The 551,835-nt window shown below is 50.6% G+C and overlaps 20 protein-coding genes, 3 long non-coding RNA genes, 33 other non-coding genes and 2 pseudogenes across 82 annotated transcripts; 18 read left to right on the forward strand and 40 right to left on the reverse strand.

Moving 5' to 3' along the window:
- Window positions 1-17,256: 17,256 nt before the first annotated feature.
- On the forward strand, window positions 17,257-54,154 carry Spg7 (SPG7 matrix AAA peptidase subunit, paraplegin). Of its 3 annotated transcripts, XM_048437497.3 has the most exons (18): window positions 17,257-17,467; window positions 19,755-19,857; window positions 23,776-23,865; window positions 25,840-25,878; window positions 27,390-27,631; window positions 30,777-30,916; window positions 31,778-31,880; window positions 34,127-34,252; window positions 34,650-34,812; window positions 35,303-35,476; window positions 40,943-41,067; window positions 42,412-42,514; window positions 43,919-44,029; window positions 47,003-47,118; window positions 49,035-49,191; window positions 50,199-50,365; window positions 50,893-50,970; window positions 53,784-54,154. In XM_048437497.3, exons 1-18 carry the CDS (start codon window positions 17,285-17,287, stop codon window positions 53,946-53,948), a joined length of 2,385 nt encoding a protein of 794 aa, XP_048293454.1. In that variant the 5' UTR covers window positions 17,257-17,284; the 3' UTR covers window positions 53,949-54,154. The 3 variants fall into 3 exon arrangements, with proteins under 3 accessions (XP_048293454.1, XP_048293455.1, XP_085537989.1); XM_048437498.3 differs by lacking the exon at window positions 25,840-25,878; XM_085681863.2 differs by lacking the exons at window positions 17,257-17,467; window positions 19,755-19,857; window positions 23,776-23,865; window positions 25,840-25,878 and adding an exon at window positions 25,487-25,581.
- A 4,780-nt stretch (window positions 54,155-58,934) lies between these two features.
- Window positions 58,935-61,152, forward strand: Rpl13 (ribosomal protein L13). Its single transcript, XM_048437503.3, has 6 exons — window positions 58,935-58,959; window positions 59,176-59,285; window positions 59,372-59,513; window positions 59,710-59,883; window positions 60,222-60,278; window positions 60,952-61,152. The coding sequence occupies exons 2-6, from the start codon at window positions 59,182-59,184 to the stop codon at window positions 61,108-61,110; spliced, it is 636 nt and encodes a 211-aa protein (XP_048293460.2). The 5' UTR covers window positions 58,935-58,959; window positions 59,176-59,181; the 3' UTR covers window positions 61,111-61,152.
- Window positions 59,569-59,654, forward strand: LOC125402654 (small nucleolar RNA MBII-202). Its single transcript, XR_007232695.1, has one exon. It is a non-coding gene; the product is annotated as a small nucleolar RNA MBII-202 (small nucleolar RNA).
- Window positions 61,153-71,452: 10,300 nt separating the features above from the next.
- On the forward strand, window positions 71,453-89,410 carry Cpne7 (copine 7). Its single transcript, XM_048437504.3, has 15 exons — window positions 71,453-71,767; window positions 73,660-73,842; window positions 77,560-77,634; window positions 77,818-77,892; window positions 78,668-78,751; window positions 79,370-79,459; window positions 79,702-79,800; window positions 80,431-80,517; window positions 80,785-80,844; window positions 81,638-81,771; window positions 82,541-82,595; window positions 83,044-83,095; window positions 83,163-83,296; window positions 87,945-88,181; window positions 88,788-89,410. Exons 1-15 carry the CDS (start codon window positions 71,600-71,602, stop codon window positions 88,926-88,928), a joined length of 1,674 nt encoding a protein of 557 aa, XP_048293461.1. The 5' UTR covers window positions 71,453-71,599; the 3' UTR covers window positions 88,929-89,410.
- A 6,657-nt stretch (window positions 89,411-96,067) lies between these two features.
- LOC125402625 (sulfotransferase 2A1-like) lies at window positions 96,068-113,516 on the reverse strand. 2 transcript variants are annotated; one of them, XM_048437507.3, is made up of 7 exons: window positions 113,360-113,516; window positions 112,607-112,767; window positions 105,331-105,545; window positions 103,750-103,876; window positions 103,506-103,600; window positions 98,118-98,298; window positions 96,068-96,287 (listed from the first exon to the last, which is right to left on the reverse strand). In XM_048437507.3, exons 2-7 carry the CDS (start codon window positions 112,746-112,748, stop codon window positions 96,172-96,174), a joined length of 876 nt encoding a protein of 291 aa, XP_048293464.3. In that variant the 5' UTR covers window positions 112,749-112,767; window positions 113,360-113,516; the 3' UTR covers window positions 96,068-96,171. The 2 variants fall into 2 exon arrangements, with proteins under 2 accessions (XP_048293464.3, XP_085537991.2); XM_085681865.2 differs by lacking the exon at window positions 113,360-113,516 and adding an exon at window positions 112,934-113,331.
- LOC125402627 (large ribosomal subunit protein eL32 pseudogene) lies at window positions 99,293-99,779 on the forward strand (annotated as a pseudogene).
- A 16,289-nt stretch (window positions 113,517-129,805) lies between the features above and the next one.
- Dpep1 (dipeptidase 1) lies at window positions 129,806-143,496 on the forward strand. The gene is made up of 11 exons (XM_048437509.3): window positions 129,806-129,955; window positions 137,349-137,506; window positions 141,047-141,179; window positions 141,392-141,524; window positions 141,636-141,786; window positions 141,958-142,027; window positions 142,270-142,446; window positions 142,529-142,613; window positions 142,690-142,765; window positions 142,950-143,085; window positions 143,162-143,496. Exons 2-11 carry the CDS (start codon window positions 137,403-137,405, stop codon window positions 143,327-143,329), a joined length of 1,233 nt encoding a protein of 410 aa, XP_048293466.3. The 5' UTR covers window positions 129,806-129,955; window positions 137,349-137,402; the 3' UTR covers window positions 143,330-143,496.
- A 2,056-nt stretch (window positions 143,497-145,552) lies between these two features.
- On the reverse strand, window positions 145,553-153,857 carry Chmp1a (charged multivesicular body protein 1A). Its single transcript, XM_048437510.3, has 7 exons — window positions 153,718-153,857; window positions 151,179-151,198; window positions 150,017-150,094; window positions 149,036-149,182; window positions 148,543-148,671; window positions 147,701-147,888; window positions 145,553-147,061 (listed from the first exon to the last, which is right to left on the reverse strand). Exons 1-7 carry the CDS (start codon window positions 153,722-153,724, stop codon window positions 147,040-147,042), a joined length of 591 nt encoding a protein of 196 aa, XP_048293467.1. The 5' UTR covers window positions 153,725-153,857; the 3' UTR covers window positions 145,553-147,039.
- Window positions 153,858-153,899: 42 nt separating this feature from the next.
- Window positions 153,900-165,358, forward strand: Spata33 (spermatogenesis associated 33). The gene is made up of 3 exons (XM_048437511.3): window positions 153,900-154,031; window positions 154,118-154,285; window positions 164,567-165,358. Exons 1-3 carry the CDS (start codon window positions 153,995-153,997, stop codon window positions 164,776-164,778), a joined length of 417 nt encoding a protein of 138 aa, XP_048293468.1. The 5' UTR covers window positions 153,900-153,994; the 3' UTR covers window positions 164,779-165,358.
- Window positions 165,359-166,770: 1,412 nt separating this feature from the next.
- Cdk10 (cyclin dependent kinase 10) lies at window positions 166,771-174,194 on the forward strand. 6 transcript variants are annotated; one of them, XM_048437524.3, is made up of 13 exons: window positions 166,771-166,866; window positions 168,513-168,585; window positions 169,212-169,283; window positions 169,720-169,822; window positions 169,952-170,033; window positions 170,587-170,744; window positions 171,298-171,350; window positions 171,534-171,603; window positions 172,189-172,248; window positions 172,516-172,639; window positions 172,714-172,853; window positions 173,227-173,279; window positions 173,499-174,194. In XM_048437524.3, exons 3-13 carry the CDS (start codon window positions 169,265-169,267, stop codon window positions 173,594-173,596), a joined length of 960 nt encoding a protein of 319 aa, XP_048293481.1. In that variant the 5' UTR covers window positions 166,771-166,866; window positions 168,513-168,585; window positions 169,212-169,264; the 3' UTR covers window positions 173,597-174,194. The 6 variants fall into 6 exon arrangements, with proteins under 6 accessions (XP_048293481.1, XP_048293477.1, XP_048293480.1 ...); XM_048437520.3 differs by having other exon boundaries at window positions 166,780-166,904; XM_048437523.3 differs by having other exon boundaries at window positions 166,780-166,904; window positions 170,677-170,744.
- On the reverse strand, window positions 174,195-178,322 carry Spata2l (spermatogenesis associated 2 like). The gene is given in 3 exon segments (XM_087900551.1): window positions 174,195-175,211; window positions 175,213-176,154; window positions 177,596-178,322. Coding segments are annotated over 3 exon segments (1,284 nt in total). The 5' UTR covers window positions 177,899-178,322; the 3' UTR covers window positions 174,195-175,172.
- Window positions 178,323-178,438: 116 nt separating this feature from the next.
- Window positions 178,439-180,088, forward strand: LOC148118549 (uncharacterized). The gene is made up of 3 exons (XR_015736019.1): window positions 178,439-178,589; window positions 179,653-179,819; window positions 179,986-180,088. It is a non-coding gene; the product is annotated as an uncharacterized LOC148118549 (long non-coding RNA).
- A 5,590-nt stretch (window positions 180,089-185,678) lies between these two features.
- Window positions 185,679-197,488, reverse strand: Vps9d1 (VPS9 domain containing 1). 6 transcript variants are annotated; one of them, XM_085681868.2, is made up of 15 exons: window positions 197,339-197,488; window positions 195,739-195,814; window positions 194,215-194,304; window positions 193,965-194,127; window positions 192,112-192,223; window positions 191,961-192,023; window positions 191,490-191,542; window positions 191,303-191,390; window positions 191,054-191,139; window positions 190,060-190,544; window positions 189,246-189,375; window positions 188,784-188,989; window positions 188,402-188,498; window positions 187,007-187,114; window positions 185,679-186,511 (listed from the first exon to the last, which is right to left on the reverse strand). In XM_085681868.2, exons 1-15 carry the CDS (start codon window positions 197,435-197,437, stop codon window positions 186,418-186,420), a joined length of 1,950 nt encoding a protein of 649 aa, XP_085537994.1. In that variant the 5' UTR covers window positions 197,438-197,488; the 3' UTR covers window positions 185,679-186,417. The 6 variants fall into 6 exon arrangements, 5 of the variants coding, with proteins under 5 accessions (XP_085537994.1, XP_085537992.2, XP_085537995.1 ...); XM_085681866.2 differs by having other exon boundaries at window positions 194,215-194,307; XM_085681869.2 differs by having other exon boundaries at window positions 187,007-187,111; window positions 197,339-197,487.
- Window positions 197,489-197,576: 88 nt separating this feature from the next.
- Window positions 197,577-215,337, forward strand: Znf276 (zinc finger protein 276). The gene is made up of 12 exons (XM_048437533.3): window positions 197,577-198,240; window positions 199,152-199,455; window positions 199,719-199,765; window positions 199,854-200,300; window positions 201,738-201,816; window positions 202,958-203,041; window positions 209,641-209,751; window positions 209,820-209,895; window positions 210,216-210,333; window positions 212,233-212,332; window positions 212,404-212,722; window positions 214,462-215,337. The coding sequence occupies exons 1-11, from the start codon at window positions 198,024-198,026 to the stop codon at window positions 212,672-212,674; spliced, it is 1,854 nt and encodes a 617-aa protein (XP_048293490.1). The 5' UTR covers window positions 197,577-198,023; the 3' UTR covers window positions 212,675-212,722; window positions 214,462-215,337.
- Fanca (FA complementation group A) lies at window positions 211,063-263,604 on the reverse strand. Of its 4 annotated transcripts, none has more exons than XM_087900549.1 (43): window positions 263,492-263,604; window positions 263,048-263,157; window positions 261,836-261,929; window positions 261,218-261,351; window positions 261,011-261,106; window positions 259,351-259,424; window positions 257,776-257,888; window positions 256,435-256,514; window positions 255,813-255,846; window positions 254,508-254,571; window positions 253,865-253,977; window positions 253,401-253,477; window positions 253,036-253,177; window positions 252,565-252,698; window positions 248,695-248,805; window positions 246,544-246,639; window positions 246,401-246,460; window positions 244,283-244,371; window positions 242,922-242,982; window positions 242,792-242,841; window positions 239,306-239,382; window positions 235,613-235,726; window positions 233,871-234,007; window positions 233,100-233,170; window positions 232,781-232,877; window positions 232,462-232,649; window positions 230,722-230,818; window positions 228,290-228,466; window positions 226,958-227,031; window positions 225,144-225,272; window positions 222,511-222,595; window positions 219,662-219,834; window positions 218,813-218,918; window positions 218,682-218,741; window positions 218,465-218,569; window positions 217,540-217,652; window positions 216,509-216,644; window positions 214,968-215,030; window positions 214,505-214,610; window positions 213,902-213,974; window positions 213,565-213,733; window positions 213,379-213,471; window positions 211,063-211,249 (listed from the first exon to the last, which is right to left on the reverse strand). In XM_087900549.1, the coding sequence occupies exons 1-43, from the start codon at window positions 263,568-263,570 to the stop codon at window positions 211,220-211,222; spliced, it is 4,284 nt and encodes a 1,427-aa protein (XP_087756675.1). In that variant the 5' UTR covers window positions 263,571-263,604; the 3' UTR covers window positions 211,063-211,219. The 4 variants fall into 4 exon arrangements, 3 of the variants coding, with proteins under 3 accessions (XP_087756675.1, XP_048293483.3, XP_087756676.1); XM_048437526.3 differs by lacking the exon at window positions 211,063-211,249 and adding an exon at window positions 212,006-213,196; XR_015736018.1 differs by lacking the exons at window positions 211,063-211,249; window positions 213,379-213,471; window positions 213,565-213,733; window positions 213,902-213,974 and having other exon boundaries at window positions 214,538-214,610; window positions 216,509-216,627.
- LOC146890199 (uncharacterized) lies at window positions 228,241-233,268 on the forward strand. Its single transcript, XR_014999086.2, has 3 exons — window positions 228,241-228,376; window positions 229,131-229,248; window positions 231,515-233,268. It is a non-coding gene; the product is annotated as an uncharacterized LOC146890199 (long non-coding RNA).
- Window positions 263,605-274,117: 10,513 nt separating the features above from the next.
- Window positions 274,118-277,429, reverse strand: LOC148118550 (uncharacterized). Its single transcript, XR_015736020.1, has 2 exons — window positions 276,267-277,429; window positions 274,118-275,310 (listed from the first exon to the last, which is right to left on the reverse strand). It is a non-coding gene; the product is annotated as an uncharacterized LOC148118550 (long non-coding RNA).
- A 276-nt stretch (window positions 277,430-277,705) lies between these two features.
- Window positions 277,706-313,274, forward strand: Spire2 (spire type actin nucleation factor 2). Of its 2 annotated transcripts, none has more exons than XM_085681871.2 (15): window positions 277,706-277,989; window positions 292,726-292,769; window positions 298,839-299,195; window positions 301,251-301,331; window positions 301,443-301,607; window positions 302,400-302,486; window positions 302,824-302,965; window positions 304,069-304,238; window positions 304,914-305,100; window positions 306,036-306,151; window positions 308,985-309,119; window positions 309,291-309,358; window positions 310,379-310,406; window positions 312,398-312,513; window positions 312,928-313,274. In XM_085681871.2, exons 1-15 carry the CDS (start codon window positions 277,728-277,730, stop codon window positions 313,148-313,150), a joined length of 2,181 nt encoding a protein of 726 aa, XP_085537997.2. In that variant the 5' UTR covers window positions 277,706-277,727; the 3' UTR covers window positions 313,151-313,274. The 2 variants fall into 2 exon arrangements, with proteins under 2 accessions (XP_085537997.2, XP_085537998.2); XM_085681872.2 differs by having other exon boundaries at window positions 277,708-277,989; window positions 302,824-302,947.
- Window positions 313,275-316,809: 3,535 nt separating this feature from the next.
- Tcf25 (TCF25 ribosome quality control complex subunit) lies at window positions 316,810-347,618 on the forward strand. 9 transcript variants are annotated; one of them, XM_087900559.1, is made up of 20 exons: window positions 316,812-317,264; window positions 324,323-324,484; window positions 325,471-325,545; window positions 326,289-326,407; window positions 327,234-327,299; window positions 332,040-332,122; window positions 333,220-333,350; window positions 334,323-334,422; window positions 335,156-335,249; window positions 336,451-336,543; window positions 336,672-336,777; window positions 339,633-339,792; window positions 340,862-341,021; window positions 341,590-341,748; window positions 342,889-342,979; window positions 343,663-343,742; window positions 344,546-344,618; window positions 346,667-346,700; window positions 346,869-346,889; window positions 346,993-347,618. In XM_087900559.1, the coding sequence occupies exons 1-18, from the start codon at window positions 317,073-317,075 to the stop codon at window positions 346,685-346,687; spliced, it is 1,965 nt and encodes a 654-aa protein (XP_087756685.1). In that variant the 5' UTR covers window positions 316,812-317,072; the 3' UTR covers window positions 346,688-346,700; window positions 346,869-346,889; window positions 346,993-347,618. The 9 variants fall into 9 exon arrangements, with proteins under 9 accessions (XP_085538000.2, XP_087756685.1, XP_087756684.1 ...); XM_087900558.1 differs by having other exon boundaries at window positions 346,996-347,618; XM_085681875.2 differs by lacking the exon at window positions 346,869-346,889.
- Window positions 347,619-350,600: 2,982 nt separating this feature from the next.
- Window positions 350,601-354,208, forward strand: Mc1r (melanocortin 1 receptor). Its single transcript, XM_048437544.3, has one exon. It carries the CDS (start codon window positions 351,069-351,071, stop codon window positions 352,020-352,022), a length of 954 nt encoding a protein of 317 aa, XP_048293501.1. The 5' UTR covers window positions 350,601-351,068; the 3' UTR covers window positions 352,023-354,208.
- Window positions 354,209-354,995: 787 nt separating this feature from the next.
- On the forward strand, window positions 354,996-363,117 carry Tubb3 (tubulin beta 3 class III). Its single transcript, XM_048437542.3, has 4 exons — window positions 354,996-355,149; window positions 359,928-360,036; window positions 360,430-360,540; window positions 361,688-363,117. Exons 1-4 carry the CDS (start codon window positions 355,093-355,095, stop codon window positions 362,761-362,763), a joined length of 1,353 nt encoding a protein of 450 aa, XP_048293499.1. The 5' UTR covers window positions 354,996-355,092; the 3' UTR covers window positions 362,764-363,117.
- Window positions 363,118-371,651: 8,534 nt separating this feature from the next.
- LOC148118551 (small ribosomal subunit protein uS13-like) lies at window positions 371,652-374,581 on the reverse strand (annotated as a pseudogene).
- Def8 (differentially expressed in FDCP 8 homolog) lies at window positions 373,793-394,478 on the forward strand. Of its 2 annotated transcripts, XR_015736021.1 has the most exons (14): window positions 373,793-373,912; window positions 376,448-376,651; window positions 378,546-378,679; window positions 380,176-380,273; window positions 383,655-383,804; window positions 385,119-385,260; window positions 386,316-386,480; window positions 387,804-387,931; window positions 388,144-388,257; window positions 389,562-389,642; window positions 390,878-391,018; window positions 391,175-391,284; window positions 392,668-392,946; window positions 393,948-394,478. XR_015736021.1 is itself a non-coding variant. In XM_087900561.1 (13 exons), exons 2-13 carry the CDS (start codon window positions 376,644-376,646, stop codon window positions 392,768-392,770), a joined length of 1,374 nt encoding a protein of 457 aa, XP_087756687.1. In that variant the 5' UTR covers window positions 373,793-373,912; window positions 376,448-376,643; the 3' UTR covers window positions 392,771-394,478. The 2 variants fall into 2 exon arrangements, 1 of the variants encoding a protein (XP_087756687.1); XM_087900561.1 differs by having other exon boundaries at window positions 392,668-394,478.
- Window positions 394,479-400,457: 5,979 nt separating this feature from the next.
- On the forward strand, window positions 400,458-424,037 carry LOC125402646 (mitochondrial inner membrane m-AAA protease component AFG3L1). Its single transcript, XM_087900560.1, has 17 exons — window positions 400,458-400,637; window positions 404,245-404,320; window positions 404,974-405,048; window positions 406,005-406,099; window positions 407,152-407,301; window positions 408,758-408,826; window positions 410,056-410,180; window positions 410,857-411,127; window positions 412,523-412,660; window positions 412,877-413,030; window positions 413,877-413,984; window positions 414,924-415,049; window positions 419,418-419,528; window positions 420,040-420,155; window positions 421,416-421,616; window positions 421,693-421,887; window positions 421,998-424,037. The coding sequence occupies exons 1-17, from the start codon at window positions 400,500-400,502 to the stop codon at window positions 422,214-422,216; spliced, it is 2,367 nt and encodes a 788-aa protein (XP_087756686.1). The 5' UTR covers window positions 400,458-400,499; the 3' UTR covers window positions 422,217-424,037.
- Window positions 424,038-425,859: 1,822 nt separating this feature from the next.
- Dbndd1 (dysbindin domain containing 1) lies at window positions 425,860-436,993 on the reverse strand. The gene is made up of 4 exons (XM_048437558.3): window positions 436,812-436,993; window positions 430,977-431,126; window positions 430,026-430,166; window positions 425,860-427,015 (listed from the first exon to the last, which is right to left on the reverse strand). Exons 1-4 carry the CDS (start codon window positions 436,900-436,902, stop codon window positions 426,858-426,860), a joined length of 540 nt encoding a protein of 179 aa, XP_048293515.2. The 5' UTR covers window positions 436,903-436,993; the 3' UTR covers window positions 425,860-426,857.
- Window positions 436,994-441,553: 4,560 nt separating this feature from the next.
- Drc4 (dynein regulatory complex subunit 4) lies at window positions 441,554-459,475 on the forward strand. The gene is made up of 11 exons (XM_048437555.3): window positions 441,554-441,683; window positions 443,218-443,304; window positions 447,731-447,928; window positions 448,967-449,173; window positions 450,291-450,345; window positions 451,233-451,438; window positions 452,380-452,547; window positions 452,941-453,027; window positions 454,530-454,739; window positions 456,169-456,234; window positions 459,163-459,475. The coding sequence occupies exons 1-11, from the start codon at window positions 441,681-441,683 to the stop codon at window positions 459,310-459,312; spliced, it is 1,437 nt and encodes a 478-aa protein (XP_048293512.3). The 5' UTR covers window positions 441,554-441,680; the 3' UTR covers window positions 459,313-459,475.
- A 3,057-nt stretch (window positions 459,476-462,532) lies between these two features.
- On the reverse strand, window positions 462,533-462,651 carry LOC148118552 (5S ribosomal RNA). Its single transcript, XR_015736068.1, has one exon. It is a non-coding gene; the product is annotated as a 5S ribosomal RNA (ribosomal RNA).
- A 2,647-nt stretch (window positions 462,652-465,298) lies between these two features.
- Window positions 465,299-465,417, reverse strand: LOC148118553 (5S ribosomal RNA). Its single transcript, XR_015736079.1, has one exon. It is a non-coding gene; the product is annotated as a 5S ribosomal RNA (ribosomal RNA).
- A 2,663-nt stretch (window positions 465,418-468,080) lies between these two features.
- LOC148118554 (5S ribosomal RNA) lies at window positions 468,081-468,199 on the reverse strand. The gene has a single exon (XR_015736080.1). It is a non-coding gene; the product is annotated as a 5S ribosomal RNA (ribosomal RNA).
- A 2,678-nt stretch (window positions 468,200-470,877) lies between these two features.
- Window positions 470,878-470,996, reverse strand: LOC148118555 (5S ribosomal RNA). The gene has a single exon (XR_015736081.1). It is a non-coding gene; the product is annotated as a 5S ribosomal RNA (ribosomal RNA).
- Window positions 470,997-473,641: 2,645 nt separating this feature from the next.
- On the reverse strand, window positions 473,642-473,760 carry LOC148118556 (5S ribosomal RNA). Its single transcript, XR_015736082.1, has one exon. It is a non-coding gene; the product is annotated as a 5S ribosomal RNA (ribosomal RNA).
- Window positions 473,761-476,412: 2,652 nt separating this feature from the next.
- Window positions 476,413-476,531, reverse strand: LOC148118557 (5S ribosomal RNA). The gene has a single exon (XR_015736066.1). It is a non-coding gene; the product is annotated as a 5S ribosomal RNA (ribosomal RNA).
- Window positions 476,532-479,206: 2,675 nt separating this feature from the next.
- LOC148118558 (5S ribosomal RNA) lies at window positions 479,207-479,325 on the reverse strand. Its single transcript, XR_015736083.1, has one exon. It is a non-coding gene; the product is annotated as a 5S ribosomal RNA (ribosomal RNA).
- A 2,684-nt stretch (window positions 479,326-482,009) lies between these two features.
- Window positions 482,010-482,128, reverse strand: LOC148118559 (5S ribosomal RNA). Its single transcript, XR_015736084.1, has one exon. It is a non-coding gene; the product is annotated as a 5S ribosomal RNA (ribosomal RNA).
- A 2,795-nt stretch (window positions 482,129-484,923) lies between these two features.
- Window positions 484,924-485,042, reverse strand: LOC148118560 (5S ribosomal RNA). The gene has a single exon (XR_015736085.1). It is a non-coding gene; the product is annotated as a 5S ribosomal RNA (ribosomal RNA).
- Window positions 485,043-487,897: 2,855 nt separating this feature from the next.
- On the reverse strand, window positions 487,898-488,016 carry LOC148118561 (5S ribosomal RNA). Its single transcript, XR_015736086.1, has one exon. It is a non-coding gene; the product is annotated as a 5S ribosomal RNA (ribosomal RNA).
- A 2,723-nt stretch (window positions 488,017-490,739) lies between these two features.
- LOC148118562 (5S ribosomal RNA) lies at window positions 490,740-490,858 on the reverse strand. Its single transcript, XR_015736087.1, has one exon. It is a non-coding gene; the product is annotated as a 5S ribosomal RNA (ribosomal RNA).
- Window positions 490,859-493,548: 2,690 nt separating this feature from the next.
- Window positions 493,549-493,667, reverse strand: LOC148118563 (5S ribosomal RNA). The gene has a single exon (XR_015736088.1). It is a non-coding gene; the product is annotated as a 5S ribosomal RNA (ribosomal RNA).
- Window positions 493,668-496,354: 2,687 nt separating this feature from the next.
- On the reverse strand, window positions 496,355-496,473 carry LOC148118564 (5S ribosomal RNA). The gene has a single exon (XR_015736089.1). It is a non-coding gene; the product is annotated as a 5S ribosomal RNA (ribosomal RNA).
- A 2,571-nt stretch (window positions 496,474-499,044) lies between these two features.
- On the reverse strand, window positions 499,045-499,163 carry LOC148118565 (5S ribosomal RNA). The gene has a single exon (XR_015736090.1). It is a non-coding gene; the product is annotated as a 5S ribosomal RNA (ribosomal RNA).
- Window positions 499,164-501,814: 2,651 nt separating this feature from the next.
- On the reverse strand, window positions 501,815-501,933 carry LOC148118566 (5S ribosomal RNA). The gene has a single exon (XR_015736067.1). It is a non-coding gene; the product is annotated as a 5S ribosomal RNA (ribosomal RNA).
- A 2,678-nt stretch (window positions 501,934-504,611) lies between these two features.
- LOC148118567 (5S ribosomal RNA) lies at window positions 504,612-504,730 on the reverse strand. The gene has a single exon (XR_015736091.1). It is a non-coding gene; the product is annotated as a 5S ribosomal RNA (ribosomal RNA).
- Window positions 504,731-507,495: 2,765 nt separating this feature from the next.
- On the reverse strand, window positions 507,496-507,614 carry LOC148118568 (5S ribosomal RNA). The gene has a single exon (XR_015736092.1). It is a non-coding gene; the product is annotated as a 5S ribosomal RNA (ribosomal RNA).
- A 2,861-nt stretch (window positions 507,615-510,475) lies between these two features.
- On the reverse strand, window positions 510,476-510,594 carry LOC148118569 (5S ribosomal RNA). Its single transcript, XR_015736093.1, has one exon. It is a non-coding gene; the product is annotated as a 5S ribosomal RNA (ribosomal RNA).
- A 2,833-nt stretch (window positions 510,595-513,427) lies between these two features.
- LOC148118570 (5S ribosomal RNA) lies at window positions 513,428-513,546 on the reverse strand. Its single transcript, XR_015736095.1, has one exon. It is a non-coding gene; the product is annotated as a 5S ribosomal RNA (ribosomal RNA).
- Window positions 513,547-516,264: 2,718 nt separating this feature from the next.
- Window positions 516,265-516,383, reverse strand: LOC148118571 (5S ribosomal RNA). The gene has a single exon (XR_015736096.1). It is a non-coding gene; the product is annotated as a 5S ribosomal RNA (ribosomal RNA).
- A 2,782-nt stretch (window positions 516,384-519,165) lies between these two features.
- On the reverse strand, window positions 519,166-519,284 carry LOC148118572 (5S ribosomal RNA). Its single transcript, XR_015736097.1, has one exon. It is a non-coding gene; the product is annotated as a 5S ribosomal RNA (ribosomal RNA).
- Window positions 519,285-521,882: 2,598 nt separating this feature from the next.
- LOC148118573 (5S ribosomal RNA) lies at window positions 521,883-522,001 on the reverse strand. Its single transcript, XR_015736098.1, has one exon. It is a non-coding gene; the product is annotated as a 5S ribosomal RNA (ribosomal RNA).
- A 2,599-nt stretch (window positions 522,002-524,600) lies between these two features.
- LOC148118574 (5S ribosomal RNA) lies at window positions 524,601-524,719 on the reverse strand. The gene has a single exon (XR_015736099.1). It is a non-coding gene; the product is annotated as a 5S ribosomal RNA (ribosomal RNA).
- Window positions 524,720-527,338: 2,619 nt separating this feature from the next.
- Window positions 527,339-527,457, reverse strand: LOC148118575 (5S ribosomal RNA). The gene has a single exon (XR_015736100.1). It is a non-coding gene; the product is annotated as a 5S ribosomal RNA (ribosomal RNA).
- A 2,627-nt stretch (window positions 527,458-530,084) lies between these two features.
- On the reverse strand, window positions 530,085-530,203 carry LOC148118576 (5S ribosomal RNA). Its single transcript, XR_015736101.1, has one exon. It is a non-coding gene; the product is annotated as a 5S ribosomal RNA (ribosomal RNA).
- A 2,599-nt stretch (window positions 530,204-532,802) lies between these two features.
- On the reverse strand, window positions 532,803-532,921 carry LOC148118577 (5S ribosomal RNA). The gene has a single exon (XR_015736102.1). It is a non-coding gene; the product is annotated as a 5S ribosomal RNA (ribosomal RNA).
- Window positions 532,922-535,559: 2,638 nt separating this feature from the next.
- Window positions 535,560-535,678, reverse strand: LOC148118578 (5S ribosomal RNA). The gene has a single exon (XR_015736103.1). It is a non-coding gene; the product is annotated as a 5S ribosomal RNA (ribosomal RNA).
- A 2,589-nt stretch (window positions 535,679-538,267) lies between these two features.
- Window positions 538,268-538,386, reverse strand: LOC148118579 (5S ribosomal RNA). The gene has a single exon (XR_015736104.1). It is a non-coding gene; the product is annotated as a 5S ribosomal RNA (ribosomal RNA).
- A 2,645-nt stretch (window positions 538,387-541,031) lies between these two features.
- On the reverse strand, window positions 541,032-541,150 carry LOC148118580 (5S ribosomal RNA). The gene has a single exon (XR_015736106.1). It is a non-coding gene; the product is annotated as a 5S ribosomal RNA (ribosomal RNA).
- Window positions 541,151-543,780: 2,630 nt separating this feature from the next.
- LOC148118581 (5S ribosomal RNA) lies at window positions 543,781-543,899 on the reverse strand. The gene has a single exon (XR_015736107.1). It is a non-coding gene; the product is annotated as a 5S ribosomal RNA (ribosomal RNA).
- A 2,642-nt stretch (window positions 543,900-546,541) lies between these two features.
- Window positions 546,542-546,661, reverse strand: LOC148118582 (5S ribosomal RNA). Its single transcript, XR_015736069.1, has one exon. It is a non-coding gene; the product is annotated as a 5S ribosomal RNA (ribosomal RNA).
- A 2,602-nt stretch (window positions 546,662-549,263) lies between these two features.
- LOC148118583 (5S ribosomal RNA) lies at window positions 549,264-549,381 on the reverse strand. The gene has a single exon (XR_015736070.1). It is a non-coding gene; the product is annotated as a 5S ribosomal RNA (ribosomal RNA).
- Window positions 549,382-551,835: the final 2,454 nt, after the last annotated feature.

Genomic DNA, 551,835 nt, shown 5'->3' on the forward strand with positions numbered 1-551,835 from the left:
GCGAGGGGATGGGTCTTACGCTACGAGGTCCGACGATTGGCCTTCCTCGGGGCCGGAAGTGCCGAGAATGCGGTCTGGAAACAAGGTTGTTGTCGAAGGAGCCGGAAGGGTAGGTGTGCGCTGGACTGGCGGCCGTTGTGTTGCATCACGCGGTCTCAGGTCACCGGCGAGTCCGTGCGAGCTTCGAGAAGACGTGGCTTCAGCCGACCGGAGGAGGAACGCAGCTCAGGCCCCCGCCCGCGTTCTTGGCCAGCGCTTCCCTCTGAGTACCGATAGCCACGTGAGCGACCGGAATGTGGTGAGCTCCGGACGCTGCCCGTTGGTTTCCTTAGACCCCCGCTCTTCGACCGCCTCCCTCCCCCAGCGCAAGAAATTTCACCGCGAAGGTTCGTAGAACCGAGGGAAGATGACGAACTTCAGGCTGCGAAGTCGCATAGTCTTGTGCATTGCTGTTTTAGTGTACAGAACGCGAAAAGAAAAGTTTAATGGTGATTTGTGTAGTAGATTTGGTTTGCAAACTAGCTGAGGATTCGGAACCCGGTTTAATCCCAATGCTGCCGTGGCTGAGGCAGCTCAAGGTTTCTTGTTGGGTACATTTCAAATTCAAGAGCAGTCTGAGCTACATGAGACATTGTCTCAAAGTACATAAACTAGTCGGGTATGATGGTGTACGCCTTTAATTCCGGCACACAGGAGACAAAGGCAGGCTGGATCTTTGAGTTCCAGGCCAGCTAGTGCTACACAGTGAGACCCTGTTTCAAAACATAATGTACCAAGAAATCAAGGTTGGAGAGATGGCTCACTTACTGGCCTTCCAGAGAGCCAGGGTTTGTTTCTCAGCACCCACCTCGGACAGTTTCACAAATACCTGTTAATTCCAGCTCCAGAGGATCTCTCCTCTTCTGACTTCTCAAGAGTTTACGTATGTGTGTCATATTCACACATGCAGAATACACGTTGAGTAAATCCTTATTGAAAAGTAATTGGAGGCTGAAGAAATAACTCATGAGTTAAAGAGCATTGGTACTCTTCCAGAGGATCCAGGTTCTAGTCCCAGCATCCATAACTCCACTTCTAGAGGATTCAACAGACATGCACTGTAAAAATCTACCCAAGAAAATGTATAAATAACCAAACCTCCAGTCAGTCCCTGTCCTACTTAAGTGCATCTGTGCACTCTAAACCGGAAAGGCTAAGTGGCCAACATCAATATTTATGCTTATTTGTTTGTTTGGGGGCTTTAGGTTTTTTTTGGTTTTGTTTTTAAGACAGGGTTTCTCTGTGTATCCCTGGCTGCCCTTGCAATAGCTCTCTAGACTATTTGATTTGTTTTTTGCTTTTCTGTATTTTACTGAACTCTTAAAACAATGTGTAAACATGCCAGATGGTGGTGATGCAAGCCTTTAATGGCAGCACTAGGGAGGCAGAGACAGGAGGTGTGAGTTCAAGGCCAACCTGGTCTAAAGAGTGAGTTCCAGGACAGGCACCAAAAGCTACAGAGAAACCCTGTCTTGCAAAAAAGAAAAAAAAATGTAAAAAAAGTCTTTATAGAACACAAATTATGAAATCATAGAATTGCAAATTCCAAAGTATATGGAACCTTGAAGTTGACCTTTCCCCTTTTGCAACATATGTAGAGTTTCGAGAATGTTCTATGATAAAAGATGTTCTGTTCAAAATCCCAGCTTTGTGTTAAGTATCTGTAATTGTAACCATGGACACTTTGTTTTTCAAACCTTCAGTTATTTTCCTGGGTAAAATGGGAACAACTGGTGCCAATTTCATAAGAACAGGAGGAAAGGAGGATGTGAAACTGTGAAGCACACGAGTACCTGCACAAAATAAATGCTTGTATTGGCGTGTGTATATTATGTGGGAGGGGAATCGGGACCACTTTGTGGAATTGGTTCTCCTTTGACCTTTATGTGGTTTCAGGGCTCACAGACTTACACTTCACCTACTGTGTCATCTTCCCAGCCCATAATGGTTTCTCAGATTTTTTTGTTTTTTTAGGAAAGGGGGTTAGAGCCGGGCTGTGGTGGTGCCTGGCTTTAATCCCAGCACTCAGGCAGAGTCAAATAGATCTCTGTGACCTTGAAACCAGCCTGATCTATAGAGTGAGTTCCAGGACAGCCAACACTGTTATATAGAGAAATCTCGTCTTGGAAAAACAAACGAAGAGAGTGTTAGAGAGATGACTCATTGGTTAAGAGTACTTTCTGCTCTTCTAGGAGACCCAGGTTCAGTTCCCAGCACCTACACAGTGGGTCACAACAGTCCGTAACTCCAGATCCAACACCTACTTAAGCCTCATTGGACACCAGGAATGCACATGGTGCACAGACATGCATACAGAGAAAACACCCATACACATAAAACTTTTTTAAAATTTAAAGAAAGTGGATCTGGAGTCAGGCAATGTAGTGCACACCATGATTCTAGCATTTGGAGACAGAAGAATCAGGAGCTCAAAACCAGCCTCAGCTACCTGAAACACTATCTCAAAAGAAAACTAAAAAAAAAAAAACTGGAGAAATAGCTCAGTTGATAGTGTGCTTGCCTATGTTGCATAAACCCATGTGTTGATGGGGCAGGAGAGATGGCTCAGGAGATAAGGGCGCTGACTGCTGTTCTAGAGGACCCTGGTTTAGTTCCTGACACCCACATGTCAGCTAACAACTGTACTGTCTGTAACTCCAAGATGTGACACCTTCACACAGGCAGTCATGCATGCAAAGCAGCAATGCACGTAAAATTAATAAAATTATTACCCAAAAAAGCCTGTTGACGTTTACACTTCTGTTTGATGGTACTTAAAGGCAAGCCTTTGGGAGAAGTTAATTAGATACATAATGAAAGCAGGCAAGGGTCTTCCTGTTTTTTGTTTTTGAAGTAGGGTCTCCTCCATAATTCAGACTCTCTAGAGCAGTGTTTCTTAACCTTCCTGATGCTGCGACCTTTTAATACAGTTCCTCATGTGACTCCAGCCATAAAATTATTTTCATTGCTACTTCATAACTAATTTTGCTGCTGTTATGAATTGTAATGTAAATACGTGTTTTTCCGCTAGGCAACCCCCTGTGATCTCTCCCTGCTCAGGGATTATAACCCACTAGTTGAGAAACACTGCTCTTGTTAGTCCAAGCTCATGAGTCTCCTTGATTATGGGAGTGCATTACTATGGCCAGTTGTGATCAAATCTCTTTTGAGTGAAGTTAGTATCCTTAAGAAAGGAGCCTGAAGAGTTGAGAGATGGCTCAGTGGTTAAGAGCACTTGCTGCTCTTACAGAGGACTGAGGTTGGGTTCCCAGCACCCACATCAAGTAACTCACAAGGACCTGTAACTCGATCTCTAGATCTGACACCTTACTAAAAGAAAAAATTAAAAAGCCTGTGGGAGCTTACACATGACTGCCACGTGAGAACCAGCTGTCCAGCATCACACTCTTTAACCTTAGCTCAAAAGCAAGTCTGACAACCTGATACTAATCCCTGCATTCCACAAGATGAAAGAAAATAACCTGTACACATGCCTTGGCACTCACACACATACAATGAAAAAATGTTATTTAAAAGCTAAAAGGAGTCGGGCTTGATGGTGCTATACCTTTAATCCCACTACTTGAGAAGTAGAGGCAGACACACACACGAGAAAAATTCAATTTTATAACTTTTTTCTAAAGGATTGCTAATTTGATATTTGTGCTTCTGACCACATGTTAGAGTTAATTGGAGGAGTTGAGCAAAGTTTGGGATCTGTGCTGCCACTGAGACTGTTCAGCCACATCATTGTACTGAACAAAGTCCAAATTAGCGTGTATCATAATGGTAGGAAGAGGCCTGGGATTTGAAAGACTTGGAACTAAGGAGACACTAAAATGTCTCACAAGAGGAAGCTAAATATATATAAGTATTTTAGATACGATACTTTTGAGTGAGACATGCTGTCAAAATTAATTTCTCATGGTTCTCTTCCTGTTTAATGGGAGCTCCCCTTCTGTTGCTCTGCACTGCCACTGTCCTGAAGTAAGGGAGACACAGTGGCTGAGTTCCTACTGCAGCGCGCCACCTGTACTGAATACACGGGAACTGTTGGTATAAATCTCTTGAAGGACCCCACGGCACTCCTGTGTTTACCTTAAAGCCTTTTCTTCCTCATCTGGCTCCTTGTGCTGCTTCAAGAGCCTCTTGTAGCCTGATACAGCACCTGCAGCACCTCCCCCAGGCCCTAATCCTAAACCCCAAATTCCCATTTTTTTTAAACCAGGTGAGGGTGAGAACTTGGACTCCTCCAAGTGGGAGAGCGCTGCTGTTGGAGAGTGAAGGTGGAGAAGGGTCAGGTAGTAAACAACTCCCACTATCTCTGTTCCCTGGGACAAAGTCAGTTGTTCATTAACCTAAGTCAGTTGTGGCTGCAGAGAGCATATTCTGTGAGGGTAGGAGTGACAGCTGAGTCAGGCCCCCGTGTCAGGGAATGGCAGACCACGCCTTCCCAGGGAAAAAAGCTTGTGCACGCTTAATTCTATCCCTTTGCAGAGGCACCGACCTCAGGCCCACGACCATTTAGACTGAGAGAGATTCCCTCTTGGCCCGTCTTGAATTTCTGGACACTGCTTCCCCTGTGCTTCCTCATCCACACAAGTGGCAAAGTACAAGGAGCAGGCCATGTTCTGGAACTTTCCCTCCCTGCTATCTCCACTGTGACCCTGTGGCAAGCTGACAGCCTCAGCCCTTGCCGAGCCCCAGCTCACCAGCATTCTTAGCATTAGAGTCAGGAACAGAAGCTCATTACACAATAAATGATTACAGGTTTTGCTCCCCAGCTCCCACAATACTGTGGCACATTGCCCTCCCGTACCACAAGGGGAGGAGTTGCGGAATAAAGCAAGACTCAACTCAGGCGAAGCCTACTAGCACCAAACCATGCCCCAGCACTTAAAACTATACCCCTTGTTTTTCTGTATCCCTATCAGTTTGAGGAGACCCCCCCCAAAGATATGTTTTTGTTATTCTTCAGGTTATGTGGGACCAGGCAGTGGTGGCACACGTCTTTAATCCCAGCTCTCAGGAGGCAGAGGCGGACAGATCTCTCAGTTCCAGGACAGCCAGGGCTTACACAGAGAAATCCCAAATCAAAAAATAAAGAAGCGAAGCAGCAGTGGCACATGCCTTTAATCCCAACACTAGAGAGGCAGATGCAGGTGGGTCTATATGAGTTCAAGGCCAGCCAAGAACACATCAAGTTCCAGGACAGGTTCCAAAAGTACACAGAGGAGAAACCCTGTCTACATAAAAATATGTTGTGGCCAGGTATTGTGGTGCATACCTTTAGTCCCACTAAGTAGGTAGAGACAGGCAGATCTCTGAGTTCCAGGCCAGCCTGGTCTACATAGTGACTTCCAAATTAGCTGAAACTACACAGACACTGTCTCAAAGTGGGGAGACTGGAGAGATGGCTCAGTGCTCTTCCAGAGGACTTAGGCTTGGTTCCCAGCATCTACACTGTGACTTAAAACTAACTCCAGTCCCAGGGCATCTAAAGCCCTCTTCTGGCCTCTGAGCACATTATGTACACACATGCTGCATAGACATACATGCAGGTAAAAACATATACACACGTTGTGCATGGTGTATGTGAACTATTAAGCTCAAGCAATCCTGTCTCCGTCGCCAAGTAGCTGGAACTACAGGCATGAACAAATGTACCCCAATTTTGATAATAGTTTTTGTTCCCCATTTTTTTTTGTTTATTTGTTTTGTTTTTGTTTTTCAAGATGGTTTCTTTGGTAACCTTGGCTGTCCTAGAACTAGCTCTGTAGACCAGGCTGGCCTCAAACTCAGAACTCTTCCTGCCTCTACCTCCAGAGTGCTGGGATTAAAGGCATAGGCTACCACCCTCTGGCATTGTTCCCCAGTTTTTCCTGTGGTAAAATACAGTGTTGGGGCAGACTGGAGAGATGGCCCAGTGGTTAAGAGCACTGGCTACTCTTCCAGAGTTCTTGAGTTGAATTCCCAAGCAACCACATGGTAGCTCACAATGAGATCTGGTGACATCTGGTGCTCTCTTCTGACCTGCATGCATGCAGGCAGAACACTGTATATATAATAAAATAAAAATCTTTTAAAAAATACAATGCTGGCTGACGGTTGGCCTGTCATAGTGACCCGCTTCTTTAATTCCAGCACTCAGGATATAGGCAGTGGCTCTCTGGGAGTTTGAGACAGGCCTGATCTATGTAGAGAGTTCCAGGCCAACCAGGGCTGCACAGTGAGACCCTGTCTGAAAAAACAATAACTAAGGAAATAACTTGGTACTTGCCTAGTAGCGCCCAGCTACTCAGAGGCTGCGTCGGGAGGATCACACCTCATCTACCCAGTACTGTTGGTGGGGAGTGGAAAGTAAGATAAAATTTACTATCTTAACCTTTATATTTGTGGTGGGAGGGGTGTTTTTGTTTTTTGTTTTTAGAAACAGGGTTTCTTTGTGTATCCCTGGCCATTCTGAACTCACTCTGAAGACCAGACTGGCGTCCACCTGAAAGATCTGCCTGTCTCTGCCTCTCAAGTGCTGGGATTAAAGGCACAGGCCACCACCACTAGGCTGTGGTTTAAGTTTTGATGACTAAATCATCTTCTGATCAGAGGTTCCTGCTTCAGGAGAATAATGTGATCTCTGCATGGATAAGTACTTCAGTCCTCCCCACCCCAAGTGCCAGTGTAGGTGCTCTGTAAACCTCATCTATGGGACTCGATAGAGTTTGTCTGTTCTGGTTATGTATAGGTAACTTCATATAGGATTGCCTGAGAACCCAAATAACAAATAACACATTAAATGAAACAAAACAGGAAGGGGTTTAGGAGTGTGGCTCAGTACTTGTCATGGGGAAGCCCAGGGTTCATCCTAAAACCACAAAGCAAAACCCTGCCATGGAGCATATGCTGAAGTCAGGACCACTTTGTTCAGTTGGTTTTCTCCTTCTGTCTTGACGTAGCTTCCAGGGATCAGACCATCCCGCTTATGCAGCAAGCGCTTTACCTGCTGAACTATTTTGAAGTATTCCCTGGAACTCTTTTTAAAAATAAAGGATTTATGGGGGCAACAGCCATCTGTAACCCCAGGTCCAATGGATCTGATGCCCTCTTCAGGCTTCTATGGGCATCAGGCATACATGCAGGCAAAACACCCGTATGCATAAAATAAAAGTGAATAAATCTACTTATTTGTGTGTGTGTGTGAAAGAGTGTATGTGCACATGTGTATCTGTGATGACCCCTGCTCCCGTGGATATAAGAAGTCAGAAGAGCTGTATGGTAGCTGCGTACACTTGTTCCCGGCACTCGGGACAGAAGTCAGGTGGACTTCTGTGAGTTCAAGGCCAGTCTGGTCTACAGATCTTGTTCCAGGACACACGAGGTTACACAAAGAAATCCTGTCCCAATTAATTAAAAAAAAAAAAACCATCAGTCTGGTTATTCCTGAGAGAAGGTCTTTCCCTGAAGATGTGTTTTCTCAGCTACCTAGAAATCAGAAAGACCCAGAAATTCTGACTCCCTCTGCCTCGCTGAAGTGCTAGAATTACCTGGGCAGTAGTGGTGCACTCCAGAGGTAGAGGCAAGTGGATCTTTATGAGTTCTAGGTCACCCTGGTCTAGAGAGCAAGTTTCAGGACTGCCAAGGCTGCACAGAGAAACACACTGTCTCAGGGGGGGAAAAGTCACACAGCTGGAAGCCACTGCATACCGCTGTCCTTCCGCACCAGCCCCACTGAGCAAGTGCCCCAAAGCCTACCCTGGTGCTCACCCTCATTGCACACAGCTACTAGTTCAAGAGTGGCCTGGGCTGGCTTTGTTTCCTAGAGTTGCAGAATGGAAAGGGGCAGCCCAGCAGCGGTACCAACACAGAGACACCAGTCTCCCCGATCCTGTGGAAAGCCAGCTCTTCTCTACTTGCTTTTCTTAGGCCAGGGGGCAACTTTCCCTCCATGTTACAACACCCTTTTGTCTACTGGTCCACCACTGGTCTTTCTTAAGTCTATTCATGAAGCAGCCAAAATCATACATTTAAAACCGACTTTGATGCCCAGCTTAGTGACTCTTATCTATAATTTTAGCACATGGGAAGCTGACATAAGATGATCTGAGTTGCCAAGGCCAGTTTGGGCCTAGTAAATTCCAGGCCAGACTGCCTTCCATACTGAGACCCTATTTGGGGAAAAAATATATATATATTATATATATATATATATATTATATATATAAACATGTAATATATTATATATAATATATTATATAAATATATAAATATTTATATTTAATAATATTAATAATAATAATTAATTATATTAATTATTTATAATTAAATAATAATATTTAATAAATATATATAAATATATTATATATATATATATATTAGGGGTTAAAAAAATGGCTGTTGCTGAGGACCTGAGATCAGTTCCCAGCACTCACATCAGGCAGCTTACAACCGTCTAAAACTTCCGCTGCAGAGGATCTGACAGCTATGGCCTCCACAGATAACTGCATTCTCCTGCACACACACTCATACATAAACATCTACATAATTTAAAATAATAAAAATAAGTCTAAAATTAAATAAATAAAAAATAGAAAGTTTTAGGCTGATGATCTTGGCTGACTAGCATACACAAAGCCCTGGGCTCAATCCCCAGCACTGCATAAACTGGGCATGACCCAGTGGTCTTGTAATCACAGTACTTGGGAGGAAGAGGCAAAGTCACACATTCAAGATCATCCTTGACTACATAGCCAGTTTAAAAGAAACATAGGCTACCACCTCAAAAAAAAAAAGATACATTATATATAGTTTACAGCATATAAGTTACCCCATGTATGTGTGTGCCTGCACTTCGGACAGTATCCAGGAGTCAATGAACACTAAGTACTTGCTGTACAACCGAGGTCTACCACGGCCCAAACATTTTTCATTTTGCTGTACAACTAAGGTCTACCACAACCCCCACATTGTTCACTTATGTGTGCATGTATATACATACCCTAGTGGAGGTCAGCTGACAACTTGCAGGGCTTGGTTCTCTCTTTCCACCAGATGAAGCCCAGGAATCAACTCAGGCTTGGCAGCAAAGCTGCTTTACACACCAAGTCATCTCATTTTGCTGACCTCACTCGGAGACAAGGTCTCAGTACCTCATGCTGGCCTCTGGAGTGGATGACCTTGAACTTCTGTCCTGCGGCCTTTCTGTCCTCAGTGTTGGGATTACACATGTGGGCCACCACTACCAGTAATATAGACTACTAGAAATTGAACCAGGGTCTTCTGCATGCTAAGCAAGCACTCTATCAACCGAGCTAAAACCCCTCCCTGCCCACACATTTTAAAATCTTTCCTTCTCTCTGAAGTCTTTTCTGACACCCATGTCTTGGCCTTCATCTTTGGAATCACCTGCCGTCTTCCAAGTAACTAAACTTTGCTAACTCTGCTTATTTTTCCTTCCTCCCTCGGGAGAATGGAGGTTACTAAGGATAGGAACTGTCAGTTTTTTCTCCAGTGTCCCTAGAAGTGTACTGTCTGTCAAAGAGTAGTCCTTAAGTAAATCTCTCTTAAAACCATCTGCATATTGTCTCTCATCCTCCTTTCCTCTACAAATCTGTCATTCCCTATAATCACCAAGTCCCCCAAAATCAGCCTCAGAATTCACAACTACTACTTCCTCCTGCGTCTTTAATCTTTACTTGGAGACTAGCAGAAGTTCTGGGTATCTCCCATCCTACCACCTCTTAAGCCCTTGCTTTTGGCCTGCATTTCAAAGTACCGGACGGGGCCAGTGGTCTCCTGAAGACAGGTTCTGGAAATTCCCAGTGGGCGGGACAACAGCAAGCCTAATGGCAGACAAGGTTGGGGTGTGGCATACACACTCACTAATCATAAATCCAAAGTTCAAGTGTGGCTTATAGGAAACCCTACAACAGGGTTGACTTCCCCTTGATTTGCTGAAAACCTGTAGTGACCAAAACAAGGGGGAATTGAATAAGCTGGCCAGTAACAAGCTATAACCTTGATCACAAGGTCCAAAGGCCTACGACTTTTACCCTGCAGGAAGACAAGTGTTGCCATACCACAAGCATACAACAGCTCTACTTATGATTGTATATGGGTTATGTAGTAATGAGATATGTAGTAATGGCTGTATATCAGATACAAAGCCCCTCTTCACTGAAAACCACCTGAAAGACCACACACAATCATACCTTTTACGGCTTCAAATATCTTACTCCACCTATTGAGTGCTCCTAGACTAAAGAAATACCAAAGTAGATACTCAGACATACAGGCTGTGCTTTGGACACTCAGAGATGATCTTTCTTTGCTAGTAGCTGACCCATCGCCAGCAGCACTGGGGAAGGATACCAGGCACGTGGCCAATATTGATCTCTCAATGGGCAGTGAACTCAGACGTGGAAATTTCAGTTTAGACAAACAACAAACTTAAACTTGGTGCACACCTGTAATCCTAGCATCCAGGAAGCTGAAATAGGAGGACCAACAGTTTGAGATCAACCTGTACTACACGGTAAGACCTAGTTTCAAAACAAAACAATAAAGTGTCAGGGATGGTGGTGGTTACCTGTATTCCCAGCACTAAGAATACAGGAAGATTGCTTCAACTATATAGTAGATCCTGTCTCCTCAGAGAAAGGGACAGGGCAGAGAGAAAGGGGTTTTTTGTTTGGTCGTTTTTGTTTGGTTTGATTTGTTTTGTTTTTTCCAGACAGGATTTCTCTGTGGAGCCCTGGCTGTCCTGGAACTAGCTCTGTAGACAGGCTGGCCTCAAACTCAGATCTGCCTGCCTCTGACTCCCAAGTGCAGGGATTATAGGTGTGCGCCTACATCGGCCAGCTGAGAAATTGATTCTTAAGACAATCTTTAGCTAAAAAAACAAAGTCTCCCCAAAGACAGACATATGAATTTCACAGATAATGAGTATATATTCAAACAAGCTGAAAAATTCAGGTGATATACTAATACTAAGCAAGTATGTAGTTTCAATCTGTCTGACTTTGCTTTATAGACTGAACTCTGCGACTTAGTAACTGTGGGTACAATGATCAAACTATGTCATAGTTCAAGGGCTTCTGGGGCCAGGGTGTATGAGAAGGCAACCATGCCTTAAAAAAATATCAGGCATGGTGGTACACTCCTTTAATCCCAACACTCAGGAGGCAGAGGCAGGAGGCTCTCTGAGAGTTCCAGGACATACAGGGTTACGGAGGGAGGGAGTGGAGGGAGAGAATACAAGTCTCAAAAAATAAAAGTCTACAAGGTAGGCTTGGACCTAGAGCTGGAGCAACTGGAGTCAGGGTAAGGACCCCTAAGACGCACTGACTCAAGCAGGAAGGAGTTCACCAGACATCGCCTCTCTCAGGCACCGGAGAACAAAACAGTAAAGGGAAGCCATGCCAAAGTGCTCTTCCAGTGCACAGAGTCTGACCAGGCTCAGGCAGGCAATGAGGAAGGACAAGCAAGTAAACAGAAGTTAAGAAGCACAGAAATAATAAAGGTGAAGGAAATAGTCTTGGAGATGGTAAAGTCAACATTCTTACATTAGGCAGACTAGTCTAAAGTGCAGCTTGAGAATGGAGCAAAGTGTGGGGAGAGATACTGTGAAAGGAGAGAATTAAGGCCCAAAAGTTATCCTCTGAACTACACACACACACTTGCATGTGCACACATACAGTGATAAATAAAACATAATTTTAAAAAGGAGAGTCAATAATCTTTTTCCCAGGCACTTATTTCTCACAACGTCTTAGTAATAACTACTAGTGTAAATGGCTTTCTGGTTCACAAGTTGTTTTCACATGCATTTATTGCATTTTATCTTTATAAATACCGTGTGGGAAATCCAAGGTTAACATTAGCCTGGCTTTGCAGATAATTATTATGCCCATTTACTGATGAGAAAATTGAGGCTTAGATGTTAATAACTTGCTCAGGGCTATTAGCTGACAGGCTCCAGTGACTGCTTTCTTGACATCTTCTGGTGGTGGTGATGACTCAGTAGTCAGGTAGAGGCCAGACAGCAACGTGGGTCCTCTGTCTGCAAGAGCCACAGGTGATCTTCACTGCTGAGCCATCTCTCCAGGCCCGTCATCTGGTGTTCGTATTCAGGCATCTGTTCTGGCCTGACCTTGGTGTCCTGACAGGATGTGTCCTCAGATGCAGTCACTAAGAGCACTCCCTGTGCACACTCGCTATGTTTCCTTTTAAAAGGCGGGCCTTGCCCACCTCCCAGTGCTCTCTCTGTCTCTGTCTCTCTCGGGCCACTCTTGTCCCCAGGAACCCATCTCTGCCTCCTTCTCTTCTTCCCTTTCTCTGCCCTCTCTTCTGCTTCTTCTCTCCTCTTCCAATAAAACTCCCATGTGAGTCCTGTTGTATGGCGTGACTCCTTTCCAGACGATTTTATTATTTATTTATTTATCCATTCATTCATTCATTCATTCATTCATATGTTTATATTTTGGTTTTTCAAGACAGGGTTTCTCTGTAGCTTTGGAGCCTGGCCTGGAACTAGCTCTTATAGACCAGGCTGGCCTCAAACTCACAAAGACCCACGTTCTTCTATCTACCTCCCGAGTGCTGGGATTAAAGGCCTGCGCCACCACCACCCGGCTTTCCAGCCAATTTTAAATAAATGATAACATCTGGTATTTTAAGAAAGTTTAGCGGAGGAAGAACAGCAAGAGAACTCAGCTGGTGAAAGCTGGTTCCTTAAATTTGATTCCTGGGACTCATATGGTAAAGGAGAAAACTGACTCTCAAGAGTTATTCTCTGACCCCTTCACAGGCACTGTGGTCTGCGCATATGTGTGTGTGCACATATACACACAAAATGTAAATGTAATGAAACCATATATTGCTGAGTGTGGTGGTGCACAACTTTAATCCCAGCACTCAAGAGACGGAGGCAGGTGGATCTCTGTAAGTTTGAGGATATTCTGGTCTACTTAGCAATTCTAGGACATAGAGACCCTGCCTCAAAAAAAATCAAAAACAAAAACAAAAAACAAAAACTTGGCAGTGGTGGCGCACACCTTTAATCCCAGCACTCAGGAGGCAGAAACAGGTGAGTCTCTGTGAGTTTGAGAGTTTGAGGCCAATCTGGTCGACAAAGTGAGTTCCAGGACAGGCTCCAAAACTGCAGCAACCCTGTCTTGAAAAACCAAAACAAACAAACAAACAAACAAAAAACAGGAAAGTAACCAGTAGTAAAAATAAGAAAATAAGTGATAGTTTTTAGCCTAGGGGCTACTCTGCACAACCAACAGAACATTTACCCAGCCGTAAGAAGCGCTGCTAATAAGCACTAGCTACTAGAGAGCTGGGCTAGTCTGTAGGACATTTGATACTTCCCTAGGAGTAAAGAAAGGGACAAGAACTCACCTGTGACCTCGTAGACTGTACACACAGGGTGGAATGCGAGCCAGGTCCCTGTGCTTCCTTTCAGTGTTGGTCCTCTCCTTCTACCTTTACTTGTTATTCTTGTCCTTAAATGATTTTAGGAATACGGGTATTTTCCCTGTATATATGTCTGTGCACCATGTGTGTGCCTGGTGCTAACAGAGGCCAGAAGACAACATCATATGCCCTGGAACTAGAGTTACAGTTGAGAACTGCCATACGACTGCTGATAATTGAACCCTGGTCATCGGAACTAACAGCCAGTACTCTTACCCTCCGAGCCATCTCTCCAGCCCCATGTCTTCCACCTTGTTTTTTGAGGCAGGATCTCTCTTCTCTCTCTCAAGACAGGGTTTCTGTATAACTTTGGTTGTCCTGGAACTCACTCTGCAGACCAGACTGGCCTTCAACTTACAGAGATTCACCTGCCTCTGTCTCCTGAATGAGTGCTGGGATAAAAGGCAGGCATGCGCCACCACAGCCCCACGCAGGATCTCTCTTGTTTCTGCCACTGAGATGCCTACTCCAGGCTAGCTGACCCATAAGCATCTGGGCTTCTAGACTTCCAGGAAGCCTTATTTCCAGATGATTCTGCTGCCTCCACCTTCTGTCGTGGGGTAGGAATGCTACAATGACAGGTGTATACCACTGAGTGTGGGGGTTCACATTCTGGAGATTGAGTCTGGGAGGTAAGGCTTGCCCGTCAAGCACTTCACTCACTGAGCCGTTCCCTAACCTATGTTTGTTTTTAAACTTTTATAAGTAAATTAGAGACATTCTTTACTTCAAAGGATGGAGAGATGGCTCAGGAGTTAGGAGCACCAACTGCCACATGGCAGCTCACAACCGTCTGTAACTCCATTCCCAGGGGATCTGATGTCCTGTTCCAGCCTCCTAAGGCACCAGGCACAAACTAGGTGCACATGCAGGCAAAACATCTATACATATAAAATAATCAAAACATTTATAGTGCCTGAGAGATGGTTCTACTATCATATTGTTGCTTTTGCAGAGGACCCAGGTTAGATTATCACCGCCTGCATAATGGTTCACAATCATCTATAAGTCTAGTTCCAGGGGATCCAATGCCATTTTCTGACCTCTGAAGGCACCAGACATGCACATATATGTTCCACTTACATGCATGCAGGTAAAATACTCATATACATAATGTAAAATTAATTGATTGTAATTCACTTTTGCATGGTACAGTGGTACATGCCTTTTATCTTTTGTTTTATTTTTCTTTTCTTTTTTTCCAAGACAGTGTTTCTCTGTTTAGTCCTAGACCTGGCTGTTTTGGAACTCACTTTATAGACCAGGCTAGCCCCACTCTCACAGAGATCTACCTGCCTCTGCCTCCCAAGTGTTGGGATTAAAGGCATGTGACACTACCACCCAGCTGGTGCATGCCTTTTATCTGGCACTCAGGACACAGAAGCAGGGAGATCTCTGTGAATTTGAGACCAGCTAGGGCTACAGAGTAAGATAATTTTTATTTTTTAATGTTCTACTTCAGAGAGTTGTGAACATTAAGTTTGAGTGTGTGATATGGAACCAGGCACTAGTCAGCACTAAGAATGTTGTTTTATTTAATATTATAGACTAGAGAGTACAGAAAAAGTACAGTGTGGAACAAAGCTCACGGCAGGGTCACTTCTGAGGCACGTGCATTTATTAAGCTATCAGGCACTAGACTAGGGCAGACAGATGCACAGCTCTGGTAGCCCTTCCTCTGCTATACAGAGTGGACAGTAGTCACCCTGTCCAGGCTGTCCCACCCTGTCCTGTACCTGGGTGGGTATGAATAGACTGTGAAAGCCCAGTGGTCTGAGGGCTGGGACGAGGGGTACCACATCAATGGGAATGACGGTAATCGATAAGGTCCTACATTTGATCACAACACAGTCCACAGAAACAAAACATATTAGTAACTGCCTACTGCTAAGGGATTTGGGGAGATGGGGAGTGGACTATTAATGACTACAAATGAGGGAGAAAGGTAGGAAGAACCTTTGCAGGGATTATAAACAATATTCCTAAATTATGTCTCTGTCTCTCGTGTGTGTGTGTGTGTGTGTGTGTGTGTGTAGACCAAAAAAAGTTCATCAGATCCCTAAGGAGCTGAGCTTTCTGACACAGATGATAGGAATCAAACTCAGGTCCTTTGAAAAAAACAATATAGCTCTTCAACACTGAACAATCTCTCCAGTGTCTGTCTCTATTTCCCTCCCTTCTCCTCCTCCCCTCCTCTCTATTTTGAGACAGGTTTTCAAGTAGGTAGCCCAGGGTGGTCTTACAACACAGCCAATGAAATTAAGCTCTTGAATTCTTGGTTCTCCTGACTCTACCTCCTAAACTCTGGGGTTACACACCCAGTTTCACTTTTAATACAATCTCATTTCCTGTGAGTAGCAATATGGACTTCTGTGTTGCTGCTTAGGCGTTATATAAGCCTGGCTGAGAGCCATGGTCACGAGGGTTGGAAATTACTTCCAGCAGTGAGTCAGCCCAGGAGAAAACAAGTAAGCTAGTATGAGAAGACAGTTATCTATATGAATTCATCATCTTAAAAATTTCTTTTTAAATGTAGATGGGTATTTGTCTGTATGTATGTCTATGTACCACACGGGTACCTGGTACTCAGGCCAGAAAAGGGTTTCTCCAAGGACTGGAGTTACAGATGGTTTTGTGCCACTATGTGGGTGTGGGGTATTGATCTGGAATCCTCTGGAAGAAGAACCGGTGCTCTTAACTGCTGACTAACTTTTCAGCCCCATCTACATTAATCTAAAGATGTATAGAATATTCCACCCTGCTTGAGTCACAAAGAGCTTAGTATTTTCCTTTCAAAAATATCTTCCTCATCTGTCCTTCCTGCAGCAGTTTGATTTCGTTCTTAGGTTCCCAAGATGAATGGACAACAATCATCTATGACCATTAACCCTTGGTGACCTTGAGTCTGTTCTTTAGCCCTCTCCAGACCAGTGACCGACTAGTCTACATTTGATTAGTCCACGTCTGACTTTAAGAGCTCCTCTTCTTCTTTCTTAAGATGGGGAGCGCAGTTTTCCTACTCTGTAGCTGTTGCACTGTGGTCTCACATATCGTGGCCCTCCATCCAACAATATCCTCAGGACCTCTGAGGTTAAGGAAAAACTGAATCTAATGGCTCTTTCTTGGCAGGCCGGCACTCAGGAGGCTGGGCTTGAGGATCTGGGGTTTGAGGCCAGACTGGGCAGCACAGTGAACATTGTATTAAAAATAATTAGGGCTGGAGAGATGTCTCAGCAGTTAAGAGCACTAGCTGCATTTCCAGAGGACCCAGGTTCAATTCCCAGCACTCACATGGTGGCTCACAGCCATCTATAGTGCCCTCTTCCACCATAAAGACATACATGCAGATAGAGCACTCATGTACATAAAAGAAATAAAATCTTTAAAATAATAAATAAGGACAGAAAGTGGCCAACAGGAACCAAATCACACCCCTAAAGAAAGGCGATGTGAAAACCAAATTCTGTATTCACTTGCCAAGCACTGGAAACAGCAGCTTGAACTGGAAATAAAACAGAGGAGAGAAAAATACAGGATAACCAGAGCTTGTCTCCTCCGGAACCCACAGGCTCCCGGCTGCTTTGCGCTGCGCACCCTGCTGACACGGGAGGTTTAGAAGCTAACCTTGCAGGGGACCGGAAAGTTCTGACCGCGCAGGCGCCGCGAGGGGTCACAACTTTCGCTACGGCGCAAGCGCTGGGAGGAGGCTGCCCTCCAAACCTGAACGTTAGGGCGGCCGGAGCCCCACTGCGCAGGCGCCGCGTTCGGCACCATGGCGGCGGCGTTGCTGCTATTGCGGGCGCTCCGCCACAGCCCGGAGCCTGGGTCCAGGCGCTTATGGGGTCTACTCTCGGCCAGAGGCCCAGGCCTCTCGTCCGGGGCTGGGAGCAGGCGACCATATACGGTCCGCGGGACTCCGGTTGGCACTGCTGCGGCTGAAGGCCAAGCGCCGCAGGTAACCCGCTCCGAACCTAGCGGTGGCGGCGAGTGTCGCCGGTCTCCGCGGACCGGATGTTGCCGGTCTCCGCGGGCCGGATGTGCGCGTGCACCTTCCTTTTCGGCAAGGCCTCTGCTAGGCCTGCCCGGCTGCGTGGTGTGGGAGGAGGGCTGTTGTGGGCTTCCCCGGACGTGAGGCACAGCCTCGGGTGGTTCTTCTACCCCGTGTGTGTGTATGTGTGTCCCTGGTGATTTAAAATTGAGCCCAGTTTCTTTCCTTCCTTTTGGTTTTTGAGGCAGGATTTCTTGCATCCTGGAACTCATTATGTAGTCAAAGCAGCTCCTAAATTCTTGATCCTTTTGCCCGCACCTTCAGGAACGCTGGGGTTATAGGTATGGATGATTTCACCAGTGTCTGACGTTAGTGCTAGAATTGGCTCAACTGAACCAGTTCCATTAGGATGAATTTCAGCGCTTTCGGAAAAGTGATTGTTACTTAGAACAGTAGGATGCTTTTTGCACGAATGAAATCCAGCTAACTACAGAAGGAGTGTAGTTTGTCATTGATAGGCACTTCCTGAGTTCTGAATGGGAAGGCAGTACTTCATTCAAGCCTCATCTCAACGTGATGAGGTTTTGATATTTTAAAACTTTCAAATAGTCACATTTCAGGGCAATGTCAATATTACAGATAAATATGCGCTTGAACTCTGATACCTGGTTCACCACCTTTTTGATGCTAGTATGTTTGGCAGCTCTCTTCAGGTGGTAGGTCAGATCCAGAGCAGACATTGGGAATGGATAACTTTTCAGGAGGCCATGCCAGTGAGCCTTCTTCCTGTTCATCTCTGGGATGATCACCCACATCTTGACAGTGCCAGTGGATGCAAAGACGATGTTCTGGGCACCTCCATTGCCATCATGCTGACTTCCCAGGGAGGCCATGTAGTAGTAGTGATGACATGGATTGTGGGTATGAGTCGTTCAGGACATCAAAGTTGACATAGATGGCCCTGGCCACCAGGGCTAAGCAGTGGTGCAGGAGGCATTGTTGATGCTTTTTTGTTTGTTTGTTTTTGAGACAGGTTTTCTCTGTGTAGCCCTGACTGTCCTGGAGCAAGTTTTTTTTTTTGTTTTTGTTTGTTTTCTAATAAGGTTTATTTATTTGCTATGTATACAGTGTTCTGCAAGAAGAGGGCACCAGATCTCATTACAGATGGTTATGAGTCACCATGTGGTTGCTGGAAATTGAACTGGGACTTTTGGAAGAGTAGGCAGTGCTTTTACCTCTGAGCCATCTCCCCGGCCCCCCAGAACTCATTCTTTAGTCCAGGCTGGCCTCAAACTCAGAGATCCACCTGACTCTACCTTCCAAGTGCTGGGATTGAAAGCGTGTGTCATTGCTACCCGGCTTGTCGATGCTCTTGAGTTGTAGTTCATATCCATCACAAAGATGGTAGGGTAACTTCAGCCCAGGGGCAAAGATGTTGACCTTTTGGCTTCCCCTGTCAAGTGGGACTAGCCTTCTCCATGGCAGTGAAGGAATGGTAGACTTCACAGTATACTCACCAGTCTGACCCATTTGGTGTTGGTGGGAGTATGACTACTGGAGGATGGAGATAGCCTTCCCTTGATAACAGGATTCCAATTCTTAGCCTTCACTGTACTGTACTGTGAATCAAAAAAATGTTAAATTGGATTGTTGATCTTAGCATTTAAAGGTTGGTGGGTCATGGTGGTGCATGCCTTTACTCACAGTGCTCCGGAGCAGAAGCAGGTGGACATCTATGAGTTCAGGGCCAGCTTGATCTACATGTTGTGTTCCATGCTAGGCCAGCCAGGGCTACATGTAAGACCCCGTCTTGTAGGGGGGAAAGAGCATAAAAGACTAAGCCAATCTGGAGCATACCTATAATGCTATATTTGGGAGGCAGAGATGGAAGGTCAGGATTTTAAAGCCATCCTCAGCTACAAACTTATTTGGGGCCAGCCTGAACTATACGAGGCAGTTAAAAACAACAAAACCAAAGACGAAACAGGGTCTCTGGGTTGGTGGCGCATGTTTGTAATCCCAGCACTTGGGAGACTGGTGCAGAAGGATCACTGAGTTTGAGGACAGACTGTGTCACAGTGCTGGGATTATAGGCATCTACCACTGCATGTACTTTTATGGGCTACTGGGGATCAAGCTCATAGCTTTCTGCCTGCTTTGCAAGGACTACCAACTGGTCCATTCCCCAACCCTGTGTTGTTTTGGTATGTGGTCTTAGTGTTACCTCAGTCTTTTTTTTTTTTTTTTTTTACAGAATTTGCTATTTCGAATACTGACCCCTAGCTTTGGAAGTATTAGCGGATTGTTACCGAAACAACATATAGTGCCAAATGCAATAAGACCATGGCAGCTTTCAGGTGTGTATATATGCATTGCATGTGTCCCTAGTGATGGACACAGATTTTACTGTAGTCCTATTAGATATAATGGAAGAGGAGCATGGTCTAATATGCTTGTAATCCCAGCACTAAAACGGGGAGGGGGGGCTGCCAGTTGGAGACTAGCCAGAATTAGCTAGTGAAACCCTGTCCAAATAAAAGAAAAAAAGAGTTTGGGTTGCTGAAAACACAGTACTTACTGTAGTGAGAAGTAGAGCAAGCAGTGTTCAGTAGAGTAGCCTAGGAGAAACTCTGCTGACCTACGTGTGCAGCAAAATCTGCCAGCTCAGTCTGTATAGATATACTGTGATCAAATCTAAGGATGTAGTCTCCTTGGCAAGGGACAAGTGACCATTAGGAGAATGTTGCTAGTTTGATATTGCCCAGAAAACTAAGAACAACCACCATAAAAGCCCTGAACTTCTGACCTTTTTAGTGCTGAGATTACAGGTGTGTGCCACTGTGTCTGGTTTTATGTGATGATAGGGATTGGACTCAGAACTTTGTGCTTGGCAGGCAAATACTCCACCAACTAAACTATTCTTATTCCAACCTTTGGTTCTTTCTGTTGTGAGCCTGTTAGTCTTTGGATAATCTGAAATGATGTTCATAAATAGATTGGATACTTTGTCATCCTGCCTTTACCTTGCCAGTCGTAGAGTATAGAATATGCCACTACTCACCTGGGTTTTTGTTTTGTTTGTTTGTCTGTCTGTTTTTGTCTTTGTGAGACAAGGTATTAATCTGTAGTCCAGGCTGGCCTTGAACTCATAATCCTGTGTTCACCTTCCAAGTGTTGGGATTACAGTATATGCTGCCAGGCCTAGACCTGTTTTTGCTTGTGTTTTGTTTAGCAACTGTGTGTGTGTGTGTGTGTGTGTGTGTGTGTGTGTGTGTGTGTGTGTGTGTGCGCAAACAGGGGTAACCCCTGTGGATCTCTCCTTCTGCCATGTGGGTCCTAGGAATCAAACTGAAGTCATCAAGCTTGGCAAGTACCTTCACCCACTTAGCTATCTTAATTAGCCCTCATTTTAAAATTGAAGTGGTGGAGACTGGTGGGGTGACTCAGCAGGTAAGAACATTAATTACGTTTTCAGAGGACCCAGGTTTGGTTCCCAGAACCCACATGGCAGCTCACAGCCATCTAATGTCTATTCCAGAGGCTCCAGCCCCTCCTGATCTTTACTAGCACAGCACAAATGGTACACAGATATGCACGTGCACAGAGATGCACATGTGGGAAAACGCCCACACACATATAATAAAAATGAATAAAGCATGAAGTGAAAGTTGTGTTTCATTGTTTTTTATTTTTGGTGTTTTTTTTTTCTCTTTGAGATGGGGTTTCTCTGTGTAGCCCTGGCTGACCTAGAACTTTCTTTGCAAAACAGCTTGACCTCAAACTCAGATCCTGCCTCTAGCTCCCAAGTGCTGGGGTTAAAATCTAACAGTGTCTCTGCTTTAGTTCAGGAGGACATTCAGGGTTGGTGCCAGAATTTTGCTCCTTTCTTGCCTAGTTGGACTAGGGAACAGTGGAATGCTTGGATCCTAATTCGAAGGAAGCAACCTGTGTTGGCACTGGGCTCATTTGCTTGAGTTTCATTTGAATATCTTCCCGGGTTCAGTGACTCTGAGATAAGCATGAACAGCATCAGTGTACCCCAGCCACACAAAAATTCAATACCGAGTTCTAATGGAAATAAGTATAGTTCTGCTTTTGCACCTGTTAATATTTTTATGGAGAAAATTAGACTCGGGGCTGGAGCTGTGGCTCATAGTTTAAAAATACCCCTCTTCCAGAGGAATTGAGTTCAGTTCCCAACATCCACATCAGGTAGCTCACAACCATCTGTAACTCTGTGTTCTGAATTCCATGGAATCTGGCACCTGGTTTCCGCAAGGCATGCATGTGTTACATATACATACAGGTAGACAAAACACCTATATAGATAAAAATTTTGTCTTTTTAAAATTAATTTTTAATTTTTTGTTCATTTATTATTATTTATTTATTTTGGTTTTTCAAGACAGGGTTTCTGTGTAGCCATAGCTGTCCTGGAACTCACTCTGTAGACCAGGCTGGCCTCGAACTCACAGAGATCCACCTGCCTCTGCCTCTGAAGTGCTGGGATTAAAGGTATGCATCACCACCACCCAGTTTATTCATTTATTTTGAAATAGGGAGAGTTTCTCTGTACCATCTCTGGCTGTCCTGGAACTTAATTTGTAGACCAGGCTGGCCCCAAATTGAGAGATCTGAGTGCTAAAGGTGTGTGCCAATACACCTGGCTAAATTATGATACACATACATATATTTATATGCATATAAAAGGTCATTTTTCTCCTCCATCTGTTGAGACTTTGGGCAAGACCAAGCCTTTCCTGTGCAGCCTAATGCCAACCTAGGCCTGGCATTGACGACTGGTAGCCACAGTTGCCGAACCATTTGGGTCATTCCACTGCTTAAATTCACTTAAAACAGATTGAAATTGATCTCTAGTAAGATTGTGTCTTTTTTTTGGGGGGGGGGGTTTGGTTTTTTTGATACAGGGTTTCGCTGTAGTTTTAGAGCCTGTCCTGGAACCAGCTCTTGTAGACCAAGTTGGCCTCGAACTCAGAGAGATCTGCCTGCCTCTGCCTCCCGAGTGCTGGGATTAAAGGTATGCGCCACCACCGCCCGGCCACTCGTGTCATTTTCAAACTCACTTGTTTAACACCTTTTTTTTCTTGGTGACTTTAGGGATTAAACCCAGCATGTGTTCTGCCACTGAGCTGTATCCTCTAGTTCTGTATTCTCTCACATTAACCAGTTAAAAAATTATTTTGTTGGGGCTGGAGAGATGGCTCAGAGGTTAAGAGCACTGACTGCTCTTCCAGAGGTCCTGAGTTCAATTCCCAGCAACCACATGGTGGCTCACAACCATCTGTAATGAGATCTGGTTCCCTCTTCTGGCCTGGAGGGACACATGGAGGCTGAACATTGTGTACATAATAAATAAATAAATCTTTAAAAAAAAACTATTTTTTCCCTTAAAACTGTTTAAAAAAAATTATTTTGTTTTTGTTTTCTTTTGGAGATGTCTCATGTAGTTTAGGCTTATGTACAACACTTTGTAACCAAGGTAGCATTAAATTCAAGGTGATCCTTCTGCCTTCTGAGTGCTAGTATTACAGGCATGAGCTACTGTACCTGATTAGCCAATTTGTTGCTTTATTTAAAAATATTTTTTAGATTTATTTGTTTTATGTGTATAAGTGTTTTGCCTGAATGTTTGTGTGTGTGCCGCAGGTATTCCTACCACCTGAGCATTCAGAAGAGGGTGTTGGATCCCTGAAACTGAAATTCTGGATGGTTGTGAACAGCTGTGTGGGTGCTGGGAACTGAACCCAGGTCTTCTGCAAGAGCAACAAGTGCTCTTAGTTGCTGAGCTATCTCCAATCCAATATTACTTTTTTAAAAATGAAAAACTTTTTCAGTGTGTGTTTGTGTGTGTGTGTGTGTGTGTGTGTGTGTGTGTGTGTGTGTGTGTGCATGAATCCGGATACCCACAGAGGCCAGAAAGAGGATGTTAGTGTTGGATTATCTAGAGCTGTAGTTATAGGTAGATGGCTGTGAACTGCCAAACCTGGAATCCTCTCGCAAGAGAAGTATGTTCCAGCCACTAGCTATCAGGTATTAGGTAGTACAGATTTGTCTTTATACATTAATGGTTCATTATTCTCTCATCAGCAGATACTGTAGTATACATAGAAGGAAGTGCTGTAATGCCTCTGATTCAGCAGTTCTCAGGGCACAGGTTCCAAATGGTTTCTGTTGTGATGGGGTTTTTTGTGGACACACTGCCTTCTTGTATGTCTCTTGTAGCTGCAAACTTAATTCTTTTCTTTTTATTATAGATAGTACTTACTATTTTAGCACCTCACGGATGAAACAGAAGAATAAGGACAATAATAAACCCAAAGGCAAGGCCCCTGAAGATGATGAAGGTACATTTGCCTGATGTTTGAAGTACCTGTCCCTCTTGTGCCTCCTTGTATACTCTCCTCTTAGTAGGGTGAGACTGGAAAGGCACAGTTGATTGCCTCTTCCTGTGAAAACTGCCCTACTTCTGTGATTGCCGAGTCCTTTGTTCTCTCATAGATGTCTCTGTGGACACGTGTGTCCCTCTGTCACATTCAGGAATGTCTGAAGGTAGACAGAGTTTCTGTGTCTCTGCACAGAAAGGGTAAATCCTAAATTCTGGGAGCGGGGACTGTGGTGAACCAGCCTGATGCACATTAGTTAGTGTTCCCACTGTTCCTGAGTGTGTGAAGCCAGCTAGCAGATGAGTGAGGAGAGGGCACAGGAGTGGGACAGGTTTGCAGTGGAAGGATCACCACCATTTACAAGCTAGTTCTGCCTATTCCAGTTCATAGCCACACTTGGGGAGACTAAGAATGCCCTCATATCTTCCTCACCTTGCTGGAATTAGGACTCATTCAGGAGTATAAAACATGTAGAAAATTAGTGTTCGAACTGAACTTCTAGAGTTTATTAAGTTTCTTAGCTAGAAGCTGTTTGTTTGTTTTCTGTAAGGCTTTTAGAGCCAATAATGTTGGAAATTGTTTATCCTTAGATATAGTATGTGCTTAGCATTGTACTACGTGGTTTTCATACATTGTCCCATTTAATTCTGTTCTCAAAATAGAGCAAATTTTAAATGAATTAAGTGTATTTTCTTACTTATTTTGTTTGTGTGAAACTGTCTCACTTGGACCAGGCTGGCTTTAAATTGTATCAGTACTCTTGCTTCTCTCTCCTGAGTGAATGCTGGTGTTATGGGCATGCGCCGTCACGCTCACCTATGGCATTAAGTCTGAAAGGCATAACTGGGTCTGGGAGGTGGGTCAGTGAGCAAAGCACCTGTTTTTTGTGCAGGTGTGAGGAGTCTGGGTCCACAGCTCCCATGTAAACGCCAAGCAGTCTGGCAGCCTGTCTGTAAATCTCATCACCGGGGAGCACAGATAGGGAATCCTGGCTCAAGCTGACTGGCTGGACTGGTTGAATCACCAAGCTCTGGTTCAAGTAGAAGATCTTATCTCAGTATATAGGATGGAGAACAATCAAGGAAGTCACCTGACTGGCCTCCACATGCACACCTACCCACACATGTGCACTCATACTTACACACTCAATCACACACATAGTTTTTTTTGTTTGTTTTTAAGCAAAACTAAGAAGACTTAGAACATACAAGTGAACATTTCACATCTTGAGGTAGAAAAGACTTCTCTTCTTCCTTCTCTGTTTTTTGACATAAAGTATCATGTAGCCCAGACTGCCCTAGAACTCACTGTGTATCTGAGGCTTCCTTGAACTGATCCTCCTGCCTCAGCTTCCCAAGTGCTGGGTTTATAAATGTGTGTTTCTGCTTCTGGCTTGGCTGGATAATTTTTGTTTGTTTGTTTTGCTTGTTTATTTGTTTTTGTTGTTTGTCTTATTCTGTAGCCCTGGCTGACCATTGCCTCAGGCCCTCAAGTATTGGGATTATTATAAATCTTTATGCCTAGTTTTTTTTAATTTTTACTTTATTTTATTTTAGACAGGGTTTCTCTGTGTAACCTCCCTGGCTGTCCTGGAACTGAGTACCTTGAATTGAAGACCAGGTTGGCCTTGAATTCACAGACTTCTGCCTGTCTCTGCTGTCTCTGCTGGGATTAAAGGTGTGCGCCACCACCACCTGGCTAGAAAATGAATTTTTGATCACATTTTCGGGCAGGGACTGGAGAGATGGCCAGTGGTTAAGGGCACTTACTGCTCTTGCAGGGGACCTTGGTCATTTCTCAGCATCTCACAACCATCTAGGCTGTCCTCTCGTTCTAGGTGCTCTGCTCGCCTCTTCTGGCCTCCATGGGCTCCTGCATGCATGAGATGCACATGAATTTGCGCACACACAATAAATAGATTTCAAAATTTTTCAGGCTATCTCCTAAAGAGAATGCCTCCATTGTTTCTGCAAGGTGAGACTTGTCCAGGTTTCTCTGCAGGTCAGCAGTGGTCACAACGAATGATGTGGGTCTAGAACTAGCTACATGGTGCTCACAGCAGGAAGGATTTCTGAGCCTGGGAACCTGGTGACTCTTCCCTTGGAATTCAGTAGCAGCGTGACCTATTTAGCAATTCACAGCCCCCCCCCCCCACTCCCTGGAAGAATTTTGGCAACAAAGCTTGCTATTAGTCTTCTATGTTGCTGACTGGTGGATGTACCATGTGATAGCTTTGATGGAGGTTCATGCCTTAAGCAATTTGGAGACAGTGTGACATCAGTTACTCCGGCAGGAAAAAAAAAAAAACTTTGCTGTGAACTTTCTGAGCTGGTATATTATTCAGCCCAAAGACATGCAAGAAATATGTAGGAAGAAATGCCAGTTTCTAGTCCATCTCAGGGTTAGGGTTCACTCTTGTCTCTGGTGATGGGATCATGGGAATAAATGAGGGACAATATGATATTCTTAGGGCCTAGGGTATGAATTATATTTATTGGTTTTTGACTTTTTGAAATTGAGAGAGAAATGCTCTCAAATTTTTAGCCCAGGCTAGACCTGAACTTTCAACTTTCTTGCCGAAGCCTCCCAAAGTGCTAGAATTACAGTTATTACAGATATACAACATAATTCTTGCCCAACCCCCTAACACAAGACAAGGGTTGTATATGCTCAGGCTGTTTTTGTGTATAGATGTTTTGTCTACATATGTGTCTATGTACCACATGTGTGCCTAGTGTCCTGGGTCTAAAGTTCTATACTGCTGTGAGTCTCCAGTGGGTGCTGGGAATTGAACGCAGGTCTTGTGGAAGAACAGTCAATGCTCCTAACAGCTGGGCTATCTTCCCGCCCAGTCCTACACTCCTAAGCAGTTTCTGAACTCACTGTGTAGCAGAGGACGATGTTCCGTCTCCACCAATCCTCAGACTGCACACTCCAGTGAATTCCTGTCTCTTCTCCTTTATATTCCTCTCATTGCCCAGCCGTATCACTCCTATCTCCACCTACTTTGTGCTGGGATTAAAGGTGTCTGACTCCCAAACACTGGGATTAAAGTTGTGAGCCACCACCACCTGGATCTGTTTCTGGAATGTCATCCTTTTGGTCTGAAGACTTGGTAGAGGTAAAAGGTCTCTCTAGTGATTGGCTACTTTGCTTTTCTGATCTTCAGGTTGAACCCCAATATCTGTCTCTGGGTTTTTATTATTTGTGCTAAGGGAATGGGAGGATGGGGAGAGGCTGCAGCCAGGATGTAAAATAAATAGATAAATAAAAAAATTAAATTTTTTTTAAAAAGGATGTGCACCCATGCAGGTCTAGGATAGCACTAGAAAAACAGGCAGAAACTTGGGATTCATTAGGACACAGATCCTGCCCCTCCTTTGCTGAGCATTCCTAAGGAGAGAGATAGAAGTGAGACCCTGCTCATGTGAGAATGTGCCTGGGCTTACTCCTGATGTGCCTGATTCTTCCTGTGTTCTCTTCAGAGGAGAGGAGAAGAAAAGAGCGGGAAGACCAGATGTATCGTGAGAGGCTGCGCACCTTATTCATCATTGCTGTTGTGATGAGTCTGCTGAACTCCCTCAGTACCAGTGGAGGCAGTATTTCCTGGGCCGACTTTGTCAATGAGATGCTGGCTAAAGGCGAGGTGCAGCGTGTGCAGGTGGTACCCGAAAGTGATGTGGTGGAAGTCTATCTGCATCCTGGAGCCGTGGTGTTTGGGCGGCCTGTGAGTTGGGGTGAAGGCCTTGGGGAGATTGAGAAGGTTGGAAGTATCCCTTTTTTAATCAATCCTTCAATCCTGGACTTGCCTGGCTGTCTTTAACAAGATGTGTATAGAGATGCAGGGTTTGAGCAGTGCTTGTTAAGGTGGAGCTGAGGGAAGGTAGTCAGAGAGCTCTTGACAGGAGAGAGCTCTGATGGCAGACGTGTCAGAGTGAAAGAGGTGAAGATCAGTGATAATTGATTCTGAACAGTATCTCCTTGGTGTGAGAGGATGAGGAGCTGTGACCACTGCAGCCAGAAGTTGTGCTGAACCAGCCTGGGTATGTGCAGAGCTCGCCTGACGTCCGAAGGGAGGGTTTTTGTTTCCGGTCACGAAGGTTTGGGAGCACTAAGGTGGCAGGGAGTTACTGTAAACAGTTTGCAGCAAAGCTCTTAAGTGAACGGTTGGCAGGGATGGATGTAGAAATAGGTGATGCACAATTAGTCTGGGGCCTGCTGACACCACAGACCGGTCTACCCTGTGAGGGATATAACATAAATGCAAGTTAGTGAAGGGCTGGAGCTCAGAGAGGACAAAGAGGGATTGTACTCACACCAAGCTGGGAGCTCTGGAAGAATGCATAGGACGGGGCAGGGGCAGGGGAGGGTTCAGATTTGGTGGAGGGCTCAAGGTCAGAGAACAGGGACCTGCCCCACCCCCAGGGCGAGAGTACTCAGTGTCTTACAGTTGAACCTGTGGAGACTGGCCTCAGAGGACTGCCAGTATGATGATGAGTCCTATCCTGCTCTGCTTCAGTTCTTAGAGTCTCTCTTATTTCTCCCCCAGTGTAATATACCATTACGGAGTCCTAGAGACTCACCTGTCTCTGCCTCCCAAGTTCTGGGATTGAAGGTGTATGTTATCATACTCAGTCAATGGACCCTGAATTTTTGTCTTTTAGATTGTTCTCCTGTTTTATTCGAAGTTGGGTGGCAGGAGAGTGTAACTCTGAGAGGCCACCTGGCTGCTCTCCCCTACTCCAAGTAACCATACCAGGCTGTAGGCACAGTCTCTTTGCAGGCTATACTGACTGGAATGAACCTATTCTTCCAGTGTAGTGTATTTTCTCTCAACAGGCCTGTTCTGTACCCCAAAAGGACACCATGAGATTCCTCTTACGTGGATGTGGGTGGCATAAGTGTCATCTGGTCCAGCAAGTTCTATTAGATCGGTTCTATGGTGATAATTTGTAAGAACTGAGGCCATGGGATCAACACACATTGTCAAACAACAAAAGCTCAATCCATCTAACCATAAAAATGAAGGCATGACACAAGAAGCACCTCCCCGAAATGCCTACCTACCCCCAGACAGCTGCCTACCTACCTCAGCACAGGTGCACAGAGAAGCACCTCCCCCAGACACCTGCCTACCTACCTCAGCACAGGTGCACAGAGAAGCACCTCCCCCAGACAGCTGCCTACCTCAGCACAGGTGCACAGAGAAGCACCTCCCCCAGACAGCTGCCTACCTACCTCAGCACAGGTGCACAGAGAAGCACCTCCCCCAGACAGCTGCCTACCTCAGCACAGGTGCACAGAGAAGCACCTCCCCCAGACAGCTGCCTACCTCAGCACAGGTGCACAGAGAAGCACCTCCCCCAGACAGCTGCCTACCTACCTCAGCACAGGTGCACAGAGAAGCACCTCCCCCAGACAGCTGCCTACCTCAGCACAGGTGCACAGAGAAGCACCTCCCCCAGACACCTGCCTACCTACCTCAGCACAGGTGCACAGAGAAGTACCTCCCCCAGACACCTGCCTACCTACATCAGCACAGGTGCACAGAGAAGCACCTCCCCCAGACAGCTGCCTACCTACCTCAGCACAGGTGCACAGAGAAGCACCTCCCCCAGACACCTGCCTACCTCAGCAAAGGTGCACAGAGAAGCACCTCCCCCAGACAGCTGCCTACCTACCTCAGCACAGGTGCACAGAGAAGCACCTCCCCCAGACAGCTGCCTACCTACCTCAGCACAGGTGCACAGAGAAGCACCTCCCCCAGACAGCTGCCTACCTCAGCACAGGTGCACAGAGAAGCACCTCCCCCAGACAGCTGCCTACCTACCTCAGCACAGGTGCACAGAGAAGCACCTCCCCCAGACAGCTGCCTACCTCAGCACAGGTGCACAGAGAAGCACCTCCCCCAGACACCTGCCTACCTCAGCACAGATGCACAGAGAAGCACCTCCCCCAGACACCTGCCTACCTCAGCACAGGTGCACAGAGAAGCACCTCCCCCAGACAGCTGCCTACCTCAGCACAGATGCACAGAAGCTCAGGCTTTGCAGAGGGACCTGGGTGAGGTTGGTGCAGAAGGTCCTGGCCACAGCAGAGAATGTAGGTTTTGAATTGACTTCTGAAATAAGATAACTTTGCGCTGGAGACTGGCATAATAAAGAGGTCATTTCAACCCTTTTCCCCCTATGCAGGTTGGTGAAGCTATTTGGCGTGATGTATTGGGAAAGCTCAGAGCAGACATCTAGGATTAGTAAATCCTGAAAGTAACTTGTGGGTGCTTCATCTAATGTGCAAAGGGAGGAAATGTAAATTATGGTTGAAATACTTAATTGCCTCCTTACTGTCAACTCCACCAAGATACACCGAGCCATGACACGTTGAAGACTTCTCTGAAACTATAGGGCTGAGCCACCCATCATCCATCATTGGTTCAAGTTAAATCCAGGAATGTCTTAGAATTTGAGCTCCCAATAATGTAATGGGGTAATATATGGGAAGTGACAAAAGTGACATGAGCCCTGGGCAGGATGGACGGTTCCTTCAGAGGAAATTAGAATCCAAGGCCAACCTGAGTTATACAGCAAGACTACTGTATCCAAACTAGAGACCCATACTGGCCATGGGGATATTTGTGACCTCCTGGTGGTGAGTCCCGCATGCCAGGGTAAAATTTTACTTAGTACAAAGCATTTCCATCAGAAAGGGCATCTCCTGAGATGGTCATTCTAGGCTGGGCTTGAGGAAACTAGAATTTTTAGGCATGAAGTACTGTCTACAGCGTACTCTTCGAAGCCCTGGGTCACATAGGGTGCCAGCTCTCAGTGCTGACCTTTCACTCTCTCCTTGCCCGCTCTTCATTTTGCCCTCAGCGGCTGGCCTTGATGTACCGGATGCAGGTTGCAAATATCGACAAATTTGAAGAGAAGCTTCGAGCAGCTGAAGATGAACTGAACATTGAAAGCAAGGACCGGATTCCCGTTTCCTATAAGCGAACAGGATTCTTTGGAAAGTATGTTGGTTGTCTGTGGACTTGACTTTGTAGTGTGAGCCACACTGAACAGACAGCAAATCCTGAGTTGACTACTGGATCCCTGTGGGAAGGTCCCATGAGTGTGCGAGTAGAGAGGCTGTAGATGTGGACGTGCAGATCCCTAGAGCATTCGTTCACTTTGTTTAGTTGTCTGTGATAGTTCTTAATTAGACGCACCAAGCTTGCTGTTTTCTGTAAAGGAAAATGGAACAGAGGGAATAGGAAGGGTCACAGTCAGTAGAAATTCTTCAGTGGCATCTTAGCACTGTTTGGTATATTGTGAGGGACCATGGAACCCACAGACATTGCTCGGCCAAGAGTGGTGATGAAGCCAGCATCTAAAGAGAAGGTTACTGTGAGTTTGAAACCTGGGATGCAGAAGCCGGCATCTAGCAGGTATTCCTTTGACAATGACTTGATAGCTTCACAGCCCAGATGCTAAAACCTCCCACCCTGTGACTGATCTGGTTTTATTGTCAAGTGACAGGGAGGTATGGGGCAGGTCATGGGTGGTCGGTCCTCTTCTTCCTTCTCAAATAGAGAGCCTAATCCAGAGTTTAATTTTGTTAAGTTTTGTTTGTTTACTAGTTGAAAATGACAATATAATATTAGCCATAGAAAAACCTGCTTTTGCTGGGCATTGTCATAAGACAGGCTAAGTAAGCCTTTGTACACGCAGTATAAACACTTGAAAAGCTTTGTGGTAACAGTGGGACAGGTGACCATGTCTGCACAATTGTTTACCTTCTGCCTTGTCCTCTGAGCTAGAGGTCCCAGCTTTGTTCATCAGTTTCCCTGACAATGACTTCATCCCTATAACTGCCTTTCCTTCTTACCCAGTGCCCTCTACGCCCTGGGGATGACAGCAGTGGGCTTGGCCATCCTGTGGTATATTTTCAGACTGACTGGGATGACAGGAAGGGAAGGCGGATTCAGTGCTTTCGTAAGTTGTCTGTATGTGAGAACTTGAATCCTTCTCTATAGCCTATAGAAAAGTCCTCAGAGAGCCGGATGGTGGTGGCACACAATTTAATCCCAGCACTTGGGAGGCAGAGACAGGCGGATCTCTGTGAGTTTGAGGTCAGTGTGGTCTACAAGAGCTAGTTCCGGGACAGGCTCCAAAGCTACAGAGAAACCCTGTCTCGAAAAACAAAACAAAAAAAAAAACCCAAAAAACGAAAAACAAAACAAAGAAAAAAAGAAAGAAAGAAAGAAAGAAAAGAAAAGTCCTCAGGGGAAATGGGAAAATGAGCTTTTTACAGTATCTATGATGAACAGCCTGTCTTGTCAGTGTTGCTGAAAGCCCATTTCCGGACATGGGAGCCACTGAGCCCCACTGTGTATAGGGAACTGTGTTCTGTCTGTAACCCACCCCCCGTCTGTTTGCCTTTTTTTTTTTTCAAAGTTCCATGTTAGCTTGGAGTGGTACTCTTCTTTTTTCTATTATTGGCTAATAAAGAAACATTAAAAATTCCTTAAAGAGCAGCCACAATAGAGGAAAGCTCCCCTTCTACTCTTTTTTTTTTTTTAATCTTTTTGTTGTGCATTGTGTTTTGCCTGTGTAACGGGGTCAGATCCCCTGGAACTGTAGTTGCAGACAGTCGTGAGCTGCCATGTGGGCGCTGGGAATTGAACCCAGGTCCTCCAGAACAATCAGTACTCTTAAGTGCTGAACTATCTCTCTAGCCCCTCTCTCCCATCCTGTTCTTGGGATATTTCTTAGGAAATGTGCTTCCCTCCCATGGCTTCTCCATCCCTCAGCATAGACTGGGATGTAGGCAGCTTCCTTTCTACCCCTGGGAGTGTCGCTCTGTTTTCACTGAGAATGCAGCTTATTTCTGTCTCCTTAGCTAAAGAAGACTTTTTCTTCTGCCGTGGTGTTGGTGATTAACCCCAGAGCCTGTACTTGCTAGGCGAGTAGGTGAGCTCTCTACCACTGAGCTATGCTCCTTACCCTGAGGAGAAGTTGTGGTTGTCTTTTCCCTTTTCCTTTTATTTTTGGATCTCACTATGCAACTATGCAGCCTTGGTTGGCCTGATACTCTGTGTGGACCAGGCTAACATGGAACCTAGAGGGGTAGACCTGCCTCTGCTCTGAAAGCTGGGATTAAAGGTATGAGTTACCATGCCCAAAAAGAGTGTTGCTTTTATTTTGTTTTATTTTTTGTTTTTGAGACAGGGTTTCTCTGTGTAGCCCTGGCTGTCCTGGAACTTGCTTTGTAGACCACACTGGCCTCAAACTCAAAGATCTGCTTGCCTCTGCCTCCCTAGTGCTGGGATTAAAGGTGTGTGTTGCCACCACCTGGCTCCAAAGAGAGTTTTATATTTTTACTTAGCTATTTAAACTTTATTTTTATTTTTGTGTATGGGTGTTTTGCCTGCATGTGTGTGTACCCTGTGCATGCAGTGCCCACAGTGGCTGGCAGAGTGTTGAATCTCCTGGAACTCAAGTTATAGAAGGTTGTCTCTATGTGGGTGACCCTCTGTAAGAACAAGTGCTCTTATCCGCTGAAACATCTCTCCAGTTCTATTTTTTGTTTCTTTGTTTTTGTTTTATTTCGTTTCATTTTCGAGGTAAGGTTTCTCTGTGTATCTTTGGAGCCTGTCCTGGAACCTCGCTCTATAGACCTGGCTGGCCTTAAACTCGTAGAGATCCACCTGCCTCTGCCTCCTGAGTGCTGGGATTATTCAGGTGTGTGCCACCACCACCCAGCCTCCAGTTCTATTTTTTTTTCTGACATGAATTGTTAGATTATGGGGATGGAGAGCTGGCTCAGAGGTTAAGAGCACTGGCTGTTCTTCCAGAGGTCCTGAGTACAATTCCCAGCAACCACATGGTGGCTCACAACCATCTGTAATGAGATTTAATGCCCTCTTCTGGCCTGCAGGCACACACGCAGGCAGGACATTGTATACATAATATATAAATCTTTAAAAATATTTTGTTAGATTGCTTTCTTCCTAATATAAACAACACAAATCAAAGATTCCCCTTGTATGTTTGAAATGGTCTGTGATCTCCATTGTCATGGAGGGAGTAGGCTGATAGCTGGTCCCCCTGGGCTGTGAGAGGAAGCAGCTCCACCGAGGATGGAGATACATTTTTGTGTTAGATCAGGCAGATAGTAGTTACTGCTTCCCTGTTTTGCTAGAGATGCACACCTTCCTGCCCTGACTCTTTTTGCACAGAATCAGCTTAAAATGGCACGTTTCACCATCGTGGATGGGAAGACAGGGAAAGGAGTCAGCTTCCAAGATGTGGCAGGAATGCATGAAGCCAAACTGGAAGTCCGAGAGTTTGTGGATTATCTGAAGGTGAGAGTCATGTGTTAAGGCCATTAAAGACGGGGGTAGGTGGTGACATCTCTCCAAGAAGGAAGGTGGGATGAGCAGACACTAAGACTGGAGCTTGCTCCATGAGCTAGATGTGATTTGTTAAGGGCACCACTCTCAGCGTACAGGTACGATGTTCTGTACCTGGGAAACCAACAGCATTGCCCAGTATGCAGCTGGCCATCACAGGAGGAGAGTGTAATCGTGCACTTCAGCTAGACCATCTTTTCTTTTGGAGCTGAAAGCCTATGAAACTTTGTTTTCTGGACCCCTGAGAGTGTAGCTGATTCACGACTGTCATAGTTTCTCTTCATATGAGTCACTTAAACTTCTCCATGAAAGGCTGAGTACTTAGTGTCACATGTCTTTTCCTCACTAGAGCCCAGAACGCTTCCTTCAGCTTGGTGCCAAGGTTCCAAAGGGTGCCCTATTGCTGGGACCTCCTGGTTGTGGGAAGACGCTGTTGGCCAAGGCAGTAGCCACGGAGGCTCAAGTGCCCTTTTTAGCAATGGCTGGCTCAGAGTTTGTGGAGGTCATTGGAGGTAGGTATGGGCTGGAAGTAAGGGCAGGTTTATTGGCCTAGTGCCTGGGATGACTTTTTACATAACCCTCCCTAATATGGGAGGCTGAGTGGAACAGAGAAGGACAAACATAGCCCAAGTTCAAATAATCTTTGGTCCAAGCCAGGTAGAGGTGGCACACACCTTTAATTCCAGCACTGAGAAGCAGATGCAGGTGGATCTCTGAGTCTGAGGCCAGCCTGGTTTACAGAGTGAGTTCCAGGATATCCAGGGCTACACAGAAACCCTGTCTTCAAAACGAAACAAAAAACAAACAAAAGCTTTGACCCACATCCACTTGGTAGTTGTGGGTTGGAAGTCCTGGATGGTAAGATGGCACTTCTGGTTCATCTGCAGAGAGTGACCTGTTAGATATAGGCATCTTTGGTGGAAGATTTTGCCTAGCCGTAACCCAAAAATAGGATTTGATTTCCTTCATCTGCCTATCTTCTGACACTCTGTGTCCCCTCAGGCCTGGGAGCTGCCCGTGTGCGAAGCCTCTTCAAGGAAGCCCGAGCCCGAGCCCCTTGCATAGTGTACATTGATGAGATCGATGCTGTGGGGAAGAAGCGGTCCACCTCCATGTCTGGCTTCTCCAACACAGAGGAAGAGCAGACCCTCAACCAGCTCCTGGTCGAGATGGACGGTCAGTGCCAAGCATGCCTTACCATACACTGTACACCAGAGGAGACTGACCCTGTCAGAGTGACGGCCTTCAGGGCAGATGAACCTGGTGACATTTTTTTGTTCTAACTTCTGGAATATCACTGATAGGGGTATTATTTTTTTTCTTTAGCCACTGTTACTTATTGTTCACTCCTGCCCTAGTGAGAACATTATGCAGAGAATAGTTTAGATGTTGACATCTAACAGCAAAGTCAGCTTAAGAATTGTCCATCTCTTTGCTACCTTTAACAAACGCCACTTTCACAAGCCAGGCAATAGTGGTACATGCCTTTAATCTGAGCACTTGGGAGGCAGAGATGGGAATCTTTGTGAGTTTGGGACCAGCCCGATCTACAGAATGAGTTCCAGGACAGGCTCTAAGCTCTAAAGCTACAGAGAAACCCTGTCTCAAATAAACCAAAAGAAAGCCGGGCAGTGGTAGCACATACCTTTAATCCCAGCACTCGGGAGGCAGTGGCAGGTGGATCTCTGTGAGTTTAAGGCCAGCCTAGTCTACAAAGGGGTAACCCTCCTTGCAGGACAGTTATGTTAAAGACATCTTTCGGGGGGACTGTGATGTGTGTTTTTGCTTTTTTGAGACAGGGTTTCTCTGTGTAATAGCCGTGACCGTCCTGGATCTTACTTTGTAGACCAGGCTGACCTCAAACTCACAGAGTCTGCCTGCCTTTGCCTCCTGAGTGCTGGAATGAAAGGCCCACACCCCCACATCTGGCTTGTGTGTTTTGTGTGTGTGTGTGTATGTGTGTGTGTGTGTGTGTGTGTGTGTGTGTATGATGTACTCTTAAGGCCAGGTGAGTCATTTATTTTGGGAGGAACAGTTCAATAGCATGATCCTCAAGTCAGTCAGAGTTGCACATCACATCCGTGGTTGAGAGCGATGGAAGAGGACAAATGATGTTTCCCTTCGGCCTTCATACACAGGTCCATGCTTGCGCCTCCATGCACATGCATATGGTTGCACTCCTCACACACAGAGGTATGTGAGAGTTCAACTCCTAGCTATTGTGATGTCAGAGGGGCTGGTGCATCCTGGAAGTTATTTCATGAACTGTAAAATTGCTACAGGTTTAAAAATCAAAGGATAGGCTGGTGCTGATGACGCACACCTTTAATCCTAGCACTCTAGAGGCAGATCTTTGTGAGTTCAAGGCTAGCTTGGTCTACAGAGCAAGTCCTAGCACAACTAGGGCAATACAGAGAAATCCTGTCTTGAAAAAACTTAAAAAAAAAAATCAAAGGATACTTCAGGCAGTGGTGGTGCACAACTTTAATCCCAGCACTTAGGAGCCAGAGGCAGGCACATCTCTGTGAGTTTGAGGCCAACCTGGTCTACAGAGCAAGTTCTAGGACAGCTAGGACTACATAGAGAAACCCTGGCTCAAAAAAACCTAAATCAATCAGTCAATCAGTGGATAGTTCTAACAATGAAGAGAACAGGCATTCTGTTGTTAAGATGCTGTGAGAATGGCTACAGCAGAGCTGCCCACAGCCCTGCCTTTTGTGGCCCTTTTGTTGTCCAGTTGTCTGTCTGCACATAAGCACAGAGCCCGTGGCAGGAGCAACACTACCCCAGCAGCTGCTTTGCACACTGACAGCAAGTGCTCAGGGTCCAGTTCCCGGAGCACTAAATGCCTTGGGAGGTGTGGCTGGAGCAGTTCCCTGCTGAGGGCAGGGGACTGCCAGAGACTCTCTCGATTCTTTCAGATCAGGCCTTGGTACCTGACATGATGGGCTTTCTTGTCTCAGCTATGGCTCTATGATTTATAAAGTGAGGTTGAACACATATCCCTCATCCTTCTGAACGTTGACCAGGCATTCTTAATCATGAAGGAGACTCCAATAAACCCTTCTCCTGTAGGCCTCTTGCCCCCTCAAAGATATATTTAATTTAAATGGGGGCTTAAATGGATTTCATAACCTTACTATTGAACTAGAAAAGAAAATCTGTTAACCAGTGTGTTACCTCACACAGCTTGACGACAGAGACCATCTTTTTCAAGAGATCTGAGTCTACTAGAAAGCATGACATTTTTCTGAGCTGAATTTCTCTGAACTACCATAAAAATAGCTGTTTGTCCCCCAGGGTTGGCTGAGGAACTGGTTGCTTGTCAACTTGGCCCAGCACTAACAAGTCTCTTTGTGTCCTCACAGCTGTGTACACTGGCTCCTTCAGATGCTCTGAGACTAGTCTTTGTTGTCTCTTCAGGAAGAGCACCTTCTGTTCATTGACGTGCAGAGGAGCCAGTTGAGCGGATGTGGTGCTTGCTGGTCGTGGGAAAACTCCCCAGGGAATGAGAAATCCTAGACACAGAGGCCTAAGCACAGGTGCCGTGGGCATTTCTGGGACTATAAAGCTATACAAGAGAGCCTGAGGCACGTGCCTAAGCCACCCACCTGCTTACCAAGTCACTTGGCTGTACGTGTATTCTTAAGAAAAGGACTTTTTGGAGGGGGGCGCTTTTGAGACAGGGTTTCTCTGTGTAAAAATCCTGGCTATCCTGGAACTCTCCCCGTAGACCAGGCTGGCCTCAAACTCACAGACATCTGCCTGCCTCTGCCTCTCCAGTGCAGGGTTTAAAGGTGTGCATTACCACCACTACCCGGAGAAAGAACTTCTTAACGTGGAGTGTTCTGTTGTGGTATATGTTGTACAAGTTTTTATTGGGGGAAACACAAATAGAGAATGTGAATGCTAATTCCACATAGGAGTCATTTGAAGATCCTAACAGGGCCAAGCATGGTGGTGGTTCACACTCTTAATTCCAGTACTTGGGAGGCAAAGGCAGGTGGATTTCTGTGAGTTTAAGGCCAGCCTGGTTGTAGCAAGTTTCAGGCTAGCCAGAACTACATAGTTTCTCTGGACAGCCTGTACCCACAGACCAAAAGTTAGAAGAGAACACTTGAGTGAGAGTCTGCTCTGTCTGGGGACTGGCTACTTTGTTGGTGCTGTGTGATAATAAATGGCCTGTTATTCTATGCTGATGTTGTCAGGGTATGGCCAACTTCTCTTTATTTATTTATTTATTTATTTTTGTTTTATTTTTTTCGAGATAGGTTGCTCTGTAGTTTCTGAGCCTGTCCTGAAACTAGCACTTGTAGACCAGGCTGGCCTCGAACTCACAGAGATCTGCCTATCTCTGTCTTCCAATTGCTGGGATTAAAGGCATGTGCCACCACTGCCTGGCTGGCCAGCTTCTCTTATATAGAACAGGTGGCTCCTGGAATCCACTCCTCACATCTCTGTTGTGACATCGACCAGCTACCCAGCTCATGTGTCTGTTCCCCATCCTTCTCCCACACAGAGCTTTTCCCCGGCCTAGCTGGTTTGAGAGCCTTAGGGGATTCTTCCGCCTCCAATCCCCATAGGATTGATAGGATTATAGAAGCTTTGCTATGCGGCTGGCTTTTGCATGAGTTCTGAGAATTCAGACTCAGGTCCTCATCCTACATAGCAATTTTTTTTCCCCCTAACTGAGCCATCTTTCCAGTCCTGTTGTCATTTTTTGTTTTGTTTGTATTAGTTGGTTTTTAGGGCTAGGGGTGCAAAGTCTTACTGTGTAGCCTTAGCTGGCCTGGATATCATAGAGATTCATTTGCCTCTACCTCCAAATGCAGGGATTAAAGGCATGTGTCATCATGCTCAGTTTTTTGTTTGTTTGTTTGTTTGTTTTAAGATTTATTCACTCGGGGCTGGAGAGATGGCTCAGTGGTTAAGAGCATTGCCTGCTCTTCCAAAGATTCTGGGTTCAATTCCCAGCAACCACATATTGGCTCATAACCATCTGTAATGAGGTCTGGTGCCCTCTTCTGGCCTTCAGGCATACACACAGACAGAATATTGTATACATATTAATAAATAAATATTAAAAAAAAAGATTTATTCACTCATGTGCTGGGTGGTAGTGTCACACACCTTTGTTCAGGAGGCAGACACAGATGGATCTCTATGAGTTCGAGGCCAGCCTGGTCTACAGAGCGAATTGCAGGACAGGCTTCAAGGCTACAGAGAAACCCAATCTTGAAAAACCAAAAAATAAGTAATTTTAAAAAAATATTTATTAATTATGTGTACAGTGTTATATATGCTTGTGTGCCTGCAGGCCAGAAGAGGGCGCCAGTTCATGTGAGCCACCATGTGGTTACTGAGAATTGAACTCAGGACCTCTGGAAGAACAGCCAGTGCTCTTAACTGCTGAGCCATCTCTCTGGTCCCTTGTTGTGGTTTTGAAGCAGGGCCTCTTGTGGTCTACACTGGCTTTGAGCCCCCTGTGTAATTCAGAATGACTTTGAACTTCTGAGCCTCTCATCGCTCTCTAAAGTGATGAGGATGCAGATATGTGCCATCTACCTGGCTCCTTAATTTATTTTTTATTTTGAGATAAACTCTCACTAGTTGCCCAAGATGGCCTTGAACTTGGCCATCCAGTCTCAGGCTTCCAAATATCTGGGTACAGATATTTGGCACACTTTTGTATATAATCTATATAATTTCAGAATTCCAGGGCACCTGGGCAGAGGCAGTCAAGAAGCATGAGCATGCTGGGTGTGATGGAGCACACCCATAATTCCAGTACTCAGGACGCAAAGACAGGCAGATCTCTCTGAATTGAAGGACAGTTTCATCTATACAGCAAGTGTCCAACCAGCCAGGGCTACTGAGATTGATAGTCTCATCAAAACAAGCAAAAGAATTCTGAGCATGAAGCCAGGAGGTCTCTGGCAGAATGTTTTGTGTGGCTCTCCCTTAGCGGCCACATCTCTTGCTCTCTGTGTCATTATTGCTCTACCAAATACTCAGGTATCCAGAGGAACCTTGGGGCTGTGACAGAAGGCAGTGTCTATGGTGCTTCTTTGAGTCTAAACTCATTTTTAAAAATCAGCATTGTTTTTAGGCATCTGCTTAGCTTTGGCAAGGTGACCAAAGACCTCCTGGAATTAGACTTATAGATGGCTATGAGCCACCTGATGTGAGTCCTCTGCAAGAGTGGCCCTGGTTTTAACCACTGAATCCTCTCTCCAGCCCTACTTTTAATATCCTGGACAAGAACCCTCATACCTAAACCCAAGTGTTAAAGTGTTTAGGCACCACACAGGAAGGGTGGTGGCAGCTCAGCAAGAACTGTGACTCCTGGGATGAGAATGTACTACTCCCTTGCAGGGATGTTACCTGCATCTCCAGGGCGTCTTTGGGCAGTTCTGCCTCCACATATGGCCAAGGGAAAGTGCTGTGGTTGAAGAACAAGCAGCTTCACACTTTTGGCATGACTTTGAAAGCCATTGGGAAGGTGTCCCCACCTCATCACCTTGTTGGGAAGGAATCTGGTGGCCTTTACTTTTCCCTGCCAAGGTGAAGGGGGTGGAGAAAAGCCATTTTGTTGAAATCCTCCACTCCAAAGGCCGCTCACTGTCTGCTCTGTTCTCCCAGGAATGGGCACTACAGACCATGTCATCGTCTTGGCATCCACAAATCGTGCTGATGTTTTGGACAATGCTCTCATGAGGCCTGGGCGACTTGATAGGCATGTCTTCATTGATCTTCCCACTCTGCAGGTCAGAACTACTGGGAAGGAGGGGCAGCTAGCTTTTGCATAGCAGTTCTTGTGGTCTGGGCACAGCCTTCCTTCCCTGGGAAGCTCTAGTTTTGTAGTTGTCTTTGTTCTTTCTCCAGGGCTTGGGCTTGGTGTGACATTACTATGGCCATTGGGGCCCAAGTATGTGGCCATGGCCCCTCTAGGAGCCATGAAAATACACAATGTTTTTTTGTAGTTATTTTGTTTTGGTTTTTGTGACAGAGTCTTGCTATGTATCCCAGGCTGGCCTTGAGCTTATGATCCTCCGGCCCTCCAGTTTCAAATTCTTCTCTCTCTCTCTTTTTTTTTTTTTTTTTTTTTTGTTGTTGTTGTTGTTTTTTCGAGACAGGGTTTCTCTGTAGCTTTGGAGCCTGTCCTGGAACTAGCTCTTGTCGACCAGGCTGGCCTCGAACTCACAGTGATCCTCCTGCCTCTGCCTCCTGAGTGCTAGGATTAAAGGCGTGCGCCACCGCCTGGCATCAGCTTCAACTTTTTGAATGCTGGGCTCACAGGCCTAGAAATGGGACTTGCTCAGTGTTTACTCACTGCTCTTTCCTAGTTCCACAGTGAGCATAAGTTTCCCCAGTGTGTCCTGTCTGTCCTGTCTTCATCCCTACCTGTATGGAGTTGACTGCACTCGCCTAGGTTCAGGTGGTTTTTTGGTTTTTTGGTTTTTCTTTTTTGAGACAGGGTTTCTCATGTTGCCCTGGCTATCTTGGAACTCTCTCTGCAGACCAGGCCGGCCTCAAACTTAGAGATTCATTTGCCTCCCAAGTGCTAGGACTAAAGGTGCAAGCCACCACTGTCTGGCTTAGGTTGAGTTTTATAGTAAATTCTCTCAAGTCAAAATGAGGATATTTCTCCTTTCCATCTTGAATTCTATGAGGTCTTGGGGTTTTTCATCCTTCCCTCTTAGATTTATTTATTTGTGCATTTTTATGTATATGAGAGTTTATCTGGATGAATGCATGTGCACCATGTGTGTGCCTAGTGCCAGAGGAGGTCAAAAGAGAGTATCAGATCCCTTGGGTCCCTAGCAACTAAAGTTTCAAATGTTTTTGAACCATGATGTGGCTACTAGGAACCCAACCCAGTTCCTCTGAAAGAGCAACAAGTGTTCCTAACCTCTGAGCCATTTTCTCCAGCTTCTCATCATCTTGCCTCTTTAAATTGGTTTCCAAAACCACGGGTATGACTGAGAATGTCAGTCATGTAGAAGCCAGTGTCCTATGACACCACCAGTTTCATTCATGGAGCTCATGGAAGAAGGGTTCATCTTGTTAGCAAGTGTGATGAATTCAGCCGTGTCCCCCATCTGTGACAGGAGCGGCGGGAGATTTTCGAGCAGCACTTGAAAGGCCTGAAGTTGACCCAGCCCAGCAGTTTCTACTCCCAGCGACTGGCAGAGCTGACGCCAGGATTCAGTGGTACGACCTTGACCCCAGTACACGTGGTCATAATGGAGCATCCACCTCCCAGTCCAAGTGCCATCCCTGTTCTGAGTCACTAATCAGGCCTGGGTGAGATCAAGTGTGAATGTAAGCAGCAGAGGGATAGAACAGTGGGCTGTCTTCCTCCCGGATGGTGGAAGCAACAGCAGAAGTGTTGTGTTGCTCACCCGCCTTCACAGGCAGCCCTGTGGTGTCTCCACTACAGTAGCAGTCAGCATTGTGATGGCCCCAGAGCTTCTGTCAACAACTGCGAGACAGTCTGCCTGTGTCTCCTGTGTTGCCTCTACATAGAGAACACCTTCTAGTTTAGACTGTCCCACGAGGCTTCCTCCACACAGACCCCATGGGATTTCCAATGAAGTAGAAATTACAACTCGGTGCCTTCAGGGCGGCACCCGCCTTTAATCCCAGCTCTCAGGAGGCAGAGGCAGGTGGATCTCTGTGAGTTCAAGGACAGCCAGGGCTACACAGAAAAACTCTGTCTCAGAGAGAGAGAGAGAGAGAGAGAGAGAGAGAGAGAGAAAGAGAGAGAGAGAGAGAAATCACAGTTAGGTTTCCTTTCTGTATAGCTCCCATTTTAAAGGTACATTTTAAATTACCCTGAAAGCCAGGCTGCTGGCTTATGCTTATTATTGTTACTTTTCAGAATTCATTTTTATTTCATGTGCACTGGCATCTACGCTATAAGCTTAAGCACTTGAGAGGCTGAGACATAAAAACTGCTGTGAGTTTAAGGACAGACTAGGCTATAGCATGAGATCCTGTCTCTAAAAATAAAAACAAAATTTCTCTTAGACTACTTTCTTCTTTTTTGATTATGCTTCAGCTTTTAATAGAATTTGTACACATGAGAGCCCTTCATTCTTATTCTTTTGTTCACATTAGAAATGTCAGGTGCCATAAAACAGCCCAGAAGCAGACAAGAAAGGGCTGCAAGATCCCGAGTAGCATGACATTGTAGTGCTGCCTGTTCCCCTGCCTCGCTCCCTCCTGCCTCCCTCCCTCCTGCCACAGTTCACCGCTGGTGACATTTATTTCCTTCCTCTCCCCTCCCTTTTCCTATTCTTCTCCCTCCTTCCCATCTCCCTTCCTTTCCTTTTACCCTTACTCCCTTCCTCCTTTCCTTTTTGTTCCTTTCTCTGTTGTGTTGCGATAGAGTTCCATTATGTAGACTATGCTTGCCTAGAACTTGTAGTCCTCTTGCCTCAGCCTCCCCAGTAATAGAATCATAGACCTATGCCCCCACTTCTGGCTTTTTCCATTTTTGTTTTTCTTCATTAAAAGCTGAGTCTCCCTCCTTCCTTCTTTTTCCTTTTTCTAAATGCTGACAGGGAAGAGCCAGCCCCACCCCCCATCCCTGCCTGTGGTTTGTGTTGACAGGCGCCGACATCGCCAACATCTGCAATGAGGCTGCCCTGCATGCTGCACGGGAGGGGCACACATCTGTCCACACGTTCAACTTTGAGTATGCGGTGGAGCGTGTCATTGCCGGTATGAAGACACACCCCTTGTTAAGGCTTGCTAGGGCCAACACTTTCAGACAACCAGTCAGAAGTTGTCTGTACCAGACAATATGGGGGTTGGGTAGGGGGAAGTAGGCCCAGGTTCTGTCATTACATCAGTAGCAAGGAATTGTTACTTTTCTTCCATTTGAGATATTGTAAATTTATATTGAGATATTGTAAATTTATCAAAGAACAGACCTACTCCTCAGGCAAATATAAAAACATCTTCAAGTCCAATATGCTGGCACACATATTTGTAATACCAATATTTGGGAGGTTGAAGATCTGGAGTTTAAAATCATCCAAGTCTACATCTAAGCCATCCTGTACTACATGAGATACTATCTCAAAAAACTGGGGAGATGGGAGGGCAAGGCCAGGCATAATGACGCACACCTTTAATCTAAGCGTTCAGGAGGCAGAAGCAGGAGGATCTCTGAGTTTGAGGCCAGTTTGGTCTACAACTTGGTGAGTTCCACAAAAGCCAGGGTTATGTAGAGAGACTATATCTCAAAACAAAACAAAACAAAAAAGAAAACAACAACACCTCCAAAAATAAGTTCACTGTACTCCCCTCTGTGGCATTGATTATCCTAGGTACCATGAAGTGACTGAGGGCCCACCTCAGACCAGATGAGGCACAGCCAGCCAAGTATGGTGTAGGATAGAGGCTGCTGACCTCAAAGGCCACCTGCAGGGTCTGTAGGAGGAATAAATCTGCCACTGACTCTCATTTTTATAAAACTAGTGACTCTGGTGATTAACAAGGTAGGAGCCTCATTTTCCATCAAGAGGATGGGGTGCTGTTTGTTAAGTTTTGGTTGGTATATGTTTTCTTTGAGATGGGATCTCATTATATAGCCTTGGCTGGCCTTAAAATCACAGAGATCTGCCTACCTCAGCCTCCCAAGTGCTGGAATTAAAAGCATGAATCATAGTGCCCAGTGAACAAGAGTGCTTTGCAATGGTGCTTAACCAAAAGCATCTTTTCTTTTTTTCTTTTTGAGACAGGGTTTCTATGTAGTCCTGGAGCTCTCTAAGTGGACTAGGATGGCCTTGAACTCATAGATCTTTCTGGCTCTGACTCCAGAGAGCTGGAATCAAAGTGTGCACCACCGTGCCTAACTCATTTTGGCATCTTGAATAGCATGTGCTGGAACCTCCTACTCAATTTCTGTGAACCATGAGTACATCAGACACAGTGGCAGCAGATCGTTCAGCTGGAGGTGGTTGTGAGTGTCAAGTACAGGACCCTAGGCCCTACTGGAAAACCAGGTTCCCTCAGAGCCAAGACAGAGGTTCACTCTCAGTATTCAGACCCAAGACAGTTGGTGTTTAATGGACCTGCCGGTTCTCATTCCCTCATCCCTGTGTTGATGTCAGCTTCCATCAGAAAATAAAAACCTTAGAGAAAACATACTTCTACTTAATTTTTTAATTTTTTTGTTGTTCGTTTGTTTTTCAAGACAGGGTTTCTCTGTGTAGCTTTGGTGCCTGTCCTGGAACTTGCTCTGTAGACCAGGCTGGTCTCGAACTCACAGAGATCCACCTTCTTCATCTTCCTGAGTGCTGGGATTAAAGGCATGCGTCACCCCTGCCCAGCTACATACTTTTACTTTTTTATTTATATTTTTGAGAGAGGGTTTCACTATGTAGACCAGGCTGGACTGGAACTCACAGAAATCTGCCTGCCTCTGGAACTCCTAAGTGCTGGTATTAAAGGTGTGCATCACTGTGCCTGGCCAAAACATTCTTTAGAAAAAGATATAGGCAGCTTCCATTCTGTTCTCTACTGACTGTTATGAAGAAATCATAACTAGGTAGTGACAGCTCTGTTTGTCCTTCCCTCAGGAACTTCCTGCTTCCAGAGGCCCAGCCTTGGGAACCTGTGGCATTTGTCCTATCTTAGTTAGGGTTTCTATTGCTGTGAAGAGACACCATGACCATGGCAATTCTTATAAAAGAAAACATTTAATTGAGATGGCAGCTTACAGTTCAGAGGTTCAGTCCATTATCATCATGGTGGGGAGCATGGCTGTGTGCAGGCATACAGGATGCTGGCTACATCTTGATCAGAAGGCAGTAGGAAGTGGACTGTCACTCTCGGCAGGATCTTGAGCATATATGAGACCTCAAAGCCCACCTTAGCAATGACATACTTCCTCCAACAAGACACCTGCTCTAAGTAGGCCACATCTCCTAGTAGTACCATTCCCTTTGGGGGCCATTTTCTTTTCAAACCTAAACATTAACTTGATGTCAGGTGTGGTGGCACCTGATGGCCTGGGCAACATAGTGAGACCCTGTCTCAAAAAGCAGCAACAGCAACAGCGAAAAGATATACAGAATGGGAACTTAATGTTCGAAAAGTTTGGGATGGTAAATGACCAGAAGCTAAGCAGGGAGGGTTAAGTAGACGTGCCCCTGAGGTGTGAAGCCCTCATCTCATGGAGGGAAGGAGGAAGCAGAACACTGCAGCAGAGGCAGCTGCTGCTGGAATTCTGACGGGGCCTCCTCATCCTGTCAGTGACAAAGTCAGAAGTCACTCATGGCATAGGGAGGGACGCACTGAAGATGAAGACTGTCCTAGTTCCTAACGAACTGCTTTGATAGCCCTGGGTGGTGGCACACACCTTTAATCCTGGCACTCGGGAAGCAAAGGCAGGTGTATCTTTGAATTTGAGGCCAGTCTGGTTTACAGATCAAGTTTTAGGACAGCCAGGGCTACACAGAGAAACCCTGTCTCCCAAATCCATAATAAGAAAAGAAAGAAAGAACTGTTTTGATGGTTCCCAAGAAACACTCCACTCCACCTCTTCCCAGGGTTCCCTGGAGTTTGGCTGTCAAGAGGGATGTCTGTGTGAAGTGTCAGCAGAGCTACATAAGTGCCAAGCAAGAAGACAGTGCCCAGAAGGTACCCATCATATTGTTCCTGAACTTGGTTCTTGTCTTCTTTCAGGAACTGCTAAAAAGAGTAAGATCCTTTCCAAGGAGGAGCAGAGGGTGGTTGCCTTCCATGAGTCTGGCCATGCCTTGGTTGGTTGGCTGCTAGAGCACACAGAAGCTGTAATGAAGGTGGGTTGTGATGAAGGGTTGGTAGGCGATCTGAACTCATCTGGTCTGGGAAACACCACGTGTGTTTCTGTTATGTGAAAGAAATTTTATCACCAACTTGGCATGACTCTGGCTGTAGCCCTAGCAGCAACTAGGAGAGAGAGACTGGAGTGGGTCCCAAACCTTAGTTACCAGGCATGAGGAGAAAGTTTCCTAGGTCCAGGTCCTCTGTCTCTGACCATTTGGGCTTCATGGCAGAGAGGTGAACTTGTTTCTGCTCAGAACGGCAAATGTTTCTTTGAGATAGTTTCCAGAAATCATGTAGACTATGCATAGAGACCCTTGAGGAATCCAGGGGTATGGGACAAGAGATGTGGCATTCAGCTTACCCTGTAGGGAGGCCTGGGTAGTTCTGACAAGTAGCAAAGATTCCATAGGGGCTGGTGACACTACTGTTCCCACTCCCGCAGTTCAGGATGAGGCAGTGCAGCAGACACGGACTACCTGTATGTGCACCCTTGCTCAGTTCTGCTGCTGTTTTCAGAGCTAACAGCACATTGTCCGGTCTCTTTGAAGTAGATTGGAGCAGCCCCTCTGTGTTCCTGGGATTGGCAGGTTAATGCCTACCTGCTACCCCATGGCATATTTGGCTGTCACTAATCTGGGGACTAGGCCCAGCTTGAGGCAGGCTGGGCACTAATGAACTCAGTAGCAAAATAAATACTGTTTCAAAACTCCAAACAAATGCCAAACTCAAAATTTCTTTTTGCTCTCAAAATTGTTACTTGATCTTTATGGCTGCAAGCATGGCTGTGTTCTGTGAAGGAACCTGTGGCTGTCACTGTGATCCTGATGGATTGTGAGCACAGTTTTTTCTTATTGTAGACATTAAATCATCTTCTAAGAAAATTTCTTGCCAGACATTGGTGGTGTGCGCCTTTAATCCCAGTACTCGGGTAGCAGAAGCAGGTGGATCTCTGTAAGTTTGAGGCCAGCCTGGTTTACAGAGTGAGTTCCTGGACAGCCAGGGCAATGGAGAATCCCTGTCTCAAAAGATAAAACAAAAAAAATTTCTTTTTACTGGGTGGTGGTGGCCTGCCGTACCTTTACAACCTGTCTCAAAAAACAAAACAAAAAAAAATTTTTTCTTTCTATTTTATGTGTGGGTATTTTGGCTACATGTATGTCAGTATACCACATGTGTGCCTAGTTCTCATGGAAGCCAATAGTGGCCATTGGATCATCTTGAACCAGAGTTACAGGTGATTGTGAACCACCATGTGGGTGCTGGGAATCAACCTCGGAATCCTATGGACAGTCAATGCTCTAAATACTGAGCCATCTCTCCAGCCCCCATCTTTTTTTCTTTCTGGCAGTTCTGGGGATCCAACCCAGGATGGCACATGGAGAACAAGCTCTTTACCACTGATTGTAGTCATGGCCCTGACTTTGAAAGTTAATGCTAGCTTCTACCTGGGTCTCACAGGCAGCTGGGCCTGCATAGACCTGTCCCATACACTTTTCTTTGTCATACAGCAGCTTCTTCTTGGCCTGCTGGAGAAGTAATCCTACCTCTTCCTCAGATGTATGGCATTGTGGGAGGAGAAGGCAAGGGTAGGATGGCCTCCCTTCCTTGGGTACATTCCAGAGTTTCCCATGGATCAGTGCCGACTGGCATGTGAGGTGAAGTTTGCCCTTACACCTTGGGATTGCTTCTAAGAGACCTGTCATGTTGACTTGCTATGCACACAGTGCTACTGATGAACACACTACACAGAAACTCCTGTTTCCATGAGCTGCTTCTGCAGTGTGAGGATTCTCTTAAGAATGTGACGTAGAGACTAGCCTGAGTGGCTACTTGGCAACCTGATGATGTTTTAGGTGGCTCCTGTCACCCTTTGAGCTCACTTGCTCCCTGCTCTGTTGGTGTTCTGCAGGTCTCCATAGCACCTCGAACAAACGCTGCTCTGGGCTTCTCTCAGATGCTCCCTCGGGACCAGTACCTCTTCACCAAGGAACAGCTGTTTGAGCGGATGTGCATGGCTCTAGGTGGTCGTGCGGCTGAGGCCATCTCATTCAGCAGGGTTACCTCTGGTGAGGAGCGAGCCTTAGGGTTTGTCTTGTCAAAGTCCTCTGTCTAATGCCTGCTTCCTTCTGCTCAGTGCACTTGACAGGGTGGGACTGGTGGAAGATGTGTGCCGTGCAGATGGAGTCTGAACCAGAGGAGACCTGGAATGAAGCAAAAGTCTTACTTTAAGATACTTATTGTAAACTGGGTGATGGTGGCGCATGCCTTTAATTCCAGCACTCGGGTGGCAAAGGCAGGCAGATCTCTGTGAGTCAGAGGCCAGCCTGGTCTACATAGCAAGGGCTGTTACAGAGAAATCCTGTCTTGGGAAAAAAAAAAAAAAACAAATAAAAAGATACTTATTTTAAAACTTTCACATAAACAGACTGTAAATACATTTGCTTGGTTAATTGCTGGTCATGGCTACATAGAACTGGATATTAGAGCATTTGCAGAAAGGTAATGGGGGTCTCAGGGACATTGTGCCTCAAATGTGACAGGCTTCCCTAGTACAGACCTGGCCATACACTAGAGTATGTCACTGATGTAAGGCAGGCCAGTGTCCTGAGTAGTTAAGTTTTTTCCTTTAGGAAGCAGTAATGAGCCAGTAAAATGGCTCAGCAGGTAAAGGGTCTTGCTGTCAAGTCTGCTGTTTGGACATCAGTCCCTAGAATCCATGTTGTGAGATAAGGGAACCAACTCTGGCAAGTTCTTCTGGTATTTGCCTGTGTATGTGCACACACATATAAAAAAAAATGTAATTTGGGCTGAAGAGATGGCTCAGCCATTACAGGCTAGGCTCACAACTAAAAATATAAGAGTTCGATTCCCAGCACCCATGGCTGTCTCTCCAGCCACTGTAAAAAAAAAAAAAAAAAAAAAAATGAAGTACTGCGTCCCAGTTAGTGTCTTGCTATGGAAGTTGTAAGCATAGTGTTGTGGGACATTTGGTGCTGCTTGGGCTGTGACAGTCTGAGGTCAGGTGCTCCTCTGTACATACACTCTTCAGAATACCTCTCTTTCTGGATTCCAGGGGCCCAGGACGACTTGAAGAAGGTTACCCGCATTGCCTACTCCATGGTGAAACAGTTTGGGATGGCACCTAGCATTGGGCCCGTCTCCTTTCCTGAGGCACAAGAGGGCCTCATGGGCATTGGACGGCGTCCCTTCAGCCAGGGCCTTCAGCAGCTGATGGACCATGTGAGTGGGCACAGACCTCACTGCCCATGGTGGAGAAGAATCTGGGTGTCTCCCCTGCAAGAGCCTGTTAGCGCCCTCAAATGAGCCTAATGTGAAGGCCTAATGTGACTGGTTTTGTTCTGAACTCTGACCTGTTAAGTGTGTTCTTTTGGCTGAGGACCTAGATGGCTCCAAATAAAGCTAGGTTTGGAACTGGGAAAAATGTCTATTATAAGGATACCAAGTGGTAGAGCAGTGCACATGATCCTTGTAGCTCGCAAGCTGGGCCAGCATGGCACCTGGGTCTGCTCAGGGCCAGTCGTGAGCAGCAGCTGTGGGTTGTCCAGTTGCTCTCTTGAGGGTGAGGGTGGCTGGTGGGTGTGCATCCCTTAGACAGAGTGAGAACAGAAGACAGTGCTGCTGTGTGTTGTGAAGGATGGGCCTGCTCCTGAGCCACGTTTTCTAACCTTGGTGTTAGAGCTGGCTGTCAGTGAGTCTGTGGACAATGCTCCTTACCTCTCTCGTGACAGACTTCTCTTCCTTTACAGGAAGCAAAACTGCTGGTGGCTAAAGCCTACAGACACACTGAGAAGGTGCTGCTAGACAACCTGGACAAGCTGCAGGCGGTGAGGGCATGTGGGCCCAGGCATCCCCAAAGCGTCTCTGGAGCCTAGAAGTGTAGGGGACAGTGTGCTCAATACTGATACCCCCTATGCAGCTAGAATGCGTTTCCCCGTCTTCTCACTACAGTCCCGTCAAGCCAGTGCATTCAGAGGAGAGTTTCTTCTGCCCTCGTGCACAGGTTATACAGACGAGCAGTATCAACATTGAATTGTAGGAGGTTTCCAGCACTTAAACTTTTTCTCCAGGGAAAAAAATAGCTATTTTTCAATTTATTTTTAATTATGTGTGTGTGCTTGTGTATGTGTGTAAGTATCTGCACTTGAGTGCAAGTGACCACAAAGGCCAGAGGAAGGAGCTGGACCCGCAAGTGGTCGTGAGCTACCTGAGCAGAGTGCTGGGAGAGGAGTTTGGCTCCTCTGCTTCTCTTCTCCACCTTCTTCTTTCGTGGGCTCTTCGTTTGTTTTTGAGACAGGGTCTCTGTGTAGTCCTGGCTATCGTAACTCACTGTGTAGACCAGGCTGGCCTCAAACTCTCAGAGCTCTCCATGCCTCTGCCTCCCGAGTGTTAGAATTAAGGTGTGTGCCACTATGCACACCCAGTGTATGCTCTTTACCACCAAGACGTCTCTCCAGCCCTCCCTCAAATGTTTTCAAAGATCTTTTTTTCATTTTAGAATAGATTTCGATTCAGAAAACTATACCTATGTAGTACAGCGTTCCTTAGTCACCAGGTGTGTGCCCTGCAGTCACCATCTCCTCGGTACCGGGCATCCTCACCCCAGCAGCCCAGCACTGACACTGAGAACTGAGCCCTTAGTGGATTCACACTTGCTCACCTTCCCAGCGGCCCGGATCCCACCGGACACACAGTCACTACATCTTATATTCCTCCTTCCTCTGACAGTCTCTCAAACCTCTGTCCTAAGGATAGCACAAGACTGCGGGTCCTGCGGGATTGTCTGGTATTGTAGTGTGGGCAGTCAATTTTGAAAAGGGAAGAAGGCTCCAGAGGTGAGGACACTGTGTTCCTAGGTTAGTTATGATGGCTTCTACCCAGAAGGCAGTGGAAATGATAGTTCTTGGTGCCACATGCAGACAGACAAGAGTTGGTGTGGGTAGTTATTTCTAGCCTTTTGCTTCCATAAAATGAGGCACCTGAGCCAAGCATTGTTGCTACAGGCTTGTTGATACAGGCCTGTCATCCCAGCTCTCTGGAGGCAGAAGCACAAGAATAGTTGAGTTCATGACCAGCGTAGCCTACAGAGTGACATCTTGCTTCCAAAAACTAAAAAAAAAAAAAAAAAAAAAAAAAAAAAAGCCAGGCGTGGTGGCACACACCTTTAATCCCAACACTCAGGAGCTATGGAGGCAGGCAGATCTCTCTGAGTTCATGTTCAACCTGGTCTATAAAGCAAGTTCCAGAACAGCCAGAGTTGTTACACCAATAAAACCCTGTCTCAAAAAAAAAGTTTCAGACCTTCAGAGTATTGGTCCTACGGCAGTGCAGTACCTGCTGAAGTAACCTCTGATTAGTAAGGAGCCAGTGTTACTGTACAGAACTTCAACTTGCTGTACTGGAGGGGTAGGGGTTGGAAAGACCACCAGTGGGTACCCACTGACCGCAGAATGGAGCTGCCTCTATTTGGACTGAACTACAGTGAATAGGTTTTAGTCTAGTGACAGACGACAGCAAAGGAGAACTGTGCCTCTTCCAGTACAGCTACAGACATCACCCCGGGGCCTAGATGTCTAAAGCCCAGCATCACCAAAAACAAAAGGAAAATGGGGAAGAGTTTTCTTTTAAATATTGGGTTTTTTTTTTAAAGATTTACTTGTTTAATATCTGTGCATGTACCCGAGTGTATATATGTGCACCACAAATGTGCAGGAACTTGTGAAGGTCAGAAGAGGTCATTGCTTTCTTGGAATTAGAGTTATAGGTAATTGAAAGCTGCCATGTAGGTGCTGGGAACCAAACCCAGATCCTCTGTATGAGTAGCAAGCACCACCTTTAGCCTCTGAGTTGTTTTGTTTTTGTTGTTGAAATAGAGTCTCACTATGTAGCCCTTGCTGACCTGGAACTAGGGAGACCTCAAACTCATAAACCATATTTTCCCTTTGTCTCTAGGGTTAAAGAAGTGTTCCACCATATGCAGCTATTGGGAAGAGTTTCTTAACCAGCAAAATGTAACAGGATATGGCCACAGACACAGGACCTTTAGGATAAAAATATTTTCTGGGCCAGGCATGGTAGCATATGCTTGTAATCCTGGCATTCAAGAACTTGAGACAAACATAGTAAGCTTGAAGTCAGCCTGAGTTTATATATATATATCTGTCTGGAAATATAATGTGATGATGAAGATGATGATGATGTTCATGTTTGTATCCAGAGGAGCAGAAATCCCTCCCCAGCTGTGTCAGTCGGTGCCTAGCTCCACAAATTCCAAGCACGAGGCTCTGTATTTAGCTCCCCCGCCTGCCTCTCCCAGACACATATACCTTGTTTGGTGAAGGAAATTGCACTTGCCAGAAATAAGCAGAGGTTTTGAAAGGAAATAGAAAAATTAATGAGGCTGGCAGCTGACAGCTCACTTTTAGGGTAAAGACAGGGAGCAATTCTTTGCCTTAACTGCCTTTGCGCCTGTGTCTCTCTGGGAAGGCGACCTTTCTGAGGCACCCTGCTCACAGATTAGCCCTCCTGCTCTCCTAGGACACAGAGACGTTCTGTGGGATGGGTCTCCGTCTCTGACGTCTGCCCTCCAAGGCTCTTGTCTTGTCCAGGCCACTCACACTGCCGTGTTTGTTCTTTCTAGCTGGCGAATGCCCTTCTGGAAAAGGAAGTGATAAACTATGAGGACATTGAGGCCCTCATTGGCCCACCACCCCACGGGCCAAAGAAAATGATCGCACCACAGAAATGGATTGATGCTGAAAAGGAGAAACAAGCCTCAGGGGAGGAGGAGGGTCCGGCTCCCTAGCCCCCACCTCCAAGACCCAGCTCCACTTTCCTCGACTGCACCTGCAGTTAACTCAAAACTTGTCGGCCAGCTGCCATCAGCCTCCGAGAGTCTTTTCACCTGAAACTTGAATCTCTGCCTCTGTCAGCTCTCTCTGGTTTCTGATGAAGACTTCTGATATCTATTTATTGATTCAGGATTAGTAAATCGTTGGCAGAGACAACTGACCTTCCATATGTATTGCTTTCCTTGTGGGGCGTGTGCATGTTTGAGTCCCTGGGCTTCAGGTGCCGGTCTCCATGATCTGAAGGTGGCCCACAGTTGGACTGAATGATCTCGTTTGTGTCCTGGGTGCCCTCAGAATGCTAATAGGATCTGAGATGAAAGACCCTCTGAGCTGACTGTCCGCATCACAGTGCACACTCATTGGGTGTGGGGGGTTGGGAACAGTCACTGTTGGAAGATGCAGATACTGCCACCTACTGCCTTGTGCACCAGTAAATGGAGTCTCCCCTGTCTGATCCTTCTTATGTAGAGTGCCTTAGCTTCCACCACCAAAATTGATGCCTTTCCCACTTTGTGGTAGAGAATCGACATTTGAGCTGTGTAGCCATGAGCCTTGTTTCCCTTCATACCTTGAGCCCTTCAGTGGTAAGACAGGCCCTTTGCGTAGGATCTGAACTCAAACCATGTGGGGTGAGCCACAGGTGCTTGCTGGCTCATAGTTCCTGCCTGTGACGCCTCCACCCTTCCTGTGCAGGGGCATTTGGAGCATGGGTTACAGTGACTTCCTGTCAGAGCAAATTGTTGTTACTGCTCAGCACTCTGCACCCGAGGATGCTGCTGAACGGTAGGAAGCAGTAGCAGGACCGCCAGCAGCATTTGGGGGCAGCTCAAGGGGTTTGTAAGAACATTTTAAGTTTGATCTGATTCTAATTCTTACCGAAGAGTAGTGCATAATTAGGTTTCCTATTTCTCTAAGCGGTGTCTTAAGCAGGCATGATGACCTGAGTTCCATCGCTGGACTCAGTCCTTTGACCAGTCCATGCCCAGATTCATATACACAAATAAGTATGCCAGGCTTGGACGTACTTGGAGGCAGATACCGGCAGATTTTGATGAATTTTGAGCTCAGTCTAGTAACCTACAGCGTTCATACCAACCAGAACTACGTAGTGAGACCCTATCTCTAAAATAAAATGAATGAAAATAAGCAAATGTAAAAATTGTTATCCACTGAAACAGTCCCATCTACCTATCTCTATGTTTTTTTTGTTTTGTTTTGTTTTTTGAGACAAGATTTCTGTGTAGCTTTGGAGCCTATCCTGGAACTCACTCTATAGGCCAGGCTGACCATGAACTCACAGAGATCCACCTGCCTCTGCCTCCCTAGTGCTGGGATTAAAGGCTTAATTTATGATAAATGTTTTACCTGAACGTATATATATATATGTGCCACATGCAGTGCTTGGTACCCATGGATGTCGAAGAGGCACCTGGTCCCCTGGAACTGCAGCTATGAATAGCTGGTGAGCGCCCCTAGCCACTCAGCCATCTCTCCAGCCCCCCCCCTTTTTTTTTTTTTTTTTTGCCAGGTCTGGATTATGTAGCCCTGGCTGGCATCAAACTTGTAATGATCCTCCTGTTTCTGCCTTCTGATTGCTGGGATTATGGGTGTGTACCACCAAATCCAGCCAGAAACACTATGCCACTCTGATATTTTTTAAAAAATCAGAATTGGGGACTGGAGAGGGATGGCTCAATGGTTAAGAGTGTTTACTGCTTTTTTTTTTCCCTTTCTTTTGAGACAGGGTTTCTCTATAACTCTGACTGTCCTGGAACTTGCTTGCTCTGCAGACCAGGCTGATGTGAACTCACAGAGATCTGCCTGCCTGTGCCTTCTGAGTTCTGGGATTAATTAAAAGCCTGGTGTGTTTACTGGTTTTGCAGAACCCAGGATTTTTTTTTAATATTTATTTTATTTTTTATGTATACAATATTCTGTCTGTGTGTATGCCTGGTGGCCAGAAGAGGGCACCAGACTTCATTACAGATGGTTGTGAGCCACCATGTGGCTGCCGGGAATTGAACTCAGGACCTTTGGAAGAACAGGCAATGCTCTTAACCTCTGAGCCATCTCTCCAGCCCCCAGAACCCAGGATTTGATTCCCAGGATGCATATGGCAGCTCACAATTGCCTATCTAACTCTAGTTCTGAGGGATCCAGTGCCCTCATCTGGTCTCTGCGGGCTCCTGAAACATGTGGTGCACATAACTCACAGGCTTACACACATATTAAATTAGTAATCTTTAAAAATCAAAAGAGAGGGGTTAGAGAGATGGTTCAGCGGTTAAGAGCACTCTCTGGCCGTTCTTCCAGATGTCCTGAGTTCAATTCCGAGCAACCACATGGTGGCTCATAACCATTCGAGATCTGGTGCCCTCTTCTAGCCGGCAGAACGCTAGATACATAAAATAAGTCTTTTTTAAAAAATCAAAAAAGGCCAGGTGGTGGTAGCGCACATCTCTAATCCCAGTGCAGCGCTCCAGAGGCAGAGGCAAGCGGATCTCTGTGAATTCGAGGTCAAGCCTGGTCTATAAGAGCTAGTTCCAGGATAGGCTCCAAAGCTACAGAGAAACCCTGTCTCAAAAACAAACAAACCAAAAAACAAATCAAAAAAGAATTAAAGTTACGTGATTAAAGGAGTCCCAGATTATGAATACCAAGAAAGTTTATTATTGAATCAGGCTGGATTTTCCTGATGCTCCCAAAATACATAAGTTTCAGTAAGCACTGGACGGGAAGGAGCTACTTGAACAGCTTGCTTTGGAATGAGCATGTCACAGCAATAACAAGCTGAGGCTAGTGATGCAAGAGATTGCAATCCTGTACAGAGCACGCCTCTCCTGCAAGGGTGCCATCCAACAAGCCCGTGGGTAGGATTGCGTTTGTGGAGTTCTCTGCCCAGGAGAACGGGAGCTAGACCTTGAAAACACTGCTTCACTTCTGTGTCCACCTCGGTTTCATGCAGCAGAGGAAACTTAAGGGCACGGCTGCACTTCCTTTCAGCTAACTTGGTTCTAAGCCATGTTTCCGTTTCAGACTCCTAACAGCCCAAGCAGCGCTGGAGCTGGAACGCAGCTGCAGGTCTAGGTTAATGGCAGTCACCTGAGTCTGATTGTCCAGAAAGAGAAGATGGTGGTGGAGATGGAAACATCGCCGAGATTAGAGAGAGCCAGGTACTTGGCAGTAACAGAAACGGGTCTGAGAAAACATGCAAGGGGACTTTCATTCAAAGAAATGAGTACCGTGGATCAAGGCATTCATTCAGCAAATACTTCTCTGGGCAGGGATGATGGCTCAGGAAAGGAACTTGCTGCCAGCCTTTAAGGTGTGAGTAGCCCCTGGCTGTAACCATGGCTGTAACTGACCATTGGCCAGTCAGTCTTGCTGAACTGGGAAGTTCTAGGTTCAATGAGAGACCCTGTCCAAAAATAAGGTGGAGGGCATCTCCAGCATCAACTTCTGGCCTCCACACCCACATACTGAGGATCAAGCCTAGAGTCTCAATCATTATAATATAGTCTGTTGTATAACAGGCGAGTTTTCTGCACTCAATTGCATCCTCAGTCCTCTTTTCATTATATTTTCTATGCGTTTGAGCACACCAGGGTACCCAGAGGGCGCTCACCAGACAGCCTGGGGAATTCAGTTCTCTCCTTCCACCATGTGGGTGGGTCCCAGGAGTCCCGCTGAGCCATCCTGTCAGACATTTTTTTTTTTTTTTGAAAGATGGTCTCACTAAGTCGCTCCAGAAAGCACTGAAATTGCTAATGTCCTGCCTGTTTCTAGAATTACAGGTCCATGACATCAGGCCCAACATTTTTAAAACTCATAGCTCTCTTAACTATGGATCCATTTCTACAGTTCCTATGATGTAAATTTCATCAGGATGAAACCTTTTAATTAAGGGTGGGGAGTTGCAAAAGACAGTTATTAGCATACAGATGCAGGATAGGTATATATGCCTTGGCTGCTTCATGGTTCGTTGCCGCTGCCATTGTCTGGACAAACGCAATATATGGATATGGTCACAGTCAATCCCGAGGAGTTAAGTCTGGGGTAAAGGGCTTATCTAAATAAATGGGGAGCTGGAGAGACGGCTAAGCAGTTACTAAGTAGTTACGGCTAAGCAGTTACAAGTTACTGCTTGTTCTTCCAGTTCAGTTCAGTCCCAGCAGCCATATGGCAACTCACAACTGTCGGTAACTCCAGTCCCGGAGATTCGACGCGCTCTCCCGGTCTCCCTGAACGCTGCACGTACGTGATGCAGACGTAAGTCACTGAAACACTCATATCCATAAAGTAAAAAATAAAAATCTCAAAAAAAAAAATACGGGAATGGTGGTGTACGCCTGTAATCTTAGCTCCGAGGAAGAGAAGCGTGAGTTCTAGGCAAGCCTGGAGAACAGAGAGAGACCACAGCTCTTAAAAGAAGAATAAAGAGCCGGGCGGTGGTGGTGCACATGCCTTTAATCCCAGCAATCAGGAGATAGAGGCAGGCGGATCTCTGTGAGTTCAGACTGGTCTACAAGAGCTAGTTCCAGGACAGGCTCCGAAGCTACAGAGAAACTCTGACTCGGAAAGAGAGAGAGAGAGAGAGAGAGAGAGAGAGAGAGAGAGAGAGAGAGAGAGAGGAGTTCCTGAGTGGGTGGGTAAAAAACATCGAACCCAGGAAGGAGTTTTAGGACTTTAATTCGCGGGTCTTTTGAATTTTCCTATCTGGGCGCCTCCGACGCAGAGGGCAGAGGAAAAAGCTCCGCAAGGTTGGAAACCAGCAAAGAGACAGTAGCCACACATCTAGTGAGGCGCCGGGCCGCCGGCGGGCGGGTCCGTATGACGCCAGTTCCTCCTCTCCTTGTTCTGATTGGTTAGAGGGCGCCGGTGCTTGGGATTGGCCGGACTCTCGACAACCCCAGGGTGCTTTGCGGCGCTCGGTCCTTTCCGCTCGGCCATTCCCCTGCACGGGAGGTGAGTGCCTACTGCCAGGCAGCCACCATCGCGTCGCATCGGGCTCCATCGGGCTCCCTTCGGGGTCATCGGCGAGGAGAAGCTGCCCATGCAGCTATGGAGGAGCCGAGGCGCCGACGGCATGGGGCTGGAGCCCGGGCAGGGGCGGGAGAACTCGGGGCGGGAGCTCGGGACTCTGGCCTTCATCCGCCGCCCTCCTCTCCCTCGCGGCCTTAGGCAGCCATGGCGCCCAGCCGGAATGGCATGATCTTGAAGCCCCACTTCCACAAGGACTGGCAGCAGCGAGTGGACACTTGGTTCAACCAGCCGGCGCGCAAAATCCGCAGGTGCGGGCGCGGGCCTCGCGCGTTCCCGGGGCGGGGGCCGCGGTGCCGCGTGCGGAGCAGAGGTAACGCTTGTGTTTTTCCCTCAGACGCAAGGCCCGGCAAGCGAAAGCGCGCCGCATTGCCCCGCGCCCCGCGTCCGGGCCCATCAGGCCTATCGTGAGGTGTCCCACAGTTCGCTACCACACCAAGGTCCGAGCTGGCCGGGGCTTCAGCTTGGAGGAACTCAGGGTGAGTGAGGCCGGCGGGGTCTCTGCGTTCGGCGCTCGTGGTGGGCTCGGTGCAATGATGACATTCTCCGGAATCGCTGTACTGTCTTGATGAAAGTACTTTTGAACCCTTTTCCATCTGAGGGCACCGAGCTCTCTCGGCAGGGGCAGCAGGGGAGGGCCTTCGAGGCGGTTCACCCACTTCCGTTTCTGGGCAGGTGGCTGGAATCCATAAGAAAGTGGCTCGCACCATAGGCATCTCTGTGGACCCAAGGAGGCGAAACAAGTCCACCGAGTCCCTGCAGGCCAACGTGCAGCGCCTGAAGGAGTACCGCTCCAAGCTCATCCTTTTCCCCAGGAAGCCTTCTGCTCCAAGGAAGGGAGATAGTTCGGTGAGTACTCGGGTCTTCGTGATATGGTTCAGCGTAGGTGAGTCTGTGGATCCAGCTCAGCTGAGGTGGTAGCCGTGCAGAGATGAGGGGATTGGCACAAACGGGGAAATGAGCATTGTGGACATAATGTATTTTAGTGTAGAGAAATGTAAGGAGATTTAACAGGAATCGACGGGTGTCTGTCTGGTGTGGGCTTCCTTAAAGTGGGATAAGATGAAGGTGGATTTGTTCGAGCAGGACCCCCCCCATGGGGTCCTTAAAAGCAAAAGCACACCCATGGCAAGTGTGAAAGGCAGTGGAAAGAAGCTGGACTCAACGTTTCTTGTTCTTAAAAACAGGCTGAAGAACTTAAATTGGCCACTCAGCTAACAGGACCTGTGATGCCCATCCGGAATGTAAGTGAACACTTAACATGGGCATGTCTGAGGGGAGCGTGGAATATCCCTGTTACTGAGGTGAAATGCCCTGATCAAAGTCAATTTTGGGTCACATTTTTACGCTGTGGTCTGTCATTGACGGAAGTCCGGGCAGGAGCCTGTAGTAAATAGCCGAGACCTTGGTGAGGAGTGCTGATAGAACCAGGAACGCCATTCCCAGTGGCCTGGGCCCTCCTCACTCTTGAGACCCAGCTGGCCTCAAGCTCAGATCCACCTGCCTCTGTCTCCCTAGTCCTGGGATTAAAGGTGTGCTCCACCACTGCCCAGCTTTACTGCCCAATCTTTTGGGGACATTTTCCCATTGAGGCTCCCTCTGTGATCGCTTTTGTTTGTATCAACTTGGCATAAAACTAGCCAAACCATGTTCTTTCTAAAGTCAATGGTTCTAGTTATTTTCTGAGGTAGGGTCTATGTGTGTAAGCCAAAACTGGTGTAGACCTTGCTTTTGTCTTAAGATGGCTTAAACTAGGATCCTCTTACCTCAGACTTCCGAGTACTATGGTCATTTCTTGATCCCAGAGTGTGGTTCCATGTGTGCCCAAACCCTCTGTTGCTCCTCCTGAGAGTTGAGGTAACGTCATAGTTCTGTGGACAGGTTGCAATCTGAGCCACCTCGACTTCTGTCTTCCAGGTTTATAAAAAAGAGAAAGCCAGAGTCATCACGGAAGAAGAGAAGAACTTCAAGGCTTTTGCCAGTCTTCGCATGGCCCGGGCCAATGCCCGGCTCTTTGGCATCCGAGCAAAGAGGGCAAAGGAAGCTGCAGAACAAGATGTTGAAAAGAAAAAGTAATGTGCTTTTGGAATATTATAATAAATTTTCCATAAAGCAAAAGCTGGGCTTTTGTGCACTTTTTTTTTTTCAATCTTAAGTGCGTTGGTATTTGCCTGAGGAGGCTGAATACCCTGTAACTGGAGTTACAGACAGCGGTGAGCTGCTGCTAGGTCCTCTGGAAGAGCAGCCAATATTGTTAATTTCTAGCCATCTCTCCAGTCTCCCCCACATCATTTTTTGGGGGAACAATGGCTTGTGTTTTATCAGCTCTTTTGGATTAGAAGGTATTTTCAATAGATATGGTCTCCATTGTGTCACTGATTGTTGTATTTTATCATCATGAGTTTTGGTTAGCCACAGAAGAGGCTAACACCAGCTATTAACACCAGCTGTTGATCTCAGGGCATCTCGCATGGTGGGCACTGCAACCCTATAAGTTTCTGGGTTTTTTTCAAAGCAGTTTTTTTGCATTAACGTGTCAGGCCTTGGGGTCTCCACAGTCTGCTATGTCAATAGGTGCAGTGTGCTCACCTCCATTAGTCCTGTGAAAGGCTGGCATCTGGATGTTGTAGCTTGCCCTTTTCCTGGTTCAAGGTGCTTGCCATCTGTTTTGATGCTGTGGTGTCTTGTGAACCCTATTCTGACCTGCTTGGTGTAGTTCTTTGGGTGTCTGAGGCACTCTTATACGTACAAACACCAGGGAGAGCCCTGGAGACAGATTAGGGTCTTGCACAGACAGCGTTGACCAAGTGCCTGCCTTGTTCGCTTGTTCATTTGAAGCAGTGAACCTAACGCTGGCGGCTGCACCTTAGAACAAGCCATTCCACATTTGAGGGCTTGGGTGTTCTGGAAGGGTCCTGGACACCCACCTCGCTGGAAACAGAAGATCAGTGGGCGACTAGCATTAGGTTTGTTAACCCTAAGTGGGAAGTAACATTCCCTCATAATTAAAAGATGGAGACTTACAACTGGCAGGTTCTCATCAATACTCTGAGTGACCATAAGGGGGCAGAAGTCCCTCTTTACATATTTGGAAAAGTTGTAAGATTTCTTTTGGACCTTGATAATTGAGAGTATTAGGCCTTCTTTGTATGTGTGTTCACTGTATAAATCTAGTGTCTGAGGTTAAAAAGTTGCAAGCTGCCATCTGGGTAATGGGAATCAAACTCGGGTCCTCTAAGAACAAGTCACCCACCAGGCCATTTCCAGCCTGAGGAGAACTTAGTAAAGAGCAGAGTGCAGTTGAGCATCCTTTCATTTTTACAGATCAGCTCTGGTACCATGGGAGTTGAGAGCCATTTAGATTATTTAAAAATTACACAGTTTGGGCTGGAGAGGTGGCTCAGAGGTTAAGAGCACTGACTGCTCTTCCAAAGGTCCTGAGTTCAATTCCCAGCAACCACATGATGGCTCACAACCATCTGTAATGAGATCTGATGCCCTCTAATTGGCCTATAGGATATATGTAGGCACAATACTGTATACATAATAAATAAATAAATAAATCTTTAAAAAAAAATTACACAGTTCTCTAAAGTTGCTCCCATCCCCCCCCCTCTTTTTAAAGACAGTCTTACTTGAGCCTAGCTTTCCTGGAACTTGCTATGTGGACTAGGCTGGCCTCAAACTCAGACCCACCTGCCTCTGGTTCCCTTCGGTTTTAAAAGTGTTTTTAATCTCATCAGGCAGTGATGGCGCACACCTTTGATTCCCCCTTAGGAGGCAGAGATGGGAGGATCCCTGTGAGTTATGTAGGTAGCCCTGAGAGCTGAAGACTCAGGCTTGCCATTGCCTCCCAAATTTGGAGTAGGTGTGTGTGCCACACTCCTCGCATCCATTTCTACATACCTGCATATGCCTTCCGGAGTCTATGGGCACCATGGACTGAGTTGCTGTAAGCTACTGCATGGGTGCTGGGAACCACTGGTCCTCTGCAAAAGGATCTGTTTGAATGAACAGGCCTGTTGAGGGACGTAATAAACGGAGACTAGGTTGTCAAGGAGGTGCATCAGATTCCCCGGAAAGTAGTTAAAGGCTCTTGTGAAGATTGGCTCAGTGGTGTAAAGTGCTAGCTACTCTTGAAGAGGACCAGAATTCAATTTCTAGCACCCATACAGTTAACAACCGTCTACAACTCTAGTTCCAGGGGATATGGAGCTGTGGCCTGGCCTATACAAGCAGGACGATCTCATGTGCACAGACATGTAGACAAAACACACACATAAATACATCTGTGAACTCTCAACCTTGGATGCTGAATCAAACCCAGGTCTTCTGTAAGAGCAAGTGCTTTTAACCTCTGGGCCATTCCTCTACTCCCTTTTCCTTGTTTTGATACAGGATTTTTTTGTTGTTGCTTTTTTAAAATTTATATTATGTACACAGTGGTCAGCCTCCAAGTATGCCTGCAGGCCAGAAGAGGGCACCAACTCATTACATATGGTTGTGAGCCACCGTGTAGTTGTTGAGAATTGAACTCAGGACCTCTGGAAGAGCAGTCAGTGCTCTTAACCTCTGCACCATCTCTCCAGACCCTCAATACAGGGTTTTATCATGTAACCTATAAAGAGTGGCCTGGAGTTCATTGTGGCCTTGAACCCTCATTATTGCTGCCTCAGCAGCACAGGCGTGTACTGTGGCTCCCCTTTGGCTCTTCTGCAGTAGTTTCAAGCTTGGAGGAGGTAGAGAAAGCCCCGCTGGTAAAGTGCCTGTAAGAGAACCTGAAATCATTTCCCAGAAGCCACATGGAAAGCCAGAGTGTGGTGATGCAGCCTTGTAACTGATGACCTGAGCTTGGTTCTAGGTCCCTCAGGACGCAGGAAAGGAACTGGTTCCTGCAAGTTGTCCCCACACATGCAAATACATCCGTACACAGAAACCAAGTGTAAGTGATCTCTTGATTTAAAAAATAATGGGGCTGTCAGAGGAGCTAGGTAACAAGGAGGACCCTAAGAGGGACGCATGGATCTCCCTGGGAAGAGGAATAGATGAAATGTCCTGGTAAACTGGGGGTACGGGGTACAGAGGAAGGGTTGGAGTGTGGGAATATGAGGGACCAGGATGGTCGAGTTTGGGGTGGGACGGAGGGGGGAGAACAATAAAAGAGATATCTTGATAGAGGGGGCCATTATGGAATTAGGAAGAAACCTGATGCCGGGGAAACTCCCAGGAACCCACAAGGATGACCCCAACTAAGATTCCTAGCAACAACTGGTCTTCCCCTGCAATCAGGTTGGTGACTACTCTGATTGTGATCATAGAGCCTTCATCCAGTAACTGGTGGGAGCAGATACAGAAATCCACAGCCAAACAATGACTAAGTTCCGGGAGTCCAGCTGAAGAGGGGGAGGAGGGATTATTTGAGCAAGGGCGGTGGTCAAGATCATGATGGGGAAACCCACAGAGACAGCTGACCTGAACTGTGGGAGCTCATGGACTCCGGACCAACAGATAGGGAGCCTGCATGGGACCGACCTAGGCCCTCTGCATCTAGGTGACAGTTGTTTGCTTGGTCTTTTGTGGGGCCCCTAGCAATGGGACAAGGACCTGTCTCTGACCCATGAGCTGTCTCTTTGGAACTTATTCCCTATGGTGGGATGCCTTGCCCAGCCTTGATGCAAGGGGAAGGAGCTTGGTCCTGTCTCAACTTGATTTACCATGCTTTGTTGATTGCCATGGGAGGCCTTACCCCTTCTGAATGGGGACAGAGGAGGAGGAGGAGGAATGAATGGGAGGGGGTAGAAAAGAGGTGGGGGAAGGGAACAGGAGGAGAAGAGGGAGGGGAAACTGTGGTTGGTATGTAAAATAAATGATTAATTAATTAAAAAATAATAGGGCTAATGAGATGGCTCAGAGGTTAAGAGCACTGGCTGCTCTTCCAGAGGTCCTGAGTTCAATCCCCAGCAACCACATGGTGACTCACAACCATCTGTAATGAGATCTGCTGGGATACATGCTGGGATATCTGCTGGGATATATGTTTACAGAACACTGTAAACATAATAAATCTTTAAAAATAAAAAAAAACATATGGGCTGGAGGTAAGGATGAGGGACTGGGAGGAGGAGAAGGAGGGGAAAACTGCAGTTGGGATGTAATATATGAGAGAAAAATAAAATAAAACACAGACACACACATAGGTCTAACAGTGTGGTAGCACACACCTTTGTTACTAAGACTCAGAAGGAAGAGGTAGGCAGTTCTCTGAATTTGAGACAAACCTTGTCTATATATGAGTTCTAGGACAGCCTTGTTTATGTAGTGAGACTTTGTATCAAATTTTAAAAACAGTCTATTTATTGGTGAAGCAAAGGATGTAACATGGGTGGGCAACACTGTATTCCAAATCCTAGGAATTACTTCTGTCTGTCCTGAAATGGGTTCATGTAAAAAAAAATTCCACCACGAAAATCTGGGAAGAGGAGAAAAAAAAACTAGGTTATTGATGAAAAGGACCCAAAAAGAGAGGAGAGAAGCATCCAGACATCACTCTAGGACAGCTCTTGCTAAGAATATCATCAAAGCTCCAGACAGGTCAAGAGACCAAAATCAGCATGTCCGTTACCTAGAGCCCACCTGAGTGTGCAGCCCCATGGACTTTGTTCCTGCCTGCCACTTTGGCCCACACTGGTGGCCATTGCCACCTCAGCACCAGTCTCTCTTGGTCTCCTTGCTTTTGCCCAGTGGTCTTAGCTTTGTGAGGGCCCTTCTGCAGACGAGTCCTGCCAAGTGGCTTCTGGTGAGACATAGCAATGACCAACTGCTGCCTGGGGCTCCCTCTCTTCCTTTTCCTCCTCTTCTCTCTCCCTCCTTCCCTCCTCTATCCTCTCTCTCCTTCCTCTTCTCTCTCAGGTCTTCTCCCTCTTCTGTCCTTTTTCTCCTCATCTAGCTCAATCTCTACGCCTTCTCTCCCTTCCCTGACCTTCCCCTTTTCATCTTAGATTACATACTTTAGGGAAGCCAACCTGACCACCAGAGGGATCCTGGTCAGGTCCAGTCCAGTTCCTCCAAGTCCAGTGTCTGAAGCACCCAGTGACTTCAGCAGTAGGATCTTACCTTCAAGTTCTGGGAGGCAACCTAGAGCAACTGCAGTCACCTGTATTATTCTGGGGAGTCTTCGACTCCTCTGAGTAACACCCGGGGAGGCTTCTGGATCTTTTGTTAGTCTTGGCATCTTGTAGGAGCATTATAGGCTAAGGAAACATCATGGCGCAGCAGGCAGAGGGATTGTACCAGTCAGAGAACAGAACATCTGCTGTGAGATAGTGTCGTCTACAACATTGTCACCTAGACAAGATACGCCCAGTGACAACACCAGTTAACAGGCCGGTGTGGATTGTGCCAATTTTCTCCAGGGACAAGACCCCAGATAGACTATCCCATTCCAAGCAGTCAGCCCTAAACACATATACATACAAGCAACACGAAACGGACTCTGCAGGCTGTGTGTGTGTGTGTGTGTGTGTGTGTGTGCGTGTGAGTGTGTAACAATAATAATTTAAAAAAACCTGGCTGGTGACACACTCCTTTAATCCCAACAATCAGGAAGTAGGTGGATCTTTGTGAGTTTGAGGTCATTCTGGTCTACAGAGTGAGTTCTAGAACAGCCAGGGCTAGTTGCAGGGTAAGAGTCAGGGAGGGATGTAAATACAGTATTCATGTACGAAATTCTCTCTCTTTTTCTCTGTTTTTTTTTTTTTGCTTTGTTTGTTTTTTGTTTTTGTTGTTTTTTGTTTGTTTGTTTGTTTGTTTTGGTTTTTCAAGACAACTTTCTCGGAGATCTGCCTGCCTCTGCCTCCAAAGTACTGGGATTAAAAAAGTGTGCATCACCACCGCCCAGTTCATGGATGAAAGTCTCAAAAAAAATCAATAAAATAAATAATACTACTGATACTTACCTAAAACACTGGGAAAAATCACATAAGAGTTTTGGAGAGATAGGTCAGTAGTTGAGGGCACTGTTGTTCTTGCAGAAGACCTGGGTTTGGTTCTCAGCACCAACATGGCCGTGGGTTTTACTAACCGCCTGCAACTTGGTCCGTGATATTTGGCACCCTCTCTTGGCCTCCAAGGGCAGCAGGCACACTTTGCACATACATACAGGCTAAATACTCAAGCACATAAAATAAACACATAAAACATATGTTCTGTTATATTGTTTCCTATAGTTTGCAATTATATCTGAGTTAAAAGAAAAATAGTATTTATTTTATTTAATTTTTAAAATTTATTTTACATGTATCGGTATTTTGCGTGCATGTGTATCTGTGCGCTACATAGGAGAGCTCGAGGAGGCCAGAGAGAGCATCGGATACCCTGGGAGTGGAGGTACCAATGGCTGTGTGTCCTCTAGATGAGGTCTCCTGAGCTGTCTCTTCAGCCTTACAGAGGACCTGGGTTCAGTCCCCAGCACCCACATGGTGGCTCACACCTGTTTGTGACTCCAGTTCTAGGGAGTCTATATACTTTTCCGGCGTCCGAGGACACTAGACATAAATGGGGCACATACATATACACAAGCCGGCAAACGCTCACACACATAAAATTTTAAAATATTTTTAAAAAGAAAACCCTTAGGCATGGTGGTGCACACATTTAATTCCAGCACTTGGTAGGCCAAGGCTATAAAGAGTCATAACACAAAACAAAATAAAAAGAACAAAATTTCCTTTACAAAAATCAACCAACCAAACAAAGCCCCAGGAACTAATGAAACATTTTTGCCTTTAAAAACCCAGAGGGATAAATATAAAATGATAATGGTGTTTATGTCTGGGTGCTCAATTTAAAATGTTTTTTTTTCTTTTGCTCGGTTATCAGTGTTTTAATATTTCAGCACTGACATGTGTTATTTCCTGTATGGTAATAACAAAATATACTTGAAGGGAGATCTCATTTCCTGTGTCTGGCTTGGAGAAACACCCGAGGCAGCAGAAGCTAGGAACAGAAGGAATTCATTGCTACCTAGTGCTGGAAAGCAGGGCGTGTTTCATCCTCCCGGGTCCTTGGGCTGTTGACCTGGCGCTGAGGCAGGGACACTGGCCCAAGCATCAAGTAGACCAGGGCTGCAAGAACACCAGCTTGTCACCCATAGTTTCTGTCTGTTTTTCTTTTAGAGCAGTCAGGGTCACCAGGAGCCAGCAAATACCAAGCTAGTTTCCAGGAGGTTGATTAAAACCTTTGGTCTAGGATTTCAGCTCCCAAGCTCCTTGAGTCTCCTGTCCTTTCTCTGACTGACCCTCTGTCACTTGTCCCAGAGCTGTGCTTTTGTGAGGGAAATGTTCAACCAGACTCAGGGTGAAGCACTGAACCCTCCAGACAGGCAGGTGACTTTGAACTAGTTCCTGAACATATTGCTGTTTTTTCAAGTCTATTTATTTATTTATTTTGTTTTTCGAGACAGGATTTTTCTATAGCTTTGAAGCCTGTCCTGGAACTAGCTCTTATAGACCAGGCTGGCCTTGAACTTGAAGATCCGCCTGCCTCTGCCTCCCGAGTGCTGACATTAAAGGCATGTGCCACCACCGCCCGGCCTGGATAGTTTATTGTATTTTTAATTATATGTATATAAAAAAAAATCTGTGTCTCTGTGTGGATATATGCATGTGAGTGATGGTGCCTGAGAAGGCCAGAGGCATCAGACACCCGTGGATGGAGTAACAGGTGGATGAGCCCCCTGACATGGGTGCTTGGAATTGAACTCAGGTCCGCTGTAAGAGCAGTATGTGCTTTTAACTGTTGAGCTATTTCTCCAGCCCCTTGAACCTTTTTTGTTTGTTTGTTTTAAGACAAGGTCTTAGGTAGCCTTGTGTGGTGATATTTTCTTTATGCTATAACAAATGAAGCCTGCCTGAGGATCAGAGTGTGGAGTTAGCCATAGAGGCCAGGCAGCGGTGGCACATACTTTTAATCCCAGCACCTTGGGGAGGCAGAGGCAGGTGGACCTCTGTGAGTTCAAGGTCACTCTGGGCTAGATTGACCCAGTCTCAAAGAGAAACAGAGTGAGGCGGTGGTGGCTCACATCTTCAATCCCAGTACTTGGGAGTCCCATGCCTTTAATCCCAGCATTTGGCAGGTGGAGACAGGAGAGTATGGCTGGGCAGAGAGAGGAATATAAGGTGGGAGGAGACAGGTGCTCAAGGCATTCAGTCTGAGGACTTGAGACGGGATACTCCATTTGGTCTGAGGGTTTCGTAGTGACGGGCTGCTCTGCTTCTCTGATCTTTCAGCTTTCACCGCCCCCCCCCCCAGCTGACTCCTGGCTTTTATGATTAAGACGATTAGAATTCATGCTACAGCCTTGGCCGCCCTGGGACTCACTATGTAGACCAGGCTGGCCTCGAACTTAAAGACATCCCCCTGCCTCTGCCTCCTGAGTGCTGGGATTAAAGGTGTGTGCCCCCACCACCCAGTTGGCTCCTCCTTTTTTAAATGAGCTTTTTCTTTGTAAAGTCATCCCCCCTTGCGTGTGTGCCTGTGTGTCTATGTGTGTCTGCGTGTGCATGTACACATAGAGTTCAATTCTCTCCTCCCACGTGGGCTGCAGAAGGTTGTCAGGCTTGGTAGCGAGCACTTTGGCCTGCACTGAGCCATCTGTCTCATCGTGCTAATGTGCTAAACTCTTTGATGCTTCTTGCTTTAAGATGGAATGGTTGGACCTGTCCACAGCTTAGTGTTGTAGGAATTACAGAGCAGCCTCCCGAACACAGGGGTGGAGGCAAGAAGTCTGGCTGGGACCTGGGAACTTCCCAAGGGCCAGCAACCCTCAGATCCTGCTGGAGAGAGCAGAGGCTCTGCTGGCATTGCTGGTCCTTTGAGAGGGCTGGGTATCTATTCGGGGTTCTTGGCTTGGGTTTTTCTCTCTCTTTTTTGGTTTTTTTTTTTTTTTTTTTTGGTTATTTTTAGAGATAGGGTTTCTCTGTAGCTTTGGAGCCTGTCCTGTAGACCAGGCTGGCCTCGAACTCATAGAGATCCGCCTGCCTCTGCTCCCGAGTGCTGAGATTAAAGGCATGTGCTACCACTGCCCAGTGGGTTTCTCATTCTTTTTGCTCAGGTTCCATGCTGAGAGGTCAAGAGGTCGAGGGTCTGACCCAGCATGGTGGGTGCCGAGGGAACCAGGCTCCCGGAGGACTATGGGTCCCTGTGAACAGAAAGCCACCATCACGATCCCATAAACAATTGGTGGGCTAAGGGTGGAATCTCCCTGGAAGACAAAAGGCTGAGAGGACTCAACAGGGGAGAGTCCTGCGTGGGGCCAGGTGGAGCAGGGTGACACAGAGCCGCTGGGGAGGCTGGAGGGGAGTAGATGGGTTTCCAGGTAGTGGAGGTTAGGTTCCAGAGTCCCGTATGCTCAGCCCAGAAATTCCTTGACTAATGGGATACGTATGCCCCAGGTGCCAAGTTGATGGAGGAGACATTGCCCCCCCCCCGCCATTTTGTCAGTTTCCCACCTAGCCGAAGGCTACTGCTGCTTCCTCCCACATCCTCCTCCCTGTACATCTACCACCACCCTGTACATCCCTGTCTTGGTATTAACACCTTTTGACCCCAGAATCTTCTGGAGTCCTGTTTGTTGACGCTTAACATGGCCCCACTCCGCTCCTACAGGCACCCATACCCTACCCTGGACTCGAGATCTCCTGCCATCTTCACCTCGGTCTCCTGGTCTCCTTTACCCTCCTCCTCCCGTGACTGTTGGTCAGGTCTCTGCCCTATATTTAGGCAGAAGTTGGCAAAGAGAATGAATGGGCTGGGAGGTGGTTTCTGTCGTAGCCAACACCTCCTCTTCCAGTACCTTTCTCTGGAGAGGAGAGGGAGGATACCAGAGAGAGGGGGAATTAATCTTCCTTTCCATCTGGGGGTGATGGCGGACGCGCCAGGTAAGAGTGCTGGGCGAGAACACTCCTAGGCCCTCTCTGACCCCCAGTCATAGATTTTCTACCCTGAACCTACATATTCTGAGAAATAGGGACACCCTTCCTGCTGCCAGCTTGCACCTAGCAAACAGTGAGCTCCCACTAAGTTGCTCACTGATTCAGGTAACAATCCTAGGAGGAGTGCGGAGCTTTGGTGCAACCCTGGGGTGGGTTGTGCCTCTCTCCGAGACTGTCTGGACCCAAACCCGGTGCCTAGGTTTCAGCAGTGTGGAGCCTCCAGACCCGAATGAACCCTATAGGGACACCACAATCCCAGAGCTTGCGTGTAACTCAGAACCCTATCTCTCAGCTCTGGTGCGGGGATCGAAACCCAGCTCCTAGGGGGCGGCTCTCCGGGTTGTCTGCTCTCTGCTTAGTCCCTGTGCTTTTCTCCTATGGCCCCACCCCGGCCCCGCCCCTTCGCGGTCCCCTCCATCCCTTCCCCGCTGCATCGCCGCCCTACAGCCCCAACGCTGTGGCGGCCGCCCGAGACACGTGTGCCCGTGCCCGGCGGGTGTGCGGGGGAGCGCGGCCACGCCTGGCCCGGCCACCATTTCTCCGGCACCCACCGGTTCGAGTGCAGAGCCTGAAGCATGAGCGGGGACTCGGAGCGCGCCGTGGCCCCGGGGGTGGTGCCTGCACCCTGCGCCTCGAAGGTGGAGCTGCGGCTGAGCTGCCGGCACCTGCTGGACCGGGACCCGCTGACCAAGTCCGACCCCAGCGTGGTTCTGCTGCAGCAGGCACAGGGCCAGTGGCTACAGGTAGGGCGGCCAGCGTCCTGGAGCTGGGCATCTGAAGATCTAAGTGTGAATTGGGATTTGGGGTGCTGGCAAGGGTGTCCCCAAACTGGGACTACTAGGGCAAAAGAAGAGATGTCCACCTGCTGTGAGAAGGGCGGGGCAACAAGGGAGCAGCAGCTGAAAGGGATCTTGGTGGAAAGTGCTCAGAAGTGCAGCAGAGGGTCTCAGGCTGGGACTGTAGAGCTAGAACGAAGTGCCCAGGCTAGACAATTGAGCTCAGAAGGGAGTGCGGCTCAGAAACGGGGGGGGGGGGGATGTACAATGCCTGAGGCAGGTATAGGGGCTATTTAAGGTCACAGGGTCTCCCCTCTATTGGCTACAATGCGCTTCTCACCCATGAAACAGAGATACCTTAAGTAGGGTGGCCAGTGGTGTTAAGGCTGTTCGCTAGACCTCGCTGGTTGGGTAGAATGGAGCTGGGCAGGGCTGGACAGCGACTCCATTTTTCAGATTCAAGTCGCCCAGCCCTGTCACCTGTCTCCTCACTGGTTAGGAGAAATTACAAATTATATGCAAGCGGCTATCCTTGTGAGCAGCAAGCCCCTCCCCACTCCTTAATGCCCCCTGCCGACTCAGATGTGAGTGCCTGCCATCAGCATGGGGTTTTTCCACTGGACACCCATAAACCCAGGGTAGCCAGTATCTTCAGGGAAGGATGCTTCCCCGAAGTCTCTAGCTTTCATTAGACCTCGGCTCTTAGTTCTGGGCCAGGGTCAGGGATTTTGCCCATGTTCTGTGTTGCACAAAACCCTTTCTCACCAGTGGGGTACTGGCTTTACCTCAGGACTGAGAAACTAATAGGCACAAAAGACCTGAGCCTGTTAGAGTGCCCCCCAACATCAGCTCCGGGGCACCCCTTGGCTGTGACAGTCATGTACAGGAAGCAGGGGAGAAGAGCCAGAGAAGATGTTAGACAGACCCTGTGACTATTGTGGAGATAGCCAGGGAGCCTAGGGTGTGCAGAAGACTCAAGCAGTGCAAGGGGAGACATTCTGGGGTGGTACCTCACTTAACGCCCGTTCCGCATGTTTACTCTGGCGTCTCAGGGTATTTTTTAGGCTCTGGGGCTGAGACATCTTGTGGTTCACTGACCTTGAAGATTAAGGGCCTGCCCCAAACCATGTGTTTAAATTCCTAGAAGGTATTGGTATTGGGGGGCTTCTGCTACTCCAGGCTATTTAAGGGCCATCTTGTGAACTAGGTCCTCCCATACCATTTTGTTGCTTGGTCTGCTTGCTGCCTGGTGCATGCATTTCTGGGAAGGGCCCATGCAGACCCTTGTTTTGTAAGCAGAAGGCTCCATGGTGAGGGGATTTGATAGTCTGTTCGCTGAAGTTTTCCATTGGTATATGTATTGGAGGAGGGCGTGGAACTCAGTGAGAGAGGCTGGTGAACCCAAGTCCCTCCAACAGGGACATCTCTTTGCCACTCAGCTGAGTGCTGGGGAAAGGTCCCTGCATTGGGTTTGCCCTGCCCAGGGCTGGAATCTGATTCTGTCCCTGACATCTTGGTCCTTGGGCAGAACTCTGCTGGTCTCTGAGCCTCAGTTTTACCATCTGTAATGTAATGTAGGGATAGGCAGGCAGTAGTGGGCACGGGATGAGAAGATACGGTAGCCTGTGACTGGCTGGGAAAAGGATGTTCCTTTATCCAAGGCATAGAAGTGCCACTGGTCACTGGAGTGAGCCTTCTGGGCCCGCAGCCCTCTGTACACAGGTGGGAGATGGGCCCATTCAGTGGAAAACAGGCTTGGAATGGCACGGATGCGTGGGAAGGGAGGTGGCAGGAGCCCAGGTAGATCTGTGGGGCGGTCCCACCTGCAGGATTGGCTCACAGGACGAGGCTTGTTGCAGGTGGACAGAACTGAGGTGGTGAAGAGCAGCCTGCATCCCGTGTTCTCCAAGGTCTTCACTATCGACTACTACTTCGAGGAGGTGCAGAAGCTACGATTTGAGGTGTACGACACCCACGGGCCCAGTGGGCTGAGTTGCCAAGATGACGACTTCCTAGGTGGCATGGAGTGTACCTTGGGGCAAGTGAGTACCCATTACCTTGGGAGGGAGGACCTTAGGAGTAGCTGCTAGGGCAGCGGTGCCCTCTATGCAGGGATTCTGCAGGGATGAGCTTCTGGCCCTGCCCACCTCTGCTCCTCTTGAAAAGGACTTGTTTGTTTGAGACAGCCCAGGCTGACTTTGAAGTTGAGACCCTCCTGCCTCAGACTGCTGGGTCCTGCTGTTACAGAGTGCTTCGGCATGTCCTCTTTTTCTTATGAGTTGTGTTGTTTGTCTTAGACAGTCTCACTGTGTAGTCCTGGCTGCTCCACCTGGCTCTGTCTCCCAAGTGCTGGCATTAAAGGTGTGTGCTACCAACCCTGGCCCTTTACCAACTTTTAACAATTTATTTATTTTATGTGTATGGCCGTTTTGCATGCTGCTATGTCTATGTACCATGTTCCTCCCATGTCCTTGGAGATCAGAAGTGGGTGTCAGAGCCTCTGGAAGCAGAGTTGCAGACAGTTGTGAGCCTTTATGTGGGTGCTGGGAGCCAAATCTGGGTCTTCTGCAAGAGCAGCAAGTATTCTCAAGTGCTAAGCCATCTCTCCTAGAATTTTTGTCTGTTTATAAAGGAATGTGTATACATGGTGTGTGTGTGTGTGTGTGTGTATGTGTGTGTGTGTGTGTGTGTATGTGTAAACAGGATGTCATACAGCTCAGGTTGGGCTTGAACACCCTGTGTAGCCTAGGATGACATTGAATTTCTGATCCTCTTGTTCCCATTTCTCCAGCACTGAAATTATAAACACGCAACTCCATATCAGTTTTAGTAATTTTGAACTGGTTATATGCTCCTGTTTCCAGCAGGCCTGTTCTGGCATGTCTCCTTCCAGCCCCTGGCCAGTCCTGTCATTGGGTCTTTGTACCCATTTCAGAGAAGTGTTGTCGCATGAGTGATCATACAATATTTCCCTTAAAGATAGCTAGGTAGGGACGTACCTCATTCTGTAGAGTGCTTGCCTATCGTAGGTTTTATGTCTCCAATACCACAGAAAAAGTAGAGGTGAGAGTCAGAAAGTTAAGGTTGCCAGGCAGTCTTGGTGCGAATTTTTAATCCCAGCACTCAGGAGCCAGAAGCAGGTGGATCTGTGAGTTCAAAAGCAGCCTGCTCTACATAGTGAGTTCCAGCCAGGGCTACATAAAGAGATCCTGTCTCAAAAAAAAAATTTAAAGTCATCTTCAGTTATGTGGTGAATTTGAAGCCAACTTAGATTATATGAGACTGGAGAGAGCGAGAAAGAGAGAGAGAGAGACAGAGAGACAGAGAGACAGAGAGAGAGAGAGAGCACCTGGGAAAATGCCTCACTTGGTAAGAGCTCTTGTTGCACAAGTCTGAGGACTTGAGTTCAAATCTCCAGCACCCACAAGCTTTGAGGGGTGGAGGCAGGAAAGTCATTAGAGCTTGCTGACCACCAATCTAACTCCAGGTTAGGTGAGAGACTCTGTCTCAAGAGAATAAGGCAGAGCGTGACGGACAGGACACCTGATATCCTCCTCTGGCCTTCACGCACACATATGTGCACACACATCCACTCCCTCCCATGTATGGTAGTGTATGCCGGAGATTCTAACATTGGGGAGCTGAAGGCAGTGGGGTCAGGAGTTCACAGCCATCATCAGACAGGTCTCAAACAACACCAGTCTGAGCTGTTTGAGATCTTGCCTCAGTACAGGAAGGAAAGGAGGGAGGGAGGGAGGGAGGGAGAGAGGGAGGGAGGGAGGGAGGGAGGGAGGGAGGGAGGGAGAAAGTAAGAAAACCACAGCTGTAGTGACTCCCGCCTATAATCTCAGCCCTCAACAGGCTGAGGAAGGAAGATTACCACCAGTTCCACATCAGCCTGGGCAGCATAGTAAGACCCATCTTAAAAATCTCTTCATCTCTCCCCTCCCTCCCTTCCCTCTCCCCCCTCTCTCCCTTCCCCTTCACCCTCCCCCCCTCTCCCTCCCTCTCTCCTCATCCCCTGCCTCCCCAAACCACTCACCTCACCTTACACACTGTTCTGCAACTTGCTTTTTTCTCTTCGTGCCTCCTTCTGCACCAGCGCCTGAGCCTGATGCACTGCTCAGTGGCAGTGGTTGCAAGAACCGTTTGAGGTTCTGGATTCTAGTTCCCACAAGGTGGGCAAAGTCTTCATATTTTTCCTGCAGCTGGGGTTAAGGGGAGTAGTGTATGAGGCTATCCTGCCCAGGGGACTCCGCTGGCAGCCTGAAGCCACTGTCCTTGCCTTTTCTCCTCTGTTGTCCATGTGACAAGCACTTTACTGCTACCAGTTACTGTGTGTATGCCCTGGGCCGTGTGCCACCCTCTGCTCAACTTGCCACAGGATGTCCTTTACATTAAGGAATTGTTGTAGACAACACAATGAGGGCCCTGAGATGGACAGTTTCGCGTAACTGTCTCCTGACTAGATGGCCATTTCTCTCACTCTGCAGGCTGCCTTTTTCTGCCAGTGCCCTGGCTGTTTCCTATGTGCTAACCCCATGGGATGTTCTGGGTGTCTGATTCTCCATCCCAACATCATGTGTGTGACTCATCCCTGCCACTGCCTGGTCAGAGCTCATTCTCTTTAGATCTTTTTGCCATCCCCTTTTACATAACAAAGACTGAGATGAAGTGGGGGCACAATTCCTCCCAGGTTTCTATGGAAGGTGGCACAGTCATAGATACCTCCAACACATGCACACATGCGCCACAGTGCAGGCGGGACTGAGCGACAGGAGCCTAGATAGGTATGCATGGCCACATGTGGATAGATACATACAGCTTTCGCATGGGCACATGTGGATGGATACATAAAGATTCTGCACTTGAGCTCATCTTTGGGCACTGAAGTCAGCGTGGCTACCTGTCAGGTTCCACAGACTCTAGCTCCTTTTACCATCACTCCTTGGTCTCCACCAACCACTAGCAAATGTGAGGCAGGCAGCTCTGCTGGGGGTCAAGGTGGTACCTACCTGGTACACAGAGCCATCCCGGCCTTCACACACAGAGCCGCTGGTTTCTCCGGGGAGACATGAAGGGCTGTTATTCAGACCAGAGCCTGCTGCCCAAGAGGGTTTCCTCAATCTTGCCTCTCAGGTTCTGTTCCCTGCTGGACAGGTGATACGCTGTGTGAAGGCATCATTCAGTTAGGGGTGCGTGCTCCAGGGTGAGCTATCTAGTCAGTGGGACAGGAGAGGAGGGGAGGCCAAGCTGGGAGATGAATTCTCTAGGAACTGAGCACTGGGGTTCACATCTGAATGGCCCTCTCTGAACAGGCACCTGTGCAGAAAAGTCAAATGTGCTCCTTCTGCCACCCCAGGGCCACTCTGACTTGTTTGGGACAGTCGGGATCCAGGTGGGGCTCAGAGCTATTCAGCCAGCCACTTACAAGGGTTCTCATTCCCAGACCAAAGAATAGAATCAGGCCAGCTGTATAGTGAGGTCCTGACTGAGGGTGGATGCCCTAGTGAATCTGCTTTTGGTGCCCTGCACATATGATAACTGTGTGATGTGTGTACCCCACAGGCAGGTGATAAGTTGGCCCGGGCGTGGTAGAAATGAGAGACAGCACACAGATGCCAAGTAGAACTTTCTGACATCAACAGGAAGGGCTGCTGGAACCCAGGGGATGGTGGGGATCCAGTGATAGTAGAAGTAAGATCCTACGGGGGTTGAGGACCATCCTCTTCCTCCTGTATTCCTTCCTTGGTTTCCAGATTGTGGCCCAGAAGAAAATGACGCGCCCGTTGCTGTTGAGATTCGGCAGAAATGCTGGCAAATCCACTATCACGGTGAGACCCAGAGCTGAGATCTTCCCTGCCCACAAGGCTTAGGGGAGGGGTGTCTTGGAAGGACTGTAGCTGTGGAGCTGCTAGGAGAGACCAGAGTCCCTCAGGGCGAGTGGCAGCTGAGGGAAGAGGGTGAGACCCATGACCTGATGACCTGGAGCCCACGATCCCATGTGACACACTCAGGTGATCGCCGAGGACATCTCCGGGAACAATGGCTATGTGGAACTCTCCTTCCAGGCCAGGAAACTGGATGACAAGGTGAGGCTAGGATCCACTGCATGTTGGGCTCTGAGCCCCCTGCAGACTGACTCATGGTGAAAACCTAGTTCCTGCTCAGCACGGGCCTCTACACTTCAGAAACAAGTGCTGTGATTGAGGGCTGTGTGTGGGGCCGTTGGCATGCTGCTGCCACCGCGCTCATTGCTAACTGTTGCATTTTACAACCGTCACTGTCATCACCCTCACCCTCCCAGCCACAAACACATGCGCTCTGCCGGATGGGCAGAAAGCCTCGCTCTGCATCGCAGCATGGCACGTGATCACCGAGCTACCTCTGGCAGAGTGCATGTTTAACGACGGGGAGTGAGACCCAGGGAGGACAGTGAGGTCACTGTCGTGAACTGGGACTGAGCCTGCTTCATAGGTTCTTCTCCTGCGGTGGGAACTGACCCTGAATAGGCCCCCCCCCCGTCCCTTCTGAGATATTTAAACTGGGACCAGCAAGGGTGGGTGGTGTGAACAAGTGTTTAGACACCAGGCAGCAGGAGCGAAGGAGAGCAGGGTGGGGGCTGTGCACACACACACCTGGGGCCATGGTGGGTGCATCAGAAGTCAGCGAGGGCTCCAGATAGTGAGTTCTTATCTCTGTGGGCTCTCGGGGAGCAGTAGCAGCTTATTTTATGCCTGGGGAAATTGAGTCGGTGTGTGTGTGTGTGTGAAACAATGAGCTGCAAAGGACGAAGCCGGCATCCAGCCAAAGCTGGCATCCAGCCAAAGCCGGCTAGCCCCCTGGCCAGCCCATCCTTTGCTCCAGGACCTCTTCAGCAAGTCGGACCCCTTCCTAGAGTTGTATCGGGTCAACGACGATGGGAGCGAGCAGCTGGTGTACAGGACCGAGGTGAGGCGCCCACTGCCTGATGACAGAGGGGCTTCAGGGGTCAGATGGAGTGACCTGAAAAGGGCCCAGCGACCTCTCGGGGGGCGGGGGGGACAGAGGGTGACCATGTGACCGTGGCGTCTTTACATCTTACTCTCTTTCGATGGATGGAACAGCTGGGTGGACTTGGCTCTCTGTCCGCCCAAATTTAGCGTGGCAGCAATGTTGTCCCCGGTCCTATTTTTAGGCGTACCTGCTTCCTCCTGCCGGGAAACAGGATTTTAGTGAGAGCGGGGAGAGAGTTTCCTTTTGAGACAAATTAATTTGAGTGAAGAGAATCTATTTAAGGAGAAAACAGCTGAGTGGCGGGAGTGGGGCAGAAGCTATTAGGGTCAGGGGTGGAGGGAGCGGAGAGCGGGTAGGTCTAGGCAACACCCAGTCCAGTTTGGAGCCTGAATTGAACCTAGCGATACCCATCGTTTCCTTGGGGCCGGGTACATGCTGCCAGTCAAGCGCCCCTTCGTAGAAGTTTTAGGTCAGGACGCTGAGAATCCTGTACCCTGGCTAAAGGACCCCAGGATTCCCTGGGCCCTAGCTCCCTTGGGGTTCCCACCCAAGTCAGTCTTTTCTGGTCCACAGGTAGTGAAGAATAACCTTAACCCAGTGTGGGAGCCCTTCAAGGTGTCCCTGAATTCACTCTGCAGCTGCGAGGAGACACGGCCTCTGAAGGTGGGGATGCAGTAGTGGACAGAACCGGAAGTGGGGTCAGGGTTAGAGTGGGCGGGGAGTAGGGACCACAGCTCGTGGGGAGGTGTCCAGTTCCTCCAGAGCCACGGAGGCCTGGAAGAGTTAGGACTTATAGCGTAAGGGGAGACCAAGGAGGGAGGTGATAAGTGACAGCTTGGCCAGGGCTGGAAGGGCCGCAGGTCTTCTGAGGAAGGAACAGCCACTGAGAGGCCTGGGCTTCCCAGTGCCTGGTCTGGGACTATGACTCCCGAGGAAAGCACGACTTCATCGGAGACTTCACCACCACCTTCGCAGAGATGCAGAAGGCCTTTGAGGAGGAGCAGGTGAGTTGCTGGCCCGTCTCAGGCCACAGGTTCTGACTCGTTCTAGTGGGTCTCTGGGAGGCTAGTTATTCTACCCCACCCCAGAGAAGACATGCTGGTGACAAAGAGCAGTGCCACCCACCACGGGACCAGAACAGGGCCTGCAAGCAAGTGACCGTGTGAGCAACCATGTCCATTTGTGTGTCGAGGTGGGAGGGGCACCCTTCCTGGGCCCTGCCTAGCCCTCTGTAGCTGGGTGGGTGTGGTGGGAGAGTTGCCTTGAGCTCCTTCTTGGGCCCTGGGGTCCCTCAGGAAGATCTACAGGCTCAGAATATGACTGACCATGGTGCCAAGGCTGCAGTGTGTGCAGGGTCTAACCTGGGCCCCTATGTCACTCCTAGTCTCATCTGCATGGCTCCTCTCTGTTCCTTTATGTGCCTGACTGCTCCCCTGTGGGATGGATATGTCCCCACAGAGGCCATTCCTGACCCCCATGGTCAGGGGCCTTGTGCGCACTGTTGGATATGGTCTTGTGGAGTGTCAGGTCTCCAGCAGCGCTGGGACTTCCAGGGTCTCCTGGCCCCTCTGTGGGAGGGGCCTGGATACTGCTGCTCTGGGTGGAGTTTCTGCCTGTCCCTGTCCCTGTCCCAGGCCCAGTGGGACTGTGTGAATGCCAAGTACAAACAGAAGAAGCGCAATTACAAGAATTCTGGGGTGGTGGTCCTGGCAGACCTGAAGGTGAGCCTCGGTCCTGCCCTCGGTCCCTAGGGAGATGGGTTGGTGGGATTAGCTTGTCCATGTTGTCAGGTGATTCTCAGAGGTACAGCTCTGAGGTCCTGAAATGCCCAGGGAGGTTGAGGGAGGAGGAAGATGCTTCTACAGACTATAGTGCCTAGGGGAGAGATGCCAAGTAGGCTCCCTCCCCCAGTGACACAGGCCTGCTCTTCTGTGAGTCGGGTGGGGTGATGAATCATGGGTGGTTTTGCCAATGGCATTGCCTGGAAGCTCCACAGGGTCCACTCCTTCCTGGATTACATCATGGGTGGCTGCCAGATACATTGCACGGTGAGTCTATGGGCCTTGTCTTCCATGCTGCCCCCAGTCAATGGGGCAGGACCACTGCCCAGCCCCTGAACCCCAGTCCATGTACAGACAGTGAAAATATATTTGTGTCTTCATTTCCCTATGTCTTCCCCTTTATGATGATCAGGAATAGGAGGCAGGAGTTTAGGACCAGCCCTGGGCCACCCTCCCATGGCAGCATCCAGGGCTTAACTTCTACAAAATTATAGGGACAGGAGAAAAACAAACAAGAAACCTGAAGGAGGAAAACAGGAGTGAGCACTCGGCTAAAAGGACTGCAGAGTCCGGCTGGCTTAGCCTTGAGCAGGCTACAGACGGTAGCAGGCTGGACAGAAGGTCTAGGGGAGCCCATCACAGACTCTGCTGTGTTTATACACAGCTCTGCTGGGCTGCTGAACAGAACCACACCCAAAGTGGCCTTGAGGATGGTGAGGTAAAAGGCCAGAGGGGACTAGACCAAGACAGGACCATAGCAGTTGAGGAGAGTGTTTCCATGTCTTTCGGAGGGGAGTTTAGCTCAGAGATTCTCCCAGAGGAGAGGGTCGATGCTATCCTGGAATTCCAAGAGTGAGACTTAGGGTTTTCAGGGTCTTGGTAGTCCCCTTCATCTCCTGGGGGCTAGTGAGTAACTCCAGTGAACAGTCAACCTTGCAAAGAGCTGGGGAAACCGAGGCCCTAGGCTCTTGACATCAAGCTGCTCCCGGGTCCCCTTTGCCTGTCCAGGGGAGGAGGGAGTGCAGGTGTGCAATGATGCTCATCATCCTGGCCCTTGCAGGTAGCCATCGACTTCACAGCCTCCAACGGTGACCCAAGGAACAGCTGCTCCCTCCACCACATCAACCCTTACCAGCCCAACGAGTACCTGAGAGCCCTGGTGGCAGTGGGCGAGGTCTGCCAGGATTACGACAGGTGGGACCCCACCTACCTCTCCACCTCTCTGGGCCAGGTTGGGCTTGGGGGCTTTTCTGAAGTGGCACCATCTGTAATTAACACATGATGTGCCAGAGAGGTCAGCTCGAGCAAGAGTGGGAACATCTTTGCAGCAAACCAGTGGAGGCACACAGTAAACCTACCAGACAGCCATCTCAACCGAGCCTGGCAGGGGGTACCTTCAGGGGATGCGGGGTGTGTGTGTGTGTGTGTGTGTGTGTGTGTAATGTGTTAGTCTCTAACATGGCCACACACCCCTTCACTGTGACACAAACCTGGAGATTGATTGGAGACCGTTTTATAGAGCAGAAAATACACTCACGGAGATTGGGGTGACTGGCTAGGCAGAGGCTAAGTGCCAATCCAGGCAGCCTGGGCTCTGAGATTCTCGCCATGACCCAGATCCCCACCCTGAGCGCCCTGTCCATGGAGCCCTCCTTTTCTGTGGGAGAGAGCAGAGTCCATGACCTTCACCATCTCAGGCCAGGAAGACTCCTAAGTGGGTTCTTCAGGCCTGGTGGGAAGAACCCGGGGTCAGTTCCCAGCCTTCTACTGTCAACTCTACACTTTCCTGCCTGTGCTCATGATGGTCTTTCAGTTCAGTGCCTCAGTGTCCTCTATGTGGCATGCCTATGTTTGCTATTCCTGGCCCAGCAAGGCCCAGGCCTCCTAGTCTCTGTCCAGTGTTGACTTTGATCCCCTGTGGGGGCCAGGTTCCTGGAGTTACCAGCTTCATCTTCTTTCCCAGTGACAAACGATTTTCTGCCTTGGGATTTGGAGCCCGGATCCCTCCCAAGTATGAGGTAAGAGGGCCCTGGGCTGGGGCCCTACCCCTACTCAGAAGCAGGGGTTTTCTGGGTACAAGAACCCTGGCTGCCACCATCCCCTTTTGGGATGGGGATGGAGAGAGAGGAGACTCTGGCCTGTGGACCAGCGAGATGACTGAAGGACTACAGGTGTGACCCATGCTCCTATCAGAAAGACCCAGTGACAGTTCAGCTGCTTACGTAAAAAAAGATGGTAGGAGAGGGGATTTATTGGTTAAAGTACCTTCGAATATGTTGTTACTGTTGGGTCCAGGTGCTAAAGTAATTGCTCGACATTAGTCTGTCTGTCTGTCTGCCTCCTTGGCTTCCTCTCTTCATGGAGATCTCCTCACATGGGCCCCAAGAGCTACAAACCAACTTCTCCCAGTAAGTGGGAATCAAGTGGATTCTGGGAAGGTCCTGGCTGACTCTTGTCCCCACCCAGGTGTCCCATGACTTTGCCATCAATTTCAACCCTGAGGACGACGAATGTGAAGGTAGGAGCTGGCGGCTGCTTTGGCGGAGAGGTACATGGGGCCGGGCTCACTCCTCTCTCCCCTACAGGAATCCAGGGCGTGGTCGAGGCCTACCAGAACTGCCTGCCTAAGGTCCAGCTCTACGGCCCCACCAACGTGGCACCCATCATCTCCAAGGTGGCCCGCATGGCAGCAGCTGAAGAGCGCACAGGGGAAGCCTCTGTAGGTGACTGGGGACAGGGGCTGCATGTGTCCAGCTGTGGAACCCGCTAGCTGTGTGTGTAGTAGTGGCTAAGAGCCAGGGAAGCAGTTCTCTGGACACAGTCCAGTGCAAAGCCAGCCAGGCAGTATGGCACGGGATGAGGGAAGAGCTCAGCTCCTCAGCTGTGGCTCTCTCAAAGCCCTGGGCAGAGGACTGAATTAATCACTTCAAAGTCAGCCCTCAACTGGCTGGAACCGACACTGGTTTACCTCAGTTTCCCCTGCCTCCTGTTCCCTTGCACCAGACCACAGGTCTCTTTTCTTTTAGGCGCTCTCAGTGTGTGTGTGTCGCATTTTGCTTAGGATCGTGTTCTGCTCTTTAGAGCACGCTGTGTATCCCTGAGACTCAGCTGGCTTGCTGCTTTCTTTTAATTTTTCATTTTGAAAAAGAAAGCCCTATTTACAAGCGAGCAGACTAGCACACGATTTCTGGTCCTCCACGGGCTCTGTTTACCAGTTTGTCCCTCTCTTCCTTCCGTTCTCCCTCCCCCTTGCCTGGTCCCTTTGATCCTCTCCTCCTTCCCAGCCGCTCCTGCCTCCATCCCTTCTGTGTGTGTATGTTCTAAGTGTCCTGAACCATTTGAGAGACTGTATCCTGATGTTACTTCCTCCTTACAGATCCACGTTGCCCATGTCTTCAGGGTGGGCCCTATGTATATCACATGTGTGGCAGGGCAAAGAAGGCAGTCCCTCCTGCTATCTAACCCTTCTAGGTCCACATTCTCGTCTGCTCCTTACCTTCCCCAGGTGTGGTCTGACTTGGGATCTTGCTCAGTTTTGCTTGCTCCCTTTATCTTGACTTCCATAGACTCCATCAGGACCCTTCAGACTCCACCTTGAAACCCCACACTCTAGTCATGAGCAGTCCTGCTGCCCGGCTGCATTCTGAGCAGGGGGAGGGTGTGGAGGCCACACCTAATCTTTGGGTGGGGACTGTTGCACACCCCAGGCAGGGGCGCCCTCTCCACTCCAGGTCTGGGAAGAAGGGGCTCCCACAGGTATCATCCAGGGTTCTATTCAGGAGCTGTCCAGAGTGGATGTGGGGACCCTGGGCAGTATGTCTTCTGATCAGGGTTCCCCTTCTTTTACAATAACTTTTATGCTTTTTGCTTTCCTTGGAAACAACTTCTTTTAAAAGTTGAGGTCTCAAGCCAGCCGGTGGTGGCACACACCTTTAATGCCAGCACTCAGAAGGCAAAGGGGGAGGAATGAGTTCAAGGCCAGCCTGGTCTACAGAGTGAGTTCCAGGACAGCCACGGCTATGCAGAGAAAACCTGTCTGTAAAAACCAAACCAAGCCAAAACAAAACAACAAGAGAGTTGGGGTCTCATCATGTTTTCCAAACGTAAGGAAATTACGATGTGAGGCTGGCGAGAGGTGCTTGCCCTGCAAGTCTGCTGAACGCCATGGCCTTCATCCCCAGAATCCACCTGGAGGGGAGGGGCAAGCCAGAGCTGTCCCTGACTTCAGCATACATGTGCATCACTTGTGATAACCTATTTTTTTAAATTTTAAAACATAGGAAATCACAAAATGACTCTTGTGAATCCATCTCCTGCTCAACAAATGCCCTATTTGTCTTCCCTGAGTTAATTTTTCTCATTCTTGAGTTAATTTCAGACTTGGCGAGAAGTCGCAATAACACGAAGGACTCTCTTGCACCCTTTCCCAGGGCTGCTTTGTGTCGTAGGTGCTCTGTTTCACTTTGGTAAAAATTTGGTTTAACTATTTTGTTGTGATAAATTACACACAACCGCAAACGTGTGATTGTAATTATCTTAACCAGCCAATTAAGATAGTGATTCCAACCTGTGGGTCACAACCTCATTGGGGTGCAATGACCCTGGCCCAGGGGGTTGCCTAAGACCCTCGGAAAACAAGGCATTTACATTATGATTCTTTTTTGTTTGTTTTTCAAGACAGGCTTTCTCTGTAGTTTTGGAGCCTGCCCTGGAACTAGCTCTTGTAGAGACCAGGCTGGCCTCGAACTAATAGAGATCCACCTGCCTCTGCCTCCCAAGTGCTGGCATTAAAGGCGTGCATTGCCGCTGCCCAGCTTATATTATGATTCTTAGCAGAAGCAAAATTGCATTTATGAAATAGCAACAAGAATGAATGGCTGGAGGTCACCACAACATGAAGAACTGTAATAAAGGGTCGAGACGTTAGGGAGATTGAGAAGCACTGAGCTAAGATTTTTGAGGACATTCACGCATTCTGTAAATACCCTGATTTCAACATTTCTTTTCTTAACATCACAGGGTAATTCTGTACCTGCTTGCTTTAGTGCTTTCATTTACGCTAATTGTCCTCTGTTAAATACTGAAAGATGCTCTTAAAAATCTCAGTTCTATTCACACATACATGCGTGCACATATATGTTTGAGACAAAGTCTTGTTATTTAATTCGGGCTTGCCTTAAACTTGCAATTCTGCCACCTCAACTCCCCAAGAGCTGCAATTACAGTCAGATTTAGTTTCCATTTGTTTCTTTGAGACAAATCTTGCTACGTAGCCCTGGCTAGTCCAGGGCTTTCTATAGAGACCAGGCTGGCTTCAGACTTGCAGCAAATCCCCTTACCTCTGCCTCCTGAGTGCTGAGATCAGGTGTGTGCCACAGTGCTGGCTCATTTTTGGTGAATTCTTTCGGAGCAGATTGTAACTCTGATCCTCAGATATCAGCAGATATGAGAACACCTTCCTATATGACCGAGATCACCCTCTTACGACCACAGTATGAGCATCACCTTCAGGAAGTTTATTTCTATTAGTTGTTGGGGCGTTGAGCCCAGTCTTTGCACAGCAGGCAGACACTTCATTGCCAGGCTAGGAAAGTTTTGTTTTGTTTTTAGGGGTGCTCATTTTCTTTGTTCATTTGTTTTGAGACAGGCCCTCACTCTATAACCCAGACTGGTCTGGAACTCACTATGTAGCCTAGGCTAGCCTTGAACTTGCAGCAGGTTTCCTGCCTCAGCCTCTTGAGCGCTAGAATTACAAATGTGAGCCAGCACCACACATTGTTTGTTTGCTTCTTTCTTTCCCTCTGTGTAGCTCTGTTGTCCCAGAACTCACTTTGTAAACCAGGCTGGCCTCAAACTCAGAGATCCACCTGCCTCACATATTTTTTTCTTTTATAGCTTCTAATTTTTTAAACTTAAGAGTTTTACCTAAATGCAAGTCTTTGCACCAAGTGTGTGCCTGGTGCACAGAGGTCAGAGGGCATCAGATCCTCTGAAACTGAAGTCATAGATGGTTGTGAACCTCTATGCGAATGCTGAGAATGAGCCCATGTCCTCTGGAAGAGCGGCCTGTGCTCTTAACTGATGAACCATCTCTCTAATCCTAGTTGTCTAGGTTTTTAAACATTTTTGTAATGTTTTTGTATATGTTTGAATGTTTTGTCTGCATGTATGTCTGTGCACCACGTGCTCACAGAGGCTAGAAGAAGGATGTAGAATCCGCTGGAACTGGAGTTATAGATGGTTGTGAGCCCCTGCGTGGGTGCTGAGAATCAAACCCAGGTTCTCTGTATGAGAAGTCAGTGCTCTTAACCACGAAGTCATCTCTCCAGTTCTGTCATCCAAGTTTTTAAGAAAATGATTGTGGGGTTTGTTTGTTTGTTTGTTTGTTTGGTATTTTGAGACAGGGTTTCTCTGGATAGCCCTGGCGGTTGTTTGCTTTTTTTAAAAATTTTTTTAATGATTTATTTATGTTTTTATTTTATGTGCATTGGTGTGAAGGTGTCAAATCCCCTGGAACTGGATTTTCAGACAGTTGTGAGCTGCCATGTGGGTCTTGGGAATTGAACCCGGATCCTCTGGAAGAGCAGTCAGTGCTCTTAACCGCTAAGCCATCTCTCCAGCCCCTGTTGTTTGCTTTTTTAAGACAGGGTCTCTATATGTACTCTTTTTTTTAAACATATTTTATTTATTTATTTTGTATACAATATTCTGTCTGTGTGTATGCCTGCAGGCCAGAAGAGGGCACCAGACCCCATTACAGAGGGTTGTGAGCCGCCATGTGGCTGCTGAGAATTGAACTCAGGACCTTTGGAAGAGCAGGAAGTGCTCTTAACCTCTGAGCCATCTCTCCAGCCCCCTCTATATGTACTCTTGACTGGCCTGGAATTCAGAGATGCCTTCCTTGCTTCCCTAGTGCTGGGATTAAAGGCATTCACCATTACACCTGGCTGGGTTTTGTAGTCTTGACAAAAAGGATGGACTTCTATTTGAAACAAGTCCCGCTCTTGTCCTTCTTGAAGCATGGGATGGGCATCCTGGTGTCAGGGTGTTGGCGCCCTCTATAATCAGGAGTCGTTCTGTGGCGTGAGATTGGGCTCAGGCCCTGCTTTGGTGGCCTTGTCTGTAAAGAGGATTCTGCAGTGCCCCTCCTGGAGTCACTGGCCATTTGGCGATGATGGCTGGAGCGCTGAACTTCACTCTGCGTAGGGCCGATCCGAATTTATCTTTAGGATCGTGTTGAGTATTCTGTGTGCTTCAGCTGAAAACCCTGGGCACTGAGGGGGCTCCTCTTCGTGGGGGGTGGAACTGGCTATGTGACTCGGAGAAGACCCAGAGACCAGCACCCCGCTTCTCCCCTTTGCCTTCAGCAATACTATATACTGCTGATCCTCACGGACGGTGTGGTAACTGACATGTCAGACACGCGAGAGGCCATTGTCCGCGCCTCCCACCTGCCCATGTCCGTCATCATCGTTGGGGTGGGCAACGCAGACTTCACTGATATGCAGATTCTAGACGGGGATGACGGAGTCCTGCGCTCCCCACGCGGTGAGCCTGCACTCCGCGACATCGTTCAGTTTGTGCCCTTCCGTGAGCTCAAGAATGTAAGTGGCTGGAAGGGGGATGGTATGGAGGGCAGGGTCCTGGGGGTGGTACCCGCTGCCCCATGCATACATGACTCCTGCTCAGGACACGGCCCCACCCTGGTTGTGTCCAGCTAAAGAGCAGCCCCTGGGGATGGTTTCCTAGTCAGTCTTTTTCTCCACCCTAATTAGTGCCTGAGCAGTGAGCTTCTGACGCCAAAATCCATGACACAGAGAGAGTAGTAGGGGTTTGTGGACCTGGCACACAGCTCCCCATGCCCACAGTTAAAAATCACATGGGTCTCTCCTACATGCACATTGCAAGTGTTCCTGAGGGTTGATACCTGGCTCCACTACACTTGTGCCACTTCCTTGTGTGCTGGGAGAAATGAATGGATGGGGATCCCAGCACAGACGTCCTGGGCACGTGTGGGCACCATCAGGTGTTGCTAGAACACTCTAGGGGCTGGGTGGTAGCATTTTCAATCTGTGTCTTTAGTAGAAGCTCAACTGACTTCCAAGCCACATGTCCCTTAAGTAGATTTGAGTCCTGGGACTGTGACCCAGAAAGGGGAGGATGAGGATATAGAAGGCCCCCAGAGGTAACCATACTGTCTCTGAACCCAGGCGTCCCCTGCGGCACTGGCCAAGTGCGTGTTGGCCGAGGTGCCCAAGCAGGTGGTTGAGTACTACAGCCACAAGGAACTGCCTCCGCGCAGCCTCGGTGGTGTTCAAACCGGAGGGGCCGGTCCCAGCTCAGCACCATGAGGGTGCCAGGCGAGGGGGCTCTGAGCCACATGTCCATCCGCAGCACCTCCTGAGCCCCCAGAGACCCCCAGGCCCCAGCCCTACTCCTGTGTTCTGCTGGTCTGGTCGGTGGCCTACTCCCCAAGATGAAGAAATCCTCATGGAGTAACAGAAATCAGCAGCTCCCCTGTGCCTGCGCCTCCTTGCACCCAACAGGCATGGAGCAGGGTTTGCTGAGAGAACTGGAGGGGCCCTGACGGCCCAGCTATGGAGTGCCTCCCTGGGCAAAGGGGTAGTGGAAATGGAGATTTGTCATTGATCCTGTGGGGAGAGGCAGCACCCCAACCCTTGAGGACACCTAGGTCTGGGCACCTTGTCCCCATAGATTTCTCTGTCCTGTGTGGTGACACTCCCACCTGTGCGCATACCTGAGAGACCCTACAGGAGCCTACAGGGTCTGTGGGAGGTGGCTTTGGGTGTAATAAATTATCCCGTCATCCTCACCTCCTTGTGCCTTTCTTGCTTGAGGGGATCTGGTGGAACTGTCCCTGACCCCAGGCTCATCAGGTCACCCACAACAGTAGGGATTGTGGGCCTCCCAGTCAACATCTCCTGATGTGTTGGGAGGGGAGAGCAGCCCTGAGTGACTTTGGCTGGCACTCAGGATTCTCCATGTGCCACAAGCTGTTGGCTGAGGGCAGCTTCCACCTGTCTGAGTGGGGGTGGATTTCTAATTGAGATTTCCTCTCAATTATCTTGTCTGAGAAAAACAAATTGTCCCAATCCTGAATCAGACCCACCCACCTATCAATCTCCCTATCCACTCTGGGGTTATTTTTAGCTACTGATTCATCTCCTGTTAAGCCCAGATAATAGGCATCACCATGGTAACCTGGCTACGATTCTGAAAGGGCTAGTGGATTGTGGTCTCTTGGGGGACAGAAAGGACACCAGATAAATATATTATCCATGGATATTTGGGTAAGTAGAGCCCCAGCAGGGTGGGGAGACTGTGGGTCTAGGGTGCTACCCCTGGTCTGACCCAGTCCCCACAGAGCAAGAGCCTGACAGTTCTAGAAATCTTGCCCGAGTTCTTTGGTGAAGCCAAGAGGCCTGGAATCCTAGCAGCAGGTGGCAGAGGATGTGGGAGGATATTATGCATGTAGAAGAGTCAGTGTAGTGGGCTCTGGATGGCTGCTGGCCGGAGAGGTGAGGAAGGGCCAGTCCTTCTGAGCGTCAGCCTTTCTAGAGAAGTATCACTTCTCAGGTCACAAAGCGAGGAGGAGGTGAGTGTCCTTCAACACTGGAGGAACTTGAGAGAGGGTGCCAGGCTCTGGCTCCGCAAAGAACCCAAGACTCAGACGGGTGGAGGGACTTGCTTTGCAAAGCTCCTGTTTACACGCCTTTTACTACATGAAAAGTACGCGCCGTATGATTTTTGTAATCCAAAGGCGCTTGCGTGAAACGAACCCCCGAGAAGGCAGCCAGAATGTGTTCCCAGATGTTCTGAATCTCCCTACTTAAAGTGGAGCCTCGGTCTTGAGCATCCAGCATGGGAATTGACTCTAGGGCCTTGGGTGAATCGGTCAAACTAGGAGTCCTCAAGTGGTCAAGAGCCCCGCAGCCCGCCCCACTGGGCCCTACCCTGAATGGATCCAGCATGCTGTGGTCCAGCTGCTCCTCTGCAGACTTGAAGGCGTCTGCTTGTCAAGCTGACTAGCTCTAGCTTTTAACAGCGTTTGACCGGATGCCTCTCCACCTGAGGTGGTACTGATCCTTGCTCTTTGACATAGATGAGCAAGGCTTCTTAACAGGGCTTTGAGTTTATTCCACTGAGAGGTGGGCTTACATTCCATCTTTTTGAACTTGGGAGGACTTGGGGTCCAATGTAGCTTAAGTGCTAAGTGGTCCTAGCACTCCGCAGAGGCGGTGGATTTCTGTAAGTTCAAGGCCAGGCTGGTCTATATTTCTGTAAATTCTTGTCAGCATAGCTACATAGTCTGAAAAAAACAAAACAAATACTGGGTGGTGGTGGTGCGTGCCATTAATTCCAGCAGAGGCAGGCAGATCTCTGTGAGTTCAAGTCCCACCTCGTCTACAGAGCGAATTCCAGAACAGTCAGAACTACATAGAGAAACCCTGTCTCAAAAACCTCCCCCACCTCCCACAGTCTGCTCAGTTGAGATGTTAGCTCTAAGGGGCTACCAGGCCAGGAACAGACCATGGCCTGTGTCATGAGAATAAAGCCCCTGGCCCAATTGGCTCCTATCCTGCAGTAGCTACATGGCTAAATGGGCAAATGGCCTCAGGGTGTTCATTGTGGTCCCCCTTCCCCCAGCCAGCTAAGACTCAGCCCTATCTGATGTCATTGCTGGCAGAGGAAAGGCCTGAGGCAGAGCCATGCAGCTGGTCAGGCAAGACTACTGACTTATAGAACTGATTGAGAAGACCCATCCATGTTCCTTATGCTCTGAGCCCCATGCTTCAGCACGACCCGTCTTGCCCTCTGACATAACATATAAAGTAGGAGGCTGGATGTGTGATGTTCAGTCTGGCATGGGGTACCAGTATCTTCCTCTGAAGGAATGGCCAGTCAAAGCCCCATCCTTTGTGTTCTACATGGCTCCCACCTCAGTCTGTCCCCTCCTCTAGAGCCCGCCGGGCATCAGGGGCCAAGCTCTGCCTTGTTGAATTGCAGCCCATTCTCTTCCTTATCCATGCTAGGCTAGGCAGGATGGAGGGGGTGGGAAGGACTAGCCCCATCAATGCTGTTCTTTCTCCTGCTGCCGAGAGGAAGTGCGGGCAGGAACCTGTGACTAAGTGCTGGTAATTGGTGTGGGGGCTGCAGAGCCGGCAGACAAGCCCCACGCAGCCTGGCCAATCACATAAGAGCTGTGAGTGAAGCTGTTGTTCCCTTCGCCACCTGCCGCCCCTCGCCTGTCCTTCTGCTGGTGGACCCCCTCACTGGTGGGCAGTCAGCTGGCCTTGGGGGTGTGTCCTCTCTGCTCCCTCTTCTCTCCCTTTTACCTCTCTTTCCCCTCCTCCTCTCACCAGATTTCAGCCGCCTGCACACTGTAGTGTATTCTTTCTTTCTCAGTACTCAAAGCTTTTGCTTAAACAACGCCGTGTGGAATGCTCACACCAACACCACATCGTGGCCTACTGTGAGTGCATTTCATGGAAGGGGAGCTGAATTCAGAGCTGCTTCCGAGAAGTGAAGCAAGTTAGCCAAGAAAACACAGCAGATTCTTGAGCTGGGCCTTCCATGCTGACTCACAGGCTGCAAAGCCCAGACTCTAGGTTACGTGTATTTAGGCACGTATCTGTGCGCATGCAAATATACATGTGTGTGTGTTGTTTTACCATGTGTCTGAGTGTGCATGTGTGCATTTGGGAAGGGCCCCAGTCTTTAGCTGCTTTGCTCTTGAAGCCTCTTTGCAAGACTCTCCCAGTCACACTTGGGTTGGTCTACTCTGTGGGGTTTTATCCCAACAAAAGCTCCCGGATATAGAGAGGAGCGTATTATTTGCAGGGTCTAGGTGAAACTTCTCTCTCTCTTGAACAGGTGTGTCAATTGACCTCAATTTGCAGATGGGCACCGGGGCTTGAAGGCCAGTGCAAGAGAGAGCTATACCCCTCACCACAAGGTTGAAAACTGGGGTGTTAGTTGAGTGTGTGGAGTTCGCCATGGATAGCCTCAACCCCCCATTTTACAACTAAAGACAGACTCTTAGCCACAGAGGTAGGGTAAGCAGACAGCTGTTTGGGGCACTAGGAGTTTCATTACCTTTTGGGCTGGCTGGCTATGCTGTGGGGTGGGCACACTGATGACCGGGGCTAATGTACTAAATCCTCCTAGAGCCCCTATATTGAACATAATATCCCCGAGACACAGCCCTGGGATAGGGAAAGTGAGGAAAGAGGCCAACTGACTTGCTTGGACTCTGTCTTTGAGGGCATCTATTTTAGCAATCAAGACGAGACTCAGGGGCAGTATGCTAAGACACCTCCAGAGCCAGCTAGCCTCTTCTAAGTGCCTCTCTCTCAGCCAGGGCCACACTATGACCTTGGCCAGGCCTGAGGACTAGACCTCAAAGCAATCCTTGGTGAGATTTCAGGCTGATAGGTGCCAAGAAGATCTCAGTCATCATGTGGAGGGAAGAGGGATATGCTGGTCTCTCTCTACTCATGCAATTTCTCCTTCCTCCCAAGACCATGAGTGGTCCAGGCTCCTAGCACCCAAAGGAGAGTCTGACACAAGGTCATCGTGTCCTTCGAGACTCCATCTCATTCCTCATTCCAGCCTACATTACCAAGACAATCTGCCCTTACTGGCTCAGCATCATCCTAAGTCCCTGCTTGCCTGTCCCAAAAAGGTCATGGATCCATCCTGGATCACTAACTATTGCTGTGGCCCGAGGCATGTGCCTGTGCCTTTTTGTGGTCTGGCAGCACCTCCTGATGCTACTACCACTTCCCTAACTGATCATGAGGTGCAGCAACTGTTTTGTTGGGCTTCGAACCTTATACAGATGGAATCGTGGTGCATTTGGTTCTCGTCTCACCGTCCCGGAGGGTCCAGCATCTCTAGCACTCATTCGACTGTGGGCAGGTTCCTCTCTCATGGCATCTGTGTTGCGCCTCTTTTTCTAACTCCTGAAGATGTCTTGGACATCCCTACACTCAGTTTTATCAGGCTGACCTGCTGGCCAGAAGGTGAACACAGTTCCTTCAGGAGAGGCACCTTTCTAGGGGCAGATCTCATCCCAAACACTTGCTATGCATAGTGTTTTCAACTCAGCCCTTCAAAGCATGCGGCAAACCCTGGGACCTGACTTGCATTTCTTTCTCTGGTGCTAAGATATAGTGCTTATAGTCCACACGGGCTTTTGTTGTTTTGAGACAAGGTCTCACCACATAGCATTGGGTGGCCTGGAACTCTCTACCGAAACTAAGATGACTTTGAACTCCCAGAGATCCACCTGCGTCTATTTCCCAAGTACTAAGATGAAAGGCACGCCCACCACAATGGGGTGGGGTTTTTTTTTTGGTTTTGTTTTTTTGTTTTGAGTCAGAAACTTATTTATATAGGTCATTTACTATGCAGCCAAAGATGACCTGTGACTTCTGATTCTCCTGTCTCCACCTTCTGAGCGCTGGGATTACAGATATGCACCATCATGTTGGGTTTTATGAGTGTTGAAGATCAAATTCAGGGTTTTGTGCATAAAAGGCAAACACTTCACCAACTGAGCTACATCCCCAGCTCATGCACTCTTTTTGGAAAATCACTTGTTGTCATAAGAACTCCATGTTCTAACAGTCTTCTCTGTGAACACCCCACAGCACAGGGTGAGAGAAATGCTAGTTCCGTCCTTGTCTGGGTGGAGATACATAGATATTTGCTGCTCAAACCCACAAACTTCTGTTGTTCCCGTTGTTTAAAGATTTATCTATTTATTTTTTTGTATGTGAGTGCTCTATCTGCATGGATGCCTGAAAACCAGAAGAGGGCATCAGATCCCACTATAGATGGCTGTGAGACACCATGCAGTTGCTGGGAATTGAACTCAGGACCTCTTGAAGAGTAGCCAGTGTTCTTAACTGCCGAACCATCTATTCAGCCCCCTATTGTTTGTTCGTTTGTTCGTTCCTTCGTTACTTCCTTCCTTTCTTTTTTTCTTTTTTCTTTTCTTTTTCTTTTTTTTTTTTTTTTTTTGAGACAGGGTATCACTATGTGTCTTTGTCTGGCCTGGAACTCACTATGTAGACCCGGCTTGCCTTGAACTCACAGCAGATCAATCTGTCTGGGCTTTCTGAATGCAGGGATTAAAGACGTGTGAACACCCAGAAGTTCCCCTCTGCAGGCAGTCCCTGTTCTGTATGCCTGATGCCCCACCCCCGGGTGCCTCTTATCCATGGACATTGGAGTTTAGCCATTCTGGCCTCTTAGCTGGACTGGTAAGCCTCATGCGGATCTGCATCTAAGTTTTCACCCAAGAAAACAGAAAAGCAGGGCTTGTTTCTTCCCTGCCTCTCCCAGGGCAGGCTCCATGTTGCCTCTGCATTTCATTTCCAGGGTACCCTTCTTCTCAACTCTCTTGGTGGCTCCTGGTCTGAGGTAGGCAAGCTGGGCTTGGCTTTTGACACCAAGGCTCTGAGGGGGCCCTGCCTCAGGCCTGGTACCTTCCTGCTTGTGGGCCATCTTTGGGGTTGAGCACTGGGCACAAATGCCACAATGTCTAGGATTCAGATTCTTGGCATCTGGATGCCTAGTGTTCCATACTGGGACAGGCAGAGGGGTGCCGTATCCAGTTCTGCACTCAGACCCCGACTCACTCGTGTGGTCTTATGGCTCCTGTTGGCTGAACTGATGCCTGTCGCAGGAAAAGAACACCATCATGTTGCCATGTCCTACAAGAAAACAGGGACCCTTCCCAATAGCTGTTCCAAGGCCAAGGGTCTAGAGGGGGTTGTTCTCATTGGGGTACGTGAGCAGACAGCTGGTAGAACTGGCTCTAAGGGAAAATAGGACGGAGCTCTGAATCAACCTGTACTAGAGCCAGCTACTTGGACCAGAGCACGCCTTGGCTCTAAACCAGGACTGACTCTTTGTCACATTGCCATCAGAGTATTCCACAGAGTGCAGGCAGATGGGCAGCACACTGGCACAGGGAGGACTAGAAGGGATTTTGCTGGCTCCACTTGAGCCCAGTTCTGTCCAGAGCTGCCAACCCTTCTTCCTTTCCAGAGCAGAAGCTTGCTGCTGTGAACATGTGGTTGGGATGGCAGCCATACAGGTAGGCAGCCCACATATTCTGGGAGACCCAGTGAGTGGGCAGAGACCTTTCCCATTACTTGGGTTGGTTGGTGTTTGTTCCCAATACTTACTTTGAGTTCTCTGGTTTAGATTTGGTCTCCTAGGGAACCCCATAGGCACTTCCCTGTTGTCTACATCTCTACTCTTGCTCTCTGAAAGAATGATCCTAGGCTATAAGGTCTAGGGAGGTCACGTCTGGGGGTTCAGAAGAAAACTTTAGGATGGCAGCCCAGTAAACACCAAAGCTCTAGAGAAAAAGGTGGGTCCCGAGGGTGTACATCCCCCTTCTCTCTTGAGTCCCAGGGTGAAGGGTATAAAGTACACAGATCCAGACTGGAGCTGGGGTAGTCTGCACAGCATGGACCTGAGCTTTTATTGCTAGATCAGGGGCATAGCACAGTAGGAGGAGAGGTCCGTGCAAATAGGCCAGATGGGTCAGAAGAGTCAGTCCATGGTCCAGGGGAGGCAGAGACCAGAGTCACCCATCTTGGAGTGGTAGACAGCATTGAACTTCTTGTCCAGTTCAGGAGTAAAGTGTTCCTTCCAGTCCCCCACAACACCTGGCGGAGTAAGGGCAGATGGCATGAGTCAGACAGGGAGAGAAGACATCAAGAATACACCACAAGCCAACCGCTGAGAGTCTGACCACTGTTTCTCCATCCCTTACACTTAGGACTATGTCCTGTAGGGGGCGTGTGCACCTCCCACCTGACACCTGGGAACATGACTTGATTTGGAAGTGGGTTAAGAGCGGATAAGAGTGGCCTAACCTAGTGACAGGTGTCATCATCAAGTGTGGGAGTAGAGTCGCAAGTGACATAACCAGAAACTGGGAGCATTGGAGCCATAGGAGTAAAAGAGGCAGGACGGGGCCTCCGGAGGGAGCATGGCCCAAGAACGCCTTGTTCTGGTCTCCAGGGCTGTGTGAGAACTCCTAGTCTGTAAGCTTTGGGTGGCAGCCAAGGGATGTTGATGTGGGATTCCCCTATGTATGCTGTGAATACCATTGGTGAATAAAGAAACTGCCTTGGCCTGTTGATAGGGCAGAACTTAGGAAGGCAGGGAAAACTAAACTGAATGCTGGGAAAAAGGAGGAGTGAAGGAGAAACCATGGAGCCACCGGAGACAGACACGCCAAAACTCTGCTGGTAGGCCATGACCTTGTGGTGATGCACAATTTACTGGAGATGGGTTAAATAAAGATGTAAGAGTCAGCCAATAAGAAGCTAGAGCTAATGGGCTAAGCAGCGATTTAAATAATATGGTTTCTGTGTGATTATTTTGGGTCTCAGCTGCTGAGCAGTTGGCCACCTTATAACAGGGTGTGGTCATGAGCACTCACAGCTGCCCCATCCTGAAGTCACATTTAGTTGGGAGCTGGAGGCCAGTGCCTGGGTTCATGTGCACCTTTAAGATCTGCCCTAAGGATTTGTCTTGTTGGAGACTGTGAGGACAGCTCTAATTCTTCTAACTGTTAAGAAAGGCAAGAGGTCGGAGGCCGGAGAGATGACTCAATTGTTAAGAACACTAATTGCTCTTCTGAAGGACCCAGGTTCAATTCCTAGCACCCACATATCAGCTCATAACTGCCTCTAATGCCAGCTCCAGATAATCAGACACCCTCACAGAGATGTACATGCAGGCAGAATACAAAATAAATAAATAAATAAATAAATAAATAAATAAATAAATAAATTTTTAAAAAGGCAAGAGTTTCTGGTGCACCCAGGGGTTTTATCAGGAACAATAGCAAGGTATACTTTTAGTTGCCATGGGGACCCCACAGACACCTCCTTCTTTCTACAGCCAAGCATCCCACAGATACTCAGGCAGATAAAGACATTTTCCAGAACCCACTCTTCAGAACTGGTTGGGTGGGGCTTGACTCAGGCAATGCTAGAATTCGTTGCCCATTATAATAGTGAAGGTCAGTTTCTTTTGGACGAGTTCTCAGAGATGGAGTTGAGGCACTTTCTGAGAGGTTTCCAGAAAGTTGGGTGGCTCTGGGAGGAGAGGTCTGAGACAGAACTGTAGCCTGAGGCCAAAAAGAGACACCTGTGAAGGTGCCCCAGAGGAGAATGGCAGGGGGCGGGACTGTCCTCAGCATCACTAATGCTGCGGAGACACGAGGAAGGCCATGGAAAGCAAGTTGACAGGGTAGACTTGGGGGCTGTCATCAGGTACAAAAAGACAGGAGGACAGGCACAATGGTGCACACCTTTAATCCCTGCACTCAGGAGGCAGACGCATAAGGATCTCTGTGAGCTCGAGGCCAGCCTGGTCTACAGGTCAGCCAAGACAACATAGGGACCTCGTCTTAAAAAACAAAACAAACGAACAAAAGATGAGTGTTGACTGGTCCCAGAATGGAGCCTGGGAAAGAGGCCTACCTTTCCTCAGGAACTTGCCCTTGCTATGGTCCATGATCTCCTTGGACAAAAGGCTGTAGTTGACCATGTTGCTCTGACTCATGAAGGAGAAGCTGCAGTGCTCCAGTATGACATCTTCCTCTTCTGGCTGCAGGCAGCGCCCCAGGAATTCACTTATCTTCCGGATGGTACGGCGGGGTTCCTGGACCCAGAAAGAGAGTCAACCCAGAGGAATGGACACATAGTTACGACATTAAAATAATACAAGTAGGGACTAGAGAAAGTAGGTTAAGAATGAGTACATACTGCTCTTGCAAAGGTCCCAAATTCAGTCTCCAGCACCCACACCAAGCAATTCGCAGCTGCCTGTAACTGTCACGCCAAGGGGTCCAATGCACAAGTATCCACATAGATACACATAGAAGCACATATTTAAAAATAAAAGTTATAAACCGGGCTTAGTGGCTCGTGCCTTTAATCCCAGCACTCAGCAGGCAGAGTCAGGTGGATCTCTGTGAGTTCGCGCCAGACTGGTCTATAGAATGAGTTAGTTCCAGGACACCCAGAGCTACATAGAGAGACCCTGTCTCAATACCCCCCAGGTATATATTAAAAATTTGTACAAGTAATTAGAAATGTGAACAACCATATTCAATTCAGTATTATCTGTTAAAGGAAGTAGCTCAGAACAGCATAAAATCCAACCAAGAAGGGGATTTATTTTAGCTATGTCTATATCATGGAATATTTTATTGCCATTAAGAATGCAAGGGGGGCTGGAGAGGTGTTTCAGCACTTCAGAGAACTTGTTTTTGCAGAGAAACTAGGCTCAATTCCCCGTACACCCACAGCAATTCACAGCTGTCTGTAACTCCAGTTCTAGGAGATCTGACATCTTCTTCTGACCTCTGAGGGCACTAGGATTGTGTGTGGTGCACAGACATACATGTGGGTAAAACATTTAGACACATAAAAAATAAGGTTAATAAATCTGAAGAAAATAAAAAAAAGACACATAAAAAATAAGGTTAATAAATCTGAAGAAAATTTAAAAAAGGACTACATTGGGATCTGGCTGTGGTGGTGTATGTTGTCTTTAATCCCTCCATGGGGAAGGGAAAGATAAGTAGGTCTCTGTGAGTTCAAGGCTAGCCTGGTCTACACAGCAAGTTCTAGGTCAGCAAGAACTACACAGAGAAACCCTGCCTCAAAAAACTAACTAACGCTTCGTCCTCGGCGCTGTCTGCGAGGTAGCTGCCATCTCCTCTGTGGCATCATGGCTGCCCTGCGGCCTCTGGTGAAGCCCAAGATCGTCAAAAAGAGGACCAAGAAGTTCATCCAGCACCAGGCAGATGGATATGTCAAAATTAAGTGAAACTGGTGGAAACCCAGAGGTATTGACGACAGGGTGCGGAGAAGATTCAAGGGCCAGATCCTGATGCCCAGCATTGGTTACAGGAGCAACAAGAAAACCAAGCAGATGCTGCCTAGCGGCTTCCGGAAGTTTCTGGTCCACAGCGTCAAGGAGCTGGAGGAGCTGCTGATGTGCACAAATCTTACTGTGCTGTGACTGCTCACAACGTTTCCTCCAAGAACCGAAAAGCCATCGTAGAAAGAGCAGCACAGCTGGCCATCGGGGTCACCAATCCCAACGCCAGGCTACGCAGGGAAGAGAATGAGTAGATGGCGTGTTTTATTTGTGTTTAAATAAAACCACAAAAACTGCAAAAAAAAATCCAAAAAATAAAACAAAAGGACTGGAGAGATGGCTCAGCGGTTAAGAGCATTGCCTGCTCTTCCAAAGGTTCTGAGTTCAATTCCCAGCAACCACATGGTGGCTCACAACCATCTGTAATGAAGCCTGGTGTCCTCTTCTGGCCTGCAGACAGAATACTGTATACATAATAAACAAATAAAGAAATATTTTTAAAAAATTAAACAAAAAAACTAATGATACGTGTGTATATGAAAGCATATACATACATATACATAGACATATATGTCTACATACAAACACACATACATATGCACATGGGAATGTGTGCTTTGGTTGGCAGAGCTGGGGAGGTGGAGTTGCTAAGGCCATTCTGGAGCCCAGAGGATTGTGGGTGGGTCCCCACCATCAGATTCTTAACGTGTTATACTGTTGGATTTTGGTTTGGCTTTGATTTAATTGTGACTATGGTTTTGATTCCTCCCTCTTTGAGATGCTTTGAACTTTGAAAGTGATTTTGGATGTTTTGAAGAGACATGGATGTTTGAGCTTTTAAGGTGAATCTTTAAAGACTAGGACTTTTAAGATGGAATGTGTATGTGCCCACTGGGACTGGGCTCTCCCACTCTGCACTTTGACGGGTTGTGGTTTTCTGTGATAGTGACTAGCTACTGCAAAGAGACATTTCCTTGAAGGGGTGAGGACTACACTTATCTGTGGGGGTGAGGAGCATACATTCAAGCAGTATGACTGCAGCAAGGAAAGTGTCTCTAGGAGTGTATGGGATGCAGTAACAATGAAAGAAAAGGCCATGCATCTGAAGGAGAACAAAGGGAGGGCTTTATGGAAGTGTGATTAAGGGGGGGGAGGAAGTGAGGGAGAAATATTGTGATTATAATCTCAATAAAACTATAAAAATTTATTCTTTAAAAAATTTTAAAAAATGGCAAGATGGTGGTGGTGTCTTTAATCCCAGCACTTGGGGGCAGAAGCAGGTAGATCTCTGAGTTTGAGGCCAGCCTGGTCTACAGAGTGAGTTCCAGGACAGTCAGGGTTACACAGAGGAACTCTCTCTCTCTCTCTCTCTCTCTCTCTCTCTCTTGAAAACAAAGTTTTCAAGGCTGGCCTTAAACTCACAGAGATTCACCTGCTTCTGCCTCCACCTTCTGAGTGCTGGGATTAAAGGTGTGTATCACCACAGCCCAGTAAGAAACCCTGTCTTGAAAACCAAAATAGATAGATGATAGATAGATAGATAGATAGATAGATAGATAGATAGATAGATAGATAGATAGATAAATGGGTTGTTTTATATTGTGATTTGCTATTACTATGAGATGTTTTGGATACATAAGAAAGGAAAGGTTGCCGGGCGGTGGTGGCGCACGCCTTTAATCCCAGCACTCTGGAGGTAGAGGCAGAGGCAGGTGGATCTCTGTGAGTTCGAGGCCAGTCTGGTCTACAAGAGCTAGTTCCAGGACAGGCTCCAAAGCCAGCCACAGAGAAACCCTGTCTCGAAAAACCAAAAAAAAAAAAAAAAAAAAAAAAAAAAAGAAAAAAAAAGAAAGAAAGAAAGAAAGAAAGGAAAGGTTATTGTTTAACAGCGTTGTTGTGTCAAGTTAACTAGGGGTCAATTGTCCTTGTGGCTTCTGTTAACTTGATGCAAACCTCGACTTGTCTGGGAAGAGGGAATGTTGAGGAAGTTCCTTCATAAGATTGACCTGCAGACTAAACAGTATTTTCTTGATTAATGACTGATGTGGGCAAGCCCAGCCCATTGTGGGACACAGAAATCAAAGCCCAAAGAGACACAACAGGGGATTCCAGGCCAAGATGTCTGGTCTCAGCCCCTGTCAGATGCTGTGGCCAAGTGTGGTCCAACCAGGTCCATACCACCAATTGCCGAGGATTAGAAGCAGGGTATAAAAATCTTGAAAACTCTAACCTCAAGTATTAATATATTTTTGTGTTTAGGGCACATTGTATTTGGCACCCAGAGATGTCACATCTTTAAAGAATTTGATCAAGAAAAGCCTTGAAGATCAAGCTTTACTTTTTGCAGCAAAACTCATTCACTTGGAAAGGCCTAAACATCTACTGATGTGAATCTATTTATGGTCGTCTTTGTTCTGCGGTGTGTGGAGGGGGGCGAATGTGTACAGTTTCTAGGACCCAACAGAGCTTGGATTCCCAAAAATCCCTAAGCACACGCAGTCTCAACAGCTGGAGCCGGAGCTGCCGGCGTCTGAAAGGTCAGCCTTGTGGATATAATTTAAAACATACTGCAAAGAAGTGGATTTCATCTTGTTATTCTGAGTTAAAAATCTTGCTGTTTACACATAATATTGGAACAGCTCAGGGAACTCAAGGTTCTCCAGCATCACGCATCAAATTTGCTGGCTGTGCCAGGGTGGGCTGAGTAATCAGGCCTGTCTGTTCCAGTAGAAAGCACAGGGGCTGCTTGCAGGAGCTTATCTGAATTTTCAAATGCAGTCAAATATGAATCAAAAATTACTCTGATGGATAAACACAAAAATAACATCAATAGATGAAAAGTATAACTTAAGGCAACGTGTGGGGACCAAAAGGGACCAATTCTTCTACCACACGGGTTTCAGGGACTGAGCCAGTCCAACAAAAGCCTTTATTCACTGAGTCATCTCTCTGGTCCTTAATTTTTTTATTCAGTCTCTCTGTCTCTCTCCCTCTCTCCCTCCCTCTCCCTCTCTCTCTCTTTTTCTCTCTCTCTGTGCGTGCACGTGTACAAAGGCTAAAGGAAAATCTCAAGTGCTTTTCCTTAGAGAAATCTGTCTTGTTTTTTGAGAAAAGGTCTATCACTGACTTTTTTGTTGTTGTTGTTGTTTTGTTTTGTTTTGTTTTTCGAGACAGGGTTTCTCTGTGGCTTTGGAGCCTGTACTGGAACTAGTTCTCTAGACCAGGCTGACCTCTGCCTCCCGAGTGCTGGGATTAATGGTGTGCACCACTACTGCCCGGCTATCACTGACTCTCAACTCACCAAACAGACCAGGCTGCCGGCCCAGTGAACCGTAGGGATCTGATTGTCTCTCTCTCTCCCAGGGTGTATCCCCAACCCTGACTTTTTGATGTGGGTTCTGGGGATCAAGCACATGTCCTCACACGCATTCCATGAGCACTTTCCTGACTTAGCTGTTTCTCCAGATCCACAATCTTAAAGTTCTAAATGTACATTACAACTTCTTGAAACTCAGGCTGGAGAGATGTCTCCGAAGTTAAGAACACTTATTGCTCTTGTAGAGGACCTGGGTTCGATTCCCAGCACCCATATGGTGCTACATGTTACATGGTGCTAGATGCTGCAACTGTCTATTAACACCAGTTCCAGGGATTCAGTGTCCTCTTCTGACCTCCTTGGGTACCAGGCACACACTTGGTACCAGACACACATGAAGATGAACACTCATACACTTAAGATAAAAATTAAAAATTGCTTGAATCTCCTACCAACCAGGCTCACAATGGCCGTTACTTTGGGGAAGCTGGAGAGTGTCTGAATCAGAAGCAGTCAGAAATTCTGAAAGCACAATATCGTTGGTAGACCTGCCTTAGGAAAACAAGCTTCACAGAATGTTCTGGAAGAGCTGAGGATGCCAGGGCTTTGACTGAGGCAGACATGGCTGTAGGTGACCTGTTGGATATGTGGAAGGGGTGCCCACCTGGTGCAGCTCCTCATAGGTGACAAAAAGCAAATTTAGGTCCTTCTGGAGGCCCAGCCACCCCTTCACGTGGTCAAACCAGGAGCCGAAGAAGCCTGACGAAGAAAGAAGCAGAGATGGTGCTGCAGTCCCAGCGGCACGTGGCTGGGACCCAGGAGGAGCAGGGTGACCTCAGAGGTGGCTGGAACAAGACGCAAAGCTGCCCGCCAGCTCTCACAGAGCCCCCTCAGTCCCCGAGACCCACCTGTGCCCTCAAGAAACTCATCCACAAAGTCTTCGAAGGAGCTGGGGTCGGGCAGGAAGCTGGCTAGTCGGTGGAAGTGGTAGAAGGAAACAAGGGTGTCCTTGGGGTTCCGTGCCATGTACACCACCTGGCGGACAGAGTCCTGGTTCTCAGTGCTCTGAGGCTCAAGACTTCCCCAGCTGCCGTGACCTGAAGTAGCTGAGCCCTGGACTCTGACTCCAGTCTAGAAGTGTGGGTGGGAAGAGTTGCACAGTGCTGACCTGGACTCCCCCAAAATGTAGTGATGAGTGGATGCCAGGCATGGCCACTGAGCTGCAGTAGGATGAATCCTGTATGGCTAGTGAATGGGTAGCCCCTAGGGGCAGCTTTTGGTCTCTTTCCTTTCCTTTCCTTTCCTTTCCTTTCCTTTCCTTTCCTTTCCTTTCCTTTCCTTTCCTTTCCTTTCCTTTCCTTTCCTTTCCTTTCCTTTCCTTTCCTTTCCTTTCCTTTCCTCTACCCTCCCCTCCCGCTCCCCTCCCCTCCCCTCCCCTCCCGTTCCCCTCCCCTCCCCTCCCCTCCCCTCCCATCCCTTCCCCTCTCGTCCCCTCCCCTCCCCTCCTGTCCCCTCCCCTCCCCTCCCGTCCCCTCCCCTTCTCTCCCCCCCCTTCCTCCCTCCTTCCTTCCTTCCTTCCTTCCTTCCTTTTTTGGTCTATCAAGACAGGGTTTCTCTGTAGCTTTGGAGCCTGCCCTAGAACTTGCTCTGAGGCTAGTCTCGAACTCACAGGAATCTATTTGTCTCCACCTCCCGAGTACTGGTATTAAAGGCATGTGCCACCATCGCCCAGCTGGTTTCTTCCTTCCTTTTCTTTTCTTTTCTTTCTCTCTTTCTTTCTTTCTTTCTTTCTCTCTTTCTTTCTTTCTTTTTTTTTTTTTTTGAGACAAGGTTTCTCTGTGTATCAACCCTAGCTGTCTTAGAACTAGCTCTTATAGACCGGGTTGGCCTCGGACTCACAGAGATCCACCTGCCTCTGCCTCCCAAGTGCTGGGATTAAAGGTGTGCATCACTACCATCCAGCTGGTTTCTTTATTGTTACATTTAAATTTTTTTGTCTTGCAGGGGGCATTGTTATTCACCCTCTCAGGTTCCAGGCATCTGATGGCCACCATCACCCTACAGGGTAAGTGGTCCTTGCCTATCAAAGTTCCGCCAATCTCCAGGTCTCCTGGACCTGTGTCTGCAAGACCTACTGGAGTTTCATCAGCTACCCCCGCCACCAAGGTAGGAAGGGACCTCTCTTCCCCAGAGTCAACCACTAACTAGTGAAGATGGAGGATTCTGACATTCACTACAGCTGAACAATGAACCTACCCGACCCACCCCATCCTCCCCATCTGGCTTGGCTATTCTACTAGCCTGGCAGAAGCTTCCTGCCTCTAATCCAGCATCCGGTCTGATGCTTATTCTACCCTCCTACATTCCATGTCCTTCACCCCAGGACTTGAAAGTGAACTAAATCCTTTGGACTCTTTTGACCCCCAAAGCCTGACTCCACCTTGGCTCTTGCGCAAACTCTGAGGTACGTGAAGGCACCTGTCTCCTACCTTGGCTTTGGACTTCATCAGGGCTGGGGCCAGGAGTTTGGCAGACAGGTGGGAGGTGAACAGACGAGGCCAGGAACTTCTAAGCTCAGGAAAGAGTTTGCTAAAGGAGACTTGCTCTATCCAAGGCATGCGGGACCAGTTGGGGAGGTGGTAGATAGGCCACAGGTGGCCCTCACAGAAAATAAGGCTCAGCACTTGCTGCATCCATGTGGTACCTGCAGGACAAGGGGTAGGGAGCAGGAGTGGGGCAGGTAATGGGGGTGTGGCTACTTCTGCCTAAGACATTCCAGTTTTTCTTTTTTCCCCTCAGAGTAACAGATGAATTAGGTGCTTTGTTAACAGTGTAATCAGGACGGCAAGGGTTCTGAGGCAAGCCTAGTTCCCACTCTCACTGTTGTACCTTCCACAGACCACAGACCCCAAACCTGGCCAGCTGAGTCTCTGCCACTATAACGTGGTCCTTATTGCTATTTGAGACCCTAATCAATGTGTTTATTTGTTTTTTGAGACAGGGTCTCACTGTGTAGCTCTGGCTGTCCTGGTACTCACTAGGTAGACGAGGCTGGCTTTGAACTCACAGCGTTCTACCCGCCTCGGCCTCCTGAGTGCTGGAATTAAAGGCTTGCACCACCACTACCTGGCCTTTAGTATAGTTTTTATTGTCTTTATTTCTGCTAACATTCTGTGCTTGTAGGAGTATTCCAGTCCTCTGCCACAACTAGGTAACTTTAATTTAGGGGTTTTCTAAAGAGCTTGGGCCTTTTCCCCTTCTGTCTTCTCCCTTCCTCCCTTTCCTGGGGTCCTTTAGGTGGAACCCAGGGCTACTTATGAATTAAGCAAGTACTCTACCATTGCCAAACTCCAAACTCCAGCTCCTTTCTCTTTTCTTTCTATGCTTTCACTACAAAATTGCCTGCTGTGGCAATGAAGGCTTTTCCTAGCATGCACCTAAAATCTCTTCCACACATCTCACTTTTTTTTTTTTTTTTTTTTTTTTTTTTTTTTTTTTTTTTTTGGTATCAGTTTCTGTCTTCCAGCCTTAGCTTGTCACTAAAAAGCATGTTTGGGGTTGGGGATAGGCTCAAGGGCAGATCACTGGCCTAGCATCATGAAACCCTAGGTTTCAGTCCTTGTTCCATAGAAGCAAAGAAGGAAAGAAAGAAAGAGAAAAGAAAAAGGTATGCTTTGGAAAAAAAAATCAGAATCCTGGAACTGGAGAAATAGCCCAGTAGTTAAGAGCACTGGCTGCTTAAAGCATCCTGCTTTCAGAGGATGCGGATTTGATTCTCAGAACCCATATGGAAGCTCACACCTGTTTGTAATTCCAATTCCAGGCCTGTGACAACCTCTTTTAGCCTCTGCAGGCACCAGGCATGCATGCATCATAAAGACAAACATGCAGACAAAGTACCCCATACATAAAAAAATCACAAATAAACTTTTTTTTAGTTCAGAAAAAAAAGAAAATCAGTTGTCCTCATGCCCCCACAGTAGCAACTTCGAGGCGAAAGAGCAGAGAAAGCCCTACCATAGCAGGGACTGAGACCAAGAGGAAGGAATGTGGAAAGGCTTTGTGGGAAGTGTTCCCGCCTCTGTGAAGACAGGGGGTGGACTGGGCAGATGGAGAATCCTCTGTCCTTAGACAGGATGTCTTGACAAAATAAATAGACCAGTTCTTCCACGCTAATCTGCAAATCAAAAACAATTCCAATAAAAATACCCTCAGGTTTCCACTGAGTTAGACAAATTGATGCTGATTATACTGAAAAGAAACCCATGGCAGCCAGGCTCGAGAACAAGAGTGGCTCCCACAGGAAGCCCAGTAAGACACACAAGGAAGGTCGGGAAAGCTAAGTTCAGAGCTACGGTCCAGCACAACCCCTCTGTGTCAACAGATAGCTGTCTGGTAAAACGCGACAGGAGATCTTCACACCACACAGGAATAAACCAAGTGTGAACATTGCAAACAAACAGGCAGTGTCCTCTTTCACTGTTGTTGTTTCTGAGATAGGGTCTCACTTTGTAGCTCTAGCTGTTCTGGAACTCACTATGTAGACCGGATGTGACTCAAACGCAGAGAGATCCACATGCCCCACCACGCCCAGTGGCAAATTCCTTTATAATGTTCATACAGTGGCCGTTTCTAAAGTACAACCAAAATAATATCGAGCCGGGCAGTGGTGGCACATGCCTTTACTCCCAGCACTCAGGAGGCAGAGACAGGCTAATCTTTGTGAGTTCAAGGCCAACCTGGTCGACAGAGTGAGTTCCAGGACTGGTTCCATAGTTACTGAGAAACCCTGCCTTGAAAAAAAAAACTGCTCTGTAACAGAGGTTATGGGAACACATTCTCCCAGCCTTACATTTTTTTCTTTCATAAAATTTATTATAAAAATGCCTTGGATCGGGGCATGGTAGCACATGCCATTGATTCTAGCAGAGGCCAGGGATATCTGAGTTCTAGGCCAGCCTGGTCTACACACAGGAAGTTTCAGTACAGCCATAGCAGCACAGAGAGACTCTCTCTCAAAATAAACAAATAAATAAAACCTTAAATAAGACATCACACATCAAGATTAATTACAGCATTCTGCCATCAGCCGTTTCTTTTCTCTTTTTTTGGGGGGGTGGTTCAGTTCGAGACAGGGTTTCTCTGTGTAACAGCCCCGACTGTCCTGGAACTCACTCTGTAAAACAGGTTGGCCTCAAAATCAGAGATTTAACTGCCTCTGCCTCACAAGTGCTGGGATTAACGGTGTGCACCACAGCACCCAGAGAGCAGCCATTTCTTCCACCTATTTAGAGTCTGTTTTCTCGCTGTGTCTCATCTGGCCCCAGGCTGGGGACTGCTGCTTGCTCCCCAGGCCCACCAGGGCTGCTCTGTCCCTTTGTTCTGGGAGCAGTGGAGCCATCCTGACGCCGTCCATGGGACACTCACCACCAAGCACAGGACCTGTACAACTTCAGTGCCTTTTCCACGTTGCCTCAAGGTTGGCCTCACTCTGTGGTAAAGCAAAACCAGCTTGAATTTCTTTACCTTCCTCACAATTTCACGTTGTTTTTTTTTTTTTTTCATAAACCTTCGCAACCTAAGATGATCTTGTCTTTTCCTCATTAGGTTGAAAACTTGTACGTTTTCAGGGAAGAAAGCCCTCTTCGGCCTCTTTGTCTGCATGGGACAGCATCGTTGCTCACGTCCTTTGGGACTGAGGGCAACTTGAACACAAGCATTGGATTCTGCAGCTATGGATTTGATAACTGGGAACTTCGCTAAGAGATCAATGGGACCAGTTCCATATACATCATAGGTACACTGGACAATCCACATTCTAGGCTGGAAGAAGCAGACAGCGTGAGGCTTTTACCACACAATTTAAGACAGTAGTTAGTGATTTCTAGACTCTTCCCTTTAATATTTTTAGACCACTACTGAGTATGATCTCGTTTGCAATCACAAATAATGGGGAAATGACCTGACTGTATTGAGGAGATCGGAGACATGGATGTAAAAGGTGTCGTTGAAAGGGTCTGGAATCATAGAGAAGCTGGGCAGGAGTGGCTTTCAGAGAAGGCTGGCATTCCCACCTTCCTGCCTTGCGGCACATTTGTGTCACCATCCATTGTTTTCATGAAGACAGGCAGAGCTTCGCAGCTGGCTCTGTGCCCTCTGGAGCAGGAAGGTATGAGTGTTCCTGAGGGCTAGGTGTTGTCTCATTGTGCAGAGCCAGTCAGCCTCTGGGAGCCTGGGGTACACAAGCAGCTCCTATGTTGATCAGGAGTAGACACAAAAGCAGGTTTTCTGAGAAGGGTGAGAGAGACACACAGGGCCCCCTGTGCTCTGACAAAGCAAGACCCGATTCTGAGCAGTTGAATGTCCGCTCAGTAACCTGCTCAGGCCTCCATGTACTCCAAACGGCAAGGGACTTGTACTGGTATGGTGCTAAGTGTAGCGTGTGATTCTGGACACAGAGGCAGTGGTCAAGCGTCTTCCTCGACCCCCTGGTATAGCTGCTGTAGCAAATGACCACCAGCTGGACTGGTGAGATGGCCCAATGGTGAAGAGCCTTGCCAGCAAGCCTGATAAACTCCCGTGGGAACTGAAAGACTCAGACATTTTTGAGGCATCTCAGCATAACTGCCCCTCCTCCCCTGGGAACCAGGAACCTGATAATCACCCACACGTGCACTGGAGCTTTGGGTACTTTCCCAGGTATTTTTCCGAATAGACCCAGTGCCTGGAACTGGGGCAAAACAACCTGAAGATGTTCCTCCTTGCTCAACCAACCCAGCAATCTCCATAGCAATGATCAATCATAGTTAGCTGATCATTAAACGAGCCTCTCACAATAGTTGACAAACAACTCCTGGACTCCCCCTTTGCTTCTGCGTTTTTTTCCTTTAAAAGTAGCCTGTAACAGCCACTCAGGGTCCTTCACCTCCCGAGGCTGAGGAACCCTGACCACCAGCCAATTAAAATTCCTCTTGCTTTTGCAACAACTGCAGCGTGAATGGGGCGACTCCTCCTCAGTAACTGGACTTTAAGGTCCAACATTTGGTGCATTGGCTGGGAATCGGGACGCCCCCAGATCCATTCTGTACCCAGTTGGAGGTAAGAATGAGCTCGTCTTAATGTTTGTCTGTTTGTCTGTTTCTGTCACTGTGATTTATGTTTGTCAGTAATTTGAAAAATTGTACCTACGTGGTGGAAAGAGAAGACCGACTCTTGAAAGCTGTCATCTGACCTCCATACAGGCTCTGTGCCGCAGTGTGTGCTTGGACACATCACATTACACACACACACAAATAAATAAATGTAACAACCAATCACCACACAAATGACTTTCAACAATGCAACTCATACTCTGTTTCTGGAATCTGGGTGCTAGCAGAGCTGGCAGCTGAGGCCATGTTTCCTTGTGACCATTCCTTTCCCAGCTTCTTGGGGCTACCATATTCCTTCCACGCTGTCTCTCCCAACTCCAAAAGCAGCACTGCAGCCTCTCCACACCTCCCGTCTGCCCCCGCTTCTGTCATCACATCTCCTTTCCAGTCTCTGAGCCTTATGCTCCACTCTGGGATGAGAGTGACGCTCACCGCACCGTGGCATGGGACCTCCTCAGTATGGATGCTGCTGCTGTGACTCCATCAAGCAAGGCAGAGGAGTGACATGAGGCCAAAAGAGTTTCAGCTGGTTTATGAAGTTCAGAGATTGTTCTGGTAAATACGGTGTGTTTTTCTTTTGTTTTTTCAAGACAGGTTTTTCTCTGTATAGCCCTGACTGTCCTGGAACTCACTCTGTAGACTAAGCTGGACTTGAACTCACAGAGATCCACCTGCCTTTGCCTCTTGAGTGCTGGGATTAAGGGCGTGCACCACCACTGCCCAGCTTATTTGTTTTTTGTGTAGCTCTGTGTAGCTCTGACTGGTATGTAGACCAGGCTAGCCTTGAATTCACAGAGATCTGCCATCCTCTGCCAGCAGAATTCTGGGATTAAAGGTATGTAACACCACACTTGGCTCACTACCATTTTTTAACTGAATGTTCCAGAACATTCAAACCTTGGTAATGGTCTTTTCAAAAAGCCAATCTGTTCTTCTCTGTTAAGAATGTAACTAAAACATAGGGTGGTAGTGGCGCACGCCTTTACTCCCAGTACTCGGGAGGCAGAGACAGGTGACTATCTGTGAGTTCGAGGGCACCCTGGTCTACAGAGCAAGTTCTAGGACAGCCAGGATTGTTACACAGAGAAACCCTGTCTAGAAAACAAAAACAACAAAACAAAAAACGTCACTTAGGTCCTCACCTACATCAAGCAAACACACTCCACCGAGCTGTGACTTTCTGTACTTCAGACATTTGTAAGGCGCGTAGGCCGCGGGCAAAAAGGAGGGTGTTCTGGGGAGCTGTGCAGGGTCTTCTCCCCTCAAGCAGTCACCCTGTTCTGGGGTTCCCTTCAGAGATATCCAATCCTAGGCTCCTAGAAGGGAATGGGAGGCCACAGGGCCCTCCCTTAGCTTCCCTAGCTTTCAGAATGGGGAGGAAGGTTACCACCACCTTTTCCCAAGTCAGACAGAGCCAGTTTAAACAAATGCAAGCCAGGAAAGGCTCTTCAGAGCAGTTGTGGCCCTTTCCTCCCACCTGCCTGCAGGGCCACCGACGTCTCTTGCCAACTACAGACCAGGCCCTGCTCTATCGGGATCTGCTCACATGGTTATTGAGGGATGACCCCTCCCCACCCATGCCCCCACACAGGGACACTGACCCTCTGGATCCAGGACCCACCCAGGCAGGACTTAGGGCCCATAGCTCTGCTGCCCTCTCCTGCAGGAGGCTAGAGAGAGAGCTGTAGGCACAGCCTAATGGGTCCCAGCCCATCCACTGCATTCCTTCTCGAGGGCAGCCCGACCCACAGACCAGGTCCCTGGGTGGGTAGGTGTGGTGAGATGTGAAGGGAGGGAGGGCTCTGATCCAGGGAGTGGCGGGGGGGGGAGTGGGGGAGGGAACAAGGTGGCTGCAAAGTAGGACAGTTATGTGTGATGGATGGGATGCAGGTCTTGTGTAAGAGGAAGAGGAGGCAGGAATGTGAAGTGTAGGAGGGACAGCTGGCCCTATCTGCTGAACTGTTTGCTCATCCAGTGGCCCTGGTGACCAAGTCACAGGAGGCAGATCTTACTCTTAATAGGCATTGTGGCCCCAAGAGACAAAGGCAAGCTCGACCCCTGATTGGAATCCTTACCTTGGGTGCCTATTCTATGGATTCAAGAGGGAGAGGACGGTCGTGCAGAGTCTTGCAGAACCATGCTGGCACCCCAGCCACATTGGATGAAGGGAAAGCAGGCATCGTTCTGTGATTAGAGGGTTCCTGTCCCCACGTCCACACACTTCAGTGGGGCGACAGACACCATTCACCTCAGCATGGCTCAGGGCAAGGCAAAGCTTGTCCCCAAAAGACCGCGTGCCTAAGAGCACCCCAGATAGAGCCAGGTGCACACACCCCACATCATGGCCAGCATCTTCCCACAGGCTCAAGAACATGTTCACGCAAGTGTAGCAAGACCAGAGAAGTTGGTGGGACCCCGACAATGGTATGCGGGAGGCTGCTGGTGCTCAGGAAAAGGACACCCTACAGCTCACACCAGAATCACAGGAGACGGGGTGATGATGGGGATGTAGGGGTCTAAGAAAGGGAACGAGGGAGGTCCTGTGGGTGGAAGGTCACACTGATGTCCCTTCCCTGCATTGCTCATGCTCCTTGGCCCAGTCCCCGTCTCTCACCTGACTTGGGGAATGTCACCAAGAGGACGTCTGTGTCCTGGAACTGGAAAGCACAGGCCGCTTTCAGGGACTCCAGAGTGTGAATGAACCCTGGGAAGCGGATGCCTTCGAAGATTTCAGTGGTGTTCATGCGTTCACTCATGCTGATGCTGGGAGTGGGGCTGGAGGTGAAGGAGTCTGTTATCCAGGGCCCAAGCTCTTCCCAGCAGGCACAAATCAGTCTGCTGTTCCATCACTAAAATGTGGAGCTAGGTCCATACAAGGTGGCTGCTGGTGTCATTCTCAGGCACCTTTGTAGGGCCATCTCAGAACCTTGGTCAGAATTACCTGATGTCTGGGCCAAGGAAGGACTCAGTCCTCTCCGGGAGTACAGATCTTTGTGCTCTGGCCTTGGGCTGGCAGTAGCATCTGTTTGACCTTCAGAGTGTGGCCCTTGGCTCAGCAGAATTCTGCCTTGGCCTCCAGCTCTTGGCCACTTGTATGCAGGGCTGAGGCTCAGCAGCAAACTTGTGGGCTTGGTGACATGTTATGAATATCCTTGTGGGCTTGGGAGCTGCTTGTCTCACTCCCAGAGGCCTCAAAGCAGTAGTGGGAACTGTGTCCTGAAGCCCTATCTAGCAGAGAGACGGTTCCCACCCTTCAGTCTTCCCACACAGCTGCCCTGCTTGGGTTGACAAGAATGCTTCTGCTAAATCCTGGAGCAGCCTCTGACACTATCCCCATCTCCCGTGGCCCCTAGGGATCCCCACTCACCACAAAGTCCTTCTCTGTGAGCCGTGCCTCGCTGTCTGCAAGCAGCCCAGCCCTAAAAAAAACGTGGCTCAGGCTCTAGTTGGGCAGCTCCAAAGAGGCTCCACCCTCGAGTTGCAGGCCCTGGGACAGACGACTGCGGGGTGCCCCGCCCCCAACCAGAGTTTGAGGGACTTGGAAGAGCACTCCCATAGGCAAGCAACAAATGGATAATCTTCAGGACAGAGGATCTGAGCAGACTAAAGTACAATTTAATAAGTGACTGGGGAAGACACAATTTTTCTGTTTCAAAAATGCTCCCCTGTGGAGGCGCTGGCCAGGAGGGGCCCCGGAGCAGACAGTGCAGCATCCCTTTCTCTGTATTCTGACAACACAAGAGGGCAGCTTTCTTTGCCTCCCTAGAAACCATGCTGTTTGTATAAGTTTGACATTTGTGGTGAGTAGTAGTTCATCACAAAGTGATCAGCGTGCTAACAAAGTACGTCCAGCAAGACGTTTTCATCTCCGGCACTGCCAGGACCCTCCGCTGGCCTCACTGGCTCGCTAAGCAGCTGCCAAGAAGCACAGAACTTTAATGACTACACTGCTGCTTGCAACAACCAATGTTCTGGAGATTTGTATACAACCGAATAAAACTTTTTTGCTTAGGGTGTTTGTTTTTTGGTTTGGTTGGTTTGGGTTTTTTGTTTTGCTTTGACCCATGATGCCGCAGTGCAGCACCTGGGCTCCAACCCCTTTGCCTTGCCTGTCCTTTAAAGGGTAGCTCCAGCCCCTGGTCCTTCTTTTCAGATTTTCCCAGGGAGACATCAGCTCACCATCTCAAACCCAGACAATAGCCAAGATCTCCACAGGTTCAGCTAACCTGATTCCACTAATTCACACCCCACATGATTCCCACAGGAAGGGCTGGGACAGACAACAGTTCAGGAGTCCTAATAACTCCCTGCGGGCCTCTCCACAGAAGCCTGTGTCCTTCCCATCATCCTCCCTCATTTCATCTGTGCCAGTGACTATCACTCGGTTGGTTCCCCTATGTGTTCTTTATGACCTTCATCTGCGTCATTGTATATTCAGACAGTTCCTCTACACGGCTGTGCTCTGTTCCATTGTTTAGATATTTGTTCAACTGTTCCCTGTGTGGGGGCTGGAGAGATGGCTCAGAGATTAAGAGCACTGCCTGCTCTTCCAAAGGTCCTGAGTTCAATTCCCGGCAACCACATGGTGGCTCACAACCATCTGTATAGAGGTCTGGTGCCCTCTTCTGGCCTACAGACATACACACAGACAGAATATTGTATACAAAATAAATAAATAATAACACACAAAAAAACCTGTTCCCTGTGTGTTGAGGGACGTAAGGACTGTTTCCAGCTTAATGAGGTTTTTGTTTGTTTGTTTTGTTTTGTTTTTCGAGACAGGGTTTCTCTGTAGCTTTGAAGCCTGTTCTGAAACTAGCTCTTGTAGACCAGGTTGGCCTTGAACTCACAGAGATCCACCTGCCTTTGCCTCCTGAGTGCTGGGATTAAAGGAGCATGCCACCATCGCCTGGCCCAGTTTAATGACTTTTTTGAGATGTAATTCATATAGTGGGCTGGGGATGTAGCTCAGTTGGAAGAGGGCTTGCCTAGGATTCATGAACCCTAGATTGAATCCCTGGCATTGTATATACATGGTGATAACATGCCTGTAATCCCAGCACTCAGCAGGTAGAAAGAATAAAAAAATTAAGGTCCTCAACTATCTAGTGAATTTGAGATCAGCTTGGGCTACATGAGACCTGTCTCAGAAGGGGTGGGTACTAGAGAGAAGAGTCAGCAGTTAATGGTACTTTGTACTCTTCATTTTATTCCCCCAAGGCAGGGTTTCTCTGTAGCTTTGAAACCTGTTCTGGCACTAGCTCTTGAAGACCAGGCTGGCCTCTAACTCACAGAGATCCGCCTGTCTCTGCCTCCTGAATGCTGGGATTAAAGGCGTGCGCCACCATCCTCCCAGCTCACTTTGCACTCTTGAAGAGGACCTGTGTGGAGGACTGCAACCACATTCTCCATCACAAGGTGGCGCTGGCATCCGGTTTCACTGCCAGGTGAACAAGATAACACACATGTGCTTGGTAACTTCCGACTGCTGTCCCTGCCTACTCCCGAGGCATCATCTGGGATAATGGGCAGCGGACCAATCCAAGAGTGACACGCCCGAAGCGAGGACTGTTTCCTATATAAGGGATGGGTTCCCTCATTCTGGGTCTCCACCATGTAAGCTTATGCTCTCTCTCTCAAGATGCATTAAAGCTTTTCTGCAGAAGGATGCTAAGTGTCCCGCGTCGTTCTTGTGGGCGAGACGGTAGCGCGGGATATCTGGTGCCGAAACCCGAGACGCCGGGGAACCCTGACCACTGCTCGCACCGCCGGAGACCCCTTGGACACAAGGAGGATTCAGAACTACAGGTCTGTTTGCTCAGAGAGGTATGACTATTCCTGGACTTTTCGATTTTGGGCTTGACTTGTTTCCGCATTGGGAAGGTTTCGTAGAGGCCTTGGTACTTCTTTTAGCAGTTCTCTTATTTCTCGTCAGGAATTGCTTAGAAGATAAATCCTGCCAGGCGGTTGTTGCAGAGGGACGAAATGTATTGGAGGAAGTCCAGGATAGCATATCAGAAACTGAGCGTAGTGAGAGGTTGGGCGCGCGCAAGAAAAGGACAGTCCCAGATAAGAAAAAAGGATCCCCCGGTGGTTCTAAGAAAATAAGAATGGGGGAGAAGACTGACCTACAAGGTCAAAAGCTTTCCGATACCAACAATAAGAAAAAAGGAAAAAACAGCAGTTTATATCCTCTGCAGGAGCTCGAAGCTCTGCAAATTGAAAGTGACCATGAAAGTGAGCACAAAAGTTCTGGCTCGGGAGAAGAGGTAGAAGAACTAGATATAGAGGAGGAGGCAGAATTAGAAGAAGAAGCGGCTAGATATGAGAGGGAAAGATATCCCCATAATGGGGCACGGTCTTCCAGCGGTAGGGCCATGAGGTCATCTCAAACGGCCCATCCGCCTCCTTATGAGCCGCGCCCTCCCCCAACTGCCCCTCCGGGGCCTCCTTATGAGGAACACCTTGGGCCAAAGACTTTTTCATTTATCCCTGACAAGGTCAAGAAAAAGTTACACCTGGCCTTCCCCGTTTACGAAGCGGAGAACGGGCGGGTACATGCACCTATGGAGTACAACCAAATAAAAGAGTTAACAGAGTCAGTCAAAAAACATAAAATGACTACTAATTTTACCTTAGCCCAATTGGACAGGTTGGCCTTGACTGCCATGACTCCGGCTGACTGGGAGATAGTTACAAAAGCGTCGCTCGTCAGCATGGGTCAATATTTGGAATGGAAAGCCCTGTGGCATGAGGTGACCCAGGAACAGGTCAGAGATAACGCTCAGGCCTTAACTCCAGAACAACAACAATGGACCTTTGACCTCCTGACCTCCTGACCTTTGCCACTGCCCAGACAAACTATCCTTATGGTGCCTACCGCCAGGTAGTCGATACAACTATAAGAGCATGGAAAGCCTTGTCAAAAAAGGGAGAAGGAGCACTCCGCTCACCAAGATTATACAAGGGACTCAGGAGCCTTTTTCAGATTTCGTGGCAAGAATGACTGAGGCAGCAGGACGCATTTTTGGCGATACTGATATGGCCACGCCACTCATTGAGCAGCTCATTTTTGAGCAAGCTACGCAGGAGTGCCGTGCCGCCATAGCCCCTAGGAAAAATAAAGGGTTACAGGACTGGCTCAGGGTCTGTAGAGAACTAGGAGGACCCCTGACGAATGCAGGTTTGGCTGCAGCCATCATGCAGTCACAAAAAATGCCCTTTTAAAGGGCCAGACACTCAAATCTTATCTACTTAAACAAAAAGGGGGAATAATGAAGGAGTTGCCCCCAACGCCAAGAGTGGCCATTGCCATGGCTCTGTTCACTATAAATTTTTTAAATTTGGATGATAATGGCCAGAATGCGGCAACACGACATTGTTCGGATCCGCAATGGCCCAAGGATTTGGTTAAATGGAAAGATGTGCTTTCTAATGAATGGAAAGGCCCGGATCCCATTCTATTGAGATCCAGGGGAGCTGTTTGTGTGTTCCCACAGGATCAGGAAAACCCATTCTGAGTGCCAGAGAGACTGACCCGAACAGTGAAAAATGACCCACAACATGCGGACTCGCCTGAAGATTTGGCTTCTGTTCCCCCTGCCATTTTGCGGATGGATGACAATAGTTATGATGGAGCAGCGATGGGGGATACTCTCAGCCTTCCCAAAGCCGACACCAGTCAGCCATAGAATGGCGGTGTTTCCTCGTTTTTTTACAACCAATAAGACTCTGGGGCTCCCCTACCTTCCTAGAGATGATTTATAAGCTTAGCCAAAGGATTCCAGTCCTGGATTGTGTCCTTCATCTCCTACTTCAAAGAATGGGTGGGGGTGGGAATGTTTGGAGCAGCCCTATGCTGTGGAATAATGTTTCTCCTCTGGATGGTCTGCTGACTCAAATCCCAAAGTCATAGGGACAAAGTGGTTATTGCACAAGCGCTGGCTGCCCTGGAACAGGGAACCTCTATTGATGTGTGGCTATCTATGTTGAAGCAGTAAGGTTTATGCCAACCAGCTCCTGCACCCCTAGGACAATGGTCCATTGCACAGGGTGGAGTGCTTGGCTTAGCTAGCCCTGAAGGTTGTCGAGCTGAAGAGCATCGCACAGAGAATGGCCCTCTCTGAGAGATATGTCGCCCTGTGTAAGGGTTTCCTGCCCCATATTCCCTTTCCCAGAAAAATGGCAGAGGACAGGCTGGATAAGTTCCAGGTGTCATGAACCTAGGGACAAATTCCATGCAAGCCCATTATAATGTTTCCACTTTGGGAAATGCGACCTCTATCTTTGCCTTCTGAGGGAGTTGCCTTTCTGCAAAGAAGTAAAAAAGGGGGAGATGTGGAGGGCCACAACCACATTCTCCATCACAAGATGGCGCTGGCATCCGGTTTCACCGCCAGGTGAACAAGATAACGCACATGTGCTTGGTAACTTTCCACTGCTGTCCCTGCCTACTCCCGAGGCATCATCTGGGATAATGGGCAGCGGACCAATCCAAGAGTGACACGCCCGAAGCGAGGACTGTTTCCTATATAAGGGATGGGTTCCCTCATTCTGGGTCTCCGCCATGTTAGCTTATGCTCTCTCTCTCTCAAGACACATTAAAGCTTTTCTGCAAAAGAATCCTAAATGTCCCGCGTCGTTCTTGCGGGCGAGACGGTAGCGCGGGACAGACCTGGATTCAGTTGTTTAGTTCCTAGCACCCAAATGGTGGCTCACAACTATCTGTCACTCCAGTCCCGGGATTTTGATGGCTAGGACATTCTTCTGGCCATCTGAGATACTGCACCCACATGGCACAAATTCATACACGCAGACAAAACACTCACACACATAAATTAAAATTAATTTAAAAGATTTAATTCATGTAACTTCCATTATAGAATGAATATTTGTATTCCAACCCCCAACTTCATATGCTAAAATCTATATCCTCAATATGATGGTACCAAGAGGTGGACCTTTGGGAGGCAGTAAGGATGAAGCCTCCTTGTATTAGTCGTGAATGGGATTAGTGTATTTGTTTGCTTGCTTGTTTATTCTCTACCTTTACTTAGTTGTTTGTTTGTTTGTGTTTTGAGACAGGGTCTCCCTATGTAGCCCTAAATTCAAGCTCCTCCTACCCAGCCTTCGAAGTGCCAGGATTACAGGTGTGCACAATCAAGTCATGTATTAGTGCCCTTTTAAGACACACAAGACCTGCTGTTCCCTATGCGAGGAACAAGGGAAGGAAGTCATTTATAAACCAAGAAGTGGGTCTTCTAGATCTTCTAGATGACCTAGATCTTGACATGCTCAGCCTTGAGAACTGCAAACAATAACTGGGTGTAATGTTGCAAGCCTGTAATCTTAGCACACCGGAGTGGAGGAAGGCGGGCTGCAAGTTCAAGTTTCCTCCTGAGTTACAAAGGAAGCTTGAGGCCAGCCTAGGTGACGAAAGACCCTGTGTCAAAGCAGGAGCTAGAGAGACAACTTAGCAGTCAAGAGCACTTGTTCTTGGAGAGGACCAGGGTTTTAGCTCCCAGCACCCACACGGTGGCTCACAGCCATCTTTAACCCCAGTTCTGGAGTATCTGATACCCTCTCTGGCATCTGAGGGCACCAGGCATGCACGTGAAACACATACACATGTGCAGGCAAAACACTCATTCACATAATAAAATAAATGGACCTTTCATGTTAAGAACATGACATACATGTATGAAAATGTCATAATGATGTATAGTTAGTATATGCACTAGAAACACGAAGAAAAGAAAAACTGAAAAGTAAGCACACCACTCTGCTACGGCAGTTTGTTAGAGCTGCTCATGGTCATCAAGACAGAAGTCTTGCCCGGTGACACAGGTGACACAGGCCTTTAATCCCAGCACTCAGGAGGCAGAGGCAGGCAGATCTCTGTGAGTTGGAGGTCAGCCTGGTCTACAAGAGCTAGTACCAGGACTGGCTCCAAAGCAACACAGAGAAACCCTGTCTCGAAAACAAACAAAACAACAAAAAAGAATAAAAAATTAAAAAAGAAACAAGTAAAAATATTCATTTACTATGTATACAGTGCTCTGCCTGCATGCACGCCTGCACACCGGAAGAGGGCGTGAGATCTTATTAGAGATGGATGTGAGCCACTGTGTGGTTGCTGGGATGGAACTCGGTACCCACCTCTGAAAGAGCAGCAAATGCTCTTATCCTGTGAGCTATCTCTTCAGCCCTAATTAAATATTAAAAGTAAGAGACAGAAAGTGTACACTGGGAAGCAGAGACAAGAGGACCATGAGTTCAAACCCAAAATGGGCTACCTAGTAAGACCCTGGTGTATTTTTTTTATTTGTCATAGAGAGACAAGGAGTCTATGTAGTCCTGTTTTGGAACTCACTTTATAGACTAGGCTGGCCTTGGTCTCAAAGAGATCTTCTTGCCTCTGCTATCTAAATGCTGGTATTAAAGGCATGCACCACCATGTGTGAGCTAAGACCCTATTTAAAAACAAAGAGTTGTAGAAATGATCTATGAGCTTTCTAGACTTGCTGTGAGGAGAGTCTTACCTCCTGTAGTCAAGGGCAGACATTGCTAAAGTGAAACCCAGAGTCTCCCACTGTGAGTGGGAAACAAAAACGGGGTCCTGTACTAAGCGGGGAACATACAGAAAGACTCGGGTAAGCTGGGGTCTCTGGGCTGCTATATTGTGATTCTTCCTTAGAAGTGAAGGGCAGGTCTTTCCCCTGCCAGCGGAAATGACCTTTAATTGGACTTTTCACTGCTGTGGCCGAACACCCAAGAGAAACAACCCCAGGAAAGGAAGATTCACTTCAGTATCGGGAATTTCATTTAATCATAGTGGGTGGGTATGGAAGAACAGGGTGGCTCACACCATGACAGCCAGGACACACACACACAACACACACATACATACAAGCATGCACATGCACACACATGCGAGCACACACGTGCACATGTAGCATGAATAATAAAAACCCAGAGACAGATATTGAGGTTTAGCCTGAAGATCAGAAAAGCAAAGCAGTCAGTCACTAGAGAGATCTTTTACCTCTACCAAATCTTCAGACTGAAAGGGCGAGATCCCACCTCCATGAATCCTCAGACTCCACACTCCACTGAGTTCCTGTCTCTTCCCCTTCACATTCTTCTCTATACCCATTCATATCACTCCTATCTCCACCTCCCTAGTGCTGAGATTAAAGGTGTGGGCCACCACTCCCTGGCTGTATGGCTGACTAGTGTGGCTGCTTTGCCGTCTGATCTTCAGGCAAGCTTTATTTATTAAAACACAAATAACATCCCACTATATGCACACACACCCACATGGGGTGAGGGGCTGCTGGCCTCGACTACCTGATCTAGTGAATATTCTTCTTTTTTTTCCCCTTTTTCACCCAAGTTGTCAGTCTAAGGGATGTGCTGCCCACCTTCGGGCTGTGTTTCTCTACTTAGTCTTCTCTATAACGAAGCTTCAGACCCAGAAAGAGACAAAAGAGGCCACAAGCAGTCACATCATATTCTTGAGGAACCACCGAGTATGGATAAAACAATAACCCACTTTGGAAAACAGCAGATCTGCCTTGGTTTGGGAGGAAAGCCCTCAGGTGTGAGGACATTGGAATGACAGTGTGTAATCGTCACATGAGTCCCCGTCTCTACCGTCAGGGACGGCCCAGCAGGCCTCCTGGACTGCACAGGACTTTGAGAGAGTCTAATTACTCTTAGAGTCTGAGGCGCTCCGGGTGCTGATTGGCCTGGGAAGGACAGGCAAGTAGGGGAGAATCGGGCGGGCATGGGTAGTCATAAAGGAATCCCTGGTTGGGGCCTCCAGCTCTTCATCACAGAAGGATTTCCAGAATCATAATATGCACATCGGGCCATTTGGGGTAACTCATGCTTGCTCAAGAGCAACGCCTTAAGGGCAACGGGCCTGTGCTCCTGGACACTGTAACTAACGCCTGTGACCTCGGATGAGCAGTCACACCACTGGGACTTTATCCTTCAGACATAGTAGCAGGTGTGTGAGGGATGAAGGTTCGCTCAGGCAACACCCTAGGTGGGCCTGGCAGTGACATGAAACTTTAACCATTCAGGAGGCTGAGGCAGGGGGGTCTTAGAAAGTTTGATTCTAGCCTGGGCTACAGAGTGAGACCTTGTCTCAGAAAACAGACAAACAATAGACAAGCAAAAATCCCAACACAAAATTCTAAACGGAAGGGCCCCTGAGAAGAGGACGATTGTCTCTTGGCAGTCGGCTCCCTGATCGCTACAGCTGATGGTCCCCCACTCTGCTGGGGGCAGTCCCTTTTCTCCGTCTGCTGGACATGTTGCTCCTACTAGGGCAATAATGAAGTCTTGTCATTAACACGTGCATATCAGCTTCTGTATGAATCTGTACATGTGTCTTTTTTTTTTTCTTCCCGAGACACAGTTTCTCTATGTAGCCCTCTCCTGGAACTCACTCTGTAGACCAGGCTGACTTTGAACTCACTGTCTCTCGAGTGCTGGGATTAAAGATGTGCACCACCATCTCCCGGCTCTGCATGTGTGTCTTAAATACTCCTGTATGTACATTGTATTTGAACAGCTAGTATGTTTACTACAAAGAATAAGGAAGGCTTGCCTGTCATAATATGGCTGTGTCCAAGAGCTAACTTGCCACGTTCAACTGGCAGACTAAGGCTCCTGCACCCTTAGAGGGAAATACCATGTGCCTTGCCATCTGAGAGGCCCCCTCAAGGATGCCCACAGGAAATGTGGAAGCTAATGAAAGTGGCTCCACCCTGGGGAGAGGACTGGTATTCTGGGAGCATAGGGGCTCAGAAAGGAGGGGATAGCAAAGAAAGCATTCCAGTATCAAGTCCCCTCCTCCCTGTCTCTTCTTACCCCTCCTCCCCAGTAAATGAACACAGGGCAGAAATGGGGCTAGGAGAGGTCTGGGAGGAAAGGCAGGTGGTGGGGTGGAGCCAGCACCTAAGTGACTGGGGAGCTGCCCAGGCTAGGAGGGCCTTTCTGGGACAAACCTGTATATTGCTGGGGTGAGTGGGCTGGGGATCAGAGGACGGGTGGGGACCCAACGGGCACTGAGTTGTCCCTGCCAGCAGGACAGTGCTGGAGTCTAGAAACGACTGTGCAGGGAAGGGTTAGCCACTGGATATGGAGGTGGGAGTGCTGTCTCGGTGATAACCCTTCCAGTTTGGTTGACTTTCCGTCTCGGTGAGTCCTCTGCTCGCCTTTCAGCTCCGGCTTCTTTCTCACCCCTCTGCTGTCCTCTTTGCCTCTTTGTGTTCCTTCCTGGAGACTCTTTAGCCTGTCCCTTTGTTCCCAAAGCCTTCCCGGGAACAGGTGAGGGCCAGGTGCTAGTCCTACTCCTGTTCTGGAATTTTCCTCATGCTTCTCTCCCTTCTTACCCGTCTGAAGGCAGGCCCTCATCCTGCCGCTACAGCTTCTGCATAAGGAGATGCCTGTTGGATGTAAGGGTGTTTGAGAGAACTATCGGCTTTAGTGGAGCAGGGACTGTGTTCACTCTCTGAGCCCGGAATGTTCTGTCCTCCTGGCAGCAGAATGCCCGAAACAGTGGTGACACAAAACAGCATGAGAACATTCAGAGAACATGCTTTGTATGGGATGTAAAGGCATGCCCTCTGCCATGTCTTCTTTCCGTATGCCAAGCCTAAACACTTAGGCTCTGAGGCTTGCAGCTATCTGGGCTGGTTCTGGTGCAGATCGCGTCTCTGGGTACCTCTGTCTGATCACGCGCTTCATTCTTCTTCGGGCCCACTCACTTAAGGCAGGCTTTAGTTCCAGTACTCGGAAAACAGAGGCAGGTGGATCTCTGTGAACTCAAGGCCAGTTTGGTCCACAGAGCGAGCGAGTTCCAGGCCAGTCAGGGTTACGTAGCCCTATCTCAGAGACCACAGAAAGAACTCATTCACATAGTGGTAATTGTACAGAATGAGGGGCCAGAGGTCAGTGGAGGAGCGCATACCTAGCCTGTGTAGGGCCCCAGAATGACAACACAGCATGCCTACCTCACAAGCCCTGATGATTATTCTTAGATTTGACTGGAATTTCTTTGTTTCTTTTTTTCTTTTCGTTTGTTCCCTAAACAATCTCTCTACGCAGCACTGGTTGCTCTGAAACTCACAAAGATCTGCCTGTCTTTGCCTTTGGAGTGCTAGGATTAAAAGTGTGGCCTGACATGCTCAACTTTAAATTTTCTCTTAAATCCTCCCCCACCCCCAAGCAGTCATATTATTTTTTTTTCACCTTTGGTCATTTAATCACCTCTTTTCTTTAGATGCTAAAGGAAAGGAGGAGTCATGGTTCCATACCATCACAGAACATTTTTTTCTAGAGAAAAATAAGATCTCACTCAGGTCCATACTGGTCTTGGGGCAGATCCTGCTGAGGTGCCGTCGCCACATGACTTCATGTAATAGAGAATCTTCAGTGTAAAGCAGGTTAGGACATCTTCCCCGAGATGGGATGAACTGCTGCCCGTGGCGTTGGACACCCGTGGCTTGGCCTCCTAGTCAGGAAAGGCATCAGGACATTTCCCTAACATTCAAATCCACCCTGTCATGCTTTCTTTGGGCTTCACGAGATTTTCTCTCCATAAGGGAAGTAGTTCTCACTGAGGGATCTCAGTGGGTCCTCGGTCAGCGTCAGGTCAGCTCTGAGGGACAGGAATGCAGTAGGAGTTCCCTGAGTGCTGGTCAGCATGATAGATGGATGCTCACCGTACTACCCCATGGGAAGGCAGAAGCAGTAATGGAGGCCCTTTTAACAGGCGGGTTTTCAGTTTGTTGTGAGCCAGGTGGAAGGTCGGCTTTACAAGGAGTTAGGGCTTTTCCTATTGGGTCCCCTTCTACCTCACACAGTCCTGAGAATTTTAAGGTCAGATCAACCACAGTGGCCCAGACAAGAGTTCAGAGCCCATGGGACAACGTGCCAGAGTATGACTCATGGGTCCTACTCCTATGGCTTTCATTCCTGGGTTTGCAGAGTTAGGCAAGAGGAATAACATCACAGCTACCTCCCAGGGAGAAAGAATGTAAATTAAGAAATGGGGCCTCGGAGAGAGGGAGCAGTGGAAAGTAGCGATGGCACCAAGCACTTGGCAGTCCTCTCAGGTCCTCAGAGTTTGCCATGAGCATTGAGGAACAGTTTTCCTGGGTCACATGACCTCCTAGGTTTCCATTTGTCTTTCAGTCCCCAGGGGAAGCAGGCGGGGGACACGGCCAGCAGAGGGCAGCAGCTGCAGTAACCTGGAGGACGTGTGTGGTGACGGGCAGGGGCACCGGCTGTGTGGGTAGGCGGGTCTCCATGTCTGGAGTCCCAGACTGAGCACGAGCCGCTTCGTAGGGCGCTTCCCTGAGACTGGCCTAAGCCTGGCCTCGCTCCCAGTGTTCACCAGCCGCAGGCTCTCAGACAGGAAGTTAAGGCCTGAGGAGTTTACGGAATGTTCTTTCAACCTAGCGGGTCCCTCCTCCCCGTTTCACAGTGCAGCATCCTGCAGCCCACACAGGAGCCCCTCCTCTGTCCTGTTCTCTGCCCCGACTTTGACTTTGTTTTTCTGGCACGCAGTGTGGGAGGCAGGGCTTCTGAGGTCATGGTCAAGGATTTATCAAGAAATTTGCTGACGAAGCGGCGAAGGCGGCAACAGATAGCCTGGCCTTGGACCCACCCCACCCAGGCAGAAAGTTTAGAGTAGTCTTCGCCACAATCTTTAACAGTCTGTTCCAAAATAACCAATAGGGCTTACCCAGAGCCCTGGCAAGGTGTGTGGACTTCAAGCTCACCTGCGGATGTTGTGTGCGCTTAGATGCCACGTGAGCTTCATTGCAATGGGAGGCACCTCAGTATCCTCACCGGAACCGGGCTCAGAAGCTGAAAGAATGGCCAGTAGTAGTTACAAGGTGCAGCCCGGAGCCACAGAAGATGCGCCATCCTGGGAACGAACCACTCTCCTCCCGCCAGAGGCTCCAGCTGCCTCAGAACCAACTGAACTCCCAAGCATGGAGGTGGATCCTAGGCAAACATGGAGGTCAAATGTGGAGGTAGCAATGGGGCCAGAATGGCTCCACGGGCTCTGGAAAGACTGAGTCTGCACTCTACGCCTTGACCCTTCATAATTCCCTCTTGGCGGAACACACCAGAATGAACAAATTAGACCTCTGAGGTCATGGACTTCTCCCTAGAGGAAGGAGCAAACAAGAAGCCAACCCTGAGCGACCTGCAGCTGCTGGGGTGGGGGTGGGGGGCTAGGAAGCACGAGAAGGTGCCAGAAGGTGTCGAGAGAGGCTGGCCCGGGGGAAGCCTGCAGAGGCCCTGGGCTGGATGCAAAAGTCCTGTAGCCTTGAGCATTCCTGGAGGGCCACAAAGACGGAGTGGAGGCTGGGCCGTGGTGGCGCACACCTTTAATCCCAGCACTGGGGACCTTTAATCCCAGCACTGGGGAGGCAGAGGTCAGGCGGATCTCTGTGAGTTCGAGGCCAGCCTGGTGTACAAGAGCTAGTTTTAGGACAGGCTCCAAAGCTACAGAGAAACCCTGTCTCCAAAAACAAAAAACAACAAAACAAAACAAACAAAAGATAGGGTGGAGCAGAGAGTGAGTGGTGTTGAAGCTGAGGTCACTTCGCACATCAAGAAAGGTCCCCTAAGGGTCTTCTCTGTGGGGATGGGGCCTCGGAGTGGTCTTTAAGCTAGGCGAAAAAAACGGCATACCACTGTACTGAGAACAGGTATTAGTGGGGCCTGCAGGAGGTGAGACGTGAGAGCAGTCTCCTCTGGCCAGGTTTCCTGAAGGACGCTTGTGTGAGACAAGATCTCCAGAGAAACAGAGCCGACAGAGGTGTGGGCGGCGTGTGGAGATTCATTACTGAGACGTGGCTCCACAGCTAGCAAGCAGGAGGCCAGAACGCCGGAGTCCAAGCTCCAGCTGATGCCAGTGCCAGGCGAAGATTCCCCTACATGGATAGCAGCTGGAGGAGCATGCTTGCACGGGGGAACCGCACGGTCCATCCAGGCCCACCTACCTGGGATTACGAGTTTCATCTAGAAATATCTTGAGCCACTCCGAGAGAAAGTGACCTGCTCTGGAATCCTGAGGGCCAGCCACTCTGACGTAAAACTAACCATCCTATGGTGAGGAGACACTTCAGAGATTCAGAAGGTCTGCTGGAGCAAGCAGGAAGAGGGCAGGCCGTGATGACACAAGATGGGGCAATGCATTGAGCTGAAAATGCTCTCTGTCTCCAGCCAGAGGTGCTCAAGACACAGCTGGGCCTGGGAACAGGGGCTAGGCTCTGGGATACTCTAGAGAATGGGGCAGTCATAAGAGCAAAGATGGACTCTGAGACAGGCAAGGTCATCCAGGCAGCTAGCGGACCAACGGACTGACGGACTGACGTAAGGCTATCTGTTAGGGGCAACAGCAGGTAGGGGGAGGTCATGAGACACAGTCTCAGAGGAGGGATATGGCAGGGCTCACCTGCAGAGTATTATAGAGTAAGCCAGTGGAGATACTAGCTATGAGGAACTACTCTCTGCCTCTGTGGGAGGGAGAGGCAGGCTCTTAACAGATGTATACATGCCTGGGGAATATGGTTAGAAAAGTTCAAAGTCAAGAACTGGGGCAGGAGGTCCCCAGTGAACATTATATAGTTCTCAGACTCCGTGGCACAGATTGTGTGGATTCTGAGTATCAGGCCTGTGGAAGGGCCCTGGGGGTGCTGAGTTGCTGACCCTGGAGCCCCCTGAGAACCTAAAACACAGGAACCCCTGGGGGTTGATGATAGCACCTGAGGTTTGTAATCCAAGTGGTACCCAAGGACAGCTTGGAGAAGGCCAGGCTGAAAACCATCAGGACAGTGACGGTTTTACCAAGGAAGCAAAGCACATTGAGTGGTGGAACCCAAGGGATTGAGAGGTCTCCAGGAAGTGAGGCTAAGACCTATACATAGAAGCAAAGGTCCTGGGAAGCAATAGTAAGCTCTGGCCATTGTCAACCCAGCTAGAGGGAAGAACTGGGGGGTGAGGTAGCAGGGCATTTGGGGTCTGTAAGAGGCCTCTTCTTAGCTAGGGTTGGGGAACAACTGCTTGTTATTACAATTAAAAGTCATGGGGCTGAAGAGATGGTTCACAGGTTCATAAATCCTGAGTTCTATTCCCAAAAACCACCTGGTGGCTCGCAACCATCTGTAATGAGATCTGGTGCCCTCTTCTGGCCTGCAAGCATACATGCAGGCAGAACACTGTATACATAACAAATAGATAAATCTTTTTTTTAAAAAAAAAAAGTCAAAATAGGGTGTGGTAGAAAGGGAACAAAGAGTTATATTCATAAAGGGACCCCCCCACCCTGGGAATTGGTCTGTGAAGAACCAAGAAAGCTAAGCCTGAAGATGTGAGCCAAGTTGGTTTAACAGCATGCTAAGATGTTTTCTCTTCAGGGACTTTCAGAACGATTAATGAGCTTCCCAGGGGTACCAGCAGGAATTCGGGGGCCAGGCACCATCATCCTTTCTGAGTCCCAGTCCCGTGTCTGCCCAGCTCCTAACTGTGCAAGGAGACAGACCCCAAGCAGAAATAGGGTACTTGGGGACTTGACCCGACAACTCCTAAATGAACTCAAGATTCAGGAGGCATCTGGGAACCCTAGGTATCCAGAGTCAGCAGGGACCCCCAAAGCTATCCAAATGTGGGGTAGATCCATTTGCTGGGTCCTTATTCAGAGCCCTCATCTCCTCCAGGACAGGGACTCTCTCAGCCTCTTCTCCCTGATCCTGGTCCACCCCTGTTCCAGGAGTGGGGTCTCTGCACTGGGTAGCTAAGGTGGAGTTAATGGGCTCCAGAGGGCGAGGGAGAGCAGGATATGGTTTGTCCCTGTCTGTGTCCCACTCCTTCTCCACATCCCTTCACCTAGAGTGGGGAGGTCGCCAGTCTGTTCTCAGGCTCCTCCACTGTTCCGTCCCCTTCCGAGACCTGTGCACTGGATAAACAGGTTGTCCTCATCTACAGACGGAATGGCCAGGGCTCTGAGAGGGATCAGCTCACATGCAATTACACAGCCAGGCCAGAGGGTGGGCCCGAGCAGGAGCTCCTACGATACCCCTCCCCCTCGGGTGGAGCTGGCTTCCGCCCATCTTCCAGAGCTCACCAGGGATGTCCTGCCCTCGGCCACCACAGAATCTTGGAGCCACGCTGAATCCCAGGCTCCAGCTCACCACACGTCACCAGACCCTCCCACACTTTCCAAAGGCCTGTAGTTCTGCCAGAGGACATTCCAATCTGAGGTTGCTTCTGGTTCTCCTTAAGAGGAGGATGGAGAAAAATTAACCCTCCTCATTTGAATAAAGGATCCAGAGCCCATCAGGGCTGTCCCCAGCACAGCTGGTTCATTCCTAGATTGGGGAAGCAGCTCTCCCAACTGGGAAGCACAGGTCATTCTTACTTCCATGATGAGGGGAATGATAAGGGATCAGAAGATGGAGGAAAATCAAACATGTGGCTCCAAATCCCAAGAATATGGAGCTCAGCAATATGAGCCCAAGAGTGCACACACACGGCCCAGACTCTGGCTTCTTAACTCAGTTAACCTGAAGCGGAACCTAGTTAACCCGGTACATAACTCAGAGAGCTTGATGCTGAAGCCACGGCCTCTGAGGTGGAGGGCCCCAAAGGCATGTCACCCTCCCAGATTTTTGACCCAGAGACCCGGATCCCACCGGATGTTCTTCGTCACTGAGGGCTTGCGTGCCTGTCGGAGACAAGGAGCAGCTGACATGTGTGAGGCATTAGCCCTGTCTGCTCTCCTTGGCACATTGTGAAGCCCTGGGGAGTTTCCCTTTTAAAGAGGTGGCCCTTCAAAGCTGGAGGACTCGGGAGCAGGCTGGATGTCTCTCTGGGTTTCAACCACAGGAGTGAAGCGACTTTGGACCCCTTTAACCTGCGTGTGCTCCTGGTGAGTGTCGGGGTGCTGGGGAGTAGACCTGGGTAGAGGCCAAGCAATAATGAGGTACAGAAAGTCTTTTCCATTTCTGGGTAGAAAGCATCCCGTGAGCAGGGGAGAGTGAGGACAGAGAGTAGCGTCTATACGTCCAGGGAATGACATCATGCCACAGCTCGAAGGGAGAGGGTCTGCAAGGCTGAGGACTTTCAGGCAATGGACAGAGGGGGCTCATGAGCCCCAGGCAGAAGAGCAAAAGGCATGGATGCCCAGCGTGGCACGGGGGAGGGAGAAGCAGCAACTAAAAGCAGGACCTTTTTAGATGTGGCTAGAGCGTTGGGGTGATAAGAAAGAGAACCTTGTGGGGTGCTCACCAGGAGCGGTACAGGACTCCTGGGCAGGATGAGGAGAGATACGAAGAATTCACCATCCCGAGGACAACCTGGGGGTGACAGCAGTGAAGGCTATTCTTCAGGTGGCCTGAGATACCACAGGACAAGGCCCCTGGGGAGGGGGTAGAGGTCACGGTAAGGGCTTGGCTGTTGAAGCTGAAGATTCAGCGGTCTGGGGGACAACTCTCTTCAGATATGGGGGACATGTCTGTGTGAATACAGGGGTATCTGCGGAAGTCAGCCTGGTATGCAGCTGGGAGATAGGCTAGTCTGCCGGGCCATCAGTGACCTAATGACATCCTCTGGGAAAAGGACATAGGGATAGATGACATGCGGGTCCCCACTCCACATGCAGCCTTCTGTCTAAGGATTTGCGTATATGCTCGTTTAACATGCGTGGGAAAGTTCACACATGTTTTCATAAGCTTGTCCACACACCTGGAACGGCTTGTTAGGGGTGTGCCCAAGTGTCTCTTATCTATGATAGTCTGTGACAATGTGTGGGACCTGGCCGACCTGTGTTTGCGATGATACCTCTGCACAGAGAGTAACCTTCAAATGTGGATATATGTGCCCACGCGCGTGTTTGCTGCAGATGGTGTTCATGAAGGAGCACACTTGCAACGTGTAGATTTACAGACGTGAGTGGAGTGTGTCTGTGTTTTTGCTGTGTGGGGGCGTTGCCCATGCGTGTGTGGTTCAGATGTCTCTGTGTTTGGATGTGCTCTGTGACCTGTGTTTATTGGAGGACGTGGCAGATCTGAGGTCGTGTGCTGCCCTGCAGTTGTCTCTTCCACCCCGTGGCCGGCGGCACGATCAGGGTCAAGTTAGCACATTTGGGTCTCAGATGGCAAGAGAAGCTTAGCAGTAGCTTCCTAAGGCTCCACATCACAACGTGGCTTGGTTTAAGGAACTTGGTATAACACGCTCTGGCTAGTAATTCTTTCCGGGGTCTTCAGTGTCAGCACTTAGTCACACTGGGCCCCTTGGTATGGTAACCCTGCCCAATGGAGCACATTTTCTGGGTTGGGAAATGGTTCACTGTTGCTCTCTGTGGCATTTTCTCTCGCTCTGATTGGAATTGAATAGCTATTGTGTGTTTATTTCACTGTGATCCTTCTGCTTTTGGTAAGAGCATGTTTTTCTTTGTTTGTTTTTCGAAACAGGGTTTCTCTGTAGCTTTGATACCCATCATGTAACTAGCTCTAGTAGACCAGGCTGGCCTTGAACTCAGAGATCTAACTATCTCTGCCTCCAGAGTGCTGGGATTAAAGGCGTGTGCCACCACCACCTGGCTAAAAGCACTTTTTTTTTTTCTACTGAATAGCACTGATAAAAGGGTGTGGTTCAAGGCCAACTGTCAGTTTGAAAGTAAACTTGACACAATCCCAGAGAATTTAGACAACAATGCCGAAACTAAGAGAGACTTACAGAGATATAATCTTGTGGGAAGTAGAAACTAGAAAAATACAAGATCTCCTGAGTAATTGGGAGCATGGGGACCTTGTGGGAGGATTGAAGTGGGAAGGGGAGAGGCAAGGAGGGGAGCAGAGAAAAATGTAGAGCTCAATAAATATCAATAAAAAAAAGAAATTAAAACTGTTTACAGAAGTACAAAAAAAATAAAAAGAAAGAAAATTTGAGACACGGACTGGGTGCAGATCTCTTGAGATGAGATCACCAAGGCAGGTAGAATGCAGTGTCTGAACACACACGTACAATGCACACACACACACACACACAGAGAGAGAGAGAGAGAGAGAGAGAAAGCAAATAAAAATTTAAAAAGAGCTGGATGATCCAAAGAAGAAAGAAGCCATTTGGTTTCTGGCCTGCTACCGTCTGTACCTCAAGTCTGTCAGCTGACCCCTCAGTGGAGCCTGTGTCAATGTCACATGGTAAAAAGTACAGCCTGGGAGGTCTTGGCACAGCCATACCAGGGGCATACAGATCTGTCACAGTCAGGAACCTGAACTAGAACTGACCGACTCCAAAGCGAGTGCCCCTAATGCCGGTACCCATCTCCCAGTTGTTTTCCTGTGGTGTGGAATTGAACCAAACACACCCCGGGTCCTGGCTCTTTCCATGGTGAAGCATCTAGGTCAGTCAAGACTGTGAGGTTACCGGAGACCCTGTCATGCACGACATTCAGCCCACTGAAAGAAATAACAACTGAGAACAGAAGCACTACCATGTGAGACTTAGCTTGTCATCCCAGCTCTTGGGAGACTAAGATTCGTGATCACTGAGAGTTCAAGGCCAGCCTAGGCTGCAGAATGGGATTCTGTTTTAAAAACAACAAACACTAAACTTAAACAGAACAATGACAACAAAAGTCATCCCAACCAAGTCAAGACGGAAACATGGTGGCAGCCCCTCCTCCCACTGAATACTCTAGGAGGTGTCAGCAGGGGGTGTGTGTCCTGTTCTTAACCATCAAGAGGAAGGAAGGGAAAAAAATAAGGAAGAATCTGCAATACCAGAAGAGCAGAAAGGGCTGGTCAGAAGGCAAAGGTCTCAGCACACTGGGAAGGAGAGGCGGAGGGGAAGAACTCCTGAAGTGTTGAAAGGGAGCCCTGTGGGGTGATAAGAGCTGAAGGGAGGTTCCCCAACCCAGCAAAGATGTGGCAGAGATAAGGCCTTGGAGTCAGCTGACAGTGAGAGTCTGGAAATGCCTGAGGTGGAGAGAGAGAGAGAGAGAGAGAGAGAGAGAGAGAGAGAGAGAGAGATACAGAGAGGGAGACAGACAGAAAGAACAGCCAAGGAAGGAGAAAAACCATTAAGAGACACTCCTGAAACAGAAATCTTCCAGAACCGTTTGGGGCCAGCCTGGTTTACAAGTGCTAGTTCCAGAACAGGCTCCAAAGCAACACAGAGAAACCCTGTCTCGAAAAATCTAAATAAATAAATAAATAAATAAAGGAATCTCCAGAACAGAACCAGGGCAGCTTTTCTTGTCAGCGTTTCTGGTTCTCTTTACGGCCCTGTTGCTGCAGTGGGCCCTTTTGTTGCATTTAAGCCTAAATTGAGAAAGAGCCCCTCACACAGTCCAGCCCAGCAACTTTGCTGTTGCTCTAGCCTTCAACATCAAGTAGGGAGCAACAGGGATCGCCAGCTGGCCATGGGAATGCTATCAACGCAACGGAAGAGAGTCCAGAAAACAGCAAAATGGAGGCTGGAGTTCATTCAGTCAACCAAAGGGGACAAAAGAAAATAGTGTTGCTACAGACGGATGTGGCTTTCATAACCAGAGCAGAATGCCAAGGGAAAGAACAAGAAGGCAGTCTTGGGAAGTTGGACATACAACTTCTGAAATCAAACATGAAAACAAAGAGAGAAAATCACCTAAGGGCATAAAAAAAGAAGCATACACATACATATGCTCTCATATGAAACAGGGCAGGGCGGAGGAGTATGAACCCAGGTAGGTTGGAGGATAGAAAGTTCAAGGCCAGCCTAGACACCACCTCAGAATGAAGAGTAGGGCGTGGGGAGGTAGTTCAGCACGTAAAATATTTGCCCCGTAAGCATGAGTACCTCTAATTGATCCCTGGCACTCACGTAAAATGCTTTCTGGGAGAAGCACAGACAGGCGGGTCACTGGAGCTCACTGGAGCCAACCTAGTGGAATCAATAAACCCCAGGTCCCAGTGAGGGACCATGTCTCAAAAAGCCTATTCCCGAGGAACAATGCCAAAGGCTGACCTCTGGTTTAGTATACACGAAGCTAGGGTTCAACTTCACCTACTCCAAAAACAAAACGGTCTAGCCTGTGGGTGACAATGCTTGCATACATGTGTGTTCCTGCATACACACAAGCACACATCCACCAACACATAGACACACCCACAAGAAAAGTGACAGAGAAGGCTGGGAGGGTCAGTAGGGGCAAACAAGAACAAAGTGTAACACTTTTGTCTGAATAAGTCCATAAAAGGGCGCTAGGAATGTATCTCAATTGGGAGAGTCCTTTTCTAGCGTGCATGAAGCTTTAGGGCTCTATTCCCAGTGCCTCATAAACCAGGTGCCCTGGGACACACCTGTAATCCCACGCTGGGCAGTCAGAGACCAGAAGATCCTAAAGTCAAGGTCACTCTCAGTTAATGAGTTGGAGGGCATGTGAGACCCTGTCTTAAAAAAAAAAAGAAAAGAAAAGAAAGAAAGACTCAAAAGCGTGTCGCTCATTGAGAAAGCACAGGACTGTCAGGCTGAAGAGATGGCAATGCCCAGAGAAAAAGCACATCTTCTACAAAGAACTAGAATAATAGATTATTATTATTATCTATGTATCAGCTGACCCGATGTTGTTCCTAGCAACAGTTCAAGTGAGACAGACCGCAGAGCCTTCAGGCTCATGGGGAAATGATTTACGCCCCAGAACTGCACACCCAACAAAACTGTTGACCTGGTGTGAACGCTGAATAGACACAATGCAGGCTTGGAAAAGCTCAGAGATGCAGCCCCTACACACCCGCTGCCAGAGAATGTTGCGAGGGCTTGTCCTAATCAAGTCAGAGGCTAAGCCAAAGAGGAGGCCCCGTGGAAGTACAGATGCTGTATGGAAGCCACAGGCTCCAGCTGCCAGCCAGGAATCCCGGAGGAAGCGAAGTCAGATGCTGGCGTCTGGAGGAAAGGGGGAGAGCTGGGAGCTGAGGGGAGGCTGCCGTATCAGGAGACTGTAAACTGTGAGAATGAGAATGGCAGCAGTGGGAGGACATGGGACAATGAGAAGTTCCGAATAACAGTTTTAAAGACAAGGTCTTACTCTATAGCCTATACTAGAATCAAATTTGCCATCCTCTTGGCTCAGCCTCCCGGGTATAGTATTACAGATATTATAGATGGGCAATGCAATGTCTAGTTTGATTAAAAAGACCCTCCTTTAAAAAAAAAAAGCCTCAGTGGTGCTCAACATGTGGGTTGAGACCCAGAGGTCTCATAACAGATATTCATAAAATAGCAAATTATAGGTATGAAGTATCATCAAAAATAATTTTATGGTTGGGGGTCATCACTGCGTGAAGAACTAGACTGAATGGTTGTAGCGTTAGGTTGAGGACCACTCTCTAACTTTTTCTACTAATAAGGAAGTTAACACAATGACCTCAGTTTCAAAAAAGCTGAGGCTGAAATATCTGACCAACTCATAAAATTCTGAAGGGACCAAGAGTGTAGGAACCCAGGATCTGAACCGGAAGTCCGCGAGGCCACACCGTTTTGTTTTTGTGTTTTCAGCACCTGAAGCTGAACCCTAGCGCTGTATATTCTAGGCAAATGCTGTACCACTGAGCAGCATCCCCCAGCTCGACTAGGGCTTTTAAACCAATACAGGGATGACAGGAGAAAACTTAAAAGTTAGTTTTTAGCAATCCAGGATGGGTGCGGTGACATACTTGTATAATCCTGGCACTTGGGTGAGGGGTGCTGGACACTGAGTCCAGCTGAGTCCAAGGCCAAGCCAGGCAATCAACGCCTTTGATGATGTCAGCACTCAGGAGGCAGACTTCAGAGGCACTCAGAGACAGAACTCTGAGTTCAAGGCCAGCCTGCTCTACAGAGTGACTTCCAGGCCAGCCGGGACTACACAAACCCTGTCTTAAAAACTAAACAAGAACAAAAAGAATTCAGTGCGGGTGTTGGTGACATGAGACCCTGTCTCCACAACAACAGATTGGAACTCACACGTGGGAAGAAGTACATAGTCAAGAACCAAGCAGGTCTAATCAGAGGGTTCGGCCCTTCCTGGGAAGCATCGTAGACAAAGAGATGCCCTCAGGTTTGGAGACCCAGGGCTCAGACAGCATTCCCACAGTGGCCCAGGGGAGGGCTTGCCAGACTCATTCAGTGAGGATGCAGACCTGACAACAGTATTTCAGGAGATTTTACCCAAGAAAGAATTGCAGACAAGAAAAACACCACAAAAGAAAACAAGAACGGAGGACAAAGGAATCCACGGAGTACTGTTCCTAAAGGGAGGTGGCGGACCATGGTTTAGGCACTCAGGATTCTGTAAGGCACGTGGGGTTATGTAAGACCAGTAAACCAGGAGAGAAAATGCCTCAAAGGGGTGACAGGAAGATGAACACGCCAAGCGTAGGGGTTCAAGAAGGGACAATAAAATGAGAAACATAGTGAAGGCATCGGGGTGTGGTGGGGCATGGCTGTAATCTCAGCCTTAAAACACAGGCACAGATCACTGTGCAAGCCCAGGCAACTATGGCAGCTATCAAAGTAGGCAGTCCCCATGCCCCTCTTGTCTGCCACGGGTCAGGGAGTAGCTTGTGTATGGACACCTAGGATGTTTCATACCACAGAGGTACACAGAGAGTGAGTGGCACTTTTTGTATAGGGTCCTGGTATTAAGGATTCTTGGGACCTCTTTGCCGAGAGACCATAGGAGTTGGGAAGAAGACATAAATATGGCTCTTCTCCAATGGTGAGGTACATTTAAAGCTGCTACTTGACCCAGTCTCCCCAGCAACCATTTGAGTTGCTGTCAATAAGAGGGAAAGAGAGGCCCAGAGGCCCAGGCACCTGACAAAGAAATGACCTTTCTTCTCAGGGTCAGGAGGAAAGAAAGCACCAGGTATTGCCTGGAGTTGAGTAGGCACCAGGAGGACCCTTTCTGGATGCTGTAACCCTGGCCGGTCAGAATTTGGGCACTTTCAATGAACTGGGCCCCATAGGGCAGGTCTGCATAAAGGTAGCAGGAGTAGATGTGCCAGCAAGCTAGATAACAAAGAAACTCTTGTACTAGCCCCTTTGGGACCCCTCTCCAGGTCTGGATCCCCGGTATCTTTCTATGCCTCTATCTAGCCAATACAGCAACAGCCAGTGTGGGATCATCTGTGCTATCTATCCTGAAAGGGAATGGAGTGGTTACTCATTGAACACTGGGAGTTATAAACAGGACTCTCAGTCTTAATTACCTGGACCAAAGGCCTCTGTTCTTTCTCCTGACAGGCACAGCAGCTTCATCTGGCTCTTAGACAGGTTTTTTTTTTCCCTGTGTATAGGCCAGAACAGAGTTGCCAAGGCAGTTGTGGAAGCAGATCCCTGGGGGCCTTGCAATGTCAATCATCTGGTGGTTCTGGTCTCTACTGGCCATCTGTGCATCCGACACATTCCGGGAGAAGGCAGTGGAAATCATGAAGAACACACCAGTCATCGATGGGTGAGTAGCTATCTATTGAAGTGCCTGCAAGGGCCAGAAGCTTCCAGACCTCTGCTAGGAGACTCAGTTTCCCCTCTGTACCATGGTTCTTATCTTCTTCTGGCCTCAGCTCTTTGATGGAGAATCTTAGGACCTGGAAGGTTTCAGCAAAAGAGGGCAAGAAAGGAAGGAGGTAGCATCCCAGCGCCTGGCTCCCAGGGCTCCCAAAGCTCAGAGTTTGGTTGCATCTGTGGAATTCCGAGGTCTCCCAATTCTCTAGTCATATGTCTGAGGAAGAGTTCCAAGTCCCCTACCTGGATCTCAGCTGAAAAGTTGAGGTGTAGGCGGCTTTACCCCAAGAAGTGTTGGACCCTGAAGTCCAATCACGGAAGAGAAATTGCCCCAAGAGACCACTCTCACACCACAGTTGTTGTAAAAGCAAGAGGATTTAATTAATTCTGTCATGACAGAGTCACTCAGCATTCAAGCCAAGGACCCCGAACAGCTGGTACAGGCTACGTTTAAAGTAAAAAAGCCACAGAAACAAGAGGGGAGCAACATCTGTGAGTCATCCTAACCGTATCTGAGGAACTGAGTCAATATCCCCTGACCAAGGCTGAAAAACTGAGTCAATATTTGTGGGTTATCTTGCCCCAATTTCAATAACTGAGTTCTATATGGAGAACATCCACAAAAACAGGGAGATGGAAAATTCCCAACACTGCAGTATGTGCATGTGTAGTTGTTAGGTCCTTGGTTCCCAGGGGAGGGAGGAGCACTACTGCTGGGAGGCCTCAGAAATAGCCTCGGAGTTGTCAGAAGTGGCTTCAGAGTTATCCTAGAGTTTTACAGAAGGTCCTCTTGAGCATCCTTCTGACTCTCCCCCATCTCGTGCCCAACTAAGAGTCAAATACCTTAGTGCCTTGCTTGTTCCTTTGTGGAGAACACAGTGCATGGGGGGAGGGTGTCTCGTACGTCCAGCTCACACTGCCTGATCCCTCTGACCTTGCTAAAATACTGGAAGACCTTTGCCAGCTCCTTCCCACCCTTTCTCTCCTGGCCGAAGCAAGGCCAGTCTTCCAGCTGTCTCGTCTGCCTGCTGCTGCTGGCCAATCTGTCTCTCACTGGGTTATCGTGGAAGTCTCTACTGGACCTCCTGCCAGCACCCTCAATCCCCGAGGCTTATGCAGCTTTGCACAGCAGTTTGACCTGGCAGAGGTGGCTCTGTTCCCTCAGAAGACAGGAGTCTTGTGGTCCTATTTTGTCTTCCCAAAGAGGGTGGAGGGAGAATGAGAACAAGTATCGCAGAGGGCTCCTGAGGCATGTAGGACTCCATTCAAGTGCTTCACCCCTCCCCAGTACCCACAAGGAAGATGAGTTTCTTAGATAGATTGTAAAGTGTCCTCAGGCAAAAGATTAAAGTCCATTTCCTGGAGCCTATCTAGCCTTGCCTCAGAGAGCTGCCAAGGTTGGCTTGGCTGGCCCATACCCATTCATTTACCCATTCAGTTAGTGTATCGTGGTAGATCTGTGCAAAGGGTGGGGTAAGAGGGATGAAGCTAGTCCTGTCCATTCCTGGATGTCTTCTGGGTGTGAGTTCACATACAGGGTCGGAAACTTGTGTGTCCCTTTGCTGGGGGGTGACTTGGGTACCAGTCCTAGAGAGGGGCGCATCCTCCGAGCTTTCCAAAGGAGCGTCCTGGACTGACTAGCTTTGGAGAAGTCATTACTGGGAGTGGATGGGGTCAGGGGGAAGGAGAACTGATAGGCAGGTGACCTGGTACATGGACTCAACAAACCTGAGGCAACTGTCATATAATGTGGGTGTACGTACTTCTGGTTGTGACTCCAGCACTTGGGGAGGCTGAGGCCAAAGGGTCACTCACTGCAGGCTTAAGGCCAAGGCCAGATTGGATTTTATGACACCCTCATGCTTCATAACAGAAGGACCCTATTTAAAAACACAAATAAAGGCGGTGATGGCACACACCTCCAGCACTCAGGAGGCAGAGGCAGGCAGATCTCTGTGAGTTCGAGGTCAGCCAACTACAGAGTGAGCTCCAAGACAGGCTCCAAAGCTACAGGGAAACAAGGGTCTCAAAAAATAAAACAACAACAAAAAAAACAAAACAAAAAAAGTAAAAACAAAAACAAGCAGAAAGCGTAGTTGTAGGAAAAAAGAACTGGGATTGGGATCGGAGATGGAAAGAGCCAGAGGCGGGGAAGGAGGACAGGCTCTGCTCACCTTACAGGAGCCTCGAGGGCCCAGCCCAGCCCAGCCCAGGCCACAGCCACAGGACTGACAGCACACTGCGGGTGCCTTCTCTGCATCCATGCATGGAAATCAGTGCGGTGCAGATCTGTGGCAAGCATTCTGCTGGGCCTGAGCCTGCCTCCACTGCTCCTGGGCAACTCAGGCTCCGTAGTAGCATGGGCAGAGGTGACAAAAAGCCCTTGTACTAGCTCGGGAGCTAGCTGCTGGCCCCGTCCTTCCTCCATGAAAGCACTGGCTTCCTTGAGACTCCTAGGAACTCAGAGGATCAAAACTCTTTGGGGTCAGAGATGAGCTGGCCATAGACGAGCTGGGGTTTGCCGTAGGAATAGAGACAAGGATGAGCCAGAATCCTACAAGTGATGTCTCACTCCCCAGAAGGATGGGGCCAGGCTACTCCTTATGTGTCCTGGCTTTCCCTGTAAGGGGCAAACTTTTTTTTTTTTTTTTTTTTTTTTTGGTTTTTCAGGACAGGACTTCACTGTAGCTTTGGAGCCTGTCCTGGAACTGCTCTTTTTTTTTAAAAAAAAAATTTATTTATTATGTATACAATATTCTGTCTGTGTGTATGCCCGCAGGCCAGAAGAAGGCACCAGACCCCATTACAGATGGTTGTGAGCCACCGTGTGGTTGCTGGGAATTGAACTCAGGACCTTTGGAAGAGCGGGCAATGCTCTTAACCACTGAGCCATCTCTCCAGCCCCAGGAACTATCCGCCTGCCTCTGCAAGGGGCAAACTTAATCTTTGAAAATGTCATCTTCCAGCTGGGCGGTGGTGGCTCATGCCTTTAATTCCAGCACTCGGGAGGCAGAGGCAGGCAGATTGGATCTTTGCAAGTTCGAGGCCAGCTTGGTCTACAAGAGCTAGTTCCGGGACAGGCACCAAAGCTACAGAGAAACCCTGTCTCAAAAAAAAAAAAAAAAAAGAAAGAAAGAAAAGAAAGAAAATGTCATCTTTCTATAAGGTGCCTGCTCCTGCATTGGTTCCCAGCCTTCTGGCCCAGGTGATTTTGCAGCATAGCAGGGGTATACCCTCTCGTTGTGCTGGGTGGGTAGGTGGGGGGGCCTCAGAAGGCCGGCCTAGCAATACTCAGCTCATGGTCTCTTGACCTGGAGGGCAATTAGGAATTTCACCCATGTGCAGGTGTGTTCAATTCAGAGGCATTCCACCTCAGAGGCCTGCTTGTTAGTCTTGAAGTGTAGGATTTTGAACTGGAGAAGGGCAGTCTGCAAACCAGTTGGTTCCGAATTCTTAATCCACCTTGGACCCCCCTCCCCGTTCCCTCCAGGCACAACGACTTACCTTGGCAACTCCTGAAGTTGTTCAACAACAGGCTGAATGACTCAAAGGCCGACTTGAACACACTGACCGAAACACACACCAACATCCCCAAGCTGAAGAATGGCTTTGTAGGGGGGCAGGTACATCCTCTGGGGTCTCCCCTATATTCCCTGTGGGCCTGCCTTAAAGAAGCATGCCTCCTGGGCACCTGGGCCCCAGGTCTTGGAAGGGTACACCTGTCTGAACCAGCCCCCAGTGCTTCCGAAAGAGCAGGAGAACAGACCCATGTATACACTGGGGTGGACTCAGAAATCAGTGGTCTGGACTATCCACTATTCCCCTTGGCCCCCAGTTCTGGTCCGCGTACTTGCCTTGTGACACCCAAAACAAAGACGCTGTGAAGAGGATATTGGAACAGATGGACGTCATACACCGCATGTGCCAACGATATCCTGAGACCTTCTTGTGTGTCACCAGCAGTTCAGGTAGTGTCCCATCAAGGCGCTAACGTCCCTCTGCCAGGCTCGGTCTTCAGTAGAGGGTGGAACTTTGAATCCTGAATGTTTAGTGCCAACCCTCTCCTTGGTTCTCTGTAGGTATCCGACAGGCTTTCAGCGAGGGGAAAGTGGCCAGTCTGATTGGTGTAGAAGGTGGCCACTTAATCGACAGCAGCCTGGGCGTCCTGCGGGCACTCTACCATCTGGGTATGCGGTATCTGACCCTCACCCACAACTGCAACACACCCTGGTAAGGGGTCCTACTGGGAAGCCCCTGGGATGTGGTCAGAAGAGAAAACCAAGCGAGACCTCTGTCATGCCTAGAACTCTCCTGAGCTCCAGGCCAGGCCTTGTCGGCTAGGCAGGTGAGGGCGACACTTCTCTCTGCCCCCTGGAAAAACACACATGTGTTTCTCTTCAGGTCCGACAACTGGATGGTGGACAAGGGAGATGACAAGGCTGAGAGCAAGGGACTGTCAGTCTTTGGGAAGGTGAGGGGGAAGTGTCACGCCTCAGTGGACTTTGGTGTCCTCCTCAGTCACATGGAGCTAACAGTCCTTGTTTCTGGGGTTGAGTCTGTCGGAACCCCTGAGCGTTCAAAATGCTGAGTCTTGAGTACCCCACAATCTCTAGCCACTAAAGGGTTAATTCACACCCATCTAGCGCTGTCTCTCCCATGCCCCAAGTTCCCAGTGTCTGTGAGATGTACCCAATCCTGTCCCCTCTCCCCCAGAGAGTGCTGAAGGAGATGAACCGCCTGGGTGTCATGATTGACTTGTCTCATGTGTCCGTGGCGACCATGAAGGATGCTTTGGAGTATTCCAAGGCCCCGGTCATCTTCAGCCACTCCTCGGCTTACAGCCTGTGTGATCACAGGCGGAATGTACCTGATGATGTCCTCCAGCTGGTGGTAAGGCATTCGAGGAGGGAAGGGGAGCCCCTTGTCTGCTGTGGGTCCTCTCCAACCTTCACCCCCACCCCTCTCTGAGCAGAAGAGCAAAAGGAGTCTGGTGATGGTGAACTTCTACAGTTACTTTGTGGCCTGCTCAAAGGATGCCACCCTGTCCCAAGTGGCTGGTAAGTGGACAGGACCACACAGTGACCAAGTGGGGGAGGAGCCTCGCTTAGGACCCACACCTGCTACTCCCTACAGACCACCTGGACTACATCAAGAAGGTGGCAGGCGCTGAGGCTGTGGGCCTTGGAGGGGACTATGATGGCGTTACAGAGTAAGAGTGACATCTTGTTTTCTGATGGAGTTATGATCCTACTGATGTGTGCTGATGGGGCAGGGGAGGGAGAGTGTCCTTAGTACAGTCAGTGCAGTGCATTTTGCTGTAAGCCTGCTCTTCTGGCCTTCGTATGCCTGGAGTGTACTGTCTACAATGCCTGGGACTCTCGGTCTTGGTGTAGGCTTCCTAAGGGACTGGAGGATGTTTCCAAGTACCCGGATCTGATAGCGGAGCTTCTCAGGAGGAACTGGACAGAGACGGAAGTCAGAGGTGTACTATCTGAAAACCTGCTGCGGGTCTTCTCTGAAGTGGAGCGGGTGAGAGAAAGGGGTCATTTGGGTTTCCTGCCCTTTGCCCACGCAGGCAGGCTGGCTAACTTGGGTCTGTCTCCAGGCAAGCAATATCTTGCAAGTTCCAGAGGAAGAGCCTATCCAACTGAATGAGCTGGGTGGATCCTGCAGGACAGACTATGGCTACTCACAAGCCCCCAGCATCCACCTCCAGATAGGGGCTCTGCTGGCCTTCCTGGTTCCCTTGCTCTTCAGTCTCAATCTTCTGTGACATCCTAAGGACCAGAACCTCTTTCAGTGCTCTCAGAGCTCAGGGAAGACTAGACAACCCAAGAGCCCATGTTGTCCATGCAAAAACATCCTCTCCCAAACAAGCAGTGTGCTAACCTGGGGACAGTTCAAGACACATGCACGCAATAAACGCCATGATCCCTTTAAGTGCAGAGTATGTATGTTGTCAGCACCCCAGCCCTGGGAAGGACTTTCGAGCATCTAGAGAGCAGATTTTGAGAATGGTCCCCGTGTGAACAGGGACATGGGAACAGGAACAGCTGAGTTCTTGGAGGGGAGGCCTAGAAGGAACTCGGATGTCTGCAAAATGTCTCATACGGGCATTGGCGAGTTCAAAAAAAAAAAAAAATGGTCCAGGTTCCACTGACTACCTCCTCCCCCCAGCACTAACACATGTACATAACACCCCTACAACATGTACCCATGTGCACACAGTCACTCAGAAGCACATATATATCACACATGGGACATGTACTCTGACACATACCATATGAGAGTCACACATAAACCCATGTTTATCTGGGTTCTGTAGTGCTGGGAAGGGAGCCAGGAGCCTTGGAGAGCAGGATTCAGATGAGATGGGTACCTGGACTCTCCAAGGCTCTCACACAGCCAACAGCAGGTCTTTCCAGAGTCACAGAGACAGAGGTGGTCTCGCATGTGTCACCTAGCATAACTGATAGCAAAGCAGGGGATCAGGCCTTCCGATGAGGACATTCAAGGATGAGTCCATGAGTGAATAACCTTGTGAGCAGCGGCATGGAGCAGTCCTGCTGAGTGCCCAAGGACTCCTTTCTGGTCCATACTGCTGAGATACTCCTCATGGACACGGGCAAGGACTTCTTTGTCGAGAGCCTGTACCTACCTGCTGAGAGGTATCCACGAAGGGTGAAGGATGTCACTGCCTGAGTATCTGAAGCCCATGGACATATATCTCTGTCCCTTGAAGATCTACCTTCCCTGAAAAAGAGCTAGGGAGACGATAACCACAGCCCATAGGGCTGACCACAGGGCCATCCACCTGGCTTTAAAGGTTTAGCTTTTTGAAATAAGCTCTCCTATATGATGGTCCTCCGACTCACTGTGCAACCACGGGATGATCTTGAACTTCTGAATCTCCTGCTTTCACCTCGCAAGTGCTTCAGTTACAGGTACAGACCACCTCACTTGGTTTATATAGTGCTGAGGACCACACCTGGGACTTGGTGCATGCTAGGCAAACATGGTACCACCTGTCCCCAGCCTCCGGTTGACTTCTAGAATCCTCCATGTGCCAGTCTACCGAGGAATGCAATGATAGGGGCCTGCCCACACCCAAGTCTGTAGATGTTAGCACCGAACGAGAGTTGGTCGTGTCTCTGTCTGTCACACCATGTTCCACCAAGCAGCATCCTTCTAGTCTGGTCTAAATGTCTTGGGGAACATCTGTGGCTACGTAGGATCAATGCAGAGGGGGAAATGCTTAGTGCAGGGTTCTGTGCCCATTATCGGGCCATAGCTATGGGAAAGGTCCCCCTGGTGTATTTCCGATGTATTACACCGCATTTTGTCAGCTGGAAAGTAAAATCAGAGATCCTGATCTAAAATAATCCTAGACCCAAGTATAATGCTACATATTATACATTATATATATGCATTATACATATACTGTAATGTATACATAAGAAACATTACAAAGTATACAAGTATAGTGTTATAGACCCATAACTCTGGCTCTCAAGGGGCTGAGTCAAGATCTGGAGCTTGAGATCAGCCCAGGCTACAGGGCAAGACTCTAACCAGTTCCTAAGCACGGTTCCTCTCTAAAATGAACCAGGGGTGACTGGATGCCAAGGCAGAGAAGCCAAAAGGAGCCTGTCAGCCCTGCAGGGAAGGGGAAGCTGGGAAGCAGGATGTGCTGAGACCCAAGACAGGTTCAAGGGGCTCAGAAGCCAAAAGGAAGCCTCTCAAACAATAACCTTTCTATCAGTAGTTTAAAATAAATCTTAAACTTGATTCTGATTCCAATATTACACTACTACGTGTGGCCTGAGAATCTTCATCCACCCATGCCTCCCCTCTGCCCCTGGAACCAGGCCTCCAGGGACAACATCCCCCTCCCCATTTCTGAATTCATCCTGAGGTGGGGCACTGGATAATCCACATAGGGTCTAACCCACAGTTCATCAACCCCACCCAGGACATCCAAGTAAATCTTGAGAAATTCTCCAACAATCAATTTATTTATTTACAACAGCATTTTAAAGGCAGATACACCCATCTGGATGAACCCAGCCCAGCATCTCAAAATCTACTAGTGTTCCAAAAATCCTGCCGCCTCCAGGATTCAGGGAGCGCACAAGTTGTTCCGAGAGATTGCAGCTACTCTCAACACCTGCCAGGCAGGTTGATTTCAGGAAGCCTGCGTGGCCCATGGTTAGACTGTACCTTGGTCCCCACACCCAACACAAGCTTTGTAATGTGGAACACCGAGGACCCCGAAATGCACAACAGAAAGAAACAAACAGCAAGTCCAGGTGAGGTATCCAAGCTTGAGTGTAATCCTGCAGGCAGTACTGCCCTGCTCAGCCTGTGACGAGGGCTGGACAAACACACCCCATCTGCTGTGTGCTTTCCACTTTGGCAAAGGAACAAAATCACCAGGAGGTTTAAGTACAGGAGTAAACTTCAAGAGAGAGAAAATACAGCAGCGGCCTGTGCACGCAGCCTAGGGCCGCCCCAGGCTTTCTCACTGCCCTCTCCCTGCCAGCTTCCCACTGCAAAAGGGTGTAGAAGAGCTGACAGCAGCCAGAAGTGACTTTGCCAGTTTCCCTTGTCAGCCACCCTGACTTTCCCCTGGAGAAGGCAGAAGGGCAGCAGCCTGTATGTAAAAGAACAGAAGAGTCAGGCGACCTCACATTCCAGAGTGAACAGCTTTAAAAGGCTGTGATTTGGAGGCCTGGCGCCATCACACAGACCGTGCAGCCCAAGTGCCCCCAAGCCCCTCCAGAGGCAGCTGCTGAGGAAGGGTAAGCATCTCTCAGGAGGGGAAACCTGGACTTGAGACTGGATGACAGTTCTGTGGGCTGGGAAGGGAACTGAGAGACAGAAAGTCCTGGCCGACTCAGCCAGCTGGCAGTGGCAGCCAAGGAACAAACTCAGTCCTGGAATCTTGGAGGAGAGGGACCACCTGTAAGGGCCCCAGCCAGTGTTGGTGGGAATGGGCATCTCTGGTACAAAAAAGGCCACAAGAATCTACTCGGGGTTGTCACTCAACAGGATTTCCTGTCTGCAGAGGTCAGGGAGAGGCTCCCAGGAACTGCCTGGCAAAGGACTGGCTCTGATCCTCACTGGCCACAGCAAGCAGCAGGTGTGTGTTCACTGGAAACTGAAGGCCCTGAAGCACTGGGCTGAAGTCCACACATCTGCTGGACAAACCCTGTCAACTCCACATAGGCAGAGGACAACACAGAGCTTGCCATCTTCCAGCTGTGGCCCACAGAGTCACAAGAGTCACCCACACACTTGTGCAAATTCAGTATCAGGCAGAAGCCCACTGCCCAACCTAAGGCTCAGTTCTAAGGCGCCCAGCCTGGCAGATTGGAAAAGAGCCAAGGCAGCTATAAAGGGTTGGAGAAAGTTGAGTGCAGAGTGGGGCAGAAGCCTCCAGTGCATCATAGGAGAAGGGAAGCAACACCTGCCGAGGGCATGCTAATTCCTCAGGGCAGCCAACCTGGAAAACAACAAAAAGGATTCTGGTAAGAAAGGCAAAGACATGGCAGGCAGTGATGGTGCTGTACACCTTTAATCCCAGCATTTGGGAGGCAGAGGCAGATGGATCTCTGTGAGTTTCAAGACCAACCTGGTCTACAGAGTGAGTTCCAGGACAGACAGAGCTACACAGAGAATCCCTGTCTAATAAAAAAAAGGGGGGGGGGGTGACAAAGGGCAGAGGTACTTGAAAACTTGGAATTGAAATACTGTGTACAAGCTCTAGACATGAACCCAGAAGTAAGGTTTTCAAAGTTGTCCTGGGATAATGTGTAGGAAGATGCCAGAGATAGCTACACACTGTGACAATCTCAGGAAGGGCACACAACTCCATTCTACAGTGAGCTGTGTATAGATAAATCTGTAATCACACATCTGGTACCAACTGCTGGCTACAGGGGACTGACTGTAACATTCTGATGCAAGGGGGAACTGTCCAAGCTGAGACAGGAGTCTTCCCTCTGCCTTCCCAACAGTCCCATCAAATATGATGTGAGTCTTTGTGTGATTGGGTTCCAGACCACAAAGTGCTTAGGGTCCCCAACATGGCCCCAAGACAAGACACTAGAGCAAATATAACATTCACCGAGGCAGGTCCTACCTTCGAGACAGCTGGTCCTCCTGGCTGCGCACAGAGCTCTCGCCCACAGCAGAGGCACCCTCTGGAAGCTGGCTGAGCTGGTCTAAGACCTCTAGGCCATTTTCCTCAGCAATCTGCACAATGAGGCTGTCGACCTGCTCCTGAGGTGTGGTCAGCGTGGTGGCAGAGCTCATAGAATCCTCCATTACCTGAGGAGAGGTTCATTTTGGGCAGTATGGCCATAGCACCATGATGCACACTGCAACTGCTTTGTGGTAGACATGTGTGGTGTACACATGCATACATGTATGTGCTCATGTGAAGGCCAGAAGCTAACATCAACTGTCTTCTCAATACTGTGTCCTATAAGGTGTCTCACGGAACCTAGTGTTCACTGTTTTAGCCAGGTTGGTTGGTTGGCAAAGCCGGTGATTTCATCTGTCTTTGGTCCCAGCACTAAGACCCCTACACACTCAGCTTTCATGTGGTTGCCAAGAACCCAAACTTATGCCCTCAGGTTTGCACAAGTAACACTTCACCTGCTGAGCCATCTCCCTAACCCCCATTGTGGTTCTTGCTCACTCCCCCACCTACTCCCACACACACTGCTTGCTTCTCACAGGGTTCTCACTAGGAAGATGTTCCTGGCTCCCTTGGACCTTCCTGTTCCATATCCAGGCAGTCCCGCCTCTGGTTTCACCTGGTTCTGTGACCCTTCCGTATTTCTGTGTGCTTGTCTATACCATGTGTGCCTCCCCAGAAAGGGCAGTGTCTCATCCCCTTCCTTCTCCAAGTCCTTCCTATGTCCAGCACAGTTCAGCCACCCTAACCCACTGTCCAGCTATACTGCAATGGCCACCTACCGACGTGTGTACGTCCAGGTTCTGCACCTGCTGCTCAAACCTGTCCATCACTGCAGACACCTTTTGAAGATCCATGGCACTCAGCGCCTTGTCCAGAGCTTTGGTCACCTGTGCCATATTCTTGGTCACCTGGGATAGAAGAGAATTAGGAACAAAGACAGAGTTAAAAGATAGTTTAGGGCTGCAAACTGGGGGCAGGTTATCAGGACTTTCTGATGGGAACCCAGGGTCTCAGCACAGTCATTGAATGCAGCTGATGACACAGTGGAGTTCTATAAGTCTCTCTACTTTGCAGGGCATCTCTGCCGTGAAACAAAGTGGCCCATGTAACTCCAAGTCTATGGTGGGATGATGTTATGGAACCCAGGCTTTCCTAAGACCTTTCTGTGTGCAGTACTCCTCGATACCTAGGCTCATTGCTGGTTCAGCTTCCCTCTGCTCACTGTACCCTACAACACATGCTGGCCACATGGCACCATGGTCAAGCACTTACCCCCTTCATGGTCACAGCTGTCTGTACCTTGGATGCTACTGCATCCACACGGGACGCCATCCGGAGCCAGTTTACACCTTCATTTTTCTTGCGGATTGCATTTTCAGCATATACGCGGGCACACTCCACATTTTTCTGCTGAAGGGCCTAAGATTCATAGGGAAATGTTCATGGAGGACAACTCGTAAGTAAGCGTGTGTATCTCTCCAGGGTAAGGTAGTGTAGGCAACCTTCTGCTTTCCCCAGGTATAAACCTCAGAAATGTGCGAGCAATAGCCATAGCCTTGCAGCTACTCTGCCTTGAAGCAACACTAAAGAGCTGCACAGGATTTAGCTGAAGGTTTGCTCTGAGGACAGTCATGCTACTTCACCTTCTGCTCTGTCTATCTTTAGGCAGAAGGCCACTTCCTGCAAACACCCCAGTGAACTTACTCCCTGCCCAACCTTTGTAGCCCCACCCACAGTATCAATGCCTCTGCCCAGGTCCCGATTCTCCCGTCCTATAGGAAAGAAAGTCATTTGAAAATGATGACACTGGAGCAGGGACAGCTAGAATGCTACAAATTGGAGGAGGAAGGAAGGAGTGGAGTCCACATAGATGTTCTACACTGGACACCACTGTGGGAGGGGAGGAGGAGGGCTACTGCCCTTCCCTCAGGCTCGCCTGTCTCAGGTATGAAAGTCAGTGCATCAATACTCTGAAATCAGCGAGGTAAATCACAATGTAGGAAGTGTCTTGCACAAAAAGAAGACATTACAGCAACACAAAGGGAAACAAAGCTGGCTGTGGTGCTTCCCACCTGAAATCCTACCAATTACAAGGTTGAAGTAGGAACATTTCAAGTTTGATTTTAACTGGGACACAGAGTAAGTTCCAGATCAACCTGGGCCACAGTACTCAATCTCAAAAATAACATAAATGAAGTAAAATAAAATAAAGGGAATTGGGGAAGAAGAACCCAAACCAGAAAGGTTACACACCTTCTTCACTTTGGCCTGCTCAGCCTTGGAGTCCTTCTCTGCCTTTTTGGCCAGTTTCTCTAGCTGCTTCGCTGTGAACTGAGTGGAAAGAACGACATCCTGAGATTCGCAGGTGGATCTCACCCTTTAGGCCCTGCTCCCTGTACCTCCTGCCTCTGCCCATCCTTTACCCAGGGATGAGGCACAAAGCATCAAAACCTAAGTCCTGATGACTCCTGTGGGCTGTGGGAGACTTTAATAGCATCAGGAAAGAACACCCCCCGCCCAGTGAGCCAGGAGGCGGCTACAGTGGGCATCCTAAAATGTCCATCATCTAAGAACACCCCAACCCATATTCTCTTCTAGAGCGGAAGGCCGGCAAGGAAACTCTCACCAATCACCAATGCTGCCCCTGCTTATGAAAGACTTTGAACTCACAGAGAGTTCACCTGGGAATCTTCTCCAGGCTATCCAAGTAGTGAATCTTGAACGCTATCTTTATAGAATTCTGCATATACAGCTTCCTCAGTCCTTTGCCAACAAGAGAAAATGTCATACCCACCCCTGCAGCCACATATTCCAAGTGCTGGAGACCAGGTCCTGGCACTAGTAAACTAGCCTGAACACTGACCCCCTTTACGGGTCAGACCACTACCCGACAGCCTCAGTGTGACAGAGGAGCAGAGCCAGGTTCAGCAGCTCTGTAACCTCACTCGTGCCCAGACCTTTGGAGTCAGGAAGAAAATAAACAGGATAAAGTTAAACCTGATCATCGTCTGTAAGGCATTTAAAAGTGGCAGAAACATGCCATGGATTATTAGTTATATCCAAGGATCTCCCCGGTCGGGGGCACATTCAGTTGCCTATAACACTCTCCAAGTGTGTTTAAATTTCAGCGTGTGGTTTTAAATGCTTAGTAAAACACCAAGGCGTGTGCTTATCACCCCAGTTGTGTTTCTTACAGATAACACACTCAGTCTTCACGGACAAGTCTAAGTGATCTATTTCTACTTAGCCAAAATCAAAGAATGACCATGGCTCTGGGCAGCAGTCTGAGCCCTGTAGGGCAGTCATTCAACTATGATAATCTGCCCATGACTCTGGGTGTCTGGGTTCCAAGCGCTGCTGTAATTCTTTCCTTGTTTGCTAGGACAGGACTGAAGAATGGTGGTCTTGTACAAACCTTCAACTGGAACAGGGTATCTGCAAAGACAGAAAAAAAATACATTTAAAAAAATGTAGCAAGTAGCACATCTATCAAGCAAGCGGACTCAGTGAGATCCTTGCAGATGCCAGGAGCTGGCCCACAGGAGACAGACACGGATGGGATTTGCCTGGGTCATTTGGAAGGCCCAGCAATGGGGTCAGAAAGTAGAACCGTGTTAGACAGGGGCTCCAAACCAACAAAGACCCTCACTAAACTTGTTTTCGGGAACACAAGAATGTTACCAGCCTATCTCAAAATGCAGCTCTTGTCCATGGTCAGAATGGAGATGGTGGCTTACATTTCTTTCAGCTTTACAAAAGACACATGGGATTCTTTGCCTTTACTACTAAACTTAGTCTTCGCACTTAACAGCTGTTCTTTTTAATGACTTTATTTGTTTTTTAAAAAAGATGTATCTACTTTTGAGTGCTCTATCTGCATGTACAACTTTCTGCCAGAAGAGGGCATCAGATGCCACTATAGATGGTTGTGAGCCACTATAGGTTGCTAGCAATTGAACTCAGGACCTCTGCAAGAGCAGCCAGCGCTCTTAGGGCTGAACCATCTCTCCAGCCCGCAGCAGTTGGTTTGGTATTTCCTTTCTTTAATCGTACCAGAGACAAATAGATAAAACTGGTAAGGTAGTAAGCCTTAGGTCATCCTTTCTTCCTTCCTTCCTTTCTTTTTTCGAAACAGGGTTTCTCTGTGGCTTTGGAGCCTGTCCTGGAACTAGCTCTTGTAGACCAGGCTGGTCTCAAACTCACAGAGACCCATCTTACTCTGCTTCCCGAGTGCTGGGATTAAAGGCATGCCCAACACTGTCCAGTGACAAATGTTATTTCTAAGCCACAGCATCAGGCCCAGCCCATTGTCCCTTTGCCCATAGTAAGCCAAGGAGGGAATTTAAATGTATTTTTAAAAATTAATTGCTAAGCAAGTCTGCTATTAATTCACAAACTTGAGACAGGTAAACACAATTTCTTGTTTATTTATTTTTGACGTTTTGAGACAGGATTTCACCTCACACTCCCTAGGCAGTCAAAAGTGGGGATCCTTCTGTCTCTAGCGCCTAAGAGCTGGCATTGCAGTTGTGAGCCACTCTACAGAATGCTGTGGTATTTGATTCCTGAAACGGTTTACCCTACTGGTCCAAAATAAGGCACTGATGGTATGTAAATGCAAAACAAGGCCCAGCAGAGACCTGCCTGGGCATAGTGAACTGTGCACCTACCCACCTGCCAGCACTCAGTGCAGGCACTAGCTATGGCCAGAGCTGCCACAGTTGACTGGTACTCTCAGAAACAGAGTCGCCTGGCACGGTGACAGGAGGAACAGTGTCTCCCAGGCGTGGCACAGCTCTCTCACCAGCTTTAGCACCCTGGCCAAATCTCTCCCATCTCAACCTGTATTTTCATCTCGACTCTAGTGGGACTGGAGAAACCTGATGTGAGCTTCAGGAAAGTTCCCTCACCCGAGCACAGTGAACTGTGATGCAAAAATTCTTTTTTGCTGAGACACCGGGGCGCTACCTCTTCTGTCCAAGGAACAGAGTAAAGAATTCTTATGTGTTTCCTCCACGACAATCACACAGCTTGCTGCGTTTCACAAACAGTTGGCTGTTCACAGCTTCATTGCCAGCACCGGGGAGGCAGAAACAAGCAAATCTCTGAGTTCAAGGCCAATCTGGTACTTGCAGTCACGTGCAGGCCAGCCAAGGCAACATAGGGAGACCCTGTCTCATACAAACACAAACTCTATCACACCAGCCCATAAAACCTGCAACGTCCACTCAGGAGTTCTTCAGAAGTCTAGAGGTCAGAACACTGACAGACGGAAATGAGTCATACTTCTGGGTGACTCCCCCCACCGTTACAGGGTAAGGGGAGAACAGGACATGCAGCGCCTATAAAATGGAGCTACTAGGACGGAACCCACACCCTACCGCTTGGTACTTGAAGTCCTTTGTATCTGAATTATTCCTATTTCTCGGGGTACTACTTAGGGGTCAAAATAGGCAACCAGCACCTTTTCTGGTCCCTGGACATTACAGGGTCCCCAAGGCAGGAACAAAACAAACAGGGAGGATGGCTAGAAGGGCCTGGATCTGAGGTCATTTGGATAAAATTTGGGGTTGGGGTCCAGGCCTGGAGAGATCTGGGTAAGGAACGAGATCCAGGGGTAGTTACTGGCTGGGGTCTGGTGTCAAGAACCCGAGGTAGCTCCTGTTGGTCTGAGGGATGGAAGCCCAGGAGAGGGTTTCAGCTAGGATGTAAAGGCTCAGGAACCGAAACCGGTTCTGGTCGATATGCCGGAGTCGGGCCCAGTCCTAATCGGTGTTTGGACCTAAGGCAAGAGGCGGGTCCTGGTCGGGATGTAGGGTCGAGACAAGTGGGTCCCAGGCCCAGGGGCGGGGTCTGGGGCTGAGGCCGGGGACACGTCCTCTTGGGTAATGGGGCTGAGGCCGGGGTGTCCGCAGAATCCCGCTCCGAACCCAAAGTAGGTGACGGCCCCTTACCGTCCATGGCCAGTCAGGTTGTGAACCCCTCGGGGCGGCGAAGGGGACGAGATCTTACGGACCAGTTGTGCCCGGGAGGACTTCCGGGGTCGCTTGCGTTTCCGGTCGCGCGGCCGGCTCTCGCGAGAAGACGGCGCCGGTCCTTGGGTGGGGCTTTGGCACGTCTTCTACGGCACGCGGTTGCCATGGTAATGAACGCCCAAAGGGGCGTGTTGGTTTGTGAGTCGCTAGGGTTACTGGGCCTCAAGACCCCCTGGCCGGGGCGGCGGGGTCACCTATGGGCCAGTCCAAAAGCAAACCCAAAGAGAAGACAGGTAAAGGGCGCCGCCTGGTGGCCAGGCCCGCCCTCCGAGCAGGCATCCTTGGGTTGTAGGTCTAACTGATTATCCGTGTGTTTCAGATGAGGAGCAAAAGACGGTCCCTACCAATTTTGTTGCAAAATCTAAGGAGAAAGTAATGGTAACGGAGTCCAAGCAGCTTGACATGGAAGCCTTAAATCAACCTGCCGACACCCTGCTGTTAGCGGCAGGGACATCCAAGCACTCAAGGCCTTCCTCTTCCTCTGAAGGTAGGAGACCCGAGGAGACCCACCACGTCAAGGCATCTGGGATGGGGCCCATTTCTAAGACGCTAATGATAACAGGATTCTTGGTGCAGTCAGGTAAACAAGAGCACAGCTAAGCTTGTTAGCCTGAGTCCATTCTAGGCAAGAACAGGGATTTCAAGGGCATTTAATGTATACAGAGACCGTTTCAGAAGGAAAAAGAAAAATTAAGAAGAATTTTTTTGAATGATCCATACAATGGCCCCCAGGAGGGTTGGGTGACCTCTGGTTCCACTGTGATCCCTTCAATATGTTACAGCTTGGAGCAGAACATTGGGTAATTGCCCAGGCTGGAGTGTGACTCCTGAGGAGGGTTTGGTCTCCCTCAGCCTGGCACAAAGGTGGGAGGGCTTATGAGGACAAAAGGATCATGGCTGGGACAAAAGTGTTTCTTTTCATACAGACCCAAGCATAGCATTTGGCAGATACCAGGAAGTGAGTTTGCTGTCAATTTCACTTTACCTTGTAGCAAACAGTTTGGCGTTTTTATTGGTTTTATAGCTGAACAATGTGACCACACCTTCAGTGTGGAATTGGTGGCAATGAGACCACAAAACCAGGACAAAGCCTAAATACAGATTGTTGGAGGTAGATCTGTTAAGTGTTTAAGGCAAGGAAGGTATTAGGAACTGTATGCTCTGGGGAGGTCTTTTTGCTTCCAGAATGAAGGCCAGGGTGAAAAACAGAACACTAGGGGGACCGACCCCACGCTCCTTGCTGGGAACCAGAGAAGAAGCAGTGGCCATAGATATTCAGAAAGATTGAAGGTAGAAAGCGTAGAACCTACGCTCTGATGAAATGCAGGAGAAGATGGGCTGGGTCAAGAGTTAGGTGAGAGAGGACCGGCCTGGCCCGGGCAGGAACAGTGCTTGGTGGTTCAGACAGAGGTACCACGGGACCTTTGAATGCTACACAGCTGTAGGCAGTTTGGAATTCAGGTGCTGGGACTGAAAGAAGTCTGACTTTGAAACTTAGGAACCCTTCATAGAAGGGCTACAGCAAAGGCTGCACGCCTAGGTGGAGGTTTAAGAGATGCCTGCCCCTCACGGTGCTTTTAGCTAAGTACAGAAAAGCCAACTAAACAAGATTTTATCACCAAGTGGTTCGATGTCCTGCCAAAGAAGGATCAGAGATGGCATCCGCCATGTTTACTCATCAGCATGGCTTTGGCGCCAAAGACCCTTCATGTTCCAGTGTGCCATCTTCGGTGTCAAGAATGGCTTCCTTCACGGTGCTGCAGGTACCGTAGGCACACAAGATTACACTGACTCTTAAGAGAGACTTTGAACCTTGCTTTGCTTTTGGCAGGGAAGTTTTTCTGAGGTAGGCTTCAGCTCCCCAGCCTCTTTAAGACGAGTTCAGCTCTGCAAATTATGAAGTGCTGGAAGAGAGGTAAGGGATCAGAATAGACAAGCTTGGCCAACAAGGAACTATGCGTTTGGAAGCCACCAGTGACACCTGTCACACAGCGTCACCTCTGGAGGAAAAGCAGGTGGCCATGAAGGAAAGATGACAGAGCAAGCTCAACAGTCACAAGGAACAAGCCACTCATCCATGCGACCCTGGAGGAACCCTCAAAACATGATGTCAGATGTAAATGTCCATAAACGTGATGACTTCCTTTCTATGAGATGCCTTGAACTCACCATGGTCGTTTTGCTTCGGCTCCCCAGGTCCTGGAGTTCCAGGCATGAGCTGTCGTGTCCATTTGGAAATGATTGTAAAAAACTGTCAGCAAGGTTGGGCATGGGGTTGTAGTGAGAGCTACTCAGGAAACTGAGGCAGGAGGATCATGGAAGCCCAGACCTGGGTAGGATTGTGAAAGTCTGCGTTTTCAAAAAGGGGGAGGACTAAGGATATTGCTCAGTTGGTAGAGTGTCTACCATGCCCAAAGCACCTGGCTTCCTTCCCCTGTACTACAGACAAGCAGGTGTGGTAGCAAGTGCATGTAATCTAACAAGGCAGGAGGAGCCTTGAGTTCAAGGGGATCTGTCATAACATGGAGTGTTCAAGTCCACCCTGGTCTATATGATATTTTGTGCCAAAATAAATATGGGGCTGGAGCATTGACTCAGCAGTGAAGAACACGTCTGCTCTTGCAAGGAGACTTAAGCTCAGCTCCCAACACCCATTTGTAACTCAAATTTGAGGGGAGCTGATGCTTTCTTCTTACTTCTGTGAGCACCAGATATGCACACGGTACACATACATACATGCACATGGCACACATGCATACATTCAGACAAAACACAAAGCAAAACTGACACATGATTGTCTGACTCTGAGGCTCTGAGAAGAACCGTCACTAGGCATCCTGGTGTCTGTGCCCTTGTAGCCCGGTTTGGACCTTTGAGTGAACATTAGGTATTATAGGGTCTGGCCTTTGAGGCCTCACAGCCCGTTGCTGCTAGCAGCACCTGCGTGCCAGTTAAGTCTTCAGAGGACACAGCCCAGAAAGCACCACTGCACCTACTTCTGGGGCCACAAGTGGGAACTGTCTAGGCAAGCCTGTCCTGAGTTCCTGACCCATGACAGTGAGAAAGTGGTTGTTGTGAGCTGCTGAGGTTTGGACTGAGATTTGAGCTGCTGTTGTTTTACAGCAGTAGTGGTCAGACCAAGGGGTACACGATGGAGTCAAGAAGCCTGGCTCTCAGCTATAGAGCACTCACTGTAAAATTTAAAAAGAAAAGGAGGGGATTGTCATGAACAAATGGCAATTTGTAGATCTGAGCTAGGTCATCTTAGGAGTCCGTTTGGATATCAGATAATAATAATAATAAAGAATTGATTCTGGGGCTGGAGAGATGGCTCAGTGGTTAAGAGCATCGCCTGCTCTTCCAAAGGTTCTGAGTTCAATTCCCGGCAACCACATGGTGGCTCACAACCATCTGAAATGAGGTGCCTTCTTCTGGCCTGCAGAATATTGTATACATAATAAATAAATAAATATTTTAAAAAAATAATTGATTCTGAACTGGAGTATAGCTCAGTGGCAGAGCAGTTGCCTAGCATGCTGAAGGCCCTGGGTTCCATCTCCAGCACCATTAAAATCAAAACCAAAATATGGTGAGGAGAAAGTGGCAACCCCAAAAGTTCACCTCCTGTGACGTGACTGCTACTGTCTTCAGAATGCTGTCCAGATGACAAAATTATAAGATGGAGAACTGACTTGGTTGCCAGGTGTTGGGGTAAAAGAGCAAGGTGTGACCCAGAGGACATCAGGAGGGAGCCTCTGTGGCAGAAGAGTCCTGCGTCCTGTCAGATGGAGCTTTACACGTGCATGGATGAGCATATGTCTATATTCTCGCAAAATCAAGGTCAGTTCTGGTGTTGAACTGTAATAACATGAGATGCTGCCATGGGAGAAACTGGGCAAAGGGAGCATGGGACCAGTTCTTGCTGCTTCTGCAACTATCTGAATATATGAATATTTTAAAAAAATAAAAGAATAAAAAAAGTTATAATTCTAATTATTATAGTCCGGTATAAGAAATGCATACGGATTATAGAAAATAGGGAGAATACATGGAGTGGGAGGGGGTAAGTGCACAATAACACTGACACTAAACACCAGCAGAAAAGGGCAGGGTTATACAAGTTACACCAGGAGAATTGACACGTTAGAGATGTGAGTGCAAACTCCTGCTGTAGAAAGGTTATTTCCACATGAGTAAGCGGGAATATAACATGTAGGGCTTGGGAGAAGCTGAGAGATGGCTCAGCAGTTGAGAGCACTTCCAGAGAATCCCAGCATCCGTATGACAGCTCACAGCTGGCTGTCTCTAACTCCAGTTCAAGGGAATCCCTGGAACTTGTCTGGCTTCTGCAGACACTGCACTGGCAAAATAACCATACACATAAAATGTTTAAAATTTTTAAGTGGGGGTGGGATAGAACTTGGTAGTGCATTTTTAATCTTGACACTCAGGAAGCAGAGGCAGGTGGATCATTGTGAGTTTTGGCCAGGCTGGTTGGTGTAAATAGTGAGTTCCAGGCCAGCTACATAGTGAGGACTTGTATTGGAAAACCAAAAAAGAAAAAAGAAAAAAAAGTAGAAGCGCGTATGTAAATCAGTTAGTAGAATGCTTGTCCTGGGATCCATCGCCAGGACCATACAAATCTTTCCTGGTGCTGCGTGCTTGTAATCCCAGCACTTGGGCAGTAGAAATATGAGGATCATAAGTTCAACGAATTGAATTTTATTTCTCCATGAGGAGCATCATTCTAAGCCTCGAAAGAAAGAAAGGCATCACTAAATGATATTGAAGAATATGTCCACACTTTAACAACATCCACTCAAGATAGGCGTGGTGGTACAACACCTGTAATCTCAGCAATTAGGAGGCTGAGACAGGAGAAATCTTTTCGAGTTCCAGGCCATCTGTGACTAGAGAGACCCTGTCTCAAACAAAACAAAATGCACACGTAAAAATACACACATACCATTAAAAAAATCTCTCCAAACATTATAAACATTATAAACACTATAAAACTCAAACCAAAGAGGGAAAAATCATTTGCAGCCAGGTTTAGTGGCTCTTGCCTGTAATCCCAACAGTCAAGAGGCTGACACAGACAGATCTCAAGCTTGCCATCAACCCAGGCCACATAATGAGACTCTGTGTCAAAAAAAGTTAAAAGCACTAGGCAGTGATGGTACACACCTTTAATCACAGCCCTGGGGAGGCAGAGGCAGGCAGATCTCTGAGTTAGAGGCCAGCCTGGTCTACAGAGTGAGCTCCAGTATTTCCAGGACTATACAGAGAAACGCTGTCCCGAGGAAAAAAAAGTTAAAGGCAGCATATATTAGAGGTCAGAGTCACATCTCAAATGTCAGATCAACTACTCTGAGAAACTGTAGAAGTACCTGTCTGTCTTTGTTTGTTTGTTTGTTTATTATTTATTAAAATGCATAAAATAAATTTATTATGCAGTATTCTATCTGTATGCTTGCATGGCAGAAAAGGGCACCCGTTCTCATTACAGATGGTTGTGAGCCACCATGCAGTGGCTGGGAATTGAACTCAGGACATTTGGAAGAGCAGTCAGTACTCTTAACCTCTGAGCCATCTCTTCAGTCCTGTTTGTTTTTCCAAGACAGTGCTTCTCTATAGCCCTGGCTGTTCTGGAACTCTCTCTGTAGATCAGGTTGGCCTCAAATTCAGAGATTCACCTGCCTCTGCCTCCTGAGTGCTGAAATTAAAGGTGCATGCCACCTCAATAGGCTAGAAGTACCCATCTTTCTTGAAGGTAGTATGACAGTGTGGCTCAACCTCCAAATCCCTGTCCTCCATTGAACAACCGTGCGTGATCTCTCCTGGAATAGGGTAGAACTTGTCCAAAAGAAAGGGTGCCATTGCTATGATCAAGTTTTTAGTTGACCTTAACTTAATCAGAATAGAGATTATCTGGGTATATCCAACCTAATTACAGAAGCCCTCAGAAATCACAGAGGTGGAGAAAATGGGTAGAGGGCTTGGTACTAGCCTGAGCACCTGAGCTCAATCCTGGAACCCCAAGGGGGAAGGAAGAGAAGCAACAGCTAAAGTTGTGTCTGACCTCTACACCTGCACCATTACACATGTGCTCCCCCATACATACGTGCACACAAAATAAAAATACAATTTAAAATGTTTCTAAAAAGTCTAAAATGTAGCCGGGACGGTGGTAGCGCACGCATGTCTTTAATCCCAGCACTCAGGAGGCTGAGGCAGGTGGATCTCTGTGAGTTTGAGGTCAGCCTGGTCTACAAGAGCTAGTTCCAGGACAGGCTCCAAAGCCACAGAGAAACCCTGTCTCAAAACCCTCCCCCTCCCCCCAAAAAAGTCTAAAATGTGATAGTGCATACCTGTGATTCCTGCATTCTAGGTGCTAAAGCAGGACGAGCCCCATGAGTTTGAAGCCAGATAAAGATAAATAGCAGAACCTATTCCATACCCCCCCCACACACAATTACAGACAGAGATTGTGGGCCTCTGGAAGCCCAGCACTGACCATACTATCAGGGGAAATGGGGCTTCAGTATTGGAGCCACAAATAACCCTTACCCTAATCAAATCATGGAATGTAGACTCAGGCTCTAAGCAGAATCCTAGCCACGCTGTGCCTGACTTCCTGGGGCACCAAGACTGAAGGACTGTAGGAATGGGCACTGATAAAAACCACCAACTTTGAAGTAATTTTTATGCAGTAATAAAGTAGCTCAGGATGGCACTGTGGTATGACCAGCACCAGAGAGACACACTGAGGACTTCCAGGCAAGATGGTGCAAGCCTGTAATCCCAATAACAAAGGCAGGAAGATTGTTCAAGGCCAAGTTCTAGGCAAGTTATTGCTACGTAGTAAGACTGTCTCAAAAAGTTAAACAGTGCAGGTACCATATAGCAAGAACCTTAAATCAAGTGTTTTGTCTATATTCCCGGCTTTCAGGAGGTGGAGCAAGAGAGGCTTGAGTTCTAGACAGCCTGGGCGACATGGTTAAGACCTTGTCTCCAAAACTAGATAGAACAGATAACCCTAGGAGACACACTTCTGGACATGTCTGTGAGAAGGTTTCTAGATAAGGTTAACTAAATAAGACTCAGTATCCATGTGATTGGCTGCACTGAGTGCATGACTGTCTCCTCTTCTGGTAGCCATACCTGCAGACTTGATGGGCTGTATCCCTTCTTAAACTAGGAGACAAAATACACCACTCCCTTAAGCTGTTGTCAGGCATTAGTCATAGCAAATGAGAAAGAAGTAACACAAACGAGAGAGAGAGAGAGAGAGAGAGAGAGAGAGAGAGAGAGAGAGAGAGAACAAAAAGATAAAATCAGAAATAAACTATGTGCAACCAATGGAGTTGGTCACACAAAGGATGGGAACCGCAGATAGGCGTAGGGCCCAGGGCTGTGTGTTCAGCACAGAAGGCGGCCGAAAGAACATCCTCTGCTCCACGGATGGTGCAGGAATGTGAACTCTGGAAGCACAAGAAGCAAGCATGTATTTAGACCTACATATATTGGTTTTGTTTATTTATTTCCTGAATTATTTTTTATCGAAAATGTTTTTCGACAACAATATCTTCTGATTATGGCTTCCCCTCCCCTAACTCCTCCCAGATCCTCCTCACTTTCCCACTCACCCAAATCTACACCCTTTCTTTCTCTTCTCATTAAGATACAAACAGGTATCTAGACAATAATAAAATAGGTAAGATAAATACAAGCAAACCATAATAAGACAAAACAAACAAGAAAAAGAGCCAAAGAAAAAGTTAAAGAAACAAATAAACTGGGCGATGGTGGTGCATGCCTTTAATCCCAGCACTCTGGGAGGCAGAGGCAGGCAGATCTCTGCGAGTTCGAGGCCAGCCTGGTCTACAAGAGCTAGTTCCAGGACTGCTAGGGCTGTTACACAGAGAAACCCTGTCTGCAAAAGACCAAAAAAAAAAAAAAAAAAAAAAAAAAGAAGAAGAAGAAGAAGAAGAAAGAAAACACACAGAAATCTCATAAAAACATAAAAACACCAAACTGGAACCACCATAGTATGAACACAAAGGAATTGTAGGCTTTTGTTGTTGCTGTTGTTAGGTTGTTGTTGTCTGTTTAAAAACTACCTTGAGGACTGGAGAGATGGCTCAACGGTTAAGAGCACTGCCTGCTCTTCCAAAGGTCCTGAGTTTAATTCCCAGCAACCACATGGTGGTTCTGTAATGACGTCTAGTGCCCTCTTCTGTCCTGCACGCATACACGCACACAGAATACTGTATACAAATAAATAAATAAACAAACAAACAAATAAATAAATGCTACCCTGACAAAGCATTATGAGACAGCCAACCTCCAAAAACGCCGCTGGGTCCATTTTGTGTTGACCTTCTATTGCTGGGCGTGGGACCTGACCTTATGAGTGGTTTGTATTTCCAGTGAGACTCCATTGGAGAAAGCTAGTTTCTCACTTGCAAGCGGTTATCCGTTGGAGAGAGCGTCTGGGTTAAGGATGTAGCCTGTGTCTCCTTCCCCTCTCAGCCCTGGGGCCCCATCAAGCTCAGACCTGTGCTGGCCTTGTGCATGCTGCCACGTTCTCTGTGAACCCATCTGTTCATTGCTCTCTTTGTGCTTAGAAGGCCTTGTTTCTTTGGTCTTCTCCAGCCTTGCTGAACCCTTTCAATCTTTTTGCCTTCTTTTTTGCGAGGTTCCCTGAGTCCTGCGAAAAGGAAATTGACAGAGACATTCCATTTAGGACTGAGTGTTGCAAGGTCTCTCACTCTCCGCACATTGTCCAGCTGGGGATCTCAGTCCCCATCTACTGTAGGAGGAAGCTTCCCTAATCACTGAGTAAGATACTGATCAATGAGTATAGCAGAATTGGTAAGAATAATTTTACTGCTGTGTTCCTTTAGGAGAACAGTAGTATTTGGCCCTACATTCCAGTCCCTAGATTCCTGGCCAATTCAGTCTCATGGTCTTGGTCACCTAAGCAGTGTCAACGAGGAGCTCCATCTCATGGACTGAGCCTTAAATCCAATCAGATACTGGCTGGTTAGTCCCTCAAGCTTTGGGCTGCTGTTGCGCTCGCTTATTTTACATGCAGGTCACCATTGTTGATGGAAGAGTTTGTAGCTGGGTTGGTGTTTACCTGTCTCCTTTAGTAGTGTGCAGAGTGCCGTCCTGTGCTATGAGCAGGATAATAGGAATGAAGGCTCCAGGTAGGCACCAGCCTGACTACTCCATGTCCAATGATATTGATTGATTGATTGATGCAGGGTATTACTATGTTCCCCTGGCTGGCCTGGAATTCTCTATTTAGACCAGGGTGTCCTTGAATTCACAGAGCTCCTCTTGCCTCTGCCCCCCAGGTACTGGGATTAAAGCTACCACACCCAGCTGGTTTTATTTATCTGTTTGTGTGGTGGGAGTTGAGGGTTGAAACCAGGGCCTCATTTTTTGTGCTAAGTATGCATTGTACCAGTGAATATTTTGATCTCACTCTGTATCCCTGGATGTCCTGGAACTCTCTATGTAGACCAAGATGGCCTTGTACTGACAGAGATCTGCCTGCCTCTGCCTCCTCCAGTTCTTGGAATAAAGGTGTGCATCACCATGCCTGGCTCAACTTTGTTTGTTCATTTATTTATTTGTTTGTTTTTTATTTATTTGGTTTTGAGACAGGGTTTCTCTGTGTAACAGTTCTAACTGTCCTGGAACTCACTCTGTAGACCAGGCTGGCCCCAAACTCACAGAGTTCTGTCTGCCTTTACCTTCAGAGTGCTGGGATTAAAAGCGTGTGCCCGCCACCGTCAGGCCTGTTTGTGTTCTTAACATACATATTCTGTGGCCCTTCGGGGTGTACGTACTTCCTGTAACCTCAACAAGTGTGTGAAAATGTGGACAATATCAGCAATGCCTGTTTCTAGGACATTTTGATTCATAAAGTTCTGAACAGAAAGATTTTCCAAATTGGAATTCTTTGGAGACTAGGCACCCGAACCCTCTAACTTGAGAGGCAGATTCACTTCTGATCAAGCAACTCAGTGGGGAGAGGGTGGCAGGCTCGGACAGTAAATCTGGAGGTCCTGAAGGTCTGACTAGCATGTGTGTTGGGAATAGCCGGCTGCGCAGTGGTAGTCATCGGGCGGCAGCTCACACTGACTCAGGCGGGCATTTAAAGTCCTCTCTGTTCATTTCCTCATGGAGGTGTGTGGTGGAAGCATTTGGAAGTTAGTAAATGACATGTTCCCAAGTCTGGGGACAAGGCCAGTATTAGAAGTATCTGTTGTTAGGCGGTGGTGGCACACGCCTTTAATCCCAGTACTCGGTAGGCAGACACAGGTGGATCTCTGTGAGTTCGAGGACAATCTGGTATACAGATCGAGTTTTGGGACAGAGAAACCCTGTCTAGAAAAAAAAAATGACTGTTAATTTCAAGAATAGAGAGGCCTCAGGGTTGGTGGGATCCTAGTTTGTCTGTATTAAAGACTCAAAAGAATGTAGTGGCCTGTACTCAACACCCCGGAGGTATTCAGCTCCTGAAATGTACTCTCCTCTATCTCTTCCTGCATGAGTCTCCCAGTACTCACAGCTGCCCTTCCAGGCTGTCAGTCTGGTTGAGTGGTGGAACCGAGCCATCAGGCAGTTGGTTTTGTTTTTCCCACTGGCCATGAATCTGTTTCCCTTACTGGGAGCTAAGACAGGCCTTATCTTCATTGTGGAAGATGTTTCCACACACCCACTAAATGGATGGATGTTTTCTTCCCTCTAGACAAACCTGATACAAAACAAAAGTCGAACAAGAAGAGAAGTGTCATTCCACAGATCATCATCACCCAAGCCTCGAATGAGACGCTAATGAGCTACGGCCTCGATGAAAGTGAAGAACAGAGAACCATTCATGAACAGGCTGACTGGGGCCCTTACTACCGACACAGGAACCCCAGCACAATAGCAGCCTATGACAGACACAACACAGAATAAATGAGAGCTCCCGGGAGCTGTGATTGTTTCCTGTGATCTGAGTGTCAGCTAGGCTGACAGAAGGGCCACCCTTCCCTGTGTTGACACTGAATGCCCTTCTCTGGTCCTTGAGGTTCTGTCTCAGCGCCTATTTGAGTTTCCTCAAAGTCCTCAGCATCTTAATGGGGAGAGGGTGGCTGGCTCAGAGAGTAAATGACATGCCCCCCCCCCCCCGCCAAGTCTGCAGTAAAGGCTAGTCTGAGATCTGTTAAGTTCAAGAGCAGAGAGGCCTCGGCTGGTGGGACACTAGCTTGACTGTCTGTACTGAAGACTCAAAAAAAAAAAAATGTAGTGTGTCCTTGAACTGAGCAGGGCAGCAGGATACTTAGGATTTTGGCAATAGCCTGTGAATGCTGTCTTGTTTTTCTGGCCCATGGACGAAGGAACTTTATAGAGAAGGGCCACTAGGAATCCAAACATGTGCCATCTTTTCAGTTGACTCCTCCCTAGCAAACTTCAGGTCAGGCTGTATCTTGAGAGAATGCACCTACCAGCCTCTTTTCTTATATGTGGCCTAGTAAAAGTGTATTTTCTTCATTAATTGCCATATTGTTTGGGCTTTCTTTGTAGGCTAACAAAACCAGAAATAGTGATATGCCTACCAGGATTACAAACACAACCTTCTCCTGTACTAGGGCGAGGGGATCTGTCGCCTATTACACATGCCAACAGTTTCTAATACATACATGAGACCAGTTACTGTATAAAATATGTAGACTACACTAGCTAGCACATACTTGCAGGCCTGACAATATAGATCTTCATATAAATAACCTAAGTGACTTTGGAAAACGATTTGTGTGTGTGGTGCTGAGGAGTGAACCTAGGACCTCACACGGTGCTAGGCAGATGCTCTCCTATTGAGCTGCATTCCCAGCGTGGTTGTTTTCTGAGACAGGGTTAGGGTCTCACATCCAATCCAGTCTGGACTGGAACTCACTATGTAGTCCTGGTCAGTCTTGAGACAGCAATCCTCCTGTCTCAGTCTCCCGACTGCTGAGATTTCAGGTTTGTGACAACATGCCCAGAGAAAAACAATTTTCAAAGTGGCAGAGATCTCACTTTTAAAAAAATACATTAGAGACTGGCTACTGAAAGTCTTCTTTTGTTTTGAGATAACCAGGCTATGCAACTTGTTCTAGTTTGGAACTCAGAATCTTCTGGCCTCTGCTTCCAGAGTGTTCCTATTACTGGAATTACTGGCATATGCCCCTGCGTCCAAACACACACTACAGCATTGACCTAAGTACAGTGCCCACATGGGCCTGAGCTCTGGGCCCTGAGAAGCAGGAACATTCGCTTTCCTAATCTATACAAACCTCCGCAAGGGGTTAGAGACAATGGTGTTCAGAGCTAAGCAGCCTCACGGAACCTCTTGGGCTGGCATTGCTCGCCAGTGGCCATTACAACTATTCCTTCCCAGCGGTCTCCCAAACCACGCAACTCTTCCTCAACCCAGGAAGGCAAATGTGGAGTCGAAAGAAAGAACAGGAAAGCAGCTCTTTATTTCCTTGTGGATGGATGATATGGCTCTTCCTGCGCAAGACTTCTTCTGTCTTGTCCTTAGCTAGTGATGGGACAAGGTTGACCTCAGGAAGGGCTGGGTTCCCACAGAGCCAGTTTTCGGGCAATGTACCGAACCCCTGTGAAAAAGCATAGTTCTTTTGCAGTGGTCTCCTCAAAGAGCAGAAAGCATTGCTGATCTGCCGGAACTGGTCTCACTTAAGTGGGAAAGCATTTTCTTCCGGCTGATCAGAACCAGAGTCTTCTGCAAGCTTGGCCAGGGATGTACTTTGAGCAACTTTGCGGGGTCCTGTCTGCACCTAACGCTGCAAAGGGGGCGGAACCTCTGTGCCATGAGCAGACCCAGACTGGACAACCTCTAGGGAATGCTTAGGTGATGGTTCTAGAACAAACCGGAAGTGCCTTGTACGCCTGCGCCGATGGGCGGTTTGCGCCTGCGCACTGGAAGTGGGCGGTGGAGCGGCACGGGCTTCGGCATGGCGGAGGTGGACCTAGAGTCGGATCAGATCCGACTGAAGTGCATCCGTAAGGAAGGTTTCTTCACCGTGCCTCCAGAACACAGGGTGCGACGGGGTGCCACTCGGGCGGCGCTGTGGCAGGGCCAGACTGGAGCGCTCTGAGACTCACTGTCGCCTTAAAGTTTGAGGCTCCGGCATCGGAGGAATGTCAGTCCCAGAGCTGGCTGCGGCGTGTGCAGAAATCCACAGCCGAGCTGCTGGGGACGGGGGCACACGGGTGGGATCCGACGGAGTGCGAACTCGGATGAGGCGGCGGGGTGGGGCGTGAAGTTTTTGCGGGAGAGAAGAATGGGGCGTTCCAGTGGCACCTGCAGCCCGGAGTTGTCACCATGCTTACCGGTCTGCTTTACCCACACTCGGTGTGTGATGGGGAAGGTGAACCTTAGGAGCGCTGCTTTGGGCTCAGGTAGACTGTTGGTAGGAAGAGGTTTGCAGCAGCCCGCGTATGTTTTAGCTTCTTGTTTGTGGTTTGCAAGGCCAAGGCACATGAACTTAAGAGCTTCAGAGCACTGTGCTGGAAGCTGAGGTTGCGAAATCCCCTAAAGGGGGAGAATATGCACAATAGTGTACAATAATTGGCTCCTCAAGACAAAAATGTCAAGTATGCGTGGTGGCTTATACTTGTAATCCCAGTACTCAGGAGACTGAGGCAGGATGATCACCCCAAGTTGGAGGGCGGCCTGGGCTACAGAAGTGAGACCGCAAAAACGAGCAAAGATAAAAAATAATGGCGATTTCGGAGAAAAGAAGAATATTCCATAAGAGATTTGTAGAAGGGTTGACATTTGGTTTGGACCAGGAGTGGATCATGGAAAAGCACCAACTATCACAAGTGAACAAAACCCAGGGCTGTTAAGAGAAGGGAAGCCAGGTCAGGCATGGGGGCTCACATCTTTAATCCCTGCACTCGGGAGGTGGAGGCAGGTGGATCTCTGTGAGTTTGAGGCCAGCCTGGTTTACAGAATTGTTAGACAAAGAAACCCTGTTTCAAAAGAGAGAGAAGAGCTTGGTGGGGGCGGGGTGGCAAAGCCACCTGGGAACTGGAATGACAGAATCCTAACACTAATGAGATCTATAACCAAGAAATGCTTAATTACCCCACCTACAAAGGCAGTGCACTGTGAGATGTATTAGGTTACAGAATCCCTGCTAAGACCCCAGAATACCATGACTCAAGCAAGCTATTTCTCTGACCCCTAAAATTCTAGAGGCAGCTGTTTCTCATAGCTCCCTAGTCTGTTTCGTTGCTCTACCTGACCCCCATCCTCATCCTCATCCCAGCCTGCGAAAGGAAATAGGTCAGCTAGCTTCCATTGATCTGGAGGTCCCTTCTCAGATCTCACAAATGAGACCCCTGGTTCCCTCTGCACAGAGGTGTTTGTGTACGTGGCTTGTGGCCATTTGTTACTCGGCAGCAGACGTCTGGAACCCTGGGTTGGAGGGAGTCATTAGGCCACCTTCAGCATTTCAAAGTGGTTCCAGTGTCTGTCATTCTTCCCCTCTGCTCATCAGGAAATTCCAAGTGTGTGGTCGCTTTCTTTTTGGTGAGCAAGAGGCAAGCAAGCTTGTCAGTGCCAGACATGGGGGAGATTCGTCATCGCTCGTGCTAGTTAGCTTCCAGATCCCCACACTGGCTACTGCTCTCTCTTTCAGCTGGGAAGATGCCGGAGCGTTAAGGAGTTTGAGAAGCTGAACCGAATTGGCGAGGGCACCTATGGCATTGTGTGTGAGTGGTCAAGACAAGGAGTGTGTAGGCACAGCTGTGTTGGGAAGGGAAGGCTCACACTCTGTACTCCAAAGCTTGCTCCCAGACTTTAATTCCCGGTGTGATTTACACCATGACTGGATAAACATAAGCATCAGGTTGTTAATGTCAGCAATCCAGATATGTGAGGGAGGAGTGGAAATAACTGACCAATAAAATGTATAGCTTGTGAAAGCTCCTTGTGGCTCCCTGGGTGTGAGAGTCGTTTTGCCTAGCACCAGTTAACAAAACTCTGTAAGCCATTATCATGTACAGTAAGTGTTTCCCCTTAGATAGAGTACTTTAACTGCCCTTACAGTTAGCACAAGAGAACACAAATCAGTGGGCTGCGTGAGAAAGAGAAGCCCAGGAGAGATCCTTACCCGCTGAGTTACTGGGGGCCAGCTTCCAGCTCAGAGCTAAACTGGAAACACCCGCCCCTCAGGGCACCAGTGAGGATCCCCAAGCTCAGATCTTTTTGAAGGAAGGGCTGAGTGTTGCTGGGCATTCGGTTGTCAGAGAAGAAAAGAAGCCCAGGAAACCGCGTGGCAGGATGGGCTGGGGGAGAGGTTGAGGTAGACTCCATTACACATGTGCTTCTGTTTCAGATCGGGCCCGGGATACCCAGACGGATGAAATCGTTGCCCTGAAGAAAGTGCGGATGGACAAAGAAAAGGATGGTGAGCCGGGAGCAGGGTGCAGAAGCCCCTCCCTGGGGCATTACTGCAGGAGGGAGGAGGAAAGCCCTGGTTACCTGCGGTTTCTCAGGACTGAACTCTTCTGAGGGTATGTGCAGAGCAGTTAAGGGGCTGGCCTGGCCTGTCACTGCCCCACCTATCACTGCAGCCGGAGCTTGAGCTCCTCAGCCCTGCCAGACTTTTCCTTCCTGAGCTAACTGTAAATTTGGACATTCTCTCCAAGCCATTTTGCCCTGTCCTCTGGTGAGTTCACTGTCACCCTCCACAAAGACCGGTACCCCTGCCCTTTGGCCTTGCATCCCCAATGAATGCTGGAGTAAGAACGGTGTTGGTATCACTAATTTCCACCTGGAGGGGACAGTGTTTATGGGGTCCCAGGTGTGGTGGAGTCGAGTTCACCGAGCCCCTTTGGTTACAGGCATTCCCATCAGCAGCTTGCGTGAGATCACATTGCTCTTGCGTCTCCGCCATCCAAATATTGTAGAGCTGAAGGAGGTGGTTGTGGGCAACCACCTGGAGAGGTGTGTGGTTTCCTGAGGCTGTCCTACCCCAAGGGTCCCTCTCATGGGGTTGGCCTTTCTCCAGCAGGCACAGAGCTCTGTACCCACTAGGGAGGAAACATAAGGTGGCATGTGTTTTCTCTCTTCTAGCATCTTCCTGGTGATGGGCTACTGTGAGCAAGATCTGGCCAGCCTGTTGGAAAATATGCCAACACCATTCTCCGAGGCCCAGGTGTGTCAGGGAGGTGTTTCACAGGTCCTGCTTGGTGGGTAGCCATATTGAATGTGACAGTTCACAGCATCTAGGGCCTTCAGGAGTTGAAGTTCACCTGTGGTGTACTGTGGGCGCTTGGGGACCCAGGTCTTCTCAGTTCACATGTCAGGCTACTGGAAAGGAAAAGGGGACCGGAGAAATAGCTCAGAGGGTAGAAAAACGTGCCTTTGTGCATACAAGCGTGAGGACCAGAGTTTGGATCCCTTACACCCATATAAATAAATGTTAGGTGGGCATGGCAGCCTGCCTATAATCCCCGCATAACGGAGGTAGTATAGTAGAGACAGGATTTCCAGGCAAGCTGGCTAGCTAGACCAGCTAAATTTGGCCAGCCCTGGGTTCAAATAAGAGATGCTGCTTCAGTATATAAGGTAGAAAGCAACTGATGAAGACACTTGACGTCAACCTCCTGTGTTCACACACAGGCACGCACACCCACACGTATACAAACGTGTGTCACATGCTCATACATATACAAATAAATGCATTGCAGTACTGTCTTACTGTGCAGGACATAGCAACAGCCATACTCCTGAGGCTGCTGGTGACTGCTAGGCAGTGTATCAAAGCTCTCCTTCCTGTGCTTCTGAACCTCCTCCAGGTGAAGTGCATCGTGCTCCAAGTGCTCCGTGGCCTTCAGTACCTGCACAGGAACTTCATCATCCACAGGTGGGCAGGGACGACCAGGAGGAAGGTGTGCTGGAGGTGTCTGAGGAGTGGGAGGGAAAGGGCCAGGAATAGCTTTGGCTTCCCACAGTGCCTCATTCTGAATAGCTTTAGGAGAGGAGCAAACACCCAGTAGAAATTCTCTGACTGATCCCAGGCAAGGATCTTGGGTCAAACAAGCCTGAGCAGCCCTCATATTTCTGGGAAATAGAAGGTGGGTGGGTAGATAGGAGAACAGCAGCCAGAAGCCTTCAGCAGAGAGAGAGCACCTACCTACAGTGAGTCTTAGGCCAGGAGCTGGCCGTCAGTAGAGGGAACTGTGAGGCTCAAAGCCCATTTGTTTGGAGCAGCAGCAGGTGTGGAGACCTGGCCTCTACTTCTTGCTTAGTTACTGAGGTTGCCGGCCTCCCAGTAGCCAGTCCCGTACTACTACCCACCCTCTCGATCTTAGAAGACCTCGGTTTGATGCCAGGACAGTATGTCGGGCTGTGGTGACAGCACGGTTGACCTTTGGAACCCACTTTCTCGGAAAACTAATGCTTTCTCTCTTACCCAGGGACCTGAAGGTGTCCAACTTGCTCATGACAGATAAGGGCTGTGTAAAGACAGGTGGGTGCTGGGTGCTGCCCCCACATATGTGGGAGTGGGTTTCTTTGAGCATGCCTGTAGGGGTAGGGGATGTCAGTGTAGAAGCCAGAGACGGCATGTCTGTCTTCCTAGCCCCCGGCCGTCTTAGATAACAACTTGTCTGTCCTGGCTGAGTGATACTCTCTGTCTCCTCTCGTACTGCAGCGGATTTTGGCCTGGCCCGGGCCTATGGTGTTCCAGTAAAGCCGATGACTCCCAAGGTTGTTACCCTCTGGTGAGTTCCTTTTGAACTGTGGTGGCCCGTATGAGTGGGTATGCCTTCCATGGGGCCCTTTGCAGTTGAGGCAGATGCTGCAAAAGGGCCTTACACACCTTCTATCTCCACACTGGGGAGGCAGAGGCAGCAAATCTCTGAGTTGAGGCCAACCTGGTCTACAGAATGAGTTCCAGGACATCCAGGGCTAAACAGAGAAACCTTGTCTCGAAAAACGACAACAAAAAACCCAAACAAAGAAATGCTGTCCTACACTAAAACAGCTCCAGACAGCCTGGCTCTGTCTCTCTGTCTCAGAAAGGGAAGGGTAGCTTCTGTAGTTGTTTCTAGGGCAGAATGGGGTTGTGGCAAAGGGCAGGACACTGTCGTCCCTCACATTCTCATCAGGACACTTAGCTTCCGACCAAAAGCAAACTGATGGTCTTCTGATTCTGATAATACAGACACGGGGGCATTCCAGCTTAGGGTAGAGGTTAATCCGGGCTAGGAGTAGTGACCCTACCGCTCAGGCCACCGGGGACCCTGAGGGAGCTCAGACTGAAGGAGAGGCGCTGACCAGAGATAAAATGAGGCCTTTGTCTGCAGGTACCGAGCCCCAGAGCTGCTGCTTGGAACGACTACCCAGACTACCAGCATTGACATGTGGTAGGAGTGGTTTCTGCTCCTGGGTCCTCAAGTGACCTGGCCCTGGAGGTCAGCCCTGGGACAGGGGGAGCAGGATTGGTGCTGTGTGGTGAGCCTGACCTTGGGACCTAAGGGGAGCATGCCAGCATAGCCGGAGTGCTCACTGGCTCTGGCACCGAGGGTCTCACCAGGCAGCGTTTGCAGACCTGGTGGGAGAGCCTTATGGCCGCTTGCCTCCTTCACGAGTCCGTGGACATGGGGCTAAGCAGAGATTGGCTGCTTCTGCAGGGCTGTTGGCTGCATCCTGGCAGAGCTGCTGGCCCATAAGCCCCTTCTCCCTGGCACTTCTGAGATCCACCAGATCGACTTGATTGTACAGCTGCTGGGGACACCGAGTGAGAATATCTGGCCGGTGGGTATTACGGACAACTCTCCATTCCCATCTCTGCCTGGTGGCGCTGTAGCTCCAGCCCCTGCCTCTTACAGGGCTTCTCCAAGCTGCCGCTAGCCGGCCAATACAGTTTGAGGAAACAGCCCTACAACAATCTCAAGCACAAGTTCCCGTGGCTCTCAGAGGCCGGACTTCGTCTGCTTAATTTCCTCTTCATGTATGACCCTAAGAAAAGGTACAGACCTTTCCTGTAGGCAGCTTAGGAGGAGAGGGCCCTGGCTTCAGGAAACCCAGATCCTTAATTTATGTTTTATGGTGTGGGGCGTGGGAAACTATTGCCTTACATATGTTAGGCAAGCACTCTAGCACTGAGCCATCTTAATTCAACAAACCTCTTAAAGATGGTTTCTCACAACACAGACTGTAGATGTGCCGTAAGTGCCAGGTGTCCACTTTGAGTGACTTAGGACTTAGAGCCATTCTGAGCTGCCTGGCAGTTTCTAGGCCTCCAGCCCCCATTTGTCAGAGGTGGAATTGGGCTGTTGAGCCTGGCTGTGTTTTGAGTGAAATAGGCCTCTCTGAAGCCAAAGGTTACTGTCATTGTTCAGGGCAACCGCGGGGGACTGTCTGGAGAGCTCCTACTTCAAAGAGAAGCCCTTACGTGAGTTCTGCAGACCTCCTTTTTGGGGGGTTGACAGAAAGCCCTGTCTGTCCATATTGGCTGGGTTCCCAATGCAGGTTTGTGTGGGTGGAATGTGGGCAGACTCCACAGGGGAGAAAGAAGGAAGCAGATGGAAGGTTAGTCCCATCTAGATCTGGAGCATGCCCCACCAGGAACTGCTTCTTCAAGCCAACACTGAAACTATCCCTTCTCATGCAGCTTGCGAGCCGGAACTCATGCCCACCTTCCCCCACCACCGCAATAAGCGCGCTGCCCCAGCTGCCACTGAGGGGCAGAGCAAACGATGCAAGCCCTGACAGTGGGTCCGGCCATCCCTACACACCCTCATGGATCATCAGGCAGCAGACTGGGAGGGCCCACCAGGCCAAGATGCCTTTGTCCCCTCCAGCTAACATCCTTTCTTCAGCTGACTCCTCCCTGCTATCCTCTGCCCGGATGCAAGTAGATTATGAACTGGGATGTTGCTGAGTGGGGATGCCCAGCATAGACTGGGCTGCTGTAGCACCATCTGGTGGCCTGTTAACTCCTGGCAGCCTTGTCTGTCAGTGAGGACATGCTTCTGGGGAGGCAGTGCTAGAGCTGAGAGGCCCAAAGGCCCAAATCAGTATAATGTTAAACTGGAGCTAGGCATTAGCCTGGAATGAGCAGGCCCAGGAGACCATACTGTTCCTGCTTGGTCACTAGGAGCTGCCCAGGACAGGCTATAGTGGCCCTGGGCAGGGATGGTGGAGCTTCAGGTGGGAAGGAGGCAGAAAGCATTGGTTGGGACCACGATAGAACGCTTTTAAGACTGTCAGAATGAGAGCCCTTGGTGATGTCCCCAGCACTGATGCCCACGGAGAGAACTGGTGGGCTCCTTTTCCAGGGGTGGAGAGATAAAAAGCTTTTCCAATAGACAGTTTCACAATCCTTTAATGTACTCTGGGGTTTTGATCCATGCAGCATGGACAGTGTCCTCTGAGGGGCTGGGAGTGAGGAGTAGGAACAGCCGTGGCCAAGGGGTGTCAGTAGAGGAGGTGTTCAGAGCAGCAATGCTGTGCCCGGGCTTCCATGGGGTTGATGCAAGCCCAGCCCTTCATCATGACTGTCCTGTGGGTTATTGGTGTAGGGAGCCCAGTGACGGGCCCTGGGCTATCGCCAAGGGAAAAGAGGGTATAACTTCTTTCTTCCTGGTTATCTGTGTGCCTTCAAGGAGCTACATGGGGCAGTGAGATGCTTTTTGGCAGTAACCCAAGGGGTGGCCTGTATATGTTCACCCCCTCTTTGGCTGGTAGACAGTTGGTTGCTGAGAACCTTTTCTGCTGGATGTGGGGTGGGGGGTAAGAGCTTCTCCTGGTGCCCGGTTTTTGCAGGGCTCCTTACTAACAGCAGGGGTTAGCAGGGGGCCTCTCAGCTAAGTGACTTATGCCCTGTCAGAGCCTCCCACACGGCCCAATCTAACTTATGGAGTCTACAGGCTCTTGAACAAGCTCCTGGGTAAGATTTCTCAGCACACGGAGAAAGGGACGACATATCCTGAACCATAGCCTGCAGGGAGCAGGTAGAGAGCAGGGTGGGGTCCTTCTTGGAGTGAGTTTGGGTACTGTAATATGGGCATCCTGGACTTCTCTACCCAGCACATCTGGGCATAAGGATAGGAACAAGAGGGAAGATCTTGTTGATTCAGCTCAGGGCCTGCTGTAGACAGGACTGAAACACGGCACATCAGTGAGGAGGGGCCTGATACAGCCCCAGGCAAGAACATTCCAACTATAGGTACTGAACTCCCCTGGGCAATAGGAGGGCCTGGGCAGCTACTGGCCTAGGCCCTTTCCCAAAAGAAGCACCATGGAAACTATCTCCCCAAACTCTGGTCTTGGGGTCCATCTGGGCCTAGGGATGGGCCGCAGGACTGTCATAGATCAGGGTATCCATCCACCTGTGCTCGTTGCAGCCACAGGCGTCTCTGGTTGTCACCCAGAAGTATGCGCAGTGAATGACTTGGGCGGCAGGCTGATAGGGCCGTGCAGTGGGTAGCGTGTAACTGGCGGCAGGTGTCACAGCAGAGGGTGGGCAGGTTACCAGGGCTCAAGCAGCTGTGTGCCTGGTAGCTTAGAGGCTCAACCGCAGGCCCATAGGCTGAGGCTGGTGCTCCTTCTGCCTGCCTGTGTCGGGGGCTGGCCTGCCCTGGGCTCCCAGGGGCATCGGGGGTAGCTAAGTCCCCCGAGCGACTCAGCTCACGGCGCAGAGAGAGGAAGGAGAAAGCAGAGGGTTCTGGCTCCAGCTCCTCTTCCAGGGCCCCATATGGTGGGCTGCTGGCCCGATGCAGGTCATCAGCTGGAGACTCCCAGGGCTGGCCCCCAGAACCCCACAGTTTGGCACTCTGCTCCCAGAGTGGTGGCCTATATGTCAGTTCCATAGGGGGTGAGTCCAGCCCCGGAGAGGGCTCACCATACAGACTGGCCTCTGAGCTCTCGTCTTCCTGCAGGTCCTGATACAGGTCCACTGGGGCTCCATAAGACGCAGGTGTGCCCCTGGGGGGCAGGGGTGGTGGCTCCTCATCCTGAGCCAGCCGCTGCTGCAGCCAGGCCACACAGGAGGCAACATCCCCACTAGCCCGTCGTGCTCGGAGCAGCTCCTCAGCCGGAAGCACACTTGTGCCCAGCTGGGTCAGCACCTCACTTAGGATCTCACACTCCAGCCGAAGAGCAAAGCAGCCTAGGGCCACCTGAACCAGCTGGCAGGCAGGGGGTGGGGTGGTCACCATTAGGCGGTGGTTGTCCCTGCGCACGTAGCCCATCTTCTGGAAGCTTCGGGTCAGGAGCTCCTCAGAGAGTACACCCTTCAGCACATGCACATAGCCCCCTGAGAAGGTCTGTAAGGGAGGGGCTTGGTCAGGGATACAGCCGACGTGGTCCACTTCAGAAGTTTGTTCACCTCCATTGATGTTCTCATCTGTCTGGAGTGAGCTTGGACCCCCACCCCCACCCGCAGGAGAGAACCTAAAGCCTTGTGTATGCTGAGCAAACACTGCCGCTGAGCCACATCCCTAGCCCTTTAGCGCTCTCTCTCTCTCTCTCTCTCTCTCTCTCTCTCTCTCTCTCTCTCTCTCTCTCTCTCCTCTCTCCTCTCTCCTCTCTAACAGCTAGACCCTGAACTCACATCCTGCTGCCTCAGCCTACAGGAATGTTCCACCACACCCAGTTGTCAGGTAGCCTCTCAAACTCTTCTGTCCCTCATTTTTGTCAGCCTCCCCGCTGTGAATCAGGGAGAGCTCTCAGACCAGGCGTTTTGTTCTCACTCCCCTTGCTGTGTAGTATTCCAGAGTCTATGTGCAGCTGGGGGAGAGAACCAGGCTAACAGATGGAAATGTGCTTTCGAGAGCAAAGCATCAGGAAAACTTTGGATCTTTTCCAAATGTGGAAGTCTACAGCTCTAGGCATCCTTGGAGCCCTTCCCTGCATGGACCCTTTAAGAAGAGGTCGTGGACACATAAGGTGTGCTGGCCACAATATCCTTCTTAGGGCTTTGCACCTTGACTGTTCTCGTGGCCTCTTACAAGGAAAGGGGCATAGTGGGAGCAGGTAACTTAGCTAAAACCCCACAATGAGGAGACTCAGCCTCACCAGCTCCATCCTAGAACTAGCCTATTTCAAGGCCAAGTTTGCCTGCCTTCGTCCTCAAAGGACTGGTGGGTGGGCCTCTAGTCTGAAAGGATGAATGAGAAGTTCCAAGATCTCAGGTGACCCTGTCACCAGCAGCAGCTGATGGGGTAGGAAGAGAAAGGGGTGTGGAGGGGGAGACGCTGCCATGACAACCAGTGGAGGTTTACCTCGCCCACGTGCTCACTGACGTCATTGCCTTCCCACTCAAAATTAGCTCAGAGCAGCCCTGCCCCCTCTTGGTGGTCCATCAGCTGACTGAAGAAACAGGTCAGCCCTGGACCTGGTCACCTAACCTGGACCCAGGGAGGAACAAAGTCCATGCTCTAGTCACAGGCCTGCTGCTCTCTTCCTAGTCTTAGCGGCTTCCATTGAACAGATCAGTCCACATCCTTGAGGAGTTAGGATGACCACAGGACATCAAGTACCTCCCTCACCCTCCCACCCACGGCTATCCTAAAATTTCCATAGCAACCAGGACAGTGAGGCTACTTTGAGGACAGCGATGTGAGTTTCAGAGGTGAATGGCTGCCTGATAGGCTTGCATCCCAATACGCCCACAGCTCCTCAGCACGGAACTTTCCCCTGTAGAGGAACTGCAGCCCCCAACAGCCTGGACAAGGAAGGGAGTGGAGGAACATCACCAAACCATACCTTAATGGTGGTGAACTCCTTTCTCCAGGGCAGCAGGTACAGGTGCACGGCGGCCAGCTCCAGGAGTTCGAAGGCGCGGGCCAGATCGCGTAGGGCAGGGGCCAGGTCAGCACGGCCCCACAGGCCGTCAGTGAATAGCGCCAGCGCATCGTCCTGTAGCGCCCCGTGCAGGTCAAAGTCCTCCACCAGGATCTGCCAGAGAACCGCGCGCAGCGAGGGGTCGCCGCAGACATCCGCGCGGCCCCGCCGCAGCTCGCGCTCCAGGCACAGGCGATAGTCCTCTGACAGCGAGCTGCTGCCCATCCTGACCGTGCGCGGGACGAGGTGTCAAACTAGAGACCATGTCGCCTCAGCTATGCGACTCCCATGCCCGCACCCAGCAACCCCGGGGCCCCCTCCAACCTGGAAACAGAGCCCTTGCCAGCTTAGCGAGTCTCGGAATCCATGGACCCCTTCGACCAGGAGACGTGGATGCCGACAGCTGGGTGACCAGGACATCTCTAGCTTCCCCTCCCCAGGAAACCTTCAGCCCGGCTTGCTGAGTGCCCTCGTGTTAACAGCACCCTCCTCCAGAGGATACCCGCTCCCGCCAGCTGAGCCTCTGGCCACCAGAGCCCCTTTCCCACTGACCGACCATACTGTAGATCCCGTGGGCGGCGGTGCTACCTGCTAGTCCCCAGCGGTCCCAGAGAGCTCCACTTGGGCCGGGGTCTAGCGTCTCGCTTCTGCGGAGAGAGCCCGCCCCTTGGCCTTGGTCGTGACGTCGGGGGGCGAGGCTGGGATCGGGTGCCACCCTTTTGGCTAAGTGGGCCGGTGGTGGTGTGGGCGTGGCTTGGCCGAAGCAGGGGGTGGCCCGCCTTGGCCGCTCACCTTTTGAGGTAGGTCCTCTGAAATTCAGTCTCCAAGTCCCTAGTCTTTCTACTAGTCCGAGGTCGTTAATCACCTAGTTCCGGGCCGGGGGAGTGGTTACGACACACCGGGTGTGAGCAGCCAGGTAAGTTGCTCTTACCCACTGAGCAATCCTCCACCACCCCCAGTTTTAAATTGCACTTAAATACATATCTTTGAGTTCCTTTGGTCCATGATCCACCAGCCAAGTCAGACCCCGCCTTGCCGGTATTTGGCTATTTTTGCTAGTTGGCTTGAGGAACCGGAATCCAGCCTGCTCCTCAACCCGGTGAGGTTCCACTGGGTATATCTTAGTGACCTGTGTTATATGTACACCAGGTCACCAGACCTAGGCCAAGTTTGATAAAATAGAACCCAGCATGGGGAAGGTGTCTACTTTCCTGTAAAATTCCTCAGATTCGAAGGACTTTGAAAATGACATTAAGCAGGCAGCTCTCCTCAGACACCGTGCTGGCCATCACTGTGCTTTTTGCTGTGATTAAAGGTGTGCGCCACCACTACCTGGCCATTGGTTGGCTTTTAAGGTTGTTCAACCCACAGTGGCATTGTTTAACTCCCTTGACCCCATCATAAAGTTTCCACGCCTGTCTTGTTTCAAGACACCCCTGGACCCCAACACTGTATGCTGAGAGAGCTAGCAGCAAAACAGAGAGGCCTTGGGGGCTGGGGCTCAGCAGTAGAGCAATTGCCTAGTATGTGCAAGGCTCTAGGTTCAACCTCTAGCATTGCAAAGAACAAGCAGAAACTCTGTTAAACTAATGGTGAGGCCTTGTAGCGGGCTAATGTCCACCTGCCAGTGCGCTTTCTTCCACCTGTAACTAAGAGGTTATTCTGGATTAGGATGAGCCCTAAACTGATAATATTGATGTTCTCACAAGAAGAGTTTTATATATCGAAAGCTCTGTGAAGATGGAGCAAAGATGGGCTACAGCTCCAAGCAAGGAATTCTGAAAGCCTGTAGGAGCTGGTGGAGGCAGGAAGGAGCCTCCGCTGGTGTTCTTATGGGAGGGGCAGTCCTGATGGCGGCATAGATTCGCGGCCTTCCGAGTTGTGCTGGTACATTTCCACTGTTGTAAGACCCCTCCCCATTCTGTGGTGGTTTGTTAGGCCAGTCACACAATACTCTTATGTCGTTCTGACCTCTTTAGGTCCCTATTCACCGTGGGCGTTGACCTAAGACGTCGTCCAACCGACTCAGCCTCTTGTCACCAATTACAGCCACAGTTGATGACAGGGGTGGGTAGAGCTCTCCTTATGGACCTTATCTACATCGGAAGATGCGGGAACGATACAAACGGCTTATGTGTTTGAGCCAGTAAGTTTGGGTTGTTTGTTTTGCATCCATTGCTACTTCCCTTTCTTGCTCTCCCCGAGCGAACAGTGCCGCTCCATGTCCTCTGTGCTCTTCACATCCTTTGTGAACCTTGGTTTTACCTCGACAGATTTGCTAAATCAAGGCCGTTCATACTTATCTTGCCTAGGACTGTAAGCTGGCTTCTGCTTGGCTCATCCACAGCTGGCTCTTCCCTACACCATCATGTACCGCACTGGCCCGTGTCTGAAGATTTTCCTCAATCCAATGCAGGTGTAGTTGTTATTATTTTTGACTTTCTTTTATACTGGTTAGTATTTTTTTTTCTCCTCTAAAGAGTTTTTCTGGATAGCTCAGCTGGCCTAGAACTTGAGATTCTCTGGCTTCTGCCTCTGGAGTGCAGGGGTCAACCTGGTGTGGCCATGAGGAACTAAGTCAGGGTCAGAGCAAGATTGAGGCTGTTTAGTTTTAGTGAGAGCAATCAGGGTTTTCATACCTTTATCAGAAACAGAATACAATGGCAATTGCCCGTACAAATATGGGTGTAGTTGCCAGGATACAATGAAGTTTACAAGCTATGCAGGGTACACTAGATTAATGTCTAAGACCAGTTGTTCTGCCAAGCTTCCATCCTTCCTTGATTAGTAATGTAACATACAGCAAAACAAACACAAAGTGGCCTGAACCCTTAACTGCCTGAAGGAGCACAACAGTCTCTCAGGAACTGGAAGGCACATTGTGCCCCCCAGAGCCGTGGACTCTAACCTGAAAACCTATGACACATGTGTCTCAAGGCAGTTAGGCCAGGCCAATTCCATGATTCCCTGCAATTTCCTCTTTTTTATTTTTTTGGTTTCTTTTTATTTTTTAATTTAGGGCATGCAAGTCAATCTGTAAAGCAGACATGGGGTACCAAATCAATTTTCAGTCACGTATAACCAGCAAAAAACTTCCTAGTGACATTCCTATGGACCATAGTTTAGAAGTCCCATTAAAGACAGAAAGATAATGACCAAAAATCTTTTCCAAGTTTTGTGTAGCAGTGAAAGAGGATAATTTATCTAGCTTTGAATGTTGAATTGTTAATATTTCATCATACAAGGCATGAGCATCAATACTTAAATTATGACTGTCTCTGCTCAGGTAGCAATATGATTATCAGTGTAGGCACCCATTGACATAAACAGGAAAGTTATTCTCTTCCCAGATAACAAAGAGAAGCACAGGAAGATCAGGTCCATAAGCCTAATATGTCTCAGCAGGAGCAGATGCATTTAACAGAGACAGCACAGCAAACACAGCAGTTCTGCAGTCACACCCTTCCCCTGAGATTTGGCCATGTTTTCCCCCAGTCACTGGTTTCTTCATCTGAGTCATTGTTGGTAGGAAGATTTTGTTCTGCACTGCTTGGAATTTCCATCATCCTGTTCTCTTCCTCTCTTCAGGCATAGCCTCTGCAGATGTTTTGGAACCTCCTTGTCCATCTTAGGTTGTCTTCTAGGTATCCACAGTAGGCATTGCTCTCTCTCTCTCTCTCTCTCTCTCTCTCTCTCTCTCTCTCTCTCTCTCTCTCCCCCATCAGGCAATTGGCTGCCTGCAAAAAAAGAAAAGCAAAATCTGTGTAGCCCTGGCTATCCTGGAACTCACTCTGTAGACCATGCTGGTCTCAAATTCACAGAGATCCTCCTGCCTCTTCCTCCCGAGTGCTGGGAATAAAGATGTGCACCCCCACTTCCCAGCGAGAAATAAAACCTTGATATGGCTTGTCAGGCTCCTTTCAATTTTAGAAGTTCCTCTGTCTTTCTTCCAGGACCTGGTAACTTATTCCACCCCTGTTAAACCAAGGCATTGATTTGTCCATAAGCCTCAGGAGGAGATGTGATCTGTGGTTGAGCATCGCTATACATGCCTTCTCTGGCTAACATTTTAAAAGCTATGGGCACATCATTTTGTTGATTTCTAGAATCTTGGTCCTGACATCTTTCTGAATAATCGGTCTTCCACAGTAAATATTCACTCCCAGTGAGACAAGGCTTTGCTAAGATCCTCCGGTCAGAGGGAAGAAAAGCTTCCCCAGAAACAGAATCCAGGAGAGACAATGGAAAAGGAGAGCCATTGGTCCACACTGAGCACAAGCTTGCCTAAGATCCCTAAGAGTCTCACATGAAATGGGCGTACAATTTCTAAAAGAGAAAATCCTTCCCTGCCTTTTCCCTTCTCCTGGGCTAAAACAAAGGCTGGGAGACTTGCACCACAACTTCAAAGGAGTTAATTCTCTTATGCAGGGTAAGAAGCCTTCCCAACAACCTCAGAAAGAAATGGAGCAAGGCAGCGGGTGGGGGTTGGGGGTGACACATTTCCAGGCTATCAGAACTGCACTTGACAGGTAGGTTTTAGGAACAGAGGAAACTGGAGCTGTAGGTGGGGGAGCAAAATCAGCACAAGGAGGAGGAAAACCCTCAACCTCGTCACAGAGAGAGAGAGAGAGAGAGAGAGAGAGAGAGAGAGAGAGAGAGAGAGAGATATTAGATAATTTATCTTGTTTGCTTGTTTTTCGAGACAGGCTTTCTCTGTGTAACAGTCCTGGCTGACCTGGAACTCACTCTGTAAACCAGGCTGGCCTCAAATTCACAGAGATCCGCCTGCTTCTGTCTCCCAAGTGCTGGAATTAAAGGCATGTCCACTACTGCCTGGCTAGATAATATGTCTCTTTATGTTCTAATTTTCCTATTGCTAGTGTTAGCTCTGCCTTTTTGTGATCATTTTCGTTTTTAATTTTAACTGTGCCATTTTTATCTATTACTGATTTTATTTCTTCCTAAAGCTGAAAGATATACCTAGGATTTTTTTTTTCTGGTTCCCTTGCATCCAACTCTCCCTTAATTGCTGTTCCTAATGGGGACCAAGTTTTGGGATTCAGAGTTCCCTCTTCAGGGAAAGAAGCTGAAGTTCACTAACTGATAGTGTCTCACTTTAACTCTTTCCACCAGCAACAACGGTGCAGAATTTCTGCAAACAAATGTTGCTCCTTTGACTCTGACTGTCCCATCTTCTTACCTCCAATGAATGCTCCTGCCTTTTTATACTTGTGTGCACACTATTCTCATGAGTTCCTCCTTGCCTTTTTTCCCCTTTTCCTTAAATCCCCATATTTCTGAGGTCTGCTCCTGGCGCCACCTATAGGCGCCCACGCCTACAGGTATTTTTCTTTTCCTTTATGCATAACCTAATATTAGTTGTTACTGTTTTGTAATTTTTAGTTTGGGCTATTTCTTGTTACCATATAGGATTTTCAGTAGCAAAATTGCTATTCACTCCTGCTCTATGGAGGAACAATGGCTTAGAAATGCTGAAGTAGTAACTCAAAGATATACTTTTTTTTTTCTTCAGCCACAGCATGCAAGCTCTGTTGAGAGCCGGGCCTCTTTCTAAGCTGGTACTCCACCAGGACAAAGCCAGGTTTAGTTAGATCTTGAAGCCCAATGGTAAGAAGCATGAGGAATTCAAGGTGTCCCGGTCAGACACCTCCCAAGCACTGCTGATACAAGAAAGAAAGTTGGACCTCAAGGTCCAGCTATGGAGCTCAACACCGTGCCAAGGAAAGCAAAATTTATGGTGGGCAATGTATGACAATTTGTGTTCCAGTTCAGCTGGAATCTTTCCAGAAAACCCAGGCCAGCTGGTGTGTGAGCTGGAGGAAAAACTCAGTGGGAAGCTTCAGTGCTGAGAGAACTCAGCCTAAAGCAACCTGAGAAAGCTGTGCCTAGAATAAGCAAATGCCTCAGAAGGCATAAGGTGATCCTTGAAGCCTTGGTCTTCACAAGTGACACTGTGGGCAGCAGAAACTGGGTGACACCTGGCTCATTACGATTCCTGTGGGAGGCTGGGGCTGTGGATTAGTTAGAGAGAGCCTGCCTAGCATGGACAAGCCTGGCTTCCACTTTCAGCGTTACATAAAACCCACATGGTAGCAAATCCCTGGGGCTCATCAATTGGGAGGTAGAGGCTGAAAAATCAGAAATTTAAGGTTGTCCTTTGTATAAAGCAAGCTAGAGGCTCTCCTGGGATACATGAGATTGTCTTTTTTTTAATATTTATTTATTTATTATATATACAATAGTCTTTCTGTGTGTATGTCTGCAGGCCAGAAGAGGGCACCAGACCTCATTACAGATGGTTGTGAGCCACCATGTGGTTGCTGGGAATTGAACTCAGGACCTTTGGAAGAGCAGGCAATGCTCTTAACCTCTGAGCCATCTCTCCAGCCCCGAGATTGTCTTTTTAAAAAAGGTTCATTTGCACAAAGACTGTCAGAACAATAGAACATTGGCCGAAATGTTTTCTGACTTGTCTATAAGAAATTTAGAAGCAAAGTTAATTTTGAATTCTGAGTTTCAGTTGTAAACAAAAATGACTCTTAACACACATACACATGCACTCACGCACACACACACGCCACCTGAACACAGATCTGCCTCCTTTTAGTGCCATGGTAGGCTGAACGGCACTGTTTAGTTCTCCCGGGGTTGTGCTGCGATATAGTCTGATTTGATCCCAGTCCAGCAGGTGCTCTGAGCACCAGGATGTACTTAACACAACCCACTGGTCATGATTCTGTGCAGTGGGGCTTTGAAACTGATGTCACTGTCCAAGCCAAGGCCTGCAGCAGGTACATTAACATATCATAAGGCTCCACGGTTACCTGGTATTAGTGTCCAAAGTCTGTATACGTCACAGGAGCATGAGCCTCTACCCAAGTCAGTGCCAAGAACCCAAGTCAGACAACACACAAGTTCTTGTTTGTTTGAACCTTTATTTTTTTATGTGTATGGGTGTTCTGTCTGCATGTAGGGAGTACTGATGGGAACATTGGAGTCCCTAAAACTAGAGTTACAGATGGTTGTGAACTGCTGTGTGGGTGCTGGGAACTGAAACCTGGTCCTTTAACTGCTGCTGCCTTAACTGCTGAGACAAAGTCTGTGCCTTACCAGCAGCTGGGCATGAGGTTCAAATCTTCCAATGTGAGAAAGCAAAAGTTGGCACTGGCCTGTCTATTCCTGATGCCAGTGGGAAGAAGCTGCTAGGGGCTTCTGGCCCATTCATATTCTTCTTTCATAGGTCAACTGCTCCAGGAACTGGATTGCCCTGCACAGGTCAACCTGGGTTCACCATCTGCATTTGGTGTCATGGTCCCTGGATAGACTAGAATCAGTCTACCAGGCTCAGAGAGGGATGTCACCTGTTTCTTTGTGGGGGCAAAAGAAGTCATTACCTGCAGGTTTGGAACACGAGTGTCCAATAAATGCCCAATAAATAAGCTACAAACTAGCCTTTCCCCAAGAATCTCCAACAATCCCACTCCCACTTCTGGTGGGCTGGGACTGGAACCTCCCCTCAATGTCCTGCCACCTGCCTCCTTGCAGCAACCCCAGTTTCCTGGGTGGGGCAGCTTGCTTTCCTGGAAGTTGATGTCTGTGCTTGGATGCCTCATTCTCTTAGGGCATCTCTGTGTCCCTACGTGTGGGAGTATAACCACTACATGACATCCCTCTGTTAGAGTAAGATAAAGATCCTCGAGACACCTTCAGGGGACTGCTGTAGGCTCAGAACTACAGTAGTGACTGGACCCTAGCCTCCTGATGATCCCCTGCAGAGATCTGCTAGCTTAGAGAATGGTGTCCGCACTTTCCTTGCTGGGGACAGCCCTGGGAAGATACCGCTTCTGTGCAGAGGGTCTGGGGGTGGGCTGTGGTGCCTCATTACCATATGTCATCTGTGATCTCAGGGAGGCTGGTAGAGAGAGGGTGTCTGTGATGCCCAAATCCTGCCTGCCCCGTGGGTCAATGAACCAGTCACATGGACTTAGATGGAGTGACTTCTTTATTTTAGGCTGAGTTGGTAGCCATTTGGGAGCATATAACAGTCAGGGTGCTGACCCTTGGACTCTGACATTGGAGAGGCTGTATAAACTATGTGTTGGCCAGTGTCCTAAATGTTCACTGTTCCCAACCAAGGTAACCCCAGGACAGGATGTCCTGACCTCGGTAGGAGAGAGGCTCATATCCCAGGCATGGGCCAGCAAAAGCGAGCAGGGCAGTCACTGCCTGATGAACAGCCTCACACCACCTACACCCAGTCCTCTGGGGTAAGGGTAAAGCTCTTGTTACTGACAAGACACTAGCTCACACAAACTTTGGCTGTTTCAGGAAATTAAAAGGGGATAAAACCAGACTGCCCTGAAGAGGCTCCCACTGCCCATTTCTGTGTTGATGCCCCAGTAGGGGCTTCTTAGTGTCCATGAGACCAGGCCAGCGCCATCCGGGTTTACTGAAGGTCCATCAGGGTTGCAGGCTCCCCAAGGAACAGCAGCTACAGATTTCTCCTATGGGGTCTGAGAGGCAGGCCCAGGACAGGACAGCTTGACTCTGACAGCCATGCCCTGCTGAAGAAGAGGCACTACCCAGGCCTCCAGGATAGATGTATGGTTAGGAAGGTGGACAAGAGTGGTAGAGTGCCGCCACAGCAGGCTGGGCCCAGACCAGACATCTAGTACAGCTGTGGACGTCCTGTGGCTCATTTCTTCTGGGAGGTCCAGCCACCACTACTTGTCCAGTCGTCCCCGGGACAGAAGTTCCACATAGCTCAGGGCACTCTGCAACGATGTCAGGCAGTACCCTTCTTCTCCAATTAAGTACCTATGTGGGAGTGGGAAAAGAGACATGTGTCACCTGGAGGGGACAGATGTACAGCCTAGTCCTCTGGAGGGCAATATAGTCCCTATATGCTTGGACAGTGATGTGGCCACAGCTAAGGCTAGGGAGCTGGGTCAGGGGAGGCCTTTCCGCACTGTCAATCCTGGCCTGTTATGGCCCTGCAGTGTACACTGTTCCCAGGCAGATGCTACGCAGGGGATAACCTTCACCTCCTGTCTCGGGTCTTCTGAAGGCCATGGAACATGCTCACGAGTGCCCTGTGCACAGGTGGATCTCAGAGAGCTGTCCAAAAGTAGTGGCAGGCCTTCAGGCCTCCTTTGCAGCTCCCACAGCCGATCATTGCCACTGCTTCAGGTCTGGAGGTATGGTTCCCTTGTCCCCCTTGCCCAGCTCTTCCCACACCTGAGGACACCCTTCTCCACCCTGGGGAGTGCATGTCTGTCTCCTAATCACCCACTACCTGGGGCTCCTTCCTACCCTTCATGAATGAATTCCTCCAGGGCAGCACACTCTGACACCAGTTGGGGGAGGCCACTTCTCAGCACCACGAAGGACAGGATGGGCAGCAGGTCATCAGCACCACTGCTGGGCAAAGGCAAGGAGGGCAGTGGGCCTAGGACCTAGGGACACTCGCCTTGGCTTTCTGGCCAGAAATTGACTACAATTCCTGTATTCCCACCCCCCAAACAGCACAGGAGACATCCTGGCCCCAATACCAGGATCAGTGGAGGGACACACTACAGCCTCTTCTGATTTCCTAGTTGGCTGTGGTCTCACATGCTTTTAGGAGTGAGGAGCAAATGGTGAGACTGAACAAGAATCACCTCTGCAGTAGGCCCTTTCGGCCCACCTCAGGAGATGTCTCGGTATACTAGTTAGGGTACACATAAGAGCTTCTTGGAAGAGCATGGGGAACAAGAAGCAAAGAGGCAATTGGAACCTGAGGCTATGGCTTGTGTCTGACTACTTTCCCGTGGGTCAGGGAGGCTCCCCACACCACCTGTACCTGCTCAGTGTCCTGCCACCTACAGGGACAAGATTGCCCCCATTGGGGGTAGCTTGGACCAAGGCTGTGATTGGCAAACATTTAGCCTGGGAGCTCTTTTATAAAATGGGTAACAAGGGCAGGGAAGGCAGGCTCTGTGGTGAGGATGGAATAGCAACCTTAGAGAGGGAGAGAAGTATCTGCCCTTCTTTTCCTTGGGTTGAGCTCCTCATGGGTGACCTCATAGTTGATTCTGATATTTACTTGTGGGACCCCAGGTGCAGGCCAGGGTAACAGTCCCTTGGTCTGTAATGGTTGGTGTCAAGGCCGATCCTGGTCCTTGGGACAAGGTGTGGCAAAGGTCAAAGCTCATGTAAGAAGTGACTCTAGGCCAGAGGATGCAGTTACGGCTGCACTGAGCAGAGTTGAAGGCAGGCTCAAGCATCCCAGAACCCACGGCTGTGTGGCATGAGTGGGAAGAACCTGCCCCATCTTGGATGTGCTAGATTGGTGCAGGAAAGGGGCTTCACTTTGAAAGTGCTCCTTCCCTGCCCCCTCTAAGTACACACCTGGGGACCAGGCAGGCCCTTCTCAAAGAGCAGCTCTTGGTCTCACCAGACTAACCAGGGTTCAGGATCCCTCGGCCTAGTCAGCGGGCACTGCAAGAGCCACCCGTCCAGATGGATGGAAGCACATGGTTGAGGGGTTGGTGCCCTTTTTCTTGCCCTGTCTCAGCCCGGGGTCTCTGGCAGGAATGAGCTTTATTCTGTGATAATACCATCTGGGGCTGCTGAGGGAAGCAGGGCCACCAGGGTCCTCTTTGGTCACTCACAGGGCAGGAACATAAACTAGTACACCTCCAGGGAGTGTCCCCATTCTGGACTCACATGGCAGCAGCAGGGGGCTGGGACCCAGCCTCAGGCCTGGCCTCTTGGGCACGGCAGTAGTCTTCCGCACAGATGCAGATGACCCGAAGAGTCCGCACTGTGGTACAGAAAAATGGCTTCAGTGGGGTGTGATGTGGTGGTAGGTGAAAGAGGAGGATTTAGCAAGGGCAGGAAGACTTGAAAGGCTTGGTGTGAGGGAGACTACGCTGTTTCCTATATCAAGGGGTCTCCTGGTATTGCCCAATCTCTCCTGATAATGCAGGACTGGAGAAAGCTGAAGGTCACTGCCCGTATTTGCCTAGTGACGGGCCTGTAGGCTAGCAGGGAAGGTACAGCCCCATCTTCCACCTCTCAAACCTCTGGGCCCCTCAGATCCCCGCACCGATGCACTCCAGCTTCTTCTGGGGGCAGCTCTCCAAGACTAGCAGCCCCAGTTCCTGGGCCGCAGTGCAGTAGGGGTAGGTGGAGGCTTGAGCCTCAGGGACACGTGGGAGGAGCTTGGCAGGGATGCCAAGGGCTGTAGGGGATGCATTCCTGTACAGCTCCATGCTCCTGTTCACAGCAGCCTCCTGGGTACGGTACACAGTCCTAAAGCAGAGAGGCCAGGCTCAGTCACCATGGAGACACTGTTCCAGAGACAAGTAGGGTTGTGGCTGAGGATCTCTGGAGCTCAGTCCTATGAGGGCTGCTCAGGTATTTGAACAAACGGTCCCTAAACAGGGAGGTGGGTAAAACACCTACAAACTTTTAACACCCGAGGAGAGCCTCAGGATCAGACAGGCCACTGAGACACTGGGGTGGAGACTCCAGCTCATGGGGATGGGGAGCTGGCTGGAGGCAGTACCTGTAGAGGGCTAGCAGCAGGGGCCACAGTGGGGAGAAGAAAGGCTCCTCGATGCAGGCCAGGCAGCGGTCTTTGGAGGTGGCTGTATTCAGGCTTTCGAAGGCCAAAAGAGTCAGCGAGAGCAGTCTATCTGCCAGAAACAGAGTTGGGAATATGGAAATGTGCTATTACCTGCCCCTACCTCTCTAGAAGCTCCAAGTTCAGAGTCAAGATGCCCTGCTCCCCAGATCCAGGTCCTGTGCAACTGAGCTGTAGCATCCAGGCTTGCTGGGGTTGTTCCACTTGGTTATTCTACTTGTTCAGCCTCCCATACCCATCCCTCATCTATCCTATGGGGCATATGGCCTGGGGCTGGGTCTTAGCTCTTCTTTCTTGGGGCTGACTTGGTCACACACAGCTCCCATGTAGCTAAAGAGTTTGCTGAAGAGGGGATGATGGCTCCTTTCTGAAAAGGACTGGCTCCCAAGTCTACAGGAATACCAGGAACTTTAGAGTACTGAGTAAGACCCCAGGCTGTTGAGCCTTCCTCACTGGTTCATAGATGTCTAGAAGCCTTGGGCAGGCATGGCCAGGTCACCTTGTGATCTAAGGCTGTGATAGACACCACTTCTCTGTCTCCCATACCAGCCCCACCCACTACCTGAGGGACTGGGGTGGGCTAGGGCCTGCTCTTATGGGCTGAATGCTTGCTCCTATGACACTTCCATAGGACATAGAGTGGACATAGGTCTTTGCTGTCCAGGGCAGCAAGTTGCACTTGAGGGCAGGTAGATGCAACTGGAGCGGCTCCTGGGTTGGTGCCCTGAATGCTCACCGATAGCATTGTGAATGTCCTTCACTGTGCTCTTCAGGCATTCCAGCAAGGGCTCTCTCTTTGCTCCCGGAGTCTGTGGCTCAGATATAGCCACAAACTGCTCCAGGTCCTCGAAGGAGCTGTCTTTGTCTGGCAAGTGGGATGAAGCCTCTACCAGGGGTGAGGAAGGCCCTGCTGGGCTGCCATCTGCCTCTCTGTCCAGAGAGCCTGAGTGGAGTGTGGGGACAGAAGGTGTGGAAGGAGGTCCATCCAGAGGTCTTGGGGCCACACTGGGTTCTGAAGGCGACAACATGCAGTAGAGGCTCTGGGAGGATCGAAGTCGCCGGCTCCCAGGAGGCAGTAGGCCATTGGCTTCTGGAGGTAGGGAGCAGCAGCCTGGCGCAGGCGCAGCACTGATAGCGGCCCGGCTCACAATAGGGTACAGTGCACTGTATACTGCACACTGGAGCTTCTTCAGGAGCTGGGAGATTGGGTGGTCAGGAAGGCTGCAAGGAGAGAGTGGGAAGGATGCATTTGGGCCCTGAAGAGTCTACCCAGGTGGGCACTTTCTATACCCGCCCATTTTCCTCATCTCCAGCAAACAAGTGAGTACCATAGCAGCCACCCTCAAAGCCAAGCAGGGCCTCAATTTACTTTTTAGCCTTAAGCTTAGAAATCTGAGTTCAATTCCTATGAAATGACATCAGTCACCTGGGCGTTATGCCCTCATCTGTGGCATCACCTGTACAAAGACTGCCACACTATGAAAGATTTCAGAGAGGTAACTAACTTCTCTGCTATTTCCTATTAGTGAATATCCTGTGATCCATCCAATCTAGAGAAGCGAATGGAAGTTGACAAAAACCTATCAGCACAAAAGGCCCTTCTGCAGGAGCCCCTCACCCCCCCCAGGTCTCCATAGCCTAGCCTTTCTAACTAATCTCCTTTCTTTCTAACTCTTTCTCCATTATCTAGCAGGAAGAACCACAGGCTGGGGGATGGGTTCTATGAATACCTGAGCAAGTGGGAGACCAGGCTGGTTACTACTGACAGGTCCCCTGGGCTCCGCTTAAGCTTGGCTCTCCAGTGCTTTGGCCAGTCCTGCAGGACAGAGGACCTTGGAGGAAAGCACAGTCGGATCTCCACAATGGGATGCCCTGCAAGGACTGTGTGGGGTTGCCCTGGGGTGTGGGAAGGAACCGACTCCTATAGGCCCATGTGATCCCAATTCTGCCATTCCTCTGCATGGACCAATGGTACTCACATGGTCTTGCTCATATTCCAGGATGGCAGCATAGAGGGCTCGCTGTTCCCGCTCCTCTGGGGTCAGAGCAACTTGACTGCAGAACCTCCTGAGGAGGAAGACAAGCTGGGAACAGGGATGGACCTATGGGCTCAGGAAGCCCTTTCCAGGCCTCCCAGAATGCCTATGAGACAGGAAGGGGATGCACCTGTTGGCTGCCTCCTGAAGGCGCAGGCGGCGCTCCTCCATCTTCCGCTGGAGCTGGGGTAACAGAGTCAAGGGGCCAGTAGTGTCTGACCTGAGTGGGCCTCCACCCTTGCCCTGTGCCTCACCCACTCCATACTCCTACAATACCCTTGATGTCCCAAGGGTCCAGGTAGGTAAGGCTACCTCTGCCCTCTAGAGATGAGTCCAGTACTGGACAAGGCCAGGAGAACAGTCATTAGTTCAAGAAGGGGCTGTTTCCGGAAAGGCAGACTCGAAGGTGGAGAGCAGTAGTGCTGGGGAGGCCAGGAACGCAAAGCCTAAGGAGGTCCTCGGGAGCAGTGTAGGGTTAATCTCCCTCACTGCTGGGAAGGCTCACAGTCCCACACTTACCTGGCACCTGGCTCCTTCTCCCTACTCTGCCCCTTCTCCACCCTCAGCTCAAGACCTCACTCTCATCTCTCCTTAAGGATGCCGTCTCCTCTCTTGCTTTGGCGATCACCAGATTCTCCATCATCTGCCGCTGTAGAGACAGGGTCTAAGGAAAGGAGGAGGAAATAAATCCCAGTTCCTCAGTGTCCTGATCCTTCCCTGAGCAGCCCAGCTCCTCTCTGGGACTTGCTCACCAATGATGTCTTCTGCATGGCCTGGCTGGGGTCCAGTCGAGCCATCCGGGCTTCATATGTGGCCCTCAGCTTCTGGTTCTGTAAGGAGGCCTTTTCCAGTGGCGTTAGCTCCCTAAAAACAGTGACAAGCTGCTGTCCATGCACAGGAAGTCCAGGAATGTTCTAGTGACCTGAGCAACCATCCTCACACCCCTCTTGACCTTGTTCTAAGACCAAGATGAAAAAAATGATGATGAAGCAGGAAGAAATGCAGGGGGGAGGGTCGGGGGCAAGCTAGAGATCTGTTGCCCAAACAGGGGTGTTGGTAATGCTAGAACTCAGGGCTTCTCAAGAGAAGCAGGACATTCGGATTTTTATGAAAATCAGTTATATCTGTGGCAATAACATGGAACTCCCGGAAGTTACTACAGGGTTCCCAACAGCAAGATTCATTTGCAACCCACCGAAGGGAGAGCTGTGTCTATTCAGTAAGAAACTGTAGCAGTCACACACCTCCCTGCTCTCAGCGTTAGCTGACAAAAAGTGTGGAGGAGACTGAGGAGAAAGACTCCATTCTGAAGCTGACATCTGTATCCACCCCAGGGATGAAGCTGCACACAAAGAAAGGTGGGGCCTGAGGAACCTGGCAGGTAAAGGTACCTCTGGGACACGTGGTAAGAGGGGCCTGATTCATGCATGTTGGGTTCACCGAGTTTCTGCATCTGTGGCTTGGTATCTTTCATTAGTGTAGAAAATTCTCTGCTGTTTTATCTTCAAACAATGCCCCCCCACCCCATTATCTTTCTTTTCTTTCAGGAACTTAAAAAAAACATGCTAGGCCTTCTGTCTTTCCTATTTTATGTCTTGTTCCTGTGACATCTGGATTTTATCTTGGCTTATTTTTTTCTCTCTTCATCTGTATCTCTACTCTGTTAATACAAACCTGTACACATTTATTTATTTATTCGTTACTTTTTTAGAGGCAGTTTCTCTGTATAGCCTTGACTGTTCTGGAACTTACTCTGTAGTCCAGGCTGGTCTTGAACTCACAGAGATTCGTCTGCTTCTGTCTTCTGAGTGCTGGGATTAAAGGCATAGGCATGTGCTATCACAGCCTTTTAAGGCAGGCCCTGACCTCATGATTTTCCTCCCTTCACCTTCCAAGTTCTGGGATTACAGGCATATGCTACCTCCCCTGGCCAGGCTAGCCACAAATTCAATAGGGTAGACTTGAACCTGTGATCTCCTGATTCCATCTCTTGAGTACTGGGACAACAGGCAGTAATAGGAATCAAATTCAGGGTTTCATGTATGCTAGGGAAACACTCTACCATGAAGTTACATTCTCAACTATCTAGTATTTATTTATTATTATTATTATTTTGTTTTTATGTATATGGGTCTTTTGCCTACGTGTATGTGTACCTTTTACCATGTGTGTGCCTGGTGCTCAAGGAGGCAAGAAGAGGGCGTCAGATACTGTAACTAGGTTTGTTTTTGTTTTTCTTTTCTGTTTGTTTGTTTTTTGCTGGTTCTGACTTTAGAGTTTCTTGTTCAGGTGCTTTCAAACTTGGTTTTGTATTTCTAAGCAAAGTTCTCAGGGTTGTTTGAACCGTGCCTGATAACCATCTGAAATCTTCCCAGGTCTGTTCTGCAACTATTATCTCATCATTTCAGTTTCTGTGTGGCTATCTTTGTTTGCCACTAACTTTTGAAGGATGAATTTGCATCCTAATGGAATTTGCATCTGCTTCTGTCAGGCAAGGGTATGTCTACTCTGGGAGCCACTTTAACTAAGGACCCCAAGGGACGCTCACTCTGCTCAGCTTCCAACCCCATCCACGTTAGCACAACTCCCATCCTGACAATCTTACTTCTTAGAGTTCTGTGACTCTGCCACCTGCAGCTTCTGGAAGATCTCAGGAGGCAGGAACGGGGAGAGTTTCCCTCCTTCGTCTGAACACACTCTGCGGTGTCGACTGGTAGGCAAGGGCATGGAAGGAGCCACAGGTACAGCTGGCTTCAGGCATATTCTCCCTGCAAGCCATGTAGAGAACCCTGGTCAGCAGGCTAGGGATCATCCCACAAAGCTGGTACCAAGAGCCCCCTTCTTTGAGTACCCACCAAGTTTGGTAGCTGTTGACTGGGCCCGTTCCAGACACTGTTCAGCTAGCTTCAGCATCTTTGAGGTCTCAGGGAGAACTGTTTCCCCACCTTCTAGGGAAGGGACACGGGGCTGGTTATGACTCATATCCTTAGTAAGAACAAGGAACTGTAAGTTAGGCAGTTCACCCTTATTCATTTCATCATAGTTCAAGACGGTATACCCACATGATTGGCAGTCAAGCGCCAGACTGACTCTTGCTTGCCTTCTGGAAATGGCCATGTAGCACTCATGGCTACTGAACAGAGATACGAGTTCTACAGACTCTCCTGGCCCACCACCTACTGGCTGCCTGTACCAGACTGACCCTCCTGCGGGTGTTGCCATGAGCACTTCCACCCTTCCACCCCTGACCCTTAGGTATCTGCGCTGCTCCCTTCCCTCCAAGGGCCTGCTTCTACCAGTAGGTGCATCTTTTCCTTATACTTTGCCAAGACTGCCCAGCTCCTGGACCCAATCTCCTGTTCCCCCTTACAACAAGCTCCTCATAAACTCCATCTTCTCCTCATTCCACCTCCATCTCAGCATCCAGATTTCCCTATATTGTCCTTACGCAGCAGCCCTAGTTTGTCAAAGACAGCAAGTCATTCAATTTTTTACCCCCTCTGGGACATTACTCCCTTAAGGTTCCTCCTGCTAGTCCAGATGCCGCAATCTTTGACGTGTCAGACTCAGCTGAACTCGCTTGTCCTCCACGAGCTCTCCCTAACTGTGTTCCTATGTCTAGAGCGTTGCTTGTATCTCAGACTTTATATGCTCACAATGGAATTCTCTAGTTTTTTAAAATTTGAGACCGGGTCTCATGTAGCCCAGGCTGGCCTCAAACTCCCTATGTAGCTGAGGATGACCTTGAACTCCTGAATCTCCTCAAGGCTAAGATTTCAAACTTGCACTACCACGTTAGTTTATTCAGTGCCAGGGACCAACTGCAGGGCTTCATGTAGGCTAGGAAAGCATGCTCTACTAACCAAACTAGATCCCCTGCCCCACAGTGCAACTCACGATTTCTCCCCTGACACATAAGGTTGCCCATCCTCTGCTTGGAACATCCCTTCATGCTGGCAACTCACCATCAACCCTATCGGGTCTGGTTGGTTTCTGCTTCAAGATACATCCAAAGTCTCTACTCCTCCCAAAGCTGGGTAGAGCTTTGGGAGGTTCCCAAAATTCCACTTCCAGCCAATACGTACAAAGCACTGCTGTAACTATTTCTCTTGGGCTTTCAATGTACTTCTGCTGGTAATGCCCCCACTTCTCTGCAGCTCTCTCTTCACTGCCTTGAGGCCGTGTCTTGACTCAATCCATGATCTATCTCCTAACCCGTAATACTGCTCTCCAGTGCCACCATGTTCCACTATGATATTCTATACTAATGATAATGACCAGGCTGGAAGGAAGCAGGAGACCTCCAGCTCTGGGGACCATCAAGGGTTAAGATGTCCACAACGTTGCCATCACGAGAAGAAGCAAGTCCGCAAGCATACCTGTAGTGTTTTCCACGTCTTCCAGCAACGCCTGGGAGATGTAGTGGATGCTTCTCAGGTATTCCATGTATGCCTCCTGTGTCAGGGAAGAGAATGGCAGGGGTCAGAGGGAAGTGCCTACGTCATGCCTGCCAGGTGGATGGAGGAAACAGGATCAAGAGCACCTGTTCATTTTTCTAATGTTTCTTTTTTTTAAAGATTTAGTTATTTATTATGCATACAATGGTCTGCCTGCATGTGTCCCTGCAGACAGAAGTTGGCACCAGATCTTATTACCAGTGGTTGTGAGCCACCATATGGTTGCTGGGAATTGAACTCAAGACCTTTGGAAGAGCAGTCAATGTTCTTAACCATTAAGTCATCTCTCCAGCCCACGGCCTGCTCATTTTTGAGAGACTTCTAGACTTCAGTGATGGTCCATCTAGGAAGAGACAGTACCCCCACTGTCTAGACTTGAAGAAGAAAAAAAACCATTTCTTTCTGAGAACAAAATCAGGAATTTCTTCTGACGACTTCTGCACTAGAGAGTTCCCAGCTGGCCACATCTCTCCTTTCACAACCTTGCTCTGCAGCACCTGTAGGAACGGGGCTTCAGTCCTGAGGCCTGGTAAAGCAGCCTCAGCAGAGATACCGTTTTCCACTCTATACAGCAAAGTCCCCTTCCTTGTAACTCAAAGACCAGTAGTCTTTCCATGTCTTATGAAAAATATTTCCTGAAAGTCTAAGGAGAGAATTGGGCTCGTCTCTCAATCTTACTTTCTGGCTTAGGCTGTGAGAAACAACGTTCTCCGGACTCCAGAGCTGCAGGTATTAACTGTGTGACCCTCCTCTGCCCTGAGCTCTGTGAAGCCCAGGACAGAATGCACTCTGGTATGTATGGGTTTTGCTTTATCCATTGTCAAATTACCCGTCTTTCATTAACTCAACACTTCAGATTAGGATAAAATGGATTTCAGGCAGGATTTTGGTCTTGTGGGGAGCACCTGATGCCCGAGAAAACCAACTTGGGGAACTGGACTAACACTGATTATTCCTCTCCAAAGGTAGCTCAGGGTGGCCTGGCCGGCTCTTCCACCTGGTTGTCATCCTTTTAATTAGCATTCATTCTCAGTGACAGGCCACACCCCTTCTGTGCCTGCGTTTCTTTACAAATGACCTTTGAAAGCAGCTGCAAACAGACAGCAGCATAATGAATGAGCCAACAGCCAGTCTTTTCTAGATTAAGTATACACAGCCTCTGTCAAGAATACACACACACACACACACACACACACACACACACACACACACTCACACACACACACACACACACAAACACACACACCGTCTGTCATCTTGCTTCACAGGTCCTTTGCAAAGAGAACCTCGGCTGGCTCTATTTCACCGACTCATTGAACAAATAAACCGGAGACCAAATGCTATTTGAACTGTCCGAGGTGTCCGCAGAGCGCCCGCAGCCGCCCCGCCGAGAGCCTCCGGGTGGGGTCCCAGAGCTGTCGCGCGCGTCGGAAGCGCGATCCCCCCCGCCCCCCACGCCCGCCCTCGCCCACCGCGGACCAGGTGCCTCCTGGAGCTGCCGCCGCGCCCCTCCCAGCCTCACCCGGGGCCGGTTGCCGGTGTCTAGCTCGATGGCCCTGTTGGCCAGTTTCATGGCGCTTTGCAGTGGCTTCGCCGCGCCGTCCCCGGCCGCAGCGGCCATGGCGCCGGGCGGGGGAGGCCGCGGCAACAGGGGCGGGGCCGGCGCCTCCAAACCGGAACGTGGAGTGTGTAGCCGAGGGAGTTGCGGGAACTGCGCACTGCCGGAAGGGACCGAGACACACTTCCGTCTGCCCCGCCCCGCAGACCTAGGTTTAGGGATTAGAAGGGGCCGGGTGGGTCTTGTCAGCTATTCCGGGCGAATTTGCTCTGCGTCTCGGCCAGAAGATTGGTGGGAGGAACGTCGTTTTGCGGTTTTCTGTTATGTGCCAAAGCCCGAGCCTCAGTCCGTGGCAGTTCACCCTCCCGGCTGCCCCTCCTTTTATGGGCCTGTCGCGAGTTCAGAGCGACCCTAAGAACTCTGGGTTCTCGACACAACAGCGGCCACCGTCGCTCCCGAGCCGCTCCTCACTTCGCTCCACCCCTCGCTTCGCCCCGCTCGGATCGCGGTGAACCGAGCGGAGCCGAGTAGCCGGGCGGAGGGCAGCCGAAAGGTACTGAGTAAGTGGAGTCAAGTTCAGTCAAGCAGAACCCAGCGGGCCGAGCCACACCGGATAGCACGGAGCAGGGAGCAAGTGGCGGCCGCCACCATGAAGCGGGACCGGCTCGGCCGCTTCCTGTCGCCTGGCACGGCTCGGCAGCGCGGGAGTTCGGGCGGCAGCTGTGGAAGCGGTCGGAGTCGGGGTCGCCCTTCTCGCACCGGCGGAGCGAGCGCGGACGGGGCGGCGACTTTGGCGGCGGCGCAGCTCAGTTGGGGCTCGACGCGCTCTTGCGGGGACACAGGCGAGGACGGTACAGACGAGGCAGGTGGGTTCCGGGCGTCTGGCCTCTGGCCGTTATGTGAGCCTAGTGATTCTGAAAGCAAACCTAGTTCCGGAGGGCCCGGACCCTCTGTCTTCTACTGCAGCGACTTTTGGCCGGACAGCCGATCTTTTCCCCTGGGTCGCTGCTATTTAGCGCTTAAGATTTGAAGTCAGACCGGTGTGAGCTTCAAGTCAGCTAGCTCATCGTGCTGTGTACTGCTAGGGTAATTGCTTACTTCTCTGAACCCCAGTTTCTTTTTGGTTAAGAGAGACCCACGACCTGTGGTGGGAACTAAGTTAAAATTAACTACTCGTTCCCTGTCTGGCTGAGAGTTTGTGTATAAGCCGCAGCTGGTTAGGGTAACAGCATCAGGTTTGCGTAGTGTTCATCAACCATTTGAGAATGACTTTCCTATGCGTGCTGTCCTTTAATTCTTCTAAGGACAGGCAACAAGGTGGCATTGCCCACATTATGCAGACAGGACACCCATGGGTGAACAGTAAGTCAGTTTCTTGGGGCGCAGCTGGGACACATTTTCAGGATCAGGATGTGTGCACAAAGGTTTAGTTACGTCTTCACTGGAGGCACCTGCAGTTCTTTGAGAGGAGTTGGGCACAGTGGCATATGCCTGGCATCCCAGCCCTTGGAAGGCTGAGGGAGAGGATTATGAGCTCTAGCCTGGGCTATACAGTGAGACCCACACCACCACCTCAAAAAATATTTGAAAGATTTCTTGATAGTATTCCTCCAAAAGTCGAATGTTCAGTGAGGAAGGCCAGCTCCTGAGCTTGCTGTTAGTGTTTAGGAAGCCCCTGGAGGGCATGTCTCTGCTCTAGGTGCCGGGAAGCTAGTGGGAAGTGTGTCTCTCACATTGTAAGTCCCTTCCTTACTGTCACATTTGCTTCTTTGCTCAGGAGCAGGCCGAACTCTTGCCATGGGGCACTGTCGCCTCTGCCATGGGAAGTTTTCCTCACGGAGCCTCCGCAGTATCTCTGACAGAGTGCCTGGGGAGACCTCAGAGAGACTGTCCCCAGGGGAACGTGTCTTCATTAGGGACTTCCAGCGTCTGCTGGGCGTTGCTGTGCACCAGGACCCAGCCCTGCCTCAGTTTGTCTGCAAGAACTGCTACACCCAGTTCTATCAGTGCCACAGCCTGCTCAGGTCCTTCTTACAGAGAGTCAATGTCTCCCCAGCGGGCCAGCGGAAGCCTTACACAAAGTAGGCTCTTGTTGGATTTCTTGGGACCTTCAGGGGTCATCATCCTGTATCCTGGGTGTTGACTTGTGGGGTGGACAGAAGCCAGTGTAAGACTCTGATGGTGCCACAGTGAGGTGCTGTGGTGGCAAGGTTTGCAGAGATCTGAGGGTGATGCTCATCACCCTCATCATCAGAAGAGAGGGACAGGGCCGCTAGTGGAGGGGTCCTGGGGAGATTGGTGACCTTGAGAGGCTCCTAAACATGGCCACACCAATGCTTTGCAGGTTTGGTGTTCAGCCTCCCACAGTGGCAGAGGAGGGAGCATGCATGGGTGAGTGCTGTTGGTGCCAGGGTGGGCATTCCAGGTTGGGCCTCATGTTAGCCACCGTGAGACTGACATCTCTGTTGATTCTCCCCAGCTGATCTGATCACCTCGAGCCCTCGGTGTCTGCACAGCTTGGTGGGCTGGGTACACGAACACGCAGCCAACTGTGTGTCTCTGCCCAGCCTCCAGAGGACACTGTCCTCTGAGTACTGTGGCATCATCCAGGCTGTGTGGGGCTGCGACCAGGGCCATGACTTCACCATGGACACAGACTCCAGCTGCAGAGCTCTCTTTTTGGACAGTGCATTAGCAGTGAAGTGGGCTTGGGGCAAGGAGGTATCACCACGGCTGGCTCAGAACTCAGAGATAAACCCCACTGGAGTTGCCTCTCAGCTCTGCCGGGCCAGAGAAACCCAAGTTGGATCTGAGACCAAGACACTGCCCAGTGTGGATGTGGCCCTGCTGCCCTCACATGGAGACTCTGTGGGACCTGGGATAGTCTCCTATACTCAGCCAAACTTGGTTCCCAGTGAGGCCCCAGGTAAGTAGCACCTGTGGCTTAAGCTCAAGCAGGATTCAGTATACTGACCAAGGTTGTCTTCAGCAGAAAGTGGATGTCTGTACTATTTGAGGGGAGGTCAGGGTCTAGCAGAGGAAGCTGGTGGGAGAAGATGGGACTCCAGTCTCAGTGCTTTCCCATAAGAATTGTGGCTATTCCAATACCTAAGAGTTGGCTGGTCTACCAGCCTGTCTTGACATCTTGTTTCTTCACAAGCAGGCATCTGATTCAACAGTTTCTGTAATGACATGTTCTGGTCTTTCTTTAAGCCTGTTCTTAGACCACAGGGTACTGGTTGTTCTTGTAGGCTGAGGGGACTGAGAGAGAAGAATGGGGTTATTGTCTGCAAGACATGGAGGCAGACAATGAGGCTGCTGCTTTACCATAGTGTGGGCCAGTGTGGTAACTTCTTCTACTGACTGGCTCTTCTGTGGGGCTTGAGCCCCACCCACCTGTGCTGTGGGTTGAGTGCAGCTGTTCCTAGGCATCATGTTGGGGAGAGTTGGGGTCAGTTTTCTGCCTGCCTCTTGCCTTCGTATGCTAGTTTTCATGGCCACTTATGGGTGCTCAGCTGGTTCCCACCTGCAAATCCCCATTGGGCTCTTTAAAATCCCAGGAGGGTTGCCAGGCATAGTGGTGCACATCTCTAATCCCAGCACTTAGGAAGGCAGAGGCAGGCAGATCACTGTCAGTTTGAGGCCAGCCAGGCCTACATAAAGAGTTCCAGGACAGAACCAAGGCTACATAGAGAGACCCTGTCTCCAAAAAAAAAAAAAAAGGAGAAGGCTTAAGGACGGCTTAGTGGTTAAGAACACACATGCTGTTCTTGCAGAAGACCTTGGTTTAGTTTCCAGCACCCACGTGGTGGCTCATCAGCATCTATAACTCCAGTTCCAGGGGATCTGAGGCCTTCTTCTGGCCTCTGCTGGTATCAGCATGTACACAGGCAAAACAGTCTTATACATTAAAAAAAAAAAAAAGAAAATTAAGAATTCAGGTACCCACGTGGTTCAGCTAGAAATAAAACAGAGATGGATTCAAGGCAAGGACCTAGGAGGATGTCATAGACATCCTAGAATATGGTATCTTAGAATGCTTGGCTTTATAAAGTGTATGTACACCTCTTTTGATAACAGTAGACTTTCAAATGCTGTAAACTATCCAGAGTGGGCTGTTCTCACCTAGAACAATGACCCGAATCTGAAGAGTCAGCTTGCTGATATGCTGCCTCCTGTTTCTTTGGACAGAGACCAGCATAGTGAGTTGGGGGAGGGGCAGTGAGCATGGAGGAAATGAGGCCGGGGCCTTCTGACCCTAGTAAGGAAGGCTGTGTTCTTAGACAGGGGCATTGCCTTCTTACACGTGAGGCCCTTTCTGCGCTCAGTGTTAGTAACCAGAGCCTGTTTTTTTGTTTTCCAGGGCAACTGGGTGAGAAGCAGGTTCCATCTTCAACCTCGGATGATCGGGTAAAAGACGAGTTCAGTGACCTTTCTGAGGGGTGAGAGAAGAGTGGGTTTAAAAAGCCTAAAATTTCTCCTTCAAAATTTAGACTCAGCCTCCCTAGAGCTGCTACCCTTGGTTGGCATGTTTGCCTTCCCTCCTCAGAGGTGGGGAGGAGAGCAGTGGCCAAGGGAGTTTGTTCTGAGGCCTCTGGCTCCTGGCTTGGCTTTCTGGTCCCAGAGGCACCCAGATGAAACATACTGCAAGAGCAAACACAGTTCCTGTTCTAACCCAAAGCATTCTGGGATCGCCTCCTTTAAACTGCTCCAGGGTGGCCCTTCACTGCTATCAGTCTGCTTCCTCTTTAAAGGCCTTAGTTTTGTGCCAGCTCCAGGTGTCACGAGAACAGAGGATGCTAGACTCAGGCCCTTAGGGACAGTGATGTTGAGACCTGGAGCAGAAGCTCTGTGTATGGTGAGGAGAGGCTAGGCCTCCCTTGGAAGGGGCGTATCAGGGTCTGTTTGCTTTGGGTTGAGAACCACTCAGTTAGTGTTTATCCCCTTCTGTTCTGCCCGGTGGCTTAGACTGGGGTGTATATGCACCATCATCCAAATAGGGAGGGACAAACTGAATTTTGCTTCAACTTCTGTGAGGACCCAGGGGTATTCCTGGGCTGTTAGACTGTCTGTAGCCTCAGGCCTAAACTCATCTAGATAGCTGGTAGCCGTGGGGGAACACTGAGGGCTTGTTAGACTGACTGCTGCTGCTCAACAGAGGCCAGTGATTCATCTTTTAGGGTGAAGGTCATAAACCATTTGTTGTTGTGAACTTTGAAATGGCTAATAGTGTTCCTGTGTTCACAGTTGATGGGCAAACAGTTACTTTCTGAATCTGCCTTTAAACCTTCCCACTCCCCAGGCTGTAAATAAATGAGCTGTTTCAGGGTTTGGGGTCCTGGTATTTAGGAAAGAGTGACTTCCAGGGAGGGAGGATTGCTAGCCTGTTTGGTTTCATTGACTCTGGCTTGTCCTTCCTGTTAGGACATAGATTGAGGAATTGGGGTATTTTAGATTTTTTAAGACATGTTCAGAAGCGAAGCATGGGTTGTGGGGTCTGTAGCTCCTAAAGACAGAAGATGGTATTGGGTTTGTTGTCCACCCAGGTCAGTGCTTTGCTGAAAGCTCTCTCATCTTTCCTAGAGACTTCCTGAGTGAAGATGAGAACGACAAGAAGCAAAACCCACAGTCCTCGGACGAGTCCTTTGAGCCCTACCCAGAAAAGAAGTAAGCGTAAAGCCCTGTGAGAGCGTATGATGTCTAGTGATGGGTAGAGGCAGTCACGAGTGTTTCAGAATGGGACATGGGGCCATACTTCCTGCTGGCCTCAGTCAATCCCCTCCTGTTTTTCCTTTGGCCCCATCTCCCACGTCCAGTTAGCATGGGGGCTTCTTTTTCTCTTTTTATTACACTTATTTATTTGTGTGTGTGCATATGTTCCACATGGTGAGGTCAGGAGACTACTTCTACCAGCTCTAGAGCTCAAACTCAGGTTGTCAGGCTTGGTAGCAAGTGCCTTTCACCTGGGGAGGTGTCAGTGGTATCTGAACGAATCAGGAGGTCTGTTTGAAAGGCTGGGTGAGCAACTGAATATGATGGCCTTCTCCTTGATTTTGGTCACTCTTTCTGGTGGTTTGGGGACCTGGTCTAAGTGTGTATTACAAGGTGGCAGGCAGCTCTGTTGATAAGACACAGCCCATTGTAGGGAGTACCTTAGTGGTCCTTTTCTAGTCCTGCTCCTAGTGAGTGAGTCCCTTAGCATCTTTCTGGCCCTACTCTAGCTATTCCTTTAGCTCCCTGGATCATGCCTCTTCTGAAGTCCAGGAACTCAGCCTTGTGACCATTCTCAAGTTGGCCCTTGTCTCTGATTTCTTTGGCCAGGCAGACATTGTCCATTCTTTGTTAAGCCTCTTGTGTGACTTTGCTTTGCTTCCCCCTTTCTTTCTCCTAACAAGGAGAGACAGAGCTAGATTTTACCTGGGTCTCTTTCCTCTTTTTCCTCTTAGCCCTGCGCAAGAATACCCGCATACCCCGTAGCTAGATAGTGATTGCCTCATTGCCACAGTGCTCTGAGCATTTCACAGCTCAGAGTGGAAATCCAAAGAGCAACTCTGGGCACCACAGTATCAGCCAAGAAAACCCTATGAAAAGATTGAGGATTGAGAATTTCTTGGTTTTTTGTTTTGTTTTTTTTTTTTTTTTTTTTTTTTTTTTGCTTGTTTGTTTTTAATGTAAGTTCCAATATTCTTTGTGGAAAGAGAAAGAAATAAAAGTACAGCAGGAGACATGGAGAGATCAGAACCTGAGAAAGGGTTCCTTGTGGCAGCCCTGCCTGCACTCTGGTCATGTTCCCTAGACAGCTCTCTGTCTTGTGAGGCCTGCTGAGGCTTGGTATTGTTTTTTCAGTGTCCTCTACTTTGAGCCACTTTTGTAGGTAGTTAGGAGGGTTGGTGAATTTCATTTTTGGAAGGTGGGGGAAGTGGTTGTTATGCTGAGCTCCTGTTGCTGAGATGTGAACAGCGTGCTCCACTGTGTACTTGTCTCACTAAGACTTGAGGTGAAGGTAATCGGCTTTGGGTGGGACACATGAGATACATTTTAAGACACCCTTAGAAAAATGAACTATTTTAGTGGGAACTGTACTTTTCCTGAATGCTTCTTTGATTGCAGACATTATAGTGCAGCTCAGCTGGGGATTTTTTTCCCCCCGAGATAGTCTGTGTAGCTCTGACTATCCTGGAACTTGCTCTGTAGACCAGGATGACCTTAAAATCAGAGATTCACTTGCTTCTGCCTCGTGAGTACTGGGATTAAAGGCATGCACTACTACTGCCTGGCTTCAGCTATGGGTTTTAAAAATAGCTTTTTATGTGTATATGTGTGTGCCTGAGTTCTTGTATGTGTACTAGTCATATGCAGGAGACCGTGGAGGTCAAGGGGGGCATCAGATCTGGAGCTGTCATTACACAGACTGTTGTAAGCTGCTGTGTAAGTGCTATGAACTAAACCTGCATCCTCTATGAGAGCATCCAGTGCTCAGAAACTTCCAAGCCACCTCTCCAGCCCCACAGCAGAGGACTTTTGAGGACAGGGTGTCGAGATACCTTTGGTCTGTGTGCCTACTCACATATTTGCCTCCTCAGCCTTTCCTCTTAGCCTTTAGAGTTCTGACTGGCAAGGTACTCATTCTGAGTAAATAACAGAGTTTCAGGCATGGACTGGTCAGAGCACTGTGGTTCAAAGCAGAGGACACCTGAGCTTAGACAGGGCAGTCAGATAGAATTGGAAGTATTTACCTATGAAACTTATGGCACAGACTCTAAAGTAGCCTAATGCACCAGGGAGTTACTGCCAGCAAAGGCCATCCCACTCAGCCAGGAGATAGGACATAGGTGTGGCGGGGGACATTGGACAGTTATCAGACAGGAAGAGGCAGAATAGCCTGTATGTTGTAGGCTAATGGTTTTGTGTGTGTGTGTGTGTGTGTGTGTGTGTGTGTTTTGTTTGAGATCCTATCTTACTATCTATAGCTCTGGCTGATCCAGAATTTCCTATGTAGCCCATACTGGGCTCAGACTCACTGTGTAACTCAAGCAGGACTTGAAATTCTGACCCTCTGTCCCAGCTTCCTGAGAGCTGTGGCATGTGCCGTCCTATGGGGTTACTTAGTTGTTTTGTTTTGTTTTTTGGGTTTTTGTTGTTGTTGTTGTTTTGAGATAGGGTTTGATATATTCCAGGCTGGTCTTGAACTCTATCGTAGTTGATGGTGACCTTGAACCAACCATACTGACTCAGGTGCTGAAATGGAATTTCACTATGTATTCCTGGCAGATCAGGATGAGTGTTGGGAGTAAAGTGTGTACCATTATGCTTGGCTTTAATTCTTAAAAATCAACTGCTTTATTTTTTAAAAGATTTATTTAGTTTTATGTGTCTGGCTGTTTTGCATGCATGCATATCTGTATGCCGAGTGAACAGTGCCTTCAGAGATTTGAAGAGGGTATTGGATCCCTGGGACCAGACTTAGATGGAGGTGAGCTGCCATGTGGGTACTGGAAATCAAACCTGAGTCCTCTGCAAAAGCAACAAGTATCTCAGCCACAGGGCTATCTCTAATACTAGGACAGCTTAGACTACATGAGATCCTGCCACAAGCACTAACAAAAACCTTGTTTGGCTCTTCATTGTCTCTAAAAGTTCTATGGTAAATTTCAGTTGGGTCTTTCTATTTCTGCCTTCCCAAAAAAGGTCACTTGTATTTTTATTTATTTATTTTTGCCATCTTGGAGATTGAGCCTAGGGCCTTGCATATGGTCAGTAAGCAATGCACTGCACTGCTCAACCTCCTCTTTTTTTTTTTTTTGTTGTTGTTGTTGTTGCTGTTTTTCAAGACAGGGTTTCTCTGTAGCTTTGGAGCCTGTCCTGGATCTCGCTCTGTAGACTGGGCTGTCCTCGAACTCACAGAGATCCACCTGTCTCTGTCTCCCACGTGCTGGTATTAAAGGCCTGTGTTACCACCGCCGGGTTTTTTTTTTTTTTTAAGTTTTTGAGTAAGGGTCTTGCTTTTATTTGTTTGTTATTCAAGACAGGGTTTCTCTGTGTAACATCCCAAGCTGTACTGGAACTCACTCTGTAGATCAGGCTGGCCTAGAATTTAGAGATCCACCTGCCTTTGCTTCCTGAGTCCTGGGATGCAGGGTGTGTGCTTCTTTGCTCAGGCAAACTTTGAATTTGTAATCCTCCTGCCTTATCCTCCTGGATTGGAATTATGAATATGTGTTACTACAGCCAACTTCCATTTTGATTTTGGCAGGGATTTTAGTGAATCTGTTGATTGCTTGGATAGACTGTATTACCATTGTATTAGGGTTCTGTAAAGGAATAACATGATATATACTGAAAGAAGATAGATTAGATTAGTTTACATGGTACAGTCTGAGTCATCCAACAATGGCTGTCTTAAACTGAAGAGGCCAAGAGCTGAGTGGCTGCCCAGTCCTTGAGGATAGGCGCCTCAGTAGTCCTAACCTGATGTCAAGGCCTGGAAGATTCCTGGATAGCCACTGTTGTTCAGTTCATCTTGAAGCCCGAAGAAGCTGGGTTCTAGTATCAGCAAAGGAACACAGCAGCAGTACTAGAATAGATTAACTTGCTACCCACGTTAGGTGGGTTTTCCCACTTCAAATAACCTCATCAGGAAAATCCCTCACAGATGTGCCCTTTTGATCCCAGATCTTAGCAAGCTGACAACCAAACTTTTTTTTTTTCGAGACAGGGTTTCTGTGTAGCCCTGGCTCACCTAGAACTTGCACTGTAGAGACTAGGATGGCCTCAAACTCAGATTCACCTGCCTCTGCCTTCTGAGCGCTGGGATTAAAGGTTTGTGCCACCACTGCTGGACAGTCATGGCCGTGTGTGTGTGTGTGTGTGTAAGAGAGAGAGAGAGAGAGAGAGAGAGAGAGAGAGAGAGAGAGAGAGAGAGAGAGAGTGTCTTGGTATGTCATAGGCTAGCCTTGAGCTCATGATCCTTCTGTTTCTGTCTCCTGAGATACTGTGATTATAGGTAAGAGACACCATATCCCTTACATATATTAGTTCGTAGCCCTGGTTGTCCTGGAACTCACTCTAGACCAGGCTGGCCCTCAAATTAGTTCTTATCCATAAATACAAAGTAGTCTTTCCACTTATTGTCTTTAAGTGTTATACAATTTTTAGCATATAAATCTTTCACTTTCTCCAGCCATTTTTTTTCCCCCAAGACAAGGTTTCTCTGCATAGTCCTGGCTGTCCTAGAACTCACTCTTTTTATTTTATTTTATTTATTTATTATGTATACAACATTCTGTCTGCATGTAAGCCTGCAGGCCAGAAGAGGGCACCAGACCTCATTACAGATGGTTGTGATCCACCATGTGGTTGCTGGGAATTGAACTCAGGACCTTTGGAAGAGCAGGCAATGCTCTTAACCTCTGAGCCATCTCTCCAGCCCCCTAGAACTCACTCTTTAGATCAGGCCGGCCTCAAACTCAGAGCTCTCTCTGCCTCTGCCTCTGCCTCTGCCTCTGCCTCTGCCTCTGCCTCTGCCTCTGCCTCTGCCTCTGCCTCTGCCTCTGCCTCTGCCTCTGCCTCTGCCTCCTGAGTGCTGGGATTAAAGGTGTGCATCACTTGGCTCTCTGGTCAGTTTTATTCCTAAGTATCTCATTCTTTCTAGGGCACGCAGAACCCCAGAAGCATAGGGCTAGATCTAAGTCTAAAGTACTCCCAATAAATAAATACTAACTCCCTGGGCTTTTCACAGAAAGCTAAGTGCACTACTGAACTGTTTCACCACACAGTTTTCTCTTTTTAAACCTTTGTATTTATTCATATATGTATTTTAAAAAATATTTATTTATTATGTATACAATATTCTGTCTGTGCGTATGCCTGCAGGCCAGAAAAGGGCACCAGACCCCTTTACAGATGGTTGTGAGCCACCATGTGGTTGCTGGGAATTGAACTCAGGACCTTTGGAAGAGCAGGCAATGCTCTTAACCTCTGAGCCATCTCTCCAGCCCTCATATATGTATTTTTATTTTATTTTTTCAAGACAAGATTTCTAGGTAGCCCTGGCTGTCCTGAAACTCACTTAGTAGACCAGGCTGGCCTCAAATTCAAAGATCCACCTGCCTCTGCCTCCTGAGTGCTGGAATAAGGGTTTGAGCCACCATATCTGGCACACCACCTATTTTTAAATGGGGTCTCATTAAGTTGCAGGTTAGCCTTTACTTTGTGATTCTCTTGCCTCAGCCTCTTGGATGGGTAAGATTTCAGGCCTGCAGGACCTGATTTAGCTTCTGTTATTGATTAAAAATATATATTTTGGGTCTGGAGAGATCGCTTAGCAGTCAAGTGTACTTGTCACTTTTGTAGAGGACATACATGCAGCCAAATACCCATGCACATAAAATAAAATTAAAAAAACACATTTGATGATGGGTCAAATTTAGGACCTTGTACATATTGGACAACTGTTTTACAATTGAGCTACACTTCCCACACAGAAAATTGGTGAGTTTCTTAATGTTTGCTTGTTTAGAGATGAGGCTTTCAGGTCTTTTCTGAGCTGTACTCAAATTTTCAGGCTCAAGCAGCTTAGATGTCAGGAGGTATGCACCACCATGCTGGACTTTGTCTTGTTTTTTGAGACAGGGTTTCTCTGTGTAGCCCTAGCTTCCTGGAACTCACTCTGTAGACCAGGCTGGCCTTAAACCCAGAGATCTGCCTGCCTCTGCCTAGTGAGTGCTGGGGTTAAAGGTGTGTGTCACCACTGCCTGGTCTATCGCTTTTGATGCTTTTGAACAGGAGTTGTCTTCTTAGTTTCCTTTCTGAACTATTTGTTGTGAGTGTAGGAAATACAGTTTGGGACTGGAGATATACCCTAGGTGCTGAGTGCCTGACAGAATCTAAAGTCCAGTGGTAATGCTGACCCCCTTTCTAACATGAGATTATCTGGTAAAATGACTGACATTTAGAATTTTTTACCATTCCCCACATTTCCATCTCTTGAGTTTTTAGCACACAGGACTTTAATTCTGAAATTACATTATGAAATAGTATGTGTGCTCCAATGCTATCCTCTGTTCTGCATACCATCCCAAGGTAACTGCCTCATCTCAGACTTCTAACCCTCCCAGAGTTGTGCCGACTGTGGTGCTAATGATAGATGAGGCCCTAGTTTGCAGAGGCAGCTAAGGCAGGAAAGCTTGAAGAAAACTGGACATGCAGGAAGAATCATCTGCAGATAGAGATAAACATCACTAGACTGTTTTCTTTACCCCTTCTAGGGTCTCTGGTAAGAAGAGTGAAAGCAAAGAAGCCAAGAAACCCGAAGAGCCCAAAATCAGAAAGAAGCCTGGGCCCAAGCCTGGGTGGAAGAAAAAGCTCCGATGTGAGAGGTAAGCAGGCTGCAGTGTGGGGCATTTGCATATTAGGTCAGAGCCTCCACATGTGCTTTGCCTTACAGGGAGGAGCTGCCCACCATCTATAAGTGTCCTTACCAGGGCTGCACAGCTGTGTACCGTGGGGCTGATGGCATGAAGGTAAGGAATGGGCATCACCTTCAGTCAGGGCTGCTTTCAGGTCTGGGTGTGCTTGACTGAGTTGTCCCGTGTGTTAACATGAACCTGCTGGAGGCACCAGGTATTTGTGCAAACTTCTCAAGGGTTCACACAATTCTAGTGGATGTGGAATCAGCCCCTTGCTGTAAGACACTGGCTTAAAGGAGCCAGTGCTATAGGGCAGGAAGTAATTGGCTCCTTCCAGTAGGTCTTTCAACTGCTGAGACCTTGACACAGGCTCTGTTGGGAGGCAGGACGTGCCCAGGTTAAACACCAGGGTCTCTTGTCCCTTCTTCCTCTAGAAGCACATTAAGGAGCACCATGAGGAGGTCCGGGAAAGGCCCTGCCCACATCCTGGCTGCAACAAGGTCTTCATGATCGACCGATACCTGCAGCGACATGTGAAGCTCATCCACACAGGTACCTGCCTCAGGCTGTGCCTTGTGAACTCGGGTTTGGTGTCAGTGGATCCCAGGTGCCCAGCCAGAGGGACATACCCACTAGAAGCAGGTAGTGACCAAGTGGGTCACAGAGCTTGCTATCAGGTGCTTCTATATCACATGGGTATTCTGAATCAGTATACAAGTTGGAGTCCTGTCTACTGAATTCATGATGGTGGCAGGTTTTTTTGCTTTTTCCTCCTGCAAGGTCTGAGCAACTTTTCAGGATTGATAACACAGAAACCCTGGTACTCTTCTGTGAATTCACCACCTTTAAAAATTAACACTAGAGTACCAGGTGGTGGTGGTGCGCGCCTTTGGGATACCAGCACTTGGGAGGCAGAGGCAGGTGGATCTCCAGGTTCAAGGGCAGCCTATTCTACATAGGGTTTCAAGATAGTCAGGGCAATATACAGAAACCCTGTCTCAAAAAAAAAAAAAAATCAAACCAAACCAACAAAAAAACTAGAGCTGACTGGAGTTTATCTCTGTAGGACCCATATGGCAGAAGAACCGACTCTTACAAACTGCCCTCTGACCTCCACACACTTGCCACACCACTCCCAAATTAAAAATGCAGAAAAAAATTATCTCTTGCATTCATTCATTATATGAATTAATATATCCATTCATTCATGCATACATGAATATGCATATGAATATGCATTCATTCATACATTTTTCTGAGGTTTACAAATGACAAAAATCCTTTTTTATATCAGCATTTTATTGTTGGATTATATGATTGGTTTTATGATGAAATCCAGCTGTATGTCAGTTTTCTAATCTCTACTTCTTGGTAAGCATTTGGGCACATGTCTCCTGATAGAATAACTTCCTTTGGTCTAGATCTTCAAGCCATCTAGTCAGTCAGTAGTGGACACAGCAGCAGCTTTCTAAAGAGGTGAAACATTATAGACTAGTTCAGCTTAGAGGTCATAGGTATGTTATAGCTGTGTAGGCAGCATGGGCTGGAACAAGTAGAATTAGAATTAGTGCATAGTACTGGTATGGCCATAGTTGAAAAAAGAAAAAGTACTTCGGCACATGACATGCATGTAGAGGTCGGAAGACACTTTGTAGAAACCAGTTCTCTCTCTTTTTTTTTTGAGACAGTCTGATGTAGTTCAGGCTGGCCTCAAATGTGATATGTAACAGAGGATGACCTTGTTGAGCACTGAGATTACAGCTGTGTGATATGGCTAAGTTTTTGTTCAAGAGCTTAAGAAGATGATTTTCAGAGTGTACTGAACCACTTTACTTCCACCAGTGATCTTATGCCCACTGTTTGTCTTTATTTTGGCACGACTTCTAGAGAGCTCCTTCTCTAGAGGGGTGTGCCCCCAAAGGCCGTCTGTTTTACTTTGGAAAAGGAGTTTCAGGCTGGATATGATGGTGCACATATTTCTTCATGCATTCTCTATGTAGGCCACCAGGGCTAACATAGTGAGATCTTGTCTCAAAAACAAGACTTTAAATCCCACTTGGAAGGTACAGGCGAATCTCTGTGACTTCAAGGTCAGCCTGGTCTACAGAGCAAGCTCCAGGATAGCCAAGGCTATACAGAGAAACCCTCTCTCAAAAGACAAAGAAAAAACAAACAAGCTTCAAAGTCACACAATTTGTGTGGGGGAAAATTTAGCCATGTAACAGTGTTTTAAGAAATTTATCTTTATTAATGAACTGCCTTGTATTAGAAACATTTATTATTAGTGGAGTTCTTTGTATCATAATTGTCTTTCATTTTAAATAATGTTGGGTTCTCAAAGGTCCTTACTTAGGCACACCTTTGTGTTTTATATAAAGCATTAATAACTGTCACTCATCTTGGAGATTTGGGTATTTGAGACAAGTGCTCATCACCCCTCTGGTCTTGCAGAAGTACGTAATTACATCTGTGATGAATGTGGGCAGACCTTCAAGCAGCGGAAGCACCTTCTTGTCCACCAGATGCGTCACTCTGGAGCCAAGCCACTGCAGTAAGTGTGGGCTGGGCACTTCCTATGACTGGGACAAGGCACAGCTTACCTCACCTGCCTCTGCCCCCCAGGTGTGAGGTCTGTGGGTTCCAGTGCAGGCAGCGAGCATCCCTCAAGTACCACATGACCAAACATAAAGCAGAGACTGAGCTGGACTTCGCCTGTGACCAGTGCGGCCGGAGGTTTGAAAAGGCCCACAACCTCAACGTGCATATGTCCATGGTACATCCTCTGACCCAGACCCAGGACAAAGCCCTGACTTTGGAAGCAGAGCCCCCACCTGGGCCCCTGAGCCTCTCTGGGACTATGGAGGGTCAAGCTGTGAAGCCTGAGCCTACCTGAGAACTACAGGTGGAATACTGGACATGTTGAGCTGCTTGAACTCAGCAGGTGTGATGTGAGGTTTAAAGACATTAATGTCCCTCATTTCTCTGCTGGCATAGTTCTGCTTGCTCTTTGGACCCCATGCTGCACTCCACCTCACATATCCAGTAGCTGTATGTTGGAGGGCACCTCATTCAGGATGAGGGAGGTGGGCTTGGTGTGTACTTCAATCTACTATGGTACCAGCAGTTTATTTTCCTATGGACACTGAGCAAAATTTAAGGCCAGACACAAATTATGAATAATTAATTTTTTTCCTAACTAGAGCAATCAAGGAGATTTGTAATCTACTTTCTAGTGTAACAAGAGCTCCATGTTATGCTTGCAATAAATTATTCACAAAGGTGCTGGTTGGTGCACTGAGAAAGGTAGTCAGAACAGATGAGGCTCCTGGTAGAGATCAAAGCTGGGGCCAGCCTGCCGCCTTTGCAGGAGGACGTTGCTCATCTCAGGGTCATAGTCTTCTCGGCCAGCCAACAGCTATGAGAAAATACATTGCTCAGTGCCCACAGCCTCCCAGGAGAGCCTGAGTAAGTTGTTTGCAGATAAAGTGCTGGGAGCCACTTGAGACAGTAGTTCCGCAGCACAGACCCTCAGGCTGGCAGCACAGCTCAAGTGCCATCATTGTGAAACCAGCTCAAGAATATCTCTGGGTTTGTTACCTCTCTCATGTTGGAGAAGCGCTGCTTTGGGCACTGAGGTATTAGCTGCAGCAGAAAAGTGCGTGCTTCCGTTATCAGTTGTACAGGGCTACCCTAGGACAGAGAGGCACACTGAATTGGTACTAGCGCAGCTCACCTGCTGTTCCTAAGGAATAAATAGCTGCCTCACAGGCTGGGGGACCTTACTTGGAGCAAGGAGTGGTCTTGGAGCTTTAAGCGTTTGCTGGCCTGAGGTAACATAGTCCTGGTTTCCCCGTCCACAAAGAGCTGCATCAGCTTGAGGTACATGTCGACAGCGACATACAGGAAAGCCTCCTCCTTGATGATGGCGTCTTCACTGAAGTAGGAGAGAAGACTGCAGGTAAAGGCAAAATGAGAAAGGACTTGAAGCTACTGGAGGTAAGTCGCAGTTAGCACAGACTGTAGACTTATTTGTTGATCAAAGTGACAAGTGACTTTTGCTTTTTCTTTGACCACGCCAGGCACCCAGGCTGGGCTTACTCACCGACTAGCAGGTAGTTACCTGTAGAAGGCCAATGGTAGCAGCCTGGTGTGCTGATCTGGGGCCAAGTGGAGGAGGTGCCCCAGCTCGGCATCTGTAAAATCGAGGCGTTCAGTCAGTTCTCTAGTGGTGTGGGATGACTCCACGATGCCATGAGTTGTTCTGTCTAGCTGTGGTGACGGCCAGGGGCTTATGACCTATGCTGAGGACACCTGTGAGAACTGCTGGGAAAGAGGGTCTTTTTCCCTTGGTCTGGGAAAATGGGGGTGATATGCTCATACAGGAGAACAGAGACGGGGTTGAACAAGTACCCTCCAACTGCTTCCCCTACAGTGTGCCTAGGGGTAGACCATTCCAAACCGGCAACATTGTGGACCTTTGAGGATCCCAATTGACTCTTCTTTTGCTTTAAAAAAGTCTGTCCTGACTTAATACCCCAAATGAACTAAGGTTTATAAACTCAGTTAAACCCCATGAAAGTTGACCCTAAGGCTTGTTCTTGGCTGTCTGAAAGCTGCTTCTGAAGGGTGACATAGCTTTTGTGGTAGCTCATCAATTCATGTCTGTCTCCTCTTGGGTAGAGCCAGCTTTCCCACACTGTTCAAGGGACACATGGCTTCTCACCTGTCTCTGTCAACTGGAAGAGCACCAGCCAGGAAACCTTCCTTCTTCCCAAGTACATGAGGACCTCGGCACAGATGTCCATGGCTTTCCGATACCCAGCAGTGTCCTGTGAGCCACAGAAGAACCCTCAGGAGAGCTGAGTAGATGGAGAGCTAACTTTAGTGCAGGGTGGGCAAGAGCTGCTGTGTTCATGCGGATTTGGGGTTCAAACCTCACCGTGAATGGGGTGGTTCCATTTTACCCTCGAAAGTCTAAACCTGGTGACACAACCTAAGCAGAGGCATGTCTTGGGCTTTCTAGATGGAGATGTCATTGGAGCAAGACATCAAAAGATCAAACAAGAGCCTGAAAAGCCCAGAGATATGAACTGAAGTCTACGTGGGCCCGGAACTTATTACCTTGTGCTCCTGCCTAGCCCAGGGTTGAGGGGAAAATGCGTCCTCAGCTAGTAGGTGTGACTTACCTGTTGGGACAGGTAGGACGAGAGTAGGCTCATCAAGGAAAAGAAGAGGAGGGAGATGAGCAGCTAGGAGGGAAAGAGGCACCACATGAAAGTCACACCCTGACACGCTAGGCTAAGTGAGACCCTGGCTAGAGCTCAAAGCCTGTAAGTGGCTCTCAGGAAGGGGAAAATTCTAATTCACTGTTTTCACTATTTTTGGAGACAGAGTCTCACTGTGAAGTCCAGGCTAGCCTCAAATTCATTCCGACAGTCTTCCTGTCTCAGCCTTCCAAGTGGCTGTGATTGCTAGTATGAACCTCCATTCCAGGCTTTCTATTGTTTAGAAGCTTACATCAGAATAAATTATGGCTTATATGGTCACTTAAAACAATTTTTACTACATTTATTTTGTGTGTGTGTGTATGCATGCAGAAGTCAATTCTTCCTACCATAGGGCTCTGAAGCCATTAATATTACTGCGTGTTCCCCCCCCCCCCCCAGGGTTTCTCTGTAGTTTTGGAGCCTGTTCTGGAACTAGCTCTTGTTGACTAGGGATGGCCTTGAACTCACAGAGATCCACCTGCCTCTGCGTCCCAAGTGCTGGGATTAAAGGCGTACACCACCACCGCCCAGCAACATTACTTCTAATAATTCAAAAGCAATAGAAAAATGGGCTTGGGAGAATCCTTTTAGGGTTTCTATATTATAGTGAAACATTTGGCTTTACTACTGATCTAGTTTAGTTAGGTTGGCATATAAATCATGAATCAGCAGAGGTCCTGCGTTTAGGAGTGAAGGGGTGTACAACATGGCTTACTTCCCAGCTTCCTCCTTAGATGCTGGTTCCTGTTTTCTCATATTCCCCAACAAATCTTGTCCTACACATGCCTGAGTTTCCTTAGAGGTCACATGAGTGCTGTAGAGGGCACTAGGTAGTGAGGGCTCAGTGCCCAAGTCCTGCCTGTCCCTTCACTTAGAAGGTGGAGCAATTCCTCCTTGTACTTGTGCAGAGCATAGCTCCAGCCAGTCCTCACCGGGTGCCTCTGAGTTGCACTCTTGTAAGTGCCCTGCAGCACAAGCCACCGTTGTGGCAATGGGTATCTGGGAGGTGCAGGCGCTGGCTGGTGGCTTTATACTAGGTTGAAGTGCAGGCAGAAACAAGCTTGACGGGGCTGAGGAGGTGGCTCAGTGGGTGAGAGCACTGGCTGCTCTTCCAGGAGACATGGTTCAATCCCCAGCACCCACATGGCAGCTCACAACTGTCTGTAACTCCACTTCCAGGTGATCTGACACCCTCACACAGACATACATGGAGGCAAAACCAATACAGATAAAAACCCCACAAGCTTGACATAAACACTTCCAAAAAGAAATGTATAGCACTTTACCAATAAACTTGAGATGCTTAATGAAAACAAACTCAGCTAACAGTTTGACTCTGAAATGGTGACAACTCCAAACGTATTATTTTTCTTGGAAAAGGAAAGCCAATGGGCATATCACTTAAAGAAGTAATGAAAAATAAGCTCACTAGAAGAAAGGTATCAAATTCTGTGTCTCACCTCCTTCCTCTCGCAGTCTAGCCTTTTCAGATGTGCCCTGACATTTTCCGTCCTAACTTCTCTAGTTGCAAAGTGCAGGGCAGCAGCTGAGATCCAGGCCGGGCTGGGTGCTGGGGAAGCTGAACCAGAGAGGAGACTGACACACACAAAGAAACATCACTGCAGAGGTTGAAATCGTATTCACCTAATCGTCATGCTGCTGGCTACCAAATAGCTTTGAGTTTAACAAAAGGGGCTTTCCTTTTAAACACGATGCAGGGGGCCCCAGAGTCACCACAAATACAATTTGTGTCAAGTGTCTGTCTCCTCAGGGAGGATCTGATAGGTTGAGGCCAGCCTTGTTCATAAGGCAGGTGATATACAGCATTCTGAGGGGAAACCGGCTTAGTCCTGTCCACCTCATAATGAGATACAGGGGTCTAAGAGCTTCGAAGGAAGAGGCATAGTACCACCGGTCTCTCAGTATTGGTTGTTTATGTAGGCCTGTGGCTGGGCTAGCCCATCGGAGTCTACTTTATGATTAGCGTGATATCTTACTTTCCATCAGGGTAAGTTTGGCAGATGCACTCATGCCGTACAGCGAAGGAATTAAAGGAATAATTGTGTTAACTTGTTTGCTAAACAAGTTGTGGAGTACTCCCGACAGAGGCAGCTACCAGGAGGAAGTCCTTGATAAAGATTAATGTCTTGCTGCAGCCCTCTAAGACCTCCCGAGATGCCACAGGGAGCCTGATGGTCTTTATGAGGACAGGCCAGCCAGGGCTGCAAGAAATCTGACTCTCAGGTGATCTGCTTCTGCCCTATCCTGTTCCCTCAATGCTGCCTGCCTTGACCCTCTGGGGCACTCTGTGCTAAATAAAGACAACAGGATCCAGGGCCAGGATGTAGAAGGCTGAGCTAGGAGACCTGATGAGAGCAGCTTCCTCAGGCAAGCCAGTCAGCTCAGCCTGCTGCTCCCCTTTCACTCGGGATCGATGACGTAGCCTGGTCGAAGGAGCGGCTGGGCTCCCTGTGACACTGCTTCTGCTTACCTGCTAGCAAACTCCCGGGCCTCCTGTAGTCTCTGCAGCTCCCACGGCAGTGTGCCCTGGTAACATTTCTTCCACCGACTACACAGCACTGGCTCCAGGCTTGACCACCACAGCTATGGGAAGTGAAGGATCACCAAGAAACAGAAGTTGTCATATGAGAGATCTGCTGCCAGCATCCAGACATCTAATTGCCAGTCAGCTAGGAGCTCCAAAGAGCTCCACACAGCTCATGCTGTCCGGTTGTATAACTTCTTTCTTTTGGTGGTGGTGGTGGTGGGGAATGGGGGATGTTTGATTTTTAGAGACAGGGTTTTCCTATGTAGCCTTGGCTGTCCTGGAACTCACTATGTAGACCAGGCTGACCTAGAACTCAAGAGGTCCACCTGCCTCTGCCTCCCGAGTGCTGGGATTAAAGGCGTAAACCACACTGCCCAGCTTAAATATATTCTAATATGTATGAACGTTTTCCCTGCATGTATGCATTACATACTGACACAAGCTTTGTGCCTGCAGAGGTCAGAAACTGTTAGATCCCCTGGAATATGAATGGTGACCCACCATGTAGGTGCTGGGAATCAAGCCTGGATCCTCTGGAAAGGCAGACGGTGCTTTTAGCTGCTGAGTCGTTGCTCCAGCCCTTCACGCTACTTTACTTCTCAAATATCTTGTGAATCCTAACTACCAGGAAGGGATACTGAACCCTGGAAATCTAACAAGACAAGGGAGTGTGCGAAGTCTCAATAGGAAAGGTGCTTGTTGTGAATCTGATGACCTGAGTTCGGTCCTAGGCTGCTTGCTATACAGTGGGAAGGAAGGACTGACCCCACAGCTGCTCTCCGACCACTGTGCATGCCTACATACAGAGACTGGTGTGGGGGAAGAGATAAAGAAATGCAATTTTAAAAACCCAACACACCAGACCTACCAGGGCTGAGGTCAGAATAATGGGACATTTGGTCTGGCACTCTGTCAGAGTCGAGTTGGCCACCAATGCTGGGTCTTCACTTCGAAAACACACATTAAGGAGCCCCTGTAGCAAGAACACACGGAAACTCAGCAGTTTCCCAACCCAGGTGCCCATGGGAACGCTAGCCCCGAAGGAACCACCTAGGCAACCAGAGTTCCATCACATAAGAGATTACCCTGAAGAAGTGCATGGTAATATCATGGGTCAGGACACTGCCATGGCAACACGAGTTTCTCTGTAAAACAGTTCAAAGTAAGCATAAAACCAACACAGGTAGAAAGGCCAGCCCAGAGTGTTTTCACATACCAACTCAGAGTTGACCAGGTTAAAGAACTCCTCACAGTTGGGGGACACAGGTTGTCTGGTCTGGGGGTTGCCCATAAGAACTGATGGAGGCAGGTGGAGGAGAAGCCTTGGGAAGAAGGGGGACATCATGGTAAAGACAGACAACAAAGAAACAGTGTCCTGTCCCTGGCTCAACCTTGTTAGACAGTACTTTCCAGATCGAGTGATGCTATTGGAACCACAGCCCTGGTTTCCAGCTCCCATTGTTCTCGCCTTGAAGTGTTCTACATACAAAGCTGTCTTTGTCCCCAGCATTTAATTCCTGCTTAGTCACTGCAGATACCCCAAATATGCTTCAAAAAATATAAATAAATAAAATTTCAACAACATGTAGATGGATGCAATCTTTTTTTTTTTTTTTGGTTTTTCAAGACAGAGTTTCTCCGTAGCTTTGGAGCCTGTCCTGAAGTAGCTCTTGTAGACCAGGCTGGCCTTGAATTCACAGAGATCCGCCTGCCTATGCCTGGGATTAAAGTGCTGGGATTAAAGGCATGAGCCACGACCACCAGGCTGGATGCAATCCTTAACTGGAGGATTCTATTATAAAGAAATGCACTTTAAAAAAATGTGCATTTAAAACAGCAGCAACAACAAAGTGTTCTTTATAGTACACCCCTTTAGCAAAGGAATTCTAGAGTCTGAGCAGAAAGACTTGAGTCCAAAGCACCTTTTACATTGTCACACCTGTTCCTACAGGAGCCACTGAGATGCTCAAACCTTTGCAAGCTTGGGGTAGATATAATACAAGCAATGAGCAGAGGAAGCTAAAGACAAACACTGGCCCATGAGAGATGCTGCGATGTCTGTTACCGTTTGCATACGAGCAGCTCTCGCTGTCTCCTAAGGCTAGTAGCCGTGCTGTGCCCCTTTGCCAGAGCGTGGAGCCGTCTTCTGAATACCCGGAAGAGAATGTGACTCTGAGAAGTTGAACAGCCATAGGAGGCAGAAGAGCCTTGATCCAACTCCAGGTCCACAGCCATTTCCTGGAAAAGAGACCCAGACACACTTCCATCCTCTATCTTTGAGCTGTCCCCAAACATGAATCAGGGCCGAAGAGTTCTCAGGGCTCACTATGGACCTTAGTTGGGGACTCAGAGAGATGAGCTTGGGAGGGTTATCTCCACAGGAACGGGGAGTGAGGACGGACAAGAACACAGCTTCCCCATGTGAAGACCGCTTTTAGTCAGATCTGGCAGCTCAACAACTAGGAGACGAAGGCAAGGAGACTACACGTTCAGGCCTGGCTGAGAGCACTTGCCTAGGGTGTACAAGGCTCTACGTTCAAGACCCAGTACCACAGAAACAAGACAGTTTTTAAATTGTAAGAATAAAGAGTGCAAGGAATACCAATCACACTTCACACAGATTTACCTGTGGCCAGCATTCTGCCCTTATGTTACTCTCTGCAACACACATATGTATGTAGACAGACATGCAGGAATGAGCTGAAGGTGGATTTTTTTGCCCTCCCAGCCCTTTGCATGCATTCTTTAAGGCTGGAGCCAGCAGTCTCTCGTGGCCCATCACCACCCTACCAGCACAGCACGGCTGTACTTCTGCCTGCTCCCAGTGCAGAGTCCAGCACAGCACGGCTGTACTTCTGCCTGCTCCCACTGCAGAGTCCAGGCTAGTGTCAGGTCAACATTTTGCTGTCACAGCTGAGGCCCCTGTATTCTCAAACATTTCCAAATACTTTTCTTTAAAAACATATTGTTCAAGAGAATAAATGTGACTTTTTTAAGCACCAAAGGATGATCCATGTGCCCCAAATAAATGTGAATTCTACTTTGGGCCTATACTTGGATCTTGTACATTATTCTTTTAAAAACAAGATGGCAAATGCAGGAATAGGACTGATTTCCTGTCTAACCTGGAAGCCTGGTTTCGCCGGATCTCTCTCCTGCATCCTCAGCATCCAAGCTCGGACCACTCTGAGCACTCCCATCAACAACACTGTCTGCCTTGTGGATATGCTACTACTGGATGCTTTCATAGTGTGCCACCAAGGCTGCTGTTTGTCACTCGGGAAGACAAGGTGGCAGAGGAAGCAGCTACTTCTTTTAAGGAGGAATGTGAGAGGGAACCAGGTAGGCCTGAGGAGTCAAGGAAGAGGCCCTGTTGCTGGGGAGGAATGGGGAGAGACCCAACACATGACACCAGGTAATGTCTGATGCCCGTGTGGAGGTGTATCCTGTCTACTTTGCAGAAATAATATGCTTGGCACCTGTTACAACCTGTTGTGTGACCCTGAAAACCACATCCAGGCGAGGTATCTCTGGGAAAGATGGATGGGGAGGACAACGGTCGAGATAAAGCGCCTGGTGCTTTGGATCTCTTCTTCTGTAGGATGTTCTTCCTGTCAAGTGATTTCCTCAGTACTTACCACCGACAGATCTCTTTAGTGGCCCATGTTGCTGAAGCCAAACCCTTGAAGAACCATTTGGATCTGAAATATCCCCTAAAGGCCAGGTTGCCCCACCCCACGTCCCAAGGCACCAGTGTTCAGAAGTGAGTGCCTCAGGAGGGCTCTGACCCCACCCACTGTTGGAGACATTCCTAAGGGGGCCACGGGGGAAGAGGCTGAACATGTAGGAGGTAGGGCCTGGTTAGGTCATTAGGAACCGACTGAAGAATCTACCCAGTCGCTTGCTCTCTGCTTCTTGGATGCTACAAGGTAAGCAGCTTTAGTCTACTGCACCCTCCCTGATGTGACGTGCTGACGTGCCACAGGACCATAGCAGTGAAGGCAAGTGACTGAAATCAGGAGGCAAGCCTTTGCTCCTTTAATTTTTCCAGTTATCGTTGCCACAGCAACAGAGGACTGGCATGTGTGCTCCTGTGGTACTGAATGGAATTGGTCCCCATAAGCTCACAGGGAGTGGCACTATTAGGAGTTGTAGCCTTGTTGGAGGAAGTGTGTCACTGATGGGTTCTGAGGTCTCTCTCCTATGCTCAAAATACACCCAGTGTCCGGTTGCCTTCAGATAAAGATACAGGACTCTCAGCTCCTTCTCCAGCACCATGTCGGCTTGCATGCGCCATGTCCTACCATGATGACAATGGACTAAACCTCTAAACTATAAGCCATCCCAATTAGATGCTTTCCTTTATAAGAGTTGCTGTGGCTATGTGTTTCTTCAGAGTCATAGCATCCCTAACTAAGACAGCTCCCAAGGGCAGTCGGGCATGTAGGATTTGGAGGCAGACATGAACTGGGACCAGGCACACTGTGTGGAACATCAGTACAACGCCGCTGCATTCTCCCACTCGTCCTGGGACCCCATGAAAACACCATGTGCTCTTTTCCTCGGCTAAATGGGAGCTTGTTAGGGTCACTTCTCAGAGCCTGCGGTTCCGCTGAAGAAGCAGTAATAAAGAAGCAGAAGGTTGTGCAGTGACAGCCGCTTTGCTATCTAAGTTGGTATATTCCAAAGCCTGGAGACAGTTTTGGCACTGCAGCTGTGTGCCTGGGTTTTGAGGTGCTCACCTGTGGACTAAATTCAGAATACACTGTTGCTCTAGGTCTTAGCCATGGTGTGGATAACGCAAGTTTCCACTCTGTCCTGTTGCATTAGTCACCATTATGCAAATTGGTCATACTTAGCTGAGGACAGGTTTGCTGCAGCAAACACTCTGAGCTCTGTTGTCTTCTAACTCACCTGTAGCCTGGAAAGAATATCCTCATTTCCTGTGCGGCCACCAAGAACCAAATCAGAGTCGGGTAAGTGAGTATAACTCCTCGAACTGAAACAAAACAAAAGCCTGCTCAGGACTGCCTGGCGGTCCTCACTTGATGCTCATTCCCGGTCCTGCCCCCACACTGGGGCGTCTGCACATAACCGACAACATGAAACAATCCACAAAAACTCAACAAAATCAAAGCAACAGCAGTCAAAAATAGCAAGTACAAAGAATGGCAGGGACATGCATAGAATTCCAGCACTCAAGAGGCAGAGACGGGTGGATCTCTTTGAGTTCAAGGCCAACCTGGTCTGCAGAGCGAGTGGCTGAGCAGGCTCCAAAGTTACGCAGAGAAATCCTGTCTACAGAAACACCAAAAACCAAACAAACAAAAAGAAGAGGCAGAGAGAGGCAGATCTCTGAGTTTGAGGTCTGGTCTAAAGAGTGAGTTCCTGAATAGCCAGGGCTGTTACACAGAGAAACCCTGTCTCTAAAAAAAACAAAAATAAAAGAATCTCTGCAGCAAATAATTGAGTTTGTTGAATCAATGTAGAGAACTCAGTTATATTTCTATACATTATCCATGAATAACTTAAAAAATAAGGCAATAATTCTACTTACAGTCACACTGAAAGGAATAAAATACCAAGGCAGGTGGATCTCTGGGAGTTCAAGATCAGTCTGGACTACATACCAAGTTTCAGGCCAGACAGAGCTACTGAGTGAGACCCTGTCTCAAGACAAACAAAAATAAAATACTTAGTAATAAATTCAGCAAATATAGACGTACCATGAAAACCTAAAATACTGTTAAAAGAAGTTAAAACCTAAGCCAATGAAATGTCATCCTGTCACCATGGACAGGAAAAATAGTACTGGTCAGATGGCATCATTACCCAAGGTGGTAGCGAGATCTAATGCAGTTCCTATCAGGATCCCAGATGGTTTTGCAAAAATTGAAACACTGATTCAAAAATTCAAATGAAATCACAAAGGACCCAGAATAGACAAAGCAATCTTTAAAAAGAGCAATGTTGGAAGAATCACACTTCCAAATTTCAAGACTCCAGTACAGAACAGCACACTGAGACAGCAGACAGAAGCAGGGACCAGAAAGAGTCTTTTGAAATGGCTGACCTTTGACAAGGACACCAAGGGCATCCCATGGGGAAAGTACAGTCTCCTCAACAAAGATGTCAAAGAATGGCAACCCCACCCCACACGTAAAGTAAGTAAAAACCTGAGTGTAAGAACTAAGAACAAAACGAATGAATCAGACTTCACCAAATTTGCTTTTGTGTATTAGTGAACACTATCAAGAGGGGAAAAGACTTGAGGGGTCATGCGAAAACATGCACAAGTCATCTGTGTGCTGAGTGTCTACGGTACATAAAGAACTACAGCTCAATACGACAGCCCAGCTTAAAAGGGAGTGGGGTGTATTCAGAGGCAAGGCACTTTCCTAGCCTGTGTGGGGCCCTGGGTTTGATCTCTAATGGCACAAAAGACAGCTGGGGCGGGGGAGGGGCAGGGAACGGATTCTAGTAAGTATTTCTCTAATTGATCCACGATCACATGAAAAAACAAAAAGCAGTCGGGCTGTGGTGGTGTGCGCCTTTAATCCCAGCTCTGTGAGATCAAGATCATTCTGGTCGACAGAGCGAGATCCAGGACTGACTCCATAGCTACTGAGAAACCCTGTCTCAAAAAACAAAAACTCAGAAAGCTCAAATAAAAACTACAGTGAAACAGTCTTCATGCCCTTAGCACGGCTATGACTGCCATCAGAAAGCAGTGTTGGTAATGGTGCAGAGAGAGAATTCTCTACTGCAGGTAGCTATAAAATGGCAGAACTAGGTTGTGAAAACATTTTGAAAGAAAAAAAAACTTATTATCCCACAAGTCCACTCCTATGCATATGCTCAAGAAAACAATAGCTCAGGGCTGCACAAAAACCTATAGACAAATGTTTGTAGCAATGTTATTCACAATAGTCAAACAGCAGAAACCCAAATGTCCAATAGAAGAATGGATTGAAAAGATGATATATATTGTTCAATGGCATTGTTCAGCCATAAGGAATAAAATATTACATGGATGAACCTTGAAAACTTTTGCTCGGTGAAATAAGTCAGGGAACAGAGCACATATAATTGTGTTTCTATGAAATGCCCAGAACAGGCAGTTCCACAGGCAGGAGGTAGACTGGTGGCTGCCACGGGCTGGAGAGTGAGCAGCCCATTCACTGGCAGGAGCCTGATATAGCATCTGTCTGCTGCAGAGCTGCTCTCAGCAGCTGAAGGGGACGACTTCCCCTTCTCTCGGCTGTGCCTCACACAACGAACACTCCAAGCCTCAGGAGGCTGAGGTGGGACCGAGTGCTATGTCTGTTGTCTACTGAATGAGATCGTGTCTGAAAGAATTTCTTGCAGTGCTGTGGTGCCGATGTATGAACACCATGCAGACGACACACTGGGTCTATATGACCTGTGCTGTGACGCTGACGTATGAACACCACACAGAAGATGGCACACCGCGAGCTTATACGAGTTGTACCGATTTGTGCTGTTACTAGCACAGAGCAGGAGGTTCTGAGGACTTTGTGGCTGACCTTTGGTAGAAGTCCATCAGCTCGCTGACAAGGACAGTGAACGCCCCTTCCAGGTCTCCATCACAGCCTCCCAAAGCAGATGGTGCTGGGAAGAAGTGTTCATAGATTGCCCACTGGTGGAAATCATGCCTGTAACAGTTGAACACCCAGGTCAATTCGGAGGAACATGTTATAACCAGGGGTTCTTAACATCCTGAGGTGGGCTCCATAAGAGGAACACAAGCGGGGCATGGTAGTACATGACTTTAATCCCAGCACTTTGGGACTGCAATCTAGCAGAAACAGGCCAATCTCTGAGTTTGAGGCCAGCCTGGTCTACAGAGTGAGTACAGCTAGGGCTGTACACAGAGAAACCCTGTGTCAACACCCTCCCCCACTAAAAGAGAGGAGCACCCAGTTCCGGTGACTGTGCAAAGTGGTACTAGCACCGGCAGCCTGAGAACTCGGTGAGGCTTCACTGTCTGCAAGGCAAGTCTGCTGTGGGGAAAGCCACCCTGAGGGGCAATGCTATCACCGCAGCCTAGGCAGGGTGGCAATCCTGCAGGTGAGTGCCGACTCTATCAGTGAACCCAGTAATGGAGCAGGCAGCTACACCAGTGTGGACTGAGTCATCTGGTGGTCTGAACCACGGCCAGCCTAACAGAGAAAACAGCGGAGAATCCATACTGTAGACTGTAGAGCGTGGTACTACCTGTGCCGAAGGGAAGGGTCTCAAGGACATGGTGGCTGTGGTCCACTAAGAGGAAACAGCCACATACAATGAGGTATCCCACACCACAAAGAACAGGTGAGGGAGATGGAGGGCCAGCACTTTGTCCATGTGGGCAAGATCTGCACAGAATCTACTTGAGTGTCCGGTGTGTGATTAACGCAGGAAGGACAGCAGGAAGTGATTACCAGTGGAGTTTTTGCCTTGCAATGTAAGGCCTTTGTTTCTATCTCCAATCTCCAGCTGTGCATAGGGTGGCTGAGGAGGAGGATCCCTAAAACACGTCTAAATACAGTCTCAAGGTGACAGTAACCCCATGGGTTAAAAAGCGAGGTCGTAGAGGCTGGAGCAATGGCTCAGCTGTTGGGAGCACTAGCTCCTCCTGCAAAGGGCCCAGATTCTTTTCCTGGCACTGACATGGCAGCTAACATCCACCCGGAATTTCAGTTCCAAAGAATATGCCATCTTCTTCTGGCTTCGGCAGACACCAGGCACATACATGTACACTCATAAACATAAATAAGTCATTTTTTTTTAAAAGTGAGGTTATAATGAGGCCTCAAATAAACAAAAAGCCCCGTCATGATGCTCAGTTCCCGGTGCTCACGTCAAGGCTCTCTTTGGAGCCTGCTCTCCCATATACCCGTCCTGACTCGGAGCAAACAGCCTGCTCTCCCATATACCCATCCTGACTCACAACAAACAGCCTGCTCTGTTGTCCCAGTATGGTCGCTTGCTCTTACAGGACTACCTTGTAGCCTCAGACCGTTCATCATGTCTACCTGTGGTTTTACCAAAGCACACAGAATATACATACTCTCTCAACATGGGCCCTGGTGGGTGTAGGATCCCTGCAGAGACCTCGTCTCTCATCTGTACAGAGGTGCTTTATAGATAGGCATGTCTGTCATTTTGTAACCTCAGGCTCTGGGACATTTTAGAAATGTCTGGCACGTGGTAGAAACTCAATGTTTTTTCAATAAAGAAACAACTGACAAAAGCTGTGCCCCAACATGGCCCAGGTAACCTGAACATCACAGTTAAGAAGGCTATATAAAACCAGATGGTGGCAATGTTTCAGGGGCCAGCTCCCCTGAGCTCTTACCTTTCTGTATCTGAGAGAATATCAACTTCAGGTTGAATTTCCAATTCCAGTTGCACCCAGTCTCTGTAAGTCAACTGAGTGAGAGGAACGTTCAGAGCAGGGAGGACAAAAGACAAAGCTCACACTGCTTTATAAGCCTTTGTCATTTTAGCTCAGAACCAGATCTGTGCTCCGCACTGCACGGAAATGGAGCCGATGCACCATGGGAACTGTGTATAAACTGTGAATAGGAAACTAAACTATTGAAACCAGCACAGCTTTGTTTGAGACAGGGTCTTACTCCGTACCTAGGGCAGGCCTAGAACTTACTACGGATGGCCACAGACTTGTGGCCATCCTCCTGCTTCAATTCCCCGAGCGCTGAGATTACACGCATGGGTTTTCTAACTGACATACTTACTACCTACTTTTAATCAATTAACCTGTTCCTGGCTAAATTATTATGTGTAAGAACAGAAATTATTTTATAGGCCAGGAGTTGGGGGAACAAACCTTGGTATAAACTGGGCATTTAATCTCAGCACTCAAGGCAGAGGCAGGTGGAGTTCTGTGAGCTTGAGGCCAGGCTGGTCTACTACAGAGGTCTACTACATGTTCCAGACCAGCCAGGGCTACATGAGACCCTGCCAAAAACAAAACAAAACAAAACAAAACAAAACAAAAAAAACCAGTTCCCCTCCCCCTGCCAAACCTTGATGTACCAATCTGCTTTAAATATTCATGGCATCTTCCACGCTCCCAGACAGGGTTTCTCTGTATTCATGGCATCTTATATTTTTTTTCTTATGAAAATTTTTAGAGCATTCTCGCATACCAGTGTGCCCTAATCTCAAAATCTCACTTTGCATAAAAAACCCACACAACAGACCATCTTTCCACACATTCCCACTTGGACAAAATTCAAGGTGGACAGACACAATGTAACCAGGAAGCAAGACTGCAAATGTCCTAAGACATGACAGGGGCCTCTGCAGAGCTGATGACATGTCCCCAAGTCAGTGCAAATCATGCCAGGTTCCCGTGGACGGGTAAGAGGTAAAGGTGGCATGGAGACACCAAGGCTCCACAACAGAACTGCTGGGCACAGTGCCTGCCGGGAGAAACCAAGCACAGCAAGGTCTTTCTGCAGTGTCCCTTACAGCTTCAGTCACTGCAGTGAAGGTTTCAAGTCAACCAAGTACTGCTCTGGACTCTCAGAGACACAGAACCCTCTTACACACACGCCCAGAGACACAGGTTTCTTCCACTCCCCCAATCCCAGCACACACACACACGCATGCGCACATAGATGCAGCCAGGACATGTGACATAGTGTAAGACATGGAGACCTACATAAAATTCCTTCTCCTTCAAGAGCTCCTGGAAGCTGCTCCATCTCCACAGAGAGAGTGCGGCACTCTGCCAGTCTGCAGGAGGAAGGTCAGAGGGTCTCCAGGAGAGGGAGGCTGTGTGCTCCGGAGGACAAGGTGTTCTGGCCTCTGAGAACACTCTTAACATAATGAACTGAAACTGAAACAGACAGGGACAAGTTCACAGCGAGAAGGACACAATCACAAGGACACACCCAGAGAACCCACCAGACCTGTCTGTCACCGTCTAGGGGACCCCCAGTCCTGGCATACCAGTATTTCAGTGAGCCAGGGAGGAGGACATGGGGAGGCAAGGCTTGGGGGCTTCCTAGGCCCCAGCGTTTCTGGTGAAATTTAGGGTGGGTGTTTTGTTGAGAGGAGAGGCTCTTGGGTATACCTAAACCGCATGACCAAAGCAGAGTGCTGGATCTATATGCTGCCCTCCAGGGGCTAGCCCTACAGCAGTGAGAGGTCTGGCGCCCCTAGTGTGGCCAGTACTAGTGTGTATTCATTTAAAACCACACCAGCTGGACCAGAAAAATGTCTCATCAATGACACATTACCAGCATTTCTTGTGTATGAGGGCTATGGGTAGGATTCTCAGCCCCTATTTAACAAGAACTTGGCTATTCAAGTGCCTAGCCTTTGCCCAAAAACATTCTGGATATCCAAATCTCCAGACAGGTCCTAGGATGAGGGTCCTCAAAGCATGGATGTAGTCTAGATTACACGAATGTGTCAGTTCTGATTTTATTTATCTGGACAGGGCCTGTAAGTATAGACTTTTCAAAAGCTTCCCTGATGACTTTTATCATTTTATTTAGAGATAGGGTCTCACGAAGTCCCGGCTGGCTTCAGCCCTACTACATAGCCAAGAATGACCCTGAAGTTTTGCTCCTCAACTCCTTTTGATCTTCAATTCCTCAGTGTCGGGATTACATGGTATGTCACATCTGGCTTTATATGGCGCTGGGGATCAAACTTCGGGCTTTTTGTTAGGCAAGCACTCGACTAACTGAACTACACCATCAGTCCTATTTCTTAAGATTTTCATTTTTATTCTGTGTGTGTTTGTGCAAGTGCCCACAGAGGCCAGAAGGGTACGCTGGATTCCTTAGAACTGGAGTTATAGAAGGCATTTGTAGGTGCTAGAATCCAACTGCCAGTCCTTATGATGGAGCGGCAAGTGCTCTTAACCACTAATCTATCTTTCCAACCCCCATTTATATATACACACACGCATTTATTTATCTCATGTATGTGTGGAAAAAGGCATGTGTGCAGGTCAGAGTTGGTTCTCTCCTTCCAACATACAGGTTTCAGGGACTGGACTCAGTTCTCCACACTTGGCAGCAAGCATCTTAACGCACTGAGTCATTATCTCATCCGCCTCGCCCTGCCTTTTTTATTTTACTATTTTTTTGAGATCAGATTTCTCTACGTAACCAAAGTTGGCCTCACACTCACAACCTGGGGCTGGAGGGATGGCTTAGTGGTTAAGGTTGCTTGCTGCTGTATTTTTCTTTGTTTTTTTTGGGAACAGGGTTTCTCTGTGTAGCCCTGGCTGTCCTGGAACTCACTCTGTAGACAGACTGTCCTCAAACTCAAGAGCTCCACAAGCCTGTGCCTCCCGAGTGCTGGGATTAGAGGTGTGCATCATTATGCACGGCTATTTCTGCACTATCCTAAGAACCAAAGTACAACTCCTAGCACCCATGTTGGGTGCTTCACAACTGCCTGTAACTCCAGCTCAGAAAGCTCTGAAGCCCTCTTCTGGCCTAACCTGTACTCCCCACCCTCATACAATTAAAAATAAATCTTGACAACAACAAATGAACAAAAAAAAAACTTTCACAAATCCTCCTGCTTCAGCATTACAATGATGCTTCTTCTTTTATTTCTAATATGAAGTCTACAGTCAAGATCTAATAGTTCATATACAAGAGGTGCTCATCAAAAATTCTAGGAGGTAGGGCACTTGCTTAGTACATGTGAAACCCTAAGTTTGACCCCAGAACTAAAAAAACAAAACAAAAAAATCAACCAGCCAGCCAAACAAACCTCACAAAACAAAACCATACAGAGGGATAACTGTGGCTTAGGGGGAAAAAAAACTTTTTTAATTTAAAAAAAAATAATAAATTCTTATCCTTTAACTTACCTTGGGATAAACATCACTACCTATTCAAAGGAGTAGCAGCATGTGCTTAATAGCTGTCATCTCAGCCCCAATTTCTCGCAGAAAGAGATGCAATAGCAGTATTCAGCATGAAAAGCCCCCCACCAAGCAGACAGTCAGGTTGTTCTATCTAGAGACAGTCTGATACATCGGGCACCCATGTACCGAGATAAACACAAGGGAGCTGCAGAAGCCAGAGACCCTCAGATCAAAACGCAGGAATCTGAAACACGTACCCTTTTGATCAGGCCTGGAGATAAACAGTTCTGCAGGGCAGCATGGGGCTGTGCCGAGAACTTGCACAAACAGTAAGAAATCGCTGCTGTACAGAACCTGTGAAGGAGGAAAAGGAAACCGACTTCAGTGTGTTCTAAACTATATGACCTGAGCAACACTCCTTCCTTTCAAGAACGGGTGGACCACCAGGGTTTCAGGCTGTGTCTCCTGAGAGGGGAGATGCTGCCTCCAAAAGCTCACATTCACAATGAAGGCAGAGAAAAGACACACACAGCATGTGAGCAAAGGCGTAGCCACTGGATCTGTGTGAAGAGCCACACCAAGACACGGGAGGAGCGAAGCACACACTGCCTGGCTCCGGGCGCAGGCTGGGCTCTGGCGCAGGCACCTCTAGCTCAGGGGAGCGTCACTGGTGTTATCCTGTGAAAGTCTCATGAACGACAGAAGGACACGCTCCACTATGTGTGAGTACAGCATCTGCCTCACATGTGACTCTGGCTACTAGGAGACGTGACCAACCGGTTACAACACTGCGTGCAGAAGCAAAGAGGACGTGGAACAGAGGATGCCTGACCTTGGGAAAAGGACTTTCTTGGGGGATCAGACAACCCTAGAATATGGCAGCTTCTTGTTGCCTTAGTTTATACAAACAGCTAGAGCTTAAAAGTGACCAGAGACCAGGCCAGACAAACAGCACTGTGAACCTGGGTAGACCTTAGGAATTTATCAATCTTTTTAAAATTAATTTATTTCATTTTATCTTATGTGTATTTGTGTTTTGCTTGCATGCAGGTCTGTGTGAGGGTGTCGGATCCCCTGGAACTGGAGTTACAGACACATGTGAGCTGCCATGTGGGTTCTGGAAATTGAACCCAGGTCCTTTGTTAGGGCAGCCAGAGTTCTTACATGCGGAGCCATCTCTCCAGTCTTGGAATTTATAAATCTTGATTATCAAATACACCTTACTCATCAAGCATATGTTACTTATCTAAGCTTTCTAGCCATTTGGTGTTTACCTGTGTGGGAAGAGGCAGAGTTACCATGCTGTATGGTTCCATGGTAGCGGGGATTTTTCCCAAAGAATTATTTTGTTTAGAGAGGTTACAGTTCTATACATTTTCATCCTTCAAAGCACACACACACACAAACTTTCCCAAGATAGCCAAACAGCCTCCACCTTAGGAGAGCAAGGATATCCTCTGCCACGGACGGCTTAACGATGTGGAAAGACGGTTATGGGAGTGTTGATACTAGCAACAACTTTCGACTTCAGCAGTGCCCTAAAGCACGCATAAATACCTACTAGGTAAAACAAAAGCCTAGACTATTACGGGATAACTTGTGGCTGACTAGTTTTGTACTATAGACTGAACCCCAGGGCCTCATTCAAGCTCAGCACACGCCCCATCCCTGGTCTCTCATAAGTTTTTTAAATTTTTGGTGATTTTATTTTTCTTTTATGTGTGTGGATGTTTTACCTGCAAAGATGGCTGTGCACTACGCATGTGCAATGCCCATAGAGGCCAGAAGAGGGATTCAGAGTCTCTAGAATTGGACTTGGAAAAGGTTGTGATGCCATGTGGGTGCTGGACTACAATCTGGATCGGCTAGAAGAGCAGTCAACGCTCTAAACCACTGGGCCATCTCCAGACACATGGTCTCTCATAATTTTACTCGCTGAATATTTGAAACTTTTCAAGAGGGGAAAATAGCTGCTAAGGAACTCAGGAACGGCTTACTTCATGCAGAAGAGCAGAGATTCCCTCGTGCGGCAGGTGAGGAGGCTGTTCAGAAACTCAGGGACACAAAGGCTGCTGGCAGGAGCAAGAACACCTGAATCCACCTCTGGAAGCATGGACCTGGACTCGCCCAGATGGACGGCAAGGGCAGCCAACCCCAGGACATGAGGGGCACTCAGGCTTGGGCCCTGAAATAGGGAAAAGGTGAACGATAGTCTGTCCCTTGCTAGAAGGCTCAAAACTCACTGAGAGGCAGAGGCTAGCATCAGCCGAGGCTCACAGCAGCGTGAGAAGCGGCCTGCAGGATGTGGGTGCCTACCTGGTGGTAGAGCAGCTGGCAGAGCCGACTAAGCACTGCAGGGAAAACCATGTGTCCACAAAGGATCCTCACGAAAAGGACAGCCCAGGGGCTCTGCCTACAAAGACACAGAACAAGTCACCGTTTGGCCATAGCCCTGTACATTCCTTCCACGCCCAGTCCAGGCATGGAGGTCTGTGAAAGGCCCAGGGTTCTCCCAAACAGTGACCTTTGTGTGACACAGACCATCAGTCTCCAATGCAGTCCCTACCCGACAAACCTCAGCCCAGCCATCCACTCTTGGAACAGAGCTTGTCCTGCTCTGTCTCAGCACCCTTACCTCTCCGGGGGCACAAAGCTAGAGGCTGCCATTAGGTTCTGACAGAAGGCCGTGAGCAGGAGATCCACAACCTAGGAAGGGAAGGGACGCATCACTGTGAGGCTCTGGCCTCCTACACCTAGACTGACAGGAAGCACCATAATAAAGGCTGCGCTTAGCTTTTCATTTACTTTGTGTTGTGACTATGTGTGCGCGGAGGCCAGAGGACAGCTCTCAGGGGAAAGCTCTCCGCTACCACGTCATGGGAAGCAGGAACAAATTCAAGTTGTCGGGCTTGCGTTGAGAAAGGGAGCTACAAGGGCAAGTTGGCACCCAATCCCTGGACTGAACCGGTATAAGTGGAGCACACAGCTAGAAACTGGAAAGTGCCTAGTGTGACGATAGGTAAGCCTTGACTGTAAAGGCCAAAAGAGTAAATATTATGGGCTGTGGGATTAAAACTTTGCCACATGGCTTCTTTAAAATAAAAAGGCAAGTTGGTGGAACATGCTTGTAATCCCCTCAACTTGGGATATGGAGACAGGGAGATCAGAAATTCAAGTCCAGCCTCAGCGACAAAGATTAAGGCCAACTGGGCTACGTGAGACCCTGTCTCAAAAAAACTTCTAAAACAGTAAGAGCATCTTTAGCCACAAACAACAGGTGAGGGAGTAAGGGGGGCTGGTCAACTGTGGCATAGCCAGTGCCTGTGTGCTCAACTCCTGACTGCACGCCTTTTATATACTCTAAAGGGGCGGGGCCACGGCAGGGTCCTAAGCCTCACAGACATACCGCCTGGTCCTGTCTCTGGAGTGTGGGGTTAAGCACATTGAGCTGAATCTTCGATCTCCGGGGGCTGCTGTCATCGCTACTGTGACCCAAAGCGGCACTTAGTCTTTCAGAAATCACAGCCACCTGAGCAGACATAACTGCAAAGAGAGAAGCCGGTTCCATCAGGAGCAAGGCTGGGAAGAAGCAGTAGGAAGAGGGGCGGGCAGGGCCTTGCAGGACGCTAGGTAGCACTGGCCACACAGTTACACCCCATTGTGGAGCCTCCTCAGAACAGAAGGAGGAATGGCCACATGGCAGTAGCCATTGCCTCTCTAAGGTGTGATGCTTCTACCTTCATAGACTGAAGACATCCAGGGTCACTGCAAAGGCCTCAGTGATTCACTCAAGCATGCAAACCCCTGTTGCTTTGTCAGAGCTGACCTAACACCCATTAGTCCTTGACTTAAGCCCTGGGACTCTTCCTCGTGCTCCACAAATGGTACAGTCTGAGCTGATGTAGTGGTGAATGCCTATAAACTCCAGCACTGGGAGTCTGAGGCAGGAAGACCATCTGAGCTCTGAGATTAAGGCCAGCACGGACAACAGAGCAGGCGCCAATATGCATACGCACACAGAAAGCCATACACGGCACCACGTTTTACACAAGCGGCCTAGGAAGTTGTGCTTTGACATCTATATACCCGGCCCGAACGACTGTGTCAAGAATCCACAGCCTTGGCAGAGCTGCGGCAACGCACAAGTTGGCTAATGCCTCTTAGCGTCTACAAAAACCAATCCACAGTAAAGTCAAATCTATTATGCATAAAAATAGATTTTGGGTTTGGATGTGGGTCGTCACACAATGAAGGATTCAGGTTGGGGTTTTTTTCCCCAATTATTTTTAATTATGTGTATTAATGTGTGCTCTGTGTGGGTAATGTACATGTGAGTGATGGCCCCTGTTGGAGCACCTGAAGGGGGACTTACAGTTAAGTTACCTGATATGGGTATTGGGAACCAAAGCCAGGTCCTCTGCTTAACTGCTGAGCCACCTGTCCAGCCCCAATTCAGAAGGTTTTTTGTTGTTGCTTATTGATTTGTGATATTTTGTTTAATTGTTTGTTTTGTTTGGAGGCAGGGTTTCTCTGTGTAGCCCTGGCTGTCCTGGAACTCACTCTGTAGACCAGGCTGGCCTTGAACCCACAGAGATCCACACCTGCCTCTGCCTCCAGAGTGCTGGGATTAAAGGTGTGAGCCACCACTGTCAGCTTTGTTTTTTGTTTTTAACAGCAATAGAAACGAGACTAGCACACGCAGTAGAAACTGTGGGGAATCTACTCTAAATTGTCCATCCATTAAAAAACACCTGGAAGCCCTGCAAGTCTGTCACTGATGTCCAGGGCTGCTGCCAGGGCTTTGATGTCCCGCAGATGGACGCTCTGAACTCAGTGTTTCACAAACTGCTCAGAAGCAGAAAACAGAGAGAACTCCAGGTGCTTGATGTTGTACACGTAGACAGTAAGAATCTGTGCTTAGGAACTTCAGTTTCCTTCCTCCTGATCCTCTGTCTTATCGGGGTACAAAAAAGATGAGCCACCCCCCAGCCAGGGGTGTGATGGTACAGTGAGGCTGTCCCCATCATCTGAATCCTCTAGTCTGTGGGCAGGTTCATCTGGCAAATGACGGGCCAGCCCCTGTCACCATGGCTACATCATGCACACAGAGCCCAAACCCTCCACTGCACACAGCCCACCCCTTCTTACCATCGTACTGGGTGGGGTCCGTCATTAAAGCTCTGAGCTCTTCAAGTGCTGCCGTGAGCAGGCCCAGGGGCTGTTCAGCACGGTCAGGCTCGGGCCTTTTTCCTGGGGTGGCATCTGAACCAGGGAAGGACATTAAAACTTAGGTCAAAAGGTAATCACATTCAGTGGAATTGTTTATTATAAACAGAAAAACCTCACACACTTGGGAAATGCTGATGTGCACTGCTTTGTGCCACAGCACTCGGTCCCTGGGAGGCTTTCTCTCTGATGCTGGATGCTACATAGAAGATCAAAAACAACACGGCACTGGGTGTGATTCCTGGCAACATACTTTTTGTTACTGTTTTTTCTTTTTCTTTCTTTTCTTTTTTTTCTTTCTTTTTTGTTTTTTGAGACAGGGTTTCTTTGTGTAGCTATGGAGCCTCTGTAGACCAGGCTGGTCTCAGACTCACAGAGATCCTCCTGCCTCTGCCTCCTGAGAGTTGGTATTAAAGGAGTACATGGCCCAACACAACATACATTTTAAAAAGAAATCATAAACAAGTTTAAGGAGGGAGAGAGAGACAGAGACAGAGACAGAGAGAGAGAGAGACAGAGAGACAGAGAGAAAGCCTAGAGACAGCTCAGGGATTAAGAGCACTGCCTGCTCTCCCAGAGAAACCGAGCTTGAGTCTCAGCAACCTCCCTGTGGCTCACAACCATCTGCAGCTCCAGTCTCGGGGAATCTGATGCCCTCTTCTGGCTTCTGAGGGCACCAGACACATGTGATACACAGACATGCATATGGTTAAAACATCTATACACAGAAAATAAAATAATAAAAAAAAGGTTAAAAAATAAAAACAAATTTATGCTAGATGTGGTAGTGCATGCCTGTAGTCCTAACAATCGGGTCGGGGGAACAGTGAGGAAGCAGAGGCAGGGTAAGTTTGAGGTTAGACTACTGGTCGGCAAGGTAGGTTCCAGGCCAGCCAATGGCATACAGGGAGCCTTTCCCAGAAACACCCTCTCCCTCAAAAAACCTATCATTTTAAAAAAAAAAAAGTACACAGTCAATAAACACAGGAAAACCTGTTTACTATCTTTAGTCAACATAGAAATGAAACAACAAAACCACTCCGAGATTCCATATCACCCTAGTCAAAACAGCAATTGCTGTGCTGGAGAGCTGGCTCCGCAGTTAACAGCACTGGCTGCTGTTGCAGAGGACCTGGGTTCAGTTCCTGGCATCCACATGGAGGCTTACAACCATCTGTAACTCCAGTTCCAGGAAGATTTGGCAGGCACCAGGCACACATTGTGTACATCCATACATGTAGGCAAAACACCCATGCACATAAAGTAGAATAAACTGTTTTTTAGAAGGCTATTGTGAAAAAAATAAACAGTGGCCAGGCGGTGGTGGCGCACGCCTTTAATCCCTGCACTCGGGAGGCAGAGGCAGGAGGATCTCTGCGAGTTCGAGGCCAGCCTGGTCTACAAAGCAAGTTCCAGGAGACCCAGGGCTACACAGATAAACCATCTCAAAACAACCAAAAAATAAAAATAAATAAAATAAACAACAAAGAGGAAAGGAACCCTTATTCACTGTTAGTGGAAATGTGAAATCAGCATGGGTTCCTTAAAAGTAAAGCAGAACTGCACACAGGGCACAGTCCAGCTGCACCCCTAGATATCCACCCAAAGGAATAAACGCCCATTGTTTTACTGTGGCACTCACAGGAGCCAAACTATGGGATCAGAGCAGATAGTCATCAATGGATGGATGAATAAAGAAACAATAGCGCTTTTGTCTATAATGAATAAAATCTTGTCATTTGCAAGAAAATGGATGGAACCAGAGATCACTATGCTAATCAAAAGAACCCAGGCTCAGACAAATAACCCAGTGTAGCGGCCTGCGCCTATAATCTTAGCACTCAGGATCAAGGGCAGCATAGGCTCCACTGGACTCTGCCTTAAAAACAAAACAGAGGCTGCAGAGACTGGCTCAGTGGTAACTGTGCCTGCTGCCAAGCCTCATAACCCAAATTTGACCTCAGGGGCTCACAAGGGAGGCAGAAAAGAAAGAACCACAACTTGTCCTTTGACCTACCTATGTGACTGGGACACGCAAAGCCATAGCATGGGACCCCCACTCCCACGCGCCAATAAATGTAATTTGAAAAGACAAATATCTTCTTTCAGACATGGCATCAAGATTTAAAGAAAATGCATTAAAGTAAAAAGAAGGGGACCAATGGTAGAGGGGTGGACAGGAGAGTAATTAGGAGTGATACACGAAAGTACATTACATATGCATAAGAAAGCCACAATGAAACCCTGCTATTTTGTATAATTGATATAGATTAATAAAAAACAAACAGCATTTGTGATTATTCAGTTGGTAGAATGCTTGCCCAACATGCACAAAGCCCTGGGCTCGATGCCAGTACTACACATAAAACTGGGTATGGTTACACATGGCAGTAACCTCGGAACTTGGCAGGTGGAGGCAGGAGGTCAAAAGCTCAAGGTCATTCTCAGCTACACAGAGAGTTCAAGCCTAGCCAAGAATACAAGAGACCCTGTTTAAGTAATTAATAAATAATTGAAAATCTGAAGACAAAACAACAGCAGCTTCTGAAGCAGACTGAAGATCACGCTAGCTGCCAGAGATACTTGGCATTGAAGAATGGGGCGGATAGAGCATGCTAGCCACACACTGCAGGGACAGCGACTCACTGATTACAGCTTCCTAGAGCCAACGAGATCTACCACTGTTCTCATAGTAACAAAGATCCCCAGCCCAGGGGATCCTCAGCCTTGGTCAGATGGCTCAGTGGTTCATCTACCCAACAGTGTTAGTTGCTGGGTTTGATTCCTAGAACCTACATGGTGACTCACAACAGTCAGCAACTCCAGTTCTGGGAGGTCTGACCCCTCTTCTGGCCTCTACAGACACCAGGGGAACACATGATACAGATGTACACACAGGCAAGAACACCCTCACACATAAAATAAAATCAAAAATCAAAAATCAAAAAACAAAAGAAAAAACTCTGCAACCCATTCTAAACCAAATAGTCCAGTTAGAAAATAATCATTCCTGGGGCTGGAGAGATGAGTCAGCGGTTAAGAGCATTGCCTGCTCTTCCAAAGGTCCTGAGTTCAATTCCCAGCAACCACATGGTGGCTCACAACCATCTGTAATGAGGTCTGGTGCCCTCTGCTGGCCTGCAGGCATACACACAGACAGAATATTGTATACATAATAAATAAATAATTATTTAAAAGAAAAGAAAAGAAAATCATTCCTGACTGTGCTACATGTGAAGATAATGATCATACCTGACCGTACTATGCTGCAGGTCTTTAGCTACATGTGAAGATAATGATCATACGTGACCGCGCTATATAGCATGCAGCTATGCTGCAGACCTTGAGCAACATGTGAAAAGATACCAAGTACAGAAGCAGGTTTCTACCTTGTGCTTCTCAGGAGATAGGAAGGTGCTGTCAAGGCCTCCAGGACAATAACTGGGAGACGCTAACACACTGTTTGGTGCCCAGGTGCCAGGGTCAGGCAGTGTCACTGGCCTCCTGCACCTGGGAGAGTAAAAGCTGACCACCGAGGATGCCGACACAGGTGCTGGTGACAGATACAGCACAGAAGCGGAAAGCACAGGAACAGAAGGTGACCAGGAGCCTTACCTTCAGGCTGCTTCTCCTCAGCGGTGGCACAGGCTTGGCAGTAGGCATCGTATAACGATGAGGGAATCTTCTCTGCTCTAGGTAAAAAGAAAGCAATGTCCACATCAATTGTGAGCATTTAGGTTCCTAATTCCAAAGCCATTACACCACTGTATATTGTTTTGCTTTGTTTGTTTTGGTTTTTCTTTTTTCTTTTTTTTTTCCTGTTTTTTTTTGAGACAGGGTTCTTCTGTAGCTTTGAAGCCTATCCAGGAACTCTCTCTGTAGATCAGGCTGGCCTCGAACTCACGGAGATCCGTCTGCCTCTGCCTCCTGAGTGCTAGGATTAAAGGCATGAGCCATCACCACCCAGTATCACCAGTATATATTATATTGTTTTGTATTTTATTCCTTTTTTCCAGTGCTGGATATTAAACCGACTATGCAAACACTTTACCAAAGAGGTACACATCTAGCCATTATTAGTTTTAGAAGAAATCAAATCACATTTATGATTCTAAAAGTATTTATATAGATTCAGGTGGTACCTACAATTTTATACCATGTCATGGATTAGTAATAAATAGTGAGTGCTAATTTTAAAATTAGTCTGTGTGGTTCATCTCCAGATAGCCTCTCTAATAATGATTCTGGCCTGTCGGCTGGGTTTTTACTTTGGAGCACAGCCTCCAGTCTGAATTTTGCCAATTTCAGACAGTCGGGCCTGAGGTGGCCGCACAGCACATGAGAGTATTTGTGCCGAACTCTTCCGAACGCATTCCCAGTGTCACTCCAGAGCTGTGTGTTACACGGCGGGATGTCTGGGAAGGTGTCAGTCCTGGCCGTGCTGCCAGGAGGCTGTTGCCAATGCCACTGCAAACACACAGGCAGCCCCAGTTCCCCTCAGCACCTCTACCTTCCTATGAAAACATACTGTTGTGAATGAGGCTCAGCCAGGACGAGAAGTGAAGCTCAGCGGTAGAGCAGCTACCTGGTGTGTGCAGGGCCCTGGGTTCTATCTCCAGTACCACAAGAAAAAAGAATGTAAAACAACTAGATGAAATAGAAATTTTTTTTGGTTGTTTTGTTTTGATGAGAAAATGTTTCACTGTGTAGCCCTGGCTGACCTGGAACCTGTTATTCAGACCACGCTATCCTTAAACTTAGAGGACTCTACTTCCTGCCTCTACTATAGCAAGGATCAGATGCACCTCCAGGCACAGCCTGAAATAAAAGTTACATGCAAACCAAAAAGAAGGAAGGAAGGGAGGGAGAAAGGGGGAGAGAGAGAGGGAGGGAGAAACAGAGGGAGGGAAAGAGAGAGAGAAAGTAAGGGAGGGAGAGGAAGGGAAAGTGGGAGGGAGAGACAGAGGAAGAGAGGGTGGGAGAGAGAGAAGGAGGAAAGAAGAAACGAAGGAAGGGAGGGATGGAGGAAGAGAGAGGAAGGAAGGGAGGAAGGAAGGGAGGAAGGGAGGGAGAAATAAAAGGGATAAAACAGCCGATGAACAGTCATTCACAAAACTGAGGCCGTAGCCAAAGTCCGATACTGTGCAAACACCAACAGACATGTTTTCAGCACACTCTGCCGAACTTCAGCGGAGCAGAATCTCTGATTCAACAAATAGCTCCGGCAAATGGAAAGAAGTTACCCAACTCGTTCCACAAGATGCTAAAAGCTGCCAAGGTACACAGAGAGAACTACAGAGAGACATAAAGCCCATTTTGTATAATAGCTACATTAAATTCAGTTCTAGCCAGACATGGCAGCACATGCTATTAATCCCAATCCTTAGGAGGCAGAGGTAGGGAGGTTAGCCTGGGCTACGCAGTAAGACCTGTCTCAGAACAAATAAAACCAGCTGTAGCAGTGCAAACCTGTAATCTCTGCACTCGGAGGCAGAAGCAGGAGAAGCAGGAGCTCAGCCTTAGCTGCTTACCAAGTTAAGTGTGGGCTACAGGAGACTGTTTCAAAAGACAGCAACAGACGGGCAGCTGTGGGCTTTGGTAAACATACAGAACCCTATACATTTGTGTGTTATCCTTCCACAGAGGCCATGCTAATCTCTCCCGTACCATTCCAACTGTAGTGTACAGCCAGATGAAGTAAATTATCATGTATACTGTTTAATTAAGCGTCTTAAAGTGACCTCTATTGTTCTATGTATTTGAATTTTTTCCATTATTTAAACTTGTTATTTGACAAATTCACACACGTACATAATGTACACTGACTGCTCTCACCCCCAGCTCAACATCTACCTCCCTATCATCCTATCTATAAATCCCTTCCTCCTGCTACGTCTGTTTGTAGAGTTTTAGGACCCGCTGAATTTAACCAGCATTCCCTCAGGGCTTTGTGGGCTCAGCATTGGGTGCACAGCTGAAGACAATGTTCTCCATCTTCCAGAAACTATCAATAACCCTCAGTTCAGCAGAAAGGAATACGCTCCATGACCCGCTGCTGACAGGGCCTGTTTTGTCTTAGGTGGACTGTGGCAGGCACTTGATTACAGAGTCTAACTGATCGCACCTCACAACCCTTTGCCTTATTTTCTGGGTCTAAATATTCTTTTTTTAAAAAAAGATTTATTTATTATGTATATAGTGTTCTGGCACCAAATCTCATTATAGATTGTGAGCTAGCATATGGTTGCTGGGAACTGAACTCAGGACCCCTGGAAGAGCAGTCAGTGCTCTTAACCTCTGAGCCATCTCTCCAGCCCTGGTTCTACATATTCTAAGGCTCAGGAAACACTGGAAAAAAGGGCAGCAAGCATATGAAATATTTTATATAAAAAGTAAAAGCCATGGGGCAGCTCACAATCCAGTTCAAGGGATCTGACACCTTCACACCAATGTACATAAAATAAAATAAATTATTTAAAAAAAATTAAAAAATACATAAATAAAGGTGAGGATAGGTGGTGGTGGTTGGCGCACACCTTTAATCAGAGACAGACGGTTCTCTGAGTTTGAGGTCACCATGATCTGCAGAGTGAGTTTCAGGACAGCCAGGTTACAAAGTAACCCTGTCTCAAATAAACCCTAAATAAACAAACAAATGCCAGTGTGATGGCACATGCTTTAATCCCAGCACTCAGGGGGCAGAGACAAGCATATGTCTGAGTTCCAGAGCTACTTGGTGATACCTTATTTCAAATAAATAAATAAAGATGATAATACATAAATAAAAAAGAATCTCAGGGAGTTTGTTTTGTTTGTTTGGCTTTTCGAGACAGGGTTTCGATGTGTAGTCCTGGCTGTCCTGGAACTTGCTCTGTAGATTAGACTAGCCTCAAACTCAGAGATCCATCTGCCTCTGAGTGCTGGGATCAAAGGTGTTTGGCACTACCGCAAACCTTGAGTCAATATCTTATGAATAAAACATACGTGTAGTAAATTTATCTACAAAAGAACTCAAATTCTTTGCCCTACCAAAACCCATTGGGAAAGAAATTAAAACAAGGCAAACCCACTGGAGCAGCCTCGGTGCAAGCTCTTGCTCACCTCTTCAGAGTCTCGATAAAGGCTGCCCGGGAATCAGGAACCTCAGGGAGCTGTGGAAAGGGCAGTCATGTGAGCAGCAGGCAGGGAACACTTCTCGCAGAGTGTGCGTAGGAGAGGAGCGTACACTCACCACTCTTGGCGTGAGCAGGGCTGGGAGGAAGCGCGACAGGTAGTAGGACCTCCTGAATATGCTGTGGACAGAAAGGCGATAACGAGGAACGCAGGAGAGAGGCGTCTCCCACCAAGCCGCTCACAGCCCAGGGGACAGTGCTCATTTCACGGCTTCATTTTTTTTTTTTTTTTTGAGACAGAGTTTCCCTGTGTAACAGTCCCAGCTGTCCTGGAACTAGCTCTTGGACACCAGGCTGGCCTTGAATTCACAGGGATTCGCCTGCCTCTGGGATTAAAGGCGCACACGCACCACCACCATCACTGCCTGGCCTCATTTTTTAAAGACAGAGTCTGAGGCAGCCCTAGTTGGCCTCAATCTCACTATGTAGCAAAACCCCGAACTCCTGTTTTACCTGCCTCCATCCCTCAGGTGCTGAGATCACAGGTGGGTGCCACCAGGCCAGGCTGGACAATCATATTCATCATGTGGGTTTTGTTTTGTTTTGCTTTTAAGGCGGCATCTCACTGTATATCTCTGACTGGTCTGAAACTCATAGAGATCTGCTTGTCTATGCCTCCGCAGTGCTGGGATTAAAGGTGCGAACTACCACACCTGGGTTTGATCATGTTTTTAAGTCTTTTTTTTTCTTTCACTGTTCTAAGATGTTTCTCGCAAAGGCACACTGTGATATCAATGAGCCTATGGTCCATGAGATCTGGACCATGTTTACTCTCCCCAGGGCTGGCCATGGAACACAGGTTAATCTAAGGATATGAGGGGTTGCAATGAGGCCACCATGAGCTTTCTGCTTGGAAGTGATCTCAAAACTCCATGAGTTGGGCTCAGTTCACCAATATTGATAATGTTCAGGAATCACAAAAAATTCAATAAAGCTACTAAACTCCCTAGGATGGCTCCACATTGGTCACCTCGGAAGCACTAACTAAAAATCTGTTCCTAAACTCTGGGTCAATAATCCTTCATTCCCACACGTTTCAGATAGGTACCATCTATTGCTCTTTTCAGAGACTGAGGGTACCATATGCTGTCACAGAAGTGAACAGAGGCTTGACATGGTGGAACATGCGCTTAACCTTAGCACCCAAGAGACAGACGTAGGCAGCGAGTTCGAAGCCAGCCTGGTCTACACAGAGAGTTTCAGAACAGCCAAGGCTGCACAATGAAACTCTGTCTCAAAACAAAACCACAGACCCACTCACGCTCTATGCTGCCTCGAGACCTCACTTTTGACACAGCATCCACACTGACTCCTGTCTCCTGTGTCAGACAGGCTCAGGAGTCCCAGCATGCTAATGGCATCACGGCCATGTCTGGACATGCTGTAGCCAGCAGGTGTTTCTACAGCAGCCACTTCCTACCTGGCCTCCAGGACAGGCATTGGGATCTTCCCGGTCTGTTCAAACACCACGATGGCCTTCTCGACGTCCTGCATGGCTTGTCTCTGAGGCTAGTTCACACAGAGAGGGAATGAGAAAGAATGAAGACTCGGAAGCAAGGGAGCAAGCATACCAGCCCGGCACCACCGCTGCCCCTTGCTGCCATTAGTTTCTGGCTATCTTAGAGGTAATAAGTGAGATGGGCACTGTACAGCCTGGAGCAGCCGCACACCCCAGGGCCTGCTGTGGGCGCTCACATGGGCCCCGGGGTCAGCTCAGCTCCGGAAGCCAGTGCCACTTCCCTAACTCTGTCTAGGACGAGCCCCTTCTCTACCTCTCCTCTGCCGCTCTTCCAGAGAAGGAGACGGCAGAAAGCTTTGAGGTGGGCCAGAACAGAGACTTCACTTCGAGATTTCAAAAAATTTATGAAAAGTCAAAGCTAGCTATGGTGGCAAATGCCTGTGATCCAAGTACACTGAGTCTGAAGTAGTTTAGAGCCAGCCTGAAACACATGAGCCTGTCACAAAGAAAATGGGGATGGCCGGGCGATGGTGGCGCACGCCTTTAATCCCAGCACTCAGGAGGCAGAGGCAGGAGGATCTCTGTGAGTTCAAGGACAGCCTGGTCTATAAGAGCTAGTTCCAGGACAGGCTCCAAAGCTACAGAGAAACCCTGTCTCGAAAAACAAAACAAACAAACAAAAAACAAAAACAAAAAAGAAAAGAAAATTGGGATGGGAGAAACAGAGAGAAGCAAAATGGTTCAGTGGGTGACGTCTGCCACGCAGGCCTGTGAATCCTAGAGACCTTGGATCCGCATGAAGGAGAAAACACTCCACAAGTTGCCCTCTGACCTCCCCACATACTCATGACAATCCCTCTGACAATATCATAAAAAATAAAAATGGGCAGCAAACAAAAATTAGATAAATAAAATTAGTGAAAACCCACGTAAACTAAAAAATCCTGAGGAGAGGGCTGGAGAGATGGTTTAGAAGTTAAGAGTACAGGCTGATCTGTTCTTCCAGAGGTCTTGAGTTCAATTCCCAGCAACGGCATGGTGGCTCACAACCATCTGTAATGAGATCAGTTGCCCTCTTCTGGTGTGCAGGTATATGCACAGGCAGAACACTGTATACATAATAAATAAATCTTAAAAAAAAATCCTGAGGAGAATCCACTGTGGCACAGGCCTGTCTTTAAACATGGCCACTCTCCTCTGCTAGTGTAGTCTACAAAGACTCCAATCAACAGTAGAGACAAAATGCTTTCAGGAAAACAGGCAGCCCAGCTTCACCGGAGATGATGGAACCAAGTAGAGGATTCTGGAGGCCAAATCACTCAAGACAAAAGACAAGCAAACCAAAGACTGTGGGCCAACCAAATCCATGTTCATTACTGTGGTGGAATTTTTGGGTTTTTTTTTTGTTGTTGTTTTGGGCTTTTTTTGTTTTTATGAGACAGGGTTTCTCTGTGTAGCTTTGGAGCCTGTCCTGGCACTCACTCTGTAGACCAGGCTGGCCTCAAACTCAGAGATCCGCCTGCCTCTGCCTCCCTAGTGCTGGGATTAAAGGTATGAGCCACCACTGCCTAGCTGTGGAATATTATTTAAACTGTGTACAGGTGTGTTACATCTGTTTATACTTCAGACTATTATTTAAACTGTGTACAGGTGTGTTACATCTGTTTATGCTGTGCTTGTTTCACCTTGCCTGCCTAAGGCACCTGATTGATCTAATAGAGTTGAATGGCCTAGGCAGAGAAAGGATGGGTGGGGCTGGCAGGCAGAGAGAATAAATAGGAGGAGAAATGAAGGCTCGAAAGGAATGACAGAGGAGAAGAAAAAGGGAGGAGAGAATGAGGGAGACGCCCAAGGCCAGCCAGGCAACAGACATAAGAAATGAAAGAAAAATATACAGAAGGAAAGAAAAGAAAAAATCCCTGAGTCCAAAGGTAAATAAAGAGAAACAGGCTAATTTAAGTTAAAAGAGCTAGCCAGAAATGAGCCTAAGCTAGGCTGAGCGTTCAAAAATAAAGATGAATCCGTGTCATGATCTGGGAACTAGTTGGTGCCTAAAAGCAAAAGCCTGGTACACATTACCTCAGGAACATCCCCAGAGGAGGACAGATCCTCGTAGAGTCCCAGGTTCTCTACGGAAACCTTCGAAGGGGAAAAACAACATGTGACTACAAAGACACACACTGGGTACTCCCGGGCAGGGCTAGAGCAGGGGGCAGACCTGCCTTGAGGTCAACAAGCCTCGTCTTGGCCAACGAGATGTAGTCTGTAAGGAGGGAGTGGTACTTGCTCGGGACCAGTGGTGGATGGAAAATGTGCACCTACAAGAGAACACAGTGCAGCAATATCAGGCCACGGGGATATCCTAGAGCTTCTCACCGGGACATTAGCAGCAAACAACCATGAATACAGTGACAATAAGAGATGGCCGCTAGCAGGCACAAGACACTTAACTTTTTGAAACCAAAGCCCACAAGAAGATGGGTGTGGTAACACACCTGTGATCCCAGCACTCAGTAGGCAATGGCAAAGACTATGTCAAGTTCAAGGCCAGCCTGGTCTACATAGCAGGTAGTTAGAGGTATAGTTACTAGGCTAGTTAAAGGTATACAGTGATACTGTCTCAAACAAACCCACAGGAGAAGGCTGCCCTTTAACAGGGAGAAAATTAAACTGATCACGGATGCCAGGTTTAAAGTCCTGAGTCCAGGGAGAGCCATACCTGCCATGCTCAACAACAACCTGCAAGTTCAAAAGGCAGGAAGGAAGAGAACTTGCTAAAGAAGAGGAAACAGCTAGAATTTGCTTGCAGGTCTGCACAAATGACTTCACGTTCCTTCTATCTTTGGTTAGACTCAGAGAGGAGGAAAGACTCTGTGTCCAGACTTCTCGCTTCTCAGCGCTGGAGTCTGGGAGACTTGGAGGAGCTCAGGACAGATACTTCAACAGCAGGCACATGCGTGGCAGGGTGGTGGTGGTTATCACAGCTCTATTATCTACACTGGCACATGCCAGTCTTAAAAATGGTTAGCTTGGCCACAAACAATAGTGCACAAGAAAGACAGGGGTCTAATTCGGGGCAAGGGGACAGGTTCAGTTCTAGTTCCCCAGGATGACTGGAGTCTGTCATTCCCTTTGCTCACATATCCCCATTAAGTTTGGAATGTAAATCAAACTTCTTAGTGAAAACAGCAATAGAGCTTCCAGTACTGAGCCCCCAAATAAGTGGGGGTGGGGGATGGAGATAGCTGATAAAAGGAAAAATATTACCAGCAAGTCTTCCTTCCTTTCTCCATTGAGACAGTATTTCACTGTTCCTCAAGATGGATTTGAACTTCTGGGTTCCTGGAGTCTCATGCCCAGGCTCTTGAATAGCTGAGACTATATACACTGTGCCTAGCTTCAGACTTTTTGGGAATTTGAGACAGGGTCTTGCTTTGGGGCCCCGACTGGCCTGGCCTAGAATTTATAATTCTCCTGCCTTAGCCTCCCAAATGCTGGGTCTACAGGACTGTGCCATTATCCTGGCCTCAAGATTTGCTTGTCTTCTTCTTTTGAGACAGTGTCTCACAAAGTAGTCCTGGTTGTCCCAGAACCTCTGTTGAACAAACCTCCCTCAAACTGACAGTGACCTTACTTGTGCCCCCCAAATGCTGAGATGATAGTGGCCACCACCACAGCTTGTTACAAGTACTCCAACAGTGGACTTACACAATGCCTTCTTTAAAAAAGAAAACAAAGTAAAAATCTGGAAGAAATGATCATTGTAAGTTTGGAGATCTCTCTATCCAGAATTTTTTTTTTTTTTGGAAAATTTAATAGTAGGGCTGCTTTGTCTGCATGTATGTCAGCCCATCATGTGTGTGCCTGGTGCCTGCAAAAGCCAGAAGGGAGCATTAGATCCTCTAGGAACTGGAGTTATGGCCAGCTGTGAACAGCTATGTGGGTGCTAGGAATTGAACCCAGGTCTTCTGGAAAGATAATGAGTGTTCTTAACTGCTGAGCCATCTGTCCAGTACCCAGAAATTCAAATACCATAAAACCATTATCAGTCTATTAAAGTAAAAACTGACCCTCCTACACTCACTTCCCCAAACATCTTTCCAGACCCCCTTGGACCTGCTCATCCTTCTGAGAGCCTATACGGCAGGTACTTTATTGCACACTGATTGAATACACTCGCTTCTCCTGAGGAAGATGTGTGGGTGCTACTAGGTACCTGTGCTGGTTCACTGTACACCAATGCTGGGCATCACCTGAACTGTTGGAGGGCAGAAACCGGTTCTGGCTCAGTATGATCTGCAGGAAGCTGGGTGACCCTTACATATGGGACACCATGAGCAGAATGCCTCAGGATGCAGTTGTTGGCACCTTACCTGCATGTACCGAGGGGGTTCCCAGGGCACAAGGTCAGACAGGAACTTGAAGAGGAAGACCAGGGCCTTCTTGTTGCAGCTATGGTAGCCAAGTGAGCTCCCAAAGGATTCCTGCAGAGAGAGATCACATCGGGTACTGCTCAGGAGGTGCCCACCCTGTGGGCCGTGCTGTCTAAAAAGAGCCCGGTAGCTATGGTTGCCCCAAAGAGAAGACTGCTGCTGAAATAAAGAAAAGTAACTTTGGTTCAGACTTAAAACTGTGACAGATGGCCAAGTTTATCAGAGAAGCTACGACTGCTGTGGAAATAATAATAGTATCTCCGGACAGAATGTGGGGGCTTGGGTCTCTAATTCCAGAACTCTGGAGGCTGAGACAGGAAGATTGTTACTGGGATACACAGTGAGTTCCAGGCCAGACTGTACTAAGAATGAGACCCTGTCTCAAGACAACAAACAAAAAGAACAAAATAGAAGTACAGATATAGATAGCTCAGTAGGTAGAGCGTTTGTCAAGCATGCACAGTGGCCCGAGTTCAATCCCCAGTAACCCTTTGAAAAACAGGTGAGGCGGTGCAAGCCTGGACTCCAGTACTCTGGAGATGGAGGAGGAAGGAGAAGGGAAGTTTATCCTCAACAATATAGTGAGTTTGAGGCCAGCCTGGGTTACGTGAGATCCTGTCCCAAAAACAGTTAACAAAAGAAACAAAAATAGTAAGATTAGAACCCTGTGACTATCAGGAGCACAATCTCTCCACCAAGCTAAGGCTCTCAACATATATGTTCATTTCATCAGCTGAGACTCTGCTGAACACATTAATTTCTGTCTCCAAACTCACCAAAATCAGAAATATCATTACAAGATAGGCAGCCAAGGAAAAAGGCTCAAAGTGCTGCCTCCTGACCCTGACCAAAGACACTGAGTCACAGAACAAGGGTCGAGCCTGAGGCAGCCCCGTTACCTATAGATGCTGGGATAGGATAGGTCTGAGGCACATGGTGAGGGAGCAGAGACTTTAAGTCAATCATAATGCTGAGTTTGTCACACAAGATCTTGCAAAGAGAATGTCCACATGTGAAAACTGCCAACCCCACCCCAAACCACACAAACTCCTGCTATGCTGGCCATGAGCGATGCATGTTTGGGACCAAACCTTGAACGGCAAGTGCACTGAAGCCTTGCAATGGTTTTGGGGAAGCACACATGTTGTAAAGATCAGACAATTCCTTTTCATGTTAGACTGCAAACACTAAGCACCATTCAGCCAGGTGGTGGCAGCGTACGTCTTTAATCCCGGCACTTGGGAGGCAGAGGCAGACAGACCTCTGAGTTCCAGGCCAGCCTGGTCTACAGAGTGAGTTCCAAGACAGCCAGGACTACACAGAGAAACCCTGTCTTGAAAAACAAAACAACAACAACAACAAAAAAAAAAAAACCAAACAACAGAACTAGACACCATTCCACAAGAAAGGGAATTGCTGATAATGCCATGCTAGTTTCTGGGGCCGAGAAAAGCAGCTCAGAGACATAGACGACCTGCAAAGTCAAGGGAAGCAGCTCAGCAGCCCTGGATCCAGACTCAAAGCTGAGTCTGCCAGGGGCTGCATGGTACAATGACAATGTCAGCAACCAAATACATACACAACATTAATAGGGTTTTGTTGTTTTGTGTTTTGTTTTGGTGTATGTGTGTGACAAGGTCTCACACCTGGTTAACCTGGAATTCACTAGGTAGCTTCAAACTCAGAGATCCACCTACCTCTGTCACTTGGGCGCTGGGATTAAAGACAAATGCCATCACACCGCGACTTACATTAATTTTTTAAAAAAAAAATTTATTTATGTATTTTATGTATATGGGTGCTTTGTCTGTGTGCATGTCTACACATCAGAATGACATCAGATCCCATTACAGATTATGAGCCACTATGTGGGTGTTGGGACTTGAACTCGGGACCTCTGGAAGAGCACCCAGCACTCTTAACGGATGAGCCATTTTTCCAGTCCCACATTGATAGTTTTAAATATATATGTATAGATTAAGAGCCAAGCAACATGGTTGACACCAACTTAAAAAACAACAGATCAGGACAGGTGAGATGGCTCAGTGGGTAAGAGCATTTGAACACAGGACTGACAACCTGAGTTCAACTCTCAGATCACACAATGTGGCAGGAAGGCGTCGGATCTCAGTCCGAGAATAGATTCGGTTGTGACCCTGGCCTTTAACGGCTGAGCCAAGACTAAGGCTTTAATCCCAGCACTCAGGAGGCAAAGACAGGTGAATCTCTGTGAGTTTGAGGCCAGCCTGGTCTACAAAGTGAACTCCAAGACAGACTCCAAAGCTACAGAGCAGGCTTCAAAACTACAGAGAAACCCTGTCTCGAAAACCTTCCCCTCCCACCTCCCCCCCCCCCAAAAATTAGTGGACTCATGTGAAAATTGTGAGGGCTTATGAGAATACTCCAAAAAAACAAGACAAGAATTTTTGCGACATTAGTTTCTTCAGCAGCATGGAATTGTTCTTGGAATGTGCACTCATGTTCCTCCCAGGCATAGCAGACAAGAGTGGGCTTACTTTAAATAATTCATTACAACTGGCATTTGTTATCTGTTTATATGACTCTACGGATAAACATGTTTTTGCCTTGTCCACGTTTTGCAGCTTGTCCTTGTGGTTATACAGAGCCTTACTCCCGTGACTTCTTAACCCTCAAGGGTAAATTCTGTCTAAAGCTCTGAGTAAAGTTAGCTATTGTATTAAGATTTCACTCCACTTCATTTTCAGGCTCCACCCTTCCAAGTCTAACTGCCTCAAAAGTGGCAAACAGACCCCTGAGAGCCGTGATCTGACCTCCAGGCATGCACACATCATGGCAAGGTTTTTCTCTCTCTCTCTCTCTCTCTCTCTCTCTCTCTTATACACACACACACACACACACACACACACACACTCACACAGAAATAAAATTAATTTAAACATAGCATGGTGGTACATGCCTTTAATCCCAGCACTCTCCAGAGGCATAGAGAGCCAGATCTCTGAGAGTTGGAGGTTAGTCTGTTCTCTATAGTGAGCTTCAGGCTAGGCAAAGTTACAGAGAGACCTTGTCTCAAAATAATAATAATAATAATTATTATTATTTGCTAATAAATAATAATAATTAAATAAACAAATGGTTAATTTAGGGCTGGCAAGATGCCTCAGGAGCTAAGTGTTTGCTGTGCAAACTTGACAACCTGAGTTTGATTCCTGGAACCCATGGTGGAAAGCATCTGCATTCTTACACACACACACACACACACACACACACACACACCACACCCTGGCCTAAACCTGTACTCATACCAGCTGGCCAAGGACCTCGCTCCATACTTTACCTTGGGAGCACAGACTCAGCAGGCCTGGGATGACCTGAGATCCGTACTTTCAAAGTCCTCCCAAGGTTAAGACTGATTGCTCTCAGGTTCAGGAGCACAGTACAGACAAAAACACGGGGATGCAGCCAAAAGCAGAAGAGGGGGAATGGGGATCACGCAAGGAAGAGGCGCATGTCTCCGAACTTTCATGGGAGAAAGAGGCACAGTGTACTTGACACAGAGAAACAGTCACTGCTTCTACTCTGCTGAACAGTTTCCCATCTTAGAAAGTTTCAGAAAAAGAGAGTCCAACAAACAGGTGATCCCTCCAGGACGAATGCAGAGCCTCTGGGCTGTGAGCAGAGCATAGCAGAAAACTTCTAGGGCCTGTCTTGACCAAGATCATCAAACTAACCCCTCTATCACTGAGAACACAGCACGGGATGCCAAGGGCCCTCCCCTCAGCCCTCTGGAATGCCAGTTTGTCACAACCCACTTCCCCAGTGACTCACCTTGAACCAGTCTGCATAGGATGGGAACACAAAGGGGCCTTCCAGAGTAGCCTGACGCACAACCAGGAATGCAGTGACCATGCTGTCCAGGTGGTAGCTCTCAAAGGCATGGGCCATCAAAGAGGCCACCCAGTCTGTGAGATTATGACATCGTCAGAAAGAAGGCAGGTGAGGGCAGCTCAGCCTACTCACAAGATTCGAGTATCTTGAGCTGGAGGGATGTACACACCCAAACACAAGCTTTAGATGGCCAGTCAAGCCCATGCTGGATACAAACTGCCTCAGACTCACAGAAGTAGCACTAACATCAACAGACAGACAGACAGACAGACAAAGGTTCTAATAAGTCTTAAGTAAGTGAAGGGCATCACTAATGTGTTAAGCCTCTACTCATTGGGATTCAACTGACATTAGCATGCAAATCACACATACGTGTGCTCAAGGCATCATGGGGCTCCCAGGAACACATACCTTTAAAAAGCTGCTGTGCCTCGGGAAAGCAGACAACCAGTGTAGACAGACAGGAGAGCACATACTGCCAGTTCACCTCCTGCGTCTCCAGGACTTCCTGCAAACGACCAACTGACTCCTCTGGACCCAGCATCACCAAGACCTGAAACAACAGCCCTAGTTCCTTCAGATGGGCAACCGGCCCCTCTGCTCGCTCTCTCTAGCACATCCACTCCAGCATCGGACAAGTGCAGACTCAGGGAGGAGCCTCAACAGTGGCCGTCGTATTTCTCCTCTCTGTAGTGGTCAGCACTGGCTGGAAGCATCCTCATCTGAGAAAGGGCTCTGCCTAAAATCCCAATGCAGGGAGCAGACCCCACACTCACCCTGCAGTACAGAGTGGTGAGCTCGTGACAAGTCTTTGCAAAGCTCCACTCCTTCTGCAGTTGAATGGCGTCAGACACTGTGGAGGAAAAACAAGACTTCAAGTCAGAATCTACTACAAAACAAAAACAACCAAACAAAAACCCCTGATTTTTGAAAGTTTTGATGTGAAAAAACAATCCTGTTTTAATTTTTTTTTCCGACTATTGCTGACACTGTCATTTCCTTTGTTAACTGAGGTCACCCTTCAGTATAAGAAGAACTTTGGTTCCAGACAACAAGGCTGTTGGGCTCTGGGGTAAACTGTCATTATCTCAAGGGGTCTTAAAGTGCTCTATTTAACCCACAGGGCTCAGAGCCACAAATCTACCTAAGAATCACTGGTATCTCTATCAGAGTTTCCCCAAAGTATAGGGAAGAGACCCCAGAGTGTGCAGGGGACTGCAGACACAGAATGGTGACCTACCTTTCAGCACGGGTTTGTGAGTCAGAATCTGGGTTAGAGTGTGGCTGAAGAACCTCTTCTGAGAATCCACTGCGATCATACCACAGCATACATGTCCAGAGTATGCACTCAGCCTACAAAGAGCATAAGGGGGAAAGCACGGCCCCTCGCCTGGAGTACCCGCCTTCAAGCCAGGGAGGCACCTTCTCCACCAGGCCACACAGTCACAGGTAGCAAATGAACGCAGGGATATGTAGTTTCAACAAGAGAGAGGAGAATTATCTGAGGGTGTCAACTGTCCAGAAGCAGGCAGGAGGTTAGATACAGGTTAGGAAGGTTGGTGCTGCATACCAAAGCTGAAGACAGACACGTGGAGGGGGGGGGTCACACTGGGAAAAGTATGACAGAAAAGAGGGGCTGAAGGGTCCCACACCCTAGAGATCTGGAGGCTAAACAGGATTCACAAAAAGAAGGGCTCCCTTGCCCCATCTCAGAGAAGGCTGGACAGACCTCCCGGTGCTTTGGCAACAATCTCCCCCAAAGCTGTCAATCGGCAGATAGTACCCAGCTGGCTACTGCTACCGTTGCCGCATTGAAGAAGCCATACTTCCCAGGGAAGCAAGCATACAGTTCACATGAATGATAGCAGGTCTCGCAGACATACCAGCCCCTCGCTGTCTGGTAAGCCGAAGTCACCTGTGGACCAACGTCCAGGGTATCAAGTGCAACTGACAACAGAACACAGGACAGAAAACAAGCTTCAGCCCCATGGCCTGTCCTGTGTCACCCCAAGCACTCTCAGACAGCAGATCAATTTCTGCCATGGGTATCTGAAGGTACAGAATCTCCTCCATGACACCAAGCACCTAAGTGCCACCAGACACTGAGATCTGCAAGCTTAAAGTTCAGGAGAACATGCAGCATGTAAATGCTGTAGGTGGTGCTACGAATTGAACATGCCACGTTAGTATTCTGCAAACGTGGGGCCAGGAAAGAGCTCAGCAGTTAAAAGCACTGGCTGCTCTTCAGAGAACCCAGGTTTAGTTCCCAGCACCCGCATGGCAGTTTATAACTGTCTGTAACTCCACTTGCAGAGGAAGCAATACCCTGCTCTGGCCTCTGTAAGCACTAGCTAGGAACACACGCTGCATAGAGATATATGCAGGCAGAATACCCATATGGTGTGGGAAGTCCTTCCGTCTATGTTTTGCTTTTATTGGTTAATGAATAAATCTGTTTCGGCCAGTGGCTTAGCAGAATAGAGCTAGGTGGGAAAACTAAACTGAATGCTGGGAGAAAGAAGGCAGAGTTAGTGAGAAGCCATGTGCTGTCACCATTGGGGACAGACACCTGCCCTGGAGCCTGCTGAAACTTTGCTGGTAGGCCATGACCTCATGGTGATGCACAGATTAATGAAGATGGGTTAGTTTAGAATATAAAAGTATGACAGAAATATGCTTAAGCTACTGGCCAAACAGTGTTTTAATTAAAGCAATTTTGTGTAATTATTCCGGGTCTGGGTAGCCGGGAATGAACAAGCAGCGTTCCCCAACACCCATATATATATAAAATAATAAGGATAATAATTGAAAAAGTTAGCTGGGCAATGTGTTGCATGCCTTTAATCCCAGGACTCAGAAGACAAACGTAGATTGATCTCTGTGAGTTTGAGGCCAGCCTAATCTACACAGAGAGTTTCAGGCCAGTCAGAGCTACAAAGTCAGACCCTGTCTCAAAATAAATAAATAAATCATTAATCAAAAAATAAATTAAACGTGGGGTCATGAGGAAGAACTGAGAGCCAGAGCAAAAGAAAGAAGGGCATTCACACTACATATATGACATAAACAGGGCCTCTGGAGGCAGTGAAGCAGAGGTGGGTAGCTTCAAATGGAAAGACTGGAACCTGCGAGAAAGGCTCTTAAGCAAATTAGTCAGTTATAGCCTGGGGCTGGGCACAGAAACTTACAAGTCAGCATTCTCTGCAGGACGTCAATAGCAACCTGCCAACAGAAAGGAAATTCTCTCAGGAATTTTCAAGCAGTCTCGTGCTGGCAACACACAAGAGAATGTCTTGTTAGCTTGAAGCAAAATAAGAAAGTGCCTGAAAGATATTCTTCCCTTGGAACCCTTCCCATTCTTGGGAGTTTCTTCATTCCCTTGAGTGTGTGTGTGTGTGTGTGTGTGTGTGTGTGAGAGAGAGAGAGAGAGAGAAAGAGAGAGAGAGAGAGAAGTGAAGGCAGGCAGGCAGATGAGCAGATTATCTTTAAAGAGAGACAAGTCTTTGTCGCAGCATGAGGCAAAGCTGAGTGGTGGTGTAGTCAGAATTCATTCCAACACACTTGGGAGGTGGAATTAGGAAGATCCGACGTTCAAGATTAAGCTGGGTGTGGTGGTGGCGTATGCCCCTGATCCCAGCACTCAGGAGACAGAGGCAGGAGGATCACTGAGTTTGAGGCCAGCCTGGTTTACATAGTGAGTTCATGGATAGTCAGGGTTATGCAGAGTAACCCTGTCTTGAAAAAACAAACAACCATCCCCCCTCGCCAAAAAAAGTCTAATTCTCTTCCAGTCTTGTTTTTCTTTCCTACCCGGGACATCTTTTCAGACTGCACAAGTCTTGGCTCTGAGCTTTGTGGAAATGCGCTTGAAACCAACAGCTGCACAAAACCTGCGAGATTAAAAACAAAATAAAAAGCGCAGAGTAACTTATAAGCATGATGGTCTCCAAACAGCAGTGACTCACAGACACCCCACCGCCAGGGAGTACATGTGGGCACAGACCAGGGAACTGCTCTCAAGCAGAGCACCTAGCCCTAGGTGAACTCCCACGGCTGCCACTGCCCAGGTGACTGAAGCACAAGCCTTTGTCCAGCTACTTAAAAAAGTCACGTTTATGATAAGGATTTCTCTTCTCAGATTTTATTTCTATTTTATGTGCATGAGTGCTTTGCCTGCACTGACATCAGCACACCAGGCGAGCTCAATGCCCACAGAGGCCAAAAGAGGAGGATGTCGGACGTCCTGGACTGGACCTACTGATGTTGTGAACGGCCATAGGAGGACTGGGAATCAAACCCAGGTTCTCTGGAAGAACAACTAACCACTGAGCCAACTCTCCAGTCCAGGACGGTGAGTTTCAGGCCAGTCTAGCTGTCTACCATCAACTCAAGGACCCGGAAAATGCTTTTTTTTTTGCTTTGATACTGGCGTCTTGCTAAATTGCCTACATCAGCTTCAACCTCAGTTCCACCAACCCAGCCGTGGTAGCTGGAATTGAACTCTAAACCACCATCCAACAGAAGCATCACATTCTGAGAAATGAGAAAAACAAAACTGATTCATAATTTTATATTTGGAATGGTGTTGAAAGAGGGATCTCACTGTGTAGCCTTGGCTGTCCTAAAGCTCCCTATATGTGCCAGGTTGGCTTTGATCTCATAGAGATCTGCCTGCCTCTGCTTCTGGAGTGCTGGGATGAAAGAAATGAGCCACCACACCTGGCTGATCCAAAATTTTAAAGATCAGAATAAAGAAGCCTGGCCGGGCAGTAAGCAGGTATATGTCTGATTTTCAGTTCAGCCTGTTCTACATAACAAGTTCCAGGCCAGCTAGAGCTATGCAGTAAGCCCTGTCTCAAAAAACAAAGAAACCCACAAGCTGCCTGTACAGAGCAAATGTTTCTCATCTTTGAATTGGTGTTACGTCTCTGGGACTGCTGGCAGTACAATCTATCACTTAGACAGCAAAAGGAGCTGGGGATACCCAAGGGAAAAACCCAACTCCTGCCACTCAGGAAAACAGACGTCCATGGTTGACCTGGTGAGTTTATCTCAGGCTAGGCCCTAGGCCCACAGGAACGGAAAGACTGCTTTAGACCCCAGGGTCAAGAAGGAGAATTGTTCCCAGGAACCCGCCTGCTATGAACATACCAGAAAGCATGGCTTTAGTGGCGTCAGAGGGTGGGCTTGGCATTTCTATCTGTTCACACAGAGCACAGAGGTTCCTGAAGAGCCACGTGGTCATGGCCTGCATGTCAGGATGGCTGAGGACACAAAAAAACCACGGTTGGAAATATTGGCTGGTAAGAATGATGCTATGTAGCTGTCGAAGGAGAAAGACGTCAGAACCTCACCCGTAAGCCACAGCCTCGTGGCTATACACAGATTAATAGAAGTGGGTTAATTTAAGATGTAAGAGCTAACAAAAATAAATAAATGGAATTAAAAAGTAGCTCAGTGGGGGCTGGAGAGATGGCTCAGAGGTTAAGAGCATTGCCTGCTCTTCCAAAGGTTCTGAGTTCAATTCCCAGCAACCACATGGTGGCTCACAACCATCTGAAATGAGGCCTGGTGCCCTCTTCTGGACTGAAGAAAGAATACTGTATACATAATAAGCAAATAAATAAATATATAAAAAAAAAGTAGCTCAGTGACAATGAAATAATCACTAACAGGTTCATCCCCTATCCTGTCCCCCAAAACAACAACAACAACAACAACAAAAATGCTTTGCTGATAGAGAATCTATTTTGAACGTTTTCAACCCTTTTACGTTTATTCTAACTACTGTTAGGACCTGCACTTTCTGCTCTAGTTCAGAAATTCTGTGTACTTGTTTGTTTTTCCTCTTTCTTTTAGAAACAGGGTCTTATAAAGCCCAGACTACATGCACTTTGTAGCTGGGGTTGGCCTTGAACTCTGATCACAATAAATGTTCTCTAAACAAAAGGATACATCAGGGCTGGAGAGATGGCTCAGTGGTTAAAAGCACTGGCTGCTTTTCCAGAGGTCCTGAGTTCAATTCCCAGCAACCACATGGTGGCTCACAACCATCAATAATAGGATCTGATGCCCTCTTCTGGCCTGCAGGTATACACCAGAGCACTCATACATAAAAATTACAAATGAACAACAACAAAAAGAACATGTAATCAGGCCGGTTGGCTTGGTGAGTGAAGACACTTAGCCCCCCACACACATACCAAATCCACATGGTGGAAGGAGAAACTGACTCTTCCTCCGACAGCCACACATGTGCCATGGCAAATACACTTCCCACCCCACAATAAAGAAAACAATTAAATTTTAAAACAGCCTAAAAATATAGCTATTTAACAAAAGAAAGGCCATGTGATATTAAGAGATACACAGCGACTAATGAACTACGGTTGTCGGACTTTCTTTTGGGACCGCCAGCTCCCAAATAAAGACCCGGAGACATCTTATTAATTATGAAATCTTGGGGCCCAACTAGCTCTTATAACTTAAATTAACCCACTTATATTAACCTACATTCTGTCATGTGGCTCGTTAACTCTCCTCCATAATGTACATCCAACTTCCTATAGTCCTGCTGGTGAATCTCGCACACTTAGATTTCAACCCTGAGTTCCCCTCTCTCACCAGAAGCCCCTCCCATTCTCTCCTGCCAAGCTACTGGCTCTTTATTAAGGCAAAGCAGCTACACGTCTTTACAGTTTGTTCAAATATCCCACAACAAACTACCTTTGAAGAAGCTCTTGTAGGCTCACAACATGGTGCACATGGAGACTCCACACAGCTTCAAGCAACAAAGAGTTCTGAAAAATACAACAGCATTACTTCAACATGTGCATCTTCCTACAATGAGCTCAGGTTATGTTCATTTGCCTACTGGGAAAAGACAGCGTCACAGTATGGCCTAAAGGACTCATGTCACAGGTTCCCATACGAACAGCATTAAAGTTCCTTATTGTCCTGCATGGCTTTTCCTCTGCCACCTGACAGCTCTGATCTCCTCCCAGTAAGTCATTTCCAACCCTTTCAACACACTGTGCCCTACACATTCTAACTCATAAGCTGGAAACTGTCATCTGATCTCTAACATGCTATGGCTCAAGAGCACACTCATACAAATACATGGACAGTAATGATTCAATTTTTTTTTTTTTTCGAGACAGGGTTTCTCTGTAGCTTTGGAGCCTGTCCTGGAACTAGCTCTTGTAGCCCAGACTGGTCTTGAACTCTCAGAGATCCGCCTGCCTCTGCCTCCCGAGTGCTGGGATGAAAGGCATGTGCCACCACCGCCCGGTAGATTAAAATATTTTTGATGTTTCAAGTAGAGCTTACTAACATAATTAATTGGGTCTCATATAGTCCAGACTGATCTGGAACTTACTATGCAGCCAGGGATGACCTCATCTACGCCCCAAGCACTAGGATTAGAGGCATGTACCCCTATGTCCAGTTTATGAGGAGCTGGGGGTTTAATTCAGTGCCTCATACATGCTAGATAAAAGCTCTACCATCTGAGCTACATCCCTAGCTCTTATTAGTGTAGTTTAAAAATATATATTCTCTTGACCAGGCCGTGCTGGCGCACGTCTTTAATCCCAGAACTCGGAAGGCAGAGGCAGGTGAATCCCTGTGAGTTTGAGGCCAGCCTGGTCTACAAGAGCTAGTTCCAGGACAGTTAGGACTGTTACACAGGGAAACCCTGTCTCAAAAAAACTAAAAAATGAAACAACAACAACATATATATGTTCTCAGGGCTGGAGAAATGGCTCAGTGGTTACAAGAACTGCCTACTCTTCCAAAGGTCTTGAGTACAATTCCCAGCAACCACATGGAGATTTACAACCATCCGTAGTGAGATATGGTGCCCTCTTCCAGCCTGCAGGTATACATGCAGGCAGAACACTGTATACTGTATACATAATAAATAAATAAATAAATAAGTCTTTTTAAAAAGAAGTGTACGTTCTCTTGAAGAACCTTTGTAATAGTATACCCAAGAGAATAACACCGACTTCCTAGGTATACTATGCTCTGTTCTATCTCTTTGGTGGGAGATAGGGTCTCACTATGCAGCTCTGGCTGTGCTGGAACTCTCTACGTAGAGCAGACTGGCTGTGAACTCAGAGATCCTCCTGCCTGTATTTTTCACGGGTTGGGGTTACAGGTAGCTGTGTACCCTATTCTAATAAATACCGCTAATGAAGGGTAGAAACTGACACACAATACTGAAGCACTACTTCCACTCTCAGGAGCACCGGATGAACCCTCCTTCCAAGCTCTTTAATTAGTGAGATGTTTGGCCACATTCCTAAGGAAACTCATAGACCCAAACCAACAGAACACTGCTTTAAAAAAAAAAAAATCCCAAGTGAAAGAGCTTCAAATTTACCTGCACTTTCCATAATTCCTGGCAGAAGGTGAGACAGGAGAACATACTGTGCGCCAACAGATGCTGAGCGATGTCTAACAGGGAAGACAGCTTCTTCTAAACACAGATAAAAAAGGCAAATTATCGCAAAACAATACTAAAGAAGTATGTTATTTTCCCAAAGAGCTTAAAAGGGACAAGTCCTCATTTAAGGGGCTGGTCTCTCACTCTTTGCTCCGAGCTGAGCAGCACAGGGTGGCTGGGCTCCACGCAGACCTGATGCACACTGCAAGCGAACACTCTGGCAGACAGTAACCCCACAGGAACTCCCAGCCTCGAGGCTTGATCCCGAAAAGCAGAACCTTAAAAAACAAAACAAAGCAATGGCTTTCCCTCCCAGCCCAAGGAAACTTTAAGAAAGACTTAAGTTGAAAATGGTTATTAAGTTGTAGCATCGTGACCCTAAGGGGGAAGAATAGATAAGAAGGGAAAAAACAAGAGACACAAAATGAAGATGATTCCAGGGCCAAATTGGCAGCTCTCAATACAATTAGAGGCAACCGCAGAACCCAAAGTCATACACATATGTATGCATCACGTACCACAATGGAGACATTCCATTGCAACAAATAGAGAAAACTAACTTTTTTTTTTTTAAAGATTTATTTATTATGCACTCAGTGTTCTGTCTGCATGGCAGCCTGGTCTACAGAGCTAGTTCTTGAACAGGTTCCAAAGCTACAGAGAAACCCTGTCATGGAAAACCAACCAACCAACCAACCAAACAAACAAACAAAAACAAAAAGAAGAAAAAAAAAAGAAAGAAAGAAAGCCATGGTAACTTACGTATGAAGGACCTGGAGTGATCAGAGGCAGCTGAAGCACTGTCACAATCAATCAGTTTGCTGAGACACAATTTTTTACACTGTGGATCTTCTACCTACAAACCGAAACATAAAGAACTATACTTTCACAGTCCCAGCTGTGTGTAGTGTGCATAGTGGGCACCCCCAAGTTTCCTTTTATTTGTTTTGGTTTGTTTTGTTTTTAAATTCGTTTTTGTATGTTCATGTGTCTGTGTGTCTTAGAACTTCTGTTGCTGTGATAAAAAACACCATGACCAAAAGCAACCCGGAGAGAAAAAGGCTTATTTCAGTTTACAACTTGTAGTCCATCTTTCTGGGCAGTGGTGGTGCGCACTCCCAGCACTCGGGAGGCAGGGGCAGGTGGATCTCTATGGGTTCAAAGCTAGTCTGGTCTACAGAGTTCCAAGACAGCCATGGAGGATGCTGCTTACTGGCTTACTCACCGTGGCCTGCTCAGCCTGCTCTCTTATAGACTCCAGGACCACCAGCCCAGGAGAGGCACCACCCACATCAAGAAAATGCAGCACACAGGCTTGCCCACAGGCAAATGAGGTAGGGGAGTCCTAACGTGAGATTAACTTCCCAGAAGACTCTAGCTTGGGTTGAGTTGGCAGAAAACCAGCCAGCACAGTGTACCTGCTTGTGTGTATGGGTCCCAGTCTGTGCAGTGTCAGCAGAAGGTGTCAGATCCCCTGGAACTAGTTACAGATGGCTCTGAGCCCCCTGACACGGGTTCTGGGAACTAAACTCAGATCCTCTGTAAGAACAGCATGATGCGTTACAGTTCGAGAGAGAGCACTTGTGCTTGCAAAGGTTTGACCCTCCGCCCCCACACGGTGGCTCCCAACCATCCAGTTCCAATAACTCCAGTTCCAGGGGATCTGATGCCTTCTTTTGACTTCTGAGGGCATACATGTGGTTCATACATACATGTAGGTAAAACACTCACACACATAAAACAAAAACAGAAAACAGTATGTGCTGAGCCATCTTTCCAGCTGGCTCAAGTTCTTTTACTCCTTTCAGGAATTATTACATTTACTACCCAACTGCTTAAATCTCCAAAGACATAAAGTACACTCAACTCTCTTCTCACCTCGTTTGCATTTACCAGTTATTCGCCAGGTACACAGGCTTATAAGGATAAAAAAGATTACAGTCTGGCTGGGCTCCAATGCCAGCTTCCTCTTACCTCTAGTAAAAGGTCACTCATGTTCTGGTGGTATCTCAGGAGTTGCAGAGCGGAATTCTTTAATTTCTGTTCCCTTTCAGGATTATATTTTTGCTTCTTGACTCTGCCCGCTAAAGAGATTAAAAATAATTTTTTTTTCCCAAAAGATTTTAGCGCAACGTACACAAGGTGACACCCTGAGCGTAGGCCCTGGGAGAGCTGCCCAAGATCAGGACGGTCACCTGCCGCTACCACAAGCAAACAGCTGGGATCAGAAAGCCTGGAGCCCAATGCTGCTTTAAGAGCAGCGGACTTGGGGCTCTGCTGACTCGAATTCTGCAGGTCGCAGGGCTGCGCCACGTTGGACCTGAAGGGGCAGCCAGTGGAGAATGGACCCAGGAGAATGGAGGCCTGCAGTGGGCGCTGACAAAGTGGAAGTTGGAAGGTAGTGGTGGCGGGACCTACCCAGCAGCTCGGTCCAAGACTTTCGGACACCCAGGGGTCCATCGCGAGCAGCAGCAGCACATCCCGGGGTACCCGACATAGTGACTGGTACGTCGGCACTGGAGCCCGCGCTGTTTTCCAATTCGCGACGGCCGGGCGCTAGCGCTCATTGGCTAGAAGCACACTCGACCACGCCCCTTGAGGGCGGAACCTGGCTCTGCGGCCATCTTGGTTGTGGCACAGCTCGTTCGGGAAGCGGAGTAGGCAGATTCTTGCTGCAGCCTTGGTGCAATGCCACGGCGCATGACAACTAGGGGGAGAGTGGCGCAGAATTTGGAGCTAGAGTGGGCAGTGCGAATTGACTACAGCTGATGGAGTGGTTTCAGACTAGGTGAGGATAATAGCCCAGGCCTGGGAAGATGCTAAAAATCTCTTACCTGCTTTGCTCAAAAAAATACCTTCGGATCAACCCCCAATACCGGGCTGTGCTGATTTGACTCTGACTGTAGGAAAACTAATCGTAGGAGTGGTTGGGATGCTGGGATGTGACTTTCAAAGGTTGGAGGAGAACTGAGCTGTTATCCCTCCCCGCTAAGCATTCAAAGTACCCACGAAGGAGAACCAGCCATAGAATGCTATCGTTCCCCTTTCTCCCTTTGCAAAACGCACCTGACACGCTTAGGGGTTTCCTTGGGAAAGACGAGGGGTTCTACTTTATGTGTGCACTTGGAATGTGAGATGAAGTACGGAGTACGTGAGCTGGAGGCGCCCCACATCCCTTGATGGATATCAGCTGGCATAGGACGCCTCAAGTCTCCACAGGTGGTTCCCCATTCGGGTAAAACATTCACACACTTCCTAGGACTAATCACAAAGAACTGAGGTGGGCAGATTCCCACCACTCACAACCACTTTTAAAGGCCTGGTTGCTCCAGATTCCTGGAGTACAACTGACCATAAGGGAGGGAGGGGGAGAAAAGGCAAAGAAGAAACTGAGAAACTGAGAATGTGAAGGGAAGCCACTTCAATACTAGTTCACTCCTCCCGACTAGAGTAAGCACACACAATGCACAAAGTCAATGCAAAATTCATTTCATACACACATTCTCTCTCTCTCTCTCTCTCTCTCTCTCTCTCTCTCTCTCTCTCTCTCTCCTTTCAGACAGGGTTTCTCTGTAGCTTTGGAGCCTGTCTTGGAACTAGCTCTTGTAGACCAAGCCACCACCGCCTAACTGCAACACACTTTCAATTAAACCTTACTATTTCTCAAAAAAAACAAAAACAAAAAAAAAATCTTACTACTTTTTACTTCTTCCTCCTCCAGCAAAATTATTAATGGGTGGCAGAATAAAAACAGAAAGAGTGAACCGGCCGAGGGTGGCTCATGCCTTTGATCAGGCGGCAGAGACAGGCGATCTCTGTGAGTTTGAGGCTAGCCTGGTCTGGTCTGCAGAGGGAGTTCCAAGACAGGCTCCAAAGCTATCGAGAAACCCTATCTTGAAAAACCAAAAAAGAAAAAAACAAAAACAGAAAGAGTGGTCATTACTTGCACTACAGTAACATAACTGTGCTTGATTTTCAGCACTATTCCAGGCATACACTCAGACTCTTAACTGGAAAACAGGACACTGAAGACAAGCTTGAAATGGCCATGATCACCTAGGTTGTGACTTAAAATTCTGTAAGCTGGAATTGAGTCAGCAGAGGGAGGAGCCATTATCAGAGCTGAGTGGAGGGGACAAAGACTAACCAAAGTTTTCTAAGAATCAGATTTATCAGCCTCCATGACCAGAAGGTGGTACTGCTGTTTTGGTAGCCAGAGTCACTTTACATGTCAAAGAGAGCTTCTAACTCGAAAGACAGGAAACTGAATAGCACCAATATAGGAAAAAAGAAAAATTTCAACAAAACTCATTGCTAAGTTCAGGCTTCCTTGCAGTTCAGGATCAAATGGGTAGAGTGTGGGGCAGGGCCACACTGAATCCAGCAGAGTGCCTTACCACTCTCCTCAGCTTCAGAAGATTTACCTGTACTTCCATCACTGGCCACAAGGTGGACTCTCCACCAACACAAATCGAACCTCGAAATCCAGCCTGCACTCACTGTTCTCTGCCTGGAAGTGCTGTCGTTTATTTCAACACAAAAGGGCCATTTTCCTCCATTATGAAAGAGATGATCTGCTTGACCAGACAATGAGTACCAGAAAAAGTAATAGCCGGCCCCAAATCACACCAACAGACCATCACCACTAATACTTATTATGAGTTTTCAAGCCTTCATTGCAAAGATTCTTCTTTTAATTGCTGCTTTATAATCTGATTTCCAACAAGTACAGTGGCACAGGTTAGGGATTCCAACTGCTCTGGAAACTGAGGCAAGAGGATCATTCCCACCCAGGAGTTTGGGGTAGCCTAGGCAACATAGCAAGACTCCCATCTCAAAAACAGTGCCAGAGAGCAACTGAGGGGGAGACTGACTGGAGAAGACACCCAGTGTTGGGGGTGGACTCCACCCCCACGTGCACACAAATGTTCCCTACATAAGCAGGAACACACACACACACAAATAAACGACCTGCATGCTTTATCCATGGTCATTCATACCTTTCCCGTCATGATTGCAGCAATTCGCCTACATTCATTTCTTACAGTTCTGCGGTGATTTCCACAGGCTCCTTAACAGCGCCGCTGCTGGGTCTGTTCGTTCCCTTTTATTTTCTCTTAGATTTTTGTTTTGTTTTGAAAGATTTTGTTTTGTTTTTTGAGACAGTGTTACAGTCCTGATTGTTCTGGAATTCACTTTGTAGACCAGGCTGGCCTTGAACTCACAGAGATCTCCCTGCCTCTGCGAGTGCTGGGATCAAAGGCATGCACCACCACCACCTGGCTGAAAGATTTATTTTTATTTGTATGGCTGTGTGTTTGTGGGAAGGTGTGCCGCATACATGGGAGCCTGCAGAGGCCAGAACAGGTTGTTAAACCCATTGGGGCTGGAGCTACAGGTAGCTGTAGGCATCTGACATAGGTGTTAGGAACTGAACTCTTCTGGGAGATTGTCAAGTGTTTTTAACCAATGACAAATCTCTCCAGTCTGTGCTTTCTTTAATTTTTTGAGGAGACAAAGTCTCAGACAGCCCAGCCTGGCCTCAAACCCACTCTGTAGCTGAGGATGACTTTGAACTTCTAGTCCTGTTTCTACTTCACAAGAATCTTGGGAATAGTCATTGCAGATATAAACAAAGGCTCTCAAGAGCATTCTGGGTTACTGAGAGACTCCTAGACCCAACAGCAAGGGTCAGGAGACAGACTAAAAGATGACACAGAAGAGACAAGGACCCAAGCATGAAGACAGATTTAAGACCAGACGTAGCTCATGCCTGTAATATCACCACCTGGGAAGCAGAGGCAGGAAGATTGCTATGAGTTCGAGGTCAGCCTAGATGACAGTATGAGACCATCTTAAATGAACAAAGAGAGGTGGGGAAAAGGAAATATATTGGAGTGAGGAAGTCTCAAAGAAATACTCTGAGCCACCATGCAGAAGCAAAGGGCAGAATTACTTCGTGGTGCCTGTAGAGGGAGCTCCAGCCCATCTACACTTTGGCTTCTGGATTCCAGAACTGTTAAGGATGGTACACTGTAAGGATAGTCCCAGAGGCAAAGGCTGATGCTGGTGGATGGGAGCTCTGTGAATTTGAGGTTAGCCTGTTCTACATAGTGAGTTCTAGGACAATCAGGGACACATATTGTAACCCTATCTCAATAAACAGAACAAAAAAAGAATGAATTTCCGCTACTTAAGCCCCATGGTCACTTGTGGTCGTTTGCTCTGGTAGCTACAGGAAACTCCTGCACTTATCACTGCTTCTGTATCACCATTCTCAGCATCAGCATAGTGATATCAGTATGGAATTTACTCTGATGTAGTGGATACCCTGAAGAATACCAGGAACCTCTGTATATGGGTCAAAGGTGGAAGGAGCTGTCCTGGCAGAGAGAGAACTCTATTGTAAAGGGCCAGAGAGTAAGTAAATACTTTAACCTTGTGGTCCATGTTGTGTTTATCACAGTTACCCAACTTGCTATAGTAGCTTAAAGCAATCACAAATATGTCACAAATGAATGTAGCTGTGTGCCAATAAAACTTGATTTACACCGGGTGATGGTAGTGCATGCATTGAATCCCAGAATAGTAAATTCTCTGTAAGTTCCCAGAGTAGATCTCTGTGAGTTCAAGGTCAGCCTGGTTTACAGGGTAAATAAGCTTACAGGACAGCCAGGGATGCACAGAGAAAACCAGTCTCGAAAAACAAAAACAAAACAAAATAAAAACAAAAAACCCTTGATTTACAAAAGGAGTGAGGGGTCCAAAATGTGACCCATGTGGCACAGTTTTCCAGGCTCTGTTCTCTCGAAAGATCCTTGTACCAAGGGAGAGGAAAAGACTGGGTGTGATGACTTATTCTCACAACGCAGTAATTAGGAGGGTGAGTAAAAAGAACTGCAGTGAGCTCCATTCCAGACTGAACTACAGGGTAAAACCCATCTCAAGAAAAGAAAAAAAAAGAGGAAATCTAGATTGTATTCCAGCCTTGCCATACTTGTCAAATAAAGAATATATGCTACCTGTCTACAGGGATACAATGAAATAGTATCAACAAAATTACTGTTACCATTTTGTAAGTATGAGCGAAACGGTGAGAGCTATGTGCATGCTTGGTTCATTCCTCTTAATGCCATGAGCTGTCCTGGGCCTGATGACCAAGCAGTAAAAAGATTAACAACAACAAACTAGGCAAAAATCCCTGCCTTTGTGGGCTATGTGGTCTAGTGAGAGAGAATCATAAGTAAGTAAAATATAGCATATCAAATGATGCATGGTGCTGTGAGAGATATAAAGAACAGCAAATTAGGGCCAGGCTGGGGCGCAACAGAATGTTAGCCTAGCATGCATGAGGCCTTAGGTTCCATCCACAGTACTACAAACAAACAAATAAACAAACAAATATTATAAGATACACAGGGAGGAGCTGGAGAGATGCCTCAGAGATTAAGAGCATGGCTGCTCTTCCAGAGGTCCTGAGTTCAGTTCCCAGCAACCACACAATGGCTCACAATCATCTGTAATGAGATCTGGCACCCTGACCTGCAGGCATACATGCAGACAAAACACTGTATACATAGTAAGTAAATCTTTGAAAAAAAAAAAAAGATTCACAAGGAGGAGGTGGGAAGAGAAGGGAGAGAGGGAAAAGTAGGGGCCACCAGGGTCTTTTTAAGTATTGTGAAAACCTTGGCTTTCATTCAGGGGTTTCTTGAAAGGGATCACTGGATCGCTGGACCTGAACTGGGATCTGTGCTAAAAACACACTGAGGTGTTTGGGACGGACATGGAGCAAGTCAGGTGCTTCTGATGATCAGATAAGTTTGTATTTGAAAGCTGATCTTCCAGGTAAGAAAAATTCTAGTTTTGACCCTGAGCCCAGGTCAACGATGGTGATGCCAGGAATTGGAGAAGAGAGCTGGTAGCTTTGAACGGCAAGAGCAAGAGTGGACGAATACCAACACCGAACCGTGGTACTACCAACACCAAATGTGGCCATGGGAGTCGCACACATTCCCAATCACTGTCATCCTTCACTCTCGTTTTAAAAGAGATGAGGGGGGCTGGAGAAATGGCTCAGCAGTTAGGAGCTCTGGATGCTCATCCAGAGGACGAGTTTCCATTCTCAATCCCCACATGACTAGCTAACAACAGTCTATAACTCCAGTCCCAGGGTATTCATTGTTCTCTTCTGGCAACCTAGGAGCACACAGTGCACTTATGCTGGCATACACAATAAATAAAAGCCGGGTTAGTGGTGCATGCCTTTGATTACAGCATTTGAAGGTAGAAGCAAGCAGATCTCTGTGAGTTCAAGGCCAGTCTGGCCTATAAAGCAAGATCCAGGTCAGCTATAGTTACATAGCGAGACCCTGTCGAAAAACTGAAAAAAAGAAAGAAATATTAAAGCAACAATAAGACTTTTTTTTTTTTTTTTTGGTTTTTGAGACAGGGTTTTGAGACAAGACTGGGCCTTCGACTAAGAGATCTTCTGCCTGCATCTGCCTCCCGAGTGCTGGGATTAGAGGCATGTATGTGCCAGTACCACATGACTAATAAAGCTAAAATATTAATCTGCTCTTCACTCTAACAAGCAAACCACACATCAAGCCATTTTATAGCTATCCAAGATTCACAAGGGTTTTAATTTTTATTTATTATTATTGTTGTTGTTATGTATGTGCATGAGAGAGAGGAGACAGAGACACAGGGTGTGAAAGTGCTGGGGTGTGTGCACGCCATGGTATGTATATATATATATATATATATATATATATATAGGTTAGAAGACAACTTCCTGGTGTTCTCTCCTTTCCCTATAATTATGGGGATCATCAGGTTTGGGCAACAAATCCTTTACTTGCTGAGCCATTGTCCTGGCCTGTTTTTGTTTGCTGTTTTATTTTTGGTTTTGGTGTGCGTGTGAGAGGCCTCAGTGCATAGTCCTGGCTGACCTGGAACTCTATCTGTAGAACAGGCTAATCTTGAATTCTCCTTGAAGTCTCAGAGACATAACTGCCTCTGCCTTCAAGTGCTGGGCTTAAAGGTGTGCACCACCACTCCCAACCCATTTTGCTTTTGAGACAAGGTCTCACTACTGAGCTCATGTCAGTATAAGGGCTGTCCCCTCGCAGTTGCCCACTAAGTGCTGAGACAGTGTGAGCTCCTACATCTGGCAGATTCAAAAGTCTGATCCTCTTCTCTATCAAGAGGGCTAAGGAAAACAGATACCTTCAAATATTACAGATGTGTGCTGAAGTGGAGACAGCCTCTTTGGAGGGCAGTTTGACTGTTTTAAGTTCCTATGCTGAAGTGGGAAGTAGATCAAATGTAGAATACTGGCTGGATGGAACTGAGCTTAATTCCTAGGAATGCAAGAAAATTATACATTTGTATGCTTTTTCATCCATGGAAACGATTCTTTTTAATTTTTTTAGATTTGTTTTTTATTTTATGTGCATGAGTGTTTTACCTGCCTGTGTGTATGCGCACTATGTGCACACCTGGTGCCCTGGAGAGAGCACTCAGTCCCCTGGAACTGGAGTTATGGGTGGTTGTGGGCTACCATGTGGGTGCTGGAAACCGAACCCAAGTCCTCTGAAAGAACACGTGGTCTTGACTGCTGAGCCATCTCTCCAGCCCGTAGGGAGTCCTTTTCTTGAGATGAACACTGCATGTGTGAAAATGGACAAGAATCATCTGAACTCCTGCCACCTGAAAAGCGGTCGGGCGAGGCAGAGATCCGGCAAACAGTGCGGACAATGATTAGGATTGCACGCACCCCCCGTCCCTCACTGAGAACTGAAAAGCAGACTCTGGAATACCCACGAGGAGATCTGCAGTCCTGTAGAGTGTAGACGCACTGAAGCACTGTGCACAGAGGTACAAGCTGTTGTCTCATGACTGTGGCAAAAATCACCCGCAGAGCAGGGCATGTGATATGCCTTTCTATACAAATAGATGTGCTGATTTGTCACGGGTCAATGACTTTGTGAAGGAAAATACCTCAGTTAAGGGTTCTTTCTATCTTTTTCTTTTCTTTTCTTTTTTTTTTTTTTTTTGTTTTTCGGGACAGGGTTTCTTTGAATTGCTGTGAAGAGACATTATGACTACAGTAACTCTTGTTTTGGTTTGGTTTTGGTTTTTCTTTTTCTTTTTTTAATATTTATTTATTTATTATGTATACAATATTCCATCTTGTGTATACCTGCAGGCCAGCAGAGGGCACCAGACCTCATTACAGATGGTTGTGAGCCACCATGTGGTTGCCAGGAATTGAACTCAAGACCTTTGGAAGAGCAGGCAATGCTCTTAATCACTGAGCCATCTCTCCAGCCCTGGTTTTGGCTTTTTCGAGACAGTGTTTCTCTGTAGCTTTGGAGCCTGTCCTGGAACTAGCTCTTGTAGACCAGGCTGGTCTTGAACTCACAGAGATCCACCTGCCTCTGCCTCTCGAGTGCTGGGATTAAAGGCGTGCGCCACCATTGCCCTGCTATAGCAACTCTTATAAAGGAAAACATTTGATTAAGCCTTTTGATTTAAGCACTTGATTGCAGTTTAGAATTTTAGTTCATTATCATTGTGGCAGGCAGACATGGTGCTGGGAGGGGTAGCTGAGAGTTCTACATCTGGATCTGCAGGCAGCAGGAAAAGAGAGTGACACATTTGCCAGGCTTGAGATTCTGAGACCTCAAAGCCCATTCCCGAGGGACACGCCTACTCCAGCAAGGCCACACCTCCTAATATTGCAACCCTGTATGGGCCTATGGGGACCACTTTTATTCAAATCCTAAAGCCCATTTAACGTATTTGGGTTGCTATTGCTATGCTATAACACCATGACCAAAAACAAATTGGGGGAGAAAGGGTTTATTTGACTTCCGTATTGTAATCATCATTGAAGGAAGTCAGGACAGGAACTCAAACAGGGCAGGAATCTGAAGGCAGGAGCTGATGCAGAGGCCATGGAGAAGCACTGTTTACTGACTCGCTCTCCATGGTTTGCTCAGCCTGCTTTCTTATAGACCCCAGACCACTAGCCCAGGAGTGGCCCTACCTACGATGGGCTGACCCACTGATCACTAAGAAAATGCCCTACAGGCTTGTTTGCCTACAGTCTGAGAGTCTGGAGGCATTTTCTCAATTGAGGTTCCCTTCGCTTAGATGACTAACACCTGCCTCAAGTTGTTATGAAACTAGCTGGTGCATCCTCACTGTAGTTGTCTCTGAGAAGAATACGAGCGACTGGGACCGGCGTTGGGTATAAGAGTTTCCAGTGTACACCATTTTTGAATCTTTGAAGATCAAACTGGGTCAAACTCAACTGGAATGGTATGTATCACAACCATTTCTTCCGTCTTACAGAGTCCAGGCCCCTGGGGAAGTCATGGATGCTCATCACATCGTCCAAGACTGGATGTCAGCTGTGAGGAGCAGGTGTAACAACAGCTAGTGACCCACTGGGGACAGCATTCCATTCATGTTGGTTCCTGGGTTTTCTGAAACAGATTCAGAGTTGGCAGATGACTTCAGCTGTTCTCAATGGGCGTCAAACACACAGATGCTCTTATCTCCTAATCTCAAGAGTAGGTTCCTTCTCACATCTCCACCCCATTGACTGTGTGTGTGTGTGTGTGTGTGTGTGTGTGTGTTAACCATCTATTTCATGTGTATTGGTGGTTTTGCCTGCATGTATGTCTGTATGAGGGTACTGAACTCCCTGGAACTGGAGTTACAGACAGCTAAAGCTGCCATGTCGGTGCTGGGAGTTGAACCCGGATCCTTTGGAAGAGCAGCCAGTGCCCTTAACCATCTCCTTAGCCCATAAGCTTGTGTGTTTCAAAGCATCGTGCATCTGAAAGGATCCTGACTGCTACTCTCTCTGCAGTTTGGATGTTAGCGTCCCTCTTTTAATTTCAGCTTCATTCCGGAACCTCTTGTGCCTTGAGGCAATGTGTGGTCCTATTCTCTGAATCCTTTCTCACTGCCCAACTTCAGCCTCTGTGTCTCCAATCCCTAGCCCAGAAACCTCGTGACACCAATTCCGAGAGTCCCTCCCTGGGAGCTGTCCTGGGTTCTTTCATTGGCCAAGCACAGCCTGGCTCTATCTGTTACCCCTAGAGATTCATAACCTTTATCACTATCCTAAAAATAACCCTAAACACAAAACCAGACTCTCACATTTCAGCTTTTCCTCTTGGACCCTTGAACTCTGGCTCTCCCTGGCTGCATAGAGTGTGACAAAGAGCACATTCAGGGGCCTCTGAATCCTGTAACAAAAACCTGGTTGCTCGCTGCAAACAGTATACGTGGAGTCTCTGGGGAGAAGCCGACCTGAATCTGAAAGGGACTTGGGCTTGGATGGCAAGGGCCCCAGCACTCTACTTTTGGCAGGTGGATCGGTTCTGCCTGTGTCTAGGTGAATGGATGAGACCTTTGCCCTGACACTGGCTATGTGCCTGATTCTCTTCAGCCTTGGTGCCAGGAACTTCATCTGTTCCGCCAAGTCATTAGAGGCTCTAAAGTCTTGAACCCTGCAACTCATACCATGATATAGCCTTCAAATTGCAGTCACAGAATACCTGAGGATCCAGCCCTCCCTCACCCTTCTGCTCTACAGGAACCGGAAACTGGGACTTTTCTAACATCTGTGTTTTTCAAGATGCTCACAGATTAACTTCCAGAGTTCTTCCATCTATGACTGCATAATCATCAGCCCACAGTCATTTCCAGGTGTTGCTACTACAGAGGAAGAATTTACAGCTCCCTCAGAAAAATTCCCATTAGGATTTTCAAGGCATCAACAGAGTATGGCCAAAAGCATATATAACCCAGTTCCTACCAAGTACCCAAAGTCCTTGCCTACCCATCTTCTTTATTTTTTGTTTTGTTTTGTTTTGTTTTGAGACAGGGTTTCTCTGTGTAGTCCTTACTTGCCTGGAATTCACTCTGTTGACTAGGTTTGTCTTGAACTCATGGAGATCTACCTGCCTTTTCCTCCTGAGTGCTGGGATTAAAGGTGTACACCATCACCACCCAATTCAAGTATCACTTTTAAAGATTTATTTATTTTTATGTACATTCATTTTTTTCCGTCTGTATGTATAACAGTTGTGAACCATTAAGCCATCTCTCCAGCAACAATACCACCTTTTTCTTTTCTTTTTTTTTTTCGAGACAGGGTTTCTCTGTAGCTTGGGAGTCTGTCCAGAAACTAGCTCTTGTAGACCAGGTTGGTCTCAAACTCACAGAGATAAGCCTGCCTCTTTCTGCCTCCCAAGTGCTGGAATTAAAGCTGTGTGTCACCACCTCCTGGCTAATGTCACTTTTTTTAATTTATTTTTTGTATTTTTCACATCATGTCTCCTAATCTCCCCCATCTCCCTCTACCCCCCAGAGATAAAGAAAAACAAAATTTAGAGAAGAGAGGGAAGGAAGAATGGGAGAATCTTGTCACGGAAGCTGCAGTGTGACACAGTGAGTCACGTAGTAAACCCCTTTATCCACACATTTTTACACGCAGGTGCTCATGCCGGGGAATCATCGGTTGAGGCCCTTGGTCTCTGCTACACCATCAGCACCGAGCCTGCACTGGGACTCTCCCTAGACATCCCATTGCTGTCTGTGTTGCTAAGATCCTGCAACACTGGGTCTTCAGGACCAAACTCCCCTAGGAAATCACAGATGGGGTGGATGTTGGGATGGGTCAACACAGAACCCTGGTTCTGGGCCTGGGTAGTTGCAGGGTTGGTCAGTCCACCAGCTCTCTCTTCACCACCAGAGCAAGCTCTCCAAGCATTGACCTGGCTAGTTCACCCCTTGCTGCGACAAGCCATCTCTCCTGATTTCGCATCCTCAGGGTTGGTTCTCCCACACCTACTCTTTCAGGGCCAGCTCTATTGTGTTGCTCAAGCGAGCTGTATGGGCTGCTCTCCTCTCTCCTGGGTGCTGCAGCTGGTGCACTCGGGAGGCAGAGGCAGGTGGATCTCTGGGAATTCAAGGCCAGCCTGGTCTGCAGAGTTCTGTGAGTTTCAGGATAGCCAGGACTGTTTCACAGAGAAACCCTGTCTAAAAACAAGCAAGCAAGCAAGCAAGTAAACAAAAACTTAAGGGAAATAGAACTATTTTGGCTTAGTTTCAGAGGTTTTGGTCGATGGTCACTTGGCTTTGTTACTTCTGAATCTTGTGTGGTGAAGCAGAGCATTACGGTGAAGCAAAGCGGCTTATCTCATGGTGAGCTGAAAGAGATGAACAACGAGTCCTAGAACATGCTATAGCCCTCAAGGACTTGCTTCTGGGGGCCTGCTTTCTCTAACTGGGGTCCACCGCCAAACATTTCCACCACTTCCCTGATGCGATTTAAATTGTACTTCTAGGACAGTTAAGATGGTGAACTGGGTGAGAGCCTTGCTACCCACCCTGACTATCTGACTTCCATCTTGGAGGCCACAGTGGAAAAAGAGAATCTTCTCCTGCTGTGGCTGCTCCTTCCTCTCCTTCAGCCAATAGCAAGCCTGCTCTCGCTCTCTTGCTTCCAGCTCTCACTTCTGACTGCTAGACTCTGTTCCTGTTCCCTGTTCATGTAGAGGATTGTGATCTAGGACAACGATCTGTAAGTCTCCCCTAAATAAATAACCCTTTATTATACGTAATTCTGAACTAGAGTGGGATTATTTTGTGTCTTCCACCATCAACCTCCTAAAGTTGCCCTCTGACCTCCACACGCATTATGGTACCCAAGCACCCACCCTCATATCATACACACACAATAACATAAGAAAATTAGGAATCCTCCTGTAGATTATCTACTGATTTTGTCAGAGGCTTTGTGATCCGATCACCTATCGCTGGTTTGTGTGAACATCTGCAGCTCGAATCTTTCACACATGAGCCTTATAGTGATAATAGAAAGTATTTTTTGCTACATCCTAAATAGCTTCCCCATAGGTAATTTCCATCCTCTGCCCAAATGTCCCACAACTCTATCCATTCAGCTCACTGACTGTGACAATGGGTATTTTAAAAGTTGGGCAGGGCAGTACCACTGAGGGAGCCCAGTAGATAGTCAGCCTCCCACCCCTCATAGTGCCTGCCTTCTGCCTAATCTCTTGCTGCCCTCTGGATCAGGGATCCCCCATCCACTGGGACTCTTACTTTCCCCTATCTGTCTGAGAGACTCTCCCCACTGTGATACCCCCAGCTGTAATCCATCGCTCCTGGGAAAACAAAGCATTTAGGTGGTTCACTCCTTGACTGGGTCATGATTCCAGGTTCTGATGAGCTGAGGCTGAGGCTTTCCAAGAAGGTCATATTCCCACCAGTTCTAAAAGCAGAAACCATTCCATGAGTTGGTCAATAAAAAACAGCCCAGCCTCATCAGTGAGCCCTATCACCGCACTTGGCATTGTGTGAGTCAGGAGTTTCCCTTAAACTACTGCCATGCATACTCTTGCTCCTAACATAAACAAGACTCTCTGTGGGAGGTTCCTATCGGTCCCTTCTGAGTTAGCCCCTGAAGTCTCTAATGATTAGGGAAGAGGAGCCAGAGTTCCAGATTGTCTACACAATGTATTCCGAACAAAACTTTCTCTTTCTTTTCCTCTACTTCAGCGTCCTTTAGCCCTGATAAATTGGTTAGTCTTACAAGCTTGAGAATTAGGAGAAGGATTTGAGATTTGCCCAGCTATTGATTATAAACACTTTTAGGCAAAATTCATTTGTATCAAGTTTCTTTCCAATTGAAGATTAAGACTCTAGAAGAAACAATCAACTATCCCCTACACCAAATCTCTCTCAAATGAGCTGAAACTATCCATCCTTGACTGTCCTGAACCTCAGGGCCCATAGCTTCCTAGGTGATTCTAGCCAGTGACTAGACCTGAGACCATTTGTTTATTATCATTTATTTTTCAGTTGCATTTTCTTGCTCTGTGGCTCTGACCAGTCATAAATATGGCTGAGATTTCTTTCAACAAAGCTGTGCGCTGTGCTCAGCTTGATGCCACCTCTGTGTCCTGTAGCAACTGGCCTAGACTGAGGTGGTGTGTTATCACAGTCGCATTGTTTGCCACTAAAGACACTAAAGAGGTTAAAGCCGGTCCTTTCGAGCAGAGAAAGGACCATTTGTGAAGACCGGAAAGCCTGTGTCATCCTCATGTCGATCACACTACAGCAACCTTCTAAGGTCACTTTGGCATTCAGGCCTTCCCGAAAGACCACCACAGGCACTGTCTGCTTTAAAGAGCCATAGTCAAGGGAGGGGGCGAGTGTGCGTGTGCCGCGTGTGCATGTATGTGTGTGTGTCTATGTGTGTGTTCCCGGTCAAGCTCAACGTCTTTCCCCCACCCCCAGCTTCTAATGTTCTCCTTAGTCCTCTGCCCCTGTAAACCCTCCACTCCAGCTGGCCCCCAGCCCTCCTCCCGGCTCGTCCCTCCCCAACCCAGTCCTCCCTTCTCACCCTGTCCGGCCCCGCCTCTCGGACCGACTACGCCCTCCCTCTCCGGCAGCCCCCGCCCTCACCTGCATTTGCTCGCGAGGGGCGGGGCCGGAATGACAAAGCACACGGACGGCGCGGGACCCGCCCCCTGGCTCGGCGATGCGTCGCCCCGCTGTTATGGAGACCCGCCGCGCGCGCGGGCGGCGATGATGGGCGGCCATGGCCCGGGCGGGCGGCGGCGGCGCAGCAGCAGCAGCACCGGAACGCGCGGGGGGCGCGGCGCGGCCCGAGCCGTGGGAGCTGTCCCTGGAGGAAGTGCTGAAGGTGTACGAGCAGCCCATCAACGAGGAGCAGGCCTGGGCCGTGTGTTTCCAGGGCTGCCGCGGGCTGCGGGGCGAGCCGGGGGGCGTGCGGCGCATCCGAGACACGGCCGACATCCTCCTGCGCAGGGACGGCTCGGTTGGCGCGCGGCTGGAGCCCGGTAAGGCGCAGTGGGGTGGGTGGGGGTGTGGCCGGCGCGGCGGGCGAGCGGGCGGGAGGCCGCTGAGGGCGTCCGGTGCCAGGTGCCGGGGCCTCGACCTTTCTCTCATCAGCGTAAAGATAGCGCTCTGTGGGACCCAGAAGGCCCCACCCTGCCCTCTGAATCTGGGACTCCTTGTCTCCTCTTCGACCTAGGATAGCCCCAACGTCACACAACACAAACCGTCTAGGATAGATAACCTTACCAGCAGTCTATCGCTCCTAATGTGCCGCCCAGAGGCCGGTTGGCTGCTCGCGCCAGGGGACGCTTTCCCCAAGGGAGAGGGGCTTTGGCTAGAAGCCCGAGTATCTTTTATCTTTAAGTCTTGGAACACGGCATTTCGAAGCCTCTCTCTAGCCTTTTCTCTTCAAGCTGGGTTTGGGGGAGTCTGTAGCCCTCCGGCCTTGCTCTAGCAGGGCTTGAGGATGAATCTTTGCTGCTTCCCATGAACCTGGCACTCTCCTGGCGACACTGCAGACCTTAAGGTTACATAGAGATGTGGGTCGTTCTCTCTCTCTCTCTCTCTCTCTCTCTCTCTCTCTCTCTCTCTCTGTGTGTGTGTGTGTGTAGGGTGTGCTTTGCTCTGAGTCTGTACTGAGCTGATACTAATTTCCTGAATTTAATTGTAAGTGCAAGAAAAGTGTATAATTTGTGATTTTAAAAAAAACCTTTAACATCAATAAGAACCAACAGTTAAGCTTTTGAGAGATTCTTGAAGTCTACTCAGAGTGGTGAGTTCAAGCAGCTATTTACTGTTCTCCTTTATTTCCACCCCTCTGAGAATAGTAGTTCTAGTATACAGCATACAGTGATATTACCCTAAAAGTTGATACCCCGTTGGGAGCACAAAGGCAGGCTGTGTGTTTGCTGAATGAAGGCTGGCCTCTCTCCAACACTGAGAGCTGTGGGCTTGCAGAAATTCCCCCAAGCAGGCATCTGCGGGGGACTAGGAATGACAAGCAAAGCCAAACAGAAGCCATGGACAAGAGCTGCTTCTGTAACAGGAAGGGCCCATTGTGCTCACACAGGAGCCACCACGACTTTCTCAGGCCTTCTCAGCCTGCACCCAGTTCCTTCCTTCCCACACCCCTGCCTGGCAGTTTCAAGTTGTTAAATTTTGCACAAAAGCTCTGATGTATTTCACAGGGAGATAATAAGCCCAGCACCCGGGTAGGCTGATTTAACCTTGGCCACATTCGCCCCGAGAGTGGCATAATTTGCCTAAATTGGTGTTTGTGCTCAGAATCACGGTATTGCTTCATCTTCCCAAGACTGGCCTGAAGGGACAGGTGCACCCACCACCAACTGCTTTGACCTGGGTGGGGAGCGGGGACCCTGCAGCCTGCACATTCATGGAGCTTTACTTCTGAGGCTCTAGCCTCCTTACAAGACTGTTCCTGGACCTACTCCATTCCTTGCCGTAGAGAATATAACGCAGGACCTAGCTCCCAGCACTGCAGAACAAGGCAGGATTGCAGGGAGCCTGCTCTGTCTGGCCCTCTGATGTTAAAGACAACAAAAGCTGAGCCTTAGGGTTGTAAGTGGCTTGCTGTCATAGTTGGGGGCTGCACTGTGAACCATCCAAGCTTAGCTCCTGTTGGGTCCCTCAAAAAGAACAGTCTTAGCCTGTTCTCCACTCCCCTTACCTCCCCACCCCCCAGCAGTGTCTTTACTGCCTTATTGTTTCCAGTCTCCTGCTGGGTCAAAGTTCAGAGAATGCACTCCATGGTGACCGTTGGGGAGAGGAACCTGTGTGTGACACCATGGGGTCCAATTTCACTTTCTATTCAGCATACCTTCAGATGTGTTGGTAAACAAACCTCATGAAGGTCAATGAGACTTATGACTTGCTTTTTTTGGATGGGATCTTGCTGTTCAGGCTGATATTGAACTCTTGAGGTCAAGTGATCCTCCCACTAAGCCATGTGATGCTGGAACTATAGGGCCTTGTTGGTTCCTTGGTTCTTTTTTGTTTGTTTTTTGATCTTTCGAGATAGGGTTTCTCAGTAGCTGTGGAGCCAGTCCTGGAACTCACCCTGTAGACCAGGCTGGTCTCCAACTCTATGAGTTCAAGGTTACCTGGTTTACAGAATGAGTTCCAGGACAGTCAGAGCTATACAGAGAAACCCTGTCTTGAAAAAACAAAAGAAAAAAACCAACTGTATTTACAAGAACAATCTCTGAACTTCATAAATCAGCTGAAACTTTGCCACCCCTCCGGAAGTAGCCAGCCCAGCATGTTTTCTGGAGGACTTGAGAGTCTAGTGAATTCCCTAAAGGATCTTGTGTAGCTTATTCCTGAAGTAGCTGTCAGAAAAATGCTCATACTTTCTTGTCAGCATTTGAGATTATTTTGATGCCTGTAAACTTTCTTACTCTGCCGAATTGGATGTTGGGTCTGTTGGATGTTGTCACCCTGTTAGGTCAGTCTCTAACCCATGCAGCTCTTATTCTCCACCAGATGTTTTGAGACTCTCACTAAACCTGGAGCTCACCATTTTGGCTAGACTGGCTGCTACCTGGTGTATGTCCCAAACACCGGGACCGTAGGCCCCTTCTGCTAAACTCAGCTTTTACGTGGGTGCTCCAGATCCAAATACAGTTCTTCATGGAAGACTTTTTTCTAGTCACCCTAGAAGTGTGTGTGTGTGTGTGTGTGTGTGTGTGTGTACATACCTGAGACAGGTTCCTGGAACTCAAGACCCTCCAGCCCCAGCCTCTCAAGTGCTAAAATTGCCACTATACCTGACTTGTTTAAATTAATATTTATTTATATAATTTTTTTTTTTGATTTTTCAAGACAGGGTTTCTCCGTAGCTTTGGAGCCTGTCCTGGAACTAGCTTTTGTAGACCAGGCTGGCCTTGAACTCACAGAGATCTGCCTGCCTCTGCCTCCCGAGATCCTGCCTGCCTCTCTGCCTCTGCCACCACTGCCCAGCCTATTTTTATTATTTGTGTGTGTGTGTGTGTGTGTGTGTGTGTGTGTGTGTACACATACCTGAGGTCAGGAGGTGTCTGCAGAATCCACAGTTGTTGGATGCCCTTTAGAGCCAAAGTTACAAGAGGTTGTGAGCTACCTGACATGGGTGTTGGGAATTAGACTCTGGAAGAACAGTAGATGCTTTTAACCACTGACTGAGCCATTTGGTGGGAAGTGGAGTGTGAGCAAGTAGAGTTACATGTAGTAACATGTAGAGTGACTTAAACTGTATGTTGAGGGAAGGGTGACTTTCTTTTTCCTTTTTGAATGTTTTGAGGCAGAATTTCTCTGTGTAGCCCTGGCTGTCCTAGAACTTGCTTTGTAAACCAGGCTGACCTTGAACTCAACTAACAGACCCACTTCTGCTTCTTAAATGCTCGGATTAAAGTGTTTAGGAGAGAGTATTTATTTATTGTTTTTTTGAGACAGGGTTTCTTTGTGTAGCCCTAGCTGTCCTGGAACTCACTCTATAGACCAGTCTGGTCCCAAACTCACAGATCTGCCTGCCTCTGTCTCCAGAGTGCTGGGATTAAAGGCATGTGCCACCAGCGCCCAGTTAAAGTGTTTTCTGGGACAAAGCCAGTTCCTTAAATGGAGTTTGGTTAGTGATCAGGGACCCACAGTGTTCTCAGTGGCCTTTGTCTGTCTCAAGCTCCAGGGTCATTTATTCAGGAGCATGACCACTTCCTAAGTGGGGTTTGGCCCTCAGCCTGATGGAGTCTGCAGCTTCCAGGCCCACCAGCCTGAATGTGCTGGTTAGTCATCTCTTCCTGCAGGAAAGCTATGTAGACGGGTGGAGGCTGGACCTGGGGCTGGGTCAGGATCCTTCACCCTCCTCCGAAGTGGGAGTGAGTGGTTACGCCGTCTCTCCTCCCTTTATCTCCCTGCTCTTTCTTCTTGCCCGTGAACATACAATTCTCTATTTTCAGGTGTGTGTGGGAGAGAGAGAGAGAGAGAGAGAGAGAGAGAGAGAGAGAGAGAGAGACTCTCTCACATATCCCAGCCTGTCCATGACCTCGCTGTGTAACTGTGCTGGTTAGTTCTGTCAGCCTGACACAAGGTAGAGTCATCTGGGAAGAGGGCACTTCAGCTAAGAAAATGCCCCATCAAATTGGCCTGTGGAAATCCTATAAGGCATCTTCTTAATGAGTGATTGATTGTGGGTGGTGCCAACCCTTGACAGGTGGTCCTGGTTTCTATAAGAAAGCAGGTTGAGTAAGCCTTGGGGAGTAAGCTGGTAAGCAGCACTCCCCCATGGCCTCGGGTCAGATCCTGCCGCTGGGCTCTGCCTTGACTCCCTGCCCTGATTTCCTTCAGTGATGGATGATTATATGGAACTGTAAACTAAAATAAAGCCTTTCCTCCCAAAGTTGCTTTTGTCCAAGGTGGTTTATCACAGCAATAGAACCCCTAAGCCTGCAGCTTCCCATTCCAGCTGCTCCTGCGTGGATGTGAGGCCCTCCCAACCCGGCTTGTGCTGTAGCCTTGAGTTCCAGTTTGCACTAGAACTGGCAATGGTGTCTATGGAACTACAATCTTATTTTCACTCTTTTCTTTTTTCCCTTTTTCATTTCTTTCTTTCTTTTTCCTTTTTTGTTTATTTTTGCTTTTCAAGACAAGGTTTATCTGTGTAACAGCCCTGGCTATCCTGAAACTCACTCCGTAAACCAGGCTGGTCTTGAGCTCACTGAGATCCACCTGCCCCTGCGTTCCAAGTGTTGGCACTAAAGGCATGCGCCACCACTGCCATGTATATTTTTACTCTTATTGCCCAACAGTACTAAAGAGTAGGCATTTGCATGTCACAGAGCTGCACTGGATAGGTTGGAATGAGGCAGCGTGGGCTCGTGAGAGATAGTGTTCAGGAAGCACAGCCAGGATTCTCTCCCTCTGCCTTGCCTGTGCAGCTTGTTACTGTAACTGCGTGTGTAGATGGGCCATCTATTTAAACTGGGTGCTCACTCATCTGTCTCTCAGTCCCATGCTCCCATGTGAGCTAAAGTAGATCTTGGCTTCTGAGAAATGTCATTGGAACACTGGAGTTGAGAAGCCACAACCTGGCTCTTGGCTACCGAAGCCCTTGAGCTTCACCAGTGATTAGGGCTGCCTGTTCAGCTGACTTTTCTTCTTAAACGGCTTAGTATTATTGCATGTGTCTCTGTCCAGTCATCCTGAGGGTACCCAAAAACGAGTAGGAAGGGTACATTCCTTTGCAGAGGAGGGCATTTGTCCCTCCAGAGTCTCCTGGATACCAGAATATTTATGGTTGACACATGTTTATTGAGCTAGGTCCTTCCCACGTGGTTCCTGTCACAGTTGTGTTGTCCGCCCCACCACTACAAGGCACCCCTTGTGCCCGGTGAAGGTCACTCAGCTAAGCTGCAGTGGGGCTAACACCAGGCTACTCTGGATGGGTGACTGGAGCCTGTTCAGAGGTGCTCACAGGGCAAACACACAGCAGTGTTGGGCGTCCTCTTCCTGCAGAGCATCCTGTTGAGATCCGTGCCGCATAAGACGAAACCAGAGGTCACAGAAGAAAAGCAGGTGTCCAAAGTCAGTGAGCCGGGCATGACTTGCACCTGCCTCAGAGCTCATGTTTATGTTTCTGTAGCCTTACAGCACACCACCCAAGTGGAGCCCTGGCCTATGGCACAGCAGCAGGCATCCACAGGCCACACCTTTGTGTACATTGGCCAGATGCAACTTGGGATGCAGTGTCCGGGGTCCATGCAAATGAACCCTTGACACAAATGTGGGTTTCGGCCAGAGGAATGCAGTTCTGCAAAGGGCTCCCTGTGTGCTTCTTGACAGCCAGTGCTCTATCCCTGAGCCCTCCCACTCAGAAGAGGAGAAGGAAGAGCTTAATGCTGTGGGGTTGTGGCAGGATGCCTGGCCACTCTGGTGTGGGTGTGAGCTGGGTGTGTCTGTGTATAGCTTTTCCAATTTGGTTTCACCTCTGAATTAGACCTTACACAAAGGTAAGGTAATCTCTCTCTCTCTCTCTCTCTCTCTCTCTCTCTCTCTCTCTCTCTCTCTCTCTCTTTCTCTCTCTCTTTGTTTTGTTTTTTTGAGACAGGGTTTCTGTGTGTATCTTTGGCCGTCCTGGAACTCACTCTGTAGACCAGGCTGGCCTTGAACTCCCAGAGATCCGCCTGCCTCTGCCTGCAAGTGCTGGGATTAAATATGTGCGCCTCCATGCCCAGCAAGAAGGCAGTTTTTCAGGTGTATTTTCACTCTGCGATACTGCCTGTGCCCAAGGTTGGTGCCCAGAAGTCTTCAAGATACTTGGCGTCAGGATACTAGCCCACACCTTTGTTTGCCTGCCCTTCGGTGTGCTTCTAGAAGGAGGAAGCCTCAAGTCTTAAGCAGTCTCTGGGGTCTCTGTGTAACTTGCATGGCTCAGCTTGTAGTAGGGGTACAGCCCCAGCCAGCCTTGCTGCCATGTTCAAGGCCCTGAACTTCCTCCACACTCATCTGCTGCCAGCCCACAGAGAATCCTTTCCCTGTCTGCCATGGCGCCGGTGTGTTAAAGGTGGTGGGCACAGCTAAGGGCCTCTCGGTCTTTCATAGTCTTTCATAGTGGGAGTTCTGGTCCAGGATGTAGACCATGTAAACAGATGTGACAGGGTTTGTGCTCTGGCCATTAGCTGATTTCTCACAGGGTAAGACAGTGTTAAGGGGGAGTTCTGTAGGTAAGACAGCACTAAAGGGGGTGGCCTTCCTTCTTGGAGATGACACCCTGCTGGTTAGGCAAATCAGCTTAAGGACCAGAGCTTCTGGAGGAAGTTCAGCCATCGCTTTCTCAGTCCATTGAATCCTACGTTATACCAGGACAGTGGGCTTGCGGTCCTTTCCCCAGGGAAGGAAGAGGAGAACTTAAAAGAGAATTATGAGGTTCCCATGGCTTTGCAACACATCCTTAATTTGGCTTAACACAAGTATAGTCACATCCAGTTTAAGACCGCCATAAATCTAGAATAATCTCTACCTTCAGGCTAGCTTCTAGCAGCCCTATTTCATCTACCACATAACGCAGCATATCCATATCCATAGATCCTGGGGATTAGAACATGGGCAGCTTTGGGGTCGTTCTAACCACAGAGGGGAAAGTAGGAGGACCTCCATTCAGTTCCATCCTTGGCATCTAGTGTCAGGTGTCCCATTTCAAAAGAGGTTTTAAATGATTCCGTATTACTTATATATAAAATGGAATTCATTATGACATTTTCTTTTTTACATTTTTAAATGATTTACTTATTTTTATTTTATGTGCATTCATTTACCTGCGTATATGTCTATGTGAAGGTGTCAGATCCCCTGGAACTGGAGTTATAGACAGTTTTAAGCTACCAGATGGGTGTTGGGAATTGAACCTGGGTCCTCTGGAAGAACAGCCAATGCTCTTAACCGCTGAGCAATATCTACAGTTCCTCATTGTGAAATTTTCATACGTGTGCATAGTGTATTTCCATCAAGGTCTCTCATTCTTCCTTTTTATTTTTAATGTAGTTCCAGGAAGTGGTCGACATTCCTCCTATATACTTCAGCTTGGATGTTATTTGCTAGAATTTAGCTTTTGCTTAGAGAGTCTATGTGCAAGATTGGAATGGGACCCAAGGTCTTGTATTTGCTGTGTAAGCTCTCTACCACTGTATACCAGCCCCCACTTACTTCTTTCAATAAAAAGTTGGCAAAAAAAAAAAGTTAACTAACTAATTTTTAAGCCGGGCTGTAGTGGCACATACCTTTAATCCCAGCACTCAGGAGGCAGAGGCAGTCAGATCTCCGTGAGTTCAAGGCCAGCCTGGTCTACAGAGTGAGTTCCAGGGTATCCAGGAATACACAGAAAAGCCCTGTCTCAGGAAAAACAAACAAACAAATAATTAAAAAAAAAAGAAAAGAAAATGCCTCCATTAGGTCGGGCTGTTTGCAAGCCTGTAGGGCATTTTCTTAATTCTTGATCAGTGGGGGAGGTCCCAGACTGTTATGAGTGGGACCACCCTTGGGTTGGTGGTCCTGGGTTCCTTTAGAAAGCAGGCTGAGCAAGTTAGGGGCTACCCAGTAAGTGTCACCCCCCATGGCCTCTGGTTTCTGCCCTGTTTGAGTTCCCGCTCTGACTTTCTTCAGTGATTGACTATGATATGAAAAGTATAAGCTAAATAAACCCTTTCCTCGCCAACTTGCTTTTGGTCATGTTTTCATCATTGCAATAGTAACACTAACTAAGACACCCAGAAAACCTGGACCTGCTAGTCTGGGGTGAGCTAGTCTGAGAATCTTTACCTCTTTTTGTTGTTGCTGTTGTTTTTAAAGACAGGGTCTTATTTAGCCAAAGCTGGGCTTGAAGGTGATACATAGCTAAAGCTGGTCCCTTATCCTTCTGCCTCTACCTCCCAAGTGCCAGGATTACGTGTGACCATGCCTGCAAAGAGACTCCATCAATGACAAGTTCTCCAGCAACACCAATGTTCCTAATGCGCTGTCATTGGATTCTGTATACCCCAACTCTAAGGAATAGCCTCCTAGCTCTGTCACCAACACCTGCAGTTCCGGGTGACTGATTCTGTCTTCATGTAATTCAAACGGTCAGTAGGGGGAACAGCCGGTAGGTGGGTGTCAGCCTAGAACTGGGTGAGTCCTGGGTTGACTCTCACCTGGGTGACCTGAGGCAAGTTTATTACCCTCTCTGGGCCTCATTGACTGCTGTAACATTATGGAGCCAGAGTGGAGACTAGGTGAAATAGCCCCTGAAAAGCTTAAGTAACTCCTTCTAGCCCCTACTCAGAATCTGATCTTAAGAAAAAATTATGAGCCGGGCAGCGGTGGCACACGCCTTTAATTCCAGCACTCAGGAGGCAGAGGCAGGCGGATCTCTGTGAGTTTGTGGCCAGCCTGGTTCACAGAGTGAGTTCCAGGACGCAGAGAGACTAAAACGAAAAGGACAGGGAAGAAAAGAAAGTGTGAGACTGGAAAGGTGGTTCGTGGACTAAAAGAACTTGCTGCTTTTGCAGAGGACCAGGGTTCGGTTCCGAGCATCACAAAGCAGCTCACAGCCGTGAGCTGTACCCAGTTCCAAATGTAACCAGTTCCTGGCTGTGGGCACAGCACGCATGTGGTGAGCTTACATATATGCAGACCGACACTCATACATAAAGTAAAAATGAATCTTTAACTATGTATTTGTTTTGTGTGTGTATGTGCATGCGCACCCCATGGCACACATATGGAAGTCAGAGGACAACTTGCAGGAACCAGTTATCTCCTCCCACTCTACGGACCCCAGGGATTGAGCTCAGGTTGTCAGGCTCGGTGAAAAATGCCCTTATCCACTAAATGGTTTCACCAGTGTCCCACCCCAAAGGAATCCAGACTTCTTTCTGACAGTTTGATCAACGTGTTTTAACATTTATTACTTATACACGCATGTGTGTGTGCATGAGAAAGACAGACAGAGTCAGACAGATGTCTGTGAGTCTGAGCATGTACATGCTTGACACATGAGGATAACTTCCAGGGTTCAGATCCTTCCTTCCACTGTGCTTTTGTGAATGGAACACAGGTCATTAGGTTTGCAAAACAAGCACTTTTACCTGCTGGGCAGTCTTTCAGAATCTAATTTTGTCAGCTGCATACTCTGTCTCCTGCTAGGACAAGTGGTGTGGTGTTGGTGATGTGCCCAGTTGTGTTACCAGGGGTTGGCTACACGCTCTGTCTTCCTGTTGGGATCAGTGGTGTGGTCTTGGTGATGTCCCCAAATGTTTCGCCAGAGGTTGGGTATGGAAGCATAGTAGGAGTTCAGTCCCCAAGGTTTGCCCGTTGTTAGAGAGTCATGAGTGCTCAAGGCAGGCCTCAGTATCATGTACTGCTGACCTATAAGGCAGGCCTCAGCATCGTGATATGGCTCTGATATCAGCACTGCCAGTTAACACTGTGATATAGCCCTGCTGATATGGGTCACCTCCAGACCTGCCACTGGTGGACTGGGCTCCTGTTGTAGGAAGATACTTCCCGGGAGTGGCGTGTGGGCAGTGTGTGTGCACGAGTGCCTGGGGAAGCCTGCTGTTCTCAGTCCTGGATGAGCCACCACCCCTCTGTGGAAGAGAAGGAAGGACACACCTGTGTCCCTTTGCCCTACAGAACTCTGTTTGTTAAGCAAACACAGTGTCTGACTCCGTGCCTTCCTGTGGGTGGTTCTCTCTCCTGGCTTTCACCAGTTTCCAAGGCTGGTGCTTGCCCTGGATCACAGCTCAGTTTTACAGTTCCTTCCTTGACAATAGAAGCCGCCCACCTGTATGTGTGGCTCACTTACTAAGTGCCAGTCACTGGGTGTGTCTTCACTCAGTCTGACAAGCCCTCCCTGGTAAGTGGTATCACATCACTTTTGTGAGTGGGAACTGCCACCACTCAGTCACATGACCTTTGACTCCACAGTCTCTTGGCTGGAGGCTGCACCCTGACCTAAGAGATATGTAGGGGCTGTATTTTCACTTTTCCCTACATATTTCAAATTCAGAATGTTTCCTTCTTATACATATGAGTGTTTCCCCTGAATGTATGTATGTGTACCGTACATATGCCTGATGCCCGTGGAAGCCAGAAGAGGGCACTGAATCCCCTGAACTGGGAGTTGCAGATGGTTGTGAGCTGTCCTGTGAGTGCTGGGAATGGAATGAGATCTTTATAAGAGCAGCCAGTACTCAGATTCAGAAAGTTGAAAGGGAAGGCCTTGGAGGAGGCCTGTGTCACTGCCTGGATGTCCCCCCTCCCTCTCACAGGCTGCAGTGGATGTGAGGCTCTCCTGCACACGCCCGCACTCAGGCCTGTGTATTTCCTCCTGACTTCAGGCTGCTCCGTTTTTTTGTTTTTTTTTCCCTGAGTGGGGCCTTGGATCAACTCAACACCCAAAAGACATCTTGCTGGGTGATTTTCTTGAAACAGGGTCTTTCTATGTTACCCAGGTTGACCTTAAACTTGGAATCTTATTGCCTCAGCCTCCCAGATCTGGTTTCAAGTAAATTTCTTAATCTGCCACCCATCCTGACCACCTTGTTCTTTTTAGTGACACCTAATGTCCTGGGTATGGATGCCCTGCCTGTGTGTCTATGTATAGTGGCACGTATGCATTTTTGGTGTAAGACAGACCCAGCCCTGAGAGTTTCTGTAGGTATTGTGATGCATGGGTGCGCCTTCTAAAGGCTGAGAGAGAGCATATAACTTTGCGGGACTTGGCAGACTGCCTTGTGAGGGCTGTGGCCAGTTCCCTTGTCCACCCGGAACTGTGTGTGTCATATCTTCATTGCACACGCCCCTCAACTCTGTGTTTTGGCCATATAGGGACTTCTGAACACTGTGCCCGAGATGCAGGACAGGAAGTCTTTTGGACTTGAAAAGGTCTGCTCTTTAGCTTTTATTCACTGTCAGAATACTCTCGGGAGTCTAGACTTGGGATGGGGAATGTCTTGTGTAGGAAAAAGCCTTCCTAAGATGTGTAAAGTCCCCTTTAGCTGAGTGAAGAGGGGTTATATCATGTAGAGTGGATAGCTAACGCTGCCCGTGCCCTTAAGCCCCAAAAGAAGTCAGAGTCAGGAGGTCCTACCACCCTACTGTATGACTGCATGACTGAGCTGTCATTGACACCTTAGGAAACGTCTCTGCAGCTGTTACCTCACTTCTTCTTTGAGGCGATGTCATAAGTTAGGCAGGAAGGTGCCATTTCTGTCCCGTGGGTGGCAAAGTGATATCAGACACTTGCCCCATAACTGTGGACTGGTCAGAACCTGACTTCAATCTCTTGGAGAACAGCTGGGTCCCTGGAGCAAATGTGGCTCCAGCTGCCAAGCTCTGTGTCAGATGCACCTTCCCTGGAAATCCCTCTGGAGGAGGGACTGGGGCTGTGGAAGCCACAGGCGGTTCTCCAGATCTACTGTCTTACTTCATGACGCAGGTTTGTTTCCAGGAAAGCTCCCCGGCCCCTTGATTCCTCCTCATTTGCTCTTTTAACAAGAGAATCTGGAATGGCTGTTCTCTGTTCAGGGTAAGGATACCCTTCTGAGGACATGAGCACTAGCTGAGTCTGCGCCCTTAGCAGAAATGATGCTGATAGAAACTTGGCGTCCCACTTCTGGCTCCACCATGGCATAGCATTTCAGACATAACGGGAACTCCTTGGCCCAGCCCCATCGTTTATCATCTGTATGATTGCAAGTGAAATTCTTAGTCTGCCTGAGCTCCAGTTTCTTCATATGTAGAGAAGTCTTCTTAGAAGCTAGGTGCGACGGTGCCCGCTCATTGTCTCAGCACTCAGCTGCACAGTGTTGAAAATGTCACTAGCATTTCTTAGTTTTGTATTATCCCTAGGTCTGGCCTCTGGCCGTGTGGCGGTCACTGTCATCCTAGAATCTCACAAAGCCATAGCTTGCTCATTAAAACCCAAGACTCCCCTGGCATAGTAGTGTGTACCTATAATCCCAGCACTCAAGAAACAAAGACAGGGACATTGTAATGACTTTGAGCTAGACAGTAATATTCTATTTCATAAACAACCATAGTCAAACTCTCTATCTTTGCAACTTGATGCATAATTAAATTCATAAACAAGTTAGGCACATTTCTTGTTAACGTTGACTATTTATTTATTTATTTTTGAGGCAGGGCTTCACTGTTTAGTTCTGGCTGTTCTGGAACTTGCTTTGTAGACCAGGCTGGCCTTGAACTCACAGAGTTCCGCTTACCTCTGTCTCCCAAGTGCTTGGATAAAGGTGTGCATCCCTACCGCCTGACTTAACATTGACTATTTAGGCATTAAAAATATTCTCCTCATGGGCTAGGATCATAGCAAGGAAGCCCTGGGTTCAGTCTCTACCACCGCATAAACACGGTGTGTTTGCACGCATCTATAATCCCAGTACTGAGGACATGGAAGCAAAAAAGTCAGAAATTGAAGGACCTCCTCAGCTACACAGAGACTTTCAAGGCCAGCCTGGGCTACATTAGACATTGTCTTTTTAAAAAATTCCAACCAGAAAGCCAGACGATGGTGGCGCACACCTTTAATCCCAGCACTCGGGAGGCAAAGGCAGGTGGATCTCTGTGAGTTCAAAGCCAGCCTGGTCTACAAGAGCTAGTTCCAGGACTGGCTCTAAAGCCACAGAGAAACCCTGTCTTGAAAAACAAAAAGCAAATAAAAAATTCTGACCAGAAGCCGGGTGGTGGTGGTGGTGGCGCACGCCTTTAATCCCAGTAGTTGGGAGGCAGAAGCAGGCGGATCTCTGTGAGTCGAGGCCAGCCTGGTCTATAAGAGCTAGTTCCAGGACAGCTAAGGCTGTTACACAGAGAAACCCTGTCTTGAAAAACAAACAAACAAACAAACAAACAAAAAATCCGACCAGAAAGCTGTTCGGAGCTGGAGACCAGGCTAGCACTGACTGTGTGCTCAGAACTGGCTAAATGCCACCAGCCTGCCCTGCCTTCATGACCCCCTGACTCAGAGCACTGACCTTTTCCAGGAAGTACCCTTATTCTTGCTCAAATTTTCTTTCATCTTTTTAGTGTCTGAATCCAGTCACAGCTACCAAGTTTTGTTAAACATCCAAAGTGTGCTGGGGACAGAGTCCCTGGGACCACACATCCTCCAACAGCATGCTCTTTGAGCTCACTCTCCTTATTGCCCCGCTGATGTTGGGGGATGGATTGTTTTCCATTATTTTAATGGATCTCACAGTCGCTATCTCTGGCAATCTTCCTGGTCCTTGATGCAATTTGAAGATATTTGTGGAGTTAGCAGGTTTACCTAGCAGGCAATTTTATGGTTTGTTATTTTTCATGTCTTACTTCATCCTAGAACTTAAGAAAGCTGTAGTTCTTATCATTGCATGGTTCTGCCTTTATACGTAATTAAGGGAGGCCTGGGTAGTGGGGTAATTGGGGAGTTGCTGGTAGCACAGATTCTCAGCTCTCTTGCCTGCCTCTTTGAGCCCCACCACTTACCGACTGTGATGCCTTAGAGTCAAGAACTTTGCTCTTTGCCTTTGGGTGCTCATCTGAGAAGTGGGTGCCTGATTTCTCCACCTCTCGTGCTGTGGCTGAGCCACATGAGTATGCCCTTGAAAATGCGGACTTGCTTCTTGGCATTTACTACTGATGTGTTTAGTAAATCAAATGCAGAGACCAGCTTCCACCTGCCCTTCAATCCAGGGACTCCTTTGAGAGGTGCCTTTGGAAAAACCCCAAACCAAGGGGCTGTCTCAGAAGTGGATTTATTTACCCATTGGGCCAGGGTTTCTTATCTTCCTGCTGTATCTGGCTCATAGGACCTCGGTTCTAGGGAAGCGGTATACCCATTTCAGATGATGGGTCTTCCCTGCAGAGACAACTGAGCAGCCCCCGTTCAGAACCTGGACATACACACAGTCTTGCTGACCGCCCCTCGATGCTGACTTTCTCCTCTGAGATGTTACTATGGATCAGGGGTTGGACAGCTAGCAGGGTCCACATCACTTGTGCTCTGTAGCCTGAACCCTGCCCAGAGCTGGCTTAGGCTAGGCCTTGGGGATTCTATTCAAGGGGCCAGGTATCTCAGCCTGTTATGAGCTTTCTGGCGTTCCTTTGGGGGTGTGCTGTGTGTTTTAGGGAGGGTGGGGCAGAGGGAGAAGGGGAGAGCACATTGTCTGGAGGGGTCTTGGGGCTTCCAATGTAATCATGACTGTTTTCTCTTACAGAACCTACAACCATGGTGGTGCTACCGGCCAGCTCAGAAGCCCAGGTATTGAAAAGCAATTTTATTTATTTTTTTTAATTTTTATTTCCTTCTTTAGTTAAGTTTGCTTTATTATTTAATTTATCTATTTATATTTTATGTATGAGTGCTCTGCATATATACCTACACACCAAAAGAGGGCACCAGATCTCATTACAGATGGTTGTGAGCCACCATGTGGTTGCTGGGAATTGAACTCAGGACTTTTGGAAGAGCAGCCAGTGCTCTTAACCTCTTTTTTCCCCACTTTGGTTTTTTTAGAAGGGTTTCTCTATAGTTCTTTTCTGAAGCCTGTACTGGAACTAGCTCCTGTAGACCAGGCTGGCCTCGAACTCACAGAGATCCTCCTACCTTTGCCTCCCAAGTGCTGAGATTAAAGGCGTGCGCCACCACTGCCCAGCTGCTCTTAACCTCTGAACCATCTCTCCGGCCCCCTCAAATACCTTCTTGCTTTATTTCAGTTTTTTTTTTTTTTTTAATGAGTGATACTTCTGTTTCTTCTACTTGTTTCCCAAAAGGTGTTCAAGAGTGGAGACCACTTGTATTCTAGAATGAGAAGGGACCTTTGGGGACCCGAAAAGAGCACCGTCTGAGCAACAAACAGAGCCAGAGAGAGGAATTTCAGGGCATGCTGCCTGCCCTGATGGTTTTGTTCTTTGAAACGTTGCCTTTTATTGCCTTTTCAAAGCATAATTTTAATATAATAATAATTTACAGGCTGGATGCAATGGTACATACCTGTAATTCCAGCTACTTGGGAGACTGAAGCTTTGAGGAAAAACAAAGAAGAGATATAAAGAAAGGGAGGGAGGAAAGAAACCTTTGCGTGTCTGTATTTATTTAGCATGGTAGCACTCCAAGGGAGAGGTGAGAATGGACCGGAGGATTTCCATCATCCGCTGTCCCTGTTTCTGCTGCTGCTTCCTCCTCTAACTTCTCTGCCTAGATTTTCCTCAAAGGGAAACATATTATATATTTTCTTACATTTTATTTATTTATTTATTTGAATTTTGTTTTGAGACAGAGTCTCTTTACCTCACCTGGCTGTCCTAGATCGCACTGTGAAGACCAAATTGGCCTGGAACTCACAGATCCAGCTGGTTCTGGCTCCCAAGTGCCAGAATTAAAGGCGTGTGCCAGTATACCCAGCTGGCACTACATCTTATCACCCCACATACTTCTTGATGCCAGTGAGAGTGTATCCCTGCTTCCACGGAATGCTGTCACCTAAGCAACACTGCTGAGTGTCACCTAGGAGCTCTGTGAAGACAGTCATTTTTTTACATATAGGTAGCTAGAAATTGGGGAAGAGCAGCTGTATTTCTGGTGCATCTGCACTGTCGTGTGACTGCAGTTGTCTGTACACACAGCTGTAGAAAGTTTATTTCTCCAAGTGCAGGTCTGCTGGCCTGGGAGGTCAGCTGATGCTTGCTGTCCAGAGTTCACAGAGGTGAAACTGCTACCTACTACCTAAAGGATGCCTAGTGTTACACACCATCAGAATGCTTGGGAAAGCTTTGAGTGAAGGAGTCTCACATGGACCTCATATGGACTGTTCTCAGAGGCCCAGGTGTTAACCTGAACACTCCATCCCCAGGAAATAGGGCGGGGGAGCCACTCAAAGTCTTGCTTCTGGATACTTAGGTTTCATGAACCGCCTAGGCAGCCCCTCTAATTGCTTTCAGATTCCAGGCTGATGGCCATGCTTGAACTTGCAGGTTGGAGGTCCTGAGACTGGCCAGCCGCCAGGCTCTTCCTAATGGAAAGCATTCTTTGTGTTCCAGAGAAAGTTTCCAGTGAGCTGAGGCACTGAAAAGCTTTTTGCCAAGGAAGCCATCAGATAAGAGGCTTGGCTGGAGTTAACTCTTCCCCTTCCTTCTTGCCACATAAGCCAGCACTGGGCAGGGGGTGGGGTGAGTAGCCTGGATGGATTGGATTACCTTTCTACAGGCTGCACTGGGATGGGCAGGAGGGCTTCCTGCTCGCTTCTCAGTCTGTCTTTCTCCATGGAGTCCTGTGATTTCCACTGGAGACTTTGCCACACTAAGCATCACAGAGCTGTGAGGCACACTGGAGATCTTGGACCACCTTGCTCTTGCCTGGCATCTACAACACAAGAATCTACCGTGTGACCTCTCCACGTTTTTGTCCCCTTACCTTGCTAGCTTTCTCTTTCCACTGTCACACCTGAGAGCAGTCCTGAGACAGTCTCTGGAGTCCCCAGTTTCCCTGGGTACTCCATCCTGGCTGGTGGCCAGAGCCCTGCCATTTGCCTCCTGTCAGGTGTGACTAGCCACTGGATGTTGGCGTCATGCCCTGCATCCAAGGGAGTGCCTTAGAAACAGTCTATGACTTTAACCTGCTTAAAGTAGATGAAACTAGGGTGAGAGCAGCCCCAAGAGTGGGCCAGACTTTGGTCCATTGTGACTTTATTCTTCTCACCAGTCTTCTTGAGTCAAGGGTTACCTTCCCCAGACCCCTCAGGCTCCAGCATCTTCTGGAATGTCCCTGTAGGTCTCAGAGACCTTACCTCTTGCCTGACCCTGCCTTTGACCTGTTCTTGCTCTGCTGCCTTAGGCTCAGGTTTCCTAGGATACCTTGCTAGCCAGAAACGAGTGGAAGAGGCCACTGGGGCAAGGTGGTACCAGAAAGTGGACAGTCTCCTGATGAGGCTCTGGATCCAACAATGTCCTTTCACCCTAGCAATATAACAGAAAGCTTAGAGCATAGCACAGACCCAACTTCAAGATCTAGCTTGGCCAGCTTCTAGCTGTGATGAAGTGGCCTAACATAGCTCTGCTTCTGTCCCTCTGTATATGAGATGGGAGGTTGTGTCATGGGTTGTTGAAGTTAAATAGGATGAGTTTTACATAGGCTTAGCATAGCGTCTACATAGTAGAGCTGTTATTTTTATGTGTATGTGCCTTTGATAGTCTTTTCTTCTTAACAAATATTTTACATATATTTTTTTGTATTTATCTATCTATCCATTATTTTGCTTGCATGTATGTCTATGTACTATGTGCATATCTGGTGTTTGAGGAATTCATCAGAGGGTTTTAGATCCTCTGTAACTGGAGTTATGGAAGGTTGTGAGCCACCATGCAGGAGCTGGAAATGGAACCCAATGCTCTTAACCAGAGAACCCATCTCTCCAGCCCCAGACAGTCTGTCCAAAGAAGGAAAATATGAAAACTATTCAGTAGTACTGGAAATTGATCCTCAATTAAGAGTACTGGCTACTCTTCCAGATGATCTGGATTTGATTCTCAGCACCCATATGGCAGCTCACAGTGTCCGTAACTGCAGCCCCAGGGAACCTGGCACAGGCTTACATGTAGGCATAATACCCATACACACAAAATAAAAATAAAATTAAAAAATCATATTTTTATGAAATTTTTATGCTTATAATCTTTTGGGGAGCTAAGACAGGAGGCTTAAAACTTTGAGGCCACATAGCAAGACCCTGTCTAAAAATGGGTATTGTGGAGACTTTCGGGAAGCTCAGTCAGCTGAAGGCCCCAGAGCTTCGCACGGTCAGCTCCACCACCCGAGAGCCTCTCACGGTGCGCTCCACCACCCGAGAGCCTCGCACGGTGAGCTCCACCACCCGAGAACCTCGCACGGTCAGCTCCACCAGTCCCCAGGGCCTGACCCGCATCCTCAGTGCCTTCATGCTCATCACATGCCCTCAGGTGGGGCTGGGTGTAGTATGGTGGAACAGCCCTGTAAGGCCTTCACTCAGGTGACTGAAGCAGGAGGATTGTTAGTTTGAGGCCAGCTAGGGCTACCTAGATACCCTGTCTCAAACAGCAACTAGATGGGTATAGACCTGTAATCCCAGCTCTGTGGAGGGAGGTAGGAGGATCAGGAATAAACTTCACGAGATACTACTACCTTCAAAAGCAAACAAACAGAGCCAGGCGGTGGTGGCGCATGCCTTTAATCCCAGCACTCAGGAGGCAGAGTCAGGTGGATCTCTGAGTTCGAAGCCAGCCCAGTCAGAAAGTGAGTTCCAGGACAGCCAGGGCTACACAGAGAAACTCTTGTCTTGAAAAACAAGAACAAAAAAAGCAAGAGAAGAAAAATAGTGCTGGAGAGTTGAGCTGTGGTTAAGAGCACTAGCATCTGGGAGGCAGAGGTAGGCAGATCTGTGTGAGTTGAGGCCAGTGTGGTCTGCATAGTGAGTTCCAGGACAGCCAGGCAGAGAGCCCCGTCTCAATAAATGAATAGATAAATAAATAACAAAGTATTTTTCTTTTTGAGACACGGTCTAACCGAGTAGCCCTGGCTGGCCTCAAACTCACATAGCTCCTCTGGCGCTGCCTAGGGCTAAAGGCGTGAGTTGTTTGCTCAGCATGACATAATTTTTTGGTCAGCACAAATGTCCATCTGTTTTTATAATGCTGTGAGTCACCCATTACTGTAACAAACTCCTTAGATAATCAGAAAACGTGAGGTTTGGCTGGGACTGTTGGCACAGTGAGAAAGTGTGTATTCAGCGTGCCACACGGCTCTGGTTCAAGCTCCACTGGGGTAGAAGGTCATTTTGGTTCACAGTTTTGGAAGTTTCAGCTCACGGCCACTTAGTTCTAATGCTTTAGGACTATGGTGATGTAACATGCCATAGCAGGATTTCACGGAGGAGAAGGCTGCTTCTCTCTTGGCTGGGTATGAAAAGAAGGAAAGTTGGAAGCCAGTTTCTAATAGTTTCCCAATGAGCTGGAGACCTCCCACTCAGCACCTCCTCTTTGTTTATTTTTGACAGAGTCTAACTATGTAGCCCATCCTGGTCTGGGATACACTCTGCTTCCCAAAAGCTAGAATTAAAGGTGTTCTCCATGCCCAGCAAGCCCACCTCTTAAGAGTTCCACCAGTTCCCAGTGGAAACCAGCCGCGGCCTAATGCTTTAACACATGGGCCTCTGTGGACATCTAAGAATTAAGCTCTAGGGTTAATCAGGCCAGGGTATGATGTAGTGATTGAGTGCTCTCATGTTATCTGTGAAGTGCTAGCTTTGGTACCCAGCTCTACAAAATAAAAATTAAAAAAGAAAAAGAAAATCCCCAGCCCCCAAAACTACAGTGGTTAAGAAACATCATGGCAGCAGTTGCTCAGTCAACTGGTCTTTCTCCTTTGATGTGAGCCATCCTGTTATATTACATGAGAAACTAATGCTTAGCTGGATTATCTCATTCATGTGTATATATATATATATGGGGGGGGAGGGACATACATACTGTGCAGTCAGCACCAGAGTCAAGACAAGTCCTTTCCAAGTCCTTTCCTTTCCCATGCCAACTGTGCCCCGGCTCAGGGAACTGCTAACTTCTCCATTGCTGTGGATGGGCTCAGCTTGCTTAGAGTCATGCAAGTGGGACCACACTGTATAAAGGTTTTTCGTCTGGTCTGTGGTGTGTGTGTGTGTTTCCTGTTCTATAGTGCCCCATTGTGAGCACACCCCTGTCTCTACTATGAAGCGCACATGAGTAGTTTATCATGTGTGGATGATAAATCATGTGTGGATGAACTTTTCCTTTCTCTGGGTTAAATACCTCGGAGGGGAGGGGCTGAATCACATGCTTCAGTGCATATTGCTAAGACTTTTCCTGTTTTCTACAGTGACTGTGCTCTTTGGGGTACATCTTTTTGACAGTAGTTCATGTTTTGTTTGTGCCATGATTCCCTTCTGGCAAAGAGGTGGTATATTTTTTTTAATCTGGTATACATCGATTGATGTTTTGCCTGCATGTATATCTGTGTGAGGGTGTTGGATCCCCTGGAACTTGAGTTACAGACAGTGGTGTGCTGCCATGTGGGTGCTGGGAATTGAACCCAGGTCCTCTAGAAGAGCAGCCAGTGCTCTTAAGCAGTGAGCCATCTCTCCAGCCTCTAGAGGTGATATTTCCATAGCACTGTTGTAGGTGGCACTGTGATCTCTTCCCCCTGCCTGTCATTCTGTCTGACATCACTGTCAGTTCTATGATGGTGGGTGCTGCTGGTTGTGGGCCCCAGTGCCCTTGTGGCTTGGAATGCCGTCTCTGGTGACCTTATGACTTATCTGTCCCTTAGATGGTGCAGTCACTGGGCTTTGCTATCTACCGTGCACTGGACTGGGGCTTAGATGAGAGTGAGGAGCGAGAGCTCAGCCCGCAACTGGAGAGACTCATCGACCTCATGGCCAACAGCGACTGTGAGGACAGCAGCTGCGGGGCAGCAGATGAGGGCTATGGCGGGCCAGAAGAGGAGGAGGAGGCTGACGGCGGCCCCCGAGCTGTGCGCACCTTTGCTCAGGCCATGCGGCTGTGTGCTTCGCGCCTGACTGACCCCCATGGCGCACAGGCCCACTACCAGGCGGTGTGCCGGGCTCTTTTTGTGGAGACGCTGGAGCTTCGTGCCTTCCTGGCCCGAGTGAGGGAAGCCAAGGAGGTGAGTGAGATAGGGGCTGCAAGTGGAAGGGCTGGTGCTGGGTGGATCGAAGGAGGTGAATGGGGGATGGGGTGCAGATCGGGTGGGGATGGATGGAGGCAGAGAGGCAGTGGGGCCCATCCTCAGTCGGCCAACAGGGGTTAAGGTCTTTGGTGCCTGACTGTACCTTCCTAGGAATACCCATAACTTTCCCCCTCCCCCACATGCTGGGCACTGTCCAAAATGTTTCATACATTTTTAACTTCATGGCTTCTTTTCGCCCAATTTTCAGTCAGGAATCAGGGAGTGCACATTACATTACATTACTGTCGCCTCGAAATTAGCTGTTACCCTCCCTGAGGCCACTTTTACTGGTTGGCCTCTCCCAGCCCCGGTTCCTCCTGAAAATGTGATGTAAAGACAGCCACCTCTTCCCTTGCAGAACCACACAGGCAGGCCCATGGACTTGGAGATTTGGGGTGGGTTGGTGAGAGAACCTTTCAGGGCATTGACTGTGCTTGCCACAGCCCTACTTCCTTCCATCTTACAAATGAGTTAGGGTCCCTCATCCCAGTGTCAGAGCTGTCTAGGATACAGCCGGCTTCTGAGCGACTTCTCCCAACCCAGAGTTAGGGCTTGGCATCTTTCGGCTGTCTCCATTCTTCCTGGGAGGAGTTGTTTAAGTTAGTTGATGTTGATCTCTGGTTCCACCCTGCCCTTTTCTGTGCCCTATCTCCTTTTCTGTAGCCTAGAAAGGTCCTAGCTACTACTAGCATCCTGACCCTTTGGAGCCTGCACAACCTTTCAGGCATGTTTGAGTAATGGAATCTGGGACCCAGCTTGAACCCATTGATCCTCCCCTGTAACTCTTACATGCCGACCTTGGGAGGTCCTCTTGGCTCGCAGTATTCAGTGCACCATCCATCCCCACCTTCTCTCTCAGCTCCTCCCTGGCATCTCAAAGACACTCTTCTGACTGTGCTCCCTGTGGCTGGCCCGTGGCCCTTGGGGTTTTGTCTTTCTTTGAACATGGCCTGTTCTGTTGCTGGAATCAATTCCTTACCCGGACAAATGAACTTTAGCAGGGGCACACAACTCTATATGACACTCCACTAATCCCAGAGAGAGTCATGGGATGGGTGCTGGGGATACAGGCTCCTGGACAGACACATCTGGGCTAGTCTGGGCTGGCGATTTTGGACAGAAGCAGGTGCGCAGGGTCCGGTGTAGCTATTCTAAGTAGGACAGGAGAGCCATCCTCTTTGCTCCTTGCCCCGGGAATCCCACACTATAGTGTGTGTTCAAGCAGTTTGGCAAGTAGCTTAGAGAAAGCTAGCGTGCCCAGTTCTGGCCCTGTAGGATGGGAGCGGCTGCAGGACGGATGCGTCTCTGTAGTGAGGAGTTAGTGTGAGCAGAAGCTCTGGACTGCCACCCAGACCCAAACCATCTAGGCAGCGAGTACAGCATCTCTCCCCAAATTCCCAGTTGCCTGAGTCCCTGGCATCTTAGCATTTCATACCTGGACTCCCTCCTAGGACCTGCTGGTTGGCTCATCCTGTCTTCTACCTACCTTCAATCCCACCCATACTTGAAGACTAACACTTGCCACACTGTGCTGGGCTCCAGACTTAGAGCAGCAGCCGAGGAAGCCTACATAGCTGCTAAGAGACAGGCCCTTGGTGACCTCTAGTATGGGCCATGTGTAGAGAAACAGCCATGAACATGCCAAGAGAATAGGTGGTCTCCTGGCTTGGCTAGGGGTCCTGAGGTGTTGGGTGAACTGCTTCCCCTTCTGTGTCAACCACCTGCGGAGGACAGTGCCTCTCTGAGGCATGTAGGTCCCAAGGGAGCCATGCGGGCGTCAGGCTCTCACCAGGCCTGCTCAAGAGAAGTCGCTAGAGAGAAGATTAAAAGTGTCCCCAGCTCTTTCCAAGCCCCCAGACCTGGGCCAGGTGCCTCTGTGGCTCCTTTGGAGCTGGCTGGGTGTAGAGCAGTGCCTCCTACTAGATGGATCCTCAGGGCCCCGCTGTGTCCACACCTCTGCCACTTCTACACTAACTAGACATCTGGTCCCAGATGCTGCAGAAGCTGGGGGAGGATGAGCCACGGGTCGAAAAGCCACTGGCCGAGCTTGACCACCTGGGACACACAGACTGGGTAAGACATGGACTCCTGCCCTGGGACGGGGAAAAGCACAGTGCACCCAGAGGGTTTGTGCCGGGAGAGCCCTGGGTGCCACAGCTGAGGCTGTTTTCTTTTCCGGGCCAGGCCCGGCTGTGGGTCCAGCTCATGCGCGAGCTGCGTCACGGGGTGAAGTTGAAGAAGGTGCAGGAGCAGGAGTTTAACCCACTGCCCACCGAGTTCCAGCTCACCCCCTTCGAGATGCTGATGCAGGATATCCGTGCCAGGAATTACAAGCTGCGCAAGGTCATGGTGAGCCACAACCCTGTCGTCCTCTGCCAGAAAACCTGGCCCTGTTCCCTTCTGCAGGTTCTTGCCCTGCGCCATTTACCCTGCCCTCTGCCCTTTGCCAACAGCCCTTGCCCTGCCCCTTGTGCTTGATCAGAGTTTGATACTCATCTGCAGATATGAATAAGGCAGATGTGGCAGGTTTCCAAAGTTCTTGGTTGTATTGGGAATACAGTATAATAATTAGGGCAAGGAGAAGGTTCTTGAGGATCAGGAGGGGCCCTATGAGCCAGCTACATTGGCGCACGCCTTTAATCCTAGCACTCGGGAGGCAGAGGCAGGCAGATTTCCGTGAATTCAAGTTTACAAGAGCTAGTTCCAGGACAGCCAGAACTGTAGCACGGAGAAACCCAATCTCATAAAACCAAAAAGCAAAACAGACAAACAAACCAAAGAGCCAACCACGTTTTTCCATGTAACACACATTAACAAAGCCTTGTGCACACTGGTATCACTCAAAATTTTATATAAAGCAATGCATTTCATTCTTCCGACAACTCCTGAGATGGGTCCTACAGCCCCATTTCCTGAAGGTTTAAGAAGCTCAGGCAGCTGAGGTTAGGGCTTGTTAGGACTCAGCTGCAGCTGAGTAGCCCATGTATCGACTATGCACCTGAGTCCAGGGAACAAGAGTTCTTAGGAGGGAAGCTGACTGTGAAAACCAGGCCATAGTCAGGGCTGTGTGAGCCCCTCCTGGTCACCCTAACACAGCAGTTGGCCCTTGCAAGCTCAGCTTGACCCTGCTCCTCCTGGCAGGTTGATGGGGACATCCCTCCCAGAGTGAAGAAAGATGCCCACGAGCTCATCCTGGACTTCATCCGCTCACGGCCTCCACTAAAGCAGGTACCAGCTCTACACTTCCTCCTTGGATATTGTGGGTCCCGCTGCTCTCTGGTGACCAATCCGGGAGCTGTCTTACCACATCTACTTTCTGAGGGAGATCACTGAGGGCTTTTTTGCCCGTTGGCTGGAAGGTTGGGCATGATCTCCAGTGTAGGGCTTGAGGGTCTGTGTCGTCTTCTTAGGGAGAATTTTCAGCCGTTTAGGCCTCACACCAGGTGTGCAGAAAGCCTCTTTGAGTAGTCTTCCTCCCGGGTTACCCCAGCATTTCCCTCCTCTAGAGTGGGCCCATGTCATCACCCGCCTCCCCTTCCTACTCAGTGTGTCATGTCGGCGGCAGGTCTCGGAGAGACGACTCCGCCCTGTACCACAAAAGCAGAGAACATTGCACGAGAAGATCCTGGAGGAAATCAAGCAGGAGCGGAGGCTTCGTCCAGTAGGGGCCCAGCACTTGGGTGCCCGTGGTGAGCAAGGCGGGGAGGGTGAGTGACGGGAGAGAAGACATCCCCCAGTGGACCTCGCTGGGGCTACAGATCAAATTCTGGGACAGTTAGCCCCAAGAGCTCCTGTGTGGGTAGAGGACCCAGGACCTCTTAATTTTTTTTAACTGTAAACTTAGAGGAATTATGCCGGGAGGCGGTGATGCACACCTTTAATCTCAGCACTCGGGAGGCAGAGGCAGGTGGATCTCAGTGAGCTCAAAGCCAGCCTGGTCTATAGAGTGAGATCCAGGACAGCCAGAACTACACAGAGAAACCCTGTCTCAGTGGGAAAAAAATTAAAAAGAAAAAAAAATCTCCCAAACCTTAGAGGAGTTATAATGGCTTTGTGAAGTCTTAGGGGTCTATAAAAGTGAAATCATCTCGGGCTCTGGGTTTTGATCTGATTTTGCCTTTATTCATTGTTATATGGATGACAGATTTCAACATTTGGGAGTAACTCAAATTTCTAACTGACTGGAAGCCAGATATATGTTCAAATATTTGAGACTTGGTCTTCCTTGCAAACTAAAGTCAGTGAACTTCAACCCTGCTCCTGCCGGAGCTCTCCTTTTTAGTTAGAGCTACTCTTTGTTAACTGGCTGACCAGTCTTCGGTTTCCCCTTCTAAGTGGAGAATTAAACCAAGTGGTACCATTCACTCCCATGTTGGCCTCCTCGTCCTCCTTGCTTACTGTCTCCTCCTGCCCCAGGCTGCTTATCCTTCCACTTAATCTCTCCTCCCATGCTGGCCTCCTCATCTGCCCTGTTTGCTGTCCACCCCTACACTGGACTCCTTGTCCTCCTGCTCGCTACCATTTTCACACTGGCCTCCTCATCTTCCCTCCTCCCTGTCCACTTCTACACTGGCTTTCTTTTCCTCCCTGCTCGCTGGCCACGCCTTCCCTGACCTTCCAGATCATTCCCCATTCTTGCCTTGTCTTCCTTGCTTATCCTTCACTCTGGATTCCTGCTCCTTGCCCTCCCTGCCCCACGTTCACCCTTGTCCCGTTCTCCTTGCCTTTGCTGCTCACTCTTCATCCCTGTGCGGACTTCCTCTTCCTCTCCACTCACCATCCACCATGCCTTTGTTGTTCCTTCCTTCAGGGTTTGGTTCTCTGCCCTGCATCCTCAATGCCTGCTCTGGGGACATCAAGTCCACTTCCTGCATCAACCTGTCAGTCACGGATGCTGGGAGTGGAAGCCAGCGTCCGCGGCCTCGGGTCCTGCTTAAAGCCCCCACCTTAGCAGAGATGGAAGAAATGAACACATCTGAGGTCAGAGAATAGGGATTCTTCAGAAGATCATGCTGATGGGGCTGGGAAAGGCTTACAGGACAGGGATCTGTTTGGTCAGCTGAGTAGACATCCTCTGCAGTCAACCAATGGGGTGGCAGGTAGCCCCTTCCCTATATTTTCAGCTCAGAAGTAGCCTTGGGTCAGTGGGACAGTGACTTCTGAGCACAGCAGGGAAAGTTACTTTCTGTGGCCAGAGGAGTGGGCTGAGTAGCCTTCAGGTGATGGGAGAGGCTAGCTGCAGTGAGGCTCTGACCCACTAGGATGGAAGATGACCTCAGTGCTGGCCATCTCAGAGGGCTCGGCATTCCTGCAGTATCTGTCTTCTCCAGGATTTTCTAGACGACCCCAGGGAATGGTTTGATTATTGAAACACTTGTCATGAGCTGTCCAGAAGATAGGAGATGTGAGCTGTGAGCTAGTGACGTGTAGAGAGGATAGTGCAGGGCCTTAGTGGGGTCGATTAACACTCTTGGATCCACTGCCTCGGTCCAAGGATGAGCAAAAGGTGCTGGGGGCAGCGATTGGGAGGGGGTAATGTTAGGAGGGGGTAGCGATCGGGAGGGGGCAGTGGTCAGGAGGGGGCAGTGGTCAGGAGGGGGCAGCGGTCAGGAGGGGGCAGCGGTCAGATGGGGGCTGTGCCTGATGTGCTTTCAGGAAGAAGAGTCCCCCTGTGGAGAGGTAACACTGAAGCGGGATCGCTCTTTTTCGGAACATGACCTAGCTCAGCTTCGGAGTGAGATGGTCTCTGGCTTGCAGTCAGTCACTCTGCCCCCAGGAGGGATAGAGCCTCGGGCCAGGGCAGGCAGCATGCACTCCTGGAAACCTAGCACCCAGGACCAGGGTGAGTATCATCGTCTTCAACACCACCGCTCTTTTCATGCCCTTCCCATGGATTCTGTATTACAGCTTCAGATTCACATCTCCCTTGAGCAGGCAAGGACCCAAGGCGTACAGCTTATTCCTGCCAGGAGAGTGCCGCGTCTGTCACCACCTAAGTTTAGCAGGCATCCCTGCTTTCCATTCGAGAATTTTTTTAAATCAGCTAACCAACCCATATTTATTGCAAACCATTTTCTATAGAACTTGAATCCTTGCAGGGGTGGAGAGACAGCTTTGTAGTTAAGAGCTGCTCGTGTGGAGAATGATCGCCAGCACCCACATGGGGACTCATGACCACCTCTAATTCAAGTTACAGGGAATCTAACACCCTCCTCTGGCCTCTGCACGCACCAGACACACAAGTGATAAACATACTTATGCTCATACATATAGAATAAAAAGAAGTAAATCAGGCCAGGTGTGGGAGGCACCTGGAAGTGGAGTTACAGATGGTTGTGACCCACCATGTAGGTGCTGGGTATTAAACCTGGTTCCCCTGCAAAAGCGAACACTCTGGGGGCTGGAGAGAAGGCTCAGAGGTTAAGAGTATTGCCTGCTCTTCAAAAGGTTCTGAGTTCAATTCCCAGCAACCACATGGTGACTCACAACCATCTGTAATGTGGTCTGGTTCCCTCATCTGGCCTGCAATCAAACACTCAGACAGAATATTGTATACATAATAAATAAATAGGATAATGGTGTTCCTGTTTAAAAAAACAAAAAACAAACAAACAAGCAAAAAAACGAGCGCTCTTAGCCATGGAAACAATTATTTAGCTCTCTGCTTGACTTTTAGCTTGTTCCTCATCCCCACTGGGACACACACGCTGTCCCCATTGTCCACTTGCCACAGCACTCTTGTCAGGTGGTCCCTGTGGGCCTGTGTTCTTTCTCCAGCTTTCTGTCCTGTGAATGACCAGTCCCAGCCTTACCCCAGCTCCGTCTTGCCCAGCAGCTTGAGCTCAGTGGATAAACCAGAGGCTTCTGCACCAGACACCAGGCACCTGTGGCTGGTAGGTGACCGGGTGGTTTGCCCTGGATGCCCTCTTCAGCATCATCTTCATCCTCTCACTAGTGTGGTGCCTGAGAGAGATGGGGAGCATTCCTCAGGATGTGTCTGGCTTTGTCTTTGTCTGAGGGGACCAAGGTCCAGGTTCCTGTATCTGGGGAGATTGTTCTTTGCTGCCACTTGCTGGTACACATTGGTACTGCAACCCCAAACCCAGAGACTTGTCTTTCAGTCAATTTCTCCAAGGCCTAAAGTTCTAGTGGGGATCAGGAGAGATGATGAACCCTGAATTGTAGGACAATTGAGGGCAATACAGTGTTGCAGGAAGTGTGCTGTTGGCTGAGACTCTGACATACTGGGTCCCGTCAGCTTTGAGTTTTGTGTTGTTTGTATGAAGAACTAATACTGCTTGCTGACTTGGAGCCCCGACTTGGGCCTGAATTTCACTGTGCAGATTTATCAAATGAAATAACAGGTAAAAGCTGACGGTAGATTATAGGGCATCCTACATGTGTGTGAAGGACACTAACTGCGGTTTACACCATCATCTCACTGAGGCTTGAATTAAGACAGGTGCTAAAATGCTTTAAAAGGTATAACTTCTATGTAAGAATAAGTCAGCCCTATTAATTTTATTTGTTTGTTTATATGAGTATTTCGCCTGCACATATGTCTGTGTACCATGTGCATGCCTGGTGCCTGCCGAGGTCAGGTGTCAGATTCCTTGGAACTGGAGTTCCCGATGACAGTGAGTCCTGTCTGTGGGTGCTGGGAACTGAGCCTGCATCCCTCTGAGAGAACAGTGATGTTAACTCCTGACCCACTGCTCCAGCCCCTCGTTCATCTGGATTGAAAGGTAATGCCCATATGGTAGAACGAGAGAACGACTTTAAAAAGTGGTCGTTCAACTTCCACACACACATGTAAGATAAATACATGTGAAGGAACTGTTTTTAGCTGGATAGTAGTGATGCCTTTAATCCTAGCACTTGGGAGGCAGAGGCAGGAGGATCTCTGAGTTTGAGGCCAGCTTGGTCTACAGAGTGAGTTTCAGGACAGCCAGGACTGTTTCACAGAGAAACTCTGACTCGAAAAAACAAAACAAAACACTTATTCATTTGTTATTTATTTGTCTTATGTGCGTGTTTTGTCTGGATGTGTGCGCCACATGCATGCACTGCCTGTGTGCGCCACATGCATGCACTGCCTGTGAGATCAGAAGAGGTGAGTTAGAGTCTCTGGGACTGAAGTTACAAATAGTTGTGAGCCACCATGTGGGTGCTGGGAATTGAACCCAGGTCCTCTGGAAGAGCAGTCAGTGCTCTTAACCACTGAACCATCTCTCCAGTGTAGTAAGGAGGCCACTAGTTAGTTCCTGGCCACTTAGCCCCAAAATAATCACACAGAAACTGTATTAGTTAAATCATTTCTTGGCCCATTAGCTCTAGTTTCTTATTAGCTAACTCTTACGTATTAATTTAACCCATTTCTATTAATCTGTGTATTGCCACGTGGCTGTGGCTTACCAGCTAAAGTTCTGGCGTCTGTCTCTGACTGGGCTACATGGCTTCTTTCTTACTCTTCCTCCTTTCTACCAGCATTCAGTTTAGTTTTCCCCAACTACCTCTATTCCCTGCACAGGCCCAAGACAGTTCCTTTATTAACCAATGATATTCACAGCATACAGAGGGGAATCTCACATCACTCCAGCCACATCTTAAGGCTAGAAAATTAAGGACCATTTCTTGTTCAAGGAAAGAAGGGGCATGTTTTAAAATTCCACAAATCCCACTGTAGCCTTTCAGTTCTGAGATCTCAAAAAGTGCTTTCTGAAAGTTAGGCTATCAAAATCAGAGAACCTGGTGGCCTTTAGCCCTGCCCCCATCCCTGAGAAGTGGCTGCTAACTTCTGCATCTGACACAGGGACTCCTGACCGCAAATAACTCAACAAAAAGAACCTGGAGTCCTGGGACCTCAGATCGTGTGGAACATGCAGAAACTCCTGGTGCTGTCCCAGGACTAAATAGCTCTCCCTGTACAGGGCTACCAATGCACATTCTAGAAAAACATCCAGTTTCCTTCCTCGTGGTACCCTGTGTGTTGGTCCCCATCCTGCCTCCACGAACAACAGCTAGCGTTTTGAGTTCTGTGTGCCTGGTACCATGTTAAGAATTATATGTTGTCCAGGTGGTGGTAGCATACACCTTTAATCCCAGCACTCGTGAGGCAGAGGTAGGCAGATCTCTGTGAGTTCGAGATTAGTCTGGGCTACAGAGCAAGTTCCCCAACAGGTTCCATGGCTACTAAGAAACCCTATCTCAAAAAAACCAAAAAAGAAAAAAAAAAGAATTGTATGTTGTATTGCCTCAAGGGAGCTGAAGCAACCGCATTTTACAGGAAAAGTAGGCTTAGAAGGTCTAGTGTCCAGTCTTAAGCCACACACTGGTAAAGTTAAACCAGGACCGCTCATCATGATGCCAGTTAGGACAGATGGTCTGCTGAGTACAGGAGAGCACGCTTGGGGTCAGGCAGGGCTCCTGGGGACAGTACAGATCAGGGCAGAGGGGCGTGGGAAGGTTAGAACAATGGTGTGTGCCTGTAAGCAGGAGATGGGGTTTTCTGGCATGGGGGCAGTGAGGACAGTGGACAGTGCCCTGGGTCATGGGACTAGGGAACCTTGCTGTATTGGCAGCGCCTCCTTGAAGCAGATCCAGCCCCCAGTTGTGAGTGAGCTGATGCCCATACTTGAGTAAGTTACCAGCTTGCTTGGACTGAGACCAGGTAACTGTAGGGTCCCCAGGATGTTGAGCAAGCAGGAGCCTCTCCCTCACCCCCAGGAGTTCAGCCACCCTGTGGAGAGTTTGGCTCTGACTGTGGAGGAGGTGGTGGATGTGCGCCGGGTGCTGGTGAAGGCTGAGATGGAGAAGTTTCTGCAGGACAAGGAGCTCTTCAGCAGCCTGAAGAGGGGGAAGGTGAGGCTTGGATGCGCTGGGCAGCAGGGTAGGGATGTTGTGAGCAACAGAGGGTGGGACCAGGGTCTGGGGCTGACTCAGTGGCTGGATAGAAGCCCTGAGGCAAGCACTCCTGGACTCGGACTCCAGTGGCCTTCCACAGCCACGCTCTAACCTTGTCTCTCTTTGCAGATTTGTTGTTGCTGCCGAACCAAGTTTCCCCTATTTTCTTGGCCACCTACCTGTCTATTCTGCAAGAGGTGAGCCTTGATCAGCAGACAGACTAGCAAGGGAGATGTTCCATCCCACCCAGCCAGTTCATTGTTTTCTTATTCCTTCCTGTCTCCCCCCAATCCCAGAGACAGGGTCTTACTATACACCCCAGACTGGCCTCAAAGTCATGATCTGTCTGCCTCAATTTAAGTTGCAGGGACCATAGGTTAGTACTGTTATGCCTTGTTTAGGCTACATTTATTTATTTATATTTGGTTGGTTGGTTTTGTTTTGCGACAGTGTCTTACTACGTAGCCCTGGCTGGCCTGGAACTCACTGTGTAGATCAGGGGAGGAACCCATAAAGATCTGGCCCTACACTCGCAGAAATCCGCCTGCCTCTGCCTCCTGAGAGCTGGGATTAAAGGTGTGTGTCACTACCACTTGGTTTGGGTTGAATTTTTTTTTGTTTTTGGAAACAGGGTTTCTCTGTGTATCTCCTGCTGTCTTAGAACTCATCCTGTAGACCAGGCTGGCCTCAAACTCAGAGATCCACCTGCCTCTGCATCCTAAGTGCTGGGATTAAAGGCGTGTGTCACCACCATCTGGCTAGGTTTGAATTTTTACAAGAAGGATTTTGTTTTTGTTTTGTTTTTTAACGAGACAGGGCCTCACTATATAGCTCAGGCTAGCCTCAAAGTCAATCCTCCTGCCTCAGTGCAGTGTCAACACATCTGACAGGCATTTACTTCTGAAATTGGATATGAGAATTTTAAAATGCTAATTGCTGTATAAAACTGAATATCTTACTTGAAGCCTTTGTACTTAGATGGTGCTTCTATGGTGAAAGGCACCAGAAACACTCCAGGCCAGATATTCCTGAGAGAGATAAGAGGCAGAGGTAAATGAATGTGATCCCAGGAAGTAAATGTACCGAGTGACCAGGGATCTGGCCAGTCAGCTGATGGCTGGTTCAGATACATGCTGCAGACATGGAAGCTGGGAGGAGGATGTTTTCCCTTTCTAGGCTTCCTTACACTGACATTGCTTTCTCTCTATTCCTTCCAGAGCTGTGTGCACTTCCTGTAGTGTAAAGGTGAGGATTTCGGGGAACCTTCCAGGTCTTGGTGAAGTGGGATGGGGTACTGCTGTTTCCAGTTGATGTGTTGGACAATCGCCCTCTTAGGAGGCACTTCATCCATTGCCTTCTTCTAAGAAGCTGTTCTTTCACTTCCCAAGACTGATTAGTGTATTTACTTGTTTTGAGTGTAAAGCCTAGGCTGACTAAAATTCTCTATGGAACTGAGGATGACTTTGAACTCCAGATCCTGTCTCTGCCTCCCAGGTGCTGGGATTACAGGCAGGAACCACACACATGATCTAAAACTGTACAGTTTGTTTTCTTTTTTGGTTGGTTGGCTTGTTTTTGGTGTTTCTTTTTAAATATTTATTTATTTACTATAAATACAGTATTCTCCCTGCATGTATGCCTGCATGTCAGAAGAAGGTACCAGATCTCATTACAGATGGTTGTGAGCCACCACGTGGTTGCTGGGAATTGAACTCAGGACCAATCTCATAGATGGTTGTGAACTCCATGTGGTTGCTGGGAATTGAACTCAGGACCTCTGGAAGAGCAGTCAGTGCTCTTCATCTCTGAGCCGTCTCTCTAGCCCTTTAGTTTGCCTTTCTTTTAGGTAGGGTCTCACTATGTAACCCCCACTGACCTGGAACTCACTATGCCTGACCTGGAACTCACTATGCCTGGCCAGGACTATAGTTTCTTAAAACACTCATAGGTAGTATTTGATATTTTTGAGACAAGGTCTGGCTGTGTACAGCATTTGCTGGCCTGGAACTGGCTATGTAGAGCAAACTTGCTTTGAATTCAGAAACATGCCTGCCTCTATCCCCTGAGTACTAGGACTAGAATTGTATGTGTGCACCACCATGCCTGGTCCTCATAAGGAGTCTTAAATTTTGTTCTTAAGGTGCTAGAGAGATGGCTTATAGGTTAAAAGCACCCGCTGCTGTTGCAGAGGACCTGGGTTTGGTTCCCAGAACTTACATTGTTGACAGAGGTTTCTGTCCTGCCTGGTCCCACAGCTGTTCAGCCACAAAGAAACACACAGAGGTCTACATTAATCATAAACTGGTTGGCCTATTAGCTCAGGCTTCTTATTAACTCTTACATCTTAAATTAACTCATAATTCTTGTCAGTGTTAGCCACGTGGCTTGGTACCTTTTATCAGTGAGGCATTCTTATCTTTCTTCCTCTGCATCTGGATGATGACTGCAGACTGACCTTTCCTCTTCCCAGAATTCTTCTGTTCTAGTTGCCCTGCCTATACTTCCTGCCTGGCTACTGGCCAATCAACATTTTATTAAACCAATACAAGTGACAAATCTTCACAGGGTACAAGACCGTTGTCCCACAGCATTATATTACAGCTAACAAATTTGTAACTCCAGTTCCAGAAGATCCAATGCCCTCTTCTGTCTTCCAAGGGCACTGCATGCACAGAGTACACAGACATGAATTCAGGCAAAACACCCATACATACAAAGTAAAAATAAATGAATAGAAAGTTTTACCAGTTGTTAAGTATCCCATGTTACTCACATGTGTGCCTGGAGACACACAGCTTTTCTCTCTCCTCCTACAAAATCCCCCTTTTGACATGAGGGAGTTTTCAGCAAGACCATGTTGCATTTGGATGCATGCTTCCACTCAGAGGTAAAGGACACAAACACCTGGAACAATATTGACCATCATGCCTCAGCTTAGAAGAGGAACCTACTTTTCTCATATTCTCTACCATCTGCCCCTGGACCACAGGAACACTCCATCCTTGTCCATGTGAAATACTGATTGTGTGCAGAACTTAAAATCACACTCTTTGTGCCGTAAAACAGTTCCCAAACCCTACCAAGTTACAGTTTGGATGAGCAGAAAATGTAGATGGGGTGTGACAAGGGAGGAGCCTGTGCTGGGGCCTCAGGTGAGAATTGTAGGGGGTGAGGAGGATAAAGGGTGCCTGGATGGTTGTTCAGGAACCTTCTACACACCCTTCCTTGTGTTGCAGATGAAGATGCCTTCCAAGAAGTGTGCACACATCCCTGTCTACACACTCGGTTTTGAGAGTCTTCAGAAGGTGCCAACTACCAAAGCCACGCCAACACTGAGGAGAGATGCCTTCCAGTATGTTTTTTTTTCACTGTTGCTGGTATCCTGTGGTAGTGGAGAATTGAATGTAACTGGGAAACTAGGGCAGGTGTCAATGGCACCGTGAGGATTTCCCCAAGGAACAAGTCATTTGGTAGGGCTCTAGAGGCAGGGTTGTAGGGAATGGTTTGGGTGTCTGGCCTCAGGACCTCAATGCCCACCCAGGAAGAACCTTTGCAGGGATGCACACTGCCAGGTGCGCTCAGTAAGACTCCTATGGCTGAGCCATGAGGAAGGAGAGAAGAGGCAGCAGAGAGCTTGGAGGGGTGGCTGTGGACATAAAAAGCAAGGTTTGGGATTCTGAAGTGGCAGGACAAGGCCTCTGGAGGACCCCAGCTGTAATAGAGTTCTCTCTTCTCATGGTTCTCTCCTGGCATCTTTCCATCCTAGATCCCTGCAGGGACCAAAATGGCGGAGTGTTGAGGAGGAGTTCCCCCACATCTATGCCCATGGCTGTGTCCTAAAGGATGTCTGCAGTGACTGCACCAGCTTCGTGACTGATGTAGTATGCTCCAGCCGCAAGAGTGTGGATGTCCTCAATGCCACTCCACGACGCAGCCGCCAGACCCAGTCCCTCTATATCCCCAACACCAGGACTCTCAACTTCCAGTGACTGTTGTGATGGCCACCCTGCTCCCCATCCTGGAATACAGCTGCCATCAAACCCCTTGTGCATGTACATATATACATATATAGATACATTTATAATATATATACAGCCTATATATTTATATTTATATACATTGTCTCTTTGCCCTAAAGTTCATTTAGGGCCTTGTCTCTTTGCCCTAAAGTTCATTTAGGGCCAAGCTTACTCTAGGACCTTCCTTCTTTCCTCTCAGGAGTCCTTGGAAAGGCTGGGAGGGACTGGGGAATGGAGAAAGGGCAGCTTTCCTGCTCCATGCCTTGGTTCTCTTGTAGTGAGCATACGGCAGCCTCTATTCCCTGGGTAGACAGGGCACCTTGGTTCTCAGGTGAACCTGAATATCAGATCTCCTGTCCTTTAGGGTGCTCAAGCAGCAGAGGCACCTGGAAGGCCTCTGAGTCTCTGGGATTGTGCTGTGGGGAAGGCCAGGTACCCCAAGCCAAGCTTGCTCTTGGTCCCTTTCTGGCACTGTGTGACTTTCCTGGGGAGTTATGAACAAACATCTGTCCCCCCTGCATAGGTCACTGACAGACCAAAGAAATGATTCCACTCAAGTCTAGCTTGATGAACCAATGAGTCTTCTGAGATTACAGTAACATGGTGAGGGGTCCCTTAGAGGAACATAAGTGACACTCACGTAGTTTCATCACCCCCAAGTACTACCCCAGCACAGGTGACAGCTCATGAAAGGTGCTTCAATGTAAGTCACACCCCCAACAATTTTCTACTTCCTATACTGAGACCATGGTGCAGCTGGGGTGGCGCATGGGGCGGGGGGTGGGGGGTGTTGGCCGGAATCTCCTGTGAGGGCCTGGTGACCTGCTTCCAACCAGGTTAATAATCCTATAACCACCACATAATGTGTTATCTACTTCACTGCCATGGTTGCAAGTCGATGTGCTCGGCAGGTTACCACAGCTGCACGGTGCTGACGGTTATGTTCATTAAGGCCAGAGGAAATACTTACACAGGACTCAGGAAGGGCTGTGCTAAGCACCCTGCCTGCTTACATGCACCCAAGAGGTGGGTTTTGTCATCACCACACTTTACAGATGAGGAAACCGAGGTTCAGGAAGGTAAAAGGATTTGACTGCTTATCTCAGAAGATGCCAGAATCCCAACTGTAGCCTGTTAACTGAGCCTTCCTGATGCCTCCAGGCTCTGACACCCTGCTTAAGGCTAGAAGAGGCACCAAAGGCACATGACTGACAGATGGATCTGTGGGTGTTGTCTTTGAAATTAGAACACCCAATAAAAGCAGCTAGCTCTCAGCACTTGTTAGCACTTCGTAGACTGCCTTTGGATATTGTCTTCTAGATTTTAAAAGACATTTATGTTATGTGGGGTTTTTTGCATGAATTGTTGTGCACTATGTTCATGCAGGAGCTATCAAAGTGGAGTTGCAGGCAGTTGGGAATAGCCATGCGGGTGCTCGGAACTGAACTCAGGTCCTCTGCCTGTGCGGCATCTTAACCACTCTTAACCACGGGGCCATCTCTCCAGCCCTTTGTTTTGTTTTAAAAGAACAGGCAGAGAGGATTACTACTGACACTCAACAAGCAATAAAAACACCCACGTTTAACCAAGTATGGAGACTCACACTTGTTATCCCAGCACTTGGGAATTAGAGTCAGGAAGATCATTAATTTGAGGCTCGTCTGGGCCATGTAGCAAGCTCTGGAGAAGTCTGGGCCATATAATGAACTCTCAAAACAAGAAAACCCTCATGTTTATGTAGTGCTCTCCCGGACAGCTACTCCTAGGAACTAAGAACAACTGCTAATATACAGACTCGAAAGTAGCCACATATCCAGCTCACACTCCCAAACACAGCCCCGCAGGTTCTGATCTCCACATAACACAAATGAGAGCAACAAAAGCCCATCCTGGGAAACAGCTAGGCTGAGCTGAGGGGTAATGCTTACAGGCTGTACAGTTCCCTACACCTGCTTCCTGAGGCTGCTCAGGCAGGAGAGCAGCATGTGTTTCTGTCTTACTGTCATTGGGGTTGCTGGTCTCTTCCAGAACAGTAGGCTGTGCATCAGCCCACTGAACCAGCCTCAGCCTCATCTGTTTGATACTTGGTCAAACAGAGTGGCTCAGAGCCGAGATTTCCCGAAGGACCAGATCTGCAACAGTTCGGGGAGACATAGAGCTAGTGGTTCAGGGAAGACCAACTCCGAGGTTGGGCCTGATGCATCCTTCAGTGTCCACAACCTCTCCCAGGTTCCATACTGAGAGTTTCTATTTTAGTCATAGGTAAGGCTACTGGCCTGGGTAAGCTGGTCACACCACCTGATCACAGATGACACAGAAACTAGCCTGGTGCTGAACACTCAAAGTAGACGTGAAGATGGTGTTCTGAGCCTGATGTGGAGGAGGCTGGGACTTTTAACTGTGACCAGAAGCAGGAAAGGGGATGTGGGGTGACATCCTGAGACAATAGCTACGGGACATCAACTTTGAAGTACCTTAAGATTCATGCATAGTGTGGGCAGAGCAGCTAAGCCAGTCACTGGACTCAGTATTCAAGCTAGGGAGAAACCAAGATTCCAGGGGGAGGGAGGCTGGAGTGGAGCTCGTGGACAATGGGGTCAGAGCAGAGCTGGAAATAAGGGATGCTGCCCTGCCCACCTGTCCTTGCAAATAGCCTACCTTGTTGGGATTTGGGGAGTCACATGAAGGGAAACCCAGGTTCTCTCTGGGTTACTTACTCATTAAGTCAGTTTCTCCACCTGTAAAAGGATATCTATCTCCCAAAATAAGAATCTAGAAAAGTGACGGCTGTCCCTACACTCACAGTTCCCTCTCCTCTGCTCCCAAGGTGGGAAAGGGTCCGACCCAACACCATTTATTTTACATTTGTACTTTGGAGGTCCTCAATCCTGGCTTGTCTAGGGAATTTTTTTTTTCATAAGTATAAAAAACTGGGCCTGGACATAGCACAGCTTTGTAATCCTGAACTCTGTAGATCAGGCTGGCCTCGAACTCAGAGATTTGCCTGCCTCTGCCACCCGAGTGCTGGGATTAAACGTGTGTGCCACCACTGCCCGGATCTTGGGTTTGTTTTATTTTAAAGAAGGAAAGAAAGAAAACAGAGCCAGATCTGTGCAGAGGGCCTCGACATCCTTACTGTGAAAACCTTCCTGAATTAGAATTCACGTAGGGCTGACCACCGAGCCAGACCTAGACGCTACTCCTCACCCAGTACCACCAGAACACGAGCATCCACTGTCGCGTTCGCGGCAATAAAAAGCAACTCCTAGTGCCTAACTCGGTTCCATGCATCTCAGAGAGGAGCTATGCAGGAATCTGTCTTGACGATGTTCCTCGACCTAGACGGTTTATAAAGGCGGAAACCGTCCCTTTGCAGTCTAGTAGCCGTGTGGAGGTGGGAACCTTCGCACAGGTCGCATAGGCAATGCAGACAGGGGCATCACGGTCCCATCCGAACAGTCTCTCCGTACCCAGACCGCAGCAAAGTGCGTACCTGCTCCCATCCCGCCCCACCTCGCCCCACCTAACCAGTTCCCCTCTCCCCCGCCCGCCAGCCCCGGGAACCACGTCAGTGGCGTGCCGTGCGGCGTTCTGAGCCTGCGCGTTCCCGTCCGCGTCACAGCCTGCGATCTGCAACCCGTACCCCTCGAAAGCCGAAGAAGCACTGCAGTACGGTCGGCGCCGAGCCGCCGCCAGGGCCCAACTCTCGCGAGAACTCTCCGGGCCACCCTCGCACCTTCTCGGGCTGCACGGGCAATTGGGAGGAAATTCCGGAGAGCCTCTGCGCGCAAACGCGACACGCCAACCTTGCGCCAGCGCGCCACAAGTGCGCAGGCGCCGCCGCTCGGCTGCTCTTCCTCGTCCCTCTACCTACATCAGGCTGTCGGGTCCTATGTCGCGCCGGGCCCTCCGGAGGCTGAGGGGGGAACAGCGCGGCCAGGAACCCCTAGGGCCCGACGCCTTGCAGTTTGTCCTCCCGGATGACGATGACGCGGAGGAAGAGGGACCAAAACAAGGATCGGGTGGCCGGCGCCCCGGGGGCGCCGGGAAGGAAGGAGTCCGTGTCAACAACCGGTTCGAGCTGGTAAGGAGCTGGGCAGCCAGAGGGGACGGGGTGGGGGGCATGACGTCATACGAAGGGGGCCTAAAGTTGAGTCTAGACTGCAAGCGAGTGGGCGGAGTGAAGGGACTGCCCTGCATCGGGGAAGGCGGGTCTTCGGGAGGGTGGGTGGGGTGATGAGGCAGTGCAGCAGAGCTAGTCGGGGTGGTGGCGAGGGGCGGGGCTCCCCGGCCGAGATCGAGTGGAAGGTGGGAGAAAATACTGAGCGAAGGGGCTCCTCAAGGTTGCGAGGGGGCGGGATTCTTTCAAGGGATTGAGTGACAGGACTTCGCTGCAGGATAGGGCGTGTCTCCGACCAGTGTCTAGAGGCTTGGTGTGACATAGGGGCAGGACCGGGCCGTGACGTCAGTGCGGGCGGGGCATGACCTCTGAGACAGATAAGGGGAGGGCCCGCAGGGTTTGGTGAGTGGAAGGTGGGATTCAGTTGGGTCTAGGCTTCAGTGAAAGGGTAGGGTTGTGCTGTTTGGGGGCAGTGCTGTAGAGCGGTGGGCATGGCTTCCTGTCTGCCACTTGAGGGGGTCTCGATTCTAGCTCTTGACAAACATCTCGGTTTATTGGCCACAGCACTTCTGTCTGTCCCAGCATTTGTACCTAACTCATACTTTACAGCAGGTGTCTGACGCACTCGAGTCCCATAATGTTCTTTCTTGAGACTGCCTGACCTGTGTCTGCAGTTTCCATATGTGCATGAATTATGATTCTGGCTTCATGTGTGGGCAGATAATATGTCTGTCTCAGTCGTTTAGTGTCTCCAGTGTGCACATATGGTAAGGCTTCAGTGGCCATTTTTGAGTGAGTGAAAACTTGTCTGCAAGTCCTTTGTAATAACCTTGCAGTGGGTTATCGATTGGCAGGTTTAAAAGTCCATATACAAAGATATTGAGGAGCGTGGGAAATGTCATACACATTTTAGGAGTTTGATTCGGAGATCGTTTACCTCTCCAGGAAGGAAGGAGAGGGATTGATGTACATGCAGTCTCTGGTGGTAGTGGGACTGCAGCCTCCCCTTGGTTCTGTCAGAACTCTTCCTCCTCTGATTTTCAGCCTGAAAGTAGCTCCGATTCCTTCTGTTTCTTGTCCTTGGTGCACAGTCAATAGGCAACACACCCATACACATCAAAATAAGCATTTTTAAAAGATACACACTAAAGCATTAACAGCGCCGTCTTCAAAGAAGCGGAAGCATGGTGGCCTTATCCTATAAATAAAAAATAAAAAAAAAAATAGGGCTGGAGAGATGGCTCAGTGGTTAAGAGCATTGACTGCTCTTTCAGAGGTCCTGAGTTCAATTCCCACCAACCATATGGTGGCTCACAACCACCGGTAATAAAATCTGGTGCCAACTTCTGTCTTCAGGGACACGTGCAGGCAGACCATTTTATGCATAATAAATAATAAAAAAAATAAAGGGAAGTACAAATCACCCTTATGTGCCCATGGCCCAGTTCCCAGTTACATTCATTCAGTCTTCATGTCTTTAATGTTATCTTGCTCTCTTCTCTCTAAGAGGTGATTTTTAATCAGATCTCATACATCACATTATTCTCCTTTAAGTGAATCTTCCTCGGCATCCAGATTCCTCCCTTAGGAGCAACTGGTGTTAGCTCTCAGACCTTGGGTATCTGAGACCATTGGCCCTGAAGATTTTACAGCTCTCTGGAACTCTTCCTCCGGTGATCAAGGCTTGTTTGTTCTTCCCTGACTCTTTCCAACTTTCTACCTTTAGCCTCAGTTCTCTGCGTCTGCCTCCCTTAGTTCCTGCCCCGCCGCTCTCTCGAACTGTTCACCTGCCTCTTTTTTAGGTGGCAGGCAGCTGGCTGCCTTGCCGCTTTTGGAGCCCAGGCTGGTCACTGCGCAGCTGCTTCTTTCTCTGTATTACTGGCTTAGCCCACGTTACTGAAGTAGGCAAGAAAAGGGGCTGGAGAAATAACTCTGGTTTAGAGCCCTTGTTGCTTTTCCAGAGGACTTTGAGTTTGGGTTCAGGGGATCACCTACAAAGCAACCAAGGCTGTGATGGTAAAAACCGAATACAAACTGAAGGCCTATTTCTGACGCTGCACTTTTAGGAGCCAGAACAATCAGCTGTGATCACGGTGCTGTGTAGTTTTTTTTTTCAGGTCCTCTGTAATGTTCAAAGGAATATTGATATATATTGAATATGGATAGTCCGCCTTGCTGTGTGATGGACAGTTCTGTTCCTCAAGGCCACAGCGGAAGACTTCAACAATTGCCAATTAGAGAATCAAAATGCTCCATCATCCTCCAAAGTCTTTGCATAGTTATAGGAAAACAAACACCAGAATTTGAAGAAGTTATTAACATTCATACTGCTTCTAACCAATTTTAACATTGTCTAACATGTGTACAGTGCCTGGGGGTGGAGAGCGGCCCCTTTGTCTTCCGCCCCAGGTGCACAGGAGACTCATTACTGCTGTTCTCTACGCTCTTCTGAATACACAGCTGATAGCTCTCCCTTCCCAGAGGTTGTCAGGAGCCAGGTTCGTGCAGGACAGTTCTCCCCGACCTCATCTTTTTCTAATCTTGCTCACTGTGTTCCAGCCACCCTGACCTCGCTGTGCCCCCCTGTCCCCGGCTGCAGTCTTCTTTGTTGATATGCTCACATAAGACTTACTCTCGCCTCTCGTGGGCTTGCTTAGGTGTTATCCTTCTGGTTGTGTCTCCCCTTTCCACCTGGCTACAATTAGAACCATCCTCAATCACATTCCTTTCATTTTGTCTTTTGATTTTTCTTTCCTTCCCCCTGGCACATACCACAAACACGCTGTACTATTCTTTTTGTGTGTATGCTGCCTGTCTTCCACTGCTGGAATATAAGTTTCTTGGAAACATAGATTCTGTTGCTCACTGATGTACCCCACTGCTCAGAATAGTGTCTGACACCCAACATGCATACCAATCTGTGATGATTTTAGTAAGACAAATTACTTGAGGCATGCATGCAAGGCTGTGGAGTCAGATGCGAGGATGCTCTTGCTAACTCGTGGGACTGTCATGAATACTGCATAAACTCATGGGTGCAGTGTGTACCATATGCTGAGCATGGATCAGCACTCAACAATGCAGAAGTGTGCTGTTGGAAATGAAGGGGACAAAAGCACTCTAGAAACATTACTGTAAGTGGTTTACTTGGATATATTCTTAGGGGTTGATGATGTCATCTTTGGAGAAGGAAGCAGGATAAAGATGGCCTGGGCCACTCCTGACTTTACATGAGAAATCATCTTTATTATTTCAGTCAGAAAACAGGGTTTCTCTGTGTAATAGCTCTAACTGTCCTGGAACTAGCTCTGTGGACCATGCTGGACTCAAATTCACATCCGCCTGACTGTGCCTCCTGAGTGCTGGGATTAAAGGCGTGTGCCACTACTGCCAGGCTCAATCAGAAGAATTTTTAAAAATCAATTTATTGCTGAACATGGGTAACACATACCTTGAATCTCAGCACTCAGGAGGATTTCTGTGTTAGCGGGCAATTTGACTGTATATCAAGTTCCAGGCCAGCCAGGGCTACTGAGTGAGACCCTGTTTCAAAGAAAAAAGAGAGAGAGAGAAAGGAAATCAACTTATTCAAGTTATATAATAAAATATATCTACTTGCAGCATCTAGTATGCATTTGACCTTTCCAACTGTGTGAATTGTTCATGCTTTAGACATCTGGCATATGCTCGCTTCTCCTGGCCCCTTGCTCAGAGCACACTTTTGAGAGTTACTCAGTTTTGAGTATTTGTGGTTTGGTCTTTCTTGTTGCTGAATACTAGTATGTTCTGTTCAGTGATAGGGCTTGCACCTAGGGCTTGTGCATGCTAGATCTGCCTGCCTATTCCTCCTAAGTGCTGGGGCTGGGGTTAAAGGAGTACACCACCACCACACAGCTTTTTTTTTCTCCTTCCTTTCTTCCTTTCTTTCTTTCTTTTTTTTTTTTCTTTTTTTGAGATATGGTTTCAACTGGGTCATTGTGGCCCATGCTTTTAATCCCAGCACTAGGAAGACAAAGACTGTCAGATCTCTGAGTTTGTAGGCTGGCCTGGTCTACAGTGAGATCCAGGACAGCCAAGGCTACACAGAGAAACCCTGTCTTGAGGCAGGTGCAGGGATATGGTCTCCTGGGCATGGTGGCTCATGCAGAGGCAGAGGCAGGCAGATCTCTGTGAGTTGAGGCTAGTCTGGTATACAGAGTGACTTCTAAGATAGCTGGGGTCACATGTAGAGATTCTGTCTCAAAAAAACAAAAACAAGGGGGCTGGAGAGATGGCTCAGTGGTTAAGAGCATTGCCATCTATAATATGGTCTGGTGTCCTCTTCTGGCCTTCAGGCATACACGCAGACAAAATATTGTATACATAACAAATAAATAAATATTTAAAAACAACAACAACCGTGTGTGTGTGTATACACACTTTCTATATAGATATAATGTATACATACAGAATGTATGTTATATTTATATTATGTTTATATTTGTAATATATAGAGAGGCTATAATATGTAATATATACTATATGTATATTTGTATTATATATTTATAACATGTAATACAAACTATTATATATTAAATGCAAATATACTTAAGTATGTTTATATAGAGAAATATCGCATTATACCTATACACATGACTATAATATAAAATATAGATATAAATAACATTATAATCTATATGTATGGTCTCTATATAATATATATTATATATATATATTTGCATATATTGTGTGGGGGCCTAAGAGATGGCTCAGCTGTTAGGAGCACTGGCTGTTCTTCTAGAAGTCCTGAATTCAATTCCCAGCAACCATATGGTGGCTCACAACCATCTGTAGCGGGATCTGAAGCCCTCTTCTGGCATAAAGTTGTATGTGCATATAGAACTCTCATGTACATTAAGTAAACCTTTTTTAAAAAGTTGTATATATTGTGTGTGCTCGTATATATGCACATGCATATAGACTCGAAAGAAAAAGGACAACAAACAAAATTAACTTAAAAAATTGACTCAGTTGGGTGTGGTGGTACGTGAAGACTGAGGAAGACTGATATGAGTTCAAGGCCAGCCTTGGCTTCTTAGTGAGACTCTGTCTTTAAAAAAAAAAAGTTGGAACCAGGCATGGTGCTGCATGACTTTAAAGATGGATCTCTGAGTTTGAGGCCAACCTGATCTACAGAGCGAGTTCCAAGACACAAGACACAGAGCTGCCCAGAGAAACCCTGTCTGGAAAAAAAACAAAAACAAAAAAACTTAGCTTTTTGGTGCACGTTACAGTAATTTTATTATATTAGAACAATATGTAACCAATATGTAAATCTTTCACTAACTGCATATAAACCTGAATGAGCATGACTTTTCCCTTACAGCTACAGAGGCGGAAATTCATGTGACTGTCTTTTTGACACTGGTTCCTACTGTGGGGCTCTCAAGGCCGCCTTCCAGGGTTAGTAAATAGTGAGAAATAAGAATTTTGTTCTATGACTTACCTCAGGGAACATGTACAGAGTGTGCAGGGACAGAGCGTGGGCAGAGGGAAGTACCAGAGGTTGTGCTTGCTCTGTTGACACAGGTGGGACTCTAATACTTCAGATGTCCATGACTGTATACATGAAGTATTCCCAGCCAGGGAAAGTGACCTGAGTTCCCATGTTCAGGTTCTTTGTCTCTTCTTGGCATCAGGGGTTGTAGATGAGCTGGTTATGCAATATGTTGGTGAAGTTCCCTTGAATGGGGCTTTACTGTGTAGTTCACTTAGTTGACCTGGCTCTGCAGTGCTTCTGGAGGATGAGATAGTGACTTTGGATACCTACATTAGATCCTGTTGCTACCACCTGGCCTCAGGGCCCCTGTAAATCCTCTGGTCAGTGTGAATTGAATCCCCAATAAAGAAGACATTACTGTGGAGAATGACCAGAGGCAGATGTTAACTGCCCAGAAACCAAGACAAAGGCTAGGCCTTTGTTTGAATGGGGTTCAGTTTATTATTATGTATCTATAAAGTGGAACTAACCCCCATCTCCTGCAGGGCATCTCTGTGTAACAGTCATGGCTGTACTGGAACTAGCTCTGTAGACCAGGCTGACCTTGAGCTCACTGAGATCCATCTGCCTCTGCCTCCCAAATGCTGGGATTAAAGATGTGCATTACCACCACCCCGGTGGAACTAAATACTGCCACAAACAGTGCATTCAACAGCATGAGAGCATAGGCGTGCTCATTTTTTAAGGTTATTTTATGTGTATGTGTGTGTTGCCTGCATATATGCATGTGTATCACATGTGTGCCTGGTGTGCACGGAGGCTGGAATGCTGCCTTGGATCCCCTGGACTGGAGCATGGATGATTGTGAGCAGACTTGTAGGTGCTGGGACTCAAACCTAGGTCTTGTGGAAGAGCAGCCAGCGCTCTCGGCTGCTACTCTCGCCCTCTAGCCCATTCTCGTGTTTGTCCTCCACCCTCGTGAGCATAGTGAATATTTCTGTGAGGAAAGAATGTGTTAGCATTCTATTTGTGAGTTTGTCAACAATCAAAGGGAAATATCTGTGATGTTTCCAGACGTCTCCTCAGTTCTGCCTGTACATAGATAGCTCTATGAACAATGAAGAGTTCTGCTGGCTTCCTTCTGCCAATTTAGAAAGTAGCTTCTCTTTTAGCAGCCTGTCACAGGCATTGTGGTACCTTGTTTGGCAAGTCTAATAGACTTAAAAAATAGTTTATTGAGGCTGGAGATGGCTCAGTGGTCAGGAGCACTGGTTGCTCTTCCAGAAAACCCAGGTTTGAACCACATTGGTGACTCATAGCTGTCTAGTTCCAGGGGATATGACATCCTCCTCTGGCTTTCATGGGCACCAGAAATACATGTGATTCATATACATACATGTAGGCAAAATACCCATGAACATTAAAAAAAGAAAAAGAAAAATGTGAAGTTGCCTTTGGGAGGTACTCAGTAAGTGAGGTCCTTGTGCCTACACGGGACTGTGATGCTCTGCTGCTTTCATGTCCTTGCCTTTTTTTTTTCTAGATAAACATCGAAGATCTTGAGGATGATCCTGTGGTAAATGGGGAGAGGTCTGACTGTGCCCTGCCAGACTCTGTGTCATCAGGGAACAAAGGAAGGGCTCAGCGTGGAAACCCAGAGGCGAAGCAAGATGAGGACGAGGCCAAGGCAGGGTTCCCAGAACAGGTATAGGCAATCATGTGGTGATGGGGTGACTGAGGCATGTCAGAGGGAGAGCCCCAAGGTGCTAGCAGCTTATTACCCTGTCCCACCAGTTTCTTGAATTCTTCTGCTCATCATTTGTCTGCTTGCCCTGAGGAACCTAGGTGAGGTTTCTTTGGAAATCTGGAGGCCATGAGTAGCCTCATGGGTGCCATGTAGAGTGTCTACCTGCCTCTTTCAAGAGTATATGTGTTTGATCTGAAAATGTCCTCTGATGAAAGCCTGAGTTCTCACAGAAGGACTTGGCTACAGTAGGTATTGCAGGAGAGCAGAGGCAGGCCCACCATGAGGGCAGGTGGAGCACAGCAGGAAGTAGTTGGCAAATTGAAGAGGGAAAGACAGTTGCTAGGTGACTGGACGGTCCTGTGAGCTAACTCTACCATAGGTAGGGGAAGTCCTGAAGCACATCAGGGCAGGGTATAGAGGCCACGCCCACCTTGTCACTGGGGAGGACCATGGGAGTTATTTCTTACTGCAGAAATGCCAGTGAGTTGGAAGGACTTGAGGATGTGGGAAAAAGAAGGAGGACTATCACGCTGGGAATTGAACTTGTTCTTTAAATTTTTATTTTATTTATTTATTTATTGGTTTTTTTGAGACAGGGTTTTGCTGTAGTTTTAGAGCCTGTCCTGGAACTAGCTCTTGTAGACCAGGATGGCCTCGAACTCACAAAGATCCACCTGCCTCTGCCTCCCGAGTGCTGGAATTAAAGGCACGCGCCACCACCGCCCGGCATTTTATTTTATTTTAATTCAGAGTCTCACTATATAATCCCAGCTAACCTGGAACTCTGTATGTAGACCAGGCTGGCTTCAAACTCAGAGATCCGCCTGTATCTGCCTTCTAAGTGCTGGGATTAAAGGCGTGCGCCACCATACCTGGCTGTTGCGTAGTTCTTAATGTTTCCGATTTTATTTCTTTCCATTGATTAAAATGTCTCCTTCCATTAGTCTAATGCAAGTGGCAAACTTCGAAAGAAGAAAAAGAAGCAGAAAAATAAGAAAAGCTGCACAGGAGAATCCTCGGTATGTTGTCACACTGGCTGGTTCCTCTGCCTGAGCCTCACTGTTCCCTGATGGTCCCTCAGGTTCTGAAGAAAGTTTTGTTTTATTGAACATTTTGATTGCTTCCCACTGAAATGTGGCTGAGAGGTCAGGAGAACAAAAGGGAACATCACTTACAGATCTTGCTCTGGCTTGTGCCCTTTGCTCCCTGGTTGTCAGACCTCACTCTTGGGTTCTATGTTTGGAGGTTGAGCGTTCCTTCTAGATCTCTTCCCTGCTCAACTTGCTTTTGTCTTATCCTAATGGCTTAAATTGGTAGTGAGTGTAGAGGCCACTGGATCTGTCATCAGACGGTACAGTCCTGTTGCTGCCTCATGTCCAGTGTTTTACTGTAGTTCCGAAAAAAAGTCATAGCTTTGTTACCGTCCAGCGAAGGGTCGTGACTCAGCTTACCCAGGGAGCTAAGCTCCCTAGAGGACAGAATGTGGTGTTTTAGCCTGTGATTTCCAGGGCCCTCTGAGTCTGTGATTCCAGCTCTTCTGGCTTTCTCTAGTGAGCCATGTCTCCTTTCTGAATGTCTGTGCAGCGTATGATCATGTCTTTTAAGAGGTAAATCGACATAATCATTCTTTTTCAAAATAAATCATTCTGTTGCTGATGGTTATAATATTGGAAGTAAAGTCAGAGCCAGGTATGGTGGCACATGCCTAGAATCCTAGCAGTGAAAGTCAATGTAATGATTAACAGGTTGTTCTGACTTTTAGGAAAATGGGCTAGAAGATATTGATCGTATCTTAGAGAGGATCGAAGACAGCAGCGGGTTCAGCCACCCAGGCCCCCCTCCACTAAACTCCAGGAAGCACGTCCTGTATGTGGAGCACAGGTACAGCCCTCCCTCGCTTCAGGAGAGAAAAACCGTATTTGAAAAACGAAGAAGAAGATTTACTATCTTTCTTTCCTGTCGAGTCTGATGATATACATTTGTAATCCCAGCCCCAGCACTGGGGAAGCGGAGGCAGGAGAACAGGGCTGCATAAGATGAATACAAGGAAGAAAGTATGCTCTATTTCTGGGACAGTGGTGAGGTTTAGGGATGCAGTTCAGGGGGGAACGTGCACCTCACATGTGGAATCCCCCGCATCCCATCATCTGTGCCACCAACTTGACATTCAACTCCTTTAAAAAACAAAACGAAGCAATGTGGTGCTGGGTGTGGTGGCTTCTGCCTGTGGTACTAGGACTCGTTAGGTTGAGGCAGAAAGATTGCCACAAGTTCAAGAACAGCCTGGGCTATAGAATGAGACATTCTGCCTCAGAAACAAATAAATCAGGCTTATTAAACATTTAAGAAATATCAAGGAAGAAGAAACACTCATTCATATTTCAGAGGGCTTTTAGCTTTATGTATCTAGATTCTTGAGCTATGTAGAGCAGCTGTTCCCGTTCGGATAAGTAAAACATAGCTCCAGCTACAGAGGTTGTTGTCAGTTTTTTGAGAGTGGGTCTCACAGTTTGCTCCAGGCTGACTGGGACTTCTGATCCTCCTGCTTCCGCCTTCCAAGTACTGAGATTCAGGCATGTACCACCATGCCAAGCTCCCTCTTAGATCCTTATGTGAATTTATAAAATTTTATAAAAATTGAAAATTTATAAAAAATTTAGAATTATTGTAGAAGAACATAATTTTTCTTTCTAAACTTTTTCCTCAGGCACTTGAATCCAGATACAGAACTGAAAAGGTATTTTGGTGCTCGAGCGGTCCTGGGAGAACAACGGTGAGGCCCCGGGCACTCTGTGCTCTTCAGGTTCTCTCTGTCTTTCTGTGTAGAGGGAGACTGAGGCAGAAAGAGTGCCGTGAGTTCTCCTAGGGAAATGTTTGCATCATAGGAAATTAAGTAGAGCTCTTAGCACTGGGTCTGAAATGAGTCAAAAGAAATGATTTGTGGAATCATCAAGACTCCATGTACTGGGGTCTGTCCTTCATGCCTTCTTCCCTAGTGTGGACATCATATTTTTACAAAGATGCTAAAGACCTTGTGGTTTGAAGTCCCGTTGTTGTTTTACAATGAGCAAGTATGTAATCCAAAGTTGAGGTGATAATGAGGTGTTGTATCTGTGGTGGTTTTTAATAGTTCTTAGTGTCTGGGCGACATGTCACAGGAATTGCATTGCAGGGTGTCCCATGATTCAAGGAAAAGGGTCCACGGGTCCACCTCTGGGCATTTTGTTAGGAAGCAATGTGTATTCTCTCTGCTTCTCCATCAGAATGTCTAGAAAGATTTTTATCTTTGTTTTATTGTTCATGACAGAATTCTCTCAGTGGCCTGGAACTTGAGTTCTCTAACCTTCTGCTTCAGCCTTTTAAGTGCTGTGATTGTAAGCTTTGTACTGTCAAGGCTAGCTTAGCACTATTTATTTATTTTAATATTAGTCTATTTATTTTTTTAATATTTTATTATTTATATTGATAAGATAAAATATAGTGCTTCATATATGAAAATACATTCAAAGAGTTTGCATGTATGAAATTGTACTGTGTACATGCAATACCTGCAGAAGCCAGAAGAGAGTGTCATGTCTTCTGGAGTTGGCATTGCATATATGTGGATGATGGGAACCAAACCCAGGCCTTCTATAAGGGCAGCAAATGCTCATAATAGCTGAACCATTTTCTAGCCCCTAGCATTGTCTTTCTAAGTTTTGTGGGGTTTTTTTTTCCTGATTGTAAGACAAGTGTATCTTTTGAAAAAGTTCAGTCCCTTTAGTCATTTGACCTTTGACTTTCATTCTCTCACGATATCCCCATGTTATTTTGTAATTGGTTATATATTGTAGGAGCACATGCCAGTACTTTCTTTATGTGACCATGAGAGAATTCTGTTGGTCACTGTAACAGCCTGGTTTGCATGTCTGGTTTTCTAGGTTGTCATTCTCTATGCTGTGATGCACTAGGGTTGGATGCTGGATTGTGTGCAGCTCTTGGCTGTCATCCCATGACTGCACAGCGTCTGTGAGACAGAGCTGCCCGCTGCCGAGCTACCCTCGGAGGAGTTGTGCCGCTTAGGTCCCCACTCCACCCAGGGTCGGCCTCTTCTCATAGCAGACACGAGAAGTTTGGGGGCCTCTGTGTTGTTCCTACTTGTATTTCTTAGATTATGACTAAGTCCACTGGCTTTTCGGTTGCTGTTTACTTCTACTTTCCTTTCATTTCCTATGGGTTTTTGTGTGGTCTGGAGTAAAATCTCACTATGTAGTAATAGCTGGCCTAGAATTTAGTGTATACACCAGGCTAACCTGGAATTCAGAGAGATCCACCTGCTCCTGTTCTCCAAGTACTGGGAATAAAGGTATATGCCACCATGCCTGGCTTACTTATTTATTTCTTGTTTTATACTTTCAGTGTTTCATTTTTCTGACTTTGATGTCTTCTTTTGGAAACATTAATGAAAAATATTTATGCTTTAAATGTTCCCTTTTGGGGCTGGAATTATAGGCTTATTTGGTAAAGTGCTTGCCTAGCATGCTTGAAGTCCTGGGTTTGATCCTCAACATACAACTGTACTCCCAGCACTTGGTGAGAGGAGGTGGCAGGAGGACCAGGGGCCACCCTCAGCTGCATAGTGAATTTGAAGCTAGCCTGGAATACATGAGTCCTGCCAATCAATCAATTGTTCTCTTAATTGTACTGCCCTGGGCCAAGTTTTCTGTTTCTTTGTATTAGTTACTTTTCCTGTTGCTGTGACAAACACCTGACAGAAGAAACTTGAGGAAGGGGTTGTTCTGGCTTTCAGTTTAAGGGGATACAGTCTCTCCTGGTGGGAAGGGCTTGGCAGCAGGAGTGTTGAGACAGCAGGTTGCATTGTGTCCGCAGTCAGGAAGTAGAGAGAAATCCTGGTGCTTTTTCCCTTCTCACCCTTTATTGAGTCCAGTATCCCAGCCCATTGGTTGGTGCTGCTCACATTCAGGGTAAGTCTTTCTGTCAGCGCCCTCACAGACAACCAGAGGTGTGTCTTAGTGGTTGCAGATATTGTCAAACTGCCAATGAGGGCTAACCCTGCTCTCTCCTGCAACCCTGCTTTGTCTGTCTGCCATTTCATTATAGTTTTTATGTCCTGTTTCTGTGAATTAAGTTACTGACAGTAATTGATGATTATATTTGTTTCATTCTGTATAGTGCTAGGGTTAGATCCACAGCCTTACAAACCCTGCGTACACATTGAACACCCCCATGACCTCATTACTCATTGCTGGTCTTGAGCTACTGCACAGCTGGACTATAGGCAGGCACCACTTTGACCCAGTTCATTTGTTACTGTATTCATTTCTTTAAAACTTTTAAGCTGGGCCAGAGAGGTAGCTCAGAGAGTCAGATTGCCCGCTGCCAATTGTCAGTCCTAGAAACTGGCATGATGGAAGGAGAAACCAGTTCCCCTAAGTTTTCCTCCAACCTCCACACTGGAGCCCTGGCACATATATGCCCACACATGTGTACATGAGTGTGAACACAAATACATGGATCAATTTTAAGATATAAAACACAGGTTAGAGAGCTGACTTACCAGTTCAGAGCACTTGTTGCTCTTGTGGAAGACCTGGTTCTATTTCTAGTACTCACGTGGTAGCTCACAACCATCTATAACTCCAGTCCCAGGGAATCTAACACCTTTTCTGACATCCGCAGGTACCAGGAGTGCTCCTAGTACACATACATACATGTATGCAAAACATTCATAAACATAAGACAACTCTTTTTTAAAAAAAAAAAGCTTTTAAAAACAAAAGTTGTTTGGGGTTTGGTTTTTCAAGACAGGATTTCCTTGTGTAGCGTTGCCTATCCTAGAACTAACTCTGCAGACCAGGCTGGCCCCAAACTCACAGAGATCCATCTGCCTCTGCTTCCCGAGTGCTGAGATTAAAGGCGTGTGCCATCACTGCTTGGCTGAAATGAGATTTTTAAAAAACACAGTCCTTGGCTAGACATGGCAACACTCACATGTAATCCCTGTGCTTAGGAAGCTGAAGCGGGGGATTTCAAATTCAAGGCTAGTCTAGGCTACATAAAAAGACCGTGGTTAAAAATATAAAATGTTTAAAAAAAAATTATGTCTGCCTAAGATTTGTTCCAGAAGCTACCGTGTTTTTCCTTTTCATTCTCCACCCCTTACCCTGCTGCTTTGAGGCAAAGCCTGGAACCTTTTCTCCTTCCAGTGTGGCCAGTACTCTCCTGGGGACTTCATCTTCCTGTTGTACAGTATCTGTCCAGAGTTCCTCTCCAAATCCCTCTGAGCATGCCCACCACTCTGTGGGTCTGGACCCTCCCTCTGTACCCTAAACCCCCTCCAGGTGAAAGGTCAGATGGCCTTCCCAGCTCCTGTAGGCTCGGGACAGTTCCCTTGTCATGTCCTACCAGGAACTGGCTGTGGGTAACTGCCTATCTGACTTTCCTTCAGATTTTGACTCTGTTTCTCTAATATACTTGGTTTTCTCCTGCAGCTATTTTATTTCTTTTTGAGAGAGAGAAAAAAAAGCTTTTCTATCTTGTTCCCAGAAATACAACTTGTTACTCATTCTTTTCAAAGTGTCTCAAATTATCAAGGAAGCAGAACAACACACATCCACATGTGACTCACTCAGTGCAACCCGACGTTTCCCCTCCTGGAAGCGAGACGGCTCCTTCCTCCTCCCCTGCCATCTGTGCCCTACTGCTCACCATCTGGTCATGGTGGGGATGTGGAAAGGTGGGGAGGGCGTGGCTGCTGTGATCCATGCAAGATCTAAGTGAAGAGCCTGGCCTTCCTTTCCCTGCAATCCTGTCAGGCTAATGTCCTTCTGAAATGTGCAGGTGCCCTTCAGGGTTCTCCTTATTGCCACTGCTTCCTTTTCAGATTTTGCTGTGTTGATTTATCAGTCAGGTATTTATCTCAGTCCCTGGCACTCAGCCATAACCAAGGGTTACGTTTGGTCAGCCTGATGCCCAAGGGGAGCCAACTCCTAGCTCACATCTGTCAACAGAATACTTCTCAGGCCTGCCTTTTTGTTTAAGATGGTCTCGCTATTTAACATTGGATGTCTGGAACTCTCTGTGTAAACCAAGCCAGCCGTAAACTCACAGAAACCCACCTACATTTGCTTCTTGAGTACTGTGTGCCACCACATCTGGTCCCCTCTTCCTCCTCTCCCCACCCCCACATTTTTATTGGACTGTTTGAACTTTCTCTTTTATTTTATTATTGCTGTGGATGAACCTAGAGCCTCACATGTGCTGGGCAAATTTTCAGAGCTTCACCTCCAGCCTGAATTCCCTGTCTCTGTTTCTCTGACTGTGTGGTGGTGGCTACGCTGTTGCTAGTACTCTGTTCCATCCACCTCCTTGTCTGCTAACTGCTCTACTCACACTTGACTTCCACGTATCTTCCATGCCTGCATTTTGAGTTTTGCTGTTTCCGTGAAGATTAGACAGACCAGCCTGGTCCGCATCCACCATGAAAGTGAACTGCTGTGTTCTATTTCTCCAGGCCTCGACAAAGACAGCGTGTATATCCTAAGTGTACATGGCTGACAACCCCTAAGAGCACTTGGCCCCGATACAGTAAACCAGGTGAGGCCCTGCTGGGTTTGGGCAGTGACTTAGATTTGGTACGAATAGTCTTAGTTCTCTCGGGCAGTCGCCTTGATTTTAAATTGTTATGGTTTTCTATTTCAAAGCAAGCTACCAAATGTGCATAATTTAAAGGAAGAGGGCAGCAGTACAGAGAGGCTAGAGGGCATGAAGTAAAAGTCCTCTTTAGGTACTTGGCTGTGTGGCATAGAAATATAATATCCAGAGACCCTTTTTCATGTCTCAGTTGACTGGCATGAAAGCCCCTCAGAGGGTCAGGGCAGGGAACCCACAGTGGTGTGTGGCTGTACTGGTGATAGAGGTGTAGTAGCCCTGCCCCTCCCCAAGAGTCCCGGTTCTTCTGTGCTGGTGAAGACCTGTGTAGGAGTTCTGGGCCTGTGCACTGGTGCTGAACAGTATCTTTGTCCCTGCCAGGCCTCTTGCCTTGCCAACAAGAACACCTACACATACAGGCAAGCTTGTGGACCATGTAGTCCTGCCAGACTCTATCCTTAGGTAGGGCCATTTTAGGAGGGGAGCTTAGGGGACCAAGAATTACTGGCCCGTTTAATGGAAATTTCCCAGGGGGAAATGTCCCTGTGCACCCAACATTGTATAGAAGGAACAGAAAAGAGTATCTGTCTCAAGTCACCCTTACCTGTAGGACCTGGTGCAGTGCTCCCTGCATAGCCTTTTGGATGCTAATCCCAAGAACCTGGGCATGGTGTTCCTACCATGCAGATACATGTGCTATAGTCTCTAGTATTACTCCTAGCCATTCATACTGACCTGACACATTTCCCCCGTGTGTACTCTGGGTGGATCTGAGGAAGCCAAACAGACGGGACTCTAGGTCTTGGTACAACTCATGCAGTTTGAGCAGGTCTAAGCACTCTGCAAGAGGTCTTGGCAGATAACAGCTCATAGCCTGTATAGCACTAGAACCGGCCAGCCTGCTCCAGGCACTCATTTTGAGTGTGTTCATGTGGCATACGTATGCCAGGAACAGGAGGGCTATGGCTGCCTAGAGCTGTGGAGTCCTCCACAGTGCCACAGCCTGGCCCCAGCACACCCTCCCTGAGCAATATTTCTTCCAGGTCTGTCAATGCGGCTGCTGGAATCCAAGAAAGGCCTTTCTTTCTTTGCATTTGAGCATAATGAGGAGTACCAACAAGCACAGCACAAGTTCCTGGTGGCTGTGGAGTCCATGGAGCCAAACAACATTGTGGTGCGTAACCCCGCAGCTCCTGATGGTTGGGGGTCAAGCACTGCACTGTGCCTGGACCAGGTCCAATTGTTACTTGGGGAGGCTTGTCTGAGAGCAGCTGCTTTCCCTGAGAGTGGAAGATGCCTATGTGCAGAGCAATCAGTCCCTGTGTTTGGAGGAAGTGTGCTTAGAACTAACAGCTCTCGGTTCCCTTCCGCAAACTGTGTGCAGAGCATTGTGGGATCTTTTCCCAGCTGCCTTTGCCTTTGACTTAGGTGTTACAGCAGGGGAAATGCTTGGTTCCCGTCTTCCAGGTAGCCTGTCCCTTCTGTGCTGCTACAGCCTGTGTTTTCTCTGGGTACCCTGCCAACCCCATGCATGGGCCACAGTTGAGTTTGCAATCACCGAGGACAAAGAGGAGCTCATTCTTTGTGCCTTTGAGTACTTGATCCCTGAATGATGTCACAGTCCTTTCAGGAGAATAAAATATTCTAGTTTCCGTTGCTCTTAGTTGGGGAATTAGACCAGTTCTGAGTTCCCGCTTGAACTGCATCAGTGGTTCGGCTGAGCCACAACACCACGTACCTTGAGGTAAAAGAACTATGAGCCAGGCATGGTGGTGTAGCCCTTTAATTCCAGCACTTAGGAGGCAGGGGTAGGTAGATCTCTTGAGTTAGAGGCCAGCCAAGGATACATAATGAAACCCTGGCTCAAAAAAACCAAAAACTAGGGGCTGGAGAGATGGCTCAGCAGTTAAGAGCATTGCCTGCTCTTCCAAAGGTCCTGAGTTCAATTCCCAGTAGCCACATGATGGCTCACAACCATCTGTAGTGGGATCTGATGCCCTCTTCTGACATAAAGTTGTACATGCAGCTAGAGCACTCGTACAATAAATAAATAAAGCTTGAGGAAAAAGACTGAAAGCAAAACAAACTCTGACTCTTTCGGGTACTACCTACAGTTTTTCTGTAAAATTGTCTTCCTTCCCCACAGGTTCTGCTCCAGACAAGTCCCTATCATGTCGACTCACTTCTGCAGCTCAGTGACGCCTGCCGCTTTCAGGAGGATCAAGAGATGGCTCGAGACCTTATAGGTGAGCCAGCTTACCTGCATCTGCCACTCGAGCCCCTCCAGCTCATAGGCAAATGCTACCTCATGAGATGACAAAGGATGTTTCATGGAGATAGAAATTCACTTGTGTAAAATGTGCAATTCATTGTTTATAGTGCACACCAGGTATATAGCCTTTACCACAATCTATATCCATCCATTTTAAAGCCCTTTTGTCTGTAAGCAGCCCCTGTCCTTCAGTCCTGGGAACAGCTACTGTACTTTGTCTGTAGTTATGCTTGAAGTGTAGAGGTCATGCAAACATGGCTTCTGTGTTTGGCTTCTTCCTTTACCATCTTTGCTATCCATGTTGGAGCATGTGCCATACTTGCACCCTGTTGTTGCTGTGTACTTCGTCTGTGTGTAGACTGCGTTTTCTCTGTCATTAGTTGATGAACATATAGGTAGGTTGTTTTCTCGCTGTCGGAAATGGGGGCTGCTATGACATACATGTGCAGGCTTTGTGCGGGTGCCTGTGGGTACCCGTGTGGGTGATCAGTGTTAGCAGATCGCAGCACCAGTTGTATCTCCTGGTATAAGAAGTAGTTTCCCTCTGGAGTCATGGAGGGATACCTGGGAAGTCCTGTGTGCGCCCTCTTTCTTGCAGGGTCCCAGTTCATGACCTCCCTCCTTCCAGAATGTTCCTTGTTTTGAGTTGTTAGAGAAGTTATAGTCATTTGTCTGTGACACCATCCTCTGGTATTTGTGGCCCACAGAGAGAGCCCTGTACAGCATGGAGTGTGCATTCCACCCCTTGTTCAGTCTCACCAGTGGGACTTGCAGGCTGGATTATCGCAGACCTGAGAACAGGTGAGTTTGGGCCACCCTAGAGTGAGTAACGGGCTACCTTCAAGTCACATGAGTGACTGTTATGATCTTAGTGGGGAACAGGTGATGTAAGAGTGTCCCAGAGGATGGATCAGGGCTTTGACAATTCAGACCACCGTCTAAGCTTTGGTGTGTTCACTGCTGAACTGTAGAGGGCTGGGCTCAGGGAATCAGGTATCAGACTTGCCCAACATTAAACCTATTCTAGTAATAAGTGAGCCTGACAACCACAGAATGGTGAGGGCTGGAATCATGCTTTCCGTGTGTCTGGGGAAAAAGACCCATCCCCAGGGAGGTTAAACTAGTGTAGTGTGCTTTGCAGTTGTGTTCCTGATTCTTACATCCCAGATGAGCACGGACACAGCTTGACGTCAGGGATCACACAGAGAGGATTCTCTTTACCATGTTTCTCTAAGCCAGCCTGCCCACCCTCTGGTTTTAGCTCGTATGTGTCTCCCTCCCTCCCATCTAGCACTCTGCTTCTCTGGATATCCCCGGTCTTCCATTACAGGAAGACCCCCACCTTAACCGCAGCCTCTGTCTCATCTCCTGCACAGAATTAAGTTGCCAAGATGACTAAAGCCATCCAGCTTTATGCTTCCAGGTGTAATGCTGTGACAACTGTTAAAATCTGAGCATAAGTTAAGAGTGTAATTATATAGGTTTTAATTCTTTCCTTCAAAGGTTACCAGTAAACAGCTAGCAGGAAGACGGGTTTAGCCAGGTGTGGTGGCACATGCCTGTAGTAGGAGTCAGTTGTGGTCATCTTTGATTACATAGTAAATTTGATATCAACCTGGGCTACATGAGATCTCCTCTTAAACCAGAAAAACAAAAGAAAAGACATTGATTGTAGCCTAGGCTAGTGGTGCCTGTGAACAGATTGGCATTCTGAAGTAGGAAGATCTCTTGAGCCAGTTTATTCAAGGTTAGACTTGGCTGTAGAGTCAGACCATGTCTCAGAACTGGAAAAGCTTGATTTTCATGCCTAAGTATATTTATTACTAAATAACAAGGAGCACACATTTCCTGCAGACACTCAGGGAATGGTCACAAACACTGTATCTAGCCACGTAGGAACTGTGGTCTCAACCTAGAGGGTGGACACAGTGCTGGCCCTTCCAGCTGTCATGCTCTGCCGCTGGCTCCATCACTAATGCACAGGTAACTGTCTCTGATCTAGGAGCTTCTATCTGGCCCTTTACAAGCAGATGAGTTTCTTGGAGAAGCGAGGATGCCCACGTACTGCGCTGGAGTACTGCAAGCTCATCCTGAGGTGAGTATTCACTTTGGCTGCTTGGCCACCTGTCCCCACCACAGTGGTCCCAGATCTGTGGGGTCTCCAGCCATGACAACCCTTCCTCTGTCTCCCTTGTTCTCCACTTACTGTGCTGCCTCCGGAAGCCTTGAGCCAGATGAGGACCCCCTGTGCATGCTGCTGCTTATTGATCACCTGGCCTTACGGGCCCGGAACTATGAGTACCTGATCCGCCTCTTCCAGGAGTGGGAGGTATGTGTGAGCCATGTGCAGCTGTGTGTGTGTCTCCCTTTCCTTTCTCACCCACACCCTATGTGTTTGAGGGATGGTTCTGTGATGAGATGGTGAAGGCACGAGCCAGAGCTCAGGTAACTCCCGAGGGCCCCTGCTTTTCTGGTTTCCTCGTTACCTCTGCTGAACAAGATCCAGTCTTCCTAGAGTGTCCCAAGAGCCTTAGGAGAACCCCTTTCCATGGGCCTGCACCAAGGACACATGCACAAACAGTGGTACCAGTAGTGATAAAAAGTTGGGAAAACCCCAGAACTCACTGTGATCCATGTAAGAAGTGATCATGAAGCAGACTGTCATATACAGGTCACCACGGGGAACCTCAGCATACAGACCCACATTCTGCAGCAATGCTGGACAGACAGTCATAAACCAATCACTGTGCCTTGTCAGATTTACATGTAAATAAAAATGAAAGATAGCTGCCGAGTGTTGGTGGCGCATACCTTTAGTCCCAGCACTTGGGAGGCAGAGGCAGGTGGATCTCTTTGAGTTCGAGGCCAGCCTGGTCTACAAGAGCTAGTTCAGGACAGGCTCCAAAGCTATACACAAGAAATCCTGTCTTGAAAAACTTAAAAAAATAAAAATAAAAAATAAAAGCCTGATACCACACTGCTGCCATCTGGCCCAGGTGCTGTGAGTGCTAAGTGCACCTTGGGTGCCAGACAGCACCAAGAAAGAACATACAGTGTCTTGTCCATGACTGTGCACATGTATTGAAATGACAATTCCAGTTTATTGTGCTTTAAGATCAGTTCCGCCATTCTCCATAATGCAACTGCTAGACAGTTTAACAGTCCAGGACTCCCATCCCATCCCATCTTCTTGGATCTTGTCAGAGAAGGGAGGCATTGGGTTTTATGCTGGTTGCTTCCAGCAGGGAAAAGCAGGGAGAAAGGTGACAAGCCTTTGTTTTCTGTTTCTACTCTTGAGTTCTTTTCACAGTACATTGGTTGGTGGTGGTGGTCTTTCTGTTTTTCCAGACAGGGTTTCTCTGTAGCTTTGGAGCCTATACTGGAACTAGCTCTGTAGACCAGGCTGGCCTCGAACTCACAGGATCCACCTGTCTCTGGCTCCTGAGTACTGGGCTTAAAGGTGTGCGCCACCACTACCTGGCAACACAGTACATATTTTTACATTATCAAGAAAGAGATAATCATTTTAAGTTACATAATGCTTGGTATAATTGGAAGTTTTGCTTTTGGGGATCTGATTTATAGAATCCCTGGACCTCATGAAAGCGTGGCTACAGGAAATGCCACAGAGGGATGCAGGTGAATAATCATTATGGCTTATGTGGTTGTAGAATAAAAAGCAGGGCATGATGATGTGTGATGTAACCCCAGTTACTGTAGGGACAGGACAGGAGCAGGTGCATTGGCTAGCTAGCCTAGACAAATTGATGCTCTTCAGTGAGCAATTATGGTGAGAGACCTTGTCTCAGAACATAAACGTAGAGAAGCAGAGAGATGGTTTAACAGGTAAAAGCACTTAACACCAAACCTGATGATCTGAGTTTGATCCTTAGAACGCACATATTGGAAGGAAAGAACTGACTTCTGCAAGTTGTCCTCTGGCCTCTACACATGTGCCGTGGTATGCATGTATACATACACATATACAATAAATAAATAGATAAAAATTATTTTTAAAAAGTTAAGAAGTGAAATAAATTTGGAGAACTGAGGAAATACACTGAATATTGACCTCCAGCCTCCGCACTCATATACATGTGTGTGTGCACCATACATACACAATAGGAAAGACGTAGAACAAGTCATTTGTCTATTGTGTGATGTTTCCTTTTTTGGCTTTTTGGAGGCCCACCACTCAGCTCCCAAGTAAATCACACACAGAAGTTTATTCTTATGTATGAACGCATGGCCTCAGCTTGGCTTGTTTCTAGCCAGCTTTTCTTAAATTGTCCCGTCTGCCTTTTCCCTCTTACTGCTTCTTCCTTTTCCCTTTCCTCCAGGTATCTTCCTTTCCTTCTTACTCCACAGCTGACTGAGTGGCTGGGTGGGTGGCCCCTGACATCCTCCTCTCTTTTGCTTCTCCTTCTCTTCCTCCTTTCTCCTTTTACTCTGTCTGCCTGCCAGCCCCACCTATCCTTGCTCCTGCCTCGCTATTGGCCATTCAGCTCTTTATTAGGACCATCAGGTGTTTTAGACAGGCAAAGAATCACAGCTTCACAGAATTAAACAAATGCAGCATAAACAAAAGTCACAGACTTTAAAATAATGTTCCCCAACACTTGCCAGGCACCTTTAATCCCAGCATTCAGGAGGCAGAGGCAGGTGAATCTCTGTGGGTTTGAAGCCAGTCTGGTTTACAGAGCTAGTGCCAGAACAGGCTCCAAAACTACACAGAAACCCTGTCTCGAAAAACCAAACAAACAAAAATTCCCCAACACTTGTCTTCTCACAAACCATAGAGAAAGAAAGGAAATTACTGGAAGACACTTCTAGGTTTGGTGGCATCAGATCTCACTTTTGCTGACTTACTTTATGAGATTTCTACATAGGCAGGGGTACTGGCTCTCCTGCTTCTGAAGCTGAGAATCTAGGCAGGGGGCATCCATCTTTAGTGGCTCTGAGGCCCTTGTCTGCTGTTGTAGCATCAGTCATCTGGTTGGGTTGATTCCTACCTTCGTGTCCTTTTGTGTTTTCTACACGTAGAGAATGGTTTGCTTCATCCTGAGGTCAGGTGAGAGCCCCACAAAGAAGCAGTTGTGAGGCTCATCCACTGTGTATCTGTAAACTACGTGTTTTATTTTCATGAACTTAAGGCCCCAGACCTTGTTTCTTCATCCCTTATAGGCTCATCGGAACCTGTCCCAGCTCCCAAACTTCGCCTTCTCAGTTCCACTGGCATATTTCCTTCTGAGTCAGCAAACAGACTTACCTGAGCATGAGCTCACCTCTGCCAGGCAACAAGCTTCCCTCCTGATACAGCAGGCACTTACCATGTTCCCTGGAGGTAAGTGCCACCTCTTGTTTGGGGAATCACAGCCCTCCCCATACTTAATGGAAAGATTGCGTTCCTTTAAAGGCCTAAAGACTTGGTGTAGTTCTAGCTAATCTACCCTCTTCAATGAGCCTGCTGTAAGTTTGGTGAGGGATGAGAAGAGAGAGAAACAGATGTCTTTGGGGTCTTGTTTCAGGATGGAAGAGCACACCATATGTCAGATGGTCTTTGCTAATAAAGGAAAAAAGTAGAAGTAGTATCTAGAAAGGCCTGAGGCTAGCCCAGAGACTTTGAAGGGCACTGGCTTTGGTAGCCCGGAGGAGGCCCTGGGGTACTGCCCAGACATTGTCACAGCTGTGTGGCCAGGAGATCTTTCCTAAGAGTGTCCACGGAGTGGCACTGACATAACGGTCCTGTGGGCCCAGCTCTTCTCAGTCTAAAAGACCAGGATTGCTACCACATTTGGACCCTGAGTTCCTGGAGCAACCTCCAGCAGAAATAGTGCCAGATTTGCTGACCCAGTGAGGGTCAGTTCCATTAGAAGCTGCCTATGCCTTCTGTGGTCTGCTATAGCTAGCAGTGCCTTTTCTGTTGACCAGCTGAAGGTCCATAGGCTGGTAGACCATGTGCTGAGCAAGCACTACCTCCTCACGGGATGCTGCAGCACGAGCTTGTCCCCAGAAAGTCACTGGGAGGACTGTTGTATGTTCTGTAGCTTACCGGCATGCAAGCTGTTTAGAGAAGCCAACACTTGGGTGAACAGCACTCAATGCAAGGGGAGCCCTGTGTTGACCACTGATATGATCCTGGTCCCTGCGGAGTTAGCTCTTGCAGGACACAGTCAGCCCTACTCCCTCTAGTCTTCATTCAAGTCTGACCTTCGTATGATGAAACACCCAGACTTAGAGGGGATAGGCAAGTCTTCCTTGGATGCAGATGGAACGAGAGTCAGCACGACATGCACTCACTTCCCAGGGTTCAGAGGTACCTTGGAGCCTTGGTGCGAGAGACCCAGCCTAGGAACAAGTTTGTAATGCTAATCAGAAATGACCCTTGGCTATCCAGCTTCCTTTACCTTAAGAACATACAGTGGCTGGGAGCCAGCACAGCAGGACTGCAGTGTATGTGCATGGAGCCATTACTCCCCCCACAGCTCTTATGCCATTGCTGGAGTATTGCAGTGTGCGACCTGATGCAACCGTCTCAAACCACCGCTTCTTTGGGCCAGATGCTGAGATAAGGTAAGGATGTGAGCCTGTAGGCACCATTCCCCTCCCCCTTAAAGGAAGAGAGAAGTCTGTCCTGGGGGCTAACTGTCCAGCTGAGAAAGCCCCTAGAGCCCACATCCAAGTGCAAGACATCTCACCTTTGCGGGCCAGGTGGACAGTCTCTCGTCTCATGAGGTTTGCTCGGGTCTTTATTGTCATTCATTTCCCCAGATTTCTGTGCTGTCCCATTTTTCATAAAGAAGAAGAAACACACAGAAAAAAACCCAACATATGTCATGTCGTGGCTCCCACCTTCCTACAGGCTCCTAGCCAGCAGCTGTAGGCCATCCTTTGGTGGTGTTCCACACATAAAAACACTCATTCTTGTGTTTTCCACATTTCTGTCAAGTGATTTTTATTACTAAACTCGAGCAATACGAGGTGTGCTCAACCCCTCAGGAACCCAGCCCTCGGAAGGTAAACTATCCCTGGTCAGTGGCCAAGGGGTAGCCTCCTTAGTCCAAGGCACTAGGCTTTTCCTGGATACCCCTTTGCCCACCATGGAGCTCTGCCAAATGCCTGCTTTCCTTGTTCTTCACAGCCAGCCCCCCGCCCTGAGTCAGCTGGTGAGTCTGTACCTTGGGAGGTCACACTTTCTTTGGAAAGATCCCGCCACTATGAACTGGTTGGAGGAAAATGTCCGTGAGGTTCTGCAAGCAGTGGATGCTGGGGACCCTGCTGTGGAGGCCTGTGAGAATAGGTGAGCTGAGCCTGACAGATAAGTCGGGCACCCTGCGGGCACAAGTGCTTTCTGTGTCTCCTCCTGGGTCTTTATCACAAACATGGGACCTCTGATTTCAGCTTGACTTTGAAGGAGCCATCAGGAAGTTCTGGGCATGGCTGCTGCTGTTTACACAGAGATGTGCAGGGGTGGTGGTTGTGGACCTTGGTGTTTTATTCAGCTTGTTTCTGCTTTTGTGCCCTGTTCCCATATTTGCTATCATGATTGCTTTTCTTTTTTTCTTTTTTTAAAAGGATTTATTTATTTATTATGTATATAGTATTCTGCCAGCATGTATGACACCAGAAGAAGGCACTAGATCTCATTACAGATGGTTGTGAGCCACCATGTGGTTGTTGGAAATTGAACTCAGGACCTCTAGAAGAGCAGACAGTGCACTTAACCTCTGAGCCATCTCTCCAACCCTTGATGGCTTTTCTTACTCTTGTTGACAAAAGTTGAAGCCAAAAGGCAGCCAAAGCAACCTGTTGTTGTTTTTCTTTCTACATGTGGGGTTTTCTGTAACTCAGAAGCTGTCATTGCTGCATTTGAGAAGCAGCCCTTTTGCCCGTTTGTGCAGTTTTGCTCATGGCAGCTAGGCCAGGCTAGTTCTGAGGGCTCTGTTGTGCCCTGACTGTATCATCTCCCTGTGGAGTCAGAAGGTCCAGTGGTACACATGAGGCTAAATTCTAGACTATCTGAGGAATGACGAAGCAGAAGTACTATTGCTTTCAGCCCTCTCCCTGCACTGGTTCTCAGTCTGTGTCCAGTAGGAGGCAGACCCCCTACCGTAGCAGCAATGACTGACACACCCAGGGCTTCCGTTGTGGACACCATCTAGTGTCTCACCAGACTACTCACAGCTACCCTCATTTTCACATCATAGATGAAGGGACCAGAGTGCAGAACAAGCTAGTAGACTTTGCTTTCAGAGTCTACTCTTGCTTCGGTGCTATGGGCTAGTAACACAGCTTCCACCAAGAGTGAGGTAGGAGGTTTTCCAGAAGTGGAACAAGCTAGTCCTTGCTGGATCTCCCCAAGGTGGGTATGGGTGACCTGGTGTTTTGCACAGTGGGCACAGTTTATCAGTTTATCTGCCGTTGTCTGCTCTGGCCTCAGGCGGAAGGTGCTGTACCAGCGTGCACCCAGAAACATCCACCGCCATGTGATACTCTCTGAGATCAAGGAGGCTGTTGCTGCCCTACCCTCGGTAAGAGAGGACTGTTGAAAATGAGGACTTTGTGTGCCAGTCACAGTATAGCTAGCTACCCACAATGTGGCCTGCATGCCAGGCAGAGCTGAAACTGGTACAGAGGACTTTTCCCCCTCAGCCAGTTTCTCTGGGCCTTCCTCACTGTATTACTGCCTTAGTGAGCTATTTCTTCAGGGTGTCACACTCTCTGTGATGGAGACCTAGCCCTTCCTCACATACCCCTGCAGCAATACTTCATGTAACTGTGTGCCACCTGCGGCAGAACCTTGGCTCTGCTTTCACAGATGTGTTTTCTGTTGGCACTGGGGGGGGGGGGGGCGGGGGCACGGCTGCATCATTTGGTGAACCAGCAGCCCAGTGGCTCTCCTCCCTAGTCCATGGTCTGTAGTTAGGCCAGTCATTTGTAACATGAATATAGATGGTAGCACCTGTGGAAAATGCCCTCTGTCCTACATCTCACTGATTGAGATAAAATGTCATACGTGTTCCCCCTGATGATCCTCTGGGACAGTCTGTTCCACCCAGACCTAAAGTTTCTTGAAACAGAAATGGCCACTTCTGCCAGGTGTAGTGACTGCCTCCCGGCAGATGGCTCGAGTCTGAGTGGAGACCACTGCAGCTGAGGAAGGCAGGAGCTGCCAGCAGTGCTCCAGAGTCTCTATTTTTGTCCCCTCCTAAAGGACGTGACCACACAGTCTGTGATGGGATTTGATCCTCTGCCGCCCCTGGACACCATCTACTCGTACGTCAGACCAGAGAGGTACCTACCTTCCCTGCTTTGTTCTCTCACCCACAAACCCTCGTTAGTGCTTTGGGGCTCACTGGGGCTGCCCTTACAGGTTAGAAGGAAAAAAGACAAACACAGGCGAAAAGGGCAAGTAGTGTAACGTGGAGCTTCCTCTGAACCCACCAGAGGTCTGCGCTCTGCCCCATAGGTTTTGTAGCAGGTGTGAGAAGCTCAGGGGGAAGCAAAATAAAGAGCTACCTCTGACCTGGCGCGCTCCACAGCAGACATCAAACTTAGAACCCAGAGTTAGACATTGCGTCAAATCTGCCTGTGGGAGAAAGTGACTGAGAAAGAAGAAGGACATACCAGACCAGGAAGTCAGAGTCCCCTGCTTCGTAGAAAGATGTGCCCCAGCCGGCCAGAGGGTGACAGCTGGTCCTCTAGCCTGTGCAGAAACGCTCTTCCAAGGGGCTGGAGAGATGGCTCACAACCATCTGTAATGGGGTCTGGTGCCCCCTTCTGGCCTGCAGACATACACACAGACAGAATATTGTATACATAATAAATATTAAAAATATAAAAAAAATTAAAAAAGAAGCGCTCCCTAAAGAGCCACCACTCTGGGACACCACCTCTCCGTTCCCTGTTGCTCTTGGGTGTCCACAGCTACACTGAAGGCTGGTTAGTAGTCATCACTGGCCACCCCAGACCCCAGAAGCTAAGCCCCACTCAGAGGCTGCCTGTCCCTAGCAGTTAGACTGGGTAAGGACAGCTGACAGGGCTGGGACCCCACAGTGTCTGCTGACCTTCATTTGCTGACCTTTTTTAATTTTTAGGCTGAGTCCAGTCAGCCATGGAAACACAATTGCCCTCTTCTTCCGGTCATTATTGCCAAATTACACCACAGAGGTATGTTGATGGAGCACATTGGTCTTTCCCTCCCAAGTTGCTAATGGGCAAGTCCAGCTCAGGGTGGAGGCAGGAACGGCTGAGACTGTGCCGTGCTTAGGAAGTGGGGACGCAGCCTGCAGAAACTGCAATAGCCATTCCCGGGTGAGTAGTGTGAGGCTGAGAGACGGTCAGCATCATGGTAGGTTGGCCATGGTTAAACATGCACATTTGGCTTTTTAGAGCTGTGTCTTCTGGGCAGGGACCTTGGGAGGGGACAGGCCCAATCTATTAAACCCGGGTCTCAAATCTGTACAGACAGCCCCCACTTAGATATGTCTCATTGTTCAGGAGAGGCTGGAGGAAGGAGTGGCCGGGGGTCCGAACCGCAATCAAGGCTTGATCAGGCTGATGTTGGCCTTACGTGACATGATGGCCAACTTCCACTTCAACGACCTGGAGGTGCCTCGGGAGGACAATCCTGAGGGCGAGGGGGACTGGGACTGACTGTCCAGATGCTGTGCCCCAGAGCTGTGCAATTATGTTCCTGATTCTTTTCTGGTTGGATTAACCAGTTCCCTAAAGTAGAAATGCTGACCATGTCATCTACCCGTGTCTTTTGTTTTCCCTCTAAATGTGAGTGGGTTATGCTCTGCTATGAATGAGCTTTTCCTCCAGTGCCCTCAAACATAGCCCAGGAGCAGTGAGCCCCACACCATATACACCCTGCTGTGTGCCTCACACTTCCAGAATTTGTAACTTAATGCATTGAAAGGGGTTATCTCAAAGTCTTCGGTGCAAGGACCCCCCATGCTCCTTGCTAGAGGGCACTGAACGTTCCACACATGCTATACCCAGCATGTTTGCAGTGGTGGGGATCAACCCAGGGCCTGGCATATGATCTACCATTGAACAGTAGTTCCAGTCTAGAAATTTTATTAGTAAATTTGGAAGGCTGGAGACGTGCCTCAGTTGGTAGACTGCTTGTTCAGTGTGCAGAGAGCTCTGGGTTCGATGCCCAGCACGATACAAACCAGGTGTGCTGGTGTTCATCTGTGATCTCAGTGCTCAGGAGGTAGAGGGAGGGACCAGAGATTTAGGGGTTTAAGATCATCCTCTGCTGTAACGAGTTCGAAGCCAGACATGAGACCCCATCTCAAAAGAGGGGTTTGGAGCATGAAGCACCCAGAATTGAAAGAGATGCCAAGAAGCAGGTTTGAGGCAGAAAATTTTCTTAGGCAAGTCAGGGGTGCTTTCCAGAGGTTAAAGGGTGTTTGATCTAGGCATGAGTGGAGAGCCCTGACCAAGAACCCCCAGTCCAGTAGCAGAAACAGAGACCACATCCAGGCAGGGCCAGAGGTTCGTGTCTCATAAGCTGTCTGATTGTGCAAAGATCCAGGCTACTGGACTGTTATAAGCTGTGTCAGGGTTTCTCTTGGGCAGCCCTGCCCATCTGTGCCTATACAAAGCCTGGGGGAGGTACTGCCATGGTCTCTAGTCTGAGAGATGACCAGTGAGGTCCATCCTAAGTTTTGGTCCATTGATTGCTTCCTGGAAGTTCAGACATTGTTTCAGACATCACTGGATGCATCTGGTATGGACTAGGTACAAATAAAGCATGTTTCAGGGATGTCCCGAGAGTTGTCTAAATGGCTCAGTGAGGAAAGGTACTTGCTGCCAAACCTGCTAACCTGTGTTCAATCCCCAGGATCCATATGGTGGATGGAGAGAGCTAACTCCTGTAGGTTGTCCTCTGACCTCCACACATACGTTGTGGCGTGTGCACGCCTATGCAAACACACCAAATTAATGAAAAGGGGGCCGCATGGTGGTAAAAAGTACTTACTGTGCTCGGTGCTTCTGCAAAGGACTAGAGTTTGATTTAAGCCCCCATGGCAGGTAGTTCACAACCACCCATAATTCTAGACCTGTATCCATCTGTAGTCAGCCTAAGTGTCACAGCCCACTTCTAAGTCAGTCATTTGCAAGGGGTTCTGTGTTCAACATATGTGCCTGGTGAGAAGTTACATGTCACATGAATTGGTGCTACATCTCTGTTTTTTCTCCAGCATGAATTGGCAAGGCCATGAAGTCTGGATACAGGTTCTACTACTTGTGCTCATGGGTCAGCAGGGGGCTGGGGAGGGCAGGCCTGGGGGGGCATAGCCCCCATCAGTTGCCTCACCTACTCCTGGGTTTGGTGGGAGATCTACACCCAGTCCCAGAGAGGGGTACTGTTGAGATGGTCCTAATTCAGTGTCTGGATCCCAGTTCAAGTTGGAGTGGCCTGTGGTAAGTTTCAGCTAAGGGGAGGAGGGATTGGCTAGGAATGGGTTTGTTTTCTGGAAATGACAAGCAAGCACAGAAAACCTGGCATCCTGCCTCTTCCTTTCAGCAGCTGTAAGTCCGTCCAGATGAAGACATGGCATCTGGAGCTGCAGCAGCTATGCTACAACCACGAGGAACAGTGAAGCAGAGGATGCCCTAGGCCTTCATGAGCTTCCCACCTCCAGGCCTGTATCCTGAGAGGCCATTAAATGATCGGCTTCAGAATGTTGCTCAGACTTAACTTCCAACTGAATCCATTTCTAATGGTGATAAATAAAAACCAGTCATTTACGTCATCTGTGGATCATCAGGAAAAGTAACTTTTGAGATAGAGTCTCAATGTGTAGCCCTCGATGGCCTAGAACTTGTTATGTAGACCAGGCTGACATCAGAGATCAGCCTGCCTCTGCCTCCCAAATGTTAGAATTAAAAGTGTGCCCCACCACACCTAATCTGCATGTCATCTAAGCAGCTTTCAAGTCTGGCCTGCCACCTAGGTGGGGGTGGTACTGTATCCCACTCCTCCCACACCTCAATCTCAGAGGTGCCTCCTTGTGTGCTCCTGTGCAGAATTGTTGGGTATTTGTGCATTTTTCATGTAGTCAGGGAGAGAAACTGTTTGCTGCCTCCCAGAGAAAGTTCAGAGGAAATGAATGACTTTCAAATGAAAACATGGTGACATAGCCTTTTTAACTTCTGTTTTATTGTGTGAATGGGTGTTTTGCTGAATATGTGTCTGCGCCATCTACATTCAATGCTTACAGAAACCAGAAAAAGGTGTACAGAAAATAATGTCGGATCCTTGGAACTGGAATTGCAGACCTCTCTCGCTCTCGCTCTCTCTCCCCCACCCCCATAGGATAGTATGGGTTACACAGGGTTTCACTGTGTAGATCTGGCTATCCTGGAACTCAGACCAGGGTGGTCTCAAATTCAAATATCCACCTGCCTCTGCTTCCCAAGTGTTGGGATTAAAGGAGTGCATCACCACCTGGCTATCACAAACAATTCTTAGTCATCTTGTGAGTGCTGGGAGTCAAACCTGGGTCTTCTGAAAGAGCGGTCAGTGCTCTTAACTGCTTGCAGCCATCTCTTCAACCCCATGCATGGGCTTCTTGAGAACCTGTGAGATCCTCTGTGACCAGAGCCAGAAGGGACATGTTGACACTGTCTGGGGGCCTTGGGGAAACACTCAGCCCAGAGAAACACTCAGCCTCTTGCCCTGTGGAATTGCCTGTTGGAATGCAGGCTGCCTTTTGCTTCATGGCGAGAGCTCCCCGCCTTAGTTTGCAGGTAGTGTCCCCTACTAAGTAGGTAGTCACTCCTACGTGTCGTTTGTCATGTTGTTTTAACAGGCTTGGGGTACTCGGCTCCTTCCAGTCCAGACAGCCCCAAGACTAACTTGGCCATCTCCCCACTACAGCATAGCACAAGCTGACTTTCCCAGCTCTGCTTTACTGTTTCCTTCGCTGAAGACTCTAGTTGTGACTTTGTGATCCAAAATGAATCCCAAGGCATGGTCACCTTCCTCTCAATGCCCCTTGGCAGGAGCTTGCCATAAAGGATGTGGCTGCCTCTGCCAGAGACTGTTCAGTTTTCCCACCCTTTGAAGTCAGGCTGTCTGCAGGGTGAACTGTGGTTGTCTCAAAGACTTCATTCTGAAGCCAGAAAACCCAGCCTCTCTGAAATGTGACAGCACAGGAAGTTAGGGCAGGGGGCACTTGCTCTTTCATGTCCCAGAAGTGGAAAGTGGCCTGCAGCTATAGGAGGCCTGGGCATCATGTGGCTTTAGGGGCCAGCCATGGCTCGGCCCATGCCATCAGACCTGGGACCTTTCTTGGATAGAAGCAGAATAAGGCGCATGCCGTAGGAGGCAGACAGCTGGGATGAATGTGGCTGTGGCAGTGTGAGCCCTTCTCTGAGGCTTAGGACACTCAGGACACCCAGAGTCCTGCCTCATCCTGTATGCCTGTAACAGTACACCTGAAGGCATGAACACGATTTGTGAAGCAGGTTCACCAGTTTGAAAAATGGCTTGGCCAGATCCACTAAACCTGAAGATAGACCTCATGCCTGCAGTGTTCCATTGGTAGGTAACATTCAACGTAAGCACATGCCTGTGTCTGCCGATGATGTCCAGCAAGACCTGCCAACAGCACTGATCAGGATAAGGTTGGCCACAAGCTGCCAAATGTCCTGAGCCTTTCACATGCTGAATACCACAGCCTGAATGTCTTAGTTACCCGAATAACAAGGTGACCCTTGGTGTGAACACAGTATAAACTGAAAGATGCCATGTCAATGTAATGTTCCAAGATCGACAAAACGGATAGTGCTGAGGTCCAGAAAGGCCCAACGTAACTGATAGAAATTGTATTTTATTTATCGATTTGGGAACGTAGTCCTGACCATGCTCTAATGTTTGTGGATACTCATCTAGTTCATGTGGACTTTCACAGTGGCTGTTCTATATGGGCACCTTATGACCAGGCGCTGCCAAAGTAGGTAAGAGAAAGCAGACAGACGTCTAGCTGCTGCACACTTTTAATATGAGCACTCTGGCAGCAAATCGCTGTTCGGGACCAGCCTACTCTACCTGCTCTACCAAGTGAATTCCAGGCCAGCCAGGGTTACATAATAAATAGTGAGAGCCTGTCTCTGAAAAACAAGTAACAAGAATGGACTTTTAACGCTAGTATCACAAACACTAAGTGCAGTCCGGCTAATTCCTGCCTCTAATTCCACTGCTGGCTTTCTTACCTTATTTTCTTCACCTGCATGGAAAGGAGCATCTTGTGCTGATGAGAAAGCAGCAGGTGCCATGGAGAAAGCCCAGCAGCGGCTAGGGGTGAGCTGGGGTGGGTTGGTACCACCCCTGCCTGATGTCCTGACCACTATGAATAGTCACATGCCCAGCTACTGGCCCACAGAGTCTACTCTGATGTAGTTCCTGGCTCCAGGGCTGGCATGTGCTCCACAGAGGAAATGGGACTTCTGGAAGGAAGGGTTGTACCCTGGGGAGAGGAGGGATTCATGAGTGTAAGAGAAGGCCGTAACTAAAGAATGCTATTGGATAGCCTCAGGCTCCCCTCTACTCAGCTCCCAGGAAGTGACAAGCTTCCTGCCACACCCAGAACTGTAGCTAAAGGAGGCTTTAGCAATCTTGGGGCCTTGAAGGACCCTGCCCGCGCTCATCTGAGCCCATTGGTATAGGTCTTTTGCTTAGCTTAGCTCTGCCTGAAGTCCCTACAGTTGTCATTGATTCTCAAAGTTCTCCTCGGTTCAGCCTTGAATTCAAGCTATCTTGACCTCCATAGCTGAGTTGGTGCTCTGTGTACACATCTCCCACTTCAGATAGAAGTGTCACTGCCCCTGGCATGCTGAGGGTGGGAGTTAGGGTGCCCAGTTCACAACCTGTGACTGTGCCCGAGGCAGAGCAGCATGAGAGGAAGGAGGTCAAAGACAACTCAGGAAAGTGGTATAGAGATAGGTTTGGGGGTTTAGGTAGGGCTGCACAGGGCAGGTCCTGGTGAGACTGGATGCCTGATTTGGTGAGTCTACGGGGGCTTTGAACACAAAGGGAAATGCAGTACCCTGTGCCAGGTCTGGAGCCAGTTCTCCAGTTTTTGGGTGCTGCTTATGCCCTCTAGAGGCAGTCCAGGGTGCTGGGGCACATGCCCGTCATGTGGCCACCCTGAGGAGGAGGGGCGAGTTAAAAGATTCAGAGAAAGGCTCCATTCTTCCCCCGACCTCAGCCCACCCTGGCTTGGGGGAGGCAAGGGACCAAGAAGCTGGGAGGTGCTAAGTTTAGCAATGTCTGTATCCAAGTCACTTCCCAGGAGGAGGCAGCGAGGGCAGCAGAAGGTTGGGCTCCTTTACACAGGTAGCTAGGCTTCATGAGCAGAGCTCAGAGTCGCAGCCCGGAAGCGTCTAGACTCTGCCTGTGCCATGCCTAGGCTGACCTGTCCAGCCGGAAAGAGGGCGAGTGTGAAGGAAAGTTGGAGAGTGCCCAGATGGAAAGAGGCGGGTGTGAGGAGCGTCAGAGACCCCTGATGACACCATGAGCCCAACGGGACACTGGGAGGCTGATACCACCTGGAGCTGAAGCCTCCCCTGACTGCTTCCTACTTCCTGGACAAGACTATGCCCACTCAGGGGCCCCAGAAGAGGCTTCTGGGTTCTCTCAACTCCACCTCCACAGTCACCCCTCACCTTGGACTGGCCACCAACCAGACAGGGCCTTGGTGCCTGCAGGTGTCTATCCCAGATGGCCTCTTCCTCAGCCTGGGGCTGGTGAGTCTGGTGGAGAACGTGCTGGTCGTGATAGCCATCACCAAAAACCGCAACCTGCACTCACCCATGTATTGCTTCATCTGCTGTCTGGCCCTGTCTGACCTGATGGTGAGTATAAGCATCGTGCTGGAGACTGCCATCATCCTGCTCCTGGAGGCAGGGGCCCTGGTGACCCAGGCTGCTTTGGTGCAGCAGCTGGACAATGTCATGGATGTGCTCATCTGTGGCTCCATGGTGTCCAGCCTGTGCTTCCTCGGTGTCATCGCCATAGATCGCTACATCTCCATCTTCTACGCCCTGCGTTACCACAGCATTGTGACACTGCCCCGGGCACGACGGGCCATTGTGGGCATCTGGGTGGCCAGCATCTTCTTCAGCACCCTCTTTATCACCTACTACAATCACACAGCCGTCCTCCTCTGCCTTGTCACTTTCTTTCTGGCGATGCTGGCTCTCATGGCCATTCTGTATGTCCATATGCTCACTCGAGCTTGCCAGCATGCTCAGGGGATCGCCCGGCTCCACAAGAGGCAGCGCTCTGCCCGCCAAGGCTTCTGCCTTAAGGGTGCCGCCACCCTCACTATCCTTCTGGGGATTTTCTTCCTGTGCTGGGGCCCCTTCTTCCTGCATCTCTTACTCATCGTCCTGTGCCCTCAGCACCCCACCTGCAGCTGCATCTTTAAGAACTTCAACCTCTTCCTGATTCTCATCATCTTCAGCTCCATCGTTGACCCCCTCATCTATGCTTTTCGCAGTCAGGAGCTCCGCATGACACTCAGGGAGGTGCTGCTGTGCTCATGGTGAGCAGGGAGGTGGCTTTTGGTCTCATGGCCAGGGCGCTGGGCAGAGGGTGGCAATGATACCCCATGGGCTGCGTCCTGTGAGACCACAGGTACTGTCATGCCTTCCCGGTCTCTATTTGTCGAAGGGCAGATTAGATGAGCTTTAAAATAGAAACACAAACTGCCTGGGACCAGAAGGAAGGGTAAATGTGACTGCAGGGGTCATCCAGGGTAGCTGTGGGGAATGGAAGAAATGGGATGGGGATTCTAGCTCCAGGCAAGGGTCAGACCACAGGCTCCTGAAAAGACAGTCCCTACCTCTGGGGAGCTTCGCCTCTACTCAGTGACTAGGCGGCCCCACCCAGCTCCTCAGGTCACTCAGGCTGGGCCCTCTACTGCTGGGATGAACAGAAAGTTTCTGAATTAAAAGAATGACAAGAGCCGTAAAGGAGCACTACTCCTGGTGAGGGCTTCTGAAAGGGGAATTTGTGACCGGGAAAATCCAGCCGTAGCCATGCAGTAGGCTGTTCAAGCAAGCGAGGCCCTTCCTCAATAAAGGGACCAGCACTGCAGAACGTACACTTGAGTAATGGGACTGACCTAGAGACTAGTCGTGGTTCATGGCAATCCCGAGAGCTGGGACCCCCCCGAGAGGTGGGACCCAACTGCTCACACAGACACACACACAGACACACACACACACACACACACACACACACACACACACACACACACCCGCCAAGTGCCTCCTCTGGCCTCCATTGGCCTATTAGTGACAGAACCTGTGGCTCTGAGCCAGAAAGCCATTGAAATGCTAAGCTCAGAGGGAGCCTCAGCACCATCTTCCCTAGCTCTGTCTGGAAGTTGCTTCAAGTTTGAGTGGGGAAAGGGTAAGGACAGCAGTCAGGACAGTAAGAAGGGAGTCTCAAAAGCCACGGATGCCTGCCTGCATTAGGAATTCACAGTCCGGAAGCACACCAAATACCCTAATCAGCCCCACTTGGCTTCCTCTGTATTACAAACGCCAGAACAGAGCAAGGAGCTGCAGGTTCAGAAGCCTCCGCTTTACCTCTCTGGTGACAAGACTGTTCAGGCTCCTTCCAATTCAGCCATCCACTGCAGCAGGACCAGAGTCCCAGCCCCTGATGGGGCCCACCTGTAACCTCGGCCAGAGCCTGCCCCTTTCCTGACCTCATTCCTCCAGCACCTTCAGCCATAGCACCACCGAGCTACCCTGAGGAGCCTGTAGCAAAGCATAGGTCAGGGTTGGGGTCTGTTTCTGTTCAACACTGCCCTCCTGGGAGAGACTGGCAGGGCCAGTGCTCTACCAGCCTAGGGAAGTATTTAGACTGTGGCTCTCAGGTTAGAGGAGGTGCCTAGGAGCGCGAGGGTATCTGAGTCCCAGGGAGTGGCACATGGGGTGAGCTACAGTTCTTGCTGCTGTGAAATGGCAGACTCCCCAAGCCCTTCTACTGCTACAACCTGAAATTCCTACTGCAGAGTCTATATTGGGTCCCCCACCGATGCTAAGCACTCCACTGTCCTCCTCCCTGGGGTGGCCTCAGTCTGGACTAATATGCCCTCAACCACCTCTAAGACGGAGTGGCAACAAGCCAGACCCTATCCACACTATCAGCTCCAGCCTTGCTGGACTGAGGTTAGAAGCTGGTTCCCGGCAGGGCCAGCCTTTGCTGGAAGACAGGATCGTGAGTCAGCCTTTATCCTGGCACTGTAGCTCTCTGGGGACACGGGGATATGGCCTGGCCTGATGTCATCTGACAGGGAGGCAGCCCAGGCCTCTGAATGCATCTTCCCTGTCCAGACAAGGAGACAGAGCCAGATGCTCACCCAGGACTTCTTGAACCAGGCCAGCTGGAAACCAGCTACAAAAAGCCACATCATGGACACATTGTGGGGGAGGAGCATCTCTTGAGAACAAAAGACCCATTTCTAAACTCAGCTAACTCAGAAGCTTATCCTCAGAGAAGAGTTGTACACAGCCACTCTATCCAGCACACGCCTGTGCAAACTGGACAAAGGCACCGGCAGGTTGCTTTTAGCTGCTCTTGTGAAATGAATGTTTTTGGACCATCTATGTGTGGTAGTACTATCTCAAACTCTTCCAGAACTTCTGCCATTGAAATATCAAAAAGTCCCCATGAGGTGTCACTGGCTATAGATGAATATTAAATCAGTGTTGTATATGAACACATTGCATGTCTTCTTCAGACCGGTTGGCTCTTCCTCCCAATGGGCCCCCTCCACACACAGTCAGTGTCCTTACCTAGTAGCTCCAGCTCACTCTATGCCCCCTTTTTGCCTTCACTTGTACCAAAAGTGAAAGGGAGGATACCAATGACATCAGGAATGGTTCAGGCAGAAGACATTGTTCAGCATCCTCCACTGACTGGCTTATATCTCCTTAAGTGAATTTTCCACGCAGATATTCAAGAAACAGGGTTACTTGCCAGAAACTGTGCATCCTCGTATCCCAGGTACATCTGCACCCTCATGCCAACCCTTTGTGGAGCAAGGGACTGGTAGCCCTTTCTCCTCCAGAAAACAGTGACCTCAGAGTTGGAGCTAAAATCCACCACCTTCCTGACTTGCGTTCCCAGTTCTGCACAGAAATATCAAGGAGGCTCCAGCTTTCCCAAGCTCGCACACCCCAAGGAACCCAGCAAACTCAGAGAATATGGGTCTTGATTCTTAAGCACGTGAGAGTAAAAAAGACCTTCTTCACAAAGCTGCAGGGTGGGGTTGGGGCAGGGACGAAATGGGGAGGGTAGCTACTGGGGTGGGGCATTGAGGAACCTGGGCTCTCTATTGTCCCCAGAGCCGAAGGCCCTCCGGTGGCCCCTCCTCCGAAGGCGCGGCCAGACATGCTCCGCATTGTGCGGGCGGATCTCGATGCGTGGTGCTGATGCTGCAGAGCCTGCCGCATTCTGCGGCAGCGCCCCAGCATTGGTTGGCAGCACTGACATCAGCTAGCGAGGGCGGGGCAGCCTCTTATAAGAGGGCGCGGCAGAGGCCACCGATCCTCCGCAGCCCGCTGTCCGCCTGCTTCTCAACTCAAGCCGTTTGAAGTCAGCATGAGGGAGATCGTGCACATCCAGGCCGGCCAGTGCGGCAACCAGATAGGGGCCAAGGTGAGGCTGAGCCGTCCGGCGTCCTGCGTCCCCACGAGGGCCAGCCCCGGGAGGGGGGGGGAGGAGAAAGAAACTGTTCTGGAAGCCTCCAGCGGAACAAAGGGAGGAGCCCAGCCCCTTGCCCGGCTCCTGGGACCCTGGGATCCCCAATCAGCTCCCCTCACTCGCGTCACTTTGCTCCGCACCTAGGTGGCTGCGGACAGCTAGCGGCAAACCCTTCTGACTTTCACTTCCATCCATTCTGCTCACCCACACACACCATGGCTCCAGCAGGTACAGTGGATATGGTTGGGGGCGCCGACTGGGCGTGGCCTTCTTTGAGACTGCCACTTAAGCCTTGAGTAAGATGGGTGTGTCGGGCAACTTTGGGTGGGGCTCTCCCCTAAAGCCATAATGACTGTACATGCCCGAACCCCTACTGAAGAACTGGACGGTCTTCAAGAAGCAAGGCCGCCCTCACATCCTCAGCCTTGCTCAGAACACCCTCAGCTTCCTTGCCCCACCCTGTTCCTTTGTTGGAGGGGTTGGGCCTGGACTCCGATGACCTTGGTCCAGAACTGGATTCTCCCTATTTTTTGCAAATCTCCCATCTCTAACTGCTCCCTCCCAGAGCCTCCCACTGGGGATTGAGCACAGAACAAAGCCGACTGCAAGGATGGCCTGTTTCTCCTCTATTGTTAGCCCCCCACCAGGTGTTGAAGCCTAGGCAAAAAGGGGGGGGAGGGTTGGTGCAGTGACTCTGCATCCCGACTATGATTAGTGAGGTAGCTGTCCTGTTTCCACGCCCTAGGATTCCTTACTCAAGGTCACGCAGCCAGTGGGAGACAGAACCGCTTGATGATCCCTGCAGAAGCCCAACTTGGGATTGGGTTGGGTCTGGGTGGGTGGGGTCAGCTACCTCCTTCTTCTCCCTTCTGAACTATTGTTTGAGCTCCATATTTGAGAGGAGCTTTGTCCAGGCGGATGCTGGACGCTAGACGCGGCTCGGCGTATAGCTAGTTCCCAAAGGAGGAGGTGGGATAGACAGGTCCTGGAAGGGAGGGGACAGAAGCAAAGATTACCTCTGGAGGCTGTTGCCATAGAAACCGGGCAGGAACAAAAAGCTAATTACCATGGGCTGGGGCGGTCACGTGGCTGACATGTAAATTGCAAGTTTGGCTCTAGGGTGGAGGTTCCTCTAGTTAGGGGGTGGGGAGGGAAGCAGCACCAGGGAGGCTCCCTAATCACTGAAGAGACAGCTGTTCCTATTCTAGAGAGGAACTTGGGGAGGGGGCTTGCAGGGGAAGCCCAAGATCAAATCAGGACTCCTGGGGTAATCACTGACAGCTGCCCCCGCCTGAAGGGAGGGTGAGCGCTCATTAATGTGGTCACAGGTGCCAGGCCTTCCGTGAACATCTGCGCCTGGAAAGGCCAGGGGTGAGTGGGGGAGGGGACCCTGCGATCCCAAGGCCTGTTGGGTGGTTCTCCTGTACTAGCACTGGTGCTGTGCTGTGCTCACACTGCCTCCTGTTTAGCAAGGGCCTGGAAATCAGGTCCGTACCCAGACCAGACTCTGTCCGTCCCAGAAATGGGAGTTCCGAATGCCAGACTCAGCAGAGCTTGGTCTGCTTCTCAGCACTGTGGCCCTTAGGCCACAGTTTTTATTCTTTTGAGGCTTTTGATGTGTGTGCTTTTTTTTTTTAATTACATGTTTTTAAATTTTGAATACCTGATCCTTTTTTAACAGGGCAAACAATGAGTAAACTATCTGGGCAGGCGTGTCTTCCTTTCCCATTGTCTCCCTGCATGGGTGTAGTAGTCAGTATGAGGCCCTCTGACCTAGAAGATCCCCCAGAGACCCGACAGAAGGGCGGGCCAGGCCCTGTGGGGATTGACTCGCTTTGCGTCTGCCCCAGGCCATTTGAACTTCCTTGGCCAGATTTACTTCCTGTATTGCAGCTGGCTTTAGGGTCCCTGGTGTTAGCTGCAGCGGGGAAAGTTTTCCCTGCCACCTGAAGCAGCTGAGGGAGTGAGCGTCAAGGGCTGGTTTTCTGCTTGTGGGTCCTTGGGTGGTGCCTATCTTGGCACAAAGGGCCACTGGCTTCAGAGAGGTGACTGGGCAGAGGTGTGGGTGGCGTGGAGACAAGAAGTGTGAGGTCAGGAGGAAATGCTTGGAAGCAACAGAAGAGGTGCATCAGCAATGCATAAGGTCACTGTCTCCTGGGAGTGAAGCCCTGGGTGTGTGTGGTGTGGGTATCACCCTCCCTTAAGGCTGAGAAAGATGAAGGTTCTAGATGTTGAGTCACTTGCCTTGGATCACACCATGGATTGGAGCAAGGCAGGAATTTTAGTATAGGTGTGTGCAGATGTGTCAAGGTGGGTGGTGACATGGGCCCTCACCTAGGAGCAGAAATGACTGGGCCACCCTTTTTGTTTCTTTTGCTGGGGCCTGGGATCCTAGATTCATTCTCCTATAAAGACGTCCCCTAGAAAATATCTTTATATGGTGCCTTTGTCTACACTTCTTGTGTGTGCCCCACTGGCTGCCTGAGTACCACCCCACCCAAGCAGGAACCTTTGGAGGGTATAGTCCACCTGAGCGCCAATGGACCTGGTGAGTCCCAGTGGAACTGAATATCTTTGGGGGCTCGTGGATTTTCCTGCGGGAGTCATGCATCCCAACTCTGCACTCATGTCCCACTACCCTGCTGTCTTCAGAGGCCCGCACCCCAAGAGGGTCAGCACCGTGGACAGCAGCGCTGCGGTTTGCTGACTGGAATCTGGAGGCTAAGGGACTTTAGATTGGGTTCCCAACACCTGGTGGTTTTCTTTTCTGTAGTGATGCTCCTTGACTTAAATAAGTCTATTCATTTAATTTAAATAAGTCTACTCATTTAATTTAATTAAGTCTATTCATTTACTTATTAAATATTATACGTAGAATATTCTATATATTCTATTATGTTATTTTATGTTAGCATCTTAATATGTAGCCCAGACTGGCCTTGAACTCATGATCCTCCAGCCTCAGCCTTCTAAGTACTGGGTTTGCAGCTCTGTACCATTGCAGCAAGGAATATTTTATTTTGAATTACGTTTTATTACTTTTAATCTACAAAAGCAGTTGTTGGCTAGAGGTGTGGCTCAGTGATGAGGCATTAGTCTGTCTAGCATGCAAGCGGCCTTGAAGTTGCTCTCCAGCAGAGCGAACAAAGCAGAACCTGAAAACTACAGAGACCTGAGCATGCTGCTGCACACGCGCAGTACCAGCGACCCCAGAGACTGAGGCAGGGAGATTAAGGTTGCTTTAGCTTGGGTGACAGATCAAGAACCTTGTTTCAGTTTTGTGTTTCTTTGTTTGGTCTACAGAGTGAGCTCCAGGATAGCCAAGATGACACAGAGAAACTCTGTTTCAAAAATAAATATATAAAATGAAAAATGATAAATAAAATAAAAGCCAACGTGCACGTGACAACTCCAACAACACCAAAGGGTTGACAGTAAAAATGCCCTTTTTCTCAACCCCAAGACCACGTCCCCAGGATGTCTCTAAGACATCTAAATATAGACAGCACATGCAGACTGTTTCCTAAGCTTCTTTCAACCCTGGGCAATCTTTTTCTCCACACGACTCCCAGGTAGAGGTCTTTTGTTTCTCTAGGCCTTTATATTGTTAACTTATCTGCAAGTCTCTCGAGCTCCTAGCAGTGATGAAGGGTGTTGCGGCCAAGGTGGCTGCTGCTGGCCTGGTACTCTATGTGCCCTGATGAAGCGTCTTCCTGTCTGTATGCCTTTCCTTCCCGGGCCCCCAGGACTATATAACAGTGATGACTATCTGCGGCTGTTACTCCTATGCTCTATGCGATTAACTGTGTTCGCACAAGAACCTGTTGTCCTGGGGCCAGCCCAGTGTATGGAGGACACTACAGCATAAGGAGCCCTTGTGCGGCTGCTGTGAACTCTGAATCTTAGACCTTGCTCTGTGCTGTCTTGCCCTGCTGAAGTGATGCTGGCAGTGGCTGTTCTGAAGAGCATTGTGGTCTTGTGCAAGGGACTCACTACCTGAGGGTTAGCAGCTTGTGAGCCAATGATCCTGGGTGTTGCCAGGCTCCTAGATAAGGTAGGTGCATGACCCTTAGACAAGCCATTCTTATCAAGACAGGGTTTTTCTGTGTAACACTCCTAGCTGGCTGTCCTGGAACTTAGCTCTTGTAGACCAGGCTGGCCTCGAACTCACAGAGATCCATCTGTCACTGCCTCAGCCAAGCCATTCTGCTGCTGGAGACTCCTGAGGGCTCTTCTGCAGATCCAGTTGTGGATCACACGTGATAACATACCAGGCACCCATGGAACCTGTCCGTGTAAATGTTTTGCACTGGCATTGAGGGTCACAGGTAGTGACTAAGAACCCGATGCTGAATCCAACTGGCTCTATCACCTGCTCTGGGCAGATTTCTACCTTCTGTGTGCCTTCAGTTCCTTTCTTGAAAAGTAAGAATAAAAAATGACCTCAGGAGAGATCTGCATTTCCCTACAGGTGCAGCACTGGGTAGAACCTGCCAGTGTGGGCTGAGTCCTAGTCCACCCTGGGGGCCTGGTAATGTTAGCCAGATAATGCAGAGTAGGTATGCATTTTCATTCTTTTCTAAAGCCTTATGCTGGGTCTAGTAAGGTCCCAAAGTTTTACTTTTGCACCAAGTTTTACTTTTGCACCGAGGGCTTTAAGACTTCAGAACGGCAAAGACGTACTAGTAGGGTCACAAGCGCCCGCTGAAGTCTCTTCTCCTGTCCTTATACAGTTCTGGGAGGTCATCAGTGATGAGCACGGCATAGACCCCAGTGGCAACTATGTGGGCGACTCCGACCTGCAGCTGGAGCGCATCAGCGTGTACTACAATGAGGCCTCCTGTGAGTACCACTCCATGTCCATTCTGACCCTGGCAAGAAGGGCCCTTGGGTAAATAGAGCCCTAGCATTCACTGACCAAGAACCTAGCAGGTATGACTGTAAATGAGGCACCCAAACTCACAGCGTCAAAAATGACTACCCTGGAGTAAGATGCAAATGTATTTAATGATAACGATGGCCTTGAGTAGTCCAGGGACGAGGACAGGCAAGACTTGATTCTACCTGTCCTGGGTGTCAGTCATTACACTCATAGCCAGGCCAGAGCTTACTATTGGTAGAACAAGTTCCAGCCCTTACTAAGTGCAGGAGACTGGCAGGCTGAGGGCAGGATTCAGAGGGAGGTAGATTTCCCTAACTCTTTAACTCACACCACTGACTCCTCTTTCCTCTCAGCTCACAAGTATGTGCCCAGAGCCATTCTGGTGGATCTGGAACCCGGAACCATGGATAGCGTGCGGTCTGGAGCCTTTGGACACCTCTTCAGGCCCGACAACTTTATCTTTGGTAAGTTCCCCTGCTCCAAGCTCTGATGACAGAAACCGGGTGGAGGGCAAAAATGACTTTCCATATTACAGTGGACAGTAGAGGTCCAGATACAGGGTTCTGGGTAGGAAATAATCCCTCTCAATGTTTTACAAAGAATAACATATAAAGCACAAGCTTTTGGAATTATTACAGAGTTGTGGGGACAAAAGTAGGGACACCGGACTGGGCGGTGGTGGCACACAACTTTAATCCCAGCACTCGGGAGGCAGAAGCAGGCAAATCTCTGTGAGTTTGAGGCCAGCCTGGTCTACAGAGGGAGTTCCAATGACAGCTAGGGCTATGCAGAGAAATTTTGTCTTGAAAAACAAAACAAAACAAAAGTCTCTGGAGGACTCCAGTTTATGAGCGCGTGTCAAGAGGTCAAGTTGTCCTTGAGCCTATGCCCCGTGAGAGACAAAGGAAGACAGTCTTGCATCTCTCCTTTCAGGACTCTAGCATCTTGAGTCAGTAAAACAGCTCGATAGGTAACGAGGCTTGTGATCAAACCTGATGATCTGAGTTCAATCCCCGGGATCCAGGTGGTAGAAAGAGAGAACCAACCCCTTTAAGTTGTCCTCTGACCTTCACACGTGTGCCAGGGCATGTGCACACCCACACATGTACGCATACCCAACACATACATATTCTCTCTCTCTCTAAAGAAACAGATATGTCGTTGTGTTTAAAGACTTTGGTACTAGACTAGCACGTGCCAGTTCTTAGCCAGTCCTCGGTCACAATAGATACTCAGGGTTTCCTTTTATTCTGGCTTAGAGGGATGAGGTGACTGAATTAAGGACAGCCTTCATCTCCCTTCAAGGTCTCAGCAGACCTTGGGAGGAAAGGTGAGCCAGAGAGGAAGGCTGAGCTATTCATCTGAGACATCCTTGAGAGATAGCAAGGCTCTCATCTCATCCCAGATTCTCCATACCCTGTTCACAGCGTCTGCAGCTGAGATCCCCACAACTCAACAGTGATGCCCAGGGTGGAGTGAGAAGGCGTGTTAGCCCAGTGTGCATTTTACAGACCACAGGGGAACCAACGTACTTCCGGGGTGTCTGGCGGGTCCTGAGGTCTGCTGTAGACCCTTGACTTTGCCCATCACCTGCTTCTTCTGTCTCTACAGGTCAGAGCGGTGCTGGCAACAACTGGGCCAAAGGGCACTATACTGAGGGCGCAGAGTTGGTGGACTCAGTCCTGGATGTCGTGCGGAAAGAGTGTGAAAACTGCGACTGCCTGCAGGGCTTCCAGCTGACACACTCGCTGGGCGGGGGCACAGGCTCAGGCATGGGCACGCTGCTCATCAGCAAGGTGCGTGAGGAGTACCCTGACCGCATCATGAACACCTTCAGCGTGGTGCCCTCGCCCAAAGTGTCGGACACTGTGGTGGAGCCCTACAATGCCACGCTGTCCATCCACCAGCTGGTGGAGAACACGGATGAAACCTACTGTATCGACAATGAGGCCCTCTACGACATCTGCTTCCGCACCCTCAAGTTGGCCACACCCACCTATGGGGACCTCAACCACCTTGTGTCTGCTACCATGAGTGGAGTCACTACCTCCCTTCGATTCCCCGGTCAACTCAACGCTGACCTCCGCAAGCTGGCTGTCAACATGGTGCCCTTCCCCCGCTTGCACTTCTTCATGCCTGGCTTTGCCCCACTTACAGCCCGGGGCAGCCAGCAGTACCGTGCCCTGACAGTTCCTGAGCTCACCCAGCAGATGTTTGATGCCAAGAACATGATGGCCGCCTGTGACCCGCGCCACGGCCGTTACCTGACCGTGGCCACTGTCTTCCGCGGGCGCATGTCCATGAAGGAGGTGGATGAGCAGATGCTGGCCATCCAGAGTAAGAACAGTAGCTACTTCGTGGAGTGGATCCCCAACAATGTCAAGGTAGCGGTGTGCGACATCCCACCCCGTGGGCTCAAGATGTCGTCCACCTTCATTGGCAACAGCACGGCCATCCAGGAGCTGTTCAAACGCATCTCGGAGCAGTTCACAGCCATGTTCCGGCGCAAGGCCTTCCTGCACTGGTACACGGGCGAGGGCATGGATGAGATGGAGTTCACCGAGGCCGAGAGCAACATGAATGACCTGGTATCTGAGTACCAGCAGTACCAGGATGCCACAGCTGAGGAGGAGGGCGAAATGTATGAAGATGATGATGAGGAATCTGAAGCCCAGGGGCCCAAGTGAAGTTGCTCACAGCTGGGGTGTGGGGCCAAGTGGCAGCCAGGGCCAAACCAAGCAGCATCTGTCCCCCAGAGCCATCTAGCTACTGACACTGCCCCCAGCTTCGCTCCCCAGCAGCTCATTAGGGCATTCTAGGGCTCCCAGGTTAAAGTCCTTCAGTATTTATGGCCGTCCCCACCCCACAGGAGTCCACTTGGCTCTGTCCTCCCCATTTAGGCCACCTCTGTATTTGTGTTGCTCATTTGTCTCTGTTTTATTACGGCTCCAGGCCTGATGTTTTATGGTTTGTTTTGTTTTTTTACTGAGTTGTGTTTATATTTGGAGGGGGGTATACTTAATAAAGTCTCTGCTGTCAGATCTCTGCCTGGTACTGGAGAGTTCTTTGCCTTTGCCTTTTTCTGCCACTTTTTTTTTTTTTAAAGACAAGAACTAGGCTGAAGCATGTTTGATATAAAGCAGGTTTATTTTTGCTCTGGGAAAGACTAATTTAGAGCTATAAGGGAAGAGAGCAAGTATGGGCAGCCCTTCTCCTCCAGGGTGGTGACTAACTCTTGCGGCTAAGGTTTGTGCTAAAGGGTCTCCTTGGGCATCCCAGAGAGTGAGGGGAGGAGTTAGAGAAGGAAGTTTGCTTGGTTTAAATCCTCATCCCAGAACCCCTGGCACATCTGACTCAGAAAGCAGCTGTCCTGATCTCCCACAGGGTGTCGTGTTCAGCTTTCTGCCTGCTATCTAGGCTGACAGTCAAGTGTTAGCAGCCATATAAGGAAGCTGAAGCCTGAGACTTGAACCGGAGAGACAGGAAAGGGAAAACTGTTGGGAAGGCTGGTACTTGGCCTTTGAGAATGCGCTAGCTGGGGCTGGGATCCAACCATATGCTGGCTCCGTGTTCCCCCCAGTGGTGGTTTCCCGCAACTTCCGAATGCCCAATGTCCGGCTGCACAGAAAGTGTGGCGTTGCTAGAGATCCTTGCCCAGCGCTCTCCCTCCTCCAGAGAGGCCACTGTGAGTGTGCACAGCTGGGCGAAGGCAGAACTTCTAAACTGAGCCTCTGCCGCCCATCCTTGTGGGCAAGGGTGTTGTCAGAGCTTAAGCCCCTACCCTCTGCGTGGTGACACGCTGAGAGAACTTGGTGTACACGGCACCTTCTCACAGCTTCTCTCCGTGTGTGCGTCAGCCGTAGGTACCGAAGAACACAGACTGCAGAGCTGTTAGTCCTGGCTTCAGACTGGGGCTGCAGCTCCTAAAAGGGAAACATGTCTCCAGGCTGGGCTCTGGAGGTCAACACGGAAAAGTAAACAAAGGGCAATACTGTGCCGTCTCCACTGTGGCTGTGAAACACATTTCCCGGAAATTTAGTGACCTGACCTGAAGTCTAAATTAGTAATTTATCCTGTCTTACTAAATTTTTGTTTTTGAGACAGGGTCTCCTTACATCACCCTGGTTGTCCTGGAATTCACTATGTAAACCAGGCTGCCCTTGAACTCATAGAGATCCACCTGCCTCTGCCTCCTGAGTGCTGAGATTAAAGGCGTGCACCACCAGTGCTCAGCTCTGACACCGCTGCTTTCTCTTCCCATGGTGAATGTGGTAGAAATGGCAGATAGCAAATCCTGGCCTGGAGTCTTCCCCATTTACGTCCAGTGGTAGGGTGGTTCAGGGTGGTTATAGGTTTTTAAAAACAGAGCACTGTGGGCTAATGGATGTCTTTAATTTCAGTACTTTGGAGATAGAGGCAAGACAATTTCTGTGAATCAAGGTCAGCCTGGTCTACCTAGAGAGTTCCAGGACAGCCAGGACTACACAGAGAGACCCTATCTCATAAATAAATAAACAATAAATAAATAAATAAATAAAGTTGCTGGTGTAGCGGTGTATACCTGTAATCCCAACGCTCTGAGACCTGTCCAAAAAAAAAAGAAAGAAAGAAAGAAAGAAAGAAAAGGAAAGAAAGAAGAAACACACAAAAAAAGAAAACCTATTAAAGATGTGCTTACCTTCATTGAGCCACTGACCATCTGCAATAGAACGTGCTCCCTGAGCTAAGACAAAGCGGCTCTAGCAGGAAACATAAATGAGCAAGCGCCAGATTGGTCTTTGTTTCTGTAGACCAGGCTGCCTTTCAACTCACAGAGATCTGTCTATCTCTGCCTCCCAAGTGCTGCTGGGATTAAAGATGCTTGCCATTGCTCTTGGCAGATTGTTCTTTTTCTTTTTAAATACTTATTTATCATGTATATAATAGTCTTTCTGCGTGTATGCCTGCAGGCCAGAAGAGGGCACCAGACCTCATTACAGATGGTTGTGAGCCATCATGTGGTTGCTAGGAAATGAACTCAGGACCTTTGGAAGAGCAGGCAATGTTCTTAACCGCTGAGCCATCTCTCCAGCCCCGGCAGATTGCTCTTTAAACATCCTGACTGGTGAACATTTGAACATGTCACCGGTGCTATGATTGTTCCGTTTTGGAAAAGTGACCTTTTCTCTCTCTATGTGCATGTGTGTGCATGTGTATATCTGATGGATATGTGCCTGTGTGTGATTGCACAAGCATGTGTGGAGTGTGGAGGTTAGAGGTTGAAGTCAAGTGTCTTCCTATATCCTTCTAACTACATCTATTTTATTTTGTGTGAAGGGGTACTTTGCCTACATGCATGTATATGCACCACATGTGTGCCCTGCTGCCGGGAATCCAGATCCCCTGCACCTGGAGCTACAGACAGTTATGGTTCCTGGGCAGGCAGGTGCCAGGAACTGAACCCAGGACCTCTGAAAGAGCAACCAGTGCTCTTTTTGTTTGCTTGCTTTGTGTGTTTTTTTCAAGACAGGGTTTCTCTCTGTAGGCCTGACTATCCTGAAGCCTGCTCTGTAGACCAGGATGACCTCGAACTCACAGAGATCTTCCTGCCTCGTGCACCACCACTGCCTGGCACAGCCAGTGCTCTTACTGCGGGGCCATCTCTCTCCAGCCTCAGTTCTTTCCCATCTTATTTTTGGAACAGGCCGTCTCACGCAGCCTGGGACAAAGTAGATGACTGGCTAGACTGGCTGACCAGTGATCTCTAGGGATCTGTCTGCCCAGCAGCCCTAGGATTGGATTATGAACCCACAGCAATGCCAGCTTTTTACGTGGGTGCTGTGGAACAATTCAGGTCCTCACTTTACCCACGGAGCCATCTCCTAGACAGTGGGCAACTAGCCCGGTTTTTAGATTTTGTTTGGCTATGTGGTCCCTCACGTCATTGGCTCGGTTGTGTTCTTGTCTGTAGGAGTTTAGCCCAGAAAAATGGCTTCTTCCATTTGTTTTGGTTTTTGACAGAGTACATTGTCCAGGCTTGTCAAGGGTTTCAGAGTTCCTCCTGCCTCAGCTTTCTGATTACTTGCTACTACAGTCAATAATCTCTTTTAAATTACAAAGAAATGATGCCTTTAGAATTTTGGCCATAAAGAAACAGACTGAGCTGGGGGTGGGGGTGGGGGGTGGGGGGCTCATGACTTTTATCCCAGCTTTCAGGAAACAGAGGCTGGCAGAATTCAAGGATAGCCAGGAGTACACAGAGAAACTCTGTCTCGAAAACGAACAGAAGGAAGGAAGGGAAAGAGAGAGAAGAAGAAGGAGAAGAAGGAGAAGGAGGAGGAGCAGAGAGTGAGAGACAGAGAGAGACAGAGAGGGAAGAAGGAAGGAAGGAAGGAAGGAAAAGAAAGAAACAAAGAAAGGAAGGAAGGAAGGAGAAAAGGGAAAAAAAGGAAACTGGCTACAACTCCTTATCAAGATAGAAACGCCAAATACAACTGGCAAAAATAGAAAGTGCCAGTAGGGCGGTGGTGGCACACGCCTTCAGGCCCAACACACCGGAGGAAGAGGCAAGCGGATCTCGGAGTTCGGTCTACAGAGCGAATTCCAGGACAGCCTGGGCTACACGCAGACACCCTCGCTCGAAACAAACAATAACAAAGAAAGCCCCAGAGCGAGAACCAGGGCGTGCGGCAAGGTTTGCCTTGACAGAGCTCCGCCCACAGCTTCTGTTCTTACTCTGGCTTTGCTCCAGGCTCCACCCCTGTAAGTCCGGCCTCTGGGGCTTGGATCAACCCACTCTTTCACCTCCGCTGGCCTCTTACGTCCCTGGCTCCACCCGTTGGCCCTAGCACTCCGGTCTTTTGATTCGCTTTCCAAGGACACGTGTCCAACCTAAAATTTCCGGAAAAGGGCAGAGTTTGATTTGGCCTGCCTTGGGTTGCCTAGTGACCGCCGTGTTGGGTTTGTCTCAGAAGGCACTTCAGGAGTTAAGTTCAACAGTGATGCCTTCAAGGGAATGGGTGGCACTTCTGTTGTCTCAGGCCACTGGGGGCTCACTGACAGAGGCCAAGAAGGCCAGAGCTGTTACAACAGAATCGACAGACAATGTCCTTAGAGCTGTGGTTGCACGACCTGCGTATAAGAACCTAGTAGTGAGCCAGGCACTCAGGAGGCAGAGGCAGGCGGATCTCTGTGGGTCCGAGGCCAGCCTAATCTACAAGAGCTAGCTCCAGTACAGCCTCCAAAGCTACAGAGAAACCCTGTCTCGAGAAAGAAGAAGAAGAAGAAGAAGAGGAGGAGGAGGAGGAAGAGGAGGAGGAGGAGGAGGAGGAGGAGGAGGAGGAGGAGGAGGAGGAGGAGAAGAAGAAGAAGAAGAAGAAGAAGAAGAAGAAGAAGAAGAAGAAGAAGAAGAAGAAGAAGAAGAAGAAGAAGAAGAAGAAGAACCTAGTAGTGTTGGAGAACACTAGTTCGAAGTTGGTGGCAGAGTGACAAACTCCTACGACCTTTACTAAGCTTACTTCTAAGTTAAGAGCAACCTTTCCACAAGACTTGCTCCTTGCCAGGTGCTCTCCTTGAGAGTTCCACACATACTCCTCTCTCGATCCTTTATAACCACATTGCAGGCGTGTTGTAGACATCCACTTGGCCTGATCACAATGGAGACTTAGCAATTGGTTTTGTTAAACAATGGACTTCCAGCACTCTGCAAAGCAGAGGCAGGCAAATCTTATCTCTGAGTTCCCTTGAGAGGCCTGCCTGGTCTGCCCAGTGAGTTCTAGACTACACAAGGCTAGAGAGTGCGTTCCTGTTTCAAACACCATCCCCAAAGAGCTCCTCAATTGGGCCCACAAAGCAACTAAAGGCCTTGTATTTCTGCCTGATTTTTTAAAAAAATTTTTTATGATTTATTTATCTTTTTATTTTTATGTGCATTGGTGTGAAGGTGTCGGATCCCCTGGAACTGGATTTTCAGACAGTTGTGAGCTGCCATGTGGGTGCTGGGAATTGAACCCGGGTCCTCTGGAAGAGCAGTCAGTGCTCTTAACCTCTGAGCCATTTCTCCAGCCCCTTCTGCCTGATTTTTCACCTGTCTCCTTTGTCTTAAACATTTGTGTCGACATCTGCTCAACCTTTAAACACCTTAGTCACTCCAGAAATATCTGTCCCCCACAAAGGGCTTAGAATGGAGTTTAGTAAACAGGGTGTTTGTCTACTGTGCAGGAGACCCTGGGTTCAAGACTGGATTATGTAAAAAAAAAAAAACCCAGCAAAACAAAACAAACAAAACCCAGCTGTGCTGCAGTCCCATTTCCCAGGAAGTGGAGGTAGGAGGACTAGAAATTCAAGGCCGTCCTCAGACACATTTAGTTAAAGATCTGTCAGCCTGGGCTACTTAAAACTCTGTGTAAAAACAAACAAAAATTTAGAAAAGGTGCTTGAGGTTCTCCAGCCATTGCTGCAAACCTGCAAGTTGCCTTGGCCTGCAGCAGCAGCAGCAGCAGCAGCACTTCACAGATGCATCAGTCCAAGAGGACAGCACCCCTAAGCAGGAGCAGTTATTTTAAGGGAATCAGACTGTCTCCTCAAGCAATAGTCTTATCCTGCAGACCTAGAATTGAGGCAATGATCACCCAGACTACAGTTTAAGGAAGACGGCTTTAACTCTGCATATCTCCTATCTCTGTGTTCCAGTTCTTCCTTTGTGTAAACCTAAAGTTGAGGTCCACATTCCATTCTAATTCTCTTACCAGTATGGTTACATTAATTAAATTTTTAAAAATTATTTATTCATTATGTATACAATATTCTGTCTGTGTGTATGCCTGCAGGCCAGAAGAGGGCACCAGACCACATTACAGATGGTTGTGAGCCACCACGTCGTTGCTGGGAATTGAACTCAGGACTTTTGAAAGAGCAGGCAATGTTCTTAACTTCTGAGCCATCTCTCCAGCCCCAATTAAAATTCTTTACTGCCCTTTTTTTATTTTACTTCTGAGTCATGCTCTCACATAGCACAGACTGGCCTTATACTTATGGCCATCCACCTGCCTCAGTTTTTAGTGCAGGAACCACAGATGTGAACCATTAGACAAGAAGAAAATTTATTTATTTGTTTGTTTGTTTGTCTGAGACAAGGTCTCACTATGTAGTCCTGGCAGGCCTGGAATTTACAGAAATCTGCCTGCCTCTGCCTTCTTGGTGCAGGGGTTTAAGGTGTACACCTGGGCAAGAAGGTATTTCTTAAAATGCGCTACTCAAGCCTGGCACGGTAGGGTGTGCAGCCTATTTTCATGTGCTCCCATCCTTCTTCTGTGCCCTTGACCTTGGGGTAGGGAAATAGGACCCCAGTCAAAGGAAACTTTACCAGCAGAGGGTGGTTTTAGCCAGAGATGAGTGGGCCAGAGAGCTAAAAGACTCAGTTAGAAGAGGGAAGAGTGAGGATGGTGGGTGAGGGTTGGTGAGAATCTGAGAGGGATCAGAGTCATGAGTTTGGAACCACCTGACTCCAGGAGAGGGCATCAATTCACAGTAGAATCTCTTTCCCACTCGTCCTCATCCAATCCCCACACTACGTCAGAGGGCTCTTTTGACAACAAAATCGTAGTCAGACATGGTGGTTCACATGCGTGATCGATCCCAGCATTTGGGAGGCTGAGCCAGCCTGGGTTACATAGTAATTTCAGACTAGCCTGGGCTACAGAGTGAATCTCTATCTCAAAAAAGCACAAACCAACCCAAAATCCAAACAAACAAAAAAAAATGTGATACTCATCCAGGCAATGGTGGCACAAACCTTTTTTAAATTCCAGAACTGGGGAGGCAGAGGCAGAAGGATCTCTCTTGAGTTTGAGGTCAGCCTGGTTTACAAAGCCAGTTCTAGAACAGTCAAGGCTACACAGAAAGACCATGTTTTGAAAAGTGAAGCAAAATGTGTTACTTCTCTGCTCAAAAGACAATGATACACCAAGTGATGTTTACACTAAGGGATCACTGAATGCTACAAATTTATGTGGTGGTTTGAATTTGAATGTTTGGTCCCAGCTAATGGAACTGTTTGGGAAGAATTAGGAGGTGTGGCCTTGTTGGAGGAGGTGTGTGTCACTGCATGTGAGCTTTGAGGTTTTAAAAACTCACACCAGGCCCAGTCTCACTCTGTGCCTGCAATTTGTGGATCAGATGTGTGAGCTCTTAGCTGCTGCTCCAGTGCCGTGCCTGCCTGCCGCACTGTGGCTTTGGTTTCTCTCCTTTTGTTTTCATCTTAGTCAGTGCTCTATTGCCGTGAAGAGACAAACACCACGGGGGGTTGAATGAAAATGGCCCCCATAGACTCATAGCAAGCAGCATTATTGGAGGCCTTGCAGCAATTGATATGGTCTTGAAGGAAATGAGTCTCTGGGAGCAGACTTGGAGGTTTAAGATGCTCACACCAGGCCCAGGGTCTCACTCCCTCTTCCTGCTGCTTCTGGATGCAGATGTAGAACTCTCATGAACCTTTCCAGCACCACGTCTGCCTGCACACCACCATGCTTACTGCCGTAATGAAAATGAATTAAACCTCTGAACTGTAAGCCAGCCCCCAATTAAATGTTTTCCTTTATAAGAGTTGCCATGGTGATAGTGTCTCCTCACAGCAATAGAACACTGACGAAGACAGACACCATGACCATGGTAACTCATGAAAGATAGCATTTAATTGGGGCTTACTTACAGTTTCATCATGGTGGGGAGCATGGCCGCATGCAGGCACACATGGTACTGGAGAGGTATCTGAGAGTTTTACATCTGGATCCACAGGTATCAGGAAGAGAGGGACGCTGGGCCTGCTTGGGCTTTTGAAACCTCAATGATACACTTAATCCAACAAGATCATACTTATTCCAACAAAGCCACATCTCCTAATCCCTCTCAAGTAGTGCCATTCCCTGATGACTAAGCCTTCACTCTGATGAGCCTATGGGAGCTCTTCTTATTTAAACCCCCCCAATTTTCCTTTTTTAATTTTTTTTCTGAGACAGGGTCTTAGGTAGTCTAGAGTAGCCTTGAACTCTCATGTAGCTAACTAAGCCTAGCCTTGAACTTCCAATAATCCTACCACTACCTTCTAATTTTGGGGGTTACAGGCCTTACTGCCTGTGAGGTCTGAATGAGAATGGCCCCACAGGTTCACATATTACAATTCTTGGACCCTGGATCATAGAACTTGTTTTGGGAAGAATCAGAAGCTTTTGTCGCTGGGGTGGTTTTTGAGTTTCAAAAGCCCATGCCAGGCCCAGGCTCTCTGTCTCTCTATCTCTGTCTGTCTCTCTCCTTCTCTCTTTTTCCCTCTCTCCTTCTTTCCCTCTCTCTCACTGTGAATCAGGATACAAGCTTTTAGCTACTGCTCCAGCACCATGTTTGACTCTGAAACTATAAGCAAGCCGTTTCCTTCTATAAGTAAGAGTTGTCTTGGCCATGGTGTCTCTTTGTGGGAGCAGAAAGGTAACTATGATGCCGCCATCTCCCAAATCTCATTTTTAAAGTGTTTCTCGTGTTCTTACCCTTCAAATCCCCCCCCACAAGTCTATAAACTATTTTTTAACAGTGAAGGCCCAGGGACTCATTTCTTCTTGAATATACCCACAGTAAGCCCCAGCAGCCAGTGATGTTGTGTGCTGACCTCAGACATGAAGGTTCCCAAAGTGGCACAGCACCCTGTGGACTCTAATCTTCAGTCGCTCCAGGTCTTCACGTAGCTTGTTGTCTAGACCATTGGCCAGAACCTGTACTTTCTGTCCTTCACATCCTTCTGTCTGTTCAAGAATGAGTCTGGGATCTGGTACTGTTGTGGGTTATGAATGCGGGTGATCACACGCTCCACCTCGTCCTCCGTGAGCTCTCCAGTCCTCTTGGTGAGGTCAGTGTCTGCTTTCCTCAACACCACGTGAGCATATCAACACCCCAAGCCCTAATGGCAGTGATGGCCAAGGCAATTTTCTGCCGCCCATCGACGTTGGTGTTGAGTACTCAGAAAAAGTACCAGAACTTCCTGGGGATCACTGGAGACACGGCGGCAGCACAGTTAGCGGAGTGTGGACCTTCTGTGCACGACTACCTTCCAAGTCTTTCATTTTTCCTTTCATTTTTCCTCTCTCTTTTCTTTTTATCTTAAAAGATTTATTTATTTGTTGTGTATACAGTACTCTGCTTGCATGTGTGTCTGTACACTAGAAGAGGGCACCAGATCTTATTACAGGTGGCTGTGAGCCACCATGTGGTTGCTAGGAATTGAACTCAGGACCTTTGGAAGAACAGGCAATGCTCTAAACTGCTGAGCCTTCTCTCTGGTCCCCACTCTTTAATTTTTTTTTTTTGTGGCATTTCGAGACAGGGTTTTTTTTGTAGCTTTGGAGCCTGTCCTGGAACTAGCTCTTGTAGACCAGGCTGGTCTCGAACTCACAGAGATCTAACTACCTCTGCCTCCTGAGTGCTGGGATTAAAGGCATGCACCATCACCGCCCAGCTCTACCCTTTAAATCTTAAGTCACCCTCTCCAATCATAGGTGCTGCGTTATCAGCCTGTGTTTCCTTCTTGATGCTCAACACACACCTGATTGATGTATCTCTTTTACCTGTCTGTCTGGTCTTTGGGTACTGAAACCTCATCAAGTCTTCTCTGTATTATTTTCTGGGTGTTGCCAGAGCATAACATATAGTTGGTGATCAATACAAATGCTGTTGAATCAAAGGAAAAATAGTCGAAACCTCTGGTAATTGAGAAAGAGGCAGAACTGGGTTCATCCCTGACTCTCCTTGAAGGTGAGGGACAGGTTTCACTGCTACTATAGATACTGGTTCATATCAGTAACTGTTACTAACTGGCTATGGAGTAGTCCACCTGCTAAGGAGACCATTTCCGCTCAGACCATCCTCACCTGGGGATTCAATTGTTCCTGGGCCTGTGTGACTAGCACCCTTGGGTCCAAGCACTGGTCTAGGCTTCCAGGACTGAAGAAAGAATACAAAATGCTTGCCTTTAGCTCTTAGCTTTGGGGATGAGGAACAGAGAGTAAGTACAAATGTAAGAGGGGGCTATCAGACAGTGATGAGTAGGAAAAGGGCTGTGCCTTTCAGAGTCCTCTGCTGACAACCGAGGATGAAGGTGTTGGGGAGACGTTGGGCTGTCGTTAGGAAAGAGTGTTTCATAGAGGGTGAGCAGGAGAGGGTCCTAAGTGTGGACCTGGCTTGTTAGGGCTGAAGAGAGAGGTTAGTGAGAGAGCTGGGAGGCAAAGTCTGAGGCAGACTTCTCCAGGACACTTTTAGTTGCCCGGCTGAGACTTGGGGGAAGTTGAGGATAGTGAGGCTGCCATGGCTGTGGTGGTTACCATGGAGTGGGCATTGGAAGTCAGGCCTGACAAAGCATCTGCGGAACGTGATTAGGAATGCACTAAGGTGCATTCAGTGGGAATGATTCACCTGCTATCAAAGAGAGGTGTGTGCGTGTGTGTGTGTGTGTGTGTGTGTGTGTGTGTGTGTGTGTGTGGTTCTATCAAAGAGAGGTGTTATGTGTCTACACGGTGGTGTCCTGGAGACAATTGAATGTCATTGTTGGAGTTGTGGGAACGTTGAGGGGTTTGCCACTGCGGAGCCATTCGCTTGAACGCAATTACCAGTGGAAGAAATTTTTTCCAGAAGCGAGAAAAGCACCTCATAGCCCTGAGACAGGATCTTGGAAGCACATCAAGAGAGCCAGAGGCACAGCCAGTGTTATGAACCTCCTGGCCGGAGGCGGCAGCAACGGGCGGCGGAGCCGATACAGTGTAGCAGCGGCAACGGAATACAGTGTAGCCAGCCGGTCCGGTACAATGTAGCGGCAGCCAGGTAAGCGGCGGAGTGGCCTCCGCAGGCGACTGGTGGGTCTGGTGGGGAAGCAGGCAAGGGTACAGATCTCGGCACGCGATCACCACTTGCCGGACTCCAGGATCCAGTTCTGTCGCGCGCACCCAGGGCGCAGAACTGGCAGAGGCCTCAAGCTAGACGTCCAGCTCCAGGCTGCCGCCTGCTGGCTCTCCGCTGTGAGCAAGGCCTTGGTGACCTCATTGGTCCCCGCATTACGTGGGGCAAAGCTTAGCATCCACTGATGGGGACCCCCGCCCCTTCAGCCCCCGGGAGGCAGTCAGAGACTGTGTGTGGGGCTCCGGAGCCAAGCACCACAGGACTGTTTGCCCTCTTGCGATATTGGACTTTTCTGAGCTTTCGGTTTCACAGCTATGAAATAGGTGAGGAATGTCATACAGAGCTGCACCAGTGAGGACAGGAGCATCCTCAGAATGAATTCATATTGTAGTGGGTATAAGTGTGAGGTGCGGTTCTGGGGTTGCTGAACCTGCTTGGGTAGTTGAGAATGGTTAACCCTGGCTCCGATTGGCTCGTATTTCTCGTCCATCCTTGTTACAAGTATGATCAGATAGGATCTACCTTGTTCCTTACCAGATCCTCCTGTGGTCCTTGTACTCGCACTTTTTTCTTGCTGAACCCACGGTAACACATGGGACGCTGGCTCTTGATATCAGAAACACGCCCTGAATTTGCGCCTAGTACTTCTGATGCGTCCGTAGACCCTCGATCTTTCCTCCGAGGGTTTCAACTGTTGTTATCAGCTTTAGAAGAGGGCTCTGCAAGGGCATGATGGAATAGAGTTTTGTTTTGTGTTTTCCCCTTCCTTGAGGCGAACCATGAATTCTGGGTGCAGAGCTCTGTGAGATGGGTGGGGAAATAGGAAATGGTGTCATACTCAAAGCCAGCTGTTGCTTCCAGCAGCCAAGGCTGGGATGTTGTCTCTTTGTTCTCAGTTGTCCGTGCAATATGATTCTCCAAACTCATTCCAGCCAAACTAGGCAGACAGGTCAAATGACTCCGTTGCTTAATACATCCCCTGCTTTTGTTCCAGATCAGGTGATGGCGGTGCCAATCAGAAAAGGGTAAGGGAACCTTTTTCTTGGGGAAAGTCGCCCAGAGGAGAGTTGCTGACAAGTATTCTTGCCAAGGCCTTTTTGCCTCTCTGACTGTATTCTAAAATATCAGGAGGTTTCCAGGGAAGGCTTCTGGGAGTGGCTCCCGCACGCTTCACCCAGCTCCTTTTAGATTGGGCTGACCTCAGACTGTCAGTACTGCTCAGCTGCAACCCCGGTTTCTGGTGTTACCAAACTACACCCTCATCCTTCCTTTCTACCTTGGACTACTCCCCAACTTCCAGCCAAGAGATTAGGGCCATATATTGATTCATTTTATTTGTTTATTATTTTTATTATTATTTTGGTTTTTCAAAACAGGGTTTCTCTGTGTAACAGCTCTAGCTGCCCTGGGACTCACTTTGTAGACCACACTTGCCTCGAACTCACAGAGATCTGCCTGCCACTGCTTCCAGAGTTCTGGAATTAAAGGTGTGTGCCATCGCAATCTGGCTTGGGACTTTTTATTAATGAATTTAATTGTTATAACAATCTTCATACTAGACCCTATGGAGGTTGTCTTGGTGGTTACAGAACTGTTAGGCAGATGTTTTAATTCCAGAGGGGCGAGTTTGAGAAAACTGAAGGTGTTTTATTACTTTTGTTTGTTTTGGGGGGGGTGGGATTTGTTGGTCATGAGACTTTAAAACAGGGCTGCACCGTGTTTCTTTGGCTCACCTGCAACTTGTTATATAATACAGGCTGGCCTTGAACTCACAGATATCCGCCTGCCTCTGCCTGTAATTAAAGACCTGTGTCACCATGCCCTGCCCATTATGTATACATAGATTTGTTTTAGTGTTTTGTTTTTTGAGACAGGGTTTCTTATTTTTTAAAGAAACGTCTTTCTTGTTGTTGAAGGGGATTTTCCCATGTAAGATGGAGATAGATGGCCAGTTTGTCCTTGGAGAGCTCCTGTCCTATCCCATGCCCGGTGGAGTTTTCTCTTGCAGTAAGAGGAGGGCAGTGGGTGCATCTGCAGAGTGCTAACAAGAGGGGAGGAACTGGGTGAATAGCAGGCTTTACAGATTAAGGGCAGAGAGTGTCTGTGTCTTTTCCCCCGTGATTGTCTTGTCCCTATTTACTGCCTAACCCTGCGTGGTACTATTATAATTCCTCTTTTGAGACATGAGACATTGGGAGCAGAGAAAGGCTGTGGGGCTGGCAGAGCTAGCATTCACGTCGAGGCTGTTCATCTTAGCCATATGAGGGGCTGGAGCCATCTATTAGACTCTATTTTGGCTACAAGGAACAAGAACTCTCCCTTCCAATAGCAGTGATCTAAACAGGCTTGTTTCTGCCTGACTTGACTGAAAGCTGCCTACTTGACTTAGCAGTTCTAAGCTAGATGGAGTTGCTTTGGGTCGTGTTACATGGCAGTGCTCATTTGCGGCTTCTGACATAGCTCCAGGTGCTCGTGCCAGCTTCATCCCTTACATCTGCATTCCAGATGGAGGAGGAAGGGCGGAAGAACAGTTCTGAGAAGTCCCGAGTGATCGTTCTCCTCCTCACGTCCTATTGATCAGAACGTAGTCGTGTTACCATGCCTAGGTGCAGGGAAGACTGGGAAATCATGTCACAATGACGACTCCTCACTCAGGATGAAAGGGTGAGTGAACGCGGGGGTGGCCGAGTCTCTCCTGCACCCTGGCTATTCCTTAGGATTCTTGGGAGGTGCTGGGCATTAGTTGGGGACCCCTGACTGTTGCACACTGTGTGACTTACCCAAAGTCATCAGCCCAGGGCACCTGCGTCCCCTTAGGCCAGTGATTCTCAACCTTCCTAACATTTTGGCCCTTGAACACAGTTCCTCATGTGTGGTGACCCCCAAACCATAAAATTATTTTTGGTGCTACTTCATAGCTATAATTTTGTCACTGTTATGAACCATAATGTAAATATCTGATGTGCAGGATATCTGATATGTGACCCCTGTGAAAAGGTCATTCAACCCCACCATGCCCAAGGGGTCAAGACCCATAGGTTGAGAACCACTGCCTTCGGCCTTCTGTTGACAGAGGCAAAGGCAGCAGGACTCCTATGGGAGTCCTATGGGGCACATGGCTCTGGAGAGGGCCCATGTAGATGCTGAGAGAGGCCATCAGTACAGGTTCCCACTCCACACAGTGAGACCCGAGCAGGGCCAGCCGCTCTTGGGCTTTCACTTTCAAGTGGAAGAGCAGAGAAAGAGTCATAATTTTTTTTTTGTTGTTTGTTTGTTTGTTTGTTTTCTGAGTCAGGGTTTCTCTGTAGCTCTGGAGCCTGTCCTGGAACTAACTCTTGTAGACCAGGCTGACCTCGAACTCACAGAGATCTGCCTGCCTCTGCCTCCCGAGTGTTGGGATTAAAGGCGTGCACCACCACCGCCCAGCACATTTTCTTTTTTTGTCTCTTTTTCAAGATAGAGTTTCTCTGTGTAGCCCTCGCTGTCCTAGAACTGGACTTGCTTTATAGGCCAGGCTAGCCTGAACTCAAAGAGATCTGCTTGCCTCTGCCTCCCAAACACTGGGATTGAAGGTGAACGCCACCCATATCTGTTGTGCTGAGTGCCTGAGAACTAAGTTCACCCACAGTGACCCACCTCTGGGTGAGGAAACAGGCAGAGAGACGCTATGGAATGAGGCCTAACTAGATAAGGGGAGAACTGCATTCCAGCTGCTTCTGTTTTACTCAGATCCAGCCCCTCCCTTTTTGCCAGGAACCACCAGCTTTGTGTTCCCAGTGTAGGCTGAGCTCTAGGGAGGGGAACGAGCCTAGTGATCTTCTTAGAAATGGGAAGCTAAACACTTTCCTACTACGTGGGATCCTATGGCGGGAAGCTAGAGGAATAACTCAAACCGTGTGGTTCTGAGGCAGAACTGGAACACAGGCCCAAGAGGTACAAGCCTCTGCTGGAACCTAGATGCATTGCTGGGACCAGGGAAGAGTGCCTAAGTCACTCCGCCCGAAGCAGGACAAGGATGGGCTTTGGATTTGGCTTCAGAGAAGTCACTGGTGAACACTCTAGCAGGGTTGATATTCTTGGGTCTCTGCTTTATATGGAACAACTCAAGTAAGGGGACAGGAAGGAAGATCCAGTCCCAAGAGGTGACTCTCCTAGGAACAGGCTAGTAGCAAGGGCCTGGCTGGATTGGGGTCATGTGAGAAATGTGCCATTTGAGGCCTAGCAAAGAGTCTACTGAGTAGCTCCAGGGCTAGAGCCCTCCAGCATCTGGGGCCAAAGGAGCCCCTGCATAGGAGCAGGGCCTAGGATTCTAGACTTTGCATCTGGCACCCTGGAATACACCTGAACCCTGGGTCAGCCCTTATCACCGAGAGAACACTATCTGTAGAGCCCGGTTAGAGGAGCTGAGGTGGCCTGTGGGGGAGGATAAGGATTGAGGCTGCTTTGTGGAGTTGCCCTGCACTGTCCCCAGCCTCTGGGAAGGGAGAGAGGACACTGGAGAAGAGGGATGGGTCATGGCGCGCCTGGACACTCATCTCAGTCCTGCTGGGCCCCACAGGTGGGATGCTATGGAATATGATGAGAAGTTGGCTCGGTTCCGGCAGGCCCACCTCAACCCTTTCAACAAGCCACTTGGACCAAGGCAACATGAACAGGAACCCAGTGGGAAGGCCCAAGAAGTCACTTCTGAAGGTGAGCGCTGGTGCAGAGTGAGGGCTGTGAGATCTGACACCTTAGACCTGCCCTGCCACTCTTTCTGCACGTGACCCTTCCTACCTGCTCCGAGGTTCTCCTTTGTCTTCCTTACCAGAATAAACACTTTCTAGATGGCAGGGATCTGAGTCTGGAGAATCACCGTTGAGTTCCCGGTCCTCACACTGTATGTTCTTAGTGAACACTAGACCAAACTCAGAGCTAAGGTCTCGGGAGAAGAGTCCAGTGGGTGAAATGTCTGTGGATAGACCCTCACCTCCTTGGGGTCAGAAAGGGACGAAGGCAGTCATTTTTGGATAAAGTAGTTAAGAGTGTTGGGACCAGAGCAGTTGTCAGGGTGGCCTGAAGTTCACACAGGACTTCATGAATTTTGTGATTTAGGCAGTTGGTGGTGTCTCGTCTTAGAAATTGGGATTATTCATCTGTTTATTTAGAGACCAGGTCTCTGTATATAGCCAAGGTTGGCCTGACACTGGTGATTCTGTTTCAGCTTCTCAGCTGCTGGGATCGCAGGCGTGTATGGCCACTCCCAGTTTGGGATGGCTCTGTGATGCTATCTTGTGGATCTCTCTGAGATACCCAGTATTGGTTCATAAGGTTTTGTTGTTATTATTGTTTTAGCAAAGCACCCAAGAGTCAGACTTCCTACTAGGGGATCAGAAACTGGAACCCTTCACTTGTAATTCTGATTAGTGCTTTCTGGTCTCCACAGTGAGACAGAGTCCTTTGCAAACACCAACCAGACAGAAACAGACAGCTAAGTGGTCCCCACTTTCTGTGGGCACCTCTGTGTTATGGTTTAAGTAAAATGCTGCAGACTCCCAAAGTGGCGGCGGGCAGCGGGTCCCGAAAGCTGCCATTCCCAGGCAGGGACGGCGCAGTTCCCCAAGTGTCTGCAGTGGGCCATGAGGGGCAGGAAGTTCCAGCCCAGGCAGGGAGCCGCGAGGTGGGTGAGAGACCTCGATGGGGCAGCTAGACCCACGAGGAAAGACAAATGGATGGGCACGCCACGAGACCACGCCGCAGGTCTCCGAAGGTGACTGGCAGGGAGCCACGCGGTAGCCAAGAGATAGACAGCATGCAGAGTGAGTTGGCTATATATTTAGTGGGTTATGGAGGGAGAAGGGGGGGAAATGGGGAGAAGGGAGAGACAGAAGCTGCCTCTGAGGGAGGGAGGGAAGGGAGGGAGGGGAGGAGGGGGGGGAGAGAGAGAGAAAGAGAGAGAGAGAGAGAGAGAAAGAGAGAGAGAGAGAGAGAGAATATGAGATAAAAGGAGGGACTCAGGTTGGAAGTTGAAGATCAGCTTGCCTCAGTGGACAGGGGAGGGAGTGGGCGTGGCTTGTCTCTTAAAGGGACAGAGCAGACCTTTACACTCTGACTCAATTCTATTCAGCCCAGCCACGTCTGTGGGTAATGAGGAGAAAGAGCAGCAGGTGGACCTTTTGCCCCCTTTCATTCATGTCCTCTCACTCCAGAGACTCTGCCTGAGCTGCCCGCTGGGGAGCCTGAGTTCCACTACTCTGAGCGCGTGATGGATCTTGGCCTGTCTGAAGACCACTTTTCCCGCCCTGTGGTAAGTTCTGGAGTCTAGACCCTTCCTTAGGTGTTAGCCTCATCACAGCACTTCCAGGCGCTAGTGGTCCAAACACCCTAGAGCTGCAGTGCAGCTTCCTTTCTAGCTAGCTGCTTCTGTTGGGCTCAATGGCTCCCAAGTCAGCCAAGGCTCCTGGGTTTCGAATATGAAACAGATGTGGCACCTGGCCTTCATCTTCAGAATCTGAAGGTCTAGAGACAGTTTGGGGAAGGGCAGCGGGGCTCCTCTTTTATATTTATTTATTTGTTTGTTTGTTTGTATTTATTTAGAGACTGGGTCTCACCGTATTACTTTGGCTAGCCTGGAACTCACAATGTAAACCAGAATGTCCCTGCTCACAGACATCCACCTGCCTCTGACTCCTGAGTGCCAGGAATAGGGCTATGTGCCACCATGCCTGGGAGTTTTCATCTATTTATGTGACCTTTAGGCTTTGTTCATGCAGATGTATGCATATACTATATATGTGAATATAATTTTTTTCTGAGACAGGGTCTTACTATGTAGCTCTGGCTGTCCTAGAACTCACTATGTCAACCAGGCTGGCCATGAACTCACAGAGATCTACCTGCCTCTGACTCCTGAGTGCTGGGATCAAACGTGTGTGCCACTACGTGTGCCTTGTGTGTATGTAATTTTTATGTGTGTCTGTACACACTAGGGCTTAGACTCAGAGCCTCATGCATGCTAGGCAAGAGCTCTCCATCTGAGCTGTATCCCCAGCCTCAAACCTCTCTTATAAAAAAACATTTATTTTTCCAGGCGGTGATGGCACACACCTTTAATCCCAGCCCTTGGGAGGCAGAGGCAGGCGGATTTCTGTGAGTTCAAGGCTGATCTGGTCTATAAGAGCTAGTTCCAGGACAGGCTCCAAAGCTACAGAGAAACTTTGTCTCGGAAAAAAAACCAAAAAAAAATTATTTATTTATTTTTGTTTTGTGTGTATTTGTGAATGGCTGCATATATGTATGTACACCACTTGTGTGCCTGTGGGGCCAGAGAGGGAATTGGATCCCTTGGAGCTGGAATTATAGACAGCTGTGAACCCCTCTGCGGGTACTGGGAACTGAATTCAGGATTCTCTGCAGGAGGAACTAGTGGTTTTTTTCCCCTCTAGGTTTTTCAAGGCAGCATTTCTCTGTGTATCCCTGGCTGTTCTGGGGCACACTCTAGACCAGGCTGGCCTTGACCCAGAGATCTGTCCGCCTCAGCCTCCTCGAGTGCTGGGATTAAAGGCATGGGCCACTACCACCACACCAGTTAGGAGCAAGTGCTCTTACCGGCTGAGCCGTCGCTCCAGCCCTCAGTTTCCCATTTTTAACTTTTCATTTTGAAATTAATTCTACCTAAGCTTCTAAGGCTAGCCTAAAACTTCCTTGTAGTCCAGGCAGGTCTTGAGTTTTTTGTCCTCCTGCCTCAGCCTCTCAAGTGGTTAGTCAAGCCCAGAGTGGTTTTGAGAGCATGTCTCGGAGTTCCTCTTAGCCACAAAGTGAGCTCCAGTGCGGAAGGAAGGGCACCACTGTCTTTCTGCCTGGGTCTTTTGAAAGCCCACTGTGTGGAAGGAAGACTGTACCTCTCTCTTGAGGGCAGAGTCAGCTGACACCTACACCCACACCCACAGCAGCTCTGAGATCTGAACCTGGAAACAGCATTCTAGGTCTGAAGCCTTAGCGAGGCTCTGAGCTTCTGGGTCAGTCTGTGAGAAAGCACTCAGAGGTGCCGAGTCTGGGGTGAGCTGCTTTAGGTTGCTTCTTTCGCCAGCTGCTTGGTCTTTAAGTCAGAGGCCTCTTCCTCTTTTCTCAGCTTTCTTTTTAGAAATGAAACAGCCCCGGGAGGTGGTGGAGCACACCTTAAATCTCAGCATTCGGCGGGCAGAGGCAAGCGGATCTCTGTGAGTTTGAGGCCAGCCTGATCTCAAAGAGAGTTCCAGGACAGGCTCCAAAGCTACAGAGAGAAACCCTGTCTGAAAAACAAAAACAAAACAAAACAAACAAACAAACAAAAAGAAAGTAAGAAATGAAACAGCATGACTAAAAAAGCTATTGGATTTAGATTTCTGAAGAGGAAGTGTGTGCGTAAGCGTGCAATGTTGGGAGCCTCTGGCATGTTAGATAAGCACTGTCCTACAGAGCAACGCTCCCAGCTCTTAGCCATAATTCCCACCCCCACCCCATGAGACAGGGTTTCTCTGTACTTTGGCTGTCCTGGAACTGGCTCTGTAGACCAGGCTGGCTTGGAATTCAGAGATGTACCCAAGTGCTGCCTCTCAAGTGCTGGATTAAAGGCCTGCGCCCCCAGGCCTGGCATTTTTTAAAAAAATATTTTCTTAATTGTGTGTTTGGTGTATGTGTCGGTACATGAGTACATGACACACGTGTGTAGAGGCAGCTGTCAGTAGGTACCCTCTATTGCTCTTCACCTTATTTATTTGAGATAGGCTCTCACTATGCAGTCCTGACTGGGCTGGAACTCACTATGTAGATCAGATTTGCCCCTGCCTCACCTACTCCACCCTATTTATTTATTTATCAGAGTCTCTCCCTGAGCCTGAAGCTCACTTACTCAGCAAGACCAGCTGACCACTGGGATCGCTTGCTTCCATTTCCCCATGCACTAGGATTACAGATGTGTTCTGCTGTACTCAGTGTCTTATCTGTGTGCAGGGGTCCCAGCTCAGATCCTCATACAAGCACTTACCTGAAGGTCATCTCCCCAGCCTCTTATTCTGTCTTGATGACAGGTTCTCTAGCAGCCCAGGTTGGCCTCAAACTTGTTATGTAATTGCTATGTAACTAAAGATGACTTTTAACTCCTTTTTCCCCTTCTTCCTCCTATTTTTTGAGACAAGTCTCCAACCCTGTCTGACCTCCAATTTGTTCTATTTAACCCTTGCCTCCACACCCTGAGTGTTTGGATTACACAGACCATCAAGTAAGGTTTATTTGGTGCTGGAGCCCAAAGCCGGGACCTTATGTATGCTAGGCAAGCATTTTATCAACTGAGCCCCAGCCCCAGCTGCAGGTAGATTGGTGCAGCTAGGAGCAGGGAGCATGAGTAAATTCTTTTTTTTTTCCCTTGGTTTTTTGAGACAAGGTTTCTCTGTAGCTTTGGAGCCTGTCCTGGAACTAGCACTTGTAGACCAGGCTGGCCTCGAACTCACGGAGATCCGCCTGCCTCTGCCTCCCGAGTGCTGGAATCAAAGGCGCACACCACCACCTGACTGTGAGTGGATTCTTAACTCTCCTGGGAATTGAGCAAGCTGAGGTCTGCTATATGCCTGACTACTCCCAAGGACAGCTTACCTTCTGTGGGGAGGAACTTCTAGGTGGTCATCTGACTGTAGCCTTCCAATCTGGGCAGGGTCTTTTCCTGGCCTCTGATGTCCAGCAGCTGCGGCAGGCAATTGAAGAGTGCAAGCAGGTGATTCTGGAGCTGCCGGAACAGTCAGAGAAGCAGAAAGATGCTGTGGTGAGGCTGATCCACCTCCGGCTGAAGCTGCAGGAACTGAAGGTGGGTGCGGACCTGCTCTACCGCAGACCAGCCTGCAGCATGGCTGGAACTGCAGGAGGACGGGGTGCCCATGGCTCCTTACAGGGGCTGGGTCTTCTCTGTTCTCTGAAAGGCTGAGGTAGGAAGAAAAAGCAGGATGAAAATGGAGGCTGGTTACTTCCCTGGTAGTACAGTTCCTCTGATTGTGAGGGACAGAAACCCAATCCTAAGGTGCTTAGAACAAAAGGAGGAAAGATTGTTTTGTTAACCGTTTCGGGGTGGGGAGGCTTCTAATAATGTCAGGAACCCTGTACTCTTTTGACTCTTTTGACCTATTTTGTTTTGAATCCACCTTCAGGGAGGCTCTCGGAGGTGGCAGAGATGACCTCAGTAACCGATAACCTGTCTTTCCACAAGTTTACCTTGTGTGGGCAGGAGGTCAGTTATGACTGATTGGCCAGGCATGGGTCACAAGTTTAGGGAACATTCACAGTAATTGATTAGTCCTGGATTATGTGCTTGTTCCTGAAACCATCACAGCCACTGGTTAGTTTTGTGACCACCCACTGAAGCAAGTGTGTTGACAATTCTTTTAGACCTACAACCTCTGGGGAATGATAACCTGAAGGTGTGGACAGGAGGCAACAGTGTATCATACAGTCCAGCCACAGAGGTCCAGGTTGTCATCCCAAGTGTGGGATTTTTGACTTGGCTGTTATTGTGTCCCTTGTACTGACTCTGAAACTCTGGGAGTGTAAGGTAGAATATCCACTGGGAACTAGGTAAGGATATATGATAGTAAGCATATTCCAAGATACAGAAGTTTAATGAGATACACATGTGTTTTCCTCATGAAAGAAGACCACTCAGTTCATCCAGGCAACAGCCAGAAATATTAGAGCCCTGGGCCCTCGGGTCTTTACAGCACCTGGATGCAAAGAGGCTGGGAAAAATTGTGCGTGTCTTTTTTTTTTATACAGTGTTCTGCCTGCATGTATGCCTGTACACTAGAAGAGGGCACCAGATATCATTACAGATGGTTGTGAGCTACCATGTGGTTTCTGGGAATTGAACTCGGGTCCTCTGGAACAGTAGCCAGTGCTCTTAACTGCTGAGCCATCCCTCCAGGCCAAGGCCCATAGTGTATGTTCTTGAGAGTTGGTACCTGGCTACCTGTTCTGTTCTGTTGCTAAAGAGAGAAGGGGAACATGAGTTTGGGCAGAAACTCAAACTCTGCTACAAGCAGTTCCTGAAACATTTGCTGAGGTTCCTGAGCGAAGGGAAGGAGCTACAGCTTAGCTCACCTATGACCTTTCCGTTGCTTTTCCCCTACAGGATCCCAATGAGGAAGAACCCAATATCCGGGTTCTCCTAGAGCACCGCTTCTACAAGGAGAAGAGCAAGAGCGTCAAGCAAACCTGTGATAAGTGCAATACCATTATCTGGGGCCTCATTCAGACCTGGTACACCTGTACAGGTGAGCCAAGACCCACTCCTATATAAGCTCTGCTCCCAGACGTGGCTTATGTCCAATTGTCAGGAATGTACAGAGAGTCAGGCACTGCTGTGCCCTGGAGATAAGAGAAGCTGAGGAGACCAGTGTGCCTGCCTTCGCTGGCCCTGATTCTGGATCTGAGCTGTCTAGTATAATGGCAGGAATCAGAGATGGTTTTTGAAATTTAAATTCACCTGAGTTGAATATGTAGATTAGTTTTGTTATCTACTTTACAAATGCTCAGTAGCCACAATGCTCAGTAGCCAGGCCAGTCTGGTGGTTACCATGTTGGATAGTACAAAGGGAATATTGCAGAATGATGGGACTGTTCTGTATGAGAAACCAGATTAGGAAGTGGGCTGGTAAGTCAGACAGTGCTGTAAAGGACAATGGAAAGGGAATAAGACTTATAGAGGTACAGTGGGTACTATTTTTGGTAGAATGAAAAGACTCATATGACAATTTAAGCAAACACTTGGGAGTCAGGGCCCAAACCAGGAGTATTATCTAAGGAGGAAGGATGAGGTATGGGGACTAAGGGCATTGCTGTGTGTGAATAGTTAGACTCTGGTTGATGAGTTGAGCTGGAAGGAAGAGAGGATTGTCTTTGGCGAAGCTTGGGTACTGTGCGAGTGAGGTCAGTGTGGCTCCAGAACTAAGTGAGGAGTCAGGATGACTCATGTTGTTGTCTTTACCCCAGAAGGATAGAGCCACTGAAACCTGAGATGGAAGATGAGAGAAGACAGTTGAGATGTAAGAGAGGAAGCTTCATTGGATAGCTTGGGTCTGATGGATGCTACTGGTGGGTTGACTTTAGATGTGTGAGTCATGAGTACGAGACAAAGCTTAGGGTCCAGAGACGTGAGGATCTTTGAAAGGTTGAGCCACTCAGTAGGTACAAGGAGAAAGTCTTGGGTGATGAGGACGGTGGAGGGATCTGAGGGGGTATTTGTGCAGAGCAGTCCAACTGAAGGCCATCCTAGGCTGTGGCGATCCACACCGCGACTTTTGAGAGACATGGTGTTTTCCTGCTGCAGGGTGTTATTACCGCTGTCACAGCAAGTGCCTGAACCTCATCTCCAAACCCTGTGTCAGCTCCAAGGTTAGTCACCAGGCTGAGTATGAGCTGAACATCTGCCCTGAGACGGGGCTGGACAGCCAGGACTACCGCTGTGCCGAGTGCCGTGCTCCCATCTCCCTGCGTGAGTGAAAGATGGGGTCCTCGTCCAAGCTGGGGAACAGCAGTGGCAGAGATGACGATCCAGGAGGGGCTCCCAGTTGGTGTGTGAGATGCTGTACCCCAGCAGCTGAGTGAGGGCCTGGGGCCGGCACCGTCCAAGCGCCTTGTTTTGGGGATGCCACAAAGGGAAGTTACTGGCACCCCTTCAGGTTGCATTGGAACAGATGGTTTGGAGCTGTTTCATGGCTTGTCCAGGTCTCTCCAGGGGTGGTGCGGGAGAATTGTCTGTATTCTGTCAATCATATTTTAATAAAACGCTGATTGGCCAGGCAGGCAGTATAGGCGGGAAAGCCAGACAGGAAGTAGGGGTGGAGCAAAGAGACTGGGAGTATTCTGGAAAGCAGAAGCTCTCTCAGCCATTCCTGTACAGACCACCGAAGAGGCAACATGTAAGCTGTCACACCGAGAAAGGTACTGAGCCCATGTGGCTAACATAGATCAGAATAATGGGTTAAGATAAGTTATAAGAACTAATAAGTAGCCTGACTTAATGGGCCAATCAGTTTTATAACTTATAGAGATCTCTGTGTGGTTGATTTTCCTTTGGGGCTTGCCAGCTGTTGAGCACTGGGCGGGACAGATACCCCGACAAGCCGGCCCCTGTCATGTTACACAGGGGTGATGTCTGACCTCTGACTACAGTGCCTTTGTCTTCCCACTGTCACAGAGAGCCCACAAAGGCAAGGACTAGGGGAGAACAAATGACACAGCACTGGGGATATGGTTCAGTGTAAGAATGCTTGCTTATGGGCTGGAGAGATGGCTCAGAGGTTAAGAGCACTGGCTATTCTTTCAGGGGTCCTGAGTTCAATTCCCAGCAACCATATGGTGGCTCACAACCATCTGTAATGAGATCTGGTGCCCTCTTCTGGCCTGCAGGCATACATGCAGACAGAACACTGTATACATAATAAATAAATAAAGCGAAAGAAAAGAATGCTTGCCTTAGCATATATAAGGTTCTTGGTTTCATCCCAACTGTGCAGAAGAAAAGAAAATGAAAAATAATCACATTCTAGAGATGGAAAAATTAACTACTATGAACTTGTGGGGTCCCTGCAGGGGTTCCTTCTGTCTTACTACTGTTGTCTCATTTTGCTGATGAGTAGAAAGGGTGCTGGGACACTAGGATGGCTGAGGGCCTCCTGGGTAGGAGTGGGTAAGTTGAGTCTGTGGGGCAGGGAACCCCTAACTCAGCTTACTCTTTACTGCAGCCTTGGTGAGGGAGCATGGACCACATGGTCCTAATAGCTACCCTGACTTTGTAACCACCTGGCCCCCACAGGAGGTGTGCCTAGTGAGGCCCGGCAGTGTGACTACACCGGCCAGTACTACTGCAGTCACTGCCACTGGAACGACCTGGCCGTCATCCCCGCGCGAGTGGTACACAACTGGGACTTCGAGCCGCGCAAGGTTGGGCTCTGGAGATGTGGTGGCTCTGAGGGTGGGGAGGGAGAGTCCCACCTGCGGTAGCTCTGAGGGTGGGGAGGGAAAGTCCCGAGCAAGGTTGGGCTTTGGAGATGTGGTGGCTTCGAGGTTGGGGAGGGAGAGCAGGGAGAGGGCGGGCATGTTTTTGGCCCCACCAGCCCTAGCTCTGCGAGCAGCTCACTCAGCTACCCCTGCAGGTGTCCCGCTGCAGCATGCGCTACCTGACCCTGATGGTGTCTCGGCCAGTGCTCCGGCTCCGGGAGATTAACCCTCTGCTGTTTAACTACGTGGAAGAGCTGGTGGAGATCCGGGTGAGGCTGGGCCCCGGTTAGGGGTCCGGGGTCCGGATGGGCTTGTCGCAATGGGAGGTTCTGAGCAGAGGAGGTGTCCTGCTTTTGCAGGCTCCTTGTCTATCTGCTGAATCGAAAATATTACAACCATAGAGACAATGTTAAATTCGCTAATAATCTCTTAGGAAAAGCAGAACCTAGGGTGGTGGCTCATCCCTGTGATGTTAGGGGACATGGTTAGAAGGATCATTAGTGCGAGATCGGCCTGCGCTTGGTAGTCAGAGGGCCTATCAGAAAGTGTGTGGAGGGGGAGAGGGAGAGAGAAAGAGAATTTTAATTCTATCCATTTATCAATCAACCATCTATCATCTGTCTACCTACTTACCTACCTGGCTGGGAATGTAGTTCCTTCGTTAGAATTGCTAGCTTAGATGCAGGAAGCACTGGGTTAAGTCCCCAGCACTGTATACATCTGGCATTGTAGAACATGTAGCTCAGGCTGGCCCTGATATATAGCTAAGGCTGCTCTTGAACCCTGACCCTCCTGTCTCTACCTTCCAAGTGTGGGCGTACAGCAGGTTGGTGCTTCTACGCCTATCTAAAAGTCTATTCAGCCAAATAGAACCAAAATATTATAATAGGCAGTCAACATACAAACTTGTCAAGATATTTTATTCTCTTTTTGTGTGTATTGTAACATTGAATTCTAGTGTGTACCCTATACTTATAGCAGTCCAAGTGAAAACTAGACATTTTCAGCAGCTCTGTATGGCTTTAGCTACTGGTTGCCAGAAGAGTCGGGGCAGAGGTTAGAAGGTGCTGTAGGTCAGGCAGGAGCTGATGACGTAGGCAAGGTAGTAGAAAGGACTTTGATTCCATGTTTTAGGGCAGGGGTCTGAGGCAGAGCAAGGAGAATGGTCAAGGTCGAGGCATCGGCCTAGGATTTTGGTCCACTCTGTTGGATATGACTTAGTGCTGAGGCAGCAGGGTGGGCTCACCGCTTATCTGTGGGACTGAGCAAAGTGACATGAATGGGAGATCTCAAGAGGCGAGTTTAACAGACCTCAAGATCCTGTGTAGCCCAGAAACTGTGATTTGCCCTTGAGGTTGGATACCCACTCAAATGTAGGACCATCTTGTGGAATTTGAGGGCACCTTCCCCAGTCGCTACTGCCCTTGCTGTCACCCATGGTATAAGGAGAAGCAGACTTGTGAGCATGGCCCCTATGAAGCCAGTACAAAACCAGCTCCTTAGCCTTACAGAAACAGCCACGGTGCCACCCGTGTGCCATGGCTGAGCTGTCCGCTGTTGTCTGTGCCTGCAGAAGCTGCGCCAGGACATCCTGCTCATGAAGCCTTACTTCATCACCTGCAAGGAGGCCATGGAGGCGCGGCTGCTGCTGCAGGTCAGGATGCTAAGGGGCAGGTCTCTGAGAGCCAGGGTGACAGGATTCTTCCTGCTCAGGCTCTTCAGAGAGCAGAGTAGATAGATGTGTTAGGCTTCTAGAAGTCTCCCGAACTTTTTATTCTGGGAAGGTCATCATAATAAACTGTCAAATATCCTGCACACAACAGCCTTCTCTGATGATCTCAATTTGAGAAACTAAGATAAGCAATCATTGTGTTGAGCCTTCATGGAGGTGGCTTTCACCTTAGCAGGCAGACTGTACAGAACAAAAGTTTTAAGCCTCACATACTAGGGCTGGAGAGATGGCTTAGTGGTTAAGAGCACTGGCTGCTCTCCCAGAGGACCTGAGTTCACTTCCCTGAGGACCTGGGTTCACATCCCAGCACCCACATGGCAGCTCAGAAGTGTCTGTAACTCCGGTTCCAGGGGATCTGATACCTTCATGCACCTAAAATAAAGTTATAGAAATTTTTAAAAAGGGGGGCTGGAGAGATGGCTCAGCGGTTAAGAGCATTGACTGTTCTTCCAGAGGTCCTGAGTTCAATTCCCAGCAACCACATGGTGGCTCACAACCATCTGTAGTGAGATCTGGCACCCTCCTCTGGCGTATGGGCATACATGGAGGGAGAATGTTGTATACATAATAAATAAATAAATCTTTAAAAAAAGAAATTAAAAAAAGACTCACTGCTTTGCTCAATAAGTAATCTCAGGACACTGTTATAAATTATGGGAACAGTCAGCAAGTTCCAAGACAGCTAGGACTGTTACACACAGAAACCCTGTCTCGAAACCACCCCCATCCCCCCAAAATTATGAGAGCAGTCAGCAAACAGGCCCTTCGGGAATGGCCAATGGGTCAGGAAGGCAAGGGAAATAGGCAGTGTGTCAGGGTGTGAGTCTGTACATAGAAGCAAGCAGAGCAAGGGGTGGGGTGAGCTGGAAGGTGTTAAACAGAGACCAGGACCGGGAAGAGGCACGGATAGCTATGGTCAAAGGCAAGGCACACTGAGCAGCCATTGTGGCTGGAGGGACATTATCAATGTGTGAAATGGGGCATCGATCAGGAAATGTTGCTGTGGCCATAGCGACCATTTGGCTTCTCCAGGCTCTTGAGGTCCCTATACAGACGCCCTATGAAACTTGCGGGTTTCCACAAGAACTCTGGGCCATGGGTGGGGAATGGGGAACCCTTTCTCTGCATTCGGGGTCACACCTGCTGGGTCTCAACAGCTCCAGGACCGGCAGCATTTTGTGGAGAACGATGAGATGTATTCTATCCAGGACCTCTTGGAGGTGCACATGGGCCGCCTCAGCTGCTCCCTCACGGAGATCCACACGCTCTTTGCCAAGCACATCAAGCTGGACTGTGAGGTGGGTCTCCCCATGCCCTCTGTGATCGTGGCCCTATCTAGAGGAGACTCTCAGCTGTCCCGTCCACCAGTCCTCAGGGTCTGGATTGGCCAGTGTATTCCTGACCTGAGTTGGCATTTATTTGCCAGTCACTAATCCTGATTCTTTTTCCAACAGCGGTGCCAAGCCAAGGGGTTTGTGTGCGAACTCTGCAAAGAAGGCGACGTGCTGTTCCCCTTTGACAGCCATACATCTGTGTGCACCGACTGTTCAGCTGTCTTCCACAGGTGGGTGTGGCCCGTGGCTCACTCTGGCTAAGTACTCAAGGCTCCTCCCTGTCTTCTAAGCAGAATGCCTTCCCTCGCCCTTGGCTGCAGCTGGTCTTGTGGAACCTCACACTGCTGCCCAGGAGGCAGACATTTGGACTTTTGCTGTCTGGTTTTCAGAGCCCTTTGCTGGAGTTAGGCCCTGATGTCTACGTCCAAATTAAAAGTTCCATTAAGGGGGCTGGAGAGCTGGCTTAGAGGTTAAGAGCACTGGTTGCTCTTCTGGAGGGCCCGAGTTCAATTCCCACCACCCATGTGGCAGTTTACAACTGTCTGTAACTCCATTCTAGGGGATCTGGCTCCCTCACATGGACATACCTACAGGCAAATTATCAATGCACATAAGATGATAATAAATCAGTTATTTTAAAAAAATTTCCATTAAGGGCCTAGGAATGTAGCCTAGCATGCATGAAACCTTAGGCTTGATTTCTAGTGCAAAATAGAATGAGGCATGGTAGTACATGCCTGTAATCTTAGCGCTTGGGAGGCAATAGCGGAAGAATCCAAGTTCAGTCATCCTAAGCTACATAGCAAGGTCAATTGAGGTCAGTTTGGGCTACATGAGATCCTGTCACAAGGGGGAAAAAAGTTCCATTGAGAATAAACACCTGCACTGGACCACTGCTCCTTAAAATATCCCGTATTAGCCTCTAGAGCCTTCCTGGCCCTGGCTCGCACACAGGGTCCACTTACCGCTTTGTTCTGCACCTACAGTCGAGTTACTGTTTCTGGATCAGTACAGGCCAGATGGGCCCAATCCTGTGCTACCCTTCATGCCTGAAGAGAAAAGTTTAAAAACCAAAATAACAGAGGAGTCTGCCGAGCCCTATTATACTTGGACAAACAGTTTGGGAATCACAGGTAGACACTGCATTAGTGTTGATAAATGATGGCGTTGGCCGAATAAGAAAGAGCTCAGAGGACTGACAAGATGGCTCAGTAGGTAAAGGAGCTGTCTGCCAAGCCTGCTTGGTTCTGATCTCTGAAGCCTGCACGGTGGAAGAAAAACCACCTCCCGCAAGTTGTTCCTATCTTCCACTGGTGTATCGTGGGTGTCCCGTGGTGTGTGTGTGCCCACCTTCACGTGTTCAGGTACAAATATGCAAATTTAAAAAAAAAAAGCATAGAGCTGGGTACGATTACTAGAAGCCTGACTCTTTAGTAGAGGCCAGCACCTATGTACTAGGCTTTGTGGTAAATCATACTTGGATGTAGATTCTGCTTCTGCTCTATGGTTGTGAGCATCTCTGAGCTTGATTGCCGATTTGCAGGAAGATACTGAGAGCTAGCCCAGGACGTAACATTTTCCGTGCAGAATCCAGCCTATCTTTCTAACCTCAGGGACTGCTATTACGACAACTCAACCACGTGCCCCAAGTGTGCCCGGCTTAACTTGAGGAAGCAGTCACATTTCCAGGAACCTGGTCTGGATGTGGATGCCTAGAACGTTGGAGGAGACACCAGGCACCGTATCTTCCCTTCTGGCTGTCACCCTGCTGGCATCGCCATCCAGGTGTTCATTCTGCTCTGGAGACCCCCCCGAGAACGTTCTCTGGGCCCCTTCATCTCTTCTGGGCCAGAAGGAAGTGACTGGTAGCTACCAGGACTGCCATTCCCCAGGTGCTTGCTGAGATTTGGAGTTCTTATAAATGGCTGTTTATTGGGTGTGCTGCTACAAGGGGTCAGAATGCTGCTTCTGCCCTACTGTAGGACTCCCTAGTTAGGGGAGCCTGGGTGTGACTCCCCAGGAAAGGGTGGAGTCACTCTCCTATGACACAGAGCCCTCCAGTCCTTTACAACCAGTCCTGGTCCTTGGAGAGGGCCCCGCTCCTGTCTACACCATCCTGACAACTGGTCAGACACATAGAGGCCTGACCAGTGAGACCAGAGTGGGCCTCCTGACGGAATTTTATCTCTGCTGTAGATAATTTAGGTTCTAGTTAGAGGCTCCTATCCCTCTTAGCACCTTGTCTCCTTAGGGCTTCAGGTTTTCTCTGGCTGGGGCTGTTCACAGTGGTGTCCCATGGACTGTCTCAGCATCCTGAGAGTCATCCTCCTCCTCCTTAGTCGGTTGGTCCTGTGTGTTTCCCTGCCCTTTTTGTACAATAGGGAGGGAAGGGGTTTGTGGAGCTTTTCTTGGCAGATACACCTGCTCCTGCCATAGCCTAGTCCACGTTATCCTGGTGCTCTGAGCTGGGCAGTTAGGGACTCATTTAAGGAAGATATCTCAGCCTCAAGTTACATAGGTGGGGCTATTTCCCTGGAACAGGTTCAAGGTCAGGTTAGCTGGTCCATTACTGTTGGCCAGTGTGGCATTTGGGGGACCAAATTTTCCCACAGAAGTCTGCTCTGTTGCTGCAGTGCTCTGGTTAAAGATGACCAGTTACTGAGTGATTCAGGAGCCTGAGGCCAAGAGCTACGAATCTTTGCTTAAGAAAGACACAGGCAGGAGGTCGGTGGCCGCGCAGGAAAGTCTAGGCTTTGAGGGCGGGCATAACCTAGAACTTTCCGGTGAGGCGCATTCTACCTCCAGGCACACACCCCATAAAGCCTATGGCTGAAGATGTGTGGAGTCAGGGGATCTCCGAATCTGACTTCTGTCCTTTTTCCCTGGGAAGCAGGAACTGCTTCCGTCTGCCCCTTTACTCCGTGCCTGTGAATTGCTGTGGACAGACACAGGTGGCGGCCAGAGGCCAAGGAGTGTCACAACTGGGATTTCCCTCACTTCTAATGAGGCACAAGAAGGGACGCCTCAGCTCGCAAGATGAAGCTTAGTTTGCTGGTTTGTTTGAGGGGTGGACAGACATACCGCCACCTCCCCCTTGCTCCTCTGTACCATCAGGTAGCTTTACTCTTGCTATCTTTTCTGTTTCAATTTTCCCATCTGGAAAGTGGGGAAAGTGGAGTTGACCTACCTCAGGGTGGAAGAGTAAGGAGGCCTTGAATGTGATGTGGGTCAGCAGCAGGGTCCCTGCCCTGCTTCCTCTTTGGTGTAAAAGAGGGTCTTAAAACCAAATGCCATTTTCCTATACCCCGAATCTTTGTGTTTCTTACCATTGTATCACATTTCTGTCCTGTGGCTATTGGCCATTCCTGAGCCTCATGTAATCAGCATCACGTTCCCAGCTATAAATCATAGTGTCGAAAGAAAATGTTACTAGTCTGGTGTTTGTTTAGCAAAGTGGTGGACCCCCTCTTAAAATACACCCCACTGTCGATTTTCATAGAATCACTGAGGATCTTTCTATGAGCCCACAGCTTGATAAAAAGAGTCTACGCATCCAGGTGGTGGTGGTGGTGGTAGTGGTGAACACCTTTAATTTGAGCACTCAGGAGGCAGAGGCAGACAGATCTCTGAGTTCAAGGCTAGACTGGTCTATGAGTTCCAAGACAGCTAGAGCTACACAGAAAAACCCTATCTCAAAAAAATCCCAATATATAAGTAGATAAATAAATTTAAAATATTTCTTTTTTCATATCCTTAATTCAGCTATCAAGGAAACTAACATTAAGATCTTATTCACAGAGCTGGGTAATACATGCCTTTAATCTCAGTACATAGGAAGCAGAGGCAGGCAGATCTCTGAATTTGAGATCAGCTTGGTCTACATAGTGAGTTCCAGGCCAGTCAGGGCTATGTAGAGAGACCCTGCATCAAAAAAGCCAAACAAAGCAGGAAGATCTATTCACACTGGGTGCGCAGCTCAACTGGAAGAGAGCATGTCTGGCACGTGTGAAGCCTTGGGGTTGACCTCCAGCATTACTGGGCACGGTGGCACATGACTGTAATCCAACACTCCCTGGAGGTAGAGGCAGGAATATCAGGAGTTCATAGTAGCCTTTGGCTGTAAAATATGTCTGAGGGCATCTTAAACTATATGATAGTCTGTCAAAATAGAAACCAACTCGGGAGACAGAGGCAGGCAGACCTCTGAGTTCAAGACCAGCTTGGTCTACAGAGCAAGTTCCAGGACAGCCAGGGCTACACAGAGAAACCCTGTCTCAAAAAACAAACAAAAACCCAAACAAAACAAAATACAACCCAGGACACCTTTGCTCCTGCAAGACCTCGTTACATTCAGTTGCCAAGTCTCTTCAGCCTTCTTTAGAGCAACTGACCTATTTGAACAGTATGGACTCTCTCTCTCTCTCTCTCTCTCTCTCTCTCTCTGTGTGTGTGTGTGTGTGTGCGTGTGCGCGCGCGCGTGCGCGCGCGTGCGTGCGTGAATGACAGAGGGTGTGTGTGTGTGGATGGAACCAGGGGTTTTGTGCATGCTAGGCAAGTGTTTTATGACTAAGCTATAACCCCACCCCTGACTATTTTGATGAATAATCTCCAGTTTGTGTTTGGCTCATGTTAGATTCCAACTTTGATTGTCTGGCAGGAATTCCACAGTAATGATATGTGTTCTCAGTGTGACTTGATGGTATAATGGTGTTCTGTTCCACTGGTGAAGACTTCTTGTGGTTTGAATGAGAATGGCCCCTATAGGCTCAAATATCTGAATGTTTGACAAGTTTGTGGAACTGATTGGGAAGGATTAGGAGGCGTGGCCTTGTTGTGGGAGGTGTGTCACTGGGAGTGGGCTTTGAGGTTTAATCAGGCCCAGTTTCTCTCTGCCTCCTGCCTGGGGATCAGAATATAAGCTCTCAGCTACTGCTCAGTATCAGGTCTGCCTGCCTTCACACTCCCTGCCACGACGGACACAAGCTCACCCTCTGAAGCAGTAAGCAAGCCCCCAGTTAAATGCCTTGGCCATGGTGTTCCATCACAGCAATGGAATAACCAAGACACCAAGCTAAGGTGGCACACCAGTTACTCTTTCAGTGCTGTGCCAAATACTTATAGAACAACCTTAGCTTGGCATGGTGGCATACACCTTTAATCCCAGCACTTGGAGGGACAGGTGGATCTCTGAGTTCAAGGCTAGCATGGTATACATAGTGAGTCCAGGGACAACCACGACTACACAGACAAATCCTGTCTCAAAAACAAAACACCAAACTAAACAAAACAAACAAACAAAAAACCCAGGAACTTAAAAGGAGGCCTGATTTCGGCTCCTGGTGTCAACAGATTCAGCCCACAGTCCTTGACTCCCTGATTCTGGGCCGATGGTGAGGGGAAAAACACCGTGATGGTCGGAGAATGGGAAGAACCTGTTTATCTTACGGCAGAGCCAGGAAAGGACCTGGGACAACAGACCTTCAAAAGCATGCTCTTGGAGACCTACTTCCATCTGCTAGGCTCCAGTTCCTCAAGTTTCCACCACTTTCAGAAACAGCATCACCTGAGACCGAGTGCTTAACATGTGAACTTGTGGGGAGCTTTTCAATTCAAACCGTTACACATGTGTGTCAAGTTTCTCCATTAAGATTACTGTTTATCTCTTTGTCGTTAGTGTTGAATGTAGAGCTACTTTGAGACTATGAAACTATCTATCTAGTTCTTACTGTAACTTCTACCAACTCTAGCATCCACTAACTATTCTTGCTTGAGTATAATAATTGTGAAATGGTGATTGATTTTGTCTGCATTTATGAGTTGATGTTTTTGTACAGAGGTATTCAACCGTTTGACTTCCCTGGGACACACTGGATGAAGAGCTGCCTTGGATCACATATTAAATACATAAATACTAGTGAAATGTGGAGCTCTGTTGGGAAAGTCTTAAAATAATTGAGCAGGTCCCAACTATGTGATCGCTGATAAATGAACGTATCTAAGTAATGGAGCTCCATTGGTTAAAAAAAATTTTTTATAATAAATGTAAGAGGCAGGCTGGTGAGATGGTTCAACAGTTAGGAGCACTGGCTGCTTTTTTAGAGGCCCTGAGTTCAATTCCCAGCAACCACATGGTGGCTCTCAACCATCTATAAGGGGATCTGATGCCCTCTTCTGGCCTGCTGGCGTACATGCACAGCAAGGAATCATATTTAAAAAATAAATAAATTTAAAAGCAAATATAAACTTAAAAAATAAATGTAAGAAAAGAGGGACACATAAAACTAGTTATATATTTTACATTGTATTTGATAAATCAGCTCATCAATATCTGGTTTGAATGCCAGTGAGATAGTTCAGAAGGTAAGGGTGCTCACTGCCAAGCCTGGTGACCCGCATTCAACGCCTGGGATCACATGTTGAAAAGAGAGAGCTGACTCCTGATAGTTACCGTTTGGCTACCAGTGCATGCCCAGGTACAATGCGTACCCACCCCTGCCTCGGCAAATAAACGCAAGGTGTCTGGTTCAGTGGAACGAGTTGAAATTATGTGTGTTCTGAAATGTCAGATGTTTTGGTTCTAATTTTACTGTTTCATCCCTGAAAATAGTTGCTCACAAATACAGGTACTTCTACAAAGCAATGGCATGAGTAAGGCGTGATTGTGAAGCCTAAGGCATTTGTTCCTGGGAAGATTCCATTTGAAAATTAGTAGGGACCTGGGTTGGCATGATGACTCAGTGGGTGAGGGTTCTTTCTGCCAAACTGACCACCTGAGTTCCATCCCTCGAAATGTTAGGAGACAACTGACTCCTACGGGTTGTCTTCCAACCTGCGCACTCATCCACACGAAGAATAAAAGAATAAAAACAGAACAAAATGGCAGGTAACGTGTGTTTATGTCAATTGAAAATGGAGCTGTAAATATGACAAAATATTATTTCTCCAGAAATCTTGAAATCTGTTTTCAAATTATGTATCACATTGAAACACAAGGCTAAATATTTTTGCTATTCAAAAATAGGACTGTGCTTAGACAGTGTATAGAAATCCATTAAATGGTGTGCCTTAACTTGTCCTACCATTTCATTTAGAATACTGTTATGATTGAAAACATTGTACTGATAAATCAGATTTCACCTTGAAGACACATATTTAACTAATTTGAATGAACAGTTAAATCCACTGAAAATATTAGTCTGTTTTGTGATTTTGTCTTTTTTTGTTAGTGTTTCTCTATATAACAGCCCTGTGATAGAGAATACACACACACACACATATATATATATACATACATACACGTTTTCTCTCTCTGTGTGTGTATATGTGTGTGTGTGTGTGTGTGTGTGTGTGTGTACACATACATACATACATACATACATACATACAGCTGTCTGGAACTTGCTTTGTAAACCAGGCTGGCCTTGAACTCACCTCACAGAGATCCACTTGCCTCTGCCTCCCAAGTGCTGGGATTTCAATGTAATTATGCTTCCTTGTACAATGGAGATTGTATTACACCAGGAAACTTTTCAAATTATGCTGGACTTACATACACTGGAAATAAAACACCTGTTATTAGACACCCAGAAGACTGGTCCATGTTGATAGTCAATCTGCACTGATTTTCATTCTTATCTCTTTGTGGGGCTCAGTTCCCTGTTCGACACCTGCAGGGATCCCCACAGATAAAGTACCTTTTAGGATAGCAATGCTTAGTTGGTGAGAGTACTCTGGACATAGTTTTCAGTATCAGGGTGAAAAAAATATATGTGATCCACTCATAAAAGATGCCTCTGTCAACCCAAGCTTTTTTATTTTAGTGTCAAACCATAGCAAATTGGACTTTGAGTACCCTTCACAGCTCTGGGGGTTTCCAAGCACTGCACTAGTAAGGACTAGTAAGATGCCCTGGCTGCATCTCCTTCAAGCGTCAGCATTAAGGGATCTTGGGCTGTGTTTTTTTTCATGCATTCTCTCCCAATTCACCTATACTGAAAACTTGCCTGGCTGGCGGTGGTGACGAAAGGCTTTAATCCCAGGACTAGAGAGGCAAAGGCAGGCAGACCTCTGTGAGTTTGAGGTCAACCTGGCCTACAGAGCTAGTTCCAGGACAGTCAGGGATACACAGAGTAATCCTGAATAGAAAAACCAAACCCAAATCAAACCAACCAACCAAACAAACAAAAATCAAACCGAACCAACAACAAAACTTGCCTGTGCTGAATTTACCTCCCTCAATGGTACTTTCAGCACTTTGGGCCACACATCCCTGTCGTGTGGATTGTGTTTATTGGCTCCTTGAATTCCACAGACCACCATTTGAGAACTTTCTCCTTATATATGCTGGGAAGTCATCCCATGTTTAAACTTTTGCCTGCCTGGATGGTGCTGATAATTTTGTTGGCTTTGGTCTTTGAGCTACATGCCCAACAACTGCTCCATGTTGGCCATTGGGCACTTCAAATAGCAAGTCAACAGAGAAGCTCCCAGGGGGTTAGCTATTTGTGAACTTACCTTTCGTTTTTATTATCTTGGGTGATTACTATTGTAGATACACAGAGGTCTAAGGTTTTTGTGATTTGACTAAGTTTTTCACCCACTTTAAATTTTATCACTTGTAATTTGGTGTCAAGGATAATTGCTTCCTTTCCTTTTAGCACCACGGGTGACAATGGCATCCAGGGGCCTTTCCCTAAGCATTGCTACCTTTGAAATGTAGTCATAGTAGCCTCAGTGATTTCAGAATGATGTTAACCTGTACGCTGGAGAACGCGGGTGCACGCAGATACCCATGAAGGACCATTAACAAGCGTTGTCTAACGCTACTGTCCAGAAACTGGTTCTTTCTGCACTCCCAGGAAGGCCTGATGCGCCTCCTTAGTGTCGAGCCCAAATTTCTGAACAGCAGAACTGCAGGCAAATCAAAACTGATGTAGTTGCACATACCAACTAGCTAACCAATCAAAACTAAACAAAGGTCTGGGGTGGGGAGATGATGAGACGAGATGTGTACCAAACAGTTCCTTTGTTCACGAGAGGTCGAAGCACGTCTAGACTGGGGGCGAAATACCGGGGAACACCTCTAAACCGTAACCCCACGGAAGAAGTAGACTCTTAAAGAGTTTTTCAGTTCCATGAGCCGCTTCGCGCCGAGTACCCGCCCAAACCATTGTTGTCACTGTCAATGCCAAATTTAAAATAGGCTTAAATGCTTTTGGTACCTAGGTCAAGTTGGCTGCGGGTCACCTGTCATCAGCCACCGAGCATCGCAAAGCGACATTCCTGATCAAGAGCTTTTAAACTACGGCTGCGAATTAGACGCCTAAAAAAGAGGGTCCGAGCCACTACTGCGGCCTGCTGCGCACGCGCGCACAGGGGCGTGGCGCACTATGACCCGCCTGCTGCGCGTGCGCCCGCCTAGGCGGCGCGAGGTCAGGACAGGAGGATGTTACTACGGCTGGTGGGGGCGGCCGGCAGTCGGGCCCCGGCTTGGCCTTTCTCCAAGTTGTGGCGCTGTGGCGGCTGCGCAGGAAGCGGCGGGGCGGTCTGGAACAGCGTGAGGGTCGGTGGCATTGCTCGGCAGGTGAGGAGGGAAGCGCCCTCCACAGGTTTCAGGCGGCGTGGTGGGGGCTCCGCTGGACGTCGTAGTGACGTCATCTGCCTGCGGTTGGGTGGGGCGCAGCCGCTTCCGGATTTCCGCTGCAGATTCTCCTACCTTCCGCTGATCCTAGCAATTTAGGGTTTGCAATATAACTTTTAGCTATTTTTTGAGAGATTGTCCCCATTTATTTTTTTCCTTATTTATTTATTTGTTTATTTAAAGAATTTCCACTTCCTCCCCTCCTCCCAATACCCTCCCGCTCCCCCCACGATGGTCCCCATTTAAAAGGTATACTTTATTCATTAAAGAGGCGTAGCTCTTAATACTAAGCAGAGAAATATAGGCACATGGGATCTCTGCCGTGGATGCTTCATTCTTAGTTCAACCTTGTTACAGTATTTCACCACCCATCACATAGAGTGTGCATCTGTTAGTACAGTAAGGAGGCTCCATACCTCATGGAGAAAGGTAGCTATATATGTATTCTCCATCTCCAGATAGATCAGTCTGTGTTATCACTCGTCACAGCTGTTCTTCTTCAACTTGTGTTTGCTTCTGTTCCCTCCTTTTTCTTTCTTTGTTTTCCGAGACAGAGTTTCTCTGTAACCACCCTAGCTGTCCAGGACGGTTGTTCCCTCTTCATATGGCAGTAGTGTTGTGTAACTTTCGATGTTAAATGTAAATGGTCATTTACCCCAGATGTAATGTTGTGTAACTTTCGATGAGCAAATGTGCACTCATGACAGGTCAAAGAAATGATTCCGTTTCTCTAGCTTTGTGAACCAGTTAGTTTATTGGAATTAATTACGGTGGGCCTGAGAAAGAGTTACTTACAGGAGTGAGTCAGTCACACACATAGGTGACAACCCAGGGGAAAACTGCCTTCCCGGAGCTCCCTGCAAAACCTACAGGCAGTGCCTCCGAAGAGGGAGGGGCTCGTGCCCCCAGGAGCTGTTTACTGCCTGTCTAACTTTGGGGATGGGCCTTGAGAACCTGATCATTTCCTGAGCACAAGAGTTTTAAGGGCTTCCCTCCTTCCTCCAGGATCGACTTTTTGGGTTTGGAGGAAATGGCTGCACAAATGGATTGGCAGAATGCTCCCAAGTTTGTTTCAGTTGCAGAGCTCTTTTGTGTTCGGTGTTTCAGGTCCTGTTCTGGTGATTAGCCTGTTGAAGATCATTTAGTGAGTGTTGTAGATTGTTGTAGCACAGACAGTCACTGGAGGGCTGTGGACCTGTGTCTTTGTGAAAGACGTAAGCTGATTGTGTCACTTTTTATGGGTGAATAAATGTCTGTTCACCCTCGACAGATCCCTGGCAACAGACCAAAGGAGTGATATTGTGTGACACTTTTCCTAGGAGGTGTGAACAAACATCTACCCAACCCAGACAGGGAACTGACAACAGACCAGACTATGGGTAGCTCCGAGTCCAGCTTGGTGAACCAGTGAATTGTATTGGAGTTACTTACAGGAACAGAAATGACTCAGAGACAGACCCATCACCAATGGCCACCCAAGCATGGGAGACGGCTCACAAAAACTGGAAACCTGTAGCATACTGCTCAAGTTTCAGGAAGTTTAACAGGTTGAAGCATGTCCATTTCTAGTGGCTCGGTTGGTCTGAGCCGCTTCCAGGCATCTCAGCTGTCTGTCTTCTAGGCAGCTTATATGGCCTCTGCTTCATCCAGGTTGCTAGACTACTCTGCTTCTTCCCAGCTGTCTATCTGTATTGTGGTTTGTCTTGTCTGAGAGTGAGTCTCAGCAGTCTTTGATGCTTATGTATTTGGGGGAAGTAAGGGTCTAATGAATCTGGTTGACTGTGGTAATCACTCATGAAAATTAGTAAGATTTTGCCCAGAACATCCTCAATAGTTAGCTTGAATTTCTGAATGAAACTTCATCTTTCTTAGATCAGCAACCCTCACTTCAAACTTCAAACACACAACCCTTGAGGCGAAAAGATACAATTTTGGTTCTCAAGACATTTTTTTCTCCTGGGCTGGCTCCATTCCCCGTGTGCAGCTCTCCCTGGCAGGTTTCTCACAGCTCTGCTTCTCTAACACAGTCCAGACTTCACTTCCGCAGCTACACAAAATGGCCTCTTGGGGTTTCTTGTAGGCACTGCCCTGCCACATGTTATCTGGCCTCAGCATCTCTCCTTAACTGCAGAGGGAGATTTATAATCCCTTTCCTCATGTATCCTTCATGACTCTAAAGCCAGAATCACGTGTATCTACTGTCAAGTTTAGCTACTAACTTAGGGTGAGCCTCGGCCCCCTCAAATCACATTTTCAGCAAATTTGATGTGTTTTCTCGATTAAGAGCATTGCCTGCTCTTCCAAAGGTCCTGAGTTCAATTCCCAGCAACCACATGGTGGCTCACAACCATCTGTAATGAGGTCTGGTGCCCTCTTCTGGCCTTCAGGCATACACGCAGGAAGAACATTGTATACATAAAAAAAAAGAAAAAGGAGTATTGTTGTTTTAACCATCTCTCCAGCCCCCTAACTTGGTCTTCTTGATCCCTTATGTTGCCATCCCCCATCTCCTCCCTTCTACCCCCCTCCCAGTTTACTATTTTTCCTTCCTGGGGCCCTCTGTGTGTGTCCCTCTTAGGGCCCCCTTTTTTACCTAGCTTCTCTAGGGTTGTAGATTGTAGCCTGGTTATCCTTTGCTTTGCATCTGGTACCCACTTATGAGTGAACACATACTGTGTTTGTCTTTCTGGGTCTGGGTTACCTCACTCAGGATAGTTTTTTTCTAGTTCCATCCATTTGCCTGCAAATTTCAAGATGTCATTGTTTTTTAATACTGAGTAGTACTCCATTGTGTAAGTGTACCCACCACATTTTCTTTAACTATTCTTCAGTTGATGGGCATCTAGTTGTTTTCAGGTTCTGCTATTACAGGTTCTGCTGCTATTAACATAGTCCAGCAGATGTCCCTGTGGTATAATTGTGCATCCTTTGGGTATGTGCCCAAGAGTGGTATTGAGGTCAGTTGATTCCCAGTTTTCTGAGAAACTGCCATACTGATTTCCAGCGTGGCTGTTCAAGTTTGCACTCCCACCAGCAGTGGAGGAGTGTTCTCCTTAGAGAGTTCACATACTAAAGCTGAAAGCGGGAGGCAGAAAGGACACCGAGAATAGCACAAGTCTTTTGAAACCTCAAATCTTGTCCCCAGTGACACACCTCTTCCAACAAAGCCACACCTCCTTTTTTGTTTGTTTTAGGCAGGGTTTCTCTGTGTTGTCCTGGCTGTTCTGGAACTCAACTCTGTAGACCAGACTCAACCAGATTCACCTCAAACTCATAGATCCGCCGGCCTCTGACTCCTGAGTGCTAGGATTAAAGGCGTGCACTACCACTGCCTGTCTAGATATTATAGCTATAAAACAATTTTTTTGTGAGTCTTTACAGTGAGTTTAGTTTATATTTATTCTGTTTGAATAGCTAAGTAGGTAAATAAAGTAACAAACTCATGCCTCAGTCCAAATTCTGTCCCTCACATCCTATCCTGGTCACTTTGAGAAGATGCTGTGTTGCATTGCAGAAACAGCCTAATTGTCTCTCCTGTCGTTGTCCTCAGGGGATATACTCGCTGCAGGCTCTGCAGGGAAGACTGACGTGGTTCTCCCCAAGGCTGTGTTCAAAACCTCCCAAAGGTACAGTACTTCAGTAGCTGCATAAAGTTTATAACTAGTGTAATTTGCTTGGGGTGTCTCCCAGGTGACTGAGCAGGTGACAAGAGGGCACAACTAGCAGGTTCCATATTGAGTCACATAGTAGCACTCGAGCCTTTATCACGCTGATACATTGTTGACACCAGCAAAAGTGAAACTGTCTCAGAAGGATATTACTAGATGAATCTTGGCATGGGAGTTCATTTTTGTTTCTGTATAGTTGATTCTGGGGATCCAGCTTCAGGCTTGGGAAGTAAAACAGGTAGAGTAGTTACGGGGAACATAGTGGTCTACCTGGAGCCCTCTAGAGAAAGCCATGGACCTGTGCTTAGTGTTCTGAGCAGAGGAACCATACTCATAGAAGCATTTGGAGACCTCTATCTCCAGAGAGTAGAAGAAATATTCCTTATCTCACATGTGGGTTTGGGCCTGGCGCTGCATGTCACTCTGATCAGGTAAGAGAAAAAGACAGGAAGGAGAGCTAGCTTTCCTCTAACTTTCTCAGCCGGAGGAGTTGACTGTACTGCTGCTTTTCTGAATGCATGTTTGTGCATGTGTGCGTGTGCGCACGTGTGTGTGCACACATGTGAGTTTTCCTTTTAAACATACTACAACCTCTCCATTTTTTCCCTAAGGGTTTGAGAAATTTTTTAAGAATAAGAAGAATGGAAGAAGTACAGAACCAGGAAACTCAGTAGCTCCAAAAAAAGGTAAGAAGACCAGTTTGTTAAGTCAGACTGTCAAGTTTTACATTTGAGTATTTGATTTTACTTTTTATTTTATTTTATATGCTTGAATGTTTGGCTACGTGTGTGTTTGTGTACCATGTGCTCGCCTGGTGCCTAAAGAGGCCAGGAAAGGGTACAGAATCACCTGGAACTGGAGCTGCCATGTGTGTTTTTGGAATTGAACCTTTGGTTTTGGAAAAGTAGCCAGTTCTTTTTTTCTTTTCCTTTTCTAAAGATCTGTCTGTCTGTCTGTCTATCTATCTATCTATCTATCTATCTTATATATACAGTGATCTATCTGTCTGTCTGTCTGTCTGTCTATCTATCTATCTATCTATCTATCTATCTATCTATCTATCTATCTATCTTATATATACAGTGTTCTACCTGCAGGCCAGAAGAGAGCACCACATCTCATTATAGATGGTTGTGAGCCACCATGTGGTTGCTGGGAATTGAACTCTGGACCTGTGGATGAGCTGTCAGTGCACTTAACCTCAGCCATCTCTTCAGCCCATCACTTGTGCTTCAGGGATGGAACTCAGGTTCTCATGCTTGGTGGTAAATGAACCATCTCACTAGCCCTCCCTCCACCTTATTTTTTGAAGCAGGCTCTCTTCTAAACCGGAACTTGCTAGGTGGACCAGACCTCAGGGATCCTCTTGCCTATGCTGCTATAGCACTGAGTCTGCAGGAACGCATGTCACTGTGCCTGGCTGTTAACATAGGTGCCGGAGACTTGAACTTGGACCCTCATGGTTACACAGCAGACACATAACTGACAGAGCTACCTCCCTAACTCCTTTTTTGTTTTTTGAATTCTCCTTCTCTGGAAAATTATATATACTTCTTTTCTGTTGTAATATAAGACTTTTCTTTCTTTTTCTTTTTTTCTTTTTTTTCTTTCTTCTTCTTCTTTTTTTTTTTTTTAATCTCAGAAACTGTAGAACCGAAGAACACTGGGCCTGGAGGAGATGGAGGCAAGAGAGGAGGGAAGCGAGATGGCTTTGCCTGGTGGAAACGGATGCAGAAGGTTTGTGTGTATCTAAAGACCAGAGCCAGACATGCTGTTACTTATAGAGGGTGTGGTTGCTACAAAGCTAAGGCTTTCTGTGGTCTTTTTCTTATTTTATTCCTGCTCTTGGAGAAAAATCACTGGATAGTTTGATTTCTTTTTTGTTTTGGCTTTTTTGAGACAGGGTCTCCTATGCAACCTTGGCTGGCCTAGAACTCACTGTGTAGCCTAGGCTTGTGGTGAACCTCCTGTCTCTGCCTCTGAGTGTTGGAATTACAGATGTGCACTACTGTGCCCAGCTTCAACTATGTAATTTGTAACTAGTGTGTGTTTATTCGCAGTTGAAGAGGCTGGACAGCGTGTGGTCAGAGTGCTGGTGTGCCCAGTACTGTAGAGGCTTTGGTCTCTGTTGTCAAGCCTCCACTCATGGTGTCTTGTATGCTGCTCTGTCCGTAGAGGAGCAACACTGTATCTTTATATGACAAGAAGGAACAAAATCCACCCTTTAATTAATTGTGTTAGCACACAAATTCCATACTTGAAGACGGGCCCCATATGACTTCATCATTTCCCAAAGGTCCCTGTTGGTATTGATTTCCAGGGTGGATTTTTAAGGGCCTAGACAGTTCAAAGAATCTAAGAAATTTTAAAAAATGTGTATCAAGACTTAGAATCCAAGGTAAGAGAGACTCTTCTTCCAGGCCTGTTGGCACATACCTTTAATCCTAATACTCCTGAGGCAGAGGCAGGCACAGCTCTGTGACACTGGGGCTAGACTGGTCTTCATAGAGAGTCCCAGGCTAGCCAGGGCTACATACGGAAAAGAGAAATTTCCATTTTCATAAAGAAATGGTCGTTTTCATGGTGTTCAGAGGATCCCAGTTTGGCTTACAACTGCCTGTAGCTGCAGTTCCATGGAACCAAACTCCCTCTCCTGGCCATGAGCATCCCTTTTCCCAGGGACACACACATCCATGTAAATAAAAATGAAACAGAAAAATTTTAAGCCAAACATGAAGCCACGTGATTTGTTGCCTAACTAGAAAACGTGTTGTTTTTTTCTTCTGTAGGGGGAGTTTCCGTGGGATGACAAGGATTTCCGGAGTCTGGCTGTCCTGGGGGCAGGCGTGGCTGTGGGATTTTTATATTTCTACTTTAGAGATCCTGGAAAAGAGATCACCTGGAAGCACTTTGTGCAGTATTACCTCGCCAGAGGTCTGGTGAGGACATCTCCACACTGTCCTATTCAGGGGGTTCACAGTTGTTCCCTGAAGGAGCTGGAGTCAGGCTGCTGTGTGGTGGCATGCTCAGCAACCCACTGGGCACAGGAACGGCTCAGGCAGAACAGTGTCGGGCCTACTTTCTGGTCGGGTGGAAGCTGCCTTAATACCATGTCCTGGCAATCTCAAAATGATAAAAATTTAGCTTGTCTTTTGAAATTTGGCTGTATCCATCAGTCTTTGAATTTCAGTCTCATGTCTGATTCAAAACTCTTTTTCTCCTTCACTGTACCCCTGGCCCTTGCTGGTCAGCCCTGAACTTGTGAGACCCTATCTTGTGAGAGGTGCTTGGTGGCTCCCCTAAGAGTAGTGGGGACAGAGCTGCTGCAGCCCTCCTGCCTATGGACCTGCCATCTGTGCGTGTGCTAGTGTCTGATGTCTGATGGCCTATATGGGCACCCGTACACATATGGCAGACACAGACGTGTACACATAAATAAAAACAAATCTTACAAACAAATCGAGCAAGGAGAACAATACTGTGTCATCATATTTACAAAGTTGATTGTATCAAGTTGTGATTTCCTTTTTGGTTTTATTTTTGAGACTAGATTGCCTCTGCATCCCAATCTGGCCTTGAATTTGCAGCAGCACTCTTGTTTTTTGAGTACTGGGATTATAGGTGTGCCTATTTATTTTCTTTTCTCTTTTTCTGTTTCTTAGAGGCATATATCAGTCTATTGTACAGCCTCTGGTAGCTCATGAGCCTCTGGGACTGCTCTTATTCTTATTGACATTGTTTTTGTTTTTTTTCTCTGGTGGACAAAATGTTTGTGAATCAGGTCTGTACTCAAGACTGTACTGTATCGTGTTTGAGCGATGACTTGGTGGGTGCAGACACTCGCTGCACAAGTGTGAGGATTTCAGTTCAAATCCCCAGAACCCACATAAAAGCTGGATGCTTTGCAAGGATGTCTGATCTTTGCGCACCTGTGGGGAGGTGGGAAATGAAGAGAAGAATCCCTGGGAGCTTGTGGGTCAGGCAGCCTGGAACATGCAATGGAAAAGCAAAAATACACTGTCCAGAGCGAGGTTGTCCTCTCACGTCCACATATGGTGGCATGTTCATCAGAATTCATACGCATCGTGTTCTAACAGAGATTTTACTCTGTTGTCAGTATAAGACTGACTTGTATTATATTTATATTTTAAAATAATCTAGTATGGAGTTCAATTTTGAGAGACTTGTTGAGTTCTTTATTAAAATGAGATAAATTCATGCCCCAAGCTTATAGATCCAAGAGAGCAAGAAACCAAAACTTAATTAGACTGGGCTGCGGTTGGTAGGGGAGGATATGTTGTCTTTAGGATGTAGGTGTGCCCGTCACTGCACTGCTCATGCTTGGCTTGAATGTCCTTCTGCCTCAGCTGTTGTGACTGCTTTTCTTTTTCCCAGGTGGATCGGCTGGAGGTTGTGAACAAGCAATTTGTGCGTGTTATTCCTGTTCCTGGGACGACGTCCGAGGTGAGGGGTCAATTTAAGGTCAAGTGTCCCCTTACCTTTTGTTTGTGTGCTTGTTTCTTGAGACAGTCTCACTGAATATTCTGGAACTCGCCTGGATCTGCCTGCCGGTCTCCCAAGTGCTGGGATTAAAGGCGTGTGCTGCCACAGCAGATCACTTTTTTTTTTTTAAAGATTTGATTTTCATCGTTTTAGATTGTGTGGGTATGAGCATGTGAATACAGGTATTAGATCCCCTGGGAGTTAGGAGCCTCCTGACTTGGGAGCTGGGAAGCAGCTTTGGTCCTCTGCAGGAGCAGTTCACGTTCTTACTCTGAGTCTTCTCCCTAGTCCCTTGCTTTACCATTTTAAGAATTGTAATCTATAGTTGTCTGTGCAGTAAAATGCCTTCCCGTTGTCCAGCAGTCCATGTTACTTAGAATGGTTTGGGCTGGAGAGATGGCTCAGTGTACTGAGCACTGACTGTGCTTCTCGAGGACGCGAGTTGATTTCAAACACCCATGTGGAGGCTCAGAAGCATTCATAACTGCAGTTCTGAGGAGTCTGTTGCTCTCTTCCCGCCTTCCAGCCCCCACAGGTACTAACTAGGCTTGCATGTAGCACATAGACATGCGGGCAAAATGCCCATTCACAAAAAATAATTTATTTTTATTTTATTTTAATTCTTTCCATCTTTTGAGACAGGGTTTCTCTGTGTAACAACTCCTGCTATCCTGGAACTTACTCTGTAGACCTGGCTGGCCTTAAACTCACAGAGATTTGCCTGCTTCTACTTCCCGACTAAAGGCATGCGCCACCACTGCCCAGCAACAAAAAATAAAAATAACTAAATTTTTTTTTAAAAAATAATATGGTTTCTCTCATTGTCTTAAGTAGATATTGGCTAATGTAGGAAGCCTTTAAGAGAACTATAAGTAATTTTTGTCAAATAATATGTAAAAACTACTTGCTAAAATTTGTTAGAAAAGAATAAAAAGATGAAGGGAGACTTTGGTTACTGTTGCAACATTTTATACTTTGTCCAGAAGTTAGTTAAACCCTGAAGTTTGTGTGCCAGAACTGAATGAGCTGCTGTTTGCCTCCTTACTGCAGCTTCAGGAAGGGATTTGTCCATATCTGTCTGTCAAAGCCAGGGGAAAGGGCCTTTTCTGGGAAACACAGATGTGGGTGAGTGTGTCGGCGGTTCTCCGTGGGGCACATGGTAAACCTAAGCTTTCTCTTGGTCTCTGCAGAAGTTCGTGTGGTTTAACATTGGCAGTGTTGACACCTTTGAGAGGAACCTCGAGTCTGCTCAGTGGGAGCTGGGGATTGAGCCCACCAACCAGGCTGCGGTAGTCTACACTACAGAGAGTGATGGGTGAGTTCTAGGGATGCAGAGGTCCTTGGGAGACTAATGCAGGACATCTGAATCTTTGTTTGTTTGTTTGAGACAGGGTTACTCTGTATAATAGACCTAGGACATCTGATTATTAAAACAAAACAAAAATTCAGTTCTATTTTGGGGTGTGTTTATTTTTTTAAAACATTATAGGCATCTGCTAATGTTTACACTATCAATGCTAAAGGAAAATTTTTATTTTTTTTATTTTTTATTTTTTTTGTTTTGAGATGGCCTCAATCTTTTAGCCATCCAAGTCTCAACTCCTAGGTTTAAGTGATTCTCTTGTCTCGACCTCCCAAGTATACACCACGGCACTGGCTTGAGTCTGTTTATTGCAAAGAGAATGTCAGGCCTCTAAAAAGTATGTAGGAAAAATAAACATATTGGGTATCGATATCTTTACTGAACCGGAGTCTTCTAAGGAAAGTTATGGCTAAGGTTCTGTCAGACCTATTTGGTCAGAATCTAAGCCCTGTGCTGGGTGGGTTTGGGCAGATTCACTGTCATTAGGACTTGACTTCGGGACATTCTAGAAATAGCCCCTTTTCATACAGCGAAAGTTTTAGAGTGATTTGCTCTTTCTGGGTGACAGTGGAACTTCTGACCTTTTTCTTAAGCGAATGTAACAAATGCTTTTCTTGGATTTTTGCAGTTCTCTTCTTCGAAGCCTGGTGCCCACCCTGGTCCTGGTTAGCATCCTCCTCTATGCTATGAGGAGGGGTCCAATGGGGACTGGTCGTGGTGGGCGAGGAGGAGGCCTCTTCAGTGTTGGTGAGACAACAGCCAAGATCTTAAAAAACAACATTGATGTGAGGTTCGCAGATGTGGCTGGCTGTGAAGAAGCCAAATTGGAAATTATGGAATTTGTGAATTTCCTGAAGAACCCAAAGCAATATCAGGATTTAGGAGCCAAAATCCCAAAGGTACCAGTTTTAGGAAACAGTATGCGCTCTAGGCTGCAAGGTGAAGTACGGATTGCTGTGATTTAGAAGAGACAAATATTTAAGGGTTTTTTCCTTAAGTTTGTGTTCTGCCGATCACACAGAGGATGGAGATAGCACTGGCGGTGCAGGGCATTCAAAGCCTCAAGTGGCTTGGCCTGTCTAGCACTTGGTTGGTTGAGGTAGGAGGACTTGTGAGAGTTCAGAGCTAGTCTAGGCCACATCGTGAGTTCATGGCCAGCCTGTGCTGTAGACTAAGAGACACTGTCTCAAAGAGCCCACATCTGTTGTTTGTTTGTTTGTTAATGTTATGCGCTCATCTACAATGACCTAATGGCAGTCCAGCACTCTGAACTCTAGATACAAGATTTGTTGTTGGGACAGGGTCTCACTATGTAGCCCTGGCTGGCCTGAGACTCACTCTGTAGAGCAGGCTGCTTACCCCACTGAGATCTGCCTGCCTCTGCTTCCCAAATGCTGGCATTAAAGGCATGTGGCACTGTGCCCAACAGAAACAGGATATTAGATCTTTTTCAAGGGGCCAGTGAGATAGCTCTAACATACCAGGCCAGTTCCTAATCTGGTTTCTCATACAGAGCAGTCCCATCATTCTGCAATATTCTCTCTGTACTATCCAACATGGTAACCACCAGCCTGGCCTGGCTACTGAACATTGTGGCTACTGAGCTTTCGTAAAGTAGATAACAAAACTAATCTACATATTCAACTCAGGTGAATTTAAATTTCAAAAACTGTCTCTGATTCCTGCCACTATACTAGACAGCTCAGATCCAGAATCAAGACCAGTGAAGGCAGGCACACTGGTCTCCTCAGCTTCTCTTATCTCCAGGGCACAGCAGTGCCTGACTCTCTGTACATTCCAGACAATTGGCCATTGGACGTGGCTTAAGTCCGGGAGCAGAGCTTATATAGGAGTGGGTCTTGGTCTTGGCCCACCTGTACAGGTGTACCAGGTCTGAATGAGGCCCCAGATGATGGTATTGCACTTATCACAGGTTTGCTTGACGCTCTTGCTCTTCTCCTTGTAGAAGCGGTGCTCTAGGAGAACCCGGATATTGGGTTCTTCCTCATTGGGATCCTGTAGGGGAAAAGCAACGGAAAGGTCATAGGTGAGCTAAGCTGTAGCTCCTTCCCTTTGCTCAGGAACCTCCGCAAATGCCTTCCAGGAACTGCTTGTAGCAGAGTTTGAGTTTCTGCCCAAACTCATGTTCCCCTTCTCTCTTTAGCAACAGAACAGAACAGGTAGCCAGGTACCAACCCTCAAGAACATACACTATGGGCCTAGGCCTTGAGGGATGGCTCAGCAGTTAAGAGCACATGTCCTTCTGGAGAACTAGGTGTTCTTTTCTCTTGCAGGGAGCAATGCTTACTGGTCCACCTGGTACTGGCAAAACACTTCTTGCAAAAGCAACTGCTGGGGAGGCCAATGTGCCATTCATCACTGTGAATGGGTCGGAGTTCCTGGAAATGTTCGTTGGTGTTGGGCCAGCACGGGTAGGTGGCTGGATAAGCAACTGTAGAAGGTGCCGGCATGCTTCTTGTCCAGGATTGGTTATTTTATTTTGTGTAGCTATTGGCTCTGTGTGGGACAAGTGCTGAGTGTACCACATCAGGGAGGTACCGATGTCTCAAAGGGAGGGCTAAGAGTGAACCGTTCTTCTGTATGATAGGAATGTAAGTAACAAAATAGGGTCTGGCTTCTTTTTGCAGGTTCGTGACATGTTTGCAATGGCCCGGAAAAATGCTCCTTGTATTTTATTCATTGATGAGATTGATGCAATTGGCAGGAAGCGAGGCCGTGGTCACCTGGGAGGCCAGAGTGAGCAGGAGAACACTTTGAACCAGATGCTTGTGGAGATGGATGGTGAGTGGACACTGGCAGGTCTGCGGAGACTCAGTTTCCACAGGAATATGTATTCATTCTCCTCTCTCACTCTTTAGCCTGACTTCGAGCTCTGGTTCTTCCTGCCCTCATCTCCTGAGTGCTGGGATTACAGGCATGCACCACTGTGTCTGGCTGATGTGTTCTGGTTTTCAAAAAGAATGCTCTCAAGCAAATATGAGAGAGAAATCAGTGTTTGATTCACAAAGAGCTCCTCACTGTATAATGGCGGGGACTGAGTGGAGACAATAAAGGAAAAGAGACACATGTACACACCTAACTGTCATGCTCATGGGCTCGCCTTGGATGAGTGTTCCTTGCTTGCCGTCACCTGGCTGTGCGTGATGAATCCTTCAAGCCCACAAGGACTTGGGTAGAAGGAGGCAGTGAGCCCTGACAAGATGGTGTCAGATTAGCAGGGGTCACAAGTACAGAGACTCCACGTGTTCTGGGCTTTCTCTCACATCCTCGTCTCAGATTACAGGGTTCCCTGTGTGCTGAGAAGAGATCCGCTTTCCCACCAGTAGAAATGTACCTTACTCATAGCAGAAGGTAGTAGTGAGAGCTTAGAGCCAGAGGGCGGGTTTTTGTGTATCATCTTTTCTAGACTGGGACAGGCCTTGGCCCCTAGGGCAGCTGAGCAGGGCCTCATGCCTCTTTCTTGGCACTTACAGAAGGATGTGGGGCAAACAGAAGGGGATTCTGTTGTTGCCTTGGCCTTCCTCAAGTTAACCAGCGTATCTTGTGTTTAGGGTTGTGGGGCAAACAGAAGGGGATTCTGTTGTTGCCTTGGCCTTCCTCAAGTTAACCAGCGTATCTTGTGTTTAGGGTTCAACTCTACCACTAACGTGGTAGTGCTGGCTGGCACCAATCGCCCTGATATCCTTGACCCGGCCCTGACCCGGCCTGGCCGGTTTGACCGCCAGATCTACATTGGTGAGTGCCTGTCCTGTAGGTACTTGGGTTTGGATCTCAGCCCCTGAGGTTAAAGGTTTGGGTAACTCACTTGCTGTGCTTTTGGAGATGCTGATACTGGGTTCTCTCTGACAGTCCACATTTTGGGAACAGTAGGTGTGGTTTGGCTGTCCAAATGCCCTTGTAGTGAATACAGGGAAGGCCAGTATAGCCTGTTTCTATTCTCCAGATTTTATTTTCATACAACTTTATAAAACCTTGATACTTTAGGAGAAAAGGGTTTATCCTTTGTCCTGCTCCCTGATGGTTAAGGATATTTACCTTCCCTTCACGTTTCCCAGCACATTGACCTTGGGTAGATACTACCTGTGTCCCAGTAACACCTGTTGGGTTACATGACCTTGGGGGAATAGACTTAATATTGATTAAGAAGGTAGGTGTGTGTTTATAGGGTGTGTTTATTTGTTAGTGGTGATTGAACCCAGGGCCTTGTTCATGCTAACTCTACCAGTGAGCTACATACCTAGTCCAAGAAGGTGGGTTTTTTTTTGTTGTTGTTGTTTTGGTTCTTTCTGTTTTGTTTGTTTCTTTGAGACAGGGTTTCTCTGTGTAGCTTCGGTCTGTAAATCAGGCTGACCTCAAGCTCACAGAGACCCGCCTGTCTCTGCCTCGCAAGTGCTGGGATTAAAGGCCTGCGCCACCACCGCCCTGCCCAGAAGGTGTTTTGATGTATGGCATTGTCCAGTAGAAGTACACTTTTTTTCTTTCTTTCTTTCCTTTCTTTCTTTTCTTTTCTTTTCTTTTCTTTTTTTTCTTTTCTTTTTTTTTTTTTTTTAACTGTTTCTTGCTGCAGGCAGGGAGTTCTGCTGATTATCCTGAAAGTTTTGTGAAGTAGTTTCGGGGAAACATGTCCCCAAAGCTCTGAGAATGTAATTTTATCTGTCTCGTTTTCTTTACTAGGTCCCCCTGACATCAAAGGCAGGTCCTCCATTTTCAAGGTTCACTTGCGTCCACTCAAGCTAGATGAACGCCTCACCAAAGATGCTCTTTCGAGGAAACTAGCTGCCCTTACTCCGGGTTTCACTGGTAAGTGTTGGTTGCTGAGCCACTCATCTTAGCAGTGGCCACGGGCATCCATTGGTCTACAGTGACTGCTGATTGTCACACCTGCACATCTGGTCCTGGGCGCCCTGGTTTATAGAACTTTGAGCCTCCTGGAACATTCAAAGGTTTCAGATCTTCTTAACCTAAAACCTAGTGGTACCCATTTGAGTCTGTGGATTCCTGTTTAGACGTGAGTCTTTACTACACAGAGGTAAAAGTCATGTCTGAGGGGGATCCCTGAAGAGATGAATCACACCACACTTTGGTCTTGAACTCCCATCTGAAGTTAATGTGGTGTTTCCCTTTTCAAAACCTCATCTCTGTTGCTAGGATTCTTGTTTCCCTACCAGAGTGGTGTGAACCCCAGCAGTGGGTGGGAACCTATGGAATGGGTTTCTGACCTATTTGCCTCTCCATAGCAACCCTTTGGAAACTTTAGTTGCCTCATGGTTACTGTAGCAGGCTGTTTACCGGTCTTCTGTATGGTCTTCTGCCATATAGGCAGTGGAGCATCCTCACTCTGCTTACCTATAGCATCCTGTTCAGCACCGGGCCAGGCGTGTTTTACACACAGTATGCATTTGTCTGGTGTAGTGGTGGGAAGTTCTTGTCATGCTAACATGTGACGGGCCTTCTTGGTATTCTGCCTGGAGTGTCCTTCCTGTCCCATTTTTTCACCCCTTGCAAGTTCAGGTGTTCACTTACTACCCAGATTTCCCTATGAGGATTTTCATTTTGGAGGACTCAGTAAGAGAATTCAACACTTCCACAGTAGGGCAGACTGGCCACTCCCCAACTCTCTGACCCATTCCTACATGAACTTGAGGATGCTGCTGCATTAAAGTGCATTTTCAGGGCTGAAGAGCTGGCCCAGTGGTTAAGATTGTTTGCTACTCTTCCAAAGGAGTAGAGTTTAGTTACCAGCACCCACTGTGGGTGGATCTGTACCTCTTGCTCCAGGGATCTGATACACTCTTCTTGACTCCTCATATACATAAGTGATAAGATAAATTTTCAAAAACAAAGTACTTTTCCTCCCTTAGACTCATTGTTCATAAAAGGTATAGCACATAATCTATCAAGATGCTGAGGACAGAACTGTGTCATTGTTTTCACAGCAGGGGCCTTGTAAAGTCGCACATTATAAGGACTGCTGGCATGTTTCCAAAGTCAAAGAGATAGCACTGACTGTGGCACCCCATTGGTTCTTACTGTTGAAGGCTTCTTCTCCCCCTGTATAATTTTAGGTTGACCTTTGACTAGGAGATGCAGCTATTTTAATGCAACTGTTTTAATCCTGAGTGTTTCCTCAGAAAACAGGCACCTTAAATTTCTGTCATGGTCTCTACTTATTCTGCACCGCAGAGTATCAAGAAAAATAAAAACCTGTTAGGCAGTGGTGGTGCACGCCTTTAATCCCAGCACTTGGGAGGCAGAGGCTGGAAGATCTCTGTGAATTCGGTGAATTTGAGGCCAGCCTGGTTTACAAGAGCTAGTTTCAGGACAGGCTCCAAAGCTACAGAGAAACCCTGTCTCAAAAAACTGAAACGAAACAAAACAAACAAAAAAGAGGTACTAAAAATTTTGATTGATGATTTAACAGAAAACTATAAAGCCTGCAATGAAGCAGGTATTATATGTTCACAGAGGAAGAAAATGTTAAAGCCCCAAGTAAATACAATATTAAGCATAATAAGCAATTTTTGTTTGTTTTGTTTTGTTTTGTTTATGGAGATAGGGTTTCTTTGTGTAGGCTTAGCTGTTCTGAAACTCATTCTATAGACCAGGTTGGCCTCAAACTCAGATTTGCCTGCCCTGTTCCATCACTGCCCGCAGTTCTTAACATGGGCAGGTAAGTGGGCTCCAAAGGATCCCAGTAACCCATAGAGTGGAAAGAGAGAAACATCCTCCACAGTTTGCCCTCTGACCACCACACATGCAGTGTGACACACTCACACACATACACAATACATGAATAATTGTAATTTTTAAAAATTATTAAAAGCAAGCTGGGTATAGTGGCACACACCTTTAATCCCAGCACTTGGGAAGCAGAGTCAGGTGGACCTCTGTGAGTTCAAGGTCAGCCTGGTCTACAGAGCGAGTGCCAGGACAACTAAGGCTACATGAGAAACCCTGTCTCAAGTTAAATAAATAAATTAGTAGATAACAAATCAAAAAGACTCTTAAAATTACATATCTTAAATATTCTCAAAATTCTAAAAGAACGTAGACCATGTATCTGATAAAGGTATGGTAGTACATACCATGGTCATCACATTAGGGAAGTTGAGGCTAGCTTGAGTTATATAATGAGACCCTGGGAGGGACTTAAATACACATTTTTGCAAATAATGGCTGATAAGTACATTAAAAATTATTCAACATTGATTATTAGGAAAGTACAAAGTAAAAGCACAATGTATTACAACTTCATACCTGAAAAGGGTGACTATACTAAAAAAAAAAAAAAAAAAAAAGCTGAGGGGGTTGGAGAGATGGCTCAGAGGTTAAGACCACTGACTGCTCTTCCAGAGGTCCTGAGTTCAATTCCCAGCAACCACGTGGTGACTCACAGCCATCTATAATGAGATCTGGTGCCCTCTTCTGGCATGCAAGCAAACATGGAAGGAATGTTGTATACATAATAAGTAAATAAATCTTTAAAAAAAAAAAAGCTGAGAACAAGAGTTCAAACCCTAATGTTGGGAGTAGGAATGGAAAATGGAAATGGTGGAGCCACTATAGAAATCAGTCTGATGGTCCAAATGCAATACAGGGTTACTATATGACCCAGTGATTCCACTCCTGCGTGTATTCTCAAGAGAATTGAAAAATGTATGTCAGACTTGAACATCGTGTTTATAGCCCCATTATTTGTAATAGTCCTGAAGTAGAACTCAGTCAAGTTCCCAGCAATGGATGAGTAGATTGGCAATCTATGGTATATACTATAGAACAATTCTCAGCTGAAAAAGGAATACGCTCCTAGGGCTAGGAAGATGGCTCAGATTATAGGAATACTTGCTCTTTCAGAGGACCTGGGTTGCTTGTTCTCAGCACCCACATGGTCACTCACAACTACTACTCCAGTTCTGGTCTCCCTGGGCACCAAGCACACATGTGATGCATATTACATATATTCAGACACATACTTACACATTTAAAATAAATAAAATTTAACAAAAAAGGATGAGGTACTGATACACACTACAGCATAGATAAGTCTAAAAAATAATGCTCAAAGAAAGAAACCAGTCTTAAAAAGCCACATCTTATATGAGTCATTTTCCCATGAGGATGTGGGCTTTCAGCAGAGATGCAGAAAATCCAAGTCCACAGAGGTGAAAACAGACTAGTAGTTGATTGGAATTGGAATGGGAGATAGGTATAAAGGCCCAAGGTGTCTCAGATGATGGAAGGTGTCTTAGATCGGGGCCGTGAATGACAACTCTGGTGTCTTAGTTTCTTTTCCTGTTGCTCTGATACAAAACCTAAGTAACCTAAGGGAGAGTGGGTTTCAAAAAGGTTCAGAGTTCCAGGATCCAGTCCACCGTGATGGGGAGTCACAGTGACAGGAGCTTAAGGGAGCTGGTCACATCTCATCTAGGAATGGAGATCAGTGAGCACACGCATGTTAGTACCCAGCTCATTTCTACTCACACAGCCCAGCTCCTTCCCACAGTTAAGATGATATCAATTGGCATAACCATGACAATTCTCACATGCTGTCTTAGCTACTTTCTATTGCTGTAATACAACACCATGACCAGAGCATTTAATTGGGCATATGGGTTTAGAGTGTTAGAGTCCGCGATGGTGGAGCAAAGGCACAGCAGTAGGAGAGAGCCGAGAGCTCACATTTTAAACCACAGTTGGAAGCAGAGAGAGCTGTCTGGGAATGGTATGGACTGTATTGAAACCTCAAATCCCAACTCCCAGTGACACACCTCCTCCAACAAGGCCACACCTCCTAAATCCTTCTCAAACGGTTCTACTCATTGGGGACCAGGTATTCAAACATATAAGCCTATGGGGACCATTCTCATTCAAACCACCATGTCCAGAGATCTGTGTGTCAGGAGATTGTAAAGTCTTTCAAGTTATTGTCCAAGTTACTAAAAGCTAATATTGCATATTCCTTTATGATACATGGATTATTTATCAATAAAATTTCATAACTAACCAGAAACTTTAGCTAAAGTTATAGTGGTTGGTGAAGTAATTTCTACCTACATTTTCTGCTGAAGTTTAACTGGGCTGCTGCTTGAGATTTTCCTTTAATGAAGTTGATCTTGGTAGGACTCCAACAGCCAGGAACACTGACTTGACTTTCTTTTCCTGACCCAGGTGCTGATATTTCCAATGTGTGCAACGAAGCAGCACTGATTGCTGCCCGCCATCTTAGCCCTTCTGTCCAGGAGAAGCACTTTGAGCAAGCCATCGAGAGGGTCATTGGAGGTGAGCCCACATCCCCTGGGCAGACATTTATTGGCTAACCTAGGCTCATTTCAGCATGGAGAAAACACAATTGGCTTTTTGAACCAAAATTTAGAACTAGGGCTCTCCTAGCAGCTTTCACTGTCTCCTGAGTTGTATGCAGGCCATTTGCAGGCCTTGAGAACCAGAGCTAGGCTTGGATGTAGAAGACAGGGAAAGTCTACTTGGAGGGAGGAAGGGTGGAGCTTGGGTGAATGGTATTCCCAAGGAAAAGCCTGTGCTAGGTAGGGGCCATCCCAGGACGCCTACTGCTAGAGTTCATCATTGTCAGAGCGGTGAGTGTGCCATGTGGGCAGTTCATACAGTAGCCTGGAGCAGCTTAGCTAGATGTGCTAGCCAGGCAGGAATTGGAATTTGGTGAATTAATAAAGGTCTCAGGGGTATGGCAGTCGGTTTAGACTGTCCAGTGTCCTTGGGGGTTGCAGGTGGACATTCTTCCCCTGTTTCTCACTCCTTGGAATGTGGTTTGTAGGCCTTGAGAAGAAGACCCAGGTCCTACAACCCAGTGAAAAGACAACTGTCGCCTACCATGAGGCAGGGCATGCAGTGGTGGGCTGGTTCTTGGAACATGCAGACCCTCTGCTGAAGGTCAGTTTCTGAGTGAGGCTGCTGATGGCCTTGGCAGCCTCTAGGCCCAGGCGCCATCTCTGGCTTTCCAGGTATCAGCACACTTGTAGACATGACCTTTTACTTTCTTTTCTCTGTTTTTAAGAGAGAGAGAGAATGTGTGTATGTGAATATAGGTGCGTGTGCATGCATGTGTGCGCACGTGTGTGTGTGTGTTTGTGTGTGTGTGTATATATATACATGTATTATGGTCAGATGTTGGAGCCAGTTTTCTCCTACTATATAGATTCTGGGGATTAAACTCAGGTCATAAACCTTGGTGGTAAGTGCCTTTACCATCTGAGCCATCTCACCAGCCCCCCTTTTACTTTTCAAGGAGTGTGTTGGTCTATAATTTGTCTGGTTCTTTTTGGAGTGGGGAAGCAGAGCAAGCTCTGGGTGGGCCTTGCTGACATTTTAAGCTCTGGATCTGACTCTTGTCGGAGTGATTGTGCGTTCAGTTCCTGCAGAGCCTCTGTGGGACAGTCAGACACTGAGGCTGTTGGCGTGAGTGTGCTCCTCAGGGAGCACTGGTCTGTAGTGGCTCAAGCTTGGGGCCCTTATCCTGCCTCTCTCAGTCGTAAAAGGACCGTGGCCAGTGCAGCACCTGGTGGAACAATGTTTGAGGCTGACAAAGACAAGACTTTGAATTTTTTTAAAGATTAATTTTCATTTTTTTAAAGATTTATTTTATGTGTATGAGTGGTGTGCCTGCATGTGTATGTGCACCAGGTGACTTCAGCAGAAGAATGTCAGATGCCTGAATTCAACATACAGAGTTGCAGGTGGTTGTGATAACTGTGTGGGTGCTGGGAACTGAACCTGGGTCCATTTAAAAGTGTGTGTGTGTGTGTGTGTTGTGTAGGATTGTATACATGAATGCAGTCCTCACAGAGTCCTAAAGGGGGTGTGCATCTGATCAGGCCTGGAGTTATAGATGGTTGTGAGACACTGACGGGGTGGTGGAAACTGAACTTGGGTCCATTTGTTGCTTTTGCAACAAATGCTCTTCACTGTTAGCCATCTCTCTAGCCTGTATTTTTCCTAGTGTGTGGTAGAGGAGTGGGGGGGGGGTTGTACATGAGTGCAGTCCTTAAAGAGTCCTGAAGGGGGGCTGGAGTTACAAGATGGTTGTAAGCCACCCCATGCGACTGCTGGGAACTGAACTGGGATTTTCTGCAAGAGCAATACATGCTCTTGTCTGCGGACCCATTTCTCTAACTCCAGGCTCTTATCTTTCAGGTGTCCATCATACCTCGGGGCAAGGGGCTTGGCTATGCTCAGTACCTTCCCCGTGAGCAATACCTCTACACACGGGAGCAGCTCTTTGACCGCATGTGTATGATGCTAGGGGGCCGGGTGGCTGAGCAGCTGTTCTTTGGCAAGATCACTACAGGGGCTCAGGATGACCTAAGGAAAGTGACCCACAGTGCCTATGCCCAGGTAAGGCGCTGTCCTAGTGTGTGACTCTGTCCGTTGGAGTGGACCCAGCCAACCCAAGGCTCCTCCTGTACTTCAGATTGTGCAATTTGGAATGAGCGAGAAGCTGGGCCAGGTATCCTTTGACCTCCCCAGACAAGGAGAGACCATGGTGGAGAAGCCGTACAGTGAAGCCACTGCCCAGCTCATTGATGAGGAGGTCCGGCACCTTGTCAGGTCTGCCTATGATCGGACCCTGGAACTGCTCACACAGTGCCGGGAGCAGGTCGAGAAGGTGAGTGGGCTTCACTCAGACATAGCCAGGTTGTGGGTTCCAGGTTGGGATATGGTCAGGTACATCCCTGTCCTGGACATGGCAGCCTCATGGGTGGCTCTCCTTTTCAGGTGAGCCGGCGACTCCTGGAGAAGGAAGTGCTGGAGAAGGCTGACATGGTGGAGCTCTTGGGCCCTCGGCCCTTTGCAGAGAAGTCCACCTATGAGGAATTTGTAGAGGGCACCGGCAGCCTAGAGGAGGACACATCCCTTCCTGAGGGGCTGAAAGACTGGAATCAGGGACGGGAGGAAGGAGGCACTGAGCGGAGCTTACAGGAGAGCCCTGTGTAGCATTGGCCTATTCGACCACTGTTGGCTAGGAGCTGCTCAGCCTTTACAGAACAGCTGTCAGAGTAACTGAAAAACAAATTAAAATAGGTGACAACTGCAAAGGGATGTTTTAGAGAAGACTATTTAGACTCCACAGAAGAGAGAGCTAGGACTTGACAGCCTCCATCCAAGGCAATAGCTAAGGAATCAAGGTGTGGCCAGAGGCCACGGGCCCTGGACCTAGAGGTCTGTCAGTTCAGGTAGAAAGGGAGTTGGACGCTGGCTTCTATGAAGCCATGAGTGTTTTCTTTGGGGAATTCCATGTATAGGGCATTAGGAGCTACATCAGCTTCCAGTAGACACAGAACTGATTCAGTGTCCGAGTGTGCCGCCTTATAGCTTGCCTCTGACGTAATTAATTGCTCAGAGGCTAAGCCTTGATCCAACACAATAAAGTCTGGTGAAGAATTAATGAAACTGTAAGCCAGTCATCAGGGGAAGGCTAGATTCTTAAGCGGATCAGTGCTTAGGAAAGAAAGCCAGCCCGGCTGCAGGAGAGGCTAAGATCTCTGGCTAAGGAGAGGGAGTGTGACTGTCCCTGGCCTTGGTGGCCTTAGCTCTGGTGCCTGTTTATCAACCATCTTGTAGGACAGCTCTTGAGTAAAGGAAGGGCTTCGTGAGCTCCAAGCCTCCTTGGTCTAAAAGAGGCATCTTTTTCTTGTTGATCCTGGGGTGTGGTAAGGCCTGAACACAAGACCTTAATGCTTGGGTCCTAGGGTTCCACGACAGTGTGCTTGTGGTTTTCCTCTGGGACTCCCTGGGATCAGATCTCAGGGCTGCACCATCAGCTGCATCAGCCAGCTCTTCCAGTCTGCTCACGCCCTGGGGAGGAATCCATTTGCTCCCTTGACTTATTTAAAAGTTTTGTATGTATGCCCACAGATGTTCATGTCTGCATATGATAACGTGTGTCCATATGATTATGTGGAGACCAGGGGTTGACTAGTATGTCTTCCTCAGTTGCTTTTTTTCTTTTTGGTTTTTGAGATAGGGTTTCTCTGTAGCTTTGGAGTCTGTCCTGGAATTTGCTCTGTAGACCAGGCTGGCCTTGAACTCACAGAGATCTGCCTGACTCTGCCTCCCAAGTACTGGGATTAAAGGTGTGTCACCACCACCCAGCCCTTAATTGCTTTCTACCTTATTTGATTTTTTTTTCATTTTAGTTGTGATTGTGTCTGCACACGAACACATATGCTCCACGGTACACATGTAGGTCAGAGAACAACTGTGAGAGTCAGTTCTGTCCTCCTTCTGTGTGGGTTCTAACAGTGATCAGGCTTGGCAGAACCTGCCTTTACCCACTGAGCCATCTTGCCAGCAGTGTACCCTGTTTTTTGAGATGAGGTCTTTTACTGAATCTGGCTAGATTTGCAGGCCAGCAAGCTCAAAGGATCCTCTGGTCTCTGCCTTCCCAGTGCTGGGATTACAGGTATCCCTTTCTGCCTGGCCTTTATATGGATGATGTGCAGCTGACTACTTGGATTTCCATGCTTGTGCAGCAAGCACTTCAGCAGCTCAGCCTCTCTCCAGCTTCCTGGCTGACTCGTCAGGAGAGCAGAGAGCTGCCCTCTGCCTCTTAAACCGTTACGTCCTTAACTTTTCTTTGGGGCCTGGATAAAGACCAGACACTGAATGCACATAGTATAGTACATTTCTAAATTGTGTTTGCCTCAGAGCCTCAGAAACAGAAATTTTATCAGGGGACAGATACTTCCAACTTTTGCTGTTTGTAAAATGTACATTACTGAATTTTAAAAATAAAATGCTTTTTTCATTTTTTAATTTTATGTGTATGGGAGTTCTGACTGCATGTCTGTATGTGTACCACGTGCAGGCAATACCAATTGGATCCTCTGGAGCTGAAGCTTAGGGTGAACCACCATGTGGGTGCTGGGAATTGAACCCAGGTCCTGGAAGAGCAGCAGCTGATGCTCTTAACTGCTGAGCCATCTCTCCAGCCCCACATGATTAAATTTTTAAAATCTTCAGGGCTCAGCCTTTATCATGGTCTCAGTCACTGAGCTACTTAGGGTCCTGGGGGTCTTGTATTAGCTTCCCTCTGATGAGGTAGGGGTGACTCCTTGGCCCCAGAAGGCCTGTGACATTGTAGACTCTGACAGATTCTAGAGCCAGCATTGTCACAGGGTTGTTTGAGGTTGCTACTTCGGCATATCTGTGGGACTCTTTCCCAGAGTCACTGACCAGTGGAGGGGTGGGTGGCTGGGTTGACCCTGTCGCCCCTGGACTGCTCCTGTAGGAGATCTACAGTGTCAGAGCCTGCAACAGGCTATGGGGATGGTGGAGCGGGGCAGGATAGGCAGTGTATGCCTCTGGAAGACTGGAACTACCACTGGCCCTAATCACCGCTCAGTAGACCATGATCCTCTACTGCCCTTTGAAGATCTAGGAGCAGGGCTCCTGTGCATCACAGACCTGGGGTGGTCAACATCTAACCGCACTTGGGCTGCACCTCTCATCCTATTCGGTCAGTGTCCCCATGGTTTGCCACCCCACACCTTCACCTTGTTTGATCCGGGTGTCTCCCCGTACTCTTTCACAAGTTGCTGGTTAAAGAGCTATAACTTCCTCTTGCTTTGCTGGTACCTTATCAGTGAAATCCATTTTCCTGTCTGTTGTATGTGACATATGGTGTGTGTGTCACAGCACTCCATTTCCAGACAGCAGAACACGTAACACCACACTGGTGCTGCTCCACCTGCCATGGACACCTGAGACTATGCCCGCAAAGGCCAGCAGGAGGTGTGAGCCGGCCATTCTTCCCCGCTCAGAACTAAGAGCAAGTAAGGTTGACAGAGCGTCTCCCTGCCTGCTACCCCCTGAGGAAAGGGGAAAGGGACAGGGATGTTTAGAATTCCCAGAAAATGGACAGTAGACCTGACTGTCTGTGTGGAAAGTCACGGTCACCTGAGCCTGCAGAAAGGTGGTCACTCCTGGCTGGCTTCATAATCACCTCATTTCACTTGTTAATTTAAGCAGCAAGGTTTGGGCTTCCCCGTGACTTCTGGACAGAGTGTTCCTTCAGCTCAGGACACCTTTGTTGGCTGGAAGAGTTGGCAGCATTTTATTTCTTAGTGGTTCCTTTTGTTGTTGGGGACTAGAAATCCAGGGCACTTGCCCCTAAAATGCAACTCAAATAAGGACAGCCTGGAAGAGCACAGCAGAGCTCCCAGGGGCACTTTGATATCAGCTAGAAGGACCACTGGTCCAGGGATGGCGATACTTTAATCCCACTCTGTAAATGTGCCCCATGGGAGCTGCAGTAGGAAGAGTGGATGGTGGGGGTAAGACCCTGGCAGGTTGGAGTGGAGCCAAGGGTTCACAGATACCTTGAGATTAAAAGGCAGCTGCTGGGCTGTGTCCTTTGGAAACCGGGGTTGGTTTTCATTTCAGGAGACAGGCAGAAATAACCCACATTTATGGGTCAACAGTGCAGAGGCAGAGGGCTCTGAAGTGGGAGCGTCCTCAAGGCTGCTCCCAGCCCCCCAGAGGCAGCCCATGGCATCCCCCCTCCCCAGGAGCATTCACTGCAAATGAAGAGCAAAAGCCTTGTCTTTCTCAGAAGACAGTGAGCAGCAGGGCAGGGTGGCCTAGGGACAAAATGCAAGTAAACCTTTATTTTAAAACCAGTCTTTGATTCGTGGTCAGAGCAGCAGTCAGTGTTGTCTTTGAGCACATGAAAGTAGTGTTGAGAGCATCTGAACTGAGGGTCCAGTGTCTCAGCAGAGCGGGTGGCTGGATTGGCCCTGCCTCCCCTGAACTGCTCCCGAGACAGATCCACAGTGTCAGAGCCTCCCAACTGAGCATTTGACAGGCGATGTGGGTGGTTGAGCTAGGCATGGGATGTGGAGGACAGGCAGAGGAGATGCCCTTATGACAGACACAGGAATGGGGAGACAGTGCTCTGTCCTTCCGAGCAATCGGGGAGTTGTAACTCAGGTTTGGTGTTCTGAAGGAAGGAAGACACGGGGTGACTCCTCAGCCTTTGAGCCGTCGCACCCACAGACACACAGAAGTAAGCCTGGGGTAGACTGCAAACCGTGGCACCGGCCCAGAGCAGAGGAAGGGTGCAAGTCTTAGGGAAGTAACCTGTCCCTGCCACTCGGCTGGACAGTAGAGCCAGCTCATGACTGCCACCAAATCTACTTTGGGCTTATGAGCTCACCGAGTTTGGATATCCACCCCGCTACAGGTTCCTGGGCAGCTCTCATGGGCTTGGATCCCCGTACCTTGAACTTACTTGGAATCTCACAAGACACAAAACGTCTTGTCCTAGAGACAAGTCTTTAGAAGACCGAGGCCACCATTGTCCACTCCATTCCTCCTCTCATCCCAAGGCAGAGATTCCATACGATGTCATCCCTGATTCAGGGTCCAGGAACCAGCTGGACCTAAGGCCACTGGGCTGTGCTTGTGCTGGGGTGCCCAGAGGCCTGTGCCTGGCACCCAGACTTGGACCTGTTGTCGAGTGATGGCTGGAGTCTTGGAGTTGACAGAATGTGTCTTTTGTGTCAGGACTGTCCTGATTTGCCATCATGGTGGTCTGGCCCAGCCCTCCAGCAACTCTGGAACAGATGGAGTGGGCTAATCTTCCTTGGGCCCCTCCACGGTGAGGAACGTGTCCATAACTGTACCTTGTCGTTCTGGGTCACTGGGGGGCTGTTTCTCACGGTTCTGCTCCGCCCTTGTTTTTGTCCAGGAGGGGGAGCGTAGGCAGGCAGCTCGAGATAGTGGGTGCAGACCTGGGAAGAACACAGAAAAAGTCTAGAATTCAGGAAAATGGGGCAGGGGGTGGGCAGGGGCTGAGGCTCTACACTGTGGCTCTGCCAGTCTTGTTGATACTGCTTCTGGGTATACATAGGCTTTCTTGGTATCTGCCACTGTACTGAAGATTTTTAGATAATGGGCAAGGGCTTTTCTGATGTCCCTAGGAGTCACTAAAGTCAATGCTAAGTTTTTTGTTTTTGTTTTATTTTTATTTTATTTTTATTTTTTGTCTCACCATATAGCTTTGGCTGAACTAGTACTTAGTACATAGACTAGGCTGGTCTCAAACTCAGAGATCCACTTGCCTGTTTCCCCAGTGTTGGGATTGAAGCCATGCACCACTCTGCCTGGCTCAAGTTAAGTCTTGAGATCATCTGCCCTGTCCCCTATGTGGCCCTGATAGGACACTGCCCAAGCCTTGACTTCCTAAGTGGCTTAGTATGGCTTGGGGCCCGCAAGCCTGATAATCTGTGCCCCATCGTGAGACTTCAGCTCCTCTCCAGGGTGCAGGCCACATGGGGTAGGAGCACAGTTGGGCTGGACTTGAGCTCCCTACTCTGCATGTCCAGCCACAGCTGTCATGGGGCCTTCCTGGCTCAGCCCACACATGCAGACTCGAAGGGAAGGTAGCGCTAAGAAGGGATGCCACCAGGATCAGGCAGAGCTCCATCCTGCAGGAGAGACGGGACAAGGACACCCATGAGGTGGAGCCAGGGTCCTCCTTCATGTAGCTGTCCTATCTCAGAGTCCACAGCTTCTCATATGTGTGTGTGTGTGTGTGTGTGTGTGTATGTGTGTGTATGCATGTGTGTATGTATGCGTGTATGCATATATGTATATGTGTGTGTATGTATGTATGTATGTGTGTGTGTGCGTGTGTATGTATGAACCACACCAGGAAGCATGTGAGCAGCTGATCCCCTGCAGAGCCTCACTGGGCCTGGAGTTCCTTCAATAAGGAGGGTGACTTTCCAGCACTGGGGGGGAGGGGGCAAAAAAAGGTGGATCTCTGAGTTTCAGGGCAACAGGCTACATGGTGAGACCTTGTCTCAAAAGAAAAGAGGAAAGGATGGTAAGTGCCTCTCACGAGGAGGTGGGAGAATCTGAAGCTGGTGGTGGGTGGGGCTCAGCTCCTTTGCTCTTCCTACCCCACAGCACAAAGTAGACATCTGAAGGTCACATTGATACCTTTTTAAAAAATGTTGAAATGCCAGGTGTGGTGGTAACTTTAATTCCAGTACTTGGGAGATAGAGGCAGTTGGATCTTCAGAGTTTGAGGTTACCTTGGTCTACAAAGAGGTCAACCAGGGGCTACAAAGTGAAACCAACTATGTCTTTTGTTTTTCTTTTCTTTTTTTTTCTTTTTCTTTCTTCCTTCCTTTCTTTCTTTTCTTTTTTCTTTTATTTTCTTCTCTTTTCTTTTCTTTCTTTGTTGTTATTGTTGGTTTTTCGAGACAGGGTTTCTGTAGCTTTGGAGCCTATACCTAGAACAAGCTCTTGTAGACTGGGCCAACCTCAAACTCATAAGAGATCTGCTTGCCTCTGCCTTCCGAGTGCTGGGATTAAAGGCGTGCACCACCACCCCCCTTTTTCTTGTTTTGTTTTTCAAAACAGAGTTTCTCTGTGTAATAAAAGCCCTGACTGTCCTGGTACTCACTTTGTAGACCAGGCTGACCTCAAACTCATAGAGATCCATCTGCCTCTGCCTCCCAAGTGCTGGGATTAAAGGTGTGCACCACCACTACCCAGCTTTGTTTTTTCTAGATGGAGTTTCACTATGTAGTTCTGGCTGAAGACCAGGTGACCCTGAACTCGGAGATCTGCCTGCCTCCACCTCCTGAGTACTGGGATTAAAGATGTGTGCCACCACCACCCAGTGAGACCACGTCTTTAAGAAAAAAAAAAAAACAAAAACAAAAATCAGCACTTTATTTTCAATACCAGGAGGCAGAAGCAGGCAGATCCGAGTTTGAGGCCAACCTAGTCTACATAGTAAATTCTAGCACAGTCAGGGTTACACAGAGAAACCCTATCTAGAAAAATTTAAAAACATTTTTTTTTAATTGGAGACTGATTGAAAGCTTTATCCCCAGTAAGGATTTGTGTCAAGCCCTATGTTCTGACCATAGGGATTGGAATATTGCTGGCATGGGGTTCAGGAGAGGATGGGAATATGGTGAGGCCACAGTCTTACTCACATACCCAGCTCCAGATGATAACACCCCTTCATCTCCAGAGGTTTAGCCAGTCAGGTAATCTGAGGAGAGGCCCAGGTAGGTGAATGTCCCCCTCTCTTTGTGCTTGGTTTAACTTAAAATCCACATGGATTAAGCTATATTGTAGTGATATTTTGTTTGTGTTTTAACAAATAAAGCTTGCCTGAAGATCAAAGTGCAGAGCTAAGCCACTAGAGGCCAGGCAGTGGTGGAACACACCTTTAATCCCAGGACTTGAAGGACAGACAGATCTGTTAGTTCAAGGCCGCCTTGGGCTATACAAAATTGATCCAGTCTAAAAGAGAAACAGCACTCAAACAAAAGTGATCCCAATAGTTGGGATCCTACACCTTTAATCCCAGCACTAGGGAGGTGGAGACAGCAGTGATGGCTGGGTGGAGAGATGGCAGGAAGAGACAGGAGCTCAATGCAGTCAGGACTGGTAGAGGTAAGAACTCTAGGGTGCCTGGCTGCTCTGCTTCTCTGATCCTTCAGCTTTCAGCCCTTGATAGCTGACTCCGAGTTTTTATTATTAATACCAACTAGAATTTGTGCTACATTATATTTGCAAGGAATAATAGCTTTGGCTTCCTGTTCACTGAAGTGAAGAAGTTGATAGGAGGGAAATTCCTTCGTATGTGGGAAATAGCAGTGCAAAATATAAATAAGGGATGAAATGTGAGGACTAAACACATAATTAGGGGGCCCCAGGATTCCCCCAGACCTCCTCCTATACGTTCCCTTTCCCTCAAGCCAGTGTGCAGCTCACCTGCTGGGGATTCAGTGGCAAGGTTCTCGTCGTCAGAATCCGCAAAGACCTCGGCCAGCTCCTGGTCAGACATGTCGGTCAGCTCAGTGAGGTCCAGGAGATCAAAGTGGACCTCCAGAGAGGAGACGCTGCTCAGAGGCTCTAGGGGTTGCAGGAGACAGTTACCCCTCGGTCCCATTTGATCAGGCTACTATCAGTGGTTTCCTCCCACATGGGTGATCTGGCACTTTGGGTTGATGTGGATGTTTTCATATATGTGTGACATGCAGCAGGCCGAAGCTGATGACTGTCTAACTCAGTTGTTTGCTGTCTTTTTTTTTTTTTTTTTTTTTTTGAGATGGGGATTCTCATCTAACCAATTTGGCTATACTGACTGACCAGGAAGTTGTGAGGATTCTCTTTGTTCCTGCCTCCCCAGTTCAGGGATTATAAGCATGTACTACCACGACTTTTTTCTTTTTTTTTAAAGATTCCATTATGTACACAGCGTTCTATCTGCATGTATGCGTGCATGCCAGAAGAGGGCACTATCGATGGTTATGAGCCACCACATGGTTGCTGGGAATTGAACTCACTACCTCTGGAAGAGCAGCTGCGGAGCCATCTCTCCAACTTCCACCCCCCGTTTTGTTTTTATTTTATTTTTACAGGAGTTCTGGGGATCTGGACTCAGGTTCCATTGCACAACAGTCTGTTTACCCATTGGGCCATTCCCTGGACTGGTACTTTCTGTAAAGTCAGTACTAGACAAGACCCAGGCAAACCTCCAGGTCCACTAGCTCTGCACACTCCCGACTGCAGAGCTTTCTCAGCTCCTCCATTTTGCAGTTGAGACAACTGCATGCATAGCTGCCCATCACTGGGTGGTGCTGCCGCCTTTCACACGTAGGCTGCTTTGTCCCCCAACGATTGCGGTTCTTCTGTGCCGCCGGGATGACCAGTGATACTTACGCCTCCTCTCCGTGACCTGCAGGAACCCTGGGGCTGGTATTGGGATGCCAACCTCTTCCCCCTCTGTCACAGGTGTGTGGCAAGTGTCCCCCGTCTCGTGAGCTGGAACACTCAGGGCAGCCTGTGGCACCTTGACTTCTTTAACAATCTCTGCAACCAAGACATAGTGTCACCTCCACACCCAGGGGAACCCCCACATCCCTCCAGGACTGGGATCTGAGGCGGTTGGGGAAGACTATGAGGAGCTGGTACGTCAGGTCCTCTGACATGCTGCTGTGGTCAGGGGTTCCCAGACTGGTTCATGGCCTTAGGATGCAAAGATGATGCTGCTCCCTCTCAGGCCCTGTCCTCCCTGGGTGACTAGGCAAAGGATATCTGAGAGTGGACAGACAAACAGACTGCTCAAAGGGCAGCTCCAGGGAGCTCTTAGTATGGGAATTCCACATCAGGTTTGCCAGTGTAAGGCTCTATTGTCCCTGTACTAGGTTTTGGCTGGCCTAAGGTTTAATGAAGGGTCAACCTGTGAGTCCCTGTCTTTCTGTTGGGAACTTTCTTATAAAAACCTTATGTAGCCGGTTGTGGTGGCACACGCCGGTAGGATTTGCTGAAAGAGGCAGAGGCAGGAGGATCACGAGTACGAGGCCAGCCTGGGCTACACATTTTTTATAATTAAAAATAAAAAAACCTTATGTAATCTTTGGAGTCAATGGAAAAAGAAGTGAAGTAGGAAGTGGTATCCTTTGCTATTGCTATCCCATCATCCTTCACCGTCAGCCCCATTGCAGGTTGGTGAGTACTCTTTTCAAAAAATGAATTGGTTGTCTTTTTTTTGGGGGGGGGAGTAGTTTTGAGACAGGGTTTCTCTGCAGCTTTGGAGCCTGTCCTGGAACTTACTCTTGTAGACTAGGTTGGCTTCGAACTCACAGAGATCCACCTGCCTCTGCCTTCCGAGTGTACAGCCACTCTGGCTGTCTTTCTTTTCTAACAATTTTCTGTTGGAGAACAAGAGACCCTCGGGCATCTGCTCGGGTGGAGACTGCTTCCCAGCCCCACACTGGTCCTCCTGCTTTCCTTTCCAGCGCTTGGAGCCTTAGTGGCCTTCTGAACTCTCCTGTATCGCCATACCCCATCCTGGCAGTTTCCCCCATGGGGCAGCTCAGAGCCCTTAGCAGATACCCTTCATCTCCTTCATCCCTTTCAGCAGCCCTCTTCCCGTTCCTCACACCCTGCAGAGATCCCAATAGCTAGTCAGATGTGTCCCCTTGTGCCTGGCGCCGAATTACCATCTTCCCAGAGAAGAGCGTACCTACCTTCCTTACCTCCCTGCCCTGTTCTCTAGGGCTCTTCCCAGAGACTTCCCTCTCTGGTTTCTAGATCCTTCATGGTGTGTCTAACCCCCACCTGAAGGCTCTCTGTGTACCTGGTGTGGATGAAAGCCCTCGTGTGATCTGTGGATCTATGCTGGGATGCAAAAGTGTCCCATGGATTATTTTTGGCAGCTCTGGGTGATGAACACTGAACACACCGAGAAAAAGCAGCTGCCGCTGTGAGCAAAACTTGAACCGCGGTGGCCACAGCCCAGGCTCCACTGTCGACAGCTGCAGGTCAGACTAGACTGCCTTTCCTGATGAAATGTGTTCGCAGCAGATGCGGGACTGGAGCATCCATGAACACTTCCGTCTTCCTAGTGGATGCAGAGGACCTAGTGGGAGTGTGGATCTCAGATGAAGCCAGGGGCGCCGGAGCAGGGGGATGGTGGAAGGCCACAGTTGTGTTTGGACTGTGGACCTCTGAACTCTCGGTTCTATTGGAGTGTGCTGTAATGTTTTTCCCACTTTCCTCTATTTTGGGGGGCATTGTGCTGAGATGGGGACCCCTTAGCTAAATAGCAAGTATGACCCCTTCTTGCACCCCTCACTAAAGATCCTAGGATCACACAAGTCTTCAGCCCCTGGGGCAAGGCAACAGCGGCCTTACTGCATTGTTTCATATTTTGTTCATGAGAATCAATGAGATGCAGTACCTCTTAGTGTGGGGTCCAGGGGATCAAACCAAGAACGTCATGCACACTAGTCAAGTGTTATCTGTAAAGCCTTTATATCATCCTCTTGCTTTGGCCTTGGTCCTGTCTTTATTCTGAAAAATCCTGGTGCTTTGTCCTAAGCCAAATCCCTGGGAGGAGAATGAGGAAGGTGGAGTTGTCACCATCAGGAACATTCTTGTGGTACATGCCTATAGACCCTGCACTTGGGAGGTGGAGGCAGGGCTCAGTGAGAACGTCTACAAACAAGTAAACTGACCGGTGCTGAGGCTGCTGCAGTGGCTACACTTACAACCCCAGCAGTTGGGAAGTGGCAGCAGGCAGATCTTGAGTTTGAAGTCTGAAGTCAAAATATGCCAGGACAGAGGAAGCCTATGACCCCGATCCATGTGTGTGTGTGTGCGTGTGTGCGTGTGCATGTGTGTGTGTGAGTGAATGACTGACTGACTGACTCTCATCTCTGTCTGTCTGAATGGATGACACCAAGCCCCCACAATGAATGGCTGTGCTAAGAATCATCCAGGTCAGTCTGCACCTTCTTTGCAAGGTACTGTGGTGGGGAAGAAACAGATTCTCTACCCACAAAATCTGTTGTTCTTCCCAGTTAGGAAGCAGCCAGCATACTAGGCAGGCCAGGACAGGGTCAAGTACTGGCAGACGGTCAGGAGTCGATAGCTCAGATCTCCTGGAGTCACCCTGGGCAGGATAGAGGGAAGTGGGTATCTGATGCCCTGGGAAGTACTCCACAGTGATCCTTGGCTCTGGTACCAGGGGGCTGCTGCTGCTACCCTAACCTGTGGGTGGCGCTTGGAGCTGGGGTGCTGAGTTTCCTAAGGGCTTTGCTGTTGCCCTATTTCTAGTACATTTGTGGCTTGGAAGCTAGGCCCAAGTCTTGCTGTGCTCCAAAGGCCTGGCCATGCTCTATGCCACTGAACAAGCGAACAAATGGATTAATGATATGAATAAATAAATGTAAACAAAATGACCACCAGGAGGGAGAAATGGTCACAAAGGTGGGGGCTCCCTGAGCCCCATTGCCCCAGCATCTCACTCCCTGAATCCATACCATCAGTTCAGTATCTTAAGGAAGCTGAGACCCCGCGTCTACAGCCTCTGCTTCTCTACAGACTTTGGGGACCCCTTGCAGATGAGGAAGAGACAGAGACTTGGTCCCCAAAGGCTCAGGTGGGCTTCTCAAGGAGGGAACCTTTTACACTTTCACGCACATGCTTTAACTCCATGGTCTGCACACTTTTAAGAAAGAGATTTAGTAGCTGGGCCTGGCGGAGCAGTTGCTCAAACACTTCTTTAATTCCAGCAACTCGAGGGGCAGGCAGATCTGTGAGCTCCAGGCCATCCAGGCCATGTAATGAGATCTCCCCCCCCACCACCAATTATTTAGTATAAGAATTGTATATTAGGATTGGCATGATGGTGCACACCTTTAATCCCAGCACACAGGGGGTGGCAGGTAGAGCTCTATGAGTTTAAGGTCAGCGGGGTCTACATAGCAAGCACCAGTATAGCCAGTGCTACATTGTCAGACCCTGACTTAATGATACTTTATACAAATTTTACCTTTTGGAGGTAGTTTTGTCAATGGCTATTGATGAAAATGAGTCTAGATTTGATGCAAAATACTGAAGGTAGGTTGATAAGGTATGTATGAGCTAGCTTGGCTGTGGTCCTGGGAGGTGGTATATAGACCTCCACCACAGTGGGTTCTGCTTGTGTGTGTGTGTGTGTGTGTGTGTTTCACACTCTCCAAAACAAAGGGTCACTCAGATATGACAGTTACAGTCACCCACATGAAGTCTTCTGAAGTGCCACCAAGAAGAGCTTGCTAGCCCAGGATGCAGAAAAGAAAACACCGCTAAAGGCCCCGAGAGCACAAGTCCTCTTGGTTTTCTCCTCCCTACAAGCAGGCACAGCATCTGCACAGAATAGGTACCTGATGTATGTTCACTGAATCAGGTGAACTAAATTACTGCCCCGGCCAGTAATTTAGACATCAGAAACAACTCATTCCATCTGTGAATGGAATCTGTGTTTAAGCTTTTGGGCAAGCACTTCCTTTCTCCAGAGAAGGAAAGAAAAATCTCTGTCCTATACAAGGGGCTGTCTGTACTGACAGCCATGCTTATGGAGATGCAGGGGGCACAGGCAGGTTGCCAACACTGCATAGCTCAAAAACAGCCCTAAGTTTTGCAGCAAGTCCTTGCTCTCCAAACCATCTACCTTCTGGTACCCACAGAGCTGGTGTTGGGAGACTTTAGATAGCAAGAGGTCAAGACCATGATGGGTTTTCAGGTAAACCCACTGAAACAGTTTACCTGAGCTAATGGGAGTTCACCAACTCCAGCCGGACAGGGGCAGAACCAGTATAGGTCCAAACTAGTCTCTCTGAATGAGGGTGACAGTTGTATACCTGGGGCAGACTGCGGGGGCCACTGGCAGCGGCACCAGGATTTGTCCCTACTGCTTGTACTGGCGTTTTGGGAACCTATTCTCTTTGAATGGATGCCTTGCTTGGCCTGGATACAGTGGGGAGGGCCTTGAACCTTCCCGAAGCAATGTGCCTTGCCCTCTCTGAGTAGTGGATGGGGGTGGTGTGGTGGGGGATAAGGAAGGTGGGGAGGGAGTGGAAACTGGGATTAGTATGTAAAATGAAAAAAGATAGTTTGTTTTCTTTTAAAAAAATTAAAAAAAAAAAGGAAATCTGATCTCCCATAAAGACAACAAAAAGCACAACCAGTCCCACGGGCTGAACGATGTCTGATGCTTAGGAGGATAAGGGTTCTCAAACAGGACATTACTCCCCGCCTGCAGACCCAGGAGACAACTTGGGGACAGCTCCCAGGGGGCAGCCCTTTGGGCTTCAAGAAGTCATCCTGTGACTGGGATGTCAGCAGAATTACAAGCTGGCCAAATCCTCAGGCCCCTGGTGGCTCCTTGGGATGGGATCTTCAGGAAATCCTAGAGGTGTTGGGCATGGCTAGGCAAGTGAAGGATTGTTTAGCTTCCATCCAACTTCCCACAGCGATTGATCCCTGAAAAGCTTTCTGGAAAGCCGGGAGGGGGGGTGATTTTTAAGAGTCCCCCCCCCCCCATTGTTAGCCCGCTGCCTGTGGGCAAACTCCAAGGAGAGCAGACTCAGGGTAGGACCTTAACCCTCTGTTGGGTCCCTAACTGCTGGGAGAGGCTGAGGAGGGAACATACCATTCACACCTTCCCTTCCAAATATGTGGCAGCTGGGCAGCACGGACACCGCTGCCCTGCAGCACCAGGAGCTCGGGTGCATGCGCCATGACCTCACCAAAACCCCAGCTCAGCCCGGAGCCCCAGACCCCCTTCCGCCTCTTGTCATTCCTCCCGGTTTCGCCGCTGGGGCGAACAAAGCCTACGCGTGAACAAGCGGGTAGCATCGTCTCCAAGGATCGCCTCTCCAGACCCCGAACTCCGGTCTTGGCACGCCCCTCCCCCACTCCCAGCCTCGGCTGGTAGGGGGCTCAGGGTGAAACCCCTCGCCACCGCCTAGGAGGGCAGTTAGCAAAGCTTTCTGAACCCGGAGCTCGAAGAGCAGGGGAAGAGACGCAGTCTGTGCTTCCCGAGCCGGGTCCTCACACATTTCCAAGACGCTGGCCCGGCCCCCTCTTCCGCCCCCCAGCTCTGAGTCGGACGGGCGGGCTCAGGAGGCACCCTCCGGTCTCCAGGCCCCGGGAGCAGCGGGCCAGTAGGCAGAGGGAGGGGCTGCGGTTTGTTGCCGGGCTTCGGGGGACCTGGATCCTACTCACCTCCCGGACCAGCGTTCTCCGGAGACTCCATGCGGCCAATGGGGTCCGCGAGGGGTGTGGGCAGCGGCGATGCGAGCCGGCCCGGGTGCATCAACTGCTCTGGCGACTACTGGGTCCGAGCTTCGGGAGCAGCGCATCGGGGCAGCAGCCAAGGGGCCGCGGCGGCGGGGAGGAGGCCGCGGGGCGGGGCGCGCAGCTGCTTCGGGCGCCGGTCCCCTCCCCATCTCTAGCAGCCAGCAGCACAGGTGCGGCCCCGCCCTGTTCCTCGGGCGCCCCCTGCCGACCTGGACAACAACAACCCCCATCCCCACACCCCTACCCCTCCAGCAGGGACGTAGCCCTTTGCGGACCAAGGGCTACAGCTTGCCACCGCAGTCCAGGACTCCTGCGCACTGACAAGCTGCGCGGACTTCGGTCCATCCATCCATAGGTATTTGTGGGGCGCCAACTACGTGAGGCGTCTGGCGGAGCTAGGATAGGAGGTCGCACCAAAAGGCTCAAAGCAGCACCAGACCCCTCATCTTATAAACCTGGACTTGTGGATCTAATTAATGCTATATGAATCCATACTGAGAGTTCAAGGCCGGGGGTGGAGCTCGGGGGTTGGTGACCTGGATAAAGAAGGCCTTGGACATATTGAGAGCCCACAACTGGAGTCCCATCTCTAAACGCTAGTCCTGCCCGCTCCCGGCCTACTTGCACTGCACAGTGTACTGAATAGTTTTGTGTCAACTTAACACAAGACGAAGTCATCTGAAAGGTGGGGACCTTAATTAAGAAAAATTAAGAAAATGCCTTCACAATGGCCAGCTGTAGGGCATCTTCTTAATTATGATGTGGGAGGGACCAGCCCATTGTGGGTAGTGCTATCCCTGGGTTGGTGGTCCTGGGTTCTGTAAGAAAATAGTCTGTGCAAGTCATGAGGAGCAACCCAAGTATCTCCATGGCATCTGCATCAGCTGCTGCCTCCAGGTTCCTGCCCTGACTTCCTTTGATGATGAATAATTCTGTGGAAGCACAAGCCAAATAAACCCTTTCCTCCCCAAGTTGTTTTGGTCATGGGGTTTCATCGCAGCAATACTAACCCTAAAACACACAGTGTCTCCTTACTCCGCCCAGAGATCTGAAGATGCTGACCTCAGAGACAGGTTGCATATTCAGGGATAGAAGTCAGAAAGCCCAACTTAAAATCCTTTAAATATGTGTGTGTGTGTGTGTGTGTGTGTGTGTGTATTAATAAAACAAAACAAAGCAAACTATCAGGGAGGATGGGTTAGTTATCCTGAGAGGAGAGTGAGCTAATGGGTAAATTGGTCCTGCCTTGAGCAGAATGGATGGCTGGAAGGGCTGAGGCCAAACAACTTCATTCATTCGGTAGGATCCGAGTGAAAGCTATGGTTTCCTGCCCAGATCTAGTGGATCCTAGGTAGTCTGTGGCCTTTGAGCCTGAAGGCCAATTCCAGAAAGTTAATAGTTCTGCTTTTCTTTAGTTTTACAGAACAAGGAAACACCTACCTGCCGGTAAAGGCCCTCTGAAGCCCCCCCAGGAGTAGCTGAGTAAATGGTCATTCTTGGTCATTAGTTCTCTGACTGGGGCAAAGCTAGGGTATAGGGTTAGCGCGAGAGACCATTGACCACCTTGGTGATCACTGACGATAATGTCTGGGCATAGGACACTCCTAGTCAGCTGGGGCAGCAATGTCGTGTTTTCAAAAATGTCATGGGGCTACACACTTGTAATCCCAACACTTCACAGGTGGAGGCAGGAGGAACAGGCGTTCAGGATCATCCTTCGTTACACAGCAGCTCAGAGGTCAGAGGTCAGCCTTGGCTGCACGGGACCCTGCCTCAACAAACAAACCCAAAGCACTGATGTGATCCTCCCGGAACCATTCCCATCAAGACATTTCAGTGTTATCAGAGCCTGAGACTGCGTTGGCCAGTGGAGAACGGTAGATGTGATACCATGTGACATCCAAGGCTAGGTCATTAAAAGAAAAGTTCAGCCTCCTTGGAAGGCTCCTGTAAAAACCAGGTCACCATGTGGTAAGAAAACCAGGCTACCCAGACTTCACCTGTATGTTCTGACTGGCAATCTCTTTGAGATCCTGGCCAGCAGCTGGCCTGACGATGCTCAGGTGGTTCCAAACCCTGCTTTTGAGTTTTCCAGGAAGAGAGTGATAAGGGGGTGGGGTAGGCTGCCCCACTAAGTCATAGCCAAGTTTCAGATTCATGAGCAAAACCGATTAGTTACTGTATTGTCTCTGTGCTCTAGGGTTCCGTGTTACACAGCAAGTATGTTTATATATGATTTATTTTTGATTTTATGTGCACTGGTGTCTTGCCTGCATGTTTGTCTCTGTGGGAGGGTGTCATATCTTGGAGTTGCAGACAGTTGTGAGCTGCCACATGGGTGCTGGGAACTGAACTGGGGTCCTCTGGAAGAGCAGTCAGTGCTCTTGACCGCTGAGTCATCTCTCCAGCTCACAGTCAGTATCTGTTAACAGAAATTTTTCTTGAGCGGTGCTCTCTGTTTGAAAGATAGGAACAGGCTCTTGTCGAAGATTTCCATGCTCGTTACTGACAGGTGGTATGATTTTGAGCCAGCGTCTGTTTTATCTTTGCATTTCCATGAAGGACCTTCTCAAAACACACACTAGGGAGAATGGCATCGTATGTCCCCAACCCAACAAGTAACCAGGTTATAAGTGGCCTTCTCCGTGTTCAGCCACCTTCCTCTACACTGAATTGTTCTGAACAAATTTCTATACACATCTCATCATTCATTTTTGAATATTTCTACATTTACTTCTAAGATAAAGACCAGTCTTGTCAAACCAGTATCTATGCCTTCAGTGTTTTGACGCAGTGGGCTATGGTAGCTTAGTTAGTCAACCAAGTGGTTTTGAGAGGAGCCAAACCTTAGAGGATTGGTTAGGTGATTTGTGGGTATCAACGTTTGCTCTAGGATTTTGCAGGAAACTGATGTCATGTGTCTGACCTTCTGAACTGCACTGCTTGGTGTTGATTAAAACTTTATGGCTGGGCAGTGGTGGTTTAATCCCAGCACTCGGGAGGCAGAGGCAGACGGATCTCTGTGAGTTCGAGGTCAGCCTGGTCTACAGAGCTAGCTCCAGGACAGCAAGGGCTGTTACACAGAGAAACCCTGCCTTGAAAAACAAAAACAAAAGAAAAATCACAACAAATAAATAACAGAATGATCTTAAGCTGTTAGGTGTGAAGAAAAGGCTCTTTTCTGAATATCATGACCTAATATCATGAGCCGCCCTTATCTGGGTGGGTCTTGTTGGATCCTAGGGAATCTCCAGTCTATGCTCCCGAAGCTGCTCATCGTTGTAATCCCACACTGAAAAGTCTAACTGTTCTGTCTATTTCTGGCAAACAGAAACCCCATCTATGCTATCTGAACAAGTTTTTTGTTTTTTGGGTTTTTTTGTTTGTTTGTTTGTTTGGACAGTTTCCCTGTGTAGCTCTGCTGTCCTGAAACTCACTCTGTTCGGTCCAGCCTGGCCTCGAACTGGGAGGTCTGGCTGCCTCTGCCTGCCAACGTGCTGGGGACTAAAGGCATGCACCACCACGGGCCAGCTGAAAGGAGTTGCTAGTACATTTAGTTCAGGATTCCCCAGTAGACTAACAAGCAAAACTGCAAATCCACGTGAAGCACCTGCCGTGCTGTGGTTAAGTGCTAAGTAATTACTTGACTGTGTTACTTCACTGTCTCATGTCAAATCTCCTCCGGGAGACTCCTAAGCCCTCTCCCCTCTGTGCTCACCTTAGAGTTCACTGTCAGAAAGCAGTCTGGCAGTCGTGCTGGATTTAAGGTTTACTGTAAATAAGTCACTAACTGTTAGAAGTTCACAAGGATCCAGCACTCTTCTTCCAGACAGCCATTCTTTTCCCAAGAATCTCTGTGGGGCGGAGGAGGGAGGCAAACAAGAGGAACTCGCTGCTTTGTCTGATCCCCACGGCTGGGCGAGCCTTTCTCTCTTGATTGGAGGCAGATGCATCCAGTAACGGTTGTGGAATCTTCATCCACAAAGCAGACAGGGAAGTATGACTTGCTGCCCCTTCTGTTTCTGGGGACGGAAACCAGGACACTCAGCGTGGCTTTGCAAGTGCTCTGCTGCTGAATTTCATGCAGCCCCAGTCCTGCCTTTTTTTTTTTTTTTTTTTTTGCCGTGCCTACCCCCCTATTTGAGCCAAGCTCTTGGTATGTATGTAGCTCTGGCTGGATTAAAGCTAAAACTATGTAGGCCAGGCTAGCTTCCAACCCAGACAGTTTTCCTCTCAGTTTCCCCAGCGCAGGGATTACAGGCATAAGATAACACTCCCAGCCTTTTTATTTCAGAGTTTCTGGAGGCTCAGCTATGCATTTTCAGTCTCATCAGGGCAGCATGTGAAAGGAATTTTCACAAGCGGGGCAAGGTGGATGAACTGCAAGAGCGGGCTCTTAGCTCATATTTGAATCCAATTTGGGAACTGAGCTTGGGTGGCAGATTAATCAGACATTCTCTTCTTTATTCTTTCCGAAGTGCCCGCCATGTAGACTCTGGAGAGCCGAATGACCCACAGTCGTCCCTTTTGTAGTTCAAGTTCTAGCGGGAAGGAGACCAGCAACAAACTGAAAGCAACACCCGGCAGCTCCCAGCTGTTTATCTTTTTTCCTGGTGCGTCGTTAGGGACGCACTCCACGTTGTCGAGGTCCCTGGGTGGGGAGGTGGCTCTGGGGAAAGTCTCGCGAGGATTTGGGAACCAGCGCGGGATCTCGTCTGGGTTGCCAGGAGACAGCGCAGCCTCCGCAGACCATCGCCTATCCCGGAGTAGTGGCGGTGCGGGACTGCTGGCAGCATGGTGAGTCCGGCCGGTGCTCTGGGTCTCCAGTGCACAGAGAACAGGGGGATTTTCGCTCCGAAATGCGGATAGGGTTGGGTCCCGGGGACTGGGAGGCCCGGGCGTAGCGGCCTACAGTTTTGGATGACTAGAATGGAGAACTGGGCGCTTCCGTGAGGTCCCAGTTGGGGAGGCCAGGATGCCGGGGCCTGCATGCACTTGAACTAAGGTTTGGCTCTTCGGTTCTCGGGGATGGTCGTCGAACTGGCCAGACTGAAAGCCTGGTGTGCAAGGGGTTCAGAAGTTGGAAGCTGAGTCTGCCAAGTCCTGGGGATCTAGGATGCCACCTCATATGGGCTCTGGAGCACTTAAGGTCCACAGGGTGCAGAGTCCGGTTCAGGAGAAACCCTAGGAACTGTCTCTGAGGTGGAGAACCTGATGCATCCCACGGTGGCTAAGGTCCTTCTCTACCTTAGGAATGTTAGAGAGGGCCGAATGTCATAGTGTGATCAGCATATCACCTTGGGTTGCAGAGACCTCAGGCTCCTTAGATCGTCCTCATATAATGAGGTCCTTCCCTTTCGGACACAGGTGTTGTCATTAGTGCTGTCTCTTGGCAGGTGTGCCAGGAGGTGGGTCATCAGTTGACGGGGTGACTTCTCCCTGGGGGGGAGCTCCTGACTGGAAACATCGTGAATAATAACTGCTGTTGAATTTTCCCCGAAAGCTTTTATAACCTTACCACGCTGCTAAAATAAAGCAGGACCCATGTGAGCAGCTTCTGCTGGAAACACATTTACAGACACTCACGAGTGCACGTGCTGTTTGCTCACTCCTGACTAGAGTTCTCTGTAGATTTTTATTTGGAAGAAACGAGCCTCAGGTTTGGTCATTGCTCTGAGGTCACTTCTTTCCTTCATTTACACTGATGAGAACTCGGTCTTAGCTGAAAGGCTAATTCTCTATTGGTAGGTTTCTTAGCGTGCATTCCTGTGGCGGTTATGAGGCATGATAGCCAACATACTGCAGGTGGCCTGCGGTGTGTGCACCTCCATTTTTAGCTCAGATAAGTTTTTTTTTTAGTTGAGTTTCCATACTACCCCTCAAAAGCGCCTTAATTTTAGCTTTCTTTCCTCATATTCCTTCCCTCAACCCCCTCTCCCCAGTGAATTTTTTATTTTATTTATTTATTTATTTATTTATTTATTTTTGCCACACCAAAGAAATTCCAGAAATTAATGGTTTTGGAGTGAATCCTTTCCCTTTTGGAAAGAGAAAGTGTTCTTTTCTGAAAAGGAGGATTTCTTTGTGTTTCTCCAAATGTGTTAATGATCTCCCCTCCCCCATACACATGGTTCACAGGGCATGACTGGGGGAGGGTCAGTACAGTGATGTCCTTTAGGTGAGAGCTTCAGTGAGCGGTGTGTGAACTAGCAGAGGCCTTGGTTCTAGACAGGTGCGCCTTCCCATAATGCCCGTGGAAGCAAACAGTTAAGGGGGATGGCATTAGAGAGAGGAGCCTTTACTTACTCAGTCATCTCTTCCTCAAACACAGGCACCCAAAAAGAAAGGGAAGAAAGGCAAAGCCAAGGGCAACCAGATTGTGGATGGGCTCGCACCAGAGGACATGAGCAAGGAGCAGGTGAGCACAGCCCTGCTGAATGTCTGTCTGGTCCCAGGGTGGGCACTGCTGCAGACCTGTTGGCAACTCACCCGCTCTTCTGCTTGCCCGTCTCCTCGCTGTCTGAATGTAACATGCTTATCCTAAGTCTGCAGTTTCCACTCCCACCCCACATCGCATGTTTTTGAAAAATGCAATACATCTATGTGAAGAAACTTTTTAATAGAAACTTGGAAAGAGTCCCCCAGCCCTGGAACATAATAGCTATTTTTAACTTTGTATATTTTTCTTTTATTCTTACCTTTTTTTGTTCATAGAACTGATACATATGTGATAATACATATATGTCATTCTTTGTTTGCCAGTAAACATTAGAACAAAAGGCAAGTTTTTAGCCTACTGTGATGACTCATGCCTTGGGAGGCAGAGTCAGGTGGATCTCTGTGAGTTTAAGGCCAGTCTAATCTACATAGGCAGTTCCAGGAAGCCAGACTACCGAGAGAGTATCTGTTTCAAAAATCCAAAATAGAAAAAGAAGACAAAAAAAGGATGAAAGTTTTAAAAGGAACATGATTAGCGGGGTGAGGGGAGAGCATGAGGGAACGGGGTGGCCGAGATGGGGGAAGGACAGAGAGGAAGAGCAAGGAAAGAAATATCTTGATTGAAGAAGCCATTACAGAGCTAGCAAGAAACCTGGCACTAGGAAAATTCCTAGGAATCCACAAGGATGACCCCAGCTAAGACTCTAAGCAATGGTGGAGAGGGAGCCTGTACTGGCCTTGCCCTGTAGTCATACTGATGACTACCTTAAATGTCATCATAGAACCTTCATCCAGCAACTGATGGAAGCAGGTGCAGAGATCCACAGCTAAGCTCTGGGCTGAGCTCCAGAGTCCAGTCTATGAGAGGGAGGAGCAATAATATGAACAAAGGGGCCAACACCATGATGGGGACACCTGAAACAGCTGACCTGAGCTAGTGGGAGCTCACTGACTCTAGACTGACAGCAGGGGGACCTGTATAGTACCACACTAGGCCCTCTAAATGTGGGTGACAGTTGTGTGACTGGGGCAGTCTGTGGGGACACTGGCAGTGGGGCCAGGACTTATCCCTTAGTGCTTGTACTGACTTTTTGGAGCCCATTCTCTTTGAAGGGATAGCTTGGTCAGCCTAGACATAGGAAGGAGGGCCTTGGTTCTGCCTCAGAGTGATGTGCCAGACTTTGTTGACTCCCCATGGAAAGCCCTACCACTCTCTGAGGTGTGGAGATGGGAAGGTGGGGGAGCTGGAGGAGGGAAGGAAGTAGGAACTGGGATTGGTATGTAAAATGAGAAAAGATTGCTTTAAAAAAAAAGAAACATGATTCACCTAAAATTACACTGTCTCCATCTGATTAATCATCCACTCTTTTTAAAATTATTGTTATTTCTTTTGTATGAGTTGTTCTTTCCCTCCACAGTGTAGGGTCTGGGGTTGAACGCAGGTTTTCAGGCTTGGCACCAGGTACCTTTACCTGCTGAACAATTTTGCTAGCCCGTTACTGTTTTGTTTTTTAACAACACTTCCAACAAGGAGTAGCTCTGTTGGAGCTGTCTCTTTCTTATTGTCTGTGCTTAGTTTGGGGGAGGTTTTCTTCCTTTATATAATTTTTGTTAAGGCACATGCTCTACCACTGAGCTGTATTCCTGATTCTGGGATAATGTCTTTATTATATCTTTTGGTAGTGTTAAAGATTGAACTTGGGGAGGTTATGTCCTTATATATATGTAAAAGGCTAGAGAACATAATTCGAAAACTTAACAAGGCTCTTGATAGCTACAACAAGTGGCAAACAGTGTATCCACCTGGGTCTGTGTTGATGATGACTGTTGTGAGGTTTTGACACAGACTGGAGGGTTATATGCAGTTGTCTTAATAAGACTATTTTATTTTTCTAAGGTTTATTTATTTATTATGTATTCAGTGTTTTGCTTGCATTACCTGCATGCCAGAAGAGGGAACCAGATCTCATTATAGATGGTTATGTGCCGCCATGTGGTTGCTGGGAATTGAACTTAAGACCTCTGGAAGAGCAGCCAGTGCTCTTAACCTCTGAGCCATCTCTCAACCCAAGACTTACTATTTTAATAGTTTAAGGTAATATGAAGGAGATTCAGAGAGTGATATAAGCTGAAATTGGAGTTGGACCTGGCTCGAGTATTGGTGATTTTAGAGGCAAAAGACTGAAAAATAAGAGCAAAATTTCCATCCTTTAGCAACCATGCAAGGCCACTTGGTGCCTGCCGCCTAGTGGTGTGTGTGATATCTTATACAGACAGCTGGAGCCCACTCCTGATGACTTGGGGTACCGTACCCTGCTTGCCAGTCTCAAGAAAAACAATCTGTACTATAAATTTACTACATACAAGACAGTGTGATGTACCCCCAACCCTGTGTACCCAGATATGGATCCCACACAAATGGCTGATGAGATAAGAATCAAATAACTTCCCCCTCAACTACCATAAAAACTTCCACCTTCTTTCAGCCATGAGAGACCTCTCTAGGAACCTGCCTGCTGCTCGTTTGCAGCATGTTTCAATGAATTTCCTCTTTCTTTGTGTTCTGGATAATTTCCTTTTCTTTTCTCTCTCCCTCTTTTCTGTTTTGTTTTGTTTTCAAGACAGGGTTTCTCTGTAGATTTGGAGCCTGTCCTGGAACTAGCTCTTGTAGACCAGGCTGGCCTCAAACTCACAGAGATCCATCTGCCTCTGCCTCCCGAGTGCTGGGATTAAAGGCATGCACCACCACCGCCCGGCTGTATAATTTATTTTTATTTTATTTGCATTGGTGTTTTGCTTGCAGGTATGTAGGGTGTCAGATCTTGGAGTTACAAACTGCTGTTAGTTACCATGTGGGTGCTGGGAATTGAACCGTGGTCCTCTGGAAGAGCAGTCAGTGTTCTAAACTGCTGAGCCATCTCTCTATCCCCCAAACTCTGGTGTTCTTAGCTTTCTGATTTTTTGAGAGAAGTTAGAAATTTGGATATTTATAAGAAATCCAAATAGCAATTGGTGACAAACTCTGACACTAAGCCAACAGAACAGGACTCTGACTGTTGAAGTGACAGCAAAGGCCCGTGATGTGAATGCACTGCCGGACGCTGCCAGTGTGCATGACACCACTGAGCCTGGGCAGATTCTGCGGTGCCGTGTGTGCCTATGTTCACTTAGCCCCTGTCCAGCATCCTTCCTCAGAGCCCCTTGGCTGCTTTTTGTCTCGTTTATTGAAACGGAAGATATGGCTTCCCTATGTGAAATGTATCTTGAAAGAGAAAATACTGCACCGTAGCTGTCCTAGGGCTGTGCCTAAACATAACTCATTCTCGCGGGAAGCAAGGGCCCGAGAACGCCAGAAGCTTGCCCTACTTTCCTCCTTAACCTATTTGCAAATTTATAATTGGCTCTGGACAGAGTCTGTTGTATAATTTTTTAATAGTCTTTCCAGTGGTCTTTTTATTTTTATTTTAATCTTTTATGTAAAATTATGTGCTTCTGTGTAATTTTTATATCTCTTACAGTTGATGTGCTCCATTTTTTTTTCTTTTCCTTTTTGGTTTTTTGAGACAGGGTTTCTCTGTGCAGCCAGCCCTAGCTGTCCTGGAACTAGCTCTTATAGACCAGGCTGGCCTCAAACTCACAGAGATTCACCTGTCTCTGCCTCCCAAGTGCTGGGATAAAAGGCGTGCACCACCGCCATCTGGTGTATTCCAATTTCTAATCATTTTCCTGTTTAAAATTGTATATTATTTCCTTTTAAAGTGTTTCTGGGGGCTGGAGAGATGGCTCAGAGGTTAAGAGCACTGACTGCTCTTCCAGAGGTCCTAAGTTCAATTCCCAGCAACTACATAGTGGCTCACAACCATCTGTAATGAGATCTGGCGCCCTCTTCATGTCCAGCAAGCATACAGACAGACAGAACACTGTATACATAATAAATAATAAATCTTTAAAAAAAAGTGTTTTATAGTTAATAGCAATGGGAATACTAATATTGTTGGACAGAAATAATGCTTGTGTTTCTTTTTCTTTTTTGCTTGTTTGTTTATTGATGTTTTGAAACAGGGTTTCTCTATGAAACAGTCCTGGCTATCCTAGAACTCACTCTGTAGACCAGGCTGGCCTCTGTCTTTCAAATCCTGGGATTAAAGGCATGTGTCACCACTGCTTGCCTTGAGAAATTAAAAGAATCCAGGAGTTGCTGAACAGATTTAATTGTTTTGTAATTCTGCGCCAAATTTAAGAAACTTATGCTGTTTACTGTCTCTGGAACGTTCCTGCTTTGTATTTAACTTTAGTAAGATGACACCCCCCCACACACTTTTCTTCCCTGCTTTCCTTGGTCCGCACACTCTGGTGGTGGCTGGGCTTCTGCAGGGCGCCTCACTTGATGCCCTGTGCCTGGCCAGGTGGAGGAACATGTTGCCCGCATCCGGGAGGAGCTGGACCGGGAGCGAGAGGAGCGCAACTACTTTCAGCTAGAGCGCGACAAAATCCACACCTTCTGGGAGATCACAAGAAGGCAGCTGGAGGAAAAGAAGGCTGAGCTTCGAAACAAAGACCGTGAGATGGAAGAGGCAGAGGAGAGGCACCAGGTGGAAATCAAGGTGAGTGGAGTTGGTCTGTCTGTGCCCGCAGGCATCACAGTACAGCAGCACAGAAACAGGTCCCAGGAGGGACATGTCCTGCTTTTCTTTGGGAATAAACTCCTTTGCTTGTGTTCTTTGTACTGTGAACCAGAGGCAGTTTTTCTTTTCTTTTCTTTTCTTTTCTTTTCTTTCTTTTTTTTTTTTGTTTTGTTTTTGTTTTGTTTTGTTTTCGAGACAGGGTATCTCTGTATAACAGCTCTTGGCCATCCTGGAACTCACTTTGTAGACCTGGCTGACTTTGAACTCATAGAGATCTGCCTGCCACCCGCCTCTGCCTCCCAAGTGCCTGACTGAGGTAGCTTTTCTAAGAGTCAAAGGAAGGTTGCGAAGGTGGTTTGGCCGTGTCATTTGTCACCCCGTTGATCACCTGCATCAATTCTGTTGATTAACCTGGATTAGGTGAATGAATAGCCACCTCTTCCTGCACTGCTGCCTCTGTGTGCTTTGTGGAAGACGACCGCTTCCTCCGATGAAATAGGACTGCAGTAAGGTCCAAGTGCAGGTGTGCCTCGAGCAGCTATGAATTCAGCCAAACATGGGAAGTACCGAAAACCTAGAGCTGGGTATGGTGGTACACGCCTGTGATCCCAGCACTTGGGAGGCAGATGCAGGAGGGCCAGGAGCACTGACTTTAGTTATGTAAGTCGTGTGAGGTCAGCCTGGGCTACTGGAAACCCTGTCTCAAAACAAACAAAAACATGAGGTGTTGATTTTTATTCATTAGTTTTTCATAACTGAATGACCTATCACAGTGTCTACTGTGCTCCCATTAGAACCTCCCAACAGTCTCTGAGGAGGAAAAGGGGAAGTGGTTGTTTCATCCTTCTCATAGCAGGACAGGGCCTGCAGGTCCCGAGTCTCTGACTCGAAGCCTCTGAATGGTGGGAGTATCAGCAGGCTGCCCTCTACAGTTCTGCTGCCACTTAGCTGCTTGGAAGCTGGGCACGCACTGGTGTTGCAGATGAGCATGTGGCGCCCACCCCATGTCCCTTGCAGGTGTACAAGCAGAAAGTAAAGCACCTGTTGTACGAGCACCAGAACAACCTGGCGGAGGTGAAGGCCGAGGGCACTGTTGTCATGAAGCTGGCCCAGAAGGAGCACCGCACGCAGGAGGGCGCACTGCGCAAGGACATGCGGGCACTGAAAGTGGAGCTCAAGGAGCAGGAGCTGGCTAATGAGGTGGTGATAAAGAACCTGCGTCTGGTAGGTACAGGCTGTGCTTCGATGGCTGTGGAAACGGTGAATCTAGCCATCTGACATCTGGGGACTTGTGTTTTTGTGCAAAAATGATCAGAGGTTTTTAACAAATAAGAAATTAGCAAAACTTATTCAAATTTGTAATATGTAGGAGTGGGAAAAATGATTTAACAGTTAAGAGTACTGGCTCTTCTTCTAGAAGATGTGGGTTCAATTCTCAGCACCCTCAAGGCAGCTCACAACCATACGTAACTCTAGTTCCAGGGGATCCAACAGTTTCTTCTGGCTTTTGTGAACACCAGACACACGTGTAGTATACGGACATACATGTAGGCCAAATACCCATACACAGAAAATAAAAATCTGAGCTGGCTCAGTGGTTAAGAGTACTGGTGGCTCTCACAGAAGACCTGAGTTCAGTTCCCATCACCCATACAGTGATTCACCACTGTGTGTGACTCCAGGATACGATGCCCTCTTCTGTCCTTCATGTGCACCAGGCTCACAGATGCTGCAGACATCTGTGCTCACACACATAAAATAAAATAATAATTAAATGATAAATCTTACAAAAATTGTAGCATGTAATTGTTTATTAAAATAATCTTTGAGCTGGATGTGGTGGTACACAGGAGGCAGAGGCAGGTGGAGTGTTCAAGGCTAGCCTTATCTACAGAGTGAGTTCCAGAATGGCTAGGGCTACACAGAGAAACCCTGTCTCAAAAAACCAAAATAATCACCGTCTCTGTATACTGCTCTAAGCAATAGTGAGACAGGCTAGCAGGAGCTTTGTATGGCTCCTGGAGGGAACCTGCTGTCCCGTGTAGATGTGGCTGCTGTTTCTGGCTTTGGATAGGTTGGATGAGGAAACCAAGCCATGTACGGTACTCACGTCTGTACTGTCTGTCAGATTCAGAGGTGACTCCCCTGGGGAAGTGAGTTATGTATGAAATGTGGAGGTTCTCAAAGCCATGTTATTGGGCATACTCTATGATGTGGAGGGAAGGAGAATCCAGAAAGCAGCAATAGCACAGGGGTTACTAAACTGCGTTTTCCCACAGGTAGTAGAGCCGTGGGTTTCTCTGTCTGGCTTTCTAGTAACACCCCCTTCTCATTTGTGCAGAAACATGCTGAGGAGATCACCAAGATGCGAAATGACTTTGAAAGGCAAGTTCGAGGTCAGTTTCGCAGTTGTACAGAGTGTAGGATGGTGTCAAGGAACCCCTCCTGTCACTGCTTGGTAACTTGAGACACATAAACCATATTAAAGGAGCTCAGTAACACACACACACACACACACACACACACACACACACACACGGGGAGGGCGGGGGGAGACAGATAGTGAGGAGAAGAGAGACAGAAAGAGAGTTTTTTGGTTTTGCTTTTTTTACTTCAGTTTTTTTGTTTGTTTGTTTGTTTGTTTTTAGACTTCTCTGTGTAGCCCTGGCTGTCCTGGAACTCACTTTGTAGACCAGGCTGGCCTCGAACTCACAGAGAAGCTGCTGCCTCTGTCTTTTGAGTGCTGGGATTAAAGGTGTGCGCCACCATGCTGGGATCACTAGAGAATATTTCTGAAGCCAACAGATTCATTCAGAGCCACAGAAAAGCTCATCCCCATGTAAACTTGGGGAGCTGTGGTCAGCGCTCACATCTCCATTCTGTCTCAAGTGAGCCGTCATCAGCACACAGCACTATATTCAGGCGAATCCTTAGCTCCTGGTTTGAAAAGCCTTCCGTGTTGGAAGTCCATCTGCGTACTGACTGAGCCCTACAGTGTGTGACTGGACAGCCACATAGGTCATGGTTAGTGTGCACTGGGATTAGTGTGGGGTAACCACTGCAATCATCGATTTTCACAGGCAGGAAAGCTGGTAGTGGCCTTTGTGCTGACTATGTCACTTGCAGGAAACGTACTAAAGCCTGTCTGGCTCCGGCAGGTTGCCTGTGCAGCCTTCATTCTGACCCTGGCCGGTATTCTCGAGCACTGTTTATTGGTTCCGTTTTTCCCGTGGCTTTGGGTCGCCTGTTTTTCTAAGCTGCTGTGTGTGCTGCTGCTTTTCAGAAATTGAGGCCAAGTACGATAAGAAGATGAAGATGCTGAGAGATGAACTTGACCTGCGGAGAAAGACTGAGATCCACGAGGTGGAGGAGAGGAAGAATGGGCAGATCAGCACGCTGATGCAGCGCCATGAGGAAGCCTTCACTGATATCAAAAATTACTACAATGACATCACTCTTAACAACTTGGCCCTAATCAATTCCCTCAAGGTACTGATGTGGTCTGGGACACAGGGCCTGGGGATGCAGGCCCGGTCTGCAGGCCCACCAGATCTGACACTCCCTCCTGAAATAAGATTGGAGCGTGTCCTCTGTTACCCTCAGATAAAGTTAAAAGGTGTAATGTAAATGCCTAGGCAGGGCTACAGAAGGCGCTGCATATTGACTGACGTGTGGCCGCAGTTGGTAGTTGTCATTGTGTGTAAATGCCGACAGAATGGTGTCAGGAGTTCATCCCATCAGTCACTGCCTGGTCATTTTGGACTTGTCAGTACTGGCAGGGTTTCCCCAGTAGAGAATTGCCTTTGGTCTAAACAAGTACATCCTCTCAGTCTGCATGGACGTTCTATTCTTAAGTAATTCAGCAGAGCTTGCGACTGCAAAGCTGCCGCTTACCCATAAAAGAAGACCTGCTCCTCAGTGTGCTTGTGACAGGGCCTCACGGGGTAGTTACAGCTGTCCTAGAACTCGCCATATAACCAGGCTGGCCTCAGACTCTCAGAGATCCACCTGCCTCTGCCTCCTGAGGACTGAGATTAAAGGTATGTGCCTCAGGATCGGTTTTTCCTTGAGGGTATCCATCCCTGGATATGGTGGCACAAACTTGAAATCCAGTGCTAACGAGGTAGAGGCAGGACAAAGCCAGCCTAGGCTGGTTAGGGAGACATTGTCTTAGAAAACCAAAAGGTGTCAGTGAGATGGTTCAGGGGGTGAAAGTGCTTCCCGTGCAAACCTGGGACCTGAGCTGTAGCCCTAGAACCCATAGCGGAAGGGGAGAATTAGCTCCTGAAAGCTGTCCTCTAACCTCCATCAGTGTACTGTGGCATGCACACTGTCCTCCAACCTCCGCACATGTCCAACACTTATAATAAAATGGAGGGCATTCGGCCAGTGCTCCCAGACCAAGCCCCTGTACATGCACTGTGCTACAGGAGCAGATGGAGGACATGCGGAAGAAAGAAGAACACATGGAGAGGGAGATGGCAGAGGTGTCTCTGCAGAACAGGCGGCTGGCAGACCCTCTGCAGAAAGCGAAGGATGAGATGAACGAGATGCAGAGGAGAATTGGGAGCTATGAAAGGGACAAGCAGATCCTGATTGTGAGTTTCTTACTGAATTCTTTCCCCTCCTCTGAATCCTCTTTCCCTCCCTGCTGGGCCCAGGAGGGAAAGCGTAGGAGGGAATGTCTTCTTGAGGTCCTCTGTGAGCAGGACTCATCCTTAGTGCAAAAAAGGGGGACATGGTGATGTCGGACCTTCTCTCTCTTGAGCTCCTCTGGAGCTATAAGTAGGCAGGCACTGTTGTAGACGAGACCCTCGTTTTCCACACATTCCACTCATAGCTTGAGTGGGGCCCAGCTGCTGGAGTCTTCCAGCCAGTTGTGCCTGATGGGTTTTTTTTTTTCTGATCTTGCTGTCTCCAGGAGTCTGTGGTATGTGAGTGTCTGTGAATCCTAAGTATTTTCTGTCCCCAACTCCCTGATCTCCCTGCAGTGCACAAAGGCACGTTTAAAGGTTGCTGAGAAAGAGCTGAAGGACCTGCAGTGGGAGCACGAGGTGCTGGAGCAGAGGTTCATCAAGGTGAGCAGGCGGGTGCGTGGCTGGGCTCTGCACTGGTGAGCGAGACGCGCCCTCCTCCTAATCTGCACTTCTGTTGTTTGTTTTTTTGGAAATAGAGTCTCACTGCTTCATTCAGCCTGGTCATAAACTCCTGGGATCTGGCATCTAATTTAGCCTCCTGAATAGCTAGAATTATAGGTGTGTTTACACACAACTTTTTGTTTGTTTGTTTTTGTTGTCTGAGACTGGTTTTTCTCTGTAGCCCTGACTGTTCTGGAACTTGATCTTTAGATCAGGCTGGGCTCAAACTCAGAGATCCACTTACCTCTGCCTCCCAAGTGCTGGGATTAAAGGCATGCACCACTACCACCCAGCTCTCCATGGTTTCTTTACAATGAATAGGCAATAATAGTACTAAAAAATGTACAACACAGATGGAATCACAGGGACCAAGCCTACTCCACAAATTGATAGGCCACCAGGAATCCTGATTCTCATGAGATTTGGGGCCTTCTACAAAATATACTAATAAAAAAAAAGAAACCATGGGGTAGACCAAGTGTGGAACACAACTATAAACTAAGTCCATAGTTCAGCGTCACCCTGGACTACATGAGGATACTCTGTCTCAAAATTAATTAATTAATAATTGCATCTTATGACTTTGATAAACAAACAAACAAACAAAAAAACACCTTTTAACCTGAATTCCCAGGCCACTAATCTAAACATTTGGTGTGACTCTTCCGTGTTCTCTAGATATGTGAAAGCCCTATTGTTAGGAATGAAATGTCACCTTGCTTGTACTGCAGCTTTTCTCTTTTTCGGGGAGAGGGGTATTTTTTCAAGGCAGAGTTTCTCTGTGTAACAGTTCTGGCCATCCTGAAACTTTCCCTATAGACCAGGTTGGCCTCAAACTCAAAGAGATCCACCTGCCTCTGCCTCCCAAGTTCTGGGATTAAAGGTGTGCACCACCATCACCTGGCAAGCATTTTCTTAATGATTGATTGGGGAGGGCCCAGCCCCTTGTATGTGATGCTGTTTCTGTACTGATGGTCATGGGTTCTGTAAAAAAGCAGGCTGAGCAAGCCAGTAAGCAGCATCCTCCACGGCCTCTGCATCAGTTCCTGCCTCCAGGTCCTGCCCTGCTTTAGCTCCTGTCCTGACTTCCTTGAATGATGGATTACAGTGGAGAAGTATGAGCCAAATAAATCCTTTCCTCCTCAAGCTGCTTGGTGATAGTGTTTCATCACAGCAATAGTGACCCTAACTAAGATAAGTGGTAATGCTGATTCCCCCCTCTTACCTTCTGCTATGTGCTGAGCTACAGAGTTTTCATTCTGTGCACATTGGGTATAGTGCAGACAGTGTGGATACCAAATGCCCATGTGCCATGGGTGTGGTGATAGTAAAAGTGACCCTTGTACAGAAGCAGCACACTTAGGGCAGGATGTGCAGTGGTCTCTACCTGAGGAGATCTCATGTGAAGGTCTTGTTACTCACTCCCGTCTCATCGTCCCCAGGTGCAGCAGGAGAGAGACGAGCTCTACCGTAAGTTCACTGCAGCCATCCAGGAGGTGCAGCAAAAGACAGGCTTCAAGAACCTGGTGTTGGAGCGTAAACTGCAGGCACTGAATGCTGCTGTGGAGAAGAGGGAGGTGCAGTTCAACGAGGTGCTGGCAGCCTCCAACTTGGATCCCGCAGCACTAACACTTGTGTCCCGCAAACTTGAGGTAGGTGCTGATGGCCTCTTGAAGCATGCATGGTGTTTGTTTTTGTGGTGGGCCCTTCAGTCTTGCTCTTTGCCTTATTGAGTAGCACAGAGACTCCTCAGTTACGTCAGGGGCTGCCATGGTTTTTACACTGAGAACAGCGCATGTGCTGCAGGCCTCTGGGCACTGGAACTGTCCTCTTATAGTTTTGCCCCCTACCCACTACCTCTCTTTTTTTGAGACAGGAACTTACTGTGTAGACTAAGCTGGTCTCAAATGCATAGAGATCACCTTCCTCTGCCTCACGAATGTTGGCCTTCAGAGTATATATATCACACCCAGCTTTGTGGTCTCTCTTGAGCTGTCCCAGTCCCTCACTAACCCTAACCTGAATCTCTGGTGTTCCTGTTTTGCTGTGGCTCAGAGTGTGTCAAGCCTTAGTTTATAGTTGGACTTTCTTTGGACCGCCAGCTCCCAAATAATGATGTGGAGACTTCTTATTAATTATGAAAACTTTTGCCTTATCTTAGGCTTGTTGCAAGAGGAGACCACTTGTTTCCGAGCCACCCTGCAGCTTAGACCCAAAAATAATCACACAGAAACCATACTATTTAAATCACTGCTTGGCCCATTAGCTCTAGCTTCTTATTGACTAACTCTTAGATATTAATTTAACCCATTTCTATTAATCTGTGTATCACCACATGGCTGTGGCTTTCCTGGTAAAGTTCCCAGCGTCTGTCTCTGGCAGGGCTACATGGCTTCTCTCTCCTTCTCCTTTCTCCCAGCATTCAGTTTAGTTTTCCCCACCTACCTCTATTCCCTGTGCAGGCCCAAGACAGTTTCTTTATTAACCAATGGTATTCACAGCATACAGAGAAAGCTCATATCACCCTCCCTTTCCTGTTTAAATGAAAAGGAAGCTTTTAACGTTAACATAGTAAAATTACATATAACAAAACAGGTATCAAGCAAGAATTACAGTTACACTGGGTGGTGATGGCACATGTCTTTAATCCCAGCACTTGGGAGGCAGAGGCAGGTGGATCTCTGTGTTCGAGGCCAGCCTGGTCTACAAGAGAAACCTTGTCTCAAAAACTCAACAAAAGGTGGAGCGCAATGGTCCTTTCTTGTACCCAGTATCCACCTCTGTCCTATGTCACATGTCTTATGTCACACACAGATCAACGGCAGTTGTTGACCTTGGCAGTCTGGGGCTTTGTAAAAGTGTAGGCAGTACAAAGATACCACTGCTGTCCCTTGTTGTTCTTACTTATGTCTTGGATGCCTTTCCTGCTGACAGACTTCTGTGGATACATGCATGGGCTGAGGTGACCTATACTGCTATTCCCTGAGCCTTTCCAACCCTTAGGGAACCCCTAGACTAGTGTCCACCTGTCCATGTCTATCAGATGACAAATATTAAAGTCACCCTTGTCTCTCTCCTTAGGATGTTCTAGAGTCAAAGAATACTACCATCAAGGATTTACAGTATGAGCTGGCCCGGGTCTGCAAGGTATGGCTCATCCCCTCCCCCCCCCAGAGCCCCACCTTCTCCCTCAGGGCTATCTCCTCCCATCGAGCTGAGCCCACATACCCAGCTTCAGCTTATGAATATCAGAGATGAAGGGTCTCTGAGGACCTCTCTCATTTCTTCTATGGACTTCATTCAGGAGGTAAGTATGGTAATCGTCATGTGGTGTGCCCTCATAGCCTTAGGGCCTGAGAGTGACCTTGTCCTTGCTTACAGTCCTGCCAGGTACACACTTAGGACTCTGTCTCCTACCATGTTCAGATCTATCTTTCCCTCACCCTTCTTTGCTCACCTGACCTCTCAGTTGGAAAAGTCTCTCTGCTCTTCCAGATTCATGCCCGCTGCAGTTTGGCTCTCACCCTTTCTGATACATTCATGAATCTAAAACAGCTCCCTATCCCTCTATGCTAGCCTGTATTCACAGACTCCTGCTGGACCTGACTGCCATCAGTCCCATGTACCTGAGAGAGGCCTGGGTTCTATATCCAGATGGTCCTTAAGTGGACTGTTCTGCTGTGCTTTGTCCACTGTCTTGCCAAGGATTTAACAAGAGCAGCCACCCCACAAGTGGCTTAATTCTGTGGGGAAGGCATTGTATCCCTGTTCAGTTATTTAGGGCCTTATGAGGACATTCATGTCATCTGATTTTAGTTTTTAAACATATTTGCTTGACTGGACAGTGGTGGTGCATACCTTTTTCCCAGCACTGTGGAGGCAGAGGCAGGCAGATCTCTGAGTTCCAAGACAGCCAGGGCTACATAGAGAAACCCTGTCTCAAAACAAACAAACAAAACAAAACAAAAAAAAAACAAAAAACAAAACATACAAACAAACAAACAATTAACCCTATACATAGACAGTATCTGTTACTACTTCCCAGGCTCCATGTTGCTCAAGCTGCCCTGGCTTCCCAGCCCTCCCTAGAGGTCAGGCACGAGCTTTCCTTATCACCCCTGTCCCTCAGCTGAGCTGGGGAGATCCTTGACTCTTACTGACCTGGTGTCTGAACCTGGGTGTCTGGTAACCAGAGCTCAGCTTCTGAGTTCTCTCTGGAACCCATCCTTACTTACATTTTTCTCTCTGTTCCAAGGATTGGTTCTCTTTACTAAACCACAGTAAGGATAATGTACCTTTTTGCTTTTGTTTGAGACACAGCCCCACTATATAACCCTGGTTGGCCTGGAACTCACAGAGATCTGAGTGCAGGGATTAAAGGTATGCACTGAATCCTAGCTAGTGACCCTTTTGATCATTTGCTGTGAGGTTCACAGCCTCCAAGCAGTCTCATTTCATTCAGTTCATCAAAACATTACCCCTAGCAATTAGGGGTGCTGAGGCAGGAGGAACATGAAAAAGGCTACAAAGTGAGACCCTGTCTCAGACAAATGAACAAAACATAGTCAAGTCTTTACAACCACCTAGTGAAATCTTCCCAATTAAAAAATGTGCATTTTAGCCAGGCCATGGTAGTATACACCTTTATCACAGTACTTGGGAGGCAGAGGCGGGTGGAGATCTCTGACTTTGAGGCCATTCTGGTCTACAGAGCAAGTTTCAGACAGCCAGGGCTACAGAGAGAAACGCTGTCTCGAAAACCAAACAAACAAAAAGTGCATTTTGGAGTTTGGAAAGATGGTTCAGTGGTTAAGGACACTGGAGTCTAGTTCTCAGCATCCGCATGGTTAGCTCACAGCTGCCTGTAACTTCTGCTCCAAAGAATCTAACTTTCTCTTCTGGCCTTTTTGGGCATCTGCACATATGTGTACCTTCCCATACGTATACCCACACACACACACACATATATATAGTAACAATAAAAGGTACTAGACATGCTTTTTTGAGCTGGGTATGGGGCACACCCTTTAATGCCCAGCTCCTGGTGGCACTCAGGAGGCAGAGACAGGTGGATCTTGGTAAATTATAGGCCAGCCTGGTCTATATAGCAAGTTCCAGGACATTAATGGAGACCCTGTATACCTTGTCAAAAAAAAAAAAATTACAAGTCATGTTGGTATATAAAAAAATTTCATGTAATATGTTTTGATCATGTTCCTTTTTTTCTCCAACTACTCCCAAACCCCCTATGTCCTACCCACTCAACTTCATACTTTTCTCTCTTTCAAAAACAAAAGCAGTATGTAAAACACATAAAAGTGGAAAAAAATCAAAAGACCAATAAGACAAACAAATAAATGCCAAAACAAAACAAACAAGAAAAAGTACACACACACACACACAGCCCTAGAATGTGGTTGCTGTGCCCAGTGACACTGCGTGGAGAAAACTGGCTTCCCCTTGAAGCAGTGAGATTTTTGAGTGCTAAACTGTTCTAGGAGAAAGAGCAAGTTCTAGCAAGCCTGGGCTGTATGGTTGAGTCTTTTCCTAGACAGAAAGAAATAAAAACAAAACTCCAAAAAACAACCAGAACCTGTTTGCAGAGAACCCCCTCCTCACGAGGAAGTCACTTGTCTTTCTTGGCCCCAACAGCACCATGTCTGAGGTCCAGGGCTATGTGTAGCCTCTTCAGAGTCACTGGGGAGTTGGAGAGTACTAAGGTTTCAGAGTCACTGGGGAGTTGGAGAGTACTAAGGTCTCTAGAGGCAGGGAATAGATGCCATTCTACCTTGGCAGGAAAGGGATAGAGACCCTCACTGGGAAGTACTTGCTAAAGAGCCAGGAGTCTGCCCAACTCTCAGTTCTTCTGAGTCCTTTTTGTAAGTGATTTGAGTTAGTGTCATGAAGTCATCAGCATTGCTAGCACAGAAGAACCTTGGACTCTTGCTTGGCCCAGATCCTCCTACTCAGCCTTCATGGGGTGGAGGCTACCTCTGGGTGGGCCATAGCATGTTGACTATGGTTCCCAGGCCGGAGTGGACTTCTTTCCTCCCTGACATTTCTCTCTCCTTTCAGGCCCACAATGACCTATTGCGTACATATGAGGCAAAGTTAGTGGCCTTCGGAATCCCTCTGGACAATGTGGGATTCAAGCCCCTGGAGACAGCAGTGATTGGACAGACACTGGGACAGGGCCCTGCAGGACTTGTGGGTGCCCCTACATAGCCACCTTCGGGGGGCTTCCGCCTTTAGAGTTGGCCTGCCTCACTTTCCAGATGATACCAGTTCTACTCCAAGAACAGTCTTCATCAGCAATGAAAGATTTTCCATATTTCCTTTGTATTCTCTGTCTTTGTTGGGAAGAAGTGCCTGCAAGGCTTCTAAGGTCTCTTTGTCAAGCTGCTTCCTTGTACTGCCTCCAACCTCTGCGTACTAACCTCTCCAGCGAGAGGGCGACTCAGTGTCCTTTGTTGAGCATGAAGCCCATGCTCTTGATTTGGCTGGGCAGCTCAACCAGAGAGGACTGGCAGGCTTCCTTTTTGGGCCAGACTCTGCACAACCTCTCCTCTCTGTGACTGGGCAGCTCAGGACCATTTTGCCCAGGGGTGGCACTGCCCACAGTGGGGCTGGGTACTCCATATCAATTATTAATCAAGAAAATGACACACAGACTTGACCACAGGCATCTGATGGTGGCATCTCCTCATTCTAAGTTACTAGCTTGTGTCAAATTGATAAGAACTAACCAGTGCCATCTTCTTTGTGATGCTGAAAACCTAAGAAGGTGCTGGAAGACAGTGAGTTACCTCAGTCCAGGAGCTGCTTGGTCTTGGTCTCCCTGGGAGAATTGAGCTGCATATTGCAGCTGGGTTAACTGGGGTTTAGGAGACAATCCGAACCTTCCTGAGGACCGAGGATGGGAGAGTCCTCTTTGGACAGCTCCGTGGAATCCAGAGTTCATGACCTGCTAGATGTGAGCACGATCCCAGGCTTCAATGGCAGTAGCTAGTGAGGATGGAAGGAAGGGAAGGCTGCATTGAGAGCTGAGGGGTGCGCAGTTGAGGATGTGTGTACAGAGAGATGAGTCACCCTTGGGCTGGCCTCTTATGTGCCTGACTATAGTGGAAGGAGGGAAGAGGAAGGGAAAAGAGAGAAAACAGGAAGTGGGACTGGGCTGTAAAATCTCAAAGCTTGCTCCTAGTGATATACTTCTTCCAGCAAAGACGTGACTTCCTTAACCTTCCCAAACAGTACCCTGAGACTGGGGCGAGGTGTTCAAACACATCAGCATTTTCATCCCTACCATTGTACCACCACAGACCTCTGTATAAAGTTTGGGAAGCTACAGATGGTTATAAGCGACCATGTGGATGCGAAGAGCTGAATCTGGTCCCCTGCAAGAGTAACAAATTATTATTATTATTACTTGAGATAGGGTTTCTTTGTGAAGCCCTGGCTGTCCTAGAAATCTATCTGTAGACCAGGGTGGTCTAGAACTCAGATATCTGCCTGCCACTGCTTTTGAGTGCAGGGATTGAAGTTGTGTACCACCAACTCAGCTCTTAATTACTGAGCCAAATCTGCAGACCTGGAGCACTTCTTTTTAATGAAGAGCTACCTCTATCTTCAGGCACAGCCATGAATCTAGAGATTCCTGCCATTCTTTCTGAGGGACTTGTGGGAGAGCAGACTTGTAGGAGATGCTTCCCTATGTAGGTGGTCTGGCACCTGCTTTGCTCTAAGGCAGATTTGTCTCTAAGATGGAGGCCGAGAACACATAGGCGACTTGGGTAGGAATACGTGCATTTCTCATTGGAGGAGGCTCTGATACTGGAGGGTCTGTTCTTGCCTGTAGAGAGACCTTTCCACTGGAATAGACATTCTATGGAAGAAGAGCGTCTCTTCAATGAATGATTGAGCAATGAAACAGTATACACACAAGACTAATCAGAGCCTGAAGAATATAACACACAAACATGAGGAAAAGAGTGCAGACTAACAAAATCAAACATACCTGGATCCTACGCACATAACAGAAAAAGCAAACAAGTCCAAGAGAGGACTTGACAACTTGATCTCTGGAGGTAGAAGGGAAGCAAAGTAGAGATCCCAGGCTAAAATTATCATGGTTATCTATCCTTACTTCCAACAAACCTGGACAACAAGTACTGTTGCAATAAACAAAGACTCCATGACCATCTTGGACCTTGGTGATTGGCCTCCATCTCCATGTGAAAGATTGCATACCTGCGCCCCAGGCCATGGCCGCTCAGGTTGGGTTCCGGAGGCAAACAATTGTTGATGTCTGTCATTACCTAAGACAAGCCAACCAGCTGAACCAGTCCTAGAGAGAACCAGTGAATGAGCACTCCCAAGAGTACACGCGAAAGTGCACAAAAATACCTGAACGTAAGGACTCGGGATAGCAAAAAATCACACGCACACTCGCGCACGCAGAAACACACTCAAGGACGCGTGTACGCGCGCGCACACACACACACGCCATCAGAGACTGCAGACGGACACACATCCACACAAGCATGCACGCACAGCAAGCAAACGAACACACACAAACACACAGCACACGCACGCATGCACACACACACATCAGGAAAGAATGTACACACTCCCCAACAGGCAGACACAAAAGCAGGCAAAACCCCAGACACACATACGCACAAGCATGCACGCACAACACACACACACACACAAAGGCGCCTAATGTGGCCTACACGAACACACGTGCACCCACATGGGGCTACTCACACAAGCACGCACATTGCACATTCCACACAGGCAAGCAGGCACACAGGCACGCAGGTGGGCATACACCGCATCCCCGGGAGTGGGTTGGTGGAGCCTGCTTGCTCTTAGACTGCTTCCACCGGGTGGGTTGTGTGGAGGGGGCGTGGCGATCTCTTCCGGAATCCATACACAGAGCTGTGCGGTGCGGGGCTGCTATCCCAGGCACCTGCCTGCCGGCCTGCCCTGCCCGTGGAACTGAGGAGCTGTGGAGCCGGGGAGCCAAGGACGATGGTGGCTGGCCCAGGGTCTCACTTGGCTGCACGCCACTCAAGACAGCCTCTACCGTGCGAGTCTTAGCTTCCTTGAGGGGTCCTGGCATTCCTTGCCCACTCGGGTGTTTCCCCTCGTGCCTGAGGGCGCTGACCGGTGGGTGGATTTGGAACCTTGTGAGAGGTGGGCCCTCTTTCCGGGGTGCGGATTGTCCTGGTGTTGTCCTGGTCCCGGCTGGCCCGCGGTCGAAAAGGCCAAAGGGGCAAAAAGAGAAGGAAGGAGGAGGAGGAAAAGGAGGAGGAGGAGGAGGAGGGGAGGAGGAGGAGGAGGAGAAGAAAAAGAAGAAGAAGAGGAAGAAGAAGAGGAGTAGGAGGAGGAGGAGGAGGAGGAGAAGGAGGAGGAAGGAAAGAGAAAGGGAAGAAGAAAAAAAAGCCTACAGCACCCGGTATTCCCAGGCGGTCTCCCATCCAAGTACTAACCAGGCCCGACCCTGCTTAGCTTCCGAGATCAGACGAGGTCGGGCGCGTTCAGGGTGGTATGGCCGTAGACGGAGGCGTGTCGTCGCTGTGGCGCCACAAGAGCCTGCTGCAGAACTGGCCTGCGCTCCTGCACGCCAGCCCGCCCGTCCTCACGCCCCCCACGCCCTCCCGAGTGAGTCCGAGACCGAATCCGGACAGACGGACGGACAGACGGACGAGCCCCTCCAACCCGCCCACCAGCCAGCCAGCCAGCCTGCCAGCTAGGCCCTCCTTCCTCAGCCCTCTGCCCCGGCCCGGAGCCGGGCTCCGCGGCCAGGAGCAGTCGCCAGCCCTACCCACCGACCTTGTCTCCCTTGTCTCCCTTGTCTCCCTTGTCTCCCGTTCCTCATCGGGCACCCTCACCGCGCCCCAACCGTGCCCCTGGCAGCTTGGCTGGCCCCGCAAGCTGGCTGGCTCCTCCCTTGCCCGCCCTTGGCCTCCCTCGGTGGGGAATCCACGGGTGCCGGCTTTGACAGGGCCTCAGGGCCTTCCGGGGCAGGGGTCGGCTTTGGACCCGGACTCTCCCTCCACCTGGGAACTGTTGCCAGGTAGCCAGCCAGCTCCTTGCCTTTGGGCAGGTGAGAGCCCTCCTGTGTCGTCCCGCAGGCCACTTGTGTCCCCGCTCTGGAGGAGGCGTGGGGGTTGCGTGGGGAGATGGGCGCCCGGGTTGGGGGTGGGGTGGGGCTGGGGTGGGGTGGCATGGGGTGGTGGCAGGAGGAGTTCGCGGGGGAGGTGCCCAGAGAGGCTCAGGCGTAGCGGTCGGATCGCTTGGGTCATCATCCTTCCAGACAGGGGTAGACACTGTCTTGCTGGTGCCCTAGTACTAGGTAAGGTGGTGCCTCGACGGGCCTGGTAGTGGCTAGGCGCTAGTCTCTCATCATTGGGGAACGGGAAACCTGCTCCTGCTCCTGCTCCTGCTCCTGCTCCTGCTCCTGCTCCTGCTCCTGCTCCTGCTCCTGCTCCTCCTCCTCCTGCTCCTGCTCCTGCTCCTCCTCCTCCTGCTCCTGCTACTGCTCCTCCTGCTCCTGCTCCTGCTCCTCCTGCTCCTGCTCGTGCTCCTCCTTCTCCTCCTGCTGCTCCTCCTGCTCCTCCTGCTGCTCCTCCTGCTCCTCCTGCTCCTGCTCCTCCTCCTCCTCCTCTTCCTCTACCTCCTCCCTCCTTCTCCTCCTGCTCCTCTTCCTCCTCTCCCCAGAGTATCCCCCTCCTCCTGGAGAATCTAGAAATCCCAAAGCCTGGGATTGGGTTAGAGAGACTGTGTGCCTGGGCGCCTGTGAGCTTTCTCGCCTTCAGGAGAAACCTTGGTTCTCTCTTTGGAACTTGGAATGCCAGCTCCCAAGATTCCAGTTCCGCCCCATGCCCACCCCCACCCCCACCCCCAGTCCCAGCCCTATCCCCTATCGCCAGCCAGCGGGGCCATCCAGTCCCCCATTGAAGATGCCTCCCTGTGAAGCGGGCGGCACGCCGTTCTGCCCGTGGGGGAGAAGAGAGAAAGGCAGGCTGTCCAGCGTGGAAGATGCTCCTGGGCTGACCGACCGGTGGGGCCCAGGAAACTTGGAATTTGGAACTTGGAACTTGGAACTTGGGTCTTGGCGCTCTCTGCTCGTGGACGGTGCGGGCGGGGGCAGGCACACAGGCACACGCACACCCACGCACGCAGAAACACACTCAAGCACGCGTGTACGCACGCACGCACGCCATCGGACACTGCAGACGGACACACATCCGCACAAGCGTGCACGCACAGCAAGCGAACGAACACACACACACACAGCACACGCACGCACGCGCACACACACACATCAGGCAAGAATGCACACACTCCCCAACAGACAGACACAAAAGCAGGCAAAACCCCAGACCACATAGGCACAAGCATGCACGCACAACACACACACACACACACACACACACAAAGGCGCCTAATGTGGCCTACACGAACACACGTGCACCCACATGGGGCTACTCACACAAGCACGCACATTGCACATTCCACACAGGCAAGCAGGCACACAGGCACGCAGGTGGGCGTACACTGCATCCCCGGGAGTGGGTTGGTGGAGCCTGCTTGCTCTTAGACTGCTTCCACCGGGTGGGTTGTGTGGAGGGGGCGTGGCGATCTCTCCCGGAATCCATACACAGAGCTGTGCGGTGCGGGGCTGCTATCCCAGGCACCTGCCTGCCGGCCTGCCCTGCCCGTGGAACTGAGGAGCTGTGGAGCCGGGGAGCCAAGGACGATGGTGGCTGGCCCAGGGTCTCACTTGGCTGCACGCCACTCAAGACAGCCTCTACCGTGCGAGTCTTAGCTTCCTTGAGGGGTCCTGGCATTCCTTGCCCACTCGGGTGTTTCCCCTCGTGCCTGAGGGCGCTGACCGGTGGGTGGATTTGGAACCTTGTGAGAGGTGGGCCCTCTTTCCGGGGTGCGGATTGTCCTGGTGTTGTCCTGGTCCCGGCTGGCCCGCGGTCGCGAAGGCCAAAGGGGCCAAAAGAGGAGAAGGAAGGAGGAGGAGGAAGAGGAGGAAGAGGAGGAAGAGGAGGAGGAGGAGGAGGAGGAGGAGGAGGAGGAGGAGAAGGAAGAGAAGAAGAAGAAGAAGAAGAAGAAGAAGAAGAAGAAGAAGAAGAAGAAGAAGAAGAAGAAGAAGAAGAAGAAGAAGAAAAGAGCAAGGGAAGAAGAAGAAAAAAGCCTACAGCACCCGGTATTCCCAGGCGGTCTCCCATCCAAGTACTAACCAGGCCCGACCCTGCTTAGCTTCCGAGATCAGACGAGATCGGGCGCGTTCAGGGTGGTATGGCCGTAGACGGAGGCGTGTTGTCGCTGTGGCGCCACAAGAGCCTGCTGCAGCACTGGCCTGCGCTCCTGCACGCCAGCCCGCCCGTCCCCACGCCCCCACGCCCTCCCGAGTGAGTCCGAGACCGAATCCGGACGGACGGACGGACGGACAGACGGACGAGCCCCTCCAACCCGCCCACCAGCCAGCCAGCCAGCCTGCCAGCTAGGCCCTCCTTCCTCAGCCCTCTGCCCCGGCCCGGAGCCGGGCTCCGGGGCCAGGAGCAGTCGCCAGCCCTACCCACCGACCTTGTCTCCCTTGTCTCCCTTGTCTCCCTTGTCTCCCTTGTCTCCCGTTCCTCATCGGGCACCCTCACCGCGCCCCAACCGTGCCCCTGGCAGCTTGGCTGGCCCCGCAAGCTGGCTGGCTCCTCCCTTGCCCGCCCTCGGCCTCCCTCGGTGGGGAATCCACGGGTGCCGGCTTTGACAGGGCCTCAGGGCCTTCCGGGGCAGGGGTCGGCTTTGGACCCGGACTCTCCCTCCACCTGGGAACTGTTGCCAGGTAGCCAGCCAGCTCCTTGCCTTTGGGCAGGTGAGAGCCCTCCTGTGTCGTCCCGCAGGCCACTTGTGTCCCCGCTCTGGAGGAGGCGTGGGGGTTGCGTGGGGAGATGGGCGCCCGGGTTGGGGGTGGGGTGGGGCTGGGGTGGGGTGGCATGGGGTGGTGGCAGGAGGAGTTCGCGGGGGAGGTGCCCAGAGAGGCTCAGGCGTAGCGGTCGGATCGCTTGGGTCATCATCCTTCCAGACAGGGGTAGACACTGTCTTGCTGGTGCCCTAGTACTAGGTAAGGTGGTGCCTCGACGGGTCTGGTAGTGGCTAGGCGCTAGTCTCTCATCATTGGGGAACGGGAAACTGTTGTTTCCTTTCCCTCCTGCTCCTGCTCCTGCTCCTGCTCCTGCTCCTGCTCCTGCTCCTGCTCCTGCTCCTGCTCCTGCTCCTGCTCCTGCTCCTGCTCCTGCTTCTCCTCCTGCTCCTCCTCCTGATCCTCCTGCTCCTGCTCCTCCTGTTCCTCCTGCTGCTCCTCCTGCTCCTGCGCCTGCTCCTGCTCCTGCTCCTCCTGCTCCTCCTGCTGCTCCTCCTGCTCCTCCTGCTCCTGCTCCTCCTCCTCCTCCTCTTCCTCTACCTCCTCCCTCCTTCTCCTCCTGCTCCTCTTCCTCCTCTCCCCAGAGTATCCCCCTCCTCCTGGAGAATCTAGAAATCCCAAAGCCTGGGATTGGGTTAGAGAGACTGTGTGCCTGGGCGCCTGTGAGCTTTCTCGCCTTCAGGAGAAACCTTGGTTCTCTCTTTGGAACTTGGAATGCCAGCTCCCAAGATTCCAGTTCCGCCCCATGCCCACCCCCACCCCCACCCCCAGTCCCAGCCCTATCCCCTATCGCCAGCCAGCGGGGCCATCCAGTCCCCCATTGAAGATGCCTCCCTGTGAAGCGGGCGGCACGCCGTTCTGCCCGTGGGGGAGAAGAGAGAAAGGCAGGCTGTCCAGCGTGGAAGATGCTCCTGGGCTGACCGACCGGTGGGGCCCAGGAAACTTGGAATTTGGAACTTGGAACTTGGAACTTGGGTCTTGGCGCTCTCTGCTCGTGGACGGTGCGGGCGGGGGCAGGCACACAGGCACACGCACACCCACGCACGCAGAAACACACTCAAGCACGCGTGTACGCACGCACGCACGCCATCGGACACTGCAGACGGACACACATCCGCACAAGCGTGCACGCACAGCAAGCGAACGAACACACACACACACAGCACACGCACGCACGCGCACACACACACATCAGGCAAGAATGCACACACTCCCCAACAGACAGACACAAAAGCAGGCAAAACCCCAGACCACATAGGCACAAGCATGCACGCACAACACACACACACACACACAAAGGCGCCTAATGTGGCCTACACGAACACACGTGCACCCACATGGGGCTACTCACACAAGCACGCACATTGCACATTCCACACAGGCAAGCAGGCACACAGGCACGCAGGTGGGCGTACACTGCATCCCCGGGAGTGGGTTGGTGGAGCCTGCTTGCTCTTAGACTGCTTCCACCGGGTGGGTTGTGTGGAGGGGGCGTGGCGATCTCTTCCGGAATCCATACACAGAGCTGTGCGGTGCGGGGCTGCTATCCCAGGCACCTGCCTGCCGGCCTGCCCTGCCCGTGGAACTGAGGAGCTGTGGAGCCGGGGAGCCAAGGACGATGGTGGCTGGCCCAGGGTCTCACTTGGCTGCACGCCACTCAAGACAGCCTCTACCGTGCGAGTCTTAGCTTCCTTGAGGGGTCCTGGCATTCCTTGCCCACTCGGGTGTTTCCCCTCGTGCCTGAGGGCGCTGACCGGTGGGTGGATTTGGAACCTTGTGAGAGGTGGGCCCTCTTTCCGGGGTGCGGATTGTCCTGGTGTTGTCCTGGTCCCGGCTGGCCCGCGGTCGCGAAGGCCAAAGGGGCCAAAAGAGGAGAAGGAAGGAGGAGGAGGAAGAGGAGGAAGAGGAGGAAGAGGAGGAGGAGGAGGAGGAGGAGGAGGAGGAGGAGGAGGAGGAGAAGGAAGAGAAGAAGAAGAAGAAGAAGAAGAAGAAGAAGAAGAAGAAGAAGAAGAAGAAGAAGAAGAAGAAGAAAAGAGCAAGGGAAGAAGAAGAAAAAAGCCTACAGCACCCGGTATTCCCAGGCGGTCTCCCATCCAAGTACTAACCAGGCCCGACCCTGCTTAGCTTCCGAGATCAGACGAGATCGGGCGCGTTCAGGGTGGTATGGCCGTAGACGGAGGCGTGTTGTCGCTGTGGCGCCACAAGAGCCTGCTGCAGCACTGGCCTGCGCTCCTGCACGCCAGCCCGCCCGTCCCCACGCCCCCACGCCCTCCCGAGTGAGTCCGAGACCGAATCCGGACGGACGGACGGACGGACAGACGGACGAGCCCCTCCAACCCGCCCACCAGCCAGCCAGCCAGCCTGCCAGCTAGGCCCTCCTTCCTCAGCCCTCTGCCCCGGCCCGGAGCCGGGCTCCGGGGCCAGGAGCAGTCGCCAGCCCTACCCACCGACCTTGTCTCCCTTGTCTCCCTTGTCTCCCTTGTCTCCCTTGTCTCCCGTTCCTCATCGGGCACCCTCACCGCGCCCCAACCGTGCCCCTGGCAGCTTGGCTGGCCCCGCAAGCTGGCTGGCTCCTCCCTTGCCCGCCCTCGGCCTCCCTCGGTGGGGAATCCACGGGTGCCGGCTTTGACAGGGCCTCAGGGCCTTCCGGGGCAGGGGTCGGCTTTGGACCCGGACTCTCCCTCCACCTGGGAACTGTTGCCAGGTAGCCAGCCAGCTCCTTGCCTTTGGGCAGGTGAGAGCCCTCCTGTGTCGTCCCGCAGGCCACTTGTGTCCCCGCTCTGGAGGAGGCGTGGGGGTTGCGTGGGGAGATGGGCGCCCGGGTTGGGGGTGGGGTGGGGCTGGGGTGGGGTGGCATGGGGTGGTGGCAGGAGGAGTTCGCGGGGGAGGTGCCCAGAGAGGCTCAGGCGTAGCGGTCGGATCGCTTGGGTCATCATCCTTCCAGACAGGGGTAGACACTGTCTTGCTGGTGCCCTAGTACTAGGTAAGGTGGTGCCTCGACGGGTCTGGTAGTGGCTAGGCGCTAGTCTCTCATCATTGGGGAACGGGAAACTGTTGTTTCCTTTCCCTCCTGCTCCTGCTCCTGCTCCTGCTCCTGCTCCTGCTCCTGCTCCTGCTCCTGCTCCTGCTCCTGCTCCTGCTCCTGCTCCTGCTCCTGCTTCTCCTCCTGCTCCTCCTCCTGATCCTCCTGCTCCTGCTCCTCCTGTTCCTCCTGCTGCTCCTCCTGCTCCTGCGCCTGCTCCTGCTCCTGCTCCTCCTGCTCCTCCTGCTGCTCCTCCTGCTCCTCCTGCTCCTGCTCCTCCTCCTCCTCCTCTTCCTCTACCTCCTCCCTCCTTCTCCTCCTGCTCCTCTTCCTCCTCTCCCCAGAGTATCCCCCTCCTCCTGGAGAATCTAGAAATCCCAAAGCCTGGGATTGGGTTAGAGAGACTGTGTGCCTGGGCGCCTGTGAGCTTTCTCGCCTTCAGGAGAAACCTTGGTTCTCTCTTTGGAACTTGGAATGCCAGCTCCCAAGATTCCAGTTCCGCCCCATGCCCACCCCCACCCCCACCCCCAGTCCCAGCCCTATCCCCTATCGCCAGCCAGCGGGGCCATCCAGTCCCCCATTGAAGATGCCTCCCTGTGAAGCGGGCGGCACGCCGTTCTGCCCGTGGGGGAGAAGAGAGAAAGGCAGGCTGTCCAGCGTGGAAGATGCTCCTGGGCTGACCGACCGGTGGGGCCCAGGAAACTTGGAATTTGGAACTTGGAACTTGGAACTTGGGTCTTGGCGCTCTCTGCTCGTGGACGGTGCGGGCGGGGGCAGGCACACAGGCACACGCACACCCACGCACGCAGAAACACACTCAAGCACGCGTGTACGCACGCACGCACGCCATCGGACACTGCAGACGGACACACATCCGCACAAGCGTGCACGCACAGCAAGCGAACGAACACACACACACACAGCACACGCACGCACGCGCACACACACACATCAGGCAAGAATGCACACACTCCCCAACAGACAGACACAAAAGCAGGCAAAACCCCAGACCACATAGGCACAAGCATGCACGCACAACACACACACACACACACAAAGGCGCCTAATGTGGCCTACACGAACACACGTGCACCCACATGGGGCTACTCACACAAGCACGCACATTGCACATTCCACACAGGCAAGCAGGCACACAGGCACGCAGGTGGGCGTACACTGCATCCCCGGGAGTGGGTTGGTGGAGCCTGCTTGCTCTTAGACTGCTTCCACCGGGTGGGTTGTGTGGAGGGGGCGTGGCGATCTCTTCCGGAATCCATACACAGAGCTGTGCGGTGCGGGGCTGCTATCCCAGGCACCTGCCTGCCGGCCTGCCCTGCCCGTGGAACTGAGGAGCTGTGGAGCCGGGGAGCCAAGGACGATGGTGGCTGGCCCAGGGTCTCACTTGGCTGCACGCCACTCAAGACAGCCTCTACCGTGCGAGTCTTAGCTTCCTTGAGGGGTCCTGGCATTCCTTGCCCACTCGGGTGTTTCCCCTCGTGCCTGAGGGCGCTGACCGGTGGGTGGATTTGGAACCTTGTGAGAGGTGGGCCCTCTTTCCGGGGTGCGGATTGTCCTGGTGTTGTCCTGGTCCCGGCTGGCCCGCGGTCGCGAAGGCCAAAGGGGCCAAAAGAGGAGAAGGAAGGAGGAGGAGGAAGAGGAGGAAGAGGAGGAAGAGGAGGAGGAGGAGGAGGAGGAGGAGGAGGAGGAGGAGGAGGAGAAGGAAGAGAAGAAGAAGAAGAAGAAGAAGAAGAAGAAGAAGAAGAAGAAGAAGAAGAAGAAGAAGAAGAAGAAGAAGAAGAAGAAGAAAAGAGCAAGGGAAGAAGAAGAAAAAAGCCTACAGCACCCGGTATTCCCAGGCGGTCTCCCATCCAAGTACTAACCAGGCCCGACCCTGCTTAGCTTCCGAGATCAGACGAGATCGGGCGCGTTCAGGGTGGTATGGCCGTAGACGGAGGCGTGTTGTCGCTGTGGCGCCACAAGAGCCTGCTGCAGCACTGGCCTGCGCTCCTGCACGCCAGCCCGCCCGTCCCCACGCCCCCACGCCCTCCCGAGTGAGTCCGAGACCGAATCCGGACGGACGGACGGACGGACAGACGGACGAGCCCCTCCAACCCGCCCACCAGCCAGCCAGCCAGCCTGCCAGCTAGGCCCTCCTTCCTCAGCCCTCTGCCCCGGCCCGGAGCCGGGCTCCGGGGCCAGGAGCAGTCGCCAGCCCTACCCACCGACCTTGTCTCCCTTGTCTCCCTTGTCTCCCTTGTCTCCCTTGTCTCCCGTTCCTCATCGGGCACCCTCACCGCGCCCCAACCGTGCCCCTGGCAGCTTGGCTGGCCCCGCAAGCTGGCTGGCTCCTCCCTTGCCCGCCCTCGGCCTCCCTCGGTGGGGAATCCACGGGTGCCGGCTTTGACAGGGCCTCAGGGCCTTCCGGGGCAGGGGTCGGCTTTGGACCCGGACTCTCCCTCCACCTGGGAACTGTTGCCAGGTAGCCAGCCAGCTCCTTGCCTTTGGGCAGGTGAGAGCCCTCCTGTGTCGTCCCGCAGGCCACTTGTGTCCCCGCTCTGGAGGAGGCGTGGGGGTTGCGTGGGGAGATGGGCGCCCGGGTTGGGGGTGGGGTGGGGCTGGGGTGGGGTGGCATGGGGTGGTGGCAGGAGGAGTTCGCGGGGGAGGTGCCCAGAGAGGCTCAGGCGTAGCGGTCGGATCGCTTGGGTCATCATCCTTCCAGACAGGGGTAGACACTGTCTTGCTGGTGCCCTAGTACTAGGTAAGGTGGTGCCTCGACGGGTCTGGTAGTGGCTAGGCGCTAGTCTCTCATCATTGGGGAACGGGAAACTGTTGTTTCCTTTCCCTCCTGCTCCTGCTCCTGCTCCTGCTCCTGCTCCTGCTCCTGCTCCTGCTCCTGCTCCTGCTCCTGCTCCTGCTCCTGCTTCTCCTCCTGCTCCTCCTCCTGATCCTCCTGCTCCTGCTCCTCCTGTTCCTCCTGCTGCTCCTCCTGCTCCTGCGCCTGCTCCTGCTCCTGCTCCTCCTGCTCCTCCTGCTGCTCCTCCTGCTCCTCCTGCTCCTGCTCCTCCTCCTCCTCCTCTTCCTCTACCTCCTCCCTCCTTCTCCTCCTGCTCCTCTTCCTCCTCTCCCCAGAGTATCCCCCTCCTCCTGGAGAATCTAGAAATCCCAAAGCCTGGGATTGGGTTAGAGAGACTGTGTGCCTGGGCGCCTGTGAGCTTTCTCGCCTTCAGGAGAAACCTTGGTTCTCTCTTTGGAACTTGGAATGCCAGCTCCCAAGATTCCAGTTCCGCCCCATGCCCCCCACCCCCAGTCCCAGCCCTATCCCCTATCGCCAGCCAGCGGGGCCATCCAGTCCCCCATTGAAGATGCCTCCCTGTGAAGCGGGCGGCACGCCGTTCTGCCCGTGGGGGAGAAGAGAGAAAGGCAGGCTGTCCAGCGTGGAAGATGCTCCTGGGCTGACCGACCGGTGGGGCCCAGGAAACTTGGAATTTGGAACTTGGAACTTGGAACTTGGGTCTTGGCGCTCTCTGCTCGTGGACGGTGCGGGCGGGGGCAGGCACACAGGCACACGCACACCCACGCACGCAGAAACACACTCAAGCACGCGTGTACGCACGCACGCACGCCATCGGACACTGCAGACGGACACACATCCGCACAAGCGTGCACGCACAGCAAGCGAACGAACACACACACACACAGCACACGCACGCACGCGCACACACACACATCAGGCAAGAATGCACACACTCCCCAACAGACAGACACAAAAGCAGGCAAAACCCCAGACCACATAGGCACAAGCATGCACGCACAACACACACACACACACACAAAGGCGCCTAATGTGGCCTACACGAACACACGTGCACCCACATGGGGCTACTCACACAAGCACGCACATTGCACATTCCACACAGGCAAGCAGGCACACAGGCACGCAGGTGGGCGTACACTGCATCCCCGGGAGTGGGTTGGTGGAGCCTGCTTGCTCTTAGACTGCTTCCACCGGGTGGGTTGTGTGGAGGGGGCGTGGCGATCTCTTCCGGAATCCATACACAGAGCTGTGCGGTGCGGGGCTGCTATCCCAGGCACCTGCCTGCCGGCCTGCCCTGCCCGTGGAACTGAGGAGCTGTGGAGCCGGGGAGCCAAGGACGATGGTGGCTGGCCCAGGGTCTCACTTGGCTGCACGCCACTCAAGACAGCCTCTACCGTGCGAGTCTTAGCTTCCTTGAGGGGTCCTGGCATTCCTTGCCCACTCGGGTGTTTCCCCTCGTGCCTGAGGGCGCTGACCGGTGGGTGGATTTGGAACCTTGTGAGAGGTGGGCCCTCTTTCCGGGGTGCGGATTGTCCTGGTGTTGTCCTGGTCCCGGCTGGCCCGCGGTCGCGAAGGCCAAAGGGGCCAAAAGAGGAGAAGGAAGGAGGAGGAGGAAGAGGAGGAAGAGGAGGAAGAGGAGGAGGAGGAGGAGGAGGAGGAGGAGGAGGAGGAGAAGGAAGAGAAGAAGAAGAAGAAGAAGAAGAAGAAGAAGAAGAAGAAGAAGAAGAAGAAGAAGAAGAAGAAGAAGAAGAAGAAAAGAGCAAGGGAAGAAGAAGAAAAAAGCCTACAGCACCCGGTATTCCCAGGCGGTCTCCCATCCAAGTACTAACCAGGCCCGACCCTGCTTAGCTTCCGAGATCAGACGAGATCGGGCGCGTTCAGGGTGGTATGGCCGTAGACGGAGGCGTGTCGTCGCTGTGGCGCCACAAGAGCCTGCTGCAGCACTGGCCTGCGCTCCTGCACGCCAGCCCGCCCGTCCCCACGCCCCCACGCCCTCCCGAGTGAGTCCGAGACCGAATCCGGACGGACGGACGGACGGACGGACAGACGGACGAGCCCCTCCAACCCGCCCACCAGCCAGCCAGCCAGCCTGCCAGCTAGGCCCTCCTTCCTCAGCCCTCTGCCCCGGCCCGGAGCCGGGCTCCGGGGCCAGGAGCAGTCGCCAGCCCTACCCACCGACCTTGTCTCCCTTGTCTCCCTTGTCTCCCTTGTCTCCCTTGTCTCCCGTTCCTCATCGGGCACCCTCACCGCGCCCCAACCGTGCCCCTGGCAGCTTGGCTGGCCCCGCAAGCTGGCTGGCTCCTCCCTTGCCCGCCCTCGGCCTCCCTCGGTGGGGAATCCACGGGTGCCGGCTTTGACAGGGCCTCAGGGCCTTCCGGGGCAGGGGTCGGCTTTGGACCCGGACTCTCCCTCCACCTGGGAACTGTTGCCAGGTAGCCAGCCAGCTCCTTGCCTTTGGGCAGGTGAGAGCCCTCCTGTGTCGTCCCGCAGGCCACTTGTGTCCCCGCTCTGGAGGAGGCGTGGGGGTTGCGTGGGGAGATGGGCGCCCGGGTTGGGGGTGGGGTGGGGCTGGGGTGGGGTGGCATGGGGTGGTGGCAGGAGGAGTTCGCGGGGGAGGTGCCCAGAGAGGCTCAGGCGTAGCGGTCGGATCGCTTGGGTCATCATCCTTCCAGACAGGGGTAGACACTGTCTGGCTGGTGCCCTAGTACTAGGTAAGGTGGTGCCTCGACGGGCCTGGTAGTGGCTAGGCGCTAGTCTCTCATCATTGGGGAACGGGAAACTGTTGTTTCCTTTCCCTCCTGCTCCTGCTCCTGCTCCTGCTCCTGCTCCTGCTCCTGCTCCTGCTCCTGCTCCTGCTTCTCCTCCTGCTCCTCCTCCTGATCCTCCTGCTCCTGCTCCTCCTGTTCCTCCTGCTGCTCCTCCTGCTCCTGCGCCTGCTCCTGCTCCTGCTCCTCCTGCTCCTCCTGCTGCTCCTCCTGCTCCTCCTGCTCCTGCTCCTCCTCCTCCTCCTCTTCCTCTACCTCCTCCCTCCTTCTCCTCCTGCTCCTCTTCCTCCTCTCCCCAGAGTATCCCCCTCCTCCTGGAGAATCTAGAAATCCCAAAGCCTGGGATTGGGTTAGAGAGACTGTGTGCCTGGGCGCCTGTGAGCTTTCTCGCCTTCAGGAGAAACCTTGGTTCTCTCTTTGGAACTTGGAATGCCAGCTCCCAAGATTCCAGTTCCGCCCCATGCCCACCCCCACCCCCACCCCCAGTCCCAGCCCTATCCCCTATCGCCAGCCAGCGGGGCCATCCAGTCCCCCATTGAAGATGCCTCCCTGTGAAGCGGGCGGCACGCCGTTCTGCCCGTGGGGGAGAAGAGAGAAAGGCAGGCTGTCCAGCGTGGAAGATGCTCCTGGGCTGACCGACCGGTGGGGCCCAGGAAACTTGGAATTTGGAACTTGGAACTTGGAACTTGGGTCTTGGCGCTCTCTGCTCGTGGACGGTGCGGGCGGGGGCAGGCACACAGGCACACGCACACCCACGCACGCAGAAACACACTCAAGCACGCGTGTACGCACGCACGCACGCCATCGGACACTGCAGACGGACACACATCCGCACAAGCGTGCACGCACAGCAAGCGAACGAACACACACACACACAGCACACGCACGCACGCGCACACACACACATCAGGCAAGAATGCACACACTCCCCAACAGACAGACACAAAAGCAGGCAAAACCCCAGACCACATAGGCACAAGCATGCACGCACAACACACACACACACACACAAAGGCGCCTAATGTGGCCTACACGAACACACGTGCACCCACATGGGGCTACTCACACAAGCACGCACATTGCACATTCCACACAGGCAAGCAGGCACACAGGCACGCAGGTGGGCGTACACTGCATCCCCGGGAGTGGGTTGGTGGAGCCTGCTTGCTCTTAGACTGCTTCCACCGGGTGGGTTGTGTGGAGGGGGCGTGGCGATCTCTTCCGGAATCCATACACAGAGCTGTGCGGTGCGGGGCTGCTATCCCAGGCACCTGCCTGCCGGCCTGCCCTGCCCGTGGAACTGAGGAGCTGTGGAGCCGGGGAGCCAAGGACGATGGTGGCTGGCCCAGGGTCTCACTTGGCTGCACGCCACTCAAGACAGCCTCTACCGTGCGAGTCTTAGCTTCCTTGAGGGGTCCTGGCATTCCTTGCCCACTCGGGTGTTTCCCCTCGTGCCTGAGGGCGCTGACCGGTGGGTGGATTTGGAACCTTGTGAGAGGTGGGCCCTCTTTCCGGGGTGCGGATTGTCCTGGTGTTGTCCTGGTCCCGGCTGGCCCGCGGTCGCGAAGGCCAAAGGGGCCAAAAGAGGAGAAGGAAGGAGGAGGAGGAAGAGGAGGAAGAGGAGGAAGAGGAGGAGGAGGAGGAGGAGGAGGAGGAGGAGGAGGAGGAGAAGGAAGAGAAGAAGAAGAAGAAGAAGAAGAAGAAGAAGAAGAAGAAGAAGAAGAAGAAGAAGAAGAAGAAGAAGAAGAAGAAGAAGAAGAAAAGAGCAAGGGAAGAAGAAGAAAAAAGCCTACAGCACCCGGTATTCCCAGGCAGTCTCCCATCCAAGTACTAACCAGGCCCGACCCTGCTTAGCTTCCGAGATCAGACGAGATCGGGCGCGTTCAGGGTGGTATGGCCGTAGACGGAGGCGTGTTGTCGCTGTGGCGCCACAAGAGCCTGCTGCAGCACTGGCCTGCGCTCCTGCACGCCAGCCCGCCCGTCCCCACGCCCCCACGCCCTCCCGAGTGAGTCCGAGACCGAATCCGGACGGACGGACGGACGGACAGACGGACGAGCCCCTCCAACCCGCCCACCAGCCAGCCAGCCAGCCTGCCAGCTAGGCCCTCCTTCCTCAGCCCTCTGCCCCGGCCCGGAGCCGGGCTCCGGGGCCAGGAGCAGTCGCCAGCCCTACCCACCGACCTTGTCTCCCTTGTCTCCCTTGTCTCCCTTGTCTCCCTTGTCTCCCGTTCCTCATCGGGCACCCTCACCGCGCCCCAACCGTGCCCCTGGCAGCTTGGCTGGCCCCGCAAGCTGGCTGGCTCCTCCCTTGCCCGCCCTCGGCCTCCCTCGGTGGGGAATCCACGGGTGCCGGCTTTGACAGGGCCTCAGGGCCTTCCGGGGCAGGGGTCGGCTTTGGACCCGGACTCTCCCTCCACCTGGGAACTGTTGCCAGGTAGCCAGCCAGCTCCTTGCCTTTGGGCAGGTGAGAGCCCTCCTGTGTCGTCCCGCAGGCCACTTGTGTCCCCGCTCTGGAGGAGGCGTGGGGGTTGCGTGGGGAGATGGGCGCCCGGGTTGGGGGTGGGGTGGGGCTGGGGTGGGGTGGCATGGGGTGGTGGCAGGAGGAGTTCGCGGGGGAGGTGCCCAGAGAGGCTCAGGCGTAGCGGTCGGATCGCTTGGGTCATCATCCTTCCAGACAGGGGTAGACACTGTCTTGCTGGTGCCCTAGTACTAGGTAAGGTGGTGCCTCGACGGGCCTGGTAGTGGCTAGGCGCTAGTCTCTCATCATTGGGGAACGGGAAACTGTTGTTTCCTTTCCCTCCTGCTCCTGCTCCTGCTCCTGCTCCTGCTCCTGCTCCTGCTCCTGCTCCTGCTCCTGCTCCTGCTCCTGCTCCTGCTCCTGCTCCTGCTCCTGCTCCTGCTCCTGCTCCTCCTCCTGATCCTCCTCCTGATCCTCCTGCTCCTGCTCCTCCTGTTCCTCCTGCTGCTCCTCCTGCTCCTGCGCCTGCTCCTGCTCCTGCTCCTCCTGCTCCTCCTGCTGCTCCTCCTGCTCCTCCTGCTCCTGCTCCTCCTCCTCCTCCTCTTCCTCTACCTCCTCCCTCCTTCTCCTCCTGCTCCTCTTCCTCCTCTCCCCAGAGTATCCCCCTCCTCCTGGAGAATCTAGAAATCCCAAAGCCTGGGATTGGGTTAGAGAGACTGTGTGCCTGGGCGCCTGTGAGCTTTCTCGCCTTCAGGAGAAACCTTGGTTCTCTCTTTGGAACTTGGAATGCCAGCTCCCAAGATTCCAGTTCCGCCCCATGCCCACCCCCACCCCCACCCCCAGTCCCAGCCCTATCCCCTATCGCCAGCCAGCGGGGCCATCCAGTCCCCCATTGAAGATGCCTCCCTGTGAAGCGGGCGGCACGCCGTTCTGCCCGTGGGGGAGAAGAGAGAAAGGCAGGCTGTCCAGCGTGGAAGATGCTCCTGGGCTGACCGACCGGTGGGGCCCAGGAAACTTGGAATTTGGAACTTGGAACTTGGAACTTGGGTCTTGGCGCTCTCTGCTCGTGGACGGTGCGGGCGGGGGCAGGCACACAGGCACACGCACACCCACGCACGCAGAAACACACTCAAGCACGCGTGTACGCACGCACGCACGCCATCGGACACTGCAGACGGACACACATTCGCACAAGCGTGCACGCACAGCAAGCGAACGAACACACACACACACAGCACACGCACGCACGCGCACACACACACATCAGGCAAGAATGCACACACTCCCCAACAGACAGACACAAAAGCAGGCAAAACCCCAGACCACATAGGCACAAGCATGCACGCACAACACACACACACACACACAAAGGCGCCTAATGTGGCCTACACGAACACACGTGCACCCACATGGGGCTACTCACACAAGCACGCACATTGCACATTCCACACAGGCAAGCAGGCACACAGGCACGCAGGTGGGCGTACACTGCATCCCCGGGAGTGGGTTGGTGGAGCCTGCTTGCTCTTAGACTGCTTCCACCGGGTGGGTTGTGTGGAGGGGGCGTGGCGATCTCTTCCGGAATCCATACACAGAGCTGTGCGGTGCGGGGCTGCTATCCCAGGCACCTGCCTGCCGGCCTGCCCTGCCCGTGGAACTGAGGAGCTGTGGAGCCGGGGAGCCAAGGACGATGGTGGCTGGCCCAGGGTCTCACTTGGCTGCACGCCACTCAAGACAGCCTCTACCGTGCGAGTCTTAGCTTCCTTGAGGGGTCCTGGCATTCCTTGCCCACTCGGGTGTTTCCCCTCGTGCCTGAGGGCGCTGACCGGTGGGTGGATTTGGAACCTTGTGAGAGGTGGGCCCTCTTTCCGGGGTGCGGATTGTCCTGGTGTTGTCCTGGTCCCGGCTGGCCCGCGGTCGCGAAGGCCAAAGGGGCCAAAAGAGGAGAAGGAAGGAGGAGGAGGAAGAGGAGGAAGAGGAGGAAGAGGAGGAGGAGGAGGAGGAGAAGGAAGAGAAGAAGAAGAAGAAGAAGAAGAAGAAGAAGAAGAAGAAGAAGAAGAAGAAGAAGAAGAAGAAGAAGAAGAAGAAGAAGAAGAAAAGAGCAAGGGAAGAAGAAGAAAAAAGCCTACAGCACCCGGTATTCCCAGGCGGTCTCCCATCCAAGTACTAACCAGGCCCGACCCTGCTTAGCTTCCGAGATCAGACGAGATCGGGCGCGTTCAGGGTGGTATGGCCGTAGACGGAGGCGTGTTGTCGCTGTGGCGCCACAAGAGCCTGCTGCAGCACTGGCCTGCGCTCCTGCACGCCAGCCCGCCCGTCCCCACGCCCCCACGCCCTCCCGAGTGAGTCCGAGACCGAATCCGGACGGACGGACGGACGGACAGACGGACGAGCCCCTCCAACCCGCCCACCAGCCAGCCAGCCAGCCTGCCAGCTAGGCCCTCCTTCCTCAGCCCTCTGCCCCGGCCCGGAGCCGGGCTCCGGGGCCAGGAGCAGTCGCCAGCCCTACCCACCGACCTTGTCTCCCTTGTCTCCCTTGTCTCCCTTGTCTCCCTTGTCTCCCGTTCCTCATCGGGCACCCTCACCGCGCCCCAACCGTGCCCCTGGCAGCTTGGCTGGCCCCGCAAGCTGGCTGGCTCCTCCCTTGCCCGCCCTCGGCCTCCCTCGGTGGGGAATCCACGGGTGCCGGCTTTGACAGGGCCTCAGGGCCTTCCGGGGCAGGGGTCGGCTTTGGACCCGGACTCTCCCTCCACCTGGGAACTGTTGCCAGGTAGCCAGCCAGCTCCTTGCCTTTGGGCAGGTGAGAGCCCTCCTGTGTCGTCCCGCAGGCCACTTGTGTCCCCGCTCTGGAGGAGGCGTGGGGGTTGCGTGGGGAGATGGGCGCCCGGGTTGGGGGTGGGGTGGGGCTGGGGTGGGGTGGCATGGGGTGGTGGCAGGAGGAGTTCGCGGGGGAGGTGCCCAGAGAGGCTCAGGCGTAGCGGTCGGATCGCTTGGGTCATCATCCTTCCAGACAGGGGTAGACACTGTCTTGCTGGTGCCCTAGTACTAGGTAAGGTGGTGCCTCGACGGGCCTGGTAGTGGCTAGGCGCTAGTCTCTCATCATTGGGGAACGGGAAACTGTTGTTTCCTTTCCCTCCTGCTCCTGCTCCTGCTCCTGCTCCTGCTCCTGCTCCTGCTCCTGCTCCTGCTCCTGCTCCTGCTCCTGCTCCTGCTCCTGCTCCTGCTCCTGCTCCTGCTCCTGCTCCTCCTCCTGATCCTCCTCCTGATCCTCCTGCTCCTGCTCCTCCTGTTCCTCCTGCTGCTCCTCCTGCTCCTGCGCCTGCTCCTGCTCCTGCTCCTCCTGCTCCTCCTGCTGCTCCTCCTGCTCCTCCTGCTCCTGCTCCTCCTCCTCCTCCTCTTCCTCTACCTCCTCCCTCCTTCTCCTCCTGCTCCTCTTCCTCCTCTCCCCAGAGTATCCCCCTCCTCCTGGAGAATCTAGAAATCCCAAAGCCTGGGATTGGGTTAGAGAGACTGTGTGCCTGGGCGCCTGTGAGCTTTCTCGCCTTCAGGAGAAACCTTGGTTCTCTCTTTGGAACTTGGAATGCCAGCTCCCAAGATTCCAGTTCCGCCCCATGCCCACCCCCACCCCCACCCCCAGTCCCAGCCCTATCCCCTATCGCCAGCCAGCGGGGCCATCCAGTCCCCCATTGAAGATGCCTCCCTGTGAAGCGGGCGGCACGCCGTTCTGCCCGTGGGGGAGAAGAGAGAAAGGCAGGCTGTCCAGCGTGGAAGATGCTCCTGGGCTGACCGACCGGTGGGGCCCAGGAAACTTGGAATTTGGAACTTGGAACTTGGAACTTGGGTCTTGGCGCTCTCTGCTCGTGGACGGTGCGGGCGGGGGCAGGCACACAGGCACACGCACACCCACGCACGCAGAAACACACTCAAGCACGCGTGTACGCACGCACGCACGCCATCGGACACTGCAGACGGACACACATCCGCACAAGCGTGCACGCACAGCAAGCGAACGAACACACACACACACAGCACACGCACGCACGCGCACACACACACATCAGGCAAGAATGCACACACTCCCCAACAGACAGACACAAAAGCAGGCAAAACCCCAGACCACATAGGCACAAGCATGCACGCACAACACACACACACACACACAAAGGCGCCTAATGTGGCCTACACGAACACACGTGCACCCACATGGGGCTACTCACACAAGCACGCACATTGCACATTCCACACAGGCAAGCAGGCACACAGGCACGCAGGTGGGCGTACACTGCATCCCCGGGAGTGGGTTGGTGGAGCCTGCTTGCTCTTAGACTGCTTCCACCGGGTGGGTTGTGTGGAGGGGGCGTGGCGATCTCTTCCGGAATCCATACACAGAGCTGTGCGGTGCGGGGCTGCTATCCCAGGCACCTGCCTGCCGGCCTGCCCTGCCCGTGGAACTGAGGAGCTGTGGAGCCGGGGAGCCAAGGACGATGGTGGCTGGCCCAGGGTCTCACTTGGCTGCACGCCACTCAAGACAGCCTCTACCGTGCGAGTCTTAGCTTCCTTGAGGGGTCCTGGCATTCCTTGCCCACTCGGGTGTTTCCCCTCGTGCCTGAGGGCGCTGACCGGTGGGTGGATTTGGAACCTTGTGAGAGGTGGGCCCTCTTTCCGGGGTGCGGATTGTCCTGGTGTTGTCCTGGTCCCGGCTGGCCCGCGGTCGCGAAGGCCAAAGGGGCCAAAAGAGGAGAAGGAAGGAGGAGGAGGAAGAGGAGGAAGAGGAGGAAGAGGAGGAGGAGGAGGAGGAGAAGGAAGAGAAGAAGAAGAAGAAGAAGAAGAAGAAGAAGAAGAAGAAGAAGAAGAAGAAGAAGAAGAAGAAGAAGAAGAAGAAGAAGAAGAAGAAGAAGAAAAGAGCAAGGGAAGAAGAAGAAAAAAGCCTACAGCACCCGGTATTCCCAGGCGGTCTCCCATCCAAGTACTAACCAGGCCCGACCCTGCTTAGCTTCCGAGATCAGACGAGATCGGGCGCGTTCAGGGTGGTATGGCCGTAGACGGAGGCGTGTTGTCGCTGTGGCGCCACAAGAGCCTGCTGCAGCACTGGCCTGCGCTCCTGCACGCCAGCCCGCCCGTCCCCACGCCCCCACGCCCTCCCGAGTGAGTCCGAGACCGAATCCGGACGGACGGACGGACGGACAGACGGACGAGCCCCTCCAACCCGCCCACCAGCCAGCCAGCCAGCCTGCCAGCTAGGCCCTCCTTCCTCAGCCCTCTGCCCCGGCCCGGAGCCGGGCTCCGGGGCCAGGAGCAGTCGCCAGCCCTACCCACCGACCTTGTCTCCCTTGTCTCCCTTGTCTCCCTTGTCTCCCTTGTCTCCCGTTCCTCATCGGGCACCCTCACCGCGCCCCAACCGTGCCCCTGGCAGCTTGGCTGGCCCCGCAAGCTGGCTGGCTCCTCCCTTGCCCGCCCTCGGCCTCCCTCGGTGGGGAATCCACGGGTGCCGGCTTTGACAGGGCCTCAGGGCCTTCCGGGGCAGGGGTCGGCTTTGGACCCGGACTCTCCCTCCACCTGGGAACTGTTGCCAGGTAGCCAGCCAGCTCCTTGCCTTTGGGCAGGTGAGAGCCCTCCTGTGTCGTCCCGCAGGCCACTTGTGTCCCCGCTCTGGAGGAGGCGTGGGGGTTGCGTGGGGAGATGGGCGCCCGGGTTGGGGGTGGGGTGGGGCTGGGGTGGGGTGGCATGGGGTGGTGGCAGGAGGAGTTCGCGGGGGAGGTGCCCAGAGAGGCTCAGGCGTAGCGGTCGGATCGCTTGGGTCATCATCCTTCCAGACAGGGGTAGACACTGTCTTGCTGGTGCCCTAGTACTAGGTAAGGTGGTGCCTCGACGGGTCTGGTAGTGGCTAGGCGCTAGTCTCTCATCATTGGGGAACGGGAAACTGTTGTTTCCTTTCCCTCCTGCTCCTGCTCCTGCTCCTGCTCCTGCTCCTGCTCCTGCTCCTGCTCCTGCTCCTGCTCCTGCTCCTGCTCCTGCTCCTGCTCCTGCTCCTGCTCCTGCTTCTCCTCCTGCTCCTCCTCCTGATCCTCCTGCTCCTCCTGTTCCTCCTGCTGCTCCTCCTGCTCCTGCGCCTGCTCCTGCTCCTGCTCCTCCTGCTCCTCCTGCTGCTCCTCCTGCTCCTCCTGCTCCTGCTCCTCCTGTTCCTCCTGCTGCTCCTGTGCCTGCTCCTGCTCCTGCTCCTCCTGCTCCTCCTGCTGCTCCTCCTGCTCCTCCTGCTCCTCCTGCTGCTCCTCCTGCTCCTCCTGCTCCTGCTCCTCCTCCTCCTCCTCTTCCTCTACCTCCTCCCTCCTTCTCCTCCTGTTCCTCTTCCTCCTCTCCCCAGAGTATCCCCCTCCTCCTGGAGAATCTAGAAATCCCAAAGCCTGGGATTGGGTTAGAGAGACTGTGTGCCTGGGCGCCTGTGAGCTTTCTCGCCTTCAGGAGAAACCTTGGTTCTCTCTTTGGAACTTGGAATGCCAGCTCCCAAGATTCCAGTTCCGCCCCATGCCCACCCCCACCCCCACCCCCAGTCCCAGCCCTATCCCCTATCGCCAGCCAGCGGGGCCATCCAGTCCCCCATTGAAGATGCCTCCCTGTGAAGCGGGCGGCACGCCGTTCTGCCCGTGGGGGAGAAGAGAGAAAGGCAGGCTGTCCAGCGTGGAAGATGCTCCTGGGCTGACCGACCGGTGGGGCCCAGGAAACTTGGAATTTGGAACTTGGAACTTGGAACTTGGGTCTTGGCGCTCTCTGCTCGTGGACGGTGCGGGCGGGGGCAGGCACACAGGCACACGCACACCCACGCACGCAGAAACACACTCAAGCACGCGTGTACGCACGCACGCACGCCATCGGACACTGCAGACGGACACACATCCGCACAAGCGTGCACGCACAGCAAGCGAACGAACACACACACACACAGCACACGCACGCACGCGCACACACACACATCAGGCAAGAATGCACACACTCCCCAACAGACAGACACAAAAGCAGGCAAAACCCCAGACCACATAGGCACAAGCATGCACGCACAACACACACACACACACACAAAGGCGCCTAATGTGGCCTACACGAACACACGTGCACCCACATGGGGCTACTCACACAAGCACGCACATTGCACATTCCACACAGGCAAGCAGGCACACAGGCACGCAGGTGGGCGTACACTGCATCCCCGGGAGTGGGTTGGTGGAGCCTGCTTGCTCTTAGACTGCTTCCACCGGGTGGGTTGTGTGGAGGGGGCGTGGCGATCTCTTCCGGAATCCATACACAGAGCTGTGCGGTGCGTGGCTGCTATCCCAGGCACCTGCCTGCCGGCCTGCCCTGCCCGTGGAACTGAGGAGCTGTGGAGCCGGGGAGCCAAGGACGATGGTGGCTGGCCCAGGGTCTCACTTGGCTGCACGCCACTCAAGACAGCCTCTACCGTGCGAGTCTTAGCTTCCTTGAGGGGTCCTGGCATTCCTTGCCCACTCGGGTGTTTCCCCTCGTGCCTGAGGGCGCTGACCGGTGGGTGGATTTGGAACCTTGTGAGAGGTGGGCCCTCTTTCCGGGGTGCGGATTGTCCTGGTGTTGTCCTGGTCCCGGCTGGCCCGCGGTCGCGAAGGCCAAAGGGGCCAAAAGAGGAGAAGGAAGGAGGAGGAGGAAGAGGAGGAAGAGGAGGAAGAGGAGGAGGAGGAGGAGGAGGAGGAGGAGGAGGAGGAGGAGAAGGAAGAGAAGAAGAAGAAGAAGAAGAAGAAGAAGAAGAAGAAGAAGAAGAAGAAGAAGAAGAAGAAGAAGAAGAAGAAGAAAAGAGCAAGGGAAGAAGAAGAAAAAAGCCTACAGCACCCGGTATTCCCAGGCGGTCTCCCATCCAAGTACTAACCAGGCCCGACCCTGCTTAGCTTCCGAGATCAGACGAGATCGGGCGCGTTCAGGGTGGTATGGCCGTAGACGGAGGCGTGTTGTCGCTGTGGCGCCACAAGAGCCTGCTGCAGCACTGGCCTGCGCTCCTGCACGCCAGCCCGCCCGTCCCCACGCCCCCACGCCCTCCCGAGTGAGTCCGAGACCGAATCCGGACGGACGGACGGACGGACAGACGGACGAGCCCCTCCAACCCGCCCACCAGCCAGCCAGCCAGCCTGCCAGCTAGGCCCTCCTTCCTCAGCCCTCTGCCCCGGCCCGGAGCCGGGCTCCGGGGCCAGGAGCAGTCGCCAGCCCTACCCACCGACCTTGTCTCCCTTGTCTCCCTTGTCTCCCTTGTCTCCCTTGTCTCCCGTTCCTCATCGGGCACCCTCACCGCGCCCCAACCGTGCCCCTGGCAGCTTGGCTGGCCCCGCAAGCTGGCTGGCTCCTCCCTTGCCCGCCCTCGGCCTCCCTCGGTGGGGAATCCACGGGTGCCGGCTTTGACAGGGCCTCAGGGCCTTCCGGGGCAGGGGTCGGCTTTGGACCCGGACTCTCCCTCCACCTGGGAACTGTTGCCAGGTAGCCAGCCAGCTCCTTGCCTTTGGGCAGGTGAGAGCCCTCCTGTGTCGTCCCGCAGGCCACTTGTGTCCCCGCTCTGGAGGAGGCGTGGGGGTTGCGTGGGGAGATGGGCGCCCGGGTTGGGGGTGGGGTGGGGCTGGGGTGGGGTGGCATGGGGTGGTGGCAGGAGGAGTTCGCGGGGGAGGTGCCCAGAGAGGCTCAGGCGTAGCGGTCGGATCGCTTGGGTCATCATCCTTCCAGACAGGGGTAGACACTGTCTTGCTGGTGCCCTAGTACTAGGTAAGGTGGTGCCTCGACGGGTCTGGTAGTGGCTAGGCGCTAGTCTCTCATCATTGGGGAACGGGAAACTGTTGTTTCCTTTCCCTCCTGCTCCTGCTCCTGCTCCTGCTCCTGCTCCTGCTCCTGCTCCTGCTCCTGCTCCTGCTCCTGCTCCTGCTCCTGCTCCTGCTCCTGCTCCTGCTCCTGCTCCTGCTCCTGCTCCTGCTCCTGCTCCTGCTCCTGCTCCTGCTCCTGCTCCTGCTCCTGCTCCTGCTCCTGCTTCTCCTCCTGCTCCTCCTCCTGATCCTCCTGCTCCTGCTCCTCCTGTTCCTCCTGCTGCTCCTCCTGCTCCTGCGCCTGCTCCTGCTCCTGCTCCTCCTGCTCCTCCTGCTGCTCCTCCTGCTCCTCCTGCTCCTGCTCCTCCTGTTCCTCCTGCTGCTCCTCCTGCTCCTGCGCCTGCTCCTGCTCCTGCTCCTCCTGCTCCTCCTGCTGCTCCTCCTGCTCCTCCTGCTCCTGCTCCTGCTCCTCCTCCTCTTCCTCTACCTCCTCCCTCCTTCTCCTCCTGCTCCTCTTCCTCCTCTCCCCAGAGTATCCCCCTCCTCCTGGAGAATCTAGAAATCCCAAAGCCTGGGATTGGGTTAGAGAGACTGTGTGCCTGGGCGCCTGTGAGCTTTCTCGCCTTCAGGAGAAACCTTGGTTCTCTCTTTGGAACTTGGAATGCCAGCTCCCAAGATTCCAGTTCCGCCCCATGCCCACCCCCACCCCCACCCCCAGTCCCAGCCCTATCCCCTATCGCCAGCCAGCGGGGCCATCCAGTCCCCCATTGAAGATGCCTCCCTGTGAAGCGGGCGGCACGCCGTTCTGCCCGTGGGGGAGAAGAGAGAAAGGCAGGCTGTCCAGCGTGGAAGATGCTCCTGGGCTGACCGACCGGTGGGGCCCAGGAAACTTGGAATTTGGAACTTGGAACTTGGAACTTGGGTCTTGGCGCTCTCTGCTCGTGGACGGTGCGGGCGGGGGCAGGCACACAGGCACACGCACACCCACGCACGCAGAAACACACTCAAGCACGCGTGTACGCACGCACGCACGCCATCGGACACTGCAGACGGACACACATCCGCACAAGCGTGCACGCACAGCAAGCGAACGAACACACACACACACAGCACACGCACGCACGCGCACACACACACATCAGGCAAGAATGCACACACTCCCCAACAGACAGACACAAAAGCAGGCAAAACCCCAGACCACATAGGCACAAGCATGCACGCACAACACACACACACACACACAAAGGCGCCTAATGTGGCCTACACGAACACACGTGCACCCACATGGGGCTACTCACACAAGCACGCACATTGCACATTCCACACAGGCAAGCAGGCACACAGGCACGCAGGTGGGCGTACACTGCATCCCCGGGAGTGGGTTGGTGGAGCCTGCTTGCTCTTAGACTGCTTCCACCGGGTGGGTTGTGTGGAGGGGGCGTGGCGATCTCTTCCGGAATCCATACACAGAGCTGTGCGGTGCGGGGCTGCTATCCCAGGCACCTGCCTGCCGGCCTGCCCTGCCCGTGGAACTGAGGAGCTGTGGAGCCGGGGAGCCAAGGACGATGGTGGCTGGCCCAGGGTCTCACTTGGCTGCACGCCACTCAAGACAGCCTCTACCGTGCGAGTCTTAGCTTCCTTGAGGGGTCCTGGCATTCCTTGCCCACTCGGGTGTTTCCCCTCGTGCCTGAGGGCGCTGACCGGTGGGTGGATTTGGAACCTTGTGAGAGGTGGGCCCTCTTTCCGGGGTGCGGATTGTCCTGGTGTTGTCCTGGTCCCGGCTGGCCCGCGGTCGCGAAAGCCAAAGGGGCCAAAAGAGGAGAAGGAAGGAGGAGGAGGAAGAGGAGGAAGAGGAGGAAGAGGAGGAGGAGGAGGAGGAGGAGGAGGAGGAGGAGGAGAAGGAAGAGAAGAAGAAGAAGAAGAAGAAGAAGAAGAAGAAGAAGAAGAAGAAGAAGAAGAAGAAGAAGAAGAAGAAGAAGAAGAAGAAAAGAGCAAGGGAAGAAGAAGAAAAAAGCCTACAGCACCCGGTATTCCCAGGCGGTCTCCCATCCAAGTACTAACCAGGCCCGACCCTGCTTAGCTTCCGAGATCAGACGAGATCGGGCGCGTTCAGGGTGGTATGGCCGTAGACGGAGGCGTGTTGTCGCTGTGGCGCCACAAGAGCCTGCTGCAGCACTGGCCTGCGCTCCTGCACGCCAGCCCGCCCGTCCCCACGCCCCCACGCCCTCCCGAGTGAGTCCGAGACCGAATCCGGACGGACGGACGGACGGACAGACGGACGAGCCCCTCCAACCCGCCCACCAGCCAGCCAGCCAGCCTGCCAGCTAGGCCCTCCTTCCTCAGCCCTCTGCCCCGGCCCGGAGCCGGGCTCCGGGGCCAGGAGCAGTCGCCAGCCCTACCCACCGACCTTGTCTCCCTTGTCTCCCTTGTCTCCCTTGTCTCCCTTGTCTCCCGTTCCTCATCGGGCACCCTCACCGCGCCCCAACCGTGCCCCTGGCAGCTTGGCTGGCCCCGCAAGCTGGCTGGCTCCTCCCTTGCCCGCCCTCGGCCTCCCTCGGTGGGGAATCCACGGGTGCCGGCTTTGACAGGGCCTCAGGGCCTTCCGGGGCAGGGGTCGGCTTTGGACCCGGACTCTCCCTCCACCTGGGAACTGTTGCCAGGTAGCCAGCCAGCTCCTTGCCTTTGGGCAGGTGAGAGCCCTCCTGTGTCGTCCCGCAGGCCACTTGTGTCCCCGCTCTGGAGGAGGCGTGGGGGTTGCGTGGGGAGATGGGCGCCCGGGTTGGGGGTGGGGTGGGGCTGGGGTGGGGTGGCATGGGGTGGTGGCAGGAGGAGTTCGCGGGGGAGGTGCCCAGAGAGGCTCAGGCGTAGCGGTCGGATCGCTTGGGTCATCATCCTTCCAGACAGGGGTAGACACTGTCTTGCTGGTGCCCTAGTACTAGGTAAGGTGGTGCCTCGACGGGTCTGGTAGTGGCTAGGCGCTAGTCTCTCATCATTGGGGAACGGGAAACTGTTGTTTCCTTTCCCTCCTGCTCCTGCTCCTGCTCCTGCTCCTGCTCCTGCTCCTGCTCCTGCTCCTGCTCCTGCTCCTGCTCCTGCTCCTGCTCCTGCTCCTGCTCCTGCTCCTGCTCCTGCTCCTGCTCCTGCTCCTGCTCCTGCTCCTGCTCCTGCTTCTCCTCCTGCTCCTCCTCCTGATCCTCCTGCTCCTGCTCCTCCTGTTCCTCCTGCTGCTCCTCCTGCTCCTGCGCCTGCTCCTGCTCCTGCTCCTCCTGCTCCTCCTGCTGCTCCTCCTGCTCCTCCTGCTCCTGCTCCTCCTCCTCCTCCTCTTCCTCTACCTCCTCCCTCCTTCTCCTCCTGCTCCTCTTCCTCCTCTCCCCAGAGTATCCCCCTCCTCCTGGAGAATCTAGAAATCCCAAAGCCTGGGATTGGGTTAGAGAGACTGTGTGCCTGGGCGCCTGTGAGCTTTCTCGCCTTCAGGAGAAACCTTGGTTCTCTCTTTGGAACTTGGAATGCCAGCTCCCAAGATTCCAGTTCCGCCCCATGCCCACCCCCACCCCCACCCCCAGTCCCAGCCCTATCCCCTATCGCCAGCCAGCGGGGCCATCCAGTCCCCCATTGAAGATGCCTCCCTGTGAAGCGGGCGGCACGCCGTTCTGCCCGTGGGGGAGAAGAGAGAAAGGCAGGCTGTCCAGCGTGGAAGATGCTCCTGGGCTGACCGACCGGTGGGGCCCAGGAAACTTGGAATTTGGAACTTGGAACTTGGAACTTGGGTCTTGGCGCTCTCTGCTCGTGGACGGTGCGGGCGGGGGCAGGCACACAGGCACACGCACACCCACGCACGCAGAAACACACTCAAGCACGCGTGTACGCACGCACGCACGCCATCAGACACTGCAGACGGACACACATCCGCACAAGCGTGCACGCACAGCAAGCGAACGAACACACACACACACAGCACACGCACGCACGCGCACACACACACATCAGGCAAGAATGCACACACTCCCCAACAGACAGACACAAAAGCAGGCAAAACCCCAGACCACATAGGCACAAGCATGCACGCACAACACACACACACACACACAAAGGCGCCTAATGTGGCCTACACGAACACACGTGCACCCACATGGGGCTACTCACACAAGCACGCACATTGCACATTCCACACAGGCAAGCAGGCACACAGGCACGCAGGTGGGCGTACACTGCATCCCCGGGAGTGGGTTGGTGGAGCCTGCTTGCTCTTAGACTGCTTCCACCGGGTGGGTTGTGTGGAGGGGGCGTGGCGATCTCTTCCGGAATCCATACACAGAGCTGTGCGGTGCGGGGCTGCTATCCCAGGCACCTGCCTGCCGGCCTGCCCTGCCCGTGGAACTGAGGAGCTGTGGAGCCGGGGAGCCAAGGACGATGGTGGCTGGCCCAGGGTCTCACTTGGCTGCACGCCACTCAAGACAGCCTCTACCGTGCGAGTCTTAGCTTCCTTGAGGGGTCCTGGCATTCCTTGCCCACTCGGGTGTTTCCCCTCGTGCCTGAGGGCGCTGACCGGTGGGTGGATTTGGAACCTTGTGAGAGGTGGGCCCTCTTTCCGGGGTGCGGATTGTCCTGGTGTTGTCCTGGTCCCGGCTGGCCCGCGGTCGCGAAGGCCAAAGGGGCCAAAAGAGGAGAAGGAAGGAGGAGGAGGAAGAGGAGGAAGAGGAGGAAGAGGAGGAGGAGGAGGAGGAGGAGGAGGAGGAGGAGGAGGAGAAGGAAGAGAAGAAGAAGAAGAAGAAGAAGAAGAAGAAGAAGAAGAAGAAGAAGAAGAAGAAGAAGAAGAAGAAGAAGAAGAAAAGAGCAAGGGAAGAAGAAGAAAAAAGCCTACAGCACCCGGTATTCCCAGGCGGTCTCCCATCCAAGTACTAACCAGGCCCGACCCTGCTTAGCTTCCGAGATCAGACGAGATCGGGCGCGTTCAGGGTGGTATGGCCGTAGACGGAGGCGTGTTGTCGCTGTGGCGCCACAAGAGCCTGCTGCAGCACTGGCCTGCGCTCCTGCACGCCAGCCCGCCCGTCCCCACGCCCCCACGCCCTCCCGAGTGAGTCCGAGACCGAATCCGGACGGACGGACGGACGGACAGACGGACGAGCCCCTCCAACCCGCCCACCAGCCAGCCAGCCAGCCTGCCAGCTAGGCCCTCCTTCCTCAGCCCTCTGCCCCGGCCCGGAGCCGGGCTCCGGGGCCAGGAGCAGTCGCCAGCCCTACCCACCGACCTTGTCTCCCTTGTCTCCCTTGTCTCCCTTGTCTCCCTTGTCTCCCGTTCCTCATCGGGCACCCTCACCGCGCCCCAACCGTGCCCCTGGCAGCTTGGCTGGCCCCGCAAGCTGGCTGGCTCCTCCCTTGCCCGCCCTCGGCCTCCCTCGGTGGGGAATCCACGGGTGCCGGCTTTGACAGGGCCTCAGGGCCTTCCGGGGCAGGGGTCGGCTTTGGACCCGGACTCTCCCTCCACCTGGGAACTGTTGCCAGGTAGCCAGCCAGCTCCTTGCCTTTGGGCAGGTGAGAGCCCTCCTGTGTCGTCCCGCAGGCCACTTGTGTCCCCGCTCTGGAGGAGGCGTGGGGGTTGCGTGGGGAGATGGGCGCCCGGGTTGGGGGTGGGGTGGGGCTGGGGTGGGGTGGCATGGGGTGGTGGCAGGAGGAGTTCGCGGGGGAGGTGCCCAGAGAGGCTCAGGCGTAGCGGTCGGATCGCTTGGGTCATCATCCTTCCAGACAGGGGTAGACACTGTCTTGCTGGTGCCCTAGTACTAGGTAAGGTGGTGCCTCGACGGGTCTGGTAGTGGCTAGGCGCTAGTCTCTCATCATTGGGGAACGGGAAACTGTTGTTTCCTTTCCCTCCTGCTCCTGCTCCTGCTCCTGCTCCTGCTCCTGCTCCTGCTCCTGCTCCTGCTCCTGCTCCTGCTCCTGCTCCTGCTCCTGCTCCTGCTCCTGCTCCTGCTCCTGCTTCTCCTCCTGCTCCTCCTCCTGATCCTCCTGCTCCTGCTCCTCCTGTTCCTCCTGCTGCTCCTCCTGCTCCTGCGCCTGCTCCTGCTCCTGCTCCTCCTGCTCCTCCTGCTGCTCCTCCTGCTCCTCCTGCTCCTGCTCCTCCTCCTCCTCCTCTTCCTCTACCTCCTCCCTCCTTCTCCTCCTGCTCCTCTTCCTCCTCTCCCCAGAGTATCCCCCTCCTCCTGGAGAGTCTAGAAATCCCAAAGCCTGGGATTGGGTTAGAGAGACTGTGTGCCTGGGCGCCTGTGAGCTTTCTCGCCTTCAGGAGAAACCTTGGTTCTCTCTTTGGAACTTGGAATGCCAGCTCCCAAGATTCCAGTTCCGCCCCATGCCCACCCCCACCCCCACCCCCAGTCCCAGCCCTATCCCCTATCGCCAGCCAGCGGGGCCATCCAGTCCCCCATTGAAGATGCCTCCCTGTGAAGCGGGCGGCACGCCGTTCTGCCCGTGGGGGAGAAGAGAGAAAGGCAGGCTGTCCAGCGTGGAAGATGCTCCTGGGCTGACCGACCGGTGGGGCCCAGGAAACTTGGAATTTGGAACTTGGAACTTGGAACTTGGGTCTTGGCGCTCTCTGCTCGTGGACGGTGCGGGCGGGGGCAGGCACACAGGCACACGCACACCCACGCACGCAGAAACACACTCAAGCACGCGTGTACGCACGCACGCACGCCATCGGACACTGCAGACGGACACACATCCGCACAAGCGTGCACGCACAGCAAGCGAACGAACACACACACACACAGCACACGCACGCACGCGCACACACACACATCAGGCAAGAATGCACACACTCCCCAACAGACAGACACAAAAGCAGGCAAAACCCCAGACCACATAGGCACAAGCATGCACGCACAACACACACACACACACACAAAGGCGCCTAATGTGGCCTACACGAACACACGTGCACCCACATGGGGCTACTCACACAAGCACGCACATTGCACATTCCACACAGGCAAGCAGGCACACAGGCACGCAGGTGGGCGTACACTGCATCCCCGGGAGTGGGTTGGTGGAGCCTGCTTGCTCTTAGACTGCTTCCACCGGGTGGGTTGTGTGGAGGGGGCGTGGCGATCTCTTCCGGAATCCATACACAGAGCTGTGCGGTGCGGGGCTGCTATCCCAGGCACCTGCCTGCCGGCCTGCCCTGCCCGTGGAACTGAGGAGCTGTGGAGCCGGGGAGCCAAGGACGATGGTGGCTGGCCCAGGGTCTCACTTGGCTGCACGCCACTCAAGACAGCCTCTACCGTGCGAGTCTTAGCTTCCTTGAGGGGTCCTGGCATTCCTTGCCCACTCGGGTGTTTCCCCTCGTGCCTGAGGGCGCTGACCGGTGGGTGGATTTGGAACCTTGTGAGAGGTGGGCCCTCTTTCCGGGGTGCGGATTGTCCTGGTGTTGTCCTGGTCCCGGCTGGCCCGCGGTCGCGAAGGCCAAAGGGGCCAAAAGAGGAGAAGGAAGGAGGAGGAGGAAGAGGAGGAAGAGGAGGAAGAGGAGGAGGAGGAGGAGGAGGAGGAGGAGGAGGAGGAGAAGGAAGAGAAGAAGAAGAAGAAGAAGAAGAAGAAGAAGAAGAAGAAGAAGAAGAAGAAGAAGAAGAAGAAGAAGAAGAAGAAGAAGAAAAGAGCAAGGGAAGAAGAAGAAAAAAGCCTACAGCACCCGGTATTCCCAGGCGGTCTCCCATCCAAGTACTAACCAGGCCCGACCCTGCTTAGCTTCCGAGATCAGACGAGATCGGGCGCGTTCAGGGTGGTATGGCCGTAGACGGAGGCGTGTCGTCGCTGTGGCGCCACAAGAGCCTGCTGCAGCACTGGCCTGCGCTCCTGCACGCCAGCCCGCCCGTCCCCACGCCCCCACGCCCTCCCGAGTGAGTCCGAGACCGAATCCGGACGGACGGACGGACGGACAGACGGACGAGCCCCTCCAACCCGCCCACCAGCCAGCCAGCCAGCCTGCCAGCTAGGCCCTCCTTCCTCAGCCCTCTGCCCCGGCCCGGAGCCGGGCTCCGGGGCCAGGAGCAGTCGCCAGCCCTACCCACCGACCTTGTCTCCCTTGTCTCCCTTGTCTCCCTTGTCTCCCTTGTCTCCCGTTCCTCATCGGGCACCCTCACCGCGCCCCAACCGTGCCCCTGGCAGCTTGGCTGGCCCCGCAAGCTGGCTGGCTCCTCCCTTGCCCGCCCTCGGCCTCCCTCGGTGGGGAATCCACGGGTGCCGGCTTTGACAGGGCCTCAGGGCCTTCCGGGGCAGGGGTCGGCTTTGGACCCGGACTCTCCCTCCACCTGGGAACTGTTGCCAGGTAGCCAGCCAGCTCCTTGCCTTTGGGCAGGTGAGAGCCCTCCTGTGTCGTCCCGCAGGCCACTTGTGTCCCCGCTCTGGAGGAGGCGTGGGGGTTGCGTGGGGAGATGGGCGCCCGGGTTGGGGGTGGGGTGGGGCTGGGGTGGGGTGGCATGGGGTGGTGGCAGGAGGAGTTCGCGGGGGAGGTGCCCAGAGAGGCTCAGGCGTAGCGGTCGGATCGCTTGGGTCATCATCCTTCCAGACAGGGGTAGACACTGTCTTGCTGGTGCCCTAGTACTAGGTAAGGTGGTGCCTCGACGGGTCTGGTAGTGGCTAGGCGCTAGTCTCTCATCATTGGGGAACGGGAAACTGTTGTTTCCTTTCCCTCCTGCTCCTGCTCCTGCTCCTGCTCCTGCTCCTGCTCCTGCTCCTGCTCCTGCTCCTGCTCCTGCTCCTGCTCCTGCTCCTGCTCCTGCTCCTGCTCCTGCTTCTCCTCCTGCTCCTCCTCCTGATCCTCCTGCTCCTGCTCCTCCTGTTCCTCCTGCTGCTCCTCCTGCTCCTGCGCCTGCTCCTGCTCCTGCTCCTCCTGCTCCTCCTGCTGCTCCTCCTGCTCCTCCTGCTCCTGCTCCTCCTCCTCCTCCTCTTCCTCTACCTCCTCCCTCCTTCTCCTCCTGCTCCTCTTCCTCCTCTCCCCAGAGTATCCCCCTCCTCCTGGAGAGTCTAGAAATCCCAAAGCCTGGGATTGGGTTAGAGAGACTGTGTGCCTGGGCGCCTGTGAGCTTTCTCGCCTTCAGGAGAAACCTTGGTTCTCTCTTTGGAACTTGGAATGCCAGCTCCCAAGATTCCAGTTCCGCCCCATGCCCACCCCCACCCCCACCCCCAGTCCCAGCCCTATCCCCTATCGCCAGCCAGCGGGGCCATCCAGTCCCCCATTGAAGATGCCTCCCTGTGAAGCGGGCGGCACGCCGTTCTGCCCGTGGGGGAGAAGAGAGAAAGGCAGGCTGTCCAGCGTGGAAGATGCTCCTGGGCTGACCGACCGGTGGGGCCCAGGAAACTTGGAATTTGGAACTTGGAACTTGGAACTTGGGTCTTGGCGCTCTCTGCTCGTGGACGGTGCGGGCGGGGGCAGGCACACAGGCACACGCACACCCACGCACGCAGAAACACACTCAAGCACGCGTGTACGCACGCACGCACGCCATCGGACACTGCAGACGGACACACATCCGCACAAGCGTGCACGCACAGCAAGCGAACGAACACACACACACACAGCACACGCACGCACGCGCACACACACACATCAGGCAAGAATGCACACACTCCCCAACAGACAGACACAAAAGCAGGCAAAACCCCAGACCACATAGGCACAAGCATGCACGCACAACACACACACACACACACAAAGGCGCCTAATGTGGCCTACACGAACACACGTGCACCCACATGGGGCTACTCACACAAGCACGCACATTGCACATTCCACACAGGCAAGCAGGCACACAGGCACGCAGGTGGGCGTACACTGCATCCCCGGGAGTGGGTTGGTGGAGCCTGCTTGCTCTTAGACTGCTTCCACCGGGTGGGTTGTGTGGAGGGGGCGTGGCGATCTCTTCCGGAATCCATACACAGAGCTGTGCGGTGCGGGGCTGCTATCCCAGGCACCTGCCTGCCGGCCTGCCCTGCCCGTGGAACTGAGGAGCTGTGGAGCCGGGGAGCCAAGGACGATGGTGGCTGGCCCAGGGTCTCACTTGGCTGCACGCCACTCAAGACAGCCTCTACCGTGCGAGTCTTAGCTTCCTTGAGGGGTCCTGGCATTCCTTGCCCACTCGGGTGTTTCCCCTCGTGCCTGAGGGCGCTGACCGGTGGGTGGATTTGGAACCTTGTGAGAGGTGGGCCCTCTTTCCGGGGTGCGGATTGTCCTGGTGTTGTCCTGGTCCCGGCTGGCCCGCGGTCGCGAAGGCCAAAGGGGCCAAAAGAGGAGAAGGAAGGAGGAGGAGGAAGAGGAGGAAGAGGAGGAAGAGGAGGAGGAGGAGGAGGAGGAGGAGGAGGAGGAGGAGAAGGAAGAGAAGAAGAAGAAGAAGAAGAAGAAGAAGAAGAAGAAGAAGAAGAAGAAGAAGAAGAAGAAGAAGAAGAAGAAGAAGAAGAAGAAAAGAGCAAGGGAAGAAGAAGAAAAAAGCCTACAGCACCCGGTATTCCCAGGCGGTCTCCCATCCAAGTACTAACCAGGCCCGACCCTGCTTAGCTTCCGAGATCAGACGAGATCGGGCGCGTTCAGGGTGGTATGGCCGTAGACGGAGGCGTGTCGTCGCTGTGGCGCCACAAGAGCCTGCTGCAGCACTGGCCTGCGCTCCTGCACGCCAGCCCGCCCGTCCCCACGCCCCCCACGCCCTCCCGAGTGAGTCCGAGACCGAATCCGGACGGACGGACGGACGGACAGACGGACGAGCCCCTCCAACCCGCCCACCAGCCAGCCAGCCAGCCTGCCAGCTAGGCCCTCCTTCCTCAGCCCTCTGCCCCGGCCCGGAGCCGGGCTCCGGGGCCAGGAGCAGTCGCCAGCCCTACCCACCGACCTTGTCTCCCTTGTCTCCCTTGTCTCCCTTGTCTCCCTTGTCTCCCGTTCCTCATCGGGCACCCTCACCGCGCCCCAACCGTGCCCCTGGCAGCTTGGCTGGCCCCGCAAGCTGGCTGGCTCCTCCCTTGCCCGCCCTCGGCCTCCCTCGGTGGGGAATCCACGGGTGCCGGCTTTGACAGGGCCTCAGGGCCTTCCGGGGCAGGGGTCGGCTTTGGACCCGGACTCTCCCTCCACCTGGGAACTGTTGCCAGGTAGCCAGCCAGCTCCTTGCCTTTGGGCAGGTGAGAGCCCTCCTGTGTCGTCCCGCAGGCCACTTGTGTCCCCGCTCTGGAGGAGGCGTGGGGGTTGCGTGGGGAGATGGGCGCCCGGGTTGGGGGTGGGGTGGGGCTGGGGTGGGGTGGCATGGGGTGGTGGCAGGAGGAGTTCGCGGGGGAGGTGCCCAGAGAGGCTCAGGCGTAGCGGTCGGATCGCTTGGGTCATCATCCTTCCAGACAGGGGTAGACACTGTCTTGCTGGTGCCCTAGTACTAGGTAAGGTGGTGCCTCGACGGGTCTGGTAGTGGCTAGGCGCTAGTCTCTCATCATTGGGGAACGGGAAACTGTTGTTTCCTTTCCCTCCTGCTCCTGCTCCTGCTCCTGCTCCTGCTCCTGCTCCTGCTCCTGCTCCTGCTCCTGCGCCTGCTCCTGCTCCTGCTCCTCCTGCTCCTCCTGCTGCTCCTCCTGCTCCTCCTGCTCCTGCTCCTCCTCCTCCTCCTCTTCCTCTACCTCCTCCCTCCTTCTCCTCCTGCTCCTCTTCCTCCTCTCCCCAGAGTATCCCCCTCCTCCTGGAGAATCTAGAAATCCCAAAGCCTGGGATTGGGTTAGAGAGACTGTGTGCCTGGGCGCCTGTGAGCTTTCTCGCCTTCAGGAGAAACCTTGGTTCTCTCTTTGGAACTTGGAATGCCAGCTCCCAAGATTCCAGTTCCGCCCCATGCCCACCCCCACCCCCACCCCCAGTCCCAGCCCTATCCCCTATCGCCAGCCAGCGGGGCCATCCAGTCCCCCATTGAAGATGCCTCCCTGTGAAGCGGGCGGCACGCCGTTCTGCCCGTGGGGGAGAAGAGAGAAAGGCAGGCTGTCCAGCGTGGAAGATGCTCCTGGGCTGACCGACCGGTGGGGCCCAGGAAACTTGGAATTTGGAACTTGGAACTTGGAACTTGGGTCTTGGCGCTCTCTGCTCGTGGACGGTGCGGGCGGGGGCAGGCACACAGGCACACGCACACCCACGCACGCAGAAACACACTCAAGCACGCGTGTACGCACGCACGCACGCCATCGGACACTGCAGACGGACACACATCCGCACAAGCGTGCACGCACAGCAAGCGAACGAACACACACACACACAGCACACGCACGCACGCGCACACACACACATCAGGCAAGAATGCACACACTCCCCAACAGACAGACACAAAAGCAGGCAAAACCCCAGACCACATAGGCACAAGCATGCACGCACAACACACACACACACACACAAAGGCGCCTAATGTGGCCTACACGAACACACGTGCACCCACATGGGGCTACTCACACAAGCACGCACATTGCACATTCCACACAGGCAAGCAGGCACACAGGCACGCAGGTGGGCGTACACTGCATCCCCGGGAGTGGGTTGGTGGAGCCTGCTTGCTCTTAGACTGCTTCCACCGGGTGGGTTGTGTGGAGGGGGCGTGGCGATCTCTTCCGGAATCCATACACAGAGCTGTGCGGTGCGGGGCTGCTATCCCAGGCACCTGCCTGCCGGCCTGCCCTGCCCGTGGAACTGAGGAGCTGTGGAGCCGGGGAGCCAAGGACGATGGTGGCTGGCCCAGGGTCTCACTTGGCTGCACGCCACTCAAGACAGCCTCTACCGTGCGAGTCTTAGCTTCCTTGAGGGGTCCTGGCATTCCTTGCCCACTCGGGTGTTTCCCCTCGTGCCTGAGGGCGCTGACCGGTGGGTGGATTTGGAACCTTGTGAGAGGTGGGCCCTCTTTCCGGGGTGCGGATTGTCCTGGTGTTGTCCTGGTCCCGGCTGGCCCGCGGTCGCGAAGGCCAAAGGGGCCAAAAGAGGAGAAGGAAGGAGGAGGAGGAAGAGGAGGAAGAGGAGGAAGAGGAGGAGGAGGAGGAGGAGGAGGAGGAGGAGGAGAAGGAAGAGAAGAAGAAGAAGAAGAAGAAGAAGAAGAAGAAGAAGAAGAAGAAGAAGAAGAAGAAGAAGAAGAAGAAGAAGAAGAAGAAGAAGAAAAGAGCAAGGGAAGAAGAAGAAAAAAGCCTACAGCACCCGGTATTCCCAGGCGGTCTCCCATCCAAGTACTAACCAGGCCCGACCCTGCTTAGCTTCCGAGATCAGACGAGATCGGGCGCGTTCAGGGTGGTATGGCCGTAGACGGAGGCGTGTCGTCGCTGTGGCGCCACAAGAGCCTGCTGCAGCACTGGCCTGCGCTCCTGCACGCCAGCCCGCCCGTCCCCACGCCCCCACGCCCTCCCGAGTGAGTCCGAGACCGAATCCGGACGGACGGACGGACGGACGGACAGACGGACGAGCCCCTCCAACCCGCCCACCAGCCAGCCAGCCAGCCTGCCAGCTAGGCCCTCCTTCCTCAGCCCTCTGCCCCGGCCCGGAGCCGGGCTCCGGGGCCAGGAGCAGTCGCCAGCCCTACCCACCGACCTTGTCTCCCTTGTCTCCCTTGTCTCCCTTGTCTCCCTTGTCTCCCGTTCCTCATCGGGCACCCTCACCGCGCCCCAACCGTGCCCCTGGCAGCTTGGCTGGCCCCGCAAGCTGGCTGGCTCCTCCCTTGCCCGCCCTCGGCCTCCCTCGGTGGGGAATCCACGGGTGCCGGCTTTGACAGGGCCTCAGGGCCTTCCGGGGCAGGGGTCGGCTTTGGACCCGGACTCTCCCTCCACCTGGGAACTGTTGCCAGGTAGCCAGCCAGCTCCTTGCCTTTGGGCAGGTGAGAGCCCTCCTGTGTCGTCCCGCAGGCCACTTGTGTCCCCGCTCTGGAGGAGGCGTGGGGGTTGCGTGGGGAGATGGGCGCCCGGGTTGGGGGTGGGGTGGGGCTGGGGTGGGGTGGCATGGGGTGGTGGCAGGAGGAGTTCGCGGGGGAGGTGCCCAGAGAGGCTCAGGCGTAGCGGTCGGATCGCTTGGGTCATCATCCTTCCAGACAGGGGTAGACACTGTCTGGCTGGTGCCCTAGTACTAGGTAAGGTGGTGCCTCGACGGGCCTGGTAGTGGCTAGGCGCTAGTCTCTCATCATTGGGGAACGGGAAACTGTTGTTTCCTTTCCCTCCTGCTCCTGCTCCTGCTCCTGCTCCTGCTCCTGCTCCTGCTCCTGCTCCTGCTCCTGCTTCTCCTCCTGCTCCTCCTCCTGATCCTCCTGCTCCTGCTCCTCCTGTTCCTCCTGCTGCTCCTCCTGCTCCTGCGCCTGCTCCTGCTCCTGCTCCTCCTGCTCCTCCTGCTGCTCCTCCTGCTCCTCCTGCTCCTGCTCCTCCTCCTCCTCCTCTTCCTCTACCTCCTCCCTCCTTCTCCTCCTGCTCCTCTTCCTCCTCTCCCCAGAGTATCCCCCTCCTCCTGGAGAATCTAGAAATCCCAAAGCCTGGGATTGGGTTAGAGAGACTGTGTGCCTGGGCGCCTGTGAGCTTTCTCGCCTTCAGGAGAAACCTTGGTTCTCTCTTTGGAACTTGGAATGCCAGCTCCCAAGATTCCAGTTCCGCCCCATGCCCACCCCCACCCCCACCCCCAGTCCCAGCCCTATCCCCTATCGCCAGCCAGCGGGGCCATCCAGTCCCCCATTGAAGATGCCTCCCTGTGAAGCGGGCGGCACGCCGTTCTGCCCGTGGGGGAGAAGAGAGAAAGGCAGGCTGTCCAGCGTGGAAGATGCTCCTGGGCTGACCGACCGGTGGGGCCCAGGAAACTTGGAATTTGGAACTTGGAACTTGGAACTTGGGTCTTGGCGCTCTCTGCTCGTGGACGGTGCGGGCGGGGGCAGGCACACAGGCACACGCACACCCACGCACGCAGAAACACACTCAAGCACGCGTGTACGCACGCACGCACGCCATCGGACACTGCAGACGGACACACATCCGCACAAGCGTGCACGCACAGCAAGCGAACGAACACACACACACACAGCACACGCACGCACGCGCACACACACACATCAGGCAAGAATGCACACACTCCCCAACAGACAGACACAAAAGCAGGCAAAACCCCAGACCACATAGGCACAAGCATGCACGCACAACACACACACACACACACAAAGGCGCCTAATGTGGCCTACACGAACACACGTGCACCCACATGGGGCTACTCACACAAGCACGCACATTGCACATTCCACACAGGCAAGCAGGCACACAGGCACGCAGGTGGGCGTACACTGCATCCCCGGGAGTGGGTTGGTGGAGCCTGCTTGCTCTTAGACTGCTTCCACCGGGTGGGTTGTGTGGAGGGGGCGTGGCGATCTCTTCCGGAATCCATACACAGAGCTGTGCGGTGCGGGGCTGCTATCCCAGGCACCTGCCTGCCGGCCTGCCCTGCCCGTGGAACTGAGGAGCTGTGGAGCCGGGGAGCCAAGGACGATGGTGGCTGGCCCAGGGTCTCACTTGGCTGCACGCCACTCAAGACAGCCTCTACCGTGCGAGTCTTAGCTTCCTTGAGGGGTCCTGGCATTCCTTGCCCACTCGGGTGTTTCCCCTCGTGCCTGAGGGCGCTGACCGGTGGGTGGATTTGGAACCTTGTGAGAGGTGGGCCCTCTTTCCGGGGTGCGGATTGTCCTGGTGTTGTCCTGGTCCCGGCTGGCCCGCGGTCGCGAAGGCCAAAGGGGCCAAAAGAGGAGAAGGAAGGAGGAGGAGGAAGAGGAGGAAGAGGAGGAAGAGGAGGAGGAGGAGGAGGAGGAGGAGGAGGAGGAGGAGGAGGAGAAGAGAAGAAGAAGAAGAAGAAGAAGAAGAAGAAGAAGAAGAAGAAGAAGAAGAAGAAGAAGAAGAAGAAGAAGAAGAAGAAGAAGAAAAGAGCAAGGGAAGAAGAAGAAAAAAGCCTACAGCACCCGGTATTCCCAGGCAGTCTCCCATCCAAGTACTAACCAGGCCCGACCCTGCTTAGCTTCCGAGATCAGACGAGATCGGGCGCGTTCAGGGTGGTATGGCCGTAGACGGAGGCGTGTTGTCGCTGTGGCGCCACAAGAGCCTGCTGCAGCACTGGCCTGCGCTCCTGCACGCCAGCCCGCCCGTCCCCACGCCCCCACGCCCTCCCGAGTGAGTCCGAGACCGAATCCGGACGGACGGACGGACGGACAGACGGACGAGCCCCTCCAACCCGCCCACCAGCCAGCCAGCCAGCCTGCCAGCTAGGCCCTCCTTCCTCAGCCCTCTGCCCCGGCCCGGAGCCGGGCTCCGGGGCCAGGAGCAGTCGCCAGCCCTACCCACCGACCTTGTCTCCCTTGTCTCCCTTGTCTCCCTTGTCTCCCTTGTCTCCCGTTCCTCATCGGGCACCCTCACCGCGCCCCAACCGTGCCCCTGGCAGCTTGGCTGGCCCCGCAAGCTGGCTGGCTCCTCCCTTGCCCGCCCTCGGCCTCCCTCGGTGGGGAATCCACGGGTGCCGGCTTTGACAGGGCCTCAGGGCCTTCCGGGGCAGGGGTCGGCTTTGGACCCGGACTCTCCCTCCACCTGGGAACTGTTGCCAGGTAGCCAGCCAGCTCCTTGCCTTTGGGCAGGTGAGAGCCCTCCTGTGTCGTCCCGCAGGCCACTTGTGTCCCCGCTCTGGAGGAGGCGTGGGGGTTGCGTGGGGAGATGGGCGCCCGGGTTGGGGGTGGGGTGGGGCTGGGGTGGGGTGGCATGGGGTGGTGGCAGGAGGAGTTCGCGGGGGAGGTGCCCAGAGAGGCTCAGGCGTAGCGGTCGGATCGCTTGGGTCATCATCCTTCCAGACAGGGGTAGACACTGTCTTGCTGGTGCCCTAGTACTAGGTAAGGTGGTGCCTCGACGGGCCTGGTAGTGGCTAGGCGCTAGTCTCTCATCATTGGGGAACGGGAAACTGTTGTTTCCTTTCCCTCCTGCTCCTGCTCCTGCTCCTGCTCCTGCTCCTGCTCCTGCTCCTGCTCCTGCTCCTGCTCCTGCTCCTGCTCCTGCTCCTGCTCCTGCTCCTGCTCCTGCTCCTGCTCCTCCTCCTGATCCTCCTCCTGATCCTCCTGCTCCTGCTCCTCCTGTTCCTCCTGCTGCTCCTCCTGCTCCTGCGCCTGCTCCTGCTCCTGCTCCTCCTGCTCCTCCTGCTGCTCCTCCTGCTCCTCCTGCTCCTGCTCCTCCTCCTCCTCCTCTTCCTCTACCTCCTCCCTCCTTCTCCTCCTGCTCCTCTTCCTCCTCTCCCCAGAGTATCCCCCTCCTCCTGGAGAATCTAGAAATCCCAAAGCCTGGGATTGGGTTAGAGAGACTGTGTGCCTGGGCGCCTGTGAGCTTTCTCGCCTTCAGGAGAAACCTTGGTTCTCTCTTTGGAACTTGGAATGCCAGCTCCCAAGATTCCAGTTCCGCCCCATGCCCACCCCCACCCCCACCCCCAGTCCCAGCCCTATCCCCTATCGCCAGCCAGCGGGGCCATCCAGTCCCCCATTGAAGATGCCTCCCTGTGAAGCGGGCGGCACGCCGTTCTGCCCGTGGGGGAGAAGAGAGAAAGGCAGGCTGTCCAGCGTGGAAGATGCTCCTGGGCTGACCGACCGGTGGGGCCCAGGAAACTTGGAATTTGGAACTTGGAACTTGGAACTTGGGTCTTGGCGCTCTCTGCTCGTGGACGGTGCGGGCGGGGGCAGGCACACAGGCACACGCACACCCACGCACGCAGAAACACACTCAAGCACGCGTGTACGCACGCACGCACGCCATCGGACACTGCAGACGGACACACATCCGCACAAGCGTGCACGCACAGCAAGCGAACGAACACACACACACACAGCACACGCACGCACGCGCACACACACACATCAGGCAAGAATGCACACACTCCCCAACAGACAGACACAAAAGCAGGCAAAACCCCAGACCACATAGGCACAAGCATGCACGCACAACACACACACACACACACAAAGGCGCCTAATGTGGCCTACACGAACACACGTGCACCCACATGGGGCTACTCACACAAGCACGCACATTGCACATTCCACACAGGCAAGCAGGCACACAGGCACGCAGGTGGGCGTACACTGCATCCCCGGGAGTGGGTTGGTGGAGCCTGCTTGCTCTTAGACTGCTTCCACCGGGTGGGTTGTGTGGAGGGGGCGTGGCGATCTCTTCCGGAATCCATACACAGAGCTGTGCGGTGCGGGGCTGCTATCCCAGGCACCTGCCTGCCGGCCTGCCCTGCCCGTGGAACTGAGGAGCTGTGGAGCCGGGGAGCCAAGGACGATGGTGGCTGGCCCAGGGTCTCACTTGGCTGCACGCCACTCAAGACAGCCTCTACCGTGCGAGTCTTAGCTTCCTTGAGGGGTCCTGGCATTCCTTGCCCACTCGGGTGTTTCCCCTCGTGCCTGAGGGCGCTGACCGGTGGGTGGATTTGGAACCTTGTGAGAGGTGGGCCCTCTTTCCGGGGTGCGGATTGTCCTGGTGTTGTCCTGGTCCCGGCTGGCCCGCGGTCGCGAAGGCCAAAGGGGCCAAAAGAGGAGAAGGAAGGAGGAGGAGGAAGAGGAGGAAGAGGAGGAAGAGGAGGAGGAGGAGGAGGAGAAGGAAGAGAAGAAGAAGAAGAAGAAGAAGAAGAAGAAGAAGAAGAAGAAGAAGAAGAAGAAGAAGAAGAAGAAGAAGAAGAAGAAGAAGAAGAAAAGAGCAAGGGAAGAAGAAGAAAAAAGCCTACAGCACCCGGTATTCCCAGGCGGTCTCCCATCCAAGTACTAACCAGGCCCGACCCTGCTTAGCTTCCGAGATCAGACGAGATCGGGCGCGTTCAGGGTGGTATGGCCGTAGACGGAGGCGTGTTGTCGCTGTGGCGCCACAAGAGCCTGCTGCAGCACTGGCCTGCGCTCCTGCACGCCAGCCCGCCCGTCCCCACGCCCCCACGCCCTCCCGAGTGAGTCCGAGACCGAATCCGGACGGACGGACGGACGGACAGACGGACGAGCCCCTCCAACCCGCCCACCAGCCAGCCAGCCAGCCTGCCAGCTAGGCCCTCCTTCCTCAGCCCTCTGCCCCGGCCCGGAGCCGGGCTCCGGGGCCAGGAGCAGTCGCCAGCCCTACCCACCGACCTTGTCTCCCTTGTCTCCCTTGTCTCCCTTGTCTCCCTTGTCTCCCGTTCCTCATCGGGCACCCTCACCGCGCCCCAACCGTGCCCCTGGCAGCTTGGCTGGCCCCGCAAGCTGGCTGGCTCCTCCCTTGCCCGCCCTCGGCCTCCCTCGGTGGGGAATCCACGGGTGCCGGCTTTGACAGGGCCTCAGGGCCTTCCGGGGCAGGGGTCGGCTTTGGACCCGGACTCTCCCTCCACCTGGGAACTGTTGCCAGGTAGCCAGCCAGCTCCTTGCCTTTGGGCAGGTGAGAGCCCTCCTGTGTCGTCCCGCAGGCCACTTGTGTCCCCGCTCTGGAGGAGGCGTGGGGGTTGCGTGGGGAGATGGGCGCCCGGGTTGGGGGTGGGGTGGGGCTGGGGTGGGGTGGCATGGGGTGGTGGCAGGAGGAGTTCGCGGGGGAGGTGCCCAGAGAGGCTCAGGCGTAGCGGTCGGATCGCTTGGGTCATCATCCTTCCAGACAGGGGTAGACACTGTCTTGCTGGTGCCCTAGTACTAGGTAAGGTGGTGCCTCGACGGGTCTGGTAGTGGCTAGGCGCTAGTCTCTCATCATTGGGGAACGGGAAACTGTTGTTTCCTTTCCCTCCTGCTCCTGCTCCTGCTCCTGCTCCTGCTCCTGCTCCTGCTCCTGCTCCTGCTCCTGCTCCTGCTCCTGCTTCTCCTCCTGCTCCTCCTCCTGATCCTCCTGCTCCTCCTGTTCCTCCTGCTGCTCCTCCTGCTCCTGCGCCTGCTCCTGCTCCTGCTCCTCCTGCTCCTCCTGCTGCTCCTCCTGCTCCTCCTGCTCCTGCTCCTCCTGTTCCTCCTGCTGCTCCTGCGCCTGCTCCTGCTCCTGCTCCTCCTGCTCCTCCTGCTGCTCCTCCTGCTCCTCCTGCTCCTCCTGCTGCTCCTCCTGCTCCTCCTGCTCCTGCTCCTCCTCCTCCTCCTCTTCCTCTACCTCCTCCCTCCTTCTCCTCCTGTTCCTCTTCCTCCTCTCCCCAGAGTATCCCCCTCCTCCTGGAGAATCTAGAAATCCCAAAGCCTGGGATTGGGTTAGAGAGACTGTGTGCCTGGGCGCCTGTGAGCTTTCTCGCCTTCAGGAGAAACCTTGGTTCTCTCTTTGGAACTTGGAATGCCAGCTCCCAAGATTCCAGTTCCGCCCCATGCCCACCCCCACCCCCACCCCCAGTCCCAGCCCTATCCCCTATCGCCAGCCAGCGGGGCCATCCAGTCCCCCATTGAAGATGCCTCCCTGTGAAGCGGGCGGCACGCCGTTCTGCCCGTGGGGGAGAAGAGAGAAAGGCAGGCTGTCCAGCGTGGAAGATGCTCCTGGGCTGACCGACCGGTGGGGCCCAGGAAACTTGGAATTTGGAACTTGGAACTTGGAACTTGGGTCTTGGCGCTCTCTGCTCGTGGACGGTGCGGGCGGGGGCAGGCACACAGGCACACGCACACCCACGCACGCAGAAACACACTCAAGCACGCGTGTACGCACGCACGCACGCCATCGGACACTGCAGACGGACACACATCCGCACAAGCGTGCACGCACAGCAAGCGAACGAACACACACACACACAGCACACGCACGCACGCGCACACACACACATCAGGCAAGAATGCACACACTCCCCAACAGACAGACACAAAAGCAGGCAAAACCCCAGACCACATAGGCACAAGCATGCACGCACAACACACACACACACACACAAAGGCGCCTAATGTGGCCTACACGAACACACGTGCACCCACATGGGGCTACTCACACAAGCACGCACATTGCACATTCCACACAGGCAAGCAGGCACACAGGCACGCAGGTGGGCGTACACTGCATCCCCGGGAGTGGGTTGGTGGAGCCTGCTTGCTCTTAGACTGCTTCCACCGGGTGGGTTGTGTGGAGGGGGCGTGGCGATCTCTTCCGGAATCCATACACAGAGCTGTGCGGTGCGTGGCTGCTATCCCAGGCACCTGCCTGCCGGCCTGCCCTGCCCGTGGAACTGAGGAGCTGTGGAGCCGGGGAGCCAAGGACGATGGTGGCTGGCCCAGGGTCTCACTTGGCTGCACGCCACTCAAGACAGCCTCTACCGTGCGAGTCTTAGCTTCCTTGAGGGGTCCTGGCATTCCTTGCCCACTCGGGTGTTTCCCCTCGTGCCTGAGGGCGCTGACCGGTGGGTGGATTTGGAACCTTGTGAGAGGTGGGCCCTCTTTCCGGGGTGCGGATTGTCCTGGTGTTGTCCTGGTCCCGGCTGGCCCGCGGTCGCGAAGGCCAAAGGGGCCAAAAGAGGAGAAGGAAGGAGGAGGAGGAAGAGGAGGAAGAGGAGGAAGAGGAGGAGGAGGAGGAGGAGGAGGAGGAGGAGGAGGAGGAGGAGAAGGAAGAGAAGAAGAAGAAGAAGAAGAAGAAGAAGAAGAAGAAGAAGAAGAAGAAGAAGAAGAAGAAGAAGAAGAAGAAAAGAGCAAGGGAAGAAGAAGAAAAAAGCCTACAGCACCCGGTATTCCCAGGCGGTCTCCCATCCAAGTACTAACCAGGCCCGACCCTGCTTAGCTTCCGAGATCAGACGAGATCGGGCGCGTTCAGGGTGGTATGGCCGTAGACGGAGGCGTGTTGTCGCTGTGGCGCCACAAGAGCCTGCTGCAGCACTGGCCTGCGCTCCTGCACGCCAGCCCGCCCGTCCCCACGCCCCCACGCCCTCCCGAGTGAGTCCGAGACCGAATCCGGACGGACGGACGGACGGACAGACGGACGAGCCCCTCCAACCCGCCCACCAGCCAGCCAGCCAGCCTGCCAGCTAGGCCCTCCTTCCTCAGCCCTCTGCCCCGGCCCGGAGCCGGGCTCCGGGGCCAGGAGCAGTCGCCAGCCCTACCCACCGACCTTGTCTCCCTTGTCTCCCTTGTCTCCCTTGTCTCCCTTGTCTCCCGTTCCTCATCGGGCACCCTCACCGCGCCCCAACCGTGCCCCTGGCAGCTTGGCTGGCCCCGCAAGCTGGCTGGCTCCTCCCTTGCCCGCCCTCGGCCTCCCTCGGTGGGGAATCCACGGGTGCCGGCTTTGACAGGGCCTCAGGGCCTTCCGGGGCAGGGGTCGGCTTTGGACCCGGACTCTCCCTCCACCTGGGAACTGTTGCCAGGTAGCCAGCCAGCTCCTTGCCTTTGGGCAGGTGAGAGCCCTCCTGTGTCGTCCCGCAGGCCACTTGTGTCCCCGCTCTGGAGGAGGCGTGGGGGTTGCGTGGGGAGATGGGCGCCCGGGTTGGGGGTGGGGTGGGGCTGGGGTGGGGTGGCATGGGGTGGTGGCAGGAGGAGTTCGCGGGGGAGGTGCCCAGAGAGGCTCAGGCGTAGCGGTCGGATCGCTTGGGTCATCATCCTTCCAGACAGGGGTAGACACTGTCTTGCTGGTGCCCTAGTACTAGGTAAGGTGGTGCCGGTCTGGTAGTGGCTAGGCGCTAGTCTCTCATCATTGGGGAACGGGAAACTGTTGTTTCCTTTCCCTCCTGCTCCTGCTCCTGCTCCTGCTCCTGCTCCTGCTCCTGCTCCTGCTCCTGCTCCTGCTCCTGCTCCTGCTCCTGCTCCTGCTCCTGCTCCTGCTCCTGCTCCTGCTCCTGCTCCTGCTCCTGCTCCTGCTCCTGCTCCTGCTCCTGCTCCTGCTCCTGCTCCTGCTCCTGCTTCTCCTCCTGCTCCTCCTCCTGATCCTCCTGCTCCTGCTCCTCCTGTTCCTCCTGCTGCTCCTCCTGCTCCTGCGCCTGCTCCTGCTCCTGCTCCTCCTGCTCCTCCTGCTGCTCCTCCTGCTCCTCCTGCTCCTGCTCCTCCTGTTCCTCCTGCTGCTCCTCCTGCTCCTGCGCCTGCTCCTGCTCCTGCTCCTCCTGCTCCTCCTGCTGCTCCTCCTGCTCCTCCTGCTCCTGCTCCTGCTCCTCCTCCTCTTCCTCTACCTCCTCCCTCCTTCTCCTCCTGCTCCTCTTCCTCCTCTCCCCAGAGTATCCCCCTCCTCCTGGAGAATCTAGAAATCCCAAAGCCTGGGATTGGGTTAGAGAGACTGTGTGCCTGGGCGCCTGTGAGCTTTCTCGCCTTCAGGAGAAACCTTGGTTCTCTCTTTGGAACTTGGAATGCCAGCTCCCAAGATTCCAGTTCCGCCCCATGCCCACCCCCACCCCCACCCCCAGTCCCAGCCCTATCCCCTATCGCCAGCCAGCGGGGCCATCCAGTCCCCCATTGAAGATGCCTCCCTGTGAAGCGGGCGGCACGCCGTTCTGCCCGTGGGGGAGAAGAGAGAAAGGCAGGCTGTCCAGCGTGGAAGATGCTCCTGGGCTGACCGACCGGTGGGGCCCAGGAAACTTGGAATTTGGAACTTGGAACTTGGAACTTGGGTCTTGGCGCTCTCTGCTCGTGGACGGTGCGGGCGGGGGCAGGCACACAGGCACACGCACACCCACGCACGCAGAAACACACTCAAGCACGCGTGTACGCACGCACGCACGCCATCGGACACTGCAGACGGACACACATCCGCACAAGCGTGCACGCACAGCAAGCGAACGAACACACACACACACAGCACACGCACGCACGCGCACACACACACATCAGGCAAGAATGCACACACTCCCCAACAGACAGACACAAAAGCAGGCAAAACCCCAGACCACATAGGCACAAGCATGCACGCACAACACACACACACACACACAAAGGCGCCTAATGTGGCCTACACGAACACACGTGCACCCACATGGGGCTACTCACACAAGCACGCACATTGCACATTCCACACAGGCAAGCAGGCACACAGGCACGCAGGTGGGCGTACACTGCATCCCCGGGAGTGGGTTGGTGGAGCCTGCTTGCTCTTAGACTGCTTCCACCGGGTGGGTTGTGTGGAGGGGGCGTGGCGATCTCTTCCGGAATCCATACACAGAGCTGTGCGGTGCGGGGCTGCTATCCCAGGCACCTGCCTGCCGGCCTGCCCTGCCCGTGGAACTGAGGAGCTGTGGAGCCGGGGAGCCAAGGACGATGGTGGCTGGCCCAGGGTCTCACTTGGCTGCACGCCACTCAAGACAGCCTCTACCGTGCGAGTCTTAGCTTCCTTGAGGGGTCCTGGCATTCCTTGCCCACTCGGGTGTTTCCCCTCGTGCCTGAGGGCGCTGACCGGTGGGTGGATTTGGAACCTTGTGAGAGGTGGGCCCTCTTTCCGGGGTGCGGATTGTCCTGGTGTTGTCCTGGTCCCGGCTGGCCCGCGGTCGCGAAGGCCAAAGGGGCCAAAAGAGGAGAAGGAAGGAGGAGGAGGAAGAGGAGGAAGAGGAGGAAGAGGAGGAGGAGGAGGAGGAGGAGGAGGAGGAGGAGGAGGAGAAGGAAGAGAAGAAGAAGAAGAAGAAGAAGAAGAAGAAGAAGAAGAAGAAGAAGAAGAAGAAGAAGAAGAAGAAGAAGAAGAAGAAGAAGAAGAAGAAAAGAGCAAGGGAAGAAGAAGAAAAAAGCCTACAGCACCCGGTATTCCCAGGCGGTCTCCCATCCAAGTACTAACCAGGCCCGACCCTGCTTAGCTTCCGAGATCAGACGAGATCGGGCGCGTTCAGGGTGGTATGGCCGTAGACGGAGGCGTGTTGTCGCTGTGGCGCCACAAGAGCCTGCTGCAGCACTGGCCTGCGCTCCTGCACGCCAGCCCGCCCGTCCCCACGCCCCCACGCCCTCCCGAGTGAGTCCGAGACCGAATCCGGACGGACGGACGGACGGACAGACGGACGAGCCCCTCCAACCCGCCCACCAGCCAGCCAGCCAGCCTGCCAGCTAGGCCCTCCTTCCTCAGCCCTCTGCCCCGGCCCGGAGCCGGGCTCCGGGGCCAGGAGCAGTCGCCAGCCCTACCCACCGACCTTGTCTCCCTTGTCTCCCTTGTCTCCCTTGTCTCCCTTGTCTCCCGTTCCTCATCGGGCACCCTCACCGCGCCCCAACCGTGCCCCTGGCAGCTTGGCTGGCCCCGCAAGCTGGCTGGCTCCTCCCTTGCCCGCCCTCGGCCTCCCTCGGTGGGGAATCCACGGGTGCCGGCTTTGACAGGGCCTCAGGGCCTTCCGGGGCAGGGGTCGGCTTTGGACCCGGACTCTCCCTCCACCTGGGAACTGTTGCCAGGTAGCCAGCCAGCTCCTTGCCTTTGGGCAGGTGAGAGCCCTCCTGTGTCGTCCCGCAGGCCACTTGTGTCCCCGCTCTGGAGGAGGCGTGGGGGTTGCGTGGGGAGATGGGCGCCCGGGTTGGGGGTGGGGTGGGGCTGGGGTGGGGTGGCATGGGGTGGTGGCAGGAGGAGTTCGCGGGGGAGGTGCCCAGAGAGGCTCAGGCGTAGCGGTCGGATCGCTTGGGTCATCATCCTTCCAGACAGGGGTAGACACTGTCTTGCTGGTGCCCTAGTACTAGGTAAGGTGGTGCCTCGACGGGTCTGGTAGTGGCTAGGCGCTAGTCTCTCATCATTGGGGAACGGGAAACTGTTGTTTCCTTTCCCTCCTGCTCCTGCTCCTGCTCCTGCTCCTGCTCCTGCTCCTGCTCCTGCTCCTGCTCCTGCTCCTGCTCCTGCTCCTGCTCCTGCTCCTGCTCCTGCTCCTGCTCCTCCTCCTGATCCTGCTTCTCCTCCTGTTCCTCCTGCTCCTGCTCCTCCTGCTCCTGCTCCTGCTCCTGCTCCTGCTCCTGCTCCTGCTCCTGCTCCTGCTCCTGCTCCTGCTCCTGCTCCTGCTCCTGCTCCTGCTCCTGCTTCTCCTCCTGCTCCTCCTCCTGATCCTCCTGCTCCTGCTCCTCCTGTTCCTCCTGCTGCTCCTCCTGCTCCTGCGCCTGCTCCTGCTCCTGCTCCTCCTGCTCCTCCTGCTGCTCCTCCTGCTCCTCCTGCTCCTGCTCCTCCTCCTCCTCCTCTTCCTCTACCTCCTCCCTCCTTCTCCTCCTGCTCCTCTTCCTCCTCTCCCCAGAGTATCCCCCTCCTCCTGGAGAATCTAGAAATCCCAAAGCCTGGGATTGGGTTAGAGAGACTGTGTGCCTGGGCGCCTGTGAGCTTTCTCGCCTTCAGGAGAAACCTTGGTTCTCTCTTTGGAACTTGGAATGCCAGCTCCCAAGATTCCAGTTCCGCCCCATGCCCACCCCCACCCCCACCCCCAGTCCCAGCCCTATCCCCTATCGCCAGCCAGCGGGGCCATCCAGTCCCCCATTGAAGATGCCTCCCTGTGAAGCGGGCGGCACGCCGTTCTGCCCGTGGGGGAGAAGAGAGAAAGGCAGGCTGTCCAGCGTGGAAGATGCTCCTGGGCTGACCGACCGGTGGGGCCCAGGAAACTTGGAATTTGGAACTTGGAACTTGGAACTTGGGTCTTGGCGCTCTCTGCTCGTGGACGGTGCGGGCGGGGGCAGGCACACAGGCACACGCACACCCACGCACGCAGAAACACACTCAAGCACGCGTGTACGCACGCACGCACGCCATCAGACACTGCAGACGGACACACATCCGCACAAGCGTGCACGCACAGCAAGCGAACGAACACACACACACACAGCACACGCACGCACGCGCACACACACACATCAGGCAAGAATGCACACACTCCCCAACAGACAGACACAAAAGCAGGCAAAACCCCAGACCACATAGGCACAAGCATGCACGCACAACACACACACACACACACAAAGGCGCCTAATGTGGCCTACACGAACACACGTGCACCCACATGGGGCTACTCACACAAGCACGCACATTGCACATTCCACACAGGCAAGCAGGCACACAGGCACGCAGGTGGGCGTACACTGCATCCCCGGGAGTGGGTTGGTGGAGCCTGCTTGCTCTTAGACTGCTTCCACCGGGTGGGTTGTGTGGAGGGGGCGTGGCGATCTCTTCCGGAATCCATACACAGAGCTGTGCGGTGCGGGGCTGCTATCCCAGGCACCTGCCTGCCGGCCTGCCCTGCCCGTGGAACTGAGGAGCTGTGGAGCCGGGGAGCCAAGGACGATGGTGGCTGGCCCAGGGTCTCACTTGGCTGCACGCCACTCAAGACAGCCTCTACCGTGCGAGTCTTAGCTTCCTTGAGGGGTCCTGGCATTCCTTGCCCACTCGGGTGTTTCCCCTCGTGCCTGAGGGCGCTGACCGGTGGGTGGATTTGGAACCTTGTGAGAGGTGGGCCCTCTTTCCGGGGTGCGGATTGTCCTGGTGTTGTCCTGGTCCCGGCTGGCCCGCGGTCGCGAAGGCCAAAGGGGCCAAAAGAGGAGAAGGAAGGAGGAGGAGGAAGAGGAGGAAGAGGAGGAAGAGGAGGAGGAGGAGGAGGAGGAGGAGGAGGAGGAGGAGGAGAAGGAAGAGAAGAAGAAGAAGAAGAAGAAGAAGAAGAAGAAGAAGAAGAAGAAGAAGAAGAAGAAGAAGAAGAAGAAGAGAAGAAGAAGAAAAGAGCAAGGGAAGAAGAAGAAAAAAGCCTACAGCACCCGGTATTCCCAGGCGGTCTCCCATCCAAGTACTAACCAGGCCCGACCCTGCTTAGCTTCCGAGATCAGACGAGATCGGGCGCGTTCAGGGTGGTATGGCCGTAGACGGAGGCGTGTTGTCGCTGTGGCGCCACAAGAGCCTGCTGCAGCACTGGCCTGCGCTCCTGCACGCCAGCCCGCCCGTCCCCACGCCCCCACGCCCTCCCGAGTGAGTCCGAGACCGAATCCGGACGGACGGACGGACGGACAGACGGACGAGCCCCTCCAACCCGCCCACCAGCCAGCCAGCCAGCCTGCCAGCTAGGCCCTCCTTCCTCAGCCCTCTGCCCCGGCCCGGAGCCGGGCTCCGGGGCCAGGAGCAGTCGCCAGCCCTACCCACCGACCTTGTCTCCCTTGTCTCCCTTGTCTCCCTTGTCTCCCTTGTCTCCCGTTCCTCATCGGGCACCCTCACCGCGCCCCAACCGTGCCCCTGGCAGCTTGGCTGGCCCCGCAAGCTGGCTGGCTCCTCCCTTGCCCGCCCTCGGCCTCCCTCGGTGGGGAATCCACGGGTGCCGGCTTTGACAGGGCCTCAGGGCCTTCCGGGGCAGGGGTCGGCTTTGGACCCGGACTCTCCCTCCACCTGGGAACTGTTGCCAGGTAGCCAGCCAGCTCCTTGCCTTTGGGCAGGTGAGAGCCCTCCTGTGTCGTCCCGCAGGCCACTTGTGTCCCCGCTCTGGAGGAGGCGTGGGGGTTGCGTGGGGAGATGGGCGCCCGGGTTGGGGGTGGGGTGGGGCTGGGGTGGGGTGGCATGGGGTGGTGGCAGGAGGAGTTCGCGGGGGAGGTGCCCAGAGAGGCTCAGGCGTAGCGGTCGGATCGCTTGGGTCATCATCCTTCCAGACAGGGGTAGACACTGTCTTGCTGGTGCCCTAGTACTAGGTAAGGTGGTGCCTCGACGGGTCTGGTAGTGGCTAGGCGCTAGTCTCTCATCATTGGGGAACGGGAAACTGTTGTTTCCTTTCCCCTGCCTGCTCCTGCTCCTGCTCCTGCTCCTGCTCCTGCTCCTGCTCCTGCTCCTCTCCTGCTCCTGCTCCTGCTCCTGCTCCTGCTCCTGCTCCTGCTCCGCTCCTGCTCCTGCTCCTGCTCCTGCTCCTGCTCCTCTTCTCCTGCTCCTCCTCCTGATCCTCCTGCTCCTGCTCCTCCTGTTCCTCCTGCTGCTCCTCCTGCTCCTGCGCCTGCTCCTGCTCCTGCTCCTCCTGCTCCTCCTGCTGCTCCTCCTGCTCCTCCTGCTCCTGCTCCTCCTCCTCCTCCTCTTCCTCTACCTCCTCCCTCCTTCTCCTCCTGCTCCTCTTCCTCCTCTCCCCAGAGTATCCCCCTCCTCCTGGAGAATCTAGAAATCCCAAAGCCTGGGATTGGGTTAGAGAGACTGTGTGCCTGGGCGCCTGTGAGCTTTCTCGCCTTCAGGAGAAACCTTGGTTCTCTCTTTGGAACTTGGAATGCCAGCTCCCAAGATTCCAGTTCCGCCCCATGCCCACCCCCACCCCCACCCCCAGTCCCAGCCCTATCCCCTATCGCCAGCCAGCGGGGCCATCCAGTCCCCCATTGAAGATGCCTCCCTGTGAAGCGGGCGGCACGCCGTTCTGCCCGTGGGGGAGAAGAGAGAAAGGCAGGCTGTCCAGCGTGGAAGATGCTCCTGGGCTGACCGACCGGTGGGGCCCAGGAAACTTGGAATTTGGAACTTGGAACTTGGAACTTGGGTCTTGGCGCTCTCTGCTCGTGGACGGTGCGGGCGGGGGCAGGCACACAGGCACACGCACACCCACGCACGCAGAAACACACTCAAGCACGCGTGTACGCACGCACGCACGCCATCGGACACTGCAGACGGACACACATCCGCACAAGCGTGCACGCACAGCAAGCGAACGAACACACACACACACAGCACACGCACGCACGCGCACACACACACATCAGGCAAGAATGCACACACTCCCCAACAGACAGACACAAAAGCAGGCAAAACCCCAGACCACATAGGCACAAGCATGCACGCACAACACACACACACACACACAAAGGCGCCTAATGTGGCCTACACGAACACACGTGCACCCACATGGGGCTACTCACACAAGCACGCACATTGCACATTCCACACAGGCAAGCAGGCACACAGGCACGCAGGTGGGCGTACACTGCATCCCCGGGAGTGGGTTGGTGGAGCCTGCTTGCTCTTAGACTGCTTCCACCGGGTGGGTTGTGTGGAGGGGGCGTGGCGATCTCTTCCGGAATCCATACACAGAGCTGTGCGGTGCGGGGCTGCTATCCCAGGCACCTGCCTGCCGGCCTGCCCTGCCCGTGGAACTGAGGAGCTGTGGAGCCGGGGAGCCAAGGACGATGGTGGCTGGCCCAGGGTCTCACTTGGCTGCACGCCACTCAAGACAGCCTCTACCGTGCGAGTCTTAGCTTCCTTGAGGGGTCCTGGCATTCCTTGCCCACTCGGGTGTTTCCCCTCGTGCCTGAGGGCGCTGACCGGTGGGTGGATTTGGAACCTTGTGAGAGGTGGGCCCTCTTTCCGGGGTGCGGATTGTCCTGGTGTTGTCCTGGTCCCGGCTGGCCCGCGGTCGCGAAGGCCAAAGGGGCCAAAAGAGGAGAAGGAAGGAGGAGGAGAGGAGGAGGAAGAGGAGGAAGAGGAGGAGGAGGAGGAGGAGGAGGAGGAGGAGGAGGAGGAGAAGGAAGAGAAGAAGAAGAAGAAGAAGAAGAAGAAGAAGAAGAAGAAGAAGAAGAAGAAGAAGAAGAAGAAGAAGAAGAAGAAGAAGAAAAGAGCAAGGGAAGAAGAAGAAAAAAGCCTACAGCACCCGGTATTCCCAGGCGGTCTCCCATCCAAGTACTAACCAGGCCCGACCCTGCTTAGCTTCCGAGATCAGACGAGATCGGGCGCGTTCAGGGTGGTATGGCCGTAGACGGAGGCGTGTTGTCGCTGTGGCGCCACAAGAGCCTGCTGCAGCACTGGCCTGCGCTCCTGCACGCCAGCCCGCCCGTCCCCACGCCCCCACGCCCTCCCGAGTGAGTCCGAGACCGAATCCGGACGGACGGACGGACGGACAGACGGACGAGCCCCTCCAACCCGCCCACCAGCCAGCCAGCCAGCCTGCCAGCTAGGCCCTCCTTCCTCAGCCCTCTGCCCCGGCCCGGAGCCGGGCTCCGGGGCCAGGAGCAGTCGCCAGCCCTACCCACCGACCTTGTCTCCCTTGTCTCCCTTGTCTCCCTTGTCTCCCTTGTCTCCCGTTCCTCATCGGGCACCCTCACCGCGCCCCAACCGTGCCCCTGGCAGCTTGGCTGGCCCCGCAAGCTGGCTGGCTCCTCCCTTGCCCGCCCTCGGCCTCCCTCGGTGGGGGAATCCACGGGTGCCGGCTTTGACAGGGCCTCAGGGCCTTCCGGGGGCAGGGGTCGGCTTTGGACCCGGACTCTCCCTCCACCTGGGAACTGTTGCCAGGTAGCCAGCCAGCTCCTTGCCTTTGGGCAGGTGAGAGCCCTCCTGTGTCGTCCCGCAGGCCACTTGTGTCCCCGCTCTGGAGGAGGCGTGGGGGTTGCGTGGGGAGATGGGCGCCCGGGTTGGGGGTGGGGTGGGGCTGGGGGTGGGGTGGCATGGGGTGGTGGCAGGAGGAGTTCGCGGGGGAGGTGCCCAGAGAGGCTCAGGCGTAGCGGTCGGATCGCTTGGGTCATCATCCTTCCAGACAGGGGTAGACACTGTCTTGCTGGTGCCCTAGTACTAGGTAAGGTGGTGCCTCGACGGGTCTGGTAGTGGCTAGGCGCTAGTCTCTCATCATTGGGGAACGGGAAACTGTTGTTTCCTTTCCCTCCTGCTCCTGCTCCTCCTGCTCCTGCTCCTGCTCCTGCTCCTGCTCCTGCTCCTGCTCCTGCTCCTGCTCCTGCTCCTGCTCCTGCTCCTGCTCCTGCTTCTCCTCCTGCTCCTCCTCCTGATCCTCCTGCTCCTGCTCCTCCTGTTCCTCCTGCTGCTCCTCCTGCTCCTGCTCCTGCTCCTGCTCCTGCTCCTGCTTCTCCTCCTGCTCCTCCTCCTGATCCTCCTGCTCCTGCTCCTCCTGTTCCTCCTGCTGCTCCTCCTGCTCCTGCGCCTGCTCCTGCTCCTGCTCCTCCTGCTCCTCCTGCTGCTCCTCCTGCTCCTCCTGCTCCTGCTCCTCCTCCTCCTCCTCTTCCTCTACCTCCTCCCTCCTTCTCCTCCTGCTCCTCTTCCTCCTCTCCCCAGAGTATCCCCCTCCTCCTGGAGAGTCTAGAAATCCCAAAGCCTGGGATTGGGTTAGAGAGACTGTGTGCCTGGGCGCCTGTGAGCTTTCTCGCCTTCAGGAGAACTCTCTTTGGACTTGGAATGCCAGCTCCCAAGATTCCAGTTCCGCCCCATGCCCACCCCCGACCCCCACCCCCGAGTCCCAGCCCTATCCCCTATCGCCAGCCAGCGGGGCCATCCAGTGTCCCCCATTGAAGATGCCTCCCTGTGAAGCCGGGCGGCACGCCGTTCTGCCCGTGGGGGAGAAGAGAGAAAGGCAGGCTGTCCAGCGTGGAAGATGCTCCTGGGCTGACCGACCGGTGGGGCCCAGGAAACTTGGAATTTGGAACTTGGAACTTGGAACTTGGGTCTTGGCGCTCTCTGCTCGTGGACGGTGCGGGCGGGGGCAGGCACACAGGCACACGCACCACCCACGCACGCAGAAACACACTCAAGCACGCGTGTACGCACGCACGCACGCCATCGGACACTGCAGACGGACACACATCCGCACAAGCGTGCACGCACAGCAAGCGAACGAACACACACACACACAGCACACGCACGCACGCGCACACACACACATCAGGCAAGAATGCACACACTCCCCAACAGACAGACACAAAAGCAGGCAAAACCCCAGACCACATAGGCACAAGCATGCACGCACAACACACACACACACACACAAAGGCGCCTAATGTGGCCTACACGAACACACGTGCACCCACATGGGGCTACTCACACAAGCACGCACATTGCACATTCCACACAGGCAAGCAGGCACACAGGCACGCAGGTGGGCGTACACTGCATCCCCGGGAGTGGGTTGGTGGAGCCTGCTTGCTCTTAGACTGCTTCCACCGGGTGGGTTGTGTGGAGGGGGCGTGGCGATCTCTTCCGGAATCCATACACAGAGCTGTGCGGTGCGGGGCTGCTATCCCAGGCACCTGCCTGCCGGCCTGCCCTGCCCGTGGAACTGAGGAGCTGTGGAGCCGGGGAGCCAAGGACGATGGTGGCTGGCCCAGGGTCTCACTTGGCTGCACGCCACTCAAGACAGCCTCTACCGTGCGAGTCTTAGCTTCCTTGAGGGGTCCTGGCATTCCTTGCCCACTCGGGTGTTTCCCCTCGTGCCTGAGGGCGCTGACCGGTGGGTGGATTTGGAACCTTGTGAGAGGTGGGCCCTCTTTCCGGGGTGCGGATTGTCCTGGTGTTGTCCTGGTCCCGGCTGGCCCGCGGTCGCGAAGGCCAAAGGGGCCAAAAGAGGAGAAGGAAGGAGGAGGAGGAAGAGGAGGAAGAGGAGGAAGAGGAGGAGGAGGAGGAGGAGGAGGAGGAGGAGAAGGAAGAGAAGAAGAAGAAGAAGAAGAAGAAGAAGAAGAAGAAGAAGAAGAAGAAGAGGAAGAAGAAGAAGAAGAAGAAGAAGAAGAAGAAGAAGAAAAGAGCAAGGGAAGAAGAAGAAAAAAGCCTACAGCACCCGGTATTCCCAGGCGGTCTCCCATCCAAGTACTAACCAGGCCCGACCCTGCTTAGCTTCCGAGATCAGACGAGATCGGGCGCGTTCAGGGTGGTATGGCCGTAGACGGAGGCGTGTTGTCGCTGTGGCGCCACAAGAGCCTGCTGCAGCACTGGCCTGCGCTCCTGCACGCCAGCCCGCCCGTCCCCACGCCCCCACGCCCCTCCCGAGTGAGTCCGAGACCGAATCCGGACGGACGGACGGACGGACAGACGGACGAGCCCCTCCAACCCGCCCACCAGCCAGCCAGCCAGCCTGCCAGCTAGGCCCTCCTTCCTCAGCCCTCTGCCCCGGCCCGGAGCCGGGCTCCGGGGCCAGGAGCAGTCGCCAGCCCTACCCACCGACCTTGTCTCCCTTGTCTCCCTTGTCTCCCTTGTCTCCCTTGTCTCCCGTTCCTCATCGGGCACCCTCACCGCGCCCCAACCGTGCCCCTGGCAGCTTGGCTGGCCCCGCAAGCTGGCTGGCTCCTCCCTTGCCCGCCCTCGGCCTCCCTCGGTGGGGAATCCACGGGTGCCGGCTTTGACAGGGCCTCAGGGCCTTCCGGGGCAGGGGTCGGCTTTGGACCCGGACTCTCCCTCCACCTGGGAACTGTTGCCAGGTAGCCAGCCAGCTCCTTGCCTTTGGGCAGGTGAGAGCCCTCCTGTGTCGTCCCGCAGGCCACTTGTGTCCCCGCTCTGGAGGAGGCGTGGGGGTTGCGTGGGGAGATGGGCGCCCGGGTTGGGGGTGGGGTGGGGCTGGGCTGGGGTGGCATGGGGTGGTGGCAGGAGGAGTTCGCGGGGGAGGTGCCCAGAGAGGCTCAGGCGTAGCGGTCGGATCGCTTGGGTCATCATCCTTCCAGACAGGGGTAGACACTGTCTTGCTGGTGCCCTAGTACTAGGTAAGGTGGTGCCTCGACGGGTCTGGTAGTGGCTAGGCGCTAGTCTCTCATCATTGGGGAACGGGAAACTGTTGTTTCCTTTCCCTCCTGCTCCTGCTCCTGCTCCTGCTCCTGCTCCTGCTCCTGCTCCTGCTCCTGCTCCTGCTCCTGCTCCTGCTCCTGCTCCTGCTCCTCCTGCTCCTGCTCCTGCTCCTCCTGCTCCTCCTGCTGCTCCTCCTGCTCCTCCTGCTCCTGCTCCTCCTCCTCCTCCTCTTCCTCTACCTCCTCCCTCCTTCTCCTCCTGCTCCTCTTCCTCCTCTCCCCAGAGTATCCCCCTCCTCCTGGAGAATCTAGAAATCCCAAAGCCTGGGATTGGGTTAGAGAGACTGTGTGCCTGGGCGCCTGTGAGCTTTCTCGCCTTCAGGAGAAACCTTGGTTCTCTCTTTGGAACTTGGAATGCCAGCTCCCAAGATTCCAGTTCCGCCCCATGCCCACCCCCACCCCCACCCCCAGTCCCAGCCCTATCCCCTATCGCCAGCCAGCGGGGCCATCCAGTCCCCCATTGAAGATGCCTCCCTGTGAAGCGGGCGGCACGCCGTTCTGCCCGTGGGGGAGAAGAGAGAAAGGCAGGCTGTCCAGCGTGGAAGATGCTCCTGGGCTGACCGACCGGTGGGGCCCAGGAAACTTGGAATTTGGAACTTGGAACTTGGAACTTGGGTCTTGGCGCTCTCTGCTCGTGGACGGTGCGGGCGGGGGCAGGCACACAGGCACACGCACACCCACGCACGCAGAAACACACTCAAGCACGCGTGTACGCACGCACGCACGCCATCGGACACTGCAGACGGACACACATCCGCACAAGCGTGCACGCACAGCAAGCGAACGAACACACACACACACAGCACACGCACGCACGCGCACACACACACATCAGGCAAGAATGCACACACTCCCCAACAGACAGACACAAAAGCAGGCAAAACCCCAGACCACATAGGCACAAGCATGCACGCACAACACACACACACACACACAAAGGCGCCTAATGTGGCCTACACGAAGACACGTGCACCCACATGGGGCTACTCACACAAGCACGCACATTGCACATTCCACACAGGCAAGCAGGCACACAGGCACGCAGGTGGGCGTACACTGCATCCCCGGGAGTGGGTTGGTGGAGCCTGCTTGCTCTTAGACTGCTTCCACCGGGTGGGTTGTGTGGAGGGGGCGTGGCGATCTCTTCCGGAATCCATACACAGAGCTGTGCGGTGCGGGGCTGCTATCCCAGGCACCTGCCTGCCGGCCTGCCCTGCCCGTGGAACTGAGGAGCTGTGGAGCCGGGGAGCCAAGGACGATGGTGGCTGGCCCAGGGTCTCACTTGGCTGCACGCCACTCAAGACAGCCTCTACCGTGCGAGTCTTAGCTTCCTTGAGGGGTCCTGGCATTCCTTGCCCACTCGGGTGTTTCCCCTCGTGCCTGAGGGCGCTGACCGGTGGGTGGATTTGGAACCTTGTGAGAGGTGGGCCCTCTTTCCGGGGTGCGGATTGTCCTGGTGTTGTCCTGGTCCCGGCTGGCCCGCGGTCGCGAAGGCCAAAGGGGCCAAAAGAGGAGAAGGAAGGAGGAGGAGGAAGAGGAGGAAGAGGAGGAAGAGGAGGAGGAGGAGGAGGAGGAGGAGGAGGAGAAGGAAGAGAAGAAGAAGAAGAAGAAGAAGAAGAAGAAGAAGAAGAAGAAGAAGAAGAGGAAGAAGAAGAAGAAGAAGAAGAAGAAGAAGAAGAAGAAAAGAGCAAGGGAAGAAGAAGAAAAAAGCCTACAGCACCCGGTATTCCCAGGCGGTCTCCCATCCAAGTACTAACCAGGCCCGACCCTGCTTAGCTTCCGAGATCAGACGAGATCGGGCGCGTTCAGGGTGGTATGGCCGTAGACGGAGGCGTGTTGTCGCTGTGGCGCCACAAGAGCCTGCTGCAGCACTGGCCTGCGCTCCTGCACGCCAGCCCGCCCGTCCCCACGCCCCCACGCCCTCCCGAGTGAGTCCGAGACCGAATCCGGACGGACGGACGGACGGACAGACGGACGAGCCCCTCCAACCCGCCCACCAGCCAGCCAGCCAGCCTGCCAGCTAGGCCCTCCTTCCTCAGCCCTCTGCCCCGGCCCGGAGCCGGGCTCCGGGGCCAGGAGCAGTCGCCAGCCCTACCCACCGACCTTGTCTCCCTTGTCTCCCTTGTCTCCCTTGTCTCCCTTGTCTCCCGTTCCTCATCGGGCACCCTCACCGCGCCCCAACCGTGCCCCTGGCAGCTTGGCTGGCCCCGCAAGCTGGCTGGCTCCTCCCTTGCCCGCCCTCGGCCTCCCTCGGTGGGGAATCCACGGGTGCCGGCTTTGACAGGGCCTCAGGGCCTTCCGGGGCAGGGGTCGGCTTTGGACCCGGACTCTCCCTCCACCTGGGAACTGTTGCCAGGTAGCCAGCCAGCTCCTTGCCTTTGGGCAGGTGAGAGCCCTCCTGTGTCGTCCCGCAGGCCACTTGTGTCCCCGCTCTGGAGGAGGCGTGGGGGTTGCGTGGGGAGATGGGCGCCCGGGTTGGGGGTGGGGGTGGGGCTGGGCTGGGGTGGCATGGGGTGGTGGCAGGAGGAGTTCGCGGGGGAGGTGCCCAGAGAGGCTCAGGCGTAGCGGTCGGATCGCTTGGGTCATCATCCTTCCAGACAGGGGTAGACACTGTCTTGCTGGTGCCCTAGTACTAGGTAAGGTGGTGCCTCGACGGGTCTGGTAGTGGCTAGGCGCTAGTCTCTCATCATTGGGGAACGGGAAACTGTTGTTTCCTTTCCCTCCTGCTCCTGCTCCTGCTCCTGCTCCTGCTCCTGCTCCTGCTCCTGCTCCTGCTCCTGCTCCTGCTCCTGCTCCTGCTCCTGCTCCTCCTGCTCCTGCTCCTGCTCCTCCTGCTCCTCCTGCTGCTCCTCCTGCTCCTCCTGCTCCTGCTCCTCCTCCTCCTCCTCTTCCTCTACCTCCTCCCTCCTTCTCCTCCTGCTCCTCTTCCTCCTCTCCCCAGAGTATCCCCCTCCTCCTGGAGAATCTAGAAATCCCAAAGCCTGGGATTGGGTTAGAGAGACTGTGTGCCTGGGCGCCTGTGAGCTTTCTCGCCTTCAGGAGAAACCTTGGTTCTCTCTTTGGAACTTGGAATGCCAGCTCCCAAGATTCCAGTTCCGCCCCATGCCCACCCCCACCCCCACCCCCAGTCCCAGCCCTATCCCCTATCGCCAGCCAGCGGGGCCATCCAGTCCCCCATTGAAGATGCCTCCCTGTGAAGCGGGCGGCACGCCGTTCTGCCCGTGGGGGAGAAGAGAGAAAGGCAGGCTGTCCAGCGTGGAAGATGCTCCTGGGCTGACCGACCGGTGGGGCCCAGGAAACTTGGAATTTGGAACTTGGAACTTGGAACTTGGGTCTTGGCGCTCTCTGCTCGTGGACGGTGCGGGCGGGGGGCAGGCACACAGGCACACGCACACCCACGCACGCAGAAACACACTCAAGCACGCGTGTACGCACGCACGCACGCCATCGGACACTGCAGACGGACACACATCCGCACAAGCGTGCACGCACAGCAAGCGAACGAACACACACACACACAGCACACGCACGCACGCGCACACACACACATCAGGCAAGAATGCACACACTCCCCAACAGACAGACACAAAAGCAGGCAAAACCCCAGACCACATAGGCACAAGCATGCACGCACAACACACACACACACACACAAAGGCGCCTAATGTGGCCTACACGAAGACACGTGCACCCACATGGGGCTACTCACACAAGCACGCACATTGCACATTCCACACAGGCAAGCAGGCACACAGGCACGCAGGTGGGCGTACACTGCATCCCCGGGAGTGGGTTGGTGGAGCCTGCTTGCTCTTAGACTGCTTCCACCGGGTGGGTTGTGTGGAGGGGGCGTGGCGATCTCTTCCGGAATCCATACACAGAGCTGTGCGGTGCGGGGCTGCTATCCCAGGCACCTGCCTGCCGGCCTGCCCTGCCCGTGGAACTGAGGAGCTGTGGAGCCGGGGAGCCAAGGACGATGGTGGCTGGCCCAGGGTCTCACTTGGCTGCACGCCACTCAAGACAGCCTCTACCGTGCGAGTCTTAGCTTCCTTGAGGGGTCCTGGCATTCCTTGCCCACTCGGGTGTTTCCCCTCGTGCCTGAGGGCGCTGACCGGTGGGTGGATTTGGAACCTTGTGAGAGGTGGGCCCTCTTTCCGGGGTGCGGATTGTCCTGGTGTTGTCCTGGTCCCGGCTGGCCCGCGGTCGCGAAGGCCAAAGGGGCCAAAAGAGGAGAAGGAAGGAGGAGGAGGAAGAGGAGGAAGAGGAGGAAGAGGAGGAGGAGGAGGAGGAGGAGGAGGAGGAGGAGGAGAAGGAAGAGAAGAAGAAGAAGAAGAAGAAGAAGAAGAAGAAGAAGAAGAAGAAGAAGAAGAAGAAGAAGAAGAAGAAGAAGAAGAAGAAGAAAAGAGCAAGGGAAGAAGAAGAAAAAAGCCTACAGCACCCGGTATTCCCAGGCGGTCTCCCATCCAAGTACTAACCAGGCCCGACCCTGCTTAGCTTCCGAGATCAGACGAGATCGGGCGCGTTCAGGGTGGTATGGCCGTAGACGGAGGCGTGTTGTCGCTGTGGCGCCACAAGAGCCTGCTGCAGCACTGGCCTGCGCTCCTGCACGCCAGCCCGCCCGTCCCCACGCCCCCCACGCCCTCCCGAGTGAGTCCGAGACCGAATCCGGACGGACGGACGGACGGACAGACGGACGAGCCCCTCCAACCCGCCCACCAGCCAGCCAGCCAGCCTGCCAGCTAGGCCCTCCTTCCTCAGCCCTCTGCCCCGGCCCGGAGCCGGGCTCCGGGGCCAGGAGCAGTCGCCAGCCCTACCCACCGACCTTGTCTCCCTTGTCTCCCTTGTCTCCCTTGTCTCCCTTGTCTCCCGTTCCTCATCGGGCACCCTCACCGCGCCCCAACCGTGCCCCTGGCAGCTTGGCTGGCCCCGCAAGCTGGCTGGCTCCTCCCTTGCCCGCCCTCGGCCTCCCTCGGTGGGGAATCCACGGGTGCCGGCTTTGACAGGGCCTCAGGGCCTTCCGGGGCAGGGGTCGGCTTTGGACCCGGACTCTCCCTCCACCTGGGAACTGTTGCCAGGTAGCCAGCCAGCTCCTTGCCTTTGGGCAGGTGAGAGCCCTCCTGTGTCGTCCCGCAGGCCACTTGTGTCCCCGCTCTGGAGGAGGCGTGGGGGTTGCGTGGGGAGATGGGCGCCCGGGTTGGGGGTGGGGTGGGGCTGGGGTGGGGTGGCATGGGGTGGTGGCAGGAGGAGTTCGCGGGGGAGGTGCCCAGAGAGGCTCAGGCGTAGCGGTCGGATCGCTTGGGTCATCATCCTTCCAGACAGGGGTAGACACTGTCTTGCTGGTGCCCTAGTACTAGGTAAGGTGGTGCCTCGACGGGCCTGGTAGTGGCTAGGCGCTAGTCTCTCATCATTGGGGAACGGGAAACCTGCTCCTGCTCCTGCTCCTGCTCCTGCTCCTGCTCCTGCTCCTGCTCCTGCTCCTGGTCCTCCTCCTGCTCCTGCTCCTCCTCCTGATCCTCCTGCTCCTGCTACTGCTCCTCCTGTTCCTCCTGCTGCTCCTCCTGCTCCTGCTCCTGCTCCTCCTGCTCCTCCTGCTGCTCCTCCTGCTCCTCCTGCTCCTGCTCCTCCTCCTCCTCCTCTACCTCCTCCCTCCTTCTCCTCCTGCTCCTCTTCCTCCTCTCCCCAGAGTATCCCCCTCCTCCTGGAGAATCTAGAAATCCCAAAGCCTGGGATTGGGTTAGAGAGACTGTGTGCCTGGGCGCCTGTGAGCTTTCTCGCCTTCAGGAGAAACCTTGGTTCTCTCTTTGGAACTTGGAATGCCAGCTCCCAAGATTCCAGTTCCGCCCCATGCCCACCCCCACCCCCACCCCCAGTCCCAGCCCTATCCCCTATCGCCAGCCAGCGGGGCCATCCAGTCCCCCATTGAAGATGCCTCCCTGTGAAGCGGGCGGCACGCCGTTCTGCCCGTGGGGGAGAAGAGAGAAAGGCAGGCTGTCCAGCGTGGAAGATGCTCCTGGGCTGACCGACCGGTGGGGCCCAGGAAACTTGGAATTTGGAACTTGGAACTTGGAACTTGGGTCTTGGCGCTCTCTGCTCGTGGACGGTGCGGGCGGGGGCAGGCACACAGGCACACGCACACCCACGCACGCAGAAACACACTCAAGCACGCGTGTACGCACGCACGCACGCCCGCCATCGGACACTGCAGACGGACACACATCCGCACAAGCGTGCACGCACAGCAAGCGAACGAACACACACACACACAGCACACGCACGCACGCGCGCACACACACACATCAGGCAAGAATGCACACACTCCCCAACAGACAGACACAAAAGCAGGCAAAACCCCAGACCACATAGGCACAAGCATGCACGCACAACACACACACACACACACACACACACACACACACACACAAAGGCGCCTAATGTGGCCTACACGAAGACACGTGCACCCACATGGGGCTACTCACACAAGCACGCACATTGCACATTCCACACAGGCAAGCAGGCACACAGGCACGCAGGTGGGCGTACACTGCATCCCCGGGAGTGGGTTGGTGGAGCCTGCTTGCTCTTAGACTGCTTCCACCGGGTGGGTTGTGTGGAGGGGGCGTGGCGATCTCTTCCGGAATCCATACACAGAGCTGTGTGGTGCGGGGCTGCTATCCCAGGCACCTGCCTGCCGGCCTGCCCTGCCCGTGGAACTGAGGAGCTGTGGAGCCGGGGAGCCAAGGACGATGGTGGCTGGCCCAGGGTCTCACTTGGCTGCACGCCACTCAAGACAACCTCTACCGTGCGAGTCTTAGCTTCCTTGAGGGGTCCTGGCATTCCTTGCCCACTCGGGTGTTTCCCCTCGTGCCTGAGGGCGCTGACCGGTGGGTGGATTTGGAACCTTGTGAGAGGTGGGCCCTCTTTCCGGGGTGCGGATTGTCCTGGTGTTGTCCTGGTCCGGGCTGGCCCGCGGTGGCGAAGGCCAAAGGGGCCAAAAGAGGAGAAGGAAGGAGGAGGAGGAGGAGGAGGAGGAGGAGGAGGAGGAGGAGGAGGAGGAGGAGGAGGAGAAAAGGAGGAGGAGGAGGAGGAGAAAAGGAGGAGGAGGAGGAGGAGGAGGAGGAGGAGGAGGAGGAGGAGGAAGAAAAGAGAAAGGGAAGAAGAAAAAAAAGCCTACAGCACCCGGTATTCCCAGGCGGTCTCCCATCCAAGTACTAACCAGGCCCGACCCTGCTTAGCTTCCGAGATCAGACGAGATCGGGCGCGTTCAGGGTGGTATGGCCGTAGACGGAGGCGTGTTGTCGCTGTGGCGCCACAAGAGCCTGCTGCAGCACTGGCCTGCGCTCCTGCACGCCAGCCCGCCCGTCCCCACGCCCCCACGCCCTCCCGAGTGAGTCCGAGACCGAATCCGGACGGACGGACGGACGGACGGACAGACGGACGAGCCCCTCCAACCCGCCCACCAGCCAGCCAGCCAGCCTGCCAGCTAGGCCCTCCTTCCTCAGCCCTCTACCCCGGCCCGGAGCCGGGTTCCGGGGCCAGGAGCAGTCGCCAGCCCTACCCACCGACCTTGTCTCCCTTGTCTCCCTTGTCTCCCTTGTCTCCCTTGTCTCCCTTGTCTCCCGTTCCTCATCGGGCACCCTCACCGCGCCCCAACCGTGCCCCTGGCAGCTTGGCTGGCCCCGCAAGCTGGCTGGCTCCTCCCTTGCCCGCCCTCGGCCTCCCTCGGTGGGGAATCCACGGGTGCCGGCTTTGACAGGGCCTCAGGGCCTTCCGGGGCAGGGGTCGGCTTTGGACCCGGACTCTCCCTCCACCTGGGAACTGTTGCCAGGTAGCCAGCCAGCTCCTTGCCTTTGGGCAGGTGAGAGCCCTCCTGTGTCGTCCCGCAGGCCACTTGTGTCCCCGCTCTGGAGGAGGCGTGGGGGTTGCGTGGGGAGATGGGCGCCCGGGTTGGGGGTGGGGTGGGGCTGGGGTGGGGTGGCATGGGGTGGTGGCAGGAGGAGTTCGCGGGGGAGGTGCCCAGAGAGGCTCAGGCGTAGCGGTCGGATCGCTTGGGTCATCATCCTTCCAGACAGGGGTAGACACTGTCTTGCTGGTGCCCTAGTACTAGGTAAGGTGGTGCCTCGACGGGCCTGGTAGTGGCTAGGCGCTAGTCTCTCATCATTGGGGAACGGGAAACCTGCTCCTGCTCCTGCTCCTGCTCCTGCTCCTGCTCCTGCTCCTGCTCCTGCTCCTGCTCCTGCTCCTGCTCCTGCTCCTGCTCCTCCTGCTCCTGCTACTGCTCCTCCTGTTCCTCCTGCTGCTCCTCCTGCTCCTGCTCCTGCTCCTCCTGCTCCTCCTGCTGCTCCTCCTGCTCCTCCTGCTCCTGCTCCTCCTCCTCCTCCTCTTCCTCTACCTCCTCCCTCCTTCTCCTCCTGCTCCTCTTCCTCCTCTCCCCAGAGTATCCCCCTCCTCCTGGAGAATCTAGAAATCCCAAAGCCTGGGATTGGGTTAGAGAGACTGTGTGCCTGGGCGCCTGTGAGCTTTCTCGCCTTCAGGAGAAACCTTGGTTCTCTCTTTGGAACTTGGAATGCCAGCTCCCAAGATTCCAGTTCCGCCCCATGCCCACCCCCACCCCCACCCCCAGTCCCAGCCCTATCCCCTATCGCCAGCCAGCGGGGCCATCCAGTCCCCCATTGAAGATGCCTCCCTGTGAAGCGGGCGGCACGCCGTTCTGCCCGTGGGGGAGAAGAGAGAAAGGCAGGCTGTCCAGCGTGGAAGATGCTCCTGGGCTGACCGACCGGTGGGGCCCAGGAAACTTGGAATTTGGAACTTGGAACTTGGAACTTGGGTCTTGGCGCTCTCTGCTCGTGGACGGTGCGGGCGGGGGCAGGCACACAGGCACACGCACACCCACGCACGCAGAAACACACTCAAGCACGCGTGTACGCACGCACGCACGCCCGCCATCGGACACTGCAGACGGACACACATCCGCACAAGCGTGCACGCACAGCAAGCGAACGAACACACACACACACAGCACACGCACGCACGCGCGCACACACACACATCAGGCAAGAATGCACACACTCCCCAACAGACAGACACAAAAGCAGGCAAAACCCCAGACCACATAGGCACAAGCATGCACGCACAACACACACACACACACACACACACACACACACACACACACACAAAGGCGCCTAATGTGGCCTACACGAAGACACGTGCACCCACATGGGGCTACTCACACAAGCACGCACATTGCACATTCCACACAGGCAAGCAGGCACACAGGCACGCAGGTGGGCGTACACTGCATCCCCGGGAGTGGGTTGGTGGAGCCTGCTTGCTCTTAGACTGCTTCCACCGGGTGGGTTGTGTGGAGGGGGCGTGGCGATCTCTTCCGGAATCCATACACAGAGCTGTGTGGTGCGGGGCTGCTATCCCAGGCACCTGCCTGCCGGCCTGCCCTGCCCGTGGAACTGAGGAGCTGTGGAGCCGGGGAGCCAAGGACGATGGTGGCTGGCCCAGGGTCTCACTTGGCTGCACGCCACTCAAGACAACCTCTACCGTGCGAGTCTTAGCTTCCTTGAGGGGTCCTGGCATTCCTTGCCCACTCGGGTGTTTCCCCTCGTGCCTGAGGGCGCTGACCGGTGGGTGGATTTGGAACCTTGTGAGAGGTGGGCCCTCTTTCCGGGGTGCGGATTGTCCTGGTGTTGTCCTGGTCCGGGCTGGCCCGCGGTGGCGAAGGCCAAAGGGGCCAAAAGAGGAGAAGGAAGGAGGAGGAGGAGGAGGAGGAGGAGGAGGAGGAGGAGGAGGAGGAGGAGGAGAGAAGGAGGAGGAGGAGGAGGAGGAAAAGGAGGAGGAGGAGGAGGAGGAGGAGGAGGAGGAGGAGGAGGAGGAAAAGAGAAAGGGAAGAAGAAAAAAAAGCCTACAGCACCCGGTATTCCCAGGCGGTCTCCCATCCAAGTACTAACCAGGCCCGACCCTGCTTAGCTTCCGAGATCAGACGAGATCGGGCGCGTTCAGGGTGGTATGGCCGTAGACGGAGGCGTGTTGTCGCTGTGGCGCCACAAGAGCCTGCTGCAGCACTGGCCTGCGCTCCTGCACGCCAGCCCGCCCGTCCCCACGCCCCCACGCCCTCCCGAGTGAGTCCGAGACCGAATCCGGACGGACGGACGGACGGACGGACAGACGGACGAGCCCCTCCAACCCGCCCACCAGCCAGCCAGCCAGCCTGCCAGCTAGGCCCTCCTTCCTCAGCCCTCTACCCCGGCCCGGAGCCGGGTTCCGGGGCCAGGAGCAGTCGCCAGCCCTACCCACCGACCTTGTCTCCCTTGTCTCCCTTGTCTCCCTTGTCTCCCTTGTCTCCCTTGTCTCCCGTTCCTCATCGGGCACCCTCACCGCGCCCCAACCGTGCCCCTGGCAGCTTGGCTGGCCCCGCAAGCTGGCTGGCTCCTCCCTTGCCCGCCCTCGGCCTCCCTCGGTGGGGAATCCACGGGTGCCGGCTTTGACAGGGCCTCAGGGCCTTCCGGGGCAGGGGTCGGCTTTGGACCCGGACTCTCCCTCCACCTGGGAACTGTTGCCAGGTAGCCAGCCAGCTCCTTGCCTTTGGGCAGGTGAGAGCCCTCCTGTGTCGTCCCGCAGGCCACTTGTGTCCCCGCTCTGGAGGAGGCGTGGGGGTTGCGTGGGGAGATGGGCGCCCGGGTTGGGGGTGGGGTGGGGCTGGGGTGGGGTGGCATGGGGTGGTGGCAGGAGGAGTTCGCGGGGGAGGTGCCCAGAGAGGCTCAGGCGTAGCGGTCGGATCGCTTGGGTCATCATCCTTCCAGACAGGGGTAGACACTGTCTTGCTGGTGCCCTAGTACTAGGTAAGGTGGTGCCTCGACGGGCCTGGTAGTGGCTAGGCGCTAGTCTCTCATCATTGGGGAACGGGAAACCTGCTCCTGCTCCTGCTCCTGCTCCTGCTCCTGCTCCTGCTCCTGCTCCTGCTCCTGCTCCTGCTCCTGCTCCTGCTCCTGCTCCTGCTCCTCCTGCTCCTGCTCCTGCTCCTCCTGCTCCTCCTGCTGCTCCTCCTGCTCCTCCTGCTCCTGCTCCTCCTCCTCCTCCTCTTCCTCTACCTCCTCCCTCCTTCTCCTCCTGCTCCTCTTCCTCCTCTCCCCAGAGTATCCCCCTCCTCCTGGAGAATCTAGAAATCCCAAAGCCTGGGATTGGGTTAGAGAGACTGTGTGCCTGGGCGCCTGTGAGCTTTCTCGCCTTCAGGAGAAACCTTGGTTCTCTCTTTGGAACTTGGAATGCCAGCTCCCAAGATTCCAGTTCCGCCCCATGCCCACCCCCACCCCCACCCCCAGTCCCAGCCCTATCCCCTATCGCCAGCCAGCGGGGCCATCCAGTCCCCCATTGAAGATGCCTCCCTGTGAAGCGGGCGGCACGCCGTTCTGCCCGTCGGGGAGAAGAGAGAAAGGCAGGCTGTCCAGCGTGGAAGATGCTCCTGGGCTGACCGACCGGTGGGGCCCAGGAAACTTGGAATTTGGAACTTGGAACTTGGAACTTGGGTCTTGGCGCTCTCTGCTCGTGGACGGTGCGGGCGGGGGCAGGCACACAGGCACACGCACACCCACGCACGCAGAAACACACTCAAGCACGCGTGTACGCACGCACGCACGCCCGCCATCGGACACTGCAGACGGACACACATCCGCACAAGCGTGCACGCACAGCAAGCGAACGAACACACACACACACAGCACACGCACGCACGCGCGCACACACACACATCAGGCAAGAATGCACACACTCCCCAACAGACAGACACAAAAGCAGGCAAAACCCCAGACCACATAGGCACAAGCATGCACGCACAACACACACACACACACACACACACACACACACACACAAAGGCGCCTAATGTGGCCTACACGAAGACACGTGCACCCACATGGGGCTACTCACACAAGCACGCACATTGCACATTCCACACAGGCAAGCAGGCACACAGGCACGCAGGTGGGCGTACACTGCATCCCCGGGAGTGGGTTGGTGGAGCCTGCTTGCTCTTAGACTGCTTCCACCGGGTGGGTTGTGTGGAGGGGGCGTGGCGATCTCTTCCGGAATCCATACACAGAGCTGTGTGGTGCGGGGCTGCTATCCCAGGCACCTGCCTGCCGGCCTGCCCTGCCCGTGGAACTGAGGAGCTGTGGAGCCGGGGAGCCAAGGACGATGGTGGCTGGCCCAGGGTCTCACTTGGCTGCACGCCACTCAAGACAACCTCTACCGTGCGAGTCTTAGCTTCCTTGAGGGGTCCTGGCATTCCTTGCCCACTCGGGTGTTTCCCCTCGTGCCTGAGGGCGCTGACCGGTGGGTGGATTTGGAACCTTGTGAGAGGTGGGCCCTCTTTCCGGGGTGCGGATTGTCCTGGTGTTGTCCTGGTCCGGGCTGGCCCGCGGTGGCGAAGGCCAAAGGGGCCAAAAGAGGAGAAGGAAGGAGGAGGAGGAGGAGGAGGAGGAGGAGGAGGAGGAGGAGGAGGAGGAGGAGGAGAAAAGGAGGAGGAGGAGGAGGAGAAAAGGAGGAGGAGGAGGAGGAGGAGGAGGAGGAGGAGGAGGAGGAGGAGGAGGAGGAAGAAAAGAGAAAGGGAAGAAGAAAAAAAAGCCTACAGCACCCGGTATTCCCAGGCGGTCTCCCATCCAAGTACTAACCAGGCCCGACCCTGCTTAGCTTCCGAGATCAGACGAGATCGGGCGCGTTCAGGGTGGTATGGCCGTAGACGGAGGCGTGTTGTCGCTGTGGCGCCACAAGAGCCTGCTGCAGCACTGGCCTGCGCTCCTGCACGCCAGCCCGCCCGTCCCCACGCCCCCACGCCCTCCCGAGTGAGTCCGAGACCGAATCCGGACGGACGGACGGACGGACGGACAGACGGACGAGCCCCTCCAACCCGCCCACCAGCCAGCCAGCCAGCCTGCCAGCTAGGCCCTCCTTCCTCAGCCCTCTACCCCGGCCCGGAGCCGGGTTCCGGGGCCAGGAGCAGTCGCCAGCCCTACCCACCGACCTTGTCTCCCTTGTCTCCCTTGTCTCCCTTGTCTCCCTTGTCTCCCGTTCCTCATCGGGCACCCTCACCGCGCCCCAACCGTGCCCCTGGCAGCTTGGCTGGCCCCGCAAGCTGGCTGGCTCCTCCCTTGCCCGCCCTCGGCCTCCCTCGGTGGGGAATCCACGGGTGCCGGCTTTGACAGGGCCTCAGGGCCTTCCGGGGCAGGGGTCGGCTTTGGACCCGGACTCTCCCTCCACCTGGGAACTGTTGCCAGGTAGCCAGCCAGCTCCTTGCCTTTGGGCAGGTGAGAGCCCTCCTGTGTCGTCCCGCAGGCCACTTGTGTCCCCGCTCTGGAGGAGGCGTGGGGGTTGCGTGGGGAGATGGGCGCCCGGGTTGGGGGTGGGGTGGGGCTGGGGTGGGGTGGCATGGGGTGGTGGCAGGAGGAGTTCGCGGGGGAGGTGCCCAGAGAGGCTCAGGCGTAGCGGTCGGATCGCTTGGGTCATCATCCTTCCAGACAGGGGTAGACACTGTCTTGCTGGTGCCCTAGTACTAGGTAAGGTGGTGCCTCGACGGGCCTGGTAGTGGCTAGGCGCTAGTCTCTCATCATTGGGGAACGGGAAACCTGCTCCTGCTCCTGCTCCTGCTCCTGCTCCTGCTCCTGCTCCTGCTCCTGCTCCTGCTCCTGCTCCTGCTCCTGCTCCTGCTCCTGCTCCTGCTCCTGCTCCTGCTCCTGCTCCTGCTCCTGCTCCTCCTGCTCCTGCTACTGCTCCTCCTGTTCCTCCTGCTGCTCCTCCTGCTCCTGCTCCTGCTCCTCCTGCTCCTCCTGCTGCTCCTCCTGCTCCTCCTGCTCCTGCTCCTCCTCCTCCTCCTCTTCCTCTACCTCCTCCCTCCTTCTCCTCCTGCTCCTCTTCCTCCTCTCCCCAGAGTATCCCCCTCCTCCTGGAGAATCTAGAAATCCCAAAGCCTGGGATTGGGTTAGAGAGACTGTGTGCCTGGGCGCCTGTGAGCTTTCTCGCCTTCAGGAGAAACCTTGGTTCTCTCTTTGGAACTTGGAATGCCAGCTCCCAAGATTCCAGTTCCGCCCCATGCCCACCCCCACCCCCACCCCCAGTCCCAGCCCTATCCCCTATCGCCAGCCAGCGGGGCCATCCAGTCCCCCATTGAAGATGCCTCCCTGTGAAGCGGGCGGCACGCCGTTCTGCCCGTGGGGGAGAAGAGAGAAAGGCAGGCTGTCCAGCGTGGAAGATGCTCCTGGGCTGACCGACCGGTGGGGCCCAGGAAACTTGGAATTTGGAACTTGGAACTTGGAACTTGGGTCTTGGCGCTCTCTGCTCGTGGACGGTGCGGGCGGGGGCAGGCACACAGGCACACGCACACCCACGCACGCAGAAACACACTCAAGCACGCGTGTACGCACGCACGCACGCCATCGGACACTGCAGACGGACACACATCCGCACAAGCGTGCACGCACAGCAAGCGAACGAACACACACACACACAGCACACGCACGCACGCGCGCACACACACACATCAGGCAAGAATGCACACACTCCCCAACAGACAGACACAAAAGCAGGCAAAACCCCAGACCACATAGGCACAAGCATGCACGCACAACACACACACACACACACACACACACACACACACACACACAAAGGCGCCTAATGTGGCCTACACGAAGACACGTGCACCCACATGGGGCTACTCACACAAGCACGCACATTGCACATTCCACACAGGCAAGCAGGCACACAGGCACGCAGGTGGGCGTACACTGCATCCCCGGGAGTGGGTTGGTGGAGCCTGCTTGCTCTTAGACTGCTTCCACCGGGTGGGTTGTGTGGAGGGGGCGTGGCGATCTCTTCCGGAATCCATACACAGAGCTGTGTGGTGCGGGGCTGCTATCCCAGGCACCTGCCTGCCGGCCTGCCCTGCCCGTGGAACTGAGGAGCTGTGGAGCCGGGGAGCCAAGGACGATGGTGGCTGGCCCAGGGTCTCACTTGGCTGCACGCCACTCAAGACAACCTCTACCGTGCGAGTCTTAGCTTCCTTGAGGGGTCCTGGCATTCCTTGCCCACTCGGGTGTTTCCCCTCGTGCCTGAGGGCGCTGACCGGTGGGTGGATTTGGAACCTTGTGAGAGGTGGGCCCTCTTTCCGGGGTGCGGATTGTCCTGGTGTTGTCCTGGTCCGGGCTGGCCCGCGGTGGCGAAGGCCAAAGGGGCCAAAAGAGGAGAAGGAAGGAGGAGGAGGAGGAGGAGGAGGAGGAGGAGGAGGAGGAGGAGGAGGAGGAGAAAAGGAGGAGGAGGAGGAGGAGAAAAGGAGGAGGAGGAGGAGGAGGAGGAGGAAGAAAAGAGAAAGGGAAGAAGAAAAAAAAGCCTACAGCACCCGGTATTCCCAGGCGGTCTCCCATCCAAGTACTAACCAGGCCCGACCCTGCTTAGCTTCCGAGATCAGACGAGATCGGGCGCGTTCAGGGTGGTATGGCCGTAGACAGAGGCGTGTTGTCGCTGTGGCGCCACAAGAGCCTGCTGCAGCACTGGCCTGCGCTCCTGCACGCCAGCCCGCCCGTCCCCACGCCCCCACGCCCTCCCGAGTGAGTCCGAGACCGAATCCGGACGGACGGACGGACGGACGGACAGACGGACGAGCCCCTCCAACCCGCCCACCAGCCAGCCAGCCAGCCTGCCAGCTAGGCCCTCCTTCCTCAGCCCTCTACCCCGGCCCGGAGCCGGGTTCCGGGGCCAGGAGCAGTCGCCAGCCCTACCCACCGACCTTGTCTCCCTTGTCTCCCTTGTCTCCCTTGTCTCCCTTGTCTCCCGTTCCTCATCGGGCACCCTCACCGCGCCCCAACCGTGCCCCTGGCAGCTTGGCTGGCCCCGCAAGCTGGCTGGCTCCTCCCTTGCCCGCCCTCGGCCTCCCTCGGTGGGGAATCCACGGGTGCCGGCTTTGACAGGGCCTCAGGGCCTTCCGGGGCAGGGGTCGGCTTTGGACCCGGACTCTCCCTCCACCTGGGAACTGTTGCCAGGTAGCCAGCCAGCTCCTTGCCTTTGGGCAGGTGAGAGCCCTCCTGTGTCGTCCCGCAGGCCACTTGTGTCCCCGCTCTGGAGGAGGCGTGGGGGTTGCGTGGGGAGATGGGCGCCCGGGTTGGGGGTGGGGTGGGGCTGGGGTGGGGTGGCATGGGGTGGTGGCAGGAGGAGTTCGCGGGGGAGGTGCCCAGAGAGGCTCAGGCGTAGCGGTCGGATCGCTTGGGTCATCATCCTTCCAGACAGGGGTAGACACTGTCTTGCTGGTGCCCTAGTACTAGGTAAGGTGGTGCCTCGACGGGCCTGGTAGTGGCTAGGCGCTAGTCTCTCATCATTGGGGAACGGGAAACCTGCTCCTGCTCCTGCTCCTGCTCCTGCTCCTGCTCCTGCTCCTGCTCCTGCTCCTGCTTCTCCTCCTGCTCCTGCTCCTGATCCTCCTGCTCCTGCTCCTGCTCCTCCTGCTCCTCCTGCTGCTCCTCCTGCTCCTCCTGCTCCTGCTCCTCCTCCTCCTCCTCTTCCTCTACCTCCTCCCTCCTTCTCCTCCTGCTCCTCTTCCTCCTCTCCCCAGAGTATCCCCCTCCTCCTGGAGAATCTAGAAATCCCAAAGCCTGGGATTGGGTTAGAGAGACTGTGTGCCTGGGCGCCTGTGAGCTTTCTCGCCTTCAGGAGAAACCTTGGTTCTCTCTTTGGAACTTGGAATGCCAGCTCCCAAGATTCCAGTTCCGCCCCATGCCCACCCCCACCCCCACCCCCAGTCCCAGCCCTATCCCCTATCGCCAGCCAGCGGGGCCATCCAGTCCCCCATTGAAGATGCCTCCCTGTGAAGCGGGCGGCACGCCGTTCTGCCCGTGGGGGAGAAGAGAGAAAGGCAGGCTGTCCAGCGTGGAAGATGCTCCTGGGCTGACCGACCGGTGGGGCCCAGGAAACTTGGAATTTGGAACTTGGAACTTGGAACTTGGGTCTTGGCGCTCTCTGCTCGTGGACGGTGCGGGCGGGGGCAGGCACACAGGCACACGCACACCCACGCACGCAGAAACACACTCAAGCACGCGTGTACGCACGCACGCACGCCCGCCATCGGACACTGCAGACGGACACACATCCGCACAAGCGTGCACGCACAGCAAGCGAACGAACACACACACACACAGCACACGCACGCACGCGCGCACACACACACATCAGGCAAGAATGCACACACTCCCCAACAGACAGACACAAAAGCAGGCAAAACCCCAGACCACATAGGCACAAGCATGCACGCACAACACACACACACACACACACACACACACACACACACACAAAGGCGCCTAATGTGGCCTACACGAAGACACGTGCACCCACATGGGGCTACTCACACAAGCACGCACATTGCACATTCCACACAGGCAAGCAGGCACACAGGCACGCAGGTGGGCGTACACTGCATCCCCGGGAGTGGGTTGGTGGAGCCTGCTTGCTCTTAGACTGCTTCCACCGGGTGGGTTGTGTGGAGGGGGCGTGGCGATCTCTTCCGGAATCCATACACAGAGCTGTGTGGTGCGGGGCTGCTATCCCAGGCACCTGCCTGCCGGCCTGCCCTGCCCGTGGAACTGAGGAGCTGTGGAGCCGGGGAGCCAAGGACGATGGTGGCTGGCCCAGGGTCTCACTTGGCTGCACGCCACTCAAGACAACCTCTACCGTGCGAGTCTTAGCTTCCTTGAGGGGTCCTGGCATTCCTTGCCCACTCGGGTGTTTCCCCTCGTGCCTGAGGGCGCTGACCGGTGGGTGGATTTGGAACCTTGTGAGAGGTGGGCCCTCTTTCCGGGGTGCGGATTGTCCTGGTGTTGTCCTGGTCCGGGCTGGCCCGCGGTGGCGAAGGCCAAAGGGGCCAAAAGAGGAGAAGGAAGGAGGAGGAGGAGGAGGAGGAGGAGGAGGAGGAGGAGGAGGAGGAGGAGGAGGAGGAGGAGGAGAAAAGGAGGAGGAGGAGGAGGAGAAAAGGAGGAGGAGGAGGAGGAGGAGGAGGAGGAGGAGGAGGAGGAGGAGGAAGAAAAGAGAAAGGGAAGAAGAAAAAAAAGCCTACAGCACCCGGTATTCCCAGGCGGTCTCCCATCCAAGTACTAACCAGGCCCGACCCTGCTTAGCTTCCGAGATCAGACGAGATCGGGCGCGTTCAGGGTGGTATGGCCGTAGACGGAGGCGTGTTGTCGCTGTGGCGCCACAAGAGCCTGCTGCAGCACTGGCCTGCGCTCCTGCACGCCAGCCCGCCCGTCCCCACGCCCCCACGCCCTCCCGAGTGAGTCCGAGACCGAATCCGGACGGACGGACGGACGGACGGACAGACGGACGAGCCCCTCCAACCCGCCCACCAGCCAGCCAGCCAGCCTGCCAGCTAGGCCCTCCTTCCTCAGCCCTCTGCCCCGGCCCGGAGCCGGGTTCCGGGGCCAGGAGCAGTCGCCAGCCCTACCCACCGACCTTGTCTCCCTTGTCTCCCTTGTCTCCCTTGTCTCCCTTGTCTCCCTTGTCTCCCGTTCCTCATCGGGCACCCTCACCGCGCCCCAACCGTGCCCCTGGCAGCTTGGCTGGCCCCGCAAGCTGGCTGGCTCCTCCCTTGCCCGCCCTCGGCCTCCCTCGGTGGGGAATCCACGGGTGCCGGCTTTGACAGGGCCTCAGGGCCTTCCGGGGCAGGGGTCGGCTTTGGACCCGGACTCTCCCTCCACCTGGGAACTGTTGCCAGGTAGCCAGCCAGCTCCTTGCCTTTGGGCAGGTGAGAGCCCTCCTGTGTCGTCCCGCAGGCCACTTGTGTCCCCGCTCTGGAGGAGGCGTGGGGGTTGCGTGGGGAGATGGGCGCCCGGGTTGGGGGTGGGGTGGGGCTGGGGTGGGGTGGCATGGGGTGGTGGCAGGAGGAGTTCGCGGGGGAGGTGCCCAGAGAGGCTCAGGCGTAGCGGTCGGATCGCTTGGGTCATCATCCTTCCAGACAGGGGTAGACACTGTCTTGCTGGTGCCCTAGTACTAGGTAAGGTGGTGCCTCGACGGGCCTGGTAGTGGCTAGGCGCTAGTCTCTCATCATTGGGGAACGGGAAACCTGCTCCTGCTCCTGCTCCTGCTCCTGCTCCTGCTCCTGCTCCTGCTCCTGCTCCTGCTCCTGCTCCTGCTCCTGCTCCTGCTCCTCCTCCTGCTCCTGCTCCTCCTCCTGATCCTCCTGCTCCTGCTCCTCCTGCTCCTCCTGCTGCTCCTCCTGCTCCTGCTCCTCCTGCTCCTCCTGCTGCTCCTCCTGCTCCTCCTGCTCCTGCTCCTCCTCCTCCTCCTCTTCCTCTACCTCCTCCCTCCTTCTCCTCCTGCTCCTCTTCCTCCTCTCCCCAGAGTATCCCCCTCCTCCTGGAGAATCTAGAAATCCCAAAGCCTGGGATTGGGTTAGAGAGACTGTGTGCCTGGGCGCCTGTGAGCTTTCTCGCCTTCAGGAGAAACCTTGGTTCTCTCTTTGGAACTTGGAATGCCAGCTCCCAAGATTCCAGTTCCGCCCCATGCCCACCCCCACCCCCACCCCCAGTCCCAGCCCTATCCCCTATCGCCAGCCAGCGGGGCCATCCAGTCCCCCATTGAAGATGCCTCCCTGTGAAGCGGGCGGCACGCCGTTCTGCCCGTGGGGGAGAAGAGAGAAAGGCAGGCTGTCCAGCGTGGAAGATGCTCCTGGGCTGACCGACCGGTGGGGCCCAGGAAACTTGGAATTTGGAACTTGGAACTTGGAACTTGGGTCTTGGCGCTCTCTGCTCGTGGACGGTGCGGGCGGGGGCAGGCACACAGGCACACGCACACCCACGCACGCAGAAACACACTCAAGCACGCGTGTACGCACGCACGCACGCCCGCCATCGGACACTGCAGACGGACACACATCCGCACAAGCGTGCACGCACAGCAAGCGAACGAACACACACACACACAGCACACGCACGCACGCGCGCACACACACACATCAGGCAAGAATGCACACACTCCCCAACAGACAGACACAAAAGCAGGCAAAACCCCAGACCACATAGGCACAAGCATGCACGCACAACACACACACACACACACACACACACACACACACACACACACACACAAAGGCGCCTAATGTGGCCTACACGAAGACACGTGCACCCACATGGGGCTACTCACACAAGCACGCACATTGCACATTCCACACAGGCAAGCAGGCACACAGGCACGCAGGTGGGCGTACACTGCATCCCCGGGAGTGGGTTGGTGGAGCCTGCTTGCTCTTAGACTGCTTCCACCGGGTGGGTTGTGTGGAGGGGGCGTGGCGATCTCTTCCGGAATCCATACACAGAGCTGTGTGGTGCGGGGCTGCTATCCCAGGCACCTGCCTGCCGGCCTGCCCTGCCCGTGGAACTGAGGAGCTGTGGAGCCGGGGAGCCAAGGACGATGGTGGCTGGCCCAGGGTCTCACTTGGCTGCACGCCACTCAAGACAACCTCTACCGTGCGAGTCTTAGCTTCCTTGAGGGGTCCTGGCATTCCTTGCCCACTCGGGTGTTTCCCCTCGTGCCTGAGGGCGCTGACCGGTGGGTGGATTTGGAACCTTGTGAGAGGTGGGCCCTCTTTCCGGGGTGCGGATTGTCCTGGTGTTGTCCTGGTCCGGGCTGGCCCGCGGTGGCGAAGGCCAAAGGGGCCAAAAGAGGAGAAGGAAGGAGGAGGAGGAGGAGGAGGAGGAGGAGGAGGAGGAGGAGGAGGAGAAAAGGAGGAGGAGGAGGAGGAGAAAAGGAGGAGGAGGAGGAGGAGGAGGAGGAGGAGGAGGAGGAGGAGGAAGAAAAGAGAAAGGGAAGAAGAAAAAAAAGCCTACAGCACCCGGTATTCCCAGGCGGTCTCCCATCCAAGTACTAACCAGGCCCGACCCTGCTTAGCTTCCGAGATCAGACGAGATCGGGCGCGTTCAGGGTGGTATGGCCGTAGACGGAGGCGTGTTGTCGCTGTGGCGCCACAAGAGCCTGCTGCAGCACTGGCCTGCGCTCCTGCACGCCAGCCCGCCCGTCCCCACGCCCCCACGCCCTCCCGAGTGAGTCCGAGACCGAATCCGGACGGACGGACGGACGGACGGACAGACGGACGAGCCCCTCCAACCCGCCCACCAGCCAGCCAGCCAGCCTGCCAGCTAGGCCCTCCTTCCTCAGCCCTCTGCCCCGGCCCGGAGCCGGGTTCCGGGGCCAGGAGCAGTCGCCAGCCCTACCCACCGACCTTGTCTCCCTTGTCTCCCTTGTCTCCCTTGTCTCCCTTGTCTCCCTTGTCTCCCGTTCCTCATCGGGCACCCTCACCGCGCCCCAACCGTGCCCCTGGCAGCTTGGCTGGCCCCGCAAGCTGGCTGGCTCCTCCCTTGCCCGCCCTCGGCCTCCCTCGGTGGGGAATCCACGGGTGCCGGCTTTGACAGGGCCTCAGGGCCTTCCGGGGCAGGGGTCGGCTTTGGACCCGGACTCTCCCTCCACCTGGGAACTGTTGCCAGGTAGCCAGCCAGCTCCTTGCCTTTGGGCAGGTGAGAGCCCTCCTGTGTCGTCCCGCAGGCCACTTGTGTCCCCGCTCTGGAGGAGGCGTGGGGGTTGCGTGGGGAGATGGGCGCCCGGGTTGGGGGTGGGGTGGGGCTGGGGTGGGGTGGCATGGGGTGGTGGCAGGAGGAGTTCGCGGGGGAGGTGCCCAGAGAGGCTCAGGCGTAGCGGTCGGATCGCTTGGGTCATCATCCTTCCAGACAGGGGTAGACACTGTCTTGCTGGTGCCCTAGTACTAGGTAAGGTGGTGCCTCGACGGGCCTGGTAGTGGCTAGGCGCTAGTCTCTCATCATTGGGGAACGGGAAACCTGCTCCTGCTCCTGCTCCTGCTCCTGCTCCTGCTCCTGCTCCTGCTCCTGCTTCTCCTCCTGCTCCTGCTCCTGATCCTCCTGCTCCTGCTACTGCTCCTCCTGTTCCTCCTGCTGCTCCTCCTGCTCCTGCTCCTGCTCCTCCTGCTCCTCCTGCTGCTCCTCCTGCTCCTCCTGCTCCTGCTCCTCCTCCTCCTCCTCTTCCTCTACCTCCTCCCTCCTTCTCCTCCTGCTCCTCTTCCTCCTCTCCCCAGAGTATCCCCCTCCTCCTGGAGAATCTAGAAATCCCAAAGCCTGGGATTGGGTTAGAGAGACTGTGTGCCTGGGCGCCTGTGAGCTTTCTCGCCTTCAGGAGAAACCTTGGTTCTCTCTTTGGAACTTGGAATGCCAGCTCCCAAGATTCCAGTTCCGCCCCATGCCCACCCCCACCCCCACCCCCAGTCCCAGCCCTATCCCCTATCGCCAGCCAGCGGGGCCATCCAGTCCCCCATTGAAGATGCCTCCCTGTGAAGCGGGCGGCACGCCGTTCTGCCCGTGGGGGAGAAGAGAGAAAGGCAGGCTGTCCAGCGTGGAAGATGCTCCTGGGCTGACCGACCGGTGGGGCCCAGGAAACTTGGAATTTGGAACTTGGAACTTGGAACTTGGGTCTTGGCGCTCTCTGCTCGTGGACGGTGCGGGCGGGGGCAGGCACACAGGCACACGCACACCCACGCACGCAGAAACACACTCAAGCACGCGTGTACGCACGCACGCACGCCCGCCATCGGACACTGCAGACGGACACACATCCGCACAAGCGTGCACGCACAGCAAGCGAACGAACACACACACACACAGCACACGCACGCACGCGCGCACACACACACATCAGGCAAGAATGCACACACTCCCCAACAGACAGACACAAAAGCAGGCAAAACCCCAGACCACATAGGCACAAGCATGCACGCACAACACACACACACACACACACACACACACACACACACACACAAAGGCGCCTAATGTGGCCTACACGAAGACACGTGCACCCACATGGGGCTACTCACACAAGCACGCACATTGCACATTCCACACAGGCAAGCAGGCACACAGGCACGCAGGTGGGCGTACACTGCATCCCCGGGAGTGGGTTGGTGGAGCCTGCTTGCTCTTAGACTGCTTCCACCGGGTGGGTTGTGTGGAGGGGGCGTGGCGATCTCTTCCGGAATCCATACACAGAGCTGTGTGGTGCGGGGCTGCTATCCCAGGCACCTGCCTGCCGGCCTGCCCTGCCCGTGGAACTGAGGAGCTGTGGAGCCGGGGAGCCAAGGACGATGGTGGCTGGCCCAGGGTCTCACTTGGCTGCACGCCACTCAAGACAACCTCTACCGTGCGAGTCTTAGCTTCCTTGAGGGGTCCTGGCATTCCTTGCCCACTCGGGTGTTTCCCCTCGTGCCTGAGGGCGCTGACCGGTGGGTGGATTTGGAACCTTGTGAGAGGTGGGCCCTCTTTCCGGGGTGCGGATTGTCCTGGTGTTGTCCTGGTCCGGGCTGGCCCGCGGTGGCGAAGGCCAAAGGGGCCAAAAGAGGAGAAGGAAGGAGGAGGAGGAGGAGGAGGAGGAGGAGGAGGAGGAGGAGGAGGAGGAGGAGGAGGAGGAGGAGAAAAGGAGGAGGAGGAGGAGGAGAAAAGGAGGAGGAGGAGGAGGAGGAGGAGGAGGAGGAGGAGGAGGAAGAAAAGAGAAAGGGAAGAAGAAAAAAAAGCCTACAGCACCCGGTATTCCCAGGCGGTCTCCCATCCAAGTACTAACCAGGCCCGACCCTGCTTAGCTTCCGAGATCAGACGAGATCGGGCGCGTTCAGGGTGGTATGGCCGTAGACGGAGGCGTGTTGTCGCTGTGGCGCCACAAGAGCCTGCTGCAGCACTGGCCTGCGCTCCTGCACGCCAGCCCGCCCGTCCCCACGCCCCCACGCCCTCCCGAGTGAGTCCGAGACCGAATCCGGACGGACGGACGGACGGACGGACAGACGGACGAGCCCCTCCAACCCGCCCACCAGCCAGCCAGCCAGCCTGCCAGCTAGGCCCTCCTTCCTCAGCCCTCTGCCCCGGCCCGGAGCCGGGTTCCGGGGCCAGGAGCAGTCGCCAGCCCTACCCACCGACCTTGTCTCCCTTGTCTCCCTTGTCTCCCTTGTCTCCCTTGTCTCCCTTGTCTCCCGTTCCTCATCGGGCACCCTCACCGCGCCCCAACCGTGCCCCTGGCAGCTTGGCTGGCCCCGCAAGCTGGCTGGCTCCTCCCTTGCCCGCCCTCGGCCTCCCTCGGTGGGGAATCCACGGGTGCCGGCTTTGACAGGGCCTCAGGGCCTTCCGGGGCAGGGGTCGGCTTTGGACCCGGACTCTCCCTCCACCTGGGAACTGTTGCCAGGTAGCCAGCCAGCTCCTTGCCTTTGGGCAGGTGAGAGCCCTCCTGTGTCGTCCCGCAGGCCACTTGTGTCCCCGCTCTGGAGGAGGCGTGGGGGTTGCGTGGGGAGATGGGCGCCCGGGTTGGGGGTGGGGTGGGGCTGGGGTGGGGTGGCATGGGGTGGTGGCAGGAGGAGTTCGCGGGGGAGGTGCCCAGAGAGGCTCAGGCGTAGCGGTCGGATCGCTTGGGTCATCATCCTTCCAGACAGGGGTAGACACTGTCTTGCTGGTGCCCTAGTACTAGGTAAGGTGGTGCCTCGACGGGCCTGGTAGTGGCTAGGCGCTAGTCTCTCATCATTGGGGAACGGGAAACCTGCTCCTGCTCCTGCTCCTGCTCCTGCTCCTGCTCCTGCTCCTGCTCCTGCTCCTGCTCCTCCTCCTGCTCCTGCTCCTCCTCCTGATCCTCCTGCTCCTGCTCCTCCTGCTCCTCCTGCTGCTCCTCCTGCTCCTGCTCCTCCTCCTGCTCCTCCTGCTGCTCCTCCTGCTCCTCCTGCTCCTGCTCCTCCTCCTCCTCCTCTTCCTCTACCTCCTCCCTCCTTCTCCTCCTGCTCCTCTTCCTCCTCTCCCCAGAGTATCCCCCTCCTCCTGGAGAATCTAGAAATCCCAAAGCCTGGGATTGGGTTAGAGAGACTGTGTGCCTGGGCGCCTGTGAGCTTTCTCGCCTTCAGGAGAAACCTTGGTTCTCTCTTTGGAACTTGGAATGCCAGCTCCCAAGATTCCAGTTCCGCCCCATGCCCACCCCCACCCCCACCCCCAGTCCCAGCCCTATCCCCTATCGCCAGCCAGCGGGGCCATCCAGTCCCCCATTGAAGATGCCTCCCTGTGAAGCGGGCGGCACGCCGTTCTGCCCGTGGGGGAGAAGAGAGAAAGGCAGGCTGTCCAGCGTGGAAGATGCTCCTGGGCTGACCGACCGGTGGGGCCCAGGAAACTTGGAATTTGGAACTTGGAACTTGGAACTTGGGTCTTGGCGCTCTCTGCTCGTGGACCGGTGCGGGCGGGGGCAGGCACACAGGCACACGCACACCCACATCCGCACCGCAGAAACACACTCAAGCACGCGTGTACGCACGCACGCACGCCCGCCATCGGACACTGCAGACGGACACACAAATCCGCACAAGCGTGCACCGCACAGCAATCGAACGAACACACACACACACACAGCACACGCACGCACGCGCCGCACACACACACATCAGGCAAGAATGCACACACTCCCCAACAGACAGACACAAAAGCAGGCAAAACCCCAGACCACATAGGCACAAGCATGCACGCACAACACACACACACACACACACACACACACACACACACACAAAGGCGCCTAATGTGGCCTACACGAAGACACGTGCACCCACATGGGGCTACTCACACAAGCACGCACATTGCACATTCCACACAGGCAAGCAGGCACACAGGCACGCAGGTGGGCGTACACTGCATCCCCGGGAGTGGGTTGGTGGAGCCTGCTTTGCTCTTAGACTGCTTCCACCGGGTGGGTTGTGTGGAGGGGGGCGTGGCGATCTCTTCCGGAATCCATACACAGAGCTGTGTGGTGTGCGGGGTCTGCTATCCCAGGCACCTGCCTGCCGGCCTGCCCTGCCCGTGGAACTGAGGAGCTGTGGAGCCGGGGAGCCAAGGGACGATGGTGGCTGGCCCAGGGTCTCACTTGGCTGCACGCCACTCAAGACAACCTCTACCGTGCGAGTCTTAGCTTCCTTGAGGGGTCCTGGCATTCCTTGCCCACTCGGGTGTTTCCCCTCGTGCCTGAGGGCGCTGACCGGTGGGTGGATTTGGAACCTTGTGAGAGGTGGGGCCCTCTTTCCGGGGTGCGGATTGTCCTGGTGTTGTCCTGGGTCCGGGCTGGCCCGCGGTGGCGAAGGCCAAAGGGGCCCAAAAGAGGAGAAGGAAGGAGGAGGAGGAGGAGGAGGAGGAGGAGGAGGAGGAGGAGGAGGAGGGAGGAGGAGGAGGAGGAGGAGGAGAAAAGGAGGAGGAGGAGGAGGAGAAAAGGAGGAGGAGGGAGGAGGAGGAGGAAGAAAAGAGAAAGGGAAGAAGAAAAAAAAGCCTACAGCACCCGGTATTCCCAGGCGGTCTCCCATCCAAGTACTAACCAGGCCCGACCCTGCTTAGCTTCCGAGATCAGACGAGATCGGGCGCGTTCAGGGTGGTATGGGCCGTAGACGGAGGCGTGTTGTCGCTGTGGCGCCACAAGAGCCTGCTGCAGCACTGGCCTGCGCTCCTGCACGCCAGCCCGCCCGTCCCCACGCCCCCACGCCCTCCCGAGTGAGTCCGAGACCGAATCCGGACGGACGGACGGACGGACGGACAGACGGACGAGCCCCTCCAACCCGCCCACCAGCCAGCCAGCCAGCCTGCCAGCTAGGCCCTCCTTCCTCAGCCCTCTACCCCGGCCCGGAGCCGGGTTCCGGGGCCAGGAGCAGTCGCCAGCCCTACCCACCGACCTTGTCTCCCTTGTCTCCCTTGTCTCCCTTGTCTCCCTTGTCTCCCTTGTCTCCCGTTCCTCATCGGGCACCCTCACCGCGCCCCAACCGTGCCCCTGGCAGCTTGGCTGGCCCCGCAAGCTGGCTGGCTCCTCCCTTGCCCGCCCTCGGCCTCCCCTCGGTGGGGAATCCACGGGTGCCGGCTTTGACAGGGCCTCAGGGCCTTCCGGGGCAGGGGTCGGCTTTGGACCCGGACTCTCCCTCCACCTGGGAACTGTTGCCAGGTAGCCAGCCAGCTCCTTGCCTTTGGGCAGGTGAGAGCCCTCCTGTGTCGTCCCGCAGGCCACTTGTGTCCCCGCTCTGGAGGAGGCGTGGGGGTTTGCGTGGGGAGATGGGCGCCCGGGTTGGGGGTGGGGTGGGGCTGGGGTGGGGTGGCATGGGGTGGTGGCAGGAGGAGTTCGCGGGGGAGGTGCCCAGAGAGGCTCAGGCGTAGCGGTCGGATCGCTTGGGTCATCATCCTTCCAGACAGGGGTAGACACTGTCTTGCTGGTGCCCTAGTACTAGGTAAGGTGGTGCCTCGACGGGCCTGGTAGTGGCTAGGCGCTAGTCTCTCATCATTGGGGGAACGGGGAAACCTGCTCCTGCTCCTGCTCCTGCTCCTGCTCCTGCTCCTGCTCCTGCTCCTGCTCCTGCTCCTGCTCCTGCTCCTGCTCCTGCTCCTGCTCCTCCTGCTCCTGCTCCTGCTCCTCCTGCTCCTCCTGCTGCTCCTCCTGCTCCTCCTGCTCCTGCTCCTCCTCCTCCTCCTCTTCCTCTACCTCCTCCCTCCTTCTCCTCCTGCTCCTCTTCCTCCTCTCCCCAGAGTATCCCCCTCCTCCTGGAGAATCTAGAAATCCCAAAGCCTGGGATTGGGTTAGAGAGACTGTGTGCCTGGGCGCCTGTGAGCTTTCTCGCCTTCAGGAGAAACCTTGGTTCTCTCTTTGGAACTTGGAATGCCAGCTCCCAAGATTCCAGTTCCGCCCCATGCCCCACCCCCACCCCCACCCCCAGTCCCCAGCCCTATCCCCTATCGCCAGCCAGCGGGGCCATCCAGTCCCCCATTGAAGATGCCTCCCTGTGAAGCGGGCGGCACGCCGTTCTGCCCGTGGGGGGAGAAGAGAGAAAGGCAGCTGTCCAGCGTGGAAGATGCTCCTGGGCTGACCGACCGGTGGGGCCCAGGAAACTTGGAATTTGGAACTTGGAACTTGGAACTTGGGTCTTGGCGCTCTCTGCTCGTGGACGGTGCGGGCGGGGGCAGGCACACAGGCACACAGCACACCCACGCACGCAGAAACACACTCAAGCACGCGTGTACGCACGCACGCACGCCCGCCATCGGACACTGCAGACGGACACACATCCGCACAAGCGTGGCACGCACAGCAAGCGAACGAACACACACACACACAGCACACGCACGCACCGCGCGCACACACACACATCAGGCAAGAATGCACACACTCCCCAACAGACAGACACAAAAGCAGGCAAAACCCCAGACCACATAGGCACAAGCATGCACGCACAACACACACACACACACACACACACACACACACACACAAAGGCGCCTAATGTGGCCTACACGAAGACACGTGCACCCACATGGGGCTACTCACACAAGCACGCACATTGCACATTCACACAGGCAAGCAGGCACACAGGCACGGCAGGTGGGCGTACACTGCATCCCCGGAGTGGGTTGGTGGAGCCTGCTTGGCTCTTAGACTGCTTCCACCGGGTGGGTTGTGTGGAGGGGGCGTGGCGATCTCTTCCGGAATCCCATACACAGAGCTGTGTGGTGCGGGGCTGCTATCCCAGGCACCTGCCTGCCGGCCTGCCCTGCCCGCTGGAACTGAGGAGCTGTGGAGCCGGGGAGCCAAGGGACGATGGTGGCTGGCCCAGGGTCTCACTTGGCTGCACGCCACTCAAGACAACCTCTACCCGTGCGAGTCTTAGCTTCCTTGAGGGGTCCTGGCATTCCTTGCCCACTCGGGTGTTTCCCCTCGTGCCTGAGGGCGCTGACCGGTGGGTGGATTTGGAACCTTGTGAGAGGTGGGCCCTCTTTCCGGGGTGCGGATTGTCCTGGTGTTGTCCTGGTCCGGGCTGGCCCGCGGTGGCGAAGGCCAAAGGGGCCAAAAGAGGAGAAGGAAGGAGGAGGAGGAGGAGGAGGAGGAGGAGGAGGGAGGAGGAGGAGGAGGAGGAGGAGGAGGAGGAGGAGGAGGAGAAAAGGAGGAGGAGGAGGAGGAGAAAAGGAGGAGGAGGGAGGAGGAGGAGGAAGAAAAGAGAAAGGGAAGAAGAAAAAAAAGCCTACAGCACCCGGTATTCCAGGCGGTCTCCCATCCAAGTACTAACCAGGCCCGACCCTGCTTAGCTTCCGAGATCAGACGAGATCGGGCGCGTTCAGGGTGGTATGGCCGTAGACGGAGGCGTGTTGTCGCTGTGGCGCCACAAGAGCCTGCTGCAGCACTGGCCTGCGCTCCTGCACGCCAGCCCGCCCGTCCCCACGCCCCCACGCCCCTCCCGAGTGAGTCGAGACCGAATCCGGACGGACGGACGGACGGACGGACAGACGGACGAGCCCCTCCAACCCGCCCACCAGCCAGCCAGCCAGCCTGCCAGCTAGGCCCTCCTTCCTCAGCCCTCTACCCCGGCCCGGAGCCGGGTTTCCGGGGCCAGGAGCAGTCGCCAGCCCTACCCCACCGACCTTGTCTCCCTTGTCTCCCTTGTCTCCCTTGTCTCCCTTGTCTCCCTTGTCTCCCGTTCCTCATCGGGCACCCTCACACGCGCCCCAACCGTGCCCCTGGCAGCTTGGCTGGCCCCCGCAAGCTGGCTGGGCTCCTCCCTTGCCCCGCCCTCGGCCTCCCTCGGTGGGGAATCCACGGGTGCCGGCTTTGACAGGGCCTCAGGGCCTTCCGGGGCAGGGGTCGGCTTTGGACCCGGACTCTCCCTCCACCTGGAACTGTTGCCCAGGTAGCCAGCCAGCTCCTTGCCTTTGGGCAGGTGAGAGCCCTCCTGTGTCGTCCCGCAGGCCACTTGTGTCCCCGCTCTGGAGGAGGCGTGGGGGTTGCGTGGGGAGATGGGCGCCCGGGTTGGGGGTGGGGTGGGGCTGGGGTGGGGTGGCATGGGGTGGTGGCAGGAGGAGTTCGCGGGGGAGGTGCCCAGAGAGGCTCAGGCGTAGCGGTCGGATCGCTTGGTCATCATCCTTCCAGGACAGGGGTAGACACTGTCTTGCTGGTGCCCTAGTACTAGGTAAGGTGGTGCCTCGACGGGCCTGGTAGTGGCTAGGCGCTAGTCTCTCATCATTGGGGAACGGGAAACCTGCTCCTGCTCCTGCTCCTGCTCCTGCTCCTGCTCCTGCTCCTGCTCCTGCTCCTGCTCCTGCTCCTCCTCCTGCTCCTGCTCCTCCTCCTGATCCTCCTGCTCCTGCTCCTCCTGCTCCTCCTGCTGCTCCTCCTGCTCCTGCTCCTCCTGCTCCTCCTGCTGCTCCTCCTGCTCCTCCTGCTCCTGCTCCCTCCTCCCTCCTCCTCTCCTCTACCCTCCTCCCCTCCTTCTCCTCCTGCTCCTCTTCCTCCTCTCCCCAGAGTATCCCCCTCCTCCTGGAGAATCTAGAAATCCCCAAAGCCTGGGATTGGGTTAGAGAGACTGTGTGCCTGGGCGCCTGTGAGCTTTCTCGCCTTCAGGAGAAACCCTTGGTTCTCTCTTTGGAACTTGGAATGCCAGCTCCCAAGATTCCAGTTCCGCCCCATGTCCCACACCCCCCACCCCCCACCCCCTAGTCCCAGCCCTATCCCCCTATCGCCAGCCAGCGGGGCCATCCAGTCCCCCCATTGAAGATGCCTCCCCTGTGAAGCGGGCGGCACGCCGTTCCGTGCCCGTGGGGGGAGAAGAGAGAAAGGCAGGCTGTCCAGCGTGGAAGATGCTCCTGGGCTGACCGACCGGTGGGGCCCAGGAAACTTGGAATTTGGAACTTGGAACTTGGAACTTGGGTCTTGGCGCTCTCTGCTCGTGGACGGTGCGGGCGGGGGCAGGCACACAGGCACACGCCGCACACCACGCACGCAGAAACACACTCAAGCACGCGTGTACGCACGCACGCACGCCCGCCATCGGACACTGCAGACGGACACCACATCCGCACAAGCGTGCACGGCACAGCAAGGCGAACGAACACACACACACACAGCACACGCACCCGCACAGCGCCGCACACACACACACATCAGGCAAGAATGCACACACACTCCCCAACAGACAGACACAAAAGCAGGCAAAACCCCAGACCACATAGGCACAAGCATGCACGCACAACACACACACAACACACACCAACACAACACCACACACACACAAAGGCGCCTAATGTGGCCTACACGAAGACACGTGCACCCACATGGGGGCTAAATCACACACAGCACGCACATTGCACATTCCAACACAGGCAAGCAGGCACACAGGCACGCAGGTGGGCGTACACTGCATCCCCGGGAGTGGGTTGGTGGAGCCTGCTTGCTCTTAGACTGCTTCCACCGGGTGGGTTGTGTGGAGGGGGCGTGGCGATCTCTTCCGGAATCCATACACAGAGCTGTGTGGTGCGGGGCTGCTATCCCAGGCACCTGCCTGCCGGCCTGCCCTGCCCGTGGAACTGAGGAGCTGTGGAGCCGGGGAGCCAAGGACGATGGTGGCTGGCCCAGGGTCTCACTTGGCTGCACGCCACTCAAGACAACCTCTACCGTGCGAGTCTTAGCTTCCTTGAGGGGTCCTGGCATTCCCTTGCCCACTCGGGTGTTTCCCCTCGTGCCTGAGGGGCGCTGACCGGTGGGTGGATTTGGAACCTTGTGAGAGGTGGGCCCTCTTTCCGGGGTGCGGATTGTCCTGG

The sequence above is a fragment of the Myodes glareolus genome, chromosome 22 (genome assembly GCF_982192425.1).
Source record: "Myodes glareolus chromosome 22, mMyoGla1.1, whole genome shotgun sequence".
Taxonomy (NCBI): Eukaryota; Metazoa; Chordata; class Mammalia; order Rodentia; family Cricetidae; genus Myodes; species Myodes glareolus.

Excerpts from the sequence above, each read along its gene's own strand:
- Spg7 (XM_048437497.3), top strand. The coding sequence starts at position 17,285 with ATGGCGGCGGCGTTGCTGCTATTGCGGGCGCTCCGCCACAGCCCGGAG. Across the intron at positions 19,858-23,775 it reads AAGACCATGGCAGCTTTCAG|ATAGTACTTACTATTTTAGC; the intron begins GTGTGTATATAT and ends TTTTTATTATAG. Across the intron at positions 41,068-42,411 it reads TTGATCTTCCCACTCTGCAG|GAGCGGCGGGAGATTTTCGA; the intron begins GTCAGAACTACT and ends CATCTGTGACAG.
- Rpl13 (XM_048437503.3), top strand. The coding sequence starts at position 59,182 with ATGGCGCCCAGCCGGAATGGCATGATCTTGAAGCCCCACTTCCACAAG. Across the intron at positions 59,514-59,709 it reads TCAGCTTGGAGGAACTCAGG|GTGGCTGGAATCCATAAGAA; the intron begins GTGAGTGAGGCC and ends GTTTCTGGGCAG. Across the intron at positions 59,884-60,221 it reads CAAGGAAGGGAGATAGTTCG|GCTGAAGAACTTAAATTGGC; the intron begins GTGAGTACTCGG and ends TCTTAAAAACAG.
- Cpne7 (XM_048437504.3), top strand. The coding sequence starts at position 71,600 with ATGAGCGGGGACTCGGAGCGCGCCGTGGCCCCGGGGGTGGTGCCTGCA. Across the intron at positions 81,772-82,540 it reads GTCTGCCAGGATTACGACAG|TGACAAACGATTTTCTGCCT; the intron begins GTGGGACCCCAC and ends CTTCTTTCCCAG. Across the intron at positions 83,297-87,944 it reads AGCGCACAGGGGAAGCCTCT|CAATACTATATACTGCTGAT; the intron begins GTAGGTGACTGG and ends CTTTGCCTTCAG.
- LOC125402625 (XM_048437507.3), bottom strand. The coding sequence starts at position 112,748 with ATGAGTGAACGCATGAACACCACTGAAATCTTCGAAGGCATCCGCTTC. Across the intron at positions 103,601-103,749 it reads TGAGTTTCTTGAGGGCACAG|GCTTCTTCGGCTCCTGGTTT; the intron begins GTGGGTCTCGGG and ends TTTCTTCGTCAG. Across the intron at positions 98,299-103,505 it reads CCTATGAGGAGCTGCACCAG|GAACCCCGCCGTACCATCCG; the intron begins GTGGGCACCCCT and ends TTCTGGGTCCAG.
- Dpep1 (XM_048437509.3), top strand. The coding sequence starts at position 137,403 with ATGTCAATCATCTGGTGGTTCTGGTCTCTACTGGCCATCTGTGCATCC. Across the intron at positions 142,614-142,689 it reads CACCCTGTCCCAAGTGGCTG|ACCACCTGGACTACATCAAG; the intron begins GTAAGTGGACAG and ends TACTCCCTACAG. Across the intron at positions 142,766-142,949 it reads GACTATGATGGCGTTACAGA|GCTTCCTAAGGGACTGGAGG; the intron begins GTAAGAGTGACA and ends GTCTTGGTGTAG.
- Chmp1a (XM_048437510.3), bottom strand. Across the intron at positions 149,183-150,016 it reads AGCAGGCCAAAGTGAAGAAG|GCCCTTCAGCAGAAAAATGT; the intron begins GTGTGTAACCTT and ends TATGAATCTTAG. Across the intron at positions 147,889-148,542 it reads ACCTGGACGTACACACGTCG|GTAATGGAGGATTCTATGAG; the intron begins GTAGGTGGCCAT and ends ACCTCTCCTCAG.
- Spata33 (XM_048437511.3), top strand. The coding sequence starts at position 153,995 with ATGGGCCAGTCCAAAAGCAAACCCAAAGAGAAGACAG. Across the intron at positions 154,032-154,117 it reads CAAACCCAAAGAGAAGACAG|ATGAGGAGCAAAAGACGGTC; the intron begins GTAAAGGGCGCC and ends CGTGTGTTTCAG. Across the intron at positions 154,286-164,566 it reads GCCTTCCTCTTCCTCTGAAG|ACAAACCTGATACAAAACAA; the intron begins GTAGGAGACCCG and ends TCTTCCCTCTAG.
- Cdk10 (XM_048437520.3), top strand. The coding sequence starts at position 166,818 with ATGGCGGAGGTGGACCTAGAGTCGGATCAGATCCGACTGAAGTGCATC. Across the intron at positions 166,905-168,512 it reads CCGTGCCTCCAGAACACAGG|CTGGGAAGATGCCGGAGCGT; the intron begins GTGCGACGGGGT and ends TCTCTCTTTCAG. Across the intron at positions 169,823-169,951 it reads GTGGGCAACCACCTGGAGAG|CATCTTCCTGGTGATGGGCT; the intron begins GTGTGTGGTTTC and ends TCTCTCTTCTAG.
- Vps9d1 (XM_085681866.2), bottom strand. The coding sequence starts at position 197,437 with ATGGCCGCTGCGGCCGGGGACGGCGCGGCGAAGCCACTGCAAAGCGCC. Across the intron at positions 192,224-193,964 it reads GAGTCACAGAACTCTAAGAA|GGAGCTAACGCCACTGGAAA; the intron begins GTAAGATTGTCA and ends CACTGTTTTTAG. Across the intron at positions 188,990-189,245 it reads CTGCTGCTAGCCCTCTACAG|GACTGTGTACCGTACCCAGG; the intron begins GTACTGCCTCCA and ends TCTCTGCTTTAG.
- Znf276 (XM_048437533.3), top strand. The coding sequence starts at position 198,024 with ATGAAGCGGGACCGGCTCGGCCGCTTCCTGTCGCCTGGCACGGCTCGG. Across the intron at positions 209,752-209,819 it reads AAAAAGCTCCGATGTGAGAG|GGAGGAGCTGCCCACCATCT; the intron begins GTAAGCAGGCTG and ends TTTGCCTTACAG. Across the intron at positions 212,333-212,403 it reads TCTGGAGCCAAGCCACTGCA|GTGTGAGGTCTGTGGGTTCC; the intron begins GTAAGTGTGGGC and ends TCTGCCCCCCAG.
- Fanca (XM_048437526.3), bottom strand. The coding sequence starts at position 263,570 with ATGTCGGGTACCCCGGGATGTGCTGCTGCTGCTCGCGATGGACCCCTG. Across the intron at positions 259,425-261,010 it reads AGGAATTATGGAAAGTGCAG|AACTCTTTGTTGCTTGAAGC; the intron begins GTAAATTTGAAG and ends TGTATTTTTCAG. Across the intron at positions 217,653-218,464 it reads TTATTCTGACCTCAGCCCTG|CTGTGGTGGTCAAGCCTGGA; the intron begins GTAGGTCTGGTG and ends CACTTCCCATAG.
- Spire2 (XM_085681871.2), top strand. The coding sequence starts at position 277,728 with ATGGCCCGGGCGGGCGGCGGCGGCGCAGCAGCAGCAGCACCGGAACGC. Across the intron at positions 292,770-298,838 it reads CGGCCAGCTCAGAAGCCCAG|ATGGTGCAGTCACTGGGCTT; the intron begins GTATTGAAAAGC and ends TCTGTCCCTTAG. Across the intron at positions 304,239-304,913 it reads AAGAAATGAACACATCTGAG|GAAGAAGAGTCCCCCTGTGG; the intron begins GTCAGAGAATAG and ends ATGTGCTTTCAG.
- Tcf25 (XM_085681873.2), top strand. The coding sequence starts at position 317,073 with ATGTCGCGCCGGGCCCTCCGGAGGCTGAGGGGGGAACAGCGCGGCCAG. Across the intron at positions 326,408-327,233 it reads GTCCTGTATGTGGAGCACAG|GCACTTGAATCCAGATACAG; the intron begins GTACAGCCCTCC and ends CTTTTTCCTCAG. Across the intron at positions 341,749-342,888 it reads GTGGAGGCCTGTGAGAATAG|GCGGAAGGTGCTGTACCAGC; the intron begins GTGAGCTGAGCC and ends CTCTGGCCTCAG.
- Mc1r (XM_048437544.3), top strand. The coding sequence starts at position 351,069 with ATGCCCACTCAGGGGCCCCAGAAGAGGCTTCTGGGTTCTCTCAACTCC.
- Tubb3 (XM_048437542.3), top strand. The coding sequence starts at position 355,093 with ATGAGGGAGATCGTGCACATCCAGGCCGGCCAGTGCGGCAACCAGATA. Across the intron at positions 355,150-359,927 it reads GCAACCAGATAGGGGCCAAG|TTCTGGGAGGTCATCAGTGA; the intron begins GTGAGGCTGAGC and ends GTCCTTATACAG. Across the intron at positions 360,541-361,687 it reads GCCCGACAACTTTATCTTTG|GTCAGAGCGGTGCTGGCAAC; the intron begins GTAAGTTCCCCT and ends CTGTCTCTACAG.
- Def8 (XM_087900561.1), top strand. Across the intron at positions 383,805-385,118 it reads TGAAGCTGCAGGAACTGAAG|GATCCCAATGAGGAAGAACC; the intron begins GTGGGTGCGGAC and ends TTTCCCCTACAG. Across the intron at positions 391,285-392,667 it reads TGTTCAGCTGTCTTCCACAG|GGACTGCTATTACGACAACT; the intron begins GTGGGTGTGGCC and ends TTCTAACCTCAG.
- LOC125402646 (XM_087900560.1), top strand. The coding sequence starts at position 400,500 with ATGTTACTACGGCTGGTGGGGGCGGCCGGCAGTCGGGCCCCGGCTTGG. Across the intron at positions 404,321-404,973 it reads GTGTTCAAAACCTCCCAAAG|GGTTTGAGAAATTTTTTAAG; the intron begins GTACAGTACTTC and ends TTTTTCCCTAAG. Across the intron at positions 415,050-419,417 it reads CCTTACTCCGGGTTTCACTG|GTGCTGATATTTCCAATGTG; the intron begins GTAAGTGTTGGT and ends TTCCTGACCCAG.
- Dbndd1 (XM_048437558.3), bottom strand. The coding sequence starts at position 436,902 with ATGCACCCGGGCCGGCTCGCATCGCCGCTGCCCACACCCCTCGCGGAC. Across the intron at positions 430,167-430,976 it reads GCAGGTCACGGAGAGGAGGC|AGCCTCTGAGCAGCGTCTCC; the intron begins GTAAGTATCACT and ends TGCAACCCCTAG. Across the intron at positions 427,016-430,025 it reads TGCCACTGAATCCCCAGCAG|GTCTGCACCCACTATCTCGA; the intron begins GTGAGCTGCACA and ends TGTTCTTCCCAG.
- Drc4 (XM_048437555.3), top strand. Across the intron at positions 443,305-447,730 it reads AGGACATGAGCAAGGAGCAG|GTGGAGGAACATGTTGCCCG; the intron begins GTGAGCACAGCC and ends GTGCCTGGCCAG. Across the intron at positions 453,028-454,529 it reads TGGAGCAGAGGTTCATCAAG|GTGCAGCAGGAGAGAGACGA; the intron begins GTGAGCAGGCGG and ends CATCGTCCCCAG.